This window comes from Vidua macroura, chromosome 2 (genome assembly GCF_024509145.1).
Source record: "Vidua macroura isolate BioBank_ID:100142 chromosome 2, ASM2450914v1, whole genome shotgun sequence".
In the NCBI taxonomy this organism is placed as follows: Eukaryota; Metazoa; Chordata; class Aves; order Passeriformes; family Viduidae; genus Vidua; species Vidua macroura.
Genome location: NC_071572.1, coordinates 94,468,184 through 94,998,884, shown reverse-complemented (window position 1 = coordinate 94,998,884; position 530,701 = coordinate 94,468,184). Strand labels below are relative to the sequence as shown.

The 530,701-nt window shown below is 40.1% G+C and overlaps 3 protein-coding genes across 4 annotated transcripts; 1 reads left to right on the top strand and 2 right to left on the bottom strand.

Annotated features, from left to right (window-relative positions):
* Positions 1–50,035: 50,035 nt before the first annotated feature.
* On the bottom strand, positions 50,036–58,223 carry RFC3 (replication factor C subunit 3). Its single transcript, XM_053971911.1, has 9 exons — positions 58,096–58,223; positions 56,731–56,868; positions 56,139–56,206; positions 54,393–54,490; positions 53,935–54,116; positions 53,556–53,692; positions 53,330–53,428; positions 52,258–52,327; positions 50,036–51,327 (listed from the first exon to the last, which is right to left on the bottom strand). Exons 1-9 carry the CDS (start codon positions 58,180–58,182, stop codon positions 51,136–51,138), a joined length of 1,071 nt encoding a protein of 356 aa, XP_053827886.1. The 5' UTR covers positions 58,183–58,223; the 3' UTR covers positions 50,036–51,135.
* Positions 58,224–96,114: 37,891 nt separating this feature from the next.
* On the top strand, positions 96,115–384,481 carry STARD13 (StAR related lipid transfer domain containing 13). 2 transcript variants are annotated; one of them, XM_053969881.1, is made up of 18 exons: positions 96,115–96,203; positions 139,999–140,903; positions 169,692–169,838; positions 174,447–174,581; positions 219,271–219,304; positions 346,670–346,741; positions 348,763–348,844; positions 355,715–355,778; positions 360,582–361,960; positions 363,459–363,632; positions 365,727–365,886; positions 369,885–370,083; positions 373,165–373,372; positions 374,259–374,373; positions 375,132–375,353; positions 377,273–377,490; positions 380,584–380,760; positions 381,107–384,481. In XM_053969881.1, exons 2-18 carry the CDS (start codon positions 140,157–140,159, stop codon positions 381,222–381,224), a joined length of 4,251 nt encoding a protein of 1,416 aa, XP_053825856.1. In that variant the 5' UTR covers positions 96,115–96,203; positions 139,999–140,156; the 3' UTR covers positions 381,225–384,481. The 2 variants fall into 2 exon arrangements, with proteins under 2 accessions (XP_053825856.1, XP_053825857.1); XM_053969882.1 differs by lacking the exons at positions 96,115–96,203; positions 139,999–140,903; positions 169,692–169,838; positions 174,447–174,581; positions 219,271–219,304 and adding an exon at positions 242,088–242,211.
* A 10,722-nt stretch (positions 384,482–395,203) lies between these two features.
* Positions 395,204–440,220, bottom strand: KL (klotho). Its single transcript, XM_053970601.1, has 5 exons — positions 439,471–440,220; positions 407,670–408,180; positions 402,802–403,070; positions 399,237–400,353; positions 395,204–395,541 (listed from the first exon to the last, which is right to left on the bottom strand). The coding sequence occupies exons 1-5, from the start codon at positions 440,215–440,217 to the stop codon at positions 395,204–395,206; spliced, it is 2,982 nt and encodes a 993-aa protein (XP_053826576.1). The 5' UTR covers positions 440,218–440,220.
* Positions 440,221–530,701: the final 90,481 nt, after the last annotated feature.

The window sequence follows — 530,701 nt, the reverse complement described above, 5'->3', positions numbered from 1 at the left end:
GCATCTCCCCTGTAGTAGTGCTGTGACTCCCAAATGCCCATGGCCAATCTTCTGGATCCCAACATAAACCAGGCCCACAAAAGGGAGTGGTGAGTGAGTTTCCTTGGTGTAGAACCAGCTGCAGGGGAAGGATGGGTGTCAGGGGCCCAGCCAGCACAGGGCAGCAGGGGCCATCAGCCAGGGTGGGTTTGCTCCCTCCAGAGCCCCTTGAGAGAGGTTCCTGGGCCCACACTGCCCTGCCCATGGCTCCCCTTCCTCAGACTTCTCAAGGACACAGGCAACAAGTACAGATTTTTATGCCATTCCGACATCAAGCTGCCTTTGCTGCGTGGGATCTTAATTCCACATGCCTGGCTGTGGCTGTCAGGGTGGCATGAAGGGCCTTTAGGCAACTGTGAGAGACACCCTCCCAGTATTTTGCCTGTTTAAATAAAATCTTCCTCTGGCCCATTGTTTCCAGCTGGTGAAACTGCTTACTGCACAACTTTGATGGATGCTTCGCTGTGTGGAAGGAGGAACAAATCCCTGACCCCATGAAGCGTAAAGCCCTGACCTAACTCATGATAATGAGCAGTGGGTTGGAGAGGTCTGCCAGGTTGGGTGTCTGCTCCTCAAGTACCTTCACAGTGGCTTCATCCTTCTTTCCAGAGGAGTCTGGCTGGGAAGCCTGAATGCTTGCAGATTCATTGACCTACCTCTGCTCCCAAGTTCACATTTCTCCTTTCCCAGAGTTTCCCAAACCCTCTGCAGTGCGATTTGGGGACACAGAGCTTCCACCCCGTGTACTGCAATATGGTCAGGAGTTTCTGCAGCATGATCAGCGCTGGGGAGTTTTGTACTTGTCCTTGCATTATTTTCCTTCTTGTAAACATACTTATTTTACTTTCTTGTACCCCTCCATTTGTATTCCCCACTAATTCTTCTTCCAGAAGGAAATCTGTTTATAATATGAGCTGTCAGATGTCATTAGGTATTATCAGGAAACTATGCTGCTGCGTTTTAAGAGCATGCATATATCAGGGCACACAGATCCATAATGTTTGCATATTTTATATATATTTGCATTTATGAATCTCCATGTTATTTGGAACTTTGCCAGTTGAGGAACTGCCTGACTGTGGAGAGAAAGTAGACAGCTAAAAAGAAAATGGTTCAGTGCATGATTTGGTATAATAAAACTTGTTGTTAGCTGTTGTTTCTAAAACTATGACATTGATACAAGCACAGCTGGAACTCACCAGCCATTGTGTTTAAAATAGTTAATGTTCACTGCATATCAAGTGGTATTAACATGAACTTAACAATAAAATAATATTAATAAGCACTATGACTTGTTGCAATAATATTGACATCTGTTATTCCTTGGTAAAGAAGAATTACTTGAATGATACATTTTAAAAATCTTGAAACACATTTAGGAGTCAGCAGTGTAAAATGTGGAATGTGTCTTTATTGCTTAATCCAAGATGTAAAAGCTGGTTTACAATTTTGCTACTAAAATCAGTTGTTATTTTGTTTTTGAACACAGAAATCAATTTTTGACAGTGTTAGACCCATTTCCTTATGTAATATAAATACCTGTGTCTGTGTATGCATTTACACATGAAAAAAGGTGCATATGCAAAGAAAAGGAGCCTTGTACAAAGGCAGGAGATCTCTCATGCTTTCTCTATTTTCTCTTTGACCTTAGGGATAAAAGTTGATGGGTTCAGTTTCTTCCCTTATCTGTAAAATTTTGATTTAAATATGTGTCTGTCTTACAGAAATATTGTTTACAGTAAGTTGTTTCCTCTGGCTGTAAACTGCCTGATACATACCGATGGACAGCTATTTTGTGCACTCCCCCTTAGAGAGCACTATCCATATGAAACTTAGTTAAGACTGTTCCTTCACAGCAGGGATTCAGTGACCTCCATTGTGCTAGGTGTGATGCCCTTGAAAGGGGTAATTTTGCTCCTGTACTGGGGCTTACATGGCTGGTTGCATGATCAGCTCTGGCAAGTGACCTTACTTTAACCTGGCCAAACTCAAAAACAGAAAAACGCTTTTGTCTAGATCATTTTCCCAGTCTTGTGTTAATGCTGGAAGAACAGAGTACACAGAAACTTGCAGACTGGGACAGAAGGGAAGGCAAGAATGCTCAGGTTTTTACACTAGTACATGGATTTAGTCTGTCTTCAGCCAACCATGAAACTTCACCTTGAGACAAGTATGTTATGGCAGTTCATGTACTGCAAATATCTTGTCAGTTGAAGACTTCCTGATCACTTTTCTCACCCTTGCTATTACATTGCTGTTTTCTGCTGTCTCCTTTCCCTCTCTGTGCCACTGTATAAAACACATATGCAGGCACTACCAATGCAGATGACTGCACAGAACAGCCGTCCACAGCAGATTCAGAGTATTCAGAAGTACGAAATCCATATTGCATTTCAGGGTGGTCATGAGAGCATGGAAAAAAAAGACCATTTTGCTTTTCATGTCCACTGTAAACAGATGGTGATAATTTAAATACAACAGTAAATCATGATTTACATTTGGATTAAGAAAACACATTATAGATTTTTTAAGAAACAAGATACTGTGTTAGTGTGTCTGGGCTGTAAATAAGCATGTTTATTTAGTGTTTATGTTGTAGTTTTACAGAAAAGCTTGCCAGGCTAGGGCCCTGTGGGATAGATCATAAAAACCCCCAATGGGTTTACAAGCTCAAGAATGTGCAGCAAAACAGACAAGCAAGCATTCAAGGGCTGGTGAAAATGTGTGCAAGGTAACAAAGACAGTTAGGCAGACACAATTCTCATTCCATCAGAAACAGTAAAAAATGGATACACAAACACCAGCAGTGACTTCTTTACAAATGAACTGCACAGGGATTCTCCTGTTGTCACATCAGGAAAACTTCACCAGACCTTCACCAGGTGGCCAGTGTGGAGGTTTTGATGGAGTTTAATGTGTCATCATGCCTGGGAGCACCGTCAGTGGGCTGCAGCAGTTGACTTTAATTTACTTAAATCCCCCATGTTGTGAAATTGCTCTTACGGTGTAGGTGGAGGGGGAAAGCTGCCAACATGTCCGTGTTCTGGGATTGGGGTTTTATTAAGATCTTGAAGATTACATATTTCATCTGGTTTCTGGTTTATTTTTATTTAAACATTACGTAATACTGCTATAAGAATGCATAGTGAGCTTCAACAAGGCGCTGGATTTTTGTGCAGCATAATCCATAGTTCCAATTTGCATGAAATGTTCTCCCAGAGCCATGGAAGTTGCTGTTTCCAGGACAGGGTCAAAAATTAAGGTGAAAAAAAATGATATTCTGATGGTGATTCATAGCCCAAGCTCTGCGAGGGTTCTCCTACAAATCTTTGTGGTATTGCTGTTTTCAAAGGCTGAACTGCAACAATTTTAACAAATTGTTCCACTCTGTGGAGAGGGTTGCTATGGAAATGAACGGGGCTAACATCTCTGAGAGCCCTACTAAGAGCACTACATGAGGTGGGGAATTTAAGAAAGTAGAGCATGTAGGGGATTAACATCTTGCTCTAAATCTGTTCGCTGTTCCTGTGGGTTTCAGAATTTGGCCCACTGGATACAGATTTTTTTCAGTCCATTCTGCAGAAATTTAGTGCAAATTGAATTAAACAAGATGAGAGCAAATGATTTTGAAAGTGATCTCTGGGACTAAGCTTGAATAGACATAAACATCTTTATTGAATTATTTTTTTATTAATAATGTCTAGCAGAAAAATGTAATTGTAATGGAACTGAAAAGGTTATTGAAGCATAATACTTTACATGTTTTTTTGGGATAGTTACAGTTTGCTCAAAACCTGAAGCAACTGTGGTGTTCAGAGCATTTGGATGGAAAAAATATTGCTATGGCAACAAATTACTTTTATATTCGCAAAAAGCAAAAATAGATCTCTCTCCCTTTGTGGGAAGCACATATTTTAAAGTGTGTGAAAGATTAAAGGTGATAGGCAGAAACAGCTGCATGAATATATTTTAATTTTTCTTCTTTTGGTTTGTACATATTTCTGTATAAATCTGAAATGCAGAAATAATTTGCAGCTCAAAGCATTTTGTAATGAAAAAGGAGAAACATTTTTTAAAAAGGAACAAAATTATAATACAGTCAGAACTTCTAATTGCAGTGTAGCAGCATCAGACTTTAATTTATTAAACAAAATATTCCCTGTGTCATTTAAAAAGGAGGGAAAGAATCCTCTCTTTTCTGCATGGAAACAGAAATCACTTTATGTCCATAACTTAAGAGACTTTTTTTTATTTTTATTTTTATTTAGTCAGACTCCTTGTCAAGCTCAAAAAATAGACCTAGTGGCAAGATTACTGATTGCTTCATTTTAGCTGTGTGGCTCTGTTTGGGGTTTTTTATTTAGAAGGCATGCAGCTTTCACTTTTGTGTGGTGAAGAGCTTCTGGTACATCTATATGCCATGGTGTGCACCATCTGCAGAGGAACTATAATATGTCTGCATTGATATGTCAGGTCTATCCTGAGGTTCCCTCTCAATTATTCTGAACCACGTGAGCTGTCTTACACCATCTGTATCTCTCTTCATAATGCACAGTAGAGCAGCCCACATTTTGTGCTTCTTAGCTGCAAAATAGAGGGCTCCTCACAAGTGGTGTGTGATTTTTTTGGCTCATTTTCCAGCTGGTCTCTTCATATGGAGAGCAGAGAGAGATATCGAAGGTCAGAAATGAGGAATATGAGGGAGACTGTGGTTCAGTCACTTACTAGCCTCTCATTCTCAAACCTTCAGCCTAAGCAGAACAAACTGAAGGGTGAGACAAAGAGTGAATCAGGGTGAGTTGGAAGCATGGTAGTTTCAAACTGGATATTTTAGGGCAAATGTAGATGTTTATGGTATAGATAGAATTGCAGGCCTAGATGTGAGTCACTTTAAATTTGACCCAAAGTACTTAAGAATTCAAAGGCCCCCATATCCCTTCTGTTAATGCCCAGTGCAAAAAGTGTCTGTGAAGGATTTCAAGGGACCACTACACTGAAGTTCATATTGTCCCTGCTATGAAAGTTTCAGATATTTTAGTGTGAGGAAAGGAAGGCTCAAGACGTAATGGACATAGAAAAGGAAATGGAAGAATGAGTCAGTTATTCCAAATTTCTGCAACACCTCAAAAGCTGTTTCTGTAGTGTTTAATAGGAGGGTTCTATAGAACAATTTGAGGCAAACTGGCTCACATCCAGATACTTGTTCTTTATCTAGTACATTGACTTCTCAAGTGATGCTTTTGAGGCCCAAAGAGGTAATTGTTATTTTGTGAGTCTTTTCAGCTTGGATTGCCTGAAATAATGTGCTACCTGTGTTGTAGCTTTCTGCAGTCCTGTGTGCACAGTGTGACACAAGGGGCATGACACCCTGAGATATGTCAGGAGAGTGTGAGGAGCTGAAACTGGGATTGTTGTAAGCCATTCCAGGTACAGTTACACCTCTGCTGCCTGCTGCAGACAGTCCCTGGAGTGAGCTCTCCTCTAAGCTGTCCCTGTATGTCTTTGAGCACTCCTGAGTTACCTAAAACAAGCTCTAAGAGTCAAGTAACAGAAGTGAGGAGAGATCCAGTCTTTAGCTTGGTCTCTGGCTCACTTCAGAGCTGTGCTGGCACAATTATGAGCATGCTTGCAATCATACACAAATCCTGGCTGTTGATCAGGAGTAGGCATGGAGCAGGAATTGTCTCAGTGGAAGTATGGGTCCAGCCATCCACTACGGAGGGGTAAGAGGGTTTGCATGGCTGCTCTGTCTCTGTTGGCTATCATGTATTGGCTGTTGGCTTCAGTGCCAGCTTGGGCTCAAGCACATTCAATTTACTGCTGTTGGCTGTAGAAGTAATGCTGCTAGATGTGGTGTCACAGTACTATGGTTAGAATAGCCCAGATAGAGAGTTGTCTCCTACTGGAAAAAAAAAAAAAAAAATCTCTGTGGCTAGTTTACCCTGGGTTTGGAGAGAAAATGAGGCTGAATGAATTCCAAAATTAGATACAGTCTGGACAGAATTTCAGTAGTTATGTTTTCTGGCAACACTGTCAGAAAATATGTGTTGAACTCTATCCACAGTTAAAGTGCTTTGAGTACATGAACTACACAGTTTAAAAGTTGGGTATACCCATACAATCCAAAATTATGCCTGTGAATACTCTGTTGACATACCCTCAATTTCACTGCTGCAAGCTTCTCTGTTTCAAAGGAGCAGAAGTGGGATAGTCATAATTTTATACATGCAACCCAGAAAGAGATGGGAGAGATGTCATGTTATCCTTCCTTAATATGGTTCTCTGAACTGTAAGGCTACTGCATATTACCCCTATTTTATTCTTGTGTGTGTATGTGTCTGCAGCTGAATTTCTGCTCTCTGTACTCTGGCTTTTGTTGTGCTCAGAGATGCCAAATGCAAATTTGGTCATCAGTTTTGATTAAATGGCAAAGGTCTTGCATACCTCACTATGCCCCATAGCCTTTTTCTGATGAGGAATTGTATGCATTTCCTTTCAATTTTTTGCATCTCTTTTCTGCTTGTAAAAATGGCAGAAAGCATACTGTGGGACAGAGAGTGCACACATAAAGCTTAAAACATGTCTGAAGTAATCCTGTTTTGCAAGGAGAAGTGGGTCAGAATGAGGTAAAAATCTATCCTAATCTAATCTTAGTTGTTTATTCACTTGTTCCTGTCCTCTTATTCTCTCACCATGCTTACTGCATAATTTTCTGGAGTTCTTCATCTCCTGCTTGGCATTGAGCTTTGCTTAGGAATGAATAGAGTTGGATGTGGCTGTTTTACCTCTTCTGTCCATATGCCCTCCAAATGAAGATGAGACTAGAGTATTTTAGTAAACTGGAGCATGGTTCCACAGGGACTTTCTCACTGCTGGAAGCTCTGCCAGCTCAGTCAAACTAGTCAAATACATGAGGTATTCAAAGGCAGCAATTTTTCCTATTATGTCAACAAGAGTCCAGTGACTGGTTATTGCATATCTTGCATATATTACCTCTAACGCAACATTAATAATACACCTGTGCATGATAAGTCTTCCTCTTCAGTAGACATAAATCAGCATGGTGGAAAACAAGGAAATTCTGGAAAAAGACTTTGTCTTCACAGTAATTTTTTCCTTTGTTGTTGGTGTAATCTAACAGAACTGCTGTACAAGTGGTTTTTGTTAAGTTTTGCTTAAGCAAATGCTTGCAGAACAATGAACAAAGGGGTTTGGGGACTTATACCTTCTGCTATAAATACAGTGGCATTTCCACGACCCTGTTTAGAAGAGTAAAGTTTCTATTTGTCTCCTGCTGATTCTGTCAACATTCACACAGTAAGTTCAGGAGAAATCCCTCAGGTATTCAAGTGTCAGACCACAAAGTCATTTCTGTCTTTTAAAAAGAATACTGTGTTTCAAGAAACTGGGACTTTTGGGAATATGCCTCTGAAGTAGAGACTTCATGCAGGAATGCAGATGTAAAGAATTGAAGAGCTGGACACAGAAGTGAAAAACAAGCAAAATAGTGAAACAAAATATATATTTATATATCTTCTGAGTCTAGTTACCTTGGTGAAAATGTACAGCAGCTGCAAAATATCTACAAAATTTCCTCAGATTAAAATATGTACTTGTCTGAAGAGCAAATTAACTGCAGTAAACAAAGAGGGAAGAGTTGGGGAGGAAAAAATATATGGGCTCATAAATTTCTCCTTCAAAGTTCTCACAACTATTTATCCTTTGGATCAATTCAGACCCATTTATACAAAGTCAATTATTGCAAAATCCAATTACTTATTTCATTTCCTGATTTCCAAAGGATGCATGGCTCATGAAACTGTGTTGCACAGTCTCCTTTCTCCAGCAATTTCTTGAAGTGCTGTCTAATTTTAACCAAAGGGGCAGACAGGTACCAGGTTCCCAGCTACCATGTTCCAACCATGCATGTTGAACCAAGTGAGGTTAGAGGAAAAATCACAAGACTGGATGTTATAATTGAGCCTTTTATCATTTAGCCCCTTCATGTGATATAGGCATGTGTGATGCAGTGGGGCAAATAGACCACTCAAATTATGAGGTTCATATGAAACAGAAAATGGAAAGCTATTTTATTCCCACACAGGTAATAGCTGAAACATAAAAGGGGAGTGCAAGGTGTGTGGTGCACTTCTGGTGCCTGTGGTACAGTTCAGGTGCAGCTTACAGCCTGCTGAAGTGACCTTGGGGCTTTATAGGCATAGTGGCACAGAGTCATAGCAGAAAGAGTCTGTTGTCTAGAATTGGTGCTCAATTTCAGGAACAGCAGAGGAAAGAGCCAGGATGGAGCCTGTGTTTCCTTCTGCTAGGCTCTAGATATTTTGCAGTATATCACAGCCTGAAAAACACTGAAACCTGCCCTGTGACCTTAAAAGGAATTTTTTCTCAGCCTGGGATTGGCAAAACACAGCACATTCCATCCACAATCCTTCCCTACTTTGGTAGATAATAGCTCCCCGATAAGGGCTTTTGGTATTGTTAAAGTACTGACCAATATTATCTGTGACAAGAAGGATTATTTCCTAAAATAAAACTTGGATTTGGTTGTGTGGGATAAATTCTTATTGTTGTGTGGGATAAATTCTTATTGTTGCATAATGAGAACAGTACTCATATTGATTGTGTGTGATTTTTTTTTTCTTACTACATGTAAAACTTGAAGTAGCAACTCTAACACACTTGGGTTTTCATTTATGTAATTGAGAAGACAGGATTTTTTTCTTTCTCTTTCAAAATATGTTTTTTAAGATTTTTTTCTATCCTCATCCTATTGAAAAGGTGCATATAAACTGAATTTCTTTCTTCATTTGGCTTAACTTTTGGAAGCCAATATCAATTGCAATGTCACAGACTTCAGTGATTCTTTTTGTGTCTTTGCAAAGGGGGACACACAATTTTAAAGCTTCCTATGAAAAAGCCTATGATAGGATATCATCTGGAGATGAAAGCATTCAAAGTCCAGATTTCAAATCCCATTGCAGCAGAATATTTTCAAACCTTGCTTTTTGCCACTGTTGAAATGCATGTAATTTCCTGCAAGGGAGAGTTTTGGAATGTGAGGTCACAGCTATAATGAAGGAAATTTGTATGGTGGTTGAGCTGATAGTGGGAGTGAGAGAACTCTGCATTGTAAAGTCAACACAATGCCAGCATTAGTATTCAGAGGAAATTTAGTCTTCGGTGAAGTGGCTGCCATACAGTTTGTTGAGATAAAACCTCACTGTGTTCATGCACACTGTGAGTGGCTCTGCAGCATTTCAGAGGTGAAGTACCAGTACTTTTTGGAGCATCAGCGGTGTTCATCCTTGATATGGGGTGACCTCTTCTCCAGCAGCGTAGTTTTAGATTGTTGGTCCCTGTCTACACAGACTCCTGCCTGTGTAGCCCAAAGATAAGAGGGCACTGTTTAACTGATTTTGGGTGAATAGTATGATTTTTTTTATTTTAAATACTTTTTTTTAAAGACGTAGCAGAATACGTATAAAATCAGAGGCTAAAATGAATTTTTCTAGGCCTGATAGCATTAGTATTTATTGTTGCATAGTTATAGCAGCACTTCTGGGGTACTTAGGATGCTGGGCCATGGACTGGCTCCCTGTTGTGCAGAGCAGTGGTAAGCTACAAACAAAAGAGCTTACAATTTACCTCAGTAGTCTTTTGCACGCAAACGTGAATGGCCATGCTCCAGGAACTGGGTTTTTCCTTGGAACAGTGCTGTGCCCAAAGAAGGAAAACTGTACTAGCTCAGCTAATTCAGTTATTCAATTTCCAGCACAATTGGATTACTCTTGTGTAACTGCATCAGAAGGAATATTTTATAACTCACATCAGCAGAGAACAGTGTGCTCATGTCTACCATGAAGGTGGCCTGGGCAGTGATTCAAGAAACAGCACAGGATTTCTGGCAGGAAGGGTAGCAAAGGAAATAGGGAGAAAATTCTGGGTCAGCAGCAGTCTCAGACAGCAGCCTAAACTGTCTGAGATAATACTGCCTAGTATTTTGTGGTGTCAGGACAGATTCTGTACTTATTTTGCAGCCTTCATTGGGAATATTGCATGTCAGGGAAACAGGGATAAGGCTGGGAAGTTGCTTCATACTCTCTGCAATACCCTGCTGCCTCCTTTTTATTCAGTGTCTTTGTATATCAGCCTGCTCAAGCAGATGGGTCCCAGGCAAGCTTCAAAGGGAGCAGGGTGTAAAAAAAGATGGGCTTATGTCTGCACAGAAAGAATTCCTTCATAGCAATGGCTATGTTCTACAGTAGGAAGATGGGAAATTTCTCCCAAAGAAAAAAAAAAAGATGCTTGGTTGCAATGATTTGAACCTAATACCCAAGTTAAAGCCCAGGAATTTTCATTTTGCTTTTGCTCTGTGGAGGGATTCTACTAAGCTTAGGGAGACAGTGAAAAATAACCTCCTCTGGTCAACAAGTATGATCATTGTGATGGGTGCTCTCAGGTCCTCCTGCACCATCATCCACCTGCAATTCACAGCATCTGCTTTGCTTCTGGGAGAGGCACAGATCACAAAAACTTTGCCAAGTAGCAGGGAGTGGTAAAATGAAAGCTAGAATACATCCAGCTGATGTATTTCTCTAGTATCTTAGTGTTCTTTGAAAGCACTTTCAATTTAGTGTGGAAAGAAGAACAAAGGGACATAGTTCTACCCTTCTGAAAAGGTTTGATAAAAGTTTTTAGAGGCATTTGAGTAAACTTAAAAAATACAGAGTGATGAAGTCTTGTCATATACTAAAAACAGACTAGCTCATAGAAAAAACTGTGTGCAGTAATAAACTGTCCAACCTAGGCTGCAGATGAGCTCATGGTGTGTTGTCCTGTGAGCTGAGACAATGGTAAATGTATTCATAGGTTAAATAGCTAATAGGCAAATATCCCAGTGATCTTTATAGATTAAATCTAACCTGTCAGATAAGTAATTGGATGTCAAGGCAGAGGAAGCATTTCCATTAAAATTTTAACTTATATTTTAAATAGTTGAGCAGTTTGGAGAATTGCCTCTTTAGTTCATGTTTGTACATTAGCCAAATCTTCAGGACACAAGAATCAAGGGGCTGGTGGATGTTTTGGCTGCTGAGTCAGCATGTACCTGGTCTTCCTATAACTTTCCAAAACAGCAAGATTTGTCTGGTTGGTTGGTTTATTTTGCAAGGGTTTAGATCTGACCACATGCAAACAACCTGCTTTAGCCCTCTCCAGAATCACACAAGTGATAGGAAGCAGCAAACTGCAGGAGCACAGGGCAGGAGATAGCAGTCAGGGAAGAATAAGTCATCTAGAAAATTGTTAGATTTCTTTCTTTGTAAATATTCTAAATTTAACAGCTGGGCAAAAGCTTTCTCCTTATTGACGTGACAAGCCTATTGCCTGGCCAACAGTGATTGATTTGAAGGACAATTATTTTCTCATAGGCATCAATGAGATGTGACTAGGGCCCCACATACTTCTGTGTAGGGTTGGTGTCACAGCAGACTTAATAAAGCTAGCATTTATATTTCTAGGAAGAATTGAACAGCAAGATACAGAGGATGCTATACAGTAAAAAGTCATATAGAGCAGATAGAAACAAGAACAAAAAGTATGTCATAAAATAGAAGTAGCCCACTTTTGTACAAAGGCAGTGGATATTTTTTTAAACAGGAATAACATCATGTAGGGTGAAAAAAAGGCAAAAATAAAATTAGTAACAATAAAATTAGTAACATTACTTTTAAACAAATTTGGTTTTGAAAGCATACCTAATATATACATACTGATAATATATATATATCAGTAAGCATATTCTGTGACATTTAACGTATGGCTTCCTTTTGTAGTCTTTCATGGTTTCTTTCAAACTGGGGGGAAGGATATGGATCAATCCCAAATTGATTCTACATAGGGTGATTATAAAGACTGCCACTTCCAGAAATTCCGGAGACCAGAGACATTCTTCCCCTCCCTCCTGTGGGGCTGCCATGGTGTCACCTACAGGTTTCCCCACAGGTTTCGGATATGGCACCATCAGAACCACATCTCGGGGCAGGAGGCACCTTTGACTTCTGCCAGTGCAGCACTTGCTCTGTTTCTAGGATAGAACTGTGGACTGCAGAAATGTTTATGAGCCATTACTGACATAATATGATCTAAATTAATCTTATTTTATCTGAGTTAATGGTGCTTTAAAATTTTGTAGTCAGTCGAGAATAACTACACTTCTAAGAATTCTCAGTTTTCCAAATGCATAAGTTATAGTTTGTAATTAAAAGAAAGGCACCTTTACTTTCTATGAAATAATTTTTTGGGCCTCCCAAGATATGAATTATACTGAAAGACAGACTATCTTATAATTAACACCAATTTACATGCATAGTAATGCTCTGTGCTAGTGGAATCAAATCCATTCATCCATGTGTCTCAGAATCTTTACTGCTGAGAGATATTTGAGATTTTTCTAAAATACAGCTTAAAAGGGAGGGGTGAAAAAGGTGTCTTTGTTCCATCTTTTTCATTTATGGCCCCACAAATTTGTCTGTCTCTGTAGTGAGGTGGTTCTGCAGCTGCTCCATTCAGCGCTGTGTGTGCCCTCAACCCTGCCAAGGTCGTTCTTGCTGCAGAAGTTCACTTGTGCACAGGCATGCTGCATTTGCCCAAGCCATGAGGTGGGACCAAGCACCTTACTGGAAATGCTTCTGCAACAAGGCCAAGCTCCCTTCTCACCAGAGTCCTTCAAAGAGAAATGAGAACTCTTAAAATGACTTGCAGATCTGAAACATCTATATTCTATTATTACAAAAATATCTTAGTGTCTTGCCATAGTTCACTAGGAATTTCATCTCCTGAGTGGACACTGAAATTTTTATTGATTTATCAAGCTCTTATAGGTCATGATATCAAACATACCCATCTTTTATAAATATTTTCAATTGTCCTGGTTTCATCTAAGAGCTACAGTAGGAGACAATTCTTCTGAAGAGCATGAATGACTGCTCTAATATGGGACATATATTTCAGATTCTAGGCAGGTTTAATATCTGTCTCAGCAGCAATGGTTTTTCCCTTCCCTTGGAAACCTGGATTGATGACATCCTGCATGGAGCAGATGCTTTGACATTGAACTTCTCTGGTGCTTTTGCCATTCGAGAAGATATAGGCCACTTTATTCACCAGCTGGTCATTACTCTTTTGTCTTTTCTTGTTCCAATGAAGACAAAAATGTGGAGAAAATATTATGAGATATTTTCTTTTGCTATTTTTGCCTTTAATTTCAGAATATAATGCCACTGAATTTTTGGCACCCTATATCCTATATCATTCCTTAGACCAAGGACACTGAGTAGGACAGATTGCACAAGCAGGAGAATTACTATTCTTTGTCATCAGTTATAGCTCTGTTGGGGACTTGAAATTTCCCTTTGGCTTCAGAACGACCTTCTTTATTTTGACTTTTAAAACCATATTTATTTCAGAATAAATTTCCTACAGCAGACTGTTGTTTTCTCATGTCTTTATATTGTTTTATGTAAAGGCACTGCGGAATTGGCAGCAAGTTCACTCCTGAGAAATAAATTGCTAATAACTCCTATTATTTCTTTTCTCTTTCCTGTTGTGAAGCTTGTTTTGTTTAGTGATTTGTATATCAAAACTGTTTTAGGAAATTCATTTGACTTTAAAACTTAATGTTCAGGATTCTATAGTGCAAGATGACTTGTAACTTTTTAACTTCATATATCAACAAATATATTTTTTTACAGATCACACCACTTTCATCTATTTATGGCTTCTTTCTGACTTTGTTTGTTTTTCAGGCTAAGTTGTGCCAACATCACTGAATTGGGCAGAAAGGAATGGTGAGCACTCTCTAGGTTTTATGCTAATATAAAACTACTTCATACTTCATATTCTGCTAAAGTTGCTGAGAGATTTTTGGCTGTTCTCTGTAATAGGAGCATATTGTCCTGTACTATTTCTAAATAGTGACAACCTTTATCCGCAGCCAGTGGTGGGTATCAGCCATCCAACCCTGTTTCTTCTTACTTTTGACTGAAGCTGCTTGGGACAGAAGAAATAAAAAGATTTCCAAAGTCTGCAAGTGTCAATTGAAGCAGTGTTAGGAAAAAAAAAATGAACTTAAAATAAAAGTAAAATGTGAAGCCAAATTATGGTATTAGCTACTGTATAAAGTGAGGAGGTGATTAGGAGACATTGGAAGCACAAGAACAATGCAGCTACTCCCAAAGTGAGTCTTTATGGAATGAATGACCACAGCTGGTTGAACTCAGCCAAATGAGACAATATAGAGTGAAGAGTTAACAGATGACGATATGGAACTTACTTGTTGGAATGTTTCTGGGGGAAAAACAATGAGATAAAGGCATGGAGCACTCTTCAGGCAATAGCTGGAGAGTCTGACTCTTTCTGGGCTACCTAGAAATGTTGGAAAGCTGACATACTACTGATAGGCCAGATCCCTTAAGAAATACAAATAGAAATAAAAATTTATTTCTTCCTATTGTTATGCAGAAAACAGAGCTCTGACTTCCAACAGTTCCCTCTCCTGCATTTTGTCCTGCACTTCCTTTGCCTTGATATATCATTTCGCTTCTACCACCCACCCACTGCTTCTCCACAACAGCAGCCAAGGCCAGGCTCCTTTATATTGCATGATTTCCAAATCTCTCACACATTGAGGCTTTAATGGACTGGAATTCAGTCAGTTTCTCAGCTGAGAATTACAGGGCCTCCGCCAGAAGAGAAGGGACACCTGAGTCAAGCCCAGGCTTCTGCTGAAATGAATCCCATAAGCTCGCTGAGCAAAACAAGGTCTTTATGTTAGGCTTAGCCTCAATTGCATGCCAGAGAATAGGATTTGCTGGGATATTCATAGTCCCAGGTCTGAGTCTTTGCTGACCTCACATTTTATTTTCACTGCTCTCACTATTTTTTTTAGTACTTTGGCAAGATGAGATCACTCTGCAGATCCATCTTGCCATGACTGATATGCAACAACACACATGGGGCGGATGCAGAGGTCGCATCAGTCAGTAACTGGTAGCGTTCCATCAGTTTAAGATTTGGCCTAGGCCATTTTGGCTAATATCTTTTATAATATCCATATCCTGGATATAGCTACCACTCACTGAACAATTTTAGAACATCTATAAGCCAGGGGAGTATGGCAAGTGCACTAGTGGTTTAATTACAAATGCATTTAGTGCCAGATTGTGAATCCAGCCATGCTGGTATAAAGCCAGAGTAGTTCTTTTGATGTCATTGGAGGAGTTACTTTGGCACTACATTATCACGACACAGATCAAACCTTAGGTCACAAGTGGCTCCAAACTGCTTTGAAAATCTTATGGATTCCCTTTTATCTTGCCTGTTCTCTCCATATCATATTTGTTTGGTTTGGCTTAAGATAATAATTCAGGACTTGTGCACAATTCCTCCTTTCTTTGGTCTTAATTCAGTTGTAGAGAGGTTTGTTTTGTTCTGAAATGAAAAGAAAATAGCAAACAAGATGCCATTCTTCCTGTTATATGAGGTAGCAGGCAAGACCTCCTGTGCTTTCAATTTCTGAAAGGTTTTTAAAATTTTATCTTCTTTAGGATGAAAGGTCAGCAATGTTTTGTCTGCTTTCTTCCCAGAAAGAAGAACCTGGGGGCTGTGCAAACTACTCTTTGCAGACCTCAAGGTTAAATTCTGGAGGTCTGTGAGACTGCGCCCTTGCAACTGCTGTACTGTCAGAAGCAATTCTGTCCAGAGACATTGCAGTTTTGTATTCAGCATAATTAAATCAACCATTTGGAATTGTTTGTAAGTAAGGAAAAAAACAATAGGCATTGAAGCTTTATTATTGAAAGCAGCTGCAGAAGAGGAAGTTCTGTAGCCAGCGGCTGTTTAGTAAATCCTGCTTGGGATATTTTAGTTTAAATTCTCGTGATCCTTTCTGTGAGGCAGGAAGCTATTTTGCACTGTCTCCTACTTTTTCAGTCCTTATTCTTCCTTCAAGTATTAAATCCAGGAAAAAATTTAGCATTATTGGAGAGTTTATTGCAATCCCACAGCTATCTCTGAGAGCAGAACAGGTTGTATATATTGCCCCTGTAAATTTTATCAACTGAGCATTGTAAAAATAGCAAGGGGAGGCTGCAGCTGAAATTCATTGTGGAAACTGTTGCCAGCCTCAATGGGGTTGGATGTACATATTTCAGTGGGCTGCAGTTGTTTAGGATTAAATCCTTCCTGCATAGCTGGGGCACTGGTACACCAAACAGACTTCCACATGACTGCTTTGAGGTGGAGAGAGCAAGGAGGAAGGGGGAGTGGATCAGGCAACTCAATAGAACAACACCGTTCAGTGTTAGTGGATTCTCCTGTTTAAATTCAGTGCCTTTGTCTTTCCACTGACTGTACATAGCCTGTGGATTCCTTTTGTGTTAATACTGCATTGCTTGATACACTTCTATAATGGACACCTCCATTCTGCTTAAATCCAGTATTTGGCTGTCTGAGTGGAAAGAAAGTGAAGCCAGAAGGAAATCTGTCTCCATCTCCCTGAGATCCACACTGCAGACTCTCCTTCTGAGCACACCTCAGGACAATATGAAATGTCAGCTCTCAACTTCAGCAGAGCAATTACTGCACTTCTCAGAGCACTTCATCAACTCAGTGTGGCTGTACCAGAGGGTTATGTCTGTCATGCCAAAGGGAAGAGGTCATGGGAGTAGTTCCTGACCCACAGGTCAGGTGGCAGACTGACTTGTGTCCATGCTACTTTGAACTAAGCTTCTCTTGGAGCAGCTTGGCCACATGCACACTACATAGCCCATGGCTTTAGAACTTTTCTGATTCCTGGGTGATGCTTCTGTGATTACACACTGTGATGATGTTTCTGTGTGTTCTTCTTTCAGTTTAAAGGGGGATTTTATTGGTGTATATAAATACAAGATGGGAGAGTCAGACACGTCTCGAAACATCTACTTGACCACAAGAAACATCTTTTTACTCTAAGAGTGATGAATACTAGAAAAAGTTGCCCAAATTGTCTCCATCTTTAGAGACATTCAAAACCTGCCTGGCCACAGTCCTGGGCTGATGTACACTTCTCCCCTCACTGCATCCACTCACACAAATGTATCTTCAGGATTTCTGTAGAATCCAAATTTTAGCACCACTTTTTTTTTTTTTTCCACAGGGGCCCTAATATGTTGGACAACTGTTTTTTTATTCCTGTCCTTACATGGATTAGATTGCCCATCTCTTCCCAGACTTTATCTGTGGATATTGTTGCTATATTTATGCATGCAATTTTCTTTCTTCTCACTGTCTCACCTTTTGCCTCATAGCCATCCTGTCATTTTGGGGTTTTGGCTGCCTTTTCAGAGGTGTGTTTTTGTCATGTACTATACAAGCACATGCAGTAGTGTAGAAGATGCAGGGGTAGGGAGAGATGCTTCAGGAAATTCAGAATGGATCCTCTAAACTGGGAAGATGTACCATTTCTAAATGGATGTGATATTTTAATGATGATCCAAACTAATGCGAAATCAGGTTATTGGCTTTTGTTTCAGGACCTCATGATGCATCCATACCTGCTTTGATGGTTCTTTTTCTCTTCTTTTTTCAGGCTCTGCAATTAAAAGAAAGTAGGAGGTTGAGGTGGGGAAAGGAAAAGCTTGTTAAATGATTGTAAATCAAAAGTTAAGAAATTAACTATTACAGTGACAAAACTGCATCTGTCAGTAACAAAATTAAGTAAACCATTCAATTTGGCTAAAACTGTGAAAATGCATCCAGTTGATTATAAGATGCCTTGTTTAAAATACTAAAGTTTTAATGAAGATAAACTTACTTCTATTTCATCTCTGCTCTTTTGTCTTCAAGGGATTATGATACAAGGAGTTCCCATTTTCCCTCATGGCAAATATCCCACAGGCTAAACAGGGGAATTGCAAGGCAAGAGCTTCCCCCCAAATCAATTGGCAGGACTCAGCATAATCATTTAAGCACGAACTAGATTGGTTTTCTCTCCACTTACGTAAATCCATAATGCTTCAATCCACAGTTCTTCACTGTTGAATTACTGCCAGGGGTTTCCAATACAAGCTCTTTATTAAATAAACAGGGATCAGATGACATGTGTTTGAGTGCAGATGACCAGTGCTACTATAGATTGCTTCTATCTGAAAAGCACAGATTTGTAATGGGATGCCGGATGCCTGCAAGAAAGGATTACCAGGCACAGATGGCAGTGCTCATTTATATAGCTGGAGAGCAAGGATGTAGTAGTATTAAGAAGTGAAGGCTGTGATTCTGTACATGAAGGAAGTGAAACCTGTCACAGGGAGATGTGGAAAAGTCACCAACATGGGCAACTGGCAGTATTTTCCTGCCTAGTTCATTGTAAACTGTGTTAGTGGAAATGCTTGAGCCATTCTCATGTGATTTAGCCTTTTAATCCAAGTTTTGCACTGTCTCGAGCCCAAGACGGGGAGGAGAAGGAGGAATTAAAGAGTATAATGCTGTGTAACTAGGGAATCTCACAAATCTACCTGCACTGCCCACACTCTACCATAACCTTGTGCACCAATGTCTGCATGAAGGACAATGTGTCTCACAGGGATTTCTAGGAGCTGGACAGGCTGCCAGTCCCACTGTTTCACAGCATCCTCTCCCTAGTCCAAAGTAAGAGGTGAAAGTATGGAGATGTGATACTTCAGTAATGTCTTAGCAAAATTTTCCTATGGGATATGTATCCATGTTGGATTCTGTATTGGACACACTGAGAATCATTTGCATTGGAAAAGACTTCCAAGATCATCAAGTCCAACCATTAACTTAAAGCTGCCAAGGAATATAAATCCCATTAAAACTTAAGCAAGTCAATTGATACCTTCATCAAATCTTCTATAAAATCCATATTTATTTGAGAACCTTACTGTAACTTTAGGGTCTGTCAGGATGGAAAAAAACAGGGTAAGAACTTTCCATGTCTGTTAATCCAAACTGGAAAGTGTTGGAATTTGGGTAGTACAAAAACACGTATTTTCAAGCACATAATTAGCCACTTTGAGCAGACTACCAGACATTCAGATTTACAACATGCAAGCAATTTATTCTGACTTGTATATATCAAGGCTACGTGACTGATGCTCTGCTACAGAAAAATACCGGGTGTCTGGTTAATTCCAGTGTGCTTAAACTACGTGTTCATGTTGTTTCATCTCTTTTCTTTGCATGCTACTGTGTACTACTCAGCAAGCCTGGTACTGGTTTGCACTCAGGAAATTATCTGAGTTTTTGCAAAAAGAAGTGTTGAAACCACATTTTTCTCTAAAAATGCCACTGATAATCAATTTTTCTCTAGCAATCCTCATTGCAACAACCAGCTCACTGAGCTGTGGTCAATGTGTGCTTTCTTGACTATCTGGTTTTTGACTTTAGTTTTTTCTTTGTTTCTTTGTTTCTTTGCTTCTTTGTTATTATACAGAAAGTTATATATTGAAAATTATTTCACATGATGTCTCTGTTCCCAGCAGTCCCTGAACTGTGAAATGGTGTCATGTAGTGTTTTGTTCTGCTAGCTACTTGCATCTACATCTCTAAAATGATTCAGATCTTCAGTGGCCAGAGGCTTATCTTATTATTTTCTTCCCCTTAAATAACTCTTTAAATAAAACATTGAAAATGAAAGCGCAGTTCATTGGTTATGTACATTTTTTTATAAACTGTTATTTTTCTGAACATAATTCACTTCTTCAAGGTTGGAATTCTGAGTGTAAATATTAGCTTTATTAATGGAAATTGAATGCATAAAACCTTAAGCAGAGTGCTAGAAATCTTCCTCCTCTTTGTTCCCAGGTACAGTCCCTTCTTAGTACCTCAGGCTTGGTAGGGAACATTCAGCCACAATGCAAGTTACAGAAATACGTATTTTTTTTCAAGGTCTCTGGAGTAGGAAGAATCAAGCACTAAATTTACAAGAACTTCAGGTTAATGCTTCCAATTTTATGCTTTCCATTTGTATAATCATGTCAGTTTTGTAATGGCATAAAGTAGCACTAAGACATTCAATCCAGTTTAATCCAATTACAGTTTCGCTCTCTCAGGAATGCCTTATTCTTGGATAGGAGAAAACCATCAAGTGTGATGGTTTTATGGATTCACATATACACTTGGCACCATAAGTAAGCTTTGTTTGCTTTTGTTTTCACATGTATCTGTTTTTAGACACTGCAGAGTTTGTAGAGTCAATCTTCTCAGGGTGAATTTTTTTGTGCCCCCTTTAGTGTAATGCTGCCTGGACAGAATCAGCATTCTAAGGGATGCACAGATGCATCTCCAGGGCAAGTTTTGTTGCTTAAGCCTCCTTTCCAGTGACAGCTCCATGTCAGAAAGAGGGAGCTGTGGTGGTGATGCAAACTTGTTTTATTACCCATAGCTGTTGCCAACATGTGTTTATAAAAATTCACCTCAGATGTCCGGTGAATTGGGCAAGATGTGAATTTTATGACACAAGTGCAGCTGAGGAGAGCAAGCTTTAACTGGCACTGCAGCCGAGCTTCTAGAAGTGACACCCCCACCCCACCAGTAGGTTCTCAAATACTGTGGAGTCAATCTTCTTTCCACATTAGGACTAAGAAAATGTGCCTGATTTGTTATTTTTCAGGCTCTGGATTTGCTTCTTTCTTCCTTTATTCTGAGGTGGATGTTGTTCTTTCATGCACTGTGTTTACTTAGAGATTTGCAAGGGGCTCCTAAGAAAAGATGAGTTGTAGTGCTACACCTCCAAAGGGCTGGGATCAGCAAACTGTACCACACTGGTCTGGGTTAATGAGCAGAAAGACATCTGTCTGTCCATGAAGGCATCAAGAACATAGAGGGGAATCTTATGACTGGTAATGCCTGAGGTCAGGCAGTGCAGACAGCATGGAAACAAAGCAGAAGTCCAAGAACCTAGCACTGACACATCAAATCATAGAATCCTTTAGATGAGAAAAGATCTCAAAGGTCATTGAGTCCAACCATTAACCCAGCACTGCCAAGTCCACCACCAAACCATGTCCCTAAGTACCACATCTACACATCTTTTAAAATACCTCCCGGGATGGTGACTCCTTCAGATTGCATCAATTTTAATAGTGTGAGTTAATATTTAGTTTAATATTCAGATATCCAGTGTCCCAAATTCTCTAAACAGGTTTTGCCTTCATTACAGAAGTAATGGTAACATTAGTTTCTATGTCACAACCAAAGTTCACATTTTTGAAAGTCACAAAGGGCATCTGTGTGTAGCTCAGGTCTTCAAAATTCACCACTTTCTCCAGTATGAAGGGCCAAAAAGTTTTCCCATAGCTTCCAACCCTGCTTCCAGGTTACATTTCAGAATCCAGGACTATGTATCAGGCTTCACAATCCAGCCTTCACAATCCAGCCTTCTATGACAATACCCATACAGCACCACCATCTGGAGCTTTGTCCTCATTTTCCTTTCAAAATACATTGGGCCTTTTGAGGGCAGTTTCTCTCCTTGCCCACTCCTGCAGTACTGGAAGCTGTACTGGGTATTGGCAATGAGTGAGACTGCTCTTCAGGGTTAATTACCTGAATTAGGTGACCATGTTCCCATGTCAGGTCTTCCAAAGGTTGTGGCTTTTTCTGAGTGAGCACTGTTTCAGTCTCACAGATCCCATCCTTTCATTCTAGCTCTTCTTTCCTGCTTCTCTTCTGCATGTAGCCACCTCCCTGACTGCACTTGCAGCACGTGGGGGATTTGGAAAGGCATGTACCAAATGTTGGCCTTAGGATATGGAAAAGATGCAGCTCTGCTGCCTCTCAGCCTTTTAAAAGGGTGAGGATAAGTCCAGTACGATGCGCTGCAGAAACTGGGAGGCTGTAGGAAGGTTTCAGCACGTTGTACTCGTATGAATAGGACATTATGAAAAATCCACAAATAGCTGATTAACTATCAAATTGTGGTGCTGTGCCTGTGTGTTGTGGTATCTGAGAAAAATGCACCAAAGCTAATTAATTGAAATAATAACCTGAAGTTTCTCTACTTACCATTGCTTTTTTTATCCCCTTTTCTTTTTCTCAGTTTTGGTCTTCACTTTTTCATTAACATCCTTGTCCTTCATTTTCCATCTTTATTATTTATACAATTCCCTTTTATCACTTTCTTCCCATCTAGTACTTTCATTTTTCTTTTAGCAATTCTGTGCCCCATATTGCATTTCCCTTTCTGTTAATAAGCCCTTCTCCAGATTCTGACACCTCATGGGAGCTGTCCTTCAAGGACTTTAAGGCTGATTTTTCCTCTCCTGTTCTCCTCTTATCTGCTTGGCAGGGGTGGAGGCTGATAGTCTGACTGGCAGAGTGTTCCTGTGGTGGCTGCAGCTGCTGATGGAAGAATAAACTTAGTGAAAGTCTCTGAAGGGACCCTAACAATGTCCAGATGAACATTTCCTGTGTTTCACACAAAGATTTGGTGCTTCACAGGCAAGCTATTTCAGTGCAGTCATAATGTGATGTCTGCGTATAAGACAGGAGCACTGATGGTGCAGGGGGCACAGAGAGGGAAAAGGATTAAGCAGGCTTTCCAAATGTATCATCAGAAAAATACTCATTTAACTGGGGGAGTAGGTCATCATCATCTCTTTCATAGGTATTGGAAATAGTGTGGTCCTGGAGTCACTGTTTCGGATTTTCTTCTATGACAGGGCAGCTGTTACGTCATTTGCTGGCACTAATTGCTGTGAGACTTAAGCTAATCATGTCTCTAAAGAAGCCCAGCTCAGCTTGCCAACTCCAGTTTTGTCTCTCTGGCTGGCATCAAGGAGGGCTCAGTGGTGCTGGGACACAACTCTGAGTCAGCCCCACTTCCCATGCTCCTGTCAGCTTTTCCATGGTATATCCCATGTGCATGGGGCTCTGGAGGGACCAGAGGGGCCTTGGCAGAGCTGGCAAGAGTTTGGCAAGAGCCACTGTGCTGCTCCAGGCAGTCTGGTTCTGTGGCTGCCCCCACAGCTGCAAGTGCTCAGGGGCAGAGAGGAAGAATAGGCTTTTCTTTTAAATCAGGAATTACTCATTCCATCTGGGAGCTTTCTGATGACACATCCTTCTAGAAGACTGTCCCTGTTAAAAGCAAGCTTATTACCAATTCAGTTTATTCTCTCCTATTAGGTTGAACCACAAAGCTGCTGAATTAAATTGACATCATTGGGTGTTACGCAAAGAATGACATTATTTAGAATTAGAAAGCCTATTCTTCTCCCTGTTGTGGTTTAATCCCAGGCAGCAACTAAGTACCACACAAACAGTCCCTCACTCCTCTCCACCAGCAGGATGGGGGGAAGAGAACTGGAAGGGTAAAACTGAGAAAACTCATAGGTTGATAAAGAAATAGTTTAATGATTGAGATTTTTATATTAATAATATTAATAGTAGTAGTAGTAGTAGTAGTAGTAGTAGTAGTAGTAAAGGAAGGAATAAAACCCAAGAAACACAAGTAATGCATCACTTGATGTCTGATGCCAGCCCATCCCCAAGCAGCAATCAGCTCCCCACAGTTTACACACTGGATATGACATTCCACTGTATGGAATATCCCTTTGGCCAGTTCAGGTTAGCTGCCCTGACCATGTTCCCTCACAGCTTCTTGTGTACCTGCTCTCCAGCAGAGCATGGGGAACTGAAAAGTCCTTAAGGTAGAGTGAGCACTACTCAGGAACAAGCAAAACATCACTGTGTTATCAACATTACTGTCATACTAAATCCAAAACATAGCAAGGTACCAGCTACTAAAAAGAAAATTAACTCTAGCCAAAAACAGAACAGTCTCAAATAATTTATTTTCAAATTCAAAAATAAATTTAAGTCATTAAGAATACAGCAGAAGCTACCATGCCACAGAGGATGAACTCCTGTTCTGGATGCAGGAGACAGAGTTCCCTCCACCAGCAGCCTGTGGTTCCCCCTGGGGAGCAATGCTGCGAGGTATAAGGGCTCTCAGAAGCATCAGGCTATGCCTGATTCTCACATAGGCTCACATCCCACATGAACAGTCAGAGCCTTCACAGTGCTCAGGAGCTTAATAATCATTTATGAACTCAGAAGTTTTCAATGGCTTTTAAACTCTAATTTAATTTCACTTTCAATCGAGTTGTGTCAAATTTAGCTGAAGATAAGGTGACAGGCATTAAGACTGTACTGCTGCTCTGCTCTTTGCTTTCCAGTCAGCCCTGGATGAACAGATTTGCTTTTTTTTTTTTTAATTCACATAAAGGTACAGGTGACTATGCTCAAAAAAAAAAAAAAAAAAATCTGCATTCCCCAAAGCCTTTGTTATGCAAGTAAGCAAACAACAGCAATGCAAAATGTCATTGTGTGACATTTGCAGCAGCAAATATCTGATTTTGTGTTGGGCAGAAAACATCCTTTGTCCTGAAGCATAGCTTGATTTCCAGATTATTTTATGGCTTTCCCTATGACGAGAAAGAATGTTGGTGATGATAGAGAAACTAAAAATCTTTGAGGTTCAGACTGGCATGTATAAATCATGTGTTTGAACCTGAGTCAATCACCTAGAAATTATTTTCTCCCATGCGAGAATGGTGGACTTGCCTTTGCTTTTCAATCTTGGTTTTGGGTTTTCTCCTTGCTTCTGTGATGTGGGCCATGACTGGCTTCCTAAGATTGTCAGAACATTTTTTACTTATAATCTCAGTGTCTGTGCCCTCAAACGTCTCTCTCCTCTCTTCCTCTGGTTCACTATATTTTATGCAGGTTTCAGCCTGTTGTACTATAAGCATTGAATGGAGAGCTGTTGGGCATTTTGTGGTTTATAGTTGGTAAGTGTGGGAGATGGACATCCACTGAAGCTTTCCAGGCAGATATGTCTATAGCAGGACTGCTGGTGGCTGCTGGGAATCAGCCTGATGGCTCTTGCCCTCCAGCCTCTCCCAGGAGGGTTATTTTCTTAAGAGGGAAAATTAATTTTAATAGTGCCTTTCAGAATTGGACTGTTAGATTTCAGAGAGTCCAGAGCATTTACCCCACTCTTGGAGCTACCCTTTTAAAACAAAAGATACAGTATTTTTCATAGTTCTAGGAGGGAATCACAGCTGCTGCAAGATCTGTTTCTCTCCCTTTGCAGAGGAGACACTGCATTACACACAGCTCATGATGGATTTCTTGCATTTAAGCATTTTTGTGCCTTAATTTGAAAGGGTGTCTTGCTGCGTGGCTTCTCTTGCTAGGTACTTTGATATGTGCCTTCTTTCTTTTCCTGCTAGTTAAGTATCAAGGTAATAGCAAATCTCAGGTTGTCCCTCAGCCTAAGCAAGCTGTCCTGAGTGTGTGCTAGAGTTAAACAGCTCTGTGCTCTTCACTCCTGTGATTTTACATCAATTCACCGGTTATTATTTCCCCTTGTCAAATGAAGCAATAGCAAAGCTTTGAAATGATGCTGCGGCTGCTCCAAAGAGCAATTTCCCTTTCCTGCTCTAGCCTCCTTCTGCCTTTCCCCGTATATTTGATAGTACATCAGCTTCCTCTTGAAATGATCCCCAGTAGAGCACTTCAGCTATTTCAACCAGGGTCTTTCTGAAGGCATTTTTTAAAAACTGGCTTCTACAGCAGAGCTGGGTTATAATGAAGAACAATAAAAAAAAATCCTTCTGCCTCGGAGAGCCAGTTTTGTACTCACTGATGCATGTCGTGAACTCTGTGCCTGGAATATCCCCACTGGAGTCACTCGGCAGCATTGTTTGCACACACAGAGTTAAACACCTGTGTAAGTGCTTGCAAGGTGATGGCTTTAAACCTCACTAGAAGCTAAAAATATATGCATTGCTCTGCGGGAGAGACTAAACCAGGGCAACTCATCTACATTGTCTTTTTTTTTTTTTTTTTTATTATCTGTGTTTCTAGAGTGGCTGTTATTTAGGAACACATATAATGAAGAGAACAGTGATGAACTTCCAAAGAATTTCTTTATCCCACTCCAATATTGTCATTACCTTGATCTAGGCAATTTCCCAGTGATACTGACTGAGTATCTGATATGACAGAAGACACCAAGGGCTACAAGATTTAGTCCTAGCACAGCTTTTCAGATAAATAAATGTCATAACCAAACCACCTCTAGAGTTAGTTTCTTGCTGCTGCTGCAATATTGAATTTGGGCTCCAATGTTTCGCTGTGATGTAATTGCCTAGGAAAATGCAGAACAATAATCTCTTGAGCTGACAGGATTCAAAATGTGCATGGATTTGAAAACAAGGACCAGATAAAGACTGTATGAGGAGTCAGATTAATGGCCAGCCTACAGTGCAGAGATCTTCGGTGAGGCTCTACCATCGATACTTTTGCCTCAGAGAATTTATTCTGCATAGAGTTGTTAGAATCATGCTGTTGGAGTGGGGGCAATCTGTCTTGGTGGCCCAAATATTTGATAATTTAATGAAATCCTGTCATGGCCAGTATATGTATAATGAAGATCACAATTTTTACAGCTTGTCTATACAAAACTTTACATTGAACTGAAAATGGCTTGGGATGCAATCAGCTATGCTCAATATCACATGGTTTTTCTGGGGGCATTGCTAATACCTGTGCACCATGCCAACCCAGAACAGCTGAGAAAAATGGATGCTTGGAAAGCTGGAAAGATTTTTGACCCTAGCAACAGACGGTGTCAATGAATTGTGCAGTAGGAAGCCTGTAGATACAGATATTCCTGGGTGCTGAGTGAAGCAGAGGACAAATTACATATCTTGGAGTTTTTGTTTCAGACTCTGAGATTCTTTTGGTATTTATCATCATTTTCAGCTGCCATTTTAAAGATGTGTCTATAAACAATGGACTTGTTAGAAAATATATTTTTCAAGGGTGGACTTAAAAACTTTGGAAGCCTTTATGAAGCAAAAGCTAACAGCTTCTAAGTACAATATAAGCAAGTTAATCAACATTGTGTTAAAGATCATAAAATTCCTTTCAGATTTATATGAGAAAACAACGCATTCTATAAAAATGTATAACAGATGGCCTTTCTTCCCTTAAAAGCCTCAGCAATTTCTCTTTAATGGCAACATAATATTTGGAAATACTATCTCCTAAATAAACAATGTCATAGTGCTTAAGTTAAGGAAATGTAGAGTGGATGTTTTTCTCCCTTCCCTTTCTCTAGGACACATTGTGGGTGTCAAACTTTATCATGCACTTTTCCCACTTCATCACAGTCCCATCCATGTTGGGAAGCATATTTGTACCAGTTCTTGGCAGATTTCACTATGTTTACAATATGGACAAATAAAACACACACAGAGCACCATCACATTGGATTTTTACCAATGTCACAGGCTTTCAACTTCTTGATTGCTGCAATTTAAGCTCAGGCTGTTGCCAAACTGTTGTGGTGTCCATGGACAAAGATGATTTTCAGATGAAACACAATTGCCAAGAGTGGTGCCATGGCACTGGACAGGGATCTACCTGCAGGATTCTCCTCTGCCCTCCAGTTCTGGGAAGCAGCCTCTGGTGTCAGATTAGAGGGAATCCTTTTAGTAGCTCTTGCTCAGTTTATATGAGAGCCTATTCCTTCAAAAGTCAAACACAGAAAAAGTCCTGAAGTTCTTTTTCCAGATAGAGCCCCCAGGTAGTCCTCTTTCTATCCTTTCTCCTTGGAAAATAGAGTCTAATATTAGCCAAGTGTTGGCACTGTTTCACAGCACCTCTTCTCAGCTGATGCTGGAGAAAGACATGGGAAGGACTGAGGGAGCCCCAGCCTTTCTCTGGATGTCCTTCCTTCATTCTTCAGAGATGACATCAGCATTTAATATTAGACAAGCAGTTCAGAGCAGACTTCTATTTGCAGCTCGGCAATGATTCACCTCCCATTCAAATGGAATAACAGATTGATGGGGCTCCAGAACAGGTGCTATGGGATGGCAATAACTTAAATATAGGGTTAAATATTTGAAAGGCTCCTAAATAACTATTTCTCTTTTAAAAAATGATTTAGAGATAAAATCTGGGCTCTGACCAAGGTTAATATTGATGCAAGTGTAGCCATAAACAGGATGTGAACTAAAATCTGCACAAGGAACAGAGTATTATATTAGCCTGATGCATTTACTTCCCTGATTTTAAGATGAACCATGAATTTTATCATGCAAGTGAGAAGGCAAGCTTTTTAAATTAATAATCTATTTTAAAATGCACTTTGTGTTAAGATCCAGATAATTCTGCAAAGAAATTATAAAAAATTTAGATAAGATCCACTGATATTAAATTTGTTCTTATCTAAAGATGTCTGCCTTTATTTCAACACAAGTATTTCTAGTTGGGAAGATGTCAATTTCCATGTGGCAGGCTCCATTATGAAAAAGAAAATATATGGAGATATCAGATAAAGAAACTCCCCTGTTGTCATGGTGACAGCAATTAGCAGCAGTTAGAACAGCAGACAATGGATTTAATGGTTTGGTCTAATAGTGACTTAATTACTTAGCAGCCTAGTTTGTCTATCAGCATTTCAATACACAGGAATAATTCAGTGCTGTGTTCCCACTACATGATGCTTTCACTTAGCATTTTGAGTCTATTACAAGCAGAATTGCAGTAGCATCATTACCATAAATATTTTTGATTTCATACATGCTGGGCAGGCCAAGGTAAATGGCCTTCTGTAGCGATCGCACTTGAGCACCTCCCGTCACACAGCAGAGAGCCTGCAAGGCAGGAGAGAGCAGTCTGTGCTCATCATACTGTGAGGGTAAAAAATAACCTGGATTCCACTGCAGTTGTATCTCCTTTAAAATGGAGGGAGAATTTCGAGCTAGGCCAGTCAAGGGTATACATCATGGCATATGTCAGGAATACATTTTCTTTTGTACAGACACCAAATGCCCTTCTTTTCTCCTCCTCATTATTCCCTCAGGCTGAGGAATGGCAAATAACTTCACATCAGCTCTCAAGTTGATGGGCTGCAACTGGGTTGCAACTGCTGTTTCCCATCAGTGGAATTGGCTCAAATTGGAGGCCATGAAGCAGCACTCTGCCACAGCTCCCATCTGCCTTGTGGGAGTGAGAGCTTCAACACTGCCTTGTTCATTGCTGGTAAGTTCTATGTGCTGCCAGTGGCTACAGAACAGACTTATGAACAGTCTAAACCACTTAGACTGGCATTGCTGCCTCTTCTAGGTTTGGGATTTTTTCATTGACCAACAGAATATTCTGGGTTGTGAAGACCGGTAAATCTGTATTAACATAAAAAAATGTATATTATTGCAAATGCAGAGAAAAAAATACAAAATGGCTAAGTCACAGAGATGTGAGGTTTTTTCCAGCCCAAGCACAACTAAACTACAATGTGAAAAACAGAAGAGGCAAGACTTGCTTGTGCCTTATCTCATGGCAGAATTTTGAAATGTTGTCTCTGTCAGGAAGAAGATATAACAAAGAAGCTTGCTTAGGAACACTGAACATGCTCAAGCTCAATATTATATCCTTCTGAACCTTCCCAAACACTGGATTTACTCCTATGTTCCATGGTTTTTCAGCCAGCACAATCATTTTTGTGTTTATAAAGAAGGATGACCATGACATTGATAGAGCTGGAACGTAAGCCAGCAGAAGGAAAGGTTGTTTTTAGCCAAGTCAGTTATTTATTCTCCTTCTTGCAGAGAGACCTCCTTCAGCAAAACAAGGCATAACGTAGAGAAAGAACGTGGAGCTGATGAAAAATCAAGCAGAAGTGCTCACTTCAGCACTGCCACATCAAAACATTAATTGAATAACCTCAGATTGCATTTCTTGTCAGATTTTTCCCTTTTGATTAGTTGCCCTTTTCATCCTAATTTAACAGTGGATGTTATGTGGCCTTTGGCCACATTTAAAGCAAACGCTGAATGGTAGCATTAACCTCTGCTTTTTTCTCTCACATTTTGAGAATTCTTTTGTTTTGGGAGTCTTGGAATTACTCAACCACCTTTTAAAAGTTTGGTATTAATCCTATATTAATTAAAAGCTAGACAGTACTGTAAATAAAACAAATTACAGTGTTCAGCAAACTTGATTTTCCTTTTCTCAACCAAAGGAATATGAAGGTCTCCAAGCCATGTTAAATCAAAGTGAAATGTTAATGTCTCACATCTCTTGAAGTTAGTGAATATCTTGGCACATCCTATTCTCTGTGTCTCAGGTGATCTTCCTTTAACCCTGAAGGACTTTACTTTTCAAGTCCAAATCCATCTTGAAATCTGACTTTGTGTCGTTGTCACTGCTATGTCATTGTATGGAGCTGGGAACCAGGCTCAGTTACACCACCTGAAAATTCTCCAGTCACAATTTAAGAAACATGACCAATAGCTAATAGTCCTTATTACTGGTTTTTCACATCCTTTGCCCAGAGGGATCATCCTGTGCCCAAAGGTGATTCAGCATATTTTGGATATCCAGGGTAAGTAAGTGAAGGACAAGCCAGATTTGTTGATAAGGATATGCAGAAATGTTCAGAAGGTGTAAAGTCTGTGCCCCAGGAGTGCTTGTGAACAGTCTAAAGGAAAGCAGAAGATATGGCCTTGCTTGATGATTTTAACTTGTACTTATCACCTATTGCGTATGCATATATAACGAAGTATTTTTTGCCAGCTCCATGGAGTAACCTCAAAAAAACAAATATAGACATGCTATATCAGAAAAAGTTTAAAATGTGCTACTTTCAAATGCTTCTTTTCAGGAGACAATTTGTACTGCAATTCATTCCACAATGTTTTCACTGTTTTAAGAGAGAAATCATACTCACTTTCCCAGTGTATTAATTTTATTTGCGATTTAATATCACCAAACAGAAGAAATCATCCCCTTTACCATACACTGATAGATTGTTTACATGATGAAGCCATTGCTAAATTATTGTAATTAGTAGGATTTTTGCCACTTGCAGTAAATGAAAGAGGACCGGCACTCTTATTTTCCCCTTGGTCAAATTGTTCTGAATCATAATACAGGGCTGACTTCTTTTATCATGGATTTACCTCTGTTAATGTGGGTTTTTTTTCCTTTCTATGGAAAAATCATGTTCTGAGTTAATAAAGTTTTGTATATACTGAGCTCTTGTACTCTGAGATGGGCAAGGGATAAGAAGATTTTTCTATTAATGTAGATATGAAATTTCTTTCCTGCAAATGCAAAGGCATCGTATCTGCCTCTCCAATTAAGTGTCAGATACTCAAGTGAATAAAGTTATTTTTTATTACTGAAATATCTGACCAGACTCTTAGCCCAGTGGGAAAAAGGGTTCCTGCAGTGAAGAGCATCAAATGGCTTTCCTCAGTGTTTATACCAATATATGAAAACAAACTTTGCTTTAATCTGTGATCTTTTAGTCTTGTGGTAATTTAACAGAAAGAGTGAGGAGAACCTAAGGGTCATAAACATGAATAGTTCTAATTTACACTGTCTGAGAAAATAGTCTGTGTAATTGCAAATAGTATAATTCTTTAAAATACACAAAGTGGAAGAGCCTCTAGGAAGAAAAAAAAAGTCCAAATAAAAGCTCTGGGAGAGTTTCCTTAGTCTTTAAAGTTCTGTCTTCATGGTAAAATTCAGAGAGATACTGAGCAAGAAGAAAGCAAGAGTTAATATCAGATCTCAGTGTATTTACACTGCAGTGCTGTGCCAAATATTATGGACATAATATTGCCCTGCCATAATGACAAAGTTTCCTTATGCCATAAAGAAACTTCATGTTTTGTGCAACCTGGGTTACTACACAACACATAGTTTTGTCAGATGCACCACTACCTGCCAGTCCTCCTATATTCCATTTTTCCAAAGGATCAGTCAGGATTATTTTCTAAAAGATTTTTAACTCTTTCCAACTAAAGGCACTGAGGTCAGAAAATTTCCTTAAACAGGCAATGTTAAAGGCAAAACAAGAACTCTGTCCCAGAGGAAAGCAGAGAGGTCTGGTATGACAGGAACTCTTTAATGCCATAGATGTTGAAAAAAAAAATCAGCAAAAACCATGACTGTTAATAATTACATGGTATGGTGTGAACAACCAAAATCAGGATGACTACAAAATAACATGAATTAGAACTAGATTAAGGTTTTATAAATGTATACATAGCAAGAGGAAAACAAAAATGAAAGAAGAGCAAATAAGAGATGAGAGAGAAACCTGCATTTTTCTTTGGTCTTCACAAAAAATTAGTAATAGTCACAAAAATTTAAGAGAGTTTTAATAAGAGAACAAAAGTTTGGACTATATAAAGTAAAAGAACTTACATAAATTTAGTTACACAAATTACTAGGAAATCCTGAAATTAATCTTAAACTCCTGTGAACTAGGGGATCATATTTAGGATCTCCAGCAAGTGAAGAAAAGCAAATATATGAGATTTTTTCCAAAAGAGAGAGAAGGACATTAAGGGGAAGCCAGGCTAACTCAGATTTATGCAAGGATAGTAGAATAAATAATTTAAATAGTCTAATTTAAATAGAATAAATTATTTAAACCTACAGAATACTAATGTAAGGGGAAACAGCCAATATGGGTTTGTCAAAAGCAAGTCAATCTGTTTTCTGTTTTTGACAGGGTAATCATCCCAATAGACAGGTAGCAGGAGAAGGCACGATACATCTTGACTCTTGTGTCAGTTGTTGCAAGTAAAATAAGTAAATGGAGATAAGAACATGGAAAGAAAATCATTCTCAAAATGAATCAGTGGTTCACTCTCCACACAGTATGCATTTGAAAAAGGACATGCTCTTCGGAGCCACACTACATCTATTTCTATGCAAAATATTAATTAATAACTTTGATGGCTGTTTGAGAGCATATTGCGCAGTTTGTGAATGGCTCCTGTATAGGAGGAGCTGGTATTCTTTTGGAAGATGGGATTTAACAAAGGCAAATAATAGACTTCTCCAAAGTCAAGAAGTTATACAGAAACCATCAAAAGAGACATACTGTGCTTGGTAAGGAAACATTCAACAAACAAAATGAGAAATAATGACCAGGCAAGATGGACCACAGACCAAAAATGTCCAAGTAGTGTCATGCTGGTACAAAATCACACAAACACCTGCTTGGGATGGTGACAGAACAATTTCATGGAGGACAGAAAACTCTCCGTGTGTTTGAGATCTTAGGTGGAATAACCTATCTGCTTTTAGGGACCATGCCTTAGAAAGTTTGCAATCTGTATTGAGACATTTTAAATAAATGATGTTTAGAAAATCTAAATTGTTAGAAGAAGCTGAAGGAATTAGATTTGGTTTGTCAAGAAAGACAAAAAAAAAAAAGACTGAAGGAAACAGTCTTCAAATACATAAATTACTTTTAGAGAAAGCTGTTCTTTGTTTGACATAGGAAGAAAAAAATATAATCATCTTATCCTGCAGCAAAGGTTATTTACCTCAGATATTAAGAGGATTTTAAGAGCAGGTTGGAGGAAATTGGGTCACATTTGGGCCAAGTGTTTAAGTCTTCCATGGAGGCGGAAAATGAATAACCTCTATTTTTTCTGCATCTATTGTAATTGTAAAGCCCATCTGAGCTTTTTGAGAAAAATCCATTGGCTCTCCTATAACCAGTTGCTGCCTAATGTTCATACAGCTCCTCTCACAGCAGTGAACTCTCCTCTGGTGGAAGTCAGATGTGCAAAATATTAACAAAATCTGAATATCACAAGAGGTCTTAGAGACACAGGAGAAATACCACCCATTGTGGGATTTTCTGGTTTTGATGAGGTGACCCACAGAGTACCTCTGCTGCTTCTGAGACATCTGCCAGCCCTGATTTCAGCTTTGGCCTCACCAATGTTAGTGTTTGATTAAAAGTGAATAATGCAGTATTTTCAAGCTAGTAATCACAAATTCTTAGAGATGCAAAGAAGCTCCATAGGAGCTGCTGGCTTTTCTGTCATTTCCACAGTTTTTTTTCTCTGGACTCCTTCAGCTAACAGTGTTGTCTCTTTAGGCAATTATCACCCACAGCAAGGATTTCTATCTCTACCAAATCAGGAGCTATGTTTCTTGCATTGATATTTTCATGCTGGTTATAACTGATTTATCAAAAATATCCTAAGTTTATTTCCAGTGTACGATACAGTTATCTCAGGATGTGTTCAGGTTAGAAAACTGGACTCTGTTGGTTTTGGGTTTTTTTACTTAGGAAAATAAACATTGCAGCAGAAGGAACTCTTTTCCTTATGGTTCAGTCTTCTGCTCCAAGTGATTGGAGTGCAGAACTGGTGCAAACTCCAAACACACCCTTATATTTAGTTTAATTTTCACAGTAACAGCCAGCAGCCAGTTTATCACTTTTAAATGGAATAATTTATTTTAGACCACGATCTGTGGACTTATCACTGTCACCATGTTGACAGTATATCTGCCTTCAATCTCACCTACATGTTCTTAACAGCATTACCTGGCTGCAAGGTCTTGGCCAGCTGCTGAGTGTCAATAAAAGACGTGACAGCTTCTCAGCAGCTGCACGAGCTGCCCGTATACAGCTGTTTTCCTCTCTCTCTTGGGGTGCAGATCAACACAGCTGTGGTTGTGGAAGGAGAGATGGCTGAGCAGCCTCCACATCACAGTTTTGTCAGGATTGTGCTGTCACCTGAGAGCAGGGCTCCCTAGTAGGGGGGTTTCATGTACTGCCAAAAGCTTGTTGTCCTACTGAATAAGAAATTGTGATCCAGAATGGATCCAGAATAGTGTCCAGGCACCTAACCTGGGTGCACATTTACAATTTCTTCACTAAATAAAGGTCCCTAGCACAAGGCCTCTTTGGGGTTGGTGTCTAACAGACTATTACAGAGACTTTGCTTTTTTTTTCTCTTTCTAGTACAACCAAGTCCTCAGGAAGAAGAAGACCCAGAAAGCAGAAGAGCTCGATTCACCTCTTTCCACAGCTGGAGGGGTTCCAAACCCACATTTCCACTCCTCAGGGATGGGCACCAGTCCTTCAACACTCGTCTGCACTGGTGGGGAAACCACCACCATCAACCCGTGAAACCGGCATCCAAATAGCCCAGAGGAGGTGGAAAAGGAGCTGTGAGGGAAGGAGAGAGAGCAGCTGCCTGCATTATTTTCCCTCTATTCAATGACAACTAGTATAAAGTATATAAGCAGGACTACATGGTGCTTGAAAGCAGACAGAGCCATCTCTGAGAGCCCAGCAGGGTGAACCCCAGCTACTGCAGCTGGTGAGACCGGGCCAGCAACTCCAGGAAGGGCCACACTGCTCTGTGAGGGGAAGAGGGAAGAAGTAATCCAGGCTAGGCACCTCAAGGATGACACAAAGCAGGGGAGAGGGATGACTTGATGAAGACTGCTTTACTTGACCTTATTTTATTACCTTCTTTTGCTGGTTTTAGTTATAGGTGTCCCCACTTTTATGCTGCTATGACAAGCATTTCAGAATCATCTTTAATAAATACAGAAGTAATCCAGCTGAAGCAGTGTAGCTATTCAAATACTTAAAATAAAGCATATGATTCCTGAATAAAGACTTTAATAAGTTAATTAAATTTCACAATTATCATGGTTTTTATAAAGGCAGCAGATATATTTCCTCATGTTAACCGTAAATGTGCAAAAAATAAAAGAATGAACAAATTTTCCATCCTAAATAACTGTGTTCTATTTTCAAAAGGAAAAAGTTTTTCATGGAAACAGTGTTTGAAGTTTATTCAATAAAGCTTTTAAATAATTCCTTGGTATATTTGCATTTTTCCTCCCCTTTTTATTTTTGATATCAACATAATGGCAAGACTAAAATAACATTTAGCTTAGAACCATGTCTTTATATATGTTCCAATTGTTCCCATTATTACAGCTGACAGAGATAAAGTGGCATCTGAAGTGTATATATAGTATATACAAAAGAGTCTCTGAGATGAAAATTCTGTGATCCTTAAATACTTTTCAAATGTCTCCAAAGAGATTTAACTTCAATAAAGAAATTTAACAGAGAACAGCAATTTCTGATTACACAGATCTCTTTTTTTGCCATTTAGCAGGGTTTAAATTGAATCACTGACCTAAAATATTAATTTTGAAAGTGACTTGTAAAAAAATTCAGAAAAGTTGTTTATGCTTTCAGTTTTGTTCTCTGAAGACAGCTGAATGACACAAAAATGTATCTAGCATTGTCTGCTTGTTCTAAATAATCTCTTTTAGTAGGATTAGTCACAGTATTCAATTAAGAGAAGGAGCAATTAATTATATCCTTGTGAAATGAAGAAGAGAAGAATCTTTGAAATGTTCTTTCCTCCTTACCTTCTCCATTTAAAATATAAAATTGCATTATGTATTTTTCAGCTATGGAAAATCTTTCAGTCTTCAATTTAAACAAAAGCAGTGGGAATGAGTAGTATATGACACAAAATTAATTTGGATTGATTTTTTGGTAAGTTAGAGGAATGGATTGCCAAAAGGAAAAGGATGCTTGATTTAAAACAATCAATAATCCATGAAGCAAGGCTTTGCTGCTACAGAGCTGTCAGCAGTTTGTGTCAAGCATTTGTGCTTAACCCAAGCAAAAAATTTTTTTTTTCAATGATTTGTTTGGATATTTGAAAAATTGAAAGAGCCCTACTTGTCTTCATCACCATGGCATGATTTTGCTTAGTATGATCATGATATAATGTTCATTAAAGCCCTTAAGGGGTTTTTCTACCTTTTGTTACAAGGCTTGCATAACAGCTAAAAAGATAAAAGATCTAAATATTCCTCTGTGGAAAAAGTAGCAGGAGGATAAGTTTCTGGAAAAAAAAAACAGTAGGTAGAAAGCTAGAAAGGAGAGCAGTGTAATAATAAGGATGTATCGCCAACTCCTTGATAAAGTTAGAGAAAATGACCACAGATTATTGAAAGAGACTACAGGGCCAGTGGGGCAGAAAAGACAATATTGAGAAACCACAATTTTCCATATGTAGGTTGTATAAATGGTACAACAGGGGCACAAAGATTCTTGAAAAGATTAATCTGAGAACCCTCAAAAGGGAAAAAAAACTTCTATTAGTCTGAAACAGTGCATGAGGCCCACATCAATAAGTAATTGCAAGAACCACATCCTCTCACTAAATTTAATGGGACTGTAATCGAACCACCTGCTAGAAGATGCTTTTAAAAATTCACTGCATAAAAGTTTACCACTGGAAAGGAAGAAACTCTTAAGGAAAATTGGAAGGGAAAGCCAGATGGGTAAAATGCTGGTAGAGGAGTGTGAAAGTGGTGAAGGACTCAGTGCCAAATGCTCAGCGTATGTGTACAGCACCTATACAAAGGCTGCTCTTCAAAAGACACTAATTTATACTTACAGAGGACATTACTAGGCCAGTGACAAAGCTTGCTGGTGACACAGAGTTATTCAGAATTACCAGCTGCAAGGACTTGCAAGAAAAATTCTCACATGAAACCAGTGACTGGGTGCAAAATCTCAGAAAAGTATTTGTGGATAACTGCCAGGTTATGTGCATAGAAAAAATTCACTAAGGGTACAGGCAAAGGTAGAGGTACTTTCTGTTCTTCTTCAGGAAAGCTATTCAAATCATTATAAGACACATTTTCCTTGCCTTGAAAAGTATTAGATGAGTGTTCAAACCTGGTCAAACCAGTATTCAAATATTAAGAACAAAAATTAAAATGCAGAAGAATTGAAGAAGATAAATACTTGATGCACCCATATCTTGAATACTTCATGAAATTCAGGTTTTCACCATCTCTGGAAGGATACAGGTGAAACAGTAAAGGTCTTTATAATGATCAAAGGTGCAAACTGATTATGTATGAGGACAGATTAATGGGCTATGGTTCTTTACCTAATTAAATAGAGTGTCATCACAAAAGTGTCTTAAAGGAAGTGTATAACTCATACTGCTTCTGAGGGAGATAGCATCTTGGAATTCACAAACTATATTAGATTAGTGAATAAGGAGTAAATTTCTGTGCTTTATTGCAACAGGAGAACCACAGGGAAAGATTTAAAACAGAAAAAAAATCTATTTAATTAAATTGCAGGTTAGTTTGACATGTGAATTTGTGACATCAGAAGTACAAGTGAGTCCAAGAAAGTATCCATGGAGGGCAGATCCATCCCTGGCTACCAGATACAGCCCTTGCGCTGCCAACTACAGGAGGCAAGGGGACAAAGCATCACATTCGTCTTCCCTTCTTTTTGTCCTGTACCTCTGGTGCTGGCTGCTGCCACAGCACCATGCTGGAGGGACATTTCCTCCGACCCAGAATAAGTTTCCTCAGTTCTGATATTGAGCCACCTGCAAGTTTCTGTATTTATTGCAATCTAGGACAAAGCTACTTTTGATTTAAAGTACCGTTCACTATAATAAATGCACTTTCAAGCCTCTGGACCCTTGTTTTATAGTGCTTGGATGGTGGAAAATCACTTTAAAACACACTGAACTGATGGCGAGATATTGCTGAGGGTAGCACTGAAGGACCAGAAAGACCTTATTGTAGTCTTTCAACAATTAAAGGGGGCTTGTTAGAAAGATGGAGGCACTGGAACAGTTTGTCCAGAAAAGTTCTGGATGTACTCTCTCTGGCAGTGTTCAAGGCCAGGTCAGATGGGGCTCTGAGCAAACTGGTCTAGTGGAAGGTGTTGCTGTCCATGGTGCGGGAATTGGAAGCAGGTGATCTTCAGGTTCCTTCTAACCCAAACTATCCTATGATTCTATGAAATATTCTCTCCAGTGCCATTGACTGTTCAGTGTGGAGGGAGTTGCAGGAGAAGCAGATCTGAACTGTTTCAACTGGAGGGGAGGGAAGCAAGCTCATGTCACTGCTGGGCTGCAGTCAGGCCTTGGTGTTTGTGCCTCACTGCCAGCTCAGCTCCATCTTTGAAGCAGCACCTATATAACACAGCACAACTTGTTCAGCTTAAACAATTTCAATAGACAACAACTTTGATGTCAAGGAAAAGAAAAAAAAATTGTGAGCTGCTTCCTTTAAGTGAATGTGGTTTCATGGTGGTCTTGGAGTCTCACAGGCTTGGCTTTGATTAAAAAGAGTCATGTGCAGTAACTCATATGATAATCTGTGATTTCTGGATAGTGTGATGTTGCCCCATGCAAATGGTCTGTTTCCTAGATTTAGGCATTTTTTTAAATGGAATACATCACCCACAACTTTTAAAGTTATCTGACATATTTATCTTGACAACACTAAAATTTTGTTCAGTGTGAGATTGTATTAATAAATTGTAATTTCCTTAATGATACTTGATGCATTTTTAATTACAAAGGCCATAATATTTCAGTATCAACACCCCAACTAGTGCTAGAAGACCTAAGCTTTTGGAATTGATTTCTGTTGATCTCAGAAAACGGAAACTTACAGGCAGAGCAGTCAAATAACTGAATGTTAAAACACCCTTTTCTTCAAAGCTTGCTTTTTGATCCTCACATTGCCACTGAGACTGAATGCATCATTCATTGCAGTGTTTTCCTGTGACAGCTGGGTTGCATGCTGTTATTCTTTTAATTGTAAAGTGTCTCTTTTTCTGAGGCAAAATGGATCTGATGGTGAATGGCTAACCTGACAGGCACTTAGAGGCTACACATACAGAGCTTCAGCTAGCATTTTCTGTACTTATGTTTCTAAAAGAATCAAGCCTTATTTATTTTTCCTTGAAAGACACATTATTCCTCTGTAGAAGCCATAATTTCTGCTCGATCTAGCACAGAGTGTTTTCACTGAGGGAAATGTAAGGTTGGATAATTATCATTAATTCTATTGCTTTTTGTTTTCAGTGTCTTTAATATGTGCCCTTTCCTTTCCAGCACTATTACAGGATTTAACGTTCCCTTGATGTAGCAGAACCTTTGCCAGAGTCCCTGCTGTGCACCAAGACCTAATCAACCTCCATGTTTGTTGTGAATTCCTCCAAAGCTGCTCAGCCTGAGAGCAGGAGTTAACCTGCAGTACTGTCATTCTGCAAATTCCTGCCGAAGTCTGAGACCAATTGCCCTTTCTGACGCAAAAATTTTTATTGAAATGAGAGAGAAATTTAAACTGGGTTCTGGCTCAAGGGAAACTGCATTGCTTGAGTTCCACCATCCTACTGATGAGGTGTCCTCCACACCTTGCATGTTTGTCTTCTGAGAGGTGGGTATTACACAGGAGTGAGATTATCTAATTATTTGTTTTAATTGTAGATATTTTTTACTGGGAAGAAGTAGACAAATGCTAGGTGGCTAAGTGTCTTTCACCAACATTCCAGGTTGCTTTGCCACTGACCAAGTGCTAGCCATTCATTGAGAAAAGATCATTTTGTTGTTTACTGCCAGTCTGACAGATGCCAGTTGTTTCAAGATTTATAAATTCTTTTGTGTTTTTAAAATACTACAGTGTGGTAGGGACTCTTTAAAGTTAAAGTTAGCAGCATGTCAGAGATGATAAAGGTTCTACCACACGTAGCACAACAGAAGATAATTGATGTATTCCTGCAGTGCAAACCATCGACTTCCAGTGTGTCAGAGCCAGTCCCTGTCCCTACACTCTGTATTCATTAGCGCCTCAAGGGATACTTATTCACCTTATCTGTTCACTTCTAGTGCTACACCATTTTTCAACTGGAAGAGAGGTGCATGCAAGTGATAAAAGAGATGGCTCACATCTTGAGAGTAGGAGGCCAGATAATGATATATGCGTGGGCAATGGAGCAAAAATGGGGAAGATTTGAAAAGCAAGACAACTTTGTTCCTTAGAAACCTTCACCTCCTTCCTGCTCCTCAGGTGAGCCTTCCTCACATGGAGTACAAAAATCAATTCTTCACGGGGACAAAGAACTGGCTTTGAAACAGCCCTGTCATAAGCTGGATGGGACTTCAGAGCTATGCAGGACAGCAAGGAGCTCATCCTGCAGAGGGAAGAAAAAAGCACTGTGCACAGTGTCAGAGAAATCTCTGAGATGGTCTCTGTTCTCAAGATCAGTTGATTCAGTATTAGATTTGGGCAATCAATGGCACCAAGAAGGGCTCGCTAGTTATGGCAATTACAGTGTTGAGCTGAATGAATTAAAAGGGGAGAAAATGTTGAAAAAAACCCAGAGCGTGTGGCTTTCCGAAACATAATTCTCATTTTTTTCTACATTGCAAACTGAGTTTTTAAAATACAATAACTTTTGAAGTGGCTATTAAGCCTGTGCTGCCCATGTCACCATGCTGCTCAAAGGCTTTCAGGAGCTGCTATGCAGAATTAGGGCAAGCAACTGTACAGCTCCCTAACGGCAGCAGGTAGTCATCGTGGTTGCAGCAGAGTGTATTTACCTGACCTGATTTCACATCAGAAAGAGTTAGCTGTCAGAAAACAACTTAAAATAGACCATCACCCAAACCAAAGAACTTTCTGCTAACCTCAGAGCAAAAGCCGAGTAGGTGCTTCTATGCAGAAAAAATCAGTGAGAGAGCCCTGACCAAGCATAGCTGACAGCAGACAGGTCCTGGTGGGGCCTGACTGAGCTACTGCTATGTTTTTAAAGACAAGAAACTGGCCAAGCTGATAGATGAAATGAACAGGGCTAATGCCTTTATTAATGTTCAGCTCTTTATTAAAAAGATCAGCTGGGCAGGGGCTCGACACAGAGCTCACCCCCACGGTCGTAGCTTTCCCAGGCAGCCAAAAGGAAGGAGGCGTGCAGAGCCTGTCACTGGGGTCCTGAGCAGCAGCTGTCCTTTCTTCTTTCCTTGTGGCACACCGGTGGCCCGAAGATGAGGAGGCGTGGTGTGCAGAGTCTGTTGCTGAAGTCCAGAACAACAGCTATCCCCGCTCTTTCCGTGGTGGCAGCACCAGAGCTCTCTGTCTCTGTCTTCCGGCTTCTCACAGCCTAATATAGTTCTTTCTTAGGTGATGGCGACGGTTAAAAGCCAGTCAGGGGATGTGTTTCCCTCTTCCTCAGCTAGGGCATTTGCCTAGACTCCTCTACTATGTTCAGTTTTTGATTTATATTCCTTTTTATCTCCTAAAAATACTCCCATGATCCTAAGGGGTTTTTATTTGCATGTTAGTCCCAGAATGGCAGCGTGGAGGGGTGGGAGGCCGGTTATCTCCAGGTAGTTTAGAGAAAACAAACAGAGCAATTAGCTAATTAGCATTTCAGTATCGGTACTTAGCTAGAGTTAGTAGCTTTTTTTGGCGTTGCCATGGGAACTAGGAAAGCCCTGCCCGCGTCTCTAGGGAACACCTGGAAACTGTTCATAATAATAGAGAACCATATTCCTGAGCTATGCATTACTCATTTGTACTTTGACCACACCAACTGGTGCATGATCACAGAAAACACTAAAGTGTGGAAGTTTTAGGGAAAATTCCCTTATTGAAGTGCACACGGAACACTTAGAGGTTTTCTTTCTTTTGAAAGCTCAGCGCCTTTGAAAACAGTTCCTGAAATTTTTATAGCCTTGGGTTTGTTTTGGTGAGAAGGGCATGTATGAGGAAGAAGCTGCTTTGAAATTCTCAGGTTCTGGGACTTTGTTTTCTTTGGTTTTGTTCTTAAAATACATCTTTATTGAAATTTTTTCCTAGAGTTATTATTTCAGGCTGAGCACACTTTAGCACACTGATCCCTTTTCATAAACAGCTGCCAGCTGTGTTTTGTTGCTTGAAAATAGATAAAATACAGTTGGAAGGTGATTGCTGGATTATTTTTTATGTGTGCATTAAAGGTCTTTGTTGTTCATTTATTACTATATAATCATTCATGTCAGCTTTTTACTTTAAAAGTTATTGTACTCTGCCACTTGATATAACATAATGTGGGAAGTAAGTGAAAGATGCACCATTTTATTACAGTTCAACTTTGTCAGCCCATATGATATTTCCAGTCATACGAGACAGACTGGCTTTTATGATAATTCCTGGGTGTACAGAGCCCTCGTGGCAGTAACTCATGACACTGTCACATTCCAGAGATGTCTTCACCGCCTTGGAGCAGCCACAGCCAAGGAAGCAAAGAGATACTTGCTTCTCTGTATGCCACTACATGACCCCTCAAAAACACAGTTTTCAAAGGGGCTTCATGTTTTAAGGATTGCTCTTGCCCTGCCAATAACATTAGAAGTCAGAAGCACTTAGTAACTCATTTAAATCTCTACAGTGAATGAGCACAGCACAGAAAAGTGTTCCAGCGATTGCTAGTCAACTGAGGAAATATTTATTAACATAATGCTTTTATCTACAGATTCACCTTTTGCAAAGAAAATCAGATTCATTACCTGATTTTTATAGATAAAGAAAATGTAACAATTTACTGTTAGAGTTTGCAATGTAAAGTAAATATTTGGAAGCAAAACAAACAATAATCCCAAACAACACAGCTGCTTTGCTGATGTTTATTTATTAATGTCTGTCCATAATTTTGCCTTTTGGTTTTGTTTCCATGGATTTGTGAAGCAGCAAGTCAGAGATCAAACTTGTTTTCTGAGAAATAAGCCCCTGCATGTACTTTATGTGCCTGTCAGCAGCAGATGTTTATCATGTTTTCAGACCTAGAATGAAAAAGTGCAGCAGTCTCTGGTTTTTAACACAGCTTTAATTCAATTTGGTTATAATATCTGTAATAACATTTCCTTTACTTCCTTCCATGGTACCATCATAGTACATCTTGTATTCTCAGGTGGAAGAACTAGATAGGCTAATCAGTGTTCTCCATCTGTAATGATTGCCTCTGCAGTGCTCCTTTTTCCCCCCTAAATGTTAGCATCACTGTGAAAATGGAGAAAATAATTTTCAGCCACAAAACGTTGCTGCCATTCAGCTCTGTTGACACCATTCCCTTCATTTCACACAAGGATAACTCAGTCCAACTAAATGAGCGGCCCATATGGGGATGGAACAGCCTCAGCCTTATTAACACCATTCCCTAACAACATCTCTGTATTTTTTAGTGCATTTTCAGGTTGTCCAAAGCACCTCTGAGCCCCTCCATCATATTTGCTCCCCCGGTTCAACAGGCTGTTTAATCACTCGGTGCACAAGAAAAATGCCTCTGATGGCAGCTGCCAGTCCTTGCTCTCAAGCACACCTGATACTTAGCTTTTTCCTAAAACAATACATGTATTTTAACTGAACCTGACTACTCCTATTGGAAGGCTTTAGCCTGTTCCAGCATTCCCTTAGAGCTCATCTCCAGTTCCTCCCTCAGGTGCAATGAGTCACCACTAGATTTCTCCTAATGCTGATAACCCTGTCTGCCTGATCCACACCAGCTGTTTCCAAACAAGATCCATGTCACAGGGCAATACTGGTCTAGCTGGAAGGATTTTTAATCTCTGGACAACTGTTAGCAGCTCTAAACACAGCTCTCACCTCAAACAAAGAATTAATGTCTCTGTTTTGAATGAAATGAACGGCACAGGGCTATTTTGCAGGGAAGTTCTGCCTAAGAGATGGGTCCAGACCTGCTGCCATGTGAGATGCCTTGCACTCACAATGGCTGCCTCTGGACTTCTTGGGATCAGACTAAATTCAGACTCTTGCAAAAGAAACTGCTCTCAGACACGGCCCTCAAAGTGGAAAGAAAGTAAAAATACATATTTATTTGCAAAGATCATGTATTAATAAATCCTCACATTTATGCATGTCAGAAATGTGATAAAGCCATAAGCTCTATTCTAAATTCTTGTTTTGATTAGGATGCCAGTAGCAAAACCATGACTGAGCACATTCTTTAATTTCTTCAACACAGTCTGCATTTGCAGTCTGCAAGGTAGGCACTACCTTGTGCCAAGGGATATAGGAGGGAAATGCTCTGCACTCCTGAGCACCATTTGATCTCAATTTGTTTTCCTCTGTGCTCTTTGCTGTTCTGCACTGGATTCTAGAATAGACAGGTCCAATTTTTCTGGCTTCATTGAGGCATTCAGTCAGTAGATCTGTATGTAAGTCTAGTTTCGTACTCCTTTATTGCCTATGGAGTTCATGGCAAGGAATAGTTCCTTTAGAGGATGAACAACAGAACATACCTTGAAGACTTGTTTGGACTAGCAAGCTGTTCTGGTTTGAAAGCAAAACCAGTGAGAGACTCTAAGTCAGAAATACAATTTATTGGGAAAAGAAAAAAAAAAAGACAAAAATACATGCAATGATACAAAAGGAAGACCACTGACAAAGTCAGAATACAACCTGACACACCTTTGGCCAGCGTGCTGGTAGCAGTCCAAATTGGAGTGGCAGATGTGGTTGCTGTGTCTTCTCGGAAATTTGTGGAAAGGCTGCTTTTCTGTCTAGAAATCCCTGGATTTATCCAGGTGGGAATGCCTAGCTTCTCTCCCTGGGCGGAGCATCTCACAATGGGCTGATGTTATTTTGAGTCACAAGGTGTGTTCTTAATCACCTGTTAAACAGAACTGGCTCCTGGAGAGTGTTATCTCTGAGTCATGTGGCAAGACATTGATGGGCCCATTAACAGGAGATAAGGAAAACTGTCCAGATGCAACTGCTACTCGGATGGTAATAGGAAACATCTTGGTGCTCAGTCTTGGACACAAGCTTATGTTCAGCTCATCTCTTTGCATTGCTTGTGGAAGGAGCATGGAGAGGAGTTCAGCCTTAAACACTCAGACAGATTCATCATCCCCTCCACCTTTTCACCCGGCAGTGCTGATGACACATCCCTGTTTTGTAGAAAGGTTGCTGCTTTCTGTCTTATCTCTGCTTTACTTTACAGCATTCACCACTCTGAATTTATGGTCATTTGAGGCCTCACCTGTCCAAGGGACACTTTCAGAAAAGCTTCCAATGTCTGACACTAACTCTGATCTATCAATGATGATCTCCTTTACAATATATAATAATTTATATTAATATAAATAAAACTAATGTCTTCTCACTTTTTCTGATTTGCAGGTCCCAAAAAATTCCCTGATGGAGATTTCTGTTTTCTCTACAGATGGCTGCTGTGCTGTTCCTAATTTCTTTTGTGGAGCTCTGGGAAATTGTCCTCAGCTACCCAGAATCACAAGCACAGTGCGTGGTCCTCTGTTCTGTGCTTGCCACATTAAGCACTGTCACACCGAGTCCCACCCAGCCCAAGCAAAGGTGGCACAGGAGCAGCAGCCAGTGCTGAGACCACGAACACAGCAATATTTATCCTCCTTCAGCATAAATAGGTTTGATGAGTGTGAGTCTATCATAAAAGATGTTTGCCCGCTGGGTAAATGTCTTTCTTCTAATTGTTTGCTAATTAGCAAACAGCTAACCCCACTTATTTTCAAAGTTCTTTCTCCAGAGAAAATGCTGCCAAGAGTTTCATAAATCCTTTTCCCTCATCCTTTTTAATTTTAAAAATTGTTCCAAGTATCATTTGTTAGCTATCACCTAAGGAGGCATTCAGTTTGAGTTAATCAACTCCTGCAAGGTTATCTGTGATCTATCTGAAAGTGCCTTAGCCAGCATCTTGCTTTCTCTCTTAATTAGCAGTTACTGGCCTAAAATTGTCACTTACTATAGGCATTTGTACTGACCTTTCAAATTAAGATCATCCACAAAATTAAAACTGGAAGAAGCCTATTTGGTCACTTACTCTATCTTCAAAAGTGCATTTATTATTCATGGTGTGTGGCAGGGAATATAAGGGTAGGGTATGATTGAGAACACTGCAGGTGACTAGTCTTTGAAATGTAAATACAATTAATGAGTGTACCCTGTCTTCCTTCAGGATCTGTCCTTGCCTGCTTTGTCATTCTGATTATTTTTCTTCTTTTTGAAGGGGCTCCTTATATTCTTTCCTTCCTTCTCACTCAAGACTGAAATAATATTTTGCAGAAGGATTGAGTGGTAAAAAGCACAGGAAATATTCCATGGATCTCTCAAAGCACATGCTTTACTAGCATGCCTTCCATACCTCATTGTGACCAGAAGTGAGCTAAGTGTTGTCTTTATACTTTGGCACAAAAATCATTTGACATGAACATACTATCACAAGTTTAAAAAAAGAACACCAGCTTGCTTGCAGAGAAAGCCCACATTGGCAACATTCAGCTATAGTGAAACTGTGCCATTCACTAGCTGTCACAGACTGCCAACTAAAAGCATCACATTTCATACAGCAAAGTAGATTGTCCAGGGAAAACCAAGAAAAATTATTTGGGGACACATGAGGTCAGCCAAGAGAGAGAACAGCACAGTAGGTCTCCAGCTCTCAGTCTTCAACTTCCCCATGCCCAAACTTTATTCTTTATAACTGTGTACAGTGGCTTGCAAAGATATAAGAAAGACCAAAAGCTACTCCATGTCTTGAGACAGAGCTGGAGATAGCTCCAAGAAGGTGCCAGGACAGCAGTGGTGGCTGCTAGGAGAAACACAGATGGACCAGCAGTGTCAGTAGTGAAACTACATGCTCATAATAGCTGGTGCCTCACTCTTATTTAGGAGGTGCCAAACCCACATCTACTGAAACACCACCTAAGGCTCAAATGATTGGGACACAATTTACTAACTCCAGGATTGCTGAAACACAAGATTCCATTTCTTCCAGAAGTTCAGCACACACGCTGTACGCAACTGTAGAAGACAGACAACTTGCTATAGGAATGTTTAACTGTTACTGGGGTCAATTTGCAAACAAGCAAAGCATCCATGGCTTTAAAAAGAAAAAAAAAACACAAAACAAAACAAAACAAAACAAAACAAAAAAAAACAACAAAAAAAAAAAACAACAAAAAAAAACACCTGAACCAGGAGTCCTGGTTAAGTTGGACAGAAAATAATTTCAATTTTGATGACAGAGAAAATTCTGAGTCAATTTCTCAAAGTGTTGAAGTTAATGGCAAATTATTTTAATCTTAGCCATTTTGTGAAATGTAACTAATTCCTGACATGCACCTTGCAAGATGTACTATTGATTAGCCTTCAGGGTACATTCAACAATAGAGGTCAAATTCTTTAAATAATGTTCCTCACAGGAGCTAGCACTTGGGCTTCAGAGATGAGGAATAAAGTATGAATGTACCATTCACCCTTTGCACAGCTGATCTCTGCAGAGCAGAGAAAGTTTCAACAGAAGTACTTGCTGCCTTTTAGTTTCTTGATCCTTTTTTTTAAACCTGTTTTACCTCTGGCTTTCTGTGTTATCATGAAGCTGACTCCTCTGCAACCCCTCAGACACCTTCAGTGCTTAAGGCCCACGTGGGAGGGAGTAGCTTGGAGTTTTCATTTCCAGCCAGCAGGAGGTGTCGCTGGATAAAAGCGAGGGTAATCCTCTCAGCATGCAATTCAGCAGCAATTCTAAGCAGGTCTTAAAAGATGAAATTGGCTGAAGAAATTGATCATCTAGAGGTTGGTCCTGTGCTAGTCACTGTTCAGGAGTCTATCTGCACTGCCTCTTCCACTGGATCCACAAGGCAGGTGTGCTGTGCCCAGTGTAGGTCCAGCACAGCACTGTTGTATGCAGGCTCAGTTAGACTCAATCTTAGAGGTCTTTTCCAACGTAAATGATTCTGTGATTCTATTCCAGGCTGGAGAGGCAGCTTTGCTCACCCAGGAGACTCTCACTTGCTAGGCTAACATTCTGTATTTTTGGTAAAAGGATTTGCAAAGCAGCCCCATGAAGGGGAAAAAATGCATAAAACTCAGTTTTATTTCTGACAGCCACCTGCATGAGCTCAAGGGTCCCCACTCCCTGCTGCAGAGCCCAGCACCTCAGTTCTGCATCACACTGCCTCTAAGCAAGAGCTGCAGCTACCCCTAAGGGAGGGGAAGCAAGGCTCTAAAACATTCCCAGAAAGCACAACACTTACTAATCATCATCACAGAACCTCTCAAGGTGGAAATCACTCCTAAGGATCATCAAGTCCAACTCTGTGCTCCTCACAGGACAAAATAAAACTAATCACACAAGCAACATCCAGACTCCTTGAACTCTGACAGGCTTGGTGCCCATGACCACTTCCCCTGAAGCCTGTTATGGATACTAAGTCAAAATTTCCTGAAAAATTACTAGCAAGGAAAGACGTGCAGAGACTTATAAGATACTTGTGCCCATGTGTTTAAAGTTGAGTTCTAGACTGTGGAAGACAAGAGTCAGGATCAGCAGGGGGAAATGCTGGCTCTCAGAATGAATGATAGCCATTTTCTCTCACAGAAATCCTATCATTATATGATTTTTCCATCCTTGGCTACTCTTGATTCATCCCAGGTAGAAAAGGATAAAAATGAAACTTCAACAAGAAGCAGCAAGAACACCTACAGAGATTCATACTGGGGTTTCTGACTGCTAGACAAAGCTGCTGAGGCCTTTTGAAAGAGCAAGTTGCTCCTTTGCCCCAACAAACCTCCTATACAGCTCCTGCCTCTCCACCCTCCACAGCAACACTGCCCCTGAGCATTTTGCAACCCCCTACATACATTCCTCTTTCTCACACATTAGATTTTGGGGTTGGGTTTTTTGGGAGGGAGAAGTGTTTCATCATCCTTTGAACTCACGTATTTACTTTATCACACACTATACATTAGTAGTAGGGAAATCATGAAAACTGTTCAGCTTTAAAAATCAGTAGGTAAGACAAGGCTCCAGACAGAGCAAGGCAGTTTTTATGTACAGTAATTATGCCCCCTCTATTGCAAAGTTGTGCCCTACTTTGTAATGAATTTAAGTATTCCTTTCTACTATCACTGACTTATTTAATGTTTCCACAGGATCCTTTGACAGTGAAGACATTCACAATATGACAAGTTACCAGTGCTGTGGATTTGGGTGACAAGCATATGGAAGGAAAAAAACTCATCTACTTCTTCAGGAGCCTCATTGAGCAGGAAACAGGGCAGCACCACCTTACTGAGAATGAATCTGAATGCAAGCTGTGCATTAACACCCCACATGGAACCCTTAAGTCCTTGAGAACAGCAGCACTATTTAACTAACTTAAGCTTTAAATACTGTCTAGTAATAGCCTAAATTACCATGGTGAAGTAAAAAAAAAAAAAAAGAAAAAAAAGAGCATGAATTCAGTAATTTTTATAGTACGATGGTACATAGACATAACACGTGAAAGACTTGCAGCACAGGTATTTTTGCAACAGGTATTGTTGCTTTTCTACTATTATCATAATTATTATTATTATTATGGGAGGCTGTTTTTTCACTTTTTCTTGTTGCTTGTATTGATTTGGATTTTTTTAAACTTCAGTGGCTCCCTTCAGTCTTCCAGCATGTGTGGGATATCCCACCTTTCTGAAAGATGTCTACATCAAAGCAGATGAATGCACCTAGGCTGTCAGACACTGTAAAAAAACAATTCAGCATTTTTGTTCATATTTGCTACAATTTATTATGCCATTTTAAAAATGTCACATATCAGTTTAAGAGGTAAAAGATACTTGTTGAAAGCTGAAACTTTTCCTTTCATTAAAAAAATAGTCAAAGTACTAACCTTTACCTGAACAGCATGTAGGTTGAGGCAAACCCAAGAGTGTCAGACAGCAAATGAACTTGCTTTATAAAGGTATAATCCTTCTAAACAAGGTGTTACATGTGATTTACAAGTAACATCAAAGTATTGTTCCTCCACAATTTCAATGCAACTGCTTACAAAGAAAAAAGAAAGAAAACATTTGGTGTGAGCACACCACAGAAAACACTCAGGCTAAAAAAAAGAAGCCAGACAAACACTAAGATGTATAGATCAAAAGGCAGAACATACATGTTCAAGGTGGAACTTGGCAGAACATGGAAAAAACATTTTTCCTTCAGCCTTGCCCATCTGTGATTAACAAAAACCAAGCATACAGCACCTGTGTTCTCTCTTCTTAATGTCAGCTTACAAATACTGCAAAGCAGCTCTGATCTTGCACATCTTCCAAGGCAATGTGTTGTCTTTCTGAAAGGCCAATGCATTTTGTATGGATCTAAAGATGGATTTGTGGCTGTCAAAACAATCCATCTGGTTTCTAAAGCTGAACAAACATTGTTTTATTAAACAGCAAAATAAAAATATTTGACTTAGAACTAGACCCACACGTAATCAAGCACTGACAACTAGACATTTGCAACACCATTGGTATCTTGACACAACATTCTGTGTATGACTTCAGGCATCAGAGTTAGAACATTATGTCATCCAGCCCATCCTCCATGAACTTCTTGTAAATTGCCATAAACTTTGCAACAAATGCTTCCAGATGATAAATGGCTTTGCTGCCCAGTTGCAAGCGGTGTTCATAGAAGGCCGCCATCTGTGCAACTTCTCCTTTCAGCTGTCCATCACAATTATTTAGAAGTTCTGTCAGGAGACCCTAAAATGGGAAAAAAACAGGGCAGTATTTGAAAAATTAGGTATTTTTTATTAAGAGGATAACCTTGGTTCTCTGATAATAGCCGACCATTAACCAATAGTTCACTCATTATTCTAATAGAAAATATATTCATAATCGCGAATCTATCTCAATTAAAACAGCCTGGATTAAGTGAGAAGTATCTCAAGACCATTTCAAGTTTATGTAGAGGGAGTGAGTAGAGAACATGCACCTTTTTCCTCTCAAATACAGCACTGCAAGATCCACTAACCTACTGTAAGAAAGGAAGGTTAAAGAAACATCTAAGTACCAAAACCATCAAAAACCAGAAATTTGTTAATGTGAAAAGAAATTATGTCTGACGGCAAAGCAAACATTAGTAGGTTAAGTTGCAAATATTATTTTTGACCTTTGTTCTACTCTACCTGTCTTCAGCATCCTTTCATCCTCCTTAAAATAAAAATATGCACATCCCACTTGCTTTTTTCCTCCCAAGGTGACATCTGTCTTTGAATAGCCCTGCTGGTCTAGCATCTTTCAGCACACCTCTCCACAAAGACATAGCAAATAATGAACTTATAACAAAAACACTTTTATAAAAGAAAACCAATCATATAAAGATTAGCCCACAGAATCATATAACCATTAAGGCTGTGAAAGACCACCAAGATCCTCAACTATGCTTTAATATAGTAACTAGCCTGAGAAGTGAAGGGGACTAAAAATGTCCTCCTTTATTTTTACTTAGCTATGATGATGTTTTTCTTGGCTACTGAACAAGTTTTAGTCTGTGTGGAAAGGACACAGCTTTTCATCAATATCTGGATAATTTATGATGTTTTTGTGTTTTATTTTTTTTTTTAAAGCTTTAGTTGAGACAGTCACAATATTAAAATTTATAGCACATTAAGAGCTAGATAGTTGTATTACCTTCATTATAATCTCAGGAGGGATGCAGTGGGTCAGGAGTTCATAAAGTCGTCCACGGACTTCTAAAAGCCTGTTGGAAAGACACCACAAAATATGAGAAGCATGATCCCAAAGCATACTAATGTCTTTTCACAACTAGTGAAATACACTGCAGGAAAAGAGGCAATCCAAGCAACGTTTCGTTTTTGCTTTTAGTTTTGGGTGTTATTTTAAAACCAAAAGCATTCCATGAGTCAATTTCAATTCAAAGGCCGCATATCACCTTTTACTCAAAATATAAATGACACATACTCTAGTTACAATGGTCTCAGTTAATCTAGAAGCTACAGGGCTATTATAATTTGTCTCAGGATTGTTTCCCTTTAATTCTTCATATTTAAGTTATTCATGCTTAAGACTAGTGAGGAGACACACAATTTACTACAGCCAGAAAGTTCCTTTATGCTGTTTTTCTGTCTTCATTGTTTATAAGAACAGGTAAGACAATTAGGTGGCAGAGCTGACACAATTAGCCAACACTCAGCTTTTGAAAACAGAAAGGCGGATACTACAAGCATTTAAATGACATCTTGTGCAAGTAATACATGGAACAGGCTAAAAGGATCAGGCTTTGGGTATGACAGTGTGATAGACACAGGAGTCATCTCCTGATGTGCTCAAAAAAAGCAACGGTTTTTCACTTCCAGTTCTTTTACAAAGGTGCTTTATGCTAAAGATGGCCAAAGAGAAACTTTACGTAAACCAAACAAACCAGAACGACCATACACACCCACCAGCCCCACACCAAAAAAAACCACCAAACCAGGAAACACAACATGCAACTAAGCCTATGGTCACTTTAGATTATTAAGCTTTGATAGGGAAAAGCAACAGTTCTTCAGTTCCTGATACTCATTCAGTCTTCTCTGACAATTTTAAAGCTCAACTCCTCTGGCTGCAAAGTACCAGCTCCAGTAGAAATATAGAAAATTACACATTACTGGAGACACAACATTTTTGAATACAACTCTTTTTTTTAGATACCACAGATGGAAAATATCATTTACAGCTCTTAACAAGTGCATTCACCCACCTTTGTGGTGTCTGTTGACCAACAATAGCATTTGCAGTTTCTCTCAAATAAACTTCCCAGTCCATCTCAGGAATGTCTTGATCAGCAGTAAAAGGATACCTAAAAAATACTATCTTTTTAGAGATTACAATATAAGCAAATTGTTGCCTATTTTAACAAGGCATAAGAAGCAAGGTCATTTATGTGTCTGACAATAAAATTTACATGAATTTTTGCAGTGACTTACTGTTGTACTCTGCATGACTCACACATAAGTAGTGCCTTCCGAAGATTCCTGCCAGATTTCTCTGCAATCCTTTGAGCCAGTTCCTGAGGAAGAGTCAGGCCTTCTTTCTTACACACACTGGACAAGACATGGCAGATCTAGACAGAAAACAGATAGCAGCGAGTACAACACTTAGCAAAGTGTTCAGCACCTACAGATTTCTCCTGTTAGAAAGATTTCTGGACCAGAGATAGACCAGTCTTTCATAAGATGTGCTTGGCATATCATCCAACACAAAGGAAAACTAGGTCATTATGTAAAAATAAAATGTAAGTCCACAGCAAGAACTTATCTAATAAGAATTTTATAGTAACTTATTTTTGCTTATGTTTCAACATACATCTTCAATGCTAGGAGCGGGCACTCGTACAGCCAGGCATCTGCTTTGAATGGGTCCTATAATTTTTGACATTGAATTACAGCACAGGATCAACCTGCAGGTCGCCATGTACTTCTCCATTGTTCTTCGCAAAGCATGCTGAGCGTCTTTTGTAAGTTTGTCAACTTCTGTTAACAGCACCACTGAAAAAAGGATTAAACATAGTGAGGCTCTGTATTAATATCAAATCTTTCTAAGAAAAAAATACTTTTGACATACAAGCAATAACACCAAAATAAGTAATAACACACAGAAAAAGGCAGCATGGTTCCACAGGCAGGAAAATAAAGATTAAGATTACCTGCGTGCCTTTTTGACTGTACAATCTTCATGCAATATACAGGTACAAACAAAACAGTGAACTGAAATCTCCCCATGTTTAAAAAGGTATTTTGACTGGTTTTAACCGTTTTACTCACCTTTAAAATCTCGTTGAGTACTTGTCTCAAGCTGTTGGGACTGTGCCACTGTCTTCAAGAGCTCCTGAATTACCACACGGTCATTGTTTCCTGCATCACTGTCCAGGAATTTGAATAAATCTTGTTTTAAAACAACTTTATATTCCATATAAAATACTTCCCCCAAAAGTCAACTAAACGAATAAGAATAACAAAAGAATTCAGAAGCTGCTGAGTTAGAATTAAACTAATAGCCATATACTTTGTTGGAAGTTACCTCCTCTGTAACAAAAACAACCCAAAGTTTATGCAGGCACAATTGGGTTAGTAGCACTTTATTCAAATGTAGTAAAACCATTGTTAAATGTTTTATTAACTCATTAAAATAGAACTTGTTTTCTTCAAATGAGAAACCTAAACTTTTTTTACCTAGTTTGAACAAGGACACACAGTTGAACAAGTACACGCCTTCTTACTCATTATGGAAAGAACAATTAAGCCTAACCACGTAACAGGATGTCTGACATGTAGATGCAGAGTTTTATTCTGCAGAGTCCTTCCCAGAAATTCACTTCCTCTCCCTGTTAGCCATTCACCCCATTCCATGTTACTCAAGATGCACATGACTTCACCATTGTTATAATTCAGTCAAACTTCATAGGTCATTGCACAGTACAGAGGTTTACTATCTTATCAGACATAAACATGACAATTGCTCAGTGACTGAAAGCCTAAAAATCAGGATATTAATCCTTAATCAAAAATCAGCACTTTTGTATTTAAATTGAAATATAATTATTTTATGTTTCAAGCTCTTAATTACTCTATACAGAGTAACAGGAAAAGTGTTAGTAGTTTCAGGTTATCAGAGCTGGATTGAATGGTCACACATTTGAGATCACCAAAATTACATATTCAAAACAGTGATTACCAATAAGTTTCAGCTTTTATTGGTAATTAGCTGATAATTATTTGTGTCTGTATTAGAACACCAGCAGTTACTCACTAATCAATACACAGATTAGCTGAAGAATGAGTTCCTAAAGGAGACCTGACAGTGTAAAATAACTTCTATAACACAAGGCAGCATGAGCTATGGTTTAGCAGTAACCAACAGCTCCCAGTGCACAATGACATTCACTCATTGTGATTAAAAGCAACATTATGTGGTTTCAGGTAAATACAAATATTTGCTTTGGATCTCCGAACACTTCATAATTGCAATTTCATAACTGCCAAAGAAGATGTAGATAGCTCCCACTAGAGTTTCTGTTTTTAAATCAGTACCTGACCTCAGGATCCACAGTATTTTGTGGTGGTCTTTCCCATGCTCTGAACACTTTATTTGGAGAGTTACAGGGTAAGGCTTTCTTTCTTTCAAATCCCTTAATTTTTGTATTTGTGAGAAAACTAACGATATGGAGGTGTTTAGTTCCACCAGAAGCTCTTAATTTCAACTGAAATGGTGAAATCTGTCAATCCAGAATTGTCTCTGGTGCCCATTCCTCAACATCAGTATGCTTATGTAGCCAGTTAAACAGAACATTTCTACCTAAGTACACAGCAATCCAAATTTTTGTTTATTCAGAGTTTTTCCAATTAAAAATCATCTCCCTGCTCTCATTTGCAGACCAAACCCATAGACCATTACCTAACTTGCTCAGGCAACAAATCAGGCAATCAGTCCCTCATACACCCAGGCTGAAGGGACTCACAACACAGCCAATGGCTTATCTTTAAAGTGAGGCATTTTTACTGCACACTTACCTTGGGTTAACTTCAAGGTGATAATTACTTGCAATGGTGCTAATTTCAATCTTCTTCTTAGAAGGTGCCTACATAGAAAATAAGCATATTAAGTTTCAGAAAGTGTTCTAAAAATCTCTTAAGAGCTTACACCTGGCTAAGTCACAGGAAAACCAAGAGTCTCAAAGATCAAGGAATTCCGAAGACACAGACTTGCTTATCTCTTACGGTCCCAGCCCCGCCTCCAAAGAAAAAAAAGAATACTGACACATTATCCAGCCTGTAAAACAGCAACAGCAGAGATGCTATTGTCCAAACTGAACTGTAAACAATAAATTAAAAAACCCACTATGAACAAAAAAACCTATACCACAAGAACAGCCAACCAGGCATAGAAAACAAGAGAGAACCCCACATCTTGAAGGCCTAAAGAACATCTGGAAAATAATTTGTTTCTATAACCAAACTGATATGATTAATTACATAAAAAGGTTGAAGATTCTGAGTGCAAAATAAAAAATAATTTTTAAAACTCAAATAAATACAAAGGTCTCACAACAGAAATATGCCAGTATTTCCACATTACTTCACAGGATGGGAGATTTTTTTTTACCGTTATACTCTGATGCTCAATCCTCAGTTTCTCCACTCCTGCACCATATAATTCCCTTAACAAACACATTATTCTTGTCTTTTTTCCAGCTCCTGATGGTCCATACACCAACAGATGAGGAAAGTCACCACATTGAACCTGAACAAAAAAAGAAACAAGATCAGTCAGCTACCACAGTATTTTCCTTAGAAGGTCACTTATCCTTCCATCTGCATCCAAGTTTACATTAAATGTCTTTTCCAGCTCCATCACAACATAGCACCTAGAATTAAAACTACTGAAATCCTTCCCTGCAGCAACATTTCTATAGAACATCATATTTTTCTGACAGCCATGTGCAACTCGTTTAACTTCAAATACCTCACTGCTCAAAAAACACCCCACGCAAACCAACAAAACAAACCCCAAAAACCCCACTCCAACATTTATATACTTCCCACAGTTACTAGAGTGAAAACTGTGAGAAACACACAGAAAAAAAGGGTTGAAACAAAGTTTAAAGCAGATGCTTATATATATAGTTATAAATACACACACATACATATATTACATATATATATATATATATATATATATATATGCACACGTTGAGAAGTTTATTTCCTAGAAAGCTAAAAAGCATGACTTGGAGCACATCTGACCATACCCCACAGAAAGCACTTACATTAGGTAGATATCACTCATCCCTGAGGAAGTGAATGTGCCAGTCGGCACATCTGGCAGGGGAAGCAGCCCTGACTTTCATTCCCAGCTGCTCGCTTCAAAAATTTCTCCTAACATTAGGCAAAGAAGCCAAGCCCTGTTCTCGGGGACACTGAAACCAGCAGGAAGAACATGTGCACACCACTCCCGAAAGAGTCGAGCCACTGATTCCCCCGCCGCCTTTCCCTCGGCACTAAGGCCTCGCTCCCAAGCAGGGCGCGACGCCGGGACACCTTCCCGCGGCACTGGCGCTCCTCGGAAAGGCAGGGCCTGCACGGAGGGAAAGCTGCCGACCCCGGCCCCACAGGAGCAGCGCTGCGGGCCCGGAAGGAATCCCAGTTATAGCATGGGTCAGGTCGGAACGGACCACACTGGTCCAACTCCCCAGAGCACAGGGTACAGGATTGCATCCAGATGGTTCCCGACTATCTCCAGTGACGGAGATTTCACAGCCAGTCTGAGCAATCTGTTCCAGTGCTCGGTCACCCGCACAGTAAAGTCTCCCCCCTTATTCAGGTGCAATGCCGACTCCGGGGGGATTCTCGCTGCGGGGAGGAGAGGACCGAGAGGACCTGGAGACCGCCGGGGCCCCGGGCAGAGTCCGGCGGGGAGGCCGCCGGAGCGCGGCGGCGCCGGGCAGAGCAGAGCCCGTGCCTCACTGACCAGGTTGCGGAGCCGCGCCGCCTGCTCGCGGTGGAAGTCGAGGCGGGCGAGGGCGCCGGGCCGGTGCTTGTCGGCCCACAGGCTCATGGCGCTCCGAAAGCGCGCGGGCCGGCAGCGGGAGGCGCGCTCCGTACGGCGGCCGCCAAGGGACAAACCCCGGCGGCGACCCCGCCCCCGCGGCTCCCTCAGGGACGCGAGGAGGCCGCGCCCCAGCCCGGCCCAGGCAGGGATCCCGGCGCCGTCCGCCCGGGCCGTGCCGGAGTTGCGGGGTTTTTTCTTCCGGAGGGACAGAAACACCCCCTGAGCAGTGGCAGCGGCAGCCACTGTGCTCCCTGAAGGCTTTGACAAAAGAGCCCCTTACCAGGCACTGCTCAGGAGATTGACTCTGCCCGCCCGGCCAAACCAGCCTCCCCTTCCGGGGAGCGAGCCCTCCGAGCCCCGTCTGAAATCATTCCTCTTGCGGCTCATGTCAAGGAATCACAGAATCAGCTAGGTTGGAAAAGACCTCTGAGATCCAACCTGTGACCCAACACCATTAACTCAACCAGACCATGGCACCGAGGGCCACAGCCACTCAGCGCCGTGCTCTGATGGACAGGGGGTGTTGGGTCATCAGCTGGACTCGATGGTTTCAGAAGTCTTTTCCAATCTAGTTGAATCTGTGATTCTCTTGGTACTTCTTTGTCAGCACTGCCCTGGTGCATGACTGACTCGGTGAAAGCTGCAGCAGCAATATCCTACCCTGTGCTTATCTTCTACCCAGCACCACAGGACGTCCTGTTCCTCTGCCCTTTGCTACATTTACAGTTTGGGGTCTGCGGTGTTTCTTATGTGTGGCTGTTCTCTCTGCTCCACACCTGCTGCTCTTCAAAGTAATCTCTGAATTTGACTAGTAATTTATTTGGTATTCTCTTTGGTTAGCTGTATTTATTACTTGGTGGGGGTTTTTTTTGGGTTTTTTGGGTTTTTTTTAATGTTTTTCCAGATCCGTAGCTCATTTGCCTGACTTTTAAATAATTTCTAAATTATGTACTGCTCTTCTTGTGTCTATCAATGTCACTTCATTGCAACTTCTTACATGATAACTCCTTATAACCTACACAGTCTTTCCAGCCACCAGAGAGCTTTTGCTAACTCATACCAGCTTCCAGCAAGCGCTCTGACAGGTATTCCATGTTTCTAGTGGAAAACTAGAACCAGTGGAAACAAATCCTTTTTGCATGAGGTCAGACATAAACAGATAGGACTGAATCCAGCCTTTTAAATTCTTTCAGCTCCTGAGGACATCAAAGAGTGAAGACATAGCATGTCTGAAAAGCCCTAGGCTCTTTTTGTTATTAGCTCTATTTATTATTAAAATTCCATAAGATTTCTTTTTATCCTGCAAAGAAAATCTTGGAAATTGTGCCCTACTTCAGCAATGGGTTTAAGCATGGGCTTATACCTAAACTTTCAGTTATTTTGTGCTATAGGAAGTAATTAGGCAAATGAACAAAATTAATTTGTTAAGTAAAAAATCTTATCGTTGCTGTTGTGGTACTTCATAGCTGATTAAAATGCTCTACAATGCTTTGATTTTCTGCTTCATTAATTTTTAAATTTCACTATAAATCTAAACAAAATGAAGTAACTATCTAAAATGGAATGGTTTGGCCAACTGTATTACAAAAAAATTAATGTGAATGATACAGGAGACTCTGGCAATTTCAGCTGCAGTCACAATTCACTCAAAGATTTTTAGAATATGTCTTCATTCATTTTGTTCAGTCCAGCAGAAAGGTCAAAAGGTAAAACGACTTCTCTGCATGAGTAAACTAGACAATATATCTGAAAATAGAGATTTTAACTACAAATGGCATTTTGAGACTCTTACTACCAGCAGCCACATTATCAGAAAGTGACACAATGTCAGGTACTGAAAGAGAAGCTCCATCTTATACCCAAATTGAAGCAAAACTGTAAGACCTGTGTCCTGTGTCTAAATATATATATATGTGTATATATATATATATATTTAACATCTTTAAACCAATTATTGAAGCATTAGAACAAATTAGAGAGTTGTTGCACTGATCTCCTAAATATATTTACAGCATGATTTGTGCTAGCAATCCAAGTAAGCCATTAAAAGGTCCTAGTACCATTTTGCTGTACAATGACTTGTATTTTTCAAACAGAAGACTTTTTGGCATCCTTTGATCCTTCAGGCTGCTTATCTGACTGAGATAGATTTTTCTTTTCAGTTTCAAATATTTCAACAGATTACTGCCACTCTGTTGGCTGTCACTGTAGGTTATGTCCCCATCAGAGCACCTATATTGTTACAAGAAAATTGTAGTATGTCAAGGAAGACTAGATCACTAATTAAAAAAGAGACCATCATAAAGTGACATCTGTTCTACTGGTGACATGCTGATGTCATGCAGATTGAATTTGACAGGGGAAAAAAACAGCTAATGGTGATAGCCAAATAAAAATCTAAAATAAACCCATCTCATGTAGATTGGCAGCACCAAAGAAGCTACTTCATCATAAGAGAAGTAAAACCAAGAAATCCTTTTTCTTCAGGAGTCTGTTTATCTTACAATCCTCTATTTAATCTGGAAAACTAAAGTAATAAAAACCTTATAGAAGTTTTCCATGCAGGGATGGGGCTAAAAAGGTGCAAGATACTTCGTTATAACCATTAAAACTGTATTCTGGAAAAGACTATGGAGTTAATATTTAATTAGAGGATACATCCTGTGCATCAGTCATTACCGTAAAGTATTTGTACATTTGTCCATCTGGAAAATATTAAAAAAAGCCCTTTCATAAAGATGTGAAAAGGTGAAAATAATTAGGTGTGTTAAAAAAAAAAACCCACCCAGGGCACTTGTTCTGATGTAATCGGTACTTTTTCATGTTCCAAATCCTGCTGCTAAGAACCAGACCTTGCTCAGCTTCCCTAGACTCTAATGTACCTGGAGAAGCCAAGGAAAAAAAGTGAGGTATGTCTTGCTGTTCTTATGTCCTCTGTGGCCTCAATTGTGCATAGCTGTGCAAACCTAACGCCTTTTTTTTCCAGCAGTAAGAATTGTCCAGCTACATGTTTAAAGCAAGATTTACTGCATAGTTAATCATAATAGAAAACCATAAGAAGGCTGTTGACATTGTTTAAATAGCCTGAAAATAAATTCAAACATGCATCTGGGGACAGGTGGAGTTACAGATTCATTCTTCAGATGAACTTCAGCTGTGTTGAATTCATGCCCATTTTTCTACTGAGGGTGTTGTTAAAAACCATTGGCTATTTTCTTATGTATTTTGGGTCTTTCCCTAGAGATTTATAAGGTCACTGACTAAAATGCACACTTATGTTCTTCAGTTTCCACTAGCCTGCATTTTGCAATAACAGAACTGGAACAGAAAGGAATCTCTTGTCCACTAAGGATTGCAGATTTGAACTTAAGTCTCCTGAAAGTGTTCTGAGCATGACTCAGTAAGTTGAGAAATATTTGACATTCTTTTCAGGGTGTATTCTACATAAGACACAAAAGTACCGTATGGAAACTAGTCCATAAGATCTTTAAAGAATGACATGCTGTTAGATATTTAAATATATAAAGAAATGTACTGCTTGTCCTGTAATTGGAAATCAGTTTTGTGAAGATGTTGACATACGATGATTTTTGTCTTTTTCTAGATAAGGATAAATATCACTGACAGAGGACTAAGGATTATTTTTAAATGTAAGTGTTTTGCTTCCATTCTCATCAGGACTTGACCTAGATTTTTTTTTATTGACCTGAGTTACTTTTACAGTGAAAAAAATAATGACAAATAATGCACTCCTGCAAAAAATTAGATGAGTGCAGAGGAAAGAAGTTGCATCCTAGGTACCTTTGCCTGTTATATATTAGCTAATGTCGTGAGGTTAATAAGTTTTCTAGATTTCTAACTTTTGATAACTTTTTAAAAAAAAATTTTAAATTTTTCTCTTCATGATAAATGTGTCAGTTCCCTTGAATTCATAGAATGCTAATAAATTAATTTCAGACACCTCTGACCACATCTTGGTGTATTTCTAAAGATGGCAATAAATGTGGCTCGTAAGAATCAGATTTCTGTTGAATTCCTATAAAGTAAGTTACTAGAAAACAATGTTACCCAAGCTTGTGTTTATCCTGTGCCACTGGCAGACCACATTGTTTGTCCTAATCATGGTTTTCATACATTTACAGAAACTCAAAGGTCCTACAGCACATTCTATGTTTTATGAACACAGTAATATTTCACATCTTGGCTATCATAATTTCATCTCCTATCAAATGAACAACTTACACTTGTAGAATCTCTTTTATTCAGGCCACAGCAGTCTTGCTCATGTCTCCTAATTTGTCTTTTCCCTTGTAATTACATTTTTATTGAATCAATGGACTTACCAAAGCTTTTGAATTTCCTAGTTTTCTCCAGACTCTGTTTTCAGAAGAGCTTTCATCTTATGTTTAATATCAGTTCCCATAAATTTTGCTAATCTTTCAAGTTTTGTTTTGATGTCAGTCAGTCATCAGAGGCTTACTCAGATTTACTAGCTAATTCTGAAGCCAGCCCTGTTCATGTGTCAGTAGGTGGAATCTTAAAAGCAGTGTATTCTCACATCCTCACTGTAAATGTGTTTCTGTTATAAACACATCTATAACAACATAACAAGCTACATCGTGCTACAATTCCTGGTTTTATACATTAAAATGTCCAATACACAATGACAAAGGAAATCTGGAGTAGAAATGTAGTTTGAAAAACATTTACCACAGATTTATCCACCTTTGGTAACAGGAGACTTGTGCACATAACACTATTACCTAGCTGAGGTCTTGGAAAATTACCACAGAGCAATACCCACCATGAAAAGCTATTAGTATTGATAGATCTTCATACTACTCTATTGCTATTGATGTGAATGGGAATGAACCACAGTCCCAGAGCTCCTGGTGCTGGCAGGTTTTACCAGCAGAGAATAAGTGATTGACTTTCTGTTCTTCAGCATTACAACACTATAGTGACAAAACTGCTGCTTTTCTCTTTGTCAAACAAAAACAAGGACAGAATCATCAGGTCTTCTGATCATTCCTCTGGTTCTTACATTTCTTACACAAGGATGCTTTAAATTAGTGGGTTTTTCTAAAGTTGGCAATGCAGAACCCAGCTCTAAATGCTAAGCACACCTTGAGGAACAGTCTATTATGCTGTTGAATTTAAGGAAAACAAGACATAGTAGATTAAATATTTTGCTTTCGTTCTCTTCATCTATTTTGTCCTTCCATTTCTTCAGGTATCAGTCTTAATTTACACTTCCTTACAGTGAAGAGAACTAATTTTTAACTGTGTGAAGAGCCTCTTTTCAAGCTTTAGAGCAAGTAGAATTGAGTTGATATGAATGATTTGCTGTATTCATGACAAAGCTGGTCTCATACTGTTTTGTCTCAGATGCCTCTCACCTGGAAGAACCAGCTTAAACCAGCAACATATGCAGGTCTTGAAGAACCATTAAGTCCATCCTTCGGAGATGCAATAGTTAAAATTTATGGATTATTTTCTAGCTGCACATATGTGACAGCACTGTTCATGATACGGAAATAAAGAAATACAGAATAATAGGCTAACAGTTCTTTTTTTTTTTAATTATCTAGTGAGAGACCTCCCAATTTATAAACAGGTTTTACTTTAAGTCAGTTGTTTATAAGGATGCTATGGATGTGAGTAGCATTCAAAGCACAGACTGTCGCTTTTTCTGCCTCCTACAAATTTTTCCTTTCTGGAATCTGTTTTGGTTTTTTTTCTAGTATGTCCTCTGCAATTAGGTGTCATTCCTTTTATTAGTCCATAATATTCTTGTGTGATGGCTAATTAGACATCTGTAACAGAGGTCAAAACTGTGATAAATTCTTTGTACCTTTAAGATAAGTTAATAAGCTTGATAGGAGAGAGGTAAAGAGCAAGATCAGGGTATCTTACCTCTTTGGCTGCCGCTACATCTTTTAGGACCTGGCCAATGGGTTCCACTGGAGTGCTCTAGACATACTACCTGCAGATTATTTCTGGAAGGCTACATAAACTTGTGCAGTTCTCCTTGTGCAAGTGGCCTTTTCTTGCTAATCACAACAAAGACCTGTAGTAGTAAATGAAAGCAGAGAATGGCCACTCTCAGTAAATTAGATGAGCTATCACAAAAGGTTATGGAGGAAGACACCAAAATGTTTGTTCTCATCCATGGGATATGTTAATTGTGGGTTGAGTTGCATCCCACCAGAGTAAAGTTTTTATAGTATAAGATGAACATATGGATATCCTGGTGTATGACATAAGTGCATATGGCTTGTTTTGGGGCATGAAGGGCCTGCCAGGGCAGCGCTGGAGGAAAGGGGGTAGCGTGAAAGGAAGTTGGACGTGGTGCAGTCTTTCTATGCTGCCTGTTAGAAATAGCAGATGCTATCCTCCAGAGTGTGCCTTGGCATTGGCTTAGGAAGTATTAGAATGGGCCAAAATGATGCCAAGGAACATGCTTAGCCTTGGTGAGTATGAATGAGCAGGGGTATAGTGCTGACACACTTTCTTTGACCTTTATCACTTACCCATGTACAGGAACATGAGTCTTCTATGACTTGCTGGTCCTAGCAGCCAGCAGTACTCACTGGCCAGTCTGCTGATGGCCTCCTGGAAAACCTTCAGCACTGCAAGCAGACTCCTTATGTTGCTTCTGGGAACTAAGAGGCACAAACTCAAAGTAGCACTTTAAAAAGTTCAAAACAAGAAGACTCTGATTCTTCACACAGGTCATAGTTATGCTTTAGAAGTCCTTGACACAGGATACTGGGGAGGCTAAAAGCTTACAGAAATTTAGAGCCACATAAACTCACAGAAGAAAAAGCTGCAGTGTTTACTGGCTTTGTGGAAGTTACACCTGGCACAGAGAGCCCCTAAAACAGCATTGTTGAAGTTTGGGAGAATGTTCAGAGAAATTACCACTCTGTATTTGCCCCACTTATATAATCTGCCCTGTATACCTTCTGTGGCTGCTGTCAGAGACAGGATGCTGAGCTGGAGTTGTCTGGTCCAGCTGCAGTGCTCTCCCATATTTATCTTCAGTCTCATCTGCATCACTGTGCATGCCTCTAGTGAACTCAAGACATACAGAGTCTGCTGCTCTGACTGCTCATTATTTTTCCTTTGCTTTTTGTGGGGATTTAGTCCAGACAGGATCAAGTAATATATTTTTTCAGCACCTGCAGACCTAGGGCATTTTGTCATCATAAGCTTCCTGCTTAGCTTAGTAGGCTCTTCTTTAACTTTTCTGTCATTCCACTCATTTTCTGAGTGGAAACTCAAGCAGAGCAGACTGTTTCTTCTAGGAAGCAGAAATGTAGCTTTTTAGCCCATTAGTGCCTCTGCTTGTAAATTAGCTCGCCTCCAGAAAAAGCTGTGTAATTCTTTAACACTGCCAGGCAATAAACTCTTCCTTTCTCTTGTAACTTTTCCTGTCAGCACTTTGTTTATCTGTTCCACAAAGTCTGCCTTTCTAAAGCTTTGTTGGTAGCCAATGGAAGAAATCTTGGGCCTATTTGCATTCTGCATCAGTGTGCAGTGTCTGAGCAGCAGCATGAAGTGTCTGCACTTAGCGTGTCAGATATGTCACGGCTTTTCAATTTCAGCTCTGCTACCACTTCTTACCTGCAAATCCTTCAATAGGCCCATATTCTAGAAAATAGAGCTGTAATTTAATATGACATGACTTTTCCTATTAAAAATGAGTACATCTGTTCACTCAGCTATGGGTTCCTCAACACCCTCCAGTAGCAGCATAATTATGAGTTCTGATTGCAACCTGCTAATGATTCCTCCCCCAAATATCTCCCAATCTAATTTTAAATGCGGCATAACAAATGGTGCTAATAAACAACAAGGAGAGAACATGATAAGGGTAAATGAGTTATAGCAGTATCACGGAGGAAAATTTATTTGCACATAGATACAAGTATGAACTCAAAAGCTTATATAGGCACTAGATGTTTAAGACTGTTTAAAAAGACAAAGACATAGATATGAAATACATTCAAGACCATATCACTGCCTTTATCTTGCATGCTGTGCCTTATCTAAATCTTCTTAATGCTAAATATACAAACAAAATTTTCTTCTGTTTCTAATAGAAATTTTCATGTATTTTTAATAGACATCTAAAGTCTTAATCTTGTTCTAGAAGGTATACCATTATTTCAGGAAACTTGTTTTATCAAATTGGTTATTGTCAAAACAATTCTGAAACCTTCCACTGACTTCAGAAGGCACCTGATCAGCTTCACTGACCATGTGAAGTCTATCTGTAGTCAGAGAACGGGTTTTTGCTCTCCCCGGCTGCACGCAGCTCTTGGGAGCCCGGCTGTGGCGTAGCTTCCATGTGCTGCCGGGGTTTGCTGCCGCGGGTTCCCGGACACGGCTCCGTGTCTCGGGCGCGTGGGCTGGCCAGCCTCTGTTACCGTGCGCTAGGGACCCGGCAAAGAGGAAGGAATTTGTCCATTTACTCCGTGCTTGGCAGGAACGGTTTATTGGTCACGTATGGCGCGGGTCGATGGAAAGACGCGACCGCTCCCGGCACTCGCATGGGAGAAAATGGCGCCTGGGTGCCGGTGGGATAGGGTTTTATGGAGGGGCGGGGCGAGAGGATCCACGGCCTGCCGCCCAATAGGGGCGGCTGCCGTGGCGGTGACGCCAGCAACAGCGACCAACCAGAGAACCCCGCAGGGGCGGGCACCGAGCCAGAGCGGGCTGAGCGGGATCGTGTGGCTTGGGGTTGCCAGCACGGGGTTTCCCGGGGCTGGACGGCAGGGTGCTTACAGGAGCGGCACAGGGGGAAGAGCCGGCAGCAGGCAGCATGGGGCCAGAAACCGCGGGGGGGAACAACGCGGGGGAAACGCGGGATTACAGAACTTATTTTAACATAAATTAAAAACCCTAATCTAAACCCAAACTCCGGGATGCAACAGAGAACCCCTGAGAAAAGTCAGATATGCAAATTTAAAAGATTATACCCTTAAAGTTTCTGGTACTATCAAATGTTTTAATTATTAAATCAATATGGAAATAAGAGAGATTTTTATCACAGTGAAGGAAATATTTATTTTTCTGTCAATTTCCATAGGTTCAGGATTTTATCTATAATGCACAAAGGAACTTTGATTTACTAGATTTAAAATCTTACTAACTTTGCAATATGTTTAGTAATATAGCAGAATATTCATTCTTGGGCAATCCAGCTGTTCTGCTAAATGTTACAGAAGCACCCTCAGGTAAAGTGTCATTGCCTTCTTCTCCCTTTTGGTTTTGCAACTTGTGTTTCTCATTGAATACCATATGGCGCAGGTTCTTGACATCATTCATCAATATAGCATCATGCACTCAGTTCCCCTATTGTACATGCTTTGTTTCCAACAATCAAACACTGTTGATTAATTATTTACGTAAACTTAATTATTTCCCATTAAATTTATTAAAAAGGTAAAAATAAAGCTATTTATATCTTATACATCAAGGAGTAAGCAGATTGCCCAAAAAGATAAGAATCATTTTTCCCATGCAGTAACTGAGAAATAGGTGGGTGGTTAAGAACAGGGCTTTTTCTTCTTCTTGCAATATCAGGTACTGATCAGAGATTGAAACAAGATTTTATCTGTTCATCTACTGTCTTTCTAATCTAGAATCTTATGCTTTTTAAGCCTTGGAATTATATTGTAGATAACTAAGAAACACACAGGCATGCTAGAATAAGTTATTTTGCAATTCAGTCATTCAGTCATCTCTATTAGGCTTGCCAAGCAGGAGGGCAGATGTAAATAGCAAAATTTACACTTTGTCAGCATTGTAGAAGTTACAAGTTTCTATGGATCTATTTTGAAGGCATTCAGTAGGATATAAGAGTTAAGAAAGTAATAACAGATTTTTTTTTTTTTCATTTTAAATTAATGTAGATCTACTCTTAGGATTTTTGATATGTGATTATCTGTTCAAAGTGTGTTCAATTTAAATGTTGCTTTATTCCTGATCTGTCTGAATGTCATCTTTGATTTTTATATGTCATATGAGGAGATCCTGGATTTTAAAATCACTTCTATTACATAGTGGTTCATTTGGACTAAGTTTCATTTTGTAGTGTCGTGGTCATCACATTTGCCTGTCATGAAAGGTGGTTTGAAACTGGGTGGAAACACTGTGTTTTGGGGGAGCAATCCTCAGATTGTTCGTAAGTCTATAGAACTTGCTGAGTTTCATCCCAGAATCCTGAGGGAATTGGCTGATGTAATTGCCAAGCCACTCCCCTCCTCATCATATCTGAGAAGTCATGGCAGTCAGATGAAGTTCCCAGTGACTGGAAAACGGGAAATGTTTTACCTATCTTTAAAAAGGTCAGAAAGGAGGACCCTGTGAACAAGCACCCTGTCAGCCTCCCCTCTGTGCCTGGGAAGGCCATGGAACAGATCCTTCTGCAAGCTGTGCTGAGGCACATGGAGGACAGGAAGGTGATTTAATTCAGCCATCACAGCTTCACCAAGGGCAAGTTCTGCTTAACCAACCTAGTGGCCTTCTCCAATGGAGTGACTACATCAGTGGACAAGGACAGAGCTATTATCTATCTGAACTCTTAAGCTTTTGACACTGTCATCCACAACATCCTTCTCTCTAAATTGGAGAGAGACGGTTTTAGTAGGTGGACTATTGAGTGGATAAGGAATTGGATGAAAGATCACATCCAGAGGGTAGTGGTCAATGGCTCAGAGTCCTGATGGATGTCAGTGTTGTCCCTCAGGATTCTGTACTCAGACCAGTGTTATTTAATGTTTTCATTAATGACATAGAATTATAGAATCATCGAGACGTACAAGATCAATCAGTCTACCCAGCAGTATCACTGTAACCTCTAAGACACTAAACCAGATCACCCAGTGCCAGATCCAAATGCCTTTCTAACTCATCCAGGGATGGTGGCTCCATCACATCCTTGGGCAAACTATTCCTATACCTGACCACCATAACAGTAAAAAAATTTTTCTACTATATAATCTGGATCTCCCCTGTCTCAGTTTGAGGCCATTTCCTCTGGTTCTTTCACTGCAGGCATGGTAAAAGAGACCAGCCCCCACCTTACTACAACCTCTTTTCAGGGAGTTGTAGAGAGCAATGAGGTCCCTCCTGAGCCTCCTCTTCCCAAGACTAAACAAACCTAGCTCCCTCAGCTGGGGATTCTTTATTATATTAAAAGCAAATGCAAAGATGCAATCTAATTCAAATCTATGTAAATTCAAGTGTTCCCACTGATTAGAATGGAGGATGTTTCAAGCAGTCGTCATGCTACTGCAAGTAGAGTAAAAATCCCACAGATTTTGCAGAGAACACAAGATGGCTTTCAAAAACTTGGGTTAGACAGGATAGCAAAGGCAATGTACAGAAATACAGGTGATAGATTTTTTTCTTCCCTTTCTTTTCTAGTTTCCATCCCTGTTCTCTTTCCCTCTGTACCAGGATATAATATTGTCTTGTACGTAACTCTAACGCTTTCTGCTGGTAGTGGTAGTGTGATGTGCAGAGGAAGATTTTTAGCCCCTTGCTGCTTCCCAAGTCTAGCAAGGTTCCGTAATTACTCTTGAATCCCAAATCCCAAGTTCCTTTGCCTGTGAGCATGGGAAACACACTGATTTTGGTGTCTGGGAAACTTTGGTACAACAAGAAACTAAGCAGAATTCTAGGCCAAATGAAATATCAGTTTATAATGTAATTTTGAAAATCTGCTGATATATGCAGTCTTGGGGCAAATTAAAACCTCAGCAGGTGTAATACCATGCTGTGCAAAAATATTGCAATTGATGCTTCTATTTTTTACTGTAATTGTCTGAGACCCTCAGGAGAATACATACCAGACTCCAAAGGAAAGTGCATTTGTAAGCTCTATAAACTGGTGTTTTGAACAGCACGGGGATGTGAAAAAGAAAAATGACACTTCATCATGAGGTTCTGGATGAGAAAAACAAATTAGATCCTTCTGTTATAGCTGCTGCTAGTCATAAACTCATAGGTTTGTTTTTGTTTAAAAATAATCCAAAGTGCTTTTTTATTGTAAAAATAAATTATTGCTCATAAAAAAAAAATTCAGGAGGTGAATGTTTTATTATCATGGCTGACACAAGAATAATGTGCAGCACGAGAAGCTTCCTACTGTGACAGAATTCAAATGTTAACAGAAATTTAAGTACTCGTCTATAGTACAGAACAGGAGATTTTATTGCACTGCCCTAAATGATCAGGTCATTTCCCCATAGGTAAAGTGATACAAATCTGGCTGCCACTGTGTATGTTCCTCTGGTCCTGACTTTACCTCTTGCAAACATTGCCTCATGTCCCCAAGCCAAACAGAATCGACCCTCTCTACAATCAGAGAAGGCAGCATATGTTGTGGGCCCTTTGAGGCCTTTTTCTGTATTTCTCTGCTGTCCTCTCTCTGGACTAGGGTATTGTATGATTCAGGGACAGTTCTATGATGTAAATTCTTGTAAACAACCAAGGGAAGCATTCAACCAAATTATTTTTACAACCACCACAGAGATGTTGAATTTCTGTAATGTTGATCTAAGTTGCTCCTGGTCCTAACCAACCTGAAAAGATGCAAATAATCTGCCTTGCTGTGCTTCTGCTTCCAAGATTAAAATAGTCCCATTAAAATATAAATGTTATGATGGGTCCAGTGTTTTAAAGGGTCCAGTGACACCTCATATTTCCTGGAGCAGCCAGTCCTTCTGCAGTGAGAAAGGTAGGAGTCACACAGCTGCTGACAAAATGCAGTGGGAGAACTAGAGTCTATTGCCTGCTGTTTCCATTTATCTGGGGAGGCAGCAGGTCCCTTGTTTAAATCTCTGTGACTACAAATACAATGTGTAGTGCTTATTAAAAATATAACTGTCCTATATATAATAAATGCTCTGCTAATAGTGCTAGGAAAGAAAAAGGCTTTCTTCAGGATTTGTTTTTTCTTCACTTGAAATCAAATTGTAAGGTTTTGTCAGCTCCTAACAGATCTTTAACTTTCTGCTCCATCACTTAGAGACTTTTTCTTGCTGCAACTGGTTAATGGTAAACAATTATCTGTATTCCTTATCCAAGCTACCTACATGACTTTTTGACCCTCAAAGCCATCTCAGCAACCATACCATTAAATGAACATTATAAAAATAAAAATAAATGTAACAAACTGTCATGTAAACTCTCTACAGTTAATAGGAAAATCTGGATTAGCTCAGGAATTGGTATGACTTTTTATTTTAAAAAGCACTGGTCACTGAAAAATATTCAGTAGAAATCTAGAATTTCCTACTTTTATATCATCACAGAAGTGTGGCTAGTTTCTAGCCCCCATCAAGGAAGTATGATTCATCAATAAATGAAGCAGAATCACATCTTCCTTATCTGCTGTTACCCTTTAACTATTTTATGTGCCTTCAACAGTAAAGCAGCTATAATAGCAAAGTCATCTAGAATCTCTGATGCTTCAGTATATTTAATGTATAATTTAAAATATATAATAGATAAATGTCATTCCAAGTATATTGCTTAACATTTATTGAAATTGACTTTTTCTCCCCTTATTTTTAAACTCTATTACAGGGACATCCAGTTATTCAGGCAAAATTGTCTATGTGCTTGGTCACTCAAGAAACAAAATTGAGCAATATATTTTGTACACATCTCCTTTAGCTCCTTATTTTCATTAGCCATTTGTCAAGTGCTCAAAATTCAGACATTTGTGTTGTAAGAAGTTGGTAAAATTCCAAAAAGTGCCTGATGTTTGAAGTTCTCAACATACTTTGGAAATGACCCCTAAATGATCAAAGCCGTATGGATATATCTGAGAATTTTCATCCATCTAATTCTTTTTTTAGTTTTGTCACAGAGAAATTACAAAGGAACCACTTCCTCTGAGACCTGAGCATGTTTGTGTAGTCAATAAGAGTCAAACTCTGCAGTAAAAAGATTAGTCCCATAAATGTGGCAGATCACGGACATGCTCCTCTTCCTTATTTCTCATGGCTTTTCAGTTTAAATGGTTAAATTAAATATTAAAAATCTGTTTGTTCCTCTAGTGATAGGTTGCCTGCAAACTGTTGGTGGGTCGATATGGCTAAAATAGCATATGTGTGAGTGTGACAGCTATATTTATATCACCAGATGAGATTGTTGTTTGAGGCAACACCGAAACCCCTGTACAATAAGGGGTCTCCCCATGCTTCTCCAGTCCTTCCCATTTGGTGCTGCCAGCCAGGAAGGTCACAATTAGGATCTTGAGTCACAGACCAAAGCTGCCTGTGATCCTTGAGTACAGCTGTTGATTAAGGAACATGCTAAAACTGGGGGCCACTGAAAGTATTTGCTTATTTTGTCTTGATTTTATTGCTTCCTGAAAATGCAAGAAAAGTCAAAGCAGCACAACATTTCTGAAAAGGAACATCTACTAAATAATGTTCTCAGCTGGAAATCACCAAGCTTGTATTTTCAGCTGCTTAGAGATTATTCTTTTAAGTCAAAGGAGTTTTGTGGGTTGATCCAAACTATTTTCCCAGCTCTTCATTTCACAAGACAGAATCGATTTTCCTTGTTTGTTTGGAACTTGATCCAAGTTTCTGTTTAGGTCAGCAAACTGAAAAAAAAAAAAAACCAAAAAAAAACCCCAGTGATTTGCATGGTTCTGTGACCTTCTGGTAGAAAAAAATAAAAAACATCTACAAAAGAGGCATGTCTGGGTCACAAAGCTGGACTAGGATTGCCCCTACCTCTGCCTGCCAGGGTGCAGCCTGTGATGCTTGGGGTCTGTATGGATTCACATACCAGTGAGTCCGGTGCCAGGGCCCATGCCTGAGGCACAGCAGCAGGGAGTTGGGACTTGCACAGATCCAGCAATACTGACACTGATTGTCTGCACTGTACCTATTGCTGCTTTAAAAGGATTTAAATCCAGGAAATATGGTTGGAAAATTCAACTAGACCAATATACCTTGCTGTCCTGTTGACATAATTTCTTTTTCAGCAAGAGACTGATTTTAGTAATTATGATTCAAACCCCTGATGTTATTGAAAGTCTTTCTACAATTTATTTTAGATACTGGGTCGCTTGAGTTCTTTTACAGACCCACCTCTCCCTGTCTGACTGTGCTCTTCTGCCCCCAGCTCTGGGTGCTACCCTGTAAGAGGGCTGCAGCCCACGAGGTGGCAGAGCTTGCCTTGGAGAGCAGCCTTTGGTGAAAAACCTTTTTTTTTTTTTTTGCTAGCAAAGCTCCCTCCCTATGAGCTTTCTTCTATTTGCTCATTAATTGCAAATGTAGTTTCCTTTTTGCACATAAATCATAATTTCCTTAGACAAATAAAGAAAAATATTCAGCCAAATGTAGACATGGAGATCAGTTTTTATATTGATTTTGATTCAAAGGTTCTTCTGTCAACAAATATAGGATTTTTTTGTCTAAGTTCATTTACGTCAGGAGTTCCAAACTAGTTGAACAAGTTGTAATTTGTTTGACCTCACTAAAATTTAACTCAGTTTCAGAGTTTGTCTAAAAATTTAGAAATGGCAAAACCAAGTGAAAAATATTCAACCCTTCAGCTTTTAGAGTAGCAAATAATTTTTTTTAAAAAAAGCTTTGAAAACCATTCCCCAACAAGAAATAGCTGTTACTGTTTAGAAATTAGTAAATTTTCATCTGTTTATCACAAATATTTAACATGAGCCTGCTCAATATAACTTGACCAGTAAAGAAGTTCCAGCATGTGACTGCAGAACACATATTCTTTTTTCCAACTTCCAGACATGATAGGGAAAGCAAATATGATTAACCGAATTCTAAATCAGAGTCAGCGATGTTATTGCAGGAGTTAGTAGCAGTGCAATGTTCTTACTAAGTGTGCCAATCCCTATAACAAATCTGAACAGGAGAGTTATTTAAAGAGATTAAATGATGCAGAATAAAGCTTCCAAAAGCTGTAATTGAAAGTGACAGAAACATTAGCTTTGAAACAAGTAACATTTAATCACACAGATTATACAGAAACATAATTTTTGTATGTTGTTTTCTTCAATAGAATTTAATTTTAATCTGTTGAGACAGCTCATCATTTTCAGCTGCCTACTGCCAGAAGCCTGTCAGAGTATGTAAATGCACAGCTACTGTGAGGAGTGGGACCTGTTCTCTCCAACACTGGCCTCAATTTATGCATGCCTAAAATTTCAGGTGCTCCTACCTGCACCTGCGGGTTGCACCACTTCTTGCCTTTGTATGTACCATTTGAAAGGTTGAATTTCTGAACTTCTGGAGAAGCAGTGTAGCCCCAATGGAAGCATCATATTTGTGCAGTCAAAAGTAGAACATTAATAAAGGGCAAAGGCACGAAGGAAAAAAGCATGAAAAAACCTTTACACAAACACACAGAGTCCAGGAGAAGGATTCAAACCTTCTCGTAAATAACATTTGATTTTATTCTCCTGCAGGTATACAGGAAGTCCCAATGGGATCACAGCAGCTGAAAGCAGAAAAGAATTTGTGCATAGTTTGATTAGTCAGGACACAGAGTGAATCTCAGTATAGTGCTGGAGTAACAACAGCTCATCTGATGTTGCAGAACACATGGATTTACCAGTGCCCCCGCCCTGCCTGTTATGAAACCAAGCTCTGTATTTGCAGAACGTGTGAGCAGGAGCAAATGTGACCTTCAGGAAGACTGATATGAAGTGCCTTTGCTTCCTGGGAACTCAGAAGGGCAACAGACGGGAGGAACTCATGTTGACACTAACCTGCTGTTTATAGCAGCCAAAAGTACATGTGAAAGCATGTAAAAAACTCCAAGCACTTTGGATGGGTTACCATCAAATTTTTTGAGTTTATTTGCTCTTGTTATAAAACATGTTTGAAAATTAAGCCAACTGTCTAAAAGAAGTGTTTGAACAACAAGGTGCTAGGGAGGTTTATTTTTTTTCTAAAAGTGCCTTTCTTTGCTAATATGGAAGTTTAAAAAAAATAGGATTCACCTGTGTTTCCCTCTCAGCTTCTTACAAAGTCTGAATTATTTAGAGATGCCTTTTATTTTAGAGAAGGTCATATCAAAAGTTCAGCATGGCCAGATTTTGAGAAAACAAGAATTTTGTATCTAGAGCAGTTCCTTTTGGCTGATGGTGAGAATATTAAAACAGAAGCAGTTTCAGTGTGAATTGCAATCAGGGCTTAGATCCTGACCAGGGCTGGGACTGCTCTGATCTCCCTTCCTGCCCCACAGTTCAGGCTGGGGTTTGTTCTGCTCCCATGGCACAGGTCTGGCACTGATGACTGAGCACCAGGGCAGGTAAAGTTTGGATAAAGGAGCCAAAAGTCTAGAATAAACGATTAATTTATCTATATCCAAAGTAAATGATGCTATCTTCAGGGTAGGGACTGTCTTACCATGTTTGTTTGCAAATGTTTGAGCTTTTCACCCTTTGTCAGTAATAAATGATAACATCACAAGGAAGGAAAATGGACTTCAGAAAAGACTGCCGGCTTAAAAAGAGCAGCCAGAGAGATTAGGCCTACAGGCATAGCTTTAATGGTGATACTGTCACTGAGAAAGACACAAGCTCTTGCCAAAGGGCTGTTATAACACTGTGTTTGTTACAGTGTTCAGTACAGGACATGCAGTCGCCCTAGCACAGAGTAACACTTACTATATTGTGCTCAGAATGAGTAACGAATATCATGTGAGTACGGAATGTATCAGATCTTTCCAAAACTGTGTCTGGGCAGGCAAGCGGGTTTGCTGCCTCACTCAGCAGGACACTCAAGCTACTTTGTGCTGCTTTGATGGCACAATGCTGCTAGGAGGTTTTCATGACTGCCTGCTTAGAAATGCTGTTTGTATGAGGACAAAAGCCCATGATGGACAGGAAATCCAGCATGATTTGGTCCCAGTGTCCCAATGTCACACACAATCTTGATTGTCTCCGAGTCAAGAATCTGCAGGGATTTTGACAAGCTACTGCTGCCCCTTGTGCATCACATTTTTAACTGTTGGTTGTTGTCAACTGTGATCAAAAGGTCATAATTTCTGATTTCTCCCCAGCTATTGATGGTACCAATAGAGGGATTTTGCTACATTATATAATATTCATTTTAATTCAGAAGCAAAATTATTCCTTTGTGGTACTCTCTGCTTCCCTTGTTGATGTGGTCCAGGTAATAGTTGTGGATTTCTCTGGACATGACTGGTTCATCAGACACCAGAAACCACAGTGCAAATAATGGAGAATGGGAGTTTACTGTCTCATGGACTGATGGGCCTCAGGTCTGTGCCTTGCTCCTGTCTGCTCATGGCACCATTATGGGGAAAACAACAAACCTGGAGCACTCCTGAATGCCAGGTGACTGCCACTTCGTTCATGAATCGGAGTGCTGAAGACCTGTTGGTACCTAGACCAATAAATCTAAATTGGCTTCCTACCAGGGCCTCTTACAAGGCCTCTCATAACTAAGTTCTGTGATTTTGGTGTTGCAAAGACCTGGGCAGCTGTTGCAAGGTGTGCTGGTGACACTGACCAATTACATACATCTCCCAGAATTACTTTTAGGGCATGATGTAGACAAAAAGTATCTGCAGATTTTGAGGAAGATAAGTGAATTTGGAGGATAAAGAAATTGGTGACATTTTATTTATCTATGTGTGGAAAGAACAACCATTATATCCAACTTTGGATAAACATCTACTAAAGCTTCTGAACAACCAACTAGGCAAGGGGGAGTTGTCATAAAAAAATAGAGTATGTTTCTATAAAGAGTCTTATTTATCTGAGATGATAGAATAAAAGCTGATTAGAAAAGCTTAATACAGAAAAAGCTATATCAGTTTTATAGCAGAGTAGCTGCCCATAAATTCAATGGAATTTCACCAGCATTGAAAACACAATGGAAAAGAAAAGACATTCTGAATCCAAAGAGAAAACAAGATCAAGGATTACTTTGCTTATTTTGATAATAAAATAAATACTGTGAGAACATGGAACGTATTATTAGGTTAGAAAAATTAGCAATGCTATTTATACAGAAATGTCATTGATGATAAATTCACTGCTCAGTAAACTTTTCAAAGGCTAAGAGAGTGATAATTTCAACTGTTGGTTCTTCATGTTAACAAACACTGTGCTATAGAATCTGCTATAAATGTCATCCATAACAAAAAGGAAGAACAAATACTTGGCTATGAAAGGACACCTGATTTTCTGAAGTAGCATACTTCTACTGAGTTATATCTCCCTTTTAGTTTAAAATCTTTTTTGTTTATTCTTTTAGAATATTGACAAACTTTCCATTCTGCATAAACATCTAAACTTCCTTAGTAAAAAAAAAAAAAAAAAAAAAAAAGCTGCACAAAAATTAATAGTTTCCTTTTTTTCCCTGTAAAATCACTTCATAAACACTTTCAAAAGCTGTCAATCTAGCAATTTCCCCAGATGTCTTGTTATAGCTCAGTAATTAAATTGTAGTCTCTGAGCTGTCTTTTTCATAGATAAGTTTACAGGAAATGCATCTTCATCCTTGTCTAGCACAGTATAAAAATGTAAGCTGGGAATACAGTTGTATTTATTGATTTTTCAGAATTTGTAATTCCTTTCAAAAGGACTTTACTTGGCTCTTTTGAGCTTTCACAAACTGTTGAAGGCAGAAAACAATAATGGTTTGAAAAGATACTTCTAGGGAATTTTATGATCTTATAAGATTTGACACGGGATCTGCATTAGAAATGTGTTCTCCTTGGTACTCACCTACTCTTTGCAATATCTAGTTACAAATAATGGAATTGCTACATTCTTTGTTTAATAAAATGTGTCTGACTACAAGATCTCACAAATAATGTGCTGTGTTTAAAGCAATGTGTACATCACAAGCGCTAATGTGAAGTGTCTTTGCAATTCCACACCAAAAAGCCAAAGCAGTAGAGAAGATAATCACCGGAATTGATCTCTTGGGAAGTAAGCGAACTAATCCCAGCATTCTACTGGGAGATGAGCTTCTAGCTTCTTCATGTCCCTGTTTAAGGACTGATAGTAGAATCTTCCTGCCTGACCTTGGTGTCAGAGCAGTAGGCACAGCAAGGCACCTATGGCTGTTCTGTTCTTGGTGACTGCTTACCAGAGCCTGGAGCTGCATGTGGCTTTTTGTTTCCCAGCAGATGCCCCTTGCCCAAGCACAGTCTCCAGGCAGGCAAAGAAATATTCTACCAAAGCCACACCACTGGGAGTGCGCAGCAAGCCTGGCACTGAACTCCTGTGTCCTTGCAACCATACCTTCCTAGGGACTCAGTGCCAAGGCTTTGTCCACAGCAGAGATCCCAAGGCAGCCTCAGTGCCTGGCAGAGCAGTGAGCCATAGCCCACAGGCCACCCACTCTCTCCTCTGCCACTGTGGCAGCCAGGGTTGGCCTTAGGGACCCACAGCCCTACCTTTGCAGGGCAATCCAAGAGCAGGGCAATCCTACCTTGCAGGGCAAGCCTCATGGGATGGGAACTGCTCATATCACCTCAGCTGGGCTGAATTTACCCAAAGGTTTCCGGACTTGTTTTCCAGGAACTTGACATATAGCTCATAGTGTTGGATGTGGGGGCCAAGTTAAAGCTTCCCATACCCTGGACTTGTATCTCAGCCTACTGAATGTGGCAATAGGGAAGGAGAAAGTCATCCTCCTCTTCTGATGACACGATTTCACATGGAGACATTACCCAAGGCAGCAGATTTCCAAGAGGACTCCCAACCCACTGGATTAGAGATGTATCCTGACACTCATGCTCATGTTTCCATGTCTGTTTGAATGTGTCATAAAAAATCAACCAAGTACCACAAGAAGGACAAAAGCAGTTCCCACTTAAGGATAATATAGAGGCTTGTAATTGTTAGACTACCAACAAATTTAAAATTTTGGTATCATTCTCTCAGAAAGCTTATTTATTCAAGTGAATTTGTGCTGGGATTACCCAAGAGAATTTTCTCCAATCTGGAGTACATCACAGTTTCTACGGGTATGCGCCAATCCTTCCTATTGGAGATGCTTGAAGTGTCTATATAGCCAAAATAAATGGAAATAAAGAGTCTCAATTATTTTTTACCAAGTATATAGTGTCTTCCCACCCAAATAAAAACATGTTTCTGCAGCCGTGACCTCCTGAGTCATTTGGCTGAATATTCTTCATTTATGCAGCTGCATCCTTCCCTAAACGCCTCTTAATCATGCAAAAAAATTCAGTGTCTGCTTTGCATTAAAAAACTACATCCATAACAGGTCTGAAACTGCTGAACATTCAGTGCATTGCTTTTCTCTGATGCAGTGATTGCAGCACTTTTTCCAGTTTTACTAGTGATATCAGAAGGTCAAACTTTGTATCAGTATTGAGTGGGACTTGTTTTCATCCAACTATTTGCTTTTCAATATGCGTGTTTCTCAGATATAAAGATACATGCTTTTCCAGCATCACTGAGAATCTAACATGGACTGCAACACAATTTGCAACAAGATCTCCATTTACTGCTTTTTGTTGTTGCTGCAGACTATCTTAAATTATTGTGAGATTATTCAGAATGTTATGGCTTCTCAAAGTTGATTTTCTCTTAAAACATTGCAGCAATTTTGTTCCATGCTTCTTGTTTTCCATTTGATAATTCAAGGACTTGGACTGAATGAATTAATTATGAGTCATGTACATTATGAACTATTCCATGTATTAGGACCACAGCTGTTTACTGCCATTAATTATTGAGATCATTTTGGGATGAACTTTGTTATAACCTTGAAATGAGCAAGCTGATGGGGCAACCAATGTAAAGTTTTTCCATAGCTCTGGAATATCTTTCTCTAGGAAAAGCTGCAGAAGTATTTTAAAAACAATTTTAATTTCAAAATTATCTGAAGAATAAACCAGAAAATATTTTCCATCTATGGCAAGAGCTAAACTGGGTTCATCTCTATTTCAAAAATCAAAGAATTCCAAATCATTTCTTGTCCTGTTTATCAGAAAATAGAGATGGTATGAATAGCCTATTGTTAGTAACAAGCTTTGCTTCATCAAGTCAATAAATGGTTGAGTTGTTATATCATGTAGTTTCAGTTCATGAATTGTGCATCTGTTCAAGCCTCAACAGACTGAGTGTGCCTGTTTACAGGCTGCAAACTTTCTCTAGCTCACAATTTCACTTTTTAAAAAAGAAATTAAATTGCTAAAGAGAAATCAACATGAGAGTTAGGTTAATTAGGGATACTTAGCAGTCGAGTTTGTCTCAAAGCTGTGAATGGCAAGAAACCCTGCAAGCAAAACTTCCCAAACGCCCTGTTTTCTTTAATATAATAACTACCAAAGCTAACTCTTACCAGTGTATTAATTTGAATGGCACAACCAAGCAGATTTTGGGAAATTATCAGCACCTTTGATCTCCTGATCCACATATGCAAACCTCTTTGATGTCAGGTGGAAACCCAGCATGAATAAAAGACAGCCTATTTTCTGAGCAACAGAGGCTGATCTGGAAAAGGTCAGGCAGAGAAAATAGATACATACATAAGCCAGAATCATACTAAAGAAAAATGCCATCTTTCTCTAACTGGCTAAATGAACTTTTCTGAGGCTATTTGCTTTGCTTTGTTATTCTTTACTGAAAGTGAAATACAATGCATAGAGACTTGTGGGTGTAGCATTTCACTTCCTGGCTTTGACATTTCTGGTGGGTTATTACTGCTAAATATTTGTGAGTGTTCGTGACCTTCAGAGCTCAAAGAGCTGCCACCAGGAGGTAGATACACACAGAGCCACAATTAGTGCAGCATTTCAAGTACCTGTGGAAGCTCTGTTAGCTGTAACTTTAATTTCAACCACTGCCTGTGACAGTCTCTTCTCAGGAGGAGGGGGCGGTGCCTGATTGTCCGGAGCAGCAAGTGGTCAGGACTGTGGGTTTGTGAGAAGGTGGAATAGACTGTTGAACATGTGTCACTGGGGTAGTTTTGATAGTACTGCGGTGGCCCATAGTAGGGAAAACAAAAAATTGTGAAGAGGGAATAGCACCATTAGAGTATATACCTGAAGAAATAATGACCTTCATTTTATTGTGTCTCTCTTCTTGCCCTAAGCAAAGGAACATTTTCCATGGCTTATGTTTTGGGGCACAATAATTTTCAAGTGTCATCATCTAAAGAAAAAATTCTGCCAACTGATATGAACATATTTATTCACAGCATTAAGAGCTGTTTGTTGTGGATATGCTATTTTGAATCACATTTCTGAATATGTCTGCTATGGATGTGCTATTTTTAATCACATTTCTGGTCACATTATTCTAGAAGTTGTTATCTTAATTCTGAAAGGAAAAAAAAACTATCAGTCCTAAGGTGGTCAGATGACAGATGCAAACTAGCCATTCTTTTCCTTCTGCAGCTGCTTATAACACTCGCTGTGGGTCTGCCGCGTTACAAGTGCCCTTGGTCCTTCTCAGCCACAGTGCTGAGATACTGACATACGAGGTTTGGTCCTCACCATTACTATTCCTGTAGTGCTGCTCTATAATTAGAACATTTCTCATTTACACAGAGTATTGCCATGCTGTCTAGTGTCTAAAAACATCCCAGCAATGATTTCAGACTTGTGAGGGCATTTTGCAGTATAGCAGAAGGAATACCTGGTAAGATTGCTGTGATTTAGGGTGTTCCATTTAGGGTGTTCCATTTCCTTTTAGTCTTTAAAGGGATATCCTTGAAAGGCAGTTCCTTTTTTTTTAATTTTTTAAATAGTAATAACTCAATGTTTGAGATTATTCCTTTGATCATGAAATGTTATGCATACTGATGCTGTATAAGGCCTCCAGAACCATCTCAGGGAATGAATGGCAGTACAAGGCCAGTCTTGTCTTTATTTAGCATTTCTGGAAAAGTGGATGCCAGAATCTGTATTTGTACTCACGTGTGTTAGGATGAAAAGTCACCAAAGCCCAGATACACAGGGACCCCAGCATGATGACACCCAACCTGACTTTCCAATGCCACCTCATAGGCAGAAATTTGCAGTTGTGAGTTAGAAACCTTGGTTATCTTATACAGCTGAGGAAAAGAGTTAGGCACCAGACTGTGGGATGTACAACAGACGGGGCACCAAGTGAAGGGACGCTGAGAAAATGCTGAAAAAAAGAGATGAGTCTGAAGTTCCCTTGTCCCAGAGCTTCTGACAGCTGAGTGAGAGGGGTTTATAGCTCTGAAAACCTGCAGCCACTTCAGTTGCTGCTTGTGTATGAATAAATGTGTTAAAAGAAGATGCCTACAGTAATGGAGCTGTTCCTCACCTTACACATAGAGCAGATGATGGACATCATTTCACAGGGGAGTTCATCTGGATGACTTTGGAATAGCAGCAGGCACATGAACTCCTTGCTTTGTGCTGAGCTTAGTGGTGTTGGCACGGGCTGGGTGTTGTGTAACCATCCCTAATAAACAAAGGATTCTAGGCAGCCCACCAAATAGTTAGAGAATGCCTAAACACACCGTGAAACAAAGTATCTGCTGAGACACTCATCTTATCCAAGATAAGAAGGCCTCTGGGAATGCACATTAGAAGTACTTTAGGTGCCTAAATACCTTTACTGATGACAGCTTAGGTGCCTTTCAGGTATGCCTGCCACAGGCAGAATTGTTGTGACTCACTCCCTTGAATGCCGGCATCTAAATTCTGCTTGAGCTATGCCACAGGCACCTAAAGGCTTTTGGAATCTTTTCCTAACTATTTGAATTTATAAAAATATCTTGTTTCAATAATATGGCATGGATTCAAATGGTTTCCGATTTTTCTGTGTAAATGAGTAGAAGGTGATGTTTTGGATTTTTTAGATTCCTTCACTGTCCTAACATAATTACCAGAATAGGACTTAAATTAATCCAGCACTTCCAAAGTGCTTTTCATTGATTTGACCACAGCTATATGTTAAAAAAATTTAAATTTCTGGACAGTATTTCAGGACTTCTTAACTTGCTTTGCCAACTCTTCTTTTGCAAACATGTTTCTGAGGCCAGATTTTTGTTGTCCCAGAATATTGTTTCAGATAACATCTAGGTACTGTTTTGCATTTTATATATGATCTTTATACCTTATTTGCCAGACAAGCATCCTTAGCTTGTACAAACATTTTTAAATTCCCCACAGCATTTGGAAATTTAGCTATAACATGAAAGGCATCTCTGAGTGAATGTGCTGATTTCTAAAAATTAGAAAATAGCTTTCTTTTTTGTCTGAAGCAGTCTTTTCATTAAGAGCTGGAACTGTAACTCAGGACTGGCCATTTTAAAGGTCCTACTGAAGACAGAGCAAAAGACAAAGGCTGATCATCTATGCAGAGCAAGACTGTGCTGCCTAACCAGTGTTAGCACACAGAAAAATAAATCTGTTGCCATAGCCCAGAAACCCAGAAAAATAAAACTGTTGCCATAGCCTAGGATTTTGCCTAGTTTACAATTTAATAAATCTTGCATCCTGTTATGCTGTATGGGCATTTGGTTGGTGGCTGCAGCGGCAGCCAGGTGATTTATTACTGCTACTGACACATCCTTTTGGCTGGATGTATAACACTGTTTGCACTGGAAGACGTTCCCCTCCCAGACATGCACACCAGGAAATGTTAGCAGGGCTACATCTTCTCCCAGATCAAATATCAGTGGTAAGTTGTTCTACGTTTGTCTCTGTGGTCTTTCACATTGCTAAGGCAGTAAGCAATGAAGCAGGAGTGCATCCAGGTTTGCTTGGTGATGGCTGTCCCAGGGACAGAGGAGTCTTGGGGGTGGCAGGAGCCCACTGCTACCATCTTCCTCCTCCAGCTGGCATGCTGGCTTTCAGGAATCACAAGGTGGTGCTCTTGTACTTATGGCAAATTATTCGGTGGCCAACAGTTGAGGTGCCTGAGGCTCTCAACCTTCTGCTACAAAGGACAAGCTGAACTAAGCAACACTGCTGATGGTTGCACGCCTGCTTATACCAGAAGAGATTTCTGGTGAGAGCAGCATCTCCAGGGATGTGCTTCCCTGGGTAAGAAAATGTTAAATGCTGCATGCTCACAGGATCGGAATGTGTTACGATACAGTGAGATCTCTTCTTGGTGCCTCATCAAAAGGCATTCTCTTGAGTAAATGTCATAAAATCTGGGCTGAATGCTTCCTTCATGTTTGTAATTCTCCAGTGGGAAAAGAAGTAGACCCAGAAGACAGTTCCTATAGACTAAGGAGTTAGCTGTCTCTTTGCATCCTGTTTTAAAGCTGAGCTCACCACTCCTTGTCTAAATTAAATACTTCGGCCTTGTCATGTAGTGGTGTGATACATCCCATTTAAAACAGAATAAGCATCTTTTTTACCCAAGCTGGAGTCTGTATTTTACTTCATGCATTTTTCACTTATCCATTGTCTTTTCTCCAAGGACTTCTTGGCTATAAGGATGACACATTAAAGAATTTGTCAAATATCTCAAAGGTCCTTTACTACTGTATATATAGACCTAGTACCAGGACTCTAGAAATCATGGCAAGGTATTATCTCAGAGAGCAAGAGAGGGATTAAACATGGACGTGGCTCTGGGACTGTGTTTAAAGATGATCTCCTTTTTCTACAAATCTAGCAGATGGATCATATTATAATGAGTTGGTAGGAGGCTATTTCAGGAGACTGGAGGATGCAGCAACCTTGTCGTTAAGAAGAACAATTGGATTACAGAGCAGGCTGCTGTGATTGCTGCTCACTGTGTACCTGAGTGAGAACTGAACATCTCTCACTCCACATTTCTCTGTGCACCCCGTCTTTGTACATCCTCCTTACTACAAGTTACAGGCTGTGTCTGACAGGTATTATTCTATACAAGAGAAAACACATTGCTGAGAGCTCTGAACTGTACTGTAATAAGGCCACTGGGCTTCAGTTTCAATTTACATACTGGAATATAGAAACCCCATGCTTGTTACTTCTGGTTTTCTTTGAAAATTTTCTCTCCTTTCCAGGTTGAGTGATCTTCTTACTACTCTGTATTTTATAACAAATTCTGTGTGCCCAACTTTTAGATATTTCTTGAGTATTTCAGTATCACTTTGCTGAAGTGAGGCACATGCTAAAATGCTGTTGTCACCACTGCATGCACCAGTAATTCATATGCATGGAAAGTAAAAACAGTACTACTTGCAGAAGTTCAGTACAAAGTCTTCTACAGCTAAAATTTTCTGCAGAAGCCATTAGTGACAACTTTGCTGCAAAGAAATACAGAGAGAGATTGAGCTTGCTGCAGCATTCTGGAAAATAGAAAGGGATATATTAAGAACAAGGCAGCTTTTCTCTCTCTCACCCAATAGAATTTCTTATTCTTATGACCACCGCAGTCTGATTTTAACATCAATGTGACACCATTTGCCATCTTCTCTTGAAATGTTCTCTCTAGCTAAAGGAAAAATTGCTTGTATTTTCTGTGATCTTATGTGAGGACACTGGAAAGAGCTGTGAACAATATGTTCCCTGCTTGCTAGGACAGACAACATTAATGACAAGGTCAATTCTATTTTACAATCTATTGGATTCCATAAATGCTACTATACTGACTAAAGCAGCCTGCAGTCATAATACTGAAAATAGAGTTGAAAAAAAATTTGAGTGTATGTTGGCAATGAAGTGGTTCAATGCGATTGTAAAGTTCAAATAATGTATCAGGAATTTTAATGCATCCTGCCACACTTCAGGATAGGGTTATAATTCATTAAAAAAAGGCTACAGCATTAAGCATACAAACATGCACAAGAACACTCAAATGACCTGAGTGTACCTCCAGCAGATTTGCAGATGGTACCAAGCTGAGCAGTACAATTGACACACCTGGAATGCTATCCAGAGGGACCCATGGGAAGTAGCCCATGGGAACCTTGTGAGGCTCAAGAAGACCAAGTGCAAAGTGCTGCACCTGTGTTGGGGCAACCACTGTTACAGGGGGATGAACAGATGCAGAGCAGCCCTGCCAAGAAGGACTTGGGGGTGCTGATAGGTGAGGGGCGGGACATGAGCCAGCAAAGTGTGGGATTGCTTCCCAGAATACCAGTCGTGTCCTGGGCTGCACCAAAAGAAGCATGGCCAGCAGGGTGAGGGAGGGGATTCTGCCCCTCTACTCCACTTTGCAGTACTGCATCCAGATCTGGGGTCCCCACCTCAGGAAGGACTGACCTGTTGGAGCAAGCCAGAGGAGGCCACCAAGATAATTAGAGAAGTGGAACACCTCTCCTGTGAGGAAAGGCTGAGAGAATTTGGATTGTTCAGCCTGGAAAAGAGAAGGCTTTGGAGTGGCTTAGTTGTGATCTTCAAGCATCTGAAGGAAGTTCACAAGAAAGATGGAAATAAATTTCTTACAGAATGATGCAGAATGGCTTCAAACTGCAAGAGAGTAGGTTTAGATTAGATTGTAGGAAGAAATTCTTCATTGTGAGGGCGGTGAGACTCTGGAACAGGCTGCCCAGAGAAGTTGTGGATGCAGTATTCAAGGCCATCTTAAATGGGGCTTTGAGCAAACTGGTCTAATGACTCTGCCTGTGTCAGGGAGGGTGGAACTACAAGATCTTTAAGGCCCTTTCCAACCCAATCACAGAATCACAGAATCACAGAATAATGAGGTTGGAAGAGACCTCTAAGATCATCAAGTCCAACCGATGCTCTAACACCTCAACTAGACTATAGCACCAAGTGCCATGTCCAGTTTTTTTTAAACACATCCAGAGATGGTGATTCTACCACCTTCCTGGGAAGACAATTCCAGTACTTATTATTCTTTCGGTGAAAAATTTCTTCCTAATATCTAACCTATACCTTCCCTGATGTAGCTTGAGACTGTGTCCTCTTGTTCTGTCAGTTGCTGCCCGGTGGAAGAGACCAACCCCCACCTGTCTACAGCCTCCCTTCAGGAAGTTGTAGAGAGCAATAAGGCCACCTCTAAGTTTCCTCTTCTCCAGGCTAAACAACCCCAGCTCCTTCAAATGTTCCTCATAGGGCTTGTGTTCCAAGCCCCTTACCAACCTTGTTGCCCTCTGGACGCACTCAAGCATCTCAATGTCCTTCCTAAACTGAGGGGCCCAGAACTGGACACACCAAGGCATTCTTTGAGTCTTTGATTCTATGACCTTGACTGTCTCTGAATGTGTAATATGAACAAAACCTACCTCATGTACTTTCTTCTCTGTGTACTTTCTTCTGTTTCTCTTCTTGAAAGCAAATCCTTAGGATTCCTGGAAATATTCAAGGCCAGGCTGGATCAAGCTCTGAGCAACCTGATCTAGCTGAAGATGTCCCTGGTCATTGCAGGGTGGTTGGACTAGATGACCTTTAAAGGTCCATTCCAACCTGAACTATTCTGTTTCTAAGATAAAATATCTCAGTTTTGCTACTTTTACAGAGGCATGAAGCCTCCATAATTCTAGTTGAGGTCTGTGGTTAGCACTACAGGTGCTAAATACTGACAATTGTCTCTGAAATGACTAACACAAAACTTCACAATACACTAGTTGGAGGTGAAGTAAAAAAGCTGGTACTCAACTCCTGTGCTTCAGTTCAACATGATCTTGAGAACCTTGAGAACCTTGAGAGGTCATTCCACTTTCCCTTCAGCAAGGAAAAGGGAAAGCCCTGTGTGTGTGGCAAAATAACCCCTGCACCAGAAGAGACTGGAAACAACTGGCTGAGTCAGCCTGGCCCTGTTGACTGAAAAGAACTTAAGGACACAGGTGCTAGGTTAAATATGATCCAGCCTAAGCTTCCATCCCAGAGGAAGAAGACTGCTTCCTCAGCTCCATTGCTGGGACCAAAGCCAGGACTGTTACTATCCCTTCTGCTTGGCACCGGCCTATCTGGAACAGTGTCCAGCCCATTACGTGAAGGAGATGCTGAGGTGTCTAGGGTGAAAAGGACACCAGGAGGTAATGAAATAGCAGCCCACAGCTATGCCAATGGGTATTAAAAATACTACAGAATCAAGGATATCTTGGAAGTGGAAGATGCCCAGTTGCAGAAGAGGCAATGGCCACAAACTGTGTTCTGAGAGGTTCAGGATAGAGTTTGGGAAACAGTTTGAGAGCCTAATGAGAGTGGTCGTGGAATTTTTATCCTTGGAATGGGTCCTGAAAACTCAATTAGAAAAAGCATGGCTGACCTGAACAAGTGCTGGCAATAGAGCTGCAGGGTGAACCCCAGAGGTCCCTCACAACAGCATTTCTGTGAGCTTATGATATGTTCCTGAGAATGCTTCTATGGAAAAAAAAATAGAATTATTATTCGTGCTGGAGTCATGTGGGATGTTGGGACAGTACATTTTCCATGCACGTTGCAAGCATGCACAAGCCTGAAATGTGCCATCGCCAAGATGCATCCACTTGCCAAAAAGAGAAAAGCATGCCACAATTTTGTGCCAAAAGCAGAAAGCCATACAATCTTGGCAAGCATAATGCATGAACCTATGGCTGGCATGCTCCAAGGCATCCACTTTCTCTTCTATTGCTTGGATCAAAGGCAGAAGTAGTTCAGCTTTGCCCAGAGCATGGCAAGGACACGTGTTTCTCACAATATGCACACTGGTGGTGAGACTGAGCCTGATCTGACACATTCAGTGTTTTTAATATACTCGTAGAACAAGGAGATCTTAATGCTACACACAGATTCAAGAATTCTGAATTCTGTTTGACTCTGACAGCATTAGAAGTTCATCTCTAAGAACAAAGATATGTGGCTGGAGGCTTTGCTTCTCAGGGAGTACACAGGCTGCAACCCAGGACTCAGTGATGAAACTCCATACCACAGCTCTACTCTTACTCTGGGATTTCAAGAAACCTGAGCACCAAGCCAAAAGTCTATCACTGGGAAAGTTTAGGTGGGGGGTTGAAGAGTCAGAGCTGTTCTGTTGTGCTGGAACTGGTGTGTGGAGGCATGACAGGGAACTGTCTCACTTGCTGTGAATCATTTGCTTTAAGACAGAGATGATCAAGGAGGAGATGAATGGAAACACAACTTCATAAACCAAATTGGTTCAAGTGATTTCTTTAAATACAATTAATTTCCAGAATGCTTATGCTAGATAAATAAGCTGGTGTTCTAAGAAGCAAGAACACTACATTAAATGGGATAATGAATAATAGTATATCATAGCATATAAAGAACAATGGTATGAACCCTCCAGAGGTGCTGAAATATGTGCCCCACACAGGTTGGGGCCCTGTTTTGGTAGATCTCATGCCAGTCATTTTCTCTCACCTCTGCTTTCAATATAACTATTGTAATTAGACTGGGAAGAAACAGGGTATCTTTCTCTTGTGAATCTTCTCCCACTTCCATTTCTGAGAGCTTTACCCTGTGTAAAAATTATCTGAGAATGAAAGGGCTGTCCTTCTTGTTCATAGTTGCACATGATGATCTCTTAGACATTGTATGAATTCTTACTGCTATAGACACCAGTCTCAAATAAGCCAGAATGTAGATAGCTGCTTTAGTGCATCAGAAGGGCACAGCCATCAAAAACAGTGCAAGAAATAAACACAAAAGAGTGCTGCTGCCTGCAGTTTTATAATTACAGAAAGATCTTATCACCAGCAATGGAGCGTTGGTCACAATTGGAGGGAAGTTGTTTCAATTTTGTATTTCTTTGCAGAGTTCATTGAGAGTTTTCAATACTTCAGTATTCCTTTCTAAAACTTTTGCCAGTGCTTTGCAAGACTGGTCAAAGCTGATGGTGCCAGCCTCTGAGGGCCAACATTTCTGTATGCGCAGTGTGGAAGGCTTTTAGACATGTCTGTGAAGTACCTTGTGAACTTGGTGTTCAGAAATGGGATAGTGCTGCAGCCAGCTGACAGGGTGGGGGTGGATAAACAGGGACATTTAGAAGGTAGAGTTTTCTGCTTGCATTTAAAAGGCAACACTTGGTCTTTGAGGGCCACAGTTACTCCAGAGCGGGACAGTAAGTTGCACATAGCAGGTTTCCCTCCCCTGGGAGTTTGTATCCCTTGTTCTGAAACTATGCCCAGGGAAACCTCTGAATAGTTTTTTTCTAACATTTGCTTGAGAAAGGAGATATACATCATTTGATAGGATTTTATTTTTATACTCTACATATTGATTTGTTCCTGCCTACCTCTTGCATATCTTCTCCTTTGGGCCCACACACTATAATATATCTTCACCTCCAGCTCCCCATGGGATATTCGAGTCATGTTCAGTCCCTCTATCACCTCCACAGTTCCTTCCCTCCCACTATAACCTCTGGAGTGCAGCCAGTTTAAGTTCATACTCTATAATTGACTGGAGGCAGCTTCAGTGAAAGGGTTTAGATAATAATTGGTTTATTTCTGAGAAATGGAAACTGAAAAATGTATGGGTAACAGGGCAGAAATGTATTCTGACAAGTACATTTCATTAGACTAATTAATACAGCTTATAAGCATTCAAACCCTTTCTGACCAAAATGCCCTTAACTTCTATGTCAGGACAATAAACCTCAGCAGTCTGAGTTATCTGAGTTTTATAGAAATTGAATTCCAACTGTGCAGTGTTTGCCAGTGCAGTGATAATGTCCAAAGCTTCCTCTTGTTAAGTCTCCTATGCTTTGTCATTGAGTGAGCTGCATCAGGGGACTTCCAGGGGACTTCTTGTGTGACCTAATCAGTGTCCAGCCTGAGTGATGGGATGATGGCAGGAGCCAGCATTCCTGTGAGATGAGGTGATGTTGTCACCAAGTGGAAATCTCAAACTGAATTGCTATGAAGCATTTTATGTCACTCCAGCAAATTCAGAAGAATTTTTTTTTGTATTTTGGGCATGCCAGAACACTTCATTTCAATATAATTTAGTATGAAACTCAATGTAGACATCTTCCCTAAGAATATAAAAAAAAAAAAAAAATGCTGTCTTTTGATATGAATAATGAAAAATTCAAGTCCTGTAATTCTGACTTGCAATGAGAACAAACAGTATAATGTCAAAATATCCCACTGAATTTTTTGGTTTTTTTCATTCTCAGTTGTACTTTTAGGGAATTTGGTGGGATGACCTGTCTCTATACTAATTTTTTTTGTAATATCTGTGCACCCTGAGACTATGGGTGCAAATTTAAAACAGACCTTTCTATCCCAAAGTAAAACTGGCATGTAGCCTTTTGATTCAGTTACCAGATGGTGTATGGTATTTATGAGAACAGTTGTTAAATACTTTATAGTGTGACTCACCACACTGATAGCTGCATATTAATGAAAAGTGGACGCTGCTATTGCAGTTACAAGTGCTCTATTGTTGAGGGGAGCTGGTTGAGCTGATTCATAGAGACAGTTTCCCTCAGAAGTTCAGTCTAGAATATTTGGATTCATCCTCAAAGTGCTGGTTTTATGAAGCTGAAAACTGCTAACTTTACTGGAAAAAAAGTCTTTTAAACCAGAATTTTGACCTTACTTTCTGAGAGGGAAATGTGGTTCAGCAGTTAATTATATTAATTTTTTTAAATTAATTTCTGACCTGGGTGATATTTTTAGCTGCTAACTAAAATTATCTAGGGAAAAATGAAACATATTTGCTACACTGATATCATTATATGACATATTAGCTGTTAATCAGACCAGCTGGAAGGCGTTCTTCCCTTTTCTTGGTGTAAGTTACGAAGAATTTTAGATAGGAATTTGTTTTTCCCCATTTTCACACTCTTAAGAAATCATTCTAGGGCAACATGATAGGATTTAATTCAATTCAGGTATTATTTTAAAATCCTTGCTATGAGATTTTTGATAAAACATTGCGTATCAGTTATTTCGAGAACTGAAAAAAATACTGACAGCATGCCACACATTTCATGAAATTAAAAGGACCATAAAACAGGCCTAAACCACACGACTATGAAAACTATTGCAAAGACAAGTAGATATCTTTGTTAAACACTCATTTAGTTGCCCTTTTTCTTGTCAGTTTTTACGTTGCTTTTGTTTGCTTTTGAGTTGATTTACTAATCAGCCTTAATGGAAACACTGCAGCTGAAGTGGCATCTGTAGCCCTGCTACAGCTTGCTGTAGCTTGTGTGAATAAAAATAAGCCCAAATATACCTGAACTAAAATTACAGACCTTGTTCTCTCTGGTAGCTGCATTGCAGACAGCGTCCATTTCTTCCAATGGAAAAAGGAATAGCCCCTGGTGTAGAGAGTTATACAAAAGGTGCATGATTTAACTTTTTTCCCAGGATCTGTAAGGAGTCAAAATTCCTTGAATTACTTAAAATACACCGGATGGAGGGCAGCCCTGAATTGTCCTCTGATTCTTCATCATCTATGCAGAATTTCACTTATCTAAAGTTACAGTCTGGATTTAAGAGCATCCAGAAAAAGAGAGTGGTTGGAAAACAGCAGTCTGGTGCAATGCCAGAGGCTCACAACAAATCCATGAGAATTTTACCATTCCCCTGCTGCTCCCATGAATAATCAAACCTTACTTAAACTCTCTGGAGATTATTTTTTCTCCCAATAAATCTTAGTAAGTATAGTGAGATTCCATTGAGATCCTTAGCAGACTAAAGTACAACTTGTGCCAAAGGCAACCAGGCAGCGTCTGGTGGCAAAGGTTGGAGAGTCTTGTTCTACTCACACCGTGTTGCAACAGATTTCTCTTTGCACTTTGGCCTTGGGGTAATGCAGGGGAGATACAGAGACAGAGACAGGTACCAGTGTGACCTTCTCAGTGACCGCTGACCCAGCAGCCACCTGTGACTGGTATTTCAGGCAGGGCTGAAGCTCCTCCTGGGTTCTGCATTTTAGCTGCAGAAAACCCCACCTTTCTGGAAATGGTGTAGGTTGGATTCCTAGGTATCACTGAAGGTCTCATCCTGAGACTGCAGTCACACAGCTGTTTGCCCACAGATGCATCTGCCTGTCCAGGGGGCTTCAGGCAAGTCAATGAATTTACCCAGGACAGTGAATTATGTATTTGTGCGTCTGACAAAAGGGGGTGAGAAGGTTTGCAGCATAAAATGCTAGTGATCCAAACAAATGTGGCAAATAAGAGGGAACAAGTATGAAGTTTAGAACTGGCCATCTCAAATGCAAGTTTTCCTGAAACTCTCCTTAATATGTGTTTAATTTCATCCAGCTATTGCCCTTCTTTAAAGAAAAGAGAATTAAACTTCCCTCCACTGTCTTTTAAAACCAAACAAAGTCGGCAAACTCTACAGGAAAGAGCATCAAAAAATAGGGGGTCTGGAGGAACTGACTCATGAGGGAAAAAATATACACAGACCTTGGTGAAGTGGTGGCTCAGAGCAATGTAATAAGCCAACAAATATTTGCAAGCTGTAAATACCAAGGATAGAAATTTGGTAGGACACAGTCAGACATAATCAGGAAAAAAAAAAAAAACATGCTGGGAGTGAAGGAAAAGGACAGTTCAGTGAGACGCGATATAGCTGGGAATTAATAGATGGTACACCTGTCCTGCAGGAAAGAAAGCGCTGATAAGTAAATAGGCTGAGAGAGATGTCAGGACTGTCCATCTCTCACTGCTGTGGTAAGGTGACTTATTAAATCTCAGCCATGTATACATGCTTATACACATATATATGTGTATACAGGCTTCAAAACCTGGCTTGTCTGCACATTAAGCACCATCTATCAGGCTGAGTTTGCCAGGCCCAATGCAAATTTGGGCCACCTGTGCCATCCCCTCTGCAGCCACAGCAGGTACCCACAGGCAGAGGGCTCAGGCAGCTCTCCCATGTGCCAGTGCAGATTCACGGTGCCACTTGTCACTGCAATTTGGGCATGGGTCTGGGTGTGGCAAAACTGTCTCTCTGGGAGGTTTGACCTCGTGTAGGACCAAAAATTGAGAAGTGAAGCAAGACCCTTTGAAAGCTTGTGGGAACCCAGTGAGCCTCTGAACAGCCTCTGCCCTGGCTGTACAGGAAGATTTCTGCTCAGGTTCCCATGCATCACCCCAGCAAGGTCTCAGACACAGTGGAAATACCCGTTTCACAAGACTCAACATTTTTTCCTCCACCTCTCCCTCCGAAGTGCTGCCAGGCAGTGCATCTTCTTCAGCAGCAAAAGAGGCTGAAGGTTTGTCCCAGCCCCAGGTAGAGTCAGGCAGGCTGACCCAATTCTACTCCTCTGCAGAATCACCCCTGGGTGCAGAACCAGGATCAGGATCAGGCAGGAAAACCTCTGGCCTGCCTTGCCCCAGCTGCTCCCAGCTCGGAAACCTCTGAACAAAATGTTCCTGGCTGGGAACTGGAAAGGAGTTTGCTCCTTGTTGCAGATTTGCAAAAGACCTTCCGCACGCCAAAGACGGTCCCTCCTGGCTCCTCCCCGCCCCACCGGCGGCCGATGAAAGCAAGCACTTCCACCAAGGTTCTTGGCTCTTGCTAACGGAGAGTTATTTCCTGCTTGGGGTGTGCTGGCCTTAGCCTCTGGAAATGGGAAATTCCACCCTGAATCCGGCGGGAACTTATTTCACTGACTGAAGTCCGTCCTGTCTCAGTGACATTCTGTGGGAATTTTTCCTCTGAGAAACCAGTGGCTTCTGAGGGTGGAAAACAGAGCTTTGTCTAGGTTTTTAACAAGCCTGGTTAATCCACCATTGGAAAACATTGCAAAATGACCCTTTAGTGAATTACTAATCTACTAAACTAGAAATTAGAAGCAAAATTAATGTAATTAAACCAGCAAGTTATTCAGACTAGAGACAGCAGTATTTATTACAGCCAGTCCTCTCTAACCTGCACCCTGGATGCAAAAGTCAGGTTATCTGATCAAGTAAAGCTTCTACTCGGAGTTAATAAAGCCAGCACTGAGGTTATGAGAGGTGCGAGGAGGGGAAGGCCTTTAGGTCTCTTACTTCAGCTGGAAAAGGCACGGCTTTTGCACTGTGTGTTTACTGGTTTCCCTTCCCATCATGTTGTGACTTGCCCTTCCAGGAGTGAAAACAGACCTACAAATGTTAGTTCATCACGCTCACCTATGTCTGGTCTGAGTTTTGGCTTCGAGCGCTGCGTTCCGGCTGCGCTCCCAAGCCGCGTTAGCAGACACCAGGCACGCACTCCCCTCAGCCCGCTTCTGGGCGAGGGCTGAGCACGCAGGGACCAGGGAGGCGGGGGGTCTGTGTCCCTAAATACCATTTCTAAGCGGTGTACATTTTAGTGTCATCAGGTTAAACAGATGCAAGAAGAAAATGACCTCTCTGGCTGACAGGCACAGAGCAGAGCTGTGTGGGGAGCTTGCACGGAACAACCGGGCGGCTGTGGCAGAGGCAGGAGGAGCGGGGAGCCTGTGGGCAGACAGCCCTGCGGCGTCAGGAAAGGGAGGAAATCCCAGGTGAGGCTGACCCGAAGGGTTAGGAGCACTACCAGCCCCCCTGATATGAGGGGCTTTCAATGCCCAGGACTTTTCCACAGGCATGGTTTTCCAGGGATAAGATTTGGACTATAAAACTCTAAATGGGGTTAGAATAGCAACTAAGAGAAAAAGTGAAGAGGCATTAAATATAATGGCAAATGAGATTATTTTTATTAAAACATTAAAGAATAATGCCGGAAGGGGCAAGGCACAACGCCTGGCCTCAGGCTCTGCTGTCCCTGTGGCTGGTGCAGCAGGAGCAGCGGCACTGAGGTGCTCTGTGTGAAAGCCTCCCGCGGCTGGGCAGGGCTGGGCTGGGGACACCCGGGCACCGCCGGGGGCCGTGGCACCTCCAGCGTGGTGTTTCGGTGTCACCCGAGCTCATCTGGCAGCCGTGTCCCGCAGAGCAGATGCTGCCCGTGGCCGTGACCGGCGTGCAGGCAAGCAGCATTCCACATGTGCTCCCGGGTCTCCCGATTGGTGTGCTCCGCTGAAGGGGCTGGTCCTTGAAGTCAGCTCCTGTGCCTGTCACAAATGATATTTTTATGCAAGGAAACAAAACCAGGATATCTGATGGACTGTGTTATCTTTACAGACAGCTTGGAGCTACAGATGCAAGGCAAGAAGTTTTATGCTTGAACTTTGAAACTGTGAGTGGAATTTAAAAGCAGTTTTAAATGCCTACTTTTCAAAAATTTTTAAATTTTATTTTGTGTGTGCATGTATGTGTGTGTGTGCAACTTTGCATGAAGTATATATATCTGCATAACTTCATTATCAAGCAAGCTGTTGTGAATTCTCCTAAGATGAAATAATGCTTTGGAAAACTTTGCAAAGTGTTAGCTGCACTTACAGCTGGATTAATGTGTGCACACTGAGGAAGAGAAGGATGTTCTTTTCAAGTGAGTGCAATTAGTCTAGTTTGAAATTATTTCAAATCATCTTTCCCACTGGAAAATCTGTTTGAGCAGGATGAGTTGTACTGAGGGAGAATCTCCTGGGAGTTATCAGTAAATGTCAGGCTGGTGTGTGTGTCTTTGTTACAGGCACATTTGATGTTTACTTGTGTATGGAGAGGGATTAGATAAAAACCTGCTGTTACCATTGTGTGGCACTGCACTTGGTGGATAAAAAATCTGTTGGTACCAGGTGTTAGAAAGTTGGCCAATTAATGATGATTGCAGGAAATTAGTTTAAGAGAATACTGTCCATTATTATGCAGATTTACAGAACTAATTCTAACAGATACATTGCACTAGCACAGGAGGATCATTTCTGCAGCTGAAACATTAATAACTTGCTCTTTCTTGCATAGGAAAAATGAAATTAATTTCTGTGGGAGAGCTCTAGGGATTGATACCCAGATCAGATGTCCAAACCTGAGCAGGCAGTTTGGCACTCCAGGCTTGTGATATTTTCACTTCCTTATGGGAATTGTCCATGATGGTCTAACAAGACCCCTGTCATCCTAGGGTGTTATTTTTTATACAATCTTGTGTGAAAAGAGCTACATGCTACAACTTTTCTTGATTCACTTCGATATTAGTGCAAGCTGAGATATATGCTCTAAAAAATTAATTTTTTAAGTTGTCTTAAATCCTATCTGGATTGTTCCACAGATCTTTCTAGCTACCCAAAACAAACCAACACATTTCTCAATTTAACATACATTTTCCTTAGTAAGCAGGCATCTTGCTCTTCTCTTCTTCATGTTTCTCTTTCTTGGCAAGGGTGTTGTATCAGTTTATAAATTTATATTCTGGTGAGTCCAGGTGAAATCCAAAGGTTAAGTGAAAATTGTGGGTAAGTGGCATGCTACTGCTAAGTAGGTATAGTACAGCTAGCAATATCCATCCCTGGTGGGTCCATCACCACTCATTCTCCTTCTGGGCGCCTCCAGATCATGCAGCAACACAAACAGCATCCAGATGAGGTGTGGACATACAAGTGCATTTCTGCTGCATTAGTCAGAGCACATAACATGGGATGATAGCAACTTAGTACAACAGGTGGTGAGGCAATTCAGTCATTGCCTGATAAAAAGTAAATGTCAGTATTTCTTTAACAAATGAACTGCTGGAGTAAACCTGTAACTTTTTGCTACTCTTATATCATTGGTTGCAGAGTTTTTGTTACACCACTGGCTTCTCTAAAGTCAGATATACTGTATCATCAAGCCCTGCCGAGAATTAATCTGAATTTATTGGAAATAATACAGTGATGGTAAATTTCCCTTACCTTGATTCCTTGTCTCTGCCTTTCGTTGGTCACTACAGCAGGGACAACCTGGGTTTACCCAGCAGAGCAAAACAGCGTTTTTCCCAAAATTTAATTTGGCACCAACAGAAAAGTGGTCCCACAGAGAAAATCATGAAACTCAATATATTTTGGCCAGAGAGGCCTTCTTAATTGATGTAGAGGAAATCCTAAATGAAGAGTCCTGCTCGTAGATGTATAATGAATTAGTGTTCTGTATTGAACAAACTGCAGTATTTTTATTTCAATAATGCTAAAATCAATACATTTTCTTTTTACTTTCTAAACAGCAAATGAGGCTTAAAAGAAAATCTAGGCATATATAGAAATGCATTTCAGCCAATTGTCCTTTCAATGCTGATAAAGTCCTTAAACTAAAGGGCCTCTATAATCCTTATAATATAAAATATTTCCTCTTCATGTCACATTGTTTGGTTCTTCTTGTTCCCTTAATTTGGCAGTATTTTCTCTATTAGATATTGCTGCCTAGATAGAATGGGCCAGATTCTCAGCTAGCAAGCATGAATAGAGAATAACTTCATTGAAGTCAATGACATGACCCTGGATTCATTCCAGTGTGACCAGAGTTGGAATGTGGTTCAATACAGGCAGCTGCCATCCCTGCCAGGCTGGCCAAGGAGATGAACAAAGTGTTACTGCAGTTGTGCATGGTTCTAGCAGAAGGATGGTCCTGCCAGCTCTCAGTTGTGCTCTCACCTCCAGCTTCTTCCAACAGCAAAGATTAAACAGAGCAATCTCACTGTTATTCCACGAACTTCAGCTTTGTGTCTCCAGTCTATGCAAGGTTGAAGCTAAATCCAGCTATGTGTCTTCATACCTTGCCTAACCTTTGACATCTATCTCAAGAAAGGAAATGTATGTGTTACTCTTTATTTTCTTTCCTCCTGCTCAGAAAGATTTTAGGTTTCCCTTGATAATTTTTATGTTTGTGGTGTTCTGTAGTGGTGATGTTATCTTAGGAAGCTTGGCTTCTCACTGTGAAAGTGCGGCTCCCTGTGATACTCCTGGAGGCTGCTTCCCCATTCCTGGAGAAAGTTCTGGTTTCCGTCTCTGTTGTGTGATGATAACCACACTGTTCCCATGGCCACCTACCCAGCAAAATAACTCCCAGGTCTTTGTCATGGAGAGACTAATGGGGTTATTTTGTATTATAGGTGGGGCTTCCTTGCAACCGTTTTGATTTCCCTGTTCTGCACGCTAGGGCAGTCCAGAGCTCCTGCACTACAGAGAGGAGAGATTTTGTGTGGCTCTCTGCAGGCTCTGTCCTATCTCCTGAGATCCATCCCAGAGGCATTAGCATGCCTTGTTTCAAATGGGAGAGCCAGCTCTGACTGATATTGCTGGTCAGAAACATCCAGTTTATACCTCTCTTGCTGCAGCTAAAGAACTGAATTTTTACCAATAGCAATTCATCTCAGCTAGTTAGAAATGCCAAAGCTATGAAAAGGTCTAAAGGAGAGAGATGCCTCTGGGGTGAGGCTGGTTTCCTAGCTACTCCAAAGGGCAAACAAGAACATGGTATGTTCAGATTTTAAAGAGTTCATTACAAATGCTACCTGCTGTGAGAACTTCTAGGAACACACAAGTCTCTAAACATTCAGTATCACCAAGAAATAAACACACCAGTGAAGCCAACGGGCCTGTTCTTCTCTGGAGTTTCCCAAGTCCCTAGAATGAAGTGTGTTCATATCTACCACTGAAGTGGGTATTAGATGAAGCTAAGACTCAGCTGAACTGTAGCTAAAATAGTTTCTTTTGAAGTACTTTTTATCATTACATATCAGATATTTTTGTGCTATGTGGCCACATTCTCGACAACAACACTCTATTAATAAAAGAAACTTACTAAATTCTATCTGTATGGGCACAAGGTTTACCTTACAGAATACTCATATGATATATGCAGCCTAATTACAAAATTTTTATAACTTTTTTTAAGTTATCAAAACTTTAAAGTTTTATAAAACCTTACCTTTTATAACTATTTAGTATTCTGTAGCTTTTTTTTTTTTTTTTTACTGATAATAGGTATGTATCACAGGCTGTTATTTTGGAACAAATAGTTCCACTAGGAAACTAGAAAAATGTGCCTGATTTTTTTTCTTTTAATTAATATTCTGCTTCCACATGTGTATTTGTGAGATGAGGATATTTGTTGTGCATAGTCAATAGGGATTATGAAAATGATCAAGCAGGTGAAGAGAAGCTGAGCACATGCAAAAGAGTCCACAAAGTCAAGGAGGTCTGTGGACCTAAAAGATAACACCTTGGTCACAACACTGCTAATATCTCTGTTTTTTCAGGACTGAGAAGTATCACACTATACTCTCACAAAAGCTTTGCAAAACTGGGGCCTTTGAGTCACCTGAGAGAAGCTGTCCAGAAGCAATGTGTGAAAGGAAGGGAGTTAAGGGCAAAGGAAAGTGCTGTAAAAACAGACTGGTGCTAATACAACACAAATGCTCCTTGAAGCTGAAAATGAGAAAGCACAAAAGCTGTCAAGGGGAAAGATGAAGGTATGAGTAAGAATCATGTACCTCTGATGTTTTTTGCCCTTTGTACTATGTGTCTCATGCCTTAGGGTAAATGAATAATACTCTGTTTTGAAGACAAATTAAGTTACTTTAATTAATGCATTATGCATTGTTTTGAAGACAAATTAAATTACCTTAATTAAATTGCTGGGTTTATGTTCTCAGAAAAAAAAAACCAAACAAAAACAACTGTATTCATATGTCAAAGGTAGGGGCAGCTTTTGGAATCATACATGTAAAAGGAATGTGCAGGGCTGGAGAGAGGTGCACCACTGAGCAATCCAGACCACAAGATCTCTGGGTCTATCCAGAAAAATTAGAGGGATCCCAAACACTGCTGATCCCAAAACCTTTACAGCCACAACTGGCTTTTTCAACATTCAAACCCCAGATGCTTAAGTGCCACTGCATTATGTCCTGAAATTACAGGAGTCTGAGTGGCATATCTAGGCATCATAAAAAACCCACCTTTTTCAATAATTTTCTTATAATATAGAACCAGAAATTGATGTGGTTTCTTTCTGTTCCTCTGTGAATAAAGAGCTAAGAGCTCTTTCCCTGGCATGTTATTGTAGTGACACAAATAGGTAAACTAAGTATATTTTAAAGAGGGGGCATTTAAAGACTGGTGGTGAAAAAACAAGTGGGACTGACTCTATTATTTTGGAATTTAGCCAAAGAAAAAAAAAAGGAAAGTAATTTTGGATATTGTCTGTCATTGTCTCAAGCTGAAACTTTGAAAATTGCAGTCTGTATCTTTATACTCTGGTATATATCTTTACACTCTTATATTCTTATGCTATGCATATGTTTATGTCTTCATACCTGTCTTTATTATTCTGCAGAATTTAGCCCCACCTGATTCTAATTCTTGGAAACAAATGTGGATTTATCTTTTGTGCAAGGAAGGACCATAGCCTTGATGTAAACTAAGAACAAGTGTCTCAGAAGAAAATCCAGGCAACTGAAATGGAAAATAATTAAAGGCAACATAAACACTCATGATTTTTAAGCACTTTCTAAAGTTTTTATGGATGACTGGAGCAGAGTCTAGTTTTGGGCTGAGCAGTCCTGCAGATTCATTAACCTAATGGGAACAGAAATAACATATGATTAAGGTGCCCTGAAACATTCTGTAAACTCTGCTGAGAACTCCCTCCTGTGTAATTTCTGCCTTTGAAATATTCTGCACCAAACCACAGCAACAGCACCTGCAGGCAGCTCAGGCTGGGGAAGAAAGATAAAGATGCTCTGCCCCTTGTTGTATCAAGAGAGCGGTATCAAGAAGGAGGACTGTGACTGTATTTGTTGGAATTTGGTAGGGGTTAGGATTTAAAACATTGCAAAACTCCATGAGAGCTGTGATGCCAATATAGCATGGGGATATCAGTATCAGCATAGTCTGACATGCCTAAACACAGACATCATTGTCGAGGATGCCTTTGCTGTTGCTATTTCATCATTTTAATTGCAATAATACCTAGAGGTGAAGCTGTGCTGTGCCAGCTGCACGCAGTGCATGACAGTACAGCTACACGGTGTGTCGGCACTCCACTTATTCTGCTCCACTTACAAAAAAAATACCTGTGACCTCAACTTTGAGGTGATTTAAGCAACTCTGCCTGGCTGCAGGGAAGAGGTAAGGTATAAAACCCCACCCACTCTTCATGCTAAATCTGAGGCCTTTCGTGAATGCTCCATTTTCCAAAGGCCTTTCCACTATTTTCATGGAGGGAAGAGAAGATTTGGGTCTCTGTTGGGTCCTGTTTGCTCTCTCCGTGTGGGTGTTAATCCCTGCAGGCTGGGGAGCGACAGTACCATGTCGTGCCAGGCCTACAGCCAGCACCCTCACCCCTCAGAGCATCTCACAGCCTGCAGAAGGCACAGCCACACTTCCTGCCCACAATACCCTTGATCTTAGCAAGAAGGATCTCAGGTGATGCCCCAGAACTCATTAATAGAATTAGTGAAAAAGTATGGAAAAATCTCTAAGGTCATTGAGTCCAGCCTTAACCGAGCAATGTCACACCCACCACTAAACAATGTCCCTAAGTGCCACACCTACGTGTGGAGACATATGAAGGAAAAAGAAGGGGGAACCTTCCTGAAGCAGTTTTTCAAGAGTGGTGGAAGAACACTGGGTTGTGTCTCAGGCAATGTTGCGCACAGTTCTTCCATCGCCCCTCCAAGGAATTCAGGCATTAAAACTTCAACACCTTAAATTATGCTGCTAGGGTCAGGAGCTGTGATGCCTTAGGTGGGTATCCAAGCCAGACATGCTAAAGCTCACACAGAATTTCCAAGCAAGTAAGTAAAAATAACATTCTTCTTCAAGTTTTTGGCTCTTGCTCTCTCCATTCTGACATGGATTAAGCAAACACACAGATAGCAGCAGAAGGAGATGCCAAAGAGAAGGATGTTTTATAGAGATAATTGCACAGCTCACGTGTAGTCAGGACAGTGATTTCAAATGCTGCCAGTCATTTCAGTGTCTGCTCAGTACTGAAACAGAGGAGCATTCCTCTTGCAGAGACGAGCATTCCTCTTGCAGGTCCTCAGTGCAGGTTTCTGCAGCACTGAGGTTGGCAGTTTGTCAGTGATAGATCTCCTCTTCATTGCTGCTCTTCATGGGCATATGACACCTTGGGATGCATGCACTGTCCTTTTCTTTACATTTTGAAGGTGACTTCCATTTCCCCAAACTTTAATTGCCGAATGCTTTTGAGAAACATCTCCATGGAGCTGAGATGCTGCTCCAAACCCTTTGCAAGTGCAAATTAACTAATCTTGCAGAAGTAATTGACAGAAAAGTAATTTCCCTTTGTTATGACAAAGAGTATTGTAGTATGAGAGTAATGACTACAATTTAAGCAGTTATGATTTGTACATTAGAGAGCTCTAGAACTGAATATTGCTTACAATGAAATTTAAATTGCATTTCTTCTGCATCTAGCTGTTTATAAATAACACTGCAGTTACAGCCACAATAGTCATTTTTGTCACCAATTTCTTATTGCCACTGACAGTAGAAATAAAAGATCTAGCTATCTGATGGCCACTGCAATAAATGGAGGTTAGAATACTTTTTATTAGGCTCAAATTTTGCTAGAAATGGGAACAAAACCCTAGATACAAGCACAGCGTGAAGGGAAACTGCCTTGAAAATTTAAGCAAACATTTAGCAGCTAGCATCTCCTTCTATAGCTAGTAATTAAAAAAAAAAAAAAAAAAAAAAAAACAAAACCAAAAAACCACCAAAACAAACATGTCTCCTTGAACTTTGTCATATAAATTGGGATTTTGATACAAATTTCTGGCTTGGACCTAGTTCTCAATTTATCTGGAAACCATATTTAGATATGAATATGTTGTTTAATATGCACTGTAGTAGCCCCCAAAATTTGTTGGATCCTGCACACAAAAGTACTTGCACCAGTCTGTAGCAAACTGTACATCTTTCAGTGATTTGTAACGCACCTTGTGCCTGCATCCTTGGTGCAACACCCCCCTCTGACCATGTGTGCTGTTGGCATCCTTTATTTACAGTTAGCTTGTGAGACTGATCTTCCTGTGCATAAGGGATAGGTAAAGACAGTCCTGCTCATGGTTTTGATATTTTTGCAGCTCATCAGCATGTTAGAGCCCACCAGCAGTTTTCTTTGATCCTAGCAGGTCTTCCTAGAGGTTAGAGCTCAGATCCGACATCTTGATGTGTGTTTTACTATGTGTGGATAGGAAATCTCTGTGGGCATTGCTCACCAACATCCGAGCAGATTAAGCTGCCCACGCTGCTCTAGTCACTGTCATGTTCTTGCTGCATTTTATAGGTGAGCAGGGGCTGTCCTTTTCCCCAGTGACGGTGATGCTGGAGCCACAGGTGGGAGAGGAAGCCACATTCACAGTGGGAGCTGACTGGCCTCCAGTGCTCTTCCTCCAGCCCAGGTGCCACACACATGTGCCCAGAAACTCTCTGCTTCTTGGAAATGCTTTCTCTGAGAAATGCAGCACTATCCAAATAGTAGGAGAAGAATGCAACAACATCTTTTCTTTGTATATATTTAAAATATTTTTGATTGTTCTACACTTGAGCCGTTGCCATTTCATTTCTCACAGTTTTTATAACAGCAATGAGTCCCCAGAACAGGGTTTCAAAGAGGAAAATTGAGTGTGTTGAGGCAGGGCACGGGATTAATAAAGCCTGCAAAGGAGGTGACACTAAGAAATGCAAAGCAAAGCAGACATGGGCAGTGCTGTATGATGTGCGTTGGCTCAACTAAATGGAAATGAGTATCCATTACATTTTTATAAACCAGGCAAAAATAATCAGAGTTAGAGATAAACTAGCTCGAGTGTGAGTACAAGCTCTGCTGCATGCTCCTCCGTGATAATGGGATAAGTTACAGATGTAAAGAATTTTTTTTTCTGCAGCATGTGAATTAGCTGGCATAGCTGAGTATGCAAGATTTTAAAACATACCCTGGTTTTCTAGTGGACTCTCAGAGAATGAGTAAAGGATCTGAAAGATCAATGAAAAAAAAAAGGCTGAAATAGCAACAAAGAAGCACATGAATAATTTTGTGCATGAGGGACTCTCCTGTGGTTTTTTTTTGCAAGCATCCCTAACACTGTTTTTTGCTCCTCTGACCCTTTCTTACCACTTTGTAACTTTATAGAGGTACAGATATCCCAACTGCCTAATGCCTGAGAAGGAGCAAAGGAAATAAGCATCCCTGTGCTGCCAAAAAGCATAAGAACATGAGTAATGGGAAAACTAGTTTTATGTGACAACTGGTGGGGATTTACCTTGAAAAAAGGAATACTCAATCTGAAAACTTACACCTTGAAATTGGTTGTAATTGTAAACCACTATGGTAGAGCAAATTGGAAACCTTTTAAATAGCAGCTAAAATATTTTTCTGTAACTGAGATCTGCGTATTAGCTTCAGTCTGAGAATAAATATTTTGAGTCAAGATTTTTTTGATAGAAATCTATAATTACTTTTGCAATATTGCTGGTATCCATCTACTTAGCAAAGACTCTGACTTTATTAGCTATTCAATCATCTGAAATACTCTATTACCAAATGCTTAGGGAGAACAATGTCTCTGTCAGATTCTGCAGCTGTTGGGTTGTGTGTTTAATAACCTGTTATATTTCAAACCCCATAGAAATTAGTCACTGAAACTTCTCTTCTTTTAGTCAACCCCCAGGTTAAAGATATGGTCAAACTAAATCCTTATTGGAGCTAGCTTCACAGAATTTTTGTCCTCGCCTAAGATTTTGATTGCCTCAAATTCTCTGTCAGCAATCTGTGTTCCTCAAAAATGTATGAAAAGTTGTTATTTTAAGGTCGTGTCCTTGTGTGTATGACAGTTTAGGGAGACTCTGCCCCAACCTCAGCAGGAGCAGGGATGAGGAACTCCTCGTGCTGTGCTTCCTGAGCTGTTACACCCACCCTTGATCTGGCCAGCAATCCTATCTGATGATAAATCTCCAAACTGCCAAGAAAATGATGGAAATAAGGCCACACCTGCAAGTGAGGATGCAGCCCTGGTGTAAGTGGGAGTGATTAACTCCCTGTCCCTCTCCTCGTTTTTCCATGAGTTTGTCTGCTGGAGGCAGCCTCAAGAAATCTTTCTGTGACCTGGGGGACTATTCTCTGTGCTCTGGCCAGCTCCATGTCTTTTCTCCAAGAGACACTTGGGAAAGTCTCTGGAAATTTGTCAGGGCTTAGAAAGCATGCAAAAATGTTAGTGACCATGTACCTGGTTCTCCTTGTAGAGCGGCACCCATTTGTAAATCCCACATCTTTTCTGCACATGAGGTGTCTGTGGCCGACTTAGTTAAGGAGGCCAGACTTTGCCAGCTAAGTTATTCATCCAACAGCTCCAGTGCTGTCACTGTCTACAGCTTGTAAAGCCAAGATAGACAAGAAAAGACTTCTTTTCTTGGAGGTTTCGAGGAGCCCAAGCCTTGTAGGCCATTGCAGTAAAGAGAAACACTGGGATCCACAAAAGGGAGGGCAACTCATGGTAGTCGTCATTTAAAATACCAATTTATACAGCTGAGGAATGAAATTACCTAGTATCTAGTTTGTTCCTCTGACAGTCTCTCCTTTGCATTCCTTTGCCATGAGTTCAGTCTGCATCATCTCCCCCACAACATATCATCACCCTCCATTGCTGGTCCCAGATGAAGCCAGCTGAAAGGCACGGAGCACAAATGAAACAAACTGTAAACTAAAACTGCTTAGTGGGTTTCTCAAGCATTAGGACTCCAGGGACAAGAGACTTGGCTTACAGTTGGTTTGGGAAGGTTCTGCAGCTGCCTGGAGGTGGGAAAACAAAACAGTGTCATTATTTTTACTTTGTTAATGAGACATCAGGGTGGGTCTCTACAGCTGGAAAGACAAAGGGTAAATGGAAGTCAGACCTATTGCACACATTCAACAGATGTCTCCTAGCCTTCCTGGAGATGACAGTAATGAGAGCAAATAGTTCCTAGCCCAGCCACTAGTGAAGGCTTTCTATGGTAGGAGGACTTTGCTGCACAGTGACTGGACAGACAGATGGCTTCACAGCCCCACTTTGCTCAAAACTCATTTAAGGGTTGGGGAGATAAGATGACAAAAAAAAAAAACAAACCAAAAAAAACCACAAAAAACCAACAACAACCAACCAAGCAAAAAAAAAAAAAAAAAAAAAAAAAAAAAAAAAACACCACAACAGGTAGAAGTAGAAATAAAAAGTAGAAAGAATGAAAGTGCACATTCACTTAATCATGGTCAGATGAGCATGAGTTGCAGGGTACTAAAGAAGTAGGTTTTGAAGATGTTATTTTGAAGATTGTTAATATGTTAGCTAATTTAAAAGTTAAAATTTAACAGTATTTAAAGATTTTAATTATATAAGTAATATAAATATATAAAAAGGTTTGTTTAAAGTTCACTATGTTAACTTTAAATATAAGGAAAAGGAAACCAAGAGGCAGGTGTTAGTCTGGAAGTGGAATCTGCTGCTGTTAACTGGGAAAAAGTAAAGAATAGCGAGTCTCATAACTGTAAGTTTTGATAGAAAAGATGAGCTCAGAACAGGGAGACCACAAGTTTGTGTCCATGAGGAGGATAAGAGAGGATGGCAATTTGATGTCCTGAAACCAGGATGCGAAGAGCTGTGTCTTGTATGGATTTAAACGAGGTTGTTCAGCAGGTGCCTGAATTTTACAATGAGGATGGAGTGCTGGCCTAACATTGCCAGGATCTGATCTTCACAGAGCAAGATAAAAGCTTTGGAAGCCAGAGAGAGCATCCTTGTGGTGGTGCTTCATGGGCTGTTGCATTGTCACAGCAGTAAAATGAAGGACAAGAATGTCCAAGCAATGTTTTAGTGGCAGTGCCTCAAATGCTAAGCAAGTCAGTAGCCCATTTACATCATCTTGAAGTGCAGTCCAAATTATTGTAATTACTTTATTTTATGAAGACTAATGTGCTTTTTTCCTTCAGGTAGTGTCCAGTTTTCCCAAGTCTGGTACATTCTCAAAGCTTCTGCTTTCTGACTGGACTTCCAATTTCTTGAACACCTTTTCTCCTTTTCTTGCTCTGGATCACTGTCTGTGCTGGTCTCTCTCAGTGCCTAATTAATGTGTTATCATACTAACTATGGCATATTCTCTGATTTCAAGTTCTTCTTTAAAGTACTTTACTTCTGGGTAGCTTTCCAGGGAAAATTGTCTCATGTGCTGTTGTCTGTTTCATTTATCCCAAATCATATCCCTGCTCAGGTTTAAGCACATCTGTTTCACATCTCTTTATTTGATGTCACTTCTCAGCCCTTCCTGCTGTTCTCCTTCCTGCTTCATTGTTTTAATGCTCTGTGTTCATCCAATTTACTGTGTCATTTGTGCCAAAGTTATTTGGCCCAATTCTCATCCTAATTATGGAAATATACTCCACAAAGATGGAGTGAGAGCAGTGGTTCTGGTGCTGCCGATACACCAGGACCTGAATCTGGGATTGATTGCTTTCTTGCAATAGCATGCATGATTTTGGCAATATTGAATAATGAACCTGCTTTCATTTAGAGTACTCAACAGCAAATGTAAAATTTAACAGTGATAAAGTCTGGGAAAAAAACAAAACAAACAACACTGTATTGTAATTGTCTGTCTCCAAACAATGTCTTCTGGCAAACAGGAGTCATTACAGAAGTTCCTTACAATGCAGTCATAACTGGGAACAAGATGGATTTTTCCTGATTGTGTAAACCATTAAACCAATGTGACAGACAGCATAGCCTTCAGCAGCCTACAGCAGGGAAGGCTCTAAAGACTACATTTATTTTTTATATATTAAAATATATTTATTTTTATATATTAAAATATTTTTATATATTAAAAATATTTTGAAAGTTCTGATCTCAGGAATAAGAAGGAAGACTGGGAATTGTTGCCTGAAGTTGTGAAGCTACAGCAAGGAATAGCATAAATCCTTCAGTTCATCAAGGACAAAATATTTTTCCATAAATACACCTTGACTCTCCCCTCATGCTTCTTTTTCACCTGTTATTCAGCTCATTGAAGCTACATTTTGGCTGAAAAGACAGCATGGCTTCTTGCCAGATAAAATGGCTTAAAGATATTTCTATGCTTATTTGATTTGCTATGGACAGAACTGCTGGGTTTTTCACCATCATCTCCTCACATTCCTGCAGCAAATCTTTCCTGTTATGCTCTGGGTCTCCCAAACTCCTTGCCTCTACAGGTTAGGGGACACTGAAAAAATGTGTAACCCTAGAGAGTGATGACAGCTTTTGCAAAGCATGTTGTTGACTTGTACAGATTCAAGCATGGGATGGGATCTGTCAGGGAATCTAGCCATGGGCCCAGAGGCTGCCTGAGAAAGCAGTTCCCTAGCCAATGATCCTTGTGCATGTCTAAGCTGACTCACAGGTGAAAGAGAGAGTCTCCAGAACTATCAAAATCCCCTGCATGACATACCCACATAGCTTTCCTTTATGGGACAGACGGAAAAACAAAAGAGAGAAGACACGAGTAAAGTGTCATCACTACATAAAAGGCATCACTAAGAGGACAAAGAAATGGTTTTGCTGAAGCCTGGTTGCCAGCTTGGTGCTCTCAGAGCAGCCTGAGGATGGGAAGCACCCATTGACTGTGCGTGCACGTTTTCATGCAGCTGCACCTCGGTGAGTGCCTGTGATGTGTGGCTCAGTCCTTTTCCCAGCCATGTCGCTGTCAGGAGGTGACGTGGATGAAGGAAATCAGCTCTGAATTGACACAGATATAACACTGACACATACTAGAAATATTTCAAAGCCATTCAGCACTTCCTCTTTACTTCTTCTGACCCTTCGTTGTCTCCCTGACCCTTGTCACATGTCTGTGAGCTGCTGACACTTCATCCCTGAGTTATGACAGGAGTTATGGATTTGTGCAGTCCTGTTTTATGATGATGATTTATCATTTGTATTAAAGTCATGACTAGAGGCCTCAAGCAAGATCAGGGCTTCACAGTGCAAGTCACTGAAAAAAACATGTATTAGGAGACAGTCTTGCTCTGAAAAGATCACAAACAAAAGGTGGGAGGATGAACAGAAACATGGAGATGTGAAATGCAATACCCAGTGTAACCTGAGGAAGAACACCAGGGCAGGGAGCAGCAGCGTTCCTGTCCCCTGGCTCCTGCCTGCCCATGTCCACATGCTGCCATCTACTACTCCGCCCCATGTCATCCTCTCCAGGGGCTGTGAAGGGGCTGGCACCTTCCTGCCTCATCACAACTCTGCCTCCCCCACTGGGTGCTGCAGTTGCATTGCTCCCATGTTAATCCAGCTCCCATGTTAATCCAGCATCCCTGTGTTTGCCACTTAATCACATCCCCAAGTGCCACATCTACCTTTTTTTTGGAGCCTTACAGGGATGGTGATTCCACCACTTCCCTGGGCAGCCTGTTCCAGTGCTTGACCACCCTTTCAGTGGAGATTTCTTTCCTCATATCCAATCTAAATCTCCCCTGGTGCAATTTGAGGCCATTTCCTCACATCCTGTCACTTGTTACCCTGGGAGAAGAGTTTTCACCACTGAGCTGATAGCTGTTGCTACCAGTAGTTTTTGGTTGTCACCTCCAAAGTGAGACCAGATGGCTTCATCTCTTTTCAGAGCAAAATAAAACAGGTAACTTAAAATTATTGCACTCTTATGTATACAGATCTAAGATATCTTTGGTGCAAGACTGACAGTGTACTAAACTGAAAGCTCAGAGCCATACTGTGGGACAGCTGCATCCTATCCCCACTTATGAGGCTTAGATCTCAGTTTTGGCTCTACCCAAACACTGCCCTTGCTTTGCCTCTGCAGTACTTAGGGGATAATTGGAGGGTAACATTTTTCCTCCTTTTGTAATTGTTATTGGACTTGCCATTATGACCAGAGCTGTTCTCTGCATATAAAAATGCAGTTCACAGAGCTTAACCTCAAAGATGGGTGTGTGGACGAGCATCAGCCCTGGGTTTATATGAATAATAAATTGAACAATGCTTTGAAAATGTTGTAGACCTAACACTCCTGTAAGTGCAAAACTATATAGAGAAGAAAAATAGGATGCAGGCTTGGTCTGAAGATTTTCAAAGAGGAGGAAGCCAGACTGTTCTTACAAAAAAACTTGGTTGTGCCCTTTAGGAAAACAAGGAAGTAAAACCACTGAGAGGTGCTCTGTCTCACACTGATCATAGGAGCACCAGTGCAGTAGTCAAGAGCAGGCACATGAGATGGCATTAGGGTGACAAGTAGGTAGTAAATTGAGGGGCTCTAGTGGGCTTACAGTGAGGGCTTACAGGAGACTCTGATGCTGGCTATACTACAAAGCCTGCTAGAAACAGCAGAAGATGCTACTCCCAAAGAACCTGGAAATTTTGTCTTGCATCTAAGGGCAATGGAAACATTATCACACTGGCAACACCACTGCCAAAGTTACGTGGAGAGCAACCTGTCTTTCATCGAGCTTTTGTAATGAGGAGCTTGACAGAGAATGGCACAACTTGTAGCTCCAGGCAGATAGTCTGTCTTGCAACATCTGAGCCAACTTTTGGAGCTTTCATGACAGAAAGTGCTCACTCCAGCCAATATATCCTCCGTCCACTTAATAATAACCCCGTGACTGTGGCAGGTGGCACCAGGCAGACATTTTCTACCTACCCAAATAATCTTCAGCATAGTTCGAGTGCACAGCGAAGACCTGCATCACAAATACATCAAGGAGTGTCTGCAAGACATAGGAATTCCTCTTTTCCTCTCAGAACCAGAGAGGGTCCAGCCTTCCTAGCCCACCTGCATCTTTCCCAGGTGTCCTCCACAATTTGCTCTTTGTGTCTGTCTAATTCCTTTCTTCATAACACACTTCAGCCTATGTTGATTATACCTTCATTATATAGTCACCATATAATGCCACAAGGAGTGGAAACTTCCTCCATAAATATGTTTATAAGATTTTTTTACCACTTAAACCTTTTGTATGGATGCAAATAACATCACAGTAGGAAATCTGTGATCTCATCCCTAGTAGACCTTTGCTGCTGTTTAATTCATCTCCATCCTTTTTTTTTTAATTTTTATTTTCCTTTTTCTTTCTAATTTAATTTTTATAATTTTTATTCCTTCTATAAAATAGACACAGAAGTGGTGCTGGCCTTCCTCACAATCAGTCCAACTATCGCCCTCATGCCTCAGCACAGATGTCATATATGTCACGTGCTGCTTTATACATTGACCAAGAAGCAGCCTCAGCCCAAAATGACTCATCAAACAAATGCAGTTTTCATCCATTTTTATGCTTTGTCTGTGTGAGACAGCTGTTGACAATCCAGCAACTCAAGCTGGTTTTCCTTTCCCTTTGTTGTCAAAGATGAGGCTGATCTGAGCTTCTTTAGAAGTGAGATGCAGAGCAAGTAGGACACACAATTTTACGGCACCAGTCTTTGCTACTCTAGTTCTGATGTGTCATGTGATCTGTAAAGCAACTTGTCATCATGTTCGTTCAGGAAATGTGGTGGAGCTGAGCTGCCAGTGGGGCTCCCTTTCAGTGTCTGGAGCTCAGACACCCAGTCTGGCATGAAAACTCTCTCCTGAAAATGCATGGTAAATACAATACCACCACAAAGAGATTTGGGGGTCAAATCATGGCAATTTATTTTTGAAAAATGCAGCTCAGACCACCTATTAGCAGAGTTTGTGACATCTTCCTGGGACCTGCACTTCTCTTAGGCAGTTGGTATTTACCAAACAACCTCAGGCTACAGCGTCAGCCAGCGGTGCCTTGCAGGCTGCATCACATCTTGTTCACTGACTGCAGTGGCACTGTAGGAATAAACATTACACCTGTGAGGTGGAGATGTGTTATTAAAGCCATAAAGATAACAACATTGCTCCTAAGTGGAGAAATTTAGTTCAGTGTATATTACTGTTAAATGGCAAAATTACAGTTGTAACAATATGGGGATGTAAATGAAATTGTGTATAACATCGTGTAATCATTAAAATCCACATAAATTTTGCTCACTCAAATTAAACACAAGTGACTACTGCTTGACACCTGAAACATTAGCATAATATTCGTGCCATATGGCTGGCATTTTCTGTTTCTTATATGTCACTCTTCATTCTTGTCAGCTGCTCATGAGAACTTGCCAGATAATATCTACGCCATTGCCAAAAACGTCTAACATCTGGTGTGGTACTGGTTAAACACTCTGTAATGTTTCAAACTTTAGTGCTCCCATCTATGCACTAGAGAGCTGGTTCTTGGAGCAGATGTTTAAGCTTTGTTTTTAAATTAACTTGAGTCTGCTTTTGTGTCAGTGGCGTGTTTCTATGCTCCATCATGCTGCCGCCTTCTGTGAGATGAATGTGCTCAGCAGCATCCAACCTTAAAATACATCAGCTGTCATGATAAACTCTGTGTTAAAAATGCAGCTCAGACCACCTATTAGCAGAGTTTGTGATGTCTTCCATTTCTCTCTGTCCATGTGATTCCCCCTTGCAGCACAGAGATGTGCATCTGCTCAATGCCCTAAATGCCACTGGCTGCTGGAGCCCTTCTCTGATTCAGAAATTGGCACAGAGGTTCCTAATGCCCAAATGAGACTCCCAAGGGATCCAAACCACTAAGTGGGCTTAAGGTCCCAGCACTGCATGGCCATGGTTTAGAGCTATGTCTGCCCCAGCTAGGGATTAGACAGCAGGGTCTGTACTGGCACCCAGGCTGGCACCTGAAGTGGTCCCTAACACCACCCTCAGCTTACAGGATTTGAGGCCACTGAGTGGATGACTGAGAACAGGTGACATTTTTGCCCCTGTAAATACCCCTTAAAACAGTCCTAATGACTAAGTCAGGAATTCTATAATGTCTTCTGCATGGAAATAGTGTGAAATCTGCTCCTGCTGAAATCCATGTAGTTGGATGATTTACATAATGAGATTTATGATGAGCCAGGCACATGAATGCTGTTGAATTAAACAAACATCCAATTTCATAAACAGTCTGGTTTTGTGGATAGGACATGCACTTCCCTTGGGGCTGTAAGCTTAAAAGTCTCATTTACACATCTGGAAAAGAGGACTCCTTGCTTTTTTTGCTTTGCTCTTCTTTTCCTGGAGACAAGGAGTTATCTTACCTTTTGCTCCTTCAGGTTCTCTTCCAATTGAAGGCATTTCCCAGTTAAAACACTGGGTTGAATTTTGAGACACTGTGATAGAGGGCATTTATTGAGAAGGTGCTAGGACATTCTTTAGTGCCCAGATGGCTTTGTATGGATAAAAATGGAGAAAAAAGAGTGCTGGAGAGATGTGACCTCTGCCCCACCAGAACTGGACAGTTTTACCCTGCTGGGCTACTTTACCTCATATAGACAATGACCTGAGGCATGTCTTTTTTACATGGAGGCATTTTAATTTGGGCTACCCTTTGGCACAGGCCATCCTTTCTGAGCCACGACTTCCCTGTTCTGGCTGCCATACAGGCACACAACAAAAAAAGTGACAGCTGAGTGAATAAGCTTCCCATCTAACACAAGGCAATAAACAGAGGTATGAACAGGCAGAGAGTGTGGGTAAATGTGTAAGTTCATGCTATAGGCAGTGGTCTTAGCATGCCATCAGCAGCATCAGTGATTTTTGCCATACGCTCATTTTTGCCATGTGGGATGCATAAACACTGGGTATTCAGACTATGGCTCATGCCTCTCATTTTTGTCTTCCTGCATGTGCAGACCTGCTCAAATGGAAGAAGGGCTGGCAGAAGACTTCTGCACTACATATATCAAAAAGTAGATTTGCACAATTTTTATTCTTTGCAGACATTTCTGCCTCTATAATGTATCCCTGGAAATTATCTATCTTGAATAATGGATGGAATTAGATTAGAAACAAGATGCAATGATTCATTGAGGATGACTTGGATAAACTGGTAAAAATAGGGTCTGCAACTGGGCCTGTCAGCATCTGGTTTGTGTGCACACAGAAAAATCAGAGGATTTTATCCTTGGCATTAGCTGTAATAGGATAAACATATTTTCTGTTTATTGTAATACAGTCTTTTACCCACATTAAAAATTATTACTGAGTCATTCTCTATCACATAACAGCTGGTATCACTTACTCCAATAAGGTGTTATCCACGTGAAGTCCCTAAGTTGAAAAAAACTATGATAAAAACAAAAATCCATCTTTGATGATGAATAAAGACTTTACCTTAGGCCAGAGAACTGCATCAGGCTGCTCCTCAGGTATTTTCAGTACTCTGGGATCCAGGGCAGGAGCAAATGTCAGCCTACTCATTTCTTCATGCAGCTCTTTTCCTAAGGAAAAGCTTTTCCTCACACCAAAGTCTGCAAGCTCATTCCTGAAGTAGATAACCATATGGGACACTCTTCATTCAGGTGCTTGGTGGATTCCTTACAATTATTTTCTACTTCTTTAAGCATCTGGACACTGCTGGAAGTCAGGCCATCAAGACCATGCAAAAGGCATTATAGAATGGAGAACAGGGATGCTGTTGCGAGGATGCTGCCCTGCTTTTCCTCTCACACCTACTTACTTGTGAATGTGCTCATTGACATTCACAAGGGTTTGAATTCAGAGGGAGGGAGCAAAAGTGAAAAACTTCTGCTAATGGATGTTCATGCTAGATTTTTAAATTTTTTGTCCATAGAATCTGTAAATATTTCATTTTACACACAGTAATTGACACTAAAGATTTGGCACAATTCTGAACTCCTGAAACTAAAGATGTTGGTTATCAAACTATGATGTTCTGCTGCAAAAAGATGACAAAAAAGAATGACATAAGTAGATGTTCCTGGAGGCAAAACATGTAGTACAGTGCAGTTCATTACTTAGTAATGTAGCACACAAATGTGATTGTAATCCATCACTTTAACCACCACCTTGAACATTGTTATAGCCAACTTGTAGGGTCATCCAAGTACCTCTGTGACCTAAGCAGTAAGTTCTTTTCAGCTCAGGCCATTGCAAATCCATCATTTGCAGTGTTCCATTTATGTTCTTTAGTTTATGAATGTGAATTATTTGATGGAAATCATTTCAGTGCAAAGGCAATCAGGTGATCCTTGTGACTTAGTGTTAGCCAGCAGGTTGGGAAATCAGTTTTGCATTTTTTGCTGTTGATAAATTTAGCTATGTGACTCTCTTTTAATGACTCTTTTACATCTCTGTATTGATATAAGATATTAACAGAAATGTTAATTTCTGTTAAACTCAACCCCTGCCCTGTATATCCTTCCTATGTGTACTTAAAGCATTTGATTTGTCCCATTCTCTTCAGCAGCCTAATCAGGAGCGTGTAATATTTACAGGGTAAGGCTTTCATTCCTTGCAAGACTGCCAAAGAAAGGCAATGCTGAGCATGGTGATTGCAACACAAAGCTGCTAAATGTTTCTGTTATGTGCTGCTCGGGGCACCAAAGCCGTGTGGATGGACCCCCTGCCAGCACCCCACATATCCCCACAGAGGCTGCCCCACAGGTCTGAGGTTAGATGGCACTGGATGCACAGTGTGCAAAACCAACCACGTATATTTAAATTCAACTTGGCCTGTAAAGTGAAGTACAGAGAAAGAAAAATAATAAGAAAAATATGCTTTTATTTCTGATTTTATTCCTTTCCCTCTCTGTTATTTTACTACAGCATGTCAATGCCTTCTGCTGACATGGGAATCAGTAGAAGTAGCCAAGATTTTGTGGACTGTTGAGAGGGGGTACTGTGCTCTGGTTTAGGGAATCAATCTTCTTTTCACTGGGAGTATTTTTAAGACCTGATTTAGAGAGGCTGAAAGGCTGAAATAGTTGTCTGTATCTAGCCTAATTTTTATCATGGACTTTATCAAAACTTTTGTTGAGATATTTTAATGTTTCATTTCTCAGAACTCCTCATGAGACTGGCATATATCCTCCAGCTTCACAATGGGAGAAGCAACAATTTAAAAGAAAGTCAGTCAAAGCAACACAAATAACTCACTGTTAAGAAAATTCAGGGTTTTTTCCCCAATACTTCTCTAAGAACTATTTTGCTGAATTTGAATGCAGGAAAACTGCTGTTGTCTATTTAAATTTCTTAACTAACATTTAAGGTTTTCACTTGGTTGACACTTCTTGGCCTTGCATTAATCTTGGGATTGTTTCACAAGAGACCCAGGGAACACCCACTGATAACAATGTCAAACATTCAGTGTATTTACTGAACGTTTCCACTTGCTTGATCATTAAGGCATGCCTTGGGTATGAGGTCACCGATGTTGTGTAAGTGTAGAATTTATGGGGTGATTTGAACTATAGGGGAGTCCTGACATGTTTTTGGCAAATACTGTCAGATACCATGGACTGATGCCACTCAGAATTGTAGCTCTGGGATATGATCAGGTTCTAGCATGACCATTTTGCATTAAAATTCAAATCTTCTGATTGCAGAGAAGTTAGGAAAAAGGTTATTTGAACAGACCATACATACACAGGAGAAACTTTTTGCTAGAACACATTTTCTTGTCTGTTAAAACAGATTAATTAAACATTAAATCTTTTGACAAACAAAAATGAAAATGTAGTTTTAGAAAATCAGAGGAGAAATATTTACATCAATGCAGCATGCAGTTGTGCTCTCCTTTTTAATCCTTCATTTAAGCTGGAGAGAGCAGCAAAGGACTAAGAAGGTGGCAGTGAGGTGGATTCAGCAGCAGCTTAGGCTGTAACCAAGTCTGGTCTTCCTAAACCGGGTTTGCCAAAGGTAGGAACCTTGCAGTGCCTGTTCTTGTCCTGTTTAAAACTCAAGTAATGAAAAAAAAATCTTCAGTTGGTATTAGCACCTTTTAGATATAGTGATGATCACTTTGGTTGCCTTAGTTTGCCAACTCTCTGTTTGTACTGTTGTGAGAAAAACCTAAGGTTTGGAATATTTGATTGAAACCAAACAGGAACAGGACCTGGACCTGCGCAGCTGCTGCCTTTTTCACATACCTGCCACCTGGCTTTTCTGACCCTGTTTTTTTTCCAGCCTCTTGTTTTGCATGTTTAAATTTCAAGCTCCTTCACACAAGGTCCATTTCTCGCCACAGATTTATAGAGTCTGTCATCTGTGGTTGTGCTGCAAGAAAAACAACCATGAAGGCTGCAAAGGCAAAGCCTGCCACTCGCGGAAGATTTCAGCAGTTCTATTCCACTTTGTCTGAAACATTGAAATAAGGCCACTTCTGGTGTTGTGCACATTTTAATCATTTGCAGAGACATCAACCTTGTGACATTAGTCCCTCTAATTGGACTTTGTTTCATTACCTGAACTTTTTCCCTTAGCATTTTAAAAATCAAAAGGTGTTGTTGGCTGGTCGCCAAGTATGATAGACCACAAGTAAATGAACAGCATTTCAGCAGGGATTATAGAAAGAAATACTCTCCTGGTATTGAATTAGACTGTATTTCTTCATTCCACCTATAATGTAAAGGAAGGAGATGCAATAAAAACCAAAGAAAATATAATAAAAGGTTAGAGAGATTCTAGGAGTTCGAGTACATATTTGAAAGATAAAGACTAAACAAGACTAGCTGCTCTGTGGACAGGGATTTTCATAAAGGGGGCAAGGCTGAGACACAAAATACTAGATTTGACACATATTTTATAGGGATCCTTAGCAGAAATATTTTGTAAGGATTCCTAGTGGAATATGCACAGGATGATGTTAAGGAGCAATCCTGCTTTTGATATGTAACATTCATGGAGCTCCCCAGTTTTTGGAAATGTGCTGACTAGCCCTAGGAGTTCACTTCTTACAGGAAAGGCCTTTGAATAATGTTTCAGAAATTCCTGACCTTCCCCCTAGAAGATTTTCAGTGTTGCTTTTTAGAAATTACTTTTTTATTAAACCCATTTACATGGGATAAATGGGCAAATACTGTCATCTATTTTCCTATCCTTATTTTTATTTAATCTTTTATATTACCTGTTGGAATAAGGACTATCCTATGACATAGAAAGGACAGTCCCATTTTCCAAGGAAAACAAAGTACAAAGTCTTCTGATAAATAGCACAAAAATAGCTTTGCTTTTTAGGCAGGCAGCATTCTCCATCTGAAAGACTGAGATATTAGAGCAATGAGTGCATTAGTGTAGTGAAGCTGACATTATCAGGTGTTGTATATGAGAAATGTCATTTATGAGTTGTCACACAGCTGTTATTGAGAGACTATTCAAAGGAACACAGTTCATCATTGTGACTGTCACTGTGCTTGCTGCAATCACCGAACAACCGGGCGTCGTTAAACAGAGCACTTTCAGGGCAAATTACACTTATGGTTTATTTATGTGATGGATTCGTTGCATTCAGGCATGCTCTGTAAGTGCTTTATGATAGCTGTGGTGGCACAGACCTGCGACTCAAGGCCAGTCAAGTGGGATGGATGGATGGATGGATGGATGGATGGATGGATGGATGGATGGAACGATGGATGGATGGCAGCTGACCTGATTGAGGAGCAGATCCCCTGCACATCCACATGGAGGGTGGGGAGGAGGAGGTTTTGGGTAAGGAGGCGGGGGTGCTGGCCCTTCAGGTCCAATCCCTCTCTCTCACTTGCCAGCAGTTTTGAAGGACAGGGTCAGGTGACTTTAGGCAGCATCCTGACCCTAATTCCAGACAGGATGGGAATGCAGGAGCTTCCATACCTGGTCCTGCCTTTCTGCCTCACCTCAGACTGTGCAGCTGGGACTCCTACTGTCCTCTGTCTCTGCAGCATCTTATACACACTCAGGTGTCTCTCTGCAGCTGCACAACACTTGGAGCAAATTGCAATTCTTCTTTGGGCTTCCCCACAACCACAGCTATTTACACAGGTATTTAAAAGCACACGAAAGAATGAAAGCCCTAGATTTAGGATTTGAACAGACACTGTTGTCTGAATCCCTACTAACATTTTAAGGCCCAGTACTGCATTCAGCCTACCAAGCCTTGATCCTCTAATCTCTCCACACACTGAACTTCCATTGACTTTAACCTGCCCAGCCATATCCTTTAAAGCCAATCTCCCCCAATTATTGCACCACGTGAAGCCCTGCTGGACCTCTAAATCTTTCAAGAGGTTTGTAATTTGGTGCATTCCCTAAGGAAAACTTGGAAGGGGACCAATGAACAAGGCTTATTTAGGAGGCAGGAGAATATATCTTCTTCAAGAAATACATTTCTTCAAGAAATGGCTCCAAGACCTTAACATGTTGGGCCGTGAAAAAGGAGCAGGTGAGATAGGATTTAATTACAGTGTACAAGTACCTAAGGGTAGAACACAGAACTGGGTCTGAATCTCTAGCAAAAAGGTAAAATATGTGGTCATGGGCTGAAATTGGAGTGTATATGTCTTAGCAGAAGGCTTCTCTGCATATGTAATAATCTGGCAGACAAGGTAGTGGAAACTGGTGTTAGATGCCGGAACCAATTTATTACCACTGCAGTGTGACAAGGTGGCCCTGCTGATGGTTCTTGTCAGTTAAAAGTGGCTCTTCTGTATTTTCTGGTGTTTCAATATACTGTGCTATTTTGGGAGGCTTCTTCAAAACTGAGCTTCTGGAGATTAAAAATAGAGGCAATATTTAAAGACTAATAGTAAGAAATACGTAGGGTTTTTTTTTCATTAAATGCTTTGATGTTTATGTACATAGTATAGTAGGTCTGACAAAATGGCGTCACTCCCTCTATGGGTCTGGTATTGCACAAGAACACAGTTAATACTGTGCAATTCTGATGAGCTTCTGGCAGGTGAAAAGGAACTTTTCTGTGACATCACAAATAGTAATGTAGTACTGACATTAATGGCAATTCCACCATACTAATATTTATGTAGTAGGGGAAAAATAAGAGATCCAGTCTGGCAGCTGAGCACAGCATGGGAAGTATGACCTTAAGCTTCCTTTAAAAAAACCCAAACAAGGTGTCTCTCCACTAACTTGCAATGGTTTGTGTTTAAGTTTTTGAATCAGTTTGTGCAGGAAACAGCCCAGTTTCAGCTGGTGCCTCCAACTTTGAAAAATACCAGGATTTATGGATGCAGCAGGGACATTGGTTTGCCCTTTTGCAAGCTGAGTGGATTCATTTTCAGCCATTTCCAATCACTTAATCATCTACTAATGAAAAAGCTACTCAGAGAAAAGGTTAATGTGAGATTTAAGCTGGATTTATAGGTCATCAATAAGCAAGTTATTTTAGGCAGTCTACACCAGTGTTGCAAGTTTCCTAAACAATGTTCAGAGTTGATTTATTCACTCCACGAGAAGCATAAGAAAATAATGAGTAAGGAAGCACTTCTTTCTGCCAATATTGCTATTTATGCTCTGCCCATTTATTTTTTTTAATGGCAAATGTCCCATTAACAAGTTTGATAGACTAATCACAACACTACAGCATCTGTAGATTAATTGTGGATGGGGCATGCCCAGGACCTCTGTATCCTTGAAAGGTCCCTTCTGAAGTTCTAAGACTCGGATTGCTTGCCCCAGCTTCTCAGAGGACTGTGCTGGGCCCCTCTAGAAATGGAGATATGACAAGCTAAATCAAATGCTCCCGGGAGATCAGTTTTGGTGTCTCACGGTGGAACGTGTGGTTCTGGGCTGGAGAGTCCTGGTGAGATTCAATTGGGCACCAAAGATAACCTGTCAATAGTAGTTGTAATCCTAAGGTCCTTCTGCTATCCCTGGAGAGAGACAAACTCTTCTAATATGCAGCTTATTTTCAGAAAAACAGTGAAAACTGGTCACACAGACAGTGCCTAACAGGCTCTGCTTCCAAGCCTGGATTATGGAGTAACAGTTTTGTCTTCTCTGAGGCTTTTCTTGACACTTCTATTCCAAGACAGCTTAAGTAAAACTGAAATTTTCATCTACCAGCCTCAGGTTTTTTCATCCAGTATCTGTGACAGAAATAATAATATTTAAAATTTTGTTATTAATGCTTCCTTATAAATTTTGTAAATTTTCTAGAGCAGAGAATATTTTCTCTAGGGTTTGGACTGGTGAATAGCAGGAATCATAAATTAGACCTTGCAAGGCAATTTAACATTTCAAAGTATATTTCACTGCAGGTCAGGATGGGAACAACTTGTTAATTCCTTCAAAGCAACAATTCCTGAAAGAATTCATATTAAAAAATACTTTCTTCTAAAATGAGGTTCTGTTATTTCAGAAAAGGCATTTTATTAATGCTGGTAAAATGCCTCCCTAGATTAATTTTTAAAAAGAGGAACTAGAGTATTTGACCTATTATAATGGTTTGATTTTGGTTTGGTTTGGTTTGGTTTGGTTTGGTTTGGTTTGGTTTGGTTTGGTTTGCAATCATTTTTCTCACAGTTCCATGAAAAGAATTTTTTAATAAATAGATTTTGAATAGCTTTAATTTTTATTCTATCCCATCTCTTCACATATTTGCTCAGCCAAATCTTTTAGCTATGCTAAAACCCATACTATATCTAATTTTATTTTGCAGATCAAATCAATTCATTCCCTATGTGCACTAGTCAATAAAATGAATAATACAGCAATGACAGTTTTTACAAAAGTATGAGGGATTGCTATGGATTGTTTTGGATTGTTTTATGAAATGAGATATCTATAAAATCTAGTTATATTATTCAACTTTAACAAAATGCAACTAGACAGCAAAGCCATAAACAAGATTCTGTGAGCCTCAGCAGAAGACACACCTCAGCAATGTTTTGCTCTGATTCAGCCAGTCATTTGGAGCAAACCACCGCATTTAATCCTTTGTTGTTGTTTTTGTTGCTCTTTGGTGTGGTATCACCTGAAGAACTGTCTTTAATAAGAGCTGAGTAGCTAATGGAGAAAAATAATAACTCTGACCAAGAGATTTCTCATGGAAGAAACTCTAGATTCAGTTACTATAGCAAACAGTTCTCTTTGACCATACAGTTTATTTCACTAAGGAAATTGTTTATGTTAAGGTAGTAAAGGAAGCTTGCTGAGGACACCTTTTGCCAAAAAAAACTGCATGTCTCTGGGGAGCAGTTTTCCAGAATTTTTTTTTTTAAAGGGTAAACATGCTGACAGACTGAATATTACTTCACAAGATGCTCTGAGGCTAAAATTCAATCCTGTTTCTAGTAACACATTAAGTAAGGTGAAGTGTAAAATATACAGGTTTTTGTCTTTAAATTTGATGTAATATTTAATTTCAGAAGTTTTAAGGTGCAAAATATTCTAAAAATTATGTACACAGCCTTTTATTCTTTTGCTTCCTCCATGGTCTTTCCTCCATAATTGCAATACTTATTTTGTTAAGTACTCTATGGAACTTTGCAAAAGAGGCACTAACATATAAAATGTTCTTGAATAGATGGAATTAGCTTCATTTGAATGAATGGGGTTTAATTAATTTCTGGCCGAGAATAAACTATTTTTTACTCTTCAAAATAGATTGAAAATCCACTTAGAAGAAAGAATTATATTAAATACATAACAGCATACTGTGGGCTTGCACTGACTTCACAAATAGTTACTTAGGTGGCTGAAGTAGCATGAATTAAACTATCCAAATCTCACCTAAGTCAAAATGCACAAAGAAGCATAAGGCAGTAACTAGCTGAATGGTATGCCCACAAGATCATTGAAAATATTTTCATCTATATTTTGAAATTATACTTTGCTTCTTGATTCTACCTGAATTTAGAATGGCAAACCCCCTGGAACCTCCTCATGTCTTTAGTACTGAGGTAATGCTTTTATGAATGCTTTCTTAAAATGCTTTTTAATGCTTTTAAAAAATGATCCTAGATGTGACTGTAAAATTAGCATTTTGTGATGTATCAGTATTTCTAAAGCTTTCAACCAGCCTCTAGGGGCTCGCTGGCCAACATTTGTGTTTATTTATGCCCATCACGATCTGCCTTCTGTATGGTCATTTGTGCTTTCCATAGTTCTTTGTGCTGTGCCATGTTCAGAGTTATAGGCTGTGTGTTCCTTGGGCAGGGACTCATTCCTGTGAATTTACTGCACTTCACACAATAAAGAACAGGTTCTTTATGTGGCGTCCTGGCTCTACCACAATATAAATAACATTTTTTTTATACTGGCACAACTCCTTTGAGCCAAAGGAGGAGTCACAAAAAGAAGCAGTGAAGAAGCAAAGATTTCATCACTTTAAAATCATATAGTGTGAAGCATGTCTTTTTGTGAGATGTTATCCGGAGAAAGTAAGAACAATATTTTAAGAATTCTACTGATTTTTTTTTCAATCTACATCAGCCTACTCTTAAATACATTCTGGATCTTTTAATGTATTGACATAGCAGCAAAAAAAAAAAAATTTCTGCCTTAGGCCACATTTTTTAAGCCACAGATCCGACTACAGATATGATGCTTTTAGTAAATTGACAGGGGGAGCTGTAAGAGCGGTTTAGATTATTCATATTATTCCTCTGGGCAGAGTCTCAGCTCAGAGTTCTCTGAGTCAGCTTTGGTGTTCCCTTATTGGGAGACCAGGCATTGTTTAAAAACACCATTTTGGGGCTAAAGCAACTCTCCTGTTATAAAAGCCCTCTGGCACTGACAAATGTTTAGCTCCCTTTAATAGGGAAGCTCCCTATGCATGCCAGCTAAACCCAGTGTGGTGCTTCTGAGTCATCTTCTGCTTTAAGCACTTTAAGTACCAATTAACTCAGCTCCTACATGCCCTTGCTTTTGATCCCGGGTTCATCTGTGCCGCCTGTTCATTGGCTTCCATCCCGGTTTACATGTGAAAGCAGACCTGCTCCCTGACTGGCAGGGACACTGGGGCCTGGAGAGTGCAAAGACTTGGGGCCGGTGGCTCCCAGTGCTTTGGCCCATCTGCCCCCACCCCACAGGAAGACCCACCCAGTCACCTGTGCTGAGAGCAGCCCAGGCTGTGAGTAAAGCAGGACCTTCTTTCCTGGAAGCAGATCTGCTTAATGACATTCATGAACTCAGAAGAAATGATGCTCTAATGGTAGCAGCAGAAGAGGCTTCTCATTGCCCAGGAGCTGGAACATTTGCTTTCTAGACCCACTGTCTAAAACACTGCTCATACTTTTCCTGAAAAGTTGCCCTGCCAGAGGATGTTGAAGCCTGGTGGCTGATGAAGGTTGAAGTCTGCAGGGCACAATCCTCCTGCCAGCAAGAAGCACTACCCTGAAAGGGAGGGGACATTTACAGGGCTAAACCTATTGAGCAAGGAGGTACTGGGGTCTTTGGCCCATTGTGAGAAGAACCTCCCTGGAAAGGGAGAGTCCCAGGCCCTGCTCCTTGCTCCCACTTATCTATTTTTTGCAGTTTATTGGTGACTGTGACCGAGGCTCATAATTTTGCTAAGATGGGCTGAGTTATGGCTCCACATGTAACTGTAGAGCCTGAGCTCACCCATTACCTGACTAGTGCCAGATCACTTAAAGTGACATATAGCTAAAAAATATCAACCTTTACCATAAGTCTAAGGCATTTCCAACTTTCTGTGAAAGCAAGCCTTCGTCTCAATCCATGTGAGCCATCCCCAAACCCCTCTTTCTCTGTACTAAACAATTCTGTCCTTGGGTCCTTCCTTTAGACTTTTTGCTCACTTTGCAAGTCAAGACAGAGACACCTAATAACAGATGCTGTTCATGTTCAGCAAGTTTACAAATCCATGTTCCAGGAACATCCAGAGTCAAGCAGCTTGGCCTGCTGAAGGCAGTTGTGCCTGAGCTGCCTCTTGCCTGGCTCTGGGCTGCCCTGAGAGCTGTTTCTAGAGGTGGTGGGAGGTTATGGGCCATGGGCAGCTCCCTCCTGTCTACCCACCCAATGCTACATGGAGAGTCCTGGCCCTGCTTGCAAAGTATCCTTCACTGCAGAGCATCCACCAAGAGAAGGGAAGCATCAGGAGCACCAAGGTATTTGACATAAATAGGACAAAGGAAACCTGAAAGGGTTTCTCTGCATCACTAGTGGTCAGTTTACTTGGGCTGTCCCAGCCAGTTCTGCAGGCTAGAGACACTTCTAAGCTCCTCTGCACTTCTGTGGCAGTGGATTTGTCACATATCTTTTGGGAGAGGGAAAAAAAATTGAAGGTATTTAATTTAGCTACTGTTTCTGGTGAAATGTAGAAGCACCTAGTGTTTTGAAATTCCTAAGTCTCATACCAGTTGTTACAGAGTGAGAGGCACTCAGCATTTCTGAATTCATAACAACACACAAACATGTGACTACTTATCTTCACTTGTGTACTCCTGTTTGTCATAAGTTCCTCAAATATGCATTAGTGAGGCACACCCCCATATGGAAAATGTTGCGCAAAATAAAGCTATCAAGTTTTCTTGAAACAAGTGGAAATGGATAATTCAAAAATCTTCAAATTAGTATAATTTTATTTCTTTAATTACCTATCAGAGTAAACTGAAATCTTGCCACACAAATGTTAACTTGAGATAAAATGGTGATTGATAAAGAGCATTTACAGTAATTGTCATGGCCATGTATGAACAGAGTACGCATGCTTGAGGGAACCATCCTTGTTATCTTTTTAATACCCCTTAAAATAGAACTTTCACAGTTTGGTAGGCATTTCTGCAGTAGCATTTTAACTGTCTCTGAAGAATTGCTTTCATATACACTATTTGACTGACACCATTACATAAAAACTCTCCCAAAACAAACCCTGGAAGTTAGTCCCAGTATTTTATCTTGCTTGTACAGGTTGAGGTTCATAACTGAAAGAGTTATTTTGGACACACACAGTACTGACAATGTATTCAGCCTGAAAATGCCAATGAGTGGTGGACACTGCTGCTTTCCCATATATCCACATTGTATAAGGAAATAGGGTGGGGTAAGGAGGCTTTGTAGCAGTAAGCACATAGCAGGTAAACTCTGTGGCAGTCTACATCTTGCTCTGAGAAGAGGAAACTAAACAGTATTTCAGGTAGAAGCTCATAAAGGCCTTCTACTTGCCTGTACCCTCACAGGTATGGTGTTTATTTAGGGTGCTTTCAAATATCTTTGGAATTGTTTATGCAAGTTAACATTTCTTTACTTAGCTGAAGGTCATCTATGACAAGAATTTACTAAAAATATGATGTTGCCAGTTAGGTACTGCATCCAAATTAATGGGAAGCTGAACCTTTTGCAAAATTACACAATTAGATGTAAATAACTCACACAGAAGCGATGTTAATTACTTATCACAGCATGCAGTCAAAGTTTACCATGCCTTGTTTTACCATTGCCTTTCCTGTATTGCCACTGTCTGCCTGTCTCGTGTGCAGGGTGCAGCAGGAAATCCCAGGCTACAGAATGGTAGGGACAAGTCATTAAAATCCATATGGTAATATACATTTTCAGTGGGAAAAAGATGAAGGTCTGTCAAGCAGCTCTCAGTCTGATATTTGTCAACCTCTCACTGCAATGGAGACTCCTAGGAATATAAAATCACGGCAGCCTTCCCAATGATTTAAAGGGATGGCAGTAGTGCATTATAGCTAACACATGGGGACTACATCCCAGGTTGTCTTATGAGTAGAGTCCTTGCCTGAGTATTTGCATATGTGCGAATATTCCATTAGCATATGAGACGTTATGTTTTAAGAATATCAATATGCTAAAATGCAATGGGGAAAGGTTAATAAGTATGTTAGGCTGTGAATATAAGCAGTTTTAGAGTGGTGTTATAATTTTCTCTGCATTTATACACAATCTGACACTGATCAAGGTAGTTAATTTTTGTCTGCTGGAGCAACTGAAATTTTAAATTATTAGAAATCTTAATTTGTGCATTTATTTGTTATCATGCAGCCTATTTATTGAGCTCAGAGCATGGTTCTTCCAGGGCTCGCTGAAGCCTTGAGGACATATTTTTTGGGAAGTGGCACAGCTAATTTTGCCCTTACTGTGCATCCTTGCATTGTTTCTACACAGGGCTCTGTTTTTCCCCAAAAATGACTAAAAGTAACTCTGCTTTTCACTGCTTTTGGGCATCATCTTGAAAAGTGTGGCTTGACTAAAGCAATGCAGCCCTGTGGTTTATAATACATATTGCCTTTGTGGTTGCAGGCACTGCCATGTGTTCACATAACTTCTCGCGATGAAAGATGAACAAGACCCATTCCATGTCCCCCCATCAGCAAAAAGCATAAAAACTTTTCATTTACTGCAGTATTAACAGGGAGAGAGGTGGCAGAGAAAAACCTGTCAGCAGTAAGTGCCCTGGCGTGGGTGGCCAGAGGCAGTGCCATTGCTGGTCCCTTATGGCCATTCTGCCTGCTGTGGGTGTGGGTGGTTTGCAATTTATGCCTGGATGAGGTGTTCAGGGAAGCCTATATTTCATACAGCTGCTTTGACCTGTCATCACTTTGGCTTGGGGAGACAAAGTTGCATTAGTTACAGTCTTTTACCATTTTTAAGCTTCTTTTAAAAACAGTGGGGATAAAGACATGTATTAAAATAACGCCAGAGAGAGCTTGAAGTTTTGAAATCAGAGTGTTTACTGCCAGACACATTTTCCCTTTGGAGAAATACACTTTTGAAGTGGCTCACATTTTACAAAAGGAAAGGCCTGTAGCTTTTTGAAGATCAAGCCTCCTTGTATATTTATTGATAAAAACATCAAAAACTTTAGCCTTAAGCTGTCTGGAGCATTAGGGTAGGAAGGCACTGAGTGCTTAAAATTAGAGAATTTGTTCTACATTTTTTTTGGAGCAGAGATGTAATAAAACCATAAAATATTTACTTCTTTTTATACTTTTAAACTAAATATTACCAATGTGGTGGTTAATCCTCAGTGTTAAAATAAGACTTTGTATCTAGCATTACAAATATACTGGTATGATTTACAGTGTCTGAGCTTCATGAAAAACTGATCTTCAACTCCCACTAAGATGGCACAGGCATCCTCAATCGTAAGAGGGTCTCTGTAAAAGTACATGCAATATGCACAGATGAACACATCAAAATTTTAATGAAAGAAGATTGAAAGTGAATTTGTGGCATTTGTAAAAGTCAGTCAAAGCAAGTAGTCTTTTTTCTTGTCACAAAGGGGAAAATGATTAATTTTGCTACTCTCTGATATCTGAATTAATGACTTACAGCATTCTGAAGGAAAGAAAATCTCTCTTACGTTAACACAAAACTTTGTACTCGTAAAAATTAAGGTGAAGCACACCATCTCTGTCAGAGATTCATTTATTTGAATAAAGTTGCAGAGGCCCTTGCCTGGCCAGTGGAGGGTGGTGATCATTTGATTTAATACTTGTACGCTGTGTGGAACCTGGACATAACCATTCTGCTTGTTTAAGGGATTCAGTAACAGAATTTGCATCAATACCACATTTCCATGGAAATCAGATTAAATGAATTTCATGTTTGTGTGAGCCTCATCCTGCCAGGCAATTGATATCCCATTTGCTTAAGATTTCTACTTATCTTTTGTTTTTATTTTTAAAGGTTGGAAAGAAATTGCTTATAGAGGAAAGGAAAACTAGAAAAAGTTAAGAAATAATTATCCTACACTTTTGCTTTATATAGCTGTTAGACTGTATATGAAGTGTTTCAGGTATTTTTCCTACTCCAAATCACTTTTTTTTTGAAAAAAAAAAAAAATCCATCTCTTCTTTATTTGTGGACCACACTTCAGGTGTAGCAGACCCTTTAAAATTTCTGGGAGCATTTGCTAGTAGATTCTATAATTTTTTATGATGGGGGGCTTATTTGCCTCTTTGTTCCATAAAGTCATGTGCAAACACCCCAGTCAGTCTGCATAGAGGAAAGATGTCATAGCTGGAGAAAATCTGAGGAAGTCTCACGAAATAGGATAAGAAACCAAACTTATGAAGGCTCCAGGGAATAGCTTCAAAAATGACCTCTGAACTTGGCATACAGTTATTGCAGGTATCACATTAAGACCTATGTTACTCTTTGGATACCCCTAAAAAAATGTGCATTACAGCAGTGTGTCTCAGCTCCACTGCTTCATTATCTTTGAGACCTAGGCTAGTGAGCTTAGAGATAGTTTAGATATTTTTAGACTACATTTGTCAAACTGCTTGAAATGTTTGAGTTTATCCAAAAAGGAGAGCTGTTATTTGATAAAAAGTGAGCCACTCTATGGGAAAAGAACATCTGATACCATAAATCTGTTTAATTTAGCAAGCAAAACAAGAAATCAGACTAAGTAGAAATTTGGAATTAAAGAACTGAGACTGGAAAACAGATGACTGTAACTACTTATTGGAAGATCCCAAATAACAAGAAGAAATAACCTAAAAGCAGAAAGGCAAACAGGGAATTTGTTAAAAATAGCTATTCAGGCCTCAAATATGCACCTTGGCTTAAGAAACACTTCCTTTTGTACCTAAATAAAACTTTGAGCATCTTTAAAGCAGTTGTTACTAAGTATTGCTGGATGTTTTGCCTTTGTCTGGTTTATCTAGGAAAAAAATACAAAACAAAGCTTAACCCCCAGATAGAAGAATTTGAAAGAACTATGAGATTCTGTCAAATTAACTGCATACTTAACAATACATTTTTTAAATCACACAGGGGAGCAAGAGATAGAAAGGCTGAAAATATTGAAGTACTCATCTGAGCACTTTATGCTTGAACACTTCATTCTTCTGAAATCTTGGAAAATTAATCAAAAGGAGTAAATATCTCCCAACATAAATATTCTTTTTGTTTTATTTTTTTTTTGTTTTTTTGTTTTTTGATGAAACAAAAATGCATGGGTTATCCATCAAAAATACATTGGTTTTAAAGGAAGAGTCCTTGTATCAAAAAGTGTTGCTTGACCAAAACTGTTTGAGCGAGACTCATTTTGGCCTTTCTGCACATACAGCTAGGAATCACAGGAAGTTCCTCTAAAACAACTTCTGCTCCCTCTGAAATAACTGATCTTCATTGAAGCTGACACAGTCCTCCCTTGCTGCCCATTTATATCTCACGGACCCAGCAGGTCTTGAGAGGAGGGGCTGCCCTGCAGCACAGCCTTTGTAATAATTGACATTTATTGCAGGGTCACCATATCTTTAGTATTCATTACAGACACTGATTAGAGAGGGTGATAAAGACATCACTGGAGATCAAAGCCCATCTTGGACTGGGAAAACAAAAAAGCATGCAAAGTAGCATTTTTAAATGGATGCATCTATTTAATCTATTCGCTGGTGATATTTTCATACATATGGTTTAGTGGTATTAGATTCAGAAGATGTAGCGGAGATTTTAATTTGCTTCAGTTCTGGTCTAATAGGCATAAAGACACCAGAGGATTCCGAAATACTGAACTCAGAGGTACTCTGACAAGCCTCTGTATTCATAATAACAAGAGCTGGTGTGAGCCTATACAATTTTAAACTAATTGCCCAGCCAATGTGCTCATTACCATATTGATGCAGTTCATAAATCAAAGCCCTGCCTATTCAAGCTGTTTACTAGTCTTGCATTAGGCAGTGTATTTCAACTGAGAAATGTAGCATGTTGCCAAAACACTGCAGAAACTTTATAAGACTGATAGAAGCACAAACCTGGGGAGCTGAAGTGCCACAAACCTGGCACTAAAGTGCTTGTTCTTGTTTGTTTTCTGAGTATGTTCTGATCTAGCCTTGAAAGTTTCCTTAATAACGTACTGGAGCACAGAAACAGGTCCTTAAGCAGCAGGGAGCTGCTGGCAATTTTTCTCAATTTGGCTTCCTACAGCAGCTTCTTTGCTTAATCAGGAGACTAACATACACTTTTTTTTTTTTTTTTGAAGCAATACAATACTTATGCCAGCTGAATTGAGGTGCATACATTAAGAATGGAGGCTTTTTGTATAGGGAAAGGAGAGATTAAGGCTCTTAACAAAGAAACCTAAGTTAGTCATCAAAATTAGGCGCCTGAAGTTAAATTCTTTGACTAGCCTACTGAAGAATCTAAAAGTGCAATTCATCTGCCTAAACAAGTGCCTACCTGCAGGTGCCAAGCAGTGCCCCTGAGATGCCCTGCTGTCCTACGACATCCATACAGTAGGTATGTCAGAGGAGTTGGAGATTCACACCTCTCTCAGCTGCCAGCTGAAGGCCAAGTGGATTAGTTTAGGACATCTCAAAGGACATTAGAAGCCTGTGTTTAGGCAGCTGAATTTACCTGGTTTTCCTTCAGGTATTCAGCCAGCTGGCTTAGATATCAGAAACAATCAGGTCTTGTAATCAGGATTAATGTACTTGGGCGGGGTTCAGAAGCTGCGGAGGTCTGGCTGCTTCCCACACTGTAGACTGGCTGGTTTCAGAGCAACTGAGGCGGTTCTTATCCCAGACACCACTGTCCTGTGAGTTATTTTTCTCTCTGTACTTCACTTAGAACGTAGCAAGAGAGACATATTTTTATGTGTTTCTCCTGGAATGAGAAAGCTACTACATTCTCCTGGAATGTAGTAGTTCCTGGTAGGTGCTGGGCATCTCTTCCCCTGTACCAGGTGTTCACCCCTGTGTTGACCATGGCCACGGTGGCAAGGACAGAGGGTGCTGAAGCAAGAGTCAGTGCATCGAGATTACGATGAAAATCAGGACCAGAACTTGAAATTGAACTTGTGGGTGTAAAGGAAGCTTGAAGCAGAAGCATTGCATTTAAGAGTTACTGAAGGTTGTTGGAACTTTTGGGAGAATTTAATAGATTATGGAAAATCAGAAACTAGGAGAGGTATAGGGCTTTCTTAAGATTATCTTTTTATCCCTGTTTAAGAGAACCCAGTTCAGGGGAAAAAGGGCACATATTTCTAATGAAATGCAACTCTCTTCCATAAACAATATTAACAAGAAGAGTTCATCCTATTAAAACAGTCATGATGCCTGATGAAGCCTCAGTCTCTTATGTTCTTTGTGTAAATTCAATCATGACAATTAGTAAATAAAACATTTTTTATGGATGGAAGATGCAAAGTGATTAAGACAATGCTTTAGTGATGGAGAAATTCTGATTCCAGCTTACAACTCTTCTGCTGGCTGTGTGGTCACAGCAGATGCAAACATCCAATTCCTTATATGCAGATCGTGGATAATAATGGTTAAAAGTGAAATTAATATGAACTGAGACTTTCTTATGAAGGCACCCAAGACAGTGATATGTTTTTCTTTTTCAGGGAGGGAAATAAACTTAAAGAACTTAATTTCTTTCATTTTAAGGAATTATGAACCATACAAAACCAGACCACACCATTTTCTGACCCTGTGAATTGCCAAAATAACTGCTTTTGGCTGGTAGTTGGTGTCACAGGTTCAGCAGAGATTTCTTAGAGGGATATGTACAATTTTGGAAGATGCTTGCAGGCTGTGAAAGATAATTTTTTGTTGATAAACAATTTTGAATAGAGAAGAGCTAAACAGAAAAAAATCCTAAAACCAAGCTGCTTGTTGTTTACCTAACTTGTAGAGTGAGAAGTGGTTGTCTTACATCATTTCTCATTCAGGAGCTTAAAAATAAAAAGATATGAATAGAACTGTCCTATGTAACTAAATGTTATCATTGACATCCTCCAATATGAAAAAAAAAAAAAAATTGGTTCTTCCAGCTTCTTTTTACTTGTGCAAAATGAAGAATAAGTTCCAAACAGTCCATTGAGCATCCCATAAACATAAATGATGGAATTCACTTTAAAAGCTGAAGGAACAGGAAGGAGAAGCAGCTCATACCTGTGTGTCTTTGCTTGCAGAACGGATGTTTCCTGACTTTGGTGTGGACTGGCAGCTTAGATAAAAACCTTGGTATCTTACCAATGTGAAGCTCATCAGCCTAAGGGACACAGACTTTTTTTTTTCCCTATGTGGTCTATCCAGTGTTATTTTAAAAACTATTATTCTATATTATTTTATCAGGTGTTGGTTCATTTTGGAGCTTGTGTTTATGAACAGTGTCCATGTATGGCTGGTTACTCTTCCTGTTCCACATTGATTGCACTGCCCATATAAAAACAAAGCCAAAGTATTCTAGGGCAATATCTTTACACAGGTTTAATTTCTCAAGCAATTAGGTAAAAGGTGCCTACTGGCAGAAGGAAAGATAGATCTTATGCTTTGAAGATACTGTACTGCTGCTCACACATTCCCATCATTTGGTTTTGCTCAGGATTGTAACCGTGCTATTCACAGGCTGCACAGAGCAGAAAGATTTGTAAAATCAAGGCCCACTTTATGTAAACTAACTAGAAATAAACACTGCCCATGGATTTAAGCTCTTAGAAAGGGCAACAGTCATATTGCAGAGGGTATTTTCTCACCTTATTTGCAATTACCATGTAGTGTAAGGTGACAATGACAGTGCCTTTGGAAATGCTGGTTTAGGCAGAAATACAATTGAGTCAGCACACTGGCAGGATGTTAGTGCCTGTGCTGGGTTAAACTCAGCCTCAGGCTCAGCTAATAGCACAAAGTGTGTCAACAGCTCCTCTCATAGCAGTCTTTCTTTCTATACACTGCAAGTAGGTCCAGCTGTAAATAAATTGCTGACATTGCTGTGTTTGTTAAGAGAGTGCTTGCAAAACAGCACATCTGCCACCAACAGTTGCACCTAAGACAAACATAAATGTAAGCACTATTAAATTAACAAAGTGTCTCTTTATCATTTTAGTTTATTGCATTTGAGAAGATATTTTACTTTCCTTGGCAATGAGAATGAGCTTCTGACACAGTGGAGGTGGAGGCAGTGCTGACAAAGCTGGCAGTAGACAGACCTGGTAGTGCAGCTGCCCTGGGATAATGAACACTTCTTAATTGACACAACCCTCACCAAACTGTCACATAAAATAATTCCTGAAAAATACTTGCCTCAATATGTCGCTTCATTTGCTGACTGACTCATTCATAACTATGCCAAATTTGTTGCTGAATAAAATACTGCTTAACTTCAGTGAAGGCAATCAGGAGCATGAGGTGTAAGAGATACCAGCATCTCAGTGCCACCTCCTTCACTCGCTGAAATGAGTCAGCATGGAAGTACATGTGGCAGCACCTGTGCCAAGTATCTGTGCCTCAAGGATATCTCAAGGTGAAAAACGTAATCTACAGCTACAAGCTGGAGTACATGAATACATCCATTACACGAGTAGAAGGGTATTGCAGCATTTCATTTTTGCTTTTTGCTCTGTTTAAAAGCAATATAGAAGAACACTTCCAAAAGTTATAGTTATAACTCAAAGACTTCTCACCCCATATTTCCAGTGACAATACATCCTTCTCCTTTCCAGGCTAGATTCACAAATAACTGATTTATAATCACACTCAGAGGCTCATGTGTCCAGTAACTTGCACTACAACTACATTTTGCAGCATATGCAGAAGTCTGTCTGCAAGCTATGATTCTATTAATATATATAAAAGGAAAGAGTTGTAAAGCTTTGGCAGCGAATATAGGTCTTGACGAAACATAGGCAAAAAATCATTAGAATTTACAAGTGACATGGAAGCTAATTTTGGTACTGCTTTACACTTGCTTTATACTACATCAAAAGGCATTTTACTGCCTACCTTTTCAAAATCTGACAGCATCCAAACTCAAGCAGTGGGAACCTGACTCCAGGTGCTCCAGGTGATAAAGCAAAGCACGATGTTAAGGTCTGGCATAATGTGAAGAATGAGGTCATGCAGTATTTTTAGAAGTGCTTGGTGATCCTATGAAGCATGCTCTTACTCTCTCTTTTTATTTTTTTCCTTCCCCTCTCCTTTTTATCTGTCTTTTTCTGTGAATAATTCGGCCAATGCTTGAAGAAGGCTCTTTTCGCCCCAGGGATTCTCACACATATTTCTGTTGACAGAGTTCTTGTGCAACAAGGAAGCTGAAATGTCTTTTGTTAAGGATCTGCTCACTTCTTTCTCTGCTCTTCCCCAGTGCTTGGAGGATCTTTTGGTTACTCACGCAATTCCTGTTGTTACGCTTATGGAAATTAACTGAATTGAAAAATATGGGGTTACCTTGCAAAACAGGTAAAATTATCATCAACAAAAAATCCTGATCTCTTCATTTTCTCTTAGTCTATGTATCTTGCATTCTCTTGCCTTGTTTTCTTAGTTTTTCAGGGGAATATTGTATAAGTCAATAGAAAATACTAAGCAAAGTCATTGTGAATGGGAAAAAAATGCACTAGCACCTGCAAGGCAGAAACTTTTTATTTTAGATGAGTGGTGTACTGTTCCAGCCAAGATTAGGATTTGATTTGCTGGTTTAATAAGTCAGTTCAGATCTAAATTGAATTTAAACTGAAAAAGTTACATATATTCACATGCTCTGTAACACCAAAATACATAATGGGTATTGAAATGCACTCATTTAAGCCATGTTTGAAAAGCTGGTTTAGGTGACTTCCTGTTAGAGAAACACTATGAAATAAATCATAATAATTTGATTTCAGGCAAAGGGGAGTCGAGCCAGTAGAGCATGATACACAGAAGTTGATCTGTGAGGCTTCACATACACACTTGTGTGTGCCAGATCATATGAGAACCTCCTTTCCATGGCATGCCACTAGCTATATCAAAAATCTGTATTAATTTACTGCTGATTTGTAAGGAGTTTTAATTAATAAATAACATTCTATTCATAAGTTTTAAATTCACATGTGTGAGCAGCTGAAGTTGCTACACTCAGATATGCATTTCACATTTGGCAAAAAATAATCCTGTGTGTTGCTTTTTAATGTTTTTGCTCTTACTAATGCTTCTTGGAGTTGGACAGTTACCTCTGGCAGCCCTGAATTCCCTTTTTAGTTGAAAAACCTGCATATACTTTCATTATTCCACATTATCTACACTTGCTGCTACCAGTAGAGCAAATGCTACAGTATATATTTAGAATTACGTATGCATACGAAAGTAATCTCCCTATTTATAAAGCCTTAAGTCCTTTTTGAGAAAGATTACTAGTTTTCAGAACTTGTATGTGCATACATTCATCATTGTGGTGAGAATTACATTCTTTTGCAGGACTGTCTTAGAGGCTTTTTGTGACATATACAGATTTAGCTCTGAATGTTCAGAGCACTCTGAGTTACAAATTTTGCTATGGGTAGGTTTTCTAAATTCTCTGCTTTGCCAAGATTGCTCCATTTTTAGGAGCTAGAAATGTCTATGTGTAACTCTTTATAAATATGGACTTTGATATTATACATTAAAGTGTGAGGTTTTTCATAGTCACTGCTAGATTGAGTAAAAAGATAATGTTGCACAGGATGAACAAGGGTAAACTGACATTCTTCTTACCACTTCCTCCTCAGAGATTTCTTGCCATACTTGCACAAAACCAGCCTGCTTTTGCATACTTGATTTGTTCCAGTTTCATCCCAGGAAAAATAGAGTACAATAAAATAGCAAATCCAGTAAACAGAAAAAAATATTTCATGATTTTTGCAATTAAACTGTAAAAATTACAGCTTTACATCATATCCTGTAAAAACCAAAAGTCATTTGAAAGAAATAACTTAGCAAAGTTTTAAAAGAAGTTGGGTATTGATTTTAAATGCTAGTAACATAGAGTTATATAGAGAGATAATGAAAAATACAATATTTTGGATGATAATTCATGTTTGGGAGTCTAAAGCATCATCCTAAAGTATTAGAAATAAAAAATATATAATTCACTTATCCTGGGCATACCTACTGCAGAATTTAATGTACAAGGTAGAAACTGATACACAGGAAGTTCCACCTAAATATGAGGTAGAACTTCGTTATTATGCAATAACTTCTTTATTATTCTCTATTGTTCTAATCTCTTTGACTAGAAGAGATTGCCAGGGAGGCAAGAGGGAGATTGTGAAATCTTTCCCTCACTGGAGATATTCAACAAGTGTCTGGACACAATCCTGTGCCACATGCTCCAGGATGGCCCTGCTTGTGGAGGGAGGTTTGATAACCCCCTGTGGTCCTCTCCAAACCAACTCATCCTGTGATCCTGTGAATTTCTGTAACTGCTTCTGTAGCATTTTTTGCTAAATGTTTGGCTTATTACAGCAAAGATGTTACTATGAACACAGAGGTGTATTTCTGCAGATGTCATCACTGCAGATCCTGCTTGGCAGCATTACCAAAACTAAAGAGAGTCCAGGAAATGGTCCAAGGAAGGGAAGAAAGAGTGACAATAGGAAGGGGTGAAGACTGGGAAAGACAATCTCTGGAGGAGACCTGGAGACCTGAGCACTGCTACTTCTTCTGGAAGTACCATCAGATGAAGAATGGGACAGCCACCACAGCAATGGCTGGTGAACACAACCCACCCTCTCACCTGATGTGGGCAGCCAGGCCAAAGCTCTTTTGCTGCCTTTTGCGAGTCTGCTAGAGTAGGCAGAATTTTTGGCTTATAGCTGGCTTTGTGTGGTGGGAGCATGGCTTCTTCCAGGGTGCTGGCTGTCAGGGACTCAGAAGCAAAGGTGATGGCTCATAGTGAAGCACAGATAATAATCACCTGAAATGGCAAGAGGCTTTTCCACTATGCCCACAATGTACAAGATATTGTGCAAAAAGTTAGTTATTCAAATCATTCCATCTAAATGTTTTCTTTTTCATTGTGTTCAATTAGTTCTCCCCTTTCTGGAAGTGAAGTCAATTCTGTGTAGATGACTAACCTGAGGCACCTCAGAAAATTAGGCCTTCAGGAGTAGGTCTCTCATTCATGCATAGATAATGTAATCTATTATTATTGTGTATCATAGCTGTGGGCTGATATTCTTCTTGGCATTATTCGTCCCTCTAAAGGCTGGATGACTGGTGCAAGCTTTTTGTCTAGACATCCTCAATAGTTTTGTATTAGGCAGTCAAGCCAGGATGGAGACTTCTCCCACATTAAAATAGGTAAACAAGATAAGTGAGAGCATTTACCTTCTGGAAGCATTTTTCTCTCTCCACTGACTCCAGCAGAAGGTTAGACAGTTTGCAATAATGTCTGATGTTTAAATAGCTATCAATAGCTGAGAGGAGGTCTACATGAACAGTGTGTACCTGCATGTTCACATCTATTACAGCTGCAGTTCAAATGACAAAGGTAATACAATAAATCCAAATTTTCTGGATGTGTTACAGTAGTCTTTCTATTACCAAAGACATGCTTGTAACAGTAAAATATACACTAACCAGCACTAAAATATGCCTAGCTGGTGTGCATTGCTCAGTTTATGGCACATGCAGTAACAGGCACATCACATGCCAGCATCTTACTTTGCTTGCTTCCCACTTTGACAGTCACAGTGCTGCCTTCTGACACATCTTCCTCATCATTGACAGGTTTGCCGCATATATCAAAGGCTTAAGATTCTCTTTTTATTTTGAAAAGCTTCTGTTCTGCTTTGCTCTCTCACAGATGGAGTACTGAAACAATCATTAAAATAAATACTACCAATATTCAATCTGTCACAAGAAGTAAATGACATGCATGGGTGAACAGAAGCTACTCAGTGATGCGAGATCAGTTCTTCAGCTGCTCCCTTCTCCCAGTGCATTGGAGGTGCACTGCCTGGGTGTGAGCACAGACATTAAGACTTTGGAAGCAGACAAAGCCAACTCTGATGTAGTACTGAAACTCTCTGTTATTTTTAGCCTACTCCTATTCCTTTTTAAATCTATTGGAAATGGGCAGGTGCTGCAGTGCACTGGCAATTCACTGAATTCCAGACAATCACTGATGTCTTCTTTTCTGTCTGTTTTCCCTATGACATTTCCATGTGTTTTGTCCCTTAGTCTTCCCTATGGCATTTTAGTAACTTTATCATAGCAGTGTAAAAGTTGTCAGTGATTTAACAGACAATGAAAATACAGTAAACAGAGGCATGTTTAGATAAAGAGCATATGTCTAACATCACTTCAAATTATTCTGAACTGTTGTGTCAATAATCAACTTAGAGTCATTAATTAAAAAACATTTCTGCACTTGCCATTTCTTTCCCAGTCTCTAAGCAAAAGAAGTCAAAAATCTCATTTTAAGTTCATTTAATCTGCATACATGAAATATTTTTGAAGAGGCACAAGTAAATCTGAAGTAAATTTGATATTAACATTTCAAGTTTCAGTGTTACTTTTGCTGGTGTGCTCCATTGCAAGCATGTTGTCATTAATTTATTTACTTTTTTTTCAGAAGCTGAAAGGATTCAGATGTTTTTATATGAGAATCCAAGCATTAATAATGACTGTGTGATTATGGTTTTGGAAAACTAAGAATATTTTTCCTGGCTACATATGCAGATTTATGTTTCTTAAGAAAAGCAAGAATGAAGTAATTTTGATCTCTGATGGATGAAACCCATTGGAATGGAAACTAACACCTATAAAGAAGAACAGGGCTCACCTTATCTTACATCTGCCAAGTGCCAGGGAACTCCAAAGGAAGCCAAATATGAAGAATACCAAAGAAAGGCAGAAAATCAGACAAGTCCATATGAATTTCAGAATTTGTTACTGGAACCTGAGCTGAGCTTGCTGTCTGTGTCATCCTTATTGGACCACAATGAGACATCCTTACAAATTGGCATGGCTGCAGGGCATGCCAGTGCCACCAACCAGCCTGAGACAAAGCACCTTTGTGAAGAATTATCCTGTTCTACAAAGCACACGTCAAAGGAAGATCTTTTAAACCCTCCCAGGAACACAGAATGGCCAGTCCTCACAGGAGAAAATTCAGACAAGAAACCAGAATCAAATTATGAGATTAGAGTCATAGAACACAAACCATGTGCTATCACATTTTCTGATTTTGAATTTTTATCACATAAAGCTGAGACTAGGCTCCATATTTGTGAGGCAGGAGAAGCAGATGATTTTTCTTCTGAAGAGGAAGAGAAAGGTAACAGAGGTGATCATGACACATTTACAGAACTGCCACTTTATGAGGCATTTTTCAAAGGTCTTCAGAGAAGGAATGTTTCCCAAAGAAAGCAAGCTCAACATGAACAACAGCACATCTGTCATTTAGAAGACTGCAATAATCATTCTGAAAAGGCATTGAAGGACCATGACAAAGAAGAAAAACACATGGAGCTGCAGGTAATACAAGCTATTCTTTAGTTTCAAGTGTGTTTTAAATAAGTGGTGTCATTTATGGTTGGTTACAGGAGGGAAAAGGGTTGTGTAAATTGTTATAGGGTGATAATTATTGTGAATTACAAAATTAAGAACCTAAATCTACAGTAAAAGTATACTATTTTTTTTTTCACTAGACAAATCTTACTTCATATTGACCACACTTCTATTAGCCTGAACTTCAATCTTTGGTTTTCTGGTTTCTTTTTTATTGAAATGGGAACATTGGCTCCATTTCCTACATTCCTATGAGATCATATATCATGCCATGTACAGCACACAGTCTGAGGACTGTTCCAAAGAGATAGAGCTCATGTTTAGTCTTAGAGCAGATATATTGCTTCATGCTGAAAAATGGGTTTTTAGTGTGGTGGCACTGTAGCACTGAGCCACCTAACCCACAGCACTGTTTCCACTTAATAACTGTTTTCTGTACTATTATTTCATTAAAACAATATAGGGGACAAGCTAAAGAGTGGTATATAACAATTTTTTGGTTGGTTGGTGGGTTGGGTTTTTCTGGTTTTTTTTTAATCTGTGCTGTTATATATCATGATGTTCAATAGACCAGTGGCCAAAATGAAAACAGAAGTTTTCAGGACAAAATTAAAAACCTTGGGTAATAAAAATCATCCAACTATATATAACCTTTCCAGAAAAAAAAAAAAAAAAAAACAACACAACTTTGAGTAAATTACCTTTGTTTATTGGAACTGGAGGAACAGAAGCCTCCCAGCTGAATTGTCACTAGTCTGGACAATAAGCACGGTTTCCCCCTGCTCACAGCTGGTGACAAACCAAATTACTACAGTTAACACATTTATCATTGGAGAAGTTCAGTTCTAATAAAAAAATTAGAAGTGACTCCAAATAGTGGGCAAAACCAAACCGTTAGCATTCCAGTGTTCCTGACCTTGCAGCACAAATTGATCTTAACCTGTAGGTCAGGCATACCTTTCCAACCTCTCTTCTCCTTCCTCCAGCTTTTAAAAGCTATTTTTCATATAAATCTGCTCTATGCCTTGAAAACCAGGCAGTAGCCCTGTAGTCTTTTACCCAGTGTGTTTTATTTTATTCTGCATGCAGTTCTCCTTTTACTTCTAGTGCTTATGACACAGAGTTGCTTCATTGATTTCTGATTAAATGAAGGGAAGTAGAATTTGGACTATAATGTCCATATTTACATCAAAACTATGGTGTAAAAAACTTAATTGCTTCTCTCCTTTGGTCCTAATCGATCTCCAGTTTGGTATGACTAATTATGCCCTTAACTGAGTGTGTTTTGTGCTGTATTTCATACATATCCCAACTTCACTGCAGTAACCCATCAGCACATAAAGAAATAAGCCAGATTTTTAAATATTTTTCTCAGCAGATAGTATGAGAAGACCAAGGCCTATAGATGGTTCCCAAACAGTGCAACTTCTGATGCAATACTGACCCTGATTCTCATGACACATGGTTTATTAAGTAATTGCTTTGTTCTTCTAACCTAAGCTAAGTCTTACTTCCTCATTTACTCAGAAACATTCACATTAATGAAAATAATATATCTCAAAATGGATGCACGACGTCCTTTGGATTTTCTTTACTGAAGGTCATTCCCATGGATAAAAGATGCCAAGAGATGTTGTCATTTAGTTCACTTTATGTCTATGACATAAAATAAACTCAAGGATGCAACTTGAGTTTACAGTGCAAAATAATGGATTATAAATTGCCAGAGAAGCATGTGAAATTACCTAGTAAATCTCAGTAAATGTATCAAAACATTTCAAAAACTGGATGCAATGTTGCAGTCCTGGTTTTGATTTTTTTCTATAAGTATGCATCATCAATAAGTATGTCAAAAAGTATGCATCATTCTAGGAAACCCTCCAAGAATTTAAAAAAAAATTAAAAATAAATATTATCTTGTCTCTCAAATTTTAGCAGCAGTTATGCATTACTATGCAGACTGAAATCTCCCCCCCGACTCTGGTTGAAGCAAATGTATGTCACTGTCAGGTTACTTATTTCTATTGTTTAGAAATGGTATTAGGGAAAAATGACTTTATAGTGGAAAGAAATTAAATAAATAAAGACAGAATGGGGTAAAAATGCTGACAAGGGCAACCATTACTGCTAATACTTAAACTTAAAAATCATGTAAAAAACAGATTACTTCGGCCTTACAGATACAGAAAATCATACAGAGCACCCTGCACAAGATCCTGGCTAAATCCTTGCTACTGGAGTTCACAGTGAAATTGTGTTTAAAATCTATCCTGCAGGGGCATTCCTAGCCAGATGCACCTGTTACTGACTGCAAACCTCCTATCTGAGTTCTAGAAAGGAGGAAAGGCTGTCACCTTTTCCGCGATGGAAGTGCTGGCCCTTGCAGGCAGTCACCACAAGCAGAGTCAGTGTCCCAATCTCCTCTTAAATAGTTGTTACACACATTTAAGTGACAACTCTTGAACTTCTTGTTTCATTCTAATTAATAAATAGAGACAAATCTTCAAGTGCACTGAGCAGTAAACAAGTAGAGGGAAGATGGAAAAAATTCAACTTGTGTATACTGCCAACTCCATGTCAAGTGGAAGAAACTGCTGAAAACAATTAATATAATGATGCCCTTTAAAAAAATGCTCTTTTTTCTTTTTCCAAAGGCATACAGCTTCTGCCTCTTCTGAGTGGTACAAGATAAATGCTACTTCTGTTCAATTTATGAATTCAGCATAGTCCCTGACTTTCCACCAGCAGTTCCACATATATTTCCTGTGTTTTCTCATAAAATCTAAATTTGGCAATCTGTTTTGCTTTGTCGGGAGTCTGTAATCTGCAGTACATTTAATGCGCTGTTGCATCCCGGGCTGCGTTCAGATGAGGGGTTCTGATCTGTGTTAGTTAGCCGGTTCTGTGTACCCCCGTGCACCCCCTGTGTTTCCCCTCCCTGTGGTGGTCCACTCCAGGTCACTTACCATTGGAGCTCACCCTGCCAGTCCTGTAACCACTCCCCTGTCCACTCCAGAGAGTTCTGTGCCCGTCACCCGTTCCCGCAACCCCATTCACCCCAGAGCCCCGTGTCCGCCCCTGCCGCGTTCCCGTTGGTCGCCGTGGTCCATGTCACCGCCACGGCGCCTGTCCCCATTGGGCGGGAGGGTTTCTGCCCTCCTTGTCCCGCCCCCTATAAAATCCTGTGCTTCCCCGGTCCCAGCGCCATTTTCGTCCACGCGGAGTTGGGGGCAGTTCGCAGCTTCTCCATCGCAGCTCCCGTGGCCATTAAAGCTTTCCAGCCGTCCACGCGGACAAAGTGGACAATTCCTTCGCCTCTCTGTCTTGTCCCTCCCACGGCAGCAGAAGCAGCCAGCCCTACCCTGGGTGCAGAAAGCAGAAGTGCCCAGGAATCGCGGCAAGTACCAGTCCCGCCGAGAAGCAGAGGCGCCCGAGCTGGGCACTCCGGAGCTGCCCAGGACCGGGAAAAATAACGCATCGCCGCAATGCCCAACACAGTTCTGCTCAAATACTTAGGCTAATGGTTGGACTAAATGTTCTTAGAGGTTCTTTCCAACCTAAATAATTCTATGGTTATTTGGTTAGTTCTGTCCAGAAATTCTTTTGCAGCTCTGAAGTGGCACCTTCAGCCATTTTTCTTTTCTTGTTTAATTTCAAGTCTTCATATCAAACTTGATACAGCATTTGTGCATGCTGCCAGCTCTGTGTGCAGGGGCAATAAATTATTCAGAATAGCTTCTGAAGCATAACGTTTTTCTAGACTGTCATTTCTTCAAACTATACTGAGCAGGACACAGCTGATAGACCATATTTAACCAGGAACTACTATTCAAGTTTCCATCAGCAAGCTTATCCTATCCTTACAAGGCCTGAAAACAATATGTGTTACTTTCAGGAGTAACATTTCAGGCAAGTAAATAATTGAAGGTATTTGAGAGATATTAGGCAATAAGAAAGTATTATGAAATCATACCCTTGACAGTGTGATTTGTCATGGATCTTCCCTGATCCCAGGGATTGTATAGAAACCCTGCTAATAATTGTTGGCTGCTGCAAAGAGACAAACATAGTCCTATCAACATGGCAGCAAACTGAAAATCCTTTCTGGAGCAATTTCAAATAGTTTCTTTGTGCAGGCCACATTAGCAACTGGAACAGCCAAAAACATTTCTGTTGCTGTTGATATTTATTAGGACACCTAAGAGAGCTGTCACAGCTTCCTCTATTGTTTCTCTCTCCCTTGAGAGACAATGGGATAAGTCAGGAAAGTCACATGCTGGAAAGGAGCTGCTTAGAGTAACCATTAGGACTGCTAGGTGCTCCAGCAGCCCCTCTGAAGCCTCCCTGTCTTTACTCATGTTTACATCATGCCTCTTTCAATGAATTTAGGAAGATCTAAACCAAACCTGTTTGTTTGTTTAAAGTACCACAATGATGGACTAATATTTGCGTTGAATGTTACCGTGTTCAGCTGGGTCAAACAGAGAGTGAGATGCCACTCCCCAGGAGAGACAAGATGACCGAAACAGATAATTTAGGTAATTAAGATAGCATTCACAATGAATACCTTTGTCAGGATTTGGCCTTCAGACTGTAAGTTCAAAGACTTTTGCAGGAGGCTGCACAGGCATGGGAGTGGCCAGTACAATGTCAGAGACAGCCTCTGTGTGCAGCTCTGTATTGTGTTAGCAGGGGAGCTGTGCCATCACCTTTCACCATCAGTAAATCTGCAAGGAAAACTGTAGTGTCATAAAGGAGGTTTGTGAACCTCCATTGTTTCTGACATTTAAAGCTAAGGCAACTGAACTCTGAAAATTCTTTCAGAAAACAGTCATTTACTGGGAAAAAAAATGGAAGATCAGTTCCTCTTCCCCTGATTATTCACTTACTGTCATTAGTTTCCTTGTTCCATCCTTGTAATACAGTTAGGTAAATTTTATCCTCATTACTCATTGCCAAATGAAAAGTTTGATAATCATTGTATCAGCTTAAATCAAAAGATTTAGGCTGGAATAATTTGCTGAAATGTAACATGGAAGTTTCCATAGCATCTGTCCCTCATCTTGTCTTCTTGATTCAGCCCAGGATGCAGTTGGCTTTCTGTGCTGTGAGCACACACTGCTGGCTCATGTCCAGCTTTTCTTCCACAAGAAACTCTGAGTTCTTCTTTTCTCAATGAGTTCTGCTCCCAGTCTGTGCTCATGTCTCAGATTGCCCTGATGCATGTGCAGCCCCTTGCACTTGGACTTGTTGGACCTCATGAGGTTCTTGTGGGCCCACTTCTCAGGTTTGTCCAGGTCCCTCTGGATGACATCCTGTCCTTCTGTTGTGTCAACTGCACTGCTCAGCTTTGTGTCATCTGAAAACTCATTGAGGGTGCACTTGATCCCACTGTTGATGTCAGTGATGAAGATATTGAAGGGCACAGGTCCCAAGACAGAGCCCGGAAAGACAGCACTTGTCAGTGGCCTCCACCTGGACATAGAGCCATTGACCACAATTCTCTGGCTGTGTCCATCCAGCCAATTCCTTCTCAACCAAACAGTCCACTCTTCAAATCCCTCTGACTCCAGTTTGGAGATAAAGATGTCATGGGCGACTGTATCAAAAGCCATAAAGAGGTCTAGGTAGATGACATCGGTCAGTCTTCTGTCAGTTGCTGCAGTCACAAGAAGAGAAGATAAATCCTATATAATTTATTCAAAAGCCATAGTCCTTAAAGTCAATTATCATTCCTTAAAATATATGTATCCTTCTGTGTGACCTGTAAATATTTTAATCAAGTAATCATACCCTATGAGAAAGGAATCAGAAAGTTTTAAGTCTTTGACAATGAATCTGACCTGGCAGTGTGCCCAGGTGATCCTGACCTTTATCAGCAGTAGTGACCATCCCCCTGTACTCTGCACTGGTGAGGTCACACCTCAAATCTCAGAACGGTGTTCCGTTCTGGGCCCCTCATTACAAGAAGAACATTGAGGGGCTGGAGCATGCCCAGAGAAGGGCAATAGAGCTGTGGAAGGGTCTGGAGCACAAGTCTGATGAGAAGCAACTGATGGAGCTGGGGGTGTTTAACCTGGAGAAAAGGAGGCTCGGGGGAGACTTCATTACTCTCTACAACCACCTGGAAGGAGGATGTAGTGAGGTGGAGGTCAGTCTCTTCTGACATGTCTCAAGTGAAAGGACGAGAGGAAATGGCCCTAAGTTGTGCCAGGAGAGGATCAGATTAGATATTATAAAAATAATTCACCTAAAGACTGGATAAGTATTGGAATGACATGCCCAGGGAGGTAGCAGAGTCACCATCTCTGGGAGTGTTCAAGAGACATCTGGATGTGGCACCTGGGGATATGGTTTAGGGGTGATTATGGTGGTGCTGGGTTGCTGGTTGGACTAGATGATCTTGAAGGTATCTTCCAACCTTAATGACTCTGTGATCCTGTCACAGAGAATTTTCATTATTCAGATTACATTGAGTTCATTCAATTTAAATGATCAAAACAGAGCAGCAGTCAAGCCTACATCTGTGATCAGGTACTTTACAGCTGCCAAAGTAAGCTTCTTACCCCTGTACTTGGGTGGCTTACACTCTGCTCAATGCCTTGCTTAGCCACTCTGAAGTACTTTTTTGAGAGGTACTATTCTGTTTTCATTAATGAGGCAGTGGAACTTAGGTGGAATTCAAGCTATCTGAAAATTGCTCTGCAATAGTACCTTCTTCTCTAATTCAGTTGCACGGGAGCAAAAACTAGAGAGGAACATATTAGAGTAAAGTACAAATTCCTACTCTCATTCCTCCCATACTTTGGAAGTTTGTACTTCATTTTACCCTATGAAACTGAGACTCCAAAGCTAGAGGAGAACGGTTGCAAACTCTTATGACTTCTTCATGAGGAATAATACAGTTATTATTATGTCCTTTCAGTCATCTTCTTCGGACATTGGAAATCTACCCAGGTAGGAGAGCTGAGCACTGAAATAACAATATCCAGGGAGAACAGGCTATGAAATCAAGGGCAGAAAAAATGGGAAATTACTTGTCTAAGAAAGGAGTGTTGCGCTAAGCTTTATACATTCTAATTTCCTTTGTGGGTCTGTATGATTTGTACTTTCTGTATTTCACTGGCACATTCTTGAGAGCTGATAGATAAGGACATGGTGACAAACTTTGCAAGGTTTTTAAGTGTTTATGCTTATTTCTTGCCTACTTGGAAAAGGGGTTGGAGGACTGATGATTACTTTAGCAATGATGCATTATTGTCAGTCAATAAATCATCACAATCAGCTCTTTACTATTAAGAGTCAGATAAATGCTGATTTAGGGACTTATTAAGTTAATGAAAGGATCTTTTATTAGCTTCACAAATTTGAAGGACTAATGGTGAATATAGCATTTTGCATTGAGTACTTTTTTCTGTCACATCAGTATATTCCTAATAGTGTAACCATTTCCCATTGCAATATGGCATTTGTTGTGTCCTGCTTGTTGTGGACATTAGCTACATTACTGTTTCTACTGAGAAAATATAGCAACTTTGGAAAATAACAGTAAAGTTATAAGAATAATAGTAATTTAAGGATATGCTTAAAAATCATATTGTAAAGAACTGGTATATTGAAATGATGTAGGAGAACATGTAGATGCTATCAATATTACTGCCTTTTATCTCTCCAGCATACTTTCATTCTGCTTGCCTGTTTTATTAAATATGCATCACTCATTGTTGATTAATATAGAATTAAAAAATAAAAATGTATATGGCCTTAGAAAAGATACACTACTTGTCATTAGCAAATACACTTATTTTAAATCACAAGATCATCTTTGGCAGGCATCAGTGGCTATAGGGTTGAGGTTGGAGAAAGGATGCACTCTGGTTTTTTTTTGTAGAATACATCCCACGGACTATTTTGAGCTGTCCCTTTCAGCTTGGGCTCTGCCAAAATCCTCCTGGGGAAAAGTTGTAATATGAGGGGACACAATCTGTTCTTTATCAAAAGCAGAGATGATTAACAAATCTCCATGTGATGGGGTGACTAACACTCAAAAAATTCAGAGGGCTGCATTGCAGTTGATTCTTCCGTGGTTTGCAAAATACCATCACTCTAAAAATGTGTAGGAAATAGTATAGATTACTGTCATAGTGAGAGTCTTAGAAAATTAAAATTAGGAAAAACTAATGAAAAAAATTGGATTATTAGTCAAAAGGACAACTCATCTTGACTTTCAAATTCCTTTAGAATATTTACAAAGTGCATTTCAACTTGGTGTTGAATTAGGTTATACACATATATTTTATATATATAATATATACATTATAGAAGGTGAGATTACTGAGTTACCTTGCACAGTGTGAACCTTGGGCTGTTCAGGTTAATGTGTAGAACTTTATAGCTGTCCTTCCAAGAAGAAACTGAACTGCCAACGAATTTTGTTGCACAGTCTCATCAAAGCCCATGTGCACACATTAAAAGACTCCACAAACAGCATTTTGGGAACCCTTGTTTTAGTGTGTTCAAGAGCATTAGTGCACTGTTTATTGTTTATATTTATTGTTATTGTTTTTATTTATTGGTAAAGCTTCAGAAGACTAAATAGTTAACACAATAGATGTTTTATATTAAAAGGGGAGAATATTCACTACTTATGAGTTATGGTTTTTTCAAATATTGACTACTTTATTTGTTGTGCATTTGAATATTTTAGAATCATAAGGCCACATCAGGAAAGAGCAATATTACTATTGGTCTTGCCAGAAAACATAAAGAAGATTATGTGGAGACCATAAAATAAAAATGCACTGAGACCATAAAATAAAAAAGGTATATCAAGATTCTTCTTTAAAAGTATCTGAAAATATCTGGAACTTGTGCAATGTGAGCCCATTCAAGTGTTTCATGTATTTCTACAGAAGGAGAGAAAAAGTCAACAGAAAATATGCCCTGTCTAAGTCAAGTCTGTGATGAACAACATTTTTCTGTCAGGGCATGGGAAGAGGCACCAATTACAGACTGAGTCTTAGGTGCAGGGAACCAGAAGAAACATGTAGAAATCTGTTAATATGCTTATCATTGAAATTAAGATATTTCTTCAAGGAACAGATGGAGACACTGGATAAACTGTGGGATGGGCAGTAAGCAGAACTTGTGAGATCAGAAACTTGCACAAAAGATGAGGAGACCAGGGAAGGGTTGCATTTTAAAGCTGGTTTGGCTGACAAACAAGGTATGCTTTTCAAGTCAGCCAATAGAACTGCAGTATAGCAGAGAAAAAAAAAAAAAAGAAAAAGAAAAAAAAAAACAGAAAGAAAGAATCAGAACTTTACTGAATCAACAACCTCACAAAGTATATTCTATAATATGTAAAAGTTCTTGAAAGGGATTAAGAAAAATGAGTTACAGATTTCTTCATACATAGAAGTCCCACCAGAAGATTGTAGCACTTCCTATAAGGCATTTAGGTGCTTTTGAAACTTCTTCCTAGGTAACACATGCCCAGTTAATGACAATCAGACTCTAGTGATACAGCTAGGATCCCTCTGTCCTTCTTGGCATGAAATTTTAATAAAGTAATGTTAGCTTGATATTGTAACCGACATATTTCTTTGGTAGGGCCATGGGACCCCAACTGATATGATCTGACATGCTAAGGGATCTATGACCATTTTGGTACTGCCACATCACAGGCTACCATACAACCAGAAATCTGCGTGAACACTGAGATCCATGACTGAACCCAATTTAGATATACATAAAAAAAATTTAAATGTCATTAACTTCATTGAGAGTTGATGGATCTGAGATATCATTTTACAACATTCTTCTGTGGTTACTTTCTATAGGAAAGTGTCATAAGCCTCAAGCCTTTCCTTAACAATCTCTACAAGTATCGAGTATTTCAAATTGTAATAAAAATGGGAACATATTGTTCTTTCTATCCAAGCTTTTGTACAAACTGATGCTCTTGTAAAACTCTTGCCTAATTTTGAATTATCTCAGAGGTAAGACTTTTGCAGTGCAGTGAAGGAAAATCTCTTCTGAATTAGCCTTTAGTTCTCCTGAAATAAATCAGACAGGACATGCAGACTATGTCTGCATTTGAAATATTTTTTCTTCCAGAAATTAACTTCAGTAAAATCTCCTAGATTTTTGCATTGTATTACTAGGCTCTCTTTATGTGTGCTTTCTATGGATTCTGAAATTCTTTGGCATTTAGACTATCAATCCAATGTTTCAAAGATCATGTCTAGAATAAGTAATGTTTTAGCCTCACAGATTTAACAGCTCATTTTTAATGTATGTGCAGAGAAACTTTGCTTGGCTTTAATCCAATCTTTGTAATGAAGCAATTAGTGATATGGTAGATAAACTACTGTAAGGTTTGCAGTTACTATTTATTGTTTCTATTCAAGCAGTATAATGGTGACATTTCAGTATTTACATAATGAGAACTTTTCACTGTGGCAAAAGCCTTGGCAGTTAGTCTGGGGTCTGATTTACTTAAATTAAAATGTAAAAAAAGCTGCTAAACCTGCCAAGAAACAACAGAAAAGAATACTTCAACTTGTATGTATTTTATTCTTTACCATGTACACCACATATCAAGATCAAGAGAAAAGTACACAAAGCCAGTAGCTAGAAGAAAGAATATATAGACTGCCTTTTATTAACATGCCAAGATAGGTGACTGAACTGAGAGAAAGTGGAGTACCGAGAATTTGTGCAATGAAGCATCTAGACTCTGAGAGTTCACCTCAAGCTGTACTTTTATCTGTTGTATTGTAGATTTTCCCAAGGTATTACAAATAACTAGTTATATATGGAAAATTATCGTGTTTGTGAGATAAAATATGATTAAAGTAAAAGATTATCCCTGGAAGACAGAAACATTCCAAAGACCTTGGGTTTTTTTTGTTGGTTTTTTTTTTTTTTTTTTTTTTTTTGGTTGTTTTTTAAATAAAAGTTGCAATACTATGAAGCATTTCTAATGCAAGGGGACTTCAAGATACCCCTCTGTTTTATGTTTTGTGTAGTACAGATCATGTGCTATCTTGAATTGTCCAAGACTTGTCTTGGGGGACACATAATGTCACTGAGGCAAAAAAAAAAAAAAAAATTGAAAGAGAGAAATGAGATTAAGAAGCCTTAGTGGGAAACCCCCAATATTCCAAGCAAGCAGAGACAAACTCAGGTCTTTCTGAAATAAAGGCAAAAACAAATTATAGAAGTTCAGAAAATGCTTTTGAAACCAAACTTTTCAGACATGACAAAGCTTGCATTTTGCATGTGAATGACAGACAGCAAACTCTAAAATTGTCACTTCTTCAAGTAAAAGAATTTACCAAGAATACAAAAAAAAAAAAAAAAGCAAACTCTAAAATAGTTAGAATTGCTATAAGTTGGAATGTATACATTCAGAGTTTTTATCTCTGATCATCTTCTCCTGTGTGCAATGTTTCCAGTTTTGTAAATAGTTCTTAAGAAGATGAGTTTAAGTTGCATTAAACAGAATGAAGATATATCTAAGCTAAAATAATAATTTAAAAAGACTAGACCTTCTTGATGGGTGCTTTTTTTCTTATTTGGAAATTGTGTACAAATGGTTGCAAATCCTAAGGAGTGCTCACACAAGCACCTTGGAACACACAGCATTTTATTCTAATGCAAATTAAAAGAAATCTGTAAGAGGAGCAAGTATGAGGTTGAAAACTGTACAAATTTGAGAAGGAACATTTGGCTTATGCATCCAATTTAAAATTGGCAGTATATATCAAAAACCCCAACCTCCTAGGTATAGCAAGACAAATAAAAGCATTCCATTTTGCAAATGAAGCAATTCTTTTTAAATTTGGGGTTACTTTAGTTCAGGAAAAAACTCCCCAAAGATTCAAAATTCTCCATGACAGTGAATAATTTCTTACCCTGGCTGTGATATGTCAGGAGCCTCCAGCAGCTTGCTAGGTGGGCTACTAAGGAGTTTGGCAGGTAAAGGTATTTTACCCAGAGGAATGTTGTCAAAATTAAGCTGTCTTTGAAAAGTAATTCAAGTCTGATGCATTGACAAATATCAATTAAAAGAAAAGAAAATCACTTGTCATGTAAGATATGATATTGCTATCACTTTGGCATTTTAAATTTTAAATTCAAATATATTTTGGGTGGGCTGCAACCAGGCTGGTTTCTACATTGTCTAAGCAGGGTTTTTCCACCAGGGCTAAGCTGTACATTTATCAGTTTATGCACATTTTCCCACTCAGAGTTGTCTAGACTAATTCCCTTTGGAATTGTTTTGGGGTTTTGGGTTTTGGTTTGTTGTTTAGGTTTTTGGGTTTTTTTAATGGGTGGCAATATCATATTGGGACTATACAGAGGTGAGCAGGATTGGAGAGCAATTGGGAGAACTTGTCACTTTTTGAAGTTCCTCAAGCATTGCATTAAGACAGTGTGCTAAAATACAAACTATGATCCTTCCAGCTTTTATCCTGGCATGTTTGGATATACCCCAGGTGCACATAAAGCTTTCCTCTCAAGGATATCTAGAGATCTTCCTAGACCTGCAAATTTTGCAATTCTACATTATACTCCATTTTGCTAGCAAGATTTTGCTTATTATTGCTACTGTTAAATATCCTGCATTTCAAAATACACTTGCTTGAAGTACATAACTGGAGAAACTAGCTGAAATCCTTGACTTAGCCTAGGAATTGTTTGGTTTCAGTTATTTGCAGAGTTATACCAATAGATCTCTTTATGTGGATTTTTGTGGGGTCTTTCTAAAATATGCCATATCACAGGGAACTGAAATATTTGCAAATACAATTATCACTGCTGGTAATCATCCCACAGCAGGGGTTATTTTCACTCTTTCTTATAATTCTCCTAGTAATTCCAAACAGTAACGTTTTCCTGTTCTTTTTAATAACCATTACTTTTATAAATAAAGCTTACCAAATACCTTAACAAGAATAAACAGAATTTTTTGAATGCTTTCAGTTAAGGTACTTCACAAAGAGCCAGGCAAATACAAATAAAACTAAAGTACTCCAAAATACAAGTTATGTTAGAACTGGGAGCCAATAACAGTCGGGCTAAATCTTGGTAAGTGAAACTCTGGGACAGGCTCGCGCTTTCAGCTTCACCTGCCTCAAAACTTCCTCAGTGCATTTGTATTTTGAAGATTTTGCAGAACTTTTGTATATTTTAAAAGTAGTTGGTACAGGTCATTGTTGTCACTCAACCCTTCTCATTCCAGGAGATGATGTTTGAATCAAGGGACAGGGAACATATCTGAACCTTAAAGTTCTGGTAACAGTAGTTTTTGCTATTTAGTGACCATCATACTCTTACAGCAAGACAGATTTTTTTGAGCTCCAGGCCTCATTTTCCAACCTATGTGTTATACAAAAACACTTACATGGTATAAGCAATGTGTTTACAAGCTCTGGGAACAAAAACTATTCTTTTCCTTCAGGAACGATGCCTAAGGCTGCTTTATCAAAGCATGCTTTCTTCAAAAATTGAGATCAAACTGATTTGTTTAACAGAAAGTGTTTTAGGTTTTTTAACTGAGCTATCTTCTTCCCAAGTTAAAAAGGTCAGGCTAAAATATATAGTCACTATTTTGTTTCTGTTTTGTGACGAAAAAAGTCACAAAAGAGTCTTCATAAAGTAAGATGTCCAGGGACAGCAAAATATTATGCAGTCAGTATTATACATATATGCACTCACAATATGCAGTCAGTATTATGTGGTAATAATACAACATTTACTTCACAGTTTTTTTTTTAATTTTTAATTCTAGCAAGACAGGGCTTCAGCTGTTTACAGATACCATTAATAAGTACAAATACCATGAATAGTTAAAGTTCTGAAAGTTGTTTTGATCACTCACATGGTATTTATGTACTTCTTCTGAAAAAAAGAAATGTAGTTCAAATTCTGAACACTTTAGGAACATAACTAGCCTTAATAATTAAAAACATAAAACTACACACTACATTAATAAGGTATGAATGCAGAGAGAGATGACTGGTTTTGTGCATTATGTGATGATCTCAATTCAGCATTTAAATTCTGCCCAATCCCTTCAGCTTCTTACTTTCTATTTGTCATGGCTATTCTTGTCATTGAGAGAAAAAAGAAAAAGCATAAACCACAGCAGATTATTATAGTAGCACACCTGATGCTGTAGCTTTTAGCATAGGCAGGTAGCAGAAATAGATAATTCAGTTTACCAAAAAAAAGATTGCAAAAAAACCCCAAACAGAGACATAGAGAGGTGACTTGCAAGACATATCCCTGGGACAGCCAATGGTTTGTTCAGAATGTTATGTTTAAGACTCTTTGCTTCTCCAGGATAAAAGCTTTTGCCAGTTTTACTGTGCAGGGAGGAGTGAAGTCTGATCTCTATAGTTTAGGTGATTAATTCTCTGACACTCAGATATTTAAATATCTATGGTTCCTAATCATCCGTGGGGGCTGCTGGGGTAGGTCAGCAGCTCTTATAATTTTCTTCCAGAGAAATTGGGAATGTAGGAGGAAGGAGTGAACGTGAGGATGGAGCACAGCACATCTTGCCTTAACACAGAGTTAAGACATCAGCAGAATATTACCTAGATCTGGGTGTTAGGGAATGTATCCAGTTTCCACGCTATAGAGAAAGCAGGCTGTCAAAGGAAGCACATAAATTTCTTATACAGTTGAGGAAAAGACACTGATGTCTTTGAAGAGCTCCAGAGGGAGATCCCATCTGATTAAGTGCAGGCATTTAAGAAACTTAAGACAATGAAAAGAAAAATGTGCCTCTTTACTCATCGTTCTCACTTTGAAAAATTTATACAAGGAGATTTATTTGTTGCTCTGATCAGTGTCCTTATGTCACTTTGACAAGCTTCTTATAATTGAAATGCTACAACCCACAGCCTGTTCAAAACAAAGGGAGACAAAACATTAAAACTGAGCAATATACATGTACTATAAATTATACCTGGAGCTAGTTTTATCTAGTCACCAAGCACAATGGTTTCTGATTTCAAATTACTCCCACCTCCCTTTAACTTTGGCCAACTCAAAGCTTCAAAAAATATATAATGTATTTTTTGTGTTACATTGTAGTTTTAGTTACAGAGGTATTTTGTTTCCTTCCTCATTCCCAATGAGTTTTTTTCCCAGAAAAGATTTTCAAAAATGCACTCATCTGCTGCAATTTCGCCACAAAAATTAATTTTCTTTTATGTGACTATTTTTAATGCACTATTCTTCCCCTGCCTAACATCCAGAAAGGGACTAACTAAATCCCTGTCTTGATCCTTGGCCACAAGAGACAGGCATCTAATGAAGTTCACTGTGCTCCCGGAGTGCTCTGCAAGGAGCAACCTGGCAAGGCTCACACCTAAACAGAAGCTGTTGAGAAACCCCTTTGCTGTTTATGAAAAAATAAAAGAGCATGTGGGATGAATGATACAAATCCTATAAAATCAGCAAATAAGCTCTGAACAACCCTTGTAATGTATTTTTCTTCAGTTTCTTGATCAGAGACTAAATGCCCTTCATGAGAGGAAAAAAAAAGTCATTTATAAAATCAAGCATCTCAGGATAGGACGTGAAAATTTATTGTGTTACTGTTTCTACAGAACTCACCTAATCACCCCATGATGATTATATCAGAAAAGTAATTAATTGTTCCAAAATGCTTTTCAGATTTAAGATTACCACCCTGACATTCTTCATGCATTAATTCGTGAAGAATTAATGCCTCCTGCCTCACCCCTTCCAGGACCTCCTGTTGCCCAAACTATTCCACACCTCTCACTGCTTTCCATGATACTCCAGTCCTTTCCTGTTCTTGCATTATTTCCAGTTCCTTCTTCCCACTATTTTCCCAACACAGCCAATGTCTTCTCTACTGTCCTTCCTCCAGAATGTCCCCAGCACCCCGCTCCATGACTCCGGCAAGGGACAATCAGTGTGGTAACCTCACACTGCCTGGCAAATTAACACACATAAATAATTTCAGCAGCAGCTACTCAAAAATCATACTGTCTGTTATCTCATCTTCAGTTTCATAGTGGGCCATCACTTTTAGTCAGAATTTTAATTAAACTTGGTTGTCCCTGATGTTTCTTCCCATCTTCCAAATCGGCTTGAAGGTATCTGAAATTTTCAAAAGTTGTGGGAGAAATGTCACAGTAGCTGAGCAATGCAAAGCAACATAAAAGCAGGAACTTCTCACCAGCGTATGCAATTATAAAAATATTTCTGAAAATATCTCACTGAGGGACACTCCACAACCCCTCTGGGCAATCTGTTCCTGTGCTTGGTGACCCACACAGAAAAGAAGTCCTCCCTCATACTGAGGTGGAAATTCCTGTGCAACAATTTCTGCCTCTCGCCTCTTGTCCTATTGCTTGGCAGCATGGAACACAGCCTGGTCCATCCTCTGACTCTTCCCTTGAGATACTCATAAACATTGATGAAGTCTCTCTTAGTCGTCTTTTATGGAGGCTGAACAGGGCCAGTTCCCTCAGCCTTTCCTTGCAAGAGAGGTGTTCCAGTCTTTTGATACACTCTGCAACCCTCCACCGAAGAAAGATGCTCCAGTCCTTTGCAGCCCTCCACTGGATCTGCTCCAGGAGTTCTGTGTCTCTCTTGCACTGAGGAGCCCAGAAATTAAAGGTCTGCTTGTCTTTAGATTATTTTTCAGCCTTGTGTACCTCTGCTTAGCTGTGCAGCCAAGGCATCAGCAGCAGCCTCCGCACGCCCAGCCAAGGCATGAGGCAAGTCTTTCCAGCTGAAGTGCTCTGATACACGCAGAACCTGAGGCAGGGCGCTATGGAAAAGTCGCTTCTTGGAGGGGCAAAGCCAGACCTGGCCGGGAGAGTTTCCACGACATGGGGAGAGGCTCTCGGGGCAAGCCGGAGGGAGGGACAGTTCGGCGGCCCCTCAGGCCCCGGGCACCCTGGCGGCCCCTCGTCCCCTCCCCTGCGGCCGCTGCGCCCCTGAAGGCAACAGAGACGGGCCGAGCGCTCCCACGGCCAAGCGGGCGGCGGCTCCGGGGCTCAGCCTCGCCCCCTGCAGGAGCCGCTCCCCGCTGGCAGCGGCTTTTCTCCCCAAGGAGCCCGTGCGGGCGACGCCTCCCGGTGCGGGGTCGACGAGCGAGGCACGGCCGGGTTCCGCAGCGCTGCCCCGGCAGCTCCGGCCGCCCCTACCCGATGGGGGCGCGCTCCCCTCCCTGACCGCCAGGGCGCGCTCCCGGCCGGCGCGGCGCCGCCCGCCAGGTGGCGCTGCCGCCCCGCGAGCCGCCGGCGGCCGCCGCCCCCGCCCCCCCGCCCCGGCCCCGCCCCGCCCGGTGACGTCACAGCCGCGCGAGCGGAAGGGGAAAGGGGAGAGGCGCTGCGCGCGCACCTCGGGGCGCTGGCCGGGCGCGAGCCCCGCCCCTCCCATCCCCCCCGCGAGAGCCCCTGGAGGGGGCGGGGCCGGGCCGGGGAGCGCGGGGCGCGCGCGGGCGCCGCCATTGTTGGCGGGGAGGGCGGGAAGGCGCGGCCGCCCCTCAGCGGCCCCGCCGCGCCTCCCCCTCCTTCCCCTCCTTCCCCTCCGCCCGCCCGGGCCCCGCTCCCCCGCTCTGCCGCAGGGCCGCCCGCCTCCGGGGCCGCAGCGGTGGCGGGAGGGGCGAGTGTGCCCCAAACGCGCCCCGAGCCCTCATGCCGCGCCTCCCTCGGCCCCGCTGGCCCCCGCCCTGCCCCCGGACCCGGTGTCCTGTGACCTTGAGCACGACCGTGTGGAAACGATTTGTGGGGTTGTTTTAGGGGAGGCTTTCTTGTTGATCTTCGGTTTTGTTTGGGGTTTTTTTTGTTATCGTTGTTTTTTTTTTTTTGTTTTTTTTTTGTTTTTTTTTTTTTTTTGTGGGTTGTGAGTTTTTTTGGTTTTGTTTTTGGGTTTTTTTGGGGTTGTTTTTTTGTTCTTTTTTTTTTGGTGAAAGAATGCTTCCACCGAGAGAAGGATCCGGAAAAGCGACACTTTTGTTTTGGGTTTATTTTTGGTTTTGGTTTTGTTTGGCTGGTTGGTTTTGGGTTTGTTTTTCTATTTTGTAAAGTATGCTACTCAAAGTATTTGGAGGGATCTGAGAAAATCTGGTAGCCTGGAGGTCATAATGCTCACAAATTCGTTTTTGATTGGAGAATCTTTGTTCTTTCTCCCCTGCATGACTTTTGGAGGAAGAAGCCTTTGTGCAGCCTTTCATGGCTTGTGTCCCAGTCCCAGGGAGGTTCCCTGCTGCTGCAAGAGCTGGTGTTGCAAAATCTGGGTTCTTTGCAAATCTTACATGACGATTCAAGCATGCATGTCATAAAACCAATTAAAGCATATTTCAGCTCTCATTTTGTGCGAAGACACCAAGGTGATTGTAAGACTTGCATGTGCATGCTATCTTGGGACAACCGCAAGAATTTTTGTGGAACTATGTGGGTATAATAAAATCATATGATGGTTTGGATTGGAAGGGACGTTAAAGATAATTTCATTCCACCACTGCTTCTGTGGGCAGGGACACCTTACACTAGACCAGATTGCTCAAAGCTCCATCTGATCTGGCTTTGAACACTGATAGGGATGGAGCATCCACAGCTTCTCTGGGGAACTTCTTACAGTGTCTCACTACCCTCACAATAATATGGGAAAGCCTGGATTAATCTCTTGTACAGCTAACACATGAGCTATAACGTGTCATATTTTTTGTTGTTGCTACTTAACAGATAAGTGTGAATTATCATGAGTTCAATGTGAGATAATTCTGTGATGCTTTAGCAACTGTAGTTCTATTTCTTGAGTAATGTGATTTTTGCACTGTGTAAGTTTTTGAAATAATGTTAGCAATATGAGCTATGTAAATTTTATTACTTTTGTTGCTTTAGAAATTTCAACAGTTTTAGGAATGGTTGTGAATTTTTAAAATGCATCATAAACATCATTAAATACTTACAACAAGCGCATAGATGGCATCTAGATTGTTTTTGAATAATACTAAAGCCCAGTGGTTAAACCTGGATACTTGGGTTACAAACTTCCAGCAGAGATCTAGGAATCATGCCTATTTACTTTTCTGGGCCTGGGATTAATGCCCTCTCTTCATTGTTAGCATGATTAAAATTGGTTCAGGCCATCATTTAGAAGGTTTACATTATTTCAATTTTTATCTATTCTCTTGTTCTCCCATAAATTCCTGTTCCATCCATTGTCCCATCACCGCTTATCCTTAGCCAGTAAAAGTAGCATCCCTTCTGCCAAGCTTTCTCATCTTTATCCTTAAATACACTTGAATTCCAGAAGGTGCCTTTTGCTCTTTATTTTTTCCATTAATTTCAGATTTCTGTATATGAATGGCTTGCTAACATTAATGTATCTTCTCATTAGTGCATTGTAAGAACTTGGGCAGGGAACAATGTCAGGTTTGACAGACTTCCATGAATGCTTGTGAATTTTAGAGCATCCTTTTAATCCTTCGTGGGTTTGAGGGTTTTGTATGTTAACTTGTCATAAATACAATGAGAATATTGCTGTGATTTTACTGGTTTTGTATTATCAATAGTGTTTTTATGAGTTATGTTTTTGTGTGTTATATAGGCTCCAAAGAAGCAGTTTACTTTGAAAACAGTTGAAGTTCCAAAGTTGTTTGAGACAATCTCTAGTACAAGTTTTCTTCGAAATTCTTTCACTGTAGATATGAATTTTTTAAATTCCAGTAACCTAGACAGGAATGTTGGTATTTTAAGATAAGAAAGTGTTAAGGTTATAGTTACCTACATCAGTTTTTTTTAAATAAAAGTATGCTGGCATTTGGTGTCTCTTTCTTTACAATTAGAAATCTGCCAGATATTGATATCTCTGTCTTATCTTTTACCATCTTAATCTTTAGAATCTCCTCCAGAGTTCTTCAAGGAAACACTGACACTGGTATTTTTAGAAGAAATTACTCAGCTTGTGTGTTGGATTGCCAGGGCAGCCCTGGTGCCAGCACAGGGATTGATTCCCAGCTCTCGGTGCCTTGGAGTGCCCACACACCAAGCACCAGCTTGTGTCCAAGTGAGTTCTGACAGTTGTGACTGATCACCATGGCTGCCAGTGTGCAAAGGCAGCAGACAAAGCCTTGCTTAATTCAAGTGCTGTATTAAACAAGATTATTGCTTTTCCAATAAATACGAAACAAAACCCCAGTTAACAGTGAAATAAGTCACCTGTGTGTATTATTTCACAGCTGAAGCTGACAGGGCAGGAGAGGAGAGCACCCACGTTGGCTCCTGTTGATCCTGGGGGAGTAGTGTTGCCCCTACTCCCCACTGGGACACACCACACAGCTCTCTTCATTCTGGGGCCAGCAGCAAAAGTAAAGCACGAGTGCTTCCTCTTTTGAGGCTCCTTTTATGCTGTAGATAAGCCCATTGGTGGCTTTCCATTAGCACTTTTGAAGGCTTTTTCCCAAAGTGTAAAACCTTTCCAAAATTGCTTTACCTTTCAGAAGGTTTATGGATGGGATCTCCCGAATGTTTCATGGGTCACAAAAACATTTTCAGTTAAAACACCCTATTGTTACGCCTTCTGTCTGGTATTACTGTTTTCTAGTTCATGTTACTTTTAACTATAGGTGTCCTTTTTTCCAAGTTAGTGACCCTGGCTTTGCTCCTCACCAGGGCCATGTTCTTCGAGATGAACAAGAAAGGTTTAACAAAAGACTGGATGTGGCACTCAGTGCCATGGTGTGATGTTGACGTGGTGGTGTTTGGTCATAGGTTGGACTTGATGCACTTGGGGTCTTTTCCAACCTCATTGATTTTATCAACTCACAACCAGGTTACAGCAGCCTGGACTGCCTCCAGTCTTAACCCCTTTAATGAGCTCATTCACTGTGGTGAGCACCAGGTCCAGTAGTGCTCTTCATCTGGTTGGTTTGTCCAATACCTGGACCAGGAAGTTGTCATTGACATATCCCCTGGATTTCTTACAGCTATCTGTGTTGCTTTCCCGGCAGATGTCTGGGTGGTGAAGTCCTCTGCTAGGATGAGGTCTTGAAGTGTCATGCTTTCTGTATCTGAAGCAGGAGGCCTTGACCTTGGTCTCCCCCTGATCAGACCCCCACCTGCAGGTGTCCTTTGTTGGTCCTTTCTTTGAATTTTTTACCCACAGGCTCTCAACCTTTTTGTGGCTGTTTTTCAGAGGCAGCTCTTCACAATCTATCCCTTCCCTAACATAGAGCACAAAACATAGTGGTAAAAACATGTCTCTTTTAAAAAGCTCATGGTCTTGGACTACAGTTCTGTCCCAGCCTCTTTCCCTGATATGTCCTAGTTTTCTAATTGTACCATGATTTCCAACTCAAATCGCTTATTTCCTGTGCCATGTGCATAGACATAGAGGCATTTCAGTTGGGCTGTGGGCTGCCCCACCTTTTGGAAGGAGCTCTCCCTAATTTCTCTGGGATGATTTACCAGTATTTCCTTCTTGTTTTCTAGAGTGTCAGTATCTTCTGGTTCTACTCTGTCACTCAGAAGTACATCTCTTCCCCTTAAAGCTTATGAAATGTATCAGGCCAAAGGTGAAGCTGAGCCTAGCTTTTACACATCCTGGACAGCTCTAACCACAACGTTTTTTAAAGAGAGAACTCTATTTTAGGAAAACTGTTTAAGTCCTACCCAGTCTCAAAAGGTGCAACAAACCATAATGGGGAGAAGGATCTGTAAGTTAACTTATTCTGGTCTGTAACTTTTTGTGGATTTAGTGGCGTGAGATCCCTCAGTCTTATGGAATGCAGTCTGAAACCTAGAATTTAGTAGTCAGGGAGCACTGCAGGGAGATACCTGCTGTGAACAGACACAAGCTGGTTACATTCTTCAAGGGAGACATGGTAAGAGAGGATTCTGCAATTAGTAATTTTTAATGAAGAAATTAATTGTGTCTCAATACCTATATGTGTGAAGTACTTTGACATTCATTGTCACTAATTGTGATGTGCAGATACAAGCACTGTTGCTGATGGTGCCAAACAAAGGAATATGGACAGTATCAGGAATTTGACTACTGCTTTGAACAGGTTTTTGGGATACTAGAAGTACAGTTAACTTCCTCTACCTCACAAGGGGGAGGAAATGGTAGAATAGATAAGTGATGAGCTGGCGTCTTTTGTGAGGCAGCTGAAGATGGGATAACCCAAGAGGATAATTCGTGTGCTGAAATAGGAACAGATGTCAATTAAGACAGCCTGTCTGGCCATACGGGTGCCAGTTCTGTAGCATGTGTCATTAGTACAGGCTTAACAAACAGCCTGTTCATGAAATTTTGTGTTGCTTGACAGCATAATTTGATAGAAGGTGGAGATGCTGTAGGCTTTGAGAATCTGGAAAATTTAATAACTGGAGCAAATTCCAGTTTGATGTTAAAACCATCTAGGTGCCATTTTAAGTCATTATTGGTTTTAGGCTTTTGTTTTTATTTTTTTTTTTTTTTTTGTAATGAGAAGTTCAATACAAAATTAGTTGCTTTTTCTAGAAACAAAATGAAGCTGCAACAGAATTTTTATACTAGACTGTCTGGGTTACTGCACTTTAAAACTTCTGCAGTGATGTGGAACTGTTTTCCAAAATGTTTTGCCCCAAGACTTGTCTTCAACTAAATTCCTTTCTTCTCCCCTTCCAATTTTGCCCTTGTCTTGGGTAAAACACCATGCTTATACAGTTTGTGGCCTTCAGTCCTAGGAAGTAACTTGGGTTTTGTCTGGGAAATATTCCATAAACTTAGTATTTGGAAGAGTCCATTGATACAAGGGGTCCTGTCCTGCCTAGCTTAGAGCAATACTCCTTAAAAACTGGTGCAAGAACCCTTAAATGAGAGACAGGACTTCAGAATTTTGTTTTCTTTCATACAATGGACATTATCACCATGCAAGATCAATGTGTTGAATACAAATTAAAGATTAAATTTGCCAATTTATTGTCTGAAAGATTAAAAGCAGTTATAAAAAAGAATTTAGTCAATTTCTGAGCTATTTTGACTTTGAAAAGTCAAGTAGTCAAACACATGTAATGAAATCAGGGTTATGTTACATTATTTTCTCATGGCTTCTTTGGGTTCTGTTTTCTCCCATGTTGTGCACCTGTTAATCATTAAAAAAATCCAAGCATATATTCTTGTTGTACTATATCTTGAAGTTAGTATTTCCAGTTAGTATTTTTTATATTTATATTTTATATTTTAGAAGTTAGTATTTTTTATATTTTACTGTATTAATTCTTCAAAGACACAGACAAAGACATAGTGGTGTGCTTAAATACAGACACGTAAAGTCATAGAAATGCATAGTTGAGCTTAGTGAAAGAAAATTAAGGTAGGTGTGTGGGGCTACTCTAAGGGAAAACACAGAAAAGTCGGAAACAACCTTAAATGTGTTTAAAATTCAGTTTAGTTTGCTCTAGAGCATCAAAAAACTACAGAAAGTTTCATCAGTCTTACAGGAGTTGTTTGTATCACTTCTGAAAACTTGTCTGAAGAAATCAGTAGCTTGAGGCAGCAGCCTTCAGGCAGGAAAACAGCAAAAAGAAAGTGTCTGGACAGGAATGAAAATCAAAGCTCCATACACAGACATATTTAAGAAGTGTAATAAGTTTAGGAGAAAATTATTTGTCTTGGAAATGGTGTTTCCTTTAAAAACAGATTAACACATATCTTCATGTTAGTATTTCAGTAGCTTTTCTTCTGCAAAACTGCTAAGGTCATTACAGCCCATCTTAGGTGACTGTTTTGGGGATCAGAAGGATCCAGTCTGAATTTATGTGATATCTCTGAAGAGCTTTCATTTTCCCAGAAACCTATGTGCATGGCCTTGCCTGCTAACTTGAGAGGTGAAGAGACTTCTTTGATAATTTCAGATATATAGCCATATAGTTCTTAGAAGTGAAAAGGCTGCAACTGCTGAGTTTACTTACCTGCTTTCCAGGATGAAGGTGCCCCAAGTTAATTGTCCATCCAACAGCTCTGTAAATACTTAAGCAACACTGTAGTGGGATATTAAGGAAAATTCCCTCTGAAGTATTTTATCTTCAATAGAAGAGGTACACATAAATCTATTTTTTGAATTAAAGAGTCCTTTGTATTCTAAATAATTTTTTGTAGGATTTTGCATCGGGAATCAATCTGGCTTCCTCCTCCACTCCCTGTAGGCAAAGCCATCAGCAGCTGAGACCTTCTTTTACAGAGATTCTTAAGAACACAGGGACCCCATCCGTGCAGAAAGAGCAGAATATGATATTTGGTCCCTGAAATTGTTCCACAAAGTCATTTTTTACAGATCTAGGCTGTACATCAGAGAGAATTTTTATCTGAGCAGATTTAATAGGGAGGAGGATTAAATAGCGTTGGTATTCTTTACTTGGTGGTTACTGATTTACTACTCAAAGTTGTACAATGCATCAATTACCAGAACAATTGGACTATTGAAGTTCTGAAGTGAAAGCCACAGATTATCAGATAAATTTGGAGTTGTGTAATTTTCTCATAACCCTTCACTTGGAAAGCCTTTCTGCTTCCAGTATAGGATGAGGTCTGGCAGCGGGTTAACCCTGACCCCTGAGTGTTCTATATGGACTTGTTCATTTCTGCCACATTCTTTCAGTTTAAATTTAGATTTGCTGGCAACTATTATGCCTCTTGCAATAAGCCTCATGACCAAACATTGAAACAAATATGCCTTTTATCACAGATGTTTTTGCCGAATAAGATTAGTAAAGAATACTTGAAAGCTGAAAAACAATGTGCAGAAGCCTTTGGTCAAAAGGCACTAACCTCTGAATGTCTGGAATGTATTTTCTTTTCAGTGTTAGAAAGAGCAAATAAGTGTTTAGATGATTGGGCACAATTTTACACCTTGTTTTACCTCTAATTTGTTATTGGTAGTAATGAAATTTCAGCTATGCAAATGAATACAGAGTCAGGATACATATGAATGTGTACATGTAACAAAGTCATTAAGCTGTTCTAAAATAGATGTGGTTGCTGTAGGAAGTAGCTACCTAGAACTGAGTTTTATGTTTGGGCTGATTGTTAAATATGTCTTAGTAAATCTTATTTGTTGGATAATTCTTCCATGCAATAGCCATCTTAAGCACAATAGCTGCATCTGTAACTGATTTTAGGAAGTTCATACCACTTAATTTTCTATTTTCCATGGAGGATGATTTACGATTTGTTACGATTTGTTTGTTTTATGATTACATGTTTTTTTTAATCTAACATGAGTATGTGAGACTTGAGAAATCTGTGTAGCAGAGGAGTTCACTTTCAAGGCCAATAAGTTGTTCTTGGCCTAGGGTATGCCATGATCTTCATAGACAGTGTTGCTCCACCTTAAAACACTTGTTTAACAAGGGATCTCTGGTCTCACTTTCTGTCACTGCTCATCTGTCTAGTACAGGACATGAGTAAATGGTCTCAAATTTGCACCATGGGAGGTTTAGACTGGATATTAGGATTTTTTTTTCACTGAAAGGGTTGTCAAGCGTTGGAACAAGCTGTCCAGGGAAGTGGTGGAGTCACCACCCCTGGAGGTGTTTAAAAGATGTGTAGCTGCGGCACTGAGGGACGTGGTTTAGTGGTAGACTTGGCAGTGCTGGGTTAATGGTTGGATTTGATGATCCTAAAGGTCTTTTCCAAACTAAATGATTCTGTGTTCGAAGGTAGCATGTAAAAGTGTTTCTGTAAAGCACTTCTGTCTCTATGCTTTCAAGGTTCTTCAAAAGGTAACAGCATTCCTATGTATTGCTGAATGGCTTTGGCTGTAACAAAGAAAGACCTTGAGAACACATGGAAAGGAGTGTTCTCCTGTAACCTTTTAGGGAAAAAAACCAGTGAATAAAGCAGGCCGTGATTCTCTAGATAATTTAAAGTGAGATTTTTTTCCTTCTGAAGGGCAAGACACAAAAGCTTCCAAAGGCGCCCTGACCCTACTGCCTGTGCAGTTGCTATGGCAGGAAACCCTGGTACTCAGATCTTCGGAGCACTTTGATAGTGTCCAACCTAGTTACTGGGGCTGAACACTGTGGAGCTGTGTTCCTCATGAATGGATTAGGCAAAATTTATTCACCAGTTAGAAGTCCTACTGTGCAGGCTGTATATTTTTGAATGTAAGTAGCATCATGTTTTTTCTGTTTAGCAGGGAATTTCAGGCAACCTTTGAAATACGTAGCCAATCAGCATTTGTTCTAATGGTGCTTTTGTGCCAAATTTCCAATTAGTGAATGGCATTTGCTAACTAGGCCCATTTGGCTTTATCTTCAAGGATAATGAAACCCCATCTTTTTCCTCATCCCTTAATAGACACAATATAGAGTCTTACTGAACTAAAAAAAGGAACTGAATGGAGAATGCTAGGAGATTTATAGTTCAGTGAAACTCCTTAGGACTTGTATTTTTTAGAAATTATTGTTATTTGAATTCTGTAGCGTTTAAAACAAGAAATTATAAAAAAAAGAGGATTTGGCTCATACAGTTGTTTGAAAAAACATTAGTGAACATTGGAGGTATTGTTCTAGTAGGTAAATATTTGTCAAGATAAAGGCAAAATGTGATTCCCTGTGCATGGAGCTGTACTTTTTATTGTAATGTGATATTATGTGTGCTGTTGCATACATTTGGAGTGTCTTAGAAATTCTTTGAAGTCTTCATGAATTTTTATCTTTGTATTTTCCATGGAAAATACTAAATTAGAGACACCTCTCCAACACCCCTCAAAATACTCTTTTCTGTCGTGGAACAGAAAGTGGTCTGTTTCAACATGTGGAAGTTGCTCCTGCGTCTTGTTAAACTCAGAAAATCCAAACTTCTAATGTAACCTTCAGTGCTTGTCACTTGGCAAGAGCAATTTTTGCATAGCTCACAGAAATCAAACACGCTTTACTCATTTCCCTATGTGATTGTTGCTTCAGAATTGTTTACTATTGTTAAGTAAGAAAACATATTCTTAGACCCCCCTTTTTAATAAATTGCATTTTTACTGTGTTGAGAAATAGAACATTCATATTAGAATTTTGCAGAATTTATACAGTATTGTTTGTGGAATCTGGGTGGGTTTCCATGTTTTGTCCTCATTGAGTCTTTTTTTTGAGTGTTTTTTAGTATTGGAAAGACCAGTATATAAGGAAGCAAGACCACAGGAAAATATTGCTTTGTTTACAAATGAGTGTTGTGGACATATATCAATATGCACATTTCTTGTGTGAAGTCATCTCACTCAGAATGGATTCAGTATGAGAAGTGTCTTTTGATACTCGTTTTCTGTGGAATCCTGTAGTTTACTTGGGAATAGTTGGAAAGACAATGGGAAGCAATCAAATTATCTCTTTAAATAATTTTAATAGCTGTAGAATTGAAGTACAGCTTAGCACTTATTACGGCATTTCAGGCAAAGTACTCAGAGGTTGTAAAAACATCTGAAATTCTAAATAAAGATTTGGAAAAGTAAAAATTGGGGTATTTATTTTTCTGTGCTTTGAAACAATCCCTACAAAGATCATATTAGCCCCTCTGAAGGGATCATGTGTCTGTTGCTAATATGGGACTCAGTGTCTGATGATTTGGGACCTCAGTTACTGGGGAGAAAATGAGTAATTCCATTAGTAATGATATATATCAGTGTAATAGTGGAGTGAATCTCCTGGATTCTATTTGTAAAGGTTTTTTTTCTACAATAGTGAGGCAATTACTTATCTTTTTGTTCCACTTGTGAAACCCTCTAAGGAAACAAAGCACCGTAAAGATTTACCAGGTAAGAGTAATAACAGTACTCATCTATCTCCCTTAGGTTTTTGAGGAGTGTTGGTATGATGCTCTTAGGATTATGGCAGGATGAAAATGCATTATTACTGTTTGTCTGATCGTGCTCACTATGGAATTATATGGAATTATCTTCTGTGCAAAGATATGTATAGTTTGTGAAAGGAAGGAAGATGTAAAAACTGAAGTAGCTTCAGGACAGAGACTTCTGGGGAGCAGTAGCTGCCTGTGTTGACAGGGAGGTCAGTGTGACTGCTTTTTGTAGTGGATCATTAGAAGTGATGTGAATAATGAAAACAATTATGCAGCAATATGCATAGGGACCACCATGGAAAGGTGCTTTAAGAGAGTACTGGAAAGGATTTTGAGGAAACTAAGGAATAAGAAAAGAATCTTTGTCGATTACATTACAATAGATTAAAATTTTTGTTATACACTAAAGCTCTTCAGATAAAAAGGAAAAATGTATCCTAGTGACAAAGTTACCAATAAAGTATTCCCACCATAGGGGCAGAGATTTTACTAGTCTAGAATTATAATAAGGAATATAATACAGTGCCCATGATGACCTTCGATATTCTGGTTCCTGTTGGCAACAAGCAATCAGTGGAGAGATGCTGAAATAGAAGTGGCTTAAGAAGAGGCATTGAACTGACTTTAATTTTAGTCTTGATTCTGCTTAGCTTGAAATACCAGTGGGTCACCTAAGATGAAGTGTTAGAAAGCCATTCAGATATACAAAAGTCATTTGAGTATGTAGAACAGCTATGAATATGTGTCATCAGGATTGGAGTGATAATTGAAGCTTTCTAAATGGAAAAGTGTCGCTCAAGGACAGAGAAAAAACTGGTCAGCTTTTTCCTTGGGGACTGGAAGAGAAAATAAGCATCTTCAAGTTACAAACAGCTTGGATATTTTAAGACTTAATATATGTTTGATTTCTTTTAGACCCAACCAGAAAAAGAATCTGAATGGCCAGACTCTATGTCATGGCTTATGAAGAAACTGGAACAGTTGAACTTAGATATCGAAGAAGCTCTGAGTGCTGGCTCTTCTCCCTCCAGTACTCCTTCTTCTAAAAGGCACAAGCAACTGGTAAGAATTTATGTGTGCCATATGGTACCTTCTCTAACATTTAGCTGCAACACTCCTCAAGCCTTAGTTTTCCGATCCAGTTGTGTTTCTGAATAGGCCGAGGAGCTCAGGTGTTAGGGTGAAGTTAAAAGTTTTCTCTCAATAAAATGAAATGTCTAATTTCATTAGATAGCTAATGGTCAAATAACCAGACCTCTGATAGGGTGACACTTGTAAGTTTTCTGTCAGGATAGCTTAAAAGCATTGTACACCTTTTTTTTTTTTTTTAGGGATATTTTCTTGTATGTTTTTCAGGCTGTTAATTTAAGTGCTAGCCTATTAATACTTGTCATATTTATTTGAAGATATAACAGCAGGGGAGGCACTGTCTTCATTAAGAGTTGAACTAATGTCCCTCACGCCAGGACAACTAGATTTCTTTCTTTCTTTCTTTCTTTCTTTCTTTCTTTCTTTCTTTCTTTCTTTCTTTCTTTCTTTCTTTCTTTCTTTCTTTCTTTCTTTCTTTCTTTCTTTCTTTCTTTCTTTCTTTCTTTCTTTCTTTCTTCTTTCTTTCTTTCTTTCTTTCTTTCTTTCTTTCTTTCTTTCTTTCTTTCTTTCTTTCTTTCTTTCTTTCTTTCTTTCTTTCTTTCTTTCTTTCTTTCTTTCTTTCTTTCTTTTCTTTCTTTCTTTCTTTCTTTCTTTCTTTCTTTCTTTCTTTCTTTCGACTTAGAGCTGCAATCCTCTAGTTAAGAATGTTTTGTGGTGACAGCTGTCATCAGTTGATGACAAACAGTTTCTCAAGCTTTTATTTTGAGGGCAAATAGGATTAAAGGAGCAATGATACTACTTTTTGAATAAGCAAGGGTTTTTATATAAGCAATTAATGGAGAATGACCAGCATGAGAAATAGAAGTATTTGTTCTCTACTTCAGGCTATGATTAAACTCAGTTCTTAAGATCAAATTGTGTGGATTTTCAGCTCTGAATGATAGCTTGAAGTTCATGGAAGGTGATCATTTGTGAATGTTTTTGCAGTCACTGCTGCTTCATTTTGTAAAAGTAAATTCTTAAAGTAAGCATCTTTGTGGATCATCACAATGTAAATGTTCCTGTCTCTCTAGGTGGGATGTTCAGAATCTTGCACTTTTTTTTTCCAAGTTCTACAGAGAGAGTGTTAGTAACAGAGTAGCCGTGGCCATCTCTCATTTCTTTCTTACTGTATGTGTCAGCCAGTTAGAATCAGCTCTGTCCAGCTGAATTAATTTCATAATTAATTTGCCTATTAAAGGACAGTGTTCTGTCTTTTTGCAGGAGAATGCTCAATGTTTTCTGTCAAAATACAGTGACAGTGTAGTCTGCTTTTCTGTCTGAAGGTGAAATCCCAGCCATCAGATTTTAAACACTTCCCATTGTGAGACAGTCTGGTAACCAGTGATCCAAACACCCATTATTTTATGGCTGCGCCTATTCTACTAAGGTAAAAGCTGTGGTTTGGTTAGTTATCATTCTTTTTTCATGATGGCTTGAAGATCATAGGATATGACTTCAAATCCTTTGCTGAAGGGCATATTGCATGTAAACAGCAGAAAAATCTAAATAGCTGACATTTTCAAATGAACTTTAATAATTAAGAACAGCATCATCAGAAATGGTTGCATAGAGAATGTCATCACCAGCACCCCAGATGCTTGCACTTCTCTTTCTGAGGCTTAGTGACAAGACATCTTCTGAGTACAGAGAGGCCAGGAGTTTCATCACAGCCTTTTTCCTGGGACATATGCTCCCACCGAAAGTCTCTGCATAGGTGTTAGGATGTTCCCAACACCAGCACCAAAATTACTGTTTTGCTTAATGTGATATTTGAGAAGTTGCAGTCCTCTTTATCAAGCCACCTCTTCACACTCTAAAGAATAGATGTGATCTCTTAATTTTAGTTGTGTGTGGACAGGCAAATATGTGAGTCAGCCACATTTTATTGTAGCCTTCTTTGGCAAACTGGAAATGACCTTTAAACCTCCAAGAGCCAATTTCAATGCAGAAGCTGGACAGGTCACTTAATACACAGTCTTTCTGATGAGACCAGCAAGATCAGAGCCAAAAAGGAGTCTTGGAAAATCTCTTGTGGAACTGATGGTGGGATATCATTTGCTGTCTCCTGCAAAAGAATTTGTAGAGCAAGGGAATAATCTGCTCTGATTTAAATACTATTGAATAATTTGCCTCAGAATGGGTGGCCTTAGTTTTGTTTTATTTTATAGTCAAAGAAGAGATAGATCCTCATAAATCTCACCATAAATGTACTGTGAAGAAACAGCTACTGCAGATCTCAAAATAACAGTTGCAGTGGAAAAAATAACAGTGTGGTTTTCACACAAGTTGTATGAGTAGTTTATATTCTATCCATTCATGCTAATTGTACCATATTTCTAACTAGTTTGTAATTTGTTCCACACGTATCAAATGTTTCCTTCTTGTCACTTACCATGAAACTTGAATAAAAAGAAGGCTTCTCTCAAACTTATGTTTACCAGTAACTGTGTGAATTTGGCTTCTAGAAAATGAACCAATTTTGTGTTCTTCATATGGTTTTATCCTCAGCTGGGTACTAACAGAAGAAATTATGATTGGCAGTGCTTTTGGGTGAACTGTTTAAAGATGTAAGGCTGGCTTTGGAGACCCAAAATCTCCAAAGCAGGTGACTGCTGTGTGAGTAGGAGCACGGTTTGTTGGAGCTGCTGCTCTGAAAGTTGTTCTCTTGAGGGTGTGGACAATTTTTAACAGATGACAGTTATTTCGTATAGCAAATGCTGTATCTCAGAAATATATTTTGTAATTTAATCACTAGGTTGAGCCAGTCAGTTTTCTACTGAAGGATTTTTCACCTGTTCATGGAAGAAATTCTTTGCTATTTTTTTACTCTTTGCATTTTCCTGTTGGGAATGTATCTGTTATTAAAAATACTCACTTAAACAGTTGGTTGTTTTTGGTTTTGTTTTTTTTTTTTTACAGAAGAAACCAAAATATGTGCTGGGTGAATAAATATTATGGGACCTATTGGGTGAGGGTAGAGAGTTTCACAGTATTTTGGTGAGAAAATTCAAGGTGTTTTCTAAAACATAGTAGCTTTTGAATGAAGGCTAAGGGATGACTTGTTTTTACATCTGTGTAAACCACAAATTACTACTGGTCATTTTTTCGTTGGAAAATATCATGAGGAAGTAGCACTGATTGGATTCCTCAGTAGCTGATCCAGAGAAGATGTTAAAAATAATTGTCTATAATCAAATTATTTTCTGAAACACTCTCTCACCAATGCTATAAACACATGATTTAAGAGCAAAAAGCTGTACTGTCTGAATGTACTAACAACAAAACTGCTAGTTTTGGAAAAACACATTTAATAGTTCCACTCCTGTAAAATCTGTACCTTTCCTATGAAAAAAAAAAAATCTTTCTAGCAGTATGGAAGGAGGCACTTTGTAACTGAAACATCAGAGATAAATCACTCTTGCTGCAGTGTGTTTCCCCGTTGTTTAATGTATCTGCTTCATTGCCACTTGTACTCAGTTTCACTACAGAAAAAACAGGAAATCTTGAGAACGAGAAGCTCATTTTTTTCTGCTTCAGTCTTTTATTATTCATGAATGACAGGGAAATCCTGTTTGATTATAGTTTATTTAGTCATTTAATTCTTTTGCATTACTATATTGCCTTCAAACTTTTTGGGGGCTTCATACTAATCTTTTTGTCACCTTTTCAAAGCCTCCTCATTTTACATTCCTACAAAATACACTAAATGGGAACTGGGCAGTTGCTGTCAAAAACCAGCAGCACATTTGTCACTTTGTGAGGGGGAAGAGCCTGAAAATGGGCTGATTAGAATGATTGTACCCAATAGCTTGGGACTGCTCTGCAGTGCACCCATGACCCTGTTTCCCTGATTGTCTGTAGTATGTATTCTGCTGGATTTCAGCATGTATTGGTTCTTGCTCACTCACCCAGTTATTCCTTGGGCAAACCAGGATACATGAGGGAATGTTGTGCAGTTGGTCTCATCCTGACTCTGCATTCAGTGTGGGCCCAGAGTTAGGACATCCACCTTTTAAAAAATGGTGTGGGAGTGGAACAATGAAATGATAACTCCCCAGGTTTCAGGGAACAAGGAAAAAATTATTTGAAAAGTTGAGAATCTGTAATTTGAAAATGGGAATTTTCTTGGTCTCTGTTTAATATACAAAAATAAACATGAAATAAAGTTAAAAGAAAGTTTAAAATAATTTTAATAAAATCATTTCTCATTGTACAAAATGATTCAGTTCCTTTAAGTTAAGGGGAGGTGTACTATTATTGATTAGTTCTCCAGTTGTGTATACTGGATGTTAAGGAAGCGTCTTTCCATAATGGCTGGGTGTCTAGCTTAGCAAAGTGTAAAAATCATGCCGCAAGTGCTTTTAAGAAAAAAAAAGATTGAAACCAAATGTTTGCCTTACATCAGAGGAAAAAAAAAATCTGGAGGAAAAGATAAAATCAGAAGAAAAAGATAAAATTCCAAAGTTTTTAACTTAGAGTTCACATTAAAAATATTTCTGACTTGTCTTTATTTATAGGGTTTTAAAAATTCTCTTACAGTGCCCTGTTCAAGTAGAGACAGGCCTTTATGGAGATCATCAAGAAAAAGGGTCTTGGAAAAATAGAAGAGGAGACTACCAGTATCTAAATTGTTTACCTTACCGAGTGTTGACTGGAGCACGACCTAAAACTGATGTAAGTAGCTATAATATTATCTGACTCACAGATTCAGTAACCTCAAAATTTACTTCGTATCATTAAAACTGTCTGTGCATTTCTTCAAAATAATTTGTTCCACACATAATGAATGTATTCATGCAAATATTGCACTGCATGGAGGAGTTTGGTTTGCAAAGCAGGTACAGATAAAAGTTAAGTCAGACTTCAGTTAATGAGGCTCCAGGGCTGTGGAATTCATCTAATCTGATTTTAGACCACTAATGAAAACTTCTATATCTGAACTAGTCACCTGAATCACCTTCATAGTCAATGGAAAGAAACAGGCAGTTCTAAAGCATAATTCATCTGTAGGTAACATGTGATGGATTCCAGGCATCAGAGCCACTACCACAGCTTTTTCTTCATGCCTTATTTTAGAAGAATTCTCTTAGGATTTTGTAGCTTGGTGGTTGACTATGCCCAATTCATGGTGAATTCCACACTGCATTCTCTGCAAGCCTGAATGCTCAGCTCTGGAGTTTTAATTAAATCCTTTTTCTAACCAATAATAGAAATATTTACTTGTTTGTTTGTTTGTTTTTTTTTTACAAGGTGATGGCTTTAGCCTGCAATCAAAGTCTGTCAAAATCCATCAGAAGGTTTTCTCAAAAGGCTTTGATTTACTTTCCCAATAGCTAAATGTAAGCTACTTTAGGATCAGTGTCTTCATTTGGAAATGTAAATGGTTTCTGTTTCCCTTTTTTAAATTATTTGTGTGCCAGCAGTACTTGTGATCATCATACAACATAAAAAATGGCTGCACTGGCTTGAATCAAAAGTACTTATGGCCCTGTATCCTTTCTTTGCCAGTGGCCAGTGTTGGATGTTCAGGAAAGAAGTGTAAGGACAGAGTAAGCAGATAGTAAGCCATCTCAACTTCCTTTGAAGTATTTATCATACAGGTACATTGAAGACAGACACTATATTGTATTTTTGTAATTAATAGCCCCTAAGAGTCTTTTTTGACTCTAGTTGTTTGTACTCATTTGTATTCATTTGTTCTTTTGATATTCAGTGTCTTGTAGCAATGATTTCCAAAGTTCAGTTGTGGAGTAGATGATACAATATCTTTTTCTTATTGTAAATTTGTTACTGAATTATTATTTTGGCTGTAATTCTTGTACTGGCAAAAACTGAATCTCAGGCATCTTCTAGGAAGTAGTGAATGTTTGAGGCTGCTTTTGTTCGTTTGGTTTTTTTTTTCCTCCATTAAGGGACTATATTTATTATTGGTTTACATGTTTCTGCGTATTTTGCAATCATTCAATATCGTGAGGTCCTCTTGCAGCAATATGCAGTCAGTTTTTGTTTTTATTGACTTCTGTAGTTGAATATCATCAGAAAACTCTGTCCCTTTTTATTCCTTCATTTTCCAGTTCATTTGTGAGTGTACTGAAAACATATCTGTGGGACTGTCAGGTAATACCCATCCACTGTAAAAGGAAATAATCAATTATTCTTAACCTTCTTTTTACACTTTTAGGTAGCAATGGAAATCCATTTTTATTTCTTGGCATCTTTTTTGTAGTTCCCCCTTCATAGCATAGTTTGAGTTTGATGGTCAACTTCATCAGAAGCTTTTTGAAATAGAAGTGTAACAGTCAAATTGCCTGTATCTGCATGATCATTCAAAGAAGTTGGCCTCCAAAATCCCAATTATTCTAACCCATTATCCTGTGTTACTGTCCATGTGTTCTTAAGCATACTTTCTGGCAGTTTTCTGCCACACATATCAGTTCTACTAGCATCTCTTCCACAAATGACCTCAGAGGCATTTTCACACATTGGTATCACATTTGCCATTCTCTTTTCCTCCTATCCCTAAGCCAGTAGGTGTTAGCAGTAAATACACATTAAGCCGATATCTCAGCAGTTCTCTTTCCCTGACAAGGTGCTTATTTTAAGTTATCTATGCAATTTGGATTAAAGAAAAATCTATTGTATTAAAGATATCTGTCGTATTCATCTACCAAAGAATGATATGCATGCCACCATAAAAATTCTCTATTTCATTAAATGAACCTACTCCTGTGCACTGAAAAGGAAATTTGAAGGTTGGCTCTACTTGCTTGCTAATTGAAAACATTATTGTCTTCCCACTAGCTATTTCCTTTCCTTGGAGAATAGGTTTGCTATTTTCCATTTCTGCAAAAGCACGAACATTTGTTCTGATTTGCTGCTTGTTCTAGTTGGAATAGATAACAGAATTAATTAAAAAGAAACTTGCCAATTTTATTTGTTTTTTACCTTGGCCAAATGCTCAGGCATGTACAAGTATCACAGCTTAGCTGCCTTCCCTCTAGTACTATGTAAATATTTTCAAAGTGGTGTTGCAGTAATACTGTTGTTTGCCTACTGATGTGTGGGAGGAAAGGCAGAGAAATTAAGTTTTTGATTTTTTTTTTCTTTTCTGAAGTCTGCTTTTTTTCCTTTTTGTTGAATATCAGGAAATAGCATGAAAAAAGCAGTTCTACGAATCCTCATCAGTACAGTCTGTGCATCATATCAATCATTTTTGTATACTGGAGTAAGAGCAGGGTAATGCAGAAAGTAGAAATGTTTCTTAGGGCACCAGCGAGTCTAGAAAACTACTGAAGGCAAGAATTTATTGAGAAATTAGTGAGCTGCTTTTTAATTGGACAATTCTTTAAATTAGAAATAAATGTTGAAACTGGTGTTTGCAAATGTCATTCAGGAGAGCTGATCATTTTACTTCCTTCAAAGTGCTGCTTTTGGTGCTCTTTTTCATGCAATTTCAAATAATGCTATGTCTAGCTCCAAGCATTAGTCTGTCATATCTCTCCAATACACAGATTTTCACTGCTTATTCCAGATTTTTAAAAAGGATATACTGAAGTAGCTTTTATTATAGTAAACGGGGTGGGACCAAATGACAAAAGGTCTAATTCCTTCCATGTCACACCCAGGCTGCAGCTGTTTAACTCCCATGATCCTGATAGTATAATGCATAACTTGGGAGTAACACAGAGGTAAATCAGACCTCTTGTATTTTGTTGATCCCATTTTTCTTCTCTTCCAATTTTTTGTGAGTCAGAAGGTCCAAAAGAACTTATCTGTGTCCACTCCCCAGGAGCTCATATACCCAAGACATTTAAAGAAACAAATACTCCATAAATTGTTTAGATTAGCAAATATAACAGAGACCAGTTCTAGAAATAGCAGGGATGCTTCAGTTCAGGAATGATATGCAGAGATTAGTTAGCACACAGTTGTTCAATTCTCAATACAAGGCAGTGATGTCAGCTGCACACTTTTCACAGATACCAGCTAGGCCAAAAGCCTAAAAGGTACAATGATGGGTCCTTTGGCAAATTTGTCATAGTAGATATGCTGTTTGTATGCCTGTTTTTATGACTTGCACTTCTTATGATAATTTGGTGGAATAAAATAGCAAATCATGGGTTTAGGGCTGATGTCTCCTGTCCTTCCTTCCCCCCGCCAAGGCTGCTTCACTGAAACTTTCTTTTTGAGGTACTATGGGAAATATGTACTTGGCAAGGAAGCCACGTGCTTGAGAAACAAACAGCAAAGTTTCACCTGACAATTGCTGGCATTTGTAAATCCATGTCTACTTTATATAGCTTCCATTAATGGAGAGGAAAAAGCCCATCTACAGCAAGACACACCTTGCCTTGAAGTAGTCGATGGAATGGAGGTCTCTTGTTGATGTGCTTTGTGCCCCCAAAGTGCTGATGTTGCTTGGTCATGTATTTGAAGAAGTGATTGCCCAGGGCATCAGTGCTTAGAGCTAGATAAGCTAAATCCCTCCCAGGGCATATAAATTACAATATGGCATTTGATGGGCAGTGCCTGCCTCTCTATGCTCTGAGCAGTGAAAACTTTAATAGTCTAACTTAGGAGTCTATTGGGGGTGTGAAAAACCCATCAGTAAACACTCACTAGCTCTTGCAGGTAACACAGTATCCTCTGCACTATGCAGTCTGGGAATGAGCAAGAAATAAAACTTTATGTATTGGTAAAAAGAGTTTTTTCCTTTATCTGTTGTAAGTTTGCACTTTTCTTTTTAAGTAGAGTTGAGGAGTACAGTTTAGATTTCTTATGCTTTAATTTGACAAATGGCTTGAACATATTAAATCAACAGGGTTAAAATTAATTACTTTACAGTTTTGAGATGTGTTTTAGCCTGGATTCTCAGACTGATTCACTGCTCAGACTTGGTTATGTAGGCTGGAGCAAGAGAGGGTCAGAGTGGCTGGAGATGAGGCAGGGCAAACTGCTTCTTTCACATCAGTGCCAGCTTCTGGTAGTTTAAACTGTTAGTGAACTATAATTTATCCATGCTAAGCCACTTGACAGTCGTGTAACCTACATGACTGAAGTGTTTATGATTCCTTTAGGATTTTTTTTTTTCCTGAGAAATACTAGTTGATGCAATAAATAGTGTTTCACAGTTCAGGTCAGAGGTTCCAGGGATGTCTGATATCTTCTGACATTTTAGAAATATTAAATTAATAAGGCAGTAATCTATGGCTATTATCTCTCTGTAGTAAGTGCAATGCTTTTCTGACCCTCTGATCATGTTTGAGGCAAAACAGCTGAAGCAAAGTCAGAATCATTGTGTTTCTTGTGTGCTCCTTGTTCAATATTTCTGGCCTGGGACCACCAGGGATCAGAGATTATTCCATTGGTGACAAGCAAGTGTGACAAGCCTTTTATCAGATAGCTGCCAACATCCAGGGCAGAAAAGGTTATCATGTGGCAACTCATAACAGTTTTTACTTTCACTAGCATTCTTTGGAATTTTGAGGATCTTAAGATATTTACAAGCCTTGAGTTGATCCTTCATTTCTCCACAAAATATGTAAGCAGTCTTAATTTTACATCTGAGATTACAAGGGCCTAAACCTGACTCCAAAATAAGTTTCACTCACTGTCACTGCTGGATATAGTCAGAAATATATCAGTTCATGGTAGAATTTATAGCAGCAGTTACATCCATTATCTAGAAGGATGTGTTTCCCAAGGTGAATATTAGGCAGATCATGCTTTACTCTGACTTTGTCCCCCGTTGACAAAGTTGATAGTAAAGCCCCAAGAAGACTTGTGCAGTCTCTGACCGAAGATTTCTTATACCCATCCTGGTACTGGACTACTTTATATGACACACAAAGTGCAAGAAGATGAAGAAGCCTAGACCTGTATGATGAAGACATGGCATTCAATGCTCTGTTTCCTGAAAGATGTAGTATGTTTGAAGACACAATTATTTGGCCATGTTGGTGCTGAAGATTTCTGTCCATACTTCAACTAAATGCACTTGTAAAAGTAGCATCACTCATGCAGAAGGGGTAGAGAAATTTTTGCAGAAATCAGGTTTTCACTGACTTTCTCCAAGTCTCAAAACTAACTGATTGGTTGCAACATGGTCAAGATAAATAACTCAAAAAGAGTGCTAACTCCAGCGTTCCTATTCTTGGAAAAACAAATTTCAAACTGTGTCCTTTAGTCATGTGAATTGCTTTCCTCTTTATCCTTAACATTGCTATTTATTATGTCAGCAAAATAGCTCTCCAGTACAGATGCAGGTAGCTTGAAACCCTGTCTATGCATAACCTTTTTTCTTGTGTTCAGTACTTAAACTCACCAGTGTCTCACTGGGACAGTTATGCTGAAGTAGTCAGGTCAGGTGACCCACCCCACTTCTGAGTGTACCCCCATGTGGTGGATTTTTGTGCCTCTGAACAGGATGGCTGCCTTCGTGTTCTTCCTCTGCTCTGCCTGCACAATGAGGACATTGAGACAGGAGCAATCCTTCTTTCCCAGCAGCACTCTAGACTTGCAGTCATTTCTGAGATGATCAAGTGCTCCTGTAAGACAGAATCTTCCCTGCTTTAAGATTAAGTAGTTTTTTGGTAGTAAAAGAATTCATTGCCCAGGAAGAGCTTGTACTAACTCTAATGAAAATCAATAATAGGGAGTGAAGGGCAGATGCCTCCCTTCCTTCCTGAGAGCTGTATATTCCAATATCTATAATACTCCAGGCTTTCTCATCTGCTTTGTTTCCAGTGCATTTGACAGCACTCTGGACAGTGTGCTCCTAACAAACATAAGAACCCAGCATAGCTCATTTCTTTTCCTTTTTGTCTTTATTCCCTCATCCCAACAGTCAGCTCCTTCAGTGGAGAAATTAGATGAAAAAACTTGTGGGTCAAGATAAAGGCACTTTAATAAAGCAAAAGAAAATGTTGTGCATCCAGAAGCAAAAGAAAACAAAATATTTATTCTCTGCTTCCCATTACGAGCCAATGTTCAGCCTAGGGAAGCAGGGGGTCAGCACATGTAATGGTTGCTTTGGAAGACAGATGTCATAAATAACAAAGGCCCTTCCCTGCTTCCTCCTTTTTTATCTTAGCTTTTATTGCTGAGCAGGCGTCATATGGTGTGGAATGTCTCTTTGACAAGCCTGGGTCAGCTGTCCCAGCTGTGTCCCCTCGGAAGATCTTGTCTACCCCCAGCCCACTGGCCTTTGAGAGTCAGGGGGTAAGGCTGGAAAGAGAGCCTTGGTGCTGTTCAAGGGCTGCTCAGCAGTAGCCAAAATACTGGCATGTTATCAACACCTTTCTAGCTACAAAGCACAGTCCTATTGAGGGCTAATTTTGGAGAAATTAACTCCATCTCAGCCAGACCCAATACAATTTCTCTTTTTAGTTAATTGCTAAGCACTTTTTTTTCCTGACAAAAATTCTGTCACCAGCTGAAGATGATAATCCTAATGAAGCTATGCAGCATTTAAAATTACTTAGAACTGCTATGGTTAAATCACTTGATCTATGAAAATATTTATTTAATTTCAAAGTACGTTAATGGTATCATTTTAAAACAGTATTTTGCATCAAATTCATTATTTAATTTAGTTTTCATAAGGATTACCTGGAGGCTAGGGTATATAATACTTTGTGTATTTTATTTTTAAAACTCATTGAGTTATCTATGTAGGAAAGGAAAGACCTGTCTTATTCATAAAATACCATTGAAAAATAATTTAAAAACATTTAATTATTCTCTGGATGTAGACAAGATAATTTATATGCTTTTTTTTTTTTTTTTTGTATACAATATAAAGTAAAATTGAAGTTTCCAACTGATTTTGGAGTAAAGTTCATTTAATGTAGTTCAAAAGGTATATGAAGTCCAAATCTGTATCGGGAGGAGGATAGAATTGGTTATTTTTATTGCTTGGTATTACATGGCTCTTTATGTAGTTCAAACTGATAATGTCTGTTTATATTGCAAGAAAAGCTTTGAACAAGGAAGGAACCACAGGAGCAGTTGGAAAATAGAGGTCACCCAACCTCTGCAAGGGCAGCCAGCAGGTCCACCAGAGATGGCAGTGCAGCAGAGCAGCTGGGCTTGGTGGTGATTTTGCCAAAACCCCATGAGCAGAGACTGCCAGCAAATTTTATTGAGTGAGCACTTTTCTGAGCCAGCCCAATCCCTTTCTCATTATAACTGTCCCAAACTCACACAGTGAGATTTGCCTTCTAGATCCAGCTGTAGTGACAAAATAAGAGTTGCAGGTTGGCAATGATTAATTAGTATCTACATCCCAAATTAATCCTATATGTGCTACTTGACTTTTATAGGCATATTTATCATATGTAAACTTAAATATTCTAGAATGAAATTTGTTGTTAATTTTCAGATCTTCTGACTGAATGATTTTGCAGAAAAACTTCAGTGTTTTATTTCTGATAACACTGCAGGAACACAATTTCATTTCATATAGTGCAGTCTTGCTAATGATAAACACTAAATTTGCCGACTTACAGTGTTAGCACACACCTCAGAAATACAATGCTCTTCAAGACAAACCGAAATGTCCTGACTCTGTGTCCATAGATATGAGATTCAAGTTGTCAAAATAAGAATCTCTATGCATGCATAACAAGAGGTGATTGGAAACCATACCAGTAAATTATACCAAGCCTATCCAAATATAAAGAGAGAGAACCTCACTTCTGTGCAGCTAACTTTGTACTCAGTGAAATGAAAAAGGGAAAAAATTTCCCTCTCTTGTCTTTTCTTTGCATGTTTTTTTGGGCTTATGCTTTTAGATGCAACACACAGTTTATATAACTGGGTGACAGTACAATTTTCTACTGTGTTTTATAGCATTCAGAGGAAAAAACAGATGATAGAGTGTGCCAGCTCCCATGGATGAGAATGGCAGGAATGTGCTGGGTTCAACCCTACAAGGCCATCTCTTGTATTTTTACTTGTGGGATTGGTTGAGCACAGTTTTCTTCGTGGAAGTATGTACAGTCATACCTTACCTGTCTGTCCATCTGGTCAGGAGTTTGCATTTTCTTTTTTCTGGCCCTGTGATATATTTGTTACAACAGCAGGAAAAAAAAAGAGTGAGTATATTTTATGTTATCATTTTATCATAATGCCTCTTTTAGAGTTGCTATTACTCATTTTCTTCATCTTGGCTTCTGTTTTAGTACTTCTGTCATTTTTATTCAGGCAGGCTTTTCCCGGCTGTTTCACATGTTGATCAGACAGCGCATGATTGAGACGGAGCCTTTGACTTTTACAATTGTTCACAGCAAGAACAAAGCAAAGAGATTCAAATATTACCAGAGATGTATAATTAAAAATGTGTCCTGCCTGTGCTGACAAAGTGCTTCTGTGGCCTTTCAGAGCTTGAGCAGAGTCAGACCCCTAGTCCCACTTAAGCAGTGGTGCAAAGGTCTCTCATAATACCAGCCTCTGGCTCTTTGTACTCTGGAGAGCCTGTAGGCTGCTCATGCCTGTTTCCCACGCTGAGGAAGAAGGAGCTTCCATCTATAACACACCAGAGAGAGGCTGGCACAATGCACAGGGAAAGCATTTTTTATGCAAAAGAATGGAACAAATTGTGCATCCCATCTCTCTAACAGAGATAATCCCTCTCAAGGTGCAACTTTTTCTTGTGCTTCTACTGGGAGGAGGCAGCTTTGCCCAACTGCCACCCCCTTGTCCTGGGGTGTATGTAGCCCTTTGTGAAAGGATGTGCACTTACACAAGGGAAGTACAACTTCAGAGAAATTATTTAGTGAAGTTTTCTATCTTGCTACCACTCCTAGGGCCATTTTTTTGTAAATTCCCAGAACGCAACACAGAGTGATTTTGAGATCAATTGTTAGATGGGGCTTGCTGATAATCCACTGTGGGAGAAAGGTCACATGTTATCTGAAGCAGCCATGTGTCATAATGATGACCTTTAAATTGGTATTGCATGCATTGCATTAAAATTTACAATAACTAATTATTAACAAAACCGAAGTGCTCAGAAATAAAAGTGGCTGAAGCTTCTTTATTGCAAAATGTCCTAATAGAAATTTTCAAATTAACATCTCACTTGAGAACATTTTGGATTAGCCAGAAGGCTGTAAACTGGGCTGAAAATTTCCAGAAGAACTTTCATGTCTTAGACCTTGAGCTAGAAAATTGGAATTTACATCTCAGACTGTGAGTTTGCACTGAAAGAGAGTTAGCACAGCCTCAGAGAGGAACTGCAGTAACCTACAATCTGAGAGACCTCAAGAGGACTTTTAGGCTATTCCCCTTTGCCACATCAGAACCACCGGTGTCACCCTGATGTAAGTTTCTCAGACATCTTTTTTAAGACCCCCACTGACAGACTATAGACCCTGTTCAAATGATACATTTCAGTACCCCACTGATCATTAGAAAGTTTTACTATGCTTTCGTAGTGTAAAATATCTTCTTGTGTTCACCATCAGTATGCAGAACATGTTATGTTCTTGTTCTTTGCCTTCTGCCTTCCCTCTGCAGGTCAATCTGGTTCATCTAACTTTTTCTTGTAGGTCCTAGTTTCCAGACTCCTTGTTTCATCTAGTGTCTCAACCTGCACACTAAATATTAATTTGAGCATGTTCAGAGCCAGTTACATGTCTCACAAGTTCATCTGGAAAAAATACCAAAAAGACTTCTAGCAGTTGAGGCCATAGCAGAATCTGGGCTCTCTGTAATGCCCATGGGACTGGCAAGTCACGCAGACACTGACATGAATGTTATCCTTCATGCTCACTTTCATCTTCTCTGCAATCATGGTTGCAAAAGTCACAGTTCCATTAATGATATTAATTCCTGTAGCATGTTTTTCTTACTCCTAGAGTATCCTAAGAAACGTGTTTAATTTGTTTGTGTAAATTGATTAAAACTAATCCAAGGTTGTGCTTACACTACGAAGGATCCCTGTACAGATAAATAGAAAATTCATCAAAACACAGTTCCTGCCAGATTGGTTCTCAGGAGATTTGCAGCCTGATTCAGGTGAAAAGGGAATCTTATTCTCTTTTAAGTTCCTAGGCTGAATGTCTCCTCACTCCCTTGACTAACTCCAGCACAGCACGAAGCTCTGTTGATGGAAGGCACATGGTACCTCAAGCACTCTGGAATATCACACAGGCAGAGGAGGGTTGATGTGGACAGAGTGACAGAGATGATGAGAGAACTGAAGCAGGAAGGCTGGCAGGACCTCAGCAGGTGGCACTCTTCCCTCTGGATCAGCATGGGGAGGGAGCTGCTCCCAGCAGTGCACAGCATCACTCTGCTGACACACCAGCTCAGGGTGCAGTGTGAAATCCAAAGCCTTGACCTCTTTTGATCGCTGGGGTTTTTTTATGGAGTCGACCTTGATTCATGTATAAAAATAGTTTACTAAAGGTTCTTGAAATTTCAACTCAGATAATCTGCCTAATGAGATGTCTATCTATAGCCTGTAAATTATTCTTTGCTCCTTGCTCAGGGAGTGCAATCCTAACATAACTGTGCTTTGATGTCAGACATCACTGTCTTTCTAGACAGCAGTGGTCCTGGACTGTACAGTTGGAGCATTTTGAGATGCAAATCCTTGTATTCTTACAGACTGTATTCTGTGTTGTGCTGGCTTTTCAGCCAGTCAGTCAGTCTGTTTGCAGAGTGAACTTAGCAAGAGCTTAAACAACATAAACTCGAAGTGTAACGTGGTATGATTGTACCCTTACTTCTTAATGAACTATTTAAACAGGGAATCTGATCTGGGTGTCTTGTTCACCCTAGCCCTATCCCTTGTAGCAATATAAAGAAAAGAAAAAAGAAATTTTGGCAATAAATGGTTATAATGAGTTTTAACCCCCAAGCTGTACCTGTACCGAAGCCTCAAGGATTTCCTGCCTGCTTTCTTTAAGTGTTATTTTCTGACACTATATCTGAAGTTTCATTTAAGTCTCTGTATCACAGTAGGAATTCAACCCAGGGTCAGGATTTTCTGATTCTTTGCTGACAGAGGCTTGAAGAGTTGTTGACTTTGCTTAATTAAGGAGCCTCCCTTTGTTACAGTCTCTTCAGAAGTTTTGGGTAGTGGGTAGCTCTGTGTCGATTTATTGGCATTTCTCTCCTCAGGGTATATTTTTATTAAGACATATCAGAAGAATGACTTTTTCTACTAATCACTGGGGGTTTTTGTATGCACCTCTTTGAGAGGACTCCTTAAGACATCTAGCTTGAGTATACTTATGTTCCACAGGCTGGCCTGTTCTTTTACACTGAGAGAGACTGATTTTGATGCCTAACTGTCCAGCTGTGTATGCCTCTGTGATGTGGAGTTCTATCTCCTGTGAACTGATTGAAATCCCATCAGCAAGAATAGCTTGTTCCTCTTGGGGAAGCAAAACCATTTTTTGCTCCCCAGAGCCCTGGCTAGGCTGTCATACCTGTGGCTCTTCACTGGCACATGTGTCACACACTTACTGTCCTCCTGCAATGCCATTCTCTTAGGATGTGGCAAATGAGAGTATGGTGGGTTTTGTTGACTGTCTGACACAAAGTACATTGGGACAGTGAATTTTTTCCCTGTTGTAGCTGGGTTGGAAGTTTGTGGCCAAGCTGCTCACCCAGTCACTGCCTATTGGACATGAGTGATCTTTAGTGGGGAGTCGTACAAAGAAGGTTGCAAAAGAACTCAGCCTTTCTCACAGTGGCTGAGGTGGTGGTGTCCAGGGAGTGCACATCCCTAATTTGGGTGGGCTACCTGGGGAGTGCTGGCAAAGGAAGTATACTTCTGCTTTATTCACAGCAGGTATGCACATGATATGATCTTTTCTGAGAAATACGTATCATATCCATTAAATATCCATAATTCCCAGATCATTTGAGATACAGCCCATAGTGGTTGAAATTCAAGATTAATTTCTTTCACCACATCAGAGGTTCATGAGGTTCAACAATAGAGATGAATTCCAAGACTTAATGCATGATCTCAGGCTAAACTAAAAACCTGCAGTGAGGACTAGAGTAGGTCCAGATTCCCTGGACAATAAAGTCATCTGGGCCAATCTTGATATCAAACCACGTTGATAGGAAGTGCATGTGCATGGTAGATATTCTTATATCAAACAAGTCTGTGGAAGGTTTTTTTCCCTTTAGACATGTAATATTCTAGGATACTAAAAATTATGTTAAAAAGGTCCCCTCAAGCTCTTAAAGGAATTACTGGTATCAGACATTCTCCAACTCTAAAGCTCAAGTTCATTATGGGGTAAACAAAAATTATGTGGGAAACTAAAATTATGTACCATATGGCACATCTGAAATACTCAGTAATTTGGAGAGATGGTTTGCTCAAAACAAATTTTACAGCAAACCAAGCTGTAAATTTTTTATAGCTTTGAAAAATCACCATAAAAGAAATAAAAAGGCAAAGCACTGAAATGTGTACCCTGTCCCACTTGTATTCTTTTCATTGTACATAAGCAGGCATGAGACCTTTTCAACTATAAACCAGTGATGATTAGCATTTTAGTGTAGGGACCTGAAAGCATTCTGTAGACATGACTGAGTTCATACCCAGTGTTTCCTGACAGGCATTTCTGTAATAATACATTTCATCTGATTCTGGAATGTTTGCATTCCCTGCTTGCTTTGTCAGCAGAAAGATAGCCACATGCAAAGAGGTGGATTGCAATATTTAAGCTTTCAGACCCAAGAAGGACACTATCATCATTTTGCAGCTGGAAGGCAGAAGGTCAGAATGGAAGTGATTGCCCAGCTTCCTCCATGAGGTCTTTCACAGAACTGAAAGGATCAACCAGGTCTTTTCATCTTCAGTCCTGCACCATCAGTCACAAGATTGTCTTTCCTGATCTGCCGGACTCCCTTGTGCACTCCCATCAACACTTGTTTGCTTCTTCCTGCCTAACCCAGAACATACAAAATACCATTATCTAGAATACTATTTGCTCCTTCAAACTTACAATACAGTAAGTTACATCTTGAACATTGCTGTCTGAGGCATTCAGGGTACTGTAATACACATTAAAATCAGTGTAGTTGTACTTTTTAGTGAGTCAGCATCCCAATAACATGGTTAATAGCCTCCCAGTTTATACCCTGTTCTGTCTGCAAAGGTTGCATTTGCAAAGCAAAGTCTTCTGGCAGTTAAGAAGATCCCTCACTCAGCTGTAGCACACAGCTGAGGGTCTTAAGGATAAGAGTTCCCCCAGTCTGACTGACAGGTACACAGCTATGGTAGGCATTTCAACACAGCAGGTCCTGGGTCATGCTGATTTCCAGTGTGTATCGTCTGGCAGTTCTCATTCATTGGAGCAGCAGGTCATCTCCTGGAATGGCCTGTTCTTTCTCTATGGTTTTGGCTGGCATTTTTTTGGTTTTGTTTTTGGGGGAAAGAGGTTGGGGAGAGAGGGCAGTGTTTTGTTTTTATGGCTTGTTTTGTTATTTTCATTCTTTAGGGTCTAAAAAAGGGAAACTGTAAGCATAAGTGAGGCTGCTGGGACCCACACATTTAGTTGCACAGATCAGCCATCTGCTTTGCATGCTCTACCATCGCTCCTTGTTATGCACTTATTATGGGAATATTTATTCTGTGAATGACTAGCTGTTTGCTCTTGATATGCTTCCATCTGCATATATATTTGTCAAACCACTCCCCTTAGGCATATGAAAGTTTAGCTTTCCCTTTCAGATGGCTATAATTATACAATTAGATTTGCCATATCGTCAGCAGCATGCTCAGCTCCCACATCCACTGCAGGATGGACATGTGGAAAATGGACTGGCAAAAACAATTTGCACAACTCCTCGGGTGTGAAAAAGGTTGAGTTTTAGAGTGATAGACAGTAAAGATGGAACCTGTGTAGGAATTTTGGAAGCCTTAGAGCTAACAATGTGGTAACAAATAACTGGGGATGAGCCATAGACACATCTGGATATAAATAAGGGCAATGGATTGCTAGGAATGATGAAGTGGCCCTGTTGGATGGTATGTGCCCCATACCCAGCAGATTTGCCTTCACTGAAGCTCCCAGTGAGTTATGAGGGGAGCTATCTGAGGAGAAGACCCCATATGGGCCTTCCTTCTGAGAGGATCTAGAACAAGACGGAGTTGCAGTTAAGGGTGGCAAAGACAGGTTCTGATTCCCGAACTATTTAAACTTTTCAGACTTGTGCAGTTCATGCACCTTACATGCAGGAGAAGAAAAGCAACCAAAGTAAAGATGGCTTGGGATTTAGGGCTTTGTTTGCTTGCTATCTGCTGGTTTTGTTTCTTTTTTCCTGCAGCAAATGACTCAAAATTACTACATTGTTACTATTTTCTCACTAACTCTGCTTTTGTTAAATTCTAACTAAATCCTAAGAGACAAGGCCAGATCCTCAGCAGTGTCCATCACATTTGGCATATGGTACCACTTTTCTTGATTAGCTTTAACTTCCAGAAATCATGTACTTTTGAAAATCAATTATTCTCCTTCTCATGGTAATCAACATGGTAGCATTTTGTCTTCAATAAATTATATCCCAGGAGCATGGATGTTTTAAGTACTTGTCAGAGACCCAGCTGGGGAAATTATGTGTTCAGGCATATCTCACTCTAAATAATTTTTAAAATAAACACTTTGCTTTGTCTTGTGTATGAGTTATGACTGTAATGACTTCTGGTTCTGAGTTTCCTTTCTCAGAGTTTCCTCCCTCCAGACTTCTCCTGATGATAATGCTGCTTAGTGTGGAAATGAGCCTATGTATTTACCTGACATTTTACAATGTCCTGTTGGGCTGCTTTGAATATTGAAAACTATTAATGACCTGAATCTCATATTGTAAAGATCAGAACTGACTCCTCAGCAAAGCATACAGTAGATCAAAATCTCAGTTTTGGGGATGAATATAGCCAGGAAGTGAGCACTGGGCTTTTGGGGAATGCACAGGTAAAGCATAAGGTATAGTGGCTTACTGGAGGCAGTTCAGTCCCTGAACGTCCTTCAGCACAATGAGCTCCAGCAGACTTTGGCACAAAATTGCAAGAGCTTTGTAGAATGCAGCAATTCTACTGATGACTGTGGTGAAGGCATCTATTTTCTCTGTTTAGCCCACCTTATCCAAGGAACTCTTGATGAACTTTGCATATTGAAAGACAAAAGATAGATCTGGGATGTTCATGCATAATGGCTTTTATTGTGGAAGATTTTCTTTTTTCTTGTTGTTTTATTACCTCCCAAGAAGCATTGGTTAGAGTTGGTGGTTTATTTGTTCTGTTTGATTCATGGCTTTTGAGTATATTGATGTTACACAACATCCTATCATTAACTGCTCCTCTGAAGGTTCTCTTCAAGTGTTTTGCAAATCATTGCTACATTATAGGCTCACTGTTGGGACCAATAATTTAAGACATGAACTTGTAACTTAAAATTGCTTTGCACATAATGCAAAAGCAGGCAAAATTGTGGCTACTTGAGTATTTGAGAACACTGTTGTCAACAGTGTCAACAGTGTAAGAAGACACTGTGCAAATGAAGGCTTTAATTCTAGTCCTGCAGATCCGGGGATACATTTGTTCCCATGGAGCTTTGCAGGAACCCTTCTACAGGAATTTCTTCAAGGCCTCAGAGCACCATGCCCAGGGAAAGTTCAGCAGCATTGCAAGCATCTAGACCTTAGGTTCCCAACTTTTAGATAGCTGATTTCTCACTAGAGTACATTGATAATGTAATTTTTCTTGTTCCATGATTGTCCTCACACATTCTGCATCCTTACTTCTCCATTGCCAGCTTTCCAGGACTGAGAGTGAGGTTGAAAACTGGACTTTATTTGGCTAACATCACCCAGAGACACTGGGGTGTCTCTGCACCATGCTGTCATGTGATTATGATATAGGACTATATAACACAGACATCCAACATTGCTTCATAAGGATCTATATGGATCTGATCTCTGTACTTCATCTGTGACATGGTCATGAGTCACCACTCAGGTCCCTCCCAGGTCCCTCATAGGACTCCTTCACATTTTCACTCCAGTACAAATGATTTCATAGATATAGAGTCAGTTTATTCACCATGGAAGAGAATTTATTTCTGTTTAGTTAATGTGCTGCTTCAGAGAAATTAGAAATAATTGCAGAATAATCAAAAAGAACTTGCTGTCAGATGAAAAAGATAATTTGTATGAAAATCAAGAGCAAAAATATTGTTTAAGTAGGCTGTATTTTCTTTGGATACATGTACCTCAACATAAGAATTTCATTTATAACACTTGATATAAATAGTGTGATAACACTTCACAGAACCTCTACTTATCAGGGGAATTCCAACTTCTTACAGAAACTGAAGCACGCTGGTTGTCATGCCATCCTTGTAAATATTTTATGTTGGCTTAAGACTCAAGGGCAGATGTCTATTTTTACTTAGTGTTTGTGAAGAATTATGAACCTAAAAAGCTCTTGGTATAAAGCATTTATCAGTAGCAAAGCCAGTTCAAAGCTGTGTCCAGAAACAGAAATTGCAGAGCACCTTTTTTGTTTGTTTTTATATTATACTTAATGTTTGCTGTACTTCTCTGGCAAACATGTCTGTAATAAATAGTTGTTCCAAATAACAACATACATTCAACAAAGTAGCTTGGAAGTCATTATTCAGAAAGTGTAGCTTTCCTTTTCCCTGAAAGCAACTGCTTTGCATTGACATCTTCAGCAGTAACTTGCTGTTTGTACTCTTTTTAGGTTTTTTGGGGTTTTTTCTTTTTTTTTTTTTCTTTTTTCAGCTGCAGCCTATTATTGCCTGCCCGCCAAAATAATGAAATTCATAGACTGGCAGAGATTGTGCATCCTGTATTGTCTGGTGTCCCAACAAAATTTCCTGGCTATCTACTGGTTTCTCAAATAAATTATGTAAAACTTCTATTTGGGTCATAATCTGAAGTTCTTAAAACCACAAAAAATGTGTCATGTGCTCATGATTAAAGTGAGAAAGTTTAAGAGCTAAAGACTATTACTGTGCAGATTAGCAGTGTAAATGTTGAGCTGCCTGAGCCATATGGACTGGCTTCTCAGCTGCATTTGTGTTTGCACACAAGGCAGAGAGATTCATTCAGACACTTACATTTACCCAGCATTAATATTGATTTTAAAATTCAGATTTCAATAATTTCATGCTCTTTCTGTATCCCTGGCAGGTTCTCAAAGCCAGGCACATTACCAGTGTGCATGGCCATTCCTACTTGTCAGCTTCTGCTTGTGTGAGTGCCAGGCTTGACTCGGTGCTGCTGCGAGAGGCCAGTGTGTGACATCAGTACTAATTAAGTTTGAATACAGAGCTATGTTTGAGAGCCAAAGGAAGTGCAGGAAGGAAGCTGAGTGTCAGTGAGTCATGTCAGATGAATGCATGGCAAGCGGTTATTGATAACATACAGTCAAACCACAATGTTGATTTTGGAAGATTTGGCATGGGAACTAAAAGCAGCATCCTGACCTCAGCAGCGATTTGTTTGTATTTAGCTTTCCAATAATGCTGTTTTGGTTTATTTGGAAGAATTGTTTTCGGATTCTCTGTCTTTATTTATCTCACAGTTCTTGCTAGAATAAGGACCCTCAGGGACTGGAAACATTTAATCTGTGTGAACAAGGCCTCAGCATTTTTCTGAAGACTGTCTACCATTTTCTGTGTGAAGGAAAAATGTCTCTTTAGTGGCAGGCACCCTGCCTTGTAATTTCCGTTGTGTGAGCTTGGACATCTGTGTGATTACCCTCTGGGAACACTTGCAGCTTGACACACATGCATCTAGTCTAGCTATTTTTAATCATTGCTTTTCAAGTATCTGTAGTGAGTTTGGTGACATGAATGGGAATAGTGTTTTCCAAATTTGAGTCCTTTGGTATTTGCTTTTTGTAGTTCCTCAACCCCACTAAAATCTCAAAGTATCATAAAGGTTAATCACTTCCAACTGTCCAGGAAACTTCATTTCTTGAAAATATTACAGTGCCCACAGAACTTGAATGTAAAGTCACATTTGAAGAAATAAGAAATATCAAATTTCCATTTTAAGTGTAGCCATAGTTATTTAAGAACATGACCTACTGGGAACCAGGTAGTCTTTAGGCCTTTTAAAAGTTATTTTCAAATTAAAATACAATTGTTTGTGTTTCTGGCTTAATTTATAGGAAAGATGATAGTTTGGAATCAGCAACAATTACTATGATAGTGGTTCATTTTGCTGGAGAGTTTTTTCATTTTAGTCCTTGGGACAAAACTGATCCCAGGTAACACTCATTTCCTTACTTATCCCATTCTGTCACTGCTCCAGGGACTATACCTTTACTGTTGACCTTTTTGCAAGAAAAACTTCTGTACCACATCTGCCATTGTCAGTGTGTGAAGTAGCTGTAAAACAAGACCTGAAGAGTAATGATCCATTTCAGGTCTCAGCTTTCTAACTGACTCTTATTTTAATCAGTAAAAGACACTTGAAAAAGCACAGCATAGTATTTGGACTCGTGAAACAGTATTTTAAATGAGGTTACAGAAATAAAATTTGATTATATAAATCTCATTCTACTGATCAAGTCATGAAGAATACCTTGTATTACAAGTTATAAACTGGTTATTTGAAGGTTAATAGAGCAGGGGATAAAAAAAAAAGGCTTTAAAGAATTCCTGTAAACTATATTTCATTTCCTTGGCCACAGTGTAGGATCAGGTAGATCTAAGTCACTTCTGAGTGCTGTTTGTATGCTCTCTTCTTGAAGACCTCTCATGACAGAGACCCAAAATCTCACCATGCAACCATTGTTTTGCTATGTTTTAACATTAAAAATTACATTCTTGAAAGTGTAATCTGAAGTTTCTTGCACATTAAAATAATTTCCTCTTGTCCTCCTCAGCTGTGGAAAAAAGATTTTTCCTTTCTCGTTATATGTTTGGAAACTACTCTCAGGTTTCAGCCCACTCTTTTCTAGATTAACAGTCCTACTTCATCTAGTTTTCCTTTGCAATCAACTTTTTCAATATCCGTGATAATTTTTTTGTTTCTGGTCTCTGGTCTATGCTCTTTTTGACATGCACTGCCTAAAACTGACTTCTTCGGATAAAAGCAGTTCAGTAGGAAGCACACTAAAGTTCATGGAGCTCTATCTGACACAGGAGACTCTTAACTCACAAAAGTAACCCCTCTGGATTCAGCAGGGACACTGAACTAAATGCTTCTTTGTGAGAAAGGAGTGCAGTCCTGCCACTCAGATCTACCAAACTTTACTGCAGAGATCATTTTCCTCATCCATCATTTCAGTTGTATTTTTTCATTCCCCAAGCCATGCCTCTGTCTTTTGCTGTATTAAAGGTAAGGTCTTTATTTTCACTTGCAAATTCCTTAATAGCCTATTCCTTTCTTATCATGTACACTTCTTGGCATACTCACTCACCTTCCATCTCTCCATTCCCCAATCCCAAATTCCTAGATTTGAAAGTTCCTTTCTGATCTCTCTTAATTGGGGCCTCCCACTTTAGGAAAATTCTTTGTAAACAGCCAGGGCACAGCAACACCCTTCCTTTTAAAGCCTTCTTAAAACTCTGTTTCTGCAAGCCTAGGTGGGAGCTGGGCCACTTGTACACTACAGAACCCAGCACAGCTGTGGTGCTTCTTTTTTCTCTCTGGTCTGCAGGCATGTTGCCTCATCTCTCCTTTACACTTAGGAGGAAAGCTTTTTGGAATATAGGCCGTGATTTATGTGTCAAATGAGAAGTACTTCATACAATAGATTGGTCTAGAGTTAACATGATAATCCTGAAAACAATACTGGTAAATGTGCTAGAGAGATATGGCAGATCCTACTGCTCCTTGTACAAGGAGCCAAGTATTTCCAAGAGAACTCTTATATCTTCACATATGTTTTTCCAACCCATAGAATTATGCTTTAATGGTATTTCCACAGGAGAGCAAGGTGAGCCAAGGACTGGTCATTACAGAGGCTTTTCCATGTAATTGAGTGGTTCAAGAAAACATTATGAAATATTATCTTGGCAAATGATGTAAATGTGAAGAACAGCTGGTAATCCCATGAAGATCCTGCTCATCTATAAATTAATACATGCCACTGGGGATACTGACAATTTGTCTTGGAAGTGAAATGGTTGGGAAGAGATTTTGGCACTCAATCAGCAAAAGATATGACACTCATAAAAACAGAACTATGTTTATGACACAGTAAACAGTTAATTGGTTTTGGATGTATTTATAAGAAATCAAGCATCTATTTCTGATATCTATGTGTATGTGAATAATTAAATTTCATTCCATCGGGAAAGAGTCAAAACTTGCTTTGTTAACTTTTCAGAAGGATATGGCTTCTACCAAAAGAGCTCAATAAAATGTATTTGCTATTTTGAGGGCTTCTTGATTGAACAAATGGTTTTCTTACAGCCCTCCTCCTCCACTGCTTCAGTTTTACAGCATAATGAAAACAAGATGCAGCAAACTGCAAGTGAGGTAGGATCAGAAGAAGAGTTTTAGAGGGGTAGCAACTGAAGACATTGCTTAACAGTTACATAACTGGAAGGAAGGCCAGAAGACATAAATGTTTCTCATTTATCCGGGCCTATGTAGATATGCACTCAGACGTAAAGAAAGAATGGCTGCTAAATATGCCCTGGAGCCATAAATATGTATGTGGATAAATAGGAAGATAATCAGACATCCAGAAAACTAAATTTGCTTTATGTAGTTACATTTAATGTAGATTTGTTTGCAGTAGACTGTCAACTTTGCTATGTGCATATGGGAGGATTGATACTACCTGTTTTATTGTTATATGGTACACAGCACCTCTGTGCATCCTTCCATCCAGGGACTCCCAAACAGAAACAAGGTAGTTTTATGTATGTACTAGTGAATACCTTCAAATTAATACCCATCTCTGTATTCCCTGCCTCGCTTCTTCCTAGAGTATGTACTCTTCCACAGAGAAGCCCTCTCCACCTATTTGGTGCAGATCCCATCATTTCAACTTAGGAAACCTACTTTCATTACCAAAATAAGAGTTCAGTGCTCTCACTCTTGTTTTTATACAGCACTATGAAAATCAAAGAGTTTTTGCCTCTATATTTTGTATCTTACCTGTCTTCAGGTCTTCTCTTCTTCATTACCTCTTCTCGCAGGTGACAAGTGACAGGATGAGAAGAAAGGGCTCCAACTTCCACCAGAGGAGGCTTAGATTAGGTATTAGGAAAAATATTTTCACAGAAGGGGTTAGAGAGCATTGTAATAGACTGCCTAGGGAAGTGATGAAGTCACCATCCCTGAAAGTATTCCAAAAAACATGTGGATATGATACTTGAGGGCATGGTTTGATGGTTAACGTGGTGGTGGTACAGGGTTAACAGTGACTTGATGATCTAAAAGGTATTTTCCAACCTTAGTGATTCTATTATATGTGTTATCTTGTTTCTGTTAATGATGGTTAGCTGATTTTAGATTTATTTTGTCTTATTTTTATTATGAGAAAAACAGGCATCTGGTCACTGTCTTCTCTATGCAGAATTTTGCACATTTAAGTTTTTGCAGTATTTTTATGTTTGATACTTTTTGAATATAAAATCACCTTTTTATTGAGTGAGGTGTAAAAATACACCTCCAAATGTTTGGGGTTTGTACATGGGAAAGAAAAGGAGAACCAAAGTGAGCACTAAAATTTTCTTCCAAGTGGTTATTTTTTTCCTACTCCAGATTACAGGCTATGACTCTAGACACAGGCTGAATTGTGATCCAGATTGTGACTGTTTCCTTTGTGGTCAAAGACAAAAATGCTTCTGATTGCAGACCTGCATCCCAGTTTCCATCCTATAGCCTCAGGAAAAAGGGAAAGGACAGCCTTAATTGTACTCTTCCTTCCTTTGAATATCTAGTGGCATTTCCAATAAAGCCAATCCATTCTGTACCTGAGAGGAATATCATCTATCCCTACATCTGCTATTCAGTTCAAATAGCCTGGGGGATATCTAGAGTTAGGAATCATTCTGTGAAAGCCCTCCTGAGGTCTTTTGATAGAGGATCCCACATCAAATTGATAAGCTGCATCTGCCTTCTCTGACCTATGCAGTGATGCTGATGGATAAGACTCTATTTCTGTTAGTTCACTTGCTTTAGCAAGCACTGGCTTAAGTGCAGCTTCTGCTTTGTGTAATGGCAGATGCTGCCAAACGTGACTCACGTTTTCTCTTTGTTCCCTGGTACAGCAGGCTCTCCAGTTGCTTCTCAGCATGAGGAGCAAACTTATTTCTTAATTAAAAAAACAAACAAACAAATTGGCAAGAGCCTCAGACAGCAAGATGTTTTGGGTGAAAGGCTGTGCTCATTAGCATTTCTTCAGTGAAGAACAGCATATCTCCAAACCACGCTGTCTGGGACAGGATCCTAACCCTATGAAACTGTATGACTCTGGAGAGGATGGAAGATAGTATCTCTCCAAGAATAAACAGCTTTTCTATCACATTTTCCTTGCTGGCTGTCCAGGATGCATGACACACGATAGTGTAATGCTTTCCTTTTTTAGAAAGAAAGACTGCAATGATGGAACTGCTCTATGTGATTTAGTTTATCATATGAATTTTCTGTAGTATAGGATGTCCACTCTTGTCTTCTGGACAAGATTGTCTGAGTAGTTAGAAGAGTTACCACTGCCAGAAACTCTGCCCACACCTATTTACCAAATTTGCAGTTTACAGCTTACTCTCTTTGCAGGTGTGCTGGAAAGATGAAGAATTCCTTGCTTTGCAATATCTTTCTTCTTTGTCCCCTTCTTCTGGAGAAACCAGGCTGTTCTCTTCTGCTCACTTGTATAGTACTGCCCAAATGGGATAGAATTCCTGTAATTTCAGAAATACAAGTGCAGAAGTTTGTTCCAGCCACCTGCAAGGAAGTGGGATGGAGGTTAAAGATGTTAAGTCTTTCCTTTTCATCCAGAGCCCTCATGCAGTTCTTCTCTGGAGGGTTTCAGAACCCACCACAACAGCCTTCAGGAGAGCGCATTGTTGTCTGCTTGGAGGATATGTGAATGTAGCTGTGCAGTGAAATGCACTTCAGAGTACTGAACAGAGCTGCACTCTGCTTAACCGAGCAGTGGTAGAAAGGACACTCCTGTATGTGGTAGAAAGTTGAATCCAGCCCCAGCTACTTGGTTTGCCACCATCAGATTATCTCATGTGAGCTCTGAGTGGAACTAAACTGTCTCACACTTGATTTTGTTTTGGATCCATGTGAAATAACAGGAAATACCAACTCTTCTGCTTCAGAACCAGAGTCTGTTTGCAGGCTCTCTATTCCTTTTGCTTTCACTGAACCACCTTGCATTGCAAATCTGCTTCTTCTTAGAGACTTGACAAAGCCAAAGCAAAATGGTATGAATGTGATTAGGATAGTCTAGCACAGTCCCATAAAACTCAGGTTGGCAACTGCACTCAAACTGTTTCCTTATGCATCTTACCTGCCAAGCACAAAAAGTAGCTGGAAAGACAGGTTCAGTCAGAGCTGGAATTTGATTTCTGAGTGGAGCCAATAAATCTAAAAGCAGTTCTTTTAAAGAGTCTTTGCTTTATATTTTTTCCCCTTTCCAGTTATGTCTGCTTACATAATCTCTTCTTTGTCCTGTATTCAATCCTCATTAAAGCTCTGTTAGATTTTTATTTATACTTTTCTCATACCAAAATATAAAACAAAGTTTGGAGAAGTAAATTTGAGGAAGAAAGCTGTAATTTAGGATCTCTTCCAATTTCAGTCTCTAGCTTGGGTTCCTCACTGCTCATCTCATCACGCTGAGCTCTCATGAGCTGGCAGCTGTTGTGGTCCATGCATCCCCAGTCACTCTTGAACTGATCTGAAAATTCCTGCCAGTTGCAGGAACTGACTGACAGATTGGCTTGTTTTTAGGTCCTGAGCTGTGTTACAAGCAATTGCCAGGTTTGTCTGTTTCTGCAGGGAGTTTTTCTCCCCATCTTGGAGAAATTTTTAGTTGGCATCACTGATACCAGGTCAGAGTACTTTTTGTAGCACATGATTTGATTTCTGTACTTTAGGTTGTTTTCTTTCCTCTCAAATGACTGTACTTTACCTACTGATAAAATTCCTTTTCTACAGTCTTTGATTAATAAGTAACATGGACTGTGCTGGCTTGGGAGCAGAGGACTCAGAGCAAAGTGCTGCATTTTAATATGAAGTGAAATGAATCTATTTGCACAAAATTATGTGGAAAGAATACATTTCTAAGAAACCATGTTATTGAAACATGCTCTTCTGCTTCTATTAGTTTGATCCGCAGATTTGCTAATTCTAATTTCATGTAGGCTTAAGATGACCTGTTTCTCAATGTAGAGATACCCGTCCTGCATACAACACCATTTGAATGCAAAGATCCATCCCTGCTGATGATGATTCTGTACTGTACTGTTACAGGTTTTCTCATCAGTGGCAAAAAACCATGACATTATTTAGTTGGCTTTAAAGAGAAACCATGTGGGAAGTGGAAGGTATAGAAATTACAGAGATGCTGCAAGGAACAAAGAAATTAATTAAAATGAACAAAAAAAGTAGGTCAATTTTGGCCTAACTTTGTTAAAGTTGTTCCTTTTAAATATGAAGAGCAAAGAAAATAGGCAGATGGGAGTACAGAAAAGGGAAATAAGCCAAAGTGATTAGCCTGGTGACCTTCTCTTATTTCTGGTGGATTTTGAATGTATGTGCACTGTGCCATTGTTTCTGATGAATAAAATTAACATATTCAATTTATATTCTAAAAGAAGCCTAAATTCAGTAATTTTCTAAAGTACTGCAGTTCCAATTTAAGGTGCAAGTTTTAACTTCAGAAATTGTTTGTTATTATTGTTATTTTTCTATATTTTGCATATTTATGTGTTCAGATCGAAGATGCCTAAAAAAGAGAATAATAGCATTTGTGCTAATTAAGAAAAGAAAATAGCTCAGAACAATGACATTCCCCTGGGGTTTTGTTCATATGCCATTTTTAAACAGTTGAACGTTGAGTCACTCAGTAACAGATTAGCTTATTCATCAGCTTTCTAAGAGCTAAATTTCAATGGATTTCTTCCCTTTCTTATATTCTTTCAAATGATTTATATAAAGGAAGGTTTTCACTGTGTTGGTAAGGGTTTCCCAAGAACTTTCCAACTAATGCTTAGTTAAATAGATTGAGTAGAAATTTATACTGTAATTAGTTTGATGAGTGGATTGTTGCACAAACTATATTATCTAGAGTTTTCTACTAAGGAAATGAAAACCTAAGGCGAAGAAAATTAAGGTACTTCACTTGTGGCTGTTATTTATTATTTTAAAACATAATTGAAATTAAAACTTTTTAAGCACCTTGTAGTGTTCTGTTTAACTCTTCTTTGAATGTTTGCTAGGCATTTTGGGAGGCTTGTTATTTGGGTGACATCCACAGTGTCTTTTTTCAGGGTGGCCAGAAACAAAAATTTCAAAGGCCTACTCATTATAGCCTAGTGAGTAAGCTTACATGGAATATGCTGCTAACAATATGGGACTTAACCTCCACCCAGAAGACTTGGCTCCTGTGTAGAAATAGGTTTATTCAAGCAATTTTATTTCAAAAATGCAGTGGCTTGAAAAATAATGAGTATGGATATTTGTGACATCCAAAAAGGTGTCTGAGTTCTTTTTGCTAAACACTAGCACTCAAAACCTCCTATAAGAAATGTATGTCATAGTGTAATTTCCTGTTTTACAAAAAATCTGCTTCCTATTTCCATTTTTAAAATTCATGGCTTTGGATGTTGGTGTTCTGTGGTTACAAATTAAGACAGAGGTCTTGATATACCTTTTATAAATATGCATTTCTCAACTTCTTCCATGTTATAATTTCCTTCTAGGAGTAACTGTTCTTTTCTTTTCATGCTCTCTCCACAGTTTTTAACAACTCTGAGTGGTTCCTCTGTGAATCCTCAGAAAATTTGTGATTCTTTTGGGAGATGGTCAATGCTTCTTCCATTATGTCCTTCATGACACTGCACACTAATTCACAGAAAGTCATTGCCTTGTTATCCATGTTATTCTCCTTTCTTCTCTGTGAAGAACATCTCATGAACCTTTTTTAGCTTGAGCAAGCCAGAGAGTGGTGTCACTGAGCTGTGATGGTGACAGACTACTCCATTTATTTAGGAAATAAACGGACTCTCTTCTTGCTGTAGCTCTCCCAGGTGCAAATGTTTCCATACTGTCCTACACTTTACCACCTGGCCAGTTACTACATCCCCAGGTCTCATTTTCAGGCTGCTCATTTCAGATGCTGTAACCTGTTTCAGCTGCAGTGATTTTAATGGTAAGTCTTGGGAAACCTGCTGCCTTTTCAGTGGAAGAGGTGATGGAGGTGCCTGCAAGAACTGTTCCAACAGCAAATCCTGGGGAGATGAAGGGGGGAAGTTGGGGTAAATATGATGAAGGCAGGGCCTTGAGGATAGTATCTGAGTAGCAGGGACCAGGACCTGCAGGAGGAATGCCACAAGAGCAGAGAATTTGTGTCAGCATACGAAGGCCATTTACCAGCCTCTATCACATTATTTTGCATTACAAGGCATCACCTCTTATTTAGCAACATCTTTTCTGTCAGTTCCTCTGTAATTCACTCGCTGAGCATTCAATAAATATGTAAGGGCTAGGTCCACTACATGAATCCAATCTTAAGTTTCAGATTGTTGGAAATATAAGTGTTTTGAAAAGCTTACATGAATGTCTACTGTCTCCTTGGAGGCGGCTTTGATACCAACTTTATGTTTTTCGCTGAGAGGTATTTACACTGAAGAAAGCAACTTGACATGAATGAATTTTTCTATTAGCATCTACTTTCACATAGTATTTTCACACCTCTCATGATGCTGCTACATTTTTTCTGTCTGGTTCAAATTTTCCACGTTTATTAGGTACCTTCTCTAAACCTTAGTACTGACTCAGAGAGGTGAGGATGTACCACTGCAGACCTTCATGGGACTATTTCAGTGAAGCAAGACAAAAGCCGCACAGAACTGCAGTTCTGTGGAAAATGCTGTTTCTACAAAATGATTTTTTTGACTTTTTACATGTAAGGAGAGGTGGTCATCCTCTTTAAAGGCAAAACCAGGCACATTTAGAGAGTGCTTTATTCAGGAGATTATTCTGTGAGATGACCAATACCCCATACAGAATAACTGGCTCAGCTGTAAATGTTTGCATTGTAGACACCTTTTACTAGATGAAGTCAATCCCACATATGCAATGTACTGTTAGATTAACTCAAAGTTTTGTTACAGTGCCAAAATTTAACATCTTGATTACTTGGAATATAAAAGGACTTCTTTTCAGTTAAATGTCCAAATGAATCACGTATTTTCAATATAGGTTTGGGTTTTTTTCCATACCTTCCATTAACTTGATTCTTCATTATTTATGACAAAAGTGTTGCAATAGAAATTCTGATTTTCTCTTGACTCCTCATTTTCATTTATTCTATTCTGTTCTTGAACTGAGTTTCTTCTGTGCAACTGCCTTAGCCACTGCTGAAGACAGTCATGTTCTGTAACAGCCATCTTCCTGGGCATAAGAGTTTGGATTACAAGGAGGTGTCCCCTTGCAGTAAAGATTTTCAGGTAGCCTGCAAAATGTTCCTAGCCTCCTTTATGTTTGTTTAGTTAGCCACTAAAAAACAATATTGCTTGCTATACTTCATATCTCTTCTCCAAAACAAAAAAGGCAAAATCTTATCTGAAATTATGAGGCTTATGGTTTTGGTTTTTTAACCAAAATGAAACATAATTAATAAAATTAAGCAGAAAGTAGCCTTAACAACCTGCTTTGCTAATTCCAATTAATAATGTCTTCCAATGTATTACTGCATCAGTATTGTGTTTGTTCAGTATTTTGTACTTCTCCATCAAAGCTAATTTATTCTGAAATGCCAAACCAGTAAGATTTACTAATTGTTTCCTCTGCAAAACTGTTCAGGTAGCCATGTTTTTTTTACAACCATGTCAGCATCTCAAAACAAATTGAGAAGACTCTCAGGGGTGACATATTTAGCTGCATAGTGTCAGCTATTAGATAAAGGCAGTGACAAGGATAGTGCAGTTAAATACCTACTCTCTAATTACATTCTCTGGGAAAATTAGAAGTGCATGAAAACACAAAAGTTATTACAGTAATATACAAATTTAATAATCTTGATTACTAACATTAAATAAACTTTCTGACAAAACAAGATAGACTCAACCTTTCTCTTTGGCTCCAAGAAAAAGTTGAAGGCAAACAGAAGATAGGTCTTCTCAGGAAAAGAATTTCACTCTTTTAAAGTATACTTTTGCCTTCAAAGTGTATAAATTAGAGTTGTAAACTACATCAATTGCTTAGACACTATGTGATATGCTCAATGTGCTTTGTTTTATAAGTTAACATAGACCTTGCATTGTAATATCTTCAGAATAATAATATTAAAAAGCTAAACACTGCAAATATAACTTTAAAGAAATCCTGCTTTGCTAATGTCTTGGAAGAACAGTTGGTGTTAAATTATCTCTGCTACCAAATGTATTAATCTTTCAAAATATCACATGAATGTTACATAAATAGATCCTATTTATTTTTCTACTAACTATATGATGCTATTACTAAACTATATTATTAAACTATTACACTCTTGTTTCACTCATGTCAAAAGAACTAAAATCTGTAATGTGTTGCACAAAAACAAAACCAACCTTTCAGGTAGGTGTCTGAGAAGTATAACTGATTTCTGTTGCATTATTGTAAAAAAAAAAGCTATAGAAAAATCAACAGAAATCACTAGTGGCACTGTTTAACATATCCTGACTTGTAGAGTCTTTCTGTATTGACCTTTTCCTTTATATTTCCTAGTTTTCCCTTGTAACACCAGAAGAACAAGGTCTGTAATTGTAATTAGATCAATCTGACAATGAGTCACTCTCTGGCAGCTAAAGAGGAATCGGGAGAAAAATAATCTAATCTTAAACATGAGTGGTATTTGCTGGAGGGAAGGGAGGAAGGGAGGGTGTATGTAATTTTTTTTAAAGGGGAATGTAAAACTTGCCAGGAATTCCTTAATTTTTTTTTCTTAATTTTTTTTCCTAATCTTGTGCTTCATGATCTAGAGTAGCTGCTGAGTATATTGAAAAATCAGAGCAGTATTGGAATCACCTGTAAATACTTATTTCCTTGTGTATGCAAAATGGCATGTTTCAGTTTCTAATTACACTGTTAGGGGCAGAACTAGTGGCAGAAAGATGGTCATGTCTATTTTGTATCCATTATCCACCGGCACCAGTTCAGAAATTGTAAACGTCTCTAATAGGCACCTGAGCATCCTGATCATAGAATGGTTTATACTGGAAGGGACCTTAAAGGTCATGTATTTCCAATCCCTCTGCCATGGGCAGAGATCCCACCTACTAGATCAGGTTGCTCAGAGCCCCATCCAACCTGGCCTTGAACACTTCAAGGAATGGGATATCCACAACTTCTCTGGACAAACTGTGCCAGTGCCTCGTTACCCTCTGAGTAACGAATTTCCTCCTAACACCTAATCTAAAACTTTCCTTTCTTAGTTTTAACCCACTGCCTGCTCCCATCAGTATGAAAAGTGGCTCTCCCTTTCTTTTTTATAGGCCACTTTAAGTTCTGCAAGGCCACCATGAGGTCTTCCTGGAGCCTTCTCTTCTCCAGGCTGAACAACCCTAGCCCTATCAATCTGTGTTTATAGGAGAGGGGCTCCACCCCTCTGATCATCTTCATGGCCCTCCTATGGACATGCTCTAACAGGTCCATCCATGTCTTTCCTGTGCTGCAGACCCCAGAGCAAGACACAGCACTCCAAGTGGGGTCTCATGAGGGCAGAGTAGAGGGGCAGAATCTGTTGTCACACTGCTTTGGAAGAAGCCCAGGCTGTGGTTTGCCTTCTGTGCTGTGAGCACACACTGCTGGCTCATGTCCAGCATTTCATCCACAAGAAACCCCAAGTCCTTCTCCACAGGGCTGGTCTCAATGAGTTCCTCTCCCAGTCTGTGCTTATGTCTGAGATGGCCCCGACAGGTGCAGCCCTTTGCACCTGGACTTGTTGGACCTCATGAGGTTCTTGTGGGCCCACTTTTCAAGTTTGTTCAGGTCCCTCTGGATGACATCCTGTCCTTCTGTTGTGTCAACTGCACTGCTCAGCTTTGTGTCATCTGAAAACTCACTGAGGGTGCACTCGATCCCACTGTTGATGTCAGTGATGAAGATATTGAAGGGCACAGGTCCCAAGACAGAGCCCTGAGAGACAGCACTTGTCAGTGGCCTCCACCTGGACATAGAGCCATTGACCACAATTCTCTGGCTATGTCCATCCAGCCAATTCCTTATTGACCAAAGAGTCCACTCTTCAAATCCTCATCTCTCCAGAGATGGGAGTGTCATATGGGACTGTGTTAAAGGCTATACAAATGTCTAGGCAGATGACATCTGTCAGTCTGCCCTTTTCAACAGTTGCAGTCACTCCATCATAGAAGATTGGTCAGGGAGGATTTGCCCTTACGAAGCCATGCTGGCTGTCTTGGATCACCTCCTTGTCTTGCATGTGCCTTAACATTGTTCTCCTCATCCTTCCCAAGTACAGAGGTGAGCCTGTCTAGTTCCACATGTCTTCCTTTCTTATCTTTTTTTAAAATAACACTAATGATTCTCTTTTTCCAGTGACCATGGACTCTGCCTGACTGGCGTGCCTTTTAAAATTTGATGGAGAGTGGCTTGGCAACAACATCCGCCAGCTTCTTCAGAATCCTGGGATCCATATCATCAGGTCCCATGAGCTTCTGACTATTCAGCTTCATCAAGTGGTTCTGAACCTCCTTTATCTATTATAGTGGGAGAGACTTCACTCCCCCAGCTCCCACCTGGAGGTTCAGGGAATCAAGAGACATTCAGGGACTTGAGATCCTGCAGTGGTGAAAACCACAGTTCTTGAGAGGCCTAAGTACAGCTGCAATCTTGGCATAGCAATCTAGAGCTGGCTGTTGTGAAATGCTGAGCTCTCGGGGCTTCTGAGTTCCTTGTCCTCTCTGAAGCACAAATGCCTGACTAGACCTTTTTGTTCTCCATCCTCTCAATATCCAAGATTGGATTGCACTTTTGAGAATAAGCACACAACTGAGCAATGAGTGTCCCCCTCGCAAAATGTCACATTTGGTGTAGCGTGAATGTCACATTTGGTGTAGAATGAAAGTCTCAGCTAGGCTGTGAGGTCTTCAATCCAAGAATGATCTTTTGATCCTATACATATGCAGGGGTTTAACCTAGTTTTTCATATATTGTGTGTTCCCATAAAAAAGTGGTTGAAATTTCTGGTTGAATCCTGAATGTGAGGCACTTTGTAATGTAAGCAATAAAATAACATAACACTATATAAATGGTAAATTGCTGCATTCTCTATGTTGCTATATTGAATTTTTACTTTAATCTCATATGGATAAAGTTCTCAATATGTGCTCCAAAACACTGTGACTAGCAAAAAGCTGACAGGTAGTGTACTGAAAATTTACAACACAGGATCAAAAACTCTAAAACTTCTGGAGATAAGAGAGGTGGGTGCATTCTGGTACCAAATGTGGAAAAGCCCTTGTGCAGAAGGTAATTTGAGTGTCTCTTTCTTTCCTTCAGAACTCTTTAAAATAAAAGTCACCATAGAAATGTCATTGTCTGATTATTTACTAAAATAAAAATGTTCATGCTGGAATGTATTTTAGTCAAGAGAGAGCTTAGGCTTGCCCAAGATTAGATATGATTATATTAGACTTGACATAGAATGAAGGTGAACATTGCAATATATCATGGAAAAAATGCAGCAAGAAATCAGACTTTTATCTATAAGGAGCCATAAGAATGTTTAGCATGAAAACTGGAGGAACTCCAGGTAGTGCATCATGGTGCTATATGCACCCAGCATTTGCTGCCTGTTTGGGTTTGTATAGCTATGAATTCAGACGAAAGGGGTACAAAGATTCTGAAATAGAAAGAAGTCACTGAAATAATGATAGTTCCTTAATCTCACAGTCGATTAATGTGTAAGGCCTCTTCTCCTTTCTTAAATCATCTACCTAGAGTTACATATTCTCATTCTTTAATCATGTAGATGATAAGGAGGCTTGACACTGGCTGTTGTATTTGGTGAGCTAAAATATGCTGTCATAAAGTACATTGTTGAGTCTGTTTTGATACTGTCCTGTTTGGCGTGGTGTAAATGTTAATGTTTCAATTGATTTTTTTTTCTTCTTTTCATCAGCTGTAAAATATTAGTAGGTATTTCTAGTGATAAATGGGTTTTAAAGACAGCCTAAGATACTGGAGGGCCCTGAATGTGAAGTGGCCATGAAGCCCCAGATATTGCTGCAAAGGATGAAACATTTGAAGTTACATAATAAGCAGATAGAAATTCTAGATATTCTATAATTAACTCTAGCAGCTCATTGTAAGGTTCTGTGTATTTGATGGTCTCCTTCAAGCTCTCATGAGTCTTGTAGGTCCTAGATTAAATCAGGACCTAGGCCCCAGTCCTGAGGTACAGCTAATCCTGGGAGAAAGCCCTCAAACTTTTTTCCATATAATGTCAAGAGGTCAGCAAATTTTGAAAATTCATTTGCATTAATTTACATGCATGAATTTACATGCTTCTCTGGCTAAATATCTACTTATGTAAAAGTCCTGTCTTACTTCTAGTGCAGTAGGGACAAGTCCTCAGATACATGTCACTATGAATTGTAGCACAGGCAACAGAATGATTGTAATGTGTCATCTCTCCTTTGTTCTCATGTCATTACACCATGAAGTGCAAAATTATTGCTCCAGCTTGTGGAGAAAGGATTTGTGTAGGAAATCTGTCCCATAACAGAGCAAACTGAGTCTCTTAATAACTGAGAGCTATTGTTCTTTGTACAGACCGCATGGAGGTCCCAAGGAATGAGGAACTGGTTCATCTTACAGCCATGAGACCTTGGGAGAGCAGCCTTCACTTCCCTCAATAATTAATAAAACCATTACTAATCAAATGGACATTTCCATGCTGAAACAAAATTCAAGCTGTAAAGGTAGAGAGACATCTCAGCATCCAGTTTTCCAGCAGCTGCTATCACCAAGGTTGTTGCAGATGTGCATTTTGACAATAGTCCAGAAGCCCAGCCAAAGAGCATAGGAAGCTGAAAATCCTTTCTTGCCTTAATTAATATGTTTTGCCCACTGAGAAGCCCTTTTCAAATGTTTCCATTCTATTTTTTTTTTTTTTTTAGAATATACCAATTAGGAGGTAACTTTTTGAAACAGAATAGCAATAACTGCTTTCTGATCTCAGATGTTGCATCATGAGTTGGCATTATTTTTAGTTGCTGTGACTGAGTGAATAAAACTGGACAGAAGATATATGTGGATCAGTAGGTGCACCCTTTACTGTGGGTTTTTTCCAAATTTCTCATTTGTTGACACAATAATTTTCACATTAAAAGTTTATTCTTGTTGGACCTGACTTGTAGGTCTGATATAAATCAGACCTACTTTGATTTAGGATCAGCTGTAGCAATGATGTTTTTTGTAAAATCAGTGCTTTTTGAAAGATGAATAGTGCCTTAAATCTAACTGTAAAAACAAATTTTAAGCAGTGGCCATTAATTTGAATTACACAACAAAAAACAGAGAATGATATTTGTCTCACAGTGATTAAGGACAAAAAGGTAAAGGTATGTGATAGAAAAATCTCCATTAATTCCATCAGCATTTAGTTGTAGTCCACAATGTGCATGTGAGTGGTATAAAAATTGTTCAACAAACATGTCAAAAATGTTAAGCAATGCTACGAAAATTTTCTTTTTATTTCAATTGTCTGAAAGTTGCCTAATACCACATTTTATAATTCTATAATTTCAAGTTCAGTTTATTACATTTAAGAATCATACTGAGCTATGGAGAACAGTAACACTGTGAAGAGATTGTGGAGTTTTCCGCTAAAGGATCCTTGAATATTTCTAGGAAGGTCATGGTGCTTAGCTACCCAAAAAAAAAGGAACAGAAATTATTGTTTGTCTGCATTGCAGAGAAACGTAAAAAAAGTTTTTCCTATAGGTGTACAAGGTATGGAGATATTTCTGTGAATATATTTGTTTTGACTGTCCATGACAGCTGAGAAGTAATACATGCCAATTTTATAACCCCTCTGTTATAGTGCAGTTATTTTACTCCTTTTCAAAAACCTAAGTGCTTTTTTTTGTTTTGTTTTTTTTGGTTGGTGGTTTTTTTGGTTTTTTGGTGGGTTTTTTTGGTGGGTTTTTTTTTTTGTGTGTGTTTTTTGGTTTGGTTTGTTGTTCTTTTTTTTTTGTTTGTTTTGTTTTGTTTTGTTTTGTTTTGTTTTGTTTTGTTTTGTTTTGTTTTGTTTTAAATAGCTTTAGCCAGTACTAGATATATTGAAATGAATCTGCTTTAGGCTATGCAGGAATGGGGGGGAGGGGGGGTGAGGAGGATAGGTCTCAAGGAGGGGAAATTTGAGCTAGTCCCTAACAAATTTCTGCTGTCTCCTGTTGTCAGAGAAGGATGCATGCACATGACTAAGTACCTCATCATGACTTTTACCAATGACTTTAAACATGATATGACAAAGAAAAGTCAAGGTCAATGCTTCTGTACAGACATTTTGTGATGTCTGTAAGATAGTAAATTATAAATTATAAAATATGGTTGTGGCTGTGGAAACTGTAACATCTTTGACTAGCAGTTAGACTTGTGTATTAGGGAATGATATAGCTGCAGAAGTTAGAGACCAAGCTGCTTAAGGGTTTGCTCTGGATAGCAGTAATCCAAGGGTCACTGTAGCAATGGAGATGTCCGTGACTAGCTGAAGAACATTCGTTTCTTTGTTCAGTCAGTGCTGCACTGACTTGCTGGAGGTCACAGATTAAGCCAGTAACCCCTTCAGTATGTGAGCACACAAATTTATGCTCTCTTACAACCTCAGCAATTTTTGCAGGGAAAAGATAGGAAAGGTGGGTGAATCAGAGGCGCACACACACACACACATATATATCTAAATTGTGTGTGTCTATATATGTGTGCATATGCTTACCTGGGCGGGGGAAGAGGGGGTGGTTAGGGTGCATTATGTGTATGTTGTAGAGAAGACTTCTAGATCCAGTTTCTGCAGAGTGTGTTGATTCAAATGCAGCCCACCACCACTGCTAGTGTATTTTAAAAAAAGGATTTAAGATAGTATTAACATTGAGCACACCTTGTCTAAATAATTTTAAACCATACATGTCTGTTTGTCTTTTGGTGCACTGCAGCCCTCTTGTTTTTAGTTCACATGTGCATAAGGAGTTCTCAACTCCTGATGCAGCATAATTTCACCCTACTTTTCTCACCATGTGCATAATCTTGGCAGATAAGGCAAAAAGTAAGGCAAACAGCTGGGAACACAAGGCTTTGAAGTTGTTTAGGTGTTTACATGGCAGTTATCTGAATTGCACCTGGGCATTTGCTGGCAGTGAACCCCACTGCAAAGGGAAATGTATGCCTTTCTATGAAAATATTAACTTTTCAACTGTAACACAAGTGCACTGTCCTTTATTTATATGGGTGGAAGTGTTCATTTTGAAAATAAACAACAGAAGTCAATGTACACCACAAGTGTTGGTTTTCCTATGGGCTCCACCAGAATTTGCAGCGGAGTTGTCATTTCTGACACATCTTGTGTGTGTTTGCTGTGGAGGTGGTGAGGTAGGTGGCATCCTCTTACCTGGTGCTGGCACACTGGAAGCCATTCTGTTCTTTCTTAGAAAGGGAGAACTATGAAACCTCCCAAAGGGAAACCATGTCATTTGTATGGGAAGTTTTGCCAGCTTTAAATCTGGCAAAACAGCTCTGATAAACAGAGAAAAACACAGAGGCAAAAAAAAAAAAAAAAAAAAAAAAAGGATTTACAGCAGGTTTCCAGTACTGAAATGTTCTATAAAGACTAAAATTTATAAATTACAAGATATAAAACAATCAGAATGTCTGCTTCTCCTAAGGGCATTAGCCCTTGCTGGGATGCCAGAAGGGGCAGAGATGCTATCTAACAGTTTCCACAGGTGCTCTCATGAAGTTGTCCACAGCTCTTCTGCTGTGCACAGCTTCTGTGTTTTCAGTAACTCTTTGAAATAAAACAATTTAGTCTTCACTTATTCCTGCTTTACCTTTTACTGAAAAATGACCACTAAACAAACCTGTGTTGGTTTTCCTCAAGAGGCCTAAAATTTTGACCAAGATTTAAACTGATGGCTAATACATCAGTTTACTGGGAAAAGTGCATTTTTGTTTAAGACTAAATTACAATGATGAGTTTTATTGACTGTGAAGGAGAATACCCGATATCCACTTAGAGCCTAGCCATCATGAAACATTTCTGTGGACACTCAGTAGTGAAAACAAACAAGCTGCTGCTAATGGCAGTCTGAAGTTCATTCCCAGCTAAGTACCGCTCTGGGCCAAACTAAAATAACACTACAGCTATAGCCAGAGCTCATAGGGCTTGGTTTTCATGTTCTGCCATGGATTACTGCTAACTGCTGTTTGCTTTAGCAGTCATTCATTTCCCAGAGCAGGATAGCAGTCCCCCACTTTCATGCCTCTCTTTGTTCTTGTGTGACCTCTTGTACCTTTCCCACTTCATTCTATCTTTAAAATAGATATAGCACTTCTTCCTACTCAAGAGGGTAAAAATGATAGCAATGTGTGACTCACTGTATTGTTCCAGGATTGTAAAAAGCAGGGGCTTCTCTGGCCTCTCACTTTTGTTCATCTCCATTTGGCAGTCATTGCTCTTCTTATTTGTCTTTCTTCCTCCCACCTCCACCCCATCACATTTCCACATGACCCCAATGCATATGTTGTGACAACTACATTATCTCCAGTTTTTATTCATGTTTTTGTTTATACAGAAGCATGGCTGGTTATCTTAGCAGAGGACTGAGCACTAATTGTTATTTGCACAGTTCTGAGCATGTTGATGTTAGTCCTGCTGCTGAGTTGAGAGTTCGGAATGACTAAGTACTTCTGGGACTTGGTAGAGGTAAAAGCATAATGAAGAGGACATTTTTTGATTTTATCAGGATGAAATTTGCTTAGACGTGGCAGAACTGTGTATCCTGTAAGGATGTGATCCTTAAAGGGTGGGTGTTGGGAGTTGGGCACGATGAACTGAACATTTAGGACACCATGCAAACCAAAAGGGCATACATATTCCACAAGCTGTTTCTTTGGGTAAATTCTTGAGGTTGCTTGTACCTGCTTTGCAAGAACATAATACCCAACTGTCAGGTTAGATTTTAATTAGATTTTAACATATTGGCTGTTATTAAAGCATATCTAAAAGCAAAAAAAGTGGGAAGTGCTATTGTGAGTTTGTGTAAGTGAAAGAGAATGGGGGTCTATCACCACTTTACACCAGGTGGAACCAGACCTGTTTGGCTGCCCTGGTCACCTTGAAGGGCTGAGAGACATCTGTTTCTGCAGTAAAACATCTGTGGTCTGTCTCTCAGGTATATCCAGCTGGCCACAAAGGGCAAAATAGTGACAACAGAGAAGCTGTTCTCACAGCTTGCTTTGGTTAGAACATGAACTTCCATGAGCACAGTATAGAATCCCTGAAAATTTAACAAAATGACCATGGATATATTACAGCAAAGTAACATTCTGGAGTTTTAAATATCTACATCTCCAAAATAATACAAAAAAAAGAATAATTTTACCTGTTTAGAGCTATTTTCTAAATTAATTCCAGTGACCTCTAAAATCACAGGTATAATAAAATCTTTGAAGGTGAAGAAGCTATCTGAACTTATGATACCTTGGTGCCCTTTTTTCATGGTTTCAAGTACAAATACTGGTAGAAACAGTCCTTCTGTTTTGTGAAATGCTTTGCCAGTTTGTAAAATTTTCTTATATGATTCAAGACCAGGCTTTGCAAATTTCTTATGTAATGAAATACAATGAGTTAAATATTAAACACATTTTCAACACAAAATGTATTTTTTCCTTCAAAGCTATCAAAATGAAACTTTTTAACAATTTGCTTTTTTAGTTGATAATTCAAATTCTCTGTTGAAAAGTCATATCAATTTAATTTTTAAATGGAAAAAGAGGTAGAAAAAGTCCTCAATAGTTGCAAGCTCCAAAATACCATTTCTACTGATTCCCATACTATTATTCTTATCCTTCTGTGGGATTTGCGGATCAGTTGCAAACTACTGCACTATTTTACCTTTTTTTTTTTTTTTTACCCTAAAGTAAATGGTGGTATCTGAGCATACCTGCATATGTGGTGCAGCATAGTCAGCAACAAAGAGGCTCTTGTCAACATTGTCAACATGGAGGCTTTTTGCTAGCCATTAAATAATAGGAAATTTTTCATGTTCAGACTTCCACTAGTTGTACTGGGGCCAAATTTAGGAGATCAGATAGTTCAGTCTTCAAGTCTGTGGAATAGCAAACACAGTCATTTTATTCCATAGGGGAAATCATAGGAGAAGCAAAGGTAATACAGAGTGAATGACAGCAAAAAACCCAAGAGATTACAGAGTATTAAACAAAGTGCTTGCATTAGAGCAACATGTGAGACAGAGGAAGTGGAGCTGTAATGGAGCTCTTGTGATGAAAGCAACAAATTAAACAGCAGAAATTCTTTGATGTTAAAATTAATGTTCTGCTGCTTTTGATTCTCATTTGTCAAGATGAGTGCTAGTGCTGGTGCAAGATAGGCATGGCCAGCTGAGCCACAGGGATGAATGGTATCATCTGATGGCAAAATGAGCAATTGCAATGGTTAAATACAGTAAAAAATACCATGGAGGCACACCCTAGCACTCACCAAAAGTGGCTGCTCCTCATGTGTTGGAACTGAATCTTCCTCAATAAAAATTTGGTTATAACCCATCGGGCTGTAATTGCTTAACATTTGGAAATCATATTAGCATCTGCCAGAGGTGAAATCTCCCTGGTCTGTTGATATAATAAATTCTTTTAGATAAGTATGATAAATTATTACACTTACTGAAATGCATGTTGCTTTACTGTTAGTCTTGTAGCTCGTTTTTTCTAATCTCACTTGGAACATTGTTGCAATGGCTTTAATTTTTGTATACTTTATTATTGCCCTGCTCCACATATTGTAAACCTTTTTTTAATGCTGTTCAAAAGCTTTCACTTTAAAATAGTTTCCAGGCAGTTTTTTATTTGATCAAAGCATTCAAAACAGCAGCCATAAGTCACATTATTTTCTAAACTTCTATCAATAGGCAAAATAGATACATATTTGTAGCAAAGAAAAAAAAGCAATTTAATAACTCTTTCTTTCTATGACAGTTTTTTGAACCAGCACTGATCTTGGTGCAAAATAAAATAAATATTTAGACTAAAGGAAAATGCATTTTAAAAACTGTGAGTGAGGATAATTTTGCCAACTAAAATACTAAAAGAGGGAAAATAATTTTCAAAATTTCATTGTATCTTTTAACGGATGTGCACAGTTATTAAATATGCTTTAATATCTCTAGGCAATATTTACAGTTTTAACTTTTTAGAATACAACTCAGAATATTAAGTTGAGGGACACATGTCTGTGTCCTCTGAATTCTTACAGAAGCTTGAAACCCCCTTGTAGGTACTGAAAGGGCTGCATGACCTCAGGAAAATTAATCAGGGTTCCCACAAACTGGTGGTCCGTGTGAAAGGCTGCAGTGAGGTCTCCCTAGAGCCTTCTCTTCTCCAACTCACTCAGCCTGTCTTCATATGAGAGTTGTTTCAGCCCTCTGATCATCTTAGTGGCCCTCCTCTGGGTCCATTCCATGCTTTTTCTGTGCTGGAGTCCCCAGAGCTGGATGCAGCACATCCAGTGGGGTCTCATGAAAGTGGAGTAGAGGGGCAGAATCACCTCCCTTGACCTGCTGGTCACTCTTCTTGTGAACAAGCAAGAAGACTTGCTTGACTGCAGAATGGGGAACTGTTTAAACTTCTTTCTTTGACCCCATCATGAATAGTTTGCAGCACAGTAGCTCAGATTCAATGGAAGAAATTGAGAATTTCACCTTCCCTTGCTTTCTAACCTGATGAGGAGGCCAACATGTTGTGATGCAACAGGTATGAGGCAGAATCACATCCAACCAAGATCTTTCTTCCATGCCACAAGGGGAAATTCTCTAATAGAACTCAGGCTGTATATCAAGTGTGGTCTCTAATAAACACCTCTGCAGTGGTTGTATTTGAAGGGAAAATTACGAGCTCTGTTGTCAGCCTTTGAAGATACATCTTAAGCACTAAAATCCAGCAGCTGTTTCAATGCAGTACCAAAGATGGGTGCCAGGTCTGAGAGAAATCAAATTGCTGACACACCAGTCTCAACAGTAATTTCTGTGGAACAGCTTCAGTATTGCCATTATTCTCAGCTGACTAACATGCTCTAGGGAACTTGCAAGTGTCATCCAGACTGAAGATCTCATTACCAGGGCCAGGTAACTTCAAGTTAAGGCTAACATTGCTGAGTATCATAATATTACTTCCCTTTTTGGGCTGTAGAATTTTATTTTGAAGTAGTAACTAGGATTTTCTTTCCTCTGTAAGCATCTTTCCAAAAGGATCTAATAAACCCGCCACACAGATGATTGAGCTTTGCATGTGGATGGCTGTTTTCCTCCTTTAAAACTGTCTATATGTCACTCTAATTAAAGCCTGGCAGGTCATTAAATTGCTAGAATGAAGAACCAGCATGATATTCAGTCTTTATACTTTGCAGGACCTTTTTCAGTTTACAGTGCTTTCCTTCAGTATCAGTGAACCAGTAGGAAGTCATACAGATTTATCCTTTTTCTTCTGCAAGGAGTGTCATGTTTCAGAGTGCTGCTGCCAGTTGCTCACTGCAGAACATAAGCTTACAGAATTCAAAGCCTTTTTTATTAACAGCAGATGTAAAGTAGCCCTGTAGCTCTGTCCAAATGCCAGGGTTTATTTGATAGCAAGGATATTTCTGATACCATATCTATGTTGAATAAATTCTCTGGCTTTTTTATTAAATATGTAGAAGAGATATTTGCATGCTGAACAGATACACTAATTATCTTTTTTTTTTTTTTTTTTTTTTTTTTTTTTTTTCTTTTTCTTTTTTTTTTTTTTCTTTTTTTGGAGGGTGTGATTTCCTGAGAGTGAATGATGACAGTTTGACAGGTATTCAGAAATATTAGTGGGAGATAAGGGCATATTTGAAATGGGAGCATAAAGGAGCTAACAACTAATAGAGGTTGATGGGGAAGAGGGAAGCAAAAGATGTGGATGCAAAATGGTCTTTTTTTTTTCTTTGAAATGGTGTATGATATTACAGGATTGGTTGGCATTACAGAATCCCTGTGCTGTTGCAAATTAAAATGGTTTTGAAGTTGTTCAAGTCAACCATTTCATAATCTGTGTCAGCAAAAAAAAAGCTTTTATGTGACAATAATGTTTCTGGGATGTTATTAAGTAATTTAATCCAGTTTGATGAGTTCCATGCCCTGATCACTTATAGCCCTGAAAGATTATGTATACATCAGAGAAACAGTTTTCTGATGTGCATGTTTATTTTCCTTGTTGAATTTACAATGCTGGTGTTTTGCTTCTACCTTCACTTCCACTTCATCTGAGGAGTTCATTTGAGTAATTTGTTTCCACACAGAATGCCTTTCAAGAGAATCACAGAATCATTGAATCATTTAGGTTGTATAAGACCTCAAAGATCACCAAGTCCAGCCACTAACATAACACTGTCAAGACCACCATTTAACCATGTCCCTTAGTGCCACATCTGCATCTACACATCTTTTAAATACCTCCAGGGATGGTGACTCCACCCTTCCCTGAACAAACAGCCTGTCTCAATGTTTGGCAGTGATTTCTGTGAAGAAGTTTTTCTTAAAATCCAATCAAAACTTCCCCTGGCGAAACTTGAGGCCATGTCAGGTTCTTTATAAATGCAACATGTCCACTTTCCTCCCACCAATAGATGCACAGCCTTTCTTGAGGTACCTGCACTGACACTAAGAGTACAGTTGCCTCATTTATGTCACTGGCTCATCCTGCTCTGATCATGGAGCACAGGGTGACATTGTCCAGGCAAGCTTTTGGGGACCTTTGCTCACAGAGGTGAATGTGGGATGGCCCTGCTGACACACAGGACTGCTGAGGGGGAGGAATGGACCCAGCATTTAAACATTTCTGGTTTCTGTGGACTGGTTTACATGCTTCAGCAAATAAAACATGGCTATATCAGCAGAGTTTATCTTTGGCTTCTGTTTGACACTTCCACTTACAAAATTGTTACAGCTGGAGTTGTACGCAAATGATTTCTGTATTATTCATAGCAGCAGGTGCTGCAGCAGTCTTTTGGCTAGAGTTGTACTCTCTTGGTCTATGGTTTCTATATATTTGATTAGCTGGTGCCATGCTGTTCAGACCTCCAATAAATGTATTTTGTTACACAATCAGTTATATAGCACATTATAATTTCCATAAATCACTTTTAGTTGGCAGCTTTCTTTTGCCTCTTGAGATTGTTCCAGCAATAATTTGCATCCTTTTTTGTATGGCATCCTAAAAAGATCTTGGAAGTTAACATAGCCTGAGTGTGTTTTTAATAGCTGGTGTCCTTCTGGCAGCACTAGAACACACAAACCAGTTATCCATGAAGGACTGACATATTTATTTTCGATTCATGTATCATTTATGAATTCTTCAAGAAGTGCTTATCCAAAGATTCAGTATAGCAATTTAGGCATCAACCAGGCTTATGCCAGAGTTGTGATTCTAAAAATCAGGTGCCTGTCCCCAGGCGGGGTGATAAACAACACTGCAGCTCACTGAAGACTGGAGAGACAGTATGATATGCCTCACTCCAAAAGGCATCCCAAAAACCTGGCACACAGGGACCTGCCTGTCCCTTGCCACTTGACACAGCCCATGCCTGAATTTCCTACTTCTCTGTGGAAATGAGATGCTTTGCCACTAATAAAACCTGATTTGGACTCAGCCGCTTGTTATCTTCCCATCAGAAGTGACCACTCCACTTAATTCCTGCTGGCTAAAGACAGGTCAACTTCAGCTGCTGCTCAGGCAGACCCTGCAATGGAGCAAGAGGCTCTTTTAGAATGAAATTGCCTTGCAGAAGGCAAAAAAAGTGTAGCCTAGCTTTGCTTTCCCTATTATTAAGAGAGATGCCCAATCAATTTGGTTCCATGCTCAGAGGAGGAATTTTTCAATATCTCAGTAAAATTCTTCATTAAATAAAAGGTAAATAAAAAGCATGTTTTTATAGATAAAGCATGTTTTGATAGATTCCTATCAAGGCTGCAGAAGCAATATTGACTGAAGAGATAACGGAGCACTTGGTGCATCTGATGGAAAGGTGCAGATGGTTGCCCATGTGCGGACAAGCAGATAACAGGAACAGGGTGTGTCACTGCAAGGCACAGGAGTGTCTGTCTTTTCAGCTGCCTGCATATTGGGCTCTTCACACTGGTACCTAGAGGAATCAGTTCACCCTTCTTTTAATAAAAAATAAAAATTAGGTGCAGTTTCACCCATTATACTAGCTTCATTTACAGCTGCATTGCTGAGACAGTGGATGGATCTATGAAAGGAAATGCATTTAATCAGTCAACAACCTCCTCATTTGGGCACGGAAAGCTATTAAAGAGAAAAGTAATGGACTAAGAGGTGCATCCAAGTGTGGTGCTAATGGCACCCCTTTCCTTTAGCATGGCAAACCCAAAGCAGCAAGGTGAAAAATATGAAGAAAACAACGTGGCAGGTCAGTTTGCCCATGACCTCAGGCAGAGCAACCCTCTCTTGGTCACAGATGAACAGAAACCAGGCATCTACCTTTCTGAGCCACAGTGTCCTGTTTCTTGCCCATCAGTAGAGCTACTTACACAACCTTTTAGCAGCCTGTCTGCTCCCTGAGCCCCACCAGCAATGCAAGACCCTTTCAGGCATGTTCCAGTGTGTTGTACCTTATGTATCCTTGTGGCACATACTCTGCTTGTAGAGTATGCTCCTAGACTCACTCACTGTAAGACAGGTGAACCTTATTTGAGAATGGGTGCCAGGTTGTCATTAGCAAGCAAAACTAGCTATTCTGCATGATTTTTATTGATTTATAGATTTTATGCTTTGTGTAAGGTAGTGACAATTAATAATTACATTGATTGTCATCTTGAAATGTGGAACTTATTTGAAGGAAAAAATGTACCATTATTAAAGAAAAATCACTTTCTTACAGATGCTGTTTCAGAAGCTGTGCAAGGAAAAAGCAGGTAAGGCTGCATTACTTCTTGAAAGTTTCTTGGTGGCTTGTGTAACCATGCATGCATTGATGGAGGACCTGGGGAGTCTCTGCTATGAAATGAGTGTTCAGTGCATTTGTGACAATCGCTTCCATGCTGCTGTTCATGACCTATTGGTGTAGAATTAAGGTGGTTCTTAGGAAAACTGATAATTCATCACCTTTTCATTTACACCTTGCAAGGTAAGTTCTGAAATGGGGGATAAAGCCAAGCATTTGTTACTGGTGTCAGAGTGCGACTGAAGGTCATGCCATGGCACTGGTGTGTGTATGTGTGAGAGAGGTGACTAGACATGAGGAACGCCTCAGAGCTTTTTTTTCTCAGTGGTCACTCAGCAGCTGATTCTGATGAAGAGACTTGTTACAGAGGCATATTTTTCAAAAAATCTAACAGCCCCTTGGGACCCACATGTCCCAAGTGTCAGAGTCACAACGCCTGATTTCTCCCTCAGGAGCCCACTATCCGGTTGAATCATTTTTCATTATTAACAGCATCAGTGAGTTTCATCACTATGGAGGAATTTTTTAGGGCCAGTGAGGCACCAAGACCAGAGCAGTAAGCAGAGCTAAAGGCTCAGATACCCTGAACTGCACATACATTATCATGCCAGGAGCTAAGGAAAGGTTTGGATAGACAGATATGTGCACACACATACAGATCCTGGTTCAGCAAGATACTTAACACACAATTAAACCCACATTTGACAAAACCAATTAATTGCAACAGGCGTAAGAAACTGCTTGGATGATTTGCTTAATTGAGAGTAAATGTCCTTATTAAATTGTAATGAAGCACAATTAAGAAATACAGAGAAAAGGAATTGCTTCCCAGAATGTGGGTTACTGGGGTTTAATAGCAGCCTCACAGTTTTGCAAAAAGAAATGTTCCCAAAGTCTAGATTAATCCACCTTCCCGCAAAAGTCTTTGCCAGCTAGAAATATTTCAGTCACAAACCAACTGACCTCTGGAGTCACCCATTTCTGACTGCATTTTCTGTTTTGTTAGTCAGGATGTATGCAAAGTGTGCCAATTAAAAGGAAAGCAATTGGACATCGCTGCTGTAATTACCTCTCTGTCCCTAGATGACTTAGCATCTTTTTTTTGGCCTGAAGGACTAGTTTAAGCCAGTTTGCTCACTCAGTGATTTCTTCTTGCATCTGTCTCTGATCTAAACTGCATCCACAGTTCATTCTGGGGGCCAACCTTAACTCAGTTAAAATCAGATGAACGCAGCTTTTTGGAGTCAATTTCACTGGTTCAGTGGCTCTGCTGGCAAACATAGTGGCTTAGCAAAATGACAGAAATTCTGGGCTAGAAAACTCAGGTCTCCATAGGCAATTTCACCCTCATGTACTTTAATTCAGGTCAACAAAACATGAAGGCTGCTGATCAAAGTGTAAATGTACATATTTTCACTCAAGCTCTGTACACATTAACTTTTCCTGCTTTACGATTTGGATGTGGATTCATTCCATGATGGTATTTGCCAAGGAAACACATGCCTGGGCTTTTCCAAAGCTAAATAAATTTCAGGAGTTCTGAGATTGTTTGAGCAATTGTTTTAATTGTATTCATTGTTGGATCAAAACGTCTCTGTGCCACTGAAGGCTCACTTTATAAAGAAAAGGAAAACCTGTCAATGGCACATGCGTTTTAAACAAAACATATTTTAGCAGTGTTCCCATTTTATAGTATGATTGATCTTTAATTATTTTACTTTTATGATAATATTAATTTTGTCAGAGAGATAAAGTTTTAGTGCCCATCCTAATGGGAGAACTGTAGGATGGTGGTTGAAAATCTGATGACTGCAGGCATGAAAGAAGAATGACAGGTCATTTCCTGACACAGTTTGGTCACGGAGGTGAAACTTTAGTCATAGAAATCTAGCATATGGTAGAGCTGGTAATAAATTTATCATTGAAATGCTTCTGGCAGAAAATGTCCATTTCTTCAAATAGAACATTTTACAGGAAAATGTTAGAATCCATTAATCCATTTAAAATTGTTTCTGTAAAATAGGCACTTCTCAACATGCAATAATTAAACAGTCTTCAAAGTGGGAAGTGTTAAGTTTTATTAAACTTTGGAACTTTTGGCTTTGAAATTTGTTACATTGAAGTATTAAAAAAAGAGAGATAAAAAGAGAAAACCTGATTTAAATTACAAAAAAGGAAAAATCTTTGTCTTGAACTAAGGGACAAGAGTTTCTTCCAGATTTGCAGTTACTTAAACATTTCTGATATTTTCTGTGCTTTCTGGATAATAAATTTTCTCTTTTGAAATTTCTTGCATGAGAAGAAAACCTATCCTGCCCGTATCAGCCACACACAGAACACAGCACTCACTGTTCTACTCAAGTTTGTTTTCTGCATCACTCTCCCCTTACATCCTTACTTCTTATTCTTTCTCATTTTCTTTTGTCATTTTTTGTTCTGCCCCCTTTCTTGGTAAGAGCTCTAGAGCTTTCAGAGGCCAAGAGAGTCTTCTGCCAGAGTGCCAGTGGGTCACCTTGCCCTCCCCACCAAAGAGCACCTATAACCCCATGCTGTCAGGAGCTGGGGGTGCACAGGGCAGCTCAGAGCTGCTGCAGCTGGGGTGGGAACTTCTGCAGCCCTTTCCCCAAGGCTGGGCTGTCCTCAGCTTCCAGTCATTCTCCATGTAAACCATTTTTGCATGTGAGAGGGAAAAATACCTGTCCTTTGGAACGCTGTTCTCTCTCTTGTTTACTTTTATGTTTCTTTTTCTTACCCTCAAATTAATGCAAAATTTTGTGGCTTCCATTACCTGGATTTGTAGTGGGTGCCTCACAATATCTTAAGCAGGATACCCAAAATGTGTCTAAGAAAAGCTACAGCTGCACAGACCATCCAGCCACACCAGGGAGCCTCATCAGAAGTACCAGCATTGCTGGCAGTGTCACTGCATGCTTGCCGGCCTTGTGTCGTCACTTCCATATGTAGTAACACTGGTACTTAGTACATGCACTGGAATTCATGATGATCTAACCATTCAAAAAAAATTAAATAATGGTTAGATGTGATTCTTGAGGATGAATTTATTCTGCTTTCTGTTTTCTTTAATCATGACATGATGCAGCATGAGTTGGTGGCTCCCTGGGGAATGGGGCAGACACAGGAACAGAGGTCAGACAGCTCCAGGATGAGGCCTGGGGACAGGGATGTCAGTCTGCAAGTTGGGTCACATGGCTGAGAACAGCCCTGCCACAGCATCATAGGGCTGGGATGGAAAGCTCTGAGTTGGCTGAAATGGAGTTCCACAAAGACTCAGAAATTTATATATTTATATAATTTCACGCTATTAAATAAATACAATATTATTTGGACTTAGATCTAGGCTGCAAATGTGGTGTTGCCCACACCCTTTAAGATGTATTTAGCAAAGTGCAAGGGACAGGTGCAAGAGAGGACGAGCAGTTTGGAGTAGAAAAGTTGGTTTCACACAGACAGGCTCACCCTTGGCCTGAGGTGAGCAAGTTGTCTGTTGGCTTTCTGTTCAAGTGGTAGACAGGAAGGCAATACACACTTGAACGGCTTGTATGTGATGGCATTAATAAGCAAGTGCTACAAATATGTAAAAAATACCACATTCTGTGACTTTACCAAGACCTGTGAAAACACCAGATTTATCCACTGAACTATGCTTTCTTTGGGAATGAATGTGGCTGTCTTGCTGGTACCTGAGGTTTCAGCCATTAAACTACATTCCTGCTGTCATTAATAGATGATGTCATTAATAGGACTGCCCTGGTCCTATCTCTGTGCAATAGACCACTCTGTTCAAGTCATCATCATCAATGCTTTTCTCTCATATTGCCATAACATAACACCAAACCTAGTCTGCACTACCTATCTCTTCTGCCCTTGCAATGTAGGAGCTCCTAATTGTCTGCAGTGGTACCCTAGAGAGCACCGTGCTTAGCTGCTCCTCTTGCAGATTGCTGCTGGGTTTGTAGGTAGCCTGTGGCAGTCACTACTAAAACCTGGCTGCCTGATGCTGTGTGTCCTTACTATCCCCCAATATATATCTTAGTAAAAAACATTCCACTTAGATTGAGCATTCTAGCTGCCTAATGTATTTTAAAGTTATCACCACATAGCTCAAGATGACTGACACAGAGCACACTTCATCACTGCTAGGGAAAACGAGCCCTCACTTTGCTGATAAAAATTTGAAGTCGGATTAAAAGCTGACACATCCTCTATTTTAGTGGTATGTATGAAACACTAAATATAGCAGCATGCTCGTGTATTTGCTGATGCATGGTAATGTAGTCTGTAGCAGAACAGCAATGGGCTGGCAAGGAAGATGGTGCACTGCAGTAATACGATAAAATCCTCATGTGACCTTGGCCATTTCAGAAGTACTCCACGGATAATTGTGTATCCTTGACTGATATAATGCAAAATTCAAACAGGGGCAGTAGTGGTCCCAGGGCTTTAATGAGCAGCCTGATACTGCAATATTTGCCCAGGCACAATGCAAATTGACTTCAAGGAGAGGTCTCCATAGTGTAAGAAACAGAACTGTGCTATATAGCAGCTGTATATGAAAAACTGCCAACAACAGGCCTGATTCTGGGAAATGGGAGGGAGCTGTAAGTCCATCTGGCTCTTGTTAGAAACTAAAGGTGCTTGATTCATCACAAAATCAAACCTGAGTAAAGTACTTTCAACTGATTACATATTTTTATATTTCCTTAGTCATAAAGGTTTTATGCTCCTGGTTTTATTTTACCTTTGCTGCAGTCCCTGTGCAGGAATTATGGGCTAATCACACCCTGAACAGGGAAATTGATGTGGCTCACAGAACCATATCCTATTCTGGGATTTTCCTTTTGCTCATGGGGGGGATGGAGGGATTCTCTTTCAGCCTTTCACTTGCCATGGATGTCTGGCAAGTGTGCTGGTGGTGGAGCTGAGGCTGTGACTGTGAAGCCCCTCTTCTCATCCTCTTCAGGAGGGAGCAGCACTGGATTAGACATTCAGCAGTGCCTTGCAAGAACTAGGCAGTACTTGTGTCTCATGCTGTCATTACTTCAGCTATAAAAGTTTACCCAAGATGAAAACCTGACCTTAAATAACTGGAGAAAATAAAACATCTTCATCCAATGATCCTGTGCACTTACTAGAAAGCAGAGCAGGGTCACTTTGACATGTTTTCAGCACAAAGTGGAGGTGCTTATTTTGGACTGAAAAATGAGCAGGCTGTTTTCCTAAGGAGTGGAAGTAAACTACTGAATAAACCCAGGTGTTTGGTGGCCTTGGCCTCTTAACTAGTTATGCTCTGTGTTGCTCAAATTAGAAGTAGATAGAGTTGGTGCTTGTCCTGCAGTCAGTGCATCAGAGGGTCATTTCATTTGGCTCCAGTTGTAACTTTTCTGCAGCGCCAGTTTGGCTTCCAAAATTAGGCAGTGAGACTGCCTCTTCTTTTCATAATCAGAAATGATAGAACAAAGCCCTTCTTTGTGCTTCTAAAAAGACAAATCTTTGCTAGTCAGCTCTTACTGATGTGTTGGAGTAGTTGAGGTCACTGGGATCTTCTGCTCTCAAAAGCAAGAGGAAAACTGCTGTTTCTCAAAAAAAACCCCAAAACAGCCAGGTATAGATTAGAAATTTATATGTTTACTGTTTTAGTATGTGAATTATAGATGAAAGCTTGATACATTAGGAAGTACTCTGAATTTTATATGACATTTCTAAAACAATAAAGCACCAATGTATAAAAACACTTTATACACATGCAACTACTCAAAGTTATTCTAAATATCTTTTTCTGTTTTTCTTCTCCATAGTTCTTTCTGTGATTTTGATTTTTAGTCAATATTTTAATTAAGAAAGAAAAATACTGAAAATAGAGATGATAAATATTAAAAATAATATCTAGTTCATAATTGTACAAAATATAGGTCATTTCAGAATGAAGATGTTATAAATACTTTTCTTAATTCAGTTTGGTTACAGCTTGTACTCCTAAGGAGAGCTGAGCAGTAAGCAGCTGGTAGATGAGCTTGGGTTTGTAACAACTCTTGAGATGTGACAGGAACCTTGCTGTAAAAGGTGATCTAATTCAGATTGATAAATTGCTCTAAAGTTTTGCCTATGTTGGAATTAGGTGGTGTTGGTTTCCAGCAACTAAGTTCATGGAGACACAGGATTCTCGAGTCATTTTTTTCTGTGACTGAGCAATTGCCTGACAAAGGTTGCAGATAGACAGCCATATTCAGCCATATTCAGCTCCCTTGCTCCTAAGCAGCCAACTTGTTTTAAACTGGGGGCTTCCAAGAGTCATGGCAGAGGGCAAATTTTGCCATTTAACATTTATTCCAAAAGCAACAAATGCCTGGAAAATTTTCACTGAATAATAATAATTTAAAAGTATGTTTGTTTTCTGTTTCAGTTAGATCTTTCCCTCAGACCTCTCTGGTAGCCACAATGCAAACTATGTCCTTGTGTTTTATTTCCTGTGCAAGACATAACTGCAAAAGTTTGAAGGTTAAACAACCTTTAACCAATGTTAAAGTATACAAGTAGCAAAATAAACCTTTAGTTTTTTATTATGCTAACTAAGCATTAAAGCTCTGAGGCACACACAAACAAGGAATAATCTACATGGTAGGAACCTTTTGTTTTCACAGAAAGCATTTCTAATAGGTAGCAGTTCCAACAATTTTAGTGTTTCCCATTAGAAAACATTTCCCTTGCAACCATTCATTAGGTTCAGCTTCTGTTATTTAACTCTATAGTATCAGTTCCTAAGGATTAAGGTTTTGTGCTGCATCAGAGTGACATGCATCATCTCTCTGAACATCTCAGCACGTAAGATGGATTTTGCGCTGTTTCTTTATTTGCAAGTCAGGCAGGACAACAGAGAAAAGCTTCTGGCTGGAACATCCTGCAGAGTATTTGGGACAATAAAGCAATCAAACAAACCAGCCAGCTTCTGGCTTTTGCAACATAGGACCTTTTGTGGGGCTGCAGTCAGACCATGCCACTGTTTCCTGCTATTGAACAACCTGCTGTGGTGCAGCCTCTGCTCAGAGGAGATGGCCATGGCTCAAGGACACACAGCATCTGTGTAGCTGTGACTGGCTATGAGCAGAGGCGCCTCTTTCCACTTCCCTGAGCACCATGGAACTGTGGCTCATGCCAGAACCGAGCACAAGACCTCTAGGCATGAGCCTCAACAGCTTGCAGTGGGGTAATGACTGCATTAATTGGAAGGAAGTTATCACTTCATAAGCCTCTCCCTAAATATAATGGGACCACTAGAGGAGGACAAAGAGCTATGTAGTGTTGACGTCAACTACTAAGAAACAGGAGCCTTTTAAGAAGGCTTCTCAGCTGAAAACCATCCAGTCTCTGCCCTTCCTGTTCTCTGTATTAGATTCCACCCAGGCCAGCAAGTTGCTATGACAGAAATGCACATATAGATGCTGGTATTTATTGAGTGCTCAGCACAAAGCATAAACAAATTAGTAAATTCCACCATGCTGTCAAGCCACCACTGAAATGCAGCCAGAGGAGGCTGCATATGAATGCAAAAGACATACCAAAGCCATCCCATATATCATTCCATTGCATACAATGGCATCTGTCAGTTGTGATCTTGACTCTGTGTCTTTATGAAGGCAGAGCAATTTCAAGAAAAGCAAGTTCAAAAAAACAGATGGCCAAAAGGATGCTTTACAAGTGGGTATTATTAAGTGGATTTGAATCTGCTATTCCAGTCTTCATAAAGTGTAGGCTTTTTACATAGAGTTTGGGAAGGTAATGGCTGTAGGTTTTTATTTGATATTTATATTGGATATATACCTACCCTGGAGTATTTCTTGGTTCCCAAAGACACTGTTATATAAGGTTTCTATGATTTAACTCTGAGAAGTAAACTGACTCTAGCATAGAATCCTGCAGGTATATCCTGTAGAAAATTAGGGATTTTTTTCTTTGTAGAATGAAACTCTCTGCCAGTTGCAGTCACCAGCAACTTTTTGGGATTATACTTAGTCTCTTAATGATGCATTTTTAGCTGTAAAATTATTTGTATCTATAAAGAAAAAAAGTAGCCTCTACTTTTCATGGATTTCAGAATCAAGCAACATCTCTAAGTAGCTGAGGAAATGGGAGACATATATATATATATATAATGGGAAATATTATATTTCATAAGATGTATGTAGTTCTTTCAGGAAACTTAAAAACGCTGCTTACTTGGATTGCTAATAAGGTCATTTATTACTTTTAAATTTTTTGAACTGAGGTAGTGACAATTGGCCTCAGGCCCAGAATAGTGTCCTCATGAGCACTGTACAGGCAGAACAAAGTCCTTCCCTCACAAACCTTATAGCCTTACATTATCATCGATAGTTTTCATACAAAAAGGTGATTTAAAACATTTACATTTGTTTCTAATTCAGCATTCAAATAATTTCTCAGGAGCTTATTTTCATGCATGTTGGTCCATTAATTGATTGGTGTTCAGGTTACAGTCCCCATCCTGCCAGGTTCTCTTTGCTGTGTCATTTATTCATGCTAAGCTTGGCTCCAGGAAGGGCTTACAGTAGCACTGTGGCTGTATGGAGAGCCTCTGCACCTGCTCGTGCATGCCCAAAACCACCTGAGTGGTGAGCATTGGCTCAGTCAGCTGCAGCTCAAGGCTTCTTAATACAGAAAAATCAGAGAAGGAGTGTCTATGGGATGTTGGTGATTCACTTCTGTCAAAGAAAGACAGAAGGGTCTGGGGTACAAAATAGGAGGGAGAGATTCAAAGAATTGTTTCTTCTCTGCCTGCTTCTTAAAGCACTGAAGAAGGAATATGGAAAGAAATAATTATAACATTCCCCAACCAATTGGTCTTCTTTCAAGCCTTCCCCAGAAGTAGCTGCCTTATTATCCATGCCATCCATCAAGAGAAGCCACAAATTTTGATTTCCAGGCTCCTTGAGTAGGCAAAGCAGGTATAAGGCCATAGGTTCTTTGGCATCACTAGCAGACTACTGATACTGAGATCTGCTTGTTTGAAAAACATATAGCACATAAAGTTAGCCCTTACTTTCACACACTTTTCTTGTGTGTTGACCAACACATGGTCAAAATCTTCAATTTATAGCTCTCTGGACTCTCATGTGGTAAGAAAAAGGTAAGATGAGTTTCCAAAGTTAAAATAAACTTGTGTTTTATAATTCTATCTATTTATAAGACAGACATAATGGATGCAGTACACTCTATGGCTGGATGATGTATTGGAGAACTGAATATATTCAGTAGCATAGTTTAAAGTGCACCTTTTCATTTGTTGCTTTTCTTTCTGTGATCCTCTTCTATGATCCCATATTTCTGGATTTTTTAAGTATAACAACAACCTTATAGGGATGATATCCAGAGTATTAAGCTACACGTAGGTAAGTGAGTGCATCCAGGAATATGTGAGAGTGTCTCTAATTTGCTGTGATGTATATATGATACATTGATGTTAGTATAGTATACTGTGCTGCCTTAGGTCTTGATAAACCCTGTGTCTTGTGATGCTCAGAAGGAAGTAAATTTACTCTGCAAATGTTCATTTGAAACAGCTACACTTTATTCTTAAACAACACAATTTGGATAGGAAGAAAGAAGTTCTTTCCAGTGGTTTTGTTCCCTTGGGTTTGATCCTTCTTTTAGCAGAGTCTGACACACTGTCCTTGGCGATGTCAATGGAGGCCAAGTGGAGCGATGGAGTACAGGAGTTCTGGGTTGCAGGGCTGTCGGGCATGAATTGCTGTCCTGTGGAAATAGCAGAGCCGCCTCCATTTACAGCACTAGGCTTATGTCATCAGTATTCTTTTAGATGTCACAGAGAAGCTGCTCCTGGGTTTTGGCAGGAAGCACTCCCCCACACCCACTTCAGACTCTTTCGTTCTCTTTGCCTCCTCTCCTGTGAGCAAAAGCTCTGTCAAGAAAGCACCTTTATTTGAGCCAGGAACAGAGGCAGCTGATACTCAGCTAGTTATTTTGATTGCCTGGCTGGTAGGGGTTGGGGGAACAGATAATGTCAAGATTTCCTCTGCATTCCAGATCTGTTTTCCCCCTACAGTTAGCAGGCAGCGAGTGTGACTTTTCCCACTCAGCTTTTCCCACAGTCAGTATGACTTATCTGACAACGGAGTTAGTGTCAACTGTCCAAAACTAACTAGGAGATATCTTCCTTTCACCACTTGTCTGCTGTTATTGCTTATCAATGTCACTCTCCAGCTTAAATGACTGGTTAATTTACAGACATACTGAGACAAATTCACTTCTGTTGCAGCTTCAGTTAGCTCAGTGGAGTTACACTGAGTTTGGCCATAGGTGTCTGAAAAGCACAAGTGGTAGGAACGTGATACTAACAGAAACAAGAACATTGCAACAGTCAAAACAAAAAGGAAGCCCTGAGCTTTGGCAGGATGCCCATTTCAGATTTCAGAGTGTGATCCAACAAGATGTTCATGTTTTACAGCTGGTGCTGCAAGAGAAAAGTTGTTATTCAACAGCAAAACAATTCATACATCCCCACATCAAAACATAGCCCATATTAAAAAGCAACAAAGGAAGAAACAAGTTACAGGCTTTCAGAATGGAAATTCTATTGAGAGTCATGACAAATTTGCTTTTACATCTATTAGAGACTTTGAAAATACTAGAGTGAAACTGAAGCACACTCAACCTGAGATTTTCAAATGAGTCTAAAAGGGTTGAATATGGAAATACTACTAGAATTCCACAGAAACAGGAAATGTGAGATGGAATTGATACCTCCAGGTTTACGTCCAGTCCAAGATGGCTTTCTAAGAACTTCTTCTGTAACTGGAGGTAGAGAGGCATTTTCAAATTGTAACATCTTTTTCAGCTAGATCAAATCCTGCTCCATAGGCCTACTGTAGCACCTCTTCTAGGCAGCTGGTTTAAAATGGAATGAGATACCCTCTCAAAGACATATGTTTCCAACCCACCTTTCAACCTCCCTCAACTCTCCTTTACCAGTGGGTGCCCAAAATTCAAGGAAGGGAAATCTGTTGCTTTTTTTTTAAATTTTGAAATTTTATTAACATTTCTGTTTCACAGATGAAGTTAAAATGAATGAAGTGCAAAACCAAGCATTCTAAAGTTAACTCAGTTAATACTGTTAACCTGGACTAGCAGTGCAAACAGAGATCATTGCATCTAGAGCACTTTGTTCATTGCTCTGCTCACTTCTCTACACCATGCACAAATCTCACCTACTGGTTTTGTCTATGATAGTCTTCTGGACTCCCCTGTATCTGTTCCCTTTCTCTACATTTCCTTCTTTGCAAAATCCAGTTTTAGTTTTCCTCCTTACCACTATTTATTCTCCTCCCTCCCTCCCTCCCTCCCTCCCTTCCTCCCTTCCTTCCGCACTTCCGCACTTCCGCACTTCCGCACTTCCTTCTCTTTCTTCCTTCCTTCCGCACTTCCTTCCTTCCTTCCTTTCTTCTCTTTCTTCCTTCTACCTTTCCTGTTGCCTCTACTCCATACTTCTCTGTTGTCCAGAACATCTTACTCCTCTCTGGTTCCCAGTGAAATGGGCAAATGACTCTGCAAGATCTCTAAACCCATGCATAATACTTCTTCTCCACCCCTGCAATCAAAACAAATTCTTGCTTTTCTTTCTGCTGGTTAATGGACATGTCATGGTCTATCACACATGGGTTATGTCTTCTTGACTGGCTGGGGATTAGCCACCTTTCTGGGTAATAACAAGTAGGGTTTAAAAAGTGAGAACCAAAAGCTGAAATTCCAGATTCCTGGTTTTTATATTCCCAGATGACAACTTGCAACCACTTCTGAGAACTGGAAAGGGACTTAGACTCTATGACTTGGGGGCACAGTTTATAAAACCATGAAATTCTTGTGCCTGGACAGAGTATTTCCTTAATGCCTTTTCCTTAACAGACTAAATGCTTGGATGTGAGTACATTCTGGAGTCTTTTTTGCAAATAAGAGACAAAGAAATTTCCATTGTCAGAAATGGAGCTAAACGTGGAAGTGCTAGAACATATTCATCAGGTTCAGCTGTCCAAGGGAGATAAAATGATACCCATTTTTAAAGTTGAAAAGAAGTCATTGTGGGCAACAAAAATAATTACTGCTTCCCACATTAATTATCATATGTTTCTGAAAACAACAAAGCAATCTATAACATTCCCAAATGAGAATACAGATGTAGGATCCAGTATGGGTTTGTAAAAAGAAAAAAGAAGCTGCTTTTGCACAGAAAAACAGGAAGAGATAAAACTTATCTTGGCTTTCCAAACTAATATTCCAGAGATATTCCAAACAGAGATGAAAAATGTGAGAAATCAGTGTGGGAAGGAAAATTTGGTCATAGAACATAAACTTCATAAAAGATCCAAAGACACATAAATTGAACTTGCCAGTTTTCATAATAAAGAGAAGCTAATAATAGGTTGCCCAAAGGATTTTACTAGGGCATGTATCATTTAAAGCTTCATTATCTTGACAAGTGAGTGAACAGATGGCAAAATCTGTAGCAAATTCAAGATTTCCTAGGGTCCTGAGGATTAGAAAGTTTTCTGAAAACCAAATTCAAATCACCAAAACAAGGTGATTTGACAACCTCAGTGAAGATGGGATTTCAATTTACCTAAGTGTGAGGTAATGTTCAGGAATGATTTGAAGTGTTCACTGATACAGCATACTTAAGGAAGTGTTACCAGCTCAGAAAAATATCTAGGCAGCATTATGGACAGCTTAATTAAAACTGCTCAGTGAAAACAGCTGTTCAATTTGCAGCACTAGTTGTGAGAGCAAATAAAACACTGATTTATAAGAACTATAAAAACCAGCATTGATATTATTATAATGCAATCATGTAAATTCAGGGAACTATATTACAGTGATGCCCAGCATCATCAACATTACAAAACTACCTACAAAAAGAAACATTCAGAGAAGTCAGTGAAGGATGGTAAGCAGGGAAGATACAATCATTTTATTTGCCCCATGAAGAAATGTGGCACTAAATTCCTATTCACCTTTAAGTCATAGGGATATCCAATGTATGCAAGATACAGAAGCAGCAGCACACTCTCTGTGCTGGAACCTTTTTCCCCAATTAATGAGGATCATCAAATCAGCAAGAAGTGGAGGGCTTTATGTTCATGTATTCTTAAGAAACATGGTGAGAGTACCCATACTAGATGAAATTTTCCAGTGAAGGATATGGCAATTTTTGCAATTACTTCATCAAATGAATAACTTCACCATCACTAGTGTTTAGTCTAAATTGTGGTGTTGGTTTGTTGGGTTTTTTTTAAGAATGATTAGAGAACTTCTTTTAGGAATGGAGCTTGTCCCTGGTGATTATTGAAAAGACCCTAAGTTTCAGTGATTCTGCATTAAATGGGTAATTTATACTTGTGCAAAGCAAAGTAAGCCTATTGCTACTTTCTAGTAGTACGTACAACCTATTTTGCTATTATCTTGCCCAGCTATAAAAGATAAGCTATAGAACAGGAAAGAGGTGGATAAACCCAAATCTACTTAAGTCCTAAAAAAGGATAAAGTTTCCCACATGAAACAGTCTTCTTTATGACTTGACTGGCAGCAGTGAAGTACTTTAAATCATTTCAAAACCATTTAGCAAAATTTCAGAATAGAAATAGGGAATAACCTCATACTGGACTCATATTCCAGTATGAGTCAGATGTAGACTAGATTTTGGTTTTCATATTTACTTCTGACACTTTTTTTTTTCCCTTTAGCATTGACAGTCACATATTTTTTAAGGCCTGAACTCTCAAAGTATGTATCTGATAACTTTGATCAAACCAAGGATTACTTAATGTAAATGTTCTCTGTCAGGTAAATTAACTGATCTTCTGTCTCAAAAGCTACCACTCTGGTAAGATCCTGCTGAGTTATAATCCCTTTAGCACCTCTTCTCCAAGCAATTTGCATGGGTTTTTGTAATGTAAATGAGTCAAAAATATTCCCTGAAATGTAGAACAATCTCAGGTAATTACTGCTGAACAGATTTGTGTCAGCCCAAAATGACAAAAAGGTGTAGGAATGAATCTGCCTGACAGTAGTGTAAGTAAACAAGATGAGCAACAGCTGTACCCACAGCACTGTAAAGGTGTTCCGACATCTTCTGTAGGTGCTGATTTCACTAGAAGTCATTGCAATACTGAAAAAAATAATTTTGAAACCAGCAATACATACAAGCAAAGTCACAACCTTTTCTTGCCTCCTGGAACAGTTCTGAATGCATATCTCCTTCATTTGCATGGCACTTAAAATAAGTCAAGGAGAAATGTCTTGGTGGAATCTCAAAAATTGTCTGTTAATAAGAGGGGGATTGGGTCAGCTGAATACAGTGTTTCAGGGGAGCTGAAGCCTGCTCTGTTCTTTCTGCAATCAACTTTTCAAATAATTATAAATAAAAAAGATGGTGCTTTCTGGCAGGCAAGTGGTGGCACACTCAGTAGAGAGTTGTGGCTGTGATCCCTGTCATCAAATTGGTCACATCAGTCTACACAGCAGCAGTTGATGGGGAAACATCTCCTCAAGCTCTCTCTACCTTTGGAATGCTTGGCCAGCTGCAGAGCAGTCCCTGCTACTACCTTTCTTGGTAATTAAGTTGCTTTACAACATACTGTTTTCAATCCAAAAGAGAAAAGAAAAATATATTTTCTAGCTTTCTTCCACAGTCTTTGATGTTACTATTTATATAATAGTAATATAATGTCACTATTAAAATTCAGTTATGTGAAAAGCACATGAGTGCATAACTTAGATTTTTTGCCTCTTGCATGCAGAAATTGGAGCCTATTTGGAAGACTACAAAAAGTTGTGCTTTAATTTCTCACAGGTGAATTCTTTTTCATAGACTGTAATTCTCCAGCACCACATCACTGCTCCTATGAAGTCTGCTGCCTACTATGCAGTGACACCTTATGGCTTACCTCTCTGAGGATATGTAGTATAGTCCACATAAAAATATAACACAGTTTTGTTCCTAACATAATAAATCACAAATGAAACAATGCCATTATGCAAACCCCTTTATATGCAGTAGGCAGGAAGAGTACAAGCAAACAAAACTAAGGTGAAGGAGTTACAAGTATTTTTTAGACTTGCAATTCACGCTATGCTTTTTGCCTACCTGATTATATGAAGCCATTACTGAAGCATTACTGGACATCATTTGGTAACTTTTTTCCCCAAAGCTTTCTGTAATGGTTTCAAGGGCAGTACTACAAGCCTCTTTGTGTTTCACCCAAAAATAGTAAAACCCCCAGCAATTCAAAGTAAACTCTTCTCTGCATAACTCTAAAAACTGAAACTGCAGTTGTTACTGCTGACTTGTTAATATAACACAGACATGGACATTTCCTGGTTACTATAAACACTGAAATGCTTTTGGAGTTAATGGAATACAGGTGCTGCCTGACACTACCAAAACCTTCACACAGAAACAGGGACATGTTCGGACAGAAAGAGCTCCAGATCCACCTAGTCCAGCCCCTTCTTCACAGCATGAATATCCTGCTTCTCAGTGGGAATACCCATATATGTTAAATGTCATGAAACAGGCATTCTTCCTAAGCTTAAGCTCCTTTATACTCCCAGGAATGGCCGTACCACTCAGCCTGCTGGAACAGAGAGTTCTGTAATGCCAGAGCTGGGTGATGGAGTGGGCTTAGGCAGGCTCAGAGCCGGCTGGGAAACCTTCCCAATGGAGCTGTGGGAAATGATGCTTACAATCGAATTGTCACCAGCCTTCACTTCAAATGAGACTCAGACAATACTGTGGACAGACAATTAGCCCTTCTTTATTGAGGAATCAAGAAGAAATTTTAAATCAGCTTTAGTGATTCAAGATCCTGTAGAACAGTTTAGGTTAATAGGGATTGGCTTGGGCCCCAGCCAAATTTTGATTCTGGTCATTATAATCTTCCTACCTGAAATTCTATACCCTATTGCAACTGGCCACAACACTCTTTATTTACTGGCCAAAAACATGAGTGCCATTGCTTTTTAATTCTATCAAATGTATATATTTAAAATCTGTTAAATAAGTTAAAATAGTTGCTGTGTGGCCAGTGATGAAAGTTGCAATATATTGATACTTGGCAATATGCTGCCATCAGTCAGTAGTCTGATTACTCAAAAGGTGTGTGTGCAGAGAAGTATTTGCGTATCTGAAAAAAAGTTCTTACTCTTACAAGTAAATTCGTTTGGGGAACAATTTGCTTGCATTGTTGTTAGAACCTGCTGTCAAGATTGATCATGTTTTCCTGTGCAATCCAGGAAAGTTATAAAAAAAAAGAGAAAAAGCTCCCAGGTCTCTAAACCAATATCCTGCTATGGTGTGTGCTAAATTGCCATTGACTGCTGCAAGGCAAGGCTTTTTTACACAAATGTTCCAATTATTTCTACTGTGATGGTAATAACAGTTGGAAGTTTAAAAAAAAAATTAAAAATTGTGGTTTAGACAAGGTCCCAATACAATAAATATTAAGGAAATGAACACTTTGAGAGCAAAGAAAGATGTAGTTTAAAACAATGTATTTTTGTGACTGAAGCAGAGGGGGAAAATCAGACACCAGAAGCTGAAATGAGAAGAACAGGGGTAATGTTCTGTGCTGAGACATTTTGTGTTTCAACATAGCTGCTCACTTATTCAAGGGTATTCATCACTTCAAAATTTCAAGCTCAGCTCCAGTAAAAAACCAATATATCTACACATATAAAATGTAGTGCACTTTCCCAGTTGCTTAATCATTGAAGCATTGGCTATTTCTATAGAGACTGGCTTTGCTCAGCATAAGACTTCATATTTTCAATGTAATATATTTTAAAGATGTCCACAGAGCATCTTACGAAAGGAAGTGAAAGTTTATTGGCACTTGGTTTGTTTTGTCCGTTTTTGTCCATTCTCCTTGTCTGTTATCTGAGAAATGTGCAAGGAATCTTGTGGCTGCAATTCTTCAGAATTTCAGCTGAAGCATCAGCTTTGCTGTTTACTGTTCCCTAGAAGTGCCTTGTTTACTCAGAGGGCAATCCATCCACTCATCATTTGTACCACAGCTGCCTCCCTGTTCCCTTCTCCACCATTCTCATATAACAGAGCAACCTCCTGCCTGTCACACAGGACCTTCACCTGTAGTTTATAATGTCCTGTGACAATTTAGGCTGTGTTAGTACAAGCGACTGGAGAGGTAGAGGGGTTATTAAAAAATAACCTGCAAGAGCTAGATATAAGCAGAATGAAAGATGGAGAGAAAAGTGCACATTAAAGCTGGCCAGAGTGTGAAAATCCTGCCATGTTAAACCCAAGAAAATAACAGCTATTTTCCAGAAAAATGTATGATTTTTCTAATTTTTATTCGTTAAGAAACAATGGATTTTGTCAGAAGGAGATTTCCAGGTGAAATTTTTGATTGTTGTAGAAAAAAAATTCATCCCACATTTACCATTTCACTTTTGTTCTCATTTACTCTGTCTTGATAGACACAATCTGGTCTACTGCATTGCATCCCAAATGCAAATACCCTGGCAGTTCTCTGCTATAACTGCTTATTGCAGCTCATCCTGCCTTGATGGTGCATCAAGCAGAGGCTACTTGACTGAAGTCTGAAGGCCCTTCCCTTGCCTCATCTATCTATTCAATATTAAAAGTTTTCTTCCCACAGCCTGGTTGTGTACAGGATCCCAGCTTTTGCTGTCTACTCATTATGTTTTCAAATACACATTTGCGAGGTTTTGTTAAAAATGCCCCTCGTTCTTGAAAGTTGGTCCTCTGAATATATAAAGATACCACATTAACCTCCAAGAGACTCTCTTGCTGACTCACTTTGCATCAGTGCTTCCAGACGCTAATTCTGGTGTGCCAGAAGTACACCAGCAGTTACTACTCTGGCCAGTACTGTTCTACTGCTCTCTCATACTCCACCCTTCCTACCCCAATCACGACTTCTCTCCATTGGTGTCCTGTTTTATATTTAGTTTGTAATCTCCTGAGGGCAAAGATTGTACTTCAGCTCCATCCAGTTTTTGATTCCAAGCACTTTGAAAACACAGTTTGTAATTAATAATAACAACAATAAAGTACCAACCATTGTATGAATAGAATTAAATTAATTTAATTAATTTCCCCCATGCCGTCTATGTCTGTTCTAGCAAGGAAGAGGGAGCACAGTCAAACAGCAGACACTTTGTTACTGTAGTCTGTATCTGAGCATACTTAGAGTCTTTTCACAGTGAATACTGCAAGAAGTTCCATTTATTTCAGCATTAATCACTGTGAACAAAAGTGAAAGAATTTGGCCCCTACTAATGAAAGCCAGCAGTGCTCTGCTGTTGGCAAAGTGTAGAGCAATCCTTTCCCAGAGTTTCAGAAAGCTAAAATGAAGTAGGATGAACATATACATACCAATCTCTTGATAAACCAGAAAAGAGGGAAACTAATTTATAGTTTATTCTCATTAAAGCTACCTTAAAATATTGATAATTTGTATATGTAAATAAAAAACAAGGTGAGAGTGCCAGGGCACAAGCTAGAACATTTTGTCCTCATTCACAATGATTCTTATTTTTCTCTATACAAAATATTTATTTGTTTACTTGGATGTCAAAGAGGACACCTACTCATATGCCCTTGGTGCTTGTCACATAACTTCAACCACAGAATTAGTATGAAATTCACTGGAGTCTGCTGTTAGGAAAACAAGGAATGGAAAACCTCAAATCTTTTCTTCCCTTCCATTGGTAACCCAGACTTACAATATCCCACTCAGACCATTTAAGCTGTGATAGAAAACAAATTCCAGAGCTCTAGAATCCCCAAAGAGATAAAAAGCACTGCCAAAGTTATAAATGTTACTTGATGTGTTTATATCTAGGATGTCTGGGCTACTATTTGAAAGTACAAAAGCACAGCGACATCATTTTGAGTATAGTAAATTTCAAGAAGCTTCATTACAGTCAGTTCCTGAAGAATGAAATTAATTATAAAATTTGGCATTGCACTGATTAGCATCATACTGCATCATTGATCTTGTAGATCCTGTTATTTCCTCTTTTGCTTTAGTATTACTTTCTAAGGGATACTAGGGTAAGAGCCTGTGTCCTCTAAACAGCAGATAGTAACCAAGGATGCACTCTTCCCACATTTTCCTCCACAAGACATGTCTTTTGTTCTTCTACAAGTAGGCAAATATTGTGCGATTAGATTAAAGTAACAAAAAATCCTGACTCATGATAATTAAAGACAAGAGGATGGAAAGGAAAGAAATTGTACTTTTATCATAGTCTTTCAGTAGTTTACAAATAGCAAACCAATGTGTAGTCATGTTTCTCTTTCCTTTGGTCAGATTCTCTTCTTACCAGGTGCATTGGAGTTTGTACAGTTACTTTACTAGGACTACATCAGGCTTCATAATGGAATCTGTAACAAATTAAAAGCACACTGCTAATTAGAGGCCAGAATACTACGCAGTGTCAATTAACTTGGCGTTTAATTACCATGGTGATTGGAAGAAATTATAAATTGCTAAATATATCATTAGTGTATCAGACTTGTGTGCCACAATGGCACCAGAGTATGGGTATAACTAGTATAGACTTTTCCCCAACATTTTACATGCCTGCAAGATTTAAAGACAGTACTTTTATTCCTGCCAATATTGTGTTATCAATGAGCAAAGACAAATATAATAGTTCAGCTACTTTTAAGGCAGCTGGGAACATCCTCCTTTCTCTTCATCATATACAGTGGTTTCATTGCAATTATTCTGAAAAGAACCATTTTGGCAAGACTAGTATCAAGCAGAAAAACTGCATATTCTGTGGAAAATGTGCTTTCCTTTTCTTTCCCCCAGAAATGTTAGCCATCTTATGCTGGATGTCAGAATGTTTCAAGCAGGAAACACGAGTACTGATCAGCTTAACCAACATATACAAAATGTGTGAGAGACCAGAATTTTACCATCTTGTCAGGTTTTCTAACATTCTAAAAGGAAATGAAGCATCTTTGACCTATGAATGATTCCTAACACGTACCCTCCTTCAAGCAAATTGTGCAGAGTAGCTCTTACTGTAACTGCTACTATGAGGTGTAATACATCAAAAATATTCGTGATGGTAATTAGACTTCTGAGCACCTAACTATGATTAAAAGCATAAAATAGGAATAGGCCAGTTGCTGCATGAGATGTGTTCTCATTACTCAGTAGCACTGTTTTCTTTGGGGAGAAAACTACAATATCTGATCTTGCCTCTGGATTTAGTTTTCCACAGTAAAGTACCTGAAATTAGTAAGATTTTTGTCAGTGCCTGCCACAGAGTTTGGTCTAGGCTTGCCAGTTCAGTTCTGTTGCTGATTATGAAATACAGCCATATCACTGCAGTTTATCTTAGTAACTTGTGGTGAGATAACATGGGATTAGCAGTTGCTACTATCTAGTTACTAATTAGCTGCTTTCAGTAAACCTGGAAGTCTAGGGATATTTTTGATAAAGCAAGATCTTCAAAAATGCTACAGAAGGGAAGATAATATCTTTTGTTCTATTGCTACATTCAAAAATGCTACAGAAGGGAAGATAATATCTTTTGTTCTATTGCTACATTCTGGCCATCGCAGACAGCAGCTGAAGAAAGGGATATCTATCTTCCAGACAGGCAGGGCACGCTAAGTTGGTGCATCCAAGTGTGGCTGCCAGAAGAGTGCTGCTGAAGGTTGCAGTACTGGCTGATGTGGGCTGGTGTTTGTGGGTGGTGACACAGCAGTATGATACAAAACCTTCAAAACTGAGTTTATTATTTCACCTTTATACTGTGTGTCATGGCTCATCTTTATAGGGCAGCTGCGTATGGTATCAGGAATTAATTTCTCATCTCTGCCTGGTTCATAACTGATAAAAGCCTGTGGCAGTAAACAGGCATAGTAGGTCTTATGTAGTGGTAATGGCTGTGTTGGTGAGAGATTAAATAAAGAGAGGCAGAGGTCAGAGGCAGATTTACTGGGCAGAGGAGCTGATTGTAGGAACCATAATCCTCTCTTCTCCCATTAACATCAGCAGGTGTTTGCTCTGGGTCATGGGATGTGGGAGTATTTACATAATTATGCTGTCTCCCTTCCAGATCTTGAATGCATCCATCCCTGGAAGGCATCCCTTTTCTCAAAAAGTGTTTGTCCAGTCATTTGAAGGACACTGGAATTGCAGGCAGAGGAGTGACATACAACATCTGCACTAGTTCTGGACAAGCACATCGTCTCCACTGTATCAGCTAAAGTAGAGTAGTTTAAGACGAACCTTTTTAGATAAACCTTTCAAGAACAGGGACAAAGGAAAACAAATTCACACCACAAAGTAAGCAGAAGACATTGTTAAAACAGTGGTAAGATGGAATACATCTGTCTGTTTGCTTTTAGCTTCTGACATTGCAGTTACAGTTTAAATCTAAACAAGATGGGGATATCGATAATGTTTAACATGGCTGCTTTACCTGGGCATGCAGCCCTTTCAGAGTAGGGCACTCACTTGCAGGAACATCAGCCTCTGCTTTGCACATCACAAATACTCTGCCAAAAGAGCAAGCAGTAAGTAAGTGATTGTAACTAAATTTAATTAAGCCGCTGTTGTCCTTCTCAGCTGTCAGGCTCTCTGCTGGAGGAACATCCAGGATAGGGAATGGGACACTGTTAAAAAATATTTCCCAGAGCACAGAACAAGCAGAGACACAAAATGGCTTTCCTAAATGGGATAAGGGCCCTGCTATTACTTTCTGGCTACCCTACGGCTGAATAAATCAGGATTCATTTTAGTCTGTAAAGTGTGCAAAAAGTGTCTGCCAGGCTTTAATTTTGAAACTTTTTCAAAAGCGCAAGAGCTTGTAAAAGAAGAAGTCATGCAGGGGGAAGGAGGTGGGGAGTAAGTGGGTGGAAAGCAGAGAAAGTGGGAAAGAAACAGGAGAGGCTGTGTTGCAAGGACTATGGCTTGATCTTAGGTGGAGAGTTGATGAACCTAGGCCTCTGAGAAAAAAAAAAAAACAACCGAATTTTCTTCCTGCAAAAGTTGAAGCATGGGCGAAGCACCTATTACAGCCTCCCGGGAAAAAGGCAGCCCGTTGCCAGCCAGGTTTTCTGTCACCCCGTGGCGGATGACCTCTCCCCGGAGAAGCGGACGCTGGCCGTTCGCAGCGCTGGGGCTGGGGTGGCGGCGGGCGGCTCCCGGTCGCTGTCCAGGGAGCGCAGAGGCGGCAGCGGGAGCTGACAGCAGGGCAGCCGCGGGGGCTTGGCCGGACAGTTCCCAAATAAGGGCCACGGGCACAAGCGGGGTCACGGAATTTAGGCGCGGGGTCCCGGGCCGTCGGTGGTGCCTGAGCCCGAGGGGCGCAGGGTCAGGGCAGGAGCCGGGCCGGAGCCCGCAGCACCTTCCCCGCCCCGCGGGGGCCGCGGGGGAGGGAAGGAGGGCGGAGAGCGGCGGGCGCGGGACGGGGTGCTGAGGAAGGGAGGGAAGGCTGGCGGCGGGAGCGCTGCCCCGGGGGCCGGGGCGGGCGGCGCTCAGGTGAAGGAAGGGCCGCTCGCCCGGGGCGGCGGTGACGCGGCTGCGGCGCGGCGGGGCTGCCCCGCGGCCCCATGTGGCCGCCGGCGCCCGTCCCCGGCGAGGAGAGCGGCCGCGGGCGCTGAGCGGGGCTGCCCGGGGCGGCATGCGGAGCCGCCGAGGATGAGCAGCCAGCGCCGCCCGGCCAAGGCGCAGCTCCGGAGGTCGCTGAGCGAGCAGCTGCGGGACTCCACCGCCAAAGCCTGGGACTTGCTGTGGAGGAATGTCCGGGAGCGGCGGCTCGCAGGTCAGTCCCCGCCGCGCCGCGGCCGCCGCTACCTGCCCGCGGCCGCCCGAGGGGACGCCCCCGGGGACGTCCCGGCCCCAGCGGCGCGGAGGGGTCCCGCTCCAGGGGCACGTCTGGGGGGCACCATCTCCGCTGCCGGAGCGGGGAGAACCCGCGGCTTCGGCCCGGCGGAACGGGGAGCTCCCGGCAGCAACGCGGTCGGCAGCGTCCGGGCGGGTCGGGCTGCGGGCAGGAGCCGGGCGCAGGCAGGTCGCAGCCCCCAGCCCCTGCAGGCAGCACCTGCCGGGTGCTGGCGGGCAGCGCGGGGATGCTCACACCGCAGTCGGGCTCGGGGCTAAGCCTCCCTGTCGCTCCGTGTCGGAGGCACCTTCTGAGCGTCTCTGAAATGAAGAGGGTTGGCTTTGACTCCGGGAAGCAGGCTCACCTGCTTCTCTGATCAGTTTTCTAAGTCTAACCAACCAGGTTGGTTCCTCATAGGGTTTGTATGCGAGAAGTATCACAACTCCCAAAGAAAAATGGTCTGTTTCATTTCAGGTGCTTCAGGTCACCTACCTGCTCTGGAAAACCAGCCTCCTGCAGCTTTTCCATCCCCAGGTGGGGACCAGAAGGACACAGAGCAGGGCAGGTGCTCCAGGAAGTCGGGTCTCATTTAGAGCACTGCTATTGCAGCAGCACAGTCACTTTATGCACATAAGCATACATCGACTGTTTATTTGTAAACTACTCTGTGAATTAGAAGATCTAGAAGGTACATGCAAGTGCAACGTAGAGTTATTATGCTAGAAAACAATACATCAAGATTTATGAGCAGGATCATGTATAATGAAGTCTAATTTAGAAAGATGGATTCCTCTGTCACATCCTACAGCATTATTAGGAGTTTGGTGACCTTGCTTAGGGCACTGTGACATGCTGGTATTGTATAATACAGAGGTAAATGATGCAGGTTTTCAGACTGTGTCTACAGCACATTAGTTCTTATGTACATATAATTAAAGTAGTAGATAAAAATTGCATGGTAGGTTTTTTTTTGAAAAATTAATCTAAACTGAGTAGCTTCAGTAATGAATTACTAAAACGACTAATTTTGTAATATTATGGTTAACCAAAATACTAAACTTTTAATGTTTTAATTTACTTTTAATTCCCTTGTTCCTCTATTGATAGCAGATGCCAGCAGACATTCAACAAGGATACTGTTAGCTATTTTTTTTTTCTTTTTTGGTCAAAGACAACTATTGCTTGATTGAGCAAAGAACCTGGGCAGGTTGCCATGATACTGTAGCCAACTTCTTAAAGCAACTGGGTATTAAAATTGACAGAGTCAAAACTTTTTATTTAAGGTGGATAGAATACTAATGTCCTGGGTTTATGCACTGCCATAATTTAAGTCTATGCCACTATTCATAATACTCTGTTGAGATGCTGATGCACTTGCCCTTTAATTAAATTACTTATCTGACGACATAATGAAACATGTACAAATATTTGTTGATGCCAGATATGTTCTCTTGTTCTGATGCTTTTCTGTCTCTGGCATTTTTGTCCTTGTTTTTATATTTGTTTGTTGTGCTGACCTGCATAGCTGCAGTGTATATTCATTGGCCTCTTCTTCCAGCTTTTTTTAATGAGAAGGCAGGAAAATTAAGCTGATCTAAATGTGTCAACTATTTGCTGGTTGACAGCCTAGCTTCTTCTCCGTTGCAATAGATCTGATCCCATCCAGGTAGATAATTGTACAAGTTTTGTCTTTTTCCTCAAAGTTGTCATTGTAGTTCAGTTCTGTAGTTGGCATTGTAGTTACCAGCAGTGTAGCTGGTAACTAATGTTCAAGAGCAATGCTCAAAGCGAAATGCAGTTTTAATCATTAGTGTGCTGTCATATTGCAACTATCAAGCCAAATAAAAACTTGTGATTAAAACCTCATCATGATGACAGCTTTGCAGACATTTACATAGTTACTGTTTTGGTTTGCTTTAGTCTTTTATCTATGTGTTAAGGATCAGGACACCAGTTGCCCAAGAGAGACCTATAAAGAAAGCAAGCACATTTTTGTAATTCATAAAAATTATATAATTGTTAAGGTTGGATGAGGTATTGGGAACTCTCTGGTATAGTCTCCAGCTCATAGCAGGATCAGCACTGGGAGCAGAGCAGGTTACTCAGAGCTTTCCCCAGTGCTCCTTGGGAAGAGTTTCTGACCTGACGTCCAGGCTGGAGCAGACGTCAGGACACTATTGGGCAGCAGGGATGTCAGCTGGAGAAAGGAGCTGAATCCTGGCTAGAGCAAGGAGAGAGCTGAACTTGGACTCAGCTGCTCCCAAAGAGGCAGAGAGCATGACTGGGTTGCTGTGGAAAGTAGGTTGTGCATAAAAAGACTGCTACAGTGTGCTCCTTCCTTCCCTCCCTCACCCTTTACAGCAGAGGTGATGAGCAGCAGCCTGGCTGCTAGCATGCTCCTGGACAGGGCTGCTCCGTACTGTGTCTTATTCAGGACAGATCCAGGCTGCCCAGCAGCTCTTAGTCAATTTTTCTGATTCACTGACTGGGATTTGTTTTTCAAACAATGGGTGTACCCTCTACAGTGCCAAAAATTGCACCCTTAGGGGTTTTTTGTGCTTTTTGTAATTTTTGCTGAGGTATTTTACACTGTTTCCACTATGCTTATGATTTAATTGGGAATTCACAAACTGAATGGGAAATGTACCAGAATTTTAACTCCCTGTGGGGACGTATTCGCCTGAAAAGTTATATAAAATACTTTTGGTTTAATGTATTCCTGAACCGCTTTGCCGTAACTGAAAACCATTGTTTAAGGAATTTGACTTAGGTGTTTAACAGATCCTCCAATAGTGATCACCTAAGATAATTCTGAGATCCCTGCTCAAATCATGATCACCTGTTACAGTAAAACACAAGAAATTGTAGTTCTTACATTCCTTGTATGTAAGGGGAAAGTGCCATCTTCTATCTGGCATTCTTTCAGTTACTATACACTAAAATGAAATAAAAATAAAATTTAGTGTTCAAATTCAGTACTTTTAAGTCAGGAAACACCAGAGGTAAGGACCCCTGTTGCTGTATTGCACAGTCCCCCTCGTAGGGTAGGATTGTCATGACTGACATCATCACCTCACCCTTTTTGTTGCTCAGAATTTTTCAGCCTCATTTTCTACAGAAAGTGATGATCCCTGTTGCTGAATCTCTTAATTTAGAGCCTTCTGTACTGCAGCTTTCTGAAATACTGGACTAAGCACAGAATTACAAATTCCCTCAGGTCTTCGTAAGCCTGGTGCTTGCATATGTCATACCATTAATGTTTCAGTTGTTCCTAGAAGCTGCAAGGTTACATTGTTCCCATTTTACAGATAGAAGCAGAAGGGAAAGTGAGGCTAAACCCCAGGAATATCAGCTCTTGAGAGTTAGAACTTGAATTATCTACTTTAGTATTCAAATTATGACTCTCAGTTGCTGCTGTTGCACAACATTTTGAGCAAATCAGCATTTGGGGTCTAACTGCACTGCACCCACGGAATTAATAACTTGCAGTTTCTGGTGGTCTGGTCAGATTGTGTTTCAAGTGACTTGGTGTAAAACAGAGAAAAATGGAAGGTGCTCTGCCACAGGGGCAACATTTGCTTGTCATAGTCTCAGAAACCTGGGGGTTTTTCTGTCTCCCACTTGCAAGAGCTTCAGCAGGGCTGATACATGACCATACCCCATCATCAGATGGGATCCTTGGAAACGGCATGTGCAGATGAAGATGAAACTTTGTCTTACTACCTAGTGGAAAGAGGCCTGAGTTAGAATTTAGCAGGTGACTTCAATTCTGAGACTTACTAAAGTTTGCAAAATTAATTTTGTGACCCTAGCATTCTTCTGGCAAGAGAAAGCTTTGCCTCTAGTTTCTGAAGTTTAGCTTTTAGCTGTTATTTAGTGATCTAAACATATTGCTATCAGGATTTCTGCTCTGTAAGGCTGCCTCCACTGTGTCTGTGGCATAGATACACCCTCAGTCTTTTTGACAAATCTCTTCTCACCTGAGCTTCACAGTCCTTTGTATGTTCTGTGTTCTCTAAGAGATTAAATCCATACTTGATCTCCTCTAGCTCTTCTGGTACAAAATTTCTCTTATCTATCCATTGGCATCCTCTCTACTGCCTGCTGCGACAGCCCTACCAGACAGGGCACCCTTGAGCACTGTCCCAGTTCATACTCAACTACAGAGCTCTCCAGAAGCAACTGCCTGGGGTGGTTTGGGGGACCAATTTCAGACGCTCCCACTCTTTTTTTTGGCTTGGCCATGCTTTGGGTAAAAGGAATTTGGGATCAAGTTTTCCACCGCACCTCCAGTGGTTTGCTCAGACTGATATTTCAAACTGTTTTAACTTGTCCAATTTTGGACAGATTTTTCAGGCACTAGTGATAAACTGACTCTTGAACTTCCGTTGTGAGGTTGCAGGGCTTTGTTCCAAAGGATGAAGCACTTAATGTCTCAAATCAAGTAGAATGAAAATGTGAGGTGGGACAACATACCATGGACTAATATTTTCTTAGAAATTGATTACCTGAAGCTCCAAAACTGAAACAGGAATGAGGCAGGCTTGTGAGTAAAAGAAAATCTCGAAGAAGTCTAAAGAAGCCAAAATTAAGACCTCTAAATGTAAAGCTTTAGAAGTCCTACTCTTAGGTGTCCTTAACTGTTCAGGATCACCTTGTAAACTGATTAGCAGCTGCAAGTGTCTCTTCAAATGTGACTGAAATGCATTTATATCAGAGATGAAACTGAACATTATCTGATGTAGGTAGAAAATGGAGAATAATTTGTCCAGCAGAAAGTAGCTGTCACATTCAGCATGTGGCAAAGATGACAAGGCAATACACCTGCTCATCTCAAAAGTAATTTGTGGTTGGTTTGTGGGTTATTGTGGTTTTACAGGGTGCAAATGAATAAGCCTAAGTTTGTAATTGCACCTCAGACAGCATGGTGCTCCTTGGCACCTGCTGATCTGTTGATCTTGGGGAATACAGAAATGAAAAGTGGGTTTTTAAAAAACTAGTGGTCACAACCAGAACTGTGTGAATTTTAGCACAGTTTTCTGTCATACCAGTATGGAGACAAGAGCAGCTATGCTTCTGCAGCTTCTGAATTAAAGAGCCATCAAATTATAGCTTTCTCATAGTTTTCAGTTTTCATTTAAAGAAAAACATTTTCAAGAACTCATTTTTGAAGTTTTTACTCTGCAAAGCTGAAGTTTATTTTGGGGTGAAGTCACTGGAAACCCCAAAGAAAATGCATGTCCCAGGCTCCCAGGTCATCTGAGAACCCCTGAGCAAAAGCAGGTGTCCCAGTATGGGACCAGCATTGAGTCTGCTGCATCTTGGTATTATTACATTACTGAAATTTATTCTCAATTAAGACCTTTGTGCAAATATAGCAGATTAATCTACTCTAAAGCCATTCATGAAATTAGTGGAATTTTTTTTGTAAAATAATTTCATTAAGATGTGGGAGATGCATCTGTGAAAAATGTGGTATTTGGTGGGCATACTTTTATGTTCTATTTTAAAATCATGCACATAACATTTTTAGAAAGCAAAGTAGAGATGTTGCAGTCTGTGTCCCCACCAGTGCACTGGAGAGTACAAGATACTGATTCTCGTGTATGTTGATAAGATGTATATGTGTAAATTCCTCCCTGACCCAGCCCCATCAATGGGAAAAGACTGTCCTTTGTCAAGGAGAAAAGTTATGAAAGACATTCTTTATTCATGATGGAGTGCTTTAGGGAAGAAAGAAAGTGACTTATGAGTGATTCATTTGGCCAGGCATGCCAGGAAATTTTCTGCTCTCAGTCCTAAAGAAAATGTAGTAGCCAAAAAAGTAGTCATTGATCTCATAAATTAAATTAATTGTACCGTACATTCTCTATTAATGTGAGGAGGACTTTTAGATTAGTTTAATTAAACTATGAAGAGGCTTTTCTTTGCACCTATGTTTTATAGATTATGTCAGTATCCTGTAAGTTCCTTCTCCTTCTCCAGGCACTACTTGAAGGCCAGTGGTTTGAATCTGGAAGGGGGCAGTGGTGGCAAAATACCACCATTGTTAGTTCTGCTGCTGCCAGGCTCTCATGACCCTCAGCAACAAGAAGTTAATTCCAGAAGTACAATTACAAAAATACCAATATGCTTGACCTGCCAAGTATTTCTGTATCAGCATGAGACTGTGAAGGGGGGGTGATGGAGGACTCCCCACTGTCTCAAAATCCAGAGAAAGATGTATTTTTCTCATACTCATTCCTATGGCTCTGCTGCAATTTGTCATGTAAGGTTTGGAGTGATCATGGAGAGGTTCCTAGGGTGGCAACAGCATTCATCTTCTGGTTTTACATTTAATACATAGATTTTGTATTTGAATGGGTACTGCTTCCATCAGAGAGAGTTGTATCAGGGATTACTTTCCTAAAAGAAATTCAATTTTGATTACTTAATTTCCTGACAGTAAGAGATACAAATCTCAGCTGATAAAATGGGCAATCAGTGCTGGCAATAGAACTGGATACCATTTGAATCAGTCAGTTTCTATTTGATAGCTTTAAAAAATGTTCTTGACAGATCTCCCTCTTCCTGGAGCTTGTCTGTTCACAGATTTCAGTGACACATTAATCTTTAGAAAATACACTTTTTTTTCCTAGAGAGTTATGATGTCAGTCCTTTTTGTAGTACAGTTTTTTGTTCAGTTTGAGTTTGTTCGGTTTGGGTTTTGATTTGGTTTTGGTTTTTTGGGTTTGTTTTTTTTTTTTTTTTCTACTGGTTTTCTGTGGTTTCTTGAGCATTCAAAATGTTCTTTCAGTTCTAGTAAACAAATATTTCTCCCTTTTTCTCTGCATATACATGGCCTCAACTCATTCCACCTGCAGATGCTTCTATGTGACAAGAAGAAGGCTGATACCTTGTCAGTTCTCTACACTGCAACTTTATGGAATATTCCTGTAAACATTGTACTTATCCTGATGTTTGCAGACCAAATACTGGAAACAATTCATAGTACTATTTTTACAGAAGCAGTAAATATAACACAATACTGTTTAAGTTCCTGTACATTTAGACAGATGCATTTTTTGGTGCTCATATTTTTCTAAGATATATAGAAGCTTATGTAGACTGATAAAAATACTTAATGCATTTGTCTGACATTAAACAGTGATGATGCTTTTCCATTCCAAGATTGCTTCTTTATATCAGTCATGGGATATTAAATAATGTATCTTCTCAGTTATTTCCTACTAGGTATTTTTATATTTTTTCACATGACTGTAATCCTATAGGCTGCTTCCATTTCCCCATGCAAGTGACTTTATTTATAATAATAACTATGCCAGAACATTTATATGGAACATTTATATCCACAATAAACTTTCAGCTGCTTAGTGAATATCAATAGTCTGTTGGTGGCTGGCCAGCAAATTCCGAAATGTGAAATTTCTGGACTCAGGAAGGCACTGGAGACTGGACTCCCATTCTTCTGCTTTCCCAGCTACAGTAGGATGTGGCGTTTAGTTCCAGGAATCATGAAGTCCCAATTCTGAATTTTGTCTTTTTGCTTTAATGAAAAAACCCTTCAAAATGTCTGATATTGTCATATTTCTAGGATTCTGAGAACTCAGATGACTTAACAATTTGATTTTGTACAATACTTGCCAGGCATTGGCCTTGTTTCACAGCAGTGCTTTGACTCACATTTGTCCTGTTATATTTTGTACTTCTTGGATTTCTTGAGAGAGAGATGTTCTGTCTTGCTCTTCCTTATTTCTTTGGTTTTTCTGTCATACCATGGCCAAATCTTGTGCTGCTGTATATCATAAGTCCTTTAAAAATCATCTCCTTGAGTAACAATTAATTGAGAAAACCAGCTTTTACTTCTACTTAAGCACATTTACATAGCAAATTGAAACAGAAAATGTGATCTTCAGAATCTGAAAAGTCAAGAAAAAAATTCATTTTGTAAAATGTCAGTTTCAAGCTAACCTCACAATTTTAAAGAAGTGATGCCTGTCTTGTGATTCTTGAAAATTTGGGTTTGGGAATATTATTTTTAATTAATTAATAATTTGTGATATTTTCCTTTGATTATTACAGGCTTAAAAATATGACAGTGTAGAGGGTTCCTTGACTGACATTAGAGCATTCACAAGAGGAATGCATTTCTGTAGTTCCTTTGCACATCCTGTTTACAGTTAAAAAAGGAAAATATTTTGACAGTCAGACCAACCTGGTACACCTTGTACTGCAAATAAGCAAAGGCTGAATGCACACAGATATGTGTGCATTGAACAGCTATGCTCCAAGAAGGGATCGGGAACACCTGGAATCCATGGCACTTGGTTCCATGAAACACCAGGCTTCAACAATCAATTTAATTACTTTACAAACCATCCATTTCACATGAAACACTCTGCCTGTCATTCCAGTAGAGGGCAGTAATTTACATACAGTAATGTCAATTAGTGTGCGTACCCATCGTGCGTCACTCAGTATCAGACACAACAGCTGGCTTTATTAAGGCAGTGCAATATTCAAGGCATCCTCTGTCCTCCAGGATAGAATGCCACCCAGGAGCCTTATTTCCTAAGCTTTTGCAGCAGGACCCCTTGCAATGTAGAAGTAGAATAAAATTTATGAGAATTAAAGAACAAGTTGTTTTCAGCTAGCATGGTGATCAAAACATACTCTGCTGTACATAATCACCAGAGAGAATTGCATTTCAACAGACCATTTCATAGAGATACTGATTTTTTTCTTTGTTGCTGTTGAACAGTAAGTATATAGAAAAGATTTTCTATAAAACCTTTTTTACAGATCCAGCAACATGCTGTAGTACAGTGGAAGAGGAAGCACTGGAACTTATAAATGTTATTTTTCTTTAAGTTGTAAGAATTTGATTCATAATATATTTCAAAACACTATGGCTTAAAATTTATACTTAGCAAAAAGTGCTTTCAACCATAGGTATTTCTTTAGCAGCAAGATAACTTCATTAACTTCAAAATAGCTTGCTTAATTTTATAAATACTTCACAAATTTTACTTGTCACAGATGTAAAATAATGTGGGGATAATTAATTTCTTCTGTTGCCTGAGCTAAATGAACGGCACTGGTGCTTCAGTAAACCAGGGAGTGTTTTCTGGGGAGGACTGGTTTTCTAGGCCATGATGATGCAGAAGAGCACTGAACCTTCACAGGTCATTTAATTCAGAAGCTCTTTAAAAAACAGACACAAAAGAGGTGTATTGATTTTGTTATAGAAAGAATTTAAAGGGATATTGCCTCAGAACAGTAGCATAGTTTAAATGTACCTTAGATCATGTGTAGATCTGTCTGAATTTGAGCAAAAATTAGTTTGAAATGTCATTGTATACAGTCTTCTGTTGCTGCAATTTATGAAGAAGTGTAGGGTATCTGCATAGGATAAGGGTAAGGTAGCTGCATAAGGATAGCTTAAGAGAATGGTGAAAGACATAAGTCAAAACCAAAGTTAGAAATGTAACTTCTCTCAGTCAAAATACAAAAAAAAAAAAAAAAAAAAATACACATAGCATTGCATAAAAGGGTTCCTAAAGATTTAGGGACCTCCTGCATTGGTTCATAGCTTGGACTTCTCTAAAGTGTGTTGCACACCTGGTAAATTTGTGTTGGATTCACTGCATGAAGGAGTGAGGACTCAGCATTTGTCCCAACCTTTAGATTATTTTGGATGTGCCTCCGATCCCTCTGCTAAATACACCTGTGTTTTCCCATCCCCGTCCCCCTCATCCTGATCTGAATGGCATGTGCTTTCACGGCTTAACCAGAAAAATGCTGTAGTAAATTATTTAAGACTGAGTCATTTATGTGTCAGATGACTGTTGAAATGATATGCAAATGCCATCTCATGGTCATGCTCATTTTAAGAGGTGTCTTTAACATAAGTACAGATTTTTGTTGAAATAAATCAATTTTACAAGGAGATTTCAGCCATTGGATTTATAGTAAGAAAGAAACTTTTTATTTATTACATTAGAAACACCACAGCTGGGAATGTACCCATTAATAGACACAAGCAGATGGATTCTGACAAGTCTGTGAACTATTCACACTCTTTTTTAGCAAATATTTTGCTACAATCCCAACTTGCAAATGTTACTTCAGAAACAAATATGTAACCATCTATCTCAAGGCACAAAACTGAAGAGTAACATTAAAATATTGTAATTTCATTATGCATATGGTACTCATTTGAAATTTAGGAAGTAGTGTTTAAAAACACTCCCAAAGGATTGCCTTGGTTCAAAAAAATGTTTTAAATTATAAATAAAGCCATAGAATCATTTAGACTAGGAAAGACCTTTAAGATCACCAAGTCCAAGCATTAATCCAGCACTGCCAAGTCCACTGCTAAACTACGTCACTCTGTGCATCATCAACACATCTTTTTAATATCTCCAGGGATGGTGACTCCACTACTTCTCTGGGCAGCCCCATGCCTAACAACCCTGTTAGTGAAGAAATTTTTCCTAATATCCAATCTAAAGCTCCCCTAGTGCATTTTGAGGCTGCTCCCTCTTGTTCTATCACTTGGAAGAAGAGTCCAATCCCCGTCTTACTACACTCTCAGGTAGTTGTAAAGAGTGGTAAGATCTCCCCTGAGCCTCCTTTTCTCCAGGCTGAGCACCCCCAGCTCCCTCAGTTGCTCCTCATCAGTCTTGCACTCCAGACCCTTCCCCAGCTCTGTTTCCCTTCCCTGGACACACTCCAGCCCCTCAATGTCCTTTTTGTAGTGAGGGGCCCAGAACTGGATACAGGATCTGAGATGTGGCTTCACCAGTTCTGAGTACAGGGGCACAATCACTGCCCTGGTCCTGCTGGCCACACTATTGCTGATACAGGCCTTCTGTCAATGCTGACAGTAGCCTTCTTGGCCACCTGGGCACATTCTGGATCATGTCCAGCTGCTGTTGACCAGCATCCCCCAGGTTCTTTTCCACTGAGCAGCTTCCCAGCCACTCTGCCCCAGCCTGTAGTACTGCATGAGGTTGTTGCGACCCAAGTGCAGGACACTGCACTTCTCCTTGTTGAACCTCATACAACTGGCCTCAGCCCTTCTACCCATTCTGTCCAGATCCCTCTGCAGAGCCTTCCTGCCCTCCCAAAGATCAACACTCCTGCCAAGCTTGGCCTCACCTGCAAACTGACTGAGGGTGCACTCAATCCCCTTGTCCACGTTGTCAATAGAGATATTAAGAATTGTCCCCAGTACTAAGCCCTGGAGAAGACCACTGGTGACCAGCCACCAGCTGGATGTAACTCCATTCTCCACCACTCTCTGGGGCCAGACATCCAACCAGTTTTTTATCCAGCAAAGAGTGCACTTGTCCAAGCCATAAGCAGTGTCTCCAGAAGAATCTTGTGGGAAAAGGTTTGAAAGGCTTTACTAAAGTCCAGGTAGACAGCATCCATGGCCTTTCCCTCATCTGCTAAGTGGGTCACCTTGTTACAGAAGGAGATCAGGCTGGTCAAGCAGAACCTGCCTTTTATAAACCCATTCTGGCTGGGCCTGATCCCCTGGTTATCCTGCACATGCCACATGACAGCACTCAAGATGGTCTGCTGCATGACCTTCTCTGACACTGAGGTCAGGCTGACAGGCCTGTAGTTCCCTGGATCCTCCTTCTGACCATTCTGTTACATGGCTGTCACATTGGATAAACTCCAATCAACTGAACCTGACCAGTTAGCCAGAGCTGCTGGTAAATGATGGAAAGTAGCTCAGTGAGCACTTCTGCCAGCTCCCTCAGTACTTTTCTGTGGATGCTGTTTGGTCCCATAGACTTGTGTGTATCTAAGTGGTGTAGCAGGTTGCTGACCATTTCCCCTGGGATTGTGAGGGCTTTATTCTGCTCCCTGTCCCAGTCTTTCAGCTCAGAGAGCTGAGTACCCCATGAACAACTGGTTTTGCTATTTAATACCTGAGGCAAAAAAGGTATTAAGGATGAGGCCTTTTCCTCATCCTTTGTCACTGTGTTTCTCCCTGCATCCAATAAAAGAGAGGCCAGTGTTCTTCAGTGTCTTCATAAACAGCTTGGATGCAGAACTTGAAGGTATACTTTGTTTACTGATGATGCTAAACTGGGAGGAGCTGTTAACTTCCTCAAAGGCAGAGAAGCCCTGCCAAGATATCTTGATAGAGGGCTGGGCAATCACCAGCAATATGAAGTTTAATAATGGCAAGTGCCAGATTCTTTTGTTTCCAGATGTCTGGTGAGCAGAAGTCCCCCATGAGAACAAGGGCTAGTGATTGTGAGACTTTTCTTAGCTGCTTAGAGAATATTTTTTCTGACTCTTCATCCTGTTTGGGTGGTCTACAGCAGAGTCCCACTAGGATGTCTGCCTTCTTGGCCTTGCCCTTGATTCTTACCTATGCACACTCAACTCAATTATCACTGTCATCAAGTTTTGGATAATCAAAATTCTCTCTAACCTCTCTCTAACAAAGCTATCCCACCACCACTCCATCCTGACCTGTCCTTTCTGAAGAGCCTGTAGCTACTCACCACAGCACTCCAGTTGTTTGAATCATCCCCACAGCCCTGTGATGGCAACTGTGTCATAGTTTTCCTGCTGCACAATGGCTTTCAGCTGCTCTTGTTTGTTGCCCGTGCTGTGGGTATAGGTGAGATACACCTCAGGTGGGCTGTTGATCCCCTCATCCTGTCATTAAGCAGAGAAGTTCCTCCATCTGGGCACCCTCCCACAGCTGTGCTCACAGGTGCCACCCAGTAGTGGCAGCGCGCTCCTGCCAGAGCTGTCTGGGCAGCTGTGCCAGCTGTGCCGGCTGTGGAGCTCAGCGAGGCCGTGACTTTCTGCCAGGTGGATACCACTGCTCCCTGGCTGGGCTGGCACTGCCTCAGCATCCTTCCTGCACACTGCTCTGCCACACCCTGCTCACCAGTGCTCCCTAAGGGCTTATTTTATATTTGTGGCCCTCAGCCAGCTGCTGTCATGCTAGGTGTGTGTTCTGGAGGCTTAAGGCTCCTCTTTTCAGTTACACTGAGTTAAATCCTTCACTTCTGGCCCCTGCCCCAGTCACTGGGGATAGGGTGTTTGTGTGTTTGTGTAGATGTGATGAAGTGAGGATTTTCAGCAAAGGCCAGTGCCACTTCCATTTGTGGAAGTCACCATCTGAGAGAAGGTACATGTTCATTTTCAGAATAGCTCACTAAACAAAGTAGCAGAAATTAATAATACAATATATAGCTCAGCTGCTAGAGGACTTGGTAGTTAGAGAAAAATGATGGGTGTTGGCCTGCTGGGTAACAGTATAACTAGTTGTCAGACTCAAATAATGTACTTGCAAGTAAAACCAATGTGTAGCACATACTTCTCGTCAATTGTTAAACTTCAATTTGTAGATTTAAACTTTTATTCAGCATCACTGTATTTCTGATATCATAGGAAGGTAAAATGACAACTGATTCCTCTTTCTGCATTATTTATTACTTCATTTACTTTTACCATATCTTCTCTTACTTTTCTCAGTTGAGAATTTTCAAGCCCCATGACAGCATTGAGCCCACCAGCTTCTTTTGAATAAACTGGGAAATTGTATTACCAAAAAGACACAGTGAATATCCAAAATGTCAGTACTGACCCTTAATGTGCGTAATCAAACATACATACATTGAGCCTCTACATGAATTTCTGCCACATGGTGAGGTGTTTGGGACTTGCCCAGTTTGTTTCCTGGGAAGAAAGTTTTGCAGCTTCATTATCAGCTAAAGATTTGGATCATTTGTTTTCCTGCCAGTCACTTTGAGGAGAATAAAGAACTTCTCTAAAATCAACAGAAACACCCTGCATTCTGCTGTACAGATGGCTTGACCCACTCATCATCCTGACTTGACCCACTCCATCATTCCAGAACATAAAGAAATATTTGTCCACAGAGAATCAGAAACACATAGTTTTATATGAGTTAGGCAGATAAGTATTTTTGTAATTAGATTTGCAGTCTCTGCCTATCCCTAACAGCGCCAAGTGCTTTTGTTTCAGAACAAAACTGATAATTTGATTATGGTCTGATTTCAGCAGAGCACTTAAAGGCAGTATAAATTTAAATTATTATATATTTGAATCTGTGGACTAGTCTGTTTTGTTATATTCACCTTCTAAACCAACAGTAGATTCTTTTAAAAAAGATTATCTATTAAATCAGTATGGTTGGATATATGAGTTCATCAGAAAGAGGAAGGTACCAGAACATCCATATTTCCAACATATAATAAAACAGAAGATACTATGCCTAATCTGATTCAAATAGAGGACAAATACATTTCAGAATCTAGGTTAGACAAGGCAACTCAAATAAAATTGACTCTGAAACATCTGGTTTGTTTTATACAAAACCATAAACATGCGTAGTTACTAAACTGCCTAAGCTGTTTCTTTGGAAGGCACCCTAAAAAACAAGGACAGCAGGACAAATGTTTACAAAGCCAAGGCATATACATTAATCGTGGCATGGCAGCATTTTAAAGAAACTGTCAAATTCAGAGGGATTATAATACAGCTGGGATGAATTGTAGGTAGGAACTGTTTTAAATCTCTGGATTCTAGGTCACAATAGAGGCTGTAACACAGGGCACTCACTTGCTCTTGTACTCCTTTGCGTTGCTTTCTCTTAAGGGAGAGCCATAACTTGTAGAGGGCTGGAACCATTATCTCTTCTTTTATGGAAAGCATCAGTTGGTGCAATCATTAGGGATCTTCAAACTGGGAAGAAGTTTATTGCTGTGACAGATCGGGCAACATATGGAAGGAAGTAAGATGTTCTCCAGAGACAGATTAAGTTTTTGCCAAGGCATTTTACTGAAATTTTGGAAAATAAACAAGTCATTAATTGACTCCAGATTTAGCTACTGCAAATTGTGCAAAGATGCTGCAAACCAGATGCTTTCCCCTATTTGTTTTTACAACCCTTTCTATTTATAGATGCCCTTATTTGATTACTTACTTCTTTAATAGAGGGCATTGTTTTACACTGGAAACCTCATCTCAGTTTTGCCAGTAGATGCCTGACTAAAACATACATGTTCACACAATTGCAGGGATTAAACACTCAGCAATAACATAAGTAGGAAATAATGAGTAGGAAGAAGTTAACATTCAATTCTTCCCTGGGTTTCTTAGCACATAACAGTTTTCAGCCATTATCTATGCAGACCCTGCTAGTGAAATAGTAGAGGCAAAGACTCCTATCCCAAGGACAGCATCCTTAGATTTGTCTTGCCAATAAAGGTGTGAATACAATCCATGTTGGCATTTCTTTGGCTTCCCAAGCTGTGTGACACAGCCACTAATGTACCTGTCAGCCCTGTGGTAGCATAGCTTCAACTTGAACTCCAGATTAAGGTTGGATCCCAAAATGGGAATGTAGCAGCCAAGTCAACTAAGCTGTGCCAACTGACAGAAATACCCAAGAAAATAAATATTCATTCCTTTTCTACTTAGGCTGCTTTTAGTCTTCAGGATGCAGGCTCTATCTTATGCTATATCCACACAATCTTGATTCATGTTATAAATAACATACTGAGTGAAAAGCATCTGTCCTGACTTGAAAGCAGTGAGTCTAGTGGGGATGCCCTCTAAAAGGATTGAGCTAGTCACACCAGGTCCTTTACAGTCAAGACAGAAATAGGTACCTCTGAAAGCTAGTCCTGTCATCCTGAAATAGATGTGTGAGACAAGGGGAATGAATTGCCCTACGGTGGTGCTTATTTCTTGCCATGATCCTAGCCAAGTGACAGCACCAAAGACCTGCTTGCAGTGACAGACTGGGAAAAGCCATCCCTTCAGCTGCCACCTAAGTGTCTTTGATATGGAAATCGGTGAGCCACTAGCAGTGCAGATGTTTAATTTTAGAGATTGCTGCTCATAACATCTCTGGCTTCATTCTAAGGTATTTCAAGTCAGCAAAGCAGGAGATGGAGCTGATGAGGCACCTGAGACTTCAGTGGCACTTGTGTATGCACTTAAAGGCACATGTTCTGACAGTAACCTGTTCAGTACCTGAACCTTGCATAGATGTATTTCTTCATTTCCAGTTTATCTGGGGAGGCAGATTGTGAATTACACATCTTTAGAAGACATTCTGAATTCACTGTAATAAAAGCTGCATGATTTTACTTGTGAACCCTAACAGGCTTAGCTAAGCAACAGGGGCAGCAGCCATACAGAATTCATAATGCATGTTTTAAAGTGCATTCTGAGGTTCACTTTTCAACCTAGTAGGTAGTTATTTGATGTATGAATATTTATTTTGCTATGTCCTCAGTCAGCACAAAAGTCCATCAGGCTCAGGTATCCTGTTTTTCACAACAGCTGCTAGTGAATGCCTAGGAAAGAGTATAACAACATGACAAGTTTATGGTATGACCTCTTAGCTTCCAGGTTTCAGTAAATAGTTCTTTGCTGATGTTGTTAACAGGACTGCCAATTAGGAGCAAAGTGAACGGGAGGTTTATGATGTGACTGTGCACTTCCTAGCTGAGCTACACCTAAGCTTCTGAGACACACCGACTGTTTCCCGTTTGAAATGTTCTGCAGACGTGTAATCCCTCACATCACAATTGCTATTTTAAAAAGTTATTTTCATGTCATTCCCAGGTGTCATGGTCAGAGTTGCCTCTGTGTCACTAGTCTGAGCAAAGTGAAGTGCCACTAATCTGAGCGAAGTAGGAACAAAGTTTATTTTTAAAGCAATACAGGCTTGCTAGTGGCTTGAAAGCAAAACATTCAGAACTCCATTTGGTTTTAATTTGTCATCAAACCTATTATGTTTGGTAACATATTAGAAACCAGTGAGTATATTATTTGTCATAAGCTCCCCAGGACATAAAAGGAGAACAAATAAAGACTGAAATACGCAAATCTCTGCTTCATTCTTTTGCAATCCAAGAAGAGAGTACATACAAAGTACTTTAATGCCAATTCCAGTCTCAGCTACAAATGTGCAAATCCTGAGCACTTACAGGGTATACAATGAATTCTGGCTTGGAGCAAAAAAACTCCATGACAGCATGGTCTCAAAACTTCCTTCAGGACCAAGTTTTGCCTTAATTTCATGTCCTTATAGCCAAGAACAACACTTGCCTGTCAAAATCTGATAGAACAAGAGGCAAAAAAAAAAATTGGCTAACATAAACAGGACAAACCTTCTTCACAGGTCAGGTGCAATTTCAGTTTTGCAATATTTTGTTGCCCAACTTGAGATACTTCAAAGGGGTCTTATGTCCAGACTGAGGAAACCAACCTTCCCAGAAAGTCAGAGCTTTTCAAGTGTCATGGAAAATAGACCCAAGATGAGTAGTTCCTTTTGAAGGTTTTGGCCAAGGAATTTTTCCAGTAAAACTACATTCCATAAACATGGAGCAACACCTTAAGCAGACGACAACAAATGAGGAACACCGTGAGGTTGATTTGAAACAGGGCTGTATATTCAGACAGTGGAACAGGGAGAAAGCCTGTGAGAAGGATGTGATAGGATGCCAGGATAAACATGAGAGCAGACAGCAATATTATCATCACTCTGTAATTGAGAGAGTAAAAAGAAATTCACAGCTGGAATGGAACTTATCAACCAACTCTCTTGGTGTGCCTATTTCGAGCAGAGGGGGAATCAACAGAGGAAGAGTCTTGGTAAGTGGCTGCTGGAGGAGGGTGTGCAAGGGAATGCGTGAACTGGGGGAGAAAGGAAGTACACCTGCATTGGGGACTGGAGGAGAAGGAAGGAACGTTTGCTGGAAAATAGTTCATCTTGCCTGCACTGCTGAAGGTTCTAGGCTTTTTCTGATCCTTCCTGTACACTGGAAGCATTCTCCAAAGGCAGGCTAAGGGGGAAGAGAGCTGCAGGCTGCCTGCCCTTTTCAGAAGGAGCAGCATGGTGGCTCAAAAGGGAGCTCCAGGAAGCCCTTTCTTGTCTACTGCTCCTGCTATTTGGTAAGTTTCTGCTCTGTAAAAAAACCAGCCACCTGCAGCATTATCCAGTGAGACACATCAGCTCTGTGGTGTGTATTTAACACAGTGCAAAATGTGAGTGAAGTATGCAAGAAATATGGAGTCTAAAAATGAAATGCTTATATTATGCATAGAGCAGTTGGTTGCTAGAAGACAGAAAATCCTGTCCAGGGACTTGTCCAGTTCTTAAATAGCAATATTTAATAGCAATATCTACTACTGTTTTGTTGTGGAAACTCTGCCAGGAATTATTCTGGGGATTTGTTTGGGCTTTTTATTATCTTGTTAATTAAAAAAAATACATATATGTAATTTATAATCCTAAATTTTATGATAGGAAGAAAGAAATAATTCAGGATTAAAAGCTATAGGCATCATTCTTTCTGCTCCAAACACACGGGGCTATACAGAACACTTGCTGTGGATTGTGCTACATTCCAGCTTTGGGTAAGGAATAAGTGATCCATGCATGTCTCATATTCCCTCAGCTTCTTTATTTGTGAGCTTGCTAATCAGACACCACTAGGGCTGATATTATGCAGCCAGATAAGTGTGCAGGTGTGTTGGTCACACTTGCTGTGAGGTGGTGGCTCAGCCTGAAGGCTGGGACAGTGACCAGATTCTCTGCTCATCCATGATGGTTTTTGTACTGGGCCTTTGTTCTGGCTCTGGTGACGAGAAGAAAATGTTGTATGCACCCTGTTCTGCAGGGCATGGACAGGCCAATACCCAGACATCATGGGGACAGACCTCAGCTCTGTGCTATATTCAATGCCCCCACTCACCCTCGCAGCAACAGCACAGAATTGCCACGTGTCAGGCCAGATGTCCCTGCACTGCACCAGGGACAGTGGCTGCCACGAGGCTTAATTCAGCTTGCTTCATTAGGGAGATGGGAGAGGCAGAACAGGTCATTAGCCTCTGCAGAGAACATCTCTCTCCAGGAACAGTTGCCACCCCACCGTAACCTAAATTTTCCCATGCATCAGTCAAAGCCCCAGCTTTCCTGGGTCTCCAGGAAGAGTACCAGCCAAGGGATGGCTCTGCTATACCTAGTAGCTGTCCTGGTGGTGATGGCCTGGGGACTGTAGAATAAAAAAGGAGGAGTTCCAGTTGTCAGTGAACAAAATTATATGTATCCTACAGAGTACTTCCCTACATGCAAGGCTGCAGTCCAGCCCTAGAGTCCAGACTCAGCTTATTGGTTAGTGCACACTGCTCTGCAGAGCTACATGTACAACCCTACATCCTTGTTACACAGAACTGATAAGATCTGATAATATGCATTTAATAACACATTGGGAAATCTCTGGCCATCTGCAAGTTTAAGCAATAAGTGTCTCATCTGAAGGAATCCACTGCAGGTGTAAGACCATTTTAAACGGTTTTTATTTTCTCCTTAGCTCATGCAGTTGCAGCAGATTTTAGTCTGCCTCTAGTAGACTGATATTTCTTGTAAGGAAAATTAATCTTCCTACAAAATTGTATTTCCATGTTTTTACATAGAGGTACCAAAATAGTTAAGAAAGGCAAAGATTACTGTTGTCAGTCAGGAAACTGGTGTACAGAGACAGGTTATACAACTTCCCTGAAATCTTCCAGCAAGTCACTGCCAGCTAGTCCTGTGCCCTAACCATCGTGTCTGTCTGCCTTACTGGGCCAGAGACTGAAATCATGCAACAAGTATTCATTGATTTCAAGGAGCCTGGAGAATTTCATGTTCCCAGACACCAGTCCCCTGCTGCTGTATTTGAAATAGTGTTGCCAAGAATTATTCTGTTCTGCCTAGTTGCTTTTTAAAAACTTTTACAAAATCTAACTTTGGCATTGGTTCTCTAGCATGGAGAGAGGGAAAAACTTCTGTCAAAACCAGATCAGAACCTGAATATTTAATCTCTTGCCCATTTGATCATGATAGTACAGGAGTCCTGTTGAAAAGAAAATAAATAGCAAAGTCCTTACCTGAAGTCTGCAAAGGCATGAACCTTCAGCTCAGATAGGAATGTTTGTCTGTGACTGAGTGACACCAGCAGTAGGGCTGTGTGGGGATTTACAATGTATTTGGATAACTATAAGGAACTAAGTTTATCTAAACACTTCCTTATGTTGTCAGTGTGTTATCCAAACACTTTGTTAGTGAGACTGTGAGATTAGGATGTGTGTAAGCCTACCACTACTAAAATATATTTACAGAGCTTCTGTGGGTTTAGTTTTAGGAAACTGTGTATAGATTCAGCATATGGAGTTGCACTAAGGGTATGGAAACTACTTTTAGCTCATTTCTATCATAATACTCTCCAAATACTTTAGCAGAGTCTGCCACCTGAAATGTCTCCCTCTCTTTTGAAGTCAATTACACAACTGTTGTGGCTTTTTCCTTAATTTACTGTCTTTACACAGTGTGGGATGCTGGCTATTCCTGGCTTGTGAAGAGTTCAGCTAAGCCCAATGGAGTCTCTATTCATATGCTGGTGTGCTTTGACTGAGGAAAAATGTTTAAAAACTGAGCAAGAGTGAGACCATAATGCCTAAATTAGTAGTCAGGCACTGACCCCTTCCAATGATCTTACCAGCCATCCAGGAGCTCCTGGTCCCTTCTAAGCCCCTGGGAGAGCAGAAGGGACAGAGAGGTCGCATCCTCTGAGCCTGACATTGTGGCTAACAGACCAGCAGCTTACATTTCACCAGCAAATGTGACAGGAGGGTACAGAGAGGCTGTGCCTGGGGAAATGCTGTCATTCCACAGGCTGCAGCCACAGACCTCAGGAGCAGTTATTTTGATACATTTCTGCATCAACACTCCTAACAGCAGTGCCCACACTTACATATGCTATGGGGTGGTACATCTGGTTAGCTCAGGTGAGAATACAGACTGGCCACTCCTGCTGAGAACAGCCCCAGTGGGGTGGCCACAGGTCAGACCAACCCAACTGGACAGTATCATGGCCAGTTGGCCAGTGAGCAGATGCAGCAATTTTTGGAAAAATAGAATGCTGGGATAGGCATATAGTGATTTTGTACATGTTGTGTATCCTACCTGCATTCACATGGTTCAAGGAGGTCCTGAGCCACAAGCTGGAATTTTGTGCTTAATGGCCCTTGCTGAATTCTTCTTCCAGGAATTTTATCCTTTTTTGAGTTCTGCCAGCTTCTGGGAACCACAGTATCCTCTAACAATGACTTCCAGGGGTCAGCTATACATATATGGAGAACTATTTATGTTCATTCATTTTGAACGTACTCCAACTTACTGTTCCCAACTTTATCCAATGTGAGAAAAGACCTCATAATTATTGCCAAATGGTGAGCAGACATTTATAACAGCATAACCGTGTTTGTTGGTTTGCACTCAAATACTTTTCCAAAAGGTTTGAAAATCCAGTTTGCTATTTTTTTGTTCCTACTGAGCACTTGTATTGGATTTTCATAAACCTATCCAAGACCTGTTTCCTTAGAGATAACAGCCCCATTAAATCTCATCACTGTGCACTGTGTTACATTTAGGGTGTTTTTGGTCCCGTACATTTATCAGCCTTCAAAAGTTTAAATTTTAAGGCTGCCTCAGTCAATATTGTAGTAAACACCTTCAGTATTTACTACCAATTTCTCTTTTGACAGACAGACTAATTTGGTATCATCATTATATTTTGCCAACTGATTATTCAGTCCCATTATAAAACCCATGTATGGATAGTGGACAAAACAGGTTCCAACACTAATGTCTGTGTGAATCTTCTGGGAACCTAATCCCATTGTGAACATAGATTATTTATTACTACTTTTGTTTCCTGTCTTTAAGCTGTCATTAAACCACAAGTGGCCTTTTCCTTTTTATCTATGATAGCTGAGGTTCTTTATGATTGCTTGGTAGAGGATCTTGGCGGAGATCCTCTCCTTGGTAGAGGATCTTGGCAGAGCCTTTATCAAATCAGTTACTATTAATTTTGCTTATTTAGCATCCTAGCACCTCTACAGGAGAATTTATGAGATGAATCACGCTTTCTTGCCTTGACCCTCATCTTCCTGGCTTTTTGCATGTGTTCTTATTTCCGTAAGTTTGCCTGGGTGGGTGGTCAGTCAATCACGTCCCTGCCATCCTTTTATTCCCTAAATGTACTACTATTGTACTCCTGCACATAATTTCTAATCTTCTGCTTCTGTGCTGTGGCCAGGCTTCTGATGCTCTTGTAATCAGGAGGTATTTTATGTAGCAGTACTATCCATTGAACATGTGGGTCTTAAAATGCAAATGCATTGTCCTCTGATGCTGGAACAGGGACACTGGAAGCAAAGAAAAGGACATGATGTACTATTCAGAAGCCTCATCTCCCGGTTTGAAGTTTATCTTCAAGGGTGTGTGTAAGCCTGTCTCTCATGCATAAGAAGCCCTGTGTGGCAGTGTTCACTTTTAAAACTCACTATCAGACAGTTGACACAGCAGCTGACTTTCTTCCAGAACACATCAGTATCAGGCTCTCCAGTGAAACAATCCTCTGTTGTAATTCCGTGTGGCTATTAGCCGTCTCCATCTCACTTTCTGGCAATGTAGAAATCTCACATAAACTATTTTCCTTTTGCCCCAGTCTGGTTCCTGGCAGCCCCAGATGAGCTGCAGAGCCTCAGTGCCCCAGCACAGCCTCAGGAAGAAAGTCAAAGTGCCGCTGAGCCAGAAGGGAGCATTTCTGGCTGCTCTAGACTCCCTGCTGTTTCATGCCCTGTATGAAAGAGTTTGCAGCCTGTAGTAATCCCCTCAAACAAATGTCTGTGTTCAAACATAAAACATTTTTCCTAAACAGCAGGCAATGAACTTATGCTTTTAAAAGTCCCAGTCCCAGAGATAGGATTCAAAACATATAAAGTAAGTAACAGCTTCATCTTAAACATGGCTTTGCGTTCCCCGCATGTGACTTTTTTTCTCTTCTTGAATTTGAGAAAGGAGAAACTGCCTGTGCTTAGTACATGAGCTGCTGTGCAGGCATCTCTAAAGGCAGAGACAGGCAAGAAATATAAAATGTGTGAATAAGATAGGGATAGGCAGATAGGACTTCAGTATCCAGGATATATTGCATATATAAGGTATTGGAGTTAGGCCATAATCCAGCAAACTGAACTATTCTTTTACCTGCAGAATTATAGAAGGGAGTCCAGAGATCAGAAAGTTGAAAGCACATGCTTGAGTTTTTTCTTCTGTGACTTGAAAACAAGAATTTCCTGCTTCTTCTAACTACATGTCACTAATGTTAATAACAAATGTGCTCCTCTAGTGGATAGGAAGCTGTTTTGTTCTCATAGAACCAGTACTTTCTAATGAAGAGAGGCTGTCAAGTTGCCATTAAATTTTGGATGTGAAATAACGAGATAAGTGCAACTAACAATAAAAGGGAAATGGGTCACTTCGGGAAGATCAAGTGGCTGATTACTGTGTGAGAACAGCAGGTTCAATTCAAGCCTGGAGAACTCCACACCAGGTACAACATCACAGACCTATTTCACAGTTCACTGGGAGGTGTGCATTCTAAGATATAAAGCAGCACTCCTGACTATAAAATCAGATTTATATTTATATCTATATTTATATTTATATTATTTATAGTAATGCAAATGGGAAATTGATGTTCATCTCAATTTATCCTCAACTACCCTACTGTAGCACTGCCTTCTAGAGTAATACTCTAAGGACAAGGTGGTATGTACAAACTCACACTGTTGTCTTGCCCAGAAAAGCCAGTCATAAGTAGATTGTTAAAGTAGTTTGTTATCAAATATATTTTAGCATTTCTACAATACATTGTGTTGTTTTCTCCAGCTGATGTCAGCACCCCACTCGCAGTGAAAAGGAAGCAGATCTCCTGTACTGCTTGAGATACTGCAGTATCTATGAGCAGCCCTGGGGTGACTTTTCCTGCCAATAGTTTACTCCTTTCTCACACCAAATGCCACTTCAGGGAGAAAAGGTGTCAGAGAGACATTAAAATCAATTAACAGAAATGAAGTGTTGCAGTTCTGCCTGTGAATGCATACAGAGAAGAGTATGACTCCTTGAGCTGACTTTGCCAGTTATACTAAGTCCATGCAGTCATCAGAAGCACTGTGCTATATGAATAAGCCTTTAACTAAAGATATCCCACAGTATTTCAGTATCCATCAAGTCACTGATTGTCATGTTTGTCATGTTAGATGTGACATGTGGTTATTACACTATAGATATCACTTTGGACATTTCTGAACCATTTTTTTAAAAATCCACTAATTTCAGACATGGTTTTATGAAGGAATCTCATTTTCTGCATAGATCAGTCACAACATGAAAGCATGAGGTTTGGTTTTCATCTCATGGGTTGTGCTTCTGTCAAGACTGGCAGCAATTTCAGGTGTATGCTGGAGCTCCCTCATAGTCCTTGTAAAATGCACGAGGAAGCTTTTATTTTGAAGTGCTTTTATGAGATGCATTAGCATGAAGTTCAGTGTTGCTCTATTAACTATTCCAGAAACAGTCTGTAGACTGAGACTGAAATATTAATTAGTGCTATTATATAACAACTTAGACTTCTCTAGTATTTCTTGTCTGAGAGGTTGATGGCCAAAGGAGTTTCCTCATCTGAATGACATATTTTTGAAAATAAACAATGAGTGTCAAGGCAGTCACCAAACAGGGATACAGTAATTTTAAAAGTATGCAAGGAGGGCTACTTCTTTCTTTTGCCATGCACAACTTCAAGCACAGGAGCTTTCAAACACGCACCAGGAGACCAGCTAACTCTTGTTGTTTCATGTTTTATTTGACTACTATGCAAGTACTGGACTGAAGCCAAAGAATTCAGCTTCAGCACAGGCAGCACTCATCAGCATCGAGCCTGGGGCAACCCTCTGGCTCTGCAGTTGTGTTTGGACCCTCTGTGTGTCTGAGAGGAAAGTCATCATTCAGCAACAGAGGCTTCTTGTTCTGTCCTTTGTGATCTCTGAGATGAGCTGCTGGGAAGCTGGCAGGGCAGCTCTGCCCTGTTGCCTTACCCTCTGGTGGGGACATGGGAAGGACAGGCAGCCACGGGGGCATTGAGGCTGGTACTCTGCTGTCTGTTACAAGCATATAGCTGGGCTTGCTGAGCCCTTAGTGGATGTGTTCACTAGTATATACACCTTACTTAGGCTCTTGCCGTGGTTGTTGTTTCTTTGGACTGGCTTTTGAAGCATTATATTTCTCTTAAACTGCTTCCTAGACTTTGGAAGTATTGCAAGGAAGAATGCAGAATCCCATTAGCTGAAAAAGTCAATGCATTTTCCAACAGAAAAAGAAATCCCTCTGAATATTTAAGCAGAGTGGTATTAAATTTTAATACTTGCTTTGCATTAGCAAAAGCATTTTTAAAATAGAGTTAGATCAAAGAACTGTAGATTAATCAAATAAAAATTTCCCTGCATGGAAGTAATGTCTCTTTGGATAAACACTGTGCCTGCCATTGACGTTTGGGGGTCTCTGGGATATTTATTCCTGAAAAGATGGCAGCAGAGTGACTGACACACTGGCTTGGCAAGCTGGGGTAGGAATGGGAGCCATCTCTTCCCTGCTGTTCAGGCTCTCTCTGCTCACACCTGTGAAGCAATCCTGCCTCTCCTCTTTGCACAGCAAGGCAGAGAGGAGACTGGTCAGTCCTAATGTCTGGCTGCCAGTGCCCAGCCCTGTTTGGGAGTACAGATGGTAGTGGTGCCATGTCTTTGCTCTTGAGTTTGAAGGCTCTGCTTAGAGCCTCAGAGAAGACCATGCAGGCTTACCTGGAGCAAAAAGCAGCATGTACAGCACTTGCAGGTGCTGTTAATGGTAATAACAGGTAATAGAGGCTTCCAGTCTACAGCATTCATTTTAAATTTCTAGTGTCCAGAATTATATTTCTGCATTTTATGGCACTGCACAAGTCACACATTGATGAGGAATGAAATTCATAAGGTGTAATGAGAACAGATTGCATTGCAGTAAAACCATGCCCTAAGGGGGTTTGCATGGAGCAAAATTCTAATGAATAGTTGTGAACAAGAGCTGTCCTTCCCCCTCTCACGTTTAGGTGACTATATCTGCCCTGTCCTCTGTGAAGAGGCAGGTCCCAGGCAGTGTCGCCTGATGGCCCTGCCCTGGTCAGCACCTGTGAGGCGTGGAGTGCGGGGAGAGCTCCATTGTACCATGGCATGTCGTGAGATATTGTTGGCCTCAAGTCTGGAGAACAGGACACAGACAATAATGTCACTGGAGACAGATGTCCAGGTAGAGTTTCAGGAGGTCAAGATTCCCCTGTGGGTTGGGATGGGGGTTGAGTCCTTGCTGCCTGGGGCTTGCAGCCACTCCTGTCAGCTGCCAGGCCCCCCCTTGACACTGGTCTCATGGGAAGGGGCATGGAGATGGTAGCATCATTCCTGAGCTGGGATTCTTAGAAATCACTAATTTCCCATAATTCTTAGAAATCAGCACACACTAGGGGTGCATTAATCCAAAATATTGGTATTTAAAAATATAATGAAAAATTGTTTGACTTAGGAGGGCATTTTCAGTATATTTTCACTCAGATTTGCTGCCTTCCTGCTAAATAAAAATGGCAATGTTCTGTTTCCATATGATTAATTAAAGAAATAGTATCTTTTGCTAACTCAGTGGTTATGTGAGGCATATATGTGAGGATAGAATGAAAACACATGCCCCTCTGTCTGTTGAAAAAAACCAACAACAACAAAAAAGATGTTATGGCAAGGAACCTGAATAACAGAGAACGTCTCCATCCCCTTTCCCTCTTCCAGGCTGTGACCAGTTCTTGGTAGCATGAATGTTAGGGACTCTTGGGTTTTGTTTACTGCTGAGTGACTGCTGCTAGGTGGTGTTGAATTTTTTTCATCCCAAGGGCTTTGCTTGTTCCAGTGCTCCTTGTACCGTGCGGTTTTGGAGATTCAGACTGCCCTTCCGTAAACGGACTTTTTCTTGGCAAACGGGGGTATTATGATTTTTAGAAAAGTAAGCGAGGGTATCATCTCCAGAGATGAGTCAACAGCTGGGCAGCGTAGAGCAGAGGAGAAAAAGGGTTTCGGCAGCCCTGAGTACTCTAAACCACGCATTTTCGAGCGTCTTCAACTATTTCTTCTTTGCTTTCTGAAGCGGCCCGGTGCAGCCCCTCCGTGCTTGGGTAAACTCCGGCCAGCCGGGGAGCTGCCGGGACAGGCTGGGGCTGGGGCTGGACCGGGACAGGCTGGGGCTGGGGCAGGCTGTGCGTGCTGGACCGGGACAGGCTGTGCGAGGCTGGGAAAGGCTGTGCGGGGCTGAACCGGGGCAGGCTGGGGCTGGGGCAGGCTGTGCGAGGCTGGGAAAGGCTGTGCGGGGCTGAACCGGGGCAGGCTGGGGCTGGGGCAGGCTGTGCGGGGCTGGGGCTCCGGTTGTGTGCCGGGCTGGGGCAGGCTGGCTGTCCCGCTCCGCAGGCTCACTTCCACAAGGCTGCGCTGGGAGCGATTGGCCCGCGCGGATCATGTGGGAGAGAGCCGGAATCCCGAGCTGTAGTAGCTCTTAGCACTTCTTTTGCATTTAAAGCGCTCGCTCCTCGCAGCTCCCTGGGGCTTAGAGCCTCCCTGCTCTCCTTGCCCTGGTTCCGATTGGGGCGAGCCGGCGATGTTGAAGCAGGTGCCCCGGGCCGCGGGCACCGCCTGTTTCTACCTGAACGCGGTGTCCCCCGAGGGCCAGGAGCTCTTCTGGCGCTGCGATCCGCCCGCCCGGCGCCCTCCCTACAGGACCAGCAGGATTCTCGCCCGTCACCAGCTGGTGACGAAAATTCAGCAAGGTGAGTTGCTGGCAGGAGCGCTCCGTAGCCCGGCGTTGGCGCAGGGTCTGCCGGTCTGCTCTTTCGTAAGAGAGCAGGTTTTTATGCTTCATGTTTCAGGCTCGTTTCCTGTCTCTATTCCAAATTAATCTGGCTAGAGACAGGGTTTGAAATAGTCATTCATACCTCTCTGTTTCCACACATACACACATGCACCGACTACCAGGAGACAAATGCTAGTGCATTATTAATTATTTAACTAAATTACCTTTTAATCATAAACTACTGTGGTATCTTAGGTGCTGAACTTTCATCTTGTCTGACTGTCTGAGCAGTTACTGGCACCCGTTCATCTGCTCTGATTGCTACAGATCAAACCTGCCCGTAGCAACCTGCAAAAGAAGAATAGATGGTCACCCAATTAAAAAAGAAGCAGAAGTCCAGTGCAACTGGATGAAGGCAACTGGGATAACATCCTTTGGAAACAAGTGTGTGTAACTGTCAGGGCATTAGAAAATCCGTCACATATCCTTAAAAATAATTGCTGACTTGGCTTTTCGCGGCTGCTTAAGCGGTTATCTAAGCAGTCGTTACAAATGTATCAATTTGGTTTTTTCTGAATGTCTGTCTATGGCGCTATAGCTAAATGCAGATTGGCCTCAGAGCAAATCCTTTGGCCTGTGCACACAATTTAAAATCATCTTCACAATGGCTAATGCAAAGATAAAAACCCTAACCAACTGTACTGATTTTTCCAGATTATAAAACAAATCAATACATGGTTTTGTATTGATCATGATTTTGTATGGAATCCTATTTTCAAGAGCACTGGTTTCCAAAGTGGATGTGGTCCTACATGCAGAAAAATGTCATATTGAAAAAATAATCCTGATGATAAAAGCCACTTTCTGGACAGCTTGCAAAAAGGTGTTTGATTCTGCTAACTAGAGGCAGGGATAGGGATAACATAATTCATTTCCATATCTGGCTAATATCACAGCAATTGGTATGAGGTTCTGACCAGCAGCAGTTAAATGGAGTGGCTATTTTTGTGTGCTGCTTTCCAGTAAGATTCTTTAGATCTGTGGCTGTCAAACTCTGGCAGAAGTACAGAATATAGTGATGAAATTTTATTGCATTTATAAAGAAAACAATGCATAATTCTTTGGCCAGGTTTAAAAAGATGAAAAAGATAGTTTCTGTGGCAATTAGGAAAATGTGGTTGTTTGCAAGGCAGTCTCAGGAACTGGTCATGTTTGAAGGATACTGGTCCTCACTGCAGCTCTGATTTCAGGAAGGATATTATGTCATTCTGTGTACCCAGTGTATGGCCTGGATTGAATGGAAAGAAAGGGTAATTTATTTCTCTACAAGTTTATTTGAAAATGTTTTGGGTGCAGTGCTAGTACCAACTTAGTGTTCAAACAGCGTTAACCAAGGATGTGATGGATTAACACACCTCTTCTACCTGTCATGGTGCTATTTAACATTCCTTCTTGTAACCTGTAATCTGTGCAGGACAGCCAGGGCTGCCAAAGCCAGCCAGTGATGCTGAGACTTGGGAGAAGCTGCATGGTGGGGAGTTTCAAAGTTGTAACTTTTCTTCCTGCAGCTTGTTGCATGGATGGTCAGTCTGTGGTGAATGACCTCTGCTCCTCTTTCGCAGCTTTCCAACCTGTTCTGCACAGAGCTGTGGAAATTATATTTGTATAGTGCCTTGATCATGTGATGTATATTACTTTCAGTATATTAAATATTTATGTATTTTGGGTCACTAAGAATAAATACATCACTTCTTTTATTGATGTAAGCTGGGGACAGGATCCACTGTTGGTCAAGTGTCAGTTCATTAGCAGTAAGGAAATCATGATAGATGACAGATGTCTGTCTGTAAGCCCATATGCAGGCAGACACACATCTAGTGCAAAACCAAGGCACACATTTTTTCTACAGTGCCTCACGTAATGACTAATAATTTTAATACAAATAGTTGTGTTAGCAATACCAAAAAATCTAAGCCTAGCTAATATGACCCACTTTGAAACCTCCAGTGTACAGTCTGGATGAAAAACCTAGATCCATCAATCCCTCTCAGGACTTTCACCAAGTTTTGCTGGGTCAGCATGTCACCCCCTCTGCTTGCTTTGTTCAGACTGTAAGCAGTATGAGAGTACTGGATCAGTCCCCATCCCTTTCCCAGAGGGTACTGGAAGAGTACTCTAAAATGGGTGGAGTTATCAGGCTGTGCTTTTAGAGGTGAATGAGTTTTACCCCATAACAAATGGGATTCATAACTAGCAGAGTGCCACACAGAAACTTATCAATAATATATAGAAAAGTAGATTAGGAGATGCAAGATGAGAACCGAAACTTGCTTTCAGTCATCCAGTTGAGTAAAGCATGTAAATCATTATTTAGTTGCTTGAATTTGTATATCTTTGAGTCATGCATTTTAAGGCCATTAAGACAAAGTATTTGAGCATAGCTACCCCAGTTCTTGTGTTATCACCTCTCCAATCTAATAATTTAGATTATAATTGTAGCATATGTTTAGAAAAAGATCCAGCCTGCATTTTAAGATTGTTGGAATGGTGAATCCTGCCTTGTTAATTACTATGCTGAAAACAGATCTGCCACATGTTTAAGTGCTAAGCTGCCCTGGGGCTTTTTTGAATACCTGCTCTCTGCTGCTTACCCAGTTATTTTTCACTTGCTGGTTTTCAGACTGGAGGCACCTAATGTAGGATTGTTATATCAGGGGAATTTTTACCTTAGTGAAAGGAATGTTTTACAAAATTACAATATATCCAATTTACAGTGCATAAAGCAGTGACAGCATCCATTTCTGGTCAGTAATGAAGTGTGATACAAAGTGTTGCATATATTGCTAGCTTTTCAGTCATTAGCTGCATGTACTGTTCTAAAGTATGCTGATTTACGCTATCATATCACAATACAGCTTTTCTTCCTCCCTGAAAAACACATTTGCTGAAAACTATTTCCTTTGTATTTTCCTTTGGTGTTAGTTAAAAATAAACTAAATGAGTCATTAGAGGAATTATACTATTTAATCATTTCTAAAAAGAAAATCACCACAAGGGAAATGACAGGAACCAGACTGTTATTTCAATCAGATCATACTTTGAAAGTCCTAAATATTTAGTTCGTGTACACCACCAACTCCTTGAGGCAGAATTATGAGGTGGCCTGTGAATGTGAGTGCTAATTATCTGTTTGATATTAAACAGGTAATTTCAAGATGTGATCTTTATGATAATTCTCTTTCCCCCATAAGTCCATTACTTTCCACACTGAAGGGGACACATGCCTCAGCATAAAGGAACAGGGTGTAGCATGCTTGGTCTGAGGTATTTATTCAAACTCTGTATGCAGTATCTGTATGAGAATTCATTAACGATTACTCATGTTTTCTTTAAATAAATAAGGTGGTGACTTTCAAGAATTTATATTACATGAGTCACAAAGTTGTTATTTCTTTTACAGTACATGGCTAAACTCGGTGCAGAACAGAAAATATAAAAAGTAGCGGTAGGTAAAAAGTAATGAAGAATTAAGGCCATATCCTGAAAATGTTAAATTGAAATCATTGACTGTGCAGTACAGGTAGAGTGTAAGTCAAGATGAATGAAACCACATCTGCTCCAGCATAGACAGGCTGGTAAAGAAATATTCCCTTTCATCTACAGTAAAATTAGATTCTTAGCTTGCATGTTCAGTAAGACAATAATATGAAGAAACAAATGAAAATAAGACTAATTCCTATTCTCAGTGAGCAAATTCCTGCCCACAGTGTGTAATGTCCTGTGATTTGTCTCAGTTTATGTCCACAGGCAAGAACACTTGAGGAAAATTGTTTGATGGAGAGATATTAAATCAGACTTTCAACTTTTCAAGGCAAACTCTCCATTCAATACTCAGCAGATGTTTTATACTTTTATGTGTTGCAATTTCAGTTTTGATCTTGTATGTCTACTGTTACCTTTGGTCACCTGCATTTGTCTGGTTTGAGTGAGTTTTAGAAGTGCAAACAAATGCACTTTTCTGTCTTATAGTCTTCCCTTTGTAATTAGTTCAAGGTGTTTTGTTCTTCTATTTTTCTAAGCATGAGTAGAATTTGTGGAAAGTGTTACAGAGGTATACAAATGACTTGGAAAAAATTATGCAGTTCAAGGGACTTAAATTTCAATAATTATTGTACCATAAGATATAATATCTTCTTGTATTCAAAAGGAGAACAGGGAAGTCATATAGGTGAAAATGTTGCAGTCATAGGCTGCATTAAAAAAGCCCACATAAAATTCCTGGTATGTACATAGGTGTGGATTACAGGATGGGAAATGGGATACAATTACAAAATTAAAGACTGTGAGTTTGGTCAGACATACAAAGAGGACAAAATACAGTTGTTGTTCAGGCAACCTGAACTGTAGCCTTGATCATGTTCTGGATGCTGGCCACTTTACCTGCACAGGTTTAAACCTCACTGATTGAACACAGGAAAGTGAAAAATTAACCAAGATTCAGCCTTGGTGGTAATGATACAAACACCCTCACTTATGTCATCTCTGACCAGTGCTGGTGGTCTACTGCCTCTTGAGCCTGTAAGCTGGTAAATCAGGACAGCAACACCTTGTAGCCACCTTTCAGCCCCCAGTGCCTCCTCTTGTGGTGCCTCTGTGTCTGCACTCCAGCCCAGGCATGCAGGACAGGACAGAACTGGGGCTGGCGTTGCTCAGAGCTCTGGGAGGAACATCCTTAACTGCAGAGCTGCTTTGCAGACCTCGGCTGGGACGTGGTCCATCCCCTCCACCATCAGAATTGTGTAGGGCAGGTGTGTGCTCACAGCAGAGGGATCTTTGGGTTGGTTGTTTCATACACTTTTTAAGGTCCCTTAGAAACTGAGACTCTATGTCACCTGAAGCTTCTTCATCACCTTTTCTTCCTTATACACTCTTTACTCAACTCCTTAGACCTAGACTTGAAGAAACTAGAGTTCTTCAATTAAATAATAGGATTTTTTAAAATACTTTTATTATGTACTTGTACTCTGAAATGGTTGAAGTATTTGTGTGAAACTTTAACACAAAAAATGTGAGCATCCTTAGAGGTATTTATAAGCTCAGAATGCCCTGAGATGTGTTTATGTTAAAAACAATATTGGTGTAGAAGAGTGCAGTCCAGCTAATTAAAGCTTTAAAAAGTTTTTCTTCATAAACAACGGGACATTTAAAAGGGAGAAACCTTCACTGGGGCCACTATCTGGCAAAAAGGTTCAGATATCTAACTAGAAATAGCCTGTGTGGTACTGGAGATTGGATTCAATAATAGGGGCTATTTGTGGTCTTAAAGCTTCACAGCCATGAACTGTCAAAGGCACATCACCTGACACATGCAGGTTGGACACCAAAAACTAAGTCTTGGCTCTTCTTATAGTTTAGGAGACTTTTACTCTCAATTTCATTGAAAGCAGGATTTCAGCCAAGGTGAAATCGTGACTTGAGGCTTTCTTGTTTTGAAATTGTGAAATGAACAGCTGTAGTTGTGCTATATATCTTCTGCATTGATCATGGAGCAGACTGAATTTCATATTAACCCCGTTTAATAAGTAGAGGCAGTAATATTAAAAGACATTTAAACCAATAGGTGCAAGATTTATGCTCAATAAATGAATCACTAGAGTAATAATAATCAGAAGGGGAAATAGTTTAAATTTAGAAGAAATCATAAGTCACTGTGGCATATAAAATGCTACATTACAGAAGTAAAATGGAAATGACTCACAAAAGTTGATTAATTAAGAGAATATATACATAGCATTTTTGTTACTCAGTTTCTTATATCCCTATTTATACAAAAATCCCTGAAAATAAAGTGCAGTATTTGTATCATGAGCACTGTAAATGTTAATTTAAAAAAACCTGCAGTCTTATGTTCCAAACTATTATTTCTTGGCAATAGATAGTTATGTACTTTTTATTTTTATTCCTGTGCAATCTGTGTCGTCATTGATAGCAGCTTAGCCTCACTCATTTTTTTTATCTTACTCCTATCATATGATGTTCTCAGATGTTTAATTGCACTTAAACAAATATATAAGCTGTTCCATATAGGGCATCACATATGTTTGGATTAGTGCCTAAAGGACTGAGCAAACAGGACCCTTGTTACAAGGTTATTAAACAATTGACCATAGTTGAGTTTGTTACAGTTTTTAATAGCTGCTTTGGAGGGTAAAATGATGAATTATACGTCCTGTGAGCTTGATCCAGTATATACTACTTGTGTCATTTCTTATTTATACTAATTCTGTAGATATAAAAATGTGAGCAAGTGAGAAAACCCTCATCTTTGTGCCTTGTGGTGCACTTTTTGCTTAAAAACCTGAGGAGTTTCCCCTTTCAGGTTCTGTTTAATGGGTCAGATGAGCACAGCATAATATGGTGGGAGAGAGGAGGGCTTGAGCACCTTGAGCTGGACTATTTAGAAGCTGTTGAAAAGTAGACAGTATGATTCAGAGGGCTTGAGAGTATTATGGCTTGGCTGAAAAGGATGTGTGTGACTCAGTTTGAAAACATCTTGTGGGTTTTCGCCTCTCATTTGTTACAGGACCGAGTTTAATTCTACAGCGAGAAAACAATCACTCCATAACAGATCAGAACACGTGGGATTTTGACTAATACAGACATAGAGATGAACAAAAGTTTCTGTCCTTGTGATAAGTTAGGTAAACTCAACAAAGTAACTTGGTTGAAATAATGGGCTGTGCAGTACGTCTTAAGTAAATACCATTGGCCAGGCATGGAAACTGCCTGCCTGGAACATACCAGACGTTTTGCTTTCCAGTCAAAGTCCTTTGCCAAAGAAGGACTCAGCCTTGCTACTTACTCAGATGAACCTTCCCCTGTGCTAAAGGAGCAAAATAATACATCCTAATAATGTCAACTGGTATTGTTTTAATGAGCTAGGTGTTACAGGCCTATGGCAATAGTTGTACTCTCTTTTAATTGGATTGTGGTTGGAGGACGGTCTGTTTGTGTGATCAAAGTTTTCAGGATTTGGAACCAAAATCGCTGCCTATTTATTGTCATCTCTCTCCTTTAGTCCCAATGGCCTAGAGGGTATCTGATTTTTTCCCCCTTAATGTGTCACTAGTGTCTTTCATGGTTTGTTTATTTTATTGATTTTGCCATGCTTGTTTCTAGTCTTCCACCACTTGAATGGTTTAGGAATATGAATAAAAGCAGTAAATTCAAATCAAAATCTCTAATTCAATTTTAGCTTTATCTTCTTTAGTCACAAACACACACCCACTGGCATCCAGCACCCACCAGACCTGCCATTTTCTGGGAGAGTTCTCAGCTTCCTTCCTGCAATCATTTGCAGGAAAATATGGCACCCTCGGCTTTAAGAAAAGACAACACAGCTCTTACTGCTGAATGGGTTGGGAAGTGAGGATAGTGGTACAGCTTTTACTCCTGTGTAACACTTCTCTGCAAGGAACTGCTGCTTCTCCAAACCCCCCAGTACATGCTGAACCATGTGGTTTTTCCCCAGATTTCTGACAACACTTCCCCCTTCCTTACTGCATGTGTCCTTTGGGCCAATTACTTCAATGTCCATTTATCCACATTATTACCCAGAAACTCCTGCTTGCAGATATTAGGTGTTAACACATCACGTTCCTGTGTTGGTACAGCAGTAAAATGTGCCTCTGAGTCTGGGTGGACATATCTGTGCTGCTAAATAAAAGAGATGGGAGGTGAGCTTGAAGTAGCCCCTGGGCTGCTGAGCAGATTCTCTGGCTCTGTTTTGGGCTTCTCCAGCTGGCTCAGCTCAGACTAAGCCTCAGAGAGGACTAGTCGTAGGTAATGAGGACATGAGCTGAGTGATGCCACTTGACCAAAAAAAGAGAATCAGCCTGTTTCATTTAGCAGTGTAATTGTAACCCCTCTTGCTGCTGCCACTGCAGAAGGTACAAAATGAGGAAAAAACCTTGCTCACAAGGTCTGAAGATCCAATATTAAAGTTTCTGTAGTATTATCCCCCAAAAGAGGTAAAACAATTTTTAAAGCTTGAAGTTTCTGATGAAAATATGCAAAAGTAAATGTATCCTGGCATGAAGTGCCTTTTCATTCCTGCAAAAATGCAGAAATAAATTCTGTTAAAAAGCCAAGTACTTAAGTAATTTTCATTATATCATACTGTGAAACAGACAGTTCATATTAGCTAACCACAACCCCATCCTTCTCCTTTTGAAATCAGTATCCCAAATCTGTGTAAGGTCAGAACTTCCAAAAAACATTCCAAATAATTAGATCATATTGCTGATCCCAATAACTGCAGCATCATCGAGTGTCCTTTCAAAAGACCCAAGATTTGAAAAGGGACCAAAGATGTAAGATGACTCTAGATTTGAGGAGGAAGCAGTATCTCTGTCAACACTCAGATGGCACAAGGGCAAGACTCGTGTGAAAGGCACAGTCCTTTTCCATAGTTTCAGCTTCAGGAAGCACAGAATCTTTCATTTTCCCTAGTCCCCACTGATACAGGAGTGGGAGTCTGGACAGGACAAGACTCTCAGAGCCACACAATGTGGCTTTTTCATAATATATTTGGCAAACTTTAATGTTCTGCAGGATGAATCTAAGTTTTGTGTCTTTAATTGCATCTGATGGCAGCAGCTGAATATCTAATCATTTTTAACTTCAGAGGTAATGGCTTTCTCTTCCTGCAAACATTTATCTGAAGGGGATAATGTAAAATCCAAAAGTTAGTGCTTGGCACAGAGGGTGAGGCAGTAAGTCCTTGGCTTTACATTTTTTTCCTTTTTCTTTTCAATTTTACAGCTATATTTATATATATTTCTGAGGATATTTTAAAACTGCCATCCTGTCAGCTTCACTTAGTTAAAAGTGTGGCAGTCTGCCTAGGTCTTATCCAGAGTTAAGAGGAGTTTCTTTTCTCTTAAATTCAGCAAGCATCAGGCTATATCTGTCTTAAAAGCTCCTTCCAAATCAACAGACTGAGATATCAGAATACTTTTTCCAAAACTTTATTATTTGAACTTCTGATTCTGCATTAAAACTAGACACCCTTGCCAAAACCTGAGCCATGGCAGCAAAAGCTGCATTTCATACTACTGCCTGAGTGCTGTAGTGTGGGTCAAATAATACAGGCACTGATTCATGGCCAGGATTGCTCTATCTTCATCCAGTGCTTCATGCTGAAAGCTGGAGCTGTCTTCATCGTGGTGGTGGCTGATCAGACATCGCATCAGTGGTGCTACCTGGGGAGATACATGGCTGCAGTTCACCCCTGAGGCCATCCCTCCCCAGCAGCTCACAGCCCTGACATCCTCGTTGAAAGGCCATGGGTGCCAGCAACAGGCGAAGGGGTGTCCTTGCATTCGTGCATGGGACAATTGTCAGTTCAGACCAAGAACTGACAGTTCTATTTACCAGCAGCTTCTGAAGGAAGGAAGAGATTTCTGATGACATTTTAATTCCCTTTTATGCAGAGCTATTTTTAGACAGTGCTGCTGCCAGTCATATCAAATTCTTTGTGTCTTTTGAGTTTTCAATGAACTGCATAATAAGCGTTTCAGCTCCCTGGCACATAATGGCAGTATTATTTGCTGAAAGTCTTATTATTTCGAGTGGCCTCTTATCTGAAGATCAATTCATTAGTTCTGGCCTCTGAAGTTTAAAAGGAAACAATTGCAACTGCTAAAGAAAAAATTAAATTACATTTTGTTTCAGTAATACTTATTTTTCTCTAATATTGGGTACTGAAAGTCTATTTTAAGACTGACAAAGCAGATGATTCATATTTCAGGGCTGCAATCTGACATCCACAGCTTGTCAAAATGGGTGAGAGAACTGGACTATCACTGAGGGAAATTTAGTTTCTTTTCCATTATTTGGTTTATCTTTTTAGTCAGAGAATGCAAACCAGTTTCCACTAGTTTCCAGGTGCTCATGGAAAGCCACCAGCAATGAGAGATGCAAGGAGAGGTCACTTAGGTTGCTCAGCTAACTTTACTCAGCTAAGTAATTAATGTGTTACTCACAAGTGTCTCAGACCTTTGAAGTTGCATTGTTCTAGAAAGTTGTATTTTGGACTATTTCTGTGGAAGATTTAGGTTAAGAAAGTTGCTGTATTGCCGTTGGACTCTCATTGGGCATGGGGGCCTAAAAGTTGTTGTACAAGCAGGAAGACAGTTTTCACCCGCCACCAGGTATGATATTAGGGGAAATCTGGAGGAAGCCTGTGGTCTAAAGTCCTGGAAAATGCTCCATCTTGAGTCTTCAATGAGAATCAGTATAAAGCTATTGTCATTTTCATGGTAGCTCTGCAGAGCCACTGACTGCCACACTGACAAGGCTTTTTACAGCTCCATGGTGCCTGCAAATGTTTGTAAAAACAGAAAGTTTTCAAAAAAAACTGCCAAGACCAATAGCGAGAGCTTTTAAAATGCAATCTGAATACATATAGTACACAGAATTTTAAGGATAAGGACACAAGTAATTGAGTGGGTAGCTTTTCTTGTTCAGCAAAACATTTCTGTTACCAGAATGCTTTCTTCTTCCTGGACACCTGGACTGACAGTTAAAAATTTTCTGGTTGAAACTATTGCCCTATAGCTTGCTTTTTAGAAAACTTATGAAAACCCAAAACTATAGAATAATTGTCTTAAGTGAATATTCAGTAGACATAACCACAATCCATTTAAAGCAAATAAAAAAAGTGCCACTCTTTTTTTTTTTTTAAGTATTCCTTATTGACTCTGTAGCAGCTGGAAAACTATAGCAAGTTTTAATTATCTTCAGAAAACAAAAAGCTCCTGCCAACACATGCTGGTTATTATCAGCAGCTGTTGTATGCTGACATACTCTTTCAGCATGTATGAGGCTCAGCTGTCCTAAAAAATCATTGTAAAATGTAAAGTAGATTTATAGTGATGTTAATTTCTGGTTAGATATTTAACTACTGATGTAATTCATACTGCTTTTAGGTCTGCTTCTTTGTTTAAGCTATAAGAAAATTATTTTAAACCAGGATTGATATTTAAGAGGTGCAAATTGCAAATTTGCAAAATGCAAATACCAGGAGTTTAAAGTATTGAACTATGGTGATTTTTAATAATCCACTAAAAATAATCAGATTCCCTGTTACAAATTACAAACAATAATTTGTAACAAAAGTTACAAATTAATTTGCTGATTTAAGCAAAATCTTTACATGTCATCCTTTTATTCACAGAAGTGGAGATCTTTATGGCCGTGGCAGTTGTCAAATCAGATGCTGCAATTCTGTTTATTGCATGATTTAGCAGAGGTTTCTTTTTTTAATGGCATTAGTGTACTCTTCAGTCTGAGACACCAATAAATACATGTGACATTTATGCTTCAGAAATTATTAGAAAGACACATAGGTATGGTAGATTTTTTTTTCAATGTATCTTGGGCCTGCATCTTCTCTAAAATGGAAAATTTGTGATTTGCTCTATTTTCCATTACCTTATATTCTCTGTGATCTATTCTAATTTTGCACTGAAAATACAAAAGATATCAGTCAATCTGCAAAATGTGTTGTTGGCACCAAAGCAATTTTAGACCATTTCTTGTTCACATGAGAGATTGACATAGATTTGACGGTTTCCATTCTGAGGGGAGGGAGGGAAATGTAACATTCAGCAGACTGGACTCTTGACATTTTAAGAAGTCCTTTAATATGGATTAAAAATATGCATGAGACTCCACATAGTTCTATTTCACTGAAATGACTATTGACTTTTGCACTTGAGTTTTCACTCTGTCTGTTTTTAATTGAACTGCAATCTACTGAAATACAGTTCAGGTTCTAGTTTTTAGCAGGACTCAGGTGACATTCTCTCAGGCTGTGTCCATGTGGATACACAACGACTTCACACCAGCTGGGTAAGGCACAATATTTCTTTACTGTCTTAGAGACCCAGAGTTCAGATCCCCAGAAGAGAAAGACACTGTGCTGAAACAAAATATCTCTGGTTTGCATAAAAATGCAGGAGCATCACAGTAGCACCACTAAGTGCAAGAAATAATCCTAGTTGAAGTCTCACATTCAGAAACCATGATTTCATGTTTGATATGTCTGCTTCACTGAAACATCCTAAAACCCTCCAAAACTTAAGAGTACAAGAACTGCCAAGGCAACAAGAGAACTTTACAGAATCACAGAATAATTTAGGTTGGAAGAGACATTGAGGGGTTGTCCAGTCCAGCTCCTGCTCAGAATGGAGACAGCTGGATCAGGTTGCTTGGGACCTTGTCAGGTTTAGTTCTGAGTTCTCCAAGGACTGATATGCAACTTCCAATGTGCTCTGGGCAACTTGTGATGTTATTTGTTATTCACCACCTTCATGATGAAATTTCTTTTCTCTTATATCTGATTGGATTTAAAATTCTGCAACCTTATTTCTGTTGCCTTTCATCCCACAGTTGTGTACCTCTAAAAAGACCCTGGCTTCACTTTCCTGTTAAGTAGATGAAGCCACCAATTAGCTCTCCTAGCCTTTTCTTCTTAAGGTTAACAAACCCAGCTCTGCTGGTCTTTCTTCCTTTCTTTCTTTCTTTCTTTCTATGTCAAGTGCTTCAGCCCTCTGCAGGGCTTGCTGTGATATGTCCATGATATCCTTGTGCTGGGGAACCCCAAAATGAATGGAGTAGCCTGTAGTTTCACAAGTGTGGATAACAAAAAAGCAATCATGTACCTTGATCTGCTGGCTACATTCTTCCTAATGCATTAGCCTAGTGTGAAGATGGTATCATTGGCCAAAAGGCCAAATTTGTGTTCAATTTTTTGCCAACAGAACCCTGAAGGACTTTTCTGCAAGAGCTGTCTGTCCAGTTAGCCCCAGTCTGTCTGGTTGCACAGGGTTATTCCATCCCAGCTGCAGGACTTATGTGGAATGTGTGAGGTTCCTGTCAGCCAATTCCTCCAGCCTGTCAAGGTCACTTTGAAGAGCCGCTGTCCAGCATCTCAACTACTCCTCCATGGTTTAGTATCATCCACAAATTTGCTGAGAGTGTACTTTATTCCATCATCCAGGTTGTTATTAAAGACATTAAACAGTATCAGCCCAGTATCATTGCCTCAGGGATACCAATAGTAACCAACAACCAGCTGGACTTTGTACTGCTGAGGACAAACTGTGAGACCAGCGATCCAGTCATCTGTCTCACCATTTGTCATCCATGTAATCTATTGTTCACTTGCCTGGTTTGGCTATGAGGATGCAGTGGGAGACCAAGTTAAAGACAAGCCTCCTTGTTCTGTCTCCTTCCCTAACTAGTCCCTAACAGCCCATGGGTTATGGTATACTTAATGCTGTGTCTGCGAATGACCCAAGTTCAAGATCTTGCCCTATGGCATAAGCAACAGAAAACCTTCTCACTTGCAACTTCTGTCAGCTTCAATTTTATATAAATTAATAACATCAGCACAGATAATTGAACCAGAACCTCCAATTTCATTGATCTGTGCCATAAGCACCATGCTACACAGTCAGTCTCAGTAGACCTTCCAGTTGTGTAGTTTACATGGTATAGGATCCATAATTCATTGAATGAAACTAACCTGTGGTTCTGCAGTCTTTAAAAAGAAAATAGGATGAAAGCAGAGAAAAATAAACTGACTTTGTAGCTTTGTTTATTTGTGATTTGTCTTGGTGAGCTGTTAATGCGTAGTCAGTCAAGTCCAATGAGTTGATGCCATTTGAATTAAGTTGTTTTATCCCAGCCTGAGGAGCTGCAGATTAGTCTAAGAAAATTTGGAGCAAAGAAGAGATACAGGGTGAGATAAGAGGGGAGTAACAGGTCTGCTCCGCCCTTCCCAGTATCTTTATTTCCAGTGTACAGCATGAGGTGAGGCCACATCTGCAGAGCAACTGAACAAGCCACAATGGAGAGCAAATACAAAGTAAATGAGGGGTAAGGAGACAGACAAGGTAGGTAGGTCACTGTTGTCACTAATGGAGGAGATAGAGGAGTCCACCAAAAATATCCAGGGATACTGAATCAGAAGTTGTTTTTCACCCTGGCTTCTGAGTCTTTGTCTTGCCCCAGGCAACAGAGAGCTGTATTTAAACTGCCATTATCTATCCAGGATTACAAATATGACTCAGGTAAAGGAGGGCAAGTAAATGCAGGTCTACTGTAGGGATGTACACATAAGAAAATTCATGTACACAGGTTTTTAGTCCTATGAAGACAGAAGAGTTTGGAGCTAAAAATAGGCATCTAGTAATTGTTATCTACTTTTTTTTATATCCTCTGTCCTAAGTCCTATCAGTAGAGGAAGAAAAAAAATCCCAGAAAACACACATATTAAAAAAATTACTTACTCTTTCTAGGAAACATTTAAAAGTCCAAAGACCATCACAGATATCTTTATATGATCAGTGTAACTGGACTGTAGGAATTAGCTTAGCCAGATAAGTAGTTTTATTTGCTTTAATAATAAAGTAAATCGCTTGTTTAAAAAAAAAAAAAAAAAAAGTGCACCTCTGAAGTATTGGTTTTAAAATATTTTGACCTTAAGAAGCCTGAAGGACTTTAGATTATCAGGAGTCCACTGTGATTCTGTATCTGGAAAACCTAGAAAACGTTATTAGTCTCTTCTTAATTGGTACATTTTGTACCACATCAAAAACTGTAAAAAGTTCCCACTGGCTAGCAGAAATAATTAAGCTTACCAGTTTTTATAAATGGTGCTTTTGAAGTAAAGCATGACCTTAAAGATGCATTTTTTTTTTCAATCTCCTTGACCCTCCTCCTCAGAGCATTTGAAACCTTTGAGGTAAGCAGAAGTGACAGGTATTCAGTAGCCTTAGAAAACTCCGTTAGCATCTCTGTAAATTGGAATCTGTAGCTGCTACTGCAATTTGAAGATCAGAAGATGGACGCAGCAAAGCTCAGAGATTTTGATGGAGTAAAGGTGGCAGCAGAGCAGTGAAACCAGAGCTACAGTTCCAGAGTCCCCAGCACTGTGTTCAAGTAGATTAGATCACACTGCCTTGCCAAAATAGAAAGACACACAAAAGGCATACTGGCACTAAAATACTAGAATACTAGTAAATACTAAAATTTATTTCATGGGGCCTTTCACCTACAGCTCTTTCCAAAGGAACTGGCAAGGGTACAGGCATGGCAGTAGCAAGATGACAGATGTGGCACCAGTGAAATGCATAACATCTCTGCATTTCAGAGAGAAGGTATTAGTCAGGGCCAGTAGCTGGCATGGAGCACCCTGGGGGAAATCCTTGACCTTATATAAAAACTACGCCACACAGCGCCTCTTATAACTGAACTGAAACTCTAACCTAAATTATCTCGATTGAAGACCTGAATGAAATTTCTTATGCTGGCAGCAGGATGGGTTGGAGTCTCAGAGTGAGTGGGGCAAGGCTTGGGGCTTGTTTCTGCAGCGTTGGCTGTAACCTGGGTGCTGGTCTGGAGAAGTGAGCAGCTCACTGCTCAGCCCCAGCTCTGGGCAGTGTCAGTGGGCATCTAATCCAGCTGAAATGCACATTCTTGCCAAAAGGGCTGGTTTTGGTCCCAGCCACTTCCCTCCTTTGGATTGAGGCTGGTAAAAGTGTGACTACAGGATGACTTGTTCAGATCATTGGCCCAAAAGATTGTGCTTGTATGGTTTTATTACAAGGTAGGTGGCAAGAATGTGTAGTGAAGAATACGACAGCTCTGTTTAATGTCAATCAGCAGTGTTACTGAATTAAAAGCAAAGACTGTAGCTGCATAAGCAATGCAGAGAAAAGCAAAAAAACAGCTGGGTGTATTGGATTTGTTTGCACATTTCTAATGTGTCCTTATGTCATAACTCAGCAGAATGATTTTAAATAGACATATCAGAGTATCTTAGTTGAAAATGTAATTAAAATATGGCAAGGTTATGCACAGAACATATTTTAAATTGTTGTTCACATTTGTTTACAAGAATCCTGTATAAAACCCCTTTTTCCCTTGCCTGAATTGTACTGCCTTTGTTATCCGTGGTCCACTGATGTTTGCAACTCTCTTGATTACTATTGGAAAGCAGTTATTAAACAGGGTGTTTCATTCTTAACAAAAGTTCCCTAGAAACTGGCAGGGCTAGGATTTAAAGGTCTCATTCTGAAATGCAGATCATATCTTTTTATTAAAAATTTCTTTGTGGATATTGGAAATGTAAAGTTGACATTTCAAGAGAGATCAGCACAAGCAAAGCACACAGTGCTTAGGAAGAGAAAAGACAGATTCTTCTGGCATTATTCATGAAGAGAAATATTGGGCCCTCATGTGAATCAGCAGGTAGGAGGCTGCAATGTGCCAGTAATATGCTCTTTGAGCATGTTTGGGAAATGCAGAGGTTCAGAACAGGTCTAAGCTCTTGATTTAATTGCTTATCTATCTACTAGTCTGATTTTTCTCCTCTATTTGCTTTATTTTGTTACCTTATCACTCTCTGCCATAAGAAATAACAACACAGATTTTGGCCCTATGTTTTGCATCTGCCTACAGAGATAACTTTTTGTAACTGCCATTTTCATTTTGGTATTTTCCCCTTCCTTATCACACTATGCACATGCTCCCTCTTCCAAATCTGCTAAGAAAGTATGCTAGCAATGTGCCTTTACATGTTTGACAGAACTCTAGCTTGCATAAGATCAGTGATCATTTTAAAAAGGCTGTCTAAACAGCCTTTTTTTTTTTTACTTTATGGACATTTTTTTCAGTATTTATGCACATCTTAATTTGGCTGCACAGAGTCTGCTTGTATAGTTGCCCCTTTTACCCTTTATTCTTTTCATTTTGCCTCCCTACTCTGTAAACAAAATGGAAATGGAAATATGCCTTTAAGCTCATCATTTTAAAAAATATCATGGATTTGGAATGTTTTTATTATGTATCAACTGTAGTTAAAAATACAAGTTTTATATTTGGGAGCCTTCGTTGCTGCACATTTACAAATCAGAGAGATGAACACTCATATGCAGACACACTCATGAGTAAAAATAGCACGTTCCCAAGTGGTATCATTTGGGTAGACTGTAGTACAAATTCCCTGGCAGCTGGGAAAGCAGGACAGAGTGCAAGGCAGCACTAACAGAGCTTCTGTGATAGAGGGGAACTCATCATGGCCCTCTAGAAGTCCCCTTGGGGGCCATGTGCTGTTCTTGGCAACAGCCTGACCCTACAGGAACACTACCAGACTGGAATCAGGAAAATTTCCTAGTTTTGTAGTATTACAGTGATTTACTTCATTCAAGATGTTCTCAGATCTTTTTCCTTTAGACAAGTGTGTTTCTTGTCTATAACTTGTTCAAGAATGGACCATACCCATAGGAGTATGGCTGCTTGGGAACCCCACACTGCCATGTCACACATTTGAGTGCATCCTCCCATAATTTTAGCTGTTGAGGCACTGCAGAACTTAGGCACATGTAGAATTAAAGCTCACTGAAGGTAGACTGAATTAAGGATTCTTGTCTACCCCGTGTATGTTCTAAGAAACTTGCAATACAGCACAATTCAGTTATACAAACACATAATATATGCTCAATGTGCCCTAAATAACTCTGCCACCTGCCATGGAGAAGATGAAACTCATCTATGCAAGAAACTCTGTGCTGCTGACTTCACCCATGAAAATTTTGGGAGCACTCCAGCAACAATGCATCCATCAGTCAGTCACCTGTTTCCTTCTTCTCTCCTGCAAGGTTATTGCCAGTTCCACCTGTGAATGTCCCAGCTCAGACCCATGCAGGAGAGCTCTGCCCTGTGGGCACCCAAGGACAGCACTCCAGGCAGTGTACCACAGCAGGCTCTTAGCGCCTTAGACCCTTCAGTAAATCGTGTGACAGCCTATTGTGGGGCACTGTGGCTGTCCCTGCTAAGCTTCTGGGTAAGACAGTAACTGAAAGACCTTTGGCTGTGCTCACTCTCCCTTAGTTTTGTTATAGCTATGGCCAGGTGCAGAGCCAGTGCAGAGAGATGGATTGTTTGTTCTGCAGTGGGTTGTGCCCTCCTTGCAACATGGTGTAGATCCAGTCTAGGAGGTATTTGTGGGGTATTACGAAATGGCTTGTGACCCAAGACAGGAATGGTGAGATCATGAGCACTGAGGGACCGCTGGGACAGCAGCTGTTGCCTATTGCAATCCCTGTGGCACAGCTGCATGCAGACAGGAATGTCTGGCACGGAGGGAGTGCACCAGTGAGGGGATTACACATTCATGGAGATTAAGACAACCATCGAGTAGTTTTGCATAAGGCTCTTGAGGTTAGCCAGAGGCAACCATGCAGATGCAAGTTTTGAACACCATCCCAGCTCAGAAGTTAGGTGCCATCACAAAACTGTCACGGGCTCAAAGAGTGGCTGTCTTGGTGTTAGAAGTCAATAAGCAGTTACCCTATGGGGATTTGACAGAAGACCCAGGTATGATGAACTAGTGGCATGTAAGTATGTAAGATGCTATATGCCTCAAGAGTTACTTTAGGTGACTTGGGCTGATGGTGGCAATATTTGCTTGCCTTGAGGAGTACATCAGCAGAAAGGATTGCAGATGTAAGGTGGCCCCAAAAGCAGGTAGCTGAGGTTCTGCTGACAGTGTGTATGGTGCTGACATGCCCAGGAAGTCTGGTATTTACCTGCTTGAGGAGAAGGAATCTCCTTTTGCTCTGAAGAGAATAATTACTTTTCTCAGTGTCTTGTGCCTGCAGTTAGCTGCTGCTTTTGTGTATGAAACTGCATCATGGGATAATAGCAACTAGAGGAAGAAAATCCTATCACTGTTTTGGTTGGTGGGGAGCACATTTGTCTGACCAAAGGCTAGGTGGTGGTGCCTACAAAGGTGCCAGTGTGCTCAGTGTCTTCAAATGTACTCACTGCAGCTGCTCAGTACCATTGTAGCAGGGAGTGCAGTGCTGTGTGATGTCACCATTGTTAATTTTGACACTGTTTATGTGTCCCTGTTTGAGACTGAAATATGGTTAAAAGATCTAGATACAGGCCTGTGCCTCTTCTTTCTTAGTTAAGCTCTCAGAAACTGGTATAGTTATGGGTCATAACATTTAATTAAAAAGTAGGTAAGCATTAAAATACCAACATTCCAAGTGTCCTCATAACAATTAAGTGGTACAGAATAGGCAAGAAAATTGGGAAGTGCAGTGTTCTTTGTGAGCTGAGCATCATGCAGTGAGCGATAATGGAAGAGGAGCCTCCAGCAGGGACACTGCCATCAAACACACAGTCTGTAGAGACAGGAACTCTGCATAAAAGCTTGTCCTAATTTGCCTGATCAAAGCTTCCTGTCAGATTCAAGTGCAGACCTTCTCCACCTAGGCTCTTTGTAGGACATTGTGTGTGTGGTGGGGGGAGTGTTCAAGAGCCTGTTCAACAAGTGCCAAGTGCAATTTGTTTAATGCCAAACCTGCTGTGTGAGGTTAGATGTATGTGCCAATGTCAAACATCTTAATCTGAGCCCTAAGTACTGATATAACTCTTTTCTCAGATGCATTGTCAAAGTTAGGCAGTGTATAAGTTCAACAAGGCTTGTGGCTTATGGTGTCTTCTTAATGAATACCATTGCATTGCATATTAACTGCCTCAGTAGTGTCCTTATTAAAATTTTAGCTTGCTATTTCTACAGTAAACAAGATGATGTTTGCTTTGCAATAGATAACACAAACTAGTTCTTGAACACCACCCCCAACAAAGGCTTGTTTGTGGTGAGTTTGCATGTCAGGGTTCAGCTTTGTGCAGATTTTCTTTGGCTTAATAAGGATTGATTTTGCTGAAGCCTTTTCTTTAGTGAGCCACTAAGAGGCTCTCTTTCCATTACCGTGCTGCTTATATTCACAAAACTTGTAAGAGTTTAATACCTTTTAGCCATCTGTCTCTCTTTCAAAACAGCCAATTTGTTCAAAAGTTATTGGTGGAGGTGATAAGGAGCCTGACACAGAAAGGGAGACAGACCAAAAACACAGAGCCTGGCCATGTCAGCGGCATTTCCTTAGGAAATCAGTCTAAACATAGATTGCACCAAAAAAATCTTACATAAAGTCTTTGTGGACTAGATCCCTTTCATATAAGTTTCTCCAAGTTTTGAATTAAAAATTGGCTTATAAAAATAGGTAGAAGATAATTTCTCCCTATAAATGGGAGCTTTCTCCTATTTTTCAAATGCAGCATGAGAGAAAGACCAAAACAAGGCCTGAGACCAAGAAGTAGTTCAAAAACCACCTGCTCAGTTAGAGGAACTGTCCAGCTGTGGCAGTAGGATCTGCTCAGAAACCTGAACCTGATGGACATGGACATCTGACTTGCCAGTTCGCAGACCTCTTCTGCAAGGCCATAATTTATATTTCATGTTGTCATATCTGTCCAGGAGCTCCGGCATTACCTGTTGAGTTCAAATCTGCTCACACTAAGTCTCTTAAATCAGCCCATGTCAGCTCAGAGAACAGTGCTATTTGCATTGCAGCCAGAGTACCATTGCTTCAGGCTTTCAATAGTCATTTGACAAAATAATTTTAGCGCTTCAAAAAGCTTACAGTAATGGCTCTAACCCTTATCTTTGTGCACTGTGTAGAGTTCCACCCAAACAAAGGAGGTTATGTTGAGCAACTGAGTGAGTCATTGTAGGTTCCAAACTGAGCATAGGCTTAGGAACAACATTTGGTTACAACAGATGGGAGGAGCACATGCTAAGAAAGATATTACTATCAGCAATTGAACACATAGCAAGGCCAGAGGCAAATGATATGTACATATGGCTTCTGTATGACTACATACACAGTATTTCTTCCACACTCAGTAATTAAAAAAAAAATAAAAAACATTGCCTAGTGGGAAATTTAGGTTTCTCACATTAAAAAAGTGATATATCATTTCATTAGATGGTAAAATGAGACAATCATGTAACATTTGTCTCCACTTTCCCTATAATAGGGCTAAAATATTCTTAGGGCATAAATAGCAATGGACTTGAGTCATAACTGAATAGTTGCTTCATTATGTTCCTGTACTGCAGCAGAGAAGTCTTCATGACTATATGGAAAGCCCACACCCAGGGCTGACTAGGAATGCCTGATAATCCCAGAAAACAGGTCACCAAGTGCACTGGTGGTACTCCTGGGCATCTGAGAAACAGTCTGGTGCTGCAAAAAAAACAGAATTTTCATTGTGTGTGCTTGTCATATGGGGTATGGCTACCATAGCAAATACCCTGTATGTGGATTAAATATCCTGGTCAGAGGTTGAAGCAAGCTGGGGCTTCTTTGCCACTGGGGTCCCATGTCAGGACCCTAGAGGCCCATGCATTAAGTGACACCCCAATATAGACTTTACCCTTTGGGCTGCTTATGTGTTTGTCATCTCTGTGCTTTCTGATTTATTAAATTATGATACAACACAGTGGAACAGATACAGTAAGACAGCCTTTCAGCATTAAATCCATTTTGTAATAGTTTCATGCCTGGAAATTCATTTAAGATCTTTATCACTGCCCAGGTTGAATCAGGCCAGAGGCATTGGGTGTATTTACCCAAGCGTGGTGTCTCAGGCACAGGCAGCCCCCCACACCAGGTATAAACAACATCTCTTACCTACCCCTGCAATGAGCACGTGCTTTCATTCAGTGGCAACAGCTTAATAGGATTGCAAAAGCTGTACGTGCCAGTCATCCCATGGCAGGGTGATTTCTAATGACCTGCCTCTCTGTTGTGTCTCATTTGTGGAAGAAGCCGTCACACAGCTCATCTAAGTGAATTTAGCCCCATTTGTACTTGCCTGTCAACTGTCTAAGCTCTTGTTTAAGCATCTTGCTTATCACAGCAAGGAGGTACTAAAGGTTATTGTTGTCCTGTCCTTTTTAATTATAGCTGGACAGTACTTTAATAAATGGAGACAGAAGTAAACAAGTTTCAGAATAGGAAATGAAGGATTGTATTGTACTGGAGCTGCTACTTAGCATCCCACAAATCAGTTAGCTAGTAGCTATAACATGTTACTGCTGAGGACCTGCATTAGCAGTACTGCATTAGCAGTAGCCTTATTTCCAAGCCTTTGAGATATATATATATAGTTTTTGCTATCTTATTAATATTCACAGGATGAGAGAAATATAGCCATTAATATCTATCTAGCAATAGACCATTTCGCAAAGACATAAAAGTATTGATTTCTACTTTTCACTGTTCAGTGATGATTAATTTCTCCACACCAGTTGCCATAATTAAGGCTCTTTCTCCTGAGTAGATGATAGCACACCACACAGGCAAGGGTTTGATGTGCAATGAATAAACACAGATCTTACACCCCAACTCCCACCTTTTAGTGAAAGTGAATAATATGTGTATGTATATATATAAAATCATGATGGACACGGATGTTTGTGTTGCTGACATGCAACAGGAGTCTGAATTATTGAAAACCTGAGTAATTAATATTTTCTGACAGTGTGTGGTGACTAAGAACCTTTATGGGGCTTGTTAGCCCCAGGATCCAGATGCTGTTCAGGCCATCCACATGCTAGGGCAGATGTAAGTACTTAGGGGTGCTGAGCAGAGTCGGAGGCTGTCACGGCTCCTTCAGAGAGGCTGGGGACAGAACTGAGCATCTCAGACTGTAAATTAAGTACTTGTTTTGGATACTCCATGTCACTCTAGTTTCCCACACTAACCCAGTGAGAAAATCAGGCAGCTCAATGCTGTTCTGCATTACTTTTATTTCTTATTTTATATCTTCATGTGTCTGAAATAGGATTTTGTTCTAACTTGGAGTATTCCTTAGAGCTCAGTGAGAACTGGGAAATAGTTTCCTAATACTGAGCAATTACAGATTTTTTTTGGATAGAGGTCCTGCAGAAAACCATGTCATATGTGTGTCTGGTTTGAGAACAATTAAAGTGTTTGAATTTACATTTACATGCATGAAAATCACTTTTGGACTGACATTAAGCCTGGAAAGCATCAGCCTCAAAGGCAATACCTTGACAGAACTTCTAGGAAATGTAAATGAGGGTTAAGAACTGAATTTGTTGTTGAGCAATTATCTTCAAAGCAACTAACACTAAACTAATCTTCTGCAGAAAGTGATGAAGGTCTCTTGCTTGGGAGAGGCAGGCTGCAAAATCCTCTGTTAACTGCAGTTGTGCAATATGCTCAGTCTTCAGCAATGGAAAAATGAGCTGAGAATAGGCAGGACAAGAGTGAGGGAGACTGCTGGAGACTCGGGTTTGTAGAAGTCTTGCAGCCAAAACTCCTGAGTGAAGCAGTGCCTGGGAGGAAGGGCTGCACAGGCAGGCTGGGAGTGGTGCTTTGACTTTAGAGTCTGAGGATCTTCTCTGATGCCTTTTTCCCTCACAGGATGATTTCATTCGGGTTTAAGCAAGTAATGTCAGTGCCCAAACTCATGTTCAGACCCATGTCCAAATCTGATGAGCCGTGTAAAAAATGACAGGCTGGGAGTTCTGCCTTGTAGTACATTATTAGAAAGGAAGGGAGTGTCCCCTGCTTTCAAGAAGAGAGAAGCTTCCTTCATGTTTTACTCATCACTGAAGATTTATTACATCCAAATAAATGCTTTTTCTTCTTAGGCTTCAGCTTTGGAAAACTACAATGCTACATTTTCAAAGCCAATTTAGTTCTTGTGGTGTACAGTTTAATAGAACAACTCTGTTAGGGACATCTCCCTGCAAGAAGTACTAATTTGAAAAACTTGGAAACATTGCTTAAGTTTTATTTCATTTTTATGATAAGAAAGTGCTAAATATATATCAAAAGGCATAAATCCCAAATGTAATGGTTATATATCATTTGAATGACAATAGTATGAGTTATAAATATATGCTTACTTTTTAAAGATAATAGAATTGTGCTTCTTGCAATTTAAGTAATTGAAATGTGATTAAGGAACTACTGCAGTTTTAAAAAGCCTTCTTGTTACAATAAGAAAGAGAAAACAAAACTTTGTGCTTGATTTCATTTTAATGGTTTAATCAGCAATTACAAAGTAGAAAACAAGTTGGTACCCAGCTCTGTACCTATCCTGGGAGTATAGCTGAGCACTCAGAGCATGACAGACTCATTTTATCACCAGAGGAAGAAAATTATAGCCATAAACTGTTCTTTACTGGAGGCAAAGTCACGATTTGTTGCTGGATCTCAGTGTCTCTGATCCTGGTCTCAGTGCTGCCCCCTCTCCCAGGCATCTGGCAGTCAGTGATTTGTAAGTTTCAATTAAGTCACTATAAAAAATGAGTAGCTTGAGGGCACTGGTTTATTACTGGTATCCAACTCTGTTTTCATTTACTAAATGACATTCTGAAAGCTTCTATTCTGAACATAATCACCTTAGGGTATGCACTGAGCACAGCCCTGGATGATTCAATTATTTCTGAATGCTCTTCTCTCCCCAGAACATAGGGCTTCGCACATTAGCAGCATGTTTAGTGTTTCGCAGTTCTCTTCGCACTCATCAGGGTTTTCCCAGGAACAGGCTGGAAGTATACAACTTGCTACTGCTTCTTGAAAACATGTAACCGTTATGTTTCTCTCAAAGTAGCTGACTTCCTCAGATGAGTGTGTTAAAGCTGACAGATATTTATATATTTTTTTCTTTACAACTGTGCTTTCCCCTTACTGCAAAGTAGGTTAATGAAACCTTTGCATACTTCTCATAAAGTTTAATTATGGAAAATTTTAGGACATGCTTTGTCCACATGAATTGTCAGGTAAAATACAGTTTCCACAAAGTTTTCTGGGAAGCTGCTGTGGAGAATCATAATCACTATCAGCATGTGCTGTTTCCAAAACTGTTCCATATTCTGCAGGACAAAAACAGTCCAGACCAAGAGATGAACCATGAACCTTAGAACTACAGCAAGTCTACAATTCACAGATCAGAGCTGTCAATAAAATTGCAAAGCTATGACAGTAAGTTATATAGATGAGGAAAAAATGCTGCAAAGAAGGAACATGTCAAAGCCCATACATATTTTCTGAAGGGACATCAGGAGTGAATGTGTTAACATGTGCTGAACTTCAATATTTTTGGTTTTGTACAATTTTCCAAATTTCAGTTCATTTCATAGGCAATTTCTGAGTAACAGGATAACAGTCTCATGTATTTGAGGGTTTCCTCAGTTGTTAGTGAAAATCAGAAATTTGCATATTAGCTAAGTCCCTTGTCAGTAGTTATCCAGTGTAATTTTGTGCACTCCTGACCCCCCCAGCTGCTGTGGTTCCATTGCCAGTACTATGCTGGCATATCTCATATCTCTGAATGGGCATTTCCCTCTCCTGTCTAATCTAGGTATACATGCTCAAAGTAAGTTTGAGGTCTTTTTGCCCTTTGTTCTGCTACTCAACACTTCAGCCACCTCAGCTGCCCCAGCTCAGTCCAAACACACACATCAGAGTATTGCTGAGCACACTGGTATTTCAGTCTCCCAGACTTAAACTCTCTCAGGCCTTTTGTGGCTGAGACATGTGATGGCATGAAACTTTTGGTGAAATCTTCCCATATTTGACAGTATTCTGGTGAACCAATGTGTCTTTCAATATTTCAGCTGGTGAACTGCTGAGGAAGCCAGAGCTGCCGAAGTCCCTTGAGCTGTACAGGGCCAAGTTTCCAGATTCTCTGTGCCCTATTCATGATCTTGGAAATCATGGCAAAGAGTTTCCGACACACAGCTCAGGGCACTTCTGTTCATATGAGGGTCTTCTGAGTTCATGGACTCAAGTGACCTCAAAACACCTCAGAAGCACCAAGATTGGAGCTCATGACAGGTGCTGGCTGCTCCTGGTGTAGCTGTTGTCAATGTCCTGGGTCTTGATTTCATATCAAAGATTGTGTCATTGCATGCCCTTCCTTTATTTGGAAAATCAAGAGGCATTAGCAAAGGCCAGAGCCAAGCACTCTTTTTCTGGTATTTCTGAGAGTTGAATATGTTAGAATTTCATTTTGGAAGAAAATTTAGAAAAATCACCTTTGATCCTATAGAAAATGCAACTGAATTTCTGCATCTCCTGCATGTCCCAAGTAGTGCAGACACATAACTTTTTTAGCTGGTCAACAAGGCCAGAGCAAATGGAAGAACAGGAGAAACCAGTATCTGAGAGCCTCAGGACCAACAAAAGTTTCCAGAAGGTAGAAGTAGAGATGGCCTTACTGAAGACCAGAAAATCCATCTCTTTTTTTCCTATTTTCTAACTTGAAAATAGATTTTTAGTTATAAAAGAACATGAATGGCACACTAATTCCAAAAGGACAGATGTTTGCATCCACTCAAGCTTGGCAAACAAAACCGTATTACAGCTTAACTTCTATTGCTTCTGTGGTCCATGTGCTGTTGCAAAAAAGCTGGAATACAAGAGGAAGTTAAGGCATAAAATATCAGTTGAGGCTTTGCGAAGGCATTGCTAAAATCTTGCCATCTGTGAAGGGGTGAGGTTTAATATTTCTTCCATCTGCAATTCAATGAACTTGTACCAATGCAAATCTGATTAAATTAAAGGGGTAGTCACTTCCAATTATTTTTATTAATGACCATGGATATAATCACTGTAAACACAGAGTTTCTGACACTTAATAGAAAGGTTTGACCTTGTAAAGCTTAAACCCATTAGTTCATTTAGCCTGGCCTCCTGTCTATCTAATGTGTTGAAAACAGAATTTGGTTGTTTGGCTTTAATATCCTTCCCAGAAACTCACCCTATATTGACTAGGAGACAAAAATTTTAAAAAATATAATGTATGAAAATCATATGCTTAACTTCAAATTTGAATTTGTCTGTCCTCATATTTCAGACATTACTTGTGCTTTCTTTATGGAATGAAGAGATTTTCACTGTCAGATATCACTACACTCTGATAGAACTATTTATCAAGTTTTATAAAGTTTTTTATATAGGCAAAATTACTGCTCCTCACTGTGCTATTACTTAATCCAGTAAGTAAACAATTCCTATAGCTGTTTTAGCTGTATTTTGAAACCTCTCAATTTTTTAAAAAAAGGATGTCAAATCTGTCCCCAACATCCTTGCCTGTTTATTATTTCCCTGACATATCCTTAGGGATCAAATTACACAGAATTTCTTTCCACAGCATTACACAGCTATTTCTTCACCCAGACCATTTTGGAATCAATGACTTCATGATCACATCATCTTTTCAAAAGATGCAGTCACTCACCTGAAGAAAGAATGAGTTCACATCCTAAGGGCAGGCGCTCTTCAGCTAGATGGAGGGCAGGCAAATGCAGGAAAGTTGCTGATTATGGGGAAGAAAATTGATTCTAAGGAAAGCTTTAAAATCCCTTTGTGGCTGTCCTGGGGCAGTATTTTGGATTTTGAGGTTGGCAGTTCAGCAATGTTGAAATGGAGGAGCAGGAAGCACAAGGGCTTTTGGGTAGGAAGTGAGTAGCATGTGCCTCCTTTTTGTTGGGATGGTATCCTGTGGGTTTTATTGCTCAAAGTATGGATACACAGTGATACTGCCCTGGTAGTGCTTCTATCATATTTTTAGTATGTTTCTAGTAATTTCAATGGGAAAAAGATGTATTTTAAGTGGAAAATCTCTTTCACATACATTCCAGTCAGAGTCAGCTTCTTGAAAATCCATTTAAAGAGCAAATCATGGGCCTCTGAAAAGAGAGGCAGGAAAATCTCAAAAGCACGAAATTCAGTGATTTGGAATAAAGGAAGCTTAAAACAGACAACATCTGTTGTTTTCAATCCCGTGGGATTTTCTTCTGGTTTTTTCCAAATCCCAGCCCTTAATGAAGAGCAATGTGAGATTTAGAAAGGAAAAAAAAATTATTTATACAAAATTAGAAATGTGTCTGGAAATCTGAAATCCTTGAGTATGTGTCTGCCAGTGTCTGCTCCAGATCTGTTTTTGCTAATGGAGAGAGGTCCAAGTATTGTGTCATCACAACAGTTTACAAGTGCTACCATATATTTAATCAGTCTACAATGGGACAAATATTTGTTGGAGAAAAAGAATTTCAATTTAATTTTTAATGGCCAAAGCCAGATGCAGAATTGGACCCAGAAGCTAGGTGGAATTGCTATGGTATATACGATAGTATAGGCTGCTTAGAATAGTTCTGGGATCACACAATTCCAGGGAAATACAAAATGTTTCAAAGAATAACCAGGGTTATTAAGATATTGCTAGAAATAGCTTTTTATAGTCAACACGTTTTTTAATGCTATATTTCAGCATACTAAGTAAATGCATATGTAAACCACCTTCTGTCAAAATAACTTCTGATATAAACTTCATTTTCCTAAAGTTTTGGAAAGCTTTAAAGCAGTTCTGAGGTATTGAATCAACATACCAATGTCTTTACAATGTAATAGCTGGCACTGCAGAACTCTTCGAGTATCCTGTGCTTTCTACTTTTTGTGTTAGAAAAGGAAGTGTAAAGGGAAGGAATCTGAAAGTAGCTACAACACTTCACACTTTCTGTTGCTGTAGGTATGGGAGTAGCCTTTTGGTAGTATAAACTCATCATATGCATTGACATATTTTTGTACATTGTGCCATGAAGCCAGACAAGAAAATTACTGAATTATATCACAAACAAACTGACATGCTATGCAGACTTCTGGCTTAAGAGAAGAATTAAGTTGATTGTGTGAAATAAACCTGAGCTTTTTGCCACAAGTACATCCCTGAAAATTTAAATTCTATCCTGTGTGTGAGTAAAAATTCATTCACCCTTAACTCTGTGAGGGAAACCAAGGAAAACTTTTTGGACGCCTTGTTAGAAGTTACCTTGATTGGAGGGATTTGTCTCTTAAGTTATCGCTATTCCTTGCTCAGCAAGTTGCACTGATCACAATTGCCACCAAGCCAACATCCCTTCCTCGTCTGAAAATCCAATTACCATTCTTTTTTAAGTCACATACCTTGCCTATGTCCTTTGTTGCTGTTGCAGCCTTTTGGCTGGCCTTCAGAGTGCAGTCCAATTGCAGTTATCTTCTTGTGCAGGGCTTTGGCAATTCTAATGTGTTGACTATCCCTGCCAGCTGCCTTGACATCCACACATACCTTGTGCACTGCAGCTCTTGTGCACCCATTTGTAAAGACCTGTAAACTGCAGGTCATCTTAACCTTAGGGAGCCTTCACTGTTTGCAGTCCAGAGGTACACAGCTTGGCTGCTGAAACTCCATGTCATAGGGAAAAAGATTTTGAAGGATGACTGCATGGCTTTCTCAGAGCTGGTGGAGCCATTGCATTTCACTCCGTGAAGGAGTGCAGGAAGGACCATGAAACAGAGCACTTTGCTTACAGCCTCCCTCTTCCCCCAGTAATTATAGTCTTATTTTCCAAGCCAAATGAAGACCTTCCCTTTGCATATATGTACTGTTACATGCCTATAGCAATAATAATTCTGATTTCTCCATGAGCTGTGCTGAGGAGTGCTTTCAAGATACACATCTCTCTTAAGCTCCTTGACAGAGCCTTTACAAGCAGCATGTGTGTGGAAAGAATTCAACAGCTCTGGAGTGCATCACAGATACGTTTGTTAAAGCAGTGTGTGTATGGTGGTTTTTATTAGTGGACTATTAAGTAATGAAAATCTTAGTCATGTAACTTCAGCTTTGATTTCCATTCTTATTAATGCTGCTAACACATCTCTGATACAGCTGAGTTGCAGTTGTACAAGGGAGGATTAGCTTGATTCCTAGCTTTATTAATGATGCCGATACTGTTATTTTATTAAGGTTCTTGTTATTTTTGCTTATCTTGGACAGCTCTGAGAGGTTTTTTATGCAAGTAAAAAGAAGGGGCATGAACTCTGTGGTAAATCCACTGACTCAGTTTAATATTGACAGCTTTATCTGGACTTAAGCCACTGTATATAGGATCCAAATCTGAGCTGACTTCTGACTGTGAGCGCATAGGAATTTTTGGGGTTTTTTTTTTGGTGAATTTGGTACTGTTTCAATGTTTGCTGCAGTCTTGTAAGTCTAGATGGTTTAAGGTTCATTCACTGTGTGAGCTGGCCATCTGCTCTCAGTAAATGCAAATTCACTTCCAGTATTAATGAACTGTTCCTGTGTTCTTGCATTTCTCTGAAATGCCTCCGGCAACTGTTCCTTCCTCACATGGAAAAGTCACAGCAGCTGTGGGATTCACAAGGACCTCAATGCCTGTCTCTTGCTACACTTCTGGCAGCAAACTGCAAAGTGCAAATAACTTTTCTAACTACCTAATAACTGCAAACCCATTAAGTGTAAATTCTGTGACACCAGAAAAATAAAACCAACCAAGCCACTTGCTTTAAAAGAGCTTTAATGGGATTAGAGACTGTATGAACACCTGGGGTTGCTCTCAGGGCCGCCTAACTGGAACACATTAGAGATAAGGACCCAGCTTTTCCTTGAGTGTTGGCCAGCAGGACTGCAAGCTGCCCAGTGGAGCTGGGGCTGGAAGTGTGAGGTGAGGATGTGCCTCCACATCTCCAAGCACCCCCCTCCCTCATACTTGCCTTCATAAAGTGGAAAAACACTCGTGCCACTTCCCACATTTTTCTTTTGCCAGCAAACCACCAGACTTCTGTTTTCTTAACAACAACAACAAAAAAAGTTGTCTTCATGAATGCAGCCAGATCTGTCTTAAATTTACTTACCCTCCTTTGATAAAGGACCAGTCCCAGCAAGAGACCCAGACACTGCTTTGCACACTGCTCCCAGCACACTGGTTTGGTGTGCAGGTGTGCTGCACCCTTCACAAACTGTATGTTGGTCTCCTCCTGCTCTGGAGCTCCTGTCACAGCATGAGCTCTACTGTAACATCCCTGCGTGCTGCCTCGGGGCAAGCCAAGTGCCACAGGCCAAGGATCCCCATCACGCTGTGCTGGGGCTGTCAGCCTCCTCCAGGGCAAGGGGCATCAACCCAAACAGCACTGAGGCACTTACCAACAGCTACCACTGAATATTCTTATGAAATGCAAAAGCCAAAATCCTCTTCTTCCACACTGAACTGCCTGAGTTGTACACTTGAACATAACCTACCTGATCACTAGTTTCCTGTAAAATGGCCATCCAAGGATGCAGTGGCACTCGCACTTTGCATCATACCTTAATGCTTTTGAGATGTCTGACTACCAGCCAGAAGGTACTTAAACCCACATTCTCTAGTCTTAATAGACTGTTTCACCACAAGGTTGCCAAGTACTTGAAAGCAGTACAAGACAAATAAATACACTTTTTTACTAAGGTCACTGTTTTTTATTGGGCTGCCCTGAAATGTCATTTTAGGAATTGTGTGACATTTATGCTGTTTAATGATCTGTGGCACAAGTATGGAACATGACAAAGGTTGCAGAAGACACAAAAGTATTTAACTAATCCAGATGGCAGAACATAAAGGAACTTAAAATGGGACATAATTAAGCTAGGTATTCACAGCACAGATGAAATTCAACATTGCAAAAAGCAGGGCAATCAATAGCTGTGAAGAAGAATCTGATCTACATTGACCCTTTGTAGTTTTTTAGATAACCTGTCACAAGCTTGCAAGAAGACATTTAGATGTGATTTCCAGCCTTAGGCTCTCTAAGGCCATGTTCCTGTGCCTCCTGTGGAAGCCCAGGGTTGATGTATTCCCTTTCAGCACAGCTCTGGGCAGGTCTCCTCTCCTAATTTTCATCTGTTTCCCTGTGTCCCTCACAGAGGTGTGGGATATAATCTCTGAATAACCAGCAAAGCCCCACTCAGAGTTAAACTGGAGAAACTGTGTATTGCTTCTTTTTGTTATACTACCCCTATGTGTTTCTCAGCGTACTGAGAAACACCCTCGGATTTCTTCCCCACAAAGCAGCCTCCACGGTGTTTTTCTGTGCACATGTGTTTGTTGCTGCAATTCTCCAGCAAACGCTGCTCATTAAATCCCCCTCATGCTTGGCATCCTTTCTGTTGACTGCTGCAGCTTGCCAGGCTCCAATGAGTGATGTTCAAAAAGCACAATTAATTTTAAAAGTGACCCATTAAATTTGGCTACTCATTGTTTACTTTGGGCTTGTCACAGAGGAGTAGCTTCCCTCCAGCCAGCTGTAGCTTCTCATTTTTCTGATCACACTCCTCATCCATCTCCTCCTCAGGTTACCAGTTGTTGTTGAGCAGAGCTACCCACAGCAGGTTCCGCTGCTCCCACTGGCCTGCCAGGACTGGGGTGCCTCGCTGCACTAAGGAAGCGTTAATATTTATTGTCAGAAGAAAATATGTCTCATTTTCTGGTGTTTCCCATTCCTCATCTCCTCTTCACTGGATTGTGACAGCCGGGCCAGGGCAGGCGTAAGGGCTTCACGGCCTCTAGTGGGCAACGGCCAGAGTTGCAGGACTTGCCAGCCGCTGCCATGGAAAGCTGTATTTTCTGTAAATGGGGCTCTGTTTACCCTGGTTTCCTATGGAGACAAGGCTTGTGCAAACACTCCCTCTGTGTGCGCTGCCTCCACGCCCTCGGCGGCTCCAGAGCCTGATTTCGGGTTGATTTGACAGAGGTGCGGGGATTTCACAACCGGTGCCTCCAGCGTTTGTGTCAATAGGTGTGCCTGTGTCAAGGGGGAACTTTAACGTGTTTTCAAATAGCAAGATTATTATTGTGTAACTTCACACAGTACAAAACACCAAAAATAATGGCATCGGAGAGGGTTTGCATGTATGGGAAAAGCTGCTTTGAAATCCCTTGTGAGTCACATTTGTACATGTGCCCATAGAAATCCTGACTTTTAGTTTTGTTTGATAATTTGATTATTGGAGACTTTAAGAACGTGTCTTTTCCATGACACTGTCAGATAGTCCTGCTGGGAAGGGAGAGGGGAGACTCCATGTTGCTGGGACTACCCAGATCATCACAGCGCACTGCCTGCTTTGTTGCTTATAAACCTAAACTGGTGCTTGAAAGGCCCAAATCTTGTATTTTCTTTCTGTTTTTAGCTTCCCTCTTTAGACTGGTTTATAACAGCAGTCATTAAATGTAGCAAATAAAAATGAAGCTCAGAGATGGATTCTTCATCAGAGTTCAGAGAAGCAGTTTCCATATATCAGTAGGAACAAAGGAATTAATTTAGACCACTTAAAACTTTCCTGCAAAGTGGCTGCACATGTGATACGTTTTCTTTTCTTTGTTTTTACTTGGCTGTATTAAAGATAGGAGAAAAGATATGGTTGGACTGCAGGCTCACTTTGGGTTAATCCAACAAGCAGTGCTTCAAGTGAACAAACAGAGATGTGTTGTCTCCTTAATCATGGCTTGCTTCTTGCAACATTTTGTTTGAAAATCTCTTTCTCAAATCACAGGTTGAATGCCTTGGTTTTAGAGCATCCAAAAATATTTTTTTAAATATAGTGAGATGGATTTAGATTGAAGTTGTAGGAAGTTGATCTCTAAGTGTTACTGAAGTGGTTAGGATGGGATTTTCATTTTAGAAGCACTTAACTTCTCATGTGTTGCAAACACTTGAAATGACAGAATTACTGGTAATGACTTTTCTGAATTCATACCACAAATGCCAAGCCTGAAAAGACTGAAAATGACTCACATGGAACCATTTTCTTTGTCCTTGGCTACAGAGTATTTCACAGAGGATTTTTTTACCCTCTCTTTTTTCCTAGAAGTGATTTTTGTAAACAAAACCGCAGTGTGGCCTTTTAGTGCTAGGAAGTCCTTGTTGCTTTTGCCAAGAGTTAGAGAAGGACAAGACCAAGTGTGGCATCAATTGCCAAATGTGGTATGCAGAAATAGGTCTAATTGGGACCATCTTAGGAGGTAGTAGTGTATTGTAAGTTAAATCAAATATTGCTGTCTCCAACTCTTTTGAAAAATCCTTTCTTTCTGATCCCTTGTACTAATGCTCTTCATTTCTAAAACCCAGTACTGGCCTCTGCCTTGGCTGCATTGGTTGTAAATGATAGTGTCACATGTCTGGGTACCTTCCCAGCACTGACATATATAATCAAGATCCTTATATCAAATCTCACTTTGCAGGAAATTACTTTGGGAGAATCCATCATCTTCTTTGCCCAAAGCTGCATAATGTACTGCCAGTTTTTGTTTTTCTTTCATTTTCCCCCCTCTGTAAATCATGCTAAAAGATCTGAAGGATGATGGTAATAGAAATATGATTAGTGAAGCTTTTTGTGTGTAAGTGCATTGAAAGAAAATGAATTTGTCAATAGAATAACTGACCAAAGAACCAAAGTCAGATTTTTTGGATTTCTGAAAGGTCAGGAAGATGATGTTTCATACCTCGATCATGCTGAGTTTTGCTCAAAAAGAATCCTTGCATGTTTAAAAAATAAATTTTATATCGTGAAATAGTCACCAACCAGACTCATTTGCTTTCTCTTCAGTCATTGTGAGGATGGGAGAATCACACACTGAGGGGCATCATTAACAAGGAGGATTCATGCCCATTCCCCTAAGTGATTGTTCAAAATAATCCTCTGCTGTCTTGACTATAGCCTATTAAGCTTCAGAGCGGTTCTTCAGATGAGTTGTCAGCATGTAAGCTTTTTGTTTCTCCTGATGTTTGAGGCAGGGATGTGCAGAAAAACTTTGTCTTTTCTTCTTGGTTAGGGACAATTTTCTCCTATGATAAGTACTGTTCTTAATTTTAACAAATCCCACCTTAAAATCTCTGGGAAATGCATGATACTCTGTGAGAGGTGTGAGTGGAGCTGGTTTTGTTGTAGGTGGTCTTATTTATATGGACGTGTTGTGAAAACTTCATGTTTTCAGTGGAAGAGGAGGTGCTGGGACATTTGTTTCCTCCCAAGCTCCAGTCTGCAGTAGTAAAGGTAGTAAAAAAACTTGTACCAGGAGAGGTGCTTTGTGGAGAGCTCTGCTTGTCTGATGTCCTAAGTATGGCTATGAATTTTTGCATGTAAATGTAGGAGCTGAGTTGCCACAGTGTATTTAAGGCCTAACATCCTTCACTCAACAAATATACTTTATTGTATTTGTTGAGTGAAGGATGTTAGGCCTTAAATGCTGGGAATGTTCTGGCCATAATTTTAAAATGTCTGCATTTAGATGCTGTTACTTATTTCTGATCTGCAAATGTATTTTGGTCAGGCCTTAAGAAAATTAGTATCAGTAGCACATCAACTTTGAGATTCCATATATCCTATGGGATTACCTTGATCTATTTGACATAGTCTCAGATCCTTCTTGCTCATAAAGAGATGTTTGGGAAGATAGCAGTCTAGTCAGATAAATTACCTGAAATAGTCACAGACCTGGCATTGAGATTTGATGGTGATTAATCTATACTTAGTGCTGTGACACAGTCAGCTGCCTTAACTACAGCTGCTGTGAGAGACAAGAAATTTCACTCTGGGCAGTGACCATACCTGTTACAGAAACTTCAGCAGTCCCTCTGGAGCAGCATTTGGAAGGAGGCAGCATTTGGAAGTCTTAGGCAGTACAGGGTGTGTTCTCGGCCTTTTACTGCTCCTCAAGCCAGTGGTGCTCTAGCACTTGGCTGGGTATTTGTGGAACACTCTGTTTCCATATGTATTAGTGCTCGAAACCATTAAGTGTTCCACAGCTCTTTTACAAGAGGAGTAATTACATCCTGTTGGCAGAAATTACTCCTGCTGTTTAATTTGGAAACCATATTCTTTGCCTCCAGCCTTGTGTTGCTACACAGCAAAGAGTGACTGCATTTTCTGCCCCGGGTGGTGGCACTTCTCTCTGACATATGCAGAGGGGATGATAGCAATGGTGGTGCTGTCCCTCAGGATGACATTTCAGGTTTGTCTGTGAGCAGTTAATTTTAAATGGTGCAGGCATATAGATTCAGAAATCCAACTTTTATTCACAGCAACAAAAATATCTTTTCTAGTTCTCATTTCCTTGCATAAGGGATGCTGGGCCAGCCCCCGGGTGCATTGGGTCTTGAGGCAAATGCTGATGCTGAACTTTTCTCTCTTACTCTGTCCTTTTAAAGCCTTTTATGTACAGAAGGAAACTAGCACTGCAGATGATTATTGTCTACTAATGGTGTTTTTAATTACTGATTTTCAGGACACCCAATTAACTTTCTGCTGAAAACCAGGATTATTTTTCCTCCCTTGAAGCAAGCCAGTGATTTATATTTTAATATCAACTTCTTAAAGTTTTGACTCATGCAGCAATTCCAATAATTTTTATTTCTGAACTCTTTGAAGCATTTTAATATACTAAGGAAATACTGGACCTCTGTCATCCACAAAGTGAACCTCATGTTAAGCAGGGCTTGCTGTCATTGAAGCATGGCAAGTGCCATTTTCAGGGCCGTTGAGATGTCTTGTCACACAGCGTCCCCTTAGTGGGAGCGTACAGCCACACTGACCCAGGCCCAGCCTGCAGGAGCACCGAGGCGAGGGGGAGGTGCCATTGAATCGAGCGTGGCACTGCTGGTCCTTGGGAAGGGGAAAATATTGGGAAGCAGAGCTTGGTGGAGAGTGTTTGGAATCAGGATGGAGTTTATCAGCTGAACAGTTTGATCAAACCAAAGGGAATGGTGTTGGGCCGGGCTCTGGGAGCCCCTGCTTTGCCCGTAGACAAGCGGGAGATCAGCAGTCCTTTGGTCGCGTGATGAGTAAAGCAGAGAGGTGCTGCTTGGCTTTCATAAGTGAGACTCAAGCTGTGGAGTCCAGAGCTGAAAAACATTTATATTGGCTATTAAAAAGGAACACGTGTGACACAGAGATATGCCATGTTAACTCTAGAGATTTTCCAGCAGAAGACTAAATGAGGACCAAGTGTAAATGAGAGAGGTTTTTCTGAAAATTAAGTTAGGTAATGCATATTTTATTCTTCAAAGAATGTGTTTGATTTAAAATGCAAAAGTGCATGGCTTTCTCATCAGGTGGAGATAGCACAACTGTCCTACTTTACATAACAACCACAATACTAAATGAATGACAAATAGTTCAGGATCTCTTTGGGAAATGGCAGTCAGAGGTAGGAGCATCTGCTGCATGAAAGCTGCCCAGAAGAAAATCCCCCAGTCAACATGTTGTTATTACAGCTTTCTGTTTTAGATAGGAAGTTTTCAATTTGCTTTTTTATTTTGATTTTGCTTCAAAAAATCCATTTTGTTTCAGAGTTTCAAATAGTAATAACCCAGTATTATTTTTTTCTTTCTCCCTTGTCTTCTTGCTGAAAGTTATGCAGCACTTTATGTTCCCTCGTCTCTATAACTGATCAAATTCCATCATCTTTAGCAGAAAATATGAGTGTGTTTCTAAGTGAAACCTGAAAACAGGGTTCATCCATTCCTAGTAGCACAAAGTAAAACTTTTGCCTCAGGTTCTCCTCCAGAATCTGCCAGGATTAGCAGAGGACATGTAATAAGAAAGTGGGATGAAAGGAGGGGGTCATACAGTGAGGCACTGGCTCCATGTGCCCTTCCTTTGCAGGCAGCTCGGTTTGCAGTTGTACCGTGGTTATCAGTGGCATGGTAGTGTGATTAGGGAACAGCAGCAGGAAATGCTGGCAAAATCTAGGAGGCTGGCAGTTAGAAGCAACAGAGGAGATCAAAGGCTTGAGTGCATTTGCAGACTGGAGAATAATTGCAAGTCACTCCCGAAATGTGGGCTGGCAGTGCAGCCTGGCCATTGGGTTTGTCTGGCAGTGTATTCCCATAGGACCCGTGAGTACGTGGCACAGGGGGAGACATCTGCAATGCTGCACTCAGTACTCGTTGCCTGTGATCCAGCCCCCACTCAGCTGGCATCAGGGGATTCAGAAAAGCTGTTAGAGGGGAAGCGGCTTGTTTTATCAAAGGAAACTGAAACAGGGCTGTGCTGTAGTCTCCAGGATCCAAAGATCTCCTGGCTGGTCTTGTTGCCTTCAACTGGATGGTGAAAACTAATGAGAAGAACTTGAGCTGGAGGACCCAAGTGTAGCTCAGCTGTGGAGAAGTTTCAGCTGAAAAGGGATGTTCAGATTATCAGAGAAGGAAAGCTGCAGAGCAGTGGTACAGAGGATCTGTAGACAGACACAAGTGCTCATCTTCATAGATAAGCATCTTCATCTTGCTCACCTTTCCATCAGTGTCCTCATACCTATTGTTTCTTCTCAAAGAACTCAAGACTTTCCCACATCTGTCTAGTGTCTCATGCATTCTGTCTTAGCAAAGCAAAATCTGACAGTAAGAAGAAATCATGTGTTCTTGAGTACCTTAGAGTTTTAAGATACAAAAGGCAAGGTTTTTAACAATTCTATTTACCACATTATAGGCAAATACACTATAGCCAGAGTGCCTTTAAACTGTTAAAAGTTTTCATCAGACAAACTCAGGGTAGAAGGCTTGACATATTAAATATATACAATTCCCAAAAAGAGTTCAGGGCCAAGCTGGCACAGCTATCCTGGTTGCATGGAGAAGTCTGAGCTCTTCAAGTTACAAGTCACTGGAGAGAAATGGCAAGTTATTTATTCCTTCTCCTTCCCCTTCCCAGTGCAGTTATGGGGAGCTGAAACCATTTGTGATCTTGGTGTGCCAGCAGGGTCTCAGCAAATCTCACAACCATTTCCAGGTGAGGGGGAAGTGAGGGCTGCACAACAGTGACAGGAGGAACTATCCTGCTGTCCTTCATCCCTGGGACAACATCTGTACTACCAAACAAGGGAGAGTGAGGGATCCCCCAGCCAGGGAACACAGATGGACTCATGTTCACACTGCTTAGGAAGAAGTTGGTAGAAGTGGTCCAGAACAGGGACCAACAATGCAGGGGATCATTCCATGGCCTTGGGTTCAGCCATACTGGGCTGCTGCAGGACTTTGTTCACAATTAGCAAGTATTGTGGCCCAATAAAAGATTTGCAGAAAGAAAAAGTCCTGATAAAGTCCTGAAAAAGTCCTGATAAACCATCATCTATGCTACCACATTTTGCTGCCTTATTGGGGATTTACTCTAGTTTGAGCCTGTGAACTGAACACTCACTAGTGGTAGCAGCAGATCTTCCCTTTCATCCCCAAAGAACTCAATGCACTTTCTGGAGCTAAACCACATGGAGGACAATGTTTAATAAATATATTTATTTCCACCTGCAGGAAACATTTTCTTGTTGTTCAGGTGATGGTCAGCAATCTCAGGGCAGAGAAAGAGCAAATCTTGCCCTCTGTACCATAAACATTACTCCAGACATTAAACAAAATGCTCTATAAAAGTCCTTGGAAGATTTCCATCTTATAGTGCATGTCACGCTGTTTTATTGAGTATTTAATCTCTTCGGAAACCTTTGCTAGAGATTCAAAATTCTGTTATTAGTCAACTGGATATGTACTACTGATGGGTCTCATTTATGGATTTTCAAGTACACTTTAAAGGTCAAACAAGTAATTTTAATCGGTTATGTGGGGTTTTTTGACAGCTGATAAGTACTTAATGTGCCACAGCACCTGGAAAGCAGATTTGCTATATTTACCATTACATATTTGGATTGGGTGCAGGGATAGTGCTCTGCCCACGCTCATTTCACTCTCCATCGTCAAATTACTGGCACTGATCAACCAGTGCATCCACAGGAGAGCACTGTCATTGCAGCACTTCAGATCTGAGTCACAGCTTGGACAGGGGCCCAGGACCTGTGTCTTATGGCTGCTGGTTAAAAGAGTAGTAGCTGCATCACAGTGGTGTTGTCCTTGGCTCAGAGCATTCCTGGCTACTTAATCCATACTGCTTTCTCCTGGGCTGCCAGGCTAGTAACCATTTGGAAATTAGTCTGGTGTGGTTGTTCTGAAATTCTTGTGTGCAGGTCACTCATGCCGTGGTGGTGGAGATTACAAGGTGACAACTGACTGTCCTCACTTACTGTCTGCAGAACTGAAAGCAAAGAAAGTGAGAATATTTTCAACAGTATCAGTCATGGACTGGGAGCAAGGCTTGAGCTCGGGTGCTGTGGCATCATCTTCTATCAGGTGAACAAAAGGGCTGGCTGCAGTGCTTATGGGAGCAGCAGTACCTACGGGGATGAGCAGAAAGGCTGACCAGCCGCAGAATGAAACAGAGGAGATTCTTCAGCTTAGGGAAAAAAGACAGTCAAATTGGATCTGACAGAAGCCCACAGATTCATCTATCATGTGGAAAAACTAAGCTTGGGAGAATTGTTGTGCATGTAATGAAGCGGTTAGAGAGAATACACAAAAGTGCTTTGTTTGGTGTTTTTCCACTGCATTTTTGGAACACTGTAGGGTAGGACAGACAAGACTCAAAAAGGGATGACATCCACTCATAGAAGACCAGTGATGCAATAGTTCAGCTCCAGCAGCTGGCAGGAGAAGCATGTCCCAGCTTGCTGAGAGTTGAGCGGCACACTTGGGGAAGAGTTGCTGTTGGCACATGCTGCTCTTGCACACTTCCCTGATCGGAAACCTGAGGAATCCTTTATCAAGACTCCAGCAGCAGCTCAGTTGCTCTTCAGTGTGGGCAGCAGTCAGGGGAACTCATGGGCCACCAGGACACAGGCAGCTGTTAGTAAGGAAGGAGTTGGGTTTAGCCCTGACCACACTTTAGCTGGGATGCAGCTCTCACCATAGAAAAATCCAAGAGAAAACACCAGGGTTTCGCAGCCCATTCAGACTGTATCCAGATCTATCCAATCATTTTTCATTTCCACAGCACAGTTTCTTAAGAAGATCTGGAAGGTGGAGGATTAAAACAATTAACAGTTTACAGAAACTCAGCTCTGTTTTGCTGGTTGTGTGGGAACAAAGTTCGTAGTGCTGGTTTTATGGTGCCACCTTGCTTTTATACTCCATGCTTTGTTAAACATGGTAATGAGCTCAGTGCTGTGTAGTGCACTTAGTGCTGTGCAGAAAAAAAAAGTATTTCCTGCCCACACTTCAGAAGAGCTGCTCTGATGGTAAAGTCTCTTTCAAGCTTAGGGCTGCTAGCCTAAACAATATGTACACTGGGCTGGTCTGTCAGAAAGCTCTGTATTACAAATGTAAATTTATCTTTGTAAGAATGACAAGCTCCTGTTCAAAGCACAGCGCTTTATAAAGCAGTTCACCGAGGCAGTAGGTTTTACCATATTCCCCCACTGGAACAGAGAGGAGTTTTGTATTACATTAATCAGCATCTAAGCCCTGAAGGTCACAATTATCTGGCCACTATTTTTCAGTATTAGTGATTTTAGTACATGATTAACTTTCATGTGTGCATCATTAAGATGAGGAATTGTTTTTGAAGTTTCAAATAGAGCAGCAGGTCTTAGCTGTAGTATTTGCCATACTTGCCCAGCCACTCTTAAAAGGGATGATTTATAGAAAATCCAGCTGTGAGTTTTCGTTTCTTCAAGAGCAGGAGGCGGGACTAGGAACAACCTAAAACCAAGCGGAGCATTGATCAGAGTAGAAATGATGTAGAGCACAGCTCCGCAGACAACAGCTAAGCATCGTGGAAGTATTAGCTGGCAGCGATAAGGAGGCGGAAGCAGAGCTCGGTGACAGAGGAGCCATCTGTCAGGAACTGGGAATCTGATTTCAAGAGAGCAGAAAATGAAGTAAAGAAGAAAGTGATTTTGGTTCAGAGGTGCAGTGGAGCCCAAGGATATCTGTGGACAGTAAGTTTCTATACTAGAACAGAGATGTTTAATACAACAGCTAATACTGTTTGAAAGGGCTTTTCAGCTTTGAAAACAGACATAAGTAGCTCCTGTATTAAATAGCTTTTGCTTAAAGTTTTTATTTATTTGTAAGATGTAAATAAGCTTATCTGTTTGAGGTGGTGTGTTTCAAAACTTGTAAACAAACTTTAAAGCTGCTGGTGTCCCTTACTTCAGAGGGTGGTTTTTGCTTAATAAGGTCACCTCCTATCGAGGATAAGATTTATTTGTAACCTTTCAGAAAAATATGTTAGAAGAAAAGGCTGTTTTGGCCCCAGCTGCGAGGTGAAAAAGGGTAGGCAAGAATATTTTTTCTGGAAAGGGGAAAGGAGTTCCCACCCAAATAGATCTAAACTAACTGGAACTACAGTGTATAAACACCCCGGGGCTAAATCCTACCCTCAGTTACACTGATGTAAGTCAGGTTTAAGTCTACTGTAGTTAATAAAATTACTCCTGATTTAATTAAGGATAGAATTTGGTTGCACATTTCTTAATAATGAAAAAGCCCCATGGTTCTTTCTAAAGTGCATTTTTTGTTAACAGAGTATTAAAGACTTGCTTGAAAATATGCTAAAATTAATTGAAAACTCACACTGTGATGCATCTTTTGTCATATACTTGCATCCTTCTTTGAAATTAGCACAAAAGCCAGCATGAGATATTGTAAGCAATCATATTATTTCTTGTTAGCAGGTTCTCAGATAAGGTTTGCATTGCTCACAATTTCATGCTTGTTTCACTTCAGTGGCTTGTATTTAGGGTGATATGCTTTAATCCTAAAAAGGTTTGTGGAGCTCCAGCTGAGAGCGATAAGATCATATCTGTCGCAGAAGTGTCAAAGTTTTGTACAAGACCCCAGACTGTCTGATTGGGAGTGAAACTGTTCTATGACAAATTGTACAGAAAAAATACTCTTGTTGCTGTGGTTTTAGTGTACGAGTTAGAAGCAGAAACATTGGCTGCTGACTGAGAAAAAAAAACCAAAAAGTAAAACCCACTCACTATTATGGCCCAATATGGATGACAAAACACTGTAGCATGTGTGGGAAAATGGCTGCAGTCCAATGTCTGGAACCATTTATCTTCTGGTAGAGTCTGGAAGATGACTGTTTTATGTATTTTACAGAAATCCCTGCTGATTGATTTCATTTACTTAGGAGGAGGGGTCACAGTGACTGATGGCAGGGACAACTGGGGCAAAAAGTGAATTCTTTGCATTATCCTGACATCCTGTTCTAGCTGGGGTTATTGGCACCTTTTGAAGGGACCATGCTGGACGTGTCTTACTGCTGCATCTGCTACTGCACGCAGCCAGAGGTTCGCTGCTTTTTTCTGGGTCTCAGCAAGCTGAGTGTTGCAAGTTGTGCTTCCACCACATTTTGGAAATTATGATTTGCAGGGGTTTGAAGAGGAATGGACAGAAATGGGTACAGGTCTCTGTAACCTGCCAAAGGCTTGGCTGATAGTGTGTGCTGTTACTGAAGAGGGAGAAAAGACTTTGTGAAAGGTCTGGGGGAAAGTCTGTTTTCAGTGTGTGAGGCTTGCAGAAACAGCTTGTCCCTCTTTAGCAAAAGAGATTAGTATGCTAGGGTGATGATACTGGTTTTTTCTGATGTTTGTTGCTAAAATAGCCTCAATGCCTGTAATTTTTTTATTTATATGGAATAAAGAGCTTGCCAAGCACATTAGAAACAACAGGGATATGCTGTACATCAGTGTTATTCATTTATCTCTCTGTTATTTTTGTGTGTGCTCTGACAGCCTGTCTGTCAAGGTGTTTGCCTTCCAATCAATTCAGCTCACATCACAGCATGACAGGCACTTGTTATATACCAGGCATGTCTACAGGCATTTGCTTTCATGTTGCAGGGAATGAGTGCCAAGATTTTCATATGATGAAATGAAAGGGTGGGGAATATGGTTTTTAGTCAGTAAGTACACTGCTACTGTGTTGACAAAAGTTGAAAGGAAAATGAATTTTTCAGTTGACAATACTACTTCATTTGATACCCTTTGGGCTCTTCACAGGGTCCTCTACTAATGATTACAATGCCAATGCAGGATTACATAACAAACTTGGGGAAAGGAAAAATTATTGTGTGTCCCCCTTCACATTCAGTTTCCCAGACATAACCACTTGGTACAGTCAAGACATTTTTCACTGACAGAGAGAGAAAGAGAGAAAGAGAGAGAGAGAGAGAGAGGAAGGAAGGAAGGAAGGAAGGAAGGAAGGAAGGAAGGAAGGAAGGAAGGAAGGAAGGAAGGAAGGAAGGAAGGAAGGAAGGAAGGAAGGAAGGAAGGAAGGAAGGAAGGAAGGAAGGAAGGAAGGAAGGAAGGAAGGAAGGAAGGAAGGAAGGAAGGAAGGAAGGAAGGAAGGAAGGAAGGAAGGAAGGAAGGAAGGAAGGAAGGAAGGAAGGAAGGAAGGAAGGAAGGAAGGAAGGAAGGAAGGAAGGAAGGAAGGAAGGAAGGAAGGAAGGAAGGAAGGAAGGAAGGAAGGAAGGAAGGAAGGAAGGAAGGAAGGAAGGAAGGAAGGAAGGAAGGAAGGAAGGAAGGAAGGAAGGAAGGAAGGAAGGAAGGAAGGAAGGAAGGAAGAAAGAAAGAAAGAAAGAAAGAAAGAAAGAAAGAAAGAAAGAAAGAAAGAAAGAAAGAAAGAAAGAAAGAAAGAAAGAAAGAAAGAAAGAAAGAAAGAAAGAAAGAAAGAAAAGAAAGAGAGAAAATTGTGTAATGTACCCTATCTGCTGAGGAAGTTTCCTATATTTACCAAGTATTTTTATCGGTGCAGTAGGAGCAGGTAAGCAATGTGCTTGAACAGTATCCTAAGAATAAACTCAGCATCACCTCTCTTCTGGACAGCATCCTGCCATGCACTATCATTCAGCCTATTCAGGTACTTCGGTCTGACTGCTCCTCGTGCCATCTTGATGTGCACTCATTTTCTGTCTCTGTGTTTTGAGGATGTTCTTATGGCTATCAGACATTTTGGTTTTACTCATGTGTTGACCTCTGATTTTGAATTGTAAGTTTACAGAAATTTTGATTAGTTGTAACTTTTTCTATTTTCTTAATTTCCTTCACTTCCTTCTCAGACACTATGTGTTTTGGTTATCCTCCCACAGAACTGTTCCTTGTCAGCATCCTCACAGGCATAGCTGCTTTTTCTCTTCATTAATTTAGTTTGAACCTTTCCTGCCTTTTGGTATATCTAACTCAAGAGGACAGTGGGTAGTGCCATGGATTTCAGAGGAAGGTACCATTTACCTTGGTACTTTCCTTGGTTATGCCACTGAACTGCCTGATGATCCAGAACAAATTTAGTGCCCCAGTTACTTTTTTTAGATCTGTCTTTATCACTGGGTTCTTGATGGGGTCTCTCTTCCTTTAGAGAGAGAATGCTGGTAAACAACTCTGCTGTAAGTCCAGTGTCTCCCTTTAATCTTGAATTTGGGCAGGAGGGCAAAAGAGTGGTCTAAGCTGATGCAAGTTTGTTTTTCCATCCAATGGGACTGTATTCTCCTAGTAATCTGGAGCATGTTTGAGGACTTTTAGCCACTAATCATTCCTCTTCCATAAGGATTGTTAGGGTGGTGTGGTCAGGCTCCAGCCCTTTAGTCTGCTACCCATGCAGTCCCTACATTTTTATTAGTCAGCTCTTAAATCTCTTCATTACATGGAATAATTTTTCATGTGGCCACCACAAAAGTGCCTTCCTGAGCATGCAAGTTCTTAAAAATAAAATATCTCAGACCTATTTTAGACATGTTGCCATATTACCCCATTTTTGAACAAATTTTGTCCATTCATACTTTGTAATATATAGCACGTGACAAACACGAGGAGGGTGGTAGAACTACAGCTGCCTCTTGTTTTCTTATCAGATATTGATAAAAACAGTAAATTAGATTAAACAAAAAAAAAAAAAAACAAAAAAAAAAAAAAAAAAAAAAAAAAAAACAAAAAAAAAAACGGAGCTCTGTAGGCTGTGGAACATTACGAAACCACCCACTGAATGTCTGAGTAAGACATGCGGCAACAGCCAAGCTGTTATGTGCTAAATGAGTTCAGAGTGGGGGCCAACTGAATGCAATGCATAAGTGATTTACTTACTCATTTATAACCCTAACCTAGAATCGTGATTGTTTGCTGTTCCGTAAAAAGGATGGCTTTATGTGACCCTTTAAAGCCTTCAGCATTAAGTAGCGTTAAGTTGATGGCTACTTGTTTTGTACCTTCAGAGAAGAATTATGCATAAATCAAGTAGGCTTTCCTTGTGATGCACTCATAATCCTCACAAGCAAAACTCCCACCCAAAACCAGTGATCAAACATGGTTTCTTGAACTCAGAAAGGTCACCTCATAAAAAAATATGGAGGTATAATATTCAGGCCACCCAGGCTTTTTTTTTTTTTTTTTTTTGGCTTGGACATTACTTTAATTAAGTCATTGTAAGGTTAAAATAATAATACAGTTCTGATGTAAGCAGATAAAATACAAGGAAGCTACATTAAATTCAGTTTCCATCCACCAAACATATCTAGAAGAGATAAGCTTACTTGCTGTTTAAACATTTTGCACAGGGACAGACAGGATGGGCTGAGGTTGAGTCCTGAATGTTCCAGGGTTTATGTATTTAAATCAAGCCCTTAGCATTGTTTTTGTTCCTTAATTACCTCTGCTTTGTTGATTTATTGATGCTTTTGAAGGCAAGTAGACTCAGTAAAACAGAATCATTCTGTGTCACATAAAATTTTCTCTTATATCTGTGGACATTATAGACAAAAGGAAAGGGTTGATGGAGGGAACTTCTGTGGAGATGGTAAAGCCAGTGGTAGATGTCTCTAAAAGGTGGAATTGAGCTACTGAATTGCAAATGAATGGAAGGTCTTGTGAAATCACTAATTAGGGGTGTCTCAGTTCTTGAAATCTGCCAGTGCAGCCAAAGTTTAGGCAGAAGGAGCCTGGGAACCAGCAATCCTGCAAAAGGGGTTGGTGTCTGGAGTGTCTTCATGGAGTGTTGCTGGGAGAAGTGATGCTGAACTCACCCCTTCAGTGTGACATGTCGCTTTCCATTTGGGGGTGACTTTATGGGAAATAGGAGCACTGTGTGCTTTAGCACTTGTTATACAGGCTTTGAACAGGAACAAAAACTGCAAATGGCAGTCCTTTGCCAGCCATGAGCACTTTTGTGCCATTGAAAAGTCACAACATGGTCTCAACTGGTTTAGTTTCAGGGAAATATTTGGAGACTGCACCTACTTTCTGCTGCCCATGTCCTTGGGGCCCCGGTTTCTGTACCTAAACTCCAGTTCCAAAAAGAACCTCTGTGTCTTCTTTTCCAGCACAGCAGAGCATAGCATTGAGGCATTGCTTTCTACATCTCTCCTGTGTCTGTGCATCTCAGCTGGTGCACCTAAAGCAGGGGATGGGCCCTCACTTGTCACAGAAGAAGGGTTCAAATGACTAATAGATGCATAGAATGGTTTGGGTTGGAAGGGACCTTAAAGATCATCTCATTCCAAACTCCTGCCATGGGTAGAGACACTGTCCACTAGATCAGGTTGCTCAAAGCCCTACCCAATGAGGAGAACTGCCAGGGATGGGGCATCCACAAACTTCTCTGGGCAGAAGATTTAGAAGATTTGTTCAGGAGATGTTTAATTTGTCACATCCCTCCACCAGTGGCTAATGACCTGCATGAGCAGCTCTGTTGTATTAATTTGGTTTGCAAGAATATGTACACAAGATAAGCAGATGTGAATGTGGTTGATAGAGGCACAATGATGTACATCTCTCTTGTGCTTCTGAGCCACTGAAGTCAAAATGTAGATTCATGTTAATATTTAGCACTTACATAGTGCATTTAATCTCCATAGGCCTGCAGGAACATGTCTAATTTATACATCCAAATTAATAGAGGTAATCACACATAGCAGTCAGTCTTTTCATCACTTAACCCAATGAGGAATGAAGACACTATTTTGTTTGGACTATAATTGCTTATACATACCTGAAAATACCATCCCATATTCTCAGTTCTTTGTAGAAACACCATGGCTTTGCAGTTACAAGAATATTTCAGACAGCTGCATAATGAGTTAGCTTCATTTTTTAACTGAACTGAAAATTAGGAGGCAGATCTCAGTGAGATATCTCCAGAGGAGTTTTTCAGTGAACTTAGATACTAAATGAGCTAAACCAGTTCATTTTTAAAAATTGTTTGAAAACCATCTTTCAGAAAATAGAGTCTTGAAAGCCTGGTACTTATAATGAGCATGCTTGCAGACCTCTAAGGCAGCAGTCAAACATCCTCATGCTTCATATTATTTATTTATATTACATTTATATTGTCCACACGAACTTCCAGAGAAAATTCAATAGACAGCTATAGTTCTGCCTTGATTTTTCAGCCCTGGTTGCTATGGCATCCAAGTTGGGAAAGTATCTGCCAGCTCCAGGTAGCTGAGCGCACAGGTGAGTGAAACATGAGCAGTAATTTAGGGAGCCATGAGGTGGTGTCCTGTGAGCAGAAGGTATTGTCCACATTTTTTGCAAAAAGGGGCAAGAAGTTGTGAACACTGCTGGGACACCTGAGCTTTATTTAGCTACAGCGAAAGAAACAGCCTGTACCAGAAGCCTGCGCATGTACTGAGAGGTTCTGGTGGTAAGCTATGAAATAATTTAATGATCTATTAAAACTAAACACAAAATCAGAGATTAGAGGGGGCTGGCTGAGTATATAGTCATGCTCAATAACATCCTGCTCTGATTCGTTCCACTCAGATCACTGAGATTATAACAGTTGTTGATTAAGGCAGCAGAACTGAGCTTGCAGGTGAAAAACACATACAATGAGAATTATAAGACCTATGAAAAGAAAATCCTTTCTTATTTAGTCTTTGTACTCAGAGCTTGCTCCTTAAAGTCTGCATAATATAATACAGATAGGATCTACAAATTCAATTTTTTTTTTAGTCTAAACTATGTTCAGGATCAATATTCAAATGCTTTGATTGAGTTTTAACTCCCATCCAGTTGTCACTGTTTTAAATCACTTTTATAGCAAGAATAAATTTTCACTGAAAGCAGTTTTTTTGAAATGTTTCTTTTCCAGTTAAAAAAAGAAAGAACAAGAACAAAGACCAAACAAAATGCAACTTGTCTAAAATCTCATAAAAGCTCTTACACAAGAATCTATCAAGCCTGGGAAAATATGTGTTCTTTTGTAAAAACATATTTTTCCTTGAAGTCATTGCTAGATTACAGAAGTTCACATAACATATTGGTATGTGTATGTGTTTATGTAAGACAGACCCCTGTATTTCACTTTCTCATGTCATTGTTGCCTTGACAACTGTATTTTATTGATTAGTAGAATGTATGTAATTTGGTTCAGAGCTGCATCATCTTACAAGGTCATTTTTCTTCGTGAGAAGTTGTTTCATTTTCTTATTCTCTGAGTAGAATTATTTTTCTGATGTGAGAAATAACATTCTTTTGATCCTTTTGGGGGTGTTTCTGTACTTAAAACCCAACAGAATTTGACAAATGCAAGCTGATAAAGTCATTAAATATATTTCTACTGATACATGCATTTCTTACTCAGCTTCTTTTGCTGCATATGTTAACCAGGTATCTAATCTGTAATTTCACTGGTAACCAACTGGAGACTCTATCCATGCAATTCCAGTTATTACATACCTTCAGTGTGCTTTTCCTCCAGAGATCTGAAGTTCCAAGTAGTAACACTTCTCAGGATCTCTTTGAAATAGATATTAATATAGAATTTTTTTGACACTTAGATAAGATGCAATGTGAAAAGCTTCCCCCAAAGGGTAAATAGTACTGAGAATAGCTCCTGAAATTGAACTCTTACACCCTTATTCTACCCATTGTGCGTTTGTCAGACCTATGGGCTAGTTCCTGACAGAGGGCTGTATCATTTAGCAAACCAGTTGTCCCATTGCCAGTCCTATTTCTGTGAGTGCTGGTCAGGTTTATGAGAAGTTTTGGTCCTAACCTGAAGAACTTTGATTTTCACACAAACTGAGCAGGGGAGAGGATGGGAGGAGTAGGAGGGATGCTGTGTCTCAGTTCAGATGGTGCCATGGACTGATTATGTGCACAGCTGGAGGATTCACATATTTAGGTTTGCCAGATCTCCTCCTGCTTTGGTTTTGCCCTTTCCCCCTGTGTTTATTTGTCTCACGGTTTATGAGTATCACAGGAGCCAGCCAAGAACAGTCAGGGTGTGCAGCTTCCTGGGTGAAATCAGACAGGGGCACAACAGGAAAAAAACAGGCCAAGGAGAAGGAGGAGGAGTACAAATAATGGATGGGAAAGTAATGAAGGTCAGCCAGATGTTGATGTAAAAGCTGTCTTTTTTTTCATGTACAACTGAAAGCATAGCCATCCCTACAGTCCTAATATTAACAATTTACAAATTACAGCAGTGATTGTATTTAGATGTCATACAGAAGGTAAATGATGGGAATGGGTTGTCAACACACATAGGAAAACAAGTCTGAAAATCTCTAGCACTTTCTTTAAATATAATAGTTCCTGACAATTAAATATCCCATTGGTTGCTATCTAAATATTTATCTTCAGTGAAATTACAAGAAGTCCACAGTCAGAGAAAACCCACGCTTTTCTGTTCTCTGTTTTAAAGATTAAATTGTGTTCTACTTTTTAAAAAGTGCTTCGTTCCTGGGCCTATTCTATTGTATTTTTCTGGGTAATTTTGAAAAAAGAAAGATAAAATAGTCTGCCATTGATGGCAAGCAGGGACAAAGGCACAGTTACTAGATTGCAATTTTGGAGGTTCTTTGCCATGCTAAGTCAGAGTCCATAATGTAAAATCATGTTTTTAATCTTTTGGATTAAAACATTCAGCAACAGGTCTTCCTAGCAACAATGCCCCACCTAACACAGAGCCTTATTTTCTTGCAAGGATCCTGCAGTCTTACATAGATTTTCTAGGTCAGTCATTGGCAGCAACAACACTAATTTATTCCAGATGAAAATCAGGCCCACTATAATTAGCAATACCATGGTATTTGTCCGAAAAATCAAGAAACAGTGGCATTTACTAGAAAGATTATGTGTCTTGTGGAAAAACCACTCCATTTAATTCAAGATTTAGGTACCTAGGGTTAAGCAGATGGTCCAGTAAATTTGTCACAACTGCTTGTACAGCTTAAGGAGAGCAGCAGTTACTTACTGAAGATCTGAGGAAGAAGATGTGTTCCCCCTCTCCATCCACTCCATCCATCCATCCATCCATCCATCCATCCATCCATCCATCCATCCATCCATCCATCCACCCACTCAAGGATGATTCAGTCTGCCTCATCCAAGTAAATACCTCTTCCACTGGGATTATACAGGAACAATAGGAAATAAATGCTGGCAGTTCCATCCATGCAGTTGGGTTTTACTCATTAGAAGATGAATGTGACTTATCTTCCTCTTGCATAATAGCCCAAGAATTAGAGCATTCCCCTCAGAGAGAGGCAGTCCTGGGCTCTACTTGTTCTGAGTGTGTTGAGCTCACATCTCCTGCATTTAACTCAAGAGATAGATTCCTCCCTTTGTAGGATGACCATCCGTAAGTCTCCATGCTTTTGGTTTTTTATCCTTTCCTTTTCTGCCTGTCTGTGAGGACTGTAAGCTCTGTAGGGCACCAGCTAGTTTGTCATTAAATATTTGAGCATCACTGACTGTTGGAAGGTTCTGGTTTTGGCTTTGTAGTGAAATATAAATGATGACAACAGTTATGCAGATTTTTCTCTTCACACCACAAAGATGCTGAGTAAAAGCTTTGTTCTTGTGAATGAGTTACATATTTTTGGCTGGTATGGATAAAAGTTGGGCTTTGTACAGTCTTTCATTGTGAAATGGTTTGTGAAACAGTGGATGGGTCTGCAGAGATGTTGGATTTGATGTGTATTTGGGGAGTTGCTGGTTGCTTGATGGTTTGATATGGCCATGATTATGTCCTCATTTTTGTTGTCTCTTCTAGAGGCATTCATGCTGGAGCTTGGTAGATCTGTAGGACTGGGAAATATGATGCTCCAAGGCCCTTTCTTGCAAATTACTTTTAGGAGATTTTTTGGACCTAGGCAAGTATATATGTATCTCAGGGCAGGGGTAGGCTGCAGAGCTCCTACTCAGTGACACAGCCCCTCACTATCTTTTTCTCTTGGAATTTCTAAAGAAGAAAGCAGTGGGAGGGAGGGACAGATGGGGCTGAGAGCAGTGTGAGGACATTGTGCTGTGGAGACATTATGTGGTCACTCCTGCAACACTGGCGAAGAATGCAGCAGTGATGTGTTCCTCGCATGAGTCATCCTGGAGCTGCTGAAAATTGGAACAGCCCATTACCTAGGAATGACTAGTGGTTGACCTTTATTTCCATCTTAGACATTATTGTAAAATTGAGCTAAATGAATTTCTGCTTTCTGAGCTCTGACATCAGTGCGGTCTGGTTTCCTACAAATTTGGATTCCTTTCCCCCTCTCACTGAAAACAAGTCCTTCCCCTCCTCCATGTCACTTCCCAGATCTCTCTCCCATCCCTTAAATCTTTGCAAGAAAAGTGGTACAGACACTGATGCTGATGCAGAATGTTGTGTACTCTGCAGCCAACTGTCTGCTGCTTCTCAGCATGCATAGTGGGTCACCCCACAAATGCCTTTCCCTTACAGGAATGCTAATATCTATACTTTGCTCTGCTCAGCACCAGCTTTTCTAAAATGTAATATCTTTGAGACATGGCTCCTCCTGTGAGATTCAACTGAAACTGGCCAGTAAATTCTGAAATTGTTTTGGGAGGCAGGAGAGTGTCCCAGAGAGACAGATGGTATAAAATATTATTTCTTTAAGAAGCAGTTGTACAAATATGTTGTAATGCATGCAGAAATTAAAAGACTTGTGAGGAAATTAGTGGGTGAAACTCTGTGAGTTGTGTTGTGAAAGAAGACATAAAAGGAATATATTTTTAGGTTTCCTGTAAATGTTTTTAATTATTATAGTGAAAAATTGTTGAAGAAATTCAACAATTGAGTTGCTTCTCCATCATGAGGAAAATGTGGGACTCAACCTACCTGTTCATCCCTAATATCTTCCAGCCTAGGCAGTGATGAATTTGGTCTGAACTTATCAAGCATAGTAAACACCTGTGCAGCTCACAGATGGTTAACATTGTATCAGTACATGGCATCTATGAAATGACAGTTGTTTTGGTCATCTACTACTATGTAACCTTTTAAAGTGGCAAACTATTAAAAGTGTTATCAACTCTATGTGCCCATTTTATTAAAGAACATTTTAAGAGATAGATTAAGTCAGATTTGGAAGTCCAGACTCTGCTTTTCAGAAAAAAATTCCAGATATATTTAGTATTTTAAATTTTAGTTAGCTGCTAGTGCAGGTTTTTCCAGTAGAAAATTACTTGAGAAGGTGTATGGAAGAATGGATATAAATAACTTACAAATTTTGTTAATTTATGGATGAAACAATAAATAAATATTAAATAAATAAAGGTAAAACCCCACAGTAACACTATTTATTATATTTCAGTTAGGGATCTTCCATCTTAACATTCCTGAGGTCTCATTTGTGATGCTGTCATTTCTCATTTTTTCATCTCCTGAAAGCAATATTTGCCTCAGGGGTATGGTATCATTGTGATAAAAATGAGCTGATGCTACTGGTCGCATGGCTAATTTCTGTCCTTCAAGCAGCTCCTTTAGCATTCAGCCTTTAAGGCTGCATTGGAAGATGCCCTGATTCTTCCAAAATGATGGAGGAGAGCATTTTGCCCTTTTCATTTTGAGGCATCATAAAGTCTTGGAGACTTTTGAGGCCAATTTCCAGATGTGATTAAAACTTAATGGAACAGAACAATTGTACCTCATCCCCTTGACAGACACTTGAGTAACTGTTTTTTCTAAGACTACTTTTCTAAATGACTCCTTTTGCATCTGTATTTTTCTCTCGTCTGACCACAATGACATCTTCCTTAGCATTAAAAATGGAAAACAATAGTACAGGACATTTGAGGATTTTTTTTCATGCAGTTCCCTGCAAGTTCTGTTTGAATTTTGTTCATCACACATAGGATGAACTATCAAGACAGACTGTAAACTGAAACATGAAACTGAGGTATTAAGTGAGGAAGGAGATCTGCTGCTGTTTAGTGCTACAGAAGGTGTCTTTGGTAAAGCTCACACTCAGTGTGTGCAAGTTGAAACATTTTCCAAAAAATAACGTTATTTTTTGGGATAAGCCTACACTGCCTTCTTTCAAAGCCTGTCTGTATTGGAAGAGAGACTAAATATAATCTTTTCTGTGTTCTACTACCTCAGCCTTCAAATATTCTAAAAGAAGGTAGAAAAGAGCTGGCAGTGAGGAGGAGTGTGGTCTCTGCATTGATGCTTTGGAAGTTTATTGGGGAATATCAGTGCTCAGGCACTGAGATTGAAGAAAAACAATAATTTGACAAAAAGTAATTAATTAATACTAATTAATGCTTCTTTAGTACTTTACGTGTGCTGTGGATTGCAGACACCAGCTAAATGTGGAGACTTGGTTATGCATATACATATACATATACATATACATTTTGTTTTTGGAATTCTGTCAAATTTTTTTTCAAAGAGCTATAAATAAGTGAGTATATATTTGACTGAATATCTTTCTTTGCCAAAGCAGACAGTCATCACTGTCTGTGAACTATTCACAAGGTTTTAAATGCAAAAGATTTTAGGGCTAAATGCTGATATTTTTACTGATACTAAATCGGAATGTACTCTTCAGGTTATTTATTAGTAGTGAGAGTGTCTGGTGTTTGATAAAAATATTCATTCTGAAATATTGTTTTGGAGAGGCATTTATCACTAAGATTATAATTTAGGGATTTTTTTTTTTTTTTTTTTTTTTTTTTTTTTTTTTTTTTTTTTTTGAAGTACATACTCCTGGCTGGTCAGACACACTTTTTGTTCATTGTGCCCTGTGTGGGATAACCACGGGCTATTTAGAAGACAGTATTTGCCTGACACAAATATTGCTCCCTTGAGAGCAGACTTTCACAATAATCCATCACATTATCATGACATAAGTACGCACAGTTACTCAGAGTCATTGCAGTTACATAGTTCCCCCCAGCAGGATACTGTTAAATAAACAATGTTATTTGAGGAATTGGCAATTCCCTCTTCCATGCTTTGCCCAAAGTATATTCTTAGCTTTTCATTCACTGGTGGTTTTGCTTTCCTGGAATCCACTCTTCTGCCTTCTGAAACTCACAGTTGTGCAGACCTCTGATCCAAACAAACCTGTGATAGTTTGGGGAGATCTGCACTTTCGTATTAATCAGGAGAAGTGAGGGTTAATGAATCTGAGCACTACAGGTGAAGTTATCATCCAGCACCCCTTACACACCATGGAAAGCAGCATTTCATAAAATGGCACTATTTCTGTGAGCAGGGATGCAAATGGTGCTGAGATGCCAGCATGGCAGGAATATGAAATACTGCTTGCAAGAAAAGAGGAGAAGTTTATGGGGTTTCTGCTACAGGTGTGACAATCCAGAGATAGTTAAGTGCAAGGTCTGGAAAAGTAAGCACTGCATTCCAGGCACACACTGCTCAAGTCAATGTCTCCTCCTGAAAACAGAGCTGGAACTGTATCATCAAAACATTGATTTCAGCAAAGAGCTGTAAATTTGAGCTAGCCAGTTTGAGACCAAAGCAACCTGTTTAGTCAGGTGTATCTCAGAAATTGTCCTGAATCCAAGATTCCTCTAAGGAAGAGTAAATATTAGTCCTGCAGGTTTTGACAGGGAGTGGATTAGATGAACTTTCACTCTCCATTTTGGCCTTATTTTCCATGGTTTATTTCATCTTCTTAGATGAAGTCTTTTTAAAATAAAAATTAGCATGACCATCCTTAGGAGGAGAAAAAGCCAACTCTCTTTATTCTAATGTTTTTCAAACTGGTCATTCTACAGGATGTGGCTGCAGTTATTATCAGTCCCAGTGCATGAGTCAGATGCTGGCATTATCAAGTTCTTCCTTTCTCTGTGTTTGCATAAGATCCAGTGAAGAGAATGTGACTGCCCTCACAGGCAATGGAGTTCAATGTTTTCCTAAATTCAGTGACAGAGCACATGGAGGAATGAAATTTGACAGAGACTCACTGAAATATCCTGAGCATTAGTGGGATAGCTGTGAAAATTAAGACAGTAAAAAACACAGTTGGAGAGCTGGAAGGAAAAGATACTTGTGCTCGGCAGTAAGGAGTTCTCTATTTTGTTGAAAATACAGGAGAGATGAAGGATGTGTGGTTCTTTTTCAGATCTGCTTCTTATGTAAATAGTACAATGCATGCCTTATGGCACAATCCAGCAAAGCAATCATGGAAATAAATGTTAGACATATTTAGGTGCAGTGATTTCAATGACAAAAATGTGTTGAAAATTTTCAACAGGAGATCAACCTTATTCCTTAAGACAGTGTGAAACTGCACAGTTGGACCCCTTACGACAGTTTAGATTTATCTTATCCTCAGAAGAAAATTACTTTACATGTATCCTTTGATTGTGATCTAGGTTACAGGAATATACTGCTGTAAAAATATAGCATTACTGGAATTTTCCAAGTCCAAAAATAATTTAGTGTCCAAATACATACTTTATCTGATTTATGGCTTCACAGCTATGTCTAAGCCAGTAGTGCCAAATAAAATTTTCTTTACTGTGATACGTAGGCAGTTCTTTTTAAGGTATTTGGAATTATGTCTAACATTTAAATTAAGCAAAAGTTTCCTTCTAAAAATATTCAGCTATAGTCATGTTTTTAAAGTGCAATTTCATCTTTTACATTTTAAAAGTGTAACTTCATTTCGTACAGCATCAGTGCTCAAATATATCTGTGACATGCTTAATGAAATCAAGGACCCAATACTTGCAAAAAAAAATGCAGTCATATCCTACAAGGGTGGTTTTTTTTCTTGATATCATTGTGAAAGTAGTTTTCTGTACTTCAATAATTTACCAATTCCATTCAATGAATATCTCTCAAGAAAGCAGTCAGACAAAAAAAAAAAAAAAGAGTGAATTTGTCCTCAGCTTCCCATATGTGAGCAGATTCCTGACACCTATGTAGAAATGTGTAATTGAAATAACATTTGCATAAATTCCATTTAGTAAGGATGCATTAGCTGATGCCAGTGAATGTGAGGACACTTAATCAAACAGTAAATAGCAATGCATGTCCAAGCATTGATCAGTTAATGCAGACATTGTCAGAAGAATTAAATAGATCATGATGTCCTTTTGTTCTTTCTCTTTATTTAGTATAATATACTGTTGCTTTCTAAATCTCCTCGGGGTCTTTAATAAAGAAAGATCTCTTCACTTAATTTTGACAGCTGTGTAATTGGGGTGTTAAATCATCCTCAGGGATGTAATCAAAATGATTCGACTCTGTCACAATTCTCTGGGTTTTCTACTTTGTTTAGAGAAGAAGGGACAGATTTTGGTAATTGCAATCTCTTGTATTACCTTAAAAGTCAAGCACTGATCATTATAATACAATAGTTATATTGTAGAAGATCTCCAGGTCACTTGTAAATAAATGTAATTCAAAATTCAGAATAACCACTGTAGTAGATATAATTCCAGCGTAGGAAAATCTGATCCAGAAAGACAATTTAACAGAATTATAGGATTTGGTTTGCCAGAATCAAATCACAAAGCAGCATCAGAATCTGGAAAGAAATAATCATTAAATCTGACACCAAATCATGACTTTAGCTACATAAAATGCATCAAATAACTACCTGAACTCTAGACTCTGTTTATGAAAAGTCACAGGATCTGTGCACCAACACTTTCCATGCTTAATGGAAAGGTGACAGCAGTGTCTGTGAAACTGAGGCTTTGTTCACAAGGTGCCCCATGCAGAAATGGGATCCAAAAGGGAGACACCAGAGTGGGATCTCACCACCTCCTGCCCTTCCCTATCTGCTGGTCAGACTCTTGGCCTTAACCCCACAAGTGTCAGTTGATATATTTGTTCTGGTTTCAGGTATCTCTGCTTGATGGCAGTGAAGTTTCCTTTAGACTAGGAAATTCTGAGAAAAGGGCAGCAATCCCAGCACCTGTACTGTTTCAGCCTTTGGTCAAATGCTATGTTTGCTACAAAGTGTACACATCAACTGACTCAGATTTCCTGGATTTATTCTAAGAAACAACAGTAGGGCAGGACTCCAACCTAAAATCATATGCTAAGTAGGAGGGATTTCAGCTAATGTTATCCCTTGGAGTTATGCTGAAGTGCTAATTCAAGTGCTCAGTGCATGGTAAAGTTCCTGTAGTGCCAGTCTGCAAAAGTAAATTCCAAGCAACTCAGCTTAGAAGTGGTGCACAGAGGTAGATGGAAGTTCAGTCAAGCCAGTGGACACTTCAGCATCCTCCTGGAAATGACCTGCCCATGCTCTCTGAGAACATTTTTCCTGCAAACAGGCAATATGCTAATGTCTTGATACATTCTCAATTTCCACTGTATAATAGCACTAATGACCTTGACAGAAAGCATTTCCTAGGGATTAATAACCATTTGAGATTTAATGACCTGAGGCTATGCCTCAGGCCATCAACTCCTTCAAGCTGCTCATTAAATTCTTAGGGTACACAGTCTGCTTCAATCACTCCTGCTTAAGCATTTGCTCAGTGTCACCTAATAACAATATTCTCCCTGAGGTATTTCCTCTTCAGAGGCCCTGGAAATGTGTTTGTCCTTAAGACTTTTGGGAAAATAGCTCATCATTAATTTTTTAGGTGATTTGTGTTTCAAGTCAGAGCATTTACTCAGACTGTCACTGAGCTTTTGGTGTGAGGAACTCAGTAAAAGTGAGACAGTTAAATTCATAAATTGCACCTTGAAATATAAACTATTTGTTCTAGTTGCTTACAATCTCATAATATAAATCAAGAGCAAGTAGCCTCCAGCAGCCAAACACTGGTGGTTCAGCCAAAGGTAACTTATTTGAGAGGTGATTTTGGACAGGCTACCACTTTCTAGCAAAGACTGGCTTCATACTAGCTCTAAAAGGCACCCCAAATTCAGATCTGTGCAGAAGGAACAATATAGAGCAGTGCTGCCTATTGGAGGAGAAGTGCTTCTTACCAATGAAGTCGTAAGTCAAACCTTGTCCCATGTTATGGTTATGTGTCCCATGTTGTACTTGTGAAGGGTGAACTTGTTTTTCTGTTGAAGATTTTTCATTTAAGGGAACATTCTTCCCATATTCAGATGGCACTGAGCACAATTGGATCTTGGTTAAATCTGCTGCTGTGGTGTTACATTGTGTTCCTTGTTTATTTGTGTAAGAGTGCGGCGCAGCATGCCAAATAGGCATGGCACAAACAAATTGCTATTGCAAGTGTCTTCCCAGAGTTTCAAAACTGAGAGAGAGGAAAATGCTTGGGGAAGAAGGCAATCAGCAACAGTTGTGGGAAGCTGATACAGGAAGCATGGTGCAGAGTGATGTGTCTACAAATCAGTTATATTGTCTTCACATCAATTACAAGAATCTTCTGGTGAGGCTCTGCCAGGATCACGTTCTCTCATTAGTCTCTGTTGTGCACTGAGCAATTAGTTCCCTTGTCGTGTCTAGGGAGAACTAGGAACAGGGCTCTTAGGGAGCTGGAAAGTGGAGATGCCTACCCCTCTGTCTGTCTGGGAAGACCTGCCCTCAACCTGACTTGAACTTGGAACCAGCCCTGTGCTTTGAGCTAACATCTTTGTCTAGAGGCTGCCCACATATTTAAGGAAAGAAAAGCATTTTGCTGTCAAATTCTAAAAGTTTAAAGTACTGGGAGTTGTTTATAAGCTTCATATACTTCATCTTATAAAACAGTTAAGAAAACCTGCATACCAAGAATGCATAGTATCAACTGCAGGGGGGGAATCTTGATAACAGGAGTGAATTCTAGTGAGATATACATATAACACATGTATACATACATATATATATGGAATATATACATAGAGATATATATGGAATCCAGCAGATGAATTGTTCATGAATGAGGCATTGTGGTGATTAGGGGGTGAACAACATACGTACTTACTTGATTGTTTATGTTTCAGATTAGTGGATTTTGAGGTCAGGTAGCTAATCCCATGATACGCTTTGTGTGGGAAATACACGCTGTTTGTGGTAAACACGGAGCACCTACACAGGAATGTTCCTACATAAATCTCAAATCCCATTGCAAACATGGATACAGATCAGTATGCCACCACTGCAAATGGTGAATATTAGGTGCAAATAAGTGAAATTAGGGACCTCAAGTCACACCATCCATTAACAGGATGTGCCTCAAAGAAGAATCTCACTGGAAATGTCTTTGGCTTTATCTGCCTGTAAATCCCATATTCTCTGTATAGACCACAAGAAAAATGAGCTCTTTCTGTGCACAAGCCATTTTACCTCTTTCACACAATAAGATAAGAGAAATATTTTAAAGGGAGTACCTTCTTCTCTCCCTAGGCTTCAGTAGCACCTAGGATTAATAGTTCCATTGCAGTCAGTGAGATGATTTCCATTCTTTATGTCCAAAAATCCCCATGTATGATAATAAATATTCTGCATGCATGATGGAAGGCAGGTCATCTAGATATTTAAGTTCTGACATGTCCTATTGAAGGCTGTTTTATAAAACCAGCCCCTCTGCTGAGACCATTACTGTTGTATGGAACACGTGGGTGTGCCACTGACCCAGCTCTGCTTCTTCTGGCTGCTGTGGGTTTGAAACAAGCCTGCTGCATCATTCCCATGAAGATTTTAGGTGTAAGAATACAGCTCTGGTTGGAATTTCCTCTTAAACTCTATTGAGAATTTAAATGAGAGCCAGATGAGTTTTTTCCTGTTCATTTAGAAGAAAAATGCAGAACATCATGAGAAACTTTAAAACTCTAACACTCCCTGAAAAGCCTCACCACAATAACGTTTTTTCTGAAAAAGTGCTTTCCAGTGGGATTTGAGCTCGCAGGTGATCAACATTCATTATGTTTTTCTACCCCCAATGAGGAAAGGCCAGATTGGTAAACAGTGAATGAAGGAAATTCTTTGAAATACATCTAACAAATAGGAGCTTTGTAGTCTCAGTTTTGAGGCTACTTTTAGCAGCCTCAAACCGGTTTTGGCTTGGAGTTATGGAAAGATTAATGAAAGCCCCAGCTCTCTTTTCAAAATCAGTGTCAGCCAATGGAGCATCACAATTATAATTTTCACCTTTTGCAGTGTTGCCTTCCCTCACATCCTCCAGTGCAGGTAAAGCAGTGGCTTCCAGGCTGATTTGTTTGGGTTATTGTTTGTCCTTAAATTTGTACCAGAAAATACAGAACTGTAATTTTCAGTACACCAATGTGATTCCTTAGCAATAAGTAAGCTTTCAGAGTCTAATGCCATGGCCACAGAATACTGTGGGTAATAGGTTTCTAACTACCATTACAGTGTAAAAAACCACTGCAAAATGCAAAGCATCAGGCAAAACAACATGAGAAACTTTAAAACCCCAACACTCCCTGCCAAACATAGCCCATCTCCTAAATCAAAATACCTTTATCATGCCTTCAGTTTTAACCAGTGGTTTCAGAGCAACATGTGGGTTCTGAGGTGGTTATTTGCTGTCTTTAACTGCTATTTTGCTGAGATTTCATAGTCAGATTTAGTCTTCTTTCAAAAATTGAGCTGGGCATTTTTTATGGTAAAATCTGTAGGAGAGACTGTCTTTTGTAGGCAACTGCCTGCTTTCTGCTTCTGTTTCTGTCTGGAGAATAACTTACCTCATCATACTTCTAGCATATCTGAGGCTACACCCTGCCAAAATCTGAAAGTGAAATAAACCATCAAAAAAAGTCAGATTCTTAAAAGTGCAGACCAAGGTCAAGTCTAGAAAAAGAATATGCTTGGGAAAAAAGGTTTCCTTCAAAGCATACACAATCAAATTTCAATCTCTGTGTTTATCTACATATCTGTATGTCATTATTGTAGCTCTGGACAGCCAAAAATGTCTCATGTCCTCAGCACATACTTTCATTCTCCTGGCCTTGAGGAGACATAAACCCAGGACAACCCTGGAATCCTGTACTTCATGGAGTACATCTGGAGATGGGGAAGGGCTGATCCCAGAGGCAGCATAGCAGCTGGCAGGAGCTTCCCTCTGGAGCAGGTGTGAATGGCTCTGTGCCCCTGGGGACAGCTCCCACCTTGCACTCAAGGTGACTTCCAAAGGGGGGACGTGTCCTCGCACACTGCTTCAGGGCAAGGGCAGCTGTTGTTGTTCAGAGACTTCTCAAGGACTGAATGCAAATTATGGTCAAAACAAATTGAACCTCAGGCCCAAAGATTTTGAATAGCAGCCATCTCTCATCTCTTCTTTAAACAGGGTGTTTTAATGTCTTGCAGAATTACAGAGTGAGGCATGCTGCCTTCCATCTCCTTAATCCTCTGTAAATTTACTTCTAACAGCTACTGCCAAAATACAGTATGGCACTTGCACAGCACATGCTTCTTCAGTGATGAGCACAAAGCAGCTTCTGTTCAGAAGGAATATGTTGCAAGCCCATGAGTGACACATTGTGAGTGTTGAAGATTATGAAACATACTCTGAAACTGAGCAAGCCATAAGCACTTCATTTTTCAGAAATAGTCACATTACCTCTGTCATTCTGCTTGGCAAGTGTGTGTGTGCAGGCTTGGTGCATCCGCGTAGCACACGTTGAACAGGCACCAAGTGTTGAACCCGTGGTGTGCCAGCCGCACTGTGGAATTCAGAGGAAATATTTCAAATGTACATTTCAGCACTCTTCTCAGTTTTTTATAAAAACCCATGTTCTTTATTTGTTTATTTTTTCTTTGCTAGCCTTTCTCTTGGACTAAACTGACATTAAATTATAGCATGGACTTATATTCATTGATCTCCTGGTGAATGCTCTCTAATTCGTTCAGAATCAGGTCATGGCTTAAGGCAACTTCTGACTCTAACTAGGTAATATCTGCTGGAAAAGCAAGTGTTTTGTGTCTGTCTGTGGGCAGAGGATGCCATGAAATAAGTAAATTTAGAGATCAGCCAATGGCTGGACTAAATCTTTAGTAGCACTAAAAAAAATATCTCTGGTTTAAAAGGCCACTGATTTGTTAAAGTGGTAAAAGAAGACAAGCTCTTGCAAGCTACCTATGTGGCCCTCATGGATTTGGAGCATATTTTGAGCATACTACACACTTCAGCATATGTAATCTAACAATTTTGCTTCCTAAGGAGGGAAGAATTATTTTTCCATTTTTAAACTGGAGTGTAAGCGTTAAGTGATGTGTCTCATTTCCCACCGCAAGTCTAGCTGGGCAAGGGATTAGTCATTTACTTTCCAAATATCTAGCTGCTAGCACTGTCTAGAGACCAAACCATCCTTGCCCACTATCAGGCCAGTAATGATTCAGACGAGTGGGAATGTGCTCTCCAGCAGTCAGAGCAAAGGGACTTCCATCCATGAGATGGCAACTGAAACTATCCAAGTGACTTCCCATTAACTATGGGAAGATTAAGAAATAGTTGAAATTCATCCAGCAAGTTAAAAAGTGACAGGGTCTGTATTTCACTGACGTTTGTAGAGCCAACCCTCTGTATTTCCTCCTGTTATCCAACAAGAGACATTGACATGAAAACAGGAGGTTTGAGCTTCTTTGGTAGCTTTGGTGTCTCCTGATGGGTACCCCACAGATCCATTCTCTGGCACCAGCAAGGAGCAAGCACTGGTAGGTCTCCAGCCTTCCTGTTGTCTCCTTCCAGGCTAATATATGGAACATAGCTGAAGGCCAGGGTCTAGCTTTATAGAGTGATAACTGCAAACAGCTAACTTATCTAAGCTTTTTCATGCTATTTGATAAAAGAGCAATTTATGTCTTTCCTGCTTGTAGCTAAAAATAAGAGGAAAAAAGTGTAGAGTTGTTAGTCCTGGGTGGTGTGCTAATTAGTTCTTTGCTAACTCTGCTTCATTGCTGGCAATGATTACTGTTAAGTAATTACAGGGTTCCTATGACTCTGGCTCCCGTTTGCTCTGCAGTGTAGCAGGGGTGAGGAAATGAGAAGTGTCAGTACTATGGATACCCAGTGTTACTTCTGTCATAGCAAAATTTCCTGTTATAGGAAACAGTTATTTTGTACAATGGCTTATTAGATTGAAACAGACCTAGGTGAGCTGCAGAATGGAAAATCAGTATTTTTGCTACATTAGAAGTCTGTTCTCTACTGGGAGGAGCACATAAAACCCCCACAGCCTTCTATTTAAAAATGTATGGAAAGGAAACTAAAGGCTTCAGCCAAAAGGCTAAAAATAATAACTGTACCATCATAGCCAAGTTGTCTGTTCCTTCTTTCCTCCAGTATGAATGAATAAATGTTTATGTACAGCTATCATGTGAGAATTGGTTTAGCCTGTTTTCTGTGTGTTGCTCTGTAGCCATATGGACTGCAGCTTTCATTGTAAAGGGCAATGAAAAAAAAAATCTTATTATTTGTGTGAAGAAAAATCATGGAAGTTTGTTAGTTCACCTATCTAAAACATTTGAGTTAATTGGTAAAACTGTTGTTTCTGTATCATCCCTTTGGTTGTTCAAAAAACATTTAGATATGTATGTACTGGAGTACACAAAAACGTCTGCAGCCACCTGGTAGTAGAAGACAGGACTGGGTAAATCATAATCCAGTGTGCTTGAAAAGGTAAATGAGAGTTACACACTTCGAACGTCTTTGAAAATCTGCACCCTAGCAGGTTGGAAATTTAAATATCCTTAAAATTCTGGTCCTGGATATTGAAAGTTGTCTGTATCTATTCAGTAAAATTAAATAAAATTTCCATCACATGATGGATGATGGAAACTGAACAGCTGTCTGAGCAGTAGCTCCACTGTTCTCTAAAAAAGAACCTTAATTTGACTTTCCCACGTTAATACTGTTTACATGTTAGAGAAAATTGTTTGAAAGGCACTTTTGTAAAAATGAGTGCTTTTGTGAAAACAGAGTGAGGAAAGATGTTCTTTTTTTAGTAGGTGAGTAATTGTTTCCTTTAATCTCTTTGTTTTTTCTCACGACTCTACAAAGATCAGCACAGCCATGTAATTAGTGGCTCTGGACTAGATCATGCTGAAACACCCACTGGTGTGACTCCACTGATCTTACGGCACTGCATAGTCAAAGCAAAGGGTAAAATTTAGTTCACAATAACGTCTTTCCATAAGCACATGTTATTTCTTCCATCACTGAAATAATTTTAAAAATTAGTTGAACCATCAAACAATGGAGGTCATCTGGCCCAACTCCTCCTCATGGCAGAGCCAGCTTACCACATCACATCAGGCACTGCCAGAGGATCAATCCAGCTCCAAAAAGGAAGGTATTCCAAGTTCAGAATGTCCAGTAAAACAAAATAATAATTTGCACGGAGTATTATTTTACTGATTATTCATTTCCTCATGGAGTCATAAAAGACATCATGGTACCTTTCTTTAGTAATGTTCTTACGAAAAATAGCAGCTGGAATAAAGCAATAAACAGATATGGGTGTTTGATCCTCTCAAAAATAATCATAATGAAACAGTAGCTATCCACAAATGATTTTTCACTAGTCTTGAAGCATGATGAAATGTTAATAATATTTATATACTTCAATGGCAGCAATAGTGGTATGGTTGTGAATCAGAAAAAGACATCTGGGTTTGTAGGTATGGGTCTTGCCTGTACTTTCAGGCTCCTGGATTTTATGTAGATGACAGTTTCTTAGAAACTGTGTGAATAAGTCACCATCTGCTGTCTGGGGTTCTTTTTTGGAAGAAATACACAGAACGTCTTTCTTCATAGGCCCTTGCATGAAAAGAAATAATAAGGAAACAGAGGGATCTAAAACCAGATCTGCTTGTAGTGTTAACCAGCTGATAACAGCAGATAACACTGATAACACCAGGTGAGAGCTCAGCACTCTGCATTGCATTCGCTCTGCATGAGACATGGATTTGGACCTCAGTTTTGAATATTTGAGCTCTGCTGTATGGGCTGTGTTTTATCGATGTTCCTTGCACTACAAATTACTCATCTCACACAGAACTGCAAAAGAAAGTGTTTTAATCTTAATTTATGATAAACAAGAACTGTGACGTCTTTTTTATTAATACATCAAAGTATTATCTCCAAGGGGAGTTACTTTCATATTAATGTTCAGTGTCTAATAGAAATTCACAGCATGAAGACCACCTCAGATAGGTAGAGTTTCTCTGATGTATATCTGATTACCCATATGTAATTTGAACATCTACAGAATATGAAGGGCATAATCAAAGAATAATTAATATGTTGATAAGGAATTACATTTTGTTCTACTTATCTTCATAATTCAGAGAGAAAGTTTATGATGACAACATCTATCTTTTGAGGTATTGTTTACATTTTCATTCAAATTATAACATGAAGCATTCTTCTGCATTCCATAGCGCCTTTCATCTGCCAAGCTCCAATTACTGTCTCACAAATTCAGTATTGCACACATGCAAACCATGTTGGGTATTGTGGAAAATTTAAGCAAGTCATTGAAGTCTGAGACTTGACCTCCAGTTTAGGATACTGAGCTTGAAAACTCTGATTTCCAGAGACATTAAATCTTTGTATTTAACTGGAGTTACAAATACACATGAGAGTCAAAACTAATGGTCAGACCAGCACTACATCCTCTTGGGAGCCCTCTGAATGTCAGGACACTCCAGAGACATCTTGTATGCTGCTTGAGTTCAGGCTGTCTGGAAGTCTCCCCTAGCCTTGCAAGAGATGACGTTTTTCAAAACCTTGCAAGGACAGAGGGTAGCTGCAAGTTACATGTAGTGGGGTCCATCTACTGCATCCAAATTCAAACCAGATCTCAAGGGCAGAGTGCCAGACAAAACACCTTGGGCATTTTATGTGCAGTGAAGAAACATACCTTGTGTACAGATTGAAGAATTTACTGCTCTAGTGATTAAAGTATTAGCAATGTAATAAAAGAGTTGAGCTGATAACACTTATAATTCCAAGTATAAAGTTATGGCAAGTTTCCAGTAATGGCACAGTTGGAATTGGTACATATATAATTCCTATTAGCTGTTCCTCTCCTTGGTGTTATTCTTGTCCTTCCTTTCTGGGTTCAAAAATCAATAGTTCTAGTTTTCCTCAAGATGAAAAGAGGTGTAGAGGAGCTTACAGCAAGTCTTCATCTGAAATTGTTCACTAAGGAAAGTATGATGCTACTGATGGAGATATCTTCCTCCTTACTGTTGGGTCAGTTCAGGGTTATTTTTACACATTTCTTGAAATAGTCAGAGTCACTGAATGGTTGAGGTAGGAAAGCACATCTGAAGGTCATCTTGTCCAACCCAATTGCTCAAGCAAGGCCACCTATAACCAGCTGTGTCCAGGTTGCTTTTGAGTATCTCCAAGGATGAAGCCTCCACCAGCTCCCTGAGGAACATGTACCAGTGCTTGGTTACCCTTACAGGAAAAAAGTGTTTCATAATGTACAGAGCCTTCTGTGTGTCAGTGTGTGCCCACTGCCTGTCACTGGGCACCACTGAGAACATCCTGGCTCTGCCCTCTGCACCCTCCCTTCAGATATTTATCCTCACAGATGAGATTCCACTGGGGCTTCTCTTCCCCAGGCTGAACAGTCACAGTTCTCTTAGCCTTTCTTCATCTCTCAGATGCTCCAGGCCCATAATCATCTTTGTGGCCCTGTGCTGGACTCACTCCAGTAAATCTGTATTTTCCTTTTACTGGGGAACCCATAACTGGATGCAGCACACCAGATGTAGCCTCACCAGTGGTCAGAAGAGGGGAAGAATCACCTCCCTTCACCTGCTGTCACCCCTCCTAGTGCAACCCAGCGTGCTGTCTGCCTTCCTTGGCAGAAGAGCACATGGCTGCTTCGTGTTCTGTTGGTGTCCACCAGGCACCCAGGTTGCTTTCTGCAAAGCTGCTTTGTAGTCTTTGGGCTCTTCACTCTTCAACAATAGTGATTCAGTAGAAGATACATGACAAGAATATATAACAGACATAAATAGCATGAATAGGTACATGTACCTGCAGTTCCACTGACTACTTATTCATAATGTCTGTAGGTATTGGACTAGCAATGGTACATTTCAAAAATCGCTTTATAACACATCCAGGGAGCAAGATGTTTTCTAAATACCAGCTGGACACAATATTTCTCTTTTCAATGTGAGCTCAGCAGCTATTCCAATCTTCAGGCCACTATTTGGTCCATAATACAGGGAGGTTTAGATGCTGCCTAGATCCCCTTAACTTGGGAACCCAAAGCAGAAACTTACAAAGGAAGAGTCCGTTTTCAAAATTTGCCCCATAGTGACTCTAGAAGTCACCAGAAATTTTGAAATAGATCCCAAGGGATGGGATTGTTACCACTTCTCTACCTATTTGATAGTGCTTCTTCCACATTAAAAATACTATATACTTTATATTAGAGTCCTTAAAGACTCACATTTTCCAGACCATTATCCAAACACATTTTTCAGTGGGTATACAGTGCTCTTGTATAAGAGCTCTGTTAATTCTCAAGTCAGCAGTTCTCAGATTTTGAATGACAAGCCAAATAGGTGGGATGGGCAGTGTGGTACTGGAGAATGGGGGGGCTGGTACTCTCTCGTCCAAGTCTATACAAAGCCAAGACTCATGGGCACTGTCAGAAGGCAAGAAAAAGAATATCATTCCTAATGGGGAAGGAGGAGGATGTAAAGGGAACCAGGTTCTTAATCACTTTTGTCCATTAGCAATACCAGAGTATTTTTCTTAAGACTAAAGGGAGCAGAGCCTGATGTCCTTGTCAGCTCCCAGTACGTATATATATATATATATATATATATATATATATATATATATATATAATGCAAATTTATTCTATCTCATAAATCCTGCTAGTGGTTTCAGCTGGGTAAAGTATTCTCCTTGTTTCTTGTCATAAACTGCTGCAGCATTCTTTTGTGCAGCTGCCGCATTTCATCCTAATGCAGCTGCATTTCACCCAGGGATGAAGTGGTCCCTATATATAACTTTCTCTTCAGTTTTTATAACCGTTTAAAGGGCCTCAAGATGAGATGTGGGTTGCAAGCTATTATTTTATTAGTGTCATCACAAAGTGCTGCATTGTACAAATCAATTGTAAGCTAAGAAAAGTGGCTTTGAAGTGATACTCAAAGATAAAGAGAGATTTTTGGGGTTAGGAGGGATTTAAAATCCTGTTTCAGGAATTTCAAAGGAAGATGGCAAAAAATGGGAAACAAACTAGCGTGAAGTAAGGTTGTATAAACTGAGTGGGAATGTGGGACAGTGGGTAGCAAAGATATCAGAGAAATGAATGACAGAAAGTTAAAGTGGCTTCAGAGTGGAAGACATGCAAAGGAAAGGGGAAAAGGAAACCAGCAGTAAATAAGAATTATGATGATGATGATAAGGAGCAACCAAAAATCTCAAGAGGACACTCAAAAAAAGACCTGAATCTCTTGTTTTTATCACATTACTGGACCATATAACATGGATGGGATTTTCAGCATTGGTTGGATCTGTTAAACATCTTTGCAGTGTTATTAATGTTATTTCTGAAACGTTCAAATGTTTAAACCACTTGGTGTCCAAATCTCATTGCATTCTTATGTTTAGATGCACGATTGTGCTGTACACCCTGTTACCAGGAGTTCCTTGGAAATCTATATAATGGGAGAATTCCCTAGGGAGTCAATTTTATGCTAGACTTTCAGGAACTGCCTGATAGAGTGGCTAATTGCTCTGAAGTAGGATTCCCTCAGGACATTTCCTACTCCTAAGGTCTTTATTGTGTCCCTGCATGCCTGCTGTCCTGGTGTGCTGGCTGCTTTGGTGGCCCCTGGAAGTCACCTCTTAGCTTAAAAAGCATGTGGAGTGTAGCACATTGCACAAAGGTCTCTCCTGCACTGCAAACTCTGATTCCCCTGTTACTGTTTGCACAGCCACCTTCTTGTTATTTGCATGAGGAAACTCATTGCGTTGTACCCCTAGCTCTGATTACACCTAGATGTAAAAAATACTAATACAGACACTGTTCCCAGACCTGTAAAGTTTTGTGCTTGATGAACCTGCTATAAATCTCAGATCTACCAGTTTTACCAGTATCCCATTTATTTGGGAAAGGAATTCAGCATAATCCTTTCACCCAAGGGGGACGTGGCTTCCTAAGTCCATGATAGAATAACACGTTTTTCTTGGGAAATGCAGCCTTGCTGAAGATAAAAGACTAATGAGAAGTCTCCCAGATGGCCTGTACATAATTTGGTTGCAGTAGAGAGCAAAACAATTGTAGTCATTGAAAGAAACATTTAATACAGTCCCAGACTACGTATGAGTAAGAGAAGTGTCAGCAGCTCAGAAGGAAAAGCTGTATAACCTGATCGTCTAACCAGGAAAAAGCCTTTTCATAACACTGTCTTTAGCTTGGTTTCATTTATTCCTTTCTGGAGAATGCTTCTGCAAATCTGTGTTGGTAGCAGTGAGTAGTAGTAGATAAGGTTCCAACTCCAACTCATCTCCTGATACCAGTGTCATGTGGCAATATCAGTTCAGATTGCCTTCCCTCTTTTTCATTCCTTCTTTTTAATTAATCTCCCTGCTTTTGTGCTGTGTGTAGAGTGAATAGTAGTTCCCAATTTCCTATTTTTGTATTACCCCTGATTTTATACCCTTTTAGCATAACCCTTCCTTAATCATCTGCTCTCCAAGGTAAACAGTCACACTCTTTTAATCTCTCAGCATACAAGATTTTTTTTTTTTCATGTTCATAAATAATCAGGCTTCTCACTTTCAACCTCTCTAAGAAGTCAGAGCATGAATGGACACATTTGACTATTACTCACCAAGGGTAAAGAATTACACATAAAGGAACTACTCATGAAAGATCTCTTTCTATTGACATTTAAATTATATTCAGCCACAGTAGTTTAAAAGGTCCATATTTTATTGTAATATTACTAGTACCACAATATTCCATGAAAGGTTTAGGACTATTAAAATAACACTTTGACAGTTTTATTTGTCCCTTCCTTGCAAAGCATAACCTTGTCTCCAACACTAATTATATGGCATGATATAAAATAATTCCAATGAAATTCCACTTTTGAAAACCTTATTATCAGGATTTATTGACACATGTGCACCATAGTGCAGTAAAACATATAAATTCATTGTATGCTCACGGTTTATTTTATTTATTATATATTTGTACTATAAATGGTAATTTTACGTCTGCATGGTACAATTGCTGTTGCATTATTATTGGAATTATTCTGGAAAAGCCCTACAGAGTGGATGGGAATGGGGTAAACCATTAAACCTCTACCTAAAAGCATGAAAGGTTACTGAAAATTGTATCTGTCTTTATTAAATTGCACAGGGATTTTTCCTTAGGGAATATGACAAGTTTTTAATTTTTCCATGCTCTATACCAGCTGCTTGCACTAGTGAAGTGAGATGATAAGACAGGAATTAAGGTATTAACCTGTTCCTTGCAAGCTGTAGATCATGGAATCATAAAAACATAAAACGGTGTTGCTTGGAAGGGACCTTAAGGTTACAACCCCTCTGCAATGGGCAAGGGACACCTTTCACTAGACCAGGTTGCTCACATGTGAGCTCTTGTTTTGCCGTGAATTTCCTATGAGAGTTGAAAAATCATCTTTTCTCATATTTACAAATATATTCATGTTCTTTCCAATTTTGCATCCTTATACCCTACTGTAATCTAATTTCAGAGCTCTGAAGAAGCTTTGCAAATGCCACTCACCTGTCAGCCTTTAGTGGTACATCACAGCAGAAGGATGGTAGAGTGATGCATTTAAATATCAGAAATTTGGAATTTGGGTTGTCCAGACTAGATAGCTAAGGGTAACTGAGGAGTGGCATAACCCTGTTTTTATGGCCAGATAAGTGTGAGGCATCTAATTCCCATCAACCTTACCTCTAACCTGCTTATGTACTTCTGAAGTGCTGTAAATCTCCATCTATAAAATAAGAAGAGTAAAATAGATAAATATCCTAAAGACTCTGAGATATAGGGCCAGGGAGTAATGGCAGCCATTGCAGTATCTCAGACTGAGCTGCAAGAAGAAGCTGAAACGTGCTAGAGCTGTTCTCATACAGCTTCAGCCTGAACTGAACTTTTCCAAAGAAACCATCTTCCTTCATGAGTGCTCTTCTGGGAAGACATCAGGATGGTGACATTGCTTGTTGGTGACTTGACAGGTTTATGGGACACAAGGGTTGTACCAGGACCTGTGAGACAAGGCACTCTGAATGTCTACAGCTGCCTGGAGCATGCCTCAGGTCTAAGACACCATCAGTGTTTCTTCCCCAGGAGTATTCTCTTGTTTACCTTTCATGGAGGTTTGCAGCAATTCCTGAGAGCAAAGGGCATTTTACCACCCTGGGTTGAGCTGAGCCTCCAAACTGACCCTAGAATGCCAGGTAGCCTAGAATTTTGTTCTAGAAGATACAGCGCAAACTCATCCCAACAGTTTTCCTCCTCTTGCACGAAAGAGTAAGACAAGGACCAAAAGCTGATGTAACCAGACTAACCACTTGACTCCACAGTCAAATGCACTTCTTTCCAATTAATTGATTAAACAATTTCTTTAACATTCCTAGATATTTTATCTGAATATAGTAAATTAGATTTAAGTGGTGAGCAGTACAGGAGGAATACTAAAGTGAACATTAACAGTGATTTGTTACAGAAGGTTAACAATAAAGGTTTCACATAAAGTTGACATAAATACAATAGATGGGATAATTTTGTACCTTATTTATTCTAGTTGATAAATCTTTCAGTGCATTGTGCAAAGGGACATCTGCATTTTAAATAAAAATGTAGTTTAGAAAAAGGAGAGAAACACCAAAAGAAGACAGAAGAGACAGGGACAATGGCAGAAGGCAGAAATAAGATGAAATACTGATATCTAGACAGGAAAAAGGAAAGGACTATAGTAACTAGGTCTTAGCATTGATATTTGTAGATGGTGATAAGATTCCAAGCCAGAAAATTAATTTATTTACATGAGTTTCTCCTGACAGAGCTTTTCACCAAACAAATTTTTAGACTTTTTAGACCTTTAGTTCTCCTGTGCTCCTTTAGGAGGGAAGGACTGTTCCATTGGTTTGACTTTCTTGAGCTTGTTAAAATGCACCTAATGTAGATTAAACAGAACCCTTAGAGGATTTGAGCCAGTTTGCTAATCCAGACCATTCCCACTTTTGGAGGGTTAGTTTTCTACCAGCTTAGGGGGTTGAGCTGGGTCTCTGAAGGGTTAGCCAGGAGCTTGTGTGGCACGAAGGGAAGCAGGAGAAGCAGCCAGCTGGCATTGGATAGGCAGGGCAAGGATGTCCCCTTCGGTGGCAGCTGGTTGCTAGACTGTCTGGTGTTGAGCAGAAACAAATCAGTTTGTGAAGAATCAGAGAAAGTGTTGGAAGAGCAGAAGAGATGGCAAACAACTGTCTCCATTTCAGCCCCAGAACAGCCAGAGCCACCCACACGGTTTGTGGGAGACAAGCTCAAACCTGTTTAGTACTAAAGATGGACTCAAAGCCAAGACCCAGCTGTGCTCTGAATACTTGTCACATTTCCGGAGTGAACCTCTCTCCTCATTTTCCTCTGAATTATAACTCACTACCAGTAGAAAAATGAAATGGAAAAGAGAAATTTGTTTTCTTCCAAGCTTCAACTAGAAACTGAAAAAAACTCCTTAGAATTCTAGTCCTGTGAGACATACTGACAGTTGCCAATATTTGCGACTGAATTATATATCTAGCCTTAATAATTAATGATTGTTCTTAACTGCTGCCCAAGCAGGTGGAAACCAGTAGGCATTTTTTTCCAGCCACAGAGCAGAAAGAACAGTAGTGCATAAGGACAAACCCACCATCAGGTGTGCTGGGGCAAGCAGCCTTTTTGGTCCTGCCAAGGAAGATGTTGCTTGTGGGTCAGTGGTGGCTCACGTGCTTCTGGTAGGAGCTGGAGGAACTGTGCCTCCTGGCAGCCTTGAGCCATATCCTCTCTGAAATCACTCTTCTCACCATGACAGCCCTTCTCTGTGCTGTTGACAAACTGCCTTGGTGCCACCTGTGAACACACATGGGTTTCCAGGTCCTTCAGTGTTGCACCAAGACACTGCATCTGCTGCAGGCAGAATCAAACCCCTGTATTAGCCTGGACATGGGAACAGAACTGGGACAACACTGCTAAAAGTATTTCTACCACCCTCCATTGACACAGCCACTGAGGTATTTTTGGTGCTGTACATCTCCTCTCAAAGTCCTCACTAATGTTTCACTACGAAGTAAGAAAAAGCAAATATTAGGATATGGGCACAAAAAGAGAAGGTTAAACTTAGCATGTCAAATTATTGTTCAAATATTGTAGTATGCAGTAATAAAAGCATCTATATTGCATTCTGAGCTATAACTTGGATTATATGCCCAGGGCAAAATAGTAGAAATCACCTTTGATATCTGCTGAGGAGTGAATCTTTTGTTGTGCCTTTTCACCTAAACTGTGGGAGAGACCAAGAGTGGAATGACTGGAACAGGTGGCCTTAGCCAGCAGGAACACACTTGTATGAGCAAAGTCATGTTTTGGACTGTGCCAGCAGCCTGGTGACTTCTCTCCTCCAGCTGTACTCTAAATAAAACCAGAAACAGAGATATGGGATGGAACTGGGAACTGATACATGTCTTGAAACTCAGTATCCTGGAAGATTAGCAAATCTTACTTGGGGCTGAGGTAGTCATTCAGAAAATTAGAATACTCCCCAGAAATGCCTTCATGGAGGATATAGAGTCAAAGTTTTGAAGGCAGAAGTTAATCAGTCAATAATATTTGACTGAATACAGTGTGTTGCAAACAACCTCACCAAAACAAAGTAAAAAAACACCACAAAAAACAACTTCAGAGAAGAGCGAGATCTACTTTCCTGGTTATTCCCCATAATTACTCACCCATTGCAACCTGAGATTTTTTAGATCTTGTTTGGGCTGCAAGAGTATTTCTCAGCAAGCTCCTCTGAGTAGCCAACTGCAAAAAAACATTGAAATATGATAAGCGTATAAGAGCATTAAATGGTAGCATTCTCCATCACCCACAGCCTCTGTCAGTTGTGTTTCCAGGCCAGATGAAGCTAGAATGTACGTACAGCTGTTCTGAGTTGTAAAATACATTTTGAAATGGGATTGATTTGTCTGTGTTTCATGAGATTGAATTAAGCAAAAGAAAAAAAGTATAAAGACTTGTCTTTTTTCCAAGCATTTAATAGAAATAGTCTAACTGGAACATAATAGAGATGTGCTTTCAGCACAGATGTGCTGTAGTGAAGCCACGTTTTATGTAAGCTGCTTATTCTTTTGTGCAGTGTCAAGAACTGAATGTACTTTCATACTTCATTTTTTGGCCTTGACATGAACTAATGTCAAAGCAAATGAAGACCTGGTGGTAAATCCTTTTCAGCACTGCTAATGATTGTGACCATTGTGGAGCTGTTCCTGCCTGTCTAATCGTCTTTGGGATATTGAGCTTTTGATACACAGACCTTGTATTCTGAATTTTGATTTCTGCTACAGAATTTGCTGGTATGATTCATTTTTTGGGGATCAGAAAGGTGTGCAGGTCACACACTGTAGAGTATATTCAAAGCAGATTTTACAGTGAGCTGCAGTGGGTAAAGTCATTAAGGGTATGATGAGTGATCTGAACAGAATTACATGGGCAAAAGTTCACGACAGCATGTCTTACATATAAAAATGCATTTTAGTAGAAAACTGATTTACAACTGGATTTTTTTTCACATGCAAGGCAAAATATGCAGAAAAGCAGCTGAGCCTGATCATCTTCTTCCAGTTCCATTGTTTGCTTTATAGTTAGGGTTTTGTATTATGGCTGTCTAGATTTTACAACCACAAATGTGCCAAAACCCTTGACTGGTTCATTCAGGTTGATTAATACGCAACATAAAATGTCTGCTTTCTTCAACACCTGCATGCTGTGTTTCTTTGTGTTTTGCAAATGTAAGAGGTACAGATATTTGCTTTGACTTTGATCCTGTAAACCGAAACTGTTCAAGCAGTAGATCCTGATCTAGGTTTGGACAGCAAAGAGTTGTTTCCCAGGTTTGCTCTGAAACCCACATTTGTGTGGATGAGCCTCTGTTTTCAGTTGTTCCCCCAGCTGGTCTGGGAGCAACTGCACATGCAGGCAGTACAGGTGCTGGGCAGAGTTGGACCCAGCATGCTGCTTTCCAGAATGTGAGCCCATGGAGCTTGCTAAAAATGGAGATGCCCCTGCAATTGTCCCTTCAGTATCATGACACCTGCACTGGGGTTTTCCTGGCAGAGATTTCCATGGATTTCATGTTGCATTCTGCTCTGTAAGAAATGTCAGAACAGGAAAGAATGCAGTGCCTGCTCCCTGTCACCCCATTTTCACCCTGCTCCACCTTCATATCTTACCAGCAACTTACCCTTGGGGGAGGGTAGATCACAGAGCCACAAACCTGGCCGAACAACTTCTGCCACAAGGAGATGGCTAACACTTGGTCCCAGCCACCAAGTGGCTTTGTGCACCCCAGGGTCCTGTGGAGACAGGCAGGTTTCTTAGAGGGACTCTCTTCTGATGCTATAAAGTGTGATTCAGAGTGATGACAGTACCATAACAGCAAACAGATCCTACCAAATTCCTTTGTTATTTCTTTGTAATTGAAAGAACTTCTAATTCAAAATAACAAAGTGTGAACTGTTTTCTCTTTCCTCTTTTTACTCAGAAATCGAAGCAAAGGAAGCGTGTGACTGGTTACGTGCAGCTGGATTTCCCCAATATGCTCAGTTCTATGAGGGTAAGTAGGTCTTTCTCCTCTTTGTGCAGTTCTGAAAGTGCACTGGGCCCTCGCCAGAAGAGCTTGCAGTCAGCCAATTCCACATTTGACTGAGTTATGGCCATGGCTCAATGCTTCTCAAAGCCTCAGCTGCTGGAGTCATACTAGTGCATAAAGAAAAGTAAGATTCTTACCCTCGTAACCATGGGAAGTTAAGGAAAAAAAGGGGGGGACATAGCTTGTGTAAACCTCAAAGGTTAACAAAAATAACTACAAAATATCTATAAGCATGAGTCTATTTTCTAAAAACTTTCTGAACCATGCCTGAAATAAGATTAAAACACTAGAAGTTATTGAAAATTTCAATCATGCTGAAAGTGAGACTGAAAATTCTGCAGAGTTACCAAAAGTGAATAATCTGAGTTGCCATTCACATTTGCAAAGTAAGAAAAGCTGATAGTTCAGTGCTACCTCAGTGCAAATGGTGGTGTCACCTTCCTAGGTGTTAAGTTCATGCCCAGGGAAGCAGCGTCCCAGAGGGCAGGGCCAGTAGTTGCACTGCTGCTGTGTTCCGTAGTAGTTTGGGGACTGGAGCTGAGTTTTTTCTGCTCTCCCCAGCTCAGTGCTGAGAGGGAAACTGAGCCTCGTTTTTCCCAAAGTGCATGTTCTCCCTGCCAGAGACACCCAGCTCAGGCCCACTCAGGCTTATTAGCCAAAAGGCAGCTCTGCCAAACACCTCTGGACACCTTCCAGGGTCAGCATGAGTCTGGAGGCAGCGCAGATTCACACATGGAATGAGGGCCAAAGAGCCTCGTGGGTCAGAGCCAAGTCTGCAGGGAGTCAGCTTGGATGCCATCCCTCCCCTCGTGTGGGGCTGAGAATGGCAGAGAGTGGGATGCTGAGGACACCCCCATGGCCAGCTGAGCTCCATCAGGGCTCAGGTGCTGGGTCCTGTTGGGCTGCTCAGGTGCCTGGGGACAGGAGCGCCACTCAGAGATGCTCAGGTGGCTCAGGAGGCAGGCAGACTCTGTTAAATCCAGCAAGGAACTAAGACTAATAAGCCTGCCAGACCAAAACTGACACAAGTGTGTATCTAGCACAGTCTCTGGGAAGCCAGCAGTACTTTTGTGTCTGCCTTGTATTCGGAGTATGTCACATACTGACTCCACCGGAGAAAGGAGAGCCTGCTGCCTGCTTAACACATATTCTCTCCAAAAAAACAACCTGTGCTGGGCTCCAGCAGTTCCCATGCAGTCAATATGTGCTCTAGACAGTCTACATCTCTGAAAACAAGGTGCTTTTCACAGGCATCTATTATGTCAGTGTTGAGCAGTAGCGTCTGAAAATGCTGGCTGAAGTTCCTGTATCCCAGCATCCTGCTGAGGTACCTAAGCATGGCAGAGCAGTCTGGAGAGCAGCCCCAGCACTGGAACCCGTCCCACTGTTACAGAGCTGTGTCACTTTTCATTGCAAATGTCCGCTTCCAGCATACTATTCTGGCTTTTTCACTAATATTGGGGATTATAATTCAGTTTTGGGTTTCTTTGTTTTTTGTCTGTTATTTGAGTAACCCTCTGTCTGAAAACACTGTTATTTGGATCTGTTTTAACAACAAAAAGCACAGAATATTTCTGGGGCTTTGGCAAAGTCTATCTAGCAAATAACTCATTAAATCACTGTAATGAGAAGGGAAAACCTTGTTGCTCATGTAAAGTAAGTGTGGTGATAATTCCCTGATCTCATCCGTTTGTGCAAGGTGCTAAAATGAACAGCTAATAGTTGAGTATTTTTTTAAGCCAAAACGAAATCATTTTGCTGTCACTCTAATGCAGTGAACATTCAGCTGTACCTTTAACAGGGAAAAAAAAAAGCCAATATGGTGTCAGAAAGAGTCACAAATACAGCTGGAAGGGAACCAGAACCGAGTGAAATTGGTCATACTAGATTTTAGTGAGCAAGCACATGCAAAGCAATTTAAATGTAGACAACGTATTTTCATTTCATTTGAGTAGCAAACAGCCATCTTGTGTCTCCTTTTACAGACTCCCAGTTTCCCATTGACATTGCTGCAGTAAAGAAAGATCATGATTTTCTTGACAAGGACCTTGTAGAACCTCTTTGCAGGTAAATAACACTCCAAGTTTCTTTTCTGATAATTTAAAAGCATAAGATCATTTTTAACTGTTGTCATAGTAGCAGTTGAGGTGTGTGCTTGTCAAGGTGCATTAAATGATGAGCTCTATAATGCCACCATTCTGAGTTAATTTCTCTTACAGGAGATGCTGCAGTAGGAGACCCACTACACTCACAGAAAGCATCACATAATTTGAGAAGACCCAAATCCAATTGATTTGAAACAGATGCTTTTTAAGAACTAGCAGTAGTGCAAGTAAACCCTGAATAAATGAGAGTCACATTTGAGTTGCACATTAATAACTCTTACATCTAAGTCCAGCAAAAAAGATGAAACTTCATTGCAGAGAATTCAGCAAGCCCTTTTCTCTGGCAGCAGGCACGGTTTTCATGCTGCTGTGATTGCCTTGGTACTCTCATTTGGCACCAGTAACAGAAGTGGGACTAGACCCAGTACTACAGACCCCCCAGCAGTACAGATGCTACAACTGATCCATGCTTTGCCCCTCCCAGCAGTCCTGTGTTTGCTGTTTATCTTGCTTTTTATACTCTGTGATGAATATACTGTACTGCATTGCTCAAGTCCTGTCCCCCAGGAGTCAAGACACAGCAATTCTGCGGCAGTTTTGCAAAACCACATTGCAGAGACATTGTTCCCCTCTTCTTTCCCCTCTGCTCAGCTCAAGCTGGGTTCTGCTCCTCTCCTCTTCAAGTCAGGACAAAGGAGCATCTAACCCTTAACCAAGCAGACTTCATTACATGTTATGGAAACTTTCACAACACCAACATCAAGATAATTGGACAAGACTCTATTTCCCCTTCTGCAACTGCAGCTAAAGTCAGCAGAGATGGCTTTAGGAGATGCTGTTCCACATCATACTGTACATTGTAAGGATTACTGAGTTTGTGGTGGAGGAATGCAGAGAAGGTTTCTGAGAATCACCAAAAATAGGGCTGGAAGAGACTTCATCTAGTCCACCTCTGAATCCCAGGCTATGCCCCTCAAATCCAGGTAGTTTCTGGGCATAGCTGTCAGAATGCTTTTCCAAAATTCCGCTGCTGCAAGCGAGACCTGTTGCTTCTCATGCTGTCTGTTATGGCTATGGGGAACAGAACATTCTCTTTCTGTGTGTAATAGCCTTTGTGTCTGAAGGTAAATCAGTAGGAAAGACTTGGATTCTCCAGTGATCTCTCTCACAGATGCCTGAGAACAGAATTAACTGCAGACTTGATCCACTGCTGCTCTGTGCTGCTTGCTGAGAGAGATTGCTGTGTGGGAGATACCTTCTTCCCATACATAAGTACATCCCCCTGCTTCAGTCTGGCATGATGGAAGACATACTTTGCTGCAGTTTGGGAACTGGAAAGTGATAGAGATAAGAGATTGAGTTCTCTTCCCCTCTGCCCTTTACCACAAAATTGAAGGACCATTAAAAATGCAAGAATTATGTCTGTTCCTGCCCCTTTCTTGTGAGAGAAAACAGTGAGATACAGTCATTTCATAGCTCTGTGATGATCCCTAATCATTCTTCTCTGGAGTAATTGGCAATGGTGTTGCAACAGTCATGGTCACCAGGCATCCAACACCTACACAGCTAAAAAGGGGAACAGCTCATCTCTTGCTCCTCCAGCCTTTCTGTAGACTCACAGAAACACCTACAGTTATACTATGTTGATATATTTATGAGGATCATTTTACAAGCTGAGAAGCTAGAGACTTGGTTGCAGTAGGGTTTTTTTCTCTTTTATTAAAATACGAGGGTTTGGAAAATTAACTAGCAGCTAGATAGATGCACTTAAGGGAAAAAATGCTTTACATTAGCCTAAATCAAAGGACAATGATAAGACCTATAGAAAAAAGCATAGACACAGACATTTCCACACTTTAAAGATAAATGGGTTTATGACTCTAACAACTTCTTCTGTAATTATTGTATTCAGAAGACACCTGTTTACTTGAATTTTTGTTGGGAGCTTTTAAACAGCTTAGATCTTAAAAATTAATAGCTCCTCATAATATTAGAAATACAAGTATTATGTACAGGTTATGTTTTCAGATTGAAGACATTTAATTGGATGTAACTCAGCAGCTTCAAACCCTTCAGTGAAAGCAAGCTGTAAAAAGCTATTGTACCAAATGCCAAGATTCAGATTCATCAGAAACAGTGAACAGTGTCAGCTGCTGACCCCAGTTCCAGCTTTGTTACTCTATGAGCTATCAAACCAGCATCTTCCAAGTTTTCCAGTGCAATGGAAATCCTCACAGCTCAGCTGACCACTGTGGCCAGTTCTCTGCCCGTCCTTTGCTCTGCAATGGTGTTACTGCAAGGTGCAAGCCAATGTACTACATGAGAGCTGCAGGCTGTGATGCACTTTGAGGAAAGAGAAAGTTAAAAAAGGCTGGTTATTATTTCTGTGTGCAGATTCCCAGGTTGGCAGTCAAGCTTCCATTCTTCTAACATTCAAAGCTGCCCTTAAAGCTATGCGTGACCAAGCCATCACACTGACTAATAGTGCATTCAGCACATAGTGCTGAACAAAATGGGCTTCTCATTTCTTTCTGGAAGATAATTTTAAAGCTGAAATGCCAGCATGGATAATCAGTTTGAGCAGTTTTAGCTCTGAGTAGTAATAGCATAAACACTGAAATTCTCTGCTCTTGTGGGTTGAAATCAGACTCTCAATCTCATTTTATAATCAGTTTTCTTACGGCATTGAAGTATACCAGACAACGTGAGGCACAAATGAGGAGGAACCTTTTTTAAAGGCAGCTGATAGTATTTTAGTCAGAAAGTCTAAGACTCCCTGTTGTAAAAGATTTCAGTGACCTTTTTGAGATATTCTAACATCCCTGCTGTTTACAATATAATTTGAAAATTTGGCAGAGTAAAAACCAAATTTGAGGCCTTTGGGTTAGAGGCATATCTATCAAGAGATTCCACTCAGATTTTATTAAGTAATGAACAATAGAGAATTGCCAGGCAATCTGCAGGCAAACGCTGTCATCCTGCCAAAACAATAATTGAGCATGAAAATTTTATAGCTGTGTCACTTCCAAAATAGCAGCAACCAACTCTGCTCTGGGAACTCTTGTGGCTGCTGTGATAAGAGGGTGAGAAGGAGAAGCCAAGCCACGTTGTACTTTTTGTATTCACATAAATACAGTGACTAAGAACATGAAGGACAAGTATATAACAGTCTGATACACAGTTCCCTAAACCAAGCTCTTAAAATTTGAGCTATGCCAAGCAGTCAGCAGCCTTTTATTCCATAGCTGTTGTCTCTTAGACAGCTTGTAAACAAAGTGAAAGTTGCTGTATGGGATGGGACATCCTCCCACCAGAGTTCTGAAATGATGGGTGTGCAGTCAGTACCATCTGCTGAGTTATCTTGCTCTAGGTGCTGTTGGGGAATAGGCCTGACTCTCCCCATGCAGGACAGAAAGCCCTGCTCTGGAGGCAGTAGAATGGCTCCCACTGACTTCCAGAAGAGATTACTCATCTCATGTGAGCCTGGAGCCTACAAGGTGACTCCCTCAGTGGCAGCCATGAGAAAAAGGTGACTGGAAAACAGTATATTCTCTTCATGCACAAAACTGGTGGAGCAGGGACATGGCGGTGCCAGCCTTGCACACCAGCCCTAATGGTGCTGGGAGGACTCTTATTCCATGTTAAGACCTCAGCAAAGCCCAGCATCAAGACCTTCATATCCTCTTCCCAAAGCTGACAGCACCAGAAGAAGCCAGGCATGGACATGTGTACGTAGCACCTAAACTTGGTTAGGAATAGCAGTAAAAGAAAGAAATAGTGTTGTGGTTCCCTCAGAGAGGCATTTACAGAACCACATAGTATGTTTTCCTGGTCAAAATCCATTAGAGAGGGCATTTGCTGATCTGCTGCTGCAGGAGACACTGTACTGTCCATGCTTGTCCTCCCCATGATGCCTCTCCTTCATGGCTGCATTCCAAAACACCTGCTTGAAAGCAGCTGCAGAACAGGTCCAGGGAACCACCTGGAACTCGAACTCACTTCAGAGCTGTCTCCCTATCACTTGGATTGTTCCCTCTTACTTGGATTGCTCTTAAAGCAGGACAATAGGTCCCCCATAAGGTTTTCCAGCTGGCCTGAGCCTGCATAGCTACAAGCTTGTATTTATTTGTAAACACTGCTCAGTGCTGTAAAGGATGCAAAAGTTAAAGATTTCCTGCTTTTGAAGAACTTTTTTCTTAAGAGTTAACAATTACAGCACTGGGGTTGGGATTCAGAGCCCTAAGGACTTGTGTCTATGGCCATCTTAAATCTCCTCAGATAGCCCAGACTTCTCCATGTGCTGTCTGGAGGTACCTGCAGCAGCTAAAAGCCAAGCTTGATACTCCAGGGGATCTCAAATAGTACCAGAAATATCTGTTTGGGCACCTGAATATCTCTGCTGGCTTTTTAAAAATTACTTCAAAGTCTTAAACCACCTTTGATGCTCTGGAGAAGAAATAAAATTAACATCACTGAAACACCTGCTGAAGTACATGTTTTGCAGTCTTTCCCTGAACAATGCAGAAATTTCCAGATATACTTTCAAATGCATCCTAGATTATTATCCACCTCTCTTGTGTTTATTTAATGTACTTTTCCCTGCCTTTTCTCAAGTCCAGACTTTGTGTTTTGTTAACATTACAAACAGGCATTCTTTTCCCATGTTTTTTAAGCAGTCGCATAAAAGTGCAGTGCTCCTCTCACTTCAACTGGGACATTGGTGACAACCTTTGTAGCAGAAACTTCTGGGTTTTTTTCTTTTTGAAAGACTTCCTGAGGAGTTGACTGTCAGTCATCTGACAGCTTTAAACTGATAAGAAAAGCTTTCTGCCACCACTGGCACATCAACATGACGAAAGACACTGAAACAGACTGACACTGATTTGAGCTGTTAGTACCAGACAAACTCACAAATATGATCATTAGTTGTGTAATTTCACTGGCAAATCTTTCCATAGCCCTGGAAAAGCCCCAGAAAAACATAATGATGATTTGCAGAGGGGTGAATTTAAAACCTGGGGTTGAACTCCCTGGCCCCCAGTAAAAAGTAGTTTTTGTTTTAGTGGAGCAAGTGTGGAAATGTAGCTAGACTTTTCCCTTCAGCACAGGCCAGCTGACAAAGAGGTGCAGGGACTCCAATATTAGCCAATATTCAGCACTAAGAGGGAGCTGTCCCCAGAGATAGAAAGCTAGGCTGGAGTCCTTTGAAAATGTGCCTCTGCGTACTTGGAATTGATACCAATATACACATTTAAACATTTTGTGCTCAAATGAAGCACTGAACATTATTCAGCCTCAGGGCCCCAAGAAAATGCCACTTTGGGTTGAGAAATTCTGTGTTTGGGCAAAAGAGGAGTTTTGCAATAATAGATGTATTCCAAGAAGAAGATCTGTGGGCAGGAGGCTGCAGATATAGCTGCACAGCCACAAACCCTGGAATTTATTTCAACATTGCTATCATGTATTCAGGGTGTGCTTGTGCATACATTATACCCAAATTAATACCACGAGCACAGGACTTTTCTGATGCGGCATAACAGATTTATTGGCTTGACTTTGGGAGGAATATTTGATCTACAAATAAGTGGGTGATTTTTTTTTTTTTTTTTAAGGAAGTTCCACATTTGGTGGGTCGGTTCTTTGTTAGTGATGGCAATCTGAAAGGTATGCTAATATTAGAAGTTCTGCGGAGGAATATGTTAATGCCATCATCTTCTTATGTTATGTGAGAGATTATATTATTGATCTGATACTTTTTTCATGTGTCCTTGTAACTTATCACATGCATTTCAATGTAAAATTCTGGAAATTGGAAGCCTTTCCTTGCAAGTCAAAAGCAACAGAGACAAGTGTTGCTATAAAGACATAGGAGATGCAAGCAGCCAAAAGTGGAGTGCTGTGGGCATGTGGCTCTCTCACTCTGCCTCCCTTTATTTTGAAATTCAGTCCTAGATATGGAAAATTTTCAAAGTTGAACATATTTAACTTTAAGCCTCTGCTTTTAGAAGCTGGACAGTTTCATGTATCAGGATCTTTAATTATAAATAAAACCAAATCAATTATCATTACCAAAGGAGGTTCTATATTGAAACAGCATGTTTACTTGTCCTCTGGCTGTCCTTGCACATGGGCACACACATACACACACACACACACACAGATTGTCCTTTTAACTCACTGTCATCACAGGATAGCCTTGGGTTTAAGGAGCAGAAGCCTTACAGAGACTCTGGTAATATCAGTATGAACATGGTCAAAAATAGCTAAAATTATTTATTTTAAAATGTTAGATTTGTTACATGTTGGGTGTGTTAACCTGTGTGTAAGATTCACAGATAGGAGAAAAGAAACTATTGGCTTTGGAGAAACTATAAGTAGCAGCTAGAGGTTCTTTATGTCAACTTTTTTAAAGACATGCCGATTTCCAGAAGTGAGGAGCTGCAACTGGTTTTTCATTTGGTCTTTCACTAGTACTTTGAAATCCCCATTTTAGACCAATTATGTTACAGTCCTGCATAAGGCAACTCTCCTCCCTCTCTTGTCATTTCCCCAGCTATCACAGGTGTTTGTTTATAATTTTTCCTGTGCTAAGTATAAAAATGTCTATAAATTAAAAAGCAACCTATCAAACCTGGCTGTCAAGTAAAGTGAAACTAAGGGTTCCTTTTCATACAGGGGTCATATAGCTGGAATAGATGACCAGTATCCTTTCTGAAGCTGTTATATGTGGTTGGCACCCTACAGTAAGATAAGAGAACATGTTTTGAACTTGCAAAAAATCATGCCCTTTAGTCAGAGGCTGCTAATCTTTTGAATTTGCTTTGTCCTGTAGACGACTGAACACACTGAACAAGTGCGCCTCAATGAAACTCGATGTGAACTTCCAAAGAAAAAAGGTAAGGGAACTTCATTAAATATACCCTGGCTTTTGTGAAAAGACCACCCCAATTTAGCCTTTAATTCAATAATGCTCTTAAAAGTGAGTTGAGTTTATTTTACTTTAAACATGCATGTCAGCATTATCTGGATGCATGATAATGTGAATTGCTGAATCTTGAAATTATAAATAGAATAGAAACTGTGAGTAAATTCTAGGTGTGTTAGAAGGGCTCACACAGTACTTAAACTCTACATGTGTTCAATTAAGATTAGTGGGTGAAAAGACAGTAAAGCTTCATTAGACTGGCTTGTTTGTCAATGCCATAAGAGTACACAGTGGAAAATTCTGCTCAGAAAAAATGGAAGCTGCTCAGATGAAAACAACAGCTTTTCTTTGTTTCTTATACTGACTTCTTCCCAGTTAAGAATATGAAAATAAACTCTGTCATCCTTACAAGCTCCTGTGTAACATGGGAATTATCTGAGTGTAAAGGGTTTCAGTGAGGGCTGCAGAAACAGCTTGTTGATTTTGAGAGTTTTGTAACATGTCCAGCATTAACTGTTGAATGTTTGGTTTTCTGGTCATAAATTCCCCAAAGTCCTTGAATGTTATACAATGGTAGTTGTCAGCTCTGAGAAATCTTGGTTCCTGTTTTTCCTTCCTAGAGTGTTTTTCTAGTGCTTTTTAAAAACTGACTCCAAGAGCTGAGTTTTTGATGTCTTTGCAAATTCAGTCTCATCATACTCTATTCAGTGTTTGAGGGAACTTGAACAGGGAATGGTTTTAATGTCCAGATATCCTGCTTTGGCACATGTCTCCTTGTTCCTGTGTACTCACCTCTTTAGCTTCTATTTTGTCCATTCCCTGGAGCTACAGGGATTTCTCTTCACTGCATATGGGGTTGTTTTTCTTTTCTTTCTTGGGTTTTATGTTGTGTTAAAAAGGGAGGATTTTTTTTTTTTTTTGTTATGTTGGCTTTTCATAATTTTTTTGCTGCCACTCCTCCCTGTTCTGAATGGATTGAAGTCCTTAGACTTCAATCTGCTCTCCTTGCAGATGACCACTAATTTGTGGCGGAAGAGGGACAGAAGCTAGTTGGGTCCATACCTGCACAAGGCCACAGAGAAGCTGAGCACAGAAAAATGTAGACAAAGAGGAGTTGGAGGAGATTTTAGTCCACAGATACAGAACAACTGAAAGTAGAAGGGAATGTGAGAGAAGAGGAGGGAGAGCATGCTGACAGGAGGAAATGTAAACGCAAGTGTAAAAGCCAGAAACTGGGTCTGAAATTGATCACCGAACTAAATCCATCTTTTGCTGTGGATACTGCCTTTCCTAGTAGTCTCTATGGTGATCTGAACAATGAAATGCAAAATCAGCCTGCTTTGGAGCTTCAGCATAACAGGTATGCACAGGACTAGCACAGCTGCTTGAGTGATTCACAAAAATATGGCCAAGCAAGCTGCCAGGCAAGGTTCCTGTGAAAGACAGCTCAGCATCAGCGTTCCCTACTGCCCACTCTCCCACCCAGACCATTCCCACTGTGGGCTGATGTCTTCCCTTGGCTTCATCAAGATGCAAACAGAAATCCTTATGTATGTGTTGCAAATATGTCCGTAAGCGATTTGGACAGACAGAGATTAGCCTTTGGATTAACTGCCTTCTGCAGCTGTCGATTTATGAGAATTCCTGCCCCCAGCTGGAAAAATGTGGCAGAATTCCACTGCAAATAAATCCACTATTTGCCTTTTGTTAGCATGCCTCTGTATTTCAGGCAAGTACACCCTCAGTCAAAAAGCTGTACTATTTTAAATCAGCTGTGACAAATCTGTGAATCAAAACCTCTTTCTCTTTGGCAAATGTTACCAGTCACTCCTCAAGAAACTTGCCCCTTCTCATCTTCCCAAACATAATGGCATTAACTGGACTTTTGAATATGCTCCAAAGCTGTGCACTTGATTTCACCCCAGGTCAGTAGAAATATACAGTCACTGCTCCAAAATGTCTGCTCTGCCTGTGTCAGATGAATCATTGCTTTCAGACCTTCTCTTGATCCGCTGTCCCCCTAGCTGGTGACACATGGGTGGCCTAAGTGCTCTCAACATTTTTTTTTGGACAGTTTAATTTGTCAGGACACTCAGATATCTGACAAGAACAGTGGGTCATTCAGGATGTTCGTGGCTTCCAGAATTTCTATTGATTTCATCAAAAGAAAAGCACAATATGTCATAGGACTCACAGTGCAGATGAATTTGTAGTGAGGCACTATAGCAGTATCTCGGTATCCAGATATTTCATTTCATATTTGCCTGATTTTGCTTCTGATGAAACACAAGCATGTTTCTTTATCAATTAAAAAGAACCCAAAACTTACCCTTTATTTAATTGAGCTGCAAATTTTGACACTGAAAAGCCTCTGTATTTTCTAAGTGATTCTTGGGCAGAATGTAATCCTGTCTTTGCTGTGGTTAGAGGGAAAACTTGTTTACTACCAATATCCATTTCTGTTCATCTCTGCTTTGTAAAAAAAAAAAACCCAGCAAAAAACAAAACTCAAACAAACAAACAAACAAAATAAAAGCACAAAAAAAACCCCACAAAATAAAAACCCCACAAACTTTTGATTTAAAGTATATTTACCACTGAATTTATTTTTATTTCCGTCTTCTGCTCTGTGCTCTCTTCTTGGTGTTTTTTGCAATGTCTCTACCACTTTGGCTACTTTAATCGATTCCAGCTTGTAGAAAATACAGGCTAAATCCTGTCAGCTCATACAGTAATGTCAGTGCAGCTACAGGGATTTGTGTCAGCCAAGAATCTTCCTTAAGGTCCCTTTGGCATATTGCAATGTAGAACAAATTTTAAAAATATGTTTATCCTGCTGGCTGGTGCCACCAACGCTTCAGCAGTGGTATGCTTTGTAGATATAATTACCACTGCTAAAATTTAAAAGTACGTACCCTTGTGGTTTTTAAAATATCCACTTTGTGGCACTACTAAGACCATAATAAATGGATTTTTAAGTTTCTGAGGCTATGCAGTCCTTTGGTCCATATATGCATACAGCAAGCTGAGGTAAAACAAAGGTAGAACTGTCTGAAATGCCATTTCTTCCCTGCAGACAAAATGGCCAAAACAGCATTATTAGCCTTTTCTAGCCCCTTCCCTCATATTTCATTAGGTGCCCAATTTTTCTCTTTAACAAGCCACAGAATGAGGATCTCCATTTATTCCTATAAACTCATGGGAGCACTGCACACCTCAATGTTAACAAAAGAAAGAGGAATGCCTAAACCCAAAATTTCACAGCTATATTTTATTTTATGGTTTGGACATGATCTAAAACATCTGGCTGACTTGAAGTGATAAACTACCAAAAGTTTATGGCATCAGTGAGATCTGGCACGCTACTGATCCCAATCTCCAGCTTTTGAGGTTTCACATTATTTAAGGTTTTGGATGCTCTTGTAAAATTTGGTTTACATTTTTCAATTAGACAGGCCAGCAAAGATCTAGTCAGAGATTGGAGATAACTTTACCATTGAAACTTCATATAAAAATACTTCTAATAATAGACTTTTAAAATGAGAATTTTTCCAGTCCCAAAATAGTCTTTCTGGTTTAGCACCTCATTTTAGTCTGACAGCCTGTCATATTTTACTGCCTTCATACTGCTTCCAAGAATGTGAAGAGCTGTTTGGATGTCATGTAGGTGAAGTTAGTTTGTTCTGCTTTAAAACAAATGCACAAGAATAATACAGTACAAGTCCAGTTCAAAGTCAGGAAAAGGGTACTCATTAGCAACTGTGGCTTCATGCTGAAGATGTATCTTTTTTGTTTGAGCAAACAGATGAGAAAAATGTCATAGGGTGAAGTTTTTTATCTAACTTTTTTTTCAAGGCACACGTTCTCTTCATTGCAGAGTAGTTCCTAAACATAAGCACAGCTCTGCACGCCTGAGGCTGAGGGATGAGACCAGGAAGGGCTGTGGGGTGCTGCTGCCTCGGGAGAAGCCAGAGACAGTGGGGCAGGCTGCAGGTCATCAAGTTTGGGGTGCCTCTACTGATGACAGCAGTGAAGACAGTGGTTGCCCACTGTAGGAAAGCTCACCTCAGCTGCAGATGCTGCCCCATGCCAGCCTGAGCCTAGCTGCTCCTCCTGCCCACATCCCCATGGCTGCCTTCTCTGCTCTCCTTTGCCTGCACTCAGACACACCCTAAGCAATACTGCCAAATATTTGTTTTTATTGTTATTTTAAGCATTATGATTATTTATCTGTTGTTATATTCCTAAAACATAAATCCTGTTAGATGTATCTGGCCTATGAAGTTTATAGATGTTTATTCAGTTCTCACTGCAAACCTACGTGCAGCACCAGATATTTGCTGTCTTGGATTTTTAAATAGCTCACATTGCTGTAGTACCCAGCTATTTCCCTGTCTTTATCATGTGTATCTTAACACCATCCCTGCAAATCAGGATTCCTTTGCTTTGGCCTTTCAAAACTTTTTTTTTCCTAAACAGTCACTGTGAGCATCAGCCCTACACAATTCAGTGCACAGGCAGTCCATGGAAGCCAAGAGGTATCAGTGGGACTCCTAGTATGGAGCAGGATTTTATTCCTTTCTTGTTAAGATGTTTGCAGTCTTTACAATTAAATGAAAGAGGGTATTATGAAACGACTGATGACCAGTCTTCCATAAACTTGGCTCAGAGAGACTTTGTTGCCTTTTGCTCACCTGGAGCAGCCCAATCGCATTAATTCAAATATCAAGTTCAAGCACACAATTTTAACATGTGTCACTTGCTTTTTTTCCAGAGTGAAGATTCAGATGAAGAAGATCTCTGTGCTATCAGTAATAAATGGACTTTCCAAAGAACCAGCAAACGATGGTCTCGGGTGGACGACATTGACACTCTGCTTCACCAATCTGACAGACATGGCTCTTCTGGGGACATTAAAATGAAAAATACGACAAGCAGTGAGAGCGTCCTTACAGATCTGAGTGAACCTGAGCTCTCATCAATTCACAGTGAGAGCAGTGGGGGCAGTGACAACAGGAGCCAATCTGGCACCTCTGGCGCTGCCAGGGAGGCCTGTGACTGCTCTGCCCATCATGATGTGGAAAGCACCCTGCTGCAGGACTCCGCTGCAATAAACACCGCCCCGTCCCCCAAGGACAGCCTGAAGAATGAAAATCCAACACGAGCCAGAGCAAAAACCTTTCTAAAACGCATGGAGACGTTAAAAGCAAAAGCTGTGCATGGAAAACTAAAAGGCTCGGGAAGAACAGGTCCTTTAGAGATCAGTGGACCAGTTCTCCAGTTTGAGCCAAAATCCTTGAAAGACATGCACTGTGTGCAGATAGTCAATGGCGATCTCCAAAATTTGGGGCAAGATTCAGTCAAAAGAGGGCTTCCCTTTTCTGCCAAATCCAGCAGTGACAGCAGTCAGTCCGAAAACAGCAGCAGTGGGGTGAGCACACCGTGTTTGAAGGAACGCAAGTGCCATGAAGCAAACAAGAGAGGTGGGATGTACCTGGAGGACCTGGATGTTCTGGCAGGAACGGCCTTACGGCAAGTGGTGGACCAAAACCGCAAAAATGAATTTCATTCCCAGGAGAACTTGGTTGTGCACATTCCCAAGGATCACAAACCAGGGACCTTCCCAAAGGCACTTTCTATTGAAAGCCTCTCACCTACAGACAACAGTAACAGTGTAAACTGGAGGACAGGCAGCATCTCTTTGGGAAAGCAGAACTGCTCTACTCCAAAGGAATCTGGACTGATGGCTTGCTGTCCTAAAGAGAGCAGAATTAGTATTTATGACAATGTGCCAGGTTCCCACTTGTATGCTAGTACTGGGGACCTCCTGGACATAGAGAAAGATGTCCTTTTCCCTCAGTTAGATGACATTTTGCAACATGTCAATGGACTGCAGGAGGTGGTAGATTGCTGGTCAAAGAAGGTGTTGCCAGGTCTGCCAGTTGGTGACGTGTCAGTCAGGGAATCTCCATCATTACCTTTCCAGTCACCTACACAGATCACTCTTGATTTTGAAGGAAACTCTGTGTCTGATGGCCGGACCACCCCGAGCGACATGGACAGAGATGGAACATCCCTGAATGAATCTGAAGCCACTGGTGTTAGGGACAGGAGGGACTCTGGGGTGGGAGCATCACTCACAAGGCCAAGCAGGTAAGTAGCAAATTGTTGTATACAAATCCACAGACTGTGAAATACAATATAATTAAGCAGAGGTTCTCAGCCTGGGAGTCAGAAGGCACAAGGTACCATTACAGTAGTGTTCATCCTGTATGGAGATGGGGATTTCCCAAGGAAAGGTGGGATTTTGACGGAAGGGACATCCTGCTGGGAGATTCTTACAAGGAATCAATGCAGAATTGGATTAAAAGAGCAAACTAAGGCATTTTTTATCCCTTGATCCATTGATTACATAGCAGGACTCTGTATATATTGTAGGATATATTTTTAATTTGTCTTCTAAGTTATGCACCCAGGTCTTTATGAATCTGTAGCTTTATGCACTTTTTCAATGCACTGATCTGCTTTAAAAATGTGCCCCTTTGTGCTCAAAGAGAACTTCTCTATCCTGCCCCAGCCCCTTACATGGGTGGGATGAAATTATGATGAATGATTGACTTCTTAATAAAGTGAAAAGTGGAATTTTGTTGATAGTTTACAGACCTGTTTTAAGTCAGAGTGATGAGCTCCTGTTAAGCCAAGTACCAATGGTCCTGGGCAAGAGCTTTTGTGGTCTAAACTGTTGTATGTAGGGTAGCTTTGTAAGTGCAAAAGCAGGGAGAACATACCTAGTATTTTCTGATAGTGGTATTTCTGATAATACTGGTATTTTCTGATCTGCTGTCAGACTTGTCACACCCTCATAGAGGACTCTGCCATGCCATGGTTTGCTGCTGCCTGTGCTTGCTCACCACCACCACAAAAGTGAAAGTGGACTGGAGAGAGCTATTGAGTAAATGAGCAGTGCCAATTTTTTTAGAATTTGAATCAGAACTTATACTTAGTGAAACATGAAAATAAAATTAGGGGTTTGGTTTTTTGTTTTTTTTTGTTTTGTTTTGTTTTGTTTTTTTCTGATGAATCCAGTATACAGAGAAAGTGCATTGGAGTAAAAAGATGTGAATGGTTCAATAGCTTGGTGGTTATAGCTTTAGCTAAGGAGACACATGGTTTAGTCCTTTTTCAAAAAAATCCTTCAGCATTTAATAACAGATCTGTTTGGAGAACCTCAGCTCCAAATACCTCAGTGGTCAGGTCAGTCCCCTGGGAGATGAGGGACTAGGCATCAAATACCAGTTCTGAGTCAGGCAAAGAACATTTGTCTCTAAATCTCCCACATCCTGTTGGAAGTGTGTGGGCTAAAGACCATAGCAGGCAGCACTGCTTCCCCAAGTATATGGACAGGACCCACATCCACTTGTGAATCTAATGTTAAAATGACAAAACTTGGGCATTTCCGAAATTAAAGAGATTATCTAAATTGTTCTATTTATCTCCAAGGTACATTTTCTTTCTTTTCACAGCACAAGCCATCACATATGTGTGTGTTTATGTATGTTTTATACATTGCCCGGCCCTATCTCACAGTACACCATCTTTTCTGCCCAACCAAAGCAGTTCTCTGATTTTTCTATCGTTTCTTTTACTAAAGGCAATTACGATGGCAGAGTTTCCAAGTCTCTCATCACCTGAGCCGCTCCATTGCATCGCTTCACATCAACAACCAGTCAGCAGCCCAGCTGAATCTACTGCAAAAATTCTCTCTGCTTCGTCTCACTGCCATCATGGAAAAGTACTCCATGTCAAACAAACATGGATGGACCTGGTGAGTACCACTAGTAACTGGGAGGAGACTTTTTAAAGAAAATAGTTTCTCCTAATTCTGTTACTCTTGTTGGTTAGTAAATGCAATTAGAAGGAACCATTGACTTCAAGTGTGGAATTTGAAACTGTCCCTTTTAATCCATTGCTGCCTAGTGGCTCGTTGACAAAGTGAGAGATAGATCCTGGGAATCTGAGTTCATTCCTGAGCTCTAACAGAGAGACAACCCTGGCCTTTTGAACAATGCTACAGTTCCAGAAAAATAAACAGGAATAAGAGAGAGTGACTATAAAGTAGGAAAAGTTTATAGTAAGTTCTACCCAGTATTCTTTTGGTGATTCAAAAAGAAACAGCTGCTGCTTCATGTGTTTGATATTGCTTTGTTTGTGTTTTTAAAAAAGGGTTAGAATAGTTATGGGACTTTTCTCTAGAAATCAAAGATGCAGGCTTTGGCCTAGGCCTGGACCTGTGTTAGAGGGAGCTTGCAGCCCTGGCAGCTGTGACAGCTACCTGGTCACTCAGGGAGTGAAGGGAAGCACACATGGAGGTGAATGCTCCTTCTCTAGCAACTGGCTAGAGAAACCTGCATGTTTCATGGCACAAAAACTCTGGTGGGCCCCACAGATTGAGGTACACCAGAAATGGAAATGGGCATGGATAAGAATATCTAAGAAAATAATCAAAAAGGATGACAGAATCTGAGATATAATAAAACTATCTGAGAAATATTCAAAAGGATGACAGAATCTTTCCCAAATACACTAAGGCACCCAGTCCAGGTACAGTATGACTTGATATTTATATTGTGATTTTCATGCTGAAAGCACCTCCCCAAAATCTCACTAAATTCATCTGTGAGCTATGTTAAGACAAGTTTTCCTTTAGAAATTAAAAAATAGATACAATTGATACATGTGAGATTCACCTCACTGACATCAGTCATTAGGAAAAGTTAAAAGAGTAATCTGTTATAAATCTAATCTGAGAAAGTCAGGTTGGCTGTTTGTGGTCAGAAGAAAAAGACAGGCAACCCCAAAGCAGCCCATTATATCCAAGGTTGAGAATTTGGGTCACCTTCCAGAGGTGTCTCTCCCTAAAGTGGGTATAGAGGTAGTACAGACAGCTGACTCTTTCTAAGTCTCTGTAAGAGAACTAAAATTCAGTAAGATTAATCCCCATTTCACTGCTCTCCTTCGGTGCACTCCCTGTGGCTAGCTGGTATCTGTGCTGAAATGAATCTCACCTTACCCAGCTTCAAATAAGCAGACTAGAATACAGCAAATTCTAGGTCCTACTGTTTGTACAAGGTTTTCATCCTGAGAGATATTTCTTCAGTTTTTATAATCAGTCTCTAAGGATTTTTAAGGGAGGCGCTGTAAATAGCTGTAGACTTACGCACTGTACTTCTTCAGTGGGTAATCTAAAATGAGTTTTTACTTCTTCCCACACAGATGACAAAACTCTTAGTCACATTCAGGTCATATTCATATTTTTAATTTTAATTCCATGGCAGTCATGACTTCCAAAAAGGGAATCCAGTTGGTTCTTGTTTTCATCACAATTTTTTGAAGAAAGCAAGCTCACCAGCTTCACTTAAGTTACTCAACTAGAATACATCATATAACACAAGGGAGGAATCTGACACATAGGGATTTCCCACAAGCATTTCTTATTGTAAAGTTTTAGTCAATAGAAATACTAAATCATGTAACTGGTAGTATAAAGATCATTCAGCATGTTAGAGGACTGAACCTCCTTTTCCCTCAAATACCCTCTCCACTCAGGTTTGCTCTGCCATTCCTGTGAGTCCCTAAAAGATGCTTTAAACCTTGTTGGCTTCAGCTGGATGACACCTGAGTAGTAAAAAGGTTCTTGCCAGAACAGATTGTAATGCTGTACATTAGAGGCCAACCACTTATAGACATTAAGAAATTAATCAATTATGCAAATTGTAAAGTGTCTGTGTATAGTGCATTGAACATTATTTCACCATCTTTATTAAAATGACCCCGGTTACCAATTTCTGTCAGTAGTGTTACTCAGAAGGTGTGTAAATACCCTGATTTTTTCATGCAGCCTGTTCATGTTAATTTTCAGGTCTGTACCAAAGTTCATGAAGAGGATGAAAGTCCCTGACTACAAGGACAAGAATGTCTTTGGTGTGCCCCTGATAGTTCACGTCCAGAGAACGGGGCAGCCTCTGCCCCAGAGCATACAACAAGCCCTGCGCTACCTACGGAGCAACTGTCTAGACCAGGTAGGAGCTTTACTCCATGGACTTGTTGACAAGCAGCAGTGAGCATTTCTGTACTAAGTGCCAGGATTATTTGAAGATTATTATCTCTTATGTTGGGCCTCAATCTCCTCTGGTGATTTGATAGTTGGGGCCAAAACTAAAAGTCTTCCATTTTGAGATTTGTATCCAGCTATTCTGTTGAAATTTTGTAGCTGTAACAGTCCTGCTGATTTGTATACCACACTCTACTTCAAAGAACATTTTGAGATCTTCATGTATATTGAATGAAACCTGGGAAGGGATCAGGACTCCCCACTTCTACATGTATTTGTACTGCTTATGCTTGACTGTTGCCATTGAGGGTTAACTGCATTCACCATTTCACAAGATACGGTACAAAAGGTTTTATTTACTTAGCAAAGACAGAAAAGTCCAAGAACAGAGAGCAAACTCAGCAAAATATTCCAAGTATTCTGTTGACAGAGTCAGATATATCCAGATAGTTAGGTCAGCTGGGGTTCAATGCCAAAGCCATTATGGTACGTTGCCTTTTATAGTGTTCTTAGCTACAACAAGCCAGCTGGGAGACCCTCATGCTCAAAGTATTTCAGATTTTTTTTTTATTCCCTTTAGCTACAGAGGGACATACTAATCATATTTTTGCTGTTCTTCCCCTAAGGATGAGGATGTATATTTTTATGAACATAGGACTGGGAGAAACCCCGTGGCTGTTTATGTACAGTCCTCTACTGTTACTGACCTCATGTCATAGTACCTCTTTCATAACTGCCTTTAGATAGTTGTAAGTTCGAAAGGAGCAACCAGCACTTTGCTCTTCAGACTTTGCTGCTTTCCTAGCTCTGAGCACACAAAAAGGGTAGAATTAGTCTATTCTGAATCTTCACATTTTCTAATCACTATTCTAGTCGCTGTTCAGGTTTTTTGTTGGGTGACAGTCATCTTCCCCAAAACTGAAATCTGAAAATTATAGGTGTTCCAGTGAATCACAATAATTTCCCTTTGCAGCCAGTGGGAAAAACACAGGTCCTTCTGTCAGGAAGACACAGCTCCTTCCTACCATTCTCTTTGTAAAGCGATCCTGTAGTGGTCAGACCTTGACATCTAACTCCAGAGTGTCAAAAGTGAGGTGAGATGAGTTGTGCCAGCTATGTGCAGTGTGGGAGCTGAGGGGTGGGATGAACAGCTTGTCAGAAATTTATTAAGAGAGGATGGAAGGGAAAGATGCATAGAGACAAGTAGAAGTGATATATTCAGGAGCTAACATGCCTGGTTGCCACGGTGCTCATCTGGGTTTGTGTAGTGAGCTGGGAAAGCCAGTGTAGGAAGAAAAGTGATGCAGCAAGCCTGGAATTAGTGGTGAGATTGGAGGAGGAGACGCCCAAATAAGAGGAACGGGAGATGTAAGGATAGGGATGGGCTTGTCAGCTAAGAAGCAGAGCAAGAGGAAGAAAAAGAGAGAGGATTAATTGGGGAGAATGTAAAGGGAGTGTAAAGGAGAAGGAAAAAGCTCTTGAGAGATCTGAGGCAATTAAAAGGTGTTGGAAGCCTCAGACAACTATCTGCTCCATTTGTGTTTACGGGCTGGGAAGCATCAGAGCTCTGTGAATTTCAGTTCAGCTTTGGTTTCTTCTTGGAGTAAAATTGGGGAAATAGTGATTAAAAAAAAGAAGGAAGAGAAGTACAAATTGGGATCCTTTAAAATATCTTTTCACCAAAAACCTTTCTATACAAAAACATTCCAGGCAGTTCAGCTCCTCTGCTTTACAGTTACTCCCTTTGTTCCCATTTAATTCAAAGTCTGCTAATGCCTGGACAGAGACCTGAGTAACCTCAGCATCCTGCTTATGTGCCTCTCCTGTGCACTGCAGAAGGTGGGCTAGAGTTCAGAACAGGTGTCAGAGCTTCTACTGCACACACTTGGTAAAGCTGAGGTTGCTCTAAACCATGGCAAGGTCTGGCTCCTGCCACTGAAATCCCTAAACTTGCATGAGGAGCCACACAGTTACTTGTAGGACATGTAATTCAGTTTCACTTCATGAAATAAAAACTTTGCCTTTTCCTTTCCTTTGCTTTGCCTTTTCCAACTGCATCTTTATTTCTGTCATGCATCATATGGCTGCTTGTAGGGAAGATGATCCACACAGCATGAAGATAGTAAAGAGATTGGGGCAGACTAACCCCTGGGTTTTTGGTCCCTTTTTATTTACAGAACAAGTCTGTAATAATGCATAACAGAGGCTAAAACATCTCTTTTTATTGAGTGAAGAACTCTTTTGATTAATTATTATTTTTTTCCATTAATTAAAAAAAAAAGGAAATAGTTTGGATAAATGTCTTTAAACAGAGATCAAGAATAGTAGAATGATGTGCAGCTGGAGATTGCATGGGTGAGATTTGATATCTGACCTCTCAAATCAGACTTAGCTAGAAGTTTTTAATGGTTGTTTATACCAGCAAGGACACTTTCCATCAAAGGGAGAGAACTGAGCCTCTGGTCTGACATTTATCTACCACAGGCCAAAACTTTATTTTTTGGGCAAAATTAGCAAGTCTGTCTTCTTCATCTTCAGCACACATTTCTAAGAGGAAAAGGCATATAAAAAGATGAAGAGAAAGGGAAAACCAGATGAAAAGAGCTGGAGGCTCTTTCTTGTATGCTCTTCTCAGGAAGAAGAGTAGAGCTTCACTTGGGATCATAAATACAGAACACAGGGCACACTCCAGTTCTCTACTTCCTGTACAGAAATTTAGCTCTCAAGTGACACTAAATTCATCAATAAGAAGACATAGAAGAGCTGCCTCACAGTCAGTCTGGTGCAGCGGTTCATCTCCATTTAATTAATTAAATAAATATACCTCCTCACAGAGCTGTGATCTATGTAATTAGTGTCATGAATGTGTGAGTTGACCAAAGTCTTAAATACCCTCCAGGTGAGCATGGGAGGTGTTTTAGAGAGAGGATGGTCCTCTGTGAACTCTGTGCTGCTTCTTACTCAGAAGTAAGGGGGAGAAGGCCAGAAGGCATTATTCCCTTGCCTTTACTGTTTGTTGATGGACTATGCCATGCAGGATCACCAGCGAGACAGCAGTCACAGAGGAAAAAGGGTCTATAATTCCCAACTGGAAATGTACCTTTCCCATAGGTCTCTCTCAATGTTTCACCTTTTTCCTGCAAAACTGAGGGGAAAACAGTGTTAACACTTCCTAACTGAAACACTGTAAACTCACTTGGGAATAAATAATGTGGTTGAGGCCCAGGAATTCACCCCAGGGGGAATTCCGCGGGTGGAGAAGGACAAGAAAGGGCAGCCCTGCCTTGAAGGCATCATTTGAAGAATTACCACTTCCTTTCAAAATAGAAAGCAAACAGGATAAAAATGTATTTTAGTGACACTGCACAAGTAATCCCTCTGTGGCTCCCACACTCGAACTGTACTTTTCAGTGGGATTTGGGAGAACTCTTGGAAGCAGAGAGCATGAAAGGGAAAAAATACATTTAATCTTGATTTTAAAGCTCTACCAGGAAGTACTAATCTTTTGCCACAGCATTTATTACTTAGCTAAGCATAATATTTTCTTGTTAGTCTTCAAAATATATACCCAAATAAACATGAGGGGCCAGATTCTCAGCTGGAGTAAATCAACAGACAGTCACCCAAGCCAAGCAAGCCAGGCTGTTTTATATCAGCAGAGCATCTTGCTTAAACTTCTCAGGCAGCAGAGAAACCACAAGGCAGTCTGAACCCTCTCTCTAGGATGGGACAGAGAGCAGCAGCATTATTAACCCCTGCAATCCTTCTGTGGGAGCCTGTGCTTGCCTGCGAGCCTTGTAGGACCATCAATTGCATTTGCACATTTTCCTCCTTCTTGCCTAGAGTGAAATAAGCAGCCCAAGCTTTGGTCATGATCCAAGTCCCCACATCTAAATGTATATACCACATATATATTCTTCAAATGCCATTTTCCCTTTTACCTGACTCAATATGGAACGTTTTTAGGTGGGTCTGTTTCGGAAATCTGGAGTGAAATCCCGAATCCAGGCCCTGCGTCAGATGAACGAGAGCTCCCCAGAAAACGTCAGCTATGAAGACCAGTCAGCATACGATGTGGCTGACATGGTCAAGCAATTCTTCAGGGACTTGCCGGAACCTCTCCTCACAAGTAAACTGGGAGAGACTTTTCTGCACATCTATCAATGTAAGTTGACATTTCTACATAATTCTATTATTATAAACAATTAGAAATTATTATATAGCAATATACTGTGAATAATTTTGTTGTGAAAACTGGATAGTTTTCTTTCTGCTGGCCTTTGAGATATAAAAAACCCCTCTGCCCTCAAAATATTTCATGAACAGGTCTTTAGGACAACCTAAACATTTCAGTGTCAAATTTAATAGAAAGACAATGTTCATACCAGCCTCACAATCAGAAAGAAGACAGAAGAACAGACTGCTGGACACAAAAAGCATGAAGACTCATATTTTTTGTCAGATTTCATTCATCTGTGTGCCCATTTCATGCACTTATATCTCAATATAAGTGAGTCTTCTGGGCATGGAGAAGTGGTACTTGACCATGAGAATATGTGTCTCTGTAGTCCCCTTCCTTGCTGTGACTTTTGATTATTTATTCTTTCATTATAGTCAATAAAATGTACATGCAAAAACAAGCTGCCTTCATGTAGATAATAAGCTCTATGCAAAGAACTCATAGAGAAAGATTTCTTCTTTTCTTTCCAGCATAAGCAATCTTCAGAAAAATCTGAGACTCAGATGCATCAGAATAATGAAAGTCCCTGTGAATCAGGAAATGACTTTGTGTATCCTCTCCAGACTGAGGGAGAAATAAACAGTGAGGAAAACACTGAACAGCCAGAGGAATTAGAGGTTTTTTCCTGACAATGTCCATTATGAGGGCCAGTCAGCCAGCACTCTGGCAGATGCAGCCAGCCTAAGCCAAATAATTGGAAGCACTAAAGAGAAGTGTGTCTAGTCTTTTCACTTGCAGACATTTCAGCTGCCAAAACAATAGAAAGCCATTTTAAAACACTGTGTAATCCCAGTGCTTAAGAATCTCAGATACTTCCGTTGCTTCCCTTTACTGTAAAAATCTGTCTGTGGCGTGCAGTCACTAATGCATTTACCACCACAGTGTCTGTAGCTGGTAGAGAATGCTGGGATTCTGCATGTGAGAGACAGCACTGCAAATAAATTCAATGGGTTTGGCTGTATGTGATGTCTTGGGACATAAGTTAACTGCAAGAGTTGGTGCCTAGCCCTGGACCATCATTTCCCCTTCTTCTTTCCTGCTCACAAGTTGTCTGCCTGCACACACATTAATAAGCTTGTTGAGAAAAGCAACAGGAATCCTGGCCACTAATAAAATGGCAGTCACAATCATTTCCATGGGGAGGTGGCCAAGGAGAAGATTATCCACTGCAAGGACGTGTTCTGCATATCCTTGGAAACAATTCACCACTAAACTATTGCTTGATGAAAACTGGGGATGTCTCTTTGCACAGAAGAGACTGCAAGTAAATTACCCCCTTGCTACAGGAAGAGAGAGATGGCAGATCCCAGGGGCATCAGCATAAGCAGGTCTGTATCCAGAAAGGCTCCCCTTTTCCAAGACATGAGGCTGAATGGGGAAACATTGATACCAGCCAACAAGAAATGTAAAAAGAGGCATGGGCTGACTCTGTAATGTCTGCATGGTGCAGACAATGAAGAAATTCTCTTTCCATTGGTCAGAAGGTGGAAAGATGAGCTAAGATTGCAAAAAATGCACCAGGAGTTAAAGGATTTCAGAAAGACTTGAGGATGAGTCTCTTTAAACCAAGGTAGGAACAAGAAAAGATGGGCTCTGTAGACACCAGAAAATGTTGTTTGGATTAAGAATGAGTAGCAAGGGGGTTTTTTTACCATGTGACCAACAAGTATACTTTTCTGTTTCAGACAGTACTGACAAAACTCCTTTCATAGAAAGAAAAATTGTTGAAAATTTCTGAGATACCAATTGTATTTCATAACATCTGCAATTAAACTAATCTGTAGCTGAGACTTTTTCTTGCCTTTTGTTCTGTTTAACAAATTGTTAATGTGAAGTTAGGAAGGATTTTTCCTCTCCTAGTGTATTGGCAGGAGATTTCTGATTTTCTGGGACTCGCTTAAGATATTTTTCATATATCCAAGACCTTTTCCATATATCCAGAATGGCTTGAGTTGCTGTAACACATAGGATTTTGGATGAGATTATTAATGTAGCAGTCTATAGCATTGGTGAAACTTTCTCCATTTTCCTAAAACTCTCAGTTGATTAATGTTTATCTGTGACTTGAAGCACTGGCTGATCTTCTGCTTCATGTACCAGATCCATCAGAGCAACAATAAAGTGGAGGGAGGGATTACGAGGAGGTGTTGTGGGAAGAGAAGACACATTTCATGGATTTAGCAAAGGCTCCTCTGACTCTCAGAAAAACCTGGCCTTGCTGCTTTCAGAAACTTTAGAAGTATTGAGCTGTGTTCATTTTGTCTTTCATTTCTGAAAGCTTTTAAAATAAAGTGCTTGTACAAGGTTAGCAGTAAAATCTTAAAAGCTGGCTGTTCCCTATACTGTAAATCTGCATTTGTTCTTCTTCCACTCGATTATAGAGAGTATGTAATACCCAGAGGAGGACGCGAAGTCCAAACTGAGAGAACTTATGGTAGTTTTAGAAATGAATCTGTCTGAGATGCTATTTAAGCATTTCCACTACTTCTTTCATTAAACTCTTGTACGGTTTAGGACACAAATCTAAGTGTTCTCGAAGCTTCCCTAAGACTTAAACTTCTGTCTTGCCAGGGGACAAAGAAAACCTGAAAGCTACCACTTAAAGCTATGAGTACTGAGTACTATTCTCCCTTCATAAACTTCAAATGAAGTCTAGTGCTTTTCTTGGGAGCAGCCCTTCAAACAAACAGAGAAACACCAAACACTGGCGAGAGAAGCTGTGCTTCATGGAGGAGCAAAACCCAGTTCTCCAGAAGCCAGCTGATCTTTTCCCCTTGGTCTCCTGTCATCTGCCTCTTCACAAAGCCATTGCTAAGGTCCAGAAAGACCTCTGTGAATCGAGCATTAACCTAACACTGCCAGGTCCACCACTGAAACACATCCCTAAGCACCACATCTGGGTGGTTTTTGAGCACTTGAGGGGACTGTGAATGTCTGTACTTTATCTTTCTGGCTCCTTACCTGATCTTACAACTGACCCCCTGGATGTCACTTGCTCCTTCCCAGATGTCCCCAAGGAGCAGCGGCTGCAGGCGGTGCAGGCAGCAATCATGCTCATGGCCGACGAGAACAGGGAGGTCCTGCAGACTCTGCTTTGCTTCCTCAGCGACGTCACCTCCGTGGAGGAAAATCAGATGACTCCCATGAACATCGCTGTTTGTCTGGCCCCTTCCCTCTTCCATCTCAATATAGTGAAGAAAGAAAGCTCACCAAGGTATGTTTCTTCTCAGCATTATAAATAGTCACATCCTGAATATGGAATACTTTCAGTGGTATGCAGGAAAAATTTTCCAAGCCATCTGCTTTCCAGCACACATTAAACAGGGCATGGCTTCAGTAAGAGGGGAAAACCCCTGCTGCAGAGCCAGAAGCACACTTGTTTTCACAAGCCCAGCAGGCATTTCTGGTTGTCTGTTGTGAACATGCGGTGCCTGCTTTCCATGTGGAATTTTCAATGGGGCACTAGTGAGTTTTGTGTGAGTAATGTTGAATGTTCTGTAAAGGAAAAGGGATTGATTTTGCTCTGGTTGAAGTCAAAGATAACCATGTTTTAAAGGATTTTGATACGTAGATTTTCAATGAGTGGTTTTTTTCACTTTCAATTTACTGTCTACATTCTGTCATTCAGGAAACAGGGTTTATTTCAGGCCACATTAAAATTGTAACATGGTGATTGTAGACTAAACAGGGCATAGCCCAGCTAAACATTAGTGGTCCCTCTTGACTTTTTCCCCTCCCATCTGGTTCAGAATACACTGAGATTCTTGGTCAAGTACATGTATATAACCTGTGTCTGAATAAGGGCTTTAAGAAGTAACAATGTAAACCACTTTACATCATGTCTGTTAAAAATCCATTTCAAAATGTACAACACATCATGCAGGATATGCATAACCTTTCCTGCTTTTACCTTTGGCTGAGCAATATTTTAGGTAAACATTTTTCCTTTAAAAAAGGCCAAACAGTTTGAGCAGTCTTGTTGATACGTAGAAACTAAAGATAGGGGGTTTTTCTCTCTGATGCTGGGAGTATCCTGCTGGTTTTTGCTTTCATATTAAAAATATTCAGCTCTTTACCTGAGATACTGAATTCAATTACAGAGTAATACAGAAAAAATATGCAACAGGGAAGCCAGATCAGAAGGACCTCAGTGAAAACCTGGCAGCTACTCAGGGACTTGCTCACATGATAATGGAATGCAACAAACTTTTTGAGGTGAGTGAGAGACTCAAACAGCATTATTCATGGCCACATAATGCAGCACCCTTTGAAGTATTTATGTTTATGCTTACATTTTCTGTCTTGTGTTAGCTCAGAAATTGGTGCCTCACTTATTTGTAAACTTGCTTCATCCAAAGTTTATTTATCTCATTTCTTTATGGCGGTTCCCTTTTAGTATTCAAAAGATGCGGGGTAATTATTCTGTGACAGTTTTCAACCCAAACCACTGGATTAGGAAATTTTAGACTAATTCAAATCAAAATCTGCTAGTGTAAAATTTTATTACAATGCTTTTAAGGCCTCAATTAAAACCTATTCATCTTAAAAATAATTGCCTATACACTTTATTTCTGTGTGTCATGCAATTAAGTAAAAATCACACAGAGACCTGCTGTCAATCCTGCTGCTACTTACACTGCAGCTGGAGGAGAGCAAGTGCTCGTATCTTCTTTCCCCAGAAGCACAAGGCAATATTTCTGAGGGCTAAAGGAGTAACAGTGGTGTATTCACATCCAATTGATCAATCAAACACAGTTCTGCATGAGTAGTGCTGTTCAGAGCCATGGGCTGTTTCATTAGACTACTTTGATGTTTCATCTTGCATAAAGACAGAAATTGGTGTGCATTTTACAGATCCTAGATCCGTACGATTGTATGCTGAATGGTCCATCAGCCTAGAAACACATTGCCTTAAGGAAAAGTTCTCAGCAGGAGATTTTCCCTGTGTGTTTTCCCTCCCTTCTGTGGCACAGGTCCCCCACGAGATGATCACCCAATCCCGAAACTCCTATGTTGATGCAGAAGTGCATTCTCCTACCCTGGATGAGCTTGGGAAACAAGTGGATGAGGAAGGAGGGAACTATCAGATGTACCTGGAAACTCTCATGCAGAATCTTCAGAAAGAAGCAAAAGAGAAATTCAAAGGATGGGTCACATGTTCCAGTGTAGAGAACACAGAACTCGCCTACAAAAAGGTAATTTGGGGAGACATGAAAGAAGCAGTAAAGAAACCAAAGCAAAATGCAGCTCAGCTATGGGGCACTCTGGCATGTTGCATGGCAAAACTCACACCCTTCTTTCTGGCAAGGCACTCTTTTTTTATTATTATTTTTTAAAAGATTACTAAAAGCAGTTAAAATGTAATGTAATAGTGATTCAAGTATGAGATTCCAGAAAAAGGCACACAAAGCAACCTGGGGTCTCCAATATAGATCAAGTAAATGACACAGCAAACAACACAACCAGAGAGTGAGCTGAGATGTTAAACAACAGAGAACATTACCTGGGCAAGCTCTTTGACTGGAGGACATGAAAGGTTTCTGACCAGCTCTTGATGTTTGCTAGCAGTTTAGAGAACACAGCTAGAACATAGGTAATTACGAAACTTCTTCAGGCTCTCCTATGCTTTTTTAAGCAGGCCAGTTTTATCCCTGATCCTTTTGTCCTTTTTTCATGTGGATTTTTGATACTGCAACTTTTAATAAAATATCTGAATTTGTTTTAGGCGCCATCGCTTCTTCAGAGAAAGCCAGACCACTGCAGTGAGGCAGAGGGTGCTGCAGGGTCCCTGCAGAGAGTGGAGTTCAGGGCTGCTGGAAATTTAATAGCAAAGCAGAGGTCTCCAAACCAGTAGCAGCTAGCAAGAGGAAGGGATGAATTAGGGGTAGGTGACGCTAATTAGTCAGGAGAAGAGCACTGGGAGGAATATGAGATCTGAATAGTGAGGGGGCAGGAGGCAGCATTACCCCAGCTCGGGAAAGTGCAACCCCTCTGTCAGGGCAAAGAAATTGCAGTTACTGTGGTTTGTAGCCAGCTTTTGTGAGGGACCTCTCCAGGGAGGGACTGTGAGAGGCTGGGGAGAGAGTAACAGGGCTCAGCTGGGAGCAGAACATGGGAGATGGGAGAGAGGGAATAGAGGCCTTTACATCTGGTGGTCAAGGACCTGTAAGACTACAGAGAGGATTGGGAGTCTGGGGCTCCAGGGCAGGGGAAATGGGGAACTGAAAGCTTTGGGGAGAAAGAATTACAACATGAAATAATTTAAGATGGGAGATGAGGAAGGTGGGTTTCTGTGGAAACAATCCTGGGTCTGTGGGAGGTACTAGAGGTTTCCAAAGGATACATTGGTATATGAGAACGGTAGGGTAGGGAAGGGTTAGATCCAGTGATTACAGTTAACTTGTTTACTGCCTGAAATAGGACCACTAAAACCATGCAGAAAAGCTGTATGTGTGCAATCTAGGATATTCACCTTGTGCATAGCCCAGCACTTTCTGCTCCCTTTACTGTAAGCTGTGAAGGTGTTCCAAGAAACAGGATCTGTGAGCAAGGAGGAGTTAGCAAATAGTCTGTGCTCTTTGAAAGGTGTTTTCCCAACACCTCCCTTGCAGCTATTTTGAGGAGCAAACATCTGTGTACCTGGCACATAACTGAATCAATGTATGTTCTGCTCCCCCAGAATTAACCAGGAGGATAAAGGACCATCAGTCCCAGGCAGTGTATAAGATTGCCTAAGGCAGTTGCTTTATTTCAGCCCAGGGTTTCAGTCTCTCCTCTCTTTTTACTTCTGCAGACACATATTCGTCTTTCCACTTAGGATATTTGGACTTGGAAAAGTGTCTGTCACACCAGAAGTGATGCAGAACCTCACTGGCACTATGGGAACTAGTCCAGATATATTCTGTTGTGAGAGCAGAGTAATGAATCACTTTAGATTTCCATCCACGACTAGTAGAACAGCAGCAATAGCAGTAATAGTAATGATTAGCAGGGAAATATGAATGTTCTTAAGCTGAAGTCAGACACACACATTGAGATTTTGTCCTCAGTTAGCATCTGCTGAACATAGGCATGTAAATTATCGGGGTTTGTGTTCTTTGTCACTTCACTCCAGGTTGGGGATGGGAACCCACTAAGGCTTTGGAAAGCCTCAGTTGAAGTTGAAGCCCCTCCATCAGTTGTCCTGAACCGGGTGCTGAGAGAACGTCACCTCTGGGATGAGGACTTCTTGCAGTGGAAGGTGGTGGAGAGCCTGGACAAGCAGACAGAAGTTTACCAATATGTTTTGAACACCATGGCTCCTCACCCCGTCCGAGACTTTGTTGTTCTCAGGTAAGCTGAGGGCAGTTCTCTGGTACCTTTGCCTCCTGCAGTGCATAAAGAAGATCTGGATTTATCTCAGCCTTCACATCTGTGTAATTGCTCTCCAGGAACTCTACTTCTGGGCAGCAGTGTTGATTTCTCAAACTGAATTAGTCATACACCTACAGCATGCTGACCTTTTCTCTGATGTAATTTGAGCAGCATATACTCCTGAGGCCATAAATATAATTTCTTCCTCAGAACAGATGTCTGATAATAGCTGCTCTTCTCTCTTAGCTTTGTTTGTTGTCAAAACAGTGCAAATAGAACCCAATTGTTTTTACGCTGCTTTTGCTGTTCTCTGGGGAATGTTTGATGTTTAAGAGCCAAATGTTTAGAAGAGAAGATAGTGGTGCTTTTAAGCTAAGGCTGTTTCAGTGTCTATAGAACTTATTATCTTAAATTTTCAGTTGGAGTCTTTTTAAATGAAGAAATGCTGATCCATAAAAATCCTAGTGTGGAAATGAACAGAAAGAGGCAGTAGATTTGCAGTCTCTCTTCCAGGGGATGACTTCTCTCAAATAAATGTATAGCTGTGTATCAATATTCCACATTCAGTTCCAGTTCCACCATTGTCTATCTTCTTGTACAGAACAGTCAAAAAAAAAAAAAAAACCACCCTCTTCTGTCTTTGAAATCTGGGCCTTTGCTTGCTAGGAGCTATTGAGGAGCTGCTGACATATTTTACTTACAGGGTCAGTCCTACAGTTATTTATTTTAGGATGATTTTGTGCATTCCTGCTTTTGGTCCCTGCTTTCTTTGATTGAAATGATGTGCCGGAGAAATACAAAGCAGTTTTGACAAAGGAAGTAGTACAGGGAGTCAGAATTGTATTAAAGGGAATGAAGATTGAAGGAAAAAGATGAGCCAAATAAAATATAATTATGAAAATACATCCCTTTTATGAACTTCAGTAGTCTCTTAAAGGATGACAACATGCAGATATTGTTGGTATAAGGGAAGAATTATTGGAACTCTTAGGGGAAGATTTTAAAAATGCTTTCTGTAACCAATTCTCCCATTACTCTATTTCCTTTGCCTTACTACAGTATACTGGGCTAAATTAACTATTTTATAATCAAATATCTATTATATTTTTATATAATCATATATCTATCATTATTTTATAAATAATCTTCTTATATAATGTCATTAGCTTGAACCAGTGATAAATTTGGCCCTCTGCATGGCACCAAGAAGATGGTCTGTGAGCGGCGGGGAGGTTTTGATGACCGTAATTTGGTCCTCTCATTTGCTACTTAGTTCACTATTAGGTTTCGTGGTGGTTTATGTTCTTTAAAGACCTGCTGTGCAGTCACATCACTTAAAGGAAAATCCTGCTATCGAGTTCTCATTCTTTTCACTGACCCAGGCAGAATGACCCCCAAGGACTGAAATGCATATCATAAAAATGAATCCTGGTGGGTTCTTAAGGGCTGAAAACAGCTATCAGGCAGATCTGTCAGATTCTGTTGTTTATCTCTTTTGATTGATATCATTAAGTCTAGAGCAAGGTTACCCAGCAATACTGCAGTCAACTTGATACATTATGATTGGTGGGAAGTGAACAGTGAAATTATAATACACCTCTGGGGACATGAAAAAATATATTTTAACAGATGGCAATTTTCTTCTTCTCAGTCAAACTTTGGGCTGTGAAAGGATCAACTTAGTTGTTCCCTTTTTTTACAATGTGACAGTCATAACAAGGGGATTAGGCTCCCTAGAGAAGACTGTGATGGTAAGATGAGAGGAGAAATGTTTCATATGTCTGGGATATGACACAGGTCTCAGCTGCTCTGCACAGGCATCACTTTTATTAAAGAATCCACAAGTGTTTCATGTTCATTAAGTATGACAGCATTTTGGTGAGTTAGGTGCCATGCCTGATTTTACTACTGTAAGGTATTTAAAGAACTACTGAAACTGGTCTAAATCCAGGGAACAGGAAAGCTAAGTCTTCTGAAATCTTTGGGATAGAGAACTTTTCACTTTCCAAATGGCCCAGGGAGTGCTTGGTAGTTACCACAATGATGTGGGCACATCTAAACACTGTGCAGGCACTTGCAGGAGGTGGTTCAGCATTTCTCATACTGGATCTCAGCTGTGATTTCCTTCTCCCATATGTTTTATCTGCCAAGATAGCTCATCAATTTTATTAATGCCCAGGGACATAAAACCTTCTGGTCAGTATCTTCCTGCAGTGTCTTGAGTAACAGCTCCGTTTCATGTAAGAAAAATGCAGAATGTTAAAATTAGCTGCTGAAGTCCAAACTTCAACAGCCCTTGAAAGCAGCTTACCTGCTAAAATATGATACTTCCCAAGGCAGCATAACTCCTGTCTCAGACAATCCACAACAAGATGATGCATGTTGCATAGCACAGTGGGAATTTCTCATTTCTTCCCACAGCATAGGAAAAAGCGCAGACCTATCCTCTGAGATTCAGTGCAGATGAGAAAGATGTGAGACACAAGGGTATGTAGAGAATGCTTACAGAACAAAAAAAAATGTTAAGTATTAAAGTCTAGGAATCTTGAACTTGGTGGAAAACTTCTCCAGCATGTAAGAGAGGCTAGAAACATGGGAGAGGAAAGAAATGGAAGGACATTTTGTTTTTAATTCAGACAACCTTGAAACATAATCTGGGTATCCTCATATCCTCATATTAGTGAGGAATTCTGCTGTACTAAACTGCATTTCTTGCTCTGTAAGCCTGCCTGGGTGCAGTGCACAGTTTCAGCTTTTGCTGGATGGCTTATCCTTGATCTTTCTCCTTTTCAAAACTTTTGTCTGACTGCAAAAGGCTCTATCATGCCCTAGAATACTAATGGTTACAAAATACTCCTGTGGAGAAGCAAAATTTCTCCACCCGGAGCCACATAGATGGGTGGCCATTCCACATGGCCATGAAACTCCACCAGGAATTCCTAGGACAGTCCACTGGCATTGCAGGCAACAAGGATAGGCAGACAAGCAAACTGTAACTTCAGTTCTGGTTCTTACTCATGTGCCCAAAAGTTTCATTGCTAATGTGATTCCATCTTGCATCCGTTCCTACAGGACATGGAGGACAGATTTGCCCAAGGGGATGTGCATGCTGGTTGCCACCTCTGTGGAGCATGAAGAGGCTCCTCTCATGGGAGCTGTGCGAGCCATCGTAATGGACTCCCAGTACTTGATAGAGCCCTGCGGCTCCGGAAAAGCCAGGCTGACCCACATCTGCAGGATTGACCTAAAGTAAGTATCCCACCTGCACAAGGTAATGCCCATTCAGCAGGACAAAACCCTCAAGTTCAGATGCTGGGAACAGAGGGCATGGTTAGGGTAGCTTTGCTGCTTCAGAGTTTTCCTGCAGTTTTTTTTTCACTCAGTGCCTACCACTGTTAAAATGTGATCTTAGAAACAGCATCTGCTTATTTGATTACTGCAAGGGAGAACTTCAGAGTACACTTAAAAAGACAAGTATTTGGATCTCCACCACCACCGTGGGCAGTGCTGAGCAGGAAGCATGGCGAGCACGTTTCTGTGGGGCATGTTTCTTGAGTATTTGAGTTTCTCAATAATTCTCTTTTCATTTCTTCAGAGGACATTCCCCAGAGTGGTACAACAAAGGCTTTGGACATCTGTGTGCAGCAGAAGTTGCCAGGATCAGAAACTCATTTCAACCTTTGATTGCTGAGGGACCAGAAACAAAAATCTGATTAAGTGTTCCTGGGAGCATGTGAGCATAAATCAGGGTTTGGCAGGGAACAGGAATACTGAAAGCAAAGGTCTGATTTAAGCTGCAGAAATCTGACCAGATCTGGGTCCATACAAAGCTGAAAAAGGAATTTTATAGGAAAGTTCTTTTATTCTGAAGACTTCACCTTCCCCCCTCCCCCACATCCATTCTGTATTAATTTTGATCATTGAACTAAACATTTCTTCAGAGAGCTTTTATTACTTTAAAAACAGATTATTGACATTACTTGTATGTTACATAACTCTGGTATTTAAAGGCTTCTAAGAAGCATATTTTAATTGTAAATAAATAATGTACAGTATGTATATATTTATCTATATTCTATCTATCTATATATATGTATATGTATAAATTAATTATTTTGTATATAACTCAGTGCAAATCACTTGCATCAGTTGGAATTTAAGTGGACTTGTCACTTGTTTCTTAGTGTGTCACTGTTACATAAGCTGTATTTGCTGTTATCAGAGCTACCAGGCCTAATTTGTGTGATAACAAATGCCTGTTCCCAAATATGTTTCGTGTCTGTGTGTGCTATGAGAAGGTACCTAGAAATATATGTAGGAAGAATTACAGGAACTAAGGAAGAAGGATGTTACAGTGCATTTAAAAATAATGAGGAGGGAATAAGTCTCACCAAATAAAATACATGGAGATGCATCTGAGTCAGACATTGTGGAGGCCATTTATGTTCAGCTGTAGAATTGTGACTTTTAGTAGGTGTTGAAAGCTTACCTGTTGCCTTAAATGACTGGTGTCTGTCAATAGAGAACCTCACTGTGTGCAGTGTTCCAGGTAACAGCTCATCCTCAGACAGCACAAAGTAATGCTGTGTGTCCTGAGATGGCTGAAATCAGACTGGTAACTTATTAAGCTGTAAATGAATTCTTTTTTTGTAAGCATTTTGTCTAGGTTCTGTTTCTGTGTTCTTTCCTTCTCCCGTAGAGATGGCTAATCCAAAGCAGGTTTTCCACATCCAGTGGACACAAAGACATGCAGATGAACACCATGCCTTTTAATATTCTTACTATACAAATAACTATGCTTTTTTAAATTTTTAAACACATCTTGGAGATTTAAAAGACTAAATAAATGCTATCCTTGGAAAGATTGCTTTTATAGTAACAGCAAGCATTTTCATCTTATATTACACTGTTCTGCATGATCCCACCTCTGTAGGCATTGGTGGGAGCAGGATTAGGACTATGAGGAGTAGGAGCCATTTAAGCCTATTTTATAATTTCATTTTCAGGGACCTATTATTTTGCTAAAGGAAGAATGCTTTAAAAGTAGTAATAATAATTTGTCAACATTGCCTTTGAGGCATGGTTCCATTTTGTTTTTAACTAACCTACAACCAAAATGTTATTACATCTATGACTCAATAAGAATGTACAAGCCTGATAATATTGTTCTTCATTAATCGTATTTGTTCACTTAGACTTTATTTATTGCTGCATAAACCAGCAGAATCACTCACAGCCAGTGTTTCAGCTCAGTCCTTCCAACAAAATCCAGAAAGATTAGTACGAGGTTGATTAAGCAGGATGCATTTCCTACGTGAAGCTACAGCTTTGTGCCCCAATTCAATGAATGAGGAAGTCCCTTCAAAGCCAGAGATTTGAACATTCCCCAGGTGTGGGAGCTGTGCCACTGTGTTTGGTGACAGCTGCTAGAGCATGACCCCACGTGCCATCCTGCACACACATGGGGCTGTGCTGGCAGGGGACAGCTGTGTGAGCTGAGGCAGCACACCTGTGGGAGCTCAGGGTGGACAGGGTGACCCACAGTACTCCAGCATGTCCTTGTGAAGGAGCAGGACTCCAAAAAAGTCACTGTCATCTCCACCCATGAGCTGTATGAGCTGTGTCACTCATGTTTTGTTATGCAAGTCCTAGGATGAGGGATGTTGGCTGCCTGGGAGCTCCTGCCTTGAGTTTATGGCCAACAACAGTTGCAATGTGCAACTCTCACAAGCTTTAGGTCCTGCAGACAGGGGAGCACTCACAGGACCCTTTTGTGGCCGTAGTGGGGTCTGGCAGTCACCTGCTGACTGCAGGGCATCACCACTGCCCAGGCTCAGCCTTCCCAGGAGCAAACAGTGCCTCCCCAGCTGGGAATGCCATTCCAGAAAGCAGCATCTCCTCCCAAATGCCTGTGGCCATGGCAGCAGATTTCATGCCGGCTGTTTTCCAAAACATGAGCAATTAGAGTATTTCTGCTACATTAGTTTACATAAATAAATACAGCGGCGCCTCAGCATTAACAGGCACAGAATTTCTAGCCCTGGGAATGGCAGTGTCTGGCAATTAATAATGTCTTAAGGAAAAGAAGGGAAAACCTGGACAGTGGTTTTATCTTGTCTCACAAGTCATTGCTCAGCTGGAAAAGGCCCTGTGCCCATCTGCCACCCTTAGCAAGGTAGGGTTGTTTTCCTTGCAGAAGCTCTGTCATGAGCTTCTGGCATCTCCAAGCCATGTATTGTTGAAATAAGATTTCTTCAAAATGCACATTATGCCATGTCTACCGTTCAACTACCACAGTATTTTGTATTGTTACATTGATACATTATGTTAATTGCATTTTTAAATGTTATACTCATATCAATACCTCATATTTTTACCTCATCAGTTGGTATCAGTCATTAGTTGTAAATAAATAATTTCAGAGTTGAATAAATTTGCATACACTAAAGAATCGTGTTCCTTTGTGCTCCTTTTTTATCCATTGGCTCAAGAAATGCTGAATTTAAGTCCTCAATTTCTATATTGCAACCTCTATACACTGAACTGTTCCGGTGTAGGACTTCAGTAATGACTGCACGCTCAAAATTATATTGTTGTTCATTATACTTAACCTGTAGTATCCTTATGTATGCATGAGCTTCATGACAAAGATTATGTTTTCCAAATTCAGCCATGTTTCTGCATCTATGCTCTTGTCAATAATTTAGGTCTAAGTTCACAGGAGTGACTGGAGCTGTGTGAGTGCTGGGTTTACATTGTCAGACATCAGCCATCTCAAATCCATCAAGCCACTGCAAAAGAGTAAAAGGTGCAGTGACATGATAGTGATTTCTGTAGTTTGTCATACACATTCTACAGATGGATTAAATATTCCTTTGGATGGGTGCTGTAGTATAACCCCAGCTGGCAACTAAGTACCACTCTCTACCCTGCCACCTGGAGAGATAGGGAAGAGAATCAGAAAAAGGTAAAACCTATGAGTTAAGAATAGTTTAATAATTGAAATAAAGCAAAATTATTATTGTTGTTACTAATTATTATTATTATTATTATTACTATTATTCACCATAACAAGGGGATAAAAAAAAGAGGAATAAAATCCAAGAAACTCAAATGATGTACAATACAGTTGCTCACCACTTACTGACCAATGCCCAGCCATCCCTGAGCAGTAATTGTCTCCCCCAGCCAACTCCCCCAGTTTATATACTGGTCATGATGTTCTATGGTATGGAATATCCCTTTGGCCAGTTTGGGTCAGATGTCCTGGCCATGCTCCCTCTCAGCTTCTTGTGCAGCTCCTCACTGGCAGAGCATGGGAAACTGAAAAGTCCTTGACTTAGGGTGAGAACTACTTAATAACCAAAACATCACTGTATTACCAACATTATTCCCATACTGAATCCAAAGCACAGCACTGCAAAAAGAAAATTAACTCTATTGCAGCTGTAAGCAGGTCATGTGCCTTTCCCTCCAACTGTCCCTCAACTTACTAAAAGAAGCAGAGTCTCAGAAAACAGGGCAGAGTCAGCTATGAGAGACCATCTAGGAGGGGATAAGCCTTTATGTCCCACCATTCAGAGAAAGCTCTGTATTAAAATTTGAATTGAAAGGAAGAACTTTTTTCCAATTGTCTGCCATGGCAGAGAAGAGATGGTCAGCTGTGTAAGTCCATCCTTTCTTGCAAAAAAATGCTGCATGTCATGCACTCTCATTCCCATTTATCCATCCCACGCACCTGCAGCAATGTCAGGGCAATGAGGTTGCCTTAACCTTGGGAGCACTGATGTTTCAGCTCCCGGTATGCACAGACTTTGTAGTGTTGAATTCTTGGGTGCCCGTCCTCTCTACAACAACCTTGCAGGAGTCACCAGCAGGGCAATCCCTCTGCTTGATGCATTTACACTGCAGAATCGGTGTCACCCTCAGAGGATTTTGGCAGGCCTGAGAGGTGTTGCTCTCTGAAATGGCTGGTAGTTGTTAGACAAGAGCACAGGCTGAGCACCCTGAGATCACGGTGAGGTGAAAATATTGGAATAGATATCCAGAAGACTGCTGGAGCCTGCCAATCAGATAGGAGAGGATGAAAACACATACTGCTGCTCCAGCTTAGTCGTGATGTGAAAACACTGGGGAGTGAACACAGCCCTTGCCGAACAGAAAGCAGCATGACCCACTCACAATCCCATGGGAATTCAGCATGATCGTGTCACAGTCTCCTTGCCAGATGTGTGTCAGCCACAGCTGCACCTGGGCTTCATTTAGATGGGTGCTAGACAAGGCAGACTATTGTTAACAATGAGGTTACACATCAGGGTGTGACAGGACTAGGAATACAAGGCATCAAGCCACAGATTTGCAACAAGGTAGCTGTTTGGATTTTCCTAAAATGTATATTTTAAATTGTGACCCTCAATATCCTGGGCCACTCAGCAATACAATGTAGAAAGCCAACAAGTCCCCCAGAGCAGCAATGGATGCAGAGCAGAACACACTGTGCAACTGCAGACTGCCCTGCTCCATTGCGCAAAACTGCTCAGCAAACACAAGGACGTGTGGAACTCAAGGGCAAACACAGGCCAGAGCAGTGGGTCTCGGTTAATGAGTAAACAAGAGAAAATGTCACAACAACACAGAGAACTACTTGCCTGTCCTACATAGGCTGATGTTGGGGAAGTCTCACACCTCCCTAACCCTACAGCAGGTCTCAGACACCAGAGCCTCCATGCCTGTGACAGAGGTCAGCATCTCTTGCACAAAAAGTAACCTGGACACTTAGCTGCTTCCACGCCTTCAACTCTGAAACAAGGATCTCTATCCCAATACCTTAGTACTGACCTCCTACAGGTAGTCCTTTTCCACTGCTCTTTTCCACTGCCTGAGCCCAGTCTTTGAGCACAGCATGCCCTCTGTCTCACTCAGTCCCTGCATGCCTTCCTGCAGGCTGGGCTCCAGCTAACCCAGCCCAGGACGCACAGGAGGACACAGCCTTTAGGGCAGTGTGACCATGGCCAGGTGGTCCCAGCTCCAGCTGCAACAGGGAGTCAGTCATGGCCAGCCTGCCAGGGCTTGAGTACACAATGTCCTGTGTCCCACAATAGGGACAAAGCACTAGGGTGAGAAGTCTCTCTGCTTCTCTTCAGGAAGGCCAGAGCACTAAAACAACCAGAAGCCTCAGTCCCATTGCAATGACAAACTGGGGCTTTTGATCCTCTCTCAGGGATGAGAATCCTGCAAGTTGGAGAGGCTAAAGGCAGTGAAATGCTCTCTGCCTTGAGCAGAGACTTGAACTGCAGTGTTCAGGTCCTTAGCAGCAGTTTGCAAGTGGACAGGATGAGCTCCAGGGTGTGCTGGAGCTTCAATAAGAGAATATCTGGTTCTGCTGCAAGAGCAGTTGCATGGAGATCTGCTGGCAGCCACCTACAGGATTACAACTCATTTCTTAACCAAAATGGTCAATTCTGCAAAACACACAAGGGAAATGCAGCCTAAAACTACAGATTCTGCTTTATCTCCTGCTCACAGCAGCCCCAAGATAGACACATGGTCACAAACACAGAGCCAGCATTTACTGCAGGGAGGATTTGCAACAGCTTGTGATTTATGGGAGCAAATTAGCTGTAGGGCCATCTGTCCTTCCCCAGACCACTGGCCTGCTCCTTGCTGGAATGACTGCTGTTCCTTGAGAGGATGGATGTGTATTGAATTACTTACTCCTTTGGTTTTTTCCTTTTTTTTTTTTTTTTTTTTTTAATCAAATAAATATGGGAACCACAGGTGGTGGAGCAGAGGACAGTAACCCTCTCAGCAGCAGCATCTGTGGGCAAGCAGTGCCCCACCATGCGTGTGGGACAGATGCTGGCTAAGGGCAGCCTGATCCCCAGACCCACCCAGGGTCTCCCAGCCCACGTGGCCACCCCACTGCTCCCTGCTAATACCAGCCAGGCTTGCTCTTCACAGCAGTAGGACATGAAGCACCACAGCTGGTCTGGCTTGACAACAAACAGAGAGTCCTTTTTTGCCCCCAGATTCTTTAAGTTTAAAGACTTACCATGGGGGTAGTCCAAAGCAGGAAGTTTTCATCAACACCAAAACCCCAGCCCTGTGCCTCGCTGCTGGCTAACCAGCACGAGAAAGGAGCCCACCATGACCAAAGTGTAGAGCACTCTGGGGTTCATTGCTGCTCTGGTATTTTGTCCAGTGTTGTTTGGAGCCCAGTGAGACAGGAACTCAGAATTGGACCTATGAAGAGAAAGTACAGGATTTTAACTCTTTACCCTGGATTTCTCTTTCCCTGAAGAGTCACGTTGCTTTTCTCCTAGCCCAGGGAGGAGGGATCACACAAGCACCTTAGCCAGGCTCCAGAACTGGCTCAACTCCATCTGTTGCTTTGCAAAAGATGCAAAAAAAAAAAAAAAAAAAGTTTAGGGAAAACTTCCCATTGTTCAGTGGCTGTACTTCGGGATCTCCAGTGAGCAATGGGGCTGCTGGTCAGGAAGGACAAACTGTTGCTGCAGATGCATTGATGCAGTATTGGCAGCAATGCTGACAAGCAGGGCACAGCTCCCTCTATGGCCATGGGACACCCAGAACACCATCTCAGAGCCAGTTGTTGTCCCTCTTTCCTGTTTCCTACAAGGCTGGGGAGCCCAAGCCAGTCTGCCCACTAGCACAGCATGGATGCTCACCTTTGCCAACAGGGAACCCACCCATCTCATCATGGAGAGAGCCACCACCTGGGTTTTAATTACATCCCCTTCCCAAACACTGAACCATCCCCCATCCATAAGCATCGACTTGGATGGGGTTCACTGCCTGGCCATGCTGATGATGCCTATGGTTATCCTCATGTCCTTCTCTCCACACACCAAGGAGGTGCCAGGACGCTTGTAAAGTGTTGGGCAGTGACATTCATCATACTGCTGAAACCACCAGGACAGTGATGGAAAAGTTTGTGGGTTTTATCAATACAAATAAAGTAAAGTTTGCAAATGATGAAAAATTAAAAGGGTATCACTGGGTTAAGACAAAATGTTACAATATGGCCTCCTTGGCCTCCCAATATGTTTTGCCTTGGGCAACCTTTTCCAGCAATGGCTGGTATTTATCAGCAAAAAGATACAGTTATTGCATTTGGGTTTTTCAAATAATTGAGTAATTTAATCTTTTAAGTGCCTCTGAGATCACTTGCTGTAATTAAAGACAGAAGATGAATGACTGAAGTAGAAGAACATTGGAGAACTTTAAAAATGAATGTCCTTGACTGCATCTCCTGCTCATTTATGTAACGATGATCCCACATTAATATGACTAAACAGATAAAAGGAGAAAATAATAAGAGCTTGGTTGCATTATTTTTCTTCCAGCCCAATAATAATATATCATCAGCCAGAGGAATGTGCCCGTGAATACCAAGCAGGAGCAACCACGTGCTGCCAAGAGCAGGACCCCGCCGCCTCCTGCTGTGAGGTGCAAGGAAAGGCAATATCCGCTCAAGGATCCTGCAGCAATGTGGGAGATAAATGAGTTACAAATGTCTATAAAATTCACAAACTTGCATCAGAATTGGACTTAAAAGCTCAGCAAGTGCTGGGAGAGGCAGCTGCACCACTGGCAGTTTCCTTTATGAGCACTTATATTCTAGCTTTTGGAAATAAGACCCATCTAATTCTAGTGGACAGGGGGAGGCAGAAGGGTTGCTGCAAAGTGAAAACTATCAACAAAAAAATCTATAAGGCTTGTAAATGTCATTTTGCCTTCTAAGTAAGCGATACACCTTGATATACCTCTGTCATACCTCCCCATTTTATAGCCCAAGTGTATATAAATATGTGCCCAAAGGGGAAAGAAGGGATGATGAGAGAGCTGGAGCTTGCTCTGCCCCATTCTTCACACAGCACTAAGTGCCTGGGCCACACATGTCCCAGACTGGAGGAGCAGCAGCCTTGCACTCCTCAAGGCATCCTCCAGGCTGCCCAGAGAGGCTGCAGCCTGCTGGGAAGCCCTCCTCAACTTCTTCCTCCCCTCCCTTTCCTGGCAGGGCACCCGACAGCCTCCAGTTCAACTGCACTATTGCCAGACTACAAAACTTTGTCACCTCGTAAAACTTTACAGTGCAGGTAGTTTATACCATTACACCTCTTGAACTGAACACTCAGCCAATTCACAGTTTCCTCTTGCAGGAGGAAAACCAGATTCCTTGGGTCAGGTGTTGTGTTTGTGCAGCCCTGCTGGTTTACAGAGCTGCTGAAGGCCTTTTACAGAGCCCTGAATGCAGAAAGCAGCAATGCACTGGCCAGCTCAGTGCCCAGAGCCAAACCACCATTTCAGCCAGGATCTCACCAGAACATGCCCTTGGCCCTGCTCTTCCTCCAGGCCCCAGCACATGTCCCACTTGGAGGTGTTGCTTCAGCTTGGAAATGCACCTCATAAGGCACAGCCCCAAGGGAAGCTCTGGCTTGGAAGCTCCTGAGAACCAAACAGGTGGGACTGAGAAGTCACTACCAAGGTGCTCTCCTCCTCTGCAAGGACTGATGCCATAAAAAACATCAGGGAGAAGTCCTTCATACATCCCAGATTACAGGGGAAATGTTAAAACTCACCCTTTCCCATAAAGAAACCAAAACCAGACAAACATAAACACAAACAAACAAACAAACAAACCAAAAACCCCCAAACACCTTAAGTTTTGTGTGTTACTCTCAGTAAGGAAGAAACTCTTTCCACTAACAGAAAAGAACTAATGCAGAAACTAATACCACTCGCTGAAAATTTGCAGCATTAGAAAACATCACTGCTGTAATTCCCACTGCTTTGCTCAGTGCTGGTGACTGACCACCCCTCCTGCACCTCAGACTCCCATTGGTCTCCTGGGATTTGGGCCAGATTTCAGATGACCTCAGGAGAGCTGGGATCAGAGAATGAGGCTTCACCATGTTGTGAGTAATTCTTGTGACAAGAAAAAAGGCTTTTGACAGTAAAATTCCTCACAGAGGAGGTGTATCATTGAAGGAGGTATATCACTGAGGGAGAAATATGGGAAATATGGAAACAAAAATCATTTTTTAACAAGGAATATTCGAAGTCCTATGGCCCATCCCCACAGCAGGGGACTGCTCACTCAGCTCCCAGGATGAGGAACTTGCACATCTGCTTGTGCCTGTGGCTTTTCTGCCCTGCTTCATCAGTATTTCCCCTGGCTTCTCTCTGCCTCACTGGTGTTTTTGCTACTCCTTCAGAAACACAGAAAGCATCACAAAATAATAGCCAGAGAAATGTCAGCACCCACAAGCATCCTGGCTGCAGGCTGCTGTTATTTCAACTTTCCGATTTCTTAAAAATCTTAATTTTTCTCAGAACTGCTTGACAGTGGTGTTTCTGTTGAACTCATGAAGCAAAGTAAAAGGCTCTGATACATTGGGCCCTGACACTTCTCACCTCATTATTCCTTTTTCCCAATCTCTTATAAAGGGTAGGCTTAACAAGAAGGGTGGGCTTAACAAGCCTTCACCAGCCATAGCCTTGAGAGGGCTGAGGAAGGGTAGTTTGGCAATTCATGAGTGGCACATCAAAGACAGGAAGAGCTTTCCCTTTTCTTTTCCATGCCTCTTTTTCTTGGCTTGCTTTGAGTGAAAAAGGAACAGGATTGAACTTTCCTTGCCAAAGCTAAAGTCTAGCACCTAGAATTGGCTTCTTCACCCTGAATAAGGGAATTTTCACCTCAGCGGTCTCTGGAAGCAGAATGAACAGATCGAGTTTTCTAAGTGACTTGAAAGCAACACATAAAATGCAAGGAGAAAAGGACAAGTTGTGTGTTTAGACATGCTGAGGCTTGTATGGTCCCTCTTCTGTTCACTGGGTTTGTTCTGTTCTGCTCCCACTACCCTTAATCTTGACATTTACTTTCCTTAGGATGTTTAACAACAATGCCACAAACAGACTGCTTAGTGCTGAACTATGCTGGCAGAATCCCTGAACCTGGGAGTAACTACTGGAATAGAAGAGATTTCTGATTTACTGCAGTGTTACTATGGAATAAGCTATTGCACCAAGGCACTCTTAAATTGGTATGGTTACTTCCACAGATTTTCTAAATAGCAGCAGTCGCTTTAAAAAATAATAATAAAAGAAATCCTCAAATAACAAAAACCCTCCAAACTCCTAGGTCTGTTGGAAAAACATCTGTTTAGCCACAGGCCCCAGAAATCTCCAACGAAAGTTAGAGTTATTTCTGTGTCACTGGAAAAACAAACAACACAAACTCCTTGCAGAGTTATCACAATAGCCTCTCCTGAGATGCTCTGTACTTCATGCTGCAGGCGAAAAAACTGGACAGATTAAACAGTAAGATCATGTTACAATTTGTTACATTCAGTATCTTTATTTCATTTCTGCGATTGTTATAAAAACAATATAACATCCTGTCATTTAGCAAAGACATCCCTCCCACAGTCACTCTGCACAATCTTTTCAGGAAATAAACCAGAAGCTTTGCACACACGTCATAAAAATATTTTGAACAGATACAATGTTTAATCTGGAGCATTGAGTAAACTGGCAACAACATTTCATTCTATAAACACAGTTAAAAATCAAGAAAGCAGTCTACCTAAAAAACTGCAAGTTGAACATGCTGAGCCTTGTTGCTCTTCAGAAAACAAACCACTAGCCACCATCAAGCCTTCTTTGCAGCCTGAGTAGGGAGCCCCCACTGCTGCAAGTCCTTGTTGCTGCTGCCTGCATTTCTGCTCAGGATGCACAGATGGGGTTGGGAGCGCCACATCACTGCTCTCAGTTCTCATGTGGGCATCGAAGGCAGCAAGTGCCCCACAGCAAGACCAAAGGAGGTGATTGCCACATCAGTTTGCATAAGCACACCTTGGACAGGTACCCAATCTTTGCCCGTTCAAGGGTTTATTTGTTGTTACTGAAGAGTGATTTTTTTCAAGACAATTGACAGGAAACTTGCACTGTCCCTGATTACATAAAATAAAGCAGATTTCAGAGGCAAAACCATACCATTATCTCCATCACAACAGCCCATCATTGTGCAATTCACTGGCCCAGGCAGAACCACAGGCAGGATGCTTGGAAGAAGGATTTGGCACTGTGCCCTGCTCAAGCCAGCTGCGCTCTGCAGTGATATTTAAAACCTCTTCTGAAGGCAACTATGCCAAAGGCTGTGTTAGCTCCATGGGTCATGGCTCCATGAGTGGATATGATCACACAGCAACAAATCCCAGTTTACCTACAAATTAGCTATCCAGCTGGTGCCATCTGCCTGTCAGTGGTTACATATCACCCAGCCTCTATGGGAAGAGCCTGCTGTGTCTCCTCCGTGCTGGGACTGCTGTTTCACACATTGTGCTGCGCCTGGGCCATTCCACAGCTCCAGCAGCTGGATGGATGGATGAGAACTGCTTGTGAAGCATCAGGTCAGGCCAGTGTCCATCAGCACTGTGCCCAAGGCACCTGTGCTCTACTGGATTTCCCTCCTGAGCCCTCCTCAAACCCAGGGGTGCAGGTACAAAGCAGGTACACCGGGCTCCTCAAAAACATCAGGCCTGATGTTTGACCAACAGCAAAAATACACACCACACACACACCGCATACAAAACACACAAGCTAGGCATGACCTGGGTGCAGCTTGTGCTAAATGAACGTCACTTTTTGTTACGTGCTGCAAAGGCTTCTGGCAGCCAGCGTAACGTATTGCACGGTGATTCGCTGCTGTGCCAGGGAAAAGCCATTCCACATTTCATACACTCAGGGAGAGCTATTTCTTCCTAATCCTCAGTGCACCAGGCACCAAGACATAAATATATAGCAGTTTGAAATGTTCTCTTCTACAGCAAGTCCTATCAGTCTATAAATAATTTTTACACATATTTTTAATACTTCATCACTTACCCTGAAATGTGCACCTTAATCTCAATACCAAAATACACATAATTGCAAAGAGAGACCATTTAAAGACTGGAACCAGAGGAAAAATATATTAATCACTATGAGAAGACACTAATTTTTTTTCCTATACATTATTTAAGGAAAAATATAATCTTAAATTACAAATTAAAATAATATTTCACATGTAAGTTTTAATATACAGTATAGAATCATAGAGTGTTCAGGTTGAAAAGAACCCTGGGAGGTTATTTAGTCATCTTCTAGTAATCTAGTAGATAAACATCACATTTAATACAGCATAATCAGCTTTACTAGATAAATAATTTTTGATTAACACAGAACATATTTCTTTTAAAATGTTCCTTCCAGTGAGTGACATTGTTCACATAAGAATAAAAATACAATTACAGCTGAAGGCACTGCAGGCCTAGAGTTAGTGAGCAGAGGAAGATGACCATACTGCTTTACACTGAGGACCCTCCGAATGCAGCAATTCACAAGGCAGGCAAAATTACTTAGGTTTTTTCCTCATTCTCTCTGTTTCTACTTATAAACAATTGTGGTAACATTCTGCTATTTTATCTTGTTGAGAGAAAGAGACCCTCAGACATCCAGTAATACTTTGGAATGAAATGCTGCCAGGTCCACTTGCTCAGAGGAGAACCTCCAGCCAATCTGTGAGAGGTTTGGCCCAACAGCTCCACAGTCTCAGACCCTGGCAGCAATAAAGTGCTGCACTATTACACCAAAATGCTGGCTTTTGAAGTCTCTGCACTCAACATAAATAGCATGCAGAGACCATCCCTGTTAAGTTACCACAAGTTTCCAGCAGGTAAGTGGCTGGGCAGCAGCAGTGGCAAGCGAATTCAACTGGCTGTGAGAAGTGCAGAAACGGGGTGTCCCAGCTGTGCCATGTCCCTGGGTACAGGGCAAGAGACACGGGGTCAGGCACACAGCTTTCTGCCAACTGAGAGTGAAGACATCCCAGTTCCTGTTCTTTGCCCTTTTTTTTTTCTGAGCAAAACAAAGGGAAGCCCTTTCACCGTTCCCAGCTCTTCACAGTAGATGGCATGACCCCTGCAATCCCTGGATATATTCCTGCTTCTTACCCCACTGAGAAAGACACAGTTCCTTTAACTGAAGTTCCCCAATGGCATCCTGAACTCAGATGTAGTCACAATACCAGTTACCAATTTACCAAGAGCTCCCAACAGTACAGACTCATTTCCCCCTGTCCTTCCTCCTGCATCTGCTTTAGGAAAGGGGTTAATCTTTCCCCTGGCACTGCTTTTTGCAGTTCTCCTCCAGCTTTCTTCTCAGTCATGATCCCTGCTCCAGGTAGGTTCTAGTTCTTGTTAAGAAACATCAGTGTTAAACCCTAATTTGGAAAAGTAAATTCTTGTTTCACCTCTGTCTTGGAGAAGCTGACATTTAGGCTCTTCCATCACACCGTGTTTTCAAAACCTACTTTCACCTGTACAGCTCAGCAAGGGAAATCCAAGAAGGGGAAAGCATCTGTTTAACAAAAGGTCCCAGGGAAAGTTGTGAGACAACTCCAACCACAGTAATCAAGGACTGGTTATAAACCAAAGGTACTATAACAGAGAAAATTATTTCTGGAAGCCATATGCAAGCAATAGCTTCTCAATGTCAACATCATGCAGTATCAAGCAATGTAAATGCCTTCCTAATGCTGAAACAATCACAGCATTGTGCTTTTTTATTTCAGATTTCCCAAGGGGATGCAAGAAAAAGGACAGTGAGTGATGTATTCAAAGGAGAAGCTCTATTTATACCTTCTTTCTACCCTCTTGGAGTAGTAAGTAATGAAGAATATAGTAACAATAAAAGCAACAAATACGAAAGAGATAAAGGCTAATAATGATTTTCTCGTTCGGAAGAAGTGGCATTCGGGACATGAGGCAACTTCTTCTGGACATAGCAACTCAGGAGTTTCAGGACCAGGAAAGCCATTATTGCCAATTATTTCTCTGTAATGTTTCAGAGAAGGCTTTGGTTCGTATTGATTTGCAACATAGCTGTAGAGACCATACTTAGGAGCAGTCTTGTCATTAAAAGAATAGACGAAATATCCTTGAAGATTAACGTCATCCAAGGTGTAAGCTGCAAAAGAAAACAAAGGGTTGAAGAAATGAATCAATGTCACTTTGCATTCAAGAGCAGTACCATATGTCCATATGTAAAGGAGGAGCAGGGGAATGTTAAACCCACATCTGCACTTCTCTCCAAAATTAGGTAAGGTACATGCACATCTGTGAAGTGTTTCTCATAAAAAGTAAGAATCTGTCAGCCACTGCCAGACAGTGTGATCTGTGAGTATCCTGCAATTTATTTCCTTGTGCTTGGTAAACACAGCTGTGAGTGCCTGACTGTGTTTAATGATCAGCATGGAGCCTATCACGAAAAGATGGCTCTCTTTGTTATGTATGAAGGAATACAGGTTTTAGGTTTCCTGCCCCTAGTTTTCTGCAGCCTGTTTCCCTGATTGCTCCTTCTCCCTTGCAGGGCACATCATGACGGGGACAGTCAAGAAGCAGAGGACATTAGGCTGCACTTCTCACTAGCAAAGGCACAGTGACACCAGAAAAATCGCACAGCCACGCTGAGGTTGTGTACCAGGATATCACCGGTGCAAGGGGAAAGTTTATGCAAAAGTTTATGCCCTCTCCTGTCATTGACCCAAGTTCTGATCCAAGATGACCTGTGTTAGTCTTTATTGAGAACATGTCCACAATCCATACTGCTAACTCAGCTACTGGAAGAGGCCCAGCAGCTGCAGTGTTAACATGGAGCCATCCATCCTACTTGACAAAAAAAATCAATCCAAAGTAGTAAACACAAACTCTAGTAGTTTATCTCAAAAGCACTGTTTTAACAAATTAAAGCAGATGCACACAGAAGGGAATTTTCATATGCTTCTGGAAACAATTCTTTCTGAAGCCACATGCAAGATTTTAGCACCTCTAACCTACTTTTCACATGTAAAATGAAATAATATTTACCTAGCCTTTTACAGAGCTGCTGCTCAGGATAATTAGTTGTGTTTGCAGAACTGCAGGTGGATGTAATGGTGTTACATAAATGGTTAGTCCTGTTCTTTGTTTTCAATTGGCAAAGATGTACTTAAAGAGAGTACAAAGGACTTCAAAATATAGCCTCAATCCAAAGGGTCCTGTACTGTATCCTGGAATCATTTATCTGTACAAACCTGCTGGCTCCCCTGGAACAATGCAGGTGAGCAATATGACATGCACAAAAGTTTCCACATGCAGTGCCTGAAATCAGCTTGAGGAAGAAGGCAGAATAGGGAGTTTAAGGCCAGGGCATACACATACCAATCTCTCTCTACACTGTGACACTGAGGTGAGGACACAAGATTTCTAATTCATCTTAGTTACTGCACAAGGTCTTGCAAAAAAGAAATGCATGTTTTGGAGAAACCTGAATTAGTCATGATGCCAAGGTTATGTAACAACAAGATGGACAAAAGTGCAATATCAGAGAGGGAGAAGAAAGAAATGGAAAAGCTAATGGACCAAACACTATGAAGGAGCATATGGTGTCTAAAGGGGGAGATTAAGCTTTAGGAAAAGTATTACTGCTAGTTAGCAGAGACATATTTATCCATCACAAAAAAGGTGAAAAAATAAGAAAATAGGTTAAGTTGAAAAACATAGGAGCTTTTTACAGGCTGGACAGAAGAGGGAGAAAGAAGTGACTGGGGGACAGTAGTACCAGAACAGTACAAAGGGCAAAGTTCTGTAAAAAACAGAGGCATGTAGGTGTTCTTGCTAATGGGAACTGGGAGAAAAGTCCATATCCACAGACACTTTGAAAACAGAAGTGCCAAGGAGACAAGCAATACAGAAAAAAACCAGCTTGAAACCACAAACCCAAATATAGCCAAAATATTTTTTAAACTATAGATTTATAAAACATGCATCCAGTGCTACAAAATGCTGGAGAATGAACTCTTGGTCACTTAATACTGATGTTCTGTAATCTGCAAAAGAGGTGGAAATTACAGAGGAGGAAATTAAAGCCAATAGTTAATAAAGTGGACAGGAATTTTCAGCCATTCTTCACTACCTATCAAAAGAGTGGAACAGATTATATAAAGCTTGATAAGTATAAAATTTAGGAGATAATACACAATTAATGCAAATCAGCTCTGCTTTATGAAAAATAAGTTTTGCCAAATAACTTGACATCTTTTTTTCTGAGACCAGCAGATCAATAAAAGTAATGATGTTTGATGTTAAATACTTAGAGCTTCACAAGGCAAATGACTTGATATTATATGGCATTTGGAACAAGAAAATAAAATGTTATGAGGTCAAGGGAAGCCCATAATAAACAGATTTTAACTAGTCTCAAGTAGAATTAAGAAGTAATAGAACTAGAAGTAAGTCTAGAAATGTAATTGAAGGTAAGTGTTACAGTGTGTGTATTTCTACCATGATCACAGAGCTCGGCTTTTAGTACTAAGTTATTGAATGATCTTAAATATATCAGCAACCTGAAATAAATGTAAAACTTTTTCTCACAGTCTGCAAGTCACAAAGATTAGAGACATAACTTAGCTAGTGTAGCAAGCACGAACAAGCATCAGGCTTTGAACATTACCAAATGTGAAGATGTCAAAGAACAAGCAGACCTACTTTTGAAGAGGCAGTCCTGCTTGGAATGGGGGAAAGGAATCTGTAACTGAGTTTAAAATATCAGTAAATCACCACAGAATCTGTGTAACCAACCTGTTGATAAGGCCAAGAAGGCCAACAGCCTGTAGAAATGAGGAGAGTAAGAGGTTATGCTATACCTGCCTAAGTGTGGCTGTGACAAGAACAATGTGTCCAGGTGTGGGTTTACCCCTCTCATGAGGAGTATCAACATACAGGGAAAAACCTAATAATGCAGAGCTTTGAAATGATGCTTTATAGCAAGGGACACAAAGAGCTTTGTCTGTATTATCTATCAAAGAGATAAATAAGAGATAGCTTGTCTTGCGTCTGCAAATACCTACATAGGTAAAATACATGCGGAAATGCACAACAAAATTGCTTAAAGCTGAAGCTAGAGCAATTAATAGTGGAAGTGATATTTATATATATATATATATATTTTTATATATATATATATATATTTATATATATATATATATATATATATATATATATACACTGTGAGGTGCTAAAGATTCTTCATCAGTAAAAATTATCTCATTTGGGTCTTGTGCTTTTCTGAAAAAACAGCATGTGCTGTATGACAGGATGACTCAAAATGCTTTTTGCCTTATAATTTATGAAACTTTGAGTCAAAGAAAAGGACTGGTATGTGTTCTGAATAGCAGGAAACAGTCCAGGAAATGGCATAATGAGGTATACAGCTGAATTATTATGAAGATCACTGTTGGATAAGATACAGAGACAACTGAGGAACAGAACTCAAACCCAGCCCTGAGGCACATCAGTGGAGCAAAGCAACAAAGCAAAACAACAGTAGAAGTGCAATAAGATAAAAGTCTGACTAAATACATGTGGAGCTACTCACACAACTTCTATTTAAATTTGTTGAATCCATAAAAACCTTCTTCTGCTGTCTTATGCAGAATATAAGCAAGATCTTAGGTTTAGTAACACCAAACAATCATAAATCAAGGGGGAAATTACCTGTTACACTGTAGTAACATCTCATTTATGGAGTATTCTACAGAGGACATGTAAAGCTAAGCATACTTTATCACACAGTGTATACTGATAGTGGGATTTGTGACATATAAACCATCTGTGGTTCCTTACCTTTTAAAGCTTCATTGATGTAATTCTTTATGTAATACACTCTGAGCTTATCATGCACCATATTCTGGTCATCGTCAATCCCATTAGCCATAACATAAACTGGGACATCGCCATACTTTGATTTCACCCACTTGAGCAATTTACGCAGTCCCCAGGGCACTACTGCAGCTCTGCTGGGAGAGTGAAGCCACGTGATGTCATTGATCATTTGAACTTCAAGGTAGTGGTCATATTTTACTGCATCTTCTTTCTCTGAGCCCACAAGGGTAGTAGTGTAGTGACTCAAGGCAAAAAAATCAAATGAGCCCTGTATTAACTTCTTTTCATCTTCTGAGAAGTAAGGCAAGTGGAAATTATACAGGTCAACACTGTTTATTCGGTGAAGCCATGCTCTCATCACCTCTGGGTAGTCTCCATTCCCAAAGATGGGCTCTGCAAGCCAGCCAATGTCAAACTCTAAAATTCTGTCAGCAACTTCTTGGTCATTCCTGGAAAAGGGACAAGCTGGTTCTACCCAGTCAGCTTGCAAAGCTATAGATATTTTGCCCTTCTGAGATCTCCTGAATTCTTTGTCATAAAGATGCCAGACTTTTGCATGGGCTTTCAACAGGTTGTGCCCTGCTGTGTATGTCAGGTTTTTCACAGATGGTTCATTCATGGTGATCCAAAATTTGACATGGTCCCCAAGACTTGTAAAGCAGAATCTGGCATACTCAACAAAAGCCTGAACAATTTCTGTGTTTTCCCAAGCTCCATATTTGGCAAGAGAAACTGGAAGCTCTTGATTCTCAATCATAGGTTGCCATAAAGCAACAACAGGAGTTATGTTAACCCTGAGAAGTTCACTAGCAAAACACTGATAGTAATGTACAAGTGTGTGGTTGATTAGAGAAAGGTTACCTAAAGGAAGGATTAAAGACCATTTCAGTGAAAAATGGAAGTGTGTGACATGCATTTCTTGCAGAAGAGAGATCTGGAGCCTGATAGCAGCAAAGTCAACACAGTGACGCTTGCGCTTCGAGGCATAAACTCCATCCACTTTAATGAGCTTCTTCGTCTGGTGAACATCCCACACGTAAACACTGGGGTCAAGGAACTGGGCGGGTGTCGTGTCTACCTAGGAGGAACAGGAAACACACCAGATTCAAGCTGTTTGTTCCAGGTAGGCGGGAACATTATAACCATCAGACACATCGTAGTGAAAGAATATCCTGAGTCAAAACATTGCATTCAGCATCTCTGATACTGGCATCTTGGGCTCATATGTATGAATGACTTTTCTGTTAACAAGTGATGTCAGAAAAGTACCAAATCTATATATTATTTTAACCCTACTTTCCAAACAAACTTATGCTAATGGTCATCATGTTTATGTCTTCTCTAAGCTGTTCCAGTTTCCAAAAGAAACAAGGGATTGCTCAGGGATAAGGCACTAAGTCTGCAACAGATATCCAGAGAAGAACATCTTCAGTGAAGACTACAGTAATTTTTAAAATGTTTTTCTTTCAAGATTAAGGAGGGTCTACAGAGAGACTGTCTGCTGTGAATTACCCAGTACAGCCAGTTTCAAGACCACTCCTGAATGCATGAGAAGAAATAATAAATACAACATAATTGCTGTGTTCTTTTCTTTTCCTGTCTATGATGAAAGATGAGTAATGCTCTGCACTTGATTTTTAGCAAAAATTCAGTGGACAAGCAAATTTTTTCCTTCTTGCTGAAGACATCCTTTTTTATTTAATTCATACTGAAGTCCCTTCCAAGTTACTTCAGCAGGCTGTTGATGTCTGAATCAATTTTTTGGGCCTCTGAGTAAACCCACTGTATGTTACTCCAACAGAAAATGCATTCCCCAGAAGGCTTTAGGGTTTCAGATGTCAGAACTGCCTGTATGGCACACTACTACAGTACAAGATGAGCTTCTCAGGGTTGCTCAGAATTATACTTTCACTTTTTAATGAAAATCACCAGCACAGTAAAGACTAGAAAATGAAAAACTGAACTACTTATAATAATGCACAGTGTGAAATTTCCTCATTCATACTCTTTGTAATTTTTCCTAGATCCAAACCACAGGATAGTGGTACCATGGTCTTTATTTGTCCTTTTCGCTTTCTTTTTAATCTTTGGTGTGTGGCTTCCCCCTGAGTTCAGATTCCTTGTCCTGCCCTCTGTTTGAAAAGCAGGTGTCAGCCTACAACCAGTGTTCAACTTGTAGCTGAGGCTCTGCAGACTGTGTAACAGAAGTTGCTGAAAATCAGTTGCTATTTTCTCCGGAGAGGTCAGTACTGTGCTTGTAGAAGAAAGTAATAAAAAACAGCATGTCTGAGGGAAATTGCTTTTCTGGAGAATTGTCCCTTGTAGATTACTAAAGCATGCATTGCCACTAATACTGTGGGGATGCTGTCAAAACAGTTTTTCCACTGTGATGCATCTACAAATCAAACAACCTAAGCCTTACAGCACAAAATGTTTGAATGGCCTTTTGAAACTAAAATATTCGGCTTGGAAGGTTTTGGGGATGGGAGGGATTTTTAGCTGTTGTAGGCTGACTGACTCCATAACTTTATAGTTGTTACTGACTCCAAAAGCAGCAATTCCATTTCCAATTCTTAATCTATCTGAGAGCTAGGAGGATGACTTGAATTTTCTTGGAAATCGGTGCATGAGGTAAGAAGGCTGCAGTATTTCTCAAAAGAACAAAGCCAAATCATGCTTTTGGAGTGAGAAGAAACAAACAAGCTCCTTGCATTCAAGCCTTAAGAAAGATTCTGCCTTTGTGGAAAATCTAAATTAAAAATTCTGGTTTGGATGGAGCCTTGGCTTTGAATTTACACCTCTTTACTGTGGTTAGAGAAGCTGTGCAACCCAAAATAGCATCAGAGAATTACAGAGCCCATATCTGTAAAGCAATCATAACTAAGGTACAATTTTTACTCATGTTATAAAGTATTATAATTTGAAAAATTCTCCCAAAGTATCAGATCAGTTGAAATAAAGACTGAGGGCTATGAACTAGCTAGGTTCTATGCAGGGGCACTGCAGGCCCTCATCAGACACAGTATGACATAAAATGAAATAGAAGGAATACAGAAATTTCATTTAAATCTACTATTGTTCACTTCCTTTTATATAAAATATCTCTAAGAACAGTACCAGGATGTATTTGCATAAAATAAAGAAACATGCCACTGGAGTTTTAGGAGTTGTCAGGAAGTTTTCTAAAACATATATTTTACAGTTTAGCAGTTTTAACTGACTTCCCTTTGAAAAGAGCTGACTTCCCATAACTGATCACGAATGTTCAGGGAAGACAAGCATCAGACTCCTTTCCATTTCCATACATTTTTCTAAAATGTTATTTATATTGTCTCAATCTGACTGGTTCACTTTGGTCACACACAGGAAGTCTGGTGAAGAATGATAGACATAATGTTTGGCACAAAAAACTTGTACCCATCTCCTTGCAGCACTGTGGCAAAGACACTCTATTCAGCAAATATGTCACTGTGAACTTGTGCACTGATCTGGCTAGACAGCCCGTCGGCTTTATTATCAGACTCACCTGAATGTAGTTGTCAACAATTCCCCAAGCAAAGCCACAGGGAAAAATACCTTCTATGGGCTGGTTTTCAGGCAAAGGTGGGAAGCCATTTTTTTCTATCAGCTTTTGATAGAACAAGACAGAAGATTTGGGCATCAACTTCTTGTCATGGCTTTGAAAATCTACATAAAACAGTCCACGTCGAATGCTGTACCCCCTATGCCACTCAAAGCCATCCAGGAGGGACCAAACCGTGTAGCCAAACACATTAACTCCGTCGTACCGGATAGCTGAGGAAAGAACAAACCCAAACTTAGCACGGTGCTCATTTTTCCTCTCTAGATCACACCCTATCAGCAATGCTTGCAGCATTAGTGTGTAAGAACAATGCAACAGGTCAGATAAGTATCTCAGGGCCTTCCTCAAAGCCTGTTCAGGAACATATTTCAGCTGCACTCAGGGAGCTGCCAGATTATGGTAGGAGGCAGCAGAGGTACCTGGCTTGGCTTTAAAGCAGTGAGATTTAGAAAGAGAAGCCGTGCAGCAGTGGTTTGAGCAGTGCTGCTCATCAGACGTGCCAAACCTCAGCCTCAGAGTAGAGCCTGAGCCACCTGCAGCCCTGGAGCCGATGACTGCCCTGCACTGCCCTCTGCTCTGTTCATGCTGCAGCTCACTCCAGGGTAGCTGTTACTGCAGCACTACCCTGTATGCAAACAAAAGCTGTACTCCTTTTCATCTCCTCCCCCTCCACTCCAAATACATATTGAGAAAAACCTGACAGCACATTTGGTGTGCACATGAATTTTTATTATCACAGGTTCCAAATAGAAGTGATAATACAGAAAGACTGTTTATTTGGAAATTCTGTCTCTTTACATCTTTTATGGCACAGCATTTTCCAGCTCAAATATTTAAAGGTTTCTAAAAATATGTGCATGTTCTAGGTCAACTGGTTGACTTCTAAAATCACCAAATGCTTTAAGGGTTAATGTTAGGACCTACTGGCATCTCTTAGTTTTACCAGCATTATTATAAGATTCCAAATGACACTCACTTTTAGCTGTATTAAACAGTGAGATTCAGCAAAATGTTCCTGGGCAAGGCTCAGCTCCAGGAAAGCACAAAAGAGTGTGCTAATTCTAATTACATAATTAGACCCACCCTAATTCAGCAATGCATTTAAGCACATTCTTAAGCATTCTTTTGAACTGGTGTTTGGCTCTGTAGCCAGCAAAGTTTATCTTTATTACTCACCATTTTCTGTCAGCCCAAACTGGATACTGACTGAAGATAATATTTACCAGCCTAGTAACACTGCAAGCATTATTTCAGGCAAACAGAATAACAAGACCCTAATTTCCTGAGGTACATTTACTAATGTACCTCATTACAATCAGTTATGAGGCACCACATGGATTCTTGATTGTAACCCTGTTTGAATCAATTAAAGGAACAATGCAGTTAAATAAGGTACAAATTTGGCCCTGTGTTTGTCAGAGGTCATGAGAAAATGTCTAAGGAAATTGAATATTTCTCCTCCTAAAGGCATCATTCTTTTGTGCTTGGCAAATGTCACTATTTTTCTAACCTCTGCATGCACCCATAATGACATCTGCCATACAGCAAAATAAAAGCCAGTACAGGTCCACTGTGTGAACCAGTCTCAGTGAAAACTTCTTTGAACAGCATCTCACCCTTCTGTAAGTCATCACTTCACACAGCATTCCCACACTTCCTGAGCACCTTGTAAAAATCCTCCTCAAATCCTTTTTAAAAAATGTATTAACTTTTAAGTGTCACTGAGGAAAGAAACAACTTGAAAAATGTTTGGAAGTTCCAAGAAGTCTGGAAGTCTCAAACACCGTATCCCACACAGATTGTATATTACCACAATGAAAATTAATGTATCTCTTCTTTTCTCTTTTCATTTCTCTTCTCTTTTCTCTTCTCTTCTCCTTTTCTTTTTTCTCTTTTCTTTTCTTTTTTCTTTTCTTTTCCTTTCGTCTCCCTTTTTTCCTTTATGGCTGTTGGTGACCAAGCAAGGCTGACTGAAATCTAGACTGTCCTTGCTTCTGAAACTCAGTGGCCTTGTCCATACTACCACTGGAAGTGACTCCTGATCTAAGCAATCCCCCAGGGCACGCCTACAAGTCTAATACTGTACAGACCAAAACTGGGTTAAAAATTAAACAGTGGTTCAGCTTATGCCCTATTTGACTCAATAGTATAGAAGTTGTGAAAGGAAACATAGCAGACCCATAAGCATCAAATACAGATCTTTAAAACTCTCTGCTCAGCTGCTCTCCAACCCCAGTGCCTGAAGGGGAGGTGTGTGAAGCCCTCAGCCCATGCTTCCATCTGGAAGGTGCCCAGGATCCATATTTCACCTCTGGACATACTTGAGAATAGCTTGCTCCTACCTGCCATGGGCCTGGCTATTCCTTTTCTGCTTAAGACTCTGAATTCAGACCTGGTAACCCCCCCAAATTATGACCTGACCTCCACCAGCCAACATGACCCAGAGGAGCCCTTCCAAGCAACATGCTCTGCTTGACAAGGCACAGTCCATTTGTTTGTTGCACCAGAGACAGAGAAGGGAAGTGAATATGACCCCAGAGTAAGATCCCCACACAAAGGAGAAGACATCTCCAACCAATTAATGGCTCTAATTAATATTTAACAACTTTATATTACAGGTCTATTTACTCTAATCAACCCTAAATGGTGCCTGGGAAAAAAAAAAAAAAAGAAAGAAAGAAATACTAAAAATAGCAAACAGGGTTGTGAATCCCAAATAAGTATCTCTTCCCAAAGGAAAATAAAAACTAAATTTAAAAAATGTACAGAGCTTGTCTACAACATGCAGTACCAGAACGGACACTTACATCAGCACTTCAAGGGAAATCAGGAGCACACTTTTGAGCAAATCTCCCTCATCATGCTTCAGTTCACATCACACAGTGGACTCAGAATGCATGGTCTGGGTTCCCTTGGGGTGAAATTAATCCAGAAATGGGCTTCAGGAATACATACAGTGTGGACACCTGGCCCTCAACACCAACTCTTTTTTACTCTAGGTTTGCTCCAACTGGGCTGCATTCACTTATTAAAGTAGATGGAGAAATAAGCAGTTCTGTCTGAACCAGTACATACAACCAGGCACAGATACTGGCAAGATCTAGCAAGTAGCAAAATCCCAGTTATGCGCCCCATGTCTAAATTAATCATCCTTGCTTCTCAGTGCTACAGCTCCAGTGTCATTTTACTGTCCCTTCACCACTGGAGTGATTTTCATGGTAAATACCTCAAAAATCTTCATATTACAATGCTTTATTGCACTGGATAGGCATATCTACAGGTCTCAGAGAGAAAGCCTGTGCCTTTATGTTTGGTTTTTAATGCTGTCCAACAACTCTGCTCACAGCCAGTATGACGCCTTTTTTGGATCTTCCTCAACTAAATTCCCCAAGGCACTGCATAGAGAACTTTGGTATTTACATTGGATTTTGCAGATTCTAACAACAGAAGATTTGGGTGCAATACTTTCCATTTTAATGATACCAAAGTCCCTCCTGCAGATCCAGCCTGTCTCTGCTTTCTTTGTTGGATTTTTTTTCCTATAAAAGGTTTAGGCCAGTGTCTTATGACAAGTCTTTAATACTGTTGTTGCTGTTATTATTATTTATTGAGTGATATAATAAATGGAAAGACACTTTGTAATTGAGATTGCTTCTAACCAGCTGTGATTAAAAGACAGATCCATGTATGTATTTCCAGCGATTTAAAATCTAAGCAGAAATAGGGGTAAGTGGACTATGACCCCTTCATGAAGATGAGCTCTTCATCTGACTTTATGCAAACTAGTAATACCATACTTGCAACAGTTAGTTTATGTTTTGCTAAGGTATTTATTCACCTTTTAATTTACGTGCAATAATTAGGTTTCTGGAATAGGAGATGAAACCAGTTTGGGAATCTTCTGCATCTTCATTACTGCTGAGAATAAAATGAAGCTATTTTTTTCTCATTCACCATATGAAAATGGCAATGTAACACAATGTCTACTTCATCTGGACTAACAGATACAATAATACTCTTTAAACCAAGAACAGTAAACTGTAGACAAGTAAATCACTTGATAAATTGTAAATTTAGAAATTAAAAAACAATGAAAGTGGAAATGGGAACCCCAACAACTTATCGGCGACTACTAGGATTGAAAAAATGTTTTGCCAGAGGGAAACGGGAAAACAGCAAGTAAGTCTTATCTACGGTGGTGTAATTTCCTTACTGTCTGGAAAAAATAAAAGGTTAACAAATTAAATTATTTTGATTATGTATCCTCAACCATTCAGTTCTCCTTTAACTGATGGAAATTCAAATTACTGTGATTGATGCCCACAGCTGTACAAATGTAAAATTTGGGCAATGGCAAGATCAAGATGCAGAATGAAAAGGTTCCAATATTTAATTTTAAAATGTACTATTTCAGCCTTATGGGTTTTACCTTCCCATATATATATTCTTATGTTTTGTACATATGCATTCAGATAAGGAAAGCAGATAATAATATATAACACAGTAAATTCTCCTAAGGCCACTGAGAATATAGTTCACATGTCTTGCATTTCCTCCTACCAAAGACAGTAGAAATTTTCCTACTGGCCTCAAGGACAGCAGCATCAAGCTTACCAAATACTATCTGCAGATATGAGGGTTCTTCAAGGAAAGAACAAACCCAGGAAAGGGATTTGAAATCTCATTTCGTAAGTGCCAAGATGAATGCTACAGACTAAAATCAGTTTTCAGCCTGGTGCCTTAACACACCTCTGTAGGCTATATTGCATTATAATTTTTTCAAGCATGTATTAATACAAAGTAAGTCCTACCTTTTAAAGTTTCCATAATGAACTTTTTGAGATAGTAAATATATTTGGCATCATCTTTCTTGGTTGTACCAGAAACGAACCAGCTGTTCTCCACAATGAATATTTGGGGGTTGTTATATTCAATGTTTATCCAGTAAAGGAGCTGCCTCAGGCTTATTGATTCCAACTGCTGGAATTTCATGTGGGAGTCCAAAAGCTGGAAACTCAGGGTAGCTCCAAAAGAAAGAGCAAAGAAGTCTGCTGTTCCCTTGATATACTTCTTCTCAGCCTCACTGAATCCAGGCAACAGAGATGAGAGGTTGCTCCTCATGCTCTCTGGATAGTCACCATCAATAAATATGGGCTTAGCAAACCAGCCAAGCACAAAATCAAGGGATTTTTGGCATTCTTTTATGTTCTTTTCAGTCATACGCTGGGGTTTTATCCAGTGGGAGCTAAGGGCAATGGACACTTTTCCTCTTTGAGCTGGACGAAAATGGTCATTGTAGAGATGCCAGACCTTAGCATGGGCCTGTTGAAAAGAAAGGCTATAATTAATGGACCCAAAAATCCATTTTAAGTAACACAATTATTCTCAAGTACTGGGGCTCAGTCTTATTAATTCATCAATAGTTTACAATACCTAAATTACTTCTTAATACCATATTAGTACCATTTATCAACCAGAAATTACTATTTGGTTGGGGAAAAGAGCATCTCAGTTTTCCATAAGATACTATTACAAGCATTGAACACTCTTCTGGCTTTATTAACTTATATTACTGAGTTCAGACATACTGCCAGTATTTACAAAAATGAAAATGCATTTAACCAAACATGTTTCAAAAAAGGTTTTCATGATAGTAATATCACTTCATCTTTAGATTCATGGATATATAAAAAAAGAACCGTAAAAAACTGCCCAAAACTCTGAAACAATACAAAACAAAGAAACACCTTTGAACTTAATGCTCTTTGAATCAGAATACAAAACACAGGAATATACAACTACCTATCTGGGCTTTAGAAAGTCTGGTGGAAAAAAAATTGCCAGGTCCTGAAAAATTATTCCAATAATTCCATTTAATCTATTAAAATGTACTATTTACACCTAGCATCAGAATTTAAGCACTCATCTTGGTAAAATTTTATCTTTTACTGTAAGAACATATTTTGTACAAAATTTCTTTCCTGAGATCTTTCTTGAGATCTTTCCTGAGATCTTTTCCTGAGATGTCAGTTATAACAGTCTCTTGATGTTCCCTTTAAATGCTAAATATTAAGTTCCTGAAGCCTTGCATTATCTTCAGGCGTCACCTTCAAGCTCTTTAACCACTCTCACTGCTCTCCTCTGATTCTCTTCCAATTTGTCATCATCTGTCTTCCAACTACAGAAGCAGAACTGGGCATAATATGCCAGTGGCAGTCTTGCCAGCAGTAAAATCAGAGACAATTTACCATACTACTTCTGCTCATGTGGCCACAGAATTACAGTGTGAGCATATGCACATCTAAACAACCATCTCTCCAGAGCCCTTCACCATCTAAAACATACCTTTTCTTTGAACCTAGCTTATCAAAGAATGTTGACTGTTTTGTGAATCCATATTCAATCTTTTGTAATCTATACATTAGTAGAAATTGTCTTTTTTTTTCCTAGGTCATTGATAAAAAGGGAAAAATATGAGATTTGACAACACAAAGGTGGGAGAGTGGCCAATACAACAGAGTTCTCTATAACCCTCCAGAAGGACCTTAAGAGGCTGAAGAGATGCAGAGAACAACTGCCTGAAGTTCCAGAAAGGCAAATACAGGGTCCTGCACCAAATAACCCTATGTCTCAGGACATGCTGGGGGAAATCTCCTGGAAAGCAGCTCTGCAGAGCAGGACCTGGGGGTCCTGGTGGACAACAAGGTGCCCCTGAGCCAGCAGTGCCCACCTCACCATTGTCTTTAAGTATCTAAAGGAGAGTGCCAAGAGAATGGATCCAGGCTCTGCTCAGCAGTGCTGAGCAATAGGACAAGAGGCAATAGGCAGAAATTGATGCACAGGAAGTTCCACCTGAATACAAGGAAGAATTTTTTTACTGTACAGATCACCAAGCACTGGAATAGACTGCCCAGAGGGGTTGTGGAGTTTCTCTCACTGGAGATATTCAAGAACTGTCTGGTTGCAATTCTGTGTAATGGGATCCAGCATGATCCTGCTTGAGCGGGGAGACTGGACCTGATGAACCACTGTGATCCCTCCTTGCCTGATACATCCCGTGATTCTGTAATTCTGAGATCCACTCATTTGAATAAAAACCTACCTAATAACTCCACTAACAGTTTACATTTGTATTTTGAGACTCATCACTCAGTATCCATTCATATGTGCTGTGATGACATGAACCTCCACCCTCACCATACAGAGTCGCCAATCAAATGAACATATATCAAAATGTCACATGCATTTTTAGCCTTCCCTGAAATACAAATAATATAGAAACCCTTATAATTCCACTCCATGCAGTTGGCATGTTGGCAAATTTTATAATTAATTTATTGATAGCTGCTGTTCAGAGTTTTATTTTCATACACTCTTACCATTTAAGCTTTGAAGTACAATCACTTCCAGGTGTCAGCATTACTAGGAATATAATTTTTGACATCAACATTGTTAATTACCCAGAAAAACAGCAAATTCTACCATTTTACTGCTCTAGCAGAATTTTAATTATCATTGCTGAGAGAAAAACCACTGGGAGTAAAGCACAACTAAAGGCAAGATCAACGATCAAGGCTCAATTCAGCAGCCCCCATACAGAAACCTGCTGCCTTTGAGTCATTGTAGGGTATATAAAACATCTGCAAAGATCTGACACAGGCCCTACAAGAGACTAGAGCCACACCCTTTCAGAGTGGTCACCAAAAGCCAAACAGAAGAATCTCAGAAACTGTGAATCACAGTCCACACCTATGTGCATCTAAATGTGTATCTAAATCAAGCTCTGAGTTGCAGACTTCAGTGTAGATGTTCTCATTTATAATACATCAATAACTCCAATAAACATGATGGAGCCTGACCATCTGTCCGTATTAATATAATGGGTTTTGACGCTTGTGAGAAACTATAATAACAACTTCAAAATCTCATGCCAAAAATGAGAGCTGACCTAAGTACAGACTTTATTTTACTTCACACTGAAGCTCTGTTATGCTCAGGAAAAAACAAAAGACATTACACATCAGGATCAACATCCAAAACTTAAAATACGATTTTTAAAATGCCATTGGGAACAAATTTGTCACCACTTGCAACTCACATTTGCACACCCAAATTTTCTCTTATAAAGGGGTTGTATATTTTTCCTCTGTTGGACGTGACTCATCTCCAGTTTACCATCTCAAATGTTAAGATACCACCGTGTACACTCTCAAACACGTAATTTCATCTATGTCATCTTAATTTGCAAGTATGCTGCCCAGCAACAGAACACCTTGAGGACTGTGGCCCCCAGAACTCTCTGCCCTCCCTGTTTCCTGTCAGTGGAGAGAGATCTTCCAGCATTTTACTAGCTTTGGATCTACCATGAAGAAAGGAGGAAGAGAATTCTACAGATTATCCCTCTACAAGCATAATGAGGTGCTGTTTACTCTCTCACTGCAATGAAAAAAGATGAAGTGTAGCAATGTGGGATCATCTCACTCAACTTTACTTTCTAAGTTCCCTGGTCTGCCTCTACAGAAAATGAGAAGACTGTTGCCTAAGATATGAAGTGTGAGTCACTCTTTGCGAGTCCATCTCTCTCCACTGATGACAGACAAAACCCGTTACTCAGTTTAGACAGGACATATTCTATAGGAAGATGAAAGGTGGCAAGAAGAAGCTCACTTAAGTGCCTGCCCTCTGGAGTGTGCATGAAGCAGAATTGTATTATTTCAATTTAAAAAATGCTAAACGTAGAAAACAGTGCATTAAAGTCCCCTGCAGATGAAGACTAATGAAACAGTCAAAAACAGCATAGAAATAAAGCTGGAAGAAGCCAGTGACAAAGCAGAGCGCCTATATGGAAATTTGGAACAGAATTCATTTGACTAAAATTAGGTGGTTAATACCGTTTTAGAGACTTCAGAGCAAACTGGACTTCCAGCCCAGATTCCAGCCAGTTTCAGAAAGCTGTGAGTCTCCCAATAAACCCTAAATCACATCTCTTATCTCCACAGAGACACCTGAGGTACTGCAGAACACATCAAATAATAATTTGCACCCACAGCTATCTTCAGGCAAATGAATTCTATTTCTAGGGTAGGATTCCTTTTGAGCTGAAGACACCTTATATTTCACTGTCCACATGTGAGCCCAAGCTCCCACTACAGCCAGTGGAGATTTCTGGCTCCACCAGCTGCCTTAATACAGGCAACTAGTTGCCACCCCAGCATAATAAAGACTCAGGCACACCTGCCATTTCCATGCAGAAATGGAGACCTGAATAGCCTGGAAAGTATCAAACACATTTCTAAGGCAGGAAAAAAAAAAAGCCTGCAATGTCATAGCATGGGCCAGGTCCTACCAAAGTCCTGCAGTGATAGTCCTGAAGTAATTCAACACAGGCACACAAGCTTCATAATCTGACAAAGTCCTACTGTGTCAGAGATTGTCCACTCTACGGCAGGACAGACCTATACACTCTGAATCACTACGTGAAGACAATGTAGTAATACTAAGACATTTGTTTGCCTGACTACTCCTCTAAGTTCCATGATCATTAAGATCTTCCTGAATCTGGCACTGATATGGATTATTCTCCAAGTTCTCAGTATTTATATCTATCATGATGCACAGCCTTCACAAGAGCAAATCAAGAATTTTAATTGGAACATCACAATTCCATAATTTATGTTCACTCCTCCAGAACAAGTCTTCTTAATTTTAAGTTCTGTGTCTTCTGAACCAGTAGTAACACCATTCATTTCACAAATAAATTGCACTAATACCTTGTTTTCCACACTCAGATGAATTCTCTTGTTTTAACTGTCTACTTGCATATTAATGAAACTGAATTGGAAAGTTTACTGTACTTGGCACTGGTGAGGTGACACCTCAAATCCTGTGTTACAGTTCTGGTCCCCTCACTACAAGGACACTGAGGTGCTGGAGTGTGTCCACAGAAGGGCAAGGGAGCTTGCAGAGGGTCTGGAGCCCAAGTCTGATGAGGAGCAACTGAAGGAGCTGTTTAGCCTGGAGAAACTGAGGGACAGGGAGAACCTTACATTTCATTACAACCACCTAAAACCAGGGTGTAGCCAGATGGGGGTCAGTCTCTTCTCCCATGTAGCAAGTGACAGGACAATAGGAAATGGTCTCAAGTTGCACCAGGGCAGGTTTAGATTGGATAGTGGGAAAAATTTTGTCACTGAAAGAAAGAGTTGTCAAGCCCTGCCACAGGCTGCCCAGAGAGGATGATTCTTCCCAAGTTAAATGATTCTATGATTCTATGATTTAGCAATACAAAGACAAGAGTTAATTGGAAAAGGTGTACAAAGAGGTTTTGATTAGTAGAAACTGGGATTATATACTTCCAACAAAGACATCATTATTCAGTTCCACATCAAAAGCCCTTCCAAAATGGAAATAAATATTTGAATGACATGGGGGAACCTAGTATGTACTAGTCACAATGGGCCTTGTACCTGGAAGGGGAAAATGTTTTTTTTCACCCATATCATCAAAATTAAGTATTTTCATCAAAAGCTACAACAAAAGGATGACATTAAATATAAGTTTCACCCTTAGATACTAAGTCGCTTTTACCCACACAGTCTTTGGGCAAACATTCTCTTTCACAATCAAACTATATTCTTAATACTGAGTAACAGATGCAGGTATGTAGAAATTGCTTATGGTTTTTCCCATATTTCAAAACTAGTAAAATAACATCTTCATATATGCAGCACAGGACTTTTTTATGTATAGTTATATAGTTACTCAGTTTTCCCCAATTATTCCTTCCCAAATATGTAGTGTTCCAGTTTTACTTCTACAATCTGTTAGCAAACATTATCACAGATGATAATTTCAAATAATTTAGTATTTTTGACCAATGTCAACAACCTTGTAATAGAATTAGGCTATGTAAATGGTACATAGAACACCAAATGAACTTTTTTTCAGTCTACAAGCACTCCATGTAAAATTTGCTAGAATTACAGCTCTAAGTATTGACCACATGTCTGAACTACACCCTTTGTTCCACTTCCTTGCTCAATAACCATTAGCCACTGTTTTTTATACTGTGCTGGTCACTGGAACATGAACATGAATGAATTTATGGCAGCCACAAATTAGGCACAAAGCAATACCATTCCCATTTTAAGAATTGGAAAGAGAGATATTAAAATATACACAGAAAAAGACAAATTAAACCAGATACCCCAAGTTGTAGATCAGTATTAACACCAGAAAAAGTGCCTCTGTTTAATGTGATAGGTCTACAAAAAAAAAAAAAAAAAACAACCCAAAAAAGCATTACATATTTTTCTGAAGTCACAGTGGCTAGATAGAACACCATTTTTCCTCATCATAAGCAAAACAGAGCTTTGCTATCATGAGAATAAAAGAGAGAAGGCAGCCTGAAAGCATGAAGCTAAGCCACAGGCATCAGGATGCATTGCAGGTACTCCAAAAATATTAACGTAAGGGGAAAAAAACCAACCTGAAAGATAAGAAAGCCAGTAAGAGTTATTTTTACACTTTGCTATCGAATTTTAGAGCAGATGAAAGTCTTGGAAGGATTTTACTTTCACACACTGTATGCACAGCCACAATGAACATTATCAGAGTTAGATATGCAGCAGGGAGACACAGTGACCACAGCATGATGGAAAGAAACCAAAACCCCTTGATCCCACTGTGTCAGGTGGCTGCTGCAGGAAACTTCTTTGAAGTACAGAAAGCAAAGATGTCATGGCACAAGCCCTGAGTTAAACCTCTCTCAGGCTCACCTTGCTTTGAAAGGCCACCCACTGGACCAGCACCCTGTGGCATGGCAGCCAGAGAGAAGGCAGCTGGACTGCACAGAGCACTCTGCAAACCCCATCGGCACCATTGGAGGCTGTGCAAACACAGGACACACCCTTTGGCAGGGACTCTACTCATCCCACTTTTGCCATCACCTGCATCTGAAGCACTCCTCATGCAGTGCAGGCAGGGACACCTTTGGGCCACAACTCACTGAAGCCATTTTTAATGCCCAGACGAGTAAGTGAGATGAAAAAGTACCTGTTGCACTCCACTCACCACAGGCTGGCACAACCACTGAAGTCGACATCCTGTCCAAATAAACTAAAGCAACAAGAGACAAGTGGGCTGGAAAAGCAGTTTCAAGTCTCACGAGATGCAAACAGTCTCTGAAAATATAAAGGTCATCTGGAAAAGAATTAAGCAGCATTTGACTTTGTGGAGCAATGGGAGACAAGATAAAAATAGCTTTATTTCTGACAACAAGTGCTTCTGAGACACTTGATGTGTTTAATCATTTTCCTTTACCTCTGACAGAAAAGATTAATTACGGAACTGCACCAAAATAGTTCAAGGAATGTTGTGACCCATGTGAATATTAAAGATATGAGAGATTCTTAAACAGAGTACAAAAAGAAGATAAAAGTACAAAGCAGTACTCTTGAGTGATTTAGAGACAATTGTGCAGTACTGAACTAAAATAGTCACTGATAAAAGACTTGAAATCTGGGACACAGTGCTCAGGCAGTATTTAGGGGAAGACCAAGATAAAATCATTGCCATCAAAATTGCTTCAGGCCTGCTGGAGATACATAAACATACAAAAGCTCCAGTACTGAGAATGACCTGCAAAGTCCTCTACCAAAACATGAACCTCTTGGAAGACAGGCCAGGCTCCAATCATCATGATGATACTCCAATACACAAAATATAGATAAAAGGGAAAACACATGAAGAACTTAATTGTAATCCAGAAAAGCAAGCACACAGAACTGCCCAAGCTGAAGTAAAGAGCACAAACAAAGACAACAGCACTTTGCAGGAGCTGGTATTTGTCAGACACGTGAACAAGGAGGATAAAAAAGATCACCATGACTTTGGAGAAACTCATAATGGGAATGATGGTAACAGTTACAACTGAATACATCATGAGCCAGGAAAAATAATGGAACACTAGTGGATTTTAAGCCGCATTCTGGTTGGAAAGAATGATGCTAGAATCAGCAGTGAGCAAAAATGTTAAGCATATAAAATTCTCATAAAACTCACATAAAACTGATACATCAAAACACTGATAGAATATATAAAAGTGATAAAGCAATGCCCAGTCAGATCACTGAGAGTAAATGAATGCTAAAACCTGAAACTCCCAGTCTTTGCAATAGTACTGTCAAGGAGAAGGCATCCATTAAGACTTCAAACATGTGATTTCACAAAGGTTTGTACAAACTGGATGGAAAGAGTAAATACCAGCAGAGGATGAAGAAGACGACTGCCCACAGAAGCTCTCAAACTACAGAACACAGCTTCAGAAGCCAAAGCCCCAGGATTCACAACTTTCCTTGTGCTAAGGCAGAAGCCAAAGGAGAAGATTGTTGCCCTCCAAAGCAATAGTGAGGAGAACAACCAAAGTAGCACACATAATCTTTAGTGACATCAGTCTTAAAAAAAAAGAAACTACTTTTGGTTAAATGCAGAATTAAAATAACTAAATAAACATAAAAAGCAAATGTTGCCAATACCTTTAAGGGTAAAAATTCTGGAAGAGGTGCCTAATGTCAAGCACGTCTGTTTGATGCATCACCTGATTTTCTGGTAGATGCATATAGGGAAACCAAATACTTATCTGTTCATATTCGGCCCCTCAACACACCTCTCTAAATTTGCTAAGCCAGGTTTTTCATAGGAAGAAATAATGTACTTCTGATGGTTTAGTGGAAGCACGTGAAGAAAACTGCTTTGAAAATCTGAGTGGTTAGCAGAAGCTAAACAAACAAGATAGTGTATTAGAAAGAAAAATTTTCTTAGCAAGTGAAAAGAGGTAAACACATAAGATTAAAGTCCATCATCAATATGTGTACCTGACAGATAAGGAAGTGACAAAAAGATTTTAGCTTGCTGGACGTAATCTAACTAGCTAAACCAAAAACCCGGCCTGGAAGAAATTCCTACAGTTTGGCAGGAATATTATAGGATACAGAAACCAGGTTACTCATTACCACCATCCCTGCATTTAAAGAACCCAGAATAGATGCTCTGGTGTTAATAATTAACCCTGAATCTTATCTTGGTCATATCAGTAGATTAAAAATAAATCGACCCTACTGCTTCTGGAGAGGTACTGGAACGTTTTGAGTGCGACTTAAGGCTCCCAAAAGACAGACAGAAAGAAATCCCTGTCATGCTATTATTACAAGAACATCAAATTATACTGGATTTGGAAAGTCCGTGTTCATAGAGTTGGGAAAGGCTGACAGAGGTGCATGAATCTGCTGCCCTAAAAGCTCCAGAAGTTCAACTAGAGATGAATAGGTAGAGGCATTTCCCTAATCAGTCTCAAAAGAAATTAGACCGCAGGAGTATGGCAAAGTGTTTGAGTCCAGACCATCAACCACAGAAGCAGTAAAAAAATCCCCAAACCACAGAAAAAAGCTTACTGGAGTAACAAATAATTGCATGAAGATGACGCATTTCCGATGCTCCAATCTGGCCTATCATAAAAGCAGACAGCAGGATTTACTGGGTAATGGTTGGATTTTGAGCAATTAATTCTGTTACACCATAAACCACACCTGTTGTAGGAAAAAATGCCAGTCTGGCAGAACAGATTTAGCATATGCTGTCTTTGGGATTTTGTTATGAGGGCAATGATTTCCCCCTACATTTGCAGGGCAGCAAAACCATTCTAGAAGCATCGACTGCCCCAGGATTCCACTGTGCTCTAGCTTTATGCAATATTCATATCAACCAAGCATGGAAACATTTATCAGAGGCTGATCAAATCCATGTAATTTCACGAACAGATGATGTATTAACCTACAGTCAGACTCAAACACCACTGAAAGAGTGAATTATACAAATATAAGCCATAACTTTGGAGCTGTTCACTTCTAAGTGAACTGATGAACAGGTCAAGTGGTACACTAAAGAGAAAAATATTTAGGAATAGACTAATGACCTTAGAAATGAATGAGAAAAATTAATAAGAAGCTCCTTGCTCTGCAAGTTCACATAAATTGCAATCTTTTGCAAGTTTTATTCTTCCCCAGGATTCTGTATTGGTGTTTGCAGATATGATTAAGCCTTTAACCAAGTTTTTAGAGAAGGTGCAGGAATGGGAGTGGAGATCAGGACAAAACCTGACCTCAGCAGCATTCAAAAAGGCTGGCGTAAGTAGCCACACTGGGGATGATGTTCCAGCATGGCCACTTCATTTGCACTTTGTTACCTTCTCCAGAAGCAGTAGAGGTTGTGTTATTGCAAAACCAAAGGAAGTCAGTCAGTTCACTGTACAAAATGAGCACATGGTACTCCTGGGAGACTTAATGCAGTGACTCAGAAACTACAGAGTGGGTGAAAGGTGCAGTTACCAAGCTCAGCACATTTAAGTGCATGAACACTGTGGGCTCAGCAGAAGAGTGAACTACAAGAATAGGTGGTCTCCAGAGCATATCATGGGGATCTCATCCAATTTATTCACAAGAGTCATCACTTCAAAGAGGCTAGAGCAGGAGAAAGGTAGCTCCCTCTGGGAGAAGATATTAAGCAACTGCTAAAGAATTTTTTAATGTGTATTACAAGAAATGTTTCTAGGAGGTAAACTAGACCCTCTTTCTTTTCAGCACTCAAAGATATCAGTTCCATGGCTGCAAATATAAAATGAAAGATCCTTGATCAGTTTCACAACAGACCAATACTGCAGTGCCCAGGTACATCAAATGGCTTCAGAATGTATTTCCAGATAAATGTGATGGTGGTTGGCTTTTCCTATTTTAAATTCCTATGTGAGAAAGAAACAACCAGTGGACATCAACAGTAAAGGAAGTGGAAGTGTCTCCATCAGTGGAGGGTACTAATGAGTAATATGAAGGCATTTAGCTCAACATAGTTGTCATAGGAATTGCAAATTTAGTCATCATATATGGAACCAATATATTAGAACAGAGCTCTGTGCTATAATATAGGCAAATGAAAACTAGAATGAAGGAGACTTGCTAGAAGCAATTGCTGCAAAATTATTTTTAAACCAAACATTTGGATTGTTCATGCCCAAACCTAGTTCAGTCACTTACATGATAATCTGTGCTTACTCTGCTATAAGCTTGGCCACTAAATTTAACCATTCTGAGATGAGAACTATGCATCAATGACAACAGGCTATGGAATAAGATGGAATGTCCTATTCAGCCCTCTAGATGGATGTAGAAAGCAGCACATCAGGATAAGCAATATAAATTGAAGGTACCACTTTTCAATTTTCAGAAAACTGTTCAGATTACAATTTGACTAGATGTGAATATGCAATTCTTCCTTCTTTTTCCAGTCAGTCTGCAACTGTTTCTGTCAGATCCAGCTGTGTTTCTATGCATACTTGATAAAAAGCAACCACTACAGGCTTATCTCATTGTGTGTAACCTGCCTGAAATGTTCTGGCTTGGGCACATGTAACAGAAATGACTGAAGTGTGTGATTTCAACTATACACTTTTAAAAGGAATGCTCAATTGCAAACTCACTGAAAATGTACAGTAAATTAACTTTTGGAGTAGCTTTTGTGTCAACTCAGATCCCACAGAGAACCTGCCTAACCAGGGCCTGCTGCTACAAAAGAGTATGGGTCATCTGCAGATCTCTGTCAAACTTGTGAGCCAGTGCAAATATGAGAATTCCACAACACAAATGACAGCAGGTACCTGTCCTCCAGCCACTGAATCCCAGCCCTATGAAGAAGAAAGCAGCTCCCAACCCTGACAAATGGCATTAGTAGTCAGAAGAGTTAATGTCCATGTGTGACCTAAGATTCAGTTGCTCAAAGAGAGCCATCCCAGTACCTTTTGGGATGTTCTGGATTATCAAGATATCTGCACAACATACGACCTCTGAAAAACCTGTGTCTTTTGGATTGGCAACTGGAGGCAAGACAAGATACTCTAGGCATCTCAAATGGTACACATTTATTATATGTGCCACTTCTTTCATCCTAGTGGCTTCTAAAGAGGTAGCCTTGTGAATGCATGAAGTTCTGACAGTGAGAAGGACATATAATCTTGAACTATATATAAGAATGAATCGAAATTCTGAAAGGATTCAGGAAAACCAAGAGGATCTAAGTAAGACTTTTTCACTCCAGAAGTTTTAAACCAGCACCAATCCCTGAAAGGCTGACAAGATTAATCATAGGACCCTGCAGATGGACAAGTCAAGCAGAACTGAATGACTCGTAATTTGTGGTCGGGATATCTCAGCGGTCTGTCCGTCTTTGCACCAGCACAGTGAACCACAGGGCTAACTGTCAAGCTTTAATTAATACAGTGGTTATTATTAGCTGTAATTCTTCCTTAATGTTATTGCTTCCACTAAGCTAGGCTATGAAAGAAAGATCTGGGAAACGATAGGAGGAATTCAAGCTGGTTACTCAGCAAACTCACATCTTGTCAGTGGGGACACAGTCACTGGAGGAAACAGACTTTAGTCAGACATATTTATTTTGAGGAATCACTACACTCCTCAGCAGCCACCAACAAGATAAAGAGCACCTATTCCTATCAAATATCAGAAGAGGAAAGAGAAATTCCAGTGCAAGGGCAAGAAAATGATTCACTGGGAGAAGTGAAACTCTTGGGGTACCAGTTTTTTAAATTAGAGCAACAACATGAATCAAGAGACAGAAGACAAAATGGGGCACCCAGTTTTAGACTGGAAACAAACTCCTGAATCTTTGCATTTCTTCAGCAGCAAGGATGATTTATATGTATTTATCCAGTTTTTTCTACAAGCTTTTGACTATACTGCAGTCACAGATTAAACTGGATTCAATTTATACCTCCTTTGATTTAGGAAATGCATTTAGAACCTCATCCAAAGCATGCTGAAACCATGAAAATACACTTTTGAGGTATGAATAAGTCCCTTTATGTCTGTTTCTAAACACATGTTTAATGGTAGATATAAAATTGCTTTACTGCAGAGATGAGTGTTAACTCAAAACTGTGCACATAAAAGTTCCCCTGCTTTACTCTTGTAGCCAGCAAACAGAATAAGAATCACCATTTCTAGAAAAAGCTGGATTCTTGTAGAACAGATAACTACATCAAACTAAAAGTATTTAAAATTAAATATCTAATTCTTGCTTTATGAACAAAATCTTCATATTGTTGATTACCTGTTGAAATTAAACTGTTTCACCTGTTTGAATACAAAGAATCTAACTTGTCTGGATGACGTAACAGTGAGTAGATGTTTAAATGTTGTTGATAAGATCCTGAATGTTAAAAATTTATAAAAAAATACCAGCTACAGTTGTTTCTTTTTTCAATCCATATCCCATACTTTTATATTAAGCAATATAGGATAGGGGGGTTTACTACATCAATGTACTGCAATCTCAGCTGTTGCAATGAAGAAAAAAATCACAGTGAAACACCTAAAGCTGCTTTTATCCAGTCCTTAAGAGAAATAAAATAAATTTTAAAAGAAGCTAGAATATAGCAAAGGAAACGGAGGTATGTTGTTAGAGTGACTGCTTAGTCTAAGCCACACAGAAAAGGGGGTGCGCTGGTTGATACATAGTTGAAAATGCTGATTAGCTACTCTTTTTCAGCAATCCTTGTTTTAGCCTCTGTGCTCTCACCACCACTAGACACTAGTGTGGTGTACTAGACGCTTTCTAACCAGAATTAACATCACATTAACAGACTGACGTATTCATAAATATTCTGTCAACTCGATAAATTTTAAACATACTTAGCACATTGAAAGTTTAGACTTTACTCTAGCAGCACAATGAGCACTCCTGGGGGCCTAGCACATGTTGTTTTTTGAAGTGCAACTTAACATATTTCAGTGCCCCCTGACAGTGCACTGTTCTCATTGTTTTTTGGAGATAAAGCAGGTGTCTCTCTTTGATATTGGGGTTTCTTTACATAAGAAACCAACAAAATATTATCTTCCCTTTGGCTAACACTAACACTGTTAAAAAAACAAAATTACTCAGTTGAAGGAATGGGCACAAGGGGAAACCAACAAATTTAATCTTTTGTCTACTACATCAAAGTGCAATACTAAACTTTAAATTGCTCTAGAACAAAGTATAAAGCCAGTGATGACAAGACACTTGTATACATAAATTGAGAATCATCACTGCACTATGAATATAAAAAATGAAATGCATGCATATCTACCTATTTTCATTCCTACTGATTTCAGATATGACTAAATACTTTTTCACTCCCCAGCTATTTTAAATATAGATACAAAAATATAAGGACACATTGAAACCTTAACTTATCAATTAACTCAGAGCTTCAGGTACATTTTTTAAGCAATTTGTCTAAGTTGGCCTTTATTTCTGTATAACCATGGAAATTCTGCCAGTATACTGCAGCATGTAAATATACTATACCAAAATAAAATAATATTTTCAATTATTTAAAGAAAACATTCTGGGAGAAATCCCAGTTTTAATATCAAACCACACTAGAACAATAGAAATGTGAGATCACATAAATCTTGTAGCAGCATCATTCATCCTCCTTTGTCAAGGTACAGAAACTCCAGAAAGTAGCACTGCTCTGCTTCATAGTTACCATGAGAGCAGGTATCTCAGCAGTTTTTAGGAGGCCATGTACAATGTGGAAATTAGGTCAATATCTAATCATGAGACAGATACCTGTCATTTACATATTGCCTGTTTTAAAGAAAGGCAGTTCAAAGGAAAGAATTTGTATAGATGCTTTGGTTCTAAGTAAACTGACCAAAGAGTTATGCAGGTAGAGCAAAAAATTCCAACAGATTTCTGTGAAGACAGCTATTGAAACACTTCCAGAGCCACAGAGGTTTTTGTAAAAGAGGTCAGTGTTTGTTACAGCCCCACTCTCAGACAACAGAATGAACAGCGACAGTTCAGGCTTAAATGCAGAAGGACAGTAAATCCAGCGCCTCAATTTTTTTTTAAATACCCTCTTTTTTAAATACCCTCTTTAATTTTTAGACCAGACCAAGCTCATGTAAGCAACCAGATGACTTAGAGATACTCCAGGCTTGTTAGACGGAAAAGGAGATTAAGTGTACCACTAATACAATATGTAGCCAGTGAATTTCCAGACACAGTACCTACATGTACTTTAGCAAACAGCAGAGCTAGGGACCCAATATCTACAGTAACCCATGGACCAGAAGGTGATGGACAGCTAGATTACACCAGGCGTGCTCCTACAGAGCAGCTTCCAGATTAACTTTATCCAAAACCAACCCAAACTATTTCAGGCTATGAACCATAGTACAGAAATTAGTATTTTTTATCAAAATCAAATAGGAAAATAATCTTGGACTTGGAGAGATCCCATATGGTGCAGTGAGAGCTGGCCCGCTGTTTTATCCTAGAGACAAAGGCTTTCAGTAGCCACAGCTATGCCAACACAACCTTCAATGAGTACGTAGTACAAAGGATATTGAAAAAATGGGTCTAAGACAAGATACATTAAATCAGGCATTAAATCAGGATGACACTTTAGATATTAAGAAATTCACAGGTTATACAGTTTACATGGAATCATGGTTCAATCAATGATGCTAGAGAAAGCAGAGCAGGGGGCAGTGCAGCAATTAACTAGCTGCCCAAACACTACTGAAAAGCAAATTGTTGGCCTGAATTAGAGTGAAGGGCTTGAAGAGCCAGGTGTCTTTGCTGAGATGAGAGGAAAGCAGGAAGGGAGTAAGAATGGCAGGAAGGAAGGAGGGGACTAAGTAGAAGAAATTGCACTGCATTAACTGAACTTTTTCACTGGAAACTCTTTTATACAGGAACACTCTTAGAAAAGAGCTAAGATACTCTCCAAGAGACACATACACAAGTCCTTACTGCCTTACTGGGAGGAAAAATAATCTCTCTAGAAATGAGCATCTGGAAAAAAGCAAGGTTCCACCTATAGCAGTCAAAACCCACTTTCCTCATACTACTGAGAAGGAGGAAAGCAGAGATGTTGGAAATACTGAACATACATCAGGGATTTTATGTACATAATTTGAAACATAAAATAAGAATATTGGGATATGATTTATAGTCAAATACATAAGATGCATTAGATGTTTATTATCAAATGAGTCACTGGACATACTTGGTATACTTTATATATATGTATATACTTTATATATAGATACATACATAGAGGTTATTGCTATTCTGAGAGTATTGCCTCCATAATACCTCCTTGCAGGTGTAACTGTGCTGCAGGAGAAAAGCAGGAATGAAAGCAGAGGCCTTTCACAAGCCCAATCTACTGCAGACCAGGAGTTAGTCCTGTTAATTGTCAATCTTCCTTAGTTCCTACAAGATGGTATTTTCGTTGTGGACCCAACAATGGATGTCACATAAAAGCATGAAACACTCTGAGTAAGACACTGCAAATGCTTTTTTAAATGATACAGTAAAGAGGAGACAATGATAAGTGATATTACCATGTCAGAAAAATTTGGACTTGCAGGGAATTTTAACAGAAATACAAAAAATATCTTACTAAAAAAAAAATCATTACCATATTTATAATCCTGTGTCTACTATCTGCCAGGAATTAGGAAAACTGGATTATAAAATTAGGAAGACCCTCAAGGGTATCAGATCCCATACAGTGCTTCTATGGGCAATATATGACAAAATCCTATTTATAACCTGATCCAGATTTACTTTAACATAGGCTAGGTATTTTGTTCATACTACTCTCTCTGGAAGATGACTACAGAATCACACTTCACAAATGGTATTCTTTTTCCGCTGACTTTCAGGTTGAATTTATTCATGCTCAGTCCAAACACTTGTTCTTGCAGCAAAACTTTCCCTGCACTTAGTTATTTTCCTTCACTTTTTTTTACCACTGATCTATTTATAGACAAAGTATATCCTCTCCTAGTGTTCTTGCTCCGGTAAATAAGTCATATTCTAGTAAGGCAATTCCTCATCTCTGCTGGAAAAATCACCTGATACAGACTAGAAACAAATGTGTCTTTGTCACAGTTGGATTATATTCGCATCTGATGGTCATGCTGTGATCAGCAAGTTCTCTTCTTACCAAAAAAAAAAAAAAAAATTGAGTCTTTCTGTTCCATCTGTTTATTATTTTGATTATCCTTTGCACTGGCACTGTTTCCTCAATTTTAGCTCATGCTCTAAGTAGTGCAATCCTAGCCTGTGCCAAGGCATGGGAGTTAAAATACATTAAGAAGTTCAGCTGTGAACTGCCCTTTGAGACTGATGCTTCTACTTTCAGCACAACTCACTATGACATTTGCTTTAGCTATTTCCTAGCTGCTGCTGAACATTCTCCTCCTTCTCCACTGAAACAGTAACTCTCCATGTGCCACCATTTCAAGGGTCTTACTGAAAATACAGATTGATTACGTTTATCATATTTTCTTTTTCCAGACAATCAGTTATCACAGAAAGCTATCAGATGGGCCTGGCTTGACTTCAGTACTGTAAATTCATAGCATTTTATGTTCATTGCACCTGCAGTTACCAACATTTATCTAATCCTCACCCTCATTAACCTTTCCTGTCTATGAATCCCAGTGCTCAACATGATCAGTTTTCTTGACAGATCTGACAAAAAGCATTTTGGAAGTACAATTTTTTTTAACTCTCTTTTTCCCCACTACCTAATGGCTGTATGTCTTTCCTTGTGCTGTTTTTTTTCTTAGGTGACTGGAAGATATCTATGTTTTGTTTTGCAATAATGAGGTTTTATTTATTCTTAAGACTGGATGCACATTTTTAAATTTTCTCCTCAGCATAGCTAGTAAACTATGTAACTAAATTCCATTACTTGATGTGGGGCTAAGTAACGCCCTTGCAGAAAATAATGGGGCTCCTAAAGGAGAGATATCTGTTTCCAGACAGAAGGAGATTGTGGCATCTAGTATATGTTTACATTTGCATATTGGTTCCAACTACTGGTAAAAAGACTGTAATTTTAAAGGGTTTCTTGTTTGTTTGTTTTTGGGGTTCTTTTTTTTCTTTATGTTTTAAACAATATTTTGCAAGGACTGCCCTCTTTATATTTTGGGAAAAAACCACAAAATGCCTCCAGCAGCCACAGTGGGTCAGCAGCAGATGACTGGAAAAAGGAATGAAGAGTTGCAGGATGGAGCTACTCAATGTCCATGACATCTTACATGGGACACCATGGCTCTTTGCCTGCTCTGGCTTTACAGGACCAAACACATGCTACTGGCCACACTTGCAGGGGGGAACATCAGCTGCTTTCCTGGGTCAGAAGAAAGACTCGGCTCCCTGCCCAGGAAAACCAGGGGAGAGTATGTGATACAGGTCTTCCCCACAGATATGCAGGAGATGCCACATGCATGAAATAGGGGAGACTCAGGCAAAATTTGCATTTGATCCAGATTATATGTCAGAGCTCATTCTCTGAGAAGTCACAGGAACTGAAAGCACCTCAAGCAAATTCTTGAACTAGCCCCTCAGTACTCCCTCCTCTGTCATCTACTGAATCTCTCCACACTAATTAGACTAAAGGTACAAGTCTGTCTACAAAAAGTCTGGGCTTGAGTTTGTCACCACAGGTTTACCTATACTGCACAGATAGAAATGGGAAAATTATTGTATTTTTGGTCATAGAACAAGAGATACCATGCTCACTACTGTCCATTACCTGGTAAAGGAACCTAGGGTGGCAAGCTCAAATGTAGGTTTCTCTGGTGAACACATCCTAAAATTAGCTCAAGCGTGATTGCTATCCCGTGCATTTACTTCCAGAATCTTCAAGGGAGATGGCTCTTCTGCATCTAATAGCAAAGCCCATGCATTGCACTCCTCCCTCTCCACCCAACCATCACAAGCCCTCACAGAGCCGCTGCACAACCCTGGAGCTGCTGGTTCATCACTTCACATTACATAGCCCTATGCAAAAGGATTGCAGGGAGCCAAGGACAACGTAGTCCATGTCTTTACTCGCCAGCTGTGGCGCAGAGCCAAAGTACATACAGCTCCACCCTGGTCAGCCCAGTGGACAACTGCCTCAGAGCTGGAGAACAAGTTCTAGCTGCTCTTCCCTCTGGGATCACTGGGAATGCTGCCAAACCACTTTAAAAGAAGTATCTTTATGCTAAACAATATTTCATAATGGTTACTGGAAAGCTGGCTATTGCAAGGCCAAGCAGATGCCAAACTGTGTCTCAGAGCTGATGCAAACTCTGCCTGGAAGATCAGCACGATGACACTTTTAAACTGTGGGACTGGAGTAATTTTCCATACTACAGCCTCACTCAAAGTAGCAAAATATCCTGCTACTGACAGCTGTAGTGGTGAACTCCAGGTACTTTAACATTGTTTTTTCAGCCGTTGGGCAAGTACCATTTGCTATTGATAATCTTTACAGGTTGAAGACTGTCCCAGCTGTACCCCGAAATTATTTCAATGCTGTACAGGATACACAAAGATGAGTGCAGAGATTCTGCAGGCTCTGATCTCCACCCAGCTCTCCTATGAGCCCCATGAAACCCGGCTGGAGAGCTGGTGGCCAACTGGCACCAAAACAGATCATTCTGTATGGGCCATATCCAGCCTTGGTTAGGCAGTCTGGTCTTCCTTGCATATTGTCCTGTGCTTTCAATCTGGATGACACAAGCTGAAAAAAAAAAAAACCAAAAAACTTGCATTTCTGCCAGACTACTCTTCAGTTAAACCATCCATTTCATAGTCAAAACAAAAGATTTTTTTTTCACTTAGAACTGGTATTTAGCTGTATCCAAACTACCATGTTATGCTATGGTTGCAATAATGTACATTTTTTTTTCAGCATTTTCATCAGCAGTGTCATTCCTCTGGTGCAGAACTGCAGTGCTTTCATTGGCCACATTTCAGAATGACACCCACTGCTTATATACATACATATATATATATATATATATATATATATATATATATATATATGTCTTCTCTATGTATTCTAGTCTTTGAAGATTTTGCAACACAGAATGCTCTGAGCTGGTGCTTTCAAACCTTTGCCCTGATGGTCTAGGATGGTGCTTCCAAACCTTCTGCATAGTTACTGCACAAAACAATAGTGAATTATGCAGGGGTGGGCTCGATAATTAATCTTACTGGAAACATAATGTGGGGACTGAGAATGTACTATTTTCTTACACTTGTACAAGAAAAACAGAAGAGTTAACTACAGCAGGTGTCCAGCCCATCTCATCATCACTGAAGTAGTTCCAGAACACGGTGCTTCAGAGAAAAATCTTCAGCTGCTTGCACCAGTCACTCAAAAATCTGGAACTGCTTCATTATGTAACAAAAAAAAATTAACTCTGCCTGGCAGCTTGTCATTGCTACTGTTTCTATTCTATGTCCAATGTCAATGTTTGTGTTGCAGCAAGCCTCCCTCCCTGACAGTTAACACTTTATTTTGATAAATTACTCTGTTTTTCACATACCAATTAACTGCCTTGTCTCTGTATACCTCCCAGTATAACTTTTTGCCCCTAGACACTCAAATAGCTCACTCAGACATTTCTGTGCAATCTTGGGTCTACACAGGTCCTTCCAGACCCTCCAGGTCCTTTCCTATATTGGGAATGTGTTGCTCCAGTGTACATTTGACCCTTCCTTAATCCTCGCTCTCTTTGTAGTTCAGTCTTTCACACTCACTTCATCCCTACAAACATATCTGCCAGGAGCACTCGCTCAAAGTGAACACTTCCAAAGCAAAAAATAAGAGATACAGGAATCACCAAGCTTAGTTGTCTGCAATACTGTAGCAAGCCTGTAGCCCCAAACACTACACAATAATGGCTATTATATGCTCCCTCCGGGAGAAGCCAAGGCTCCCTTCATAGCACCTTCCACTGCTTACAGGGGACCTACAGGAAAGCTGGAGAGGGACTTTTCACAAGAGCATTAGACAAGGGGGAATGGCTTTAACCTGAAAGAGGGAAGATGAAGATCACATATTCAGGAGAAATTCAAAAGTGGTGAGGCAGTGGAACAGGCTGCCCAGAAAAATTTTGGATGTGCCATTCCTTTGACCAAGGTCAGGCTGAGCAGGGCTTTGAGCAACCTGATCTGGCAGAAGGTGTCCCTTCTCATCTGCACAAGTCTAGAAGATAAGCTGCTGTGGACCCTCTGATTGTTCTCATTCCTTTTCTAGCATGAGCATCCATGACCTTGGGTGCTCCCTCCCCCTTGAGTGTGGGATGTCACATCATGGCAGGGGGTTTGGAACTAGATGATCTTTACAGCTCCTTCCAATACAAACCATCCCATGATTCTGTTGTCCTATGTTCATAGAATTATGAGCTAAAAAGCCAATTCTAAGATATTTAACAACCCATGCCAAATGCTCCAGATGTCATAGCAAGCCACAGGAATAAACCAGGAAAAGCAAAGGTATTACCACAATCCCAAACCCTTGCAACAGAAGGCAAATTATTTAGGTAAAAGAATTTTTTCAGTGGAAGCCTGGGAACCTGGCCACAGCACAGAGAAAGGGAAAAAAGAGGCCTAACAAAAAACTACACTGTTCCTTGACAATTTAAATTCTTTCCTGACCAGAAGTCAACAAAAGCAGCTCCCACAGGCCGGCATCACTATCTAATCCAGACCAATGCTCACCCACTCTGGTTTCTACAGACCTATTCCAAATTAACAGTAATAGAAGAAACATTACTCACCAGAAGAGTCCAGCTTGGGTAAAGTGAGATCTGACTTGGTGTTATTTAGGGTTCCTGCCTTTCATGGCTTACTCCTACAATACTCTTGCTGTAAGCATTTCACCACCAACCAATTTTGAAGCAGTCTCTATTTCATTATCCTAAGCTGAGCTATGGAAAAAGGCTATTTCAGAACTTCCCTGTGTTACAGTTTGCTGGTTCTAATACTCAGAATCAGAATGACTGTGCCAAATTGATGCTGCTTTTATTAGAATTTTCCCCCCTTTTAAGCAACTGCCTCCTTCAAGTACCGCTTTTCTTTTTACCAGAAATAGGAAAGAGGAGCTGGATAAATGACTGAATAATTACAGTTTCAAACAAAAGTGGCACAAGCAGCCCAGTTACAAATATGAGACACTGAGTAACCTCTACAGTGCAAGAATTCTGTCCTGACAGCTCCATTTTATTTCTTTCATCAAAGAATAAAAAGCATCAATCTCCAGCTTCAATAAGTCAGTCATATTGCAGCGGGTTAGACAGCAATTTCACAAGCGTAAACTGACCCAATTTGAAGCAGTGGGCACTCATCCAGTGAAAGAATACAGAAGGCAGAGTGTGAAATGACTGACTGACTCATTGCATCAAAATTATTTTTTTCAGCATCATATTAAAATGGAAAACCAAAAATTTCTACAGCAAAATAAAATTACTGATTTTTATTTCCCCTAGTTCACAACTTTTTCTGGAAAACTGAAGTCTCTCAAATATTTTAGTTTCAATGAATCAGCAAATTCCAATTTTAAAGGTTTTAGATCTTTCAGACTTGCTGTAATGACATTATATTACTTGTGAATTTGGGAGGTATTAGGAAGATTGGAACGAGCTAACTGATATAACGGGGGGTATGAAGAAAAAGGGATTGTTTTTTCCACCAAGCATATAATTAAGATGCAAAACTTCACCTGAATCATATTCCTGCAGCTCTGTTCCCTGTGTGAAATACCCCAATATTCTCTTCTCTCAAAACAAGAGACATGTTCATAGCTGGCAAGGGAAGTACAATGATAAAGTGAGCTCAAGAGCCCCTTCAGTGTATTTCCAAGGTCTTGCATTTCATACGCAGAGATGCTGATTGAATATGGGAATGCACGTTTTCCTCAAGATAAGAGGAATACATCTGTTCAGTTTGTTAATTTACTTAACTATTTGAAAATGACACTGTTCCCCAAAAAGCTAAAGGGAAAATCAATTTTCACTTATTTTCCTTAAGCTCCTTTGAGAAACCCAGATCTAATGTATCATCCCTCTCTTCTTTAGCAGGCTACTTACAGTGTCCCCCACTCACAGTGCTGGTGGCAGTGAGAGGACAGCAAGTGGACACCATAAGCCAAGACAGACTTTGAAGCAGTCCCTATCCTTGTGAAGCACGGTCTGTTATTTCCATAAACCACCAGTCAGCTTCCTCAAAATAATTCACATGACATTTATTTAAAAAAATTAAACAGGGAACAAACAACTCATCCTTGAGGACTCCAGGCAATCTCATTTCACGCTGAGTTTAATTTTTAATGCTAAATACACACATGAAAATGGAGTATTTTCTCATAAACCCAACTCGTGCATTCCTACTCTTGGCCAGTCACCCCCACATCTCACCAGATCCTCATGTGTTATCTGTTTTCCCAATACTCCTCTTTCCTATCACCCCATGTTTTGTTACAACTCTTTTTGGCCTGGATTTTGCCTCCTGGGGGCCTACATAACTGGTCACGGACATTCTGGTGTGGTGATTGCTCTCTCTGCAAGCATCATTTGTACCCAAGTTAACACTGTATTGTGACAGGAAAACAAATGAGGAATTAAATAAGTGTGTTACAAAGAGCATGTCAAAGGTGTCACCACTGTACAGCCAGGTGTCAGCTGAAACTTCTTTTCAACCATAAGGTTAGATTTGTTCAATTGATTTTAAGCAACTTGTTCTTACTTACAAAATTAATTTTCATTAAAAAAATCACCGAGCTGACAATTCAATATTTTTCCAACCTACTTTCTCAAAAGAAAATACATGCTGCATAATTCTACCATTTCCATATATATCTAAGGAACCATAATTAGACTAATTAATCAATAACTATGTTCAACAGTTCCATGCCTGCAGCAAAAAAATTATTTCATTTCTTAAAATGCTAGAAGTTAAACAAACAAACTGAGTAAACTTTGCCCTCAGCTCTGAAAAACAACTGATCCAGTGGAGCTACTACATATTCAAGAGAACAAGAAAAAAGCTGACTGAGAAAAGGCATTGGAAAACCCCTGTGAACTCTTACCAGAATGTGTGACCAGCAGCTACAAGTCTGTCCCCTTCCCCCATGCGACCATTTGAAGTGTTTCCTAGGAGCAGGATCAAAACAGATGCTACTGTCTTCTCAACTGTAAAGCAAATATCTTTTAAAATATAATCCTAATGGTACAAACATTTTCTAGCCTTTAGTAAGATCATTAAGCTGATAAACCTACAAAAGGATACCTTGGGTTGACTTTTGGACTCACAAAATTGCAAGGCACTTCCATAGGATAGTCTCTCCGAGCCAATTTTGAACCATTCAGCTGTCTTTAGAGTTGTGACTGAAAACAAAAATCGAATCTTAGCTGTCAGCATGAGAGCTAATGTGCAAGTAACAAACTGATCATGTGCAGACTGAAGTGACAGTCCCCTGGCAATATGCATGGCCCCCTGTCAGCTCCCCACATTGCTGAAGATTGTGTTGCAGGGTGTCTTGCAGCATTCCCCAGCCTTTCAGCCCCAGGCTGACCAGATCCTGAGATGGGTAAAAGCCCCTGTGCTTTCCATCATGCAGATGTCACAGAGATCCAGCTGTCAGATGGCACTGGAACCACCTGTGGCCCCAGTCTCTCAGTTCCTGTATCAACTGTTGTAAACAGCATCTGCAAAGATTTCAGTAACTGGGAGAATTTAGAATATGAGTTGGGTTTTTTTTAGAATCAAAACAACATTAAGCTTTAAACTTTTTCAAGTTTTCATAATACAAAAGTCTATCTCTTCTCAAACTAAACATACATAAAGATGACACAACACAAATGGGCATCAATGTGGCCAAATCCAGATATTCTCGAAGAAGAAGGAACTTATTTCAGTGTGCATCTCAAAGGACCCTCCCTGACAAATCTCCAGGCATACACACCACAAACTTAACAGTCCAGGCTTCTTATGAGAGTTTTGTGCTCTCAGATTAGAGCTGAAGCTACAGCAAGCCAGAAGCTGCCATCAATGATCGACTAAACAAACTGTTTACTGTTACTATAGACTGCATTTTGTTCTTTACATTTAATGATGTTCTTGGATTTAGCCCATGCCTTATATCATTCTGTTAAGAATTTTGCAAAGCAAAGAGGAAGATATCATATTTACTGCTATTGTCACCTCCACTGCCACCAAAGGCACCAAGTCAATTTTCCCAAACTGCACTGTCTTATAAGATTTTTGTTCCTACCATTAATACTGAAAGGCCATTCCAGCAGCTTTCTTCCAAAGCTATCCATGACTTCTAAGAGTCAATCTAACTGTATTTATATCCTTTTGTGTGTGTATGCATATGGTTTTTAATCCTCAATTTTCTTCCTGTCATTAATATTTATGTCTAGGAGTATTTACAGAGAGCAACAGTATGAGTCTAATTCCTTCCCTTCTTTAAGATCATTAATCTTCTACTCATCCCATTTTACCAAAGGCTCCAGTCTCTTGCCATGGCCAGTTATCCCTTTCTCCTTTTGTATGTATTCTTTCCTCTTGACAACTCACCTTCTCCTTCTGCTGACAAATTTTCTCTCATATGAAATAATTCAGTTGTTCTCCAGAAGCCAGTCTCTTCTTTCATGGTCATATCCAATAAGTCACCTTCTCCTTGAGAGATCTGTCCAATGCTCATTTCAGTAATTTCATAAGGATCCTAAGATTTTGTCTACAACCATATTCTTCTATTCCATTCTCCTGATTTAATCTAAAATCACAGATTTGACTATGATATTTTTCTATATACTTTGGCAAGAAAATATGCAAGCATGAGTAGTTTTTATTTAATATTTAAAACTGGTAACACATATCCTTTAATTGCTAAAACCTGTCATAAAATCATAGAATATCTTGAGTTGGAAAGGACCTTAAAAGTCATCCTAGTTCCAACCCCAAAGCTGTGGGCAGGGGGGATACTTTACAGTATACCAGGTCGCCTAAAGCCCCATTTAACCAGGCCTCATCCTTGTATGCACAGGTCACCCCCTCTACTTCTTCAGAAGCATGTCCTTGTAATTTCCTCTTTATTTTTACCATCTTGGAAAAAAAAAATAGAAGAAATTCTCCTGTGGACATTTCTTTACCTACAAGTCTCTACAAGCAGACTCCTTTGATTGCTGGCTTCTTGGCTTTTTTAAAACTTTGCCAAAACTGGCCCTGGACTTTCAGATTAAGTTCAGCATTTTATATGTTCATCAGCAACAACCAAACACACAAATCACACACTCATTTGCAAGGATAATCAAACTGCCTTTGAACTCTGTCAATTACTAACTGAAAGCCACAGGACTCTTCAACTGAAGTTAAGCAAACTAAAGATGTGTCTGCATACACATCTGCTCTTTCCTGTTTCTCCCAAACTTAGAAGGATATGCATCACAGTAACCAAAATAATCAAAACTAAATGTCTCTAAATGCCTACATCCTGTCCTAATGGTCACTGCTTGCCAACATTGCCAGCAGCTGTATTGACATATTCACTGCTTCTAACTGGTTGAAGAAATAATGAAAGATGGAGGGAAAAACACTTTGTTCCCCAGAGCACATCGGGAAGAAGATGCTGTTAAAGAAAGAGTTAGTAAGTGTGAGGAACAAACCTAAGGTAAGCACAATTTCAACCAAAGCAAGAGAAATCAGAATTTGACCTTTGAGAAGATGGGTACATTATGACTGAAACAACCTCCTCTTACACAACAGAGCATTTCTTCTTTGCAGAAGACAACATTTCCAAAAGGAAGGACATCTCTGCACTTCCAACCTGCTGGATGCAGAACAGAGGTTTCTACCAGACCTATAACAGGAAGAAAGCTCTAAGAGCTCCTAGCTTTCAGTCAGAAGGGAAATGCAGGCACTAAAAAATTGTGAACTATCTTGAACTACAAGAGATGTTTCACTAGCTTTATTTCCCAGGTCCCAAGTACAGCTAGGAATTATGTCCATCAACTACCTTTAAGTACTGGAAACCGACCATAGAAACAAGGTGAAATGGAAACCGGAAAAGCTTGTAACAAAGGAAAACAGAGTCACATGAGTTCTACCACAAACTTCATTTTGGAATCCCCAAAACTACAACAAATACAGAATCTCTTCTGCTTGAGGAGAGAGGTTGAAGGGAAGAACAAAGAATATCTCACACCTTATGAGGCTTTATTAATGCAAAATGTAACAGTATCAAGGAGCTTTAAACTCATGCATCCAGTGAGATTTTACCAGATACTAATTCTATGTTGCCAATCTAAATGCCCCTATCTGCATCAAACTGCTGTTAACCAGCAGTCATTATCGTCCCACCACTGAGCAGAGCCCTGCCCAACATGAACAACTGCTATTTAAAAAGGAAGCATACTAGACTACCTTGGACAGGAAACAGAAATATCAACACCTAGATGCCTCCAGCAACAGCTACAACAACAATTAGAAATCAGGCAGGTGGCACTTAAAAATGAGACATGTAAACACAGATTTGCAGCTGCCAATTGAATGTACTGACATTCACAGCTATACAGCCACAACTACCAAGCACTAAACCTTAACATACGTATAGGCTTGACCTGGTTCTCTTCCACACAGAGAACAAACAAATTCTGCTTCCATTCCATTTCAGTTACTTCAGTGTGATCTTTCCAGGTCCTGCCTGTTGAGTTTTGGTAAGATTTCCTGTAATCGCTAACATTTTTTTACAATGGATTTTTGTTTTTGTAACAATGTTTGTTACAATGGAATATTTGAAAACAACAATCCTTTTGCAAACATGTATGGAATCAGGTAGGAATGGCAAAAGCAGTTATGTAATCTATCTTTGGAGCTAAGTTTAATAAAACAAGTATTCTTGAAACCCAAACTCCTCTGTTTATCACATTTTAAAATGAAACTCACTGCATTTTTTGTTTTCATTATTAAAGCTTAAAAACAACTTGCTATAGCTTTTAATATAATTTGAGAACATAGCCTAACTTTTGGCAGCTACTGGCACAGAAAACTGCAGCATCAGACCTGAACTTGCACCATGGTTTGACTGCACTTCTTTGTCAAATCTGGTATTTGAAAGAAACCTGATTCAAATTATTAATGAGTAGAATAATCACTAGTGTAAACATACACCATCCAACTAATTCGCAAACCCAGGTAAAAATAAATTTCTTTGTTCTTCTTTGAATTATGCAAGAAAGCAAGAATATTAAAAAAATACCATTACTTAGCAGTAGTCCTCCTTTGTTCTAAAAATTAGGTATGCCTTCACAACTGTGATGAGCTATATTACTTTCAGGAAAATCCCAAATCATTCCATTTGCACTGAGTGAAAGTTTGAGGGCTGTCTCAATTTTGAAAGAAACAATACACACCAAGAAAAGACCACTTTCCTAGGCTGAAATTACTGATACTTCATTAGGTTTAGCACTGAAGGTCAACAAAAGAGTACTTACCTTCTGTTTTGGAAAGAGTTTTGGAATAGAAATCAGTCTGTTGCTATGTGACTGGTTTCCAGGCAGCAGTTCCACTCACTTCTTCGGGGAAACGATGTGTTCTTCTGTTTCTGCAAATGCTGTTTATATTGAGTAAATCCAAGTATGTTCAACTCAGACAACATACTGTGAACCATTAATGAAAAGAAGGCATTTGCAAAAACCAGAACATAATACACTGACCTCTCTCAACTCCTATTTGGAGAAAAGAGATGCATCATTTACATGACAGATTGCTGGCATTACATTTTCTGGCTGTTGACTTGAGAGAATGCCAGCTTTTATGAAATATACCTGATCTATACCATTTATTTTGTGAATAAACATGAACAGCTTCCTCCATTTCTTACGACATTTGAAGGGCTTAGACATCTCAAAAGCGACAAGCGTCAGTGGAAATACTATAAAAGGGTGAAAGTTTCACTGAATACTGATGAACGTCCCTCAAGAATACACCAAAGATGCATTAATAAAATCACTTTTCCTTACAAGTTTTTTACACTATTTTTATTTGGTCCTGTCTATAAAAAAGTGTCTCTGTCAATTTAGCATCTGTTATGACTCACTTAAGGAAGTTCAGAAAAATAAGTGGCAATTAAAGAATTCAGTACAATATGATGAAATCCATTCAAGTTGAATTCAAACATCATCACTTAAATCAAACTTCATTGCCCTGTTTTTACCAGCTCTGAACTGAACAACCTCAATTGAATCAAACGCTTATTTGATTATATCTTCAGATAATAAATAAGTTGCTCAGAAAAACAAAGCCCCAAATCCACATTTATATCTGTTGAATTTTAAAGAACTTAAAGGAAATTATTTTGCTTTTTAACAGAATTAGAATCCAGTAAAATAAATTAGGAGGCATCAGCTTTACCTGCATATTGTAAATAAGGGGGAAAAAAGTCAGTCATGCATATTAAGAGCTAGTCTGTACATTTGCTGAGAAACAATTATGACAACAAATTCTAACGTCAAAAAAAGACCAAACATGTTCTGCAAATTCAATTTCCCTGGAAAAAAATAAAATACATGAATGGCAAAGAGAAGGAAAAAGGATGAAGAAATCAGGGACCAGATCTTATGACATAAAGGAGGAAAAGGTTAGACAATGAAAGGGGGTTTTCTTTGCATGAGAGGATTCAGCCACGTCTTTTGCAGTGGGTCTAAGAGGACTATCTCCCAGCAACACTGTCCAGTGCTGCACACATCCTGCAGCTCATGTGATAAAGCAGCGCTGCTGTGCACTCTTCTGATACAAACCAAAGACATGTGCGGTCTCAAAAAATGAGCAAACTCACCTACAAAATTATACAACCCACAGACACGAATTAAAGAACAACATTCAAGTTGCAAAGTCAATCACTCTAGACCTATGTAAGAATTTAATTTCCATGTGAAATGTAATTGTCTCTTTACCATCAGTGGTAGAACATAATCTTTTCTTACACAAATGCATATACTTTCTCTAGTGATATTAGGCTGTGGAAGCCATACTATTTAGCTTCCTCCTACTTCACTGCTTGCACAAGTTGAACGGTCTAATATTAATATGCTACAGAGAAGTAAAAAGGAGAAGGAGAAACAGATGAAAGCTGTTCACTTCTCTGTGCTGAAGAGCTAGGCGCTACCTCTGCCTCCATGAAGACTCCTACCTGGAGAAGTCAGGGATGTAAGGTCCTCTACACATAATGTATGTCCCTGATTTTCTCTGCAGGTGATTTGAGATCTGGGGATATGACTTGTAGAAGAGCTGGAAGTATAATGTAACTGACCAATAAGCTACAAAGAACACACACCAGGAAAAGGACTGACAACTTGTGACCACCTTGGCTCTTAACTGCATCTTTGTTTCCTCTTTCATAACTTGTGGGGGGAAAAAAAGTGGTATCTTGCTGTCTTCCACTGCACATAAAAAGAAATGTTCACTAATGTGCAAATCCTGACTGACAGTCACTGGGACAAAACAAAATAGTATGGTTCTGTCACTAAAGAAAGTATTGGTAGACCTTCCTGGTTTAATTACACTTTTGACATGGTGTGGCCAAGATTGTGCCTCAGTTTCTAATTATTAAATAGAAAAGTATCTTCCTTCACAGAGCTTTTATGAGAAAAAGGACATGCTTGAGATTATGAGGGACTCTAATACTATGGTGATGCAGGATATAGTCAAGCATGAAACATGGCCAAGTACACACCATGGTAACTACATGAAGAGCTTAAAGTTTTCAGAACAAGGAAATTAACTTGAAATTTTACCCACATTTTCTCCATCTCTATTTCCCCTTTGACTTATTTGTAGCATTAGAGAATGCAGAAGTAACACAGGAAAGTGGAAAAAAGGTCAAATAAGGCATGCGTTGAATGTTTTCTTCATGCCCACATCTAATACACGATGCTTATTAGGATACAACTCCTACCAGAAAGTGTGTGCTAAGCAGACAAATATTAGCAGAAATGTAAATGTATATTAAAGTACAAGAGATCATGCCTAAATGACCACCCCATTCCAGTTAGGAATCCTTTCTGCTGTCATTGGAAGGATACACACTTCTGCTTAATTCTCTCAGAAAATACCCATGGGTTGCTCCCAGCAAATACTACAATTACACTATATAGTACACAGAATAAAAATGACGTATACAAAACTACTCGTGCCACTTACAAGACTAACTGGGGAATTAAGGGTGCCTTTACCCAAAAAGTGCTCACACTCAAAAAAAAAAAATCTTACTTCGTCAAGAAAATGTCTCTGCACGACATATTGGCCACCTCTACCATCTCCATTAATTCAGTAAGCCTTTTTTATCAAATACGCAAATTCCCTTTACAGTCATATTAAGCATTTCCAGCTTAGAAAGGCAGCATTGGAGCGGCACAGTCCAGGGACTGCAGACCCTCACCCACCTAGAATGGCAACTGAACTGCTGCGGGCAGAAGCGGACATTTCTGCAAAACAGAACTCTTTAACACTCCACCAGCTCAGTCGCAAAGCTCCTGCCTTACACCACTCTTGCCTCCTCTGCCCATAGATCTGCTGTCGGGCACACGCACTCGTGTTCCATGCCAGTGTCGGACCAGGGGACAGGTGTGCCAGTGGGGCGGGCTGAGCTGGGCCTGCGCCCCGGCACCTTGGCACGGCCGAGGAGCTGCCATTTACCTGGAGCAGGTGGTGGGCCGCCAGGTAGCCCAGGCGCGGGCCTCCCCGAACGCCGGGCGGCAGCCGCCCCGTGCCGTAGCCGTGCCAGGCCACCACGTAGGGGTTGTCCATGGTCAGCCAGTAGCGCACCTGCCCGCCGAAGTGCCGGAAGCACAGCTCGGCGTAGTCGCGGAAGAGCCGGGGCAGGACGGGGCTGGCCCAGCCGCCGAAGGAGTCCTGCAGGGCCTGCGGCAGGTCCCAGTGGTAGAGGGTGACCACGGGCTCGACGCCCAGCTCCCGCAGGCGGGCCAGCAGCCGCCCGTAGTGCGCCAGCCCGGCGGGGTTGGCCGGCGCCGTCCCGTTGGGCAGCAGCCGGGCCCAGGACAGCGAGAAGCGGTAGTGCGAGACCCCCAGGCGCCGCAGCCCCTCGACGTCGCGGAACAGGTTGTTGTAGCTGTCGCTGGCCACGTCGCCGCCCACGGGCCCCGGCGGGGCGGCCCCCGGCGGCGTGGCCGGGCGGTGAACGAAGGTGTCCCAGACGGACGCGCCCTTGCCGCCCTGGCGCCAGCCGCCCTCTGTCTGGTAGGCGGCGCTGCCCGCGCCCCAGAGGAAGCCGTCGGGGAAGGTGTCGTGGAGGAAGAGCTGGTCCTGTGGGTAGGGCAGCCGGGCGAAGCGGGACCAGGTGCCCGCGCCCTGCCCCGGCGCCGCCAGCCCCGGCCGCCCCAACAGCAGCAGCAGCAGTGGCAGCAGGGACGCGGCGAGGGCCATGCTCCCGGCGGGGCTCCGCGACGACAGCTCCCTCCTCCCCGCCGCCCCATTTTATCTCACCTTGCGCCCCCGCCTTCCCGCCCTGGTGGGCACGGCCGTTAATAATTACCTCGGAGCTGCCGCCTGCATCATTCCCAGCCAGTTCCATCGGGGAGAGCTGCCGCCGGGAGCGGGAGCCAGAGCGTGAGACGGGACGGGCGGGGAGGAAAGCGGGGAAGCGGGGCGTGGGCTCCTCGGGGAGACGTGGACCCTGTCGCCCCCTGGGTGCCCGTGGGAACCCCCAGGACCCCTCAAGGGGAAAGATCCCGGTCCGCGGGCGGCAGGCGGGGTGCCGCAGCCCTTCTCCCGCCCCGCCGGGTGCCCGCACCTCGCTGCGACTACATTGTCCCCTCGGAAGTGGGACCTCGCCGCTGCCCTGCCGCCTTTCTTCCCATCGGAAGAGCCCGCGGAGAGACTCGACGGCCGGATCCGTCCCCTCTGAAGGGATGAGCGTAGCATCTTCCCATGCCCCACTGAAGTGCCACCGTCGGGGAGTCCGTGGGGCAGCGGCCCCTGCGCCGGACCGAGACGGGGGGAGCGATCAGGGGGCGGGGCGGGGCTGAGGGAAAGGCGAGGAAATAAAAACGCTTTTCCCTTCTCTCAGTGTTTCCGTCGTGGTACTTTAGCAAGACACATCGCACCTGCGATCTCTCATGTAGCAGCAGTTGCAGAGAACTCGTTGTCCAAGGACATCATACACTCACTCCTCCCGCCTGCTCCCCGGGAATTCATGGGCTGTCACCTCCCAGTAACAACTCTTTTCTTTCCTGGAGTAGGAGGTTGGTATATTTGGTTGATTGCTGCACAAAAAAACAAGTTCTAGTTAGAAATGCCTCACGGATCTTTACGGAGAGAAAACAAATCGACTTAAGTTTGATTACTGAGTTACATTTAGTAACCAACTGAGCAGGCGTAAGGCATGGACTACTCTGTAAAGGCAGGTCTCAAACTGCCCTTTGCGTCTCCTGTGGACAGAACCATTCAACCATCGGGGAGAGCTGCCGCCGGGGGCGGGAGCCAGGGCGAAGCCAGAAACAGCCCAACACATTGCAGAACGTGGTATTCAGTGGTGTGAACTCTTAACAGAATTTGGGACACCTAAGAATAAAATACGTCTACTAGACAGGCTGTTAAGCACAGAAAGATGTTCCCAGGAGATAAGTTTGTTGTTTAACTGCTGAATGAAGGCCTTTAGATAATTTCATTTTATTTTTAGAAAATAAACGCCCTCAGGGAAAAATTACAGATAATCGCTGATAATAAGTCAATGGATTTAAATGCCAGTTGTAAACTAATGAAGGTTTCTTTTTATGCACAGGATGGGCTCTCACCTCTCCCAAATGCAGGCAGGGCATTTACCCTGCCCGTGCCCGTTCCTATAACTTCCAACTTCCATGCTTTCTGCACTGATCCAGATCAGTTTTGGGGATTGATTTGTGTTGTTTTTAAAGAAATCAAAAATGTAGGAGACAGGATTGGAATTAGTCTTTCATTGTGGCAATTAATTTATTGCCATGTTATAGGGGGATGGAGGTCTGAACAGTTCAGGGGACCATTAACAGCCCTTCCCTAAAGAAGAAAGTTTGTAGAGCAGGAACAGGAGGTGGCAGGCCCAGAACCAAGGCTGGACATTGGTTTCCAGGAGTGAGTTTGGGATACAGTCTGAGAAGGTGCTGAAATTCAATTACAGTCTGAGTACATGACAACTTCAGATACAACAGAAAAAGGTGTTGGCATCAGCTGCTAGGTACTTGCAGGAACTGGAGATTAATTGTTAAGTACACTGGGGCATTGCTGCAATTGTTCCTGTGCAAGGAGTAGAGAGCCAGGCTCCCATTCAGCTGCAGACCTGATTTCAAGGGAAGCATAATGTCTTCACTGGATTTTGCTGACAAAGTATTTTAAAAATAGGAATGTACAGGCATGTGTCAGAAACACCATCACCTAAATCAGGGTATTAGTGATGGTAAGTCTATTGGTAATATTTAAGGAAAAAAATATCATTGAGAGATTTTGAAATACATAACGGTATATTCTTTTTCCATGTGCTAATTATTAAGTAAAACCTAGATCAATCCTATTTGTACCTTGACAGCACCAATAAGTAGACACTGAACTGAAGCTCCTTCACTGGTTTCTTCCAGAGCCTATCAACAGTCAAGGAAAAGAAATGATGTGTTGATGTTACTCTAAGTCAGCCTAGACAACTTCTGAAGATGGCTACATTATCCAAAAACTGTCAAAATACAGTGGATTGTACTCCCAAAGCAAGAAGCCCATTTTTGTAGGACAAAATCTCACCATAAGCTGGTGGCACAAAGCTGTCACTTCAGCTGTGACTTTACCTGCATGTCTGCCAGGCTTTTTTTTTTTTTCTTTTTTTTTTCTTTGTGTGTGTGTGTGTGTGTGTGTAAATGATAGAAAATGTGTGGTGTGGCCTCCAGTTCCATGTGTTGTTTTTGTTTTTTTTCTTAGAAAGCTTGTTTTTGTGTCCTAGGACAATACAATTACCAGCTGCTCCGAGCCAATATATTTCTTTTCCTAGCAGACAGCCTAACAAACTCTGTGCAATATTAACCATGCAGAAAGGTCAGTCAAACACTTGCAGACATCCAGGTCTCCCTCGTTGCTCCTTGAGTTCAAAGTGTGGCTCCATTGTGTCCATGTTGCTGAGCAAGCACACTTTCAATTCTGCCCCAGGTAAGCAGATCAGGATTTGACTTTCAGCCTCTTTGTACTGATGATTACTGAACATTCAACTTTTGATAATATGTATAATGTATAGTATTGTGTCATTATAATCTTCCTTCAGGCTGTGCTGAGATTTTCTTTGCTTGGTATAGAGTCAGTGCATGCAATCAAACTCAACAGTGTTCTGACTGAGCACTTGTTTATATCCCAAAGGGGCTAGATCTTCTGGGATACGTAATTTTAGGTAAAATAATTCTATTACTGCTTTAGATTCATTTAACAGCTTCCCCTGAAGTAATACCATGCTTCAATGCAGCAAACCCCTTTATCATTTTAAGATCTCCAGAGAAGAGCTAGAAGCCATATACCAGTGGCATTTGTGGTGGAACAAGTGATCTCAGTGCCTAAAACCACCATCTCCTGCTTTAATGCCCCTTCTTTGTTCACAAACATACTGCCAAATGCATGCAGCCACACAGCCAGTTGAAAATAGCCTTCTGTAATAGATTTTGCAGTCTCAGCATTTCCTCTCGGGACACAAAAGTATTTGCTAACACTTGGGAAAACTGCTTAAAAAATCACCACCTGATTTAGATTTGAGTGTTTTCTCTGCTTCTGACATCGCTGCATAACAGTGCTGCTTCTTTGTTCTGTCTGTTAAATGCAAACTGCTAAGCTGTGAAATTTTACTTCCATTTCCTCACCAAAGCTGTTTCCACTGGAAAGGTGTCCAACACCATTCTAGATTTACATTCTTCATCCCTGCCCGAACACCACAGGCAAATAAGGTCTTTCTCTTGCAAGTCCAGTTTCCTTGGAAAAGTGCAGCCTTCCATACCTGCTCCTTCTTTCTCTCATTATCACACTACTTAAATGCATTCACTGTACATTCAGAGTTACTTTAGAGACAGCTGGTGACATTCTATTGAAATTAGAAACAGGGTGTTGTCAGGTTCAAAATAAACTTGCTGATAAAATAAATGCAATGCTGTGGAATGCTTGGAAAGATGTCAAAGGCTCCTCTCTCTCTTATCGGTAAGTACCAAGTCACTCTCAACTCCACTTTTTTTCCAATGCCTTATTCTGAATCATGGGCACTCTAGTTTGTCGATGCATGGATGAAAGAAGGGATGGACAAAGACACAAGGGAAAAGAAGTTGCCTCCTAAGAAGGGGGTATTGAAGAGGTGGGTACAGCCTTGCTCTTCCAGTCCTGGGCAGGAGACATGGATTTGTCTGGCAAGAGGAGTTCAGAGCTGAGGGAGAAGAGAAAGGACAGGAGTGCCCCTTGCCAACTCCAGCCATACAGCTCATCCAGCTTATGAAACACAGGCTTCAGTTGGTTTTTAGATGGGAGTGGAACCCTGATTGCAGTGGCTGAAGAAATAGATGCATTTCCACTGGGTCTGCTGAGCCTGTATGAATAAGTGACAGTGGGTGCCCAGGAAAATTACAGGCCAAAAAGGGAGTTGCCTAATGAATTTTGGCTCTTTTAGGGTAGAAAATCCTGGATAGCAGAGTGACTGGATCACTCACAAGGGTGAAATAGGTTTAACAATTTAGATGAGGGATCTGGAGGAATTGGATCTCAACCCTAACAGTTGCACACCTATGAAAATTCTGGTCTGTGGTCTCTGTATAAAAAGGACCAGAAAAATAATTTCATTCTTCTCTCTGCTGTTTTAATTACTGTTTGTGATACACTGTTATCATTTTGGAACCAATTTCATTCCGTCTCCACAGGTTGGCTCAAAAACTTGAATCCTGTGTCTTAGTCTAGAGCTGATTGCACTCTAGAGACGTGTATGGTGACTTTTCATATACAGTCATCCTATCTCTTCAGTTCAGGCACAACTGAAGCATTTCTCTTCACACTGCAAATTCCCAGTATTTTAAAACTTCTGCCAAAATGCCACATCTTCTATGAAAAGAAAGATCCACAGGGACTTAAATGAAGAAATAAAAACACTACTATGCAAAAATGAAAATGCAATGCTGAGTTTTACATACATGAATGTTGAAATTTTTATGCATTAAATTCAGTAAGGGAAGAATGTGTTGCAAAATTACTTCTATCTTTAGATCACTTTCTGTGATCTAAATTGCTTCTATCTTTAGATCACTTTTTATAGGTAAATTGATAAGAATTACTCCTGTACTTGCTAAGTCTGTATTTCAATAAGCACTTGAATGACAATGCAGTTCAGATACTTATTTCTTGTTGGTTTCAGCTCATTAAAATATTGGTCTCATTTACTACAAGGCAAAGACTGGCTCTCAAAGAAATAGGATTGGTTTAAAAAGCTACTGTAGTGTATTAATTCTTTGTAAGTTTTTTCTGCCTAAATGACTCTTTTGCAGTTAAGAGTTATATCACATTAAACTGAACTGAGATTAAACTTTGTAAACTAGTAATTTAAAATATACTGCACTAAGCTGCTGCATCACTAAATGCACAGGCAACGCTGGCTGCAAATGCATAATTATTTTTCAAGGCAACAGTTATATGATGGTCTTTAATAAACACAACTATTATGTTACACAAAATCAACTTCCACTGAAGAGCAAAAACTTGGTCCAAGGTCCATGTGAAGTGTGTAGTACTGAAATGGGACTTAGTAACTGAGAAGTCGTTTAGTCTTTTAGTGCTGCTGTTTACTAACATAAATGTACTTGGGAGCCATTTCCAGTTAGTCTACCAAGGGTTTACTCCTGTATTTCCAAGATTGGCTCAAAACCACCAGGAAGTCAAGACATTTATTACCAAAACAGTAAGTATGCACAGTTACACAGGGTCTGCCTCTTCGAATGTGGTTGAGGAACTGAACCAGATTAGGCCAACCAAGACAGAGTATGCTGCAACACTCCAGGATGAAAAGTAGACTCTTCTAAGAAAAAAAAAACAAAAAAAAAAAAAACCAAAAAAAAAAAAAACCACACAACCCTTTACAATTATTGCAATTACTTCACCTCTGAGATATTAAAGCATAAATGCATGGCCAGTAGCCATTTTGCATTAAGCATTTCTGCTGATGCCTAATGCACTGCTTCAATAACTGAAGGTCTGATAATTTCCATAGTAAGTAGGCTTGCAGCAATGAAATTTAAGGTTTGTACCTTAATTTGCAGCCAAGTAATGAAAAGTTCATGGTCAGTTCATCACACATTGTCTCTGCTGATCCTTCCTCCTGAAGGAGAGGACTCCTCACGCAGTTACTTTAATCCAATGTGGAGTCCTGCCCATGGGAAATAGTCTTCCAACTTCTCCAGTGTGAATCCTTCCCATGGACTGTAGTTCTGCATGAATTGCTCCCAGGTCCCTTCTGTGGGGTGCAATCCTCCTGGAATAGATTGCTCCAGCATGGGTCTCCTGTGGGAACCTGCCAGGAAACTTGTTCTGGATGGGCTCCTCCATGGGCTGCAGGTGGATCTCTGCTTCCCCATGGACCTCTGTGGGCTGCAGGGGCACAGCTGGCCCTCCACATGATCTTCACCACAGGCTGCTGGGGAATTTCAGTTCCAATGCCTGGAGAACATCCTTCTTCTTCTTCTTCACTGACCCTGATGGGTCAGCAAGGCTGTTCTTCTCACTGACCCTGAGAGGTCAGCAAGGCTGTTCCTCTCACATATTCCCCTCACATATTCTTTCTCCTCTCTCCAGCTGCAATTGCTCCTTCACATTAGCTCCTTAAATCCATTGTCCTGGGAAATCTACATACATCACTGATTGGCTTGGCTCAGTCAGTGCCAAGTCCATCTTGGAGCCTTTTGCATTTGCTCTGTTGAACATGTAGGAAGCTTCTGGTAGTTTTAACAGAAACCACCCCTGCTACCAAAACCTTGCCACAAAAACCCAGTACTTTGGTAATTCCATGCTAATGTCCTGGGGGCCTCAGGGCATCTCAAAAGATGCCTGTGTTCAGGCAATTGAATCGAGCCCTTGTCAGTTCAAGAAGATCTAAGCAATGTAATATGTGCAGCTGAGAAAGTGATTCAGGTCAGCCTAAAGTAAGCACCAAGGAAATTCACCTGCCCAAACATGTATGCCTGGTCCCATCTCCAGCAGCCAGCCCATGGCATCTGGCACATCCACATCGGAGTCGCTGACATTGCACAGAGGGCTGGTTTCATCTGCCTACTATGGTTGTGATTACTTCTGGCTAGGTATCTCACCTGTCTTCCACTTAATATTCCAAAACAATACAAATCACATGTAGATCTTCTGTCATATCCATCAGCTTTGGGTAAACAATATGGTGACCCTATGACATGACACAATGGTTGTTGAACAACACCATCTCCCTCCTGTGGTCAACCAAATGTGGGAGATCCATGTCCAGTCATAATGGCCATTGCAAGTCAAGCAATACCCTCATACGTTCAGAATAGTACCCAGTGTCATGTGTAAAGATGGGAGCCTTGACCATAGTGGTTGTTTGCTTCTCCAGTTACACAATCTGCTATTGCCAGATTTCTGAGAGTTCTGCATCATCCAGTTCTTTTTGAAGCCATGTGGGTGTCTGAATCTCAAACAGTCTCACTCTACCGGTACTTTGAGAGAAAATTTTATCTTAACACCATTTATAATATCCCTATACATCATACATCTACTTCTATCATTAATATATGAATTGCTTTAGCCTCATCTGAAATCCAAGGAGGTCTATTCTTTTGAGCAGTAAGATGTCCATGTATTTCTTAGAGTGAAATTAGACAAAGGATAACATCTTAACACTTCTTCCTGAGCAGGAGCCAGTCTGTTTAGGTTGTTGTCCCCCTTAAGTGATGGACTTACAACCCCTTCTTTAGACCAAACCATCAAGGGCAAAACAGGAAGCCAGTGTGCTACCTCTGCCTTCCTTTCTCTAAGATTAAGTGTTTGTGAGACTTTTGAATATTCTCAAAGTCAGTGATTAGATTTTCACCAGCCTCTCTGATTCACCTCTACAGCGCATATCTGCAGCAAATCAAAGGAGGATGAGCAATCTAATAAGGAGGGGCAAGCTATACCACAATTATAATGTGGGTAGCTGAAGGCACAACTGACAGAAGTGCTACGGCGATGAAGTACCATATTGGCACATCAGTGTTTCAGTCCTCCTCATCCATCAGGTAACTCCAGAAAATACTAGCATCTGAGGGATTCTAAAGAAAAAAAAGTGGTTTGTATTTCAATTTCCTCATTGGCTGTGAGAAAATTCCCAAATTGTGGCTGAAGGAGATATTAATTAAGCTTTGATATACATGTGTTTGAGCTATAGGTAAGTAAGTTAAGCATGCTTATTCTCTAGAATTGTTGGGCCACTAGAAAGGTTATCTGCTATTTGGAGCTGCATCTAAAGCAAGCATTTTCCAAGTGCAAATCTTTGATTTACAATGTTCATTCACATGTGCACAGAATATAACCCATGCAAAAATTCAGCTTGAAAAAAATGGTTTGCCCCTGTAACTATGTTCAAATGCATTCTTTGCTGGAAGAATGTACCCCCTTACCAGTATGGTGCATGTATGCTTCATCCAAACAATGTTTTGTTTTTAAATTACGAAAAAAATTCCTTGTAGCAAAAAATAATTTATATATACACAGTGAGGCAGTCCACCCCTAGAGAGAAAAGCAGACCCCTGCCATTGTGAAACATGCTTCATAAGAGGCAGCAGCAAGTGACTTTTAAATCTATTAGAATTTTTTTTTAATGTACTACAGTTAGCCATCATCAAGCAATTCCTTCTTTAGACTGAAATAGGGAAGGAACTCTTTGCAAGGAAAGTGGGGAAAAAAGGATTTTCCAGACTGATTTCTCTGTTAGGTACCAAAGAGAAAATATTGAGTGAGCTACAATTTTTGGGGCATGCTGTCAGATCAGGTGTCATTTGGGCAATTTATAGTCACAAAGGCTGATATGGCACTTTTCTGTCTGATTTATGACACTTAGTCATAGGTACAAAGAAAAGTTAATTTGGTCTTTTTTTATTAACTTAGCATTTAAGTTCCTCTAGGCCTGGCTTTCAGCTGACAAACACATGTTCACTGAAAGGAAGGTATCTGTGTCCATTTCTCTTTATTATTTCTATCCAGTTCAAATAGGTTTTTAACTTTAAAAGCTGGAAAATTTGGGGAAGGTGACCTACTAAATACATCTACTTATTTTTCATACCTATTTTTCATTGCCGTCCAAGAATCCCTCTTGTGTATGCAAGGGCTTTTCTGGATGTTCCCTTACAGTGGATGTGCTGTGAGGACAGTGCATCAATGCCTGCAGTGTGCTAGGCTTGTCTTAGCATGTTTGCTATTATTATTTCAGCAGGCCAGCAGCAGTTTCCCAAGGATCACAAATGAAAGCCAGAAAATGTGATTTTTCAAAGTGAGGCAGGCGTCTCCAAAAAAAGCTCAGCAAAATTTCACACCACGGGGAGAGCATGATTCCCAAAGCTATGGGCATCCTCCAGATCCATCTCACAGCTGTTAGTGCAGTCAGCACTGGAAGACCTCAAGGTCAGTGGATTTGGTCTCCAGAGACTGCAGCCCTACTCTTGCCTTGGTTTAGTGGCAAAGGATCTGTCTGGTTTGGTGTCTTCAACCCATGCCCCTTACACACTCATGATCTGCCTGGCGAGGCATTTCATGTTGCCTGTAACGAGGTGTTCACACGGTCCTCTGTAGCTCCCCAGGACTAGCACAATGTGTTTTGATTTCTAACTCCTCTTTTGCAGTGCTCAAAACAGATCAGGTGTCTCAATTCACACTTATCATTGCTCAGCTGCATCCTGTGCTGTTCCCATTCTCCATCTAAGTCCCAGACCATATAATACAGTCCCTTCTCCTACTCCTACCATGGAAGGACATCACACTCCATATTACTGTTTTACTGCCTATACTTTCACATTACCGTGAAATGGACTGCCTATACTTTCACATTACTATGAAGGACATTACACTCCACATTACTGTTTTTGTACTACCTATACTTTCACATTACTGTTTTAGCTCAGGTTAAGGATTTCCATTTTTATTCTCAAATTACTCTTCAGGCTTTCTTTGTCCAGCATTGTGTTGGACCTACATTTGAGCAGTATTAAATGGGGCTGCAGAGTGAACTCTCTCAACAACAAATATCAGCTAAATACCCATGAGGAGGTGGCCACTCCTTAAAGAAGAGCTAGGAAGCCTCTTAACTGTGAAACATATGTAAACTGGAAGGACTGCCTTTCTTTTAAGTGTCAGCTTCACCTACACCATGGTATAAGGGAGATAATTTTTAAGGTCCCTTCCAACCCAAACCATTCTATGATTTTGCGATATTAAGGCAGTATAAAAAGAAGAAGAAGCCTTTTAGTAAAATCTCTTTAATATACAATAGAATAGTAATATTAGTAAAAAATCTATTATGGGCATAACTATGTTAATTGTGACTTAGTTTGTGCCTCTTCTAAAATGGGACTTATATTCACCAACAGAAGCATCTTTATACTTCTTTAACAGGGGGCATGGATGCATGAGAAGGTCTCAGGCTGGTGACAAGTGCTATCTGATTTGCAGTAGCAGTCTGTCCAGGTGTGTTTGGTACATGCAACTGTGAAGTTGTCATGCCTTAAATGAAAGGCATCCCCTCCCTTTCTCCTCCTCCAGCTGCTTGACCTGAGTAATCAGTACTGCTGCTACTCCAGGGACCAGGGAGGTCACACATATGGGATTCTGGAGCAAATTCCTAGCACCAAAGTCTGGGACTTGCACTCAGCTACAGCAAACTCTTCCTCATCAACACTCAGCCCTACTGCTTCAGCAGAGCAGCCTGCTTCTTTCAATGATAAGCAAAAAAAATTATGTGACTACTTTTATCCTTCCTCACATGCACCCTCTTTTTCCAGTAACCCCTCCTCTGATGCACTCAAATGGAGCCAGGGAGCGGGACATGGGTCAGGGCAACACATGACCCATAATCAGGAGAAAAATTTATTTTTGCATAGAATTTTAATTTCTACTCCTATTTGGACATAGGAAATGTTTTGGTCACCCACAGGCCCACTGTTTGAATAAAGTAATCCAGCAGCCATATAGGCATGAAACAAGAGTGGTCCTTCCAGAGCTATATGGTCCTAAACTAACCTACAGGTCCAACTGTACTGGTAAATAAAAGAGAACTGTGGTGTGCATGTACACTCATCACCTAATCTGTTTAATTGCCATTCTGTCTCTGCTTTTGCACAACTCTCTACAAGACAAATCTGCTACAAAGGGGAGCAGCCATAACCACTGCAGACCTGAGCCAAATGGTGCTGCTTAGCCCTAGGCACAGGAATCCGTCTCTTTTATTTGCTTTTCTTCAGCAGCATGAAAATGGCTAAAAGTACAATTAGCCCTTTCTGTTTGGTACAAGGATTTTTTTTTTTTTTAAATCTACACATGCGGCAATAACTGGCAAAACATCTCCGTAGCTTATCTAGCCTACTTCCCTACCAGCTCCTATTGAGAGGACACATCTGTACATACACAAAATTCTGTGCAGATTTCTGAAAGTTGGTATAAACATCGATGTAAGTCCTTACAAACTTTTGTTTCCAGCTTTTAACCAGCTGTTGTACTTTGTTTTACCAGTTGAAATGGCCTCAGATTGCATCAGGGGAGGTTTAGATTGAATACTAGGAAAAAATTCTTTACTAAAAGGGTTGTTAAGCAGTGGAACAGGCTGCCCAGGGAAATTGGTTGAGTCACCATCCCCAGAGCTAATTCAAAAAATGTAGATATGGCACCGAGTGACATGGCTTAGTGGTAGACTTGGCAATGCTGGTTAATGGCTGGACTCAATGTTCTTAAAGGTCTTTGCCAAACTAAATAATTCTATGATTCTGTGTTCATACTGCTGCCTAAGTGATAACACCCCACACACAGACCTACCATTGTTATTGCTGCGATATATTTGCGACTCTTCTCTCCAAGACACTTTGTGATGCCAACCTGCACAGAGTGACTGAATTTCCCAAATTCAGAAACATCAAGGATGAAAATCTTGAGTGCTTCTTGTCAGGTGGGATAGGATTTGTCTAGGTAAGGCCAAGGAGACTCATGGTTCCTGGAACTGCAAGGGAAGGAAAGTATAAGAAAAGTTGTTAGGCCAGCTGGGCAACTGCACATTGTTGATTCCATGAAATGTTTGCTGGTGGGCTCAGGAGTGTAAACAAGAGCTCTGATTCACATATGTTAAGAGAAGTAGAAAAATTTATAGCAGTTAATGTATTTTATATTCATGATCTAAATGAATAGTATAGTTACCATGTCTCAGACAAGTTTACAAACATTCCAATCCTCTCACTTCTGAGAAACTTACATGACCGTCAACTAGATAGGGAAGAAATTCAGTGTGTACACACATGCATGACGTATTTCTAAACACTGGTGATAAAGCTGGTGCTAAATAGTGGTAACTTTAGATCACAATTATACAGTAGAGCATTGCTTCTGTTATTCCCCTGCCTTAAATTTGCAAAGTTTACCTACCTTTCTCACAAAAAAGAATTTGTTTTTAAGCCCCCAAAACTTGACTATACTTGAGCTGCTAGCATGTAGCATACTGTCTGTCATTAATATTATTTAATTGCTTCTTTAAAATCCCTAATCTATAATAATTTTGACATTCACCAAAAGTTTTTCTTGGCACTCGGGGGAAGAAAGCAAAGTGAAGATGTCATCATTATGAATGTGAATGCTTTAGAAAGGGATGAAAGGCACTACAATAATACAAGTTGTTCCAGTGGTTATCAGTAACTTCCAACAGAGATTTGTCTCCAGAGTGCAAGACCCTAATGATGCTACAGAAAGGATCTCATTAAATATCCAAGTTCAGAAGACTAGTTCAAAAACAAGTCAAATGGATGAGGCACAGTGTTCTTTAAATGACTGCTGAACATTTTTGAGGATTAGCCTTCCTTGCTGGTAAATGTATATTAAACCCTAAGTTATTATTAAGGTGATTTTATCTTAGTGAGTTTGTCATCCAAACAGGATTTTGTAGGATATGTTGGGAATTTTCCAACAGAAACTATTTTTGGTTGGAAAATGCAGCTTTATCAAAACCACGGGTTTTTTAATAGAAATGTACATACCAGCTTTGATACAGATGGAATTTTCACATCAAAATATCAAAGAAGCCTAAGTCATAACAGCCTTCTAGCTTGGCTCACTTATCTAGCTATGGGGAAGACTGAGATTTCTGGGTGTGAGTGACTCTGCCTGAAGATCTGTTTTCTACCCTCAAGGAAAGTACTCCTTTCACCCAGCTGTGCTGAGTTGTTTTTCATCTAGAAGCAAGAGAGTGAGAAAATTTGGTTTGCTTTGCAGTCCAGTGGTCATGACTCACATGTGCAGTGTCATTGCCAGAGATCCAATGTGACAATAGCACCCACATACAAGAAAAGAAACCAAAGGGCGTTCATGTCTCTGGTCAGATAATAGCAGACAAGATTCAGTGATCTGCCTTCTCCCATTTTAGTTCCAATTGCATCTTGTGACTGCAGCCAGACACTGTATGCATGGAAAATACACTTGGCAACAGACACTGTCAGAACATGGTATTCCAATGATATAAAGGACTACAAATGGAGAAGACACTCAAGAAGGGAAAAGTATTTCATCTTTCCAAGGGAGTGACTGACGATGACAGCATAGATACATTCTAGAGAAACACTCTGTGATCTGTAAAAATAAGAGGCTTTTGCTTCCACATATCTTATCTCTTTGCAGGAATTCAGCCATTTCAGATTTTCTTCAGGTATCCAGAATTGCTAAGTAAGCATGCCATTGCAATAAAAGAACATGCTGTAGCAAGATAATAATGTCACTTGCTTAACAAATGTGTTATCTCGTATGGCCAGGCACAAGAGTAGATATCATAATCTAAGTATACATGTGCCTTTTGCAAAAAGTACAACAAACTGTTAGTCACACTCTTTGATTTATCATCCATCCAATTGCAATGTAGCCACCCCCCTTGAAAAATACATATAGACAGAAATGAAATATGAAAATTGTAATGGAATTTATTACATTTATAAAACATGAAGCCTCATACCTAGTGGAGAAGGGTCACCCACACTTTCTTTCTGTGCTGCAAAAATACCTTTTGCAATTATACTGCCATGAATGGACTTCTGGTAATTTAATACTTTGTTTCCCGCTACAAGCTGTCCTGACAGGTGTGATTTTTGTACCTTGTATTGTGGGAACACCTGACCTTCACATTAATATATTCATATGATAACAGCTGAAAGCCCTTCCCCACTGCAATACTTCAAAATTTTTTGTCTGCTTGGTTTCTGTCTGATTAATATAGAAAGTCCAGAGTTCATTTTGAAGCAAAGCAAGAACACTTTCCAAGTATTTCCAATCAAGCTTTCATTTCCTTATATATGAAAGTGGTCACAGACATACTATTTGTTTGTACCAGATATAGCTATAGATAATGATGTTAATCTTTTTCTAGTCATACTTTATATTTAAAATCCAATTACAAATGGCTTTAAGTAGATTAGAATTATTACTTTAGAGTCAAAATCCTACCATAAGGCCTGATAGGTAGCTTTGAAAACATTGTTTGCTGTCTCCCAGAATACAATATACCAATTTTCTGTACCTATGTAACATGTTTATAGTATTCATTAATTATTAACTAGCCTCTTCTAAATTTATTTTTATTCTTTATACTAAGCCTCTAAGACTTGGTGTAAAACATAACATTTCTCTATTCTTTACCATTCCCTTTTATCAAACAGACATTAGTCCTCTGAGAATTTTTAACTGGTGCTTCTTCTTTATGAATGTAATGCACACCACCAATTTAAAACATAGATTATGGATTTTTAATTCTCACTTAAAGGAAGGAGTTAAGTGAAGAATTTTTAACTGGTGCTTCTTCTTTATGAATGTAATGCACACCACCAATTTAAAACATAGATTATGGATTTTTAATTCTCACTTAGAGGAAGGAGTTAAGTGATACACAAATCTTGAACTGAGCCTTGGCCCAAGACTGTACTTGACCCCAGAGACTTCATCACTAATGTAAACTCACCAACCAGTTACAGTCAGAGTGGCAGGAGGTCATGTTAGGTGAAGCCAGCTGGTTTTTAGCTGCTGGGGCTGGAGCATGGGAGACTGGTGGTGTTTTTTGAAACCACTTATGCTCTTTGCCTTATATTATGTTTGTAAGGTGTAGATGACCTCTTAGGTGACATTCAGTTCAAACTGGAATTTCATCTCTAGTGTCATTTGCTAGATGGAATGAACTGGAACCAAATCTCCAGCTCAGTTCACCTGCTGGACCTGTACAGGTGTCCCATAATGTCCTGCTCAGTGTATTGGTGTGAGATGTGTCCAGCAACAACTTTCTCTTGGACACTTCTGGTCCTCTGGCGAACAATGACTACAACAGTAGTCTAAGGTACTGTTCAAATTACTGGAATGAGAATATCAATTTCATTTCTATCTGGGGATTAATCACTGCTGATTAAAATCCCTGTTTTAAAAGGAAAACAAGATTTCTCTGCTTAGAGGGCATATGTATGCTATATTTGCTTCTCTTTACTTTATATTCTGTAAGAGTTCCAATGAATATTTCACCAAAAGGAAGGAGTTGGGATTTTATGTGATCTCATTTGCATGCACAGTGTGCCTTGCCTTGTAAGAATATATTTAACTTGCTTCTTTCCTTTGTTAATATGTTTTACTATTAAAAATGATGGCTCACAAAAATATTGGGGTTTTTTACTGCAGTCTTCAATGTGGACAACCTAAAAAATATATTCCTGAAGTTTCTTTTTTCACCCTTCAAAAATTGTTTTGGTTTTTATATGTCAGCATGTCTAGAAGAGTCATGTAACTACCATTAAATGGCACAACTGGGAAAACTATATCCTCCAGGTGCAATAAAAGTTACTTCATTTTATTTCCTATTTTCTGGAGAGGAAATTACTTCTAAAAGTCTCCTATGATTTTGCAAGAAATAAAAGAAAAGAAGATAAATTAATTCCTGCAAATTATACATTTCTACAGCAGTCCTTTTAATAAAAATATGCCATTTTCAGAAGAAGTAAAAGAGGGATTTTCTAATTGCAATGTTCTCATTTAATTAGATTTAATCAGATATTTTGTAGCACACTGAATGTGTACATATGGGGGTGTTCAATAAAATTCTTATTACTCTCATCACTCTTAAAGGTACACATAAATACTGAATGACAGACTACATTTCACCAAATTTATTATAATATTTTTAAATTAGAGGCAGATTTTGGTTCAGTCATGATAAAAAGCTCAGTTTTGCTTCCATGCAACTTTTGGAAAACTTTTATACAGCTGTAAGAATTTACAGGAATTCTCAAACTTTTACTTTGGTTAACTCTGCAGCGCATACTATTTATTGATAGCAACAGTAAAAATTTCCTGTGTGCTAAAACTAGACATAAAGAGATAATGTAATTTATTGAATAGTTTCAAATACGTTGAAATAGATTTGAATTCATTGATTAAATAGTCTCATACTTTCTAGAAATGTGCCTTTCAGACTGTGGCATTTGCTATTCTTTCAAAATGTTGAAATATATTTTAGAAGATACTTTATCTGAAATAATATTTTGTCTTTTGGCTAGCCTCTTGCCTCTGGTAATTACTTGGACTGCATGAAGAGGAAGAGATTTAGCTTGGATCCATGATAACTCCTCAAAGTCTAGACTCTGTGTAGTACATACAATCTTTATGAGAATCTATAAAGCTTCTCTCTTACATTTCACAAATTGCAAAGTCGTCCTGTAATACAAAATAGGTAGATTAGATTAGATCCCTTGGAAAGAGCTGTGAAAATCTTGTAAAAGAAATCCCTCTCTCCACCCGGAAGCATTCATTTGTTATACTTCTAAGGGGTAGATTTTCAAGGTATTGCTCTCCATCTGTATTTGAATAATTAATCAACAGCTTTAGATGGATTCCATTTTCTTTGAATCATCAAGGAGAAAGTGTTTAAGGCCAGCTGTCAAATCCATTTTTCTTTTACTTAGGCTGGATAAAGAGAGCTTGTGATTTTCTTGCTGGCCTTGCACAAAAGTGAATCTGTATGTGAACACACTGAGGTTTTTGGAAGAATTAGGCTGATTTCTGCAGACTAGGAAATGCAAGTGGCATTTGGAGGGTTGTTGAATTTTTAGCTTGACAATCTGTTGATGAATGAGTTGTCCTAAAGCTGTTTAGATCAAGGCCCAGAAGAAAATGTCTTGATATTAACATGTGTCCATTTTTTACAGCGCTATTAATGCAGTACAAAAGACAATGTGTGTCATGCAATTTATTTTCAAGCTGGCATATCCTTATTTATAAGAAAATGGTGTCATGAGTGGCATGGATATGCAATCATTTTCATATTTTCTACATCTCCTTTTAATCTTCTGGCCAGTAGAGAGGTCCTGACAACAGCCCAGGTTTATGGTTACTCTTTCCTACATGCTTCAGTTTCCAGCCTCATGTCATTAATCCAGCACCAAATCAGGGAAAGGCTGAGGTAGAGTTGGGAAGGCTCTTGGTGGTACATGTGCTCCCTGAAGTCCACCCTCTTGCCAAAAGGTAGGATCACATTCTCTACAAGCTGGAGTCCTCTACAAGCTGGAGTCCTAATATCAGTTTGTCCTACCTATTTTTAAAAATAGCCAAGAATAGAGACTCCATAACTGCATAGCCAGTGTTACCAGTGTTTACTACTCTTATCTTTAGGATATGCATCAAGAGCTAATACAGTAAACTCCTTTGATTCTACTTAATTCGATCACTTTTGTATTATCTTTTGCATTTTCTTCCCTATTGCTTTAAAAAAAAAAAAAAAAACCACCACAAAAACCAACCACAATCTGATCATTGAATCTTTTTGTAATTACAAATTCAGAAACAGCTTTATACCAGCCAAGTTCTCTAAAGTGCCAATTGGAGCAGGGGGACTATTTTAACTGGTCCATATTTAAGACTTCTATTTATACATCCCCGTATGATGTTTGCCTTTTTTGCACAATGCTGATTCATGGTCTTCTCGTCCCCTGTGATTCTCAGAACGTTTTCTGCAGAGCTGCTGCCAAATCATTCATCTCCCTTCCTGCACATGTTCCCAGTCAAATGTGCCTGCCTCTGCTGAACTGAATTGGCATAGAAGGGAAGGGTCAGGTGGTTTCCACACGGTTGTCAGGACCACTCTGAAACCTGAGCCACTTCACTGGTAGCCTTGCAGTCCCTCCAAGCTTGATATAATCTGGAAAATGAAAAATGTGGTTTCCACTCAATTGCTTCATTGATTAGAGTGTCAGTTGCTGGGCAGCCCTTCTGCAGAGCAGCAGTCAATACCTCCTCCTCCTCCTCCTCCTCATCCTCCTCCTCCTCTGTCAGGGAAAAGCTGATCATGGCTTTGAGAATAAAATTTTCCAATTTCCAAATAACTTTTGCAGTTATTCCACAGAATAACTGTTTTATCTAGACAATTTTCCCTTCTTTGCTTGAAGGAATGTGAGCCTGTATCAAATATTCTGTATACACAAGACGTAAAACAGCCACTGCTTCTCCTCTAACTATAAGGATTGTTGCCCTAGCTCCAAATGGTTTTTACTTCTCTTTACTTCTCTTTCAGTTTTGAACAGCCGACATATCACCAGACTGAAAAAAGGAAATGAAATTATACAGGGAAAATCTTTGCTTCAATGAATATATTGCCTCCAACATCTAAGTCATGTGTTTAAGAATACCATACAAAGTCTAAGCTGACAATTTGCTATCCTTATCCAAAGGTGTGGAATAATTCATTGTTTACTATAGAGAAATTTGAGGAGTCGCTGTGCATAAAGTGCTGGAGAGGTGACACTTATCAGCAGGCTGAGCTGGTGGGGCGTACTTCACAGAAAAAAAATAACCTGAGTAACTGTGCCCAGCTAACAGGTGATAGCTGCTGGAGATGATAATAACAGGTCATGGCACAGCACCAGGAGACCTAAGGAGGAAAAAGTCCAGTGAGCTGGCCTCCAACAGAAAGCTTCCTATCTTGTGGGAGCTCTCTGCTGTATTTAGCATTACCACAACTGGTCCTGGAATATCCCGCTACAGACTGGTGTGTGAAGTCCAAGAAGGAAACTGATGGCAAAAAGCTTAAGAAAATTAAGATTGATGAGAAGACAAGAAAACTCAAGCATTTCAGACCACACAGCTGAAAAAAAAAGAGTGATTATAACGTGTTTGGATCACAGATTAACTATCTGCACAAATAGGAAACCAGCAGAAATCTTGCAAAGAAAAGGTTTATTGGTGTTGAAAGCTGAATCTAGACAAGTACACTTAATAAATAATGAAATACTTATCCATTGAAAACGTGTTTGTGTTGGGGTCTCCATCAATGGCAATTGTGAAAACTGGACTAGTTTTCAAACTAGTTTATTTTTCTACAAGTTGGGCTTTAGCTCAGGAGTCGCATGATTCATATCCTGGCTTTAGTTCTGTTCATGCACAAACAGATCAAATGTCATTACCATGTTTCAGTGTGGCTAGTAGTTGTATTGCTTTTCTCTAAAGTTTAAGAGAATAGATTGAATAGCAGAGCATCTCTGTAGAGGGAATCCAGGTATACCTGGAGACAATTGCTTTTAAAGGAAGATAGAGAGAAGGAAGAATCAGAGCAATCTGTGAGATGAGTAGCACATAGTGAAACCCATCAGATCCAGAGGAGGAACACAAATGATCAGGGGGGCTGGAACACCTGTCCTGTGAAGTAAAAACTATGAGAATTGGGGTTGTTCAGCCTAGAGTAGAGAAGTCACTGGCAAGACCTTCCTGCAGCCTTTCGATTTATAAAGGTGGCTTGTAAGAGAGAGAAAAACATTTTACAAGGGCCTGTAGTGACACAACAAGGGGTTATGGTTTCAGATTGGAAGAGGGTAGATTTAGGTTGGCTATGAGGAAGAAATTTTTTTGGAACAGGTTGCCCAGGGAAGTAGTGGATGCCAAATCCTTGGAAATGCTCAAGGCCAGGTTTGACAGGTATTTATGATTCTGTGTAAGTCACAACAGGGTTTCTGGGGAGCTCATGTCAGATGATAGCACCACATCCCTAGGAAGTTCATTTTTTCCTGTTTCTTCTGGTGCAACATTTTGAACATAGCACTTCAAATTTACCGTGCACTGTCATGCAAAATCAATAATAGGAAGTAAGTAGATGACCTCTTTCAAACATAAATAGAGCTGCTTGGCTATCTTAAGAATACTTACTAACAGCAATAGTGGAAAGTGTGATGGCTAAAGGATCCCCAGAGTGCAGAAGCTTTCTAAGAAGTCATCTAAGAATCTTTTTAAAGGAATCTTTTTAACCAAAAATACTGAGCAGTTTCTAAACAGCTTTTTATTGAATTTTCAGGAAAAAAGAACAACACTCACATTAAGATATCTTACTTTGCTGAACCTAGCTATTACCACTCCCTGTGACCCAGTAAGTAAGACACATAGCTAAAAGGAAGGATATGTGAGTTCCAAATCCTACTTCAGCAGCTGTGAGTACCTGTTACAACCTATGGAACACCTCTGACAAGATCAGAACAGCCCTTCTGGGACATGCAATAGCATTGTGTTGGAGCTTCTAGGAGGGGAAGAGTGAGAGAAATGCTTTCAAATGCTGGAGGGCTTTGAAGATGGGTTGGTCTTTTTCATTAGACTCAGCCACTGGAAAATTACAAAGGCCTACAGCCCCTTCACTATTGTGAATTGATGGTCTCATTCCTTAGATTTTGTTACATATGACCCATTCTGTTCAGTGACAAAAGAATAAAAGATGGCGTGGGGTTGGGTTTTTTTTTTCTGATGGGTATAAACCAATGACTCTTCTGTATCTTTTTAGCTCTGAACCAACAAATTGCTTGATTTATGCAGTTCTGCCTTTGGCATTGTCAAGACAAAACATAGCTGAGAGTTGCTAGAGAAGCCTCTGCTGGAGCAGTTTTTCACCCCCTAATGCCACAGAGGAGATCCTACATCAAGAAGAAGCTTTAACAGTCAGGGACCTTCTTTTCATTATGTGTGTAACACAACTGGGATCCAAGTGCTCATTTACTCATACAAAATCATGGAAAAATGTTAATTGCCTACAGAAGATTGTCTTTTGCCACTTTCTGACTATCTCACCTTTTCCTCCTTCTTCCTATTCCTTCCCTACACCCCTCCTCCCACACTAAGTTTTGCAGCTTTATGTGGGACAGGATGCATTTTAGACTGTGAGCAAGTGTGAGAGCTGCACAGAGCACAAGGTTTAGGAGAGGGTCCATTTGCCATCTTCTCCCAGGGAGCTAAACTGCTGTCCTCTAGCCCATGAGGCATCCTCCCTTTCCAACTACCACAGCTCAGACTGAGGTGACAGACACAAAGTGCATTCCCTCCATTCCTGACTTGCCTGGATAAAAGGCGAGAATGTGAAAATGAAAGCCGTGTTGTGCCGAACCTGAAATGCAGACAGGTCTTTTATCAGTGCACTTCTGAGGAAGAGTTGCAATGCATGGCTTAGATGAGCTAGAAAGCCACAATGCAGGTACCCAGCAACTTGAAAAATTGTAGCAAAGGACAGGAAAGAGATCAGTCTGTGTTGTATAACTATCTCTCTGTAATATTAAAGATATCCATTTTATCTAGCAATGGCCAAGACATTTTTCTTATGCTTTCAAAATATTGAGTGAATTCACAAATGACTTTCAATAACTCATTTTTATTCATTTTCTTTTTCTAAAATAAAATTGTATAGGAAAAATTATGAATACCACATTCATTACAATAGAAGCTTTTGGAAGACATAGTCTGCCTGACACATTTCTTTACACCCAAAGAGTATGATAAGATAAATTCCATTTTCAGGTCTCTGAATTGTATAGCAGCCCTATTAATTTCAATAGCTAAGCCACAGGAAGAAGCATTTCCTGTAAACTCTTCTAGTTGTTTTGATGTACAATAGAAAAACGTATTGGAGATTTAAGTGTGATCTGTGCAATTTTTGGGAGTTTTTCATTATGTTCTGCAGGTTTGCTTTTTTTTTCCATAATGCATCAAAGTATAAAACCCCTTGTATCTCTGTGACAAACAATAGCAAACAAGTAGTGTTTGCAGACAACTTTGATTCCAGTCGAAAGCCACCTAACTTTGGCCACCTGTTTTAGAGTTGTGGGAACAATAAAGTCCTTTTTATGTTGCATAAAATACTCTAAATATATTCACTATAAGCATGAAACAAGAAATTAGGAGGAAAATTTTGAGATTGTATGTGTCTTTTTGTATGAGCAAAAAGACATCACTAAAAAGGTCTCATATTTGCAACTTCATAGCCTAGCCCAGTGAGAAAATGATTTCTCCTTGGATGCAAAATGGGCATGAGGTGAACTACTACACAACTGAACTAGGAACAGTGTGAAGCCTGTGGCTGGCAGTGACCTTGAGGAGATGTAACATCATACATCCCATCTGTACACCTCCTGGAGGTAGGGGAATACATAAGGGAGCTCTGGTGTTTCCAGTTAGCTCCAGTGAATGGGTATAAGCTTCTGCACCTCCTGTTCCAAGTGCTTGACTTGCAGACCACTTGACAAAGGGGGAGTTCTTAGTTCTGCTCCACTTGAGAGAATTGCTATAAAGAATAACTTCATAGAGTTTTTTTGTAATTTGCAATAAATTCAATGAAATGTGTAGTTTACATTTAAAAGTAGGCTTTCTATTCCCCAAAGCAATGGAGAAAAATAATAGAAAACCTTCTTTGGCAATCTAAAACAAAATAAGAGTTTTCATTACTTTTTTCACACATTATTCCTATATTCTGTTTCTTCCTCAACAATTCAGAAAATCAGATTTCTGGCATTAACACAAAACTAACCTGATAGTCCTAAAGATGTTCAGAGTGCAATTTTCTTCATGCATTGTTCAGTATTTTCTTGGCTATATTCAGCACTAAATATCAGCCAGGTATGGAAGCAGAACTAGTACCATTGTTATCATATCTGGGAGATAAAACACTTCCAAATCCAAGAGCACCCCTAATTATATGATGTTTCTGTGGTCTTGGTGTCCTCATCTTTTGAAGGTACTGCAAATAGAACAAATCCTTTCAACTAGTGCAGACATGCATAAAAAGCATATGTGGGACACAGCACAGCCTCATGGAGGGAGAACCTTATCATACCTGAGGTCAAGAGCACATTTCTCTTCATCCTGATTTTATTTTGCTGGACATTCCTGTGCAATTCCTGAGCAGCAAACCTCACGTAAAAAAAAACCCAAAAAACAAAACATGACAAAACAAAGTTTACAGTTGCATTTAAGCTACAAATTGGAGAAAGTTCCAGCTGCATCTGAGAGGTGATTGAGACTTTTTTTTTTTTTTTTTTTTTTTTTTTTTTGGCTGGCTTGCTCTATTTTCTGCACCTTACAAAGTTTATTCTGTAGAATTTTGTTCAGCCTGACTGGAACTGAGTTTGTGAGAGGTGTCAACAAATATGATCAGTATCACTGAGTAAACAGAAAAATGTGTTCTGACTATTCCTGTACACCCCAAACACCTTCTGTGGAACACAATACATTTTAAGTATCTTTTCATATGCCCTTGAGATTACAGTATAAGTGCATAACTGTCTATAACTCAAAGTATAGAGTAGATTATTATTTAGATGTTGGAAGGGACCTCTAGACCCACTGCTCAGGGCTTCAAACTGAGAGCAATTTGCACAGGGCCTTGTCCACTTGAGATTTGAATACTTCCATGGAGGCACATTCCACTTGTTCTCAACAGAGCAATCTGTTCTCCTGTTCTAACAGTTAAAAGAAAATGCATATATGAAAGGAACTAACTTTTTTTCATGTGTTTGCACACTATCTAGCACAGGTACACTTCTAGTGTATGGATGCTCTTTTACTACAAGTAATCAAGACACAATAGAAATGCTATTGAAAATGCAATCAAATGCATTAATTATTTATATACTACTGCATTTTTTCATATTTACCACAGAGAAACTCAAGATTTAACTGGAAGCAATGATAAGTTCTGCCCTCTTCTGATTTATTAAAGAAATATGGATATTGATCTAGCACCAATATCCAACTGTGACGGACAAAAACTCTCTAACAGTTTAAAGTTAGAAAGTGTATGTTTATTGCGATGCCGGACAGCGTGCGGGATAGCTCCCAAATACACACTGCTCCTTTCAAATGATTACAGAGTCCTTTTATCCACACAAGAATTGAATACCCAAAATACAAATACATATTCATCATTTTGGTACATCCCATTCCTCGCTTCCTATGCTAATAATTTCAAAAGCTATTAAGCATGCGTTGTTTGTTCCTTGAAATGGGTCGGTGGTCCCTTTCATGAGGAGGGGTCCCAAAATGAGGAAGTAAATGAAGTCTTCCTCATTTTGACCTTTCTACCTTTTCAATGCAAATATGACAAATGAACCTTGGTAGAACTCCCATTCCTTGTTTTCAATTGGTTTCAGAACAGAGGAGGCCCACAATTGTCTTATGTTCCTAAAAGCTATTTGTCAGTTTCTATATTCTTCATTATAAACCCAGCTAACTAAACATTGTGTTGACAAGCAATCAATTATTAGTTAACTACTAACTCTTAACTTCATCAAGGCCTACTTACAGAATCTTTTTATTTTAATTAACTCTAGTAAGGCTTGTCTCTAACTAAAATCTTAGCTCCTCTAAAATCTCTAAATCTCTTAAGGTTTATGTTTCAGTTCCCTGTGCCTATGAGCTCTCTCTGTTGTGGTGTTATATCCACTGCTTGCTCCCAGAGTTCATTCACATGACACTGAAAAATCTCTTATTCTTATACTGGCTATTAAGAAAGAAAGGCTATATTTTAAGACAATAACTTTCAAAGTAAGTTCTTCTGGAACCATTATGCTGAGCCAGCACTTGTTGAAGTCCAAAAAGTGTACACAATCAGGATTATCACACTACCAAAAACTGCTAATTCCTGGAAAATTCCTTGAATATCTTGACTCAGATCTGAAAAGACTTATGTACCTAACATATCTCTGGAGCACAAGGCCTCATTTTACACCTACCTAATGTTTCACTGAGGCATGCTAAGCACCTCCAGCTGATGGTGAGCCATGGAAAATGAATGTACTCTGTGTATGACCGTAAGTCTCCCAAACAGAATTCTGCTTGGAACAGTCCAAGGTCCTTTCTTTCTAAAAGAAATGTCCTTGTGTGTTTGCTGCAAGACAAGTTTCTTAATGGTTTATCACACTCATAATTTCCCATTTAAATTAATGGAATAGTAGCAGCATTTACTTTAATGGCTGCCATAATATGCAGTATCATTTCTTGTGTAAGTCGCTTCACACAGCTAATCTGCTACAGCATGAAATGATACCAAAAACTATTTTTAATGGTATTTAATGGTATTAAATACTAAATATAAACTAAAGATATTTAGTTTTGCTCTGTACTTCTTGGGAAATCTGCCAGTCTACTATACAGCACAGGATCTGCCTTTATTGGTATGCATCTTATATGGCAAAAGAAGATGGTGGTTTTATAGAATTTGTGGAATTTTGCTGCCTATTTTTTGGTTTGTTTGTTTGTTTTTTGTCAGCATTCCTGCTGCCATGTGTGATGCTCAGAAAGACATTAGTATAAAGGAATATGCTGTTCACAAATCCCTCATTTGTGCTAAGAGGCCAAGAATAGAGGAAATTATTAAAATGTATATTCCAAAATAACAATGATCTTCCAACCCCATGACAAACAGCTACAGCCACTGGTCAATAGTGGTTGCTTTACTGTAATAACTGGAACTTAACTGTGCATCACCCTGAAAGATGTGGAGTAAACTCAATGATCACAGATAAAACATGAGATGACCAAAATGCAGCCATTTCTGGACTGGTTTCCTTAATCAGAATATACATTACATCATCAATCACACAGAAAAAGACCTAGAAAATACTGAAAATAACCAAATTTACATGGTAAGGTGCCCAAGACTTTGAATGTCATCTTGAAATGCATCGTTGCACACTTAAATTATTGTCATATCTGCAGGTTCCAGTCAAATGAAGGCCCATTTCTTTCAGGTTTTTACTGATTCAAGAAATCAGTATTCTGCTTGTAAGTTCATAATCCATACATAATCTAGAGCCATTTGGTTTCAGGCTATTTGGCATGAAAGTTCTGTTTTATATTATTGGTCTGCTCCCCCTCGAGCTGGAGTCAGTAAACAGATGGCCAAGGACTTCATGAGAAAATGAACCAGAGCCAAGGAACATATTCAGTGAGGCTTATTCAATCTCTGATTTATTGATCTCGTGCATCGGAAGATGCAGGGACCCTACTGTGACCACTGAAATGAAAGTGAATTGTAACATCAAAATCTTCCACTATTCAAAGTGCGTATTTCCTATGTAGTTAAATTAGCTACAAACATCTACACAGCACAGGCTGCCTTTCTTCTGAATCTGACCTTCACAGGGCATTCGTTATTAAATAGCTATTCTACATGTAGAAACTATAATGGACAACATACCCTAACATAACCTACTCAAGGTTAGTGTTTGCAGAGTTAGAACATTATTCAGTTGGTTCTAATTTTCTCCCACATTCAGCCTTTGGTTCCAAGCCATTCCAGATATAGAACAGTTCATTAAAAAAAACCCCACACACACTTTTTACTGTTTTGTCATAGCAGTGTTTAATGAACCCTAGGCAGAGACTAAAGTAGGTCTGAGAAATACTGGGTTTATAAGTGATTATCTCAGATACTTGCAAATATGCAAGGCAGGATCCTTACTGCCCTGTGGAGCTCAGCTGCAGAAGGAGAGAACAGGTAAAGTACTTCATTCTCACAGCAGCCTGTCTTATTTATACACTGAAGTTTTGCTGTGGAGTTTTAAGATACACCTTTGAGGCATCTGCATGTTCCTGGGGATTTAAAGAAACTGGATGCAGTAATAAATTCTCTGCTCTTTTAACTCCCTCCAAGTCAACAGAACTAAGCCAGCAGAAGCTGCTGCTTATAATTTTTAAGGTCAGTAAGAGCCCAGTGTGTTGGGCTCTTACATGACACAGAGCACAGAATATCCCGCCTGCAGAAGAAATTTCTTTTTGTGCTAAACAAGCTACATCTGTCAGCCTGAGTATCCCTGTGCATTTCAGAAGGATGTGTGCTCCTGATTACAATTCCTAGGCAGTTCTGAATTTTCCATTTTCCAAAGTGAATTATTCTCCTGATATATTAATCAGTGTGATTGTTAACATGTTTCATTTTACTGCCAATCTTAATTTTAACAGATTTAATAACTGCAAACTCACCATCTCAGAAATGGGGTTGGAAGGGACCAGTAATGATTCAGATTTAAAATAACAAAGAGTTACAGCATAGGCTTACATACAAAGACTTTGTAGTTAGAGAATGTAAAAACTTATACTTACAGAAGGGAAATCATAGCACTCACCAGTTTATTATATACAGTTTTTATGAGGGCTCTGTGGAAAGTGAATTTACCTCATTAGGAACAAGAAAGCCATAAAAAGTATATGATGAAAAAAAGTGGGTTTCCTGCACATAATTCATAGCATAATGGCTGCTGTCATAAAATGGAGCAATTGCAGGTCTTGACACAGGATTATTACTTATTATATTAAAATGAATATATTTACTTGATAGGGAAGGAATGTGCTATTATCATAAAAGATGGATGTTATTATATCTAACCATCAGTATTATTTTAACACCTCAATAAAAAAATCTAACATTTTGTATTTCTCAAATTTTGTGTAAGACTTTTTCAATATCCTGGAAACAACTTGTACAATTTCATCCTGCTTCTGTAGAAGTGTCATTTTAAATGGGACTTCTAATTAGGTCAAACATGCTAAAAAAATCTGGAAAGGCTGAAATCCTGCCTAAATGAGGACAGCTCTTCTTTGATGTGCTAATTAAGTTTTGGTAGAACTATAGCAATAAATCAGAAGCCTGAAGAGCAGAGACAGAAAATGTTTAAATGGTCAAATGTTTTATTAACATACTGAGTAGAAAGGAAAAAGAGGAAAGAATTTAGTGGTAGAAAAAAAATAGAAGATGAAAGACAAGAAATGAAGAGAGGACAAAATACTGTGAAGGAAAAGAAAAGCAATGTAAAGGAGGGAGATGCAAGGATTAAAAACAGAGGTGTGAGAAAGGAAAAAAAAGAGGAGAAGAGATGAGATCTGAATGACAAAATGGAAAGTAAAATGAGATGGAAGCATGTGACAAGAAAGAAAAAGTGAAAAATGAAGTTTATTTTTAAAAAGTATGTCAGCCATAACAGCATCTGGAAGGTGAGGAAATTCAAAGCAACAATAGCAGAGGTGACAATTATCTGTTAGAGCAAAGCTTTCAGTACCTCCTGTAGGAAAACTAATAAAATGTCCAAATAACCATCTGTGTATGCTCACAGCTTGACTGCAGAAACTCTTGCCATCCATTACAATAATACAGTCTACCAGCATCTGCTTGAGGTAGGCATCATTTCTTGTCATTTTTCCACTGAACAGCCAGTGATATGGGAACACAGTGGATTTTTGCCATTCACATACCACCATGCAATATGTTTTGTTATTGCCAAGATCAGAACTCTGATCCAATAACTCCCAGGCTTCCAGCTCATGTTCATGCCCTGTAAAAAATCACTTTGAATCATCACAGGACAATAAGAAGATTGTTAGCAGGAAATTTTATCAGCAAAACCATCTAATATGGACAATTTAAAGATTTCTTTGTATGGCACCAGGAATCATCTAAGGATGGTGCTAGGTGAAAAATACATAACAAATTACCAGTATCAAAAGCTTAAAAAGATTGCCAGGCAACCATGGGTTTGCATCATTCAGAGGTCACTTCATGCAAAGGCACTTTATTCTGACTTGGTTGATTACAGCCTTTCTCCATCACCCATACACATTAGGAGCTGAGAACAGGGTTACCACCTGCCTGCTCCATTAGTAGCAAGACAATTCCTGCTTTTCATTCTTGTTTTGCATACTCTGGGCTGTGCCTGAGAGTGGGAGGAAAGAAACTTCAATAGTGAAGCTTAATTGCCATTTCTTTATGATATGAGCTGGAAAAGCTGTTGCACAGAAAGCAGAGAAGTATCCCTGGGATAAGGATATTAGAGAACTAAACCTTTCAAACTAGGCTCTGTGTACATCCTTCTTCCATATCATGATTAGCTATTCTGAAAGAGGACTGACATGAAAAAAATAGGACATATCTCCATACCAGAATTTTCAACATTAGTTGAAATAGTTTCCTGTTATTACTTCCGTTGCCACTTGTGTTACTATTTTTGTGATCCTTTTGGATTTCATCCAGTCTCATCATGGTAAAAGATTTTGAAAACTGGCCTGCAAGTTCTGATAAACTTGAATTTCATGGTGCAACCATGTCATTGATATGGTGAGACTTTCAACTTGTGCCTCCTGAAGCTTAAGATTACTGGGAAAAGCAACAATGATCAGCATGGATAAGATGACAAACCACATCTGGACAGTACCTAGATCTACTCTCTTGGAAGCATAAGGTTCACAAGCAATTCTTTCTAAAAGAGCTGGTGAGCAACCATCAGGAATAGAAAAAACATTTTGAGGCCCTCAGGTAACTTTGACATCCAGGGCAAACAGTTATTAAATTTAAGACCTTAGTTCTAATCTGGTATTCTGATGTCTGAGAAGTAACAATAAAATTTAAAATGTCTTAGTTTTCTCTTCTTCCGCCTTGCCCAGCAGCAGATGGAAACTAGCCCACTTCACATTCAGAACTATCTAACTGGAACCTAGGAAAATCTAGCATTAAAAAAAAACTCTCAAGGCTGAGAGGGTGTCTTATTTTTGCATACAAATATTACATAACTGAAATTAAGATTATTACATATTGAAGGAAAAAGAAGCACTCAGAATCACATTAGGGATATGACATCATTTGAACAATCTCAAGCCTCAAAACACAGTCCATCAAGACACTTCATCTGTGCAGGCTGCTTCAAAACTGTTGATCTCACAGGTTTTGCCTCTGAACAGTGAGCTCTGGCCATTTTCAGCAGTTGAGATGCACTGAACTACTGATTATTTATTTTTTCTTATTATTTAGAGGGTTGTTGTGCAAAAATTTTTAAAAAGTGGCAACATAAGGCAGGCCAAAGGGGCTGCCACCAGAAGTATTGCAACATATATACTTCTCTACATGGACTAGGGAGATCATTTCACTAATATGCACTGAGGTAAGGTACAGTTAAAAGGCTTAAAAATTGGGCTTCTATAGTATATTAATATTGTTCTTACATTGTTTTGCTTCAAATACTTGTTTTTAATATTTTTCAGTACCATATGTATATATAGACATATAGATATATAGATATATCTTTCTTCACTGACTGGTTACAATCAGAATACTTTTTCATCTGTTGAACTTAAAACAGATGTTCCTTCCTAAGAAGAAGGAACAAGAATCACCATGGTAGTAAATTCACTTGAAGAAATTTAGTATACAATTAGTAAATCAATACTAATGATGTTAAAAATGTAGAAAAACATTGTTCGCAGTCACATTTTATCTTAACAATAAAATGTTCAATTTTATCTGGAACAATATTTGCTGCACCAAAATAGAAGAAAGCAAAGGGAAAACTTACATAACAAATAACACACAATAATTATTAACTATTGCATTACTGATTACAAGAAAACAAGACACAGCCTTAGACAATACATTAATTCTCACTTCATGAAGAAAACAATCAAATGCATTTGCGTATTTTGTAGAAGAAAAGAGCACACACAAAACACTGATTCAAAAATATTTTTTCCTGAGGACCCCAGTCCCATGTCCACTCAAACCAGTGCAACGTTAAAGTAATGGCACTGGAAATACACTGTCCATATGTGGCATCAAGCACTCTACAACACAGATGTTGTTCTCAGCCAAGGGACATTCAAAGTTATCTGGAAGTGCACAGCCTCCAAAGCAACCCAGACAGTCCTTTGGTCATGGCTTGGACTATCCTGAAGGATCCCACAATACACACCAAATATAAATTTTAATATTTGGGGCATAGAGGCCAAAGGGCCTCCAAGAGGCCACTATAAACTTTCTAAGTCTGGGAGGATATTTTTTTAAATTTCGAGGTAGATTGAAATGTATTTACCCAAGTTAACAATTAATGGGATGACAGTGGTTCAGAGTCCCAGTAATCGCTGAAGCCAAACACACTTTGTACACACTTTGTGTACAGGTCCTGGTTTCTTAGTCTTGTCCTGGTTCACTGACTACAATGCAAAAGGAGCTTTACAGCTATCTGGTCTTCAAGTCAATTTTTTATAAGATTGCTGGGTACCTTTTCAAGATATTACTTTGAAAAAGTCACTGAAAATGATAAGTTATCTTCAAAATGTTGAACTTCAGTAGATCCTCAGGAAATTAAGCCATTACTCTATGGCACATTACTGCAAAAAGTAACATACTTCTACCATTTTCATTTTGTGCTTTGTTGTTGTATTTGTTATTATTTGGTATTTCTTTTTCTTCTTAAGCACAAATGCTTTTTAAAGCTCACAGACTTTAATAGCATTTTCTTGTTAGATAAAACCTGTGAATTGTGATAGGAGTTTTATAAGAGCAGCTAAACAAAATGGTTCTAGCAAGTAGATTCAGATTTTCCCAGATCATCACATCTAAAATTGGAAAAATTAAATCTCAAAACAGTAGAGAGTTATTGTTCTTTTATATCATACAGTTGTGAATTAACAGAAAATGTTGGGCATACTTCATACACACAAATTAAACTACCACATTTATTTTAAAATAAATTCATCAAATATTATTATATGTATATTCTATTATTCCTGTGGTCTTCAGTACACCTGAATCTCCCTTTTATTATTTTGTTCTAGATATTTATGAGCTACATATTTAAGAGAATTAACTGCTTTGTATTATCCTCTGCTTCTCTATGGATTGTTGTGGAAAAATACAACCAAAAAACAAACACAATCACTGACCTCTGATGCCTCAGAAGTGAAGGATTTCAAGGAGCTGCTAAAAACTTGCAAAATGTTATTCACATTTCTTCAGTGTGAAAATACAGTTATAGGAAGGTTAAAATGCTGGTTCACATTTACACTACAAGATAAAGGAAAGAAAGCCAAGCATAGTCTTGTCTCTACAGTGTAAACTTTCTCACCTTCACTGCTCATGTTAACATCTGATACCCATATGTAGTTGGAATTATATTGGGATATTTACCATAATTATGAGCTATCAGCTGCTTTAGATCAGAAATTTGACATTTTTTCTGGGCACTGCCTTCTCACAAGATCTCTCCAGCTCACTTTCAGTTTCACAGAAAACCATCCTTTTGACACACTAACAATTCTACCCATTTTGCAGTGGGATATCGTTCGTGATCCGGTGCTGATCTGCAATGGGCAGTTGATCTCCATTCATTTGAAAACTTAGAAATAATGAGTTGATAATAACTGGGCTGAAAGCTGCTGCAATAGATATGGTATTACTCAAAGAAGACAGGAGGCACAGAAGTCAGGCAAGCAGCTCAGGACAGAGGTGTTGAGGGAGTACAGGCTCTATTCCCACATCTGCCCCTAGAAAACTCTATCATTTGACTTCTCTGCGTTTCAATTTCTATGAAAGAGAAACAGAGGAGATGACAAAAAAATATCTTGTAACGTGTTCCAAGGTCTACTGATAAAAAATGTCCTGCGAGAGTTGAGTGTTACAAATATCCGTACATGCATGAAACAAAAAGGATTAAATCAGATTTGTCTCTGGGGTACCAACCCCTGAACTTTATTGAAGACATCTGTCATGCTTAAATCCTACCATTTGATAGAATACTGACAGACATCAAATGCAAAAAGAAAAAGAAGGAAAAGGGCTTCCTCCAAGTTTTTACCACTATAGTAAAATGTGGTAAAAAATGGAAATGGTAAAAAAAACCATTTCCTTCAGCCTAGCCAAAATTTCCTTTGCTGAGGCTGATAAATGGAGCCCTTTGTTCTTTTCTTTGTGCTTCTTTCTGGAGCTTTCCAGTTTTTCAGATTTACTAAAAATACTGCCAAGAGGATTCAGCCTCCCCATATCAGTCTCAATAATGCCACATGCTAAACAAAAAACACCTCCTCATTCTTCCATTCCCATCCATGTTCATTAACTGCTTTAGCCTTCTACATTGCTGTGTTCCCTATCAGGTCTTCGATGACTTCCACAATGTTTTCACAGCTCCTATTTCTAGCTACAAAGATTTGAATTCCCAAGAAGAAAACAGGTTTTAGTGCAATCCTTTCCTACAGCCACCAAGTACCTCACATTTCTAAAAGAGGCTGACCTGCTTTCATTACAAATCATTTAAATTTTATTTGTGGTTTACTTCCAGAATGTTGATAAAATTGTTGGCAAGATGCATGGCTGCTATTGATTCCTGAAGAACTTCATCAGAAAAAACACCATTTGATGGCTGACAACTGCTCTTTCTGTTATCTTTTCAGGTATTATAAAACATTCCTCCTATATGAACTAGAGAGAAAAACATCATTGGGATATCTAGGGCACGGCTTTAGCTTTACATACATCTGAAGGTTCAAACTTCTGTGTGAGATCAAAAAGTCCCATTGTGAAAATATTTTCTCATCCAGATTTTAAGGTGGAGATTATTTCAGTTATGTCCACTAGGGATCTGATGTCTACAGTTTGCTCTTCTCAGAAATGGAGGAAGAAAATGGGGGAAATCTTCTTTAAAGCAGGCCTTGAAAAAATTCTTTGGGCTGTCAGGATGAGGACCTACATTCCAGATGAATAAGAACATCTGATCCTGATGATGACTTTTCAGAGCAGATCAGTCTCTGTTTGGGTTTTCAACAGTGTTTGAACTCATCAGGTCCTGCTGGGAACCCTGTTGAAAGTTTCAGAGCTCAGCCCTTGAAATTTTAATCTGTGTTGGATCCAAACTTTTTATGAGCTTAGATAAAATAAAATAAGAGCAAAACCACAGAGCAGTGAGGTTTTAATTAATAAAAGAGTTCTCATATTTCCATGTCCAGATGCATTGTTGATTTTTCTTGAAAAACCCAGCCCACATATGCATAGCTTTTCTGAGACATGTTTTTATGGTAAATTTCCCAACAGCTACATGTTGTCTCTCTCTTCTTAGTGCCTTTCTCTTCACAGGGGCAAAAACTAGATTTTTGCTCTTCTCAGAATTTCTCAGTTCTGAAACTTTCAGAAATGTGGTATCTTTTATATACTGTAGGCAGGCATACTGAAAGAAAGTTGGTGGTACAATTTCCTAAGCTTCACTTCTTTAATAAAATCCAAGAATTAAGAATAAAGCAAAACTGCAAAATATTTGAGAATGAAGATACTGTGAGGATTATTTTTAAAAAATAATCCTCATGGCTCTGCTAAGCTTTCTCTCCCCCTATTTCATGCTAATAAAAAAGAAAGTTCTTTGGGGCAAGAACATATCTGTTTTGGTGCTTTACCAAGCTCAGTGGGGAGGAAAATCTGACAACTGAGTACTTTTTATAATAATTAATTACTTGCATCATCCTCTGCTGAAGATTGTATGTCCCAGTGCACTAGCCTTCAGCAATATGTATGAAAATCTTGGAGGTCTGAGCCCACAACTAAAGAATTGAAATTCTCAGGAGATATATTTTCAATTAAAGCTTTTTATGTTAGTACTTCAGATACTTCAACAATAATTTGCTGAGGCATGCAGGGTATCTCAGTTATAAAGAAAAGAGAGAAAAATAATTAATGTGCCCATTTTGATCTTCTAGTTTCCCCAAATTTATTTTCTTTGTTTATTTCTAGAAAATTTAACTGGCAAACAAATCAACAATAAGTCAACAGCTGCTCTGAAGTTTCCTTAGTTACAAGAACAATCATATAAAGCAAAATAATTCCTCTCTACACTGTTACACAGGCCAACAAACAATTTAGCCAACTGATAGCAAGCTTTTCTTTCCCCAAATAGTCTTTGCCGTGTTTCAGTGCATCTCTGTGAAGGAATAATTATTGCCAATAATTGGTAAATATTTCTAGTGTAGCAATGTCTCTCTAACCCAGATGAGACTCTAAAGCCCTTTATAAAAGTCTATGTACACACAAATTGCAAAGATGGTCCCTGATCAGAAAGTTTTCAATTTAAATCAATAAAAACAGACAAACACCAGGAGGAAAGCAGTATTATTTTGTCCTATTTTGCATGTGGATTACTAAAGCCTATGAAATCCATAGAAATGTGTAGAATCATAGAATGACTTGGGTTGGAAGGGACCTTAAAGATCATCTAGTTCCAACCCCCTTGCCATGGGCAGGGACAGCTTTCAGGTTGCTTAAAGCCCTATACAGCCTGGCCTTGAACACTTCCAAGGATGAGGCATCCACAGCTTCTCTGGGCAACTTGTTCCTGTGTCTTACCACCCTCTAAGAAAGGAATTTCTTCCTGATATTTAATCTAAACCTACTTTCTTTAGGTTTAAAGCCATTACCCCTTATCCTACCACTACATACTCTCATGCAAAATCCTTCTACAGCTTTTCTGTAGGTCCCTTTTGGTTCTGGAAGGGTAAACTAACAAACAGTGAAAATTGGTATAATTGCCTGTATACAGGCAATTAGTGTGTTTTTACATAAAGACCCTGCTAAAAGAGGAGAAAACTCAACCATGCCATACTGGAGTGCACTGCCATTGATATGAGCACCTCTTTTCTCAGCAATTTTGGAAATTTAGAGTTTCTTTGTGAAACTGTAGAGAGCAGTTTGAGGTTGACCACAGACCATGATGTAGCTTGAGGTATTTAGAGGACTTTACAAAGAACACAGGAGTCTCCTGACCTTCCCAGATCCACTTTAGACCAGAGAGGAGACTATTAGGCCACGCATGCTGAAGCTGAGTGTCTTTTCACACAGCAGAGAGGAGAAATCCTTACTAACTTTTTATATTTCCATAATATTTCAGATCTGTTTTAAACCTAGGACTGAAGTCAGTAATGCCAAGGACATAAATGCCAAGGCTGTTCTTGGTGTATACTGCCAAAGTTCATCTGCAACGAGATGGGCACAAAATCCTCTGGGGCACATCACCACACAGACTTACAGCCATACTTGGGGCTAAATTCTGAGAAAGCAGTTAAATATTTGAACTGTTCTCTAACCTCAACCAAATCTTAAGAGAGTTGTCATTAAATAAGCTGAATATGAAGGTAGGCATGGAAAAATCACTGAGTACCTGCCCTTCCTGCACTGTTCAAAAATCTAACGTAACTCAATGTCCCTTTCTTTAAGAGAAATGCTGTCTGAATTCTTGCTGTGGAGGGCGTAGTCTGACTACCAATATTGCATTGCTTATAAAGCAAACAGCATGCAGAAATTTTGGGACTTTGTATTATTTTTTATCTGTTTTTTTAATAGAAAATACTTAATGACTTCTACTTGTGAAGAAATGCAAAAATATCACATTTTACACTAAATACTTACTTTTAGATTACTAATGAAAGTATAATTTCGAGTTTCATAGATTCATTTACATACTTATAAAATTATACAAGTATTTGCAATAAAAAATTGAATAAATCTTTTAAAAATCTAGAATACACAATAGGCTTTTTTTCCCACTAGCCTCTAGAAATGAAAAAGCCTATACATGGCATGATCATAGACATCAGCTAGCTCCATGTGACCTAAGAATGGACTGGCTCCACCTGAAATTGAGGCCAAGGAGAGAAGAGCTGTGAACTCCCGATTCCTGTTTCCACAATGAAGCAATAGGAATTCACTGCTCTTAGTACAGCACAGCAAGTAGTTTCTGACTACATGTGGGAGATGCAAATTGTTCAAGAGATTTCCTCAGCTACTTTCCCCTTCTCTTTTTCATACCAAGTTTGTATCTGTTCAGAACTGAATATTCATATAAGAAGCATTCAAATGTGACAGAGAGCAAATCATTCATAGCATCAGAGGCACACCATTGGGAGAAGAATAATCCTTGCTCCTTTAGTCAAATCTTTCAGACCTATCAACAGAGGGCTCCTGTCTCCAATATTGGGGGAATCAATTATTGCCAGACTTTGACAGTTACCTTGAAACATGAGCTATTCTTGCACGACTAAACTGCCTTCTCCTGTTCTACATTTGAATGAATCAGGTTTTCCACTAGTTCACACAAGACATTTAAACTCTAGCCCCCATTTATTTTCCTGGGGTTGAGAGTGCAGTGATGAGTCACTTGCTCTACCAATACTAGCAAGTGCCAAGTGTGCATCAAAGATGGTGCCCATGGAGGTTTTCCTGTGCTTTTAACTTACAGATCTCCTATTATTCCAACTCTGGACCTTAGCTAGGCAGTGTTTGTCAGCTATTTTGTGGCACAAACAAATAGGGCCTGTGATGAAACCAAAGCAAGATTTAAATTCAGCCCTCCAGAGACATGTGGTTACCCCAGTAACACTTGACCCACCATTCCTTGTCTTGGACCCCTTACAAATTTCTGTACTTTAACCTGATTCATGTTTCTTTCCTTAATGTATTTTCTTTTATTCTATTCTGTTATAGCGGTCTATTGGATGCAGTCTGAGTTCCAAGCATGTACAGCTCAGCTTGGAAAGGCTGTCAAATTATTGGCATCACTGTGAGAGACGGAACTGTTTAGAGATAATGACTCAAAGCACTCCCTTATTTCAACAAAGCCAGGGTGCTTTGTTGAAATGGAGGTGAGCTTCTGATCTGATAAAGCAGAGGGTGGATGATGGCCTATGAGTGAGATAGGAGACAGATCTTGTGGTGCCTCTTCTCATGCTGAGTTGCCCTCCCTTGCACAAACCACTGGCTTGTGGGGCTCCCCCTCCTCTCCCTGGGGAAGTACCAGGACACTGGGGTGTGGCCTGAGATCATTCATCTCTGCTGGTGAACCACAATGGGCCATAATGAGCTGGTGTGAGTGGTAGCTGTGTTGCATTAGAAGATGTCAAGGACATGATCTACAATATTACATCACCCAGTGTGAAGCCCCTGCTCTGGGTGAGGTACCTGGGCATTCCCAACTGAACCTGAGTGAATATAAACTCAGTGGATGTTTTGTTCCTTGGATTTTCTCATGGATTTTTCCCCACCAGTTCTCTGGTCTTCCCCCACCAGCTAGCAGATCTGGTCTATGACCACCACTTTGACCAAGACTGCACAGCAACCAAGTCTTGTCATGGTAATTACCATACATGTAGCTGTGGATTGTTGTCTACATGCACACAAGACATGGTAAGTCATCCCTCCTGAATGGCTGTATCAAAAAGTCTTTTTACAGTTGTGTATGAATTTAAAAAAATACCTGCTGCTCTAAGAAGAATATATTTTTGAATTTGTATAATTTTGTCTTATCCTAATTGCAACTTTGCAAAATGTTATCAGCTACAAGCCAACATCCTTGCTCTAAAAGACCTCTGAATTCTTGGATGTTTCAATTAATTGCTTCTGTGTCATCCAACTAATCTCCATTACCTATTAGTTCTTTTAGAAATTAAATGAAAATATATTTCCTAGCAATTGTAACAGTAAGGAGGTACATATCAGAGGCAATTTAGCTTGCGCAAACATTTAAGCTCAGGACAGAAAGCTTTGGGACTCTTTTGAATGGCGACTCCTCCAGGGTAAAGAATAACAACCACAAGGAAAAGCTGTGACTTTAAAGGGGTAAAAAGGGGTTAGAACGCACAAAAATACAAGAAGAAAGTTGGATTAAAATAGATGGCACTTTCCTCAAAATCCCTATGTGCCATTCATGGTGATATATTTCACAGAAACCCTTTTGCAATTTAGCAATCCCAGCGGGAGCTTCTTTCACACATGGGCAGGAAGTGCCCATTGGCAGCTTGGCGGCTGACCAGCACCTCTAGTTCATGAATAGGTGACAGCTAAAACAATTTCAACATTGCAACCACTACTGCCTTATTCATCAAGTAATGGTCCTTTGCTGATCTGCCCAATTTCTTCCTCTTCCCTCCAAGTCGTAAATTGTTTGGACACAAGAAAATTTTTGCTCCAGGGTGAATTTAGGCACCAGTCTGTCCTGAAGCACAGGCAGAGGGAGTCACGCAGTTCCTTGGGCTGCTGAGAAAAACAGACAATCTCTTTCTTTTCTGCTGTTGCTTCTTAAATATTTTTCAATGCTCTTCAGTATAGAACCCCAGGAGAAGTGATAAAACTCCACTGACTGATTCTTTTTATATATGCTAGAAACTTGCACTCCTGGCCAGAAAGCTGTATTGCAGGAGAAACATTTTATTAAAATTTGCAAAACCAGCCCAAAAGGAAGGTTGGTTGTCTTTCTTGACAACTGTTGTTGCATCTGGCTGGCTCAGGTCATCAAAGTGTTGCTCCCTCTTGGAAGATAGATGGTGGTGAGCAATATTTAGTGTGTAAGACCCAGAAAATGTAAACGCGCTTTCAATCTATGTTAATTATACTGGTAATTACATCAAATATGAAAATTATTCCAAGAAATCAGGTGTGCTTCCAACACCATAACTGCATTCCTTCCAGCAAATTAAATGTTCATGGGACTTTTCATTGGCCTTGGAGCAGGCTACAGCCACTTTACCACTCCCTTGGCCTCCACAATGATGGGGTACCATACAGGCAGACTGCTGAAAATCACCCCCAGCCCACACTAAATCTAGACCACGCTAAGAATGCAAGTCAGCCCTGGCCAAAACAGTAATGACTGTGCAGGATGGGTGATTACAGGTGCTGAAGCCTCTGACTGACACTGATTTAATATTATCAGTATAGACAGCAAGCCTCAGGAACCAGAATTGCACCCAGAATTTTCTTCTGACTTCCCAAGTGCAGTATTGGTGGGTCATGACCTGGTAGCATTCTCCATCAGTCAGACATCTATGGAATTAACTGTATTACAGCTGACACAGCTGCCTTTGCATTTCTGTTCTAGAACAAACCCTACTGTTTTGAGATGGCTATGTACTCTCAATCTCATCCAGTACAGTCTAATCCAATGCCACCCAGCCCAAGTCAACCCTTACTGAGCAGGTGTAAAAGAGCAAAGTCTGGATTTCCTGTCCTCCCTCCCTGAGGTGTATATTCTGAACTCTAGAGATGGATGTAGAAATGAACCCATGATGGAGTAACTTAGAGCTGCCTACCACATAAAAAAAATTGTGTCAATTTAAATTACCTAAATTACAAGAGTTTATACTTCTTTGAGCACTCTTGAAATTGAGAAGGACTTTGGTAAATGGAGCTCAACAGAGCCTGTCTAAGGAGTCTAAATATAAGTTTAAAACATGGGTCTTAAAATCAGTCAGGATTTAATTTTTCATCATTTGAAAAGCAGAGAAGGTAGATAAAACAAGAAGGAGAGTGTAAGATAAGTCAAGCATTGTTGATTTCCCCTCTGATCCATGGGAAGAGACAGATACCCTCAGATTTACAACACTTTATATAGCAAGGCTTCTGTACCCAATATATTTATTTTCTTTTTTATTTTCAGAGATGTATGGTGCAGTTAACATGATCTTGCAAAACACAGCAAATCTGTATTGATAATGTTTTTTCAGGGAGGTGATGTATAGAAAGAGATGCCTCCCCACAAGAAGCTGTTTGCTTTTGCTGCACTGAACAAGTCAAATCCTATATTTAGTTAGTTAGTTAGTTAGTTAGTTAGTTAGTTAGTTAGTTAGTTAGTTAGTTAGTTATATCAGGAGCTATCCTGAAAAAAAACATTGTTGTGCGGGATGAGGGAGGACCAGGAACCAGTGACTGCCCTGGGACCACATGGAAAGTGCTACCACACTGTGCTGTTTGACACATTCACAACAGTGTTCCCTGCAAGATGCAGTCAGCCCCCTTGCAATTATTAACCTCTTCAGCCCAGGGTCAGTGAGGCTGCAGGGCAGGTTTGCCATCCATCCAGACCTGATGGCACTCCTTGCCTGGTTCTTGCTGCACCTTGCACTCCCACCCAAGCTACGCTCAGGGCAGTTGCCACCATCCCTCACCTTCACAGCTTGCAGCAGAGGACCCAGATGCAGGTGGTGAGGGACATGTGACAAAGGCACAGCAGGCTCACTTTACCTGAATCAGCTTCACACAGCAGCACACATGGGCATGCAAGATAAGCAGTGCAGACCATAGCATTGAAACCATGTTGGCAACACTAATACAAATAGATTGCCTATCGCCCACACAGACAGCACCATTTGAGGGCAATGCCAATGCTTGCATGTTTGAAAGAAACGTGAAATTGCCCTAGTTTCAAGCAAATTCTTTTAGGACAGGTGAGTCTACTTCTCATCAGGCAGGGGCTGCCTGATTTGCTACTCATTTAGGTGACATTTATATTCCAATAATGCTCAGAAAGCCTGACCAAAACTAAGACTGAAATTGCGCAAGCAATGTCTGGGAGGGTGCCAGCTTAGTTAATGGTTTAATGGTTACTCCTGCCCTTCAAAACTTTTATTAATCTTTTTCTCTCTTTCTTTTTTTTTTTTTTTTTTTTTTTTTTTCTGGAAGGCAGCAATTCTATTCTTAGCAACATCCATATTCTATGCATGGTTCATCACCATGCCACCTGGAATTAATATTTACCTTATTCTTAGTCTCAGTTAAGATGAGCAAGTGTCTTCTGGCCAAGTGACCCAAGAGCACCCCAAACGTGAAACATTCCCTTTTGTGTCTCAACTTTTCCCTGAAACATAAACATAAAGCCAAAGGGGGCTCTGTGAAATCCACAAGCTAGGAAAGAGAGGTGAGTGCCCCCATGCTGGTCTCTGTCCACCACAGAAAATCAGCACTTCTGTCATCCTGATACTCTGGATGACAAAGAGGAAAGCAGAGACAGATAGCTGCAGATTTCTGAGCAAGTTAAATCTATTTTAGCTTTCCTACCCAATAATTCACATTTTCAAAAGGTTTCAAGCCAATTGATGGCTCTACATTAGAGTCACTGCCAGAGACTGAAATGGTTAATGGCTTAATCATTGTTAAGAACACCAAAAGTCTTTTGTCCACTGTAGCAAACTGCAAAGAAACAGCTGCTCATCTACTGAAGCCCACCCCTTCCTGAATATGTTTCCTAATTTGGATGGCAAAAGAACCTTGAGATAAGATAAGGTGGTGCTATTGTCCAAGTATCCCAGGTCAAAGGAGAGGAATGTATCCACAAGTGTAAGGGGTTGAACTGCTAATATTTGACCACCAGCAGTACCCACCCAGGTGCTGTAAGAGACTGGTGCTAATGGACCAGTATGGAAGTTTGCTGGACTCTCCCTCCACCACTTGATGGTTACAGTCTGCAACCATTGAGACTAGAAGAAGAGGAGCAACAGGGTGTCATTGAAATATACAGAGTGGTGACACATTTTTCTACTTAGTGTTTCTTTCTCCTCCCTCCCATCCCTTCCTCTCTCTCTTTCTCTCCCCCTCCTTTACTGTTTAATGAAATCTGTACTATTGACTTGGGCCTATGGTGTCGTTTGTACCTCAATTCAGACAGAGGTATCTCTCTAATAATTGGATCATAATGGTCACTGCTGTGAGTGACAAGACATTCCTGCAGGAGGACACCCAAAAGGCTGAGTAGCACCTGAGTCAGCCACTCACTCCAAAAAGTACATGGTCTGTTGCCTGTATGAAGAGGGGAAATGCTCATAAGAGAAAAATATCTTCCAAATTTTGAGAAGGGGTGGCTTGGTAGAAGGACAAAGTGGATCACAGGAGTAACATATAATGTGAATGTCGCCTTGGGAATCTTCTATACACCTTCCAGCCAGGACAATGACGCCAGTGAATTATTCTTTGAGGAACCAAGGAACACTTCCAAGTCAACTGCACTTGTCCTAATGGGGGACTTCAACTTGGCGAAAATTAACTGGCAGCATCACACAGCTGGTACAGCCCAGGCCAGAAGATTCCTAAAATACCTGGATGGCAACTTTATGGAACAGGTCCTAAGGGAAATTAACTCAGAAAGATGTCCTCCTTTATCTGCTTATCAACAGAGTGGATCTCATTAATTAAGTGGAGATTGGTGGCTGTTTTGACCACAGTGATCACGAAGTGATCAAGTTTAGGCTGGATATTAGAAAAAGGTTCTTCACCTGAAGGCTGGTTGGGCACTGGAACAGGCTCCCCAGGGAAGTGGTCACAGCACCAGCCTGACAGAGTTCAAGAAGAGTTTGGACACTGCTTTCAGGCATATGGTGTGATTTAAGGTGTCTTGTGCAGGATCAGGAGTTGGACTCGATGATCCTTGTGGGTTGCTCCCAACTCAGCTCATTCTTTGCTTCTGTAATTCTACGTTCAACTAGCTGCACCTTCTGGTTCACTAGTTTCTTTTCAGTTTCAGTCTGTACCATATGAAAACATAGTTATTTCTACCTTATAAACCATTACCCAAACTAAAAATACCTTTGTAATTTGGTAAGTGAATTGAAACAGTGGATGACTGTCACTTCCTAATGTAAGTGATGAGAGTTAGAAGGGCACAAAACCTAATATGATAAAAAAGACACTATTTTTAATTTCACTTAGCTCTAATTCACATTTGGAGCAACTGAGTGCATTGCCTCCTGGGATATCTGGGATGAGAAAAATTCTGACAAACTGAAGAGATTTAATAATAACCAAAAACTGGTGAAAATAAAAGCATTAAACTGATTCTTACAGTTAATTACTAGTTATGAGGGAAAAAAAATACTTGCACTTCTAAGAAACCAGTAAACACATGAAAAAGAATTCATAATGTTGTCAGATCACATTTAGTTGCTTAGTGACAATTTGATATGACCTGATGGATCACTAAGCAACATACTGCCATTCATCAAAATAAATGTTCTCCATTTTCATGAGTATATATCTTCCTCACATGCAACTGTAAATGTGCATACATAAACGTGACACAAACATTTCTGCATCAGAGGAAAAACTGGACCTATTTGTCGGATCTATTTTTGGTTTTTTTCCTGTTTTAAATGAGAAGGACAAATAAACTTGACGTCAAGGTTGGTAGCAAGGTCTACTATATAAAACTGTGTCCATGAATCAGTACAAAGGAGTTAATGGCTACAGGGACAGCAAAAATATATAGCAAGCTGACATTTAAGAGAGAACTGTCTTTGTAATTAAACTGCTAATGTGCAAACCTAGAACAGAAAAAGTGATCACAGTAATAAGCCCTAAACAAAGACTGAGAACCAGAACAAATACGTCAATACCTACAGGCAGGGAGTACATTAGAAGTGATTGTCACTGCCAGTAATCAGTTCCTGAAAATGCTGAAGTTGTCAAAGGGGCTTTGCTTTTGGTGGCTGGGGTTGCTTATCTGTCTGTTCAGAGCACTCCTCTGTAACAACTTTCCACACTCTAGATGTAGGCAGCAGTCCAGCTGAACAGACTTAAAAAAAGATAAATTAGTACAAATGTCAGCTAAAATAGCTGAATACCAAAGAAGGATTCTCAACTGTGTTTATAAGGGGTTAGAGCTTGGCCCAAAGTCTCTCTGTCTCTAAGGAGATTGGACAGAATATCCGCATTGCTGGAAAGTACCCGCTGTGTATAGCAATCTGTGCCCAAAGGGCATGGAGTTATTTATCCTACTTGCTTGAATCATGGTATTAAGAATGATATATTAATTCAAGGTCAAAGTAGCCCACTGCTGCCAGACCATTTTTTTACTCCTCTGTTAAAAAACCTCTTCTATATCAGTGTGGAAGACAATTTTAAAACATCATCTCCACCATTTTACACATTTTAAGTCTTACTATGTCTAAACCTCTGATGCCTTAGGTTTTAGCTTTTATATTTTTCAGATTCTGTACTGCTTTAGTGTGTAGTTCTGAGCTTTATATTAGGGGATAGTAAGCTCTCTTCACAGAGTAGTAGGCAAAACAATTCCTTCTCTAGCTGGGGACCAAGGACAACTGATCCAAATCTCAGGCCCAAGAGCATAAACAACGGCGGAATGGAGACATAAAAACAAGAAGGATGGGACTTCATAATCTAAAGCTATAATTGGACAATTAACTCCAATATACTAATGGACCAGAACTTATAAATGTGAGAGACCTCGTGACCGGTCGTCCATTTTGTGACCATCTTGGGTGTAGCCCTGGCTGGGCTCTTGTACTGCCCAAGGTGTATCCATTGAGGCCTTCTAATAAATATCCACTTTATTCTTTAACTCCATCTAGCCTCTGTTCTAGGACAGCCTTCAGAAGACATCACCTCTCCATAAATTTTTACATCAGTTCTCTAAAGAGAGCCCTAGGAAAGCACACACACACAAAAAAAAAAAAAAATCACAGGAGCCTTAGAACCTGTTTTCAAAAGCAGAAGCATAGTTACTACACCTCCCCCCCATCCTGGAAATGTGAAGAGTTAACTTCACTGGGGTGTGGGTAAAACCAGCTGTACTCGGTCTGCTCAACTCCGGCCAGAGCTGTCTCTTTTTGCCATCTCCTTTGCTTTTTGGTGAGGTACATCTCTAAGAGCCTTTTAGGATAAGCTGGTGTTGGAGGTTAGGACAAACCGAGACAGCTGGAACCGCAAACACCAAAATCCGCAATTCTGACCACCAAGGAGCTCTACATAGGAAGAGCCTAAAGCCCCCAGTTTAACAAGCACAATGGTGCATATCCGGACCATACTTTTTGTTGCATCTCAGACTGCTGTCCCAAAAGCAATCAAGTATCCTCTCAGCCACCTCTAGAGCTGAATGTGCCTTGTCATTCCTCATGGGAGGCAAATAGGTTGACCAGGAAATGCCATGTAGTTGACATGAAAATAAGAGTTTTAAACTGAAGTGTCCTTCACTGAAGTCTCTCCAGCTAATTTAGATCAGGTTGGTGTGAATGACAGAGGAAACCTACTATTATTTTTTCTCCTGACAGTACAAGGGTTCTAAAAATTACATGCCACTAATCCCTCATTAGCTGGTGTTTTAAATTCCCAGGCTGTGTAGCTTGTGCTCAAGGAGAAAGTGACAAGAGAAGAATCATAATCCCTGTGGCAAGAGCTGTCACCAAATACCTGCTGGGTGATAAATCCACTAGGTTTTTCAACTAGTCTTTTTTTCATGCTTAAACTTCAGGGATGCACTCAAAATACAGAAAAATAAATGAAAATGACACACAATCTAAAATTCATGGCATATAGTATGACCTGTTTATACCAGCTGATATATGATGAGTTCACTCTTTACAAGACCCTTCATGTCATAGACTAGAAAAAGCACAGATTGACAAGCTATATATATTCCTAAATTGTTTTTCTATCATTTTCCCAGAAAATGTAGCTTGCAGCATTGCAGCTGGCTTGGAAACTGATCTTCCCTTGTAATGGCCACTAAGACTAAGCTCTCTATGCAGATTTCCAACACATTAAAATGAAACTAATAAACCAGGCATCATATTGAATAACACTCTCAAATTATTTGAGTTCAATATTCAACAGAACCAATTTGAACTAACAATAGGCAGACCAATTGCAAATGATTGCATTTTGCAAATGAACAAGCACAGATAAAAAGCAAAGATAACATCATCAAAAACATTTTAGCTGATAATCACTATGCGGTTTGCAGTATTTCATATTGTAGTGCATTTGTCACACATTTAGTAAAAGTCATGGTGCCATAAGCAACATGACACTTACCAACTGTGCACCTTGTCAGCATGCAAACACAGTGTGGTATAATCCCAGGCTGATGCTGGAAGAAACACTTATTAGGCATTGAGTCAAAATCCTCTCAATTCAGGGAGAAATTGGTAAGCAGCTTGTGTGGTTTTAAGGTATAAGCACAGAAGAGCTGAGGTTGGAAGGAACCTCTGGAGGTCATCCAACACAGCCATCTTGCTCAAGCAGAGCCACCTAGAGCCAGTTGCCCAGGATCAAATGTGAACAGTAGGCATGCTTCAGTGCAGAACACAAAACATTGCATTCCCAAACTTACATTTATCTACCATACAGATACAGGTCAAGTAGTGACGGGGTCAGCTTTCTCAGGCTATGCTGTCTTCTGCTTTTGACCTTGCTTGTGAGTAGCCAGCCCTAGGGGGAGCAGGGAAAGTTAATCACCTGTATGGGCTGTTGTTCTCCTTGTTGCTTTACATGACAACAAAGATATCAGATATCAGTGACTTCTTTTTCTTGATGAAACAATCAGGTACTGAGCAGTGCAAGTTTTCCCATGGGCTACTATCCCACCTGCATATCCCCCACCCTTGTTACTGACAGCTTGGGTTGGAAACCCCATACTCAGGGATTCTCAAGGTCAAGGAGGATTTTGCAGCCACTGCGCAAGATCTGGATAACAAATAGATTCAAGCCTTTACACTTCACATGCTACAACTTGAAATATCTTACAGTTATGATAGATGAAGCTTTGCTAACTGATGCATCATCCCTGTAGAAATCAATGGCAACACCTAATAGTTATGGAGTACCTGGTGCCACAGGGTCTTTAAGCTCTCTAAAAAGCAAAACACAAAAGCATAATAGTTTATGTTTATGTTACTAGTGCTCAGGAACAATTTCAGTTTACCCTATGGAGAGTTTTTCTGTCCTCAAATTAGTCAGTTATCCTTCAGGAAAAAAAATTCTTTTTATATAGCTTTATGAATATTACAAATAAACATATTCAGTTCTGCTGTTTCACAGGGTCTCACATCTCCAAGTAGCATGACGAAACAACAGAGAGATCTGGAAATATGTTGATACTGACTGCTGTCAATAGGGTAGGCACAACCCTCTGACAAAAAGAAAACCAAGTTTCAAGGCATCTCTCCTTGCAGCTTCTCGACTCCTGAAGAATTCATCACAAAAGGAAAACAAGAGTCTCTAGTGAATTGTGTTGTGTGGAAGGCTTACTGCTGTATGGTCAGTGAATAGTGAGTGCATTAGCAAGGAAAAATGTACACTGCCAGTGAGACAATGCCTGAGAATTTCCCAGCAGGATTACTCCAGCACAACAATACTATATATAGATGGTATGAAAATTTTAGTATAGGAAAGGCTCTGAGGGAGATACACACATACATATATAAAATATATTCTATCATTATGGTATTATTTCATTATTAGATTATTCTATATGCATTAACACAGTCCATGAGCCATTACATTGAAATCAGAATATTAATGAAGTAGAGTGTTACTGAGTAATTTCCATTCCTAAGTACAGAATGCATACCAGGGAAATGCACTGAATGTATCAACAAGAACAGTGAGCTACACTAATGCAACTTGGTTTTACCAAACAAACATCAAAGAACCAAATATAATGTCGCCCATGAACCAGTTTTCCATCCTTGTCTGAATATGTGTCTTTCCTTTGCTGGAATACTAGACTCTGGAGTCCACAGAAATACTTTGGTGATTGTCCACCAAATAGATCACCTTTTTCAGGCTAAAGAGAACTAAAAGATGCACTGGTATCAAGTCTATAGTCACAGATTTGAATGAAAGCTGTAGTTTCCCACAGCTGACAGTTTATTACAATAATTTTGGCTACACAACCAGAAACAGAGCCTTCTTCACAGGTCACTAGCAAATGAGGCTTTTCACAAACCTTTTTCACTCCACTGAGTAAAATGACCACTAAAAAGATGGGCTAGGATTCATCTGTGTCTGAGACAGTCACTCTGTGCTCTGTTTGAAGTCAGTTCTGAGGGACAGGTACTTTCAGAGGATGACTCAGCTGATGTGATTTATGTGCCTGGCTCAGGGTGACATTCATTGTCTCCTGCTGTCTGGAGGATGCTCACTTCTATCTTTTGACTGTAAAGTAACTGGCTAAAGTCTACTGCAAAACGGTTTGGGTAGTAAATACTGTGGTGACTAGCAATGACTGACAGCATAGCTTGCAGTTTGTGAATAGTTACCCTGTGGCACACTGCAGATTCCCAAAGGACCTTAGCACAATCCAGAAACCTCACAGATGGGCAGGACCAAAGTAGTCAGCCCCTCTCCCAGTGGGAAAGAGAGGTGTCTCCCATAAACCCAAAGTACACTGACAAACAATGTTAATTGATTTGCGGAAAGGTTAAACAGGACATTCTTCCTCAGTAACATTGCAGCAGAGGACAAAGGTCAGATCTTTTTGACAAAAAATGTGCCTCTCTAGAAGAAAATGCAAGTTGCTTTACCCAGTCAGGAATGATCATCAGCAAATACAAAATGTGAAACCATTAATTAATTATACCACAGTCACTTTGCTGGAGTGATGTAAGGATTAGTGCAGAGCAAGAGCTGGGCTTGACTCAGCAATGTCCTTTCTGTAACGAAAAAGACGTCATCATGCTCAATTATAAAAACAGAACTGCAGCTTGAAGATGCACAAGGTCATGGGCACTGTGATTCACAAGGAGATGAACAGGCAGAACATTATGAATCGTCACAGATCTATAAATTACATCATATGAAGAAAAACTGAATGCACTGGGATTGTTTAGCCTAAAGAGAAGGCTGAGAGAAATATAATAAAACTCTCGAGTATGTAAATGGGTGCTGCAAAGTGAAAACAATAGTTTATCCATATCTGCATTGGGCTGGTCAAATTAAAACAAATGGATTTGACTCCCAAAATAAAAAAACTACAAGGAACAGCTGAGGGGAATTATGTAGCAGCAAGAATGGAAAAACAGTAAAATATAGGGAAGACTCTAACACCAGAGATTTTTGTATGTCAGACCCAGGCACCGGAGAAGGTCAAAGAAATAACTACCTGACTCACAGCTCCTTGACAGGCTTCCCCAGCACTCAGACCCTGTGATCTCAATCATAGACAATCAGCATTAAGTAACAATCTCCTCCTGGGCATTTGTTAGATGGCAGAATGGAAAGAGACAACTTTTCTGATGAATAGAGATTGCTGTGGGATGTTCACAGTATAACAAAAAACTTAGTACATGTGCCCTGTGAACTACCAGCATCACACTCTATCACACTGCCAGCATCACACTGTCCTCTTCCCCGGGTTCTGGATTGTGCTACACTCTGAGCTGCTCCCCCTGCAGAGGTTACCTCAGATGGCTACTTACTTTGCTATTGGTGAGACTCTCTTTTCAGCTTTTGACTATAGTAGAAGGGTTCAGAGAAGTAACCTCCAAAGACACAATGTGTGTAGCAACAGATCCTGCAGTTCTGAAGTAATCAGTTAAGAAATATCTTGGATTTCATTAAAAAAAAAAAAAAGTAACATAAAAATAAACACCATACAAACAGATAGAAAAACACCTCTCTACAGTGTGATTTGACACCTTTCCCTTAAAGCACGAAAGTGCCTTTGAAGTTCAACATTAACTGCATGCATTATCATATAGCAAAGGAATGAATAAATAAATGTTAGGGCTGTTAAAAAAAAAACCATGCTGGAGATATATCTCTACCTGAAAATGTCATTAGTCAGCAACTTCACATCCTCTACCTCCCCACAGTCAGAGCTGCAGCTCAAGGCAGAGAAAATCTTGAGAGCCATCTCCCTCACTAACCACAGCCTGAGAAATTGTCCTCGCTCACTGCAAATAACCCTGTCAACTGTAAGGACCCTGGTAGGGGAAAATGTGCTAGAAAAACACATGGAAAAAATTTTAACTGTTTCCTTAACTCACACTAGCACCTGGAACTAAACAGAGACTAGTCAAGTGCACTATGAATAACTATGTCTTTAATGGGCCATAAATCACAGTCTGAAAGACAAGTCTCTGCCTTGAACCCAAGGCTGATACTGTAACCAGTCTTCCCCAGCTCCATTTCCTATTCCAGCATGTCTGGACCAGTAGCTCTGCTAGATGGATAATTTCTCCTTCATTTGTTTGGCCATTTCTTCACCATTAGAAATGTGAAAATGTGGGCTATCTGTCCTTGCTAAGAGAAAATAAACATGTACTTGCAAATCACTGTTGCTTTGCACAGAAAAGATGACGAAGGCATCACTGCTGAAGACAGCAGCATTTCTCTAGTTCAGGATGAGGGATTTTACCAATCTTCCATTTTTCAAGCTATGTAATATTTTGACAATCTTTCAAAAAAAAAAAAATCTACTCTGATTTTTCTGAGCAAGATGCCAGGAAGAGTGAGGTTGTAACTTTGTGTTTGATTTTCATTTGATTTGTCCTTATGTAATCAGTTACATAAATTACACTTTTTTTTAATACTCCCTTGACATTGGTATCAATGATTGTACAAGTTTTAAAGGAGTTGGAGACCTGCTGTAAGCTGTAGTGTTTGACACTAGCCTGTTTCCCCAGACTGAGAAAAAATTAACTAAAAAATTAAACTAAAATTAACTAAAAATTAATTCTTCAACCAATTAAAAAACCACAAAAACTCAAAAAAAAAACCTCAAAAAAAAAAAAAAGAAACAAAAACCAAAAAAAACCCAAAACAAACAAAAAAGCCCAAAGGGAAAAAAAAAAAAAAAAAAAAAAAGGCTTAGGAATGTCCTATCCCTTTCCACCACTGTGCTTCAACTCACTTTCCTCAATATGACATGGTGTCTCTGGGACCACACTGTAAATAGGAACCATGAAAAGACAGGGGTTAGGGAAAAGTCTGCCTGGCAGAAAGTTGCTTCTATTTTTAATCCAGAGCATTTCCATTGTGGGCTTGATGCTCACCCACAGGCCTCTACAGCAGTATAATGGAGCACCTGGCCAGTCCTTTCTGCACAGTCCTTCCAGCAGGTACCAACCATTCTGACCCAAACCCCATCACAGCCCCAGCCACCTGCCCACTCTCCTATGGCAGCTTGGCCAATTCTGAAACAGACCAGGAAAGCCAAAATTATGTGGAATTACCTAATTTTTAATTTCTAGTGAAGTTTGAAGCCAGTCCGGTGAATTATACAGCATCTTCTATATCAGTAATTTACCATAAGAATAAAAAAACAGAAGCCTGAGCAGCAGAGCTCTGTTGGCTGCAGTGCAAGAGTCATGACCATCCTGAGTCTCAGAAGTGCTGAGAGGTATCATCACAAGAGGTTTGAGCTCATAAAACCCCAGGAGCAATCACAGAGACAGAGATGATCTGGGGCACTGTTCTGGTCTTCCTCTCCTGATGCCAACATGAGAGCAGAAGCACAAAAGCACATTCGAGGACAGCTTTAAGCAGTGCCAGGCTGCCAGTACAAGGCAGGTGAAGAGGCAATATGCTGCAGCCAGGCAGTGTTACACTCCTCATCTTGTCCCTCCTTCCCTTGGGCCTGGGTTGCACCCCTGTCTGAGAGGGCACAAAGGCACCCCCATTACAGCTGACTGCTCGTGGAACAGAGGAGGAAAGCCCCTGCTCCAGTGCAAGCACCTTGCCCCTTCCCAGAATTACCATCTCACCAGGCAGCAGAGAGTGGCATATATTTTCTAACTCCATTCACACTTAAAAGGAATTTTCTCCTGGGTTCTAATTCACAATTATTTAAAAGAAATATATTTTCTCTCTAGAAATTGGGAATGTTTATCAAGATGTACAATTAAAAGGTTTGCATTGTAACAACTGAGGCAATTTCAGGATAATTGATAAAAAGACCTGAAAGCTCCTATCATTTTCATACCATACCTTGTCCATCCTAGAACCTACAGATCAGGCCCCACCTCCCTCAAGCACTGTCAGTCTCTTTTTTCACTGCATTATGTTCAGTCAATCTCATCTTGCCAAACTTGTGTTCCCTGTGGTGTGGCAACACAGACCATGAAAGCACTTCTACATCCCAGAGAATTAAGTTAACCTCTAAAGAATCTTCCACACAAGAATCAAGGGGAAAAAAAAATCACACCAAAGATAAGACATCAGGCTGAAGTGGAGCTTTTCCGCCTGTCAGTATGATGGCTGTACCTCTGCTGGCTCTGCAACACAGGGCTGCTCACCTCTCAGTTACCTCACCACTTCATCATGGCACAGCCCACAGCAGGGGATCTATTTCTACTATTCTACTATTTCTACTATTGCAAAACCAGAACCACTGAGTTATGAAACTGAAACAAGAAAATCATTTAATAGCCTTCCTGATTTTTATGGTGAATGCAAATGCTTAACCAATTATATCCTGGGGTGCATCAGGACACTGTCAGACATTCCAGGGACATGATTGTCCCACTCTGTTCTGCTCTGGTTCAACCCATCACCAGAAATGTTCCAGACTTTCACATCAGTTTGTGCGGAGCCATAGGGGCCCCTTCTGGTTTATGGGTTTATGGTGTGGGATGCCAGTAAGTGATGACTGTGGCTCATTCTTGCAAGGTGCTCCAGGTCCTAAATTCCAAATGAATTCAGAGGATACTGAATGGCTTCTGCTGCTGGCAGGATGTAGCCTTTAACATAAGGCTTTTCAGTCATGTGTCCTGAAGTTAAATAAAGGATAAATGAAATCAAAAATGCTGAAAATAATTTTTAACTGGTGTCTGTAATACAATCTAAAAAAATACCCAGTGCACCTTCTCTTGGAAATATTATGCAAGTTATACATATGCATCACACAATGTACATAATTCATACTGAATATTTATATGTTTGTCTGTTTATGTACATACATCTAAAAAGCCCAAAAGTGAGAAAAATGGTCTGCTTCATAATACTGTGAATGTCCTAAAAATTGCAACAACAACAAAAAGGTAAATATAAAATGTGCCTAAAGAAAACACAAATTTCAGTAGAACAAGTTCCAGCAAACCCAGCATCTTTGTAACAAAATAACTGTCATCAAGACTGAACTAAATCCATGAGAAAAATAAACTGTTTCCTCTAAACATCATCACCCCTACCACTGACAAGATGCATACTGCTGCAAAAGTCATGGAAGACAAAAGCTAAAAAACATTCCAAATTCAGTAAGAGATACTAAGAATACCTAAATTTAAAAAAAAGTCATCAAACAACTGCAGACTGTCCATTGGTAACCTATTAATTAGCTGAATCTACTACTGAGACAGAATACAATTTTTCCTCAAAAATCATTCTTGACACATGCTGTTTCCATCTTAGTTTCATTATGAGTTAAATGTTATATTTTGTTCTTTGATTAAAAAAGCATTGTGTCTTGCACCCTCCATAGGTACTTCAGCAAGATTCTTCTCGTGTCAAAACACAAAAGACTCGAATATGTGGCCAAGAGTTTACAATAATTTGAAGACTTGTAGGTTTTAGACAATGAATACCTGGTATTATCATGAACTAATGGCAAGGTGATTTGGAAGTCCTTATTTCTGTGGCTAAGGGGATTCCTAACTACACAGATTTGCAGTTTCCATCACCAGTGCAAGAGACCTTTCTAAGTGGAAAGTATGCCATACTTGCAATGTGCTGTTTTCTGGTGCCTTCCTCATGAGGTATCTGCTACTAGATCACAGCATGGATTTGCACTATGCTGACCTTGGTTCCTGTCCAACCTATCAGCTCTTGGACTCTGGCAGCTCTTTGTTCCCCTCCTAGCCCTGTGTAACTGCTGCTTTCAGCTGTATTTTGTGGGAAAGTGTATTTCTTTCTGAAAAATTAGCCAGATCTTCATGCTCAATCTGTTGTAATGTCAGCAGCCCCTCCAGGATGGTAAGGAAATTATCTGAATGTAACAGCTAGTGATGCCTCAAGATCAAGTGCTATAAAACATATATTTCTAGAAACATATTACATTCAAGTGCAGAACATTCAGGCACACCTTAATAGTTTTCCCTTGTGTGAAGTGCATGGTGCTGAGACTAGGATTCTTTTTTTCCCTGACTGATGCTTTCTCATATGTCTTACAAGGTCTTGTGCTGCTGCTAGCCATGAAAGCAGTGACTGGCAAAGCTGCACAGGCTGTTCAACTTAATTTCCTTTTGTTGCTGAGGCACAGTTTGATGTGTATTTGTTTTGTTGGGTGCTTTGGATTTGCTAGCAAATCTGGGTGAGCTGGCATTCTCTGTCTCAGTTTGCTTACCTTTTCATCTTTCAGTTTTTAATATCATGCTAAGCTGATTTCCTGCAAAGACATGAACAAACAGGCATGTACATGCTGATAAAGAACAGACATTTATCCTATGCTAACAGCTCTTCCTCAGATGTTGTGCCCATGTGCATGCAAGAACAGAATGTTTTGAAGAGCATGTCATGATGCCCACACCTGAAACACTGGTTGCATATCCAGAGGTCAGGTTGATGGAAGACTGCTTAAACACATGTCCTTTTTCCTTGGATGAAGCTACTTTTCAACTTAAACATGCTCATGAGGACATCTTTTACTACACTGTGATTTTCAGAACCATTTGGATGGAGTTTTTTTACCTGCCACTAAACTGTAAAAGTGTTGGCTGAATAGACATCTTTAATAGATTAATATATATGAATCAAACTTTGCGTCACAGATAGTAGTGTATTAACTTCTTCATGTACAGATAAGTAGTTTGTGTTTCATCCACTTTCAGAATAGCATGAACTGTGGTGCATGACGTGTCTCTTCATTTCTGGGATGTGCTTTCTCTATTGACCTAGGTTGAGCCTGCCTAGATATCTCAGTTAAGTCTTTTAAGTTAGTTAAAATGAAACTGTGGTTTTATCTGTCTAGACAGTATATAAGAATACCCTGACCTCAGATCTAACTGTCTTCAGCTTTTTTTACCAAAGAGGCACTCACTAAAAAGGTAGCGTCTGTGGAGAAATAGTAAAGAAATAACAAAGCAAAGGGCACAGGTGGGATGCAGGCTGTTTAAAACTATGCTTAACATCAATTTAACATATTGTTTATTTCAATATCTCTTTTTAAGTAAGGTAATAAAAGCATTTATGCATACACATGAAATTGTGTGATTGAAAGATTGGCCTTAGAAACAACACATAGCAGATTTTCAATATATGAACTCCTATTTACATAAGAAAACTAATTATTCTGCTGTTGGATTTTAGGATGAAGGTCTACAGAAGTGTCACAATCTTGGTGAGCTTACTGATACCAAGACACAACTATTCTTCAAAGATCAAACAGCTCTTCTAAGACAAGTCTGGTTACAGAGGCTCATATATTCCCCTCAACCCCAATACAACCTATAAATCTCTTTCTCTGTCTTCCTAAAGAATTGGCACCTTTTTTCTTTTTTTTCTTTTTTTTTTTTTTTTTTTTTTTTTTTTTTGGATTTCACCCAAATTGTTGATTCTCATTTTAAGGATGTATCCTCAACATTCAGTATATAGTGTGAAATAAATTTAAATGGTATTTAGCTATTTCATTCTCTTCATCATTACCCCTTTATAATAACTTGAAATTTTATATATTTTTTTTATGCCAACCAGCAAGTCTTTGTATAACTTATTATCTTTCACAGTCTGAAAACCAATTTAATATCCCTTCAATGACTTTGTAGAGGTGACATGCCTCAACATTTCTATGTATTCATGTTAACAAAATAAGATAGAACTCCTGGTAATTCTAAAACTCCTTTGGTAGACAAGGAAAAGAGCAATTAAAAAGTTTGATGCTCATTGCAGTGGGTTTGACTAGATGACCTTTAAAGGTCCCTTCCAACACAGGATAGTCTATTCTATAGTTCTATGATGCTATGATGCAAAGCTTTCAAGGTAAAATGATGAGTTGCTCACTGAGATGCTTTCACGATGCCAGAAAAGCAGTTGGGTGAAAGTAAATATTAATTTTATTTCTCCAGCTTCATTGTTGTCTTTAAAATAGACACACAATGGATGATTTCTCTTTCAACTATTTAGTAAAAAGCTATGAAAAGCATTTTGACATTAATTTAAGGAGTCATGGACCACAAAAGAAAACACACATTTTTCAGTGTGTTTAATTGCTTTCTCAGTTGAAAAAAGTAACTAATCTATTTTGTCAGTAACTTCAGTTTGCACTGTATTACTTTTACTGTGGATGAATCTAAAACCCAGTACTTTTAAATATTCTCTCATGACCAAGTGATAGCTATTTGAAGACCTACAGATATCCAGAGATATCTGGTGTTCTATAATGCAGTTCTCTTGCTTCTGCACCAGTCATGATGTTGTTTCTAGCAGCAAAATATAAATACAAACCCAAATATATTTCAAGGGTTTAATTCTTAAAAGTAAAATTACTTTTATAATCTGCATTTATAGAATCATAGAATGGTTTGGGTTGGAAGGGACTCAAAAGATCACCTAGTTCCAACCCTGCTGCCATTGGCAGGGAACCTTCCACTAAACCAGTTTAGTCAGAGCCCCATCCAATCTGGACTTGAACACCTCCAGGGATGAGGGGTCCACAACCTCTCTGGGCAACCTGTTCCAGTGCCTCACCATCCTTATAGTAAAGAATTTCTTCCTTATATCTAATCCACACCTACTCTCCTTCAGCTGAAGGTCATTCCCCTTTGTCCTATCACTACATGCTCTTGTGAAAAGTCCCTCTCTAACCTTTTGGAAGGCTTCTATAAAGTGTCCCTGAAGCCTTCTCTTCTCCAGGTTGAACAGCCCAGACACTCTCAGTCTATCTTAATAGAAGAAGTGCTTTAATCCTGTGACCAATGCAGTGCCCCTCCCCTGGACTCATTCCAACAGGTCAATGCCTTCTATTGTTGGGGAACACAAATCTGGATACAGCAATCCAGGAGAGGTCTCACAAAAGCAGAGAGAAGGGAAGAATCACCTTCCTTGACCTGCTGGCCACACTGCTTTTGATGGAGCCCAGCATACAGCTGGCTTTTTGGGCCATGAGTGCACACTGCCAGCCCATGTCCATCTTTTCATTCACAAACACCTCCAAGTCTTCCTCCCCAGGGCTAACCTTGACCCAGTCTGTAATTGTGCTTGGGATTGCCCTGACCCAGGTGCAGGACTTTGTGCACTTGGCTTTGTTGAACTTCACGAGGTTCACACAAGCCCATCTCTGGCCTTCTCCAACAATGAGAGGATCCTCATTCTCACACTCCCTGCTATCACCTTCTGCAATTTGGATGTTGTGTCTGGAATGCTCACTGGTGAGACAATAAAGTCAGGAGTACCTCAACCTTTCTATGTCCTGGGTAACTAGGTCTCCCACACCCTTTCTGAGGACTCACAGTTTCAATAATTTTTCTTTTATTGCTGTTGTATATTACCCTTATACTCATCCAGATTTACTTCTCCCAGTACTCTAGCTTTGCTTACCAGATCCCTGGCTGTTAAGACAACTTCTCTGTTTTCCTCTCAGGCTACCTTTCCCTTGCTTTCACCCTCTGTAAGCTACCTCTTTGCAGGGATGCGTTGCACTTGAGACTGAAGGAAACAATCCTTGAAAACCATCCAGCTCTCTTGGGCCCCTTTTTCCTCCAGGGCTCTGTCCTATGGCTGTACCAAGGAGACCCTTGAAGAGACCAAAGCCTTCTCTCATGAAGTCCAGGGTAGTGTTTACAAACTGGTTTTGATCTGACAGTCCTCCTGTCTTTACTCATTAATGCAAAATCATATTACCATTTATATCATAAGTTGTAAAGCATGTTTTTAGTTGCAAGGGGATAGCTTTCCTTTTTGATAGGATTTAATTACAGACCACAGCCACAGACCATGCAAAAATATAATTCAAAGGATCAAACATAAAAGAACAATAGTTGGACATGAAGTTAGGTGATGATCACTTTGACAACTCTATCCTGCTGCATGTTGAGCAAACAAGCCCCAAGTGTTGTGTCCCACACTGCTATTATTTACTCCCAAGTGATATATATGATGGATCTTCTTCAGTTAACAGAAGTTAGAATACTCTGATAGTACTTTTTCTGTAATTCTAGCTGTAATTCTTTCAGGTAGACTTCAGTTCTCCCGTAAATTCATCCTGGTGTATCATTTTGTGTTTCATAGGCAATAGAACAATAGTTGGACATGAAGTTAGGTGATGATCACTTTGACAACTCTATCCTGCTGCATGTTGAGCGAACAAGCCCCAAGTGTTGTGTCCCACACTGCTATTATTTACTCCCAAGTGATATATATGATGGATCTTCTTCAGTTAACAGAAGTTAGAATACTCTGATAGTACTTTTTCTGTAATTCTAGCTGTAATTCTTTCAGGTAGACTTCAGTTCTCCCGTAAATTCATCCTGGTGTATCATTTTGTGTTTCATAGGCAATAGAACATACATCCATATACAGTCAGAGAAATTTAGGATGCATTATTTGTGCATATCTCATATAAATCACAATGTTTGAGTTCAAGTATGTAGAACTTTATTTTGAACAGGATTGCTGTGAATAGCCTTTAGCAAACATAACTCAGAATTCCCTCCAGAGGAACAGCTTGCACTACTTCTCTCAACCATTCCCAAATCTTCATCCTTTTCTGACCAGGCTATTCAATCTTCACACTGCAGACTTCCAGCAAAGTCACAGTGAATCCCTCACATTCAACTTGTGAGTTTCTTCTCCTCAGAAGTCCCCTGAAGTGCAACTCAGTCCTGGCCACTATGGTTAGCTTCAAGGGAAAACTGCTATCAGTGCATTTCTACCACAGGACTCGGAAGATTTTCCCCTGCAATAGCTTTAATGCTGAAAGTGCTCCTCCGATCAGTACCAAGCAGCTCATGACGGTTCACTATCCTTCTTTTTCAAAGTTGCTAAATTTGCATGGATATCATTATAGGGCACTTCTGAGGGGTCTACCTGGGAACAACCAGGCAAATTCAGAAAAAGATAATATGCTATTTTACTTTAAAAACCTTTTCTGTACCTCTAATCCATCTTACAATAAAATGTATAACACTCAAGTATTTGCTGGCTACAAAAAAACACTCCTATAAGTGATTTTTTTTGTTCTGAATGCAACACCCTTTTAGCTATTCATGATCTATAGAACATGAATATATGTCTAATAGTCAAACCAGAAACACAAAACCATGTTTGTGACTCTTCCTACTTCTGTGAAATTCAATGAAGTCTAAGGACAGCTTATGGAGAAAAAAAAAATCTGAGATTTTTCTCTTGGTTTTTTTATGACCATGGGTCTCTCTAGCCCGAAAACAAGACTTAATCAATATATTATCAGGGCTGTGAAAAGGTTGAGTTGAGTCAACCTGCCTCTTACACAAAAGATGAAGGGTTGACTCATAAAAAAGGAGAGAAGTAATTACTCTCAGGGACGCTTGAAAGAATAAGGAACAGGTTTAAACTAAGGAATATGTAGTCATCCAACAACTCTGCACAGCTCTTACTAAACATCATGTGGGGGAAAGCAACAGTCCAGCTGACATTAAGAAAGTGATTCACAAAGAATAGCTCTTCCTTGGGGAGGCTGGTCTCAGGATCACAGCCACATGCCAGTGAGGGGAGGTGGTCCATTCTGGGACAGTTCATAGACCTAATATTAGTCTTCTGCTTCAGGACAGCAGCGTCTCTAAGGTAAATTTTGCCCTTGTTCACTTTGTCCACTTTGTCCATTTTTTTCTGCCTGAAGCACGTGTTCTGGGAAATGGGTGCATGTGCTTAGTCTTTGAAGTGGGAGTCATTGTTTTCTGGAGTACTTAGATTTTTAATTTATTTCCTTGCTATTTATTTTTGGTGATGAGTTTAATAGCCCTAGTTTAGATTTTGCCATAGATATACAGCAGTCAAAACAGAGAGGACAATGAAGACAAAGTGACCTCACTGTGTTTTCTGGAAAAGGAGAGTCCTAATGAGGTTTTAAAGGAATTTACTGTCTCTATCTCTGTCATGATTTAGCCAGTGTCTGGACCTTTAAACTGGACAGTACTGGCCAAAGAGATTTGATTGTTTGCTAAGCACTACTCCTGAAAGAAGTCCTCCATACCTGTGGACAAAAGGTGTCCCCACTCCAATCAAATGGCTTAAAACATAGACTCAGGGCTTCAGCTGGAACAAAAAACTATTTATACATACATATATATATATATATATATTTCAGCCAAGCTTACAAAACATTGCAATGAAGTCCTACAAGAGCACAGAAGATAAGATCTACCCAAGAGTAGTGAGGGAGATGCCAGAAGAGCTCAGTGAGACAGCTTTTTCTAGAAAGTTTTTTAAGATTAAAATTAATATTATTGAGTTTCTTTTACTATCAGTATAACTCCTGAAGGCTTTCCATCATTTACCAGCAGTCCTGACTAACCAGGAAAGGCCCAGTAGACTGGAGGTTAGCCTAGGTGATACCCCTCTACAAGAAGGATCAGAATGATGATTTGGGGGATTACAGATTTCTCAACCTGACTACGGTGCTGGGGAAAATCATGGAGCAGATAACCTTGAGTGCCACCATGCAACATGTAAAGGACAACCAGGGAGTCAGACACAGCCAGCATGAGTTTGTGAAAGTCAGATCCTGCTTGACCAACTTCATCTTATTCTGTGGCAGGGTGACCCACTTGGTGGACGAAGGAAAAACTGTGGATGTCCTTTGCCTGGACTTTAGAAGAGTTTTTGACACCATTTCCTGCAGTGTTCTCAGGGAGCATGTCCAGAGAAGGGCAATGGAGTTGGGGAAGGGTTTGGAGCACAAGTCTGATGAGGAGCAACTGAGGGAGCTGGAGTTGTTTAGCTTGAGAAAGACCTTATCACTCTCTACAGCTTTCTGAAAGAAGGTTGCAATGAGGTGGAGGTGAGCCTCTTCTCCCAGGTAACAAGTGACTGGACAAGAGGAAGTGGCCTCAAGTTGCACCAGGGCAAGTTTAGATTTGATAGTGGGGAAAGTTTCTTCACCAAAAGGATGTTCATATATTGGAGGCAGGCTGCCTAGGGAAGTGGGGCAATCAGCATGCCTGGAGGTATTTAAAATATGTGTAGATGTGGCACTGAAGCACATGGTTTAATGGTGGATTTGGCAGTGCTGGGCTAATGTTTATACTTGATAATCTTAACGGTCTTTTCCAACCTAAACAATTCTATGATTCTATGAAAACAGCCATAATAATTAGTTTCAGAGGGAATTGCAAATAGCAGTGACCTTTCTGTATTCAGAGTGCTGTCTTCGTGCACAGATCTGAGAGGACAAACAGAGCAAATTCAAGTGCCTAAGTTTGAACAAAATCCCAGCAGGATTTGGCACAACCCTGCACAGCTGCCAGCTGGAGATGCCTCACTGCTGGGAGTAGGAAGGCAGATACTGTGATGGGACCACAGGAAGGGTCTGCAGGACAGAGCAACCACAGGAATACATGGTAGCTTCAGGAGCTCACCCTGAGCCACAGTCATCTCAACATTTATAATATCAAACACCTGTAACACTAGCGCTGGGAAAAAGGATTTTTAAAATTCCTCATTTAATTGCAGGGAAGAAATTATAGTAATGCAGATGGCCTGTAAAAATCTTGGAAACACAGTAAATTGGTATTAACTATCATAATGAGTTAAGGAATGTACAAAAGTATCCAGATGTTGAGTGAACACTGCACTTTGTCACAATTTATTACACTTGTTTAAAAATTCAAAGCCAAAATGAAATTACATGAATCAAATAGGAAGAACCCTCATCTCTTAAGCAGGACACATATCACAGCAAAAGTGTTGGTTTAAGTGGGGGAGACTGGAAACTCCCTGAAAAATAAAACAACGTAACTTTGCATGAAGATCAATGTAAACTACTGCAGAGATTTTCTCATATCTAGTAAGTGCTGAGAGGAACTCAGAGGCAAAAATCTACCTACATCTCCGTAGCCAGTTAACATATTTTTGTACTGTAAATGGGGGCTGCCTTTTTCACTGGCAGAGATGTCATGGCAGAGATTTCACAACTGAATTTTCACAAGCTGGTAGACTACACAATGCCTTGGCATGCATACAGGATCTTCTAGGGAAAGCATGAAGCTATCCCAACATGCTGCTGTGATTGCAGGGATGGGCCTTTCTCACCTCTACACACCTGTTACAGTTGGGGAGACTGAGAAAGAAAAATTGATAAAAAATTCTTTTCCTTTAACAAAAATCAATCTGCTTTTTTTCACATTTAAGTGATTTTTTAAAATATACACACGCCCACAAGCCAGCTGCTAGGAGACAAGCTAAGAGACAAGAAGGAATGTGCTTCACACAGGCTTAGAAAAGCTGTGGTTCTGCTGGTTGTGAAAGGAGAAATCCACAATTGGGCCATTTTTACTGAAATGCAAGCCTGCAAGTTTCCCATTCAAAATAGACAGCAATCAAAATGTGGCCCTTAAGGTTTCACATGTCCTGAAACCCACACAAGGTAAATGAAAAAAAAATAATCCTTCAATTTTGATGGTCAGATTTTACACCTCAATACTCACCAACATGCTTTAATTAAAATAACTCTTCCTGAGTCACATAGAAAGAACAATTCTAGTGAATGTGTGAATATACCAAATACAGAGGGCCTGCACTGCCACTTACATGCACTGGCAGGCACGGAAAGCAAGTCAGTTGGAGCATCTCTTTTTGCTCCTTCATTCCCTACAGAATGTCAAGGAGCTTCTAAACTGGAAAGAGGTCACTTCCTCCAGCAGCAATCCTGCCCTTAGAGCACAGTAGTAGCATGGCCTGTCCCAAAAATGTTTTGGATACTGGAATTATCAAGGGTATTAACCAGTACTTAAATGTAAAAAAAAAAAAAAAAAAAAAAAAATAGGAAGAAGGGAGAGAGATTGTCAATCTAACCAACAACAGGGATACAGGGATATTCATGGTGACATCACCCCATCTCTCATCCTGAGAGAGTCTGTGTAAGCTTTACCACATCATCTGAGGACACTTCTTACAGAACAGCTGCATCTCATGGAGACCTGTTCAACAACCATGCAAGCAAAATAACAGTAGAGTTTGATTTTAGGAGTAAATGGCCAACATTACACAGAAAGCTTGAGCCAACACCCACATTGAATTAAGATGGCATCTTCTCTCCTGCAGCAGCTGCAAACACAGTGACCAGGGCTGAGAGCTGGCAGGCAGAGGCTCAAAGAATTGCAGAGCACTTTCAATCACCTAAACACCCTGCAGTGATAAGTATCAGGAACATGTTTATATACAGCTACCTTACAGAAAAAAGCAGAAGGTTTTGACATACTGCTTGAGGCAACCTGGCAGGGAGGATGAGCAAGGAAAGGATGGGGACCTGCATGTGACAGACCTGGGGAACACAGGCCAAGATTCCAAGAACTTCTAGCATGTTCAATCTCTAGTGCAGCTTAGTGTTCGGTCTTTTTGAAAGTCCAAACCCACAGGCCATGGCTGGCTCCTTGTCTATGTATGACTTATGTCTTGCATGTTAGAGGCAGTCTCTCAGCTGGCAAAATAAAGTTTACCTACCAGTATGGGTTTGACTGTATTTTCCTAAAAGTACCATCAAAGCAGATGGGTTAGAAGTGCAAAATACAAAGTCTGAAGCACTGTGAATTGTGCAAGCAGAGCAAAGTGCACTGAAGGCAAGCTAAAGACTCTGGTTGAACCTGCAATTGACCTAAGGCCATGGGAGAAATGTTTCCTCTTTGACACACCTGGATCTTGAGCATCACTGTCACGACCCAGTAGTTGGACTCAAGGAAAATGAGCTTGACAAGGTAACATTTCCCTTCTCATGTGGCTCTAATCCTGGTGCTGGTGATCCTTCTGGTGCTGTGTTTGAATGGGGAAGTTTAGAGGCCAAAAGCAACTTTAGATTATGTCTTCCAGCAGTCCATGCTGGTGGCTTATTCTGTCCATTGCACATCCTCATCCATTTCTATTACCCACCTGGGGCAAACAGCTTCATTCATCACCCCAAGACTGTGCACGAGCCTCTCAGGCTTCATCAAAACTGGTGAATCAGGGTGCATATCCCTTAAAGCCCTCAATTCATCCTGCCCTCTGAACCCCTGTTCTTCTCTTTTCTCAAGAACTCCTCACTTTTCTGAGCCACCCTCTCATGCCAAAGAGGACTCTACAGGCTCTTCTCTTTTGCTTTTCACAAACTGAATAGTTATTGGCACAGGTTGATATAAGTGGTGTCCTTGCAGAGCAGAGGAAAAGTTACTTCATTCAATTGCCACAGCACTTCCCCCCTCCAGTCTGGATGTAGCATCTCCAGAGTTACTTCCTATTTTTATGAAACCTGGACAAAGTAAGTTCTTCTCCAACTCTCCTCCCATTCTCACTCCTACACAATGGTGTTTAAGCTCTCTCCTATACAGCACAGTCAAGCTCACTGCAATCTGACTGACATAAGTCTGGTAAAGGGTTACCAAATTGGTCAGGGGACTGGAGCTCAGCATATGCAAGGGGAGGCTGAGAGCTGGGTTTGTTCAGCCTTAAGAGGCTCAACAGAGGAACCAGTCGGAATCATCTCAAGGACAGATGGTGATGGGATGAGAAGCAATGGACCCAATGAAAATCCCAATTAAACAGGAAACAAATTCCTTCTCTGTAGAAATATAAAACTTGATTAGAGAAGGCCCAGTATCACCTGATTCTGTTGGAATTATATTGAATGAAGGTTGAACTAGATGACCCACTTCTGATTTAAACTATTCTGTGATTTTATGATTTCATTTGCCACATCAAAAACTGTACATTGCCAGACTCCATTGGGAAAGAGGCTAATAAGAAGCAGCAGCAGAACAGGCAATGGAGATACAGATGCATTGTAATTGCTTTTGCCCTGCTCATCATTGTGCTTCTTGATGTTTTACACAGTGGGGAAAGCATGAGCCTTTAGAAAGGCCAAGGGAAACTCATCCGTGTCCTGTAACAGTTGTGTCCATATTAAGACATTTTCTGTCTATAACACTACTGTTTGCATTCTCTGGGGCTGTCCTTAAAGTTCACCACAACGTTACTGGCATTTTTTAGCATTTCAGGTTATTAAGACAGCAAGAATTTTGTAAGTCATACTTTGAAATGCACTGCTTCCTCATAATTTGGTTACTACTCTTCTATGGTTCGTAGTAAGTTTAGAAACTGGATTGGCAAGGTTATTTTATGGTTAAAAAAAGCCTTCAGGAATTATACTGATAGTAAAAGAAACTCAGTAATATTAATTTTAATCCTAAAAAGCTTTCTATGATTTGTTGATATAAAAAGCCTCTCAAAGAATTCACTGAAAAAAATCCATCACAGTGAGATTTTAATGAACATAGCATGAAAAGGCTCCAAACATAACAAACTGGCACTGATTTTCTGCATTAATAACATCAGTTATCTAAATGTAAGATGTTCACTTTCAAGACAGCTGTACACACGGAAGCCCAGTACACATGGAAGACATTTTTTAATCTGGCACAAGGGAGACCTCAGTAAGTGGAACAGACTGGGATCCAGGAGAGAAGCAGGCAGTGGTACAGCAGGTGTTGTCAGCCTAATGGGGAACAAGGGCATGAAAAAGGCACCTGTACTGGGTCAGAAATCAGAGAGCATCTCCAGAGAGGCATTCACTCCTACCTGCTCAGGGTGACACCTGGCTTTAGAAATAGGCAGCTGCCATTTGTGCATCTTTGGATGCAGTGATCATCATGTGCAATTGACATAAAAAACACACAGTCGCTTTGTTCTACAGAGCGCTGTTGGCGGCAGTCAGCTTGTGGAGACTGTGGCACAAGCCCTGGGTGCTCTGGTTCAGCTGGCTGGGCTCCAGCCCTGACTCTGTGGGTAAAGCACCACAGCAGCTGCTGCAGACCCTTGGAAGGAGCTGCAAATCCTGCTCTTGTTGGTGACTCTTGGTACAACCACATATATCTAAGACAAAATAAGGATGTAGGTTGGCCACCAACACCTATTTATGTCCTTCATTGCATGGGGTGGTGGTATGAAAATAGTCAGAGAGATGCACATCTTATTTTTAACCCATCCACTGATTTTTTTGTGCATGGTGCACTGCTTATTTCCTTTATGAATTACAGCCTGCCCCAGAGACTGATTATTTACCTGTTTGATTTTTAGGAGAGTGAACCAAGTGAAAATGGCACTGAGCAGAGAACAACAGCCTGTATACTGAGAAAGGGAACTTACGGAGAAGACATCTTAATCTTGTAGCGAACATTTTGTAAAAGGAGAAAATAATGTATATTAGCAGGAATAAATTCCACTTATTTCCTCATAATTTCATTAGGAACTGGTATTTATACAGGATAAATGTCTTGGATAGATCCCTATAACACTTCCTTTAATTTGCTTGCATTACATTTCTATTACTCTAGGTTTCTCATCAACAGACACAGAGTGCTCAGGAAGCAAGACAACTCAAAATAATAATTTAGCAGCAACTAATTTGTACACATACAAATAGAATCATTCTATCAGCTTTAAATTGTGAAAAAGAGGTTAGTTAAAAGTTTAGTGAATTATTTAATAGCTAGTGCTACATGAGTAAGAAAAGCAGAAAAGTTTCTTACATCTAACTTTGTCCCAAACATTCCATCAAACAAAGGCATTTTCTTAATGATTAAAAAGCAAAATTAATGATCCATGTTACTGAGGCAATATAAGCTTCTCAACAGAGACTGTTAATAAATTCCCTGAGTCTTTCGACCCACAGCCTCTCACAGCACTTGCCAAGCACCAACTGCCACAGGTCCCCTACTGCAAATCCATCACATCCTCTTGGAAAAGAACCGCTGCCTCCCACAGTCCTGAACACAATCCTGCTAATAACATGGAATGCAGAGATGGTGGCTGGGTATGTGGGAAGCCTGCAGGGCAGTTTTGGAAGACCTGGGCAGAGCCCAGCAGAACAAGGGGCTTGCACAGGCATACAGCAGACAGCCCCTGGGAAAGCACCTGCCATCCCAGTCCTTGGTGCAACAGGCTCCTTCCACAGCTCCCAGTGAGACAAGGCACAGTGCATAGGGAGTTCCTGAGAGGCAGTGCTGCCCAGGGGAAAAAGCAAGAGCACTGGCTCTGCCAAGGGCTAACCCTTCACTTTTCTTTCAACAAGCCATTTATTGCCCCCTAAATATGGTTAATTTTGTGAAACCCTTTCAGGCCCTTTGGTAAAAGGGGGTCTGTGAGAACCAGATACTCAGCAATTTCAATACTATTTAGAAGGCAACAAGTCAAGCCCCCCTTTCAGATTCCTTACATCATGGTGTGCCTTGAATACTGATGTGCAGCCTCTCATGCCGGTTTGCTCAAAGGCTTGAATAAGTGAACAGCGACAGAACAAGGAAGCGCTTTACTCATGAGACTGAATATGGTGACAAAGTATCATCCTCATGACAGCAGGAGTGTGGTGGCCTTTTAATCTCACTGGCTTTCCCTGAAATGCTGTTGCCTTTTTTACCTGCAGGCACTTGGCACATTGAGAAAAAGCATCACGTGAAAGTAAAACACTTGCATCTATTCTTCTCACTGAACTACAAGGACTACATGATCTAGTTGTCCCTGCTAATTTCAGGGGGTTTGGACTAGATGACCTTTAAAAGTCCCTTCCAACCTAAACTATTCCATGATTCTATTTATACAGATTATGACCTTTTCCTAGCACTGTTTGCTGCAGTAAAACAGATGGTGCACAGTTTCATTCCGATCCAGCACTTTGACCCATCTTTTTGACATGCCAGAAAATGAGACCAAAGTGTGGTTCTGAACTCACTAAAAGTTTGAGGGTTGACACCCTCGGAAAATAAAAGAAAGAGCATTTGCATAAGGATGCATCTTTCAAGTCCCTGTAAGTACAATCAACAAGGGACAATTTTGAAATCCCATTTTTCGAAAATATTCTTTTTCTCCTTTAACTAATTCTTATGTACAAGTTGGTAATTTGACTGTAAGTGATTTCCAGGATAAACAAAAAATATAATGTGAGAAGCAGCTGAGAAGATGACCCTCTCATTGAATCCCACTGTATTTCTGCTGAAGTCCTATGATTTCTTATGCACTTTAACATTTATTACATATTATATTTGTGAGTTCTCCATTACACTTGGCATTCTATGATCTCTTTGTACAATATACACAGAATAAACGGCAAAAGATTTCTGAGAAAAAGAAACATCATTCAATAATTGTTTAAAAATTGCTGTAATTTCAAGCTATAAAGGTAGATGTGGATAAATATTCAGAAGCGTTAGGAGTGAGAGCTAAAATTGGAAGCAAAATGTTTGCTCAAATTTTCCCACATTAGCACTTCCATCCTCCCTACAATACACAAAAGACAGAGAAGGTTCCTAGTGAGGTAGTATTGAAGTAGCAAATCGCTGCTCTGACATGGTCAAAATAAAACAATATAAAACCATTTCTGGTTTTCCTAATTACTGGAAAGGAAATTACTGAGTGCAGTCAGGAGACTGGTGAAGTGTCCTGCCTACAAACTGTAATTTTGTTGAAAACACTATGTTCTTTGGGTAAATCTGCTAGATGAACTCCCCATTTTGGGTGACATAGGAAAAACCTTTTTTGCTTTCCCAACAGAATAAAATGTGAAGATAGACATAAACAGCCTCTGAGGCACACATCGCCTTAGGCTTTAAAAAAGTGGTATTACCACTACTTGAGAAATTAATTTCATATTTTTAAACAGAGATGTATCTGCCTCTGTATGGAAGTATTAAAAGAAATTTATTTTAGAATCAGCTCCATAACTCCACTAACACTTTCAAGGCATGTTGCAAATGTAATTCTCTGCAATAGCAAGACTATTTAAGTCATGTAACTGCATAATTAGGGTCTCTTCTGGTTCATCATTACAAGAGACTAACTAAGATTAAAACATGACTTGATTTTTATCTACTTTTTCTACTTTGTCACCTGACTTTTCTTGGTAACTATTAGTAAGACAGATAATAAAAAGAAAATGCTTTGTTCCCCTCTTCAGTAATAGCCATTGCTAATTTCCATTACAAGTTGTTTTCCTCAGGCTTTAGAAAAAAAAAAAGAATTGCAATGATAATAAGCAATTTACTTTTGTGAACAGCAAAACCTTGACTTCATGGCTGACAATAAGCAAGTAAATATTTTCCTTTAGCAAGGAAAAATTGAAACATGTCAAAACAACATTAGAGTGAAATCTGACCATTAACACTGATGAAGAGTGGAGAGTTTTTCCATAAAAGAATAGCAGCAAATTCTCCAGACATAAGAAAAATGCTGAAGTTGTTTACAGCCACTTGTGTACATAGTGAATGAATAAAAGATGTCTTGGCATTAAATATGAACCCAAAACCAGAAAATTAAGGCAAGCATCTTGAAAACAAGTCATTAGTGGCTGATGTCTGAGATCACGCACCTGACATCACAGAGGAAAAGTAGATCTTCTGTTAAAGCATTGTGCAGCAGGAAGACTGTGACATAGCTGCCGTCATGAAAATGTGGTGGCATGAATTTGCACAACTAGAGTGCTGCAATGGATGGGTAGATCTTTAATCAGACCTGTCTTTTCCTGCACACATCCTAGGCACAGGCAACCCTCTCTGCTCTATGTGTCTCATAATTTGAGTTCAATGACACAGACACAGAGGCATCCACTGCCCATGCTCCTATCCCCAGCCTCTCCTGGTCCCACAGGCCAGAGCATGCATGGATTACAAGCATTAGTGGAAGATGAGACAGTTAAAAGTACAGGAGGGAGCAATTACATCATACATGATTTAAAGGTAGTTCACTGGTTTGGCTTTTCTTAATATTTGAAGAAAGAGGCGACATCATTTCTTACATCACTTTCTGATGTGTAACACCTATTCTCTGGTGCGTGGTGTGTGGCAAAATAAAGAGGAAAAGCCCAAGTGATGCACAGCCAGCACAGGAACAATGAGATACAATGCCACACAAGAGGATATGCAATATTCAGAGCAGTAATTGAGGCTGTGGATTAGCTGTATCCAGGCCCTCTGGAGAACCACTGTTTGCTCTTTACACTCCAGAGCCCATTATGCCAGGCAACAGAAGAATATTGCTGGAATTGTGGTGTAGAAAAATGTCATTAATAAGAGTAGGAGTTCTACCTGTCTCTCCCTACTGCCTTTCACTGACTCCTCCATGCCTACTGAAGTTGCACTCATACACATACACTGAGCCAATGTCAGAACAAAGCTTATTTTAAACAAAGAGAAAACTGTTATGTATAGAACTTTGAAAAGCTACACATGTAAAAACTGGAGACACAACCTTATGTTTGCCAGTGGCTTCACCACTAACTTTTTTCTAACTCTCAGTCTATATACTGTTTATGTGTCAGGTTCTTTAGTGACATCTAGTTTTAATAAAGGGCTTTCCACCAGTAAAATTCCTGCTGGTATTGCTAACTCTCTTTTCAAACACAGAGACTGAAACCTATCTCTGTCCCAGTTATCTGCTTCATTCCTTTCTTGGAGGTTCCCATCCTAATGCATAGTTTAGCTGCTGCAGGGTGGACAGCTTATATTCCAGCCCCACAGCTGCCTGGGCACCACCACAGTTTCTGAAACAGCTCCTGGCATATGTAATTTCATTTTACTTTACAGACTGGCAGTTTAGATTAGTGCCAATTGTCTCAGTACCTGTGAACTATGGCTGTTGAGCAGCTGCTAGACAAGTAGCAGCAGGGAAAATCAGAAGGGACAGGATGGGCTGCCAGGGACAGAATCCACTACAGACATCTCTGCTTAGGATCCTGTGGGCTACCTGCCAAGCAGGAATCATAAGGAGCATTGGTCAACAGAGAGCAGCAAATGCTTCACTCAGGTGGAGATTGCCAGGCACCTCACCTCTAGTCACATCAGTGTATGTAGTGGCCCAGACCTGGCCACCAGTCTTCCCAGCAAGGCTATAAGATTGAAAGACTTCCAGTAAGAGCAAAAAGAGAGACACAGTCTCTTGTAATGAGCACTGGTTCAAAAGCAGGCTAACATGGTCAGCTTCAATTTGAGTATTAGCAATAGTAGTAAGTGGACAGTGACAGTGCTTTAATTATAAGAAAAGCCCAGAAAGCTCTTCTCTCTTTAAATATATCCCCCTACACCACGAACAGCTTAACTTTAACAGAAAGCACATTAGATCCTCAATGGAAACACAGCAGGGCTTGGACTGTGGGAATACAGCTGCTAAGCAACCTTACCAACATCCTGTCTATTCCTGCACTGTAGCTGTGAATAATTACTCCTCCATGTAACCCTTGCCTTTCTGTCACTGCTCTTCCACAGCTGTATACTCCTGTAACTCCAAATGGGCCCAAACCAAACTCCCAGAGCTAAAATTACTCTCATATTTAAAGAAATCTGGCAGGAAATCCAAGCAGATGTCTACCCTCCCTCACTACAACTGAATGATGTAGAGCCCTAAATATAAACAACATAAAAACTTTCAAGGCTGTTTTTCTGTTTCAGATTCTCTGGTTCAAGCCAGTCTATACTAATTTTCTTACTCTGATCTCTACTGACAGCAGCAACTTTAAAAACCAACCCATAAACCAAACAATTTTACCAGTCTTTAAATAATACTCTCAAAATATTGATGGAAATGAAGCCATTTACTGCATTCACTGACTATTCTGTCCACTCTTCCTGAATGTCGAGCTAGTGCTGCTTTGTAGGAAGAGGAGATTTTATTTCACAACTGAATGAAAGAAACCCAACAAACACAGTGTTTGGGGTAAAAGAATGAATCACTGCCTTCTTAGCATATCTCCATGTTAATAAAATAAATGAGCATTGCCCAACTTTACCTTGTTGTCTGGGAGGCTGCCCAGAGATTTACTTCCAAAGGATCCGGGTCTATTTAAACTCCCCAGATTAGAGACTGCACTAATTTTAAAAAACAGAATTCAATAGAAAGACTAAAAACTGCTGACTAAAAACTGCTTCAGAAGTACTCAGAAAGCTGTTTGCTTTGGATTTATAAATTTTCAGCACTACAATATTAGCACATAGTAAAGTTACATCCCTGAGAATGCAAAATTTAATCTGTCACTGGGATATTGCATCTAAAATAAATATATCATCATACTATTGGATTATATAACTAATAGTTATAATATATAAATAATATTACATTACAAAGATTGAAATCTCTAATATTGGAGGAGTTAATATTTATAAAAATAAGTGTCTAGAACTGAATTTCCTGTGACATTATGAGGTAGTTGGGAGATACATTCACTCTGCAGAGTTTTACCCGTAAGAAATATTATTCCAGATCTTAGAAATTACAATCTCAAGACAATGATTTTCCATCTTTTCTAAGTATGTTGGACTGAAAATTTTCCATGGTGACTGACGGTTCCAATATAGTGCAGTTTAGCCTAGTAGTAACAACCTTGATTTTCCTCCACACCTGCCACAGAGCCATTAGAAAGCATCAGCAGAATCCAGCAGCCTAAGTACACATTGAAAAGCTCTTTTTCCGAACAGTAAACATCAAAGTAGGCATATCTCTTGCCTAGGCAGCAAGGCAACTGCCTTCAGGAAAGAGAAACAGTCTTGAGACTGAAGAACGGGAACTTTTTGGGAATGAAACACTCTGCTTTCTGACTGCAGGCAGGCCATTTAACTTCTCTCTTATCCTGTGTCTGTCCAAGGTCAGAAAGTGGCCTTACTGCCAAAGCCTTCCGCCATCAATGCAGGATAGAGGAGAATTTTAAAATAAAGAAAAAAACACTTGTACTTGGATAGGGCCATGATATTTTACCTTCACCAAAAACTTCTTGTCTTTCTTTCTCTTTCTCCCCCGCTAGAAATGTGGGATATCTCATACATGAAAGCACCACATTCCTGACTTCCATAGGCTCACACACCCAGAGCAAGGACAAACAAAAGCACTGCACACACCAAAAGGAAATCGCTGCAATTTCTCCCTCACAACTTACATACCTGTACTTGCTCCATCAGAAAATAATGCACTTATTAAGCACCACTAGCATCAGCTTGTTAATCTCAGGAATGCCTCAGTCTGTTCAGGAACTGAACACCAACTTACATAGAATCACAGATGTGTTTAGGGTTGGAGAAGGCTTCTAAGGTCATCGAATCCAACCACTGGATTACATTAACCCTATGAATAATTTTAATATTAAAATAATTGAATAATTTTAATATTAAAAAAATAAACCCATCCTTTTGCCCCCTAAGAAGCTAAAAAGCTCTATAACCACTATAGCTTTGGTCTTAGAGCAAATTTTTATGTTTTTAACTCTCACAGGAAAAGGCACATGAGTGATATGTTTGTATTACTTTTTTTTTTTCTATGTAGTTTACAAAAATCAATTAATACATGCACTATGCTGCAAGACAGGAAACTACCTGTTTCATACCATCACTGACATCCAAAAAATCAGTACTAGCCAGGTGTTATCTTGTCTATGTGCATCCAGGAGGGCTGTGTTACTTAACAAAACTGATTTTAATAGTCTATTTAAATGTCTCTAATTTTTCCATGTAGAAAAGGCATGTACCTCTTTATCTATCTGTCTATATGTACATGGCCATCCAGTAATGGGCAAATGAAATGCATTTTCTTCCTGAACAATGCCCTCCACACACAGAATCCTGGGTGAAGCATGAAGTTGCAGAGAATTCACTGAGTCATTTGGCAACTTTTAAAGCTGAAAGATACAAAGAGCTTGAAATTAATGAAAATAAAACTTTTTACCCTGAACAGAACACTCAGCTTCTGGGGAGACAAATGCTCCATCCTAACCACATCCACTGTGAGCTTGGCAGCTTTATGCACTGTGGGACCTTCTCCTCTCTCAAACTTCTTCCTAGCTACTTGCACACAAGCCATGGGGAAGCCCTGAGACATTCTCATTGCCTATACATGCAATGTTGAGATCCCCTTGGTCAGCAGGACACTGTTCCAGCAGTCTTGCTAGATATTTTCCTTGGCATGTGTGCACTAAGACTTTGGCAGTAATTATCAGGGTTGCTTTGCAATTTTGTATTGCATAAAACTTTTGTTGTGACCTTCATTTGCAATAATCTTAGCATTCAAAAAAAAAAGGAATGTTAATGAAAAAATGTTTATGAGGGATTAACATAGCAACAAATATAAAAATGCTGTGTAGTTTTAAAAAAACTACTAAATACTTTTCTCATGACTACTCTAACTAGAAAATTTATTCCAAATTATTTATACTGACCTTCTCAGCAAATCTAGCTCTTAAATTTAAGCTGCACTACTAAATGTAACAGCAAAATTATTAACACAGTGCTTGAAGATGCATGCCTCATATAACACACTGGCAATACCCTGCTGTTTTTATCCTATGTTCAGCTAGCACAAAGTTTGGAAGTCTTTGTACTAGAGGCATATGGGGTTTTGGTCCCTTCCTCTTTTTCCATTCCCTTTGTAGGTAATTCCTGGGCCAGAAAGAAGGCACAGAGAAAATCAGCTGTAAGGACAAGAGTCATGACAGAACAACACTGTGCCTTTTCTTCTAGGGACAAGGTTCATCCTGCAGGATACTGATTGAGTCACTTTTGTTGTCAGAAATGTTCTGTAGCTTGATGTACCATGGAGGGAATGGGCATTTAGGTAATGGTTTCAGGGCTCTTATCAAATCTATTACCTAGCAACCCACAGTTGCGGAAGACAAAAGTTCTGAAGACTCATGGGAACATTCCAGTTGCATGTGCCACAGCATGCACCACAGCATATGTCCCAGTTGAGTCAGCCACTATACACAGAGTATCACCAGACAATTTCAGAAAGCTTCAACCCATACAGAACAATACTATACCACACCAGAAGGCTTCATATGCCTACCCATACAGAGCAATATCATTCCACCCCAGAAAGCTGCAAGCATCTACCCCTCTTGTTCTTTAGCCCAACCTTTTATACCCCTCATGTTGATGCATTGCACCTGTGTGCCCTCTGGTCCCTTTGGTGATTGCTCAGTGCACCTCCCACACATCATGCCTCATTACCTTCAATGCTGGTCACCTGCCCTGCACAGCCGTAGCCCACTGGGGATGAGGCTCTGCCACAGCCCCTCTCCCAACAACCGCAACCTGTGTACCTACATGCATGCTGTGTAAATGTAAACTTCATTTCTCAGCCTTTACTAGCTATCACCCCATTAGCAAAAGTGTCCATTTAGATCTCATTTGTATTGAGCCTTTTAAACATCTGTCTTTATGATGTTCAAGCTTTGGTATGGTCCACATTTGAAGACTGACTCTTACCTCTCATATCAAAGTTAACTCTCTGGGTTTTATAATCAAAGGTTAGACCCACACGGTCAGGTGGTAAGGAGAACAACAGGAGGCATAGACACTTTTATTTGAAAAGAGACTGACTGGCGTAGGAAGTTTATCTTGGGAAAGGATAAACCAGACATGATAAACAGATATGACCCAGTCATGCATCTGTAGTGCTTCCTTTAGTGAATTTCAGCAGTCCCAGCTGGTCTGTTAGGGAGACTTATTAAAGCCTTTTCTAGTCTTTCTGTCTAGATGTTATAACAGTACTTGTAAAACTAAACTCAATGCAAGTAGTGGTTATTTCAACCCCTTTATTCCCTCCCAGGAGTACCAAGCAAAGGGAAGAAAATTAAAGGACTGAAAAAGCAAAGCAGCTCTTCTCAAGGCAGGCATACTTTAGAAATACATACTTAAAAACATCTTTAACAAAATGCCAGAGAGTAAGAGACACAACCAGGCCAAATAGCCTGGGGAAATGTTTGTTACCACAGTGTATTCTACAAGCATATTCCTTGAGACAGAAAATTATCATGTATTCTCCTTCTAACCCTGCACCACAGAGCAACAGATAGGTTGCTGGTTCTGGCACAAAGGAGTGGAAGTACTCTGTGAAAAACAAAGCCATGGTCCTATAGCAAATACTTCTTTAAGCCATTTACTGGGGTTCAGGCAGTATGTAACTCTGTCACAGAGTTAACTATTAAAAAGGCAACAGTTTTAGGCATTTCCCTGCAATACAAGACTATAAAATGCAAAACAGGTAAACTTGCCATCTGGAGTGGTATGAGCTGAATACACAGGCACTTGTTACATTTAAAATGACAGCCCAATCCACAGGAGGAATTACGAGGAGAACAAAGCAGACGAATGCTCTTTTGATCGCTGCCTTGAATTTCCTAGTTCCGTGTGCCCTTGTTTGCCTACTCTCAGGTAAGTGCTGGGTGTGCAGTGTGACGGTTAAAAGGCCGGTGCTATTTTTAGCTGTGTACACATTGCAGGGCAGCAGAAATGTAGGGCAATTCACACCAGCACGGCACAGGCAATTCTTGCCTGAGAGCATGCAAGCCTCTAACTGCTGCTTGAACAGAGAGAGCCACAGTCCTGGCCAGGTCCTGGTTTATAATATCTCCATATCAAAATCTAGTGCAAATATATATGCCCTCCAACATGAGCAGCCAAGTGGAATGGAAGTTTTTGTCTGGGGCTCTGTTTAAGCAGGCAAAGGGGTGAAACAGGGCCACCATATGACCCTTAAGGAAACCTCCCTGCCTTTATGACCTGAAAAACTTAGTTCTGACCAATCTGTTTTAAATTCTGCATTGGCACTGGCTCAGGGTTCATGCAGAATGCAGAAGGACTCTCAGAAGGCAGGTCAACATCCACCTCAGCCTCCTTGCCTACAGACTAGCAGCGAGGGTGAGGGCTCAAGGACAGAGGCTCACCAAGGCCAACTGAACAGGGCCCCTTGCCAGCTCTAGAACACTTTGGGGAACAGGCTAACTAGAGGTATTCAATCTGTTGACCATCCATAACAGAAGGTCTTTGTACACTTTTCCTTCCCGTAAGGACATTAATGGGCACTGTTGTCATCTCCAGAGACCTCTGTCCTTCTGATAAGCTTTTCCAGTATTTAGGCACAGAGGTTGTGAGATGCAGTGGAGCTGTCATTCTACATGGAATGGCACGTAGGAGAGTCAGCAGTAATTTTTCTAGGGTTTTGGGCAATGAAGCAGCTTTTGCTGCTGGGAGGAGAGAAGAAACACAGCTGCAACCACAAGCTGGTCCTTGGAGGTGCCAGATGAGTTTGACGTCAGTGCAGAAGATGACCTAGAAGGAGGGTAAGCATGATAGCACCAGGAGAGGGAGCTGAGCCCTGCAAATACAAGGCAATGTTAAATGAACTATCCATGCACACTTTGTGCACCTCAACAGGCAAAGAAACAATTGTTGTTTGGGGTAGAACTAAAAACAATGAGATGCAGACAGAAACCAAAAACATCATTAAGGCTGAATGTTAGGAAACATCTGAAATTATGAGTAAGTGGCACAGTTAAAAATTAAAACAAAGCAAACAAGCAAGCAAACAAAAAAAAAATCTGTGCCTGACATGCTATTTTACCATTCTACAAATTCTGATTTAACTGCAAAAGTATATGTTAAGTTGAATGGAGTTCCCACAGAGTTATTAACAGAAAGGCTCAGGGTGAGAAAGGTGATGGCTTAACTACCTCTCAGTACCTGCAGATTATTTAATATCTTTAATATGCTTTAAAGAAGAAAACCACTGAGTGCTTAGAAAGTTAGAACAAAAATATTCCCCAACAGTGGCATCTATTAAATTACAAAATAACCTCTCCAGGGAAGCCTCAGAAGTATTGTCACTAAATAAATTTAAAACTGAACAGCTTGAAATGTGTTTACTATAGGAAAGAGACCTGCATTTTCCCCAAAGAAAAGAGATGAAATGTCCTAAGGCTTCAATAGTCTTTTATCTCCAATTTTTTATTGCTCTTCCCTGATGCACAGAGGAGAGAGATGATTATTTAAACTCTTTTTTTTCCCCTCTGGAGCTGTCTGGTGAAATGTGCTGACAGGTACTATCCATCGACCGTGTATTCCAGGTAATTCTCAAGGCAGGCAAGCATGGGGGCCCACATTCCTTCACAAAAAGCAAGCACATGCTGGAGGAGGAGGCAGCTTCTCTTTGAGACCAAGATAAGCTGCCAGCCTTTGCCATTTTCAAGGCAGACCAGAAAAAATGTTACCCAGACACACATACAAACAGATGCACACAGCAAGAAGCAAGCAACAGTTTAGTCAATCCTGGGCTGTCATGGGATGCTCCGAATAAAAGGAAGAGGCAGCCTTCTCTTTTTCCTTATGGTCCTACTGCATCTGGCCCATAAGAAAAAGAGAAGCTCTCTTCTTATCACTGGCGAGAACCAGGACTGAAGTTGTTTATATTGCCAATGGCAGAAGGAGAAGCAGGAGTAGGAGAAAGGGAAACGGGAATTTAAAGAGTGAAGTCAGCTGGTGGAAGAAGGGATTCAGACAATGCCACAGCAACAAGAAGCTCAGTTGTTTTGGTTCTTATCTCCCATTACCTCAAAGCTACAACCCTGTCTGGGATGGTTATGGATTGCAGTCCCCATGCTCTGGGCACCTCACCTCACAGTTGTATCAGCCCTAAAAAACTATGGAGTGGACTAGAGGCTCCAATGAAGTTCATGATAGCCTGCAGGTAAGGGCTGCCTTGAGTGCCCTGTGAGCCCTGAGAGGCACTGTTAAGTCTGGAGCAGGATTCCTGAGTCACAAAGTGGCCACCATTACAGTGAGTACCAATTACACTGGAGGAAGGCCCTTCGATCGTGTGATGTGAGGCTGAAGTGTGGGCAGCCCTTTGAGGAGATTCAACTCCTGCCCTCCAACAGAACTGTTCTGTGGCTCAGCAAGAACAAGAGGTGACATGGTGGCAGACACTGTCTGAGGGAGGGAGCTAGGATCCAACACAGGAGATGCCATCAAGGGCAGCAGGGAAGATAAAATGCATATTTTTTCTTAACTTGTACGCTGCTTCAATACTTCTATGAAGTTACATTTTCCATCATTACTTGATCACCTGTAGGTTTTTGTAGCAAATGGGAAATATAGCAAAAATCCAGAAATAATTTAATGCTCTTGCTAAGACAAGTGGAGTATATTAAAGTTTTTTTCAAGAGTACACACATGGATCCTCAGGATAATATGTTAATAAAAAGTTGCCATCTCTGATTAGCAGTAAAGGGCTCATATTTTTTCCTCTGCATAAAGCAAGATGTCAGATGTTGTACAGATATTCTTCAGACATGAAGATGTTTGCAGGCCACATAAACCTTCAGGGCAGCAGGACAGAGAAATATAAATTGAAACTCCTCAAATGATGTCCTCATTTCCAGCTACACTCTGTAGGCCAGCACATGGGAGCCAGGTAAAACTTCATTTCCAAAGGCAATTCCAAAGACAAGTAGTTTAGAGGCAGGCAGGAACGAAAGACAGTGGTCACTTCATGCAAGATACTTTAGTATGACCAGCCACTACAGAGTCTCTAAGGAAATTTTGCCATGCAGCATCAGCAGTAGCTAATGAGGATGGATGGCCACTGTCTGACCTTGTTTTTTTTATCTTCATGGGCTTTTAAGGTAACTTACCCAATCCCGGAATTTGCAAACAGTCATATGCTGTTGGTAAATCCAAATCTCCCATCACTGCTTGTCCTACTTTCTGGACCAAAGTTTCAGTACTGTAGTACAAAGCTGCAAGCCAAGTATCATAATTCAGGGAAGAAATTTGAGCTGCAGCTCAAAACCCAAGATGCTTACAAGGGGAATATCTGATGGGGAAAAATAATCTCACATTACAGGATCTTTACAAGTTTGACATCAGAAATCAACCCAGAACTCTATTTCTCAGAGTACTCAGGTACTCAAAATGCTTATTTCACAGTGTAACATTGTGGGATACAGGCTGTATCTCAATGGAAAATTACTTGATAGCCAACAGCTGCACTATGACAATTAGAACCACAGTTTCATTTGGAGATCTCTTTATATTGAGTGAAATTTGTCATTAAAATTCATCAAGTGAAAATTTCAATATCAGCAAATTTGACTGATGTACTAGAAGATTTTTCAAAACATATATTTAAACTAAACTAAAAATCAGGATATATTCTAATAAAACCATGAGATTGATGTAAATTACATACAATTTTTTTAATTGGATGCTTGTTTTATGATAAGGTAAGGTAATATTCATATTTGCTCAGGGAAAATAAAGTCACAAGTACATGTGCCAAACCTCATTACAAAAGCATATGATTCAAATCATATTCTAAAAATAACAACAAATCTTGTTTTATTGCAGGTTTCTTGTAGCATATCCATGTTACAAGGCAAACCAAAATACAACACATTTTGAATAAAGGCTCATGAAATAACTGAATGAAATATTTACTGTATGAAATGGATGAATCACTAACAAACAACTTCTCAGCTTTTTTCTTAATAACCAGTGATCCATTCACCTTCCTTTCCTTCAAAAACATAAGGTGTAAACAACTTTCCCCAAATCTTATTGATGTACTGATAGCAAACATCCTGAGTAAAAGATTCATACTTGACTGAAACAGCTAAATCATAGAGATGCCTTTTCAGAATTTTATCACGTTGTTTCACTTCCTACAGATCAAATAATCAATTTATTTTCTTGCAAATAAATGGTTAAGGAAAACATACAGGATTGACTTTAGGGAATTTCTGAGCTATTTCACCCCCACAGCTTTTTGCTTAGAATTCCCAATGTGTGATGACCACATTTTAGGAAGGCATTTGGATGTACTTTGTTCAAAAGTCCTGATATGGCCAAAAAGATACAACTTAAGAGTGAAGCCAACTGTTACTGTCACTGAATCTTTAACTTGCAATCACACAATCTTAATCTTGATTTATTTATTTAAGAAAAAAAAAGGAGAATGCTATTAAGTCTCAATAATGATAAAGGTGAAATTGGAACACAAATCTCATAGTACCTATATGCCTTCTCCACTTTACACTCACCTTGCCACTGCCCACCTTGATCCTAAGGTGGTTGGCCTCTCACCATATATAAGATTTTATATATACTGGATCCTTTCCTTTGTTACTCCTCAAAGCAGTTTCACCCAGTTGTCAGGTCTGCCTTTATTTAACCATTAGTCATTGACCATTTATGTGTTGTTTATAGCTCTGGGAGCTCAAGTATCATCCCATGCCCTCTACTGATATCTCAGATCTGTACTCCCCTGCAATGCATCCAGTAGCTTTCCTTTTGAGACCTGTGCCATGATACCATGTTTACATTCCTCTACCACACATCATTTTGCTAGGGTCCTGCATTCTTCCTTCCACAAAAAATAACCACTTGTTAGTCTCAGCTAAATTAAAATTATGGTTAAATAACACAAAGCTAAGCAAAAGCAGAACAAATTGTGTAATAGTCACCTGGTTACAGCTGGAAATTGCTGCTCCAGCTAAACAAGCTAATGCAAAATCCCAGACAGGCCAAGACAAGCCCAGACAAAATCATAAGTCCTGAGGCCTTACAGAGCTCCTGTAGACCCTCTGGGCTGTTACAAACAACAGCAATGTGTGTTACCATGAGTACAGTAAATACTGAGCTACAGGGCTACAAAAGTTTGGATGCATGGGAGCCTACAAATGTAGTCCATCCTGGAAAAGCTCAATCATGTAGTCACAGTGCCTCACAGCCAGCAAAGGGAACTTGGATCAACCAGCCTTCTCTTTGCATTCACTTCCATCTCACCTGTAATTAATTGACTTCTCCTAACCAACAGTGCTATCCATCCTGACCCAGCTAATTGGAGACTCTACTGTTTCCTTCCTACCTTGATGAAAGCCAGCCTGCTTTAGAGAAGGAAAAACTTGTAAGATTTCTTTTGCTGGTTACTGGCTTTTCCATTTACTTTAGCCCAGGCAAGAGCATACAGGGAAATGTTTCTTTCTCTGCCCGGATGAGCAGGACCTGGCTAAATACTGATCCATAAATGGGACCGTAGACCTAGGAGCCAGTTTAATTGGGTTCTATCCCCAGTTTTTCAGCAGTTCCTCGCATGACCTTGGGGAAGTCACTGGTAATCTGCTTCTCCTGCTAAATTGAGGCTGTATTGTCCCTTAAGCCATTATGCCAAAGCAGTTCAACAGCTATAGATAAAATATGCCATTTAAATGCACACTACTATTTTATTAACCACAAAACTCACCTCCAAGCCAATTTTGTAATTTCTGACACAGACCCTTTTAACTTGCACTGAAATGCTGCATCAGGCCTGAATGCCAGATCCCAGGGAACAGTCACCTGAAGCAAGCACTGCATGTATGGCTGGATGAGCTGCAAGAAGGAAGCTGCCCTACCTTCCTTGATCCCATTTTCAACTGCAATTCAATCATACTCTGGAAGTGAGCATTGGGATGCTGCGCTTTTCATCAGCATTCTTCTGGGAGAAGCCTGGGGAAAAAAAAAAAAAAGGAAGGAGGGAAAAATCTCATAATACTTCATGCTGTAGCTCCTTTATTTTTCTTCATTTGGTCCTGACCTTGCCAGTTTCAAGTCAGCTTCAAAACAGCTCCTGCTGTGCAGCTCCCTATGACACACTTAGAGCAACTCCTGTGCCTCATAAACACGTGCTGTTTGTGCTCACTTCACTTATTCTTCATTTTAGACCAGGCTGAATAGAACTTGGAAGCCAACAAAAATTCAGCTTTGTTTAGCTGAAGGTTCAAGGTCACAAACACATCCAATTTAATGGACTTCCAGGGAGGATTTCCTTAAGCCCTTGGCTGCCCCTATCCTAACTGACCCAGCTCCCAATCACACTGTCATTTTTATTTTGCCCTAAAACAAAAATGCAGAGATGCCTATATTCACAATTACTCCTCACTGCTCCTTATGGCACAAGTTGTCAAAAGATACTGAGGTTATCTACCCACTGATACTTGAAAAGCAACTCCTCATTAGGCCTGCAAGTGCAAGTGGAGTCTTGGAGTTACCACAGGGAACAAAACACAACAAAAAAAAAAAAAAAAAAAAAAAAAAAAAAAAAAAAAAAAAAACCAAAAAAAAAAAACCTCACAAATTTTTGTTTAACATAGTTAGCCTCCCTGCCAGGCTAGTGGAGAGTTATGAACATTGCTATAAGCACTGAGATACTACCCCATCCTGTTTTCTGCAATGTACCCTTGTGCTTTGTGCTGCTGATGTGTGTCCTTCATGTTGCAGGCAATGTTAAATATTCATGAACTTTAATAAATTATAAAATTCATAACAATTGTACATTAATTATTTTGTATATTTATACTTTATACTGATTTATACTGATCTTTGCAAAATGTAGTATACCTTTGGCAATTATTTATTATACCATTTATAAGAGATTATGTCAACAGGTGATTGCTTCTATTAGTGGTTATTCTAGAAGTAGAAATTACTGAGGAGTGTAGTTTTTACATGAGTGGTCTGCATTATAGCTGTATACTAAGTCAGAGTTTTCTTGATAAAATTATTACCTAAATTCCCTGATGCTATTTATCTTCTCTCTCTTCACAATAATTCTTCAACTTATCTTCTCTTTTTAGGGCATTTGTTATCTCCAATTGCTCAAGTTAACCAGTTTAACCTAGGTGCTCCCAAAAGGGTCTGTCAACTCAGCACAGAGACACTAAAAGCACAAAAAGTCCAAACTGCAACTTTCATTTATTTTGCCCCAAACCAAACAATTCCTGAGCGCTGCTCTCAAATGGAAACAGAGACACATGATTTAGACTCTCATGTGTTTTCTTTACTAGAGTTTATACAGCTTTTTTTTTCACGAAGTACTTCCACTCCTTTGCTTATGACAGTTAATGAAGCCAGGCCTGCACAGAGAAAGGATATTTAATATTACAGCACAGAGGTTACTCAGCCCATGTGGCCATGTACTCTACATATGTCTGTTCAGCACTGCACATTTCTAGCACTCTCTCCAATTTATTTCTAAGTACTCCTATCCAAAGGTCTTCTATAATTAGTCCAAATGCAATTAATTCATAGAGCACCACTGTTTTCCCATGTTTCAAAGGAGTTTTTTAGAGCTGTTACTTATTCTGAATTGATTGAGCATGGGGATTACTTTATCTCCAGGGGAAATGATGATCAGCATTTCCCACCCAGTTCCAGAGCTGTCTTTAACAATTTATCTTAATAACATCTTCGTGTTTTGAGTCAGAAGGAAAGAGATCAAAGCAGAGAACACGGCAGGCATACTCTCAGGATTAAAATTGGCCAGAGGCAATCAGCAGAACAAGTAAACAGCTCTTCAGCAGTCTGAAGAAAAGCCTCATCTGACGTGAACATTTTTGTGCCCCTGCAAGCTCTCACCAGTTAGCCCTGTTGGCTTGGAAGGTCACATCTGCTGCTCATGTTATTTCTTGTCATCATTCCATCCCTATTGCCCTTTTTCACCCTTGAACTTCATTAATGAATAACATTACATCAACTCTTTTGATTCCATAACAAGATCTGTATTCCTTAAGGAAATGGGCTGATCATACAATTACACCATGCTTCACTTTAAAACCTCTAGCCCTGGTGTGCCGAGAACTCCTATGTCTGTCTGAAATGTAGGGCTCAGTCTCCCCAGGATACAATTTGGGGCTTAAAGAGTCAGTGTATTTCAGTGTTTCAAAATGATCCTGTTTCACTTTGGCAGGAATAGCACACAGAAGGTGGAGAAACCTATGTTCTATCCGATACTTGATACATCTCACTTGGTACCTTGCCACTCTGATGGTTCTTCCTCTGTGTTCTCATCTGAGAAATGAAATTTCTTTGCTCTAAGTTGGCTCCACATCACAACTTGAACAGAACAACCTAATCAGAAGGAAAATTAGAGAGATTGCACTCCTTGTCTTTCTGCAGCCTAAAACATAACTCCTGCTTCTTTTCTTGACTTTTATACTGAGAAGATAGAATTGAGGCAAAGGAGCCATCCAAAGTGTTCATTTTAGCTTCCATAGGAGCTTGATTTTTAAAGTGGACTTTATTCCTAGTGAGTTCAGGAGCCACTGCAATCTAGTTTAAAAGTGATTTTACTGGGTTTTTTTTTCTTTTTAATCAATGGGCATTACGCCTATCCTGTGCTCTCATCTTGCTCAAAGCTAGAGGTGGACAGAAACAGCTCAAATTTAATTGAGAATCAATGCAAACAAATACCAGGTCATGTGTCTGGGAACAGCAGAGACACATTTGCTGTGACACAAGGAGTCAGATCCTGCTGAGAAGCACCTCTGAAAAGGACATAGGAAGTTCCAGCAGAGCAGTGCCAGAGCAGCACCCTGGCATCATCATCACCACTGCGGTAACAAAAGGAGCACTCCTGCTACCTATGTAAGAGCACACTGAACACAGAACTCGGTATTTGGTGATGATGAGGCTGTTGCTGACACACTTGAGCCCAGACCTCAGCTTTAAAGTATTGGAGATGTGGGAAATGCATTTGCAATTTGTGAGTGTTGTCAGGTTTGCCATCTTTCCTCTCTTGCCCAAGCTTTCTGCACACTGTGGGTGTCTTCCCTGCTGACAGTCATCCTGTGATGCAGCCCCGTACAAGGCAACAGAAGACTCCAGACATCTTTTAAAAGAAAGATAACATTGGGCAGGTGCAGGTGTTTTTCTGCTAAATGTTTGTCTGAAAGGCAGAGAGCAATTCAACCAGTCACTTCATAGCTGCTGCTATGAAAAGAAAAAGGAGGGAAGTCAGCCCTAGCCCAAAAGAAATGGGCAATCCTGTCTCCACAGGACTCCCTGATGAGTGCTGTACCCCAGAGCCCTGTTGTGACACATACCTGGACAGAGATAAGCTAAGCTTAACCTGGGAAGCTTTAAATGATAAACTAATCTTCCTCCTGGGTCACAGCCTTACTAAAGACTAGAATTTGAGGGGACCTTCATGAAAAGCCTGTTGCAGTGCTGGAAGGCAGCTCACAGAGCACAGCTAATGGGGTGAGGAATGCAGCTCCATGGCATGTACAGGCCCGGGGTCAGCTCCATTCTGACACTACCTGCCATCATGGGGGAGCCCAGCACTGACTCTAATGCTTCCTTTACAAAAAAATGGGGGGACAAAAAGATATTTTCATTTTTCTTTTATGTAGTACTGCTTGGGAAAAGCTAACTTCTGAACCTAGAGATTTTATTCCTCACTCACTTCCATCTTTCTTAAATTCATTGGCAAAAATAGGCCAGAAAGGTAGAAAACTAATATAAAAATATTGCCTTCTCCAGACTGCTTCTGACAGCTGAGGAAGTGACCAATGTCTGGCCACTGCTTTTTAACCAGCTAAACATCTAGCCATTGTTGGGGTTTATTTTTAACCAGCTAAAAAGGCCTGTCAGATTTATCACGATATACAGGGTTCTGCCATTCATGTCGCATCAAACAGCCACTGGGCTCTTTGGAGCTACCACCAGGCTGACTAGAGCTTCCACAGAACTAGATGATCAGCCCTAATTACGATTTCCCAGAACAAAGTAGCTTTAATCTCCATGCAAGGCATTTGTCAACCCTATTTAACCAGGGAGGAAATTGGGCAGACAAAGTCAGGGTAATTAGCTCTTCTCTCTCCCCTTGATATCCCGTCCAAGGGAGTAATTACAGAATATGAAAACCATTAGCAAGCTTCTCAAGCCATGCCACTAGCACAAATAGAGAAATTGTACCCTGCTCATGGCCTTCATATGGGTGATTTCACTCCTTCATGTGTCTCACTTCCTGGCCACATTCAGACAGTGGAGGTACATTAACTTTCAGCTACATCATCAAAACTTAAAAAAAACCCCCTCCAAACACATAAACTTTCATGTGTACATTTTTAATCATTCCAAAGAGCTGCATTGAGTTTTGCTCTGTAGATCATGTACCATAAGGTTGTCTTTCCTAGATGTTGGACCATTTTTATGACACTTCCTTGATATCTCAACAACTTGTATCACTAAACACAAACATCAACACTGAGGAACATTGTCTTACCAGCGTCTATACAATGGGAGGGTGACTTCCCTGCCAAAGTCAGGGACTGTATTTCTGTGGTGTAAAGCTGAAACTGAGGTTTCAGTCGCAGTGGGAAGGACAATCTGAAGAATAGACAAGCTCTTTCCAAGCCCTGGTTGGGCTGCTCATTTTCTGAAACATAGCTGCTCATAACATTTTCTTGGGAAATTCTGTACTTAATAGGTTTTCTTTCTAGTGTGAAAAGCAGCCCTTGGAAAGTCATATACACTTTTGACTTTTTTCCCCCTACGGTATTAAGAGAAAAGAGGAGAAAAGAAGGAGAAAAATATAAAGCAAATAAACAGGGAAGAAAAAAAAATTATGAAAAAGGCTTCTACTTCGAAGAGCAACTAGAAGCAATTTACAGCAACAGCTTTTGGATTTTATTTTTTCATGGAAATCATGTGCTTGGGTGTTATAATGCCAAACAGAGACGCAATATGGTGTATAGCTGTAATGGGTAACATCTTTGCAGTATAAACTAATTTACCTGCAAATTCCCCTTTGTGTGTGTGTATGTGTATATATATGTAAATCCTCATTCAAGGTTTTGTTTTTCCAATCAGTTTTGAGTATATTATTTGTTTGAGGAAACACAATGGAAACAAACGTCACTCACTCTACAGTACCCCTCCCCTTAACGTTATTAAGGAAAGCAGAACAGGTCTAAAAACCAGAGCCATTAACTCTAATGCAACGTGCCAGGTGGTTCGGCAGCTTCAGAGGGGATTTTTAGGCCCAATTATCCCGCTCCGGGAGGCGCTGCGCCGCGGCCGGGCCCGGCTCCCTCAGGGCAGGGCGGCCGCGGCCCCGCCCCCGCGCGCGCCGTGGTGCCGCCGGCGCCACCTGCCGGCCGAGCCCGCCGCCCCTCACGGCACGCCGGGGCCGCCTCGGGGCCGAGCCGCGCTCAGGGCCCTCGCTACACCTCCCCTTTCTCTTTACTTTTCCCTTCCCCTTGGGAATGAGAACAGCACACCGGCCTGCAGCCACACGGGCCTGCCACCTCCCTGGCCAGCGTCGTCGTTGTCTCGTCGGCACCGGCGATGTCCGCTGCGGCCAGCAGCCCCCTGAAACCATCCCAGCAGAGCGCCGTTTACAGCCTCAGAGCGATCCGAGCTGCTATTATACAGGAATTTGCAGTTTTACCTCAAATGCACCTTTATCACGTGAAGTTGCCCGCTCATACCCTCAATCCACAGTTTACATTTCTTTCTGGGATTTCTCCCCCCTTTCTCTCCTCCTGGCGCTGGTGCCGTGCCCTTTGTCCGCATTTCCCTCATACAGTGTCTCCTCACCTTGCTTAAAACCCTGCTGCTCTTCAGGAATCCTCAGCAGCACCAAACCTGCCCTTGACAGACATTAAGCTCTTGAACATTTACCTGAAAAAAAGGCCAAAATATCAATTTCTGGGAGCTTTTTCATTAAAATTCTGCTTGATTTCCGTCCCTATATAGGTCCTTGAACACATTTAGCAGATCCCTTGATCATTTGTAAACTTGGGAGGAAAAAACCCAGCTCCAACAAACATTTCTCTAACTAGAGGTGTAGCTAGTGGCTGCCTCACACCCCTTCATTCTCCTGTCACCTCAGATTACACCAGAAACCCTCATCTGCTACTGTGCGTTTGCCAGTGCCCCATCTTGGAGCACAGAAATGTAAATGATAACCTAGTGGAGGTCTCACCCAAGGGAGTAATGGAACCCCAGCGACGAGTTACTTGTTACAAAATAAAACGAGGGGGTGTTGGGTGTTGGACAAAAAAGACAACACACACATGTGTTGGGAGACCTAGCATGTTATAGCCCAGGAGATGTGCACACAGGGCATGATCCCTGCAGGGCTCACCTTTGCCAGGGAGCTCCGGCAGGCCATACCCTTCCAGAAAGCAAGAGAAGCTTGGGCCGGGCTGTGGGCTTGGATTTTTTCCCTTCGCTTACCCCATGAGTACTGCGAGGTTTCTGCTTATTGCTGAGAGGACTAGGCTGGCTGAAACACCAAATTATATGGCTGTGAAAGTTGGGGCTGTGCAGCCTGCAGAAGAGGAGGTTGTGAGGAGACCTCACAGCAACCTTCCAGTACCTGAAGGGTCTTACAGGGAAGCTGGAGAGGGACTCTTCATCAGGAGCTATAATGAAAGGACAAGGAGTAACAGATACAAACTGAAAGAGGGGGAATTTAAGTTAGATATTAGAAGAAAACATTTTTAGATATTAGAGGAAGACTTTCTTTTTTTACTGTGAGGGTGGTGAGACACTGGAACTGGTTGCTCAGGGAGGTTGTGGATGCCCCAACCCTGGCAGTGTTTGAGGCCAGGTTGACTAAGGCCTTAAGCAACCTGGTGAAGTGTCCCTGCCCGTGGCGGGGGGGAGGGGGGGGGGGGGGTTGGGATGGGATGATATTTAAGATTCCTTCCAAGCCTTAGAATTCTATGAGTCTATGATTTAAATTTGCATATATTTGTCTTCATTCCCTCTCTGGATGAAATGACATTTTCACTGGGTAATTTTCTTCTATCTATGTGGGCACTAGAACTGTATTTGTGACCTGGAAACATGATTTTTCATCTGGAAATCCAGGCTAGTGTAACAGGGATATCACCAAAATGAGTACCATAAATTTTGTATCATCTATGCCACCTGAAAGATTAGCTATATTGTTCATTCAGGGAGACAGAAAAATACACTAGAATATAACCTAAAGAAGATGGTTATAACCCAGTATTTCCTTTTCTTCACAGCACTCCCAGGCCCTGCTGTCTCCACAAGCAGACAGTATTATGTCCAAACCTGCTTACAGAGCCCAAATTCATAGATCATAGATGCACACAAGTTTGTAAAAAATACACCATTAAAAAAAAGGTGCTTAAAGAGAATGTACCGTGATTATCTCACTGCAAACACTGTACTAAAAATGAAAAAAAATAAAATTGCCTACTAACTTTTCCAAACCACCATGGTGTCAGCTATGCCCACAGCCCTGTGCTTTACACAGAGCTAATAGCTAATTATAATTTAGCATGAGATAAATAATGTCCACATTAGACTTACCGTGGTTACCTGC

Excerpts from the sequence above, each read along its gene's own strand:
- RFC3 (XM_053971911.1), bottom strand. The coding sequence starts at position 58,182 with ATGAGCCTGTGGGCCGACAAGCACCGGCCCGGCGCCCTCGCCCGCCTC. Across the intron at positions 56,869-58,095 it reads CGGCGCGGCTCCGCAACCTG|GTTCAATGTGGTGACTTTCC; the intron begins GTCAGTGAGGCA and ends TTTTTTGTTCAG. Across the intron at positions 54,491-56,138 it reads CACCTTGAAGTTAACCCAAG|TGATGCAGGAAACAATGACC; the intron begins GTAAGTGTGCAG and ends ATTCCTGGACAG.
- STARD13 (XM_053969881.1), top strand. The coding sequence starts at position 140,157 with ATGAAACCCATTGGAATGGAAACTAACACCTATAAAGAAGAACAGGGC. Across the intron at positions 169,839-174,446 it reads CTAAAAGGCACAAGCAACTG|TGCCCTGTTCAAGTAGAGAC; the intron begins GTAAGAATTTAT and ends ATTCTCTTACAG. Across the intron at positions 219,305-346,669 it reads GCTGTGCAAGGAAAAAGCAG|AAATCGAAGCAAAGGAAGCG; the intron begins GTAAGGCTGCAT and ends CTTTTTACTCAG.
- KL (XM_053970601.1), bottom strand. The coding sequence starts at position 440,217 with ATGGCCCTCGCCGCGTCCCTGCTGCCACTGCTGCTGCTGCTGTTGGGG. Across the intron at positions 408,181-439,470 it reads CGGCCCACCACCTGCTCCAG|GCCCATGCTAAGGTCTGGCA; the intron begins GTAAATGGCAGC and ends TCTTTTCAACAG. Across the intron at positions 395,542-399,236 it reads CATCAATGAAGCTTTAAAAG|CTTACACCTTGGATGACGTT; the intron begins GTAAGGAACCAC and ends TTTCTTTTGCAG.